General features: G+C 41.1%; 3 protein-coding genes, 1 long non-coding RNA gene, 1 other non-coding gene and 5 pseudogenes across 36 annotated transcripts in view, besides 32 other annotated features; 3 read left to right on the top strand and 7 right to left on the bottom strand.

The window, feature by feature from the left end:
• MCU (mitochondrial calcium uniporter) overlaps positions 1-194433 on the bottom strand; it is a 195552-nt gene extending 1119 nt beyond the window's left edge. The window contains exons 1-10 of one of the 4 annotated variants that reach the window (NR_073062.2): positions 194275-194433; positions 171350-171465; positions 170674-170722; positions 52148-52217; positions 27229-27399; positions 26049-26153; positions 17713-17873; positions 14996-15199; positions 2194-2310; positions 1-831 (exon numbers count right to left, since the gene is read on the bottom strand). The exon at positions 1-831 is cut by the window's left edge and continues 1119 nt beyond it. Coding sequence is in view for 3 of the 4 variants with exons in the window: in NM_138357.3 (NP_612366.1) it covers positions 754-831; positions 2194-2310; positions 14996-15199; positions 17713-17873; positions 26049-26153; positions 27229-27399; positions 52148-52217; positions 194275-194424 (1056 nt within the window). In the remaining variant the exon portion in view is untranslated. Of the gene's footprint in view, positions 832-2193; positions 2311-14995; positions 15200-17712; positions 17874-24799; positions 24898-26048; positions 26154-27228; positions 27400-52147; positions 52218-170673; positions 170723-171349; positions 171466-193509; positions 193714-194274 lie in introns of those variants that run through there. The other 3 variants (NM_001270679.2, NM_138357.3, NM_001270680.3) reach the window with 3 other exon arrangements.
• Positions 102911-103205: a silencer, noted in NCBI's record as "tiled region #7737; HepG2 Repressive non-DNase unmatched - State 19:H4K20". NCBI's record gives its function as "represses a minimal TATA promoter and a strong SV40 promoter by Sharpr-MPRA in HepG2 cells {active_cell/tissue: HepG2}" and the evidence as "EXISTENCE:reporter gene assay evidence [ECO:0000049][PMID:27701403]".
• LOC124902450 (uncharacterized) lies at positions 119527-134982 on the bottom strand. 2 transcript variants are annotated; one of them, XR_007062189.1, is made up of 2 exons: positions 125904-134982; positions 119527-123697 (listed from the first exon to the last, which is right to left on the bottom strand). It is a non-coding gene; the product is annotated as an uncharacterized LOC124902450 (long non-coding RNA). The 2 variants fall into 2 exon arrangements; XR_007062190.1 differs by lacking the exon at positions 125904-134982 and adding an exon at positions 125546-125872.
• Positions 129148-129647: an enhancer, noted in NCBI's record as "OCT4-NANOG-H3K27ac hESC enhancer chr10:74516687-74517186 (GRCh37/hg19 assembly coordinates)". NCBI's record gives its function as "activates a minimal SCP1, AML or CMV promoter by ChIP-STARR-seq in primed H9 embryonic stem cells {active_cell/tissue: H9 hESC(primed)}" and the evidence as "EXISTENCE:reporter gene assay evidence [ECO:0000049][PMID:30033119]".
• Positions 165476-165547, bottom strand: MIR4676 (microRNA 4676). Its single transcript, NR_039823.1, has one exon. It is a non-coding gene; the product is annotated as a microRNA 4676 (primary transcript).
• Positions 183080-183169: a silencer, noted in NCBI's record as "silent region_2479". NCBI's record gives its function as "represses an Ori minimal core promoter by ATAC-STARR-seq in GM12878 lymphoblastoid cells {active_cell/tissue: GM12878}" and the evidence as "EXISTENCE:reporter gene assay evidence [ECO:0000049][PMID:35858748]".
• Positions 192996-193085: an enhancer, noted in NCBI's record as "active region_3552". NCBI's record gives its function as "activates an Ori minimal core promoter by ATAC-STARR-seq in GM12878 lymphoblastoid cells {active_cell/tissue: GM12878}" and the evidence as "EXISTENCE:reporter gene assay evidence [ECO:0000049][PMID:35858748]".
• Positions 193846-193935: a silencer, noted in NCBI's record as "silent region_2478". NCBI's record gives its function as "represses an Ori minimal core promoter by ATAC-STARR-seq in GM12878 lymphoblastoid cells {active_cell/tissue: GM12878}" and the evidence as "EXISTENCE:reporter gene assay evidence [ECO:0000049][PMID:35858748]".
• Positions 193956-194005: a silencer, noted in NCBI's record as "silent region_2477". NCBI's record gives its function as "represses an Ori minimal core promoter by ATAC-STARR-seq in GM12878 lymphoblastoid cells {active_cell/tissue: GM12878}" and the evidence as "EXISTENCE:reporter gene assay evidence [ECO:0000049][PMID:35858748]".
• Positions 194096-194555: a silencer, noted in NCBI's record as "silent region_2476". NCBI's record gives its function as "represses an Ori minimal core promoter by ATAC-STARR-seq in GM12878 lymphoblastoid cells {active_cell/tissue: GM12878}" and the evidence as "EXISTENCE:reporter gene assay evidence [ECO:0000049][PMID:35858748]".
• Positions 194756-194815: an enhancer, noted in NCBI's record as "active region_3551". NCBI's record gives its function as "activates an Ori minimal core promoter by ATAC-STARR-seq in GM12878 lymphoblastoid cells {active_cell/tissue: GM12878}" and the evidence as "EXISTENCE:reporter gene assay evidence [ECO:0000049][PMID:35858748]".
• Positions 209831-210125: a silencer, noted in NCBI's record as "tiled region #12193; HepG2 Repressive non-DNase unmatched - State 23:Low". NCBI's record gives its function as "represses a minimal TATA promoter and a strong SV40 promoter by Sharpr-MPRA in HepG2 cells {active_cell/tissue: HepG2}" and the evidence as "EXISTENCE:reporter gene assay evidence [ECO:0000049][PMID:27701403]".
• Positions 249708-250094, top strand: HMGN2P34 (high mobility group nucleosomal binding domain 2 pseudogene 34; annotated as a pseudogene).
• Positions 260193-260730: an enhancer, noted in NCBI's record as "H3K27ac hESC enhancer chr10:74385604-74386141 (GRCh37/hg19 assembly coordinates)". NCBI's record gives its function as "activates a minimal SCP1, AML or CMV promoter by ChIP-STARR-seq in primed H9 embryonic stem cells {active_cell/tissue: H9 hESC(primed)}" and the evidence as "EXISTENCE:reporter gene assay evidence [ECO:0000049][PMID:30033119]".
• Positions 260493-260642: an enhancer, noted in NCBI's record as "active region_3550". NCBI's record gives its function as "activates an Ori minimal core promoter by ATAC-STARR-seq in GM12878 lymphoblastoid cells {active_cell/tissue: GM12878}" and the evidence as "EXISTENCE:reporter gene assay evidence [ECO:0000049][PMID:35858748]".
• On the top strand, positions 260497-519236 carry MICU1 (mitochondrial calcium uptake 1). 24 transcript variants are annotated; one of them, NM_001363513.2, is made up of 14 exons: positions 260497-260566; positions 319782-319943; positions 323513-323681; positions 335235-335397; positions 352787-352830; positions 361830-361841; positions 377173-377178; positions 378307-378421; positions 409320-409402; positions 411279-411476; positions 463205-463342; positions 478539-478647; positions 510704-510793; positions 518221-519236. In NM_001363513.2, the coding sequence occupies exons 2-14, from the start codon at positions 319783-319785 to the stop codon at positions 518379-518381; spliced, it is 1449 nt and encodes a 482-aa protein (NP_001350442.1). In that variant the 5' UTR covers positions 260497-260566; position 319782; the 3' UTR covers positions 518382-519236. The 24 variants fall into 24 exon arrangements, 21 of the variants coding, with proteins under 21 accessions (NP_001350442.1, NP_001428160.1, NP_006068.2 ...); NR_199811.1 differs by lacking the exons at positions 361830-361841; positions 377173-377178 and adding an exon at positions 506993-507112; NR_199809.1 differs by lacking the exons at positions 361830-361841; positions 377173-377178 and adding an exon at positions 506993-508144.
• On the bottom strand, positions 303490-303773 carry RN7SL840P (RNA, 7SL, cytoplasmic 840, pseudogene; annotated as a pseudogene).
• Positions 324511-324620: a silencer, noted in NCBI's record as "silent region_2475". NCBI's record gives its function as "represses an Ori minimal core promoter by ATAC-STARR-seq in GM12878 lymphoblastoid cells {active_cell/tissue: GM12878}" and the evidence as "EXISTENCE:reporter gene assay evidence [ECO:0000049][PMID:35858748]".
• Positions 326120-326312, bottom strand: COX7CP4 (COX7C pseudogene 4; annotated as a pseudogene).
• Positions 402721-403349, bottom strand: SNX19P4 (sorting nexin 19 pseudogene 4; annotated as a pseudogene).
• Positions 463290-464023: an enhancer, noted in NCBI's record as "H3K27ac-H3K4me1 hESC enhancer chr10:74182311-74183044 (GRCh37/hg19 assembly coordinates)". NCBI's record gives its function as "activates a minimal SCP1, AML or CMV promoter by ChIP-STARR-seq in primed H9 embryonic stem cells {active_cell/tissue: H9 hESC(primed)}" and the evidence as "EXISTENCE:reporter gene assay evidence [ECO:0000049][PMID:30033119]".
• RNU6-805P (RNA, U6 small nuclear 805, pseudogene) lies at positions 494507-494612 on the bottom strand (annotated as a pseudogene).
• Positions 531431-531680: an enhancer, noted in NCBI's record as "active region_3549". NCBI's record gives its function as "activates an Ori minimal core promoter by ATAC-STARR-seq in GM12878 lymphoblastoid cells {active_cell/tissue: GM12878}" and the evidence as "EXISTENCE:reporter gene assay evidence [ECO:0000049][PMID:35858748]".
• DNAJB12 (DnaJ heat shock protein family (Hsp40) member B12) lies at positions 531657-553713 on the top strand. Of its 5 annotated transcripts, none has more exons than NR_157570.3 (9): positions 531657-531811; positions 541449-541626; positions 543065-543210; positions 545406-545591; positions 545708-545787; positions 548265-548374; positions 549880-550052; positions 550645-550973; positions 551959-553713. NR_157570.3 is itself a non-coding variant. In NM_001365080.3 (9 exons), the coding sequence occupies exons 1-9, from the start codon at positions 531679-531681 to the stop codon at positions 551986-551988; spliced, it is 1134 nt and encodes a 377-aa protein (NP_001352009.1). In that variant the 5' UTR covers positions 531657-531678; the 3' UTR covers positions 551989-553713. The 5 variants fall into 5 exon arrangements, 4 of the variants coding, with proteins under 4 accessions (NP_001352009.1, NP_001352010.1, NP_060096.4 ...); NM_001365080.3 differs by having other exon boundaries at positions 550645-550742; NM_001365081.3 differs by having other exon boundaries at positions 550645-550790.
• Positions 532071-532200: an enhancer, noted in NCBI's record as "active region_3548". NCBI's record gives its function as "activates an Ori minimal core promoter by ATAC-STARR-seq in GM12878 lymphoblastoid cells {active_cell/tissue: GM12878}" and the evidence as "EXISTENCE:reporter gene assay evidence [ECO:0000049][PMID:35858748]".
• Positions 541329-541588: an enhancer, noted in NCBI's record as "active region_3547". NCBI's record gives its function as "activates an Ori minimal core promoter by ATAC-STARR-seq in GM12878 lymphoblastoid cells {active_cell/tissue: GM12878}" and the evidence as "EXISTENCE:reporter gene assay evidence [ECO:0000049][PMID:35858748]".
• Positions 541659-541768: an enhancer, noted in NCBI's record as "active region_3546". NCBI's record gives its function as "activates an Ori minimal core promoter by ATAC-STARR-seq in GM12878 lymphoblastoid cells {active_cell/tissue: GM12878}" and the evidence as "EXISTENCE:reporter gene assay evidence [ECO:0000049][PMID:35858748]".
• Positions 550670-550789: an enhancer, noted in NCBI's record as "active region_3545". NCBI's record gives its function as "activates an Ori minimal core promoter by ATAC-STARR-seq in GM12878 lymphoblastoid cells {active_cell/tissue: GM12878}" and the evidence as "EXISTENCE:reporter gene assay evidence [ECO:0000049][PMID:35858748]".
• Positions 551350-551759: an enhancer, noted in NCBI's record as "active region_3544". NCBI's record gives its function as "activates an Ori minimal core promoter by ATAC-STARR-seq in GM12878 lymphoblastoid cells {active_cell/tissue: GM12878}" and the evidence as "EXISTENCE:reporter gene assay evidence [ECO:0000049][PMID:35858748]".
• Positions 554266-554515: a silencer, noted in NCBI's record as "silent region_2474". NCBI's record gives its function as "represses an Ori minimal core promoter by ATAC-STARR-seq in GM12878 lymphoblastoid cells {active_cell/tissue: GM12878}" and the evidence as "EXISTENCE:reporter gene assay evidence [ECO:0000049][PMID:35858748]".
• Positions 557799-557998: an enhancer, noted in NCBI's record as "active region_3543". NCBI's record gives its function as "activates an Ori minimal core promoter by ATAC-STARR-seq in GM12878 lymphoblastoid cells {active_cell/tissue: GM12878}" and the evidence as "EXISTENCE:reporter gene assay evidence [ECO:0000049][PMID:35858748]".
• Positions 560810-561771: an enhancer, noted in NCBI's record as "H3K27ac-H3K4me1 hESC enhancer chr10:74084563-74085524 (GRCh37/hg19 assembly coordinates)". NCBI's record gives its function as "activates a minimal SCP1, AML or CMV promoter by ChIP-STARR-seq in primed H9 embryonic stem cells {active_cell/tissue: H9 hESC(primed)}" and the evidence as "EXISTENCE:reporter gene assay evidence [ECO:0000049][PMID:30033119]".
• Positions 563697-563746: an enhancer, noted in NCBI's record as "active region_3542". NCBI's record gives its function as "activates an Ori minimal core promoter by ATAC-STARR-seq in GM12878 lymphoblastoid cells {active_cell/tissue: GM12878}" and the evidence as "EXISTENCE:reporter gene assay evidence [ECO:0000049][PMID:35858748]".
• Positions 563697-564908: a biological region, named in NCBI's record as "P300/CBP strongly-dependent group 1 enhancer GRCh37_chr10:74081426-74082625".
• Positions 563709-564908: an enhancer, noted in NCBI's record as "P300/CBP strongly-dependent group 1 enhancer chr10:74081426-74082625 (GRCh37/hg19 assembly coordinates)". NCBI's record gives its function as "activates an origin of replication core promoter dependent on BRD2, BRD4, P300/CBP, MED14 and CDK7 cofactors, with strong dependence on P300/CBP, by STARR-seq in HCT116 cells {active_cell/tissue: HCT116}" and the evidence as "EXISTENCE:reporter gene assay evidence [ECO:0000049][PMID:35650434]".
• Positions 563751-564045: a silencer, noted in NCBI's record as "tiled region #4206; K562 Repressive DNase matched - State 5:Enh". NCBI's record gives its function as "represses a minimal TATA promoter and a strong SV40 promoter by Sharpr-MPRA in K562 cells {active_cell/tissue: K562}" and the evidence as "EXISTENCE:reporter gene assay evidence [ECO:0000049][PMID:27701403]".
• Positions 565342-565761: an enhancer, noted in NCBI's record as "active region_3541". NCBI's record gives its function as "activates an Ori minimal core promoter by ATAC-STARR-seq in GM12878 lymphoblastoid cells {active_cell/tissue: GM12878}" and the evidence as "EXISTENCE:reporter gene assay evidence [ECO:0000049][PMID:35858748]".
• Positions 565342-565805: a biological region, named in NCBI's record as "Sharpr-MPRA regulatory region 14427".
• Positions 565511-565805: an enhancer, noted in NCBI's record as "tiled region #14427; HepG2 Activating DNase unmatched - State 1:Tss, and K562 Activating DNase unmatched - State 1:Tss". NCBI's record gives its function as "activates a minimal TATA promoter and a strong SV40 promoter by Sharpr-MPRA in HepG2 and K562 cells {active_cell/tissue: HepG2 | K562}" and the evidence as "EXISTENCE:reporter gene assay evidence [ECO:0000049][PMID:27701403]".
• Positions 566532-567091: a silencer, noted in NCBI's record as "silent region_2473". NCBI's record gives its function as "represses an Ori minimal core promoter by ATAC-STARR-seq in GM12878 lymphoblastoid cells {active_cell/tissue: GM12878}" and the evidence as "EXISTENCE:reporter gene assay evidence [ECO:0000049][PMID:35858748]".
• Positions 567442-567491: an enhancer, noted in NCBI's record as "active region_3540". NCBI's record gives its function as "activates an Ori minimal core promoter by ATAC-STARR-seq in GM12878 lymphoblastoid cells {active_cell/tissue: GM12878}" and the evidence as "EXISTENCE:reporter gene assay evidence [ECO:0000049][PMID:35858748]".
• Positions 575410-576395: an enhancer, noted in NCBI's record as "H3K4me1 hESC enhancer chr10:74069939-74070924 (GRCh37/hg19 assembly coordinates)". NCBI's record gives its function as "activates a minimal SCP1, AML or CMV promoter by ChIP-STARR-seq in naive H9 embryonic stem cells {active_cell/tissue: H9 hESC(naive)}" and the evidence as "EXISTENCE:reporter gene assay evidence [ECO:0000049][PMID:30033119]".

The raw sequence follows: 576716 nt of genomic DNA, 5'->3' as shown, positions 1-576716 counted from the left end.
ATTATTCCTCCTGTGAAAGACTAATTAATAAAACAAAACAAAACCAACAACCTCATGCAGTGTTGCCAGTGATTTTTAGACACTGATCCAGAGCACTGGGATATATAGACATTTAAGAAGGTATTAAGAGATAATCTAAAGTGTCAATTATTAAACAGTTATAAGTTGGTTCCAATTATCAAATGGAAAAAATGAGTGTAACCAAGAGGTACAGGTAGGTGGTCAGTAAAGGGATGCTGGAAGGAAAGATTCCTGGTAACTCTGCAGAGACTGGGTCCAATTTAAAATAAATGCTAATGATATTTTAGCATATCATGAGAATTTGCTTTTCTAGTATATTTATTTACTCCTATGTCAAAAATAGGGACAGTTAAATTAAAAACAAATAGAGTCGAGTGGGGTGCTGGTGTGTTACTCTTTTGCTGACTCTGCAAAGAAGATGCAAGAAACGAACACCCCCAGCATTGTTTTCTCTTTATGAATCTCTCAACTATATAACTGCATCATTTTCATCCAGAAACTGAGATACTTGGTTAAGACAATATTCACTAAGCCCTTTGAGCTTATATTCCACAATGCCTGATCCTCAGGTTTTAACATTCCCTTCTTCCCTCAGATCCTTTCTGTTTTTGTTTTATAATTAAAGGTAAAAACGCTCTACCCCCCACATGGCTCCCAGCTTCCACCTGCAATGCTTTAATTAAAAAGGCAAACAGGTGTTCCTTCTGCCAGGATTCAGAGGCTTTTTGCAGATCAATCTTTTTCACCAATTTGTCGGAGAGGCAGATGTACTTGTAATGGGTCTCTCAGTCTCTTAAGGTCCATTTCTGCCTAAAATAGAAACAAAAGGTGAGAAAACTGGCTAGTGAAGCTTTCAATGATATTACTGTCTACCAAGAAAAGGAAACTGTTCTCCATTACTATAAGTCAGAGAGATCATCTCAATAACTCTCAAAATAAGAGTGCCTTGAAAGACAAAGCATTTTAACTCACGGCATAGGACAACAAAGGGTGAATCCAAAATGGAAGCCATCCTTGGCAGTTTCAGCCCTCAACAAAGCCTCCAGAAAAATCAGTGCTATCAACAGGGTAGGACTCAGAGGCTAAGAATGTAAGGAGCATCTGAGACATACATCTTGATGGTGTTTCTCCAGTGAGAAGCCCTTTCACAAGGGCTAAGAGCCAGAACTTTATGCTACTCAAGATTTTAGTTATTTATCCAGTACCTGTTTAAGTTTTTACTTAGCCAGTGAATTTTGGAACAGCGTGTGTAGTCAACTGTAGTACTTTCAAAACTCACACATGCTTGGACTTCACCCGGGAGGAGCTGGACTAACGAGCAAGCCTAGGGTGAGACTGAAGCATCTGTACTTTTAACAGCTCCAGGCATGATTCTGATGTATTCCCTCCAGTTTAGAATCACCATACATAGCAAAGGAAGACAGAACTCCACTTAGGCCAAAGCAGGAAGATGGATTAAGCCTATTCAAAGCACAACCCTATCATCAAGAAGAGACAGGAAAGGCAGAGAAGAGCAACTAAACATTAAAGAGGATGGAAAAGCTTCTAGAGATTGCTGAAAAATCTCTAAAGTCACAAAGACTACAGAGAAAAGGAATGAGGGTTTATTCACCAAAATCAAAGATAACAGAGTGAGGGAGGCACATCCAGAAATTTGAAAGAGGTAGCTTTTATGAAAAATAAAATATATCAATCTTTTCCAAGCATCTTCTAGTTTAATAATCTCTAAACTGTCCCTGGCAAAGATCTCTAGCAGTCTTTCCCTCTTACCTGGGTTTTACTTTTCCCCACTGCTACCACACATTTTTGTGAAAAATCTTAGATAAATTATTACAGAAATAATCAAAAAGCAGAGGGAAAAGTAGAAACAGACAACTACAAAGAAATAAAATGAAAAAAAAAAAAAAGTAAAAGTAGGCCTAAAAATGTCAATGTGCTAGTGTTAACAGGATGGAGCAAACACACCATCTTCTCACTTGCTTTTTATAAAACTTTCTAGAGAAATGTCCATGCCTAAAATAGTTACTGTAATCAACTGAGGAATAATTTATACAGGAAGAAGAGGGTTGGAACATTCCTTCAGTTTACTCATTTGAAGAACCGTGGCTGTGGATAATAATAATAACCATGCAAGATAGGGCTGGGATTTATTTTAATTTTTGTAAAACTTACCTGAGCAATTGCATCCTTGAGTTGATTGTATTTCTCTAGGTCAAAACGTGACTTTTTGGCTCCTTTATGGAAAAATAGTAAGTATTGTCTGTCTCTGGCTTCTGGATAAACATATTCCTAAAAAAATGAAGAAACGGAATTATCAGTCCTTAGCATACTATCTTCACAAAATATTTACTAACTGCTGCTTAGATTCAATACATATGTATGCGTGTGTGCTGACATGTGCTGTGTTAAGTATTTAATCACCACCTGAACATTTCTACTGTGAAACATACAGAACAGTACACACAAAATGTACATCACAGTGAATCATCACACAATGAACATGCTACTCATCACCAGGTTTTATAAAAATAGAACTCTGCCAACAATCCAGAAACTCCCTCTTGCCCCTTCCCAATTACTCATATCTCTTTCCCCCAAAGTAATCACTCTCTTGACTTTTATGGTAATTGTTTTCTTATTTTCTTTATAACTTACCTCCTTAAGCATGTATTCCTAAGTTCCACAACTTAGTTTTACCTGTTTTATGAATTTTATGAAGATGGAGTCATACAGTATATATTTATATGGCTACCTTCACTCAGTATTAGGTTTGTGAAATTCACCTTTTGTGTGTAGCTGCAGTCTATTCATTTCCATTATATTATATTGTGTGACTTCATCATAGTTTATTTAACCATTCTACTATTGATAAGCTTTTGGGTTGTTTCCGTTCTTACTAATAATGCTGCCAAAAGCATTTCTGGATTTATCTCTTCTGCTGGAGATATACCTAGGAGTGGAAATCTTAGATCACAGGGTATGCATGTGTTCAAATGTAAGCAGTGATGATAAACAGTTTCCAAAATGGTTGTACCAATTATACTTCTATCAGCAGGATTATGAGGTACCACCATTCCACACCCTTGCCAATACTTGATATTGCCAGTTTAAAAGACGTTAGCCATTCTGCTGTGTATGCAATACTGTCTCATTTTTAAAAAAAGCTTTATTGAGATATAATTCACATACCATACAATTTACTCAAAGTATAATGCTCAATGGTTTATAATATAGTCACAGAGTTGTACAATCATTACTACAATTTTAGAACATTTTCATCACCCCAAAAAAGAACTCCATACCTTGTGACAGTCAAGTCTCCTCTCCCCCCAAACCCCCAGTTCTAGGCAGCTACTAATCTTTCTTCTGCCTCTGTAATTTGTCTATTCTGGACATTTCATATAAGTGGAATCATACAATATGTGGCCTTTTGTGTCTGGCTTCTTTCACTTAGCATAACATTTTCAAGGTTCATCCATTTGTGGCATGTATCAGTATTTCATTTCTTTTTATTGCCAAATAACATTCCATTAATAGTTATCGGGGAATCTGCCCTGATAGTCACGTAGGTTCTTTTCTATTTTCCCTAAGCGTTGGCCAGTTTGAGAAATAAAGGGACAGAATACAAAAGAGAGAAATTTTAAAGCTGGGCATCCGGGGGGGACATCACATGTCGGTAGGTTCCGTGATGCCCCACAAGCCGCAAAACCAGCAAGTTTTTATTAGGGACTTTCAAAAGGGGAGGGAGTGTACGAATAGGGTGTGGGTCACAGAGATCACATACATCACAAGGTAATAGAATATCACAAGGCAAATGGAGGCAGGGCGAGATCACAGGACCACAGGACCGGGGTAAAATTAAAATTGCTAATGAAGTTTCGGGCACCATTGTCATTGATAACATCTTATCAGGAGACAGGGTTTGAGAGCAACTGGTCTGACCAAAATTTATTAGGTGGGAATTTCCTCTTCCTAATAAGCCTGGGAGCGCTATGGGAGACCGGGGTTTATTTCATCCCTACAGTTTCGACCATAGAAGACGGCCACACCCAAGGGGGCCATTTTAGAGACCCAACCTCAGGGGTGCATTCTCTTTCTCAGGGATGTTCCTTGCTGAGAAAAAGAATTCAGCGATATTTCTCCCATTTGCTTTTGAAAGAAGAGAAATATGGCTCTGTTCCACCTGGCTCACTGGCGGTCAGAGTTTAAGGTTATCTCTCTTATTCCCTGAACAATTGCTGTTATCTTGTTCTTTTTTCAAGGTGCCCAGATTTCATATTGTTCAAACACACATGCTCTACAATTTGTGCAGTTAATGCAATTATCACAGGGTCCTGAGGTGACATACTTCCTCCTCAGCTGACAGGATTAAGAGATTAAAGTAAAGACAGGCAGAGGAAATCACAAGGGTATTGACTGGGGAAGTGATAAGTGTCCATGAAACCTTCACAATTTGTGTTTAGAGACTGCACTAAAGACAGGCGTAAGAAATTATAAAAGTATTAATTTGGGGAACTAATAAATGTCCATGAAATCTTCACAATCCACGTTCTTCTGCCATGGCTTCAGCCGGTCCCTCCGTTTGGGGTCCCTGACTTCCCACAACAATAATTATGCCACATTTTATTTATCCATTCCTCAGCTGATAGCATTTGGGTTGTTTCCACGTTGGGGCTATTATGTACAATCCTGCTGTGAACACTTGTGTACAAGTTTTTGTGTGGATGTACATTTTCATTTCTCTTGGAGATACACAGCATTTTCCTGATCACTAAGAGGCTGAGGCCTTTCCATTTAATCTATTATTGGCCATTTGCATATCTTCTATTAGAAGTGCCTGTTCAGATATCTTGCCATTTTTTCTAGTGGAGTCTGTCACTTTCTTACTGATTTGTAGAATTTGTTTATATATTCTGGATATAGATCCTTTGTAGGGTATACATACTGCAAGTATCTCCTTCCAGCCTATTTACCCTCTTCATGGTGTTAATAAACAGATATTAATTTAATGTAGTCTAATTTATCATTCTCTTTTGTGAGATGGGATCTTGCTATGTTGGCTGGCCTCAAACTCCTGGGTTCAAGCGATCCTCCCATCTCAGCCTCCCAAGTAGCTGTGATTACAGGCATACACCACAGTGCCTGGCTTACTTTATCACTCTTATCCTGTATGGTTAGTGCTTTTCATTCCGTGTAAGAAATCATTCTCTATTCTACAGTCATTAAGATATTCTCTTATAGGAGCTATAAGAGAATAGCTATACATTACCTATCACATTTAGATCTACAATCCACCTGGAATTTATTTTTGTTTATAGTATAAAATGGGGTTATTTCATTTTTTAATATAGGTATTTAATTGTCCTAGCACCATTTATTGAAAAAGACTCTCCTTTCTTTGTAGGGCCATCTTTTTTGTTTATTTATTTTTGAGTCTCACTCTGCCACCAAGGCTGGAGTACAGTGGTGTGACCATAGCTCAATGCAGCCTCAAGATCCTGGGCTCAAGCAATCCTCCTACCTTGGCTTCCTGAGTAGCTCGTACCTACAGGTGCACGACACCACACTCAACTAATTTAAAAAAATTTTTTTAGCTATTGGGTCTCACTATGTTGTCCAGGCTGGTCATGAACCCCTGGCCTCAAGTGATTCTCCCACCTTGGCCTCCCAAAGCACTGGGATTATAGGCATGACCCATCATGCCTGGCCTGCCATCTTCTTAAAATCAAAAGTTCATTTATACTGGGTCTGTTTCTATACTCTTCTATTCTATAGGTCTGTCCTTGTGCCACTGTTATTGAAGTGTTATAACTAAAGCTGTAGTCTTCATATCTAATAGAGCAAATCCTCTTACCCAGTTTTTCTTCAAGAGTTTAATGGCTTTTCTTAGTCTTTTACATTTTCATACCGTTTTAGAAGCAGTCTATTCAAATCTCTTCCCCAATCCCCAAATCTGTTGGGTTTTTGACTAACTGGGATTGTACTGAATCTAATGGATCAGTTGAGTAGAACTGACATTTTTGGATAGAGTCTTATACATTTTTTATACATATATTTCTAGGGTTTCCCCCCCCCCGCTTTGCCTTCTACGTGTGGTCTATGTATTTTTAAAAGTAATTTTAAGGTGCAGCTTTAAATATTTTCATTTTCTAACCATTTGTTGCTAGCAATATAGAAACGCAATTGATTTACATACATTGATCTTGTATCCAATAACCTTATGAAACTCACTTATGGATCCTAACCAATTATCTGTACATTTCTTCTGTATTTTTTCATGTACAAAATCTGTAAGTGTCAGTTTTCTTTCTTTCCAATCTTTGTATCTTTCATATTCTGTTCTTGCCTTCTGCACTGGCTAGGGCCTCCTCTTCAAAGGTGAATAGGAGCGGTACTTCTACCTTATTCCCAGACAATGAAGGAATATTAGAACATTTTAAGTCTATTTACCTGCTCCAGACATATATGTCATTGTTGTTGCACATTTAATTTTACTTATTTATTTTTGAGACAGAGTCTCACTCTGTCACCCAGGCTGGAGTGCAGTGGCGTGATCTCGGTTCATTGCAACCTCCACCTCCTGGGTTCAAGCGATTCTCATGCCTCAACCTCCCCAGTAGTTGGAATTACAGGTGTGTGCCACCATGCCCAGCTGATTTTTTTATATTTTTAATAAAGACAGGGTTTTGCCATGTTGGCCAGGCTGGTCTCAAACTCCTGACCTCAAATGATCTGCCCGCCTCAGCCTCCCAAAGTGCTGGGATTACAGGCATGAGCTACTTAGCCCGGCCTGTTGTTGCATTTTAATTCTCTCTATATTTTAAATTCCATAAGAGTTTATTATTGTTTATACATTTAATATTAGTTTAGACTCATCACTCACAGGTTTACCATTTTTGTTGCTCTTTATTCCTTTCTGCTTTTCCGACTTTTCACGTGTGATAATCTTTCTTCTGCCCAAAGAACATCTTTCAGTATCTCCTTTAGTGCAGATCTGATGGTGACAAATTCTCTGTCTGAAAATGTCTTTATTTTGGAAAGATATTTTTTGCTGAGTATAGAAGTCTAAGATGACAGTTATTTTCTTTCTAGAAATTGAAGATACTATTCCATTGTCTTTGGCTTTCATTGCTGCTATTGAGAAGTCAGCATTCAGTCTAACAGGGACTCCTTTGAAGGCAAACTTTTTTCTCTCTTTGGCTGCTTTTAAGATTTTTCCATTTGGCTTTGGCTTTTGAAGTTTTACTACCAATATATCTCAATGGAAATTTCCTTTTTTATTTTATTTTTTTGATACAGAGTCTTGCTCTATTACCCAGGCTGGAGTGCAGTGGTGTGATCTCAGTTCACTGCAACCTTCGTCTCTCAGGTTCAAGCGATCCTCATGCCTCAGCCTCCCGAGTAGCTGGGATTACAGATGTGTGCCACATGCCCAGCTAATTTTTGTATTCTTAGTAGAGAAGGGGTTTCGCCATGTTGGCCAGGCTGGTCTCAAACCCCTGGCTTCAAGTGATCCACCCACCTTGGGCTCCCAAAGTGCTGGGATTACAGGTGTGAGCCACCGCGCCCAGTCAGATTTCCTTTTTTATATTGGCTGGTATTGGTTGGGATTCTTAAATCTGTAAATGGATGTCTTTCATCATTTTGGAAAATTCTCAGCCATTAACTCTTTATTTAAATATTGTTTCTTCCCATCCTCTTTCTCTTCTCCTTCTGAGACTCCAATAAAATTAAATACATATTAGGCCTTTCCACTGTATACTGTGTCTCTTACCCTTTCCTATATTTTACATCTTTCTGTATCTGCACACTTCATTTTGAATAGTTTCTTGTGCCTTACTCAAGGTCACTATTTCTGTCTTTTGTTATGTCTAATCTGCTATTAAACCCATCCATTATATTTCACTTCTAAAATTTTTCAATGGGTTCTTTAAACAAAAAATCAAGTTATCTGCCAATATTCTCAACCTTGTTGTTTATCTCCCTGAATATAGTAAGTATAATTATTTTAAAGGCTATGTCTGATAATACCAATATCTGGAGTCCTTGTGTCTGTTTGTAATGTCTATTGTTTCTGTAGGTATTGTGTATCTGCTTATTTTTATTGTATGTCTAATTTAATATCTGCAAAACTGGCCAGGCATGGTGGCTCATGCCTGTAATCCAGCACTTTGGGAGGCTGAGGCAGGCAGATCGCTTGAGCCCAGGAGTTTGAGACCGGTCAGAGTGACATGGAGAAACCACAGCTCTACAAAAAATGCCAAAAAATCCTAGCTGGGCATGGTGATATGTGCTTGTAGTCCCAGCTACTCAGGAAGCTAAGAGGGAGGGCTGCTTGAGCCTGGGAGTATGAGGCTACAGTAAGCCATGATTGTGCCACTGTACTCCAACCTGGGCAACAGAGTAGGACTCTGTCTCAAAAAAAAAAAAAAAAAAAAAAAAAGCAAAATTATTTGTAGAAATAATTTAAGGTTTAGAATAATGTTATCTCCTCCCAGGGATGATTTATGTTTGCTTCTGCATGAAACCTGTGAGCATCAGCACTCGGGGATTACCAGTATTCCAGGACTACCTCAATCTAATTTACAGGATTGAGATGAATGAAAGATGAGCTACAGTACCTGAAAGAGCCTATACTAGGTGAATCCTTATTCTACAATGGTAGCCTTTACAGGTTCCAAATCAAAGCAAGATGGTTTCTGTTTCGCCTACTTTAGTGATCATTAGACACCAATCTCTAAGGCTTTGGTTCCTCTAGGCTAACAAGTGTGGCTCAGCTTCTTGGCCTCTCCACTATACTCTCCTCAATTAGCATAAATCCCCAGAGGAAAAAGCACACCTAAATACTAGTCTCATCTTCCTGGGACTCCTCTTATTTAGACCCTTACCTAGCAATTTTTGCTATTTTGTTAGTTCTCTAGTATCTTTAAACAGATGTGTATTATGTTTTGTCTAACAATTCTAACTTTTCTTGGTGGAAGGACTGATTGATTGCCTAGTATGCCACAACTAGAACCAGAGTAAATATTTAGTTATTGATGATGATAGATAATAGATATTGGATGACTGATAGCTAAAGGGTTTGTGGAAGCCTTTTTAAAATGAATAAAATCGAGGTCTGAATCAACTGAAGGGATAATTAGTGGATTAAGAACTTGAGGGAAAGCCCTCTACATTCATCTAACATGCTGCTACTAGGCTATTCACCTATGTTTGCTTAGGATGCAAATATACACACTAAGTTTATTCAAATCTTTCTGTGCTTCCTCTTTCGGGCAACAATCATTTACTGAGCAACTATGTGCTAGACTCTATTCTAAAATTTCTGTGATTTGGGCTAAGTGCAGTGGCTCATGCCTGTAATCCTAGTATTTTGAGAGGCTGAGGCGGAGGATCACTGGAGCTCAGGAGTTTGAGACCAGCCTGGGCAATGTAGGGAAACCCTGTCTACAAAATATTTAAAAAATTAGCTGGGCATGGTGGCACATGCCTATGGTCTCAGGTACTCATGAGGCTGAGGTGGGAGAATTGCTTGGGTCTGAGAGGTAGATGCTTCAGTGAGCTGTGATTATGCCACTGCATTCTAGCCTAGGAGACAGAGTAAAACCCTGTCTCAAAAAAAAAAAAAAAAAACTGTGATTTGATACTAAGTGAGAGAAGATGCAGACAGTTTTGTTAGGAAAGAAAGAAAGTCACAGAGGGAGAGGTTAAAAACACAGGGAACACAAAAAAGAAACTGGAATAAGATACTAGGAGGAAGGAATGGGATTAAGAACATGTGGAGGGGCTAGCCCTAAATAGGAAAATGCCACCTCTTCTTGGAATTTGATGGAAATCGTGTAAAATTCAGTACAGATACAGTTGCATTTACAGTTTTAAGAATTAGAAAGCTTCTAACTGTTAACTTCAATTTTCTAGGAGAAGGTTAAGGGTGGGATGGGGATCTTGATGTGAAGTCTTAGAATAACTACTATGGGGATATGAGGGAAGAAAATATGATTAAAAACACAAGCAGTGGCCCATTCTACACTATGACATGCTTTCTCTCTAGTAATATTTAATAGCCTAGATATAGATAGGATAAAGGTCTAGATTAGTCCAATATTAGGAGTTTATAGAGTACATACTGTAAAAGACAAAAGGGCAGGGATGGTAGCATACTAAGAAGAGAATGGCAACACAGTTTAAATTGGATAGAAAAGGAAGTGATACAGGAGGAAGGTGACAGTAAAAAGTTAAGGGAAAGATGCCAGTAGCTTAAAGGTCTGGATGAGGTCAAAGGAGTGAGTGAGTGAATAAAAGGTCTAGAAAGAAAATAAATTATCAGAAATTAACATACTAATTTATATTATAAGTGGGACAGTTCTAGGAAAGAAGGCCCTGAACAGCCATTGAAGTGGTTTGCCGGAGTACAATATAAATGACGGTTATTGGAATTGAGGAGGTAAAGGGTATTAAAGGCTAGGTCACTATTTATCAACACTTTTTTCATTATTGCCACCCTAAGTAGCTTTTTAAGGCATTTTTTTCCTGATTACTCCTCCTTCCCACAGGAGGTTTAATATACTGTTTATCTGTTTATGCATTATAATATGCAATATGTTTTTACTCCCCAAGAATCAATGCTCACTCCTATGAGGCAACATCATCCCCTTCATTGAAAAGGCATGGGCCAGATGGTGGGACGGCTGGTCCACCTGCACGCTGACACAGCTCCCACAGGCAAGTCTTACTGCCCAGCTCCTTTTCCACATAATAGAAATCAGTACTCAGGTTCTACTGAAATATTAATCAGCAAAACTCAATATTCCATTTGATTTTATGATTTCAAGGAGCTTGCCATCTTAAAAAGATTCTTTGGAACTTAACATACTATTGGGATATATTTAGACTGTTAACAAGTACAGCAACTCATAGTAACAGCAGTTTAGAAGAGTTTAAATGCCATTGAACAGGCATTTGCTTCAGAGGTAATAAGATGGGTATGTTAGTAAAAATATTTAATATGAAAACTATTTACATTTTATTTGGTCACTGTTTTCCTATTCATAAGTGAATAGTGACTAAATTATTTACTACTGCTATTTTGCAACTTGTCACTTGGGGGCAGCAAGACTATTTTGGTAATCACAGAATGGAGCATTTAACTAGTAGGACAGGTAGGGCATTAAAGATTCTACAGCATGACGAGAAGGGAGAAAGTGGTAACACTGTATTCAAGTCTAATACAGAAAACATTTACAAAACAGCCCTTTGTAAGAAGTAATAATTATTTCCCCAATATATTTTTATTTCTATTCTGTATCTATTCTAATTATAGTTTTCAAAAGTTACTCCTCATAAATGAAGTCAACAGAAGGCAGCATAATTGAGTGGAAAGTGAGCAGCCTACAGAGCCACACAAATCTGGATTCAATTCCTTGTCCTACAGTGTACTAGATATAATGTTTGGGCAGATTACTTATCCTCTTGGAGACTCAGTTTCCTCATCTATGGAATGGCGATATATTAATACTTATAGGGTTGAGATTAAATATGTGAATAGATGTACTTATGTTACTAGATGTAAAATGCTGGACACATAATTAGGCTTAGCAAAACGTACTTAATAGTAATGACCAAGCAAAAGGTATGGGTATCTCACAGTGGAAAGAATGCTTCACCTCTTCAGTAATCAAGGAAATGGAAAGTCCACAAGGAAATACCACTATTTTGTACCCAATTAATCAGCAAGAGATATATCAAGGGTGATCTTTAGATTCAAGGTATAACTGGAAAAATATTAGTGTTTGGCTGAAAACATGGTTGTTATCCATGCCCAGAGCTGTGATCAGATAAGAATGATGTGACTGTTCAGTTCGTTCACAGTGACTAGTATGAGCCAGACATGCAACTAGGTGCTAAAAATTCTGGGCAAGCAATTGTAAGACATAAAACAGTTTACTTTCTTCTCTATTAGACACATTTGGGAGGCCAAGAAAAGTTAAATAACATTCTTGTGCTATCATTTCCCCAAACACAAATAGGCTGTGACCACTAATCTAACAACAGAAAGAAAATGCGTATGTTCAATAGCAGCCATATTAAATATGAGATGCAACTCTCAGCTTTCTTCTGATAACTAAGAAAACAGAAAAAGCTTTTCCGATGTCTCAGGTATTTCAAATATTTGATATTAAAGGGAGTGCTAGGTTGGATCTATGATGGTATATTATAATAATAACTGAAAGTAATGCTAAATCTTCATACTTCCTAAAGTGACACTGGAATTCCAAGATATTTAAAACGGCACTGACAATAAAAATTAGTTCTAGATACTGGTATTCAATAAAGGAGCCTCGGTTGATAAAGAATAAATCAACACTACCCTGAACCATGTACACATTTGATGCATTCCCTATCAAAATACCAATTATACTCTTCACAGAAATAGGAAAAAAATTCTAAAAACTATGCAGAACCAGAAAAAACCTTGAACAGCCAGAGCAATCCTGAGCGAAAAGAACAAAGCTAGAGGCATCATACTACCTGATGTCAAAATTTACTACAAAGCTACAGTAAGCAAAATAGCATGGTACTGGCATAAAAACAGACACATAGACCAAAGAAACAGAATAGAGAATCCAGATATCAATCCAAGCATTTATAGCCAATCATCTTTGACAAAGGCACCACGAACCCACAATGGGGAAAAGGCAATCTTTTAAATAAATGATGCTGGGAAAACTAGATAACCATATGCCGAAGAATGAAAGTAGATCCCCCTCTCTCCATACAAAAAATCAAATCAAAATGTATTAAAGACTTCAATCTAAGACCTGAACTATGAAACTACTAGAAGAAAACATTGGGGAAACCTTCCAGACATTGGTCTGGGCAAAGATTTTTTGTAAGACCTCAAAAAGCACAGGCAACACAAGTCAAAATAGACAGATGGGATTATATCAAACTAAAAAGCTCTTGTACGGCAAAGGAAACGGTCAGCAGAGTGAGGAGACAACCTACAGAACTGGGAGAAAACATTTGCAAAAGCTATTCATATGACACAGGATTTATATCAGAATATACAAGGAACTCAAACAACTCAATAGCAAAAAAATAAACTATCCAATTAAAATATAGGCAAAAGATCTGAATAGACATTTCTCAAAAGAAGACATACAAATGACTAATAGGTATATGAGGAAATGCTCAGAGTCACTAATCATCAGGGAATACAAATCAAAACCACAATGAAGGCAGGGCACGGTCGCTCACGCCTGTAATCCCAGCACTTTGGGAGGCCGAGGCAGGTGGATCACGAGGTCAGGAGATCGAGACCATCCTGGCTAAGACGGTGAAACCCCGTCTCTACTAAAAATACAAAAAATTAGCCGGGCGTGGTGGCGGGCATCTGTAGTCCCAGCTATTCAGGAGGCTGAGGCAGGAGAATGGTGTGAATCCAGGAGGCGGAGCTTGCAGTGAGCCGAGATCGTGCCATTGTACTCCAGCCTGGGCAATAGAGCGAGACTCCATCTCAAAAAAAAAAAAAAAAAAAAAAACCCAAAAAACAAAAAAACAAAAACAAACAAATAAAAAAACCCACAATGAAATATCATCTCATTCCAGTTAAAATGGCTATAATAAAAAAGAAAAAGAATATCAAATGCTGGTGAGGATGTGGAGAAATGCTGGGAATGTAAATTAGTATAGCCATTATGGAAAACAGTAGGGAGCCTCCTCAAAAAAACGAAAAATAGAAATATCATACAATCAATCTGGCAATCCCACTAGTGGGCATATATCCAAAGGAAAGGAAATCAGTATGTTAAAGCTATATCTGCACTCCTATGTTTACCGCAGCACTATTCACAATAGCTAAGATACAGAATCAACCTAAGTGCCCATCCAGGGATGAATGGATAAAGAAAATGTGGTACATATACACAATGGAATATTACTTAGCAATAAAATGAATGATATCCTGTCCTTTGCAGCAAAATGGATAAGGCTGGAGGACATTATATTTAATGAAATAGGCCAGGGACAGAAAGACAACTACCACATGTTCTCACTCATATGTGGGAGCTAAAAAAGCTGATCCCATAGAAGTTGAACCCACAGAAGTAGAGAGGAGAATAATGTTTACCAGAGGCTGGGAAGGGTAGAGGAGAGAAGGGGATAGGGAAAAGTTAGTTAATGGTACAAAATTACAGTTAGATAGGAGGAATAAGCTCTAGTGTTCAATAGTTAACAACAATTTATTGGATATTTCAAAACAGCTAGAAGAAAGGATTTGGAATGTCCCCAACAAAAAAAAAATAATACATGTTTGAGGGAGATATGCCATTTACCCTGATTTGATCATTACACATGTATATATGTTGTATACATGCACAGACACCCTCAAAATATGTACAATTATTATGTATCAATAAAAAAAGAATAGACTTGAGTATTAAGTAATTAGGTATCTAATTCTCAGCTCTCTTCCATAATGGAAACAACAACAACAACAACACCTTTCCTTTCAACATACTTAGGAGGATTTCTGAGTTTAGTTTAAGTATTTGATTAGTTATCACCAATTCTCCATTCCAAAAACTCAATAAAAATAAAAAGCATGGGACTTTTCCCACAGTACTTAAAAAGCCAAGCAACACAGCTGAACAGGTTATCCTACAGCTGATCATTCTGCTCCTTTGTCCACTTATTCTATACCTTACTGTAGTATATTTCTCTGAATTTAATGGTCTACATGGCTTTCTTAATAGTTTGTGAGCTCCATGAGGGTGGAAGTCATGTCTTATATCTACCTCTCCATCTACAGCACTTGCTTAGAATATTGCCTAATACACAAGTGGCACATGTGTGTGTATGTGTAAAGGATGAGTACTTAAAGAAAACTGGCTTTAGAAGATGAGAAAAAAGAACTCTTTTGACAATCAAAACTTTATTACTATCTCATAAAAAGTTACTTGAAGAGAATTCTTACCTGGCGTGTCATTACAAAATATGCATACATTGCCATGGCACTTCCATAAGTGATGAAGTATGTTACTGGCTCCATGATGTCCCAGGAATATTCCCACCAGGTAAGCCGGGCCAAAATGCCAAACTGTGTGGCCATGTAGGCAAGGCCACCCCATAGCACCAAAGTGGTCCTCTTCTCAGCTTTTCTGCTAATCTCAATTCGTACCTATTGGGCACACATAATCATAAGGCATTTTGACATAAAACCAATCTAAAAAGGCTTAAACTGTTCTATGTTCACTAAAGAAACAGGGCTCATCATCAAGACACAAGTCTCAATTCTAGTAAATATAGCTTGTCTTCCTAAATAGTATCTGCAGTTTTCACTGAATAAAATATCTTAGGCCAGGTGCAGTGGCTCACATCTGTAATCCCAGCATTTTGGTAGGCCAAGGCGGGAAGCTTGCTTGAGCCCAGGAGTTCAAGACCAGCCTGGGCGACATGGCGAAATCCCATCTCTACAAAAAATACAAAAATCAGCAGGGCATGGTGGCACATCCCTGTAGTCCCAGCTATCGGGAGGCTGGGGTGGGTGAATCGCTTGAGCCCAGGAACTGGAGGATGCAGTGAGCCAAGATCACACCACTGCACTCCAGCCTGGGTAACAGAATGAAACCCCCTTGAAAAAAATATATATACATACAACTACTATTCAGGGCATTTGTATTTTATGTTTCAACCTAGAAGTGGGTGGAAATATGGGCATGAATAACTCAGTTTCAAGAGGTCTTCATCCAGTCACAAGATTATCTTCTCTGAAAGAGGGAAATGCACACCTACCTATATTCTTTCACTGTTGCATACACGATTTAATCTATTCTCAGTTTTAACTCCAGTGGTATACTAGGGGCAGAATATGGACTCTGGATTTAAAGCAGCTCAATTCAGAGCGATGATCTGCAAATCACCATTAACTTCATTAAAGAGTTGTTCCAAAGATTAAATAAGAAAATATAGGTAAAGCTGGGCGCGGTGGCTCACGCCTGTAATCCCAGCACTTTGGGAGGCCAAGGCAGGTGGATCACGAGGTCAGGAGATCGCGACCATCCTGGCTAACATGGTGAAATCCCGTCTCTACTAAAAAAAAACACAAAAAATTAGCCGGGCGTGGTGGCAGGCGCCTGTAGTCCCAGCCACTCGGGAGGCTGAGGCAGGAGAATGGCGTGAACCCGGGAGGTGGAGCCTGCAGTGAGCCGAGATCGTGCCACTGCACTCCAGCCTGGGCAATAGAGTGAGACTCCGTCTCAAAAAAAAGAAAAGAAAATATAGGTAAAATACTAGCACAATTCATGAAACACAGTAAATATTCTATCTATAAATGATGAAAATTATTTTTCAGGAATCAGAAAATGCAAAATACTAAGAGTATTTGTTCCCTTCCTTACTCCTTATAATCTGATTTCTTAAAATTGAAATATCATAGAAAAAAATAAAGGTAACATATGTTCATTGTAAACATTCAGAAAAGTGTAAAGAAAAATCAGTCATAACCCGACTACTGTACTAGTATTTTGGAATGTATTCCTTCTGATTTCTTTCTCTGTGTATGTATATATATAAATGCGTATAGGTATATATATAACACATTTAAAAATTGGATCATAGTATGCACACTATTTTATAATTTGGTTTCTATGGCAAATTAAATCTATATAGTCCCTTTAATAGTTGCATAATATTCTATATACAGTTGTCCCTAGGTATCTGTGGTGAATTGGTTCCCGGATACCCCCCAAACCAAGATATCAAAATACATAGATGTTAAAGTCCCTTATATAAAATGGGATAGTATCTGCATATAACCTATGCATATCCTCCCATATGTTTTAAATCATCTCTAGATTACTTATAATACAATGTAAATGCTATATAGTCATTATATTGATTTTTAAAATTTGTATTTTTTTGTTGTTGTATTGTTATTTTGTTGTTGTTGTTTTTTTGTTTGTTTGTTTTTGAGACAGTCTCGCTCTGTCGTCCAGGCTGGAGTGCAGTGGTGCAATTTTGGCTCACTGCAACCTCCACCTCCCAGGTTCAAGTGATTCTCGTGCCTCAGCCTCCCAGGTAGCTGGGACTATAGGCACATGATACCACAATGCCCGGCTAATTTTTATATTTTTAGGAGAGACGGGGTTTTGCCATGTTGGCCAGGCTGGTCTCAAATTCCTGACCTCAGGTGATCTGCCTGCCTTGGCCTCCCAAAGTGTTGGGATTACAGGCGTGAGCCACCACGCCCAGCCTTGTTATGTTTTATTGTTTTTTTCCCCTGCAAATATCTTCTCTCTGAGGTTGGTTAAATCTGCAAATGTAGAACCTACAGATAACAGAGGGCCAACTGTAATATTCATTCTTAACTTGGCTAAAATCATTATCCACTATACTCAAGAGCCTTTCCTGATCAGCAGTTATTCTGATCTTAATTTTAAAGGTGGTAAATCTGGTTAAGGGCAGTGCATTTAGAACTGAAAGCTCTAAGTCCATTATCAAGGCTCCAAATGATTCCTTTTCAAGCCCTTTCTTAGCTTTGACTTAAACTTTTTTATGGTTCAGTCCCATAAACTAAAGAACTAACTTGATTGACATGACTCAATTGCATAAAACTTACAAGAAAAAACAGAAACATATATGCTCTGGAAAAAATACAGGTTAAGGTAAAAAACCTGAGATTGGAAGTTTTACCTTTTCCAGGGGAGCCAGCTGCTCTTTGAGATCCTCTAGTCTTTCAATAAGCTCCCTTTCCTTGTTTAACTGGTGCTGCTCAATGCACAGTGTGGTGTATAGTTGCTGGACCAATGTCTTTACATCATTCAGCGTTGCTGCATTTTCATGACTTAAGAGGTCTGAAACAAAAGTTACATTTTTTAAAAAATGTATGCCTTAAATGATTGCTATTCCTGGGACTATCAGATGAGGCAGATTCATCCATTATAGGTATCTCACCTTCAGTGTTAAACTGAAGGAAAGTAATAGCTCTCTTTTTTTTTTTTTTTTGAGACAAAGTCTTACTCTATCACCCAGGCTGGAGTGCAGTGGTGTGATCTTGGCTCACTGCAGCCCCTACCTCCAGGGCTCAAGTAATCCTCCGACGTTAACTTCCCAAGTAGCTGGGACTACAGGTGTGCACCGGCCACAAGCCTGGCTAATTTTTGTATTTTTTGTACAGACAAGTTTTCACCGTGTTGCCCAGGCTGGTCTCGAACTCCCGGGCTCAAGCGATCTGCCTGCCTTGGCCTCCCAAAGTGCTGGTATTATAGGCATTAGCCACCATGCCCAGCCAATAGTTTTTGTTAAAACAAAAAAGTTGTCCACAAATGTAAAAAGTAAATTCATATTTGGGTAACTCAAAAAATTTGAAATAAATATCTACCATTATATTCTTGGAAGTCTAAATGCTACAAATGAGGACATGATTAACATTAAGAAAAATAATACAAATAATAATGATCTTCATTAGATAAAGACAAAATTAAAGCAAATGTTAAAAACTAGTAGAGAGGTTTAGAATCAATTTGATTATTATGCTTATTAAAATGGTGACAATAATTTATCTGTAGTCCTGCCATTTTAATTCATTTTTTTCCCCCTTAGTAAGTGCTAAGGGAAAAATATATAGTATTTCAAATTTGCAAATACAAAGGCATAAATAAAAATGCCATCATCCTAATAATCTTTTTTTTTTTTTTTTTTTGAGACAAAGTCTCACTCTGTTACCCAGGCTGGAGTGCAGTGGCGCGATCTCGGCTCACTGCAAGCTCCACCTCCTGGGTTCACACCATTTTCCTGCCTCAGCCTCCCAAGTAGCTGGGACTACAGGCGCCCACCACCATGCCCGGCTAATTTTTTTGTATATTTTAGTAGAGACGGGGTTTCACCGTGTTAGCCAGGATGGTCTTGATCTCCTGACCTCGTGATCTACCTGCCTCGACCTCCTAAAATGCTGGGATTACAGGCTTGAGCCACCGCACCCGGCCCATTCTAATAATCTTAACCCTCATTCTTCTTCTCCCTAGTATACCAACTTTTATTCATTCCTGTTGATGAAAGACAGAGAATAGCTGTATGGGCCTCAGTATCATGGTCTAAAGGGTATGAAGTTATGAGAACGACTGAAAGGGTGAAAGATTAAATTCTTTCATTCAATATCCTCTATTGTGAGTAGCATGTATTTCTAGAAATCTAAAAATTATGTTTTCAGAATCAAATAAAAACTCTGCTGATTAAAGCTGTCAATTTTTTTTAAGCACAATTTTCTTTTAGATTCTTATTAACTTTAAATGTTAGGTACAGCATAAGGGTAGCACTCTTCTAAACAAAACAAGCCACAGTCAGAATTAACCACATATTTCAAACATTCTTTAAGGATGTCCTTTACTACAGTTATTATAGAAGTTCAATCAATGAAAAAATTCAGATGAAGGTAGCAAATTGGATTAGAGAAGAGCTGATATAGTAAAATGGGATACAACACCTAGCTGGGTATCTTGTATGCCTCAGTAAATGTGTGCTGAATTAATGGGAACATAAAAGCAAGAGCACTTTGAGTTCCAAAAGTCATCTATGTCAATCAACAGTGTCTTCCTTGTACCAAAGCTGCTGCTCACATTTGCATATAGCTTTAAATTGTCCAAAGTTACCAGAAGAAACTGCACTCTAGGAGGCTGAAGTAACTTGTTCAGAACGTCACAGTAAGGGGTAGAGTCCAGGTCTCCTGATTTCTAGGCCTGGAGCTACATTACAGTGCTTCTACTATACCAATATTAAATCTCTCCTGCAAGCTCAGTCCCCTTTCATGAACTATTTTATTAGATAAAGCAGATTTCTTCCATCTTCCCCATGTATTTATAAAACCCTAGTACTGGCCAGGCGCGGCCTGTAATCCCAGCACTTTGGGAGGCAAAGGTGGACGAATCACGAGGTCAGGAGTTCGAGACCAGCTCGGCCAACATGATGAAACCCCAACTCTACTAAAAATACAAAAATTAGCTGGGCGTGGTGGTGCATGCCTGTAATCCCAGCTACTGGGGAGGCTGAGGCTGGAGACTCGCTTGAACCCAGAGGCAGAGGTTGCAGTAAGCCGAGATTGCGCCACTGTACTCCAGCCTCAAAACAAAAACAAAAAACAAACAAAAAAACACAAAAAAACCCTAGTATTATTCCTCTTAAACATCCTGAACCTAGTGCCTTCTATTTCTTTCCTCCATTTAGCCCTTTCACTAAAGCGTTGCAACACGGGGCAGAGGAATGGAACATGCTTATTCAATGAATGTCATCCCTCTTAAATACAGAATTTCAAACCACTCTCTTACTGTAGTCAGCTGAAAAAGAGTGGTGGTACCTTGGGCGCCAGCAATACCTTCCTCAACCAGGGACAGAAAGACACAAGGTAGAAACAAAATTTGAGCCTATTTTGCATTTTATCAAAAGAAGAAAAAAAGATTTTCTTTACTATGTTTAAAAACCAGGGAAGGCCGGGCGTGGTGGCTCACACCTGTAATCCCAGCACTTTGGGAGGCCAAGGAGGGCGGATCACGAGGTCAGGAGATCAAGACCATTCTGGCTAACATGGTGAAACCCCGTCTCTACTAAAAATACAAAAAAATTAGCCAGGCATGGTGGCAGGCGCCTGTAGTCCCAGCTACTCAGGAGGCTGAGACAGCAGAATGGCATGAACCCAGGAGGCAGAGCTTGCAGTGAGCCAAGATTGCACCACTGCACTCCAGCCTGGGCAACAGAGCAAGACTCCATCTCAAAAAAACAAAAAAAAAAACAAAAAAAAAAACAAAACCACACAGCCTGGGCAACATAGGGAAACCTCATCTCTACAAAAAATAAAAAATTTGCCGGCGTGTGGCATGTGCCTATAGTCCTAGCTACTTGGGATGCTGAGGTGGGAGGATCTGCTTGAGTCTGGGAGGTCAGGGCTGCAATGAGCTGTGATCACACCACTGCACTCCAGCCTGGGTGACAGAGTGAGACCCTGTCTCAGAAAAATAATTAAATTTAAAATCAAGGAAAACAAACTGTTTATGGATTTAAAATCATATTGAGTTTCTGTGAGAGATGCTGATGGCATAATCTCTCACTAGCAAATAACAGAACTAAGAGAGCTATGATGTGTGCATCTAAACATTAAAAAGGTCTTTTGAAATTCTACACCAATGCTGCTATTGAATTACTTAAGTTCACACTTCAATTTATGATTATTTCCATGAATTACAGATTTTTGACCCTTGCAAGCTTTATACCCTAATTTACTTCTAGAGAAGCAAGGTAGATATTCCAGAGTTCCTGGATACAGATAAAGCAACGGGTTGTTTTAGGCTGCCAAATCACCAGGGAATCAAATACAATCCCCTGTTTTTTCAATTTCTGCCTTTTCTTATTCAATTTGAGAAAAGCTTTATTTAAAAAACTAAACGTTCATTTCTGTTTAAAAAATACGGTTATTACAGGAATGGTTGGTATTTATTAATTGATTAATATACCTTTAGTTTTTGACAACATAATACATGGAAACTCACATCTTAACTTTCCTGATTGTTATACTTTATATAGGAATATATTAGTGAACTTTCAGAATGTTACCAACAGAAAATCTAAACAGATGAACTCTCTAAGTAATTTACACAAAAACACACCTCTGTAAAATAGGCCCTGTACTTCTGTTATTTTAAAGAGAACTTCTAGCCCAAGAATCAGGGAATAAAGAAGAAAAACACATTAGCATAGCTGATAAATGGCTAACTGTCCCTGATCTACATGTTTAATTATTCCAACTTCAAAAAATCTGATTCGATAATGTCTTACTACAGTTGACCCTTGAACAATGTGGCGGGGGTGTTGGGGCACCACCCCCCTGCAACTTTTGAAACCTCAAAAACTTAACTACTAATGGCCTACCTGGACTAGAAGCCTTACCAATAACATAATTAATGAATGTTTTGTATATGTATTATATACTGTATTCTTACAGTAAAGTAAGCTAGAGAAAATAAAACATTAAAATCATAAAGAAGGGAAAATAAATTTATAGTGCTGTACTGTATTTATCTACATTGTAAGTTTACATTGTCTGTTTACAAGATAAATCATCTGTCTAAAATGATGGGCAACTGTAGCTGCAGACCTCAGTCTACGGTACGTATCAAGCAATCCAACTTTTTCTTGCAATGTCATATCACTTTTTTCTGCTTCTTGGGAGCACTTCCAGCATCACTGGTAGCACTTCGTATGGGTCCCATGGTGGACTAAACACAAAAAAATTTTGAGAACTGCAGGAGATCAATTTTTACTGCAATAGACAATTTACTAGAAAGAAGAACTACCCATGAGGAGATAATTAGCACCACACAGCATTTTAAAACTGTGTGGTATGTGATATTAAAAACACTTGAGTTTACCGCAATAGCAACAAGAGGTGGCTATGAAATTACTAGAGTAGTATACTATGTACCAGAGTCAATTTTATGCAGATATTATTTAACACTGCATCTTTACATTTGTTTACACTTCTCTCAACTGCAAATGGCATCATGCATGGTCTGTAAGTGTGTGCATAAGTTTTGATAATTTTTAACTTTTTATAATAGATATGTATATATTTTATGGTAGTAAACGATAGAAAATAGGAAGGGCATGGTGGTTCATGCCTGTAATCCCAGCACTTTGGGAGGCCAAGGTGGGTGGATCACCTAAGGTCAGGAGTTCAAGACCTGCCTGGCCAACATGGTGAAACCCCATCTCTACTAAAAATACAAAAATTAGCCAGGCATGGTGGCACGTGCCTGTAATCCCAGTTACAGGGAGGCTGAGGGAGGAGAATAATTTGAACCCAGGAGGCAGAGGTTGCAGTGAGCTGAGATTGCACTGCTGCACTCCAGCCTGGGGGACAGAGAGAGACTCCGTCTCAAAAATAAAATAAAATAAGATAGACTTGTATCTACATATATTTCATGCATTCATGACATACTTTTCTTAATGTTTTTGGATATTTCTAGGTTATGTGGTTCGTTTGCAAGTTTTTTCAAACCTGCTTTGTTCAACAATCAACTGTATTTAAAGAATATCTTTCCATTCTATTTAAGGATACTTTTCTATACTTTCTCCCAGCTAGCTCCCTCTCATTTAGCTTAAAGAAAGTGAATATGGCCTCTGCACAATCAAAATGCTACCCAGCGAACACATTTAATTCACTCAATATAGAAGGAATCAATGGGGAATACAAAATCACAGTGCCTTCCCTCACAGCATCAAAGAAAAGGACGAAGCAAAATTCAGAGAAGAGATTAATCATTTTTGGTTGGTCAGGGGTCAGAGACAGAAAGAGTATGATCATTAAAGGCTTATTGGAAGAGTCAATATTGACAATTTTGACTTGAGAAAACAGGGGTTAGGAAGAAAGACATCTTAGGCAGAGGAAAGTGGGCAAACAGTGAGATGGAAAAGAACGGGGCATAGTTCAGGAAACCATGAAGGAATACACAGTGGAGAGAAAGTAGGCAACATGTAGGAGGGAAAGAAAACATTTTAAAAGGTAGATGGGGACCAGATTATAGAGGAATTTAATAACAGGGTTTCACTCAGAACTTTTCTATGTTAGACCCAATTCTTTCTTTTTTTTTTTTCTTTTTTTTTAAAAAGATGTGTTGCCCAGGCTGGTTGCTACTGTGTTGCCCAGGCTGGTCCCAAACTCCTGGTCTTAAGCAATCCTCCTGCCTCGGCTTCCTAAAGTGCTGGGATTACAGGTGTGAGCCACCTTACCAGGCCTAAACCCAATTCTTAAAAGCAGGATTGAAAAGAAGGAATGTCCTACAGCAGTGGTCCCCCACCCCTGGGGTGCGAACCAGTACTGGTCAGTGGCCTGTTAGGAACCAGGCTGCACAGGAGGAGGCCAGTGAGTGAGCATTACTGCCTGAGCTCCACCTCCTGTCAGATCAGCAGCAGCATTAGATCTCATAGGGCACAAACCCTATTGTAAATTGTGCATGTGAGGGATCTAGGTTGTGCGCTTCTTATGAGAATCTAACTGATGCCTGAGGATCTGAGGTGAAAGTTTCATTCCAAAACCACTGCCTCTGCCCCCGCCCCCACTGTCAGTGGAAAAATTATCTTTAACAAAACTGGTCCCTGGTGCCAAAAAGGTTGGGAACTGCTGTCCTATGGGGCTGGTGGAAGGAGTGGTGGAAGGGGCATTAACAACAGCAGTGAGTTACAATGAATATTAAGGGTAAATAGAGAAACAGGACCAAAAAAGACACAACTCGGCCGGGTGCGGTGGCTCACGCCTGTAATCCCAGCACTTTGGGAGGCCGAGGCGGGCAGATCACAAGGTCAGGAGATCGAGACCATCCTGGCTAACACGGTGAAACCCCGTCTCTACTAAAAATACAAAAAATTAGCCAGGCGTGGTGGCGGGCACCTGTAGTCCCAGCTACTCAGGAGGTTGAGGCAGGAGAATGGCGTGAACCTGGGAGGCGGAACTTGCAGTGAGCCGATATTGTGCCACTGCACTCCAGCCTGGGTGACAGAGCAAGACTCAGTCTCAAAAAAAAAAAAAAAAAAGACACAACTCAAAACGCTATTTTAGAGGGCTACTTAGCATTGTACTGTGCAGAGCCATAGTAGAGGCTAGGATGAAAAGAAATATTAGTAATACTGACTCTGTCTTTATTTAAAATTTTGTTCATCATGCATTTTTTGCATTAACTCTGGTTTTTTAAAATAGTACATAAAAATACTATTTATCTTGCTGGGTGCGGTGACTCACGGCTATAATCTCGGCACTTTGGGAGGCTGAGGCAGGTAGATAACTTGAGGTCAGGAGTTCAAAACCATTCTGGCCAACATGGCAAAACCCCATCTCTACTAAAAAAAAAAAAAAAAAAAATTAGCCTGGCGGCTGGGCATAGTGGCTCATGCCTGTAATCACAGCACTTTGGGAGGCCAAGGTGGATGGATCACCTGAGGTCAAGAGTCCGAGACCAGCCTGACCAATATGGTGAAACCCGTATCTGGCTTGAACCTGGGAAGTGGAGGCTGCAGTAAGCCAGTGTCATGTCACTGGGCTCCAGCCTGGGCGACAGAGTGAGACTCTTAAAAAAAAAAACCCAAACAAAAAAACCCAACAATTCTTTATCTTGATTACCGAGTTTTTTGGTGCCCTCTTACAATTTGTGTCTGAGAAGAGCACCTTTCCTTTTCCCATAAAAGCATATACAGGCTGGGAACAGTGGTTCATGCCTGTAATCGCAACACTCTGGGAGGACAGAGAGGGAGGAGTGCTTGAGCCCAGAAGTTCAAGACCAGCCTGGGTGACATAGTGAGACTTCATCTCTACAAAAAGAAAAAAAATTATCCAGGCATGGTGGCACATGCCTGTAGTCCAAGCTACTCCAGCTGCTTGAGAGGATGAGGCAGGAGGATAACTTGAGGTCGAGGCTGCAGTGAGCTGTGATTATGCCACTGCACTCCATCCTGGGTGACAGGGTGAGATCTTGTCTCAAAAAAACAAAAAACAACAACAACAAAAAACCATGCACCATGTCAGAAGTTCCTAAGAACTATTATTATTGTACAATAACTGACTTTCAGATTGCTGACCTTGAGCCATAAAAAAAGCTCAATACTTATTACAATGCTTAAGAGAACAGAGAAGCCTATAGCTTATTTTAAAAAGATATCCCCTGCAATGTTATTAAAGTAGTATGACTTTTGGCCTTTATGAAGGGAAGGGGCTTCAGTTATGTAGGACATTCATTTATGTGAAACAGAGTGACAATATCAGATAATGAAGCATTCTGGAATCTAGGCAGAATCGAAGTGATTTTTGTCGACGTACTAGCCAAGTGCCAAGTACTCAATGAGCTCTTCAACTGAAATAGTGTCTATCTGTATATAAAACTTTCAGTGTTCTTTGAATACTGTCTGTTTCTCAAGGTTACCCAAGGAAAAAAAATAAAGTTATTTCCAAAAGCCCTTCCCACATTTCTGTGACCTTACCAAGGTTACTATTTTACCTCTTTTTGGTGGTCGTACGTGGTATGTTAAGTCATTAATGACCAGCTTAAAGTCATCAAGGAGGAGGAGGTCTATTCCTGTTGAAGCAGCAACGCGAACACCATCTGTGAAAATTTCAAATGAAACTTGTCATAGGTCCATAATTATTCAAGAATGGTCAGGAAAATTCAATCTTCAAAATCGTTTTTAAAAATTACCTCTTCCTTTTAAAATTTCAGTTAACTTTTTGCCTCATTTCCTATGCAAACAAAGTTTAGGTTGAAGCTCTGTTTTTAGGACTCAAGTTTGTGAAGATTTAACAACAGCTTTTCCTGTGAACTATATGAACAAGTGAAATAATTAATGGTCATAGTTCTATAGGTGTACATTGGAAATCTAGGGTCACTGGGACAGCTGTATGGGCTTAATACTGCCTATAATGGAAGCTGGTTGAGTCAAAAAAAAATTTTCTGACATATGGTACTTTTCAGTATAGTCACTGATTAGTTGCCAATAATTCAGTAGAGATAGACGCTGGGGTTAGCAAAGTATTATACATCCACCAGCTGGTCTACTAATTATATTGCCAGATGAGTAGAAATGTGGTAATTGTTAACTGGTGAATCCAGGTGAAGGGTAAATGGGCATTTATTGTACTTACCTTTCAAGTTTTCTGCAGGTTTGAAAAATTTTAAAGTAAAAATGGGGAAAACACAATGGGAAAAAAACTTAAAAAGATTAAAAAATAAATAAATTAAATACATAAAATGGTAATTTTTAGTGCCTTAGTTTATATTCTTTTCAAATTATATACTTCTTTATTTTGGCAAACTTTTCTTTCCAGAGATGAGGGTTTAACTACTGGAAGTATTTATTCTACACCGAAAGTAATGATAAAAAGTCTCAATAATATAAAATGTGATTGATTGTTCATCCTTGCTCATGGCATTATATGTGAGCTGCTTTTGAATGAGATTCCCTGTGCATACACATTTGCTAAAACCGATCAATTATACTCTGAGTACCACTGGGAGAGAAATCCCTTTCTCTCCTGGTAAGTGCTAAGCAAAAGAAAAAAGTTTTCTGAAGTTAACAGTATAGGGTTCTTTTGTAGCTACGTGTGTGGTGTATGTATGTGTCTAGAAATGGTGTGGGGTGAAATGAGGGATAGATGGTAATTAATAATGATGGTGACTATACCTGGTGAATAGATAGCAACTCTGTCAATTCCCCGATCCTCTTCTTGCAGTTGTCGTAAAAATACACCAACAGAGTCAGAGATAGGCTTGAGTGTGAACTGACAGCGTTCACGCCGGGATGGTAGCCTCACAGATATCACAGGTAACCCATTTTGATAAACCACTGTAACATCTGAATGAAAAAGACCCACAAACATATGATAATTGGATTTCAATGTAAGTTAAAGTCACATTATTACCATTCTTGCATGGGGGTCTATTATTAGTGTGATTTAAAATGTTTTCAAAGAAGGTTTAAGAACATGCCCTTTAGCTTTAGTTGAAGGTTATTCTGGGAACTGGCTTATAAAAGATCAAATGGATCACATAGCTCATTTTACAGATATGAAAAAACAGGCAAGGAACTGTCTTCTGAGTGGGTCAAGGAGAGGCTTTCCCAAGGATATCAGGTGAAGTTCTTGATATTGGTGAATACAAGCCCTGGTTCCATTTAGCAAGATTTTATTAAGCAGTCAGAGATTGCTGGGCTAGACTTCATAGCCTGTAGGACGTGGCTCTCGGGATCCAGAGCTTTCAAGAAGTACACTAATAAGTGAGACTCTTACTCCAAAACAGTCAATTCATGTATATATAGTACAGTATTATATCCAAGCTGATAAGTGAGAAACAAAAGTGAAATCCTAAGCCCCTCAACTGACTGAATGGACCCCCTCTTGGCCAAGGGGACCCCAGGGTAAACCTTTAAAGCTAAGTTCTCAGCCATGACAGGATGGGAGGTCAGACACAATTCATTATACCCCTTCCTTGCTAGCCACCATTAGGCATTCTTTCCTAAGGGCTTAAGAGAAACTAGCCCTTTCAGAAGACTCCACCACTGATATCAACCAATTAACTGACCAACACTGCCCCTTTTTTTTGCCTGACAAGAGGCCACCGACCGTGGAGTGGTTCTGGCCAGTCTACAGAGAATGCGCAGTGAGGGTTTTCACACCCTCTGCTTCATCTTTTGATGCCAGAGAGCTGAAAACTCCACCCTCAGATCATGCTGACGCAGCCATTTTTTGTACACGGGACCCATGAAGGGGCATGAAGATCAGTTGTGCATACACACATTTCTCCTTTCATAAATATGCATGGCCTCTCCTATAGCGTACTGAGTATGTATATTTGGCCACCCTGCTCAGCATGCATCCTGTTCTTTTTGCCTCTTCCTCAAAGTGTCTGTTTTTGGCTTCTGAATGGAGGCTACACTTCCCAGCCTGTCAGAATGGCCACCCTGCAGCCTGCAACCTTTATGAGAAATATAGGTCTCCTTTCCAAATTTATGAACCTCGCCATTCTTCAGTTGTCATAAGTTAGCATTCTATCAAAAACAATTCATGTTCTCTTGAATGTCTTCATGAGCTTGGCTAGACAGAACCAAAACTCAGATGTTTAAGATTTTATAACAAAATGTTATGAAGGGAAAATTTATTATGAACTATTAAATTGAAGGGATCTTCTACAAAAGTATAGCATAGAATGCCTATTTCCTTATTTTCTCCCTCAGTATTCTTGATTTGTAGGGTCCCAGTAGAACAACTATCAAAATAGCCCTCTTTTGGAATAATTTTCACATACATTTTTTTAAAAATGCATTTTTAAAATAAAAAATTTTTACATAAGCAACTGAGCATTTAAAGATGATGTTAGCACTGAGGAAAGAAAACAGGCTTTGGAGTCAAATATGGGACTGAACCTTGGCTCTGTAATTTTGGGTGTATTATATAACTTCTCTGAGCCTCACTTTTTTCGTATATAAAATGGGCTTTGGCCAGGCATGGTGGCTCATGCCTGTAATCCCAGCACTTTGGGAGGCCGAGGTGGGCAGATCATGAGGTCAAGAGATTGAGACCATCTTGGCCAATGTGGTAAAACCCTGTCTCTACTAAAAATAAAAAAATTAGCTGGGCATGGTGGTGCACGCTTGTAGTCCCAGCTACTCGGGAGGCTGAGGCAGGAGAATCACTTCAACCCAGGAGGTGGAGGCTGCAGTGAGCCAAGATCGCGACACTGCACTCCAGCCTGGCAACAGAGTGAGAATCTGTCTGAAAAAAAAAGGGGGGGGTTTAATCCCTAACTCACAGAGCTGTTGTGAGAAATGAGTGAAATACATAAATAATTTAAAACACTTAGCATATTACATGATACATAAATGATAATGTTTCCTTACTAGCTTCTTTGAAGAATCAAAAGTTGACCAGATGTGGCGACATGTGTCTGTAGTCTCAGCTACTCAGGAGGCTGAGGCAGAAGGATTGCTTGAGCCCAGGAGTTTGAATCTACAGTGAGCTATGATTGTGCCACTGCACTCCAGCCTGAGCAACCGAGTGGGACCCCATGTCTAAAACCTTTTTTTTTTTTTTTTTTTTTGAGACATCTTGCTCTATCACCCAGGAGTGCAGCGGCATGATCACAGCTCACTGCAGACTCGAGCTCCCAAGCTCAAGCGATTCTTTTGCCTCAGGCTCCCAAGTTGCTGGGAACTACAGGCGTGCACCACCATGCCAGGCTATTTTTTTTTTTTTTTTTTTTTTTTTTAGAGACAGGGTTTCACCACGTTGCCCAGGCTGGTCTTGAACTCCTGAGCTTGAGCAGCGACCCACCTTGGCCACCCAAAGTGCTGGGACTAAAGCCATGAGCCACTATGCCTGGCTTCTAAAAACAATTTTTAAAAATAAAGTAAGAGTCAAAAATTACATTCTATTATGCTTCTAAGGATTTATATCCCTACTAATCAAAGAGTTTATAGCAAACATATGTTAAGATTAATGTTTTGGAAATCCAAAATGCATCAAGCTTTCCATAGTTGTAGTTGTAGACATTTACATCTTATTTCCTTGTCTATTCTAGTAATTCATAAGGCCTACATTATATACAAAATCTTCACACTAAAATCTTTCATGATTTGAATTTTCAAGAAATAAACCTAATTGAGACATAGTTTATAAATAACAAAATACATTCTTACTTAAAATGGAAATCTGATGAGTTTTTACATAAGAATCAAAATAAAGAACATTTCTATGATTCCCCCAAATTCTCTGATCCCCATCCCAGTTAATCCCTGGGTAACCATTGATCTGATTTTGTCACCACAGATTATATTAGGTTTTTATAGATTTTTATATAAATAAAATCACGCTATGGACCCTTTTATATCTGGCTTCTTTCTCTTGGCATGATTATGAGATTCACCTATGTTGTTATTAGTAGTTCATTAATTAACTAGTTCATTAGTAGTCATTCATTTGTATTGCTGAGAAGGGTGTCAATGCATAGACACACCACAACTTGTTTATCCAGTTGACGAACATCTGGGTTGTTTCCAGGTTTTGGCTACTATGAATAAAGCTTTTATGATTATTTGCATACAAGCCTTTGTGTGACATGTTTTCATAGTATATCTTTCCCTATCCTTTTACCTTATCCATGTTTTATTTAAAGTGAGTTTCCTGTAGAAAGCTTATAGTTGGGTCTTGCTATTTTATCCAATCTAACAATCTCTGCCTTTTAATTAAAGTATGTATATTATTTGCATTTAATGTAATTTAAGTATGGCTGAATATAAGTCTTACCATCTTACTACTTATTTTCTTTTTGACCCTACTGTTCTTTCTTCTACTTTTCCTCTATTCTTGCCATTTTTAGATTTACTATCTTTTAATCTCTTTAAAAAGGATTTTTTCATTTAATCACTATTTATTATAATTTAATCTCTTTTTTTAGAGACAGGGTCCTAATCTGTCTCCCAGCCTGGAGTACAGTGGTGTGATCACAGCTCACTGCAGCCTTGATCTCCTGGGCTCAAGTGATCCTCCTACCTCAGCTTCCTGAGTGGCTAGGACTATAGGCATATGTAACTGTGCCTGGATAATTTTTTTTTTTGGTGGGGGTAGAGACAGGGTCTCACTATGTTGCCCAGGCTGACCTTGAACTCCTGGACTCAAGCTATTCTCACACCTCAGCATCCCAAAGTGCTGGAATTACAGTATTGAGCCACAATGCTCAGGCTAATCTCTGCTATTGACTTATTAAATATACCTTATTTTATTTATTTTTATTTTTTTTGAGATAGGGTCTTGCTCTGTTGCCCAGGCTGGAGTGCAATAGTGGGATCTTGGCTCACTGCAACCTCCACCTCCTGAGTTCAAGCCATTCTCCTGCCTCTACCTCCTGGGTAGCTGAGACTACAGGTACCCATCACCACAACCATACTAATTTTTCTTTAGTAGAGACAGGGTTTCACTATGTTGGCCAGGATGGTCTCAAACTCCTGACCTCAAATGATCCGCCCGCCTTGGCCTCCCAAAGTGCTGGGATTACAGGCGTAAGCCACCACACCTGGCCCTTATTTTATTTTTTTAAGCATTACTCTAGAGCAAGTATTGCTAAACTTTTTTCTGTAAAGGCTGAGGTATTAAATATTTTAGACTCTGTGGGTCATAAGATCTCTGTTACAACTACAAACTCTGTTACTGTGGTGCAAAAGCAGCCACAGGCAATATGTAAACAAATAGGCATGGCTGTGTTCCAACAAACTTTATTTATAATAAGCAATAGGCTGGCTTTGGCCTGTAGGTTAGGGGGTCGCCAACCCCCAGGCCACAGACTGGTACCATCGAAAAAGTGTCTTACACAAAACTGGTCCCTGGTGCCAAAAAGGTTGAGGAGCACTGCTGAAGGTCATAGTTTGCTGAATTCTGCTCTATGTTATACATCTTTACCATATCACAGTCAGTCTTCAAATAATATAATATCACTTTAGGTATAGTTTAGAGGACCTTACAACAAATACTTCCATTCCCCCTGCTTGCATTCTTCGTGGTATTGTTCTCACACGTTTTTCTACATATATTATAAACTGCACATTATTTTTGTGTGGTTTACCTTTTGATTATCTTTTAAAGAAATTTTGTTTTGCATAGTATATGATATGAGTTTGTGTATATTCTTATCTTTGTTCCTCTATGTCTTTTTTCCTCTGTCTGCCTTTTTAAAACTTTTACTTTTTAATAAAGACAGGGTCTCATTCCGTTGCCCAGGCTGGAGTTCAGTGGCACCATCATGGGTTACTCAGTCTCAAACTACTGGGCTCACTGGATACTCCCGCCTCAGCCTCCAAAGTAGCTGGGACTACAGGCATGTGCCACCATGCCCAGCTAATTTATTTTATTTTTGAGACAGAGTCTTGCTCTGTCACCCAGGCTGGAGTGCAGTGGTGTGATCTTGGCTCACTGTAGCCTTCACCACCTTCAAGCGATTCTCCTGCCTCAGCCTCCCCAATAGCTGGGATTACAGGTACACACCACCACACTTAGCAAATTTTTGTATTTTTAGTAGAGATAGGGTTTCACCACGTTGGCCAGGCTGTTCTCGAACTCCTGACCTCAGGGGATCCACCTGCCTCAGCCTCCCAAAGTGCTGGGCCAGCTAATTTTTTTAATTTTAATTTTTAATTTTTATTTTTGTAGAGACAGGGTCTCACTATGTTGCCCAGGCTGGTCTCAAGCAATCCTCCTGCCTCGGCTTCCCAAAATGCTGGGCTCACAGGTGTAAGCCACCATGCCCAGCCCTCTGCCTGCTTTTCAACATTTTCCTTTTATCACTGGTTTTCAACAATTTGACTGTGATGTGCTTTGCTTTTCTTTATGAATGGTTGGGAGTTGTTAGATTTTTTAGATCTGGCTTTCCTCAAATTTGGAAAACTTTTGACCTTTATTCAACTATTATTTTTTTCTGTCTGCTACCCTTCTGGGATTCCAATTACACTTATGTTAGGCCATTGTGATATTGTCCCACAGGTCACTGAGGCTTTCTTCATACATTTCAGGGGCTTTTTTCCCCCTCTCAGTTTCATTTTGGATAGTTTTAATTGCAATATACTTCAACATCATGGATTTTTTTCTTCTGCAGTGTCTAATTTCCTGGTAATTCCATCTATATGGTGTTTTCATTTCAGACATATTTTTCACCTCTAGAAGTTGCATTTCTTTTTATATCTTCCATTTCTTTTCACATTATACTTATATTTTTCCTTTTCTCTATGAGCATAAGGATCATATTTATAATAGCTATTTTAACATTCTTGGCTGTTTATTCCATTATCTCTGACATTTCTAGGTCTGTTCATTGACTGAATTTTTGGAAGGCTTATTTTTTGCTTCTTCATATGCCTAGTAATTTTTGATTGGTGGTTAGAAATTTTTAATTTTACATTGTTGAGTGCTGGATCTTGTATAGTTAAATTAGTTGCATGTTAGTTTGGCCCTTTCAAGACTTCAAAAAATTATTTTAGGACAGATCTAGAGAATCCTTTATTCTAGGACCAATTTGTCCCTACTTCTAAGATATGGTTCTTCTGAGAATGTCTACCAAATGTTCATGTGTCCAAGGCTATCTCTCTACTGTGGCTAGAGGGAAGCAAAATTATTCATTTTATATTACTGGCAATAGTTATGTTCTAGGAAGTTGTTCTAGCCTGGTCTTGTGGTTTAGAATTCAGCCAAAGCCTCACAGGATGCCTATGCAGATTTCCGAGACTCCTCTTTCTCTTCATAGCTCCTTCCTCTGTAAACCTCTGTCTCATAAATTCTAGCTGCCTTGGGATTTACAAACTCTGATCTCTGTTTCTTCATCTTAACTAGATGGCCAAGCTCTGTTTCCCCTCTCTGTGATGCAATTTAGAGGCCGCCTCAGGCTGTAAACTCAACCAATGCAGGGTTCAACTCATTTGTTCCTCTTATCTCAGGCATCACAGTCCTGTGTGCCTATTGTCCAGTGTCTGAAAACAGTTGTTTCAGATATTTTGTCTGGTGTTCTAGTTGTTTATAGCAGGATAGTAATTCCCATAGCAGCTAATACTTCATGGATGTACGATTTGAATTTTTACATAAAAACTAAAAGGCAAAATCAGAAATCCTTATTGCCTTTTTCCTTCCAAAGGAATAGTCTGTTTCCTAAGGAAGAAGAGGTCAAAATAGTAATTTGAATTGAATATATAGCATGTACTATCTAAAGTCTGCAATACCTAAAGATATTTTTAAAATTTGTTATATTCCTTCTTGTTCTAAAAGAATCCTTAACAATTAATCTACTGTTTCCTGAAGTCAGAACCACTAACATGAGAATATTTCTATCTTTTCTATAGGCAGTAATGATGACGAAGTCATTAAGATTAGTGATTAAATTATCCAATTATCCCCTTTCTGTATGTGAAAAAGAGTAACCACAGATCAAGAAGTAGAGAGAGTTGAATTGAAATACGAGATAGAATCTGTGAGTCTGAAATATATTTGGAGGATCTTGAAGCTGTCTTTGCAAAAATTATAAAAGTGAGAAAATTATGACAGTGAAAGACACCTAATCTAACCAACCCCATATTTCCTTTAACCTCCAAACTGCCCTTGGTCATTCCTGGGCTTGGGCCTAGCTAGCTTTGGGAGAAATTTAGTTTTTAGTTTAAATAATATGCCTTCCCCCAAAATAAACTGCCTTCACAAAAACTAACGAAAGAGCAACAGGTTAGGAAGATGGGAGGAGGCTGAATTCTGCTAAGATGTAAGTGGAAGGGATTACACCAAGCCATTATTCCAGAGGTCACAAGATTTGCAACTTCCCCACACCCACTCATGCAGATAACATCACTGTTGTAGAACCTAAGATTGGCCTTTTGAGATGTCCTTTCAGGCTCCTGTGGCCCCCACCCAGAAGAGGACTCAGCACATGAGGACCATTTTCCACACCCCTATGACTGCATCCACAACCAATCAGCAGCACTCATTCCCTTAGCCCCCTGCCCACCAAACTATCCTTGAAGAATCCTGGTCTCCAATTTGGGGAGACTAATTTGAGTAATAAAACTCCAGTCTCCTGTTCAGCCAGCTCTGTGTGAATTAAACTCTTTCTCTATTGCAGTTCTCCTCTCTTGACAAATTGGTTCTATCTAGGCAGTGGGCACAGAGAAGCTGTTGGGCAGTTACAAATGCACTAAAACATCAGTTTCACAGGTAAATGCTTAGGGGTTACTGTTTTAAAATAACTGAGACAAAGTCAACAGAGAATATGAAGGTCTTTCATACCCAATTTAACTTCTTCCTTTAAAGAGCATGATGCTTTTTTCAAGGGAATGAAATAAGAAAGCTTTTGAGAAACTCTACAAGGAATAATGCAATTCAGAGCTGACAAGCCTTTATTATACTGCTTTTGAAATCCCAATGCCTACTTCTTTCCTACACAGTAGACTGTAATGTCAACGTTAGATTTCTTAGTTTGCAACTCAGGAATAACTATTGCCAAGGTTCCTCAAGTTTCACAATATAAACAATAAACAGCTGGCTGTAGCGAAGTCACAATGGGTATTCATAAGCTAATGACAGTTGTCAGCTACTATTACCTAGATAAAAAATATTCTTTTAAAGTATAAATTGCATCAAGTGGCTGTTTGGTTGAATTTTTTAATCTTTTGCTTTGATTTCCATGTGAATAAAGTAAGAAATAATATAAGTATGTTCCAGAGCAGTGTGCTTCAAAAAAAGCCTAGAAATTATGGAGCATTCAACATGAATACTTAGAGCTAGAACATGATAACAGATTTAGGCATAAAAACCAAAAGATGCGGAATTGTGCAGACTAAGAAGAGTAGTGCAGGAACTACAAACAATTGCATTTGAAGAAGGAATACATATTTTAAAAATGCCTTTGAGGCATCAGGAGTTGAAAAAAACAGTCATAAAATACAAATGCTTGTTATTTTGTAAAATATTTTTTAAATGCTTGTAAAAATATATAGTATGAAGTTTGGCTGGTGTTCAAAACAATGAGTAAAATCTCCACTAAAATATATCACCTGTATATATCTTGAGGGCTTATTATGAAAGGGACTTGGTACACAAGGAAGCACATGTTGGGGTTTTTCCGCAAAGCTACTTGGAGTAGAACTATATATGATGGATGATTTCAGGGGCTTATGATCTTAACATTGTCGATTTCCTCCCCATTTTCTGTAATATTCTGCATCATAAGTGTGAGATATAATCATAGAATTTCAGTGTTGGAAGGCCAGACAGATCATACAAACTAACATCCTTCTTTTGCAGCTAAGAATAACAGAGTCTAGTAACGTTAGATAATATTCCTGGGCCAGGCGCGGTGGCTCACCTGAGGTCAGGAGTTCGAGACCAGTCTGGCCAACATGGTGAAACTCCATCTCTACTAAAAATACAAAAAATTAGCTGGGTGTGGTGGCAGACACCTGTAATCCTAGCTATTCAGGCACCTGAGGCAAGAGAATTACTTGAACCTGGGAGGCGGAGGTTGCAGTGAGCTGAGATCGTGCCACTGCACTCCAGCCTGGGCAACAAGAGCAAAATTCTGTCTAAAAAAAAAAAAAAAAGAAAAAGATAATACTGCTAAGGTCACAGAGTTCAATCCAATGCAATTTGGATCTCATCATTTGACTAAGAAATCCTCTTCTAGGTCACACATGACATTAGGTTGCTAAATTCAGTAGAAATTTTAGCTCTTAACTTGCTTGTTTTAGCAGTATCTAATGATGTTAACGACTCCCTCCCTTTGTAAAAAGTTTCCCCACCAGCTTCTATGATGCTTCTAGCTTTTCTTTCTGTCTAGACCTTCTAATTTCCCCTCATAAGCTATTCTTCCTCTATTCATCCCTTAAAAGTTTCTAAGTGCTTTGTCCTAGGCCTCTGTGCTTCTCAATTCACACACTCTCTAGGAAATCTCACGTCCTCCCAAAGTCTCATGTAAATGCTGATGATATCCCAAGCCTATATTCAATTGTCTGCTAGAAATTGGGTCTCCCACAGCCATAACTGAAACTCAAAAGTCCTAAAAGTGAATCCATCTTCCCTAACCACCCATAATCTCAACCAATAACACCACCATTATTTTATTTTTGACCAAGCCAGAAAATTACCTGGCATCCTTGACTATTCATAGAGCCAGAATCTGACATTCCTCATATCTTATCAGTCATCATGTGCTTTCATTCGATTTTTTTTTTTTTTTTTTTTGGAGTCTTGCTCTATCACCCACGCTGGAGTGCAGTGGCAGAATCTCAGCTCACGGCAACCTGCGCCTCCCAGGCTCAAGCGATTCTCCTGCCTCAGCCTCCCGAGTAGCTGGGATTACAGGTGCCTGCCACCATGCCCGGCTAATTTTTTTGTATTTTTAGTAGAGACATGGTTTCACTATGTTGGCCAGGCTGGTCTCGAATGCCTGACCTCGTGATCCACCCGTCTCGGCCTCCCAAAGTGCTGGGATTACAGGTGTGAGCCACCAACCCCGGCCCTTTCATTCTATTTTTTAAACAGCTCTAAGCCCTCTGATACTGTCTACACTACCACCATTTTAGTCCAGGCCACCACCATCTCTTTCTTCTATCAGCTACATTGTAATTGGAGTCCTTAATTCCAGCCTTGCTCCAGTTCAATTTTCCACACTGAAGCAGGGTGATCTTTTTCCAAATGAAGCCACTATCCTGAAGTTGGTAGTTGGTGTTTACCATTTCCATCCATTTATACATACACACACGCACAGGCAGACACACACACACACATACACAAACATATATCTCAATACACAATATTTAGTACTGTGATAGCCAGCCTTCAAGAAGGCTCTCTATAATTCTTGCCTGTAAGTATTTGCTATGGTTTGAATGTCTCCTCCAAAACTCACCTTGAAATTTAATTGCCACTTTAACAGTGTTGAGAGGCAGGACCTTTAAGAGGTGATTAGGTCATGAAGGCTCTGCCCCATAACTGGATTTTTGCCATTATCATAGGAGTGGGTTAGTTACTGGGGGAGTGGATTCCTGATAAAATCCACTCCCAAAAACGGTGAGTTCAAGTCAATTTCCCCTCTCTGTCTTCTGTGCACACTTCCTCACCATGTGATGCCTTCTGACATGTTACAATGCAGCAAGAAGACCCTCACTAGATGGACTCCTCGATCTTGGATTTCCCAGAACTGTAAGCCAAATCAATCTTTTCTTCATAAATTACTCAGTTTGCAATTGATATAGCAGCAAAGAAATGGACTAAGATAGTATAGATGCCTCTTGACTTATGATGAGATTACCTCTGCATAAACCCACTGTAAGTCAAAAAATGCATTTACTACTCCAACAAATCCATCATAAAGTCAAAAAACCATAAGTTGAACCATCAGAAGTCAGGGATTGTCTATATTCATGCCCTGTGTAGTGTCACCCACATCAAATCAGGGCTGGTCTGCAGAACCAATATGATACAGCTGAAGTGATGATGTGTACTTCCAAGACTATGTCATAATAGGCTTTACTTCTGCTTTGGTCTCTTGTACACTTGCTCTAGGGGAAGCCGGTCATCATATCATGAGGACAATCCTGCAGCCCTATGGAGAAGCCCACATGGAGAAGTGGTACCTTCTTGACCAAAAGTAAACTTGTCAACCATGTTAGTGAGTCACCTTAGAATCAGATCTTCCGGCCTCAGTCAAGCCAGATGATTAAGGCCCTGACTGACATGGGGCTGCACCCTCAAAAGACTACAAACTGCTCAGCCAAACTATTCCTAAATCCCTAATCCACAGAAACATGAGAGATAATAAAAGATTAGTTTATGCCCCTTTGTTGTAATTTGCTGTACAGTATTAAATAACCAAATATAGTATGACTTTGCATATATTTATATTTTATAGTAATATCTCCTATACATGGAGGATATGTTCTAAGACTCTCAGTGAATACCCAGCTGCAGATAGTACAGAACCCTATATATAGTATTTTTTTTGCTATACATACATACCTATGATAAAGTTGAGGAACTACCTATTTCTGGCTTTTGACTGGGGGCTATGCTTCCCAGCCTGTTAGAATGGCCACCCTGAAGGTTGCAACCCTTTATGAGAAATGAAGTTCTCCTTTCCAAATTTATAAACCTTGGAATTCTTCAGTTGACACGAGTGGCCTATGAGGATGGGATCTGTGGAGAACCCCAGGTTCCCCCAACTTGATCAGAAATCATTATACAGGACAGGTGCGGTGGCTCATGCCTTAAATCCCAGCACTTTGGGAGGCCGAGTCGGGCAGATTACTTGAGGTCAGGAGTTCTAGATCACCCTGGCCAACATGGCAAAACTCCGTCTCTAGTGAAAAAGTGCAAAAAATTAGCTGGGCATGGTGGCGTGTGCCTGTAGTCCCTGTTACTTGGGAGGCTGAGGCAGAAGAATCGCTTGAACCCGGGAGGCGGAGGTTGCAGTGAGCCCAGTTTGCACCACTGCACTCCAGCCCGGGCGACAGGGTGAGACTTCGTCTCAATAAAAAAGGAAATCAATACACTGACATCTAAAGCTCAGCTGTCTCCCTGACCACACTGGGAGGAAGTTTCCCTGGATCTAAGATCTCCTACTTTTAGGTAGATTTTGGAGGCTTTATTCCTCTCCATTTGGATTATTCCTTTCCACTCCTTCCCTTCATTGCTTCCTGGTCCCTTCCCAGTCCCTATCCTGGTTCCCTCCATCTGGACCCTAAAGGGAACAACTTTGTTAGCTCTGGCTTTGAGGGGTGGGAGGAGCCTTCCCAGGCCAGTCAAACATTTTCATTTTCAAAAAAGAAGAAAAAAAATTTTTTTAAGTTTAATTTATAAATTAGGCAAAATAAGAGATTATCAGAAAGAACTAAGAAAAAAATAGAACAATTAAAACAACATGCCAGCATCACTACTCTTGTACATGGGGGGTTAGTATTAAGTAAAATAAGGGTTACTTGACCACAACTGCTGCAGTACTACAACAGTCAATCCGGTAACTGAAACAGCTACTAAGTGACTAATGCGCGAGTAGCATATAAAGCATGGATATGCGGAACAAAGGGATGATTCACATCCCAGGTGGGACTGAGCAGGAGAGCACAAAATTTCATCACACTACTCAGAATAGCATACAATTTAAAACTTATTAATTGGGCCGCGTGCAGTGGCTCACACCTGTGATCCCAGCACTTCGGGAAGCTGATGCAGGCAGATCACTTGAGGGCAGGAGTTTGAGACCAGCCTGGCCAACATGGTGAAACCCTGTCTCTGCTGAAAATACAAATATTAGCTGGGTGTGGTGGCAGGCACCTGTAATCCCAGCTACTCGGGAGACTGAGGCAGGAGAAGTGCTTGAACCTGGGAGGCAGAGGTTGCAGTGAGCTGATATTGCACCACTGCACTCCAGCCTGTGACAGAGCAAGACTCTGTCTCAAAAAAAAAAATTGTTTATTTCTGGAATTTTCCATTTAATATTTTCAGACTGCGGTTGCCTGTGGGTAACTGAAACTATGGAAAGTGAAGCCATGGAAAAAGGGGTGGAGGGGAGACTCCTATATATAAAGGATCATGGTGTATACAAACCTCTAAAACTTGCCTTTTATGATAATCATTGCTTTGAGGTTTATCAAAGTTGGATCGTATTTCTGGAAATATTCACTTAAACTCCTATATATAAGGAAGTGGTAAATTTTAAAAAAAGAAAAAAACACTCCTATATAGAATTTCATTCTATGAATACATTGCTTAACGACAGGGATACATTCTGAGAAATGCATCATTAGGTGATTCTGTCACTGTGTGAACATCATAGATAATATTTACAAAACCTAGAAGGTATAGCCTACTACACACCTAGTAGGTATCTAGGTATTGCTCTTAGGCTACAAACCTGTATACCATGTTACTGTGCTGAATACTGTCAGCAACTGTAACACAGTGGTAAGTATTTGTATATCTAAACATTTCTGAACACAGAAAAGGTGCAGTAAAAATACAGTATTATACTCTTTTGGGACCAACATCACATATGTGGCCCATTGTTGACTGAAACATTGTTGTTATTCAGTACATGCATGACTGTATACCGTAATTTATATATCGAAAAACCAGATTTTCCCCCTATTATAAATAAAAATAAGGCTAAGAGAAAGTAGCACTACTCAATGTTTTTAGTTTCTGATGTAAATTTTTATTTCCTTTTAGAGCCTTGTGTTTCACATTTTACTCCTTAATTCATCTGGAACTTACTTATTTTTGTAATGTAGAGAAGTTGACTGTAATAGCACCATTTATTAAATAGTCTGCCCTTTCTCCTTGGCTTTACAATGCTAATCAATCACATGTCAGATTTCTATATATGCAAGCTTCCTCTAATCTGATCCAACAATCTTTCCTATACTAATACTTCATTGTTTTGATTATTATAGTTTTAGAAATACATCTTAATATGTGCTTAGGTACCACATGCCCCCTTGTTTTCCTATTCCAAATTTATCTTAGTTTTTTATATAGCTTTACTCTTTCATGTGAATTTTTAAGTAAGTTGATCAGCTCCTACTGGGGTTTTGATTAGCATTGCATTGAGTTTATAAATTCATTCTTCATATCTATTAACATGGTATAACTCTGCATTTATTCCTATCTTATGTCCTTCAATAAAGTTTATTATTCTCAATAAATGTCTTACATTTTATTTTTACTAGTTTCATGCCTAGATGCCCTCAAGTAATTTAACAATCACTTATATTCCTAAGGATAATTCCAAAAGTCTATATGCTTTTTTGTTAAATTATATGTTAGACAAAATATAAGATTGTCATTTTAATAGAATAAACTAAATATCTATCTACTTTGGTGACAATAAGGAGCTTCCTTATACATTACCGCAAAAATATCCTCAGAATATCTATATATATATATTTTTTGAGACAGAGTCGCATTCTTGTCACCCAGGCTGGAGTGCAGTGGCATGATCAGGGCTCACTGCAGCCTTGACCTCCCAGGTTTAAGAGATCCTCCTGCCTCAGCCTCCTGAGTAGCTACAACTACAGGTGTATGCCTCCATGCCCAGCTAATTTTTTGTATTTCTATTTTTTTACATTTTTTTTGAGATGGAGTCTTGCTCTGTTGCCCAGGCTGGAATGCAGTGGCACAATCGTGGCTCACTGCAACCTCTGCCTCCCGGGTTCAAGCGATTCTTCTGCCTCAGCCTCCTGAGTAACTGGAATTACAGGTGCCCACCACCACACCCAGCTAATTTTTATATTTTTAGTAGCGATAGTGTTTTGCCATGTTGGCCAGGCTGGTCTCGAACTCCTGACCTAAGGTGATCTGCCCGCCTTGGCCCCGCAAAGTACTGAGATTGCAGGCATGAGCCACCACACCCAGACTAATTTTTTGTATTTTTAGTAGAGATGGTTTTACCAAGTTGCCTAGGCTGGTCTCAATCTCCTGAACTCAGGTGATCAACCTGCCTTGGCCTCCCGAAGTGCTAGGATTACAGGTGTGAGCTGCTGCACCTGACAGAATATCTATAATTAATATGTATAAACAAAATGTGTTTGCTTCACAATAATCTCAGAAAAATATACTTAAATATGTAAAATAATTAAAATTTTCTTTAAATGTCAAGAGAAGAAAAATGACTGCTTCCACTGAGTTTAAACAAGGGGAAAAGACTGTAAGTTAAACATCAAATGCTGGCAAGGATGTGAAGCAACAGGAACTCTCATTCATTACTGTTCGGAATACAAAATAGTACAACCACTTTGGTAGACGGTTTGGTGTTTTCTTACAAAAATAAACATATTGCTACCAACCACAATTCTCTGTATTTATCCAAAGGAGCTAAAAAATGCCCATATAAAAACTTGCACACAGATGTTTGTAGTAGCTTTATTCATAACTGCCAAAACTTGGAAGCAACCAAGATGTCCTTCAGTAGGCAAGTGGACAAATTGTGGTACACCCAGATAACAGACTATTATTCAGTGCTAAAAAGAAATGAGCTATCAAGCCATAAAAAGACATAGAGAAAACTTAAATGTATCTTACTAAGTGAAAGATGTCAATCAGAAAAGGCTACATGCTGTATGATTCCTACCATAAGACATTCTGGAAAAGGTAAAATTATGGAGATAATAAAAGATTAGTACCTGCCTGCCAGGAGTTAGGGAGAAGGGAGACATGAATAGATAGAGCACAGAGGATTTTTAGGGTGGTGAAACTCCTCTGTGTGATACTATAACAGTGGATACATGTCATATATACATTTGCCCAAAACCCACAGGATGTAAAACACCAAGCGTAAACCCTAACGAAAATTATGGACTTGGGGTTGTAATGATGCGTCAATGCAGGCTCATCAGTTACAACAAATGTATCCCTCTCATGGGGAGACTATGCAAGGATTTGGGGGCAGGGAATATATAGGATATTTCTGTACACTTCTCTCATTTGGGATGTGAACATAAAACTGCTCTTAAAAAAGTCTGCTTTTTAGTATTTTTGGTTAATTAACCTCTGAGAATCTGATAAAGCTATGGATGAACTTCTTCCTCAACATTTCCTGAAAAAATCCAAACAGTTTATACATGAAAATTTTAGATATAATTTATAAAATAAATTATTTTATTTATAATTTTATAATTATATTTACTATTTATAAAATAAATTATTTTATTCCAATGCAATTATTATTGCACTGGAAACTGATTTTCTTCATATTGCCATATTTTAAAAATAAATGTTTACAAAACCTGAAGGATTCTTTCCCTCAGTTTTGAACCAAAATTAATGGCCATTTCCTGGTTTTTAAAAAGAAATAAAATATACAAATTAAACAGAAAATAAATGTTAATTCAAGAGGAAAGAACATGTAAATTACAAGCTGCTATTGTTTAGCTTGACTAAAGAAGTCACATACTGCCCTAGTTTTGGAACATGGTAAATTGAATATTATCTTTGATATCCAAAAGGTTGTGTACTTTCTGTTTTGATGAAAAGTGGTACTGAAAATTCCGAGAAAGGTACATGGTAACAAATAGAATCACAGCTCACTTTGAGAAATGATGCTAGGTTAGGCTTGTGCAAGGAAACTAAGAATTGTCTGAGAATTATTTCATAACACTACTCAATACAATATCAAAAGTGAAAAGATTATAAATCCAAGTTTCATTTGTGAGGTTTTCTGTGTGGAGGTAATCCTTAAGATCTCTGCGGTTTTTCTATATGCCTACAGAGAAACTGACAAAACTTTTCATTCATGACTGGCCTACAGAGATACTTCAAGTAGTAGAAAATTCACATGGTTGTCCATGTCTACAGGACTATAGGACTACAGGTGTGCGCCACCACGCCCAGCTAATTTTTTGTATTTTTAGTAGAGACGGTTTCACCATGTTGCCTAGGCTGGTCTCAAACTCCTGGCTTTACCTTACTCAGAGCAATAGCTTGGCTAAGAGTTTATGATTTTTCTGCCAAATCCATAACAACAACTATAAGGTCTTGAATTAGATTACTCATTCATAAAGCCCGAAATATCCCCAAGTAAATCAAGCCATGATTAAACTCCTCCTGTACTAATCTTTCTTTTCTCTTAAAAAGCAAAACTCCTGCCAAATTTAATCAAGCAAAGGAAGATTTTAAATTTTTATCCTTTTGTTTGATAAAAACCTGTTCTCATGAAACTGATTACTTCTGGGGTAGCAGGCAAAACTTTTAGGCCTAAGAGTCTTCAAAGCCAGGATGTGCCAGTGAAAGAAAAGCAATGAATTATTACAATGGGTGGAGCTGCTTTCTCCTCTGAGGCAGTATAAGCGTGCACATTGCTAAGTTTGGAAGATGCACCATCTGTGCAGAGTACTAAGATCTTCATTACAGTCAAAAATTTTTTTGGGGTCAGGCGCGGTGGTTCACGCCTGTAATCCCAGAACTTTGGGAGGCTGAGGTGGGTGGATCACCTGAGGTCAGGAGTTTGAGAACAGCCTGGCCAACACGGTGAAACCCCATCTCTAATAAAAATACAAGAATTAGCCAGGCATGGTGGCGGGTGCCTGTAACCCCGGCTACTCGGGAGGCTGAGGCAGGAGAATCACTTGAACCTGGGAGAAGGAGGTTGCAGTGAGCTGAGTGCCATTGCACTTCAGCCTGGTGACAAGAGCAAAACTCCATCTCAAAAAAAAAATTTTTTTTTTCTGGTAGTTATTTTGGCAAAGAAATTTAACAGTCTGTCAGAGATGCCGGTAGCCATTAATATTAACAGCCTTTGTAATTTTCACAAGAGACCTGGATATTAGGAATTTTTCTTTAATTGTGTCAACATGCATGTTAACAGACAAAAACTAGGAACTAACTGCTTTGAACAGTATCAGTTATTTTCATCAAGCTGCATTCTGGAGGAAAATGAGTTAGTTTCCAATTCCCTCAAAATTCACTTCAAAATATTGGAAAAAATGATGACAATCCTGAAGTGGATCTGAAATCTGACATAAATTTGCTTCTGCTCCAAGCGAAGTAGTTCACTGTCAGCACATAAAGCTTAAAGGTCTTTCCAATTTCATGTGGCTTCTTTTCTTGGTTGACTTTTCTATAAAAGTCAATCTTGAAGAATCCTTCAAGAAAAGAGTTCTGTGATGAAACAAGTTCATCCACATTTTGGTAAAGTTTCAAACTGTAATTACTACTTACAAAAAAAATCTGAACTGTTGCATATATTTTTAAAATAAAAAAATATAAGGTGCTTCTGTTTTCACAACTTTGTATTTAAGTTGGTGAGAACTCTGCCACATTAAAATACTTAGGCTCTGTGTGCCCTATAATTTTTGGATTTTTGGTGATTAAGTAGCTTTAATGCTTCATTTCTTTTTTGTTGTCAAGTCTTTTTAAAGTTGGAATGAAAGATATATAGTGGTGGGGTATAGTGGTTGGGTATGTATGTGTCCTCAATACAATAATGACACAGAATTTCCAACTGTGTACAACAGTTACTAACATGACTTGACAAAAAAGTCATTAATAACATTTGTCCCCTTTCCCTCCAAACTATTTTTAAAACTCACAAGAAAAACTCTAGACTATATAAAGAACACTTACAACTCAATAATAAGAAGATAAATAGTCAAATGTTTTCAAAAGGTCCTTTGAATAGACACTTCACTAAATAAAATATCTGAATGGTTAATAAACACATGAAAAGATGTTCAATATCATTAATTATCAGTGAAATCCAAATTAAAACCACAATGAAGTAATATTACACATCCATTAGAGTGTCTATAATCAAGATTGATTGTACCAAAGTTGGGGAGGATGTAGGGAGACTGTCACACTGATGTACTGCTGGTGGGAATGTAAAGTGGTACAGTCACTTTGGAAAACAGTTTTCAGTTTTTTAAAAAATTAAGCATATACCTACAATATAACCCAACCATTCCATTCATAAGTATCTATCCAAGAAGAATGAAAACATGTCCATACAAAGACTTACAGGCAAATGCCAGCAGCAGCTTTTTTTTTTTTTTTTTTTTTTTTGAGACGGAGTCTCGCTTTGTCACCCAGGCTGGAGTGCAGTGGCGTGATCTCAGCTCACAGCAAGCTCCGCCTCCTGGGTTCACGCCATTCCCCAGCCTCAGCCTCCTGAGTAGTTGGGACTACAGGCTCCTGCCACCACACCCGGCTAATTTTTTTTTTTTTTTTTGTATTCTTAGTAGAGACAGGGTTTTACCGTGTTAGCCAGGACAGTCTCGATCTCCTGACCTCATGATCTGCCCGCCTCAGCCTCCCAAAGTGCTGGGATTACAGGTGTGAGCCACTGTGCCCGGCCACCAGCATTATTTTTAATAGTTCAAAATGGAAAACAATCCTAATGTCCCTCATTTGGTGAATGAATAAAGAAATGTGATATTTCCATATACCGGAATACTACCCAGCAATAAAAATAAAGACCTACGAATACACACTACAACATGGATAAGCCTTGAAAGCACTGTGCTGTGTAAAAGAAGCTAGATGCGAAAGACTACATATTGTATGAGTCCATTTATACGACATTTTTGGAAAAGGTTTAACTACAGAGACAGAGAGCAAATTAGTGGTTACCTGGGGTTGAGGGTGTGAGTGAAGATTAGAACTGGGGAACTTAAAAAAAAAAATTTGCTACCCTATCAACTGACAAACAAGCAAGCGGTCCAAAGATGGATTGTTGTGGCCAGCCACAGTGGCTCACCCCTGTAATCCCAGCACTTTGTGAGACTGAGGTGGGTGGATCACCTGAGGTCAGGAGTTCGAGACCAGCGTGGCCAACATGGTGAAACCCCCTCTCTACTAAAAATACAAAAATCAGTCGGGCGTGATGGTGCGTGCTTGTAATCCCAGCTGCTAGGGAGGCTGAGGCACGAGAATTGCTTGAACCCAGGAGGCAGAGGTTGCAGTGAGCCAAGACCGCACCACTGCACTCCAGCCTGGGTGATGGAGCGGGACTCCGTCTCAAAAAAAAAAAAAATAGATGATTTGTTGTGACAGATGTACAATGATGGGTAAATTTTATGGTATGTGAAATATAGCTCAGTAAAGCTTCTTTAAAAAGTAGCAGGACAGAAAACAAACAAAAAAAGCTGGAGCATGTATCTGGTTCCCAAAACCATGCACAGACCTTAGGTTTCGAATTTATATATTATCTATTACTTGGGTTGACTAAACAGATGATTGTTTATTAATTAAACAGGAATTTTCAGATACTTTCATTATTAAAATTATTTGCCCGCAAACAATTTTTGTAGGGAAATCTTGTATCTTTTGTTAAGTACAAGATAAACATAACAACTCTCTAGCAATTCTCTCTCACTCTTTTTTTTTGTGTGTGTGAGACAAGGTCTGACTCTGTCGTTCAGGAGGGAGCAGTGAGCAGTCAAAGCTCACTGTCGCCTTGACTTCCCACCTCATTGCAGCCTTGACCTCCTTGGGCTCAAGCAATCCTCCCACCTTAGCCTCCCAAGTAGCTGGGACAACAGGCACATGCCACCACGCCCAGCTAATTTTTGTATTTTTTAGTAGAGATGAGGTCTATGTTGCCCAGGCTGGTCTTGAACTCCTGAGCTCAAGAGATCCTCCTGCCTTGGCCTCCCAAAGTGCTGGGTTTACAGGCATGAGCCACCATGCCTGGCCCTAGCAATTCTTAATACAAGGCAAATTGAGTAGGATTACATTTCTGGATAAAAAAATAAAAGCAGCTAGATAAGGCTATTTTTCTTGTTCTTTCTCTAGTTCACCTTTCACACTTTCCCAATAGCTAGAGTGAAGATAGGTCCTGGTCTACACTATTAAAAAGTATTTGGCAGCCGGGCGCGGTGGCTCACACCTGTAATCCCAACACTTTGGTAGGCTGAGGCGGGTGGATCACAAGGTCAAGAGATCGAGACCATCCTGGCCAACACAGTGAAACCCCGTCTCTACTAAATATACAAAAAAAAAAATTAGCCAGGCGTGGTAGTGAGCGCCTGTAGTCCCAGCTACTCGGGAGGCTGAGGCAGGAGAATCACTTGAACCCGGGAGGCGGAAGTTGCAGTGAGCCGAGATTGCGCCACTGCACTCCAGCCTGGCGACAGAGTGAGACTCGGTCTCAAAAAAAAAAAAAAAAAAACCAGTATTGGGCATCTCCTTTCACTCTCAAAAGTGTTCTGAGTTGGATGATAAATTATACAAACTGTCTACAGCAGAATTATCCACATCCTTAACTTCCACTAACATGAAGGGAAACCCCTGGAGGCTTTAAAGACTTCAAGTAAGTATAAACCATATAACCATAAAAATTTTACTATCAGTCATTTTACAGTTGAGGATCTGGGGCACAGAGAAATTAAAATGAGAAGTCTAAGACCACGTGTTTTAGATTTGAGGTCTTTAGCACTACCACAACCACTCCTTACAGAATAAGTACTGTTTCTACATTTTTCTGTTGGAGGTGTTAACTATTACTATCTACATTTCACGAATGAGGAAACAGGCTTTGACTTATTACTTACCGGGGGTTATAAGGAGGTTAAGTGGTAGAACTGGGATATAAACCTAGGTCTGCTTGTCTCCAAAGCTTACACTCTAAACATTTAAGCAGATTGCCTCTCATGAAAGCAAACATGGGTGTGAGTATGAGTATGTGTTTGTTCCATGGTTTGGTCTAGGGGAATCTGTATCACTATAAAATTGTATGCAAAATTTCCTATGTTTATATAAATTCTTCTAGAGAAAGGGTCTAGAACTTTCAATAGATTCTCATAAGTATTTACGATACCAAAAAAAAAAAAATCTAGAACCTGTTAGATTGCTTTGTTAGAGAGGTAAGCATTTAAGATAATCTACATATTTTATTATCAGCTGTTACCGTCATAACCAGATTCGTCAACTAACATAATTAACAAGCAATTACTGAAAAGCAGTATATATAGGTATATTTACTAAGCATATAATACCATAATTATAGGATATGATATTTTAGACCTTATACTTCTAAAAACTGAGGGTCAAGCCCTCATTTAATACTGAAGATGACCAACAGTCACAACAAAGAGCAGGGAGTGATGGTAGAAATTTCTGTTACTGGTGACCAAACTCTACTTATTGGAGTAGCTGTGGATTAAGCAGTTTTCTCACATGCTATACTGACCTAAGGTGAAATTAACTTAGAAGTACAAAATTAGAAAGATATATAATAAGGACATCAAGCTACATTAAATCAAATAATTTTGTGCTTTTATTTCTTGATAACTAATATGAATTAGTTTTCTTAAGAAGGATAGTGTTGGTAGGAATTTGGGGAGACACTCTTTTTTTTCTTAAGTTGGTATCTTTTTAGCTTTTGTAAAAATAATATTGCCTTCAAACCCTCATAATGGCAACCTATCAGCATTTATGTCCTCTGATAACATCTGGCCTAACTGTACCATTGTTAAATTACTGAAATATCTCCATATGGATAGAATATAGGTATACATAACTGTACCATTGTTAAATTACTGAAATATCTCCATATGGATAGAATATAGGTATACATAACACAGCCTATATATAGATATATATAACAGGATAATAGTAACGGTAATAAGTAGCAAAATTAGTATCAATTCCAATATGAATTCATTAGTTCAAGTTAATTGCCACTAAATATCATAACCACCAATGGGACTTGACCTTCCAGCTGTAGTATAACATGTGACTTGGTTGATATTCTTTATGAATATATATTGATATATGTGGATATTGAATATATGACAATTTCAAACACTATCATAAATACTAGAAATTTTTGAATGAAATAGTTCAGCAAAACTGAGTGGATTCAGCAATGTAAACTTTTTTTTTTTTAACAGTGAAATTCTTTTTATTCAAACTATCTAATGATGGCACCCTGCAGTGGTAATGGAGTAAGTCAGAACCTGGGAGTGGTGCTGGCACAGATGTGGACAGTCACCATTTGGCTATTTAATGGACCAAGCAGTGTCAAGAGGAAGAGAGATACCCACCCACTGCATTGAAGGAGCTTAAGGAGGGAAAGGAATATGTAGCATAGCCAGGTGGCATTATGGTCCTCTGGCTCTTGGCCACGTAGAAAGTACTGTTATCTGGGTACATACTGACTCTTGACTGGGGGCAACACAGCTACCTTTCTGGCCACAACACAGTGCTAAGTGCTGCTTTTTAACTTATACATTAATTGGTACTAATTTTTAGTTTTTTGTCTTTAAGAGACTGGAAACAGAGAGCCAGCTAATATTTTCCTTATTTTGATTTTGGTCTATTTTCCCCTTTTTAACCTTTCCATATTACAAATGAGTAATCACAATGGATTTTTCTTCCAAATTTAGAAGATTTGGCAAATATGAGCACACTGTCTATAAATTCACGTAACAGCTTTGGGAGGTGATTCTGATAACACTGCAAATATTATACTGACTAAATGTTGGGGATTCTAGTGTTCTCATGATTCATTTTCTGGGCTTCTTTAGTTTTAGGCACCCTTGTAAATTTGCAGGATGCTCTTTCAGTGGTTGTTATGCTTACGAATTAATGTTTCTAAGGTTGAAATCAGAGCTCTATCAAACTAAACTTTATACAGAGGAAACATATCTAACAGTCAACCCCTAAACTAAGCAACCTAAACTGTAAATGCACAATACCGGGTAAGAGAAATGACAATAAGAGTTGTAAACACATCTCCCTCCACTACCATAAAAACAACAAAGGTTTGGATCCTGTCGCCAGTTTATAGCATCATAGACATTTACGAAGGATTGCATTGGTCTCCAAGCATCTGTTTATCCCTTCCCACATCAAAGAAGAGTATTGCAGTCCTATGCCTAAGTAGGGAAAAAGATAAGCAAGAGCAGGAGGTCTCAGACTTTGAGTTCCTTCTGTCTAGGCTCTGATACAACAAGAGGCTGGAGTGTTTGATCATTATCCATAATGTGAAGACCCAATGGTTAGAAAACACCAAAGATGGTGCTTCTGTGATCTTCACATTAACTATGTCCCTAGTTTTAACAGATAAATGAGGCTGGGCACAGTGGCTCATGCCTATAATCCCAGCACTTTGGGAGGCCGAGGTGGGCGGATCACGTGGGTTCGAGACTAGTCTGGCCAACATGGTGAAACCCTGTCTCTACAAAAAATACAAAAATTAGTTGGGCATGGTGGTGCTCGCCTGGTCCCAGCTGCTTGGGAGGCTGAGGCAGGAGAATTGCTTGAATCCAGGAGGCAGAGGCTGCACTAAGCTGAGATCGCGCCACTGCACTCCACCTGGGCGACAGACCAAGGCTCCATCTCAAAAATAAAAGATAAATGATCATTTAACCTATAAAGTCTTAATGGAACTTAGTGTTTCTTCTTGGTTTCTTCTCTAAACTCACTAGATTCTCATCCAAATTTTATTTTCCTTCTCCTCCTTTCTCTCTCTGACCCCTAAGCCCACCTTAACTGAAAGAGTATGGTTTATAAATTTTTGTGTCAGAGAATAGGAAACACTGAGCTAAGAAGGAAATAATATTAGACATAAAAGGTGGATTTGCTGAAACTCACCATCAGAGGGCACAACAGTGCTGCAATAAACAGCTCCCAAATTCTGCCAGGAAGCGATCCTCTGGTGTACCTAGAAAACACAAAAGATACATCTACTGTCAGAATGGAACAACAAACATATACTTATGTGTGTGTATATAATAAATATATACATATGATTACTTAAGTAATATGCATGCTTTGTAGAAAACTTTAAAAATACAGATAAAAGAAAATAAAAGTCTTTCAAACTCCTATCATCCTGAAATAATAGTGGTGAACATTTTGGTATGTTTTCAAGATTTATGCAAACACATTTACATATACAAACACAAGTATACATGTTACATTAAACAAAATTAGAATTATACAAATCATGTTTTATGTACTTTTAAAAACATTTAATATTGATTCTAGGTGCTACCAGGCCTCAAGTAAACTTTCTGGCTTTTTCTTCCTCCGGTTACCTTTCAGATCTGCGTCTCCTTCCTATCTCTTACCAGGTATGAGAGTTATTAAGTAGCTGTATCAAGAATTTACTATTATTGAGTAGGCATCTGGTCTTTATGTTCACTCTCCTTTTTAAAAAACCTGGAGAGGCAACCTCACTAGTTGAGTCCTTAATCACGACCGCTTCAGAGTGTTAGAAAAAATCACTCACACTCACATCCACCTCTACTACTTCCTCGAAGAGCAATCACTGTGGATGTGGATCTGGGACTCAGGTTCTCATAACTAAACCATGTTTCAGAATGAATACTGAATACATTTCTCACTTGCCAAATGCTTAATTTATTCCTTTGTATCTTTTACTTTCCCAACCCCAAAAAGTATCAAAGGAAGAGGAAGGGCAGGCATTAACTGAACAAAATCCAATATACCAGCTTCAGGCCTGACATATTCCATTCCATCAGCACAAAGAAAAATCATTTAGTATCTACTAAGCTGTATTAAGGTGTGCATTGTCACAGAGTCCTAAATGATTTTTCTTTGTGCTGATGGACTTTGTATGACTATCATTAATTTCCATCTCGTTTCAACTTAAAAGAGCATGCAGAAATGTAAGACTGACATTTATAAACAATTTAAATAAATAATTTAAAAATTACTTGAGACTTGGCTCACAGCTAGTTTCGTTTTAAATCTTTGATTCATTAGGAATTACTTCTAGTCAAAGTTACTAAGTAGAAATCTAACTAATTTCCCTCTAATGACAACATAGCTGTCCCATACAGTGAATAATACATCTTTTCCTTTCTTATTTGAAATGCTATCTTTATAATTTTCCAAATAATTACATGAATTTGGATCTACTTCTGAAATTCTATTCTGTTCATGCTCTAGTAGCCACATTGTTTTAACTAACATTCTAGTCTTATTTCAGTATCTGGTAGGGCTAGTTTTCCCTTATTACTTTTCTTTAAGACAACTCCCAGCTATTCTTGTTTATTTGTTTCTCCACATGAACTTCAGAGTCAGTTTATCTAGACACACACACACACACACACACACACATAGCTATTGGTTTCAAAAAACAGTATCATGTAGTGGTTAAAAGCACAGAATCTGAAATAATCTTGCCTGAGTTCATTTTGTGGTTCAGTAACTTTAACTGCAACTCTTGGGCAAGTTATTACCTTCTTTGTGCCTTGGTTTCTTCACTGAAAAATGGGCAAAAAGTGGTACTAACATCACCCATATAAAGTAGTTGTGAGGACTAAATGAGTAATACATGTAAAGTCCTTAGAACATGCCTGGCATAGAGTAAATTCTCAATAAATATTAGCTATGTTTTGTTTTGAGGTATTAACTTCATGGGTTAAAAAAGGATTTTGATTTTTTCCAAAGAATCTTGTTAAGTCTTTCCATTTAAGTCTCTGTTTGTATTTCTGAGAAGCACTTTGAAGTTGTTTTCATGCAGATCCTGTAGGCTCTTTTTTCCTCATGTAATGGTTTTTGGACTAAGTCTTGTCCAATATTAGGAACACAATCCCTGCACGTTTGAGTTTGCATATGCCTGTTACATCTTTGTGTGTTCTTTAATTTTGTTATCCTTTCTGAGTTTCTTTGCTTTCATTTTCTTAGTAATCTGATCTGGGAATGTTTTAATAGGAGAATTAGCCTACATACTTTAATTAATATAACATACATACGTAATCTCTTATCAGTTATGAAATTTTATGCTATGCTTTCTAAAGTAAAAATACTTTACTAGTGACTAGGCATGGTAGTTCACGCCGGTAATCACAGCACTTTGGGAGGCTGAGTGAGAGGACTGCTTGAGCCCAGGAGTTAGAAGAGGCTGCAGTGATCTATGATCGTGCCGTTGCACTCCAGCCTGGGCAACAGAGTGAGACCTCATCTCTTAAAAAACATTAAAATAAAATTACTCAAAGATTTGTGCTTGCTTTGTTTTAGTTATATATATATTCCTTAAGAAAGGCTTACTTTTTTGTTCTAGTAGTTACTTCAGAGTAAAAGTCAAAGTTCTTTTAACGGCCTTTGAAAGTCTAATATTCTCTGATATCCCATTATCTCTGACTTCATCGCTTACCACTCTCCCTCCTACATTACTGTGCTTTACCCCTTTAGACTCTTCCCTGTTTCTTGAACTCAGCTACATTTTTGCTTCAGGGCCTTTGCAATAGCGATTACCTTTGCTTAGAATACTGTTTCTCTAGATAACTACATGGCTCCCTCAGTTCCTTCAAATATTTGCTCTACTCATCCACTTCAAAAAAAGCAATCTCATCAATGGGTACTCCGAATCCTTTTATGCTGTATTTTCCCCCCATACATTTAACACCTCTTAACAAATTATTTACTTATTTTTGTCTCCTCCAACCCACGAAGCAAAAATTTTCATCTGTTTTGGTCACTGACAGTGCTTGACAAATAACAAGTCCTCATCAAATACATGTTAGGCAAAAAACAAAACAAAACAAAACAAAAACCAACCCTATATTTTATAGTTTATGTTATAACTATAATTTTATATAAAATATACTGTAACATATAAAAATCCTATCTCTATCGTCAGCAATGATTAATACAGCTATGTTTCTTTTTTCTTTCCCTCTACCATTCGGTTTCGTTTATTAGATTATTTCTCTTAGCATTTACCTTTCGCTCTAACCTACGTATCTATGTATCAACTACAGACTCCCCTCCACCCCAATCTTAAGATTTTACTAGATTTACTGATTTCAAATGACATCTTTTGACAGGTTGTTATAAAACATGACAACATCATTTATTTCCTCATCTTTCCGACTTTCATTACTGCACTGTCAAGGTTTTAACGATTCATATTCTTCTCTGTAAATCTAATTTCCACATTTGTTTTAGTCTTAATGCTATAGATCAATGGACTCTATGTTCACTGCCAATACTTTAGCTGTAGTTTCTCCTTTCATTTCTTGGTTGGCTGCACATCTTCCTGTAGAAGTAGGACTCATGAGAGCTAAATTTCCTGCAGCTTGGCATGTTAATTTCTAAATTAATCTTTCCTTGAGGATTTGGAAGGGAAAGAATCAGTGTTGAATACTGCTTTGGAGAAGTCTGAGGTCGGCAGCTTCCTTTGGAGAACTGTGTTTGGCTGGCTTTGTTGGGGATCTGCGACCACAGGTGTCATTCCTCAGGGTTTCCCCACACACCTCTACTTGACCTTCACTGGATCTGGCAACCTTCCTTTATATAATTAGTGTTTTGGAATTGCAGAGATCTCCCTAGTTGTGCTGAAGATGGGGTCTGTATTTTTATCTTATTCTCCTTCCTATTCTAAGATGTGAGAAGAGAAGGGAGAAACTGCTGCCTTTACTGGGCCATTATTTGTTTATGTAGTAACTTTTAAATACTGACATCTTCAGACACATACAGTAGGAAGCACAGTGTGAAGAAATCTCATGAACCTATCATCTGCTTCTATATTTATCAACATTTTATCAAATTCAGTTCATCTACAGCCACCCAGTTTTTCCCCTTCCGTATCTCTTAAAAGGAAATCCCAACCATCATATCACTTCAATATACATACACTGGGCCGTTTTACAACAGAAATCCTCTGTCCTCTATGAGTTCATAAATTATCCTTGACAATAATAAAAGATGTTTTTGTGGGGCAGTGAACCACATTAATACATGGCTGGTTATGAGTAATATTTGTTAGATGATATAGAACATGGGTTGGCAAGCTGGCTGCCTGTTTTTGTAAATAAATTTTATTAGAACATAACAAAGCTCATTCATTTACTTACTCTCTATACCCCACTCAACTACTTTCACATCACAACAGCAAAACTGAGTGGTTGGTATATAGCTGCAAGAGTTGAGTAGCTGCAACAGAGACCACACGGCCCACAAAGTATCAAATATTTACCATCTGGCCCTTTAAGAAAATGTTTGTTGATCCTTGCTTATAGAACAGTTTCTGTAGTTTTGGGACAACTCACTTTCTCAAAGTCCTTCCCGCCTACTTCTATAATGACACTGGCAATTATAAAATACTACATATTAAGTATTTACAAACACACATGTAAGTCCTTTTATTTCTTTAAACTTTCCAGAAGCTTAGAATCTACTAAAGACAACAAAAACAAAAATTATTTTGCTCTTGCCTTTTTTCCTTGAAATATGGCAACAACAAACAAAAAACAAAAACCAAGGAAGCAATTGTAAGAGCTCAAGATCAAAGAACCATTGCTATTCTAAACTCTTCCATAATTCCCCTAAATTGAAAATATTTCATGGTTTAAATTTTGTATTTTTAACATGTCACAAGAAAATAGTAAGTTTGTAAAAGTTTTTTTCCTTTACTGTTTAGGTTTTTTTTTTTTTACCCTTTACTTTCCTTGGAAGCTTTTAATAAATATTTGACTGAGGCTGAAAGTTTGAAAAATATATCAAGAAGTTAAAAAAGAAAGAAAAGTCAGCAAAAACATTCAGGCAAATGATATGTGATATTTATATATTTAAATTTCATAGGCAGATACCAAGATTAAAGTTAAGTAAAGTTAATTAAGTTAAATCTTGGCAGATACAAAGATTAAAGTTAATTATTTAGAAAGTATTTCAAAAATTATCAGAGAAAGGGAAAATCTCTAGGAACTTTTTTTTTTTTTTTTTTTTGAGACAGTGTCTCTCTCTGTTGCCCAGGCTGGAGTGCAGTAGCACAATCTTGGCTCACTGCAATCTCTGCCTCCTGGGTTCAAGCAATTCTCCTGCCTCAGCCTCCCGAGTAGCTGGGACTACAGGCGAGCACCAACCATACCCGGCTAATTTTTATATTTTTTAGTAGAGACAGGGTTTCACCATGTTGGCCTGGCTGGTCTCGAACTCCTGAACTCAAGTGATCTGCACACCCTGGCCTCCCAAAGTGCTGGGATCACAGGCATTAGCCAAGGCGCCCGGCCTCCCTAGAAATATTGGTGCCAAATGAATAAGGTGATTTGGTGCTCCCATAGTTCCTTGAAAAGAAACAGCAAGTTTATTCTTTTGGTACCAGTCCATATCTTTAATAAGTAACTTGAGAACTTTAAGGAAAATCAGGGACTTGGAACTAAAAGAAAGTATAACGTCTGCCACAGTATTATAATCATTTACCTTTGATCTTAATCCCTAGTGTTATCAATTTAGAGTCAGGTTACAAAACACTGTAACTTTATTTCTCCAAAACATAAGATTTAAGCCAATAAAAATTAGAATGATAAAAAAGATATTTTATGTCCTCAGAAAATTATTAAATTCAAGTCAAAATTTACTTTTAAATTCCTTACTATGATCATAAATTATTCAACTATACCTAATTCATCTTTCATAGTTCAAAAGAGCAAACTCAACAGTATACTCCTTCCAGAAACTTGGGAGGATTGTCAAATCTAAATAACCTGTCAATAGCCCCCAAATATTCACAGCCAGTTAGACATCAGGCTAAAGGAAGGGGAATGCTGAGGGGGAGGAAGGGAGGGAGTGGCAGGGGGAGAGAGAAAGAGAAAGAGAGGGAAAGTTATTTCCTTATTAACCTAGTTCCCTTTAAGAAAATCTTGGGATCTAATTTCATTAAGAAACAAACACCTATTAGCTACCTCAAACTAAACTACATTAACTACATCAAACAGCTTTAGATGGAACACTGTATCTATATATTTGTCCATGGCTAAAATCTTATTATAAATAGCCTCACTCTGCCTTAAGTTTGGATATGACCACTTGTATCTCCCTGTTACATTTCCCTTAGCACAACATGGAATGCTTATAAAAAATGAACCCCTTTCAATAATGTTCCAAAAATTTCTTTTCTAAGACCAGAGTACCCATGTTTCAGCAACTTTGCCAAACCTGTCTCCAAAATTCAGTGCTTATACGGATACTCCAATTAGCAGTGTAAACTATTTCAGTTGGTCTAATGCAAGACACACCTATAACAGCTTCCACAACTTGGGATCAGTTTTTTTCTATATCCCTGATACAGTAAAGTTGTTGAAGCATCATATCAGCAACATTTACTACTTCTAATCTACCAATATACTAAATAAGGTCTGTGGCTTTAAACCCTGGACATTGGATAGTGGGGGAAAACACTGGAGTGGGAAGACTTGGGCCCACTTCCACAACTCACTACCTTGAATTTCCACTTCTAAGTCTCTGTTTCTTCATCTGTTAAATTAAAAATAATGCAACAATGATAACAATAAAACTATTTCACAAGGCTGGTTTCACTTAAGGAAAGTGACAATATAAACATGATAACACTTGAATGACTAATATTCTACAGAAATATAAACTCAAAACTTCAATATCCATAAGAGATTGACTCAACATAAAAAATTTAATTACTATAACACATTTCAAAAACCACAACTATCTAGAAACAGAGATAATATGCAAAATAAACATCTTATGATGTTAAAGGTAGAAATATAAGGTTTTAAAAAAGTATCTCTTTAGATACCAATGTAAAAAACATTTGAAGATTTGTTGTTTTACTGCTAAGCTACTCTGATAAATAAAAGTAATTATGATTTCCATAAGCATTTTTTGATACAGAATACAAATTTCTCCATATATATTAAAGGGCTGCTTATTTTTGACTGATGTAGGTACAAATGCATTCCGTGTTGTATTGAGATGGTCATTGAATGTATTGTTCACTATTACTTTTCAAAAACTAAAAACCCAAATGCAAAGATCTTTACTTAAAGGACTCATTGTCACATAAAACCTAGCATTTGTACCTTTTAACAATCATTTATGCAATTCAAAGCAGCATACAGATTTAGATGTAAGGGAATAAAGTCAGAATGTAAACTCCATGGGAACAGAAACTCTAACTATTCCCCCGTTATCTGTGAGGGATATGTTCTAAGACTCTCAATGGATGCCTGAAGCCACTGACAGTACCAAACTATGTTTTTTCATATAAACACATACCTATGGATAAAGTTTAATTTATAAATTAGGCACAGTAAGAGATTAACAATAATAAAATAGAATAATTACAACAATATATTGTAATAAAAGTTACACAAATGTGGTCTCTTAAAATATCTTATTGTACTGTACGTGGGATGATTTACGTCTTGGGTGGGACAGAGTGGGAGAGTGTAGGATGGTGTGAGATCTCACCATACTACTCAGGACAGTGCACCATTTAAAACTTAATTATTTCTAGAATTTTTCATTTAATATTTTCAGACTACAGCTGACTGTGGGTAATGAAAACCACAAAAAGTGAAACAGCAGGTGAGGGGGAACCACTGTACTGTATCTGTTAAATGAATAAATGTAGTTGGCTTAAAGAATTTTATTGAGAGTAAAAATAGAACTTCATTTGGCTGCCCTTTTTGATAGACAGTTCAGTTTGGCAATGGTTCTTTTCATCACCTGAATTCATATTTCCTTACACAGTGCCATTAAAGCCTGTGGAATCTCAATGCATTTGCTGACATAACAATATTGGGGAAATAGTTGCATCTATAATAACATATTGAGATAAAACTTCCTTCTTAAAGTGCCATAAAAGTTAGGAAAATACAAAGCACTTTTAAAAATATTTTATTTTGGTTTGGTGATGGATAAACAGGTGTTAGTTACATTTGTGTCTATTCCTTATAGAACTGAAGTAGCTTATATTTTTAAGTGTTTTTTTCTACTTTGATGATGCCTAGGGCCTGAGAAATCTGTGTTTGTTCTAGAAAATGGCTACTCGAAATGTAGTCCATGGACCTGGGGCATCAGCATCACCTGGGAGCTTGTTAGAATGTCGATTCTAACCTCTAACCCCACCTCTGACTTACTGAATCAGAATCTGCATTTTAACAAGGTCACCAGGAAATTCACATGCAACATTAAAGTTTGAGAAGCACTACCATAGTTCACGCAAATAAGTTCAAAGGGATGCATTAGTTAGCTAGGAACAGTATTGTCAGACCCTTCACCATTATTCAACGAGACCCCAGCATAAGCAACTAGGGCTCATAGAGAGGAAACATGACATAGCAGAAACCAATGCGTTGAGTTTCAAAGGCTAGATTCTAGTCTCATCTCTAGTTGCATGACCTTGAATCTTAGTTCTCATCTGTAAAATGCACGGGTTATACAACACACATTGTAAGGCCCTTCCAACTCTGAAAGTCTATTAATTCATGAAAATAAATACAAATACATTATTTCCTGACACACAAGACACACACTACAAAGTAGTTTAGAGAAACAGTTCAACCATACGTGATAGAGTAAGAAATTGGGCCTACTTAATGCTATGGGGCCTTGTCTATCAATTACTTTGTATTTATTTGGTTTGAAAAATCAACCTCTTTGTTTTCCCACTTGGCTTCTGGAAGATGCAGGGTGGTGAATAACTTAGGAAGTGGGTGGTTGCTATTAATTTCTCTCTCTGCTTCCTTTGTTCTTGAATACTGATAAAACACAGGTAATAGGATTCTGGAAAAATTAAAAACAAATTTTGTATTTTGTAGAAGAGCAAGAGGATGTTATTGTTCTTAGAAAAAACATGGCTGAGATGTTTAGAGGTGAAAGATTAAGATGCCTGACACTGTCAGATCAGGAAACAATAAATAATATGCTTATGTATGCATATACACATGTGTATGTACATAGGTAGAGAGAAATAAAGCAAATGTGGCAAAAGATGAGTAACTGGTGAATCTAGGTAATGGGTATAAGACTGTACTTTGTAGTCTTTCTGCAATTTTTCTGTAGTTTGAACTTTTTCAAAATAAAAAATTAAGGGAGAAAAAGAATTATAAATATCTACTGACCCAATTGTGCCCTGTTGTATTCTTCTCTTTTTTAAGGTGAAATATAACAGATTTATTTAATTTTCTGTAACCTTTAAAAGGCATCAGAAAAGCTAGGATAGAATAAAAAAAGATCAGTACAGAAAAAATTTCAGTAATGTACACTCCCATGTTGCTACTGTATTTTGACCTTGACTTACAGACTTAACTTTTTTCTCAGGTAAGCCTAAAATAAAAAGGGGGAAAGAAATGCTGGTGAGAAGTCATCCCAAATCTTCTTTGCATTAATGAAGTAAACAATTTCAAATCAAGAAGTATGCTTTGTGTGATTTTCATTTTTGCTCTAGCTTCAGTTAATAATAAAAAGAATGCAGTTACCACTCACAAATATAAATAACTATAGACCTTTCTTATTCCCCTGCAATGAGAGGGATACAACAGCTGCTATAAAAATCACTCTCTACCCTCCCATGTGTTGTTTGAGTGTGAAACTCATACCATGAAAAGAAAAAAATACAAAAAGAGAAAGCTTTAGCAAAGTAGCTGGTTTTGTTTTCGAATTCTTTTTCCATTTACTGTAAGTTATTTTACCTAATTACAAATAAAATAAACATGCTACCTACATTTCTAACATAACTGTCTTACTTAGTTAGAAACCTCAAAACTGGAAAAATAGACATCATGGGCCGGGCGCGGTGCCTCACGCCTGTAATCCCAGCACTTTGGGAGGCTGAGGCAGGCGGATTTCCTGAGGTCAGGAGTTCAAGACCAGCCTGACCAACATGGTGAAACCCATCTCTACAAAAAAAAAAAAAAAAAATACAAAAAATTAGCCAGGCGTGGTGGCAGACACCTGTAATCCCAGCTACTCGGGAGGCTGAGGCAAGAGAATCGCTTGAACCTGGGAGGTGGAGGTTGCAGTGAGCTGAGATCAAGCCACTGCACTCCAGCCTGGGCAACGAGAATGAAATTCCATCTCAAAAAAAAAAAAAAAAGAAAGAAATCATGTAACAGCTGACTAGTAAGATTCCTTCATTCCTTCCAGATTGTATCCAGTAGGAATACCGTAAGAACAACAAATCACATTCCATTAATTGGAGATTTTAGAGCATTCATAAAGCCCTTTTTGGGGTGACTAAGGGAGGACAGGGTCTCACTCTGCCATCAAGGCTGGAGTGCAGCAGTATGATCCTAGCTCATTGCATCCTTGACCTCCTGGGCTCAAGTGATCCTCCTGCCTCAGCCTCCTGAGTAGCTGGGATATGCCACCATGCTTGGCTAAGTTTTTTAATTTTTGTGGAGATGAGGTTTGGCTATGTTGCCAGGGCTGGTCTTGAACTCCTGACCTCAAGCAATCCTCCCAACTCGGCCTCCCAAAGTGCTGGGATTACAGCCGTGAGGCACTGTGCTGGCCCTAAGTCTTACTTGTCTTTAACTCTTTGGCTTCATACAAATGCACCAATTTTGATAGCCTCTATTCTCTTTCTCTACCTTTAGCTAAGGGGATTTATTTTTATTTGCTTGATTTTTAAAAATATCCTTAACAAAGCCATGCCAAGGTGTAACTTCACATAATGAACACATTAAGATTAATACCAAAGAATAATAGTCATTAAAGGTCTTAGTGCAGTATAAAAGGGAAGATCAAATAAGAGAGTTAAGATGATTTTCACATATAATTCAAAACTGAAAACACTCAACCCAGAATGGTCCTCAGCCCACTCTGTCTATGACTCCAGCTGACCTCTCCTGTCTGTTTAGGGATCACATGGGGACCAGTCTCTTAGCAAGCAATTCTAAGTCACAACTTTACACAGTTGAGAGACCAGCAGATGCTTATTTGCATATAAAGAAAGAACTCCATTACTAACATCACTACCATCTTCTGTATTTTCTAAGCATGCACGGGGCCCAATTTGTGGTCTTTTTGTGACTGCCTTCTTTCACTTAGCATGATGTTTTCAAGGCTTATCTATGTTGTAGCACATATTGGTACTTAATTCCTTTTTATTGCCAAATAATATTCCATTGTATGGATATATGACATTTTGTTTATCCACTCATCAGTCAATGACCATTTGGGTTGTTTCCACTTTTTAGCTATTATGAATAATGCTGCTATAGACATTTATGTACAAGTTTTTGTGTGAACATATATTTTCCTTCTTCTTGGATAGCTATCTAGGAGTAGAATTGTGGGGTCCCATGGGAACTCTGATAACATTGTGAGGAATCGCCATACGAGTATTTATATAAAGTAGCTGCAATATTTTACATTACATTTACATTTACAGTGAGGGTTCCAATTTCTCTATATCCTTACCAACACTTGATACTGTCATTTTTTTTTTTTGAGACAGGGTCTCACTGTGTTGCCCAGGCTGAGTATGGTGGCACAGTCAAGACTCACTGCAGCTTTGACCTCCTGGGCTCTAAGCAATCCTCCGGCCTTGGCCTCTCAAAGTGCTGGGATTACAGGTGGCAGCCACTTCACCCAGTCCTATCTGTCTTTTTGATTATACCTATCTTAGTGGATGTTAAATGGTATCTCATCGTGGCTTTGATTTCCATTTCTCTTATAAGTAATGATGTTGAGCATCTTTTCATATGCTTACTGACCACCTTTATGTCTTCACTGGAAAAATGCCTATTCAGAACTTTTGCCCATTTTTACACTGGGTTGTCTTTTTATTATCAAGTTTAGTGTTGGTTTTTGGTAAGTCATGTTACTCTAGGAATTTGTCCATTTTGTGTGAAATTTTAAATGTGTTGACATAAAGTTGTTCAGAATACCCTCATAACTTTTTAATGGCCATAGAATGTGTGGTGGCATTGCCTTTTTTTGTTGTTCCTGGTATTGGTAAACTATGACTACTTTTTCTTGATCTGTAGTCTTGGTTGTTATTTCCTTATTCATTTATTTAGAGGAGTCTCGTTCTGTTGCCCATGCTGGAGTGCAGTGGTGCGATCTCGGCTCACTGTAACCTCTACCTCCCAGGTTCAAGCAATTCTCCTGCCTCAGCCTCCTAGTAGCTGGGATTGGTGTCTGTCACCACGCCCGGTTAATTTTTGTATTTTTAGTAGACATGGGGTTTCACCATGTTGGCCAGGCTGGTCTTGAACTCCTGACCTCAGGTGATCTGCCCACCTCGGCCTCCCAAAGTGCTGGGATTACAGGCGTGAGCCACCACGTCCAGCCGTTATTTCTTCTTTGATGCACATTTCAAATACCAGAAGATTTTCCAGTGAAAATGTAATTTCTATCTTAATTCCACTGTGGTTAGAGAACATACTCTGTATGATTTAAATCCCTTGAAATGTATTAGGACTTGCTTTATGGCCTAACTGTGGTCTGTTGGAAAATGTTCCATGTGCACTTGAAAAAAGCAAGAACCCTGTAATACCTTTTGTTGGATCTGATGTTGCCATGGGCTTTTAATACCAGCTGAGTTGAAGTTGACATTTTTGTGTGTATGACAAAGGGCTTAACTTTGTTTCCTCACAGCCTAGAGAGATATTCTATCCTTGTAAAGTTAAGATTTTCAAGAAATTGTTGTGAGGAACTTTCTAAATATAATATGCTGCCACCCTAAACATTGTGGAGTAAAAGTCAAGCAGAAAAGCATGCTTGTTTGTTTCCTTTTGATGAGGAGATCAATTTCATATTAAGAACTCAGGCATGCATATCAATCTTATTGAGACTGGAAAGAAAGATAGGAATGGGTCACTTTCATTCTCCAGACTTACATAAACCAATTGGTTTTTAAACCAGTTTTCTAGAAGGAATACACATTATTCAAAAACTTTCTCACAAATAAATCATACTATTTAAACACCAGATGAAATTTAAAATTTGCTGATTACTTAATTACATTTTATATGAAGGGTGCATTCCATTAAGAAAATGTTGATCCTCGTACTTCATGCAGGCCTTGAAGACCAAAAGTTTTAGTTAAAAAAAAAAAAAAAAGTCTTACAAACCTATTTGACTTTTGTCATGGATCTTTGTTCCCGTTGTAGTTTGTTTCCTACAATATAGGAACCCATCACTTCTCTTAAACAGAAGTAATGATCACAAAGAAGTTACAAAGTTAACAAAAAATGGGACAATGCTTTAGAAATAAAGGAAAAATCCATTTCAGTTAGCAGAATGGGCACTGAATCTAGGAATAGAATTGTATGTACAACATTCAAGTTCTGGTCTCAATACTGAGCTGTTAAAGGGCAGATTATTCTCTGGAGTCTAGTACCATGTCACCACTTGGGGAAAAAAAAAAAACCAACAACAGAAACGGAACACGTATGGAAAGTAGTAGGGAATAACTACTGACCAAAAGTACTGTTAACTTCATTTTGTTATCCCACTAAAAAATACTAACCAGGCCGGGCGTGGTGGCTCACGCCTGTAATTCCAGCACTTTGGGAAGCTGAGGTGGGTGGATAACCTGAGGTCAGGAGTTCGAGACCAGCCTGGCCAGCCTGGCCAAACCCCGTCCCTACTAAAAATACAAAAAATTAGCTGGGCATTGTGGCGGGCACCTGTAATCCCAGCTACTCGAGAGACTGAGGCAGGAGAATCGCTTTAACTTGGGAGGTGGAGGTTGCAGTGAGCCAAGATCGCACCATTGCACTCCAGCCTGAGCAACAAGTGAGACTCCGTTTCGGAAAAAAAAAAAAAAATACTAATCAAACTGATGAAGAAGTCCAGAAGGGCACCTGTGTTTCTCTTTCAAAGCAAAGTCGGAGCAATTTTGACAAATAATCACCTAAATGTTTACCCTACAGCAACTATGAGCATGAGGTCAAAAGTAAAACTGAGAAATATCAAAACTATCTATTTCCTTCCAACAATTAAGCTGGGAAGTTCATGAGTATGAGAATAGGAGAATGAGAAAAATTATTAAGAATCAAATCTAATAAATAGTTCCTATGGTACCCGGCACATACTACCTTATTTCTTACTGACAAAACTATCTAGAAATGTTTGCAAACGATAATGACAAAAACACAAGGCATGTAAATATATTCACATGCACAGCACAAATGAAATATTCTTTGAGGCAGAAATGTAAACGGATATTTTGTGACACATTCCCATTGATGCAGGATCCTTACTTCTAGCATGATTATTTCTTCCTGCCCTATAACAGACATATACCACTCATGTTCACAGAATAAAAAGTACACACTTTCCCCTCAGACTTTTCTTCAATGGGTAAAATGTATTTTCCATTGAGGCAGGCAGAAAAAAATACAATTTTCCTTGAGTTAACAAGTATCTCACTATATTTTTCAATAGACTATAATTTAACTATATACTACTATCAACTAAGATAAATTTATTGAGTATAAAAATTGTATTATTATGTAGAAGAATGTCCATAGGAGGCACATTATGAACTTTTTATGAATGAAGTGTCAATGATGGCTCAAATGGCTCAGTGCAAAAAAAAAAAAAAAAAAAAGACTGGAAAAATGTTAACAACTACTGAATCTAGGTAAAGGTAATTTCAATGTCTACTGCATTATTCTTTCACTTCTACATAGATTTGAAAATTTTCAAAATAAAAAATAAGGGTATTTATTAAAAATCCAAAAATGCTAAGGTTGATGAGTTATTACAGCCTAGGAAACTGAAAGTGATAAATACTTAGAATATTGTAAGCTCCTTGAATGTAAAAACTTTCCCCTTGCTTTATATTTAATAAGAATGCTGCTATCCAAACTTACTGATAAAAAATAAACAAATAAACAAACAAACTTATGGATGAGTATTTAGCATGTTGGGGTAGAGGGAATGGTGGGAAACAGAAGTAGCAACAATTAATGAAAGGGCTAACAAGTTGTGTCTTGATTGTATGTGTGTAGCTATCTGTTCTCGCCCCTCTTCTTTCTCTTCTACCTGCCTTCTCACAAAAATGTCAGACTTGCCACAAAAGCTACTTCCTCAAAGTAGCAAACTTGTATGGCCTGCAAGTCATAAGGCTGCCTGGCTCACTTGATTTGTCAAAATAAGGAAAATTGAACTAAATCCCTCTCTGCTATTGATTTTTAGAGATGTTGGTAAATTTCCAGACACCATTCTTCATGGACTTCTCCCTTGAAAATTTCAAATGTCATCCCACAAAATATCTTATCTATTGTTCTGTCTTGCCCATCAGAAGAAAACATAACAGAGATACAACAGAGTAAAAACTGGCATCTGTTTATATACTGAATTAATGTTTCTAAAAAAGGAGGATTAAGAGCATTAAGAGTTAGAAGTAACTTGTATTTGCCAATATGTTTAATATCATTTAACAGCATTGATAAGACAATGTTGAGTCAGTAGTATTTTTTTTTTTTTTTTTTGAGACAGAGGTTTGCTCTTGTTGCCCAGGCTGCAGTGCAATGGTGCAATCTTGGCTCACTGCAACCTCTGCCTCCCAGGTTCACGCAATTCTCCTGCCTCAGCATCCCAAGTAGCTGGGATTACACGTATGCACCACCACGCCCGGCTAATTTTTGTATTTTTAGTAGAGACAGGGTTTTCACCACGTTGGCCAGGCTGGTCTCGAACTCCTGACCTCAGGTGATCCACCCACCTCGGCCTCCCAAAGTGTTGGGATTATAGGCGTGAACCACCACACCTGGTTGAGTCAGTACTATTTTTATGTCTCCACAACACAAGCTCTTTAGATTCAATGCTACTAAACAATTCACTAATTGATCTTCAGTAACAATGGCAATAAATAAAAACTGGTCAGTTCTACAATCAGGGTATGGTAAAAGAGTTCAAGTTTCCAAAACAGAAATCATAGAAGTCAAGAAGGTCAAAGAACGTCGGTGGCTTCTTAGAACACTACTTTCTGCTTTATTTTCATTATGTGAGTTAGCAAAACACTGTGAAAATTATTAACCACAACAAAGCAATCATGGTTTGCTCACACTTAGCCTCTCTCTGCTCACTAATCCTAGCTTTGAAGCACATGAAAATCTGAAAAGTCACAGGTGACCTAGGTTAGAGAGGAACTTTTCATTTTAAATCAAATTTTTCAATCTAATATAGCCAGAAGAGTTGCTTAATTATCAACTGTTTAAGCCTTTTAAGTTTTATACTCTATGACTTTCCTAACAGCTAATTCTTTTACAAGTGGGAAATTTAACATTGTCAATTTTGCTTATTTTCAAGCAGCTATTTTCCATTTTACAAAATTCTAAAAGAACAGTGCAAGTCCAAATATTTTTCACATTTAGAGGTTAGAGTTAGTACTTGATTGGATTTTGTTAAAGTACTTAGTACATGCAAAGCCACTCAATAAATGTTAATTGCCAGTGGGACAAAAATCTTAGTGCTCCCTGGGTCACTGAACTCCATTAAAGGCTCTAGTATTGTCTACTTACTACTTTACTAATACAAAATAAGACACAGTTTTAATAACATTTAAAATACTTGTTGAACTAAACTGGGTGTGACAGCACACTCCTCTAGTCCCACCTACTCAGGAGGCTGAGGTAGGAGAATTGCTTGAGCCTAAGAGTTTGAGTCCAGCCTGGGCAACAGACTCCATCTCTTAAAAACAACAACAACAATAAAACAAAAACTGTTGAACTGAACTGTAAGCCCTTTAAAAACAGGAGTAGTGCATTAATTAATGCTCATTTATAGTAACCACTTAATAACTGTCATCTTAAAGACAATAAAATTCTAATGCCCAAGGACAGTGGTCACGGCAAGCAAAGTCTAAAGAACAGATTCACATGTTTATTCAAAATAATATCAGGTTTTCTTATACAGTATAGCAAACTAGCCTACCTCAGGCTACTATTAAGAAGGAGGTAAGGTCAATAAAAGAAAATAAAGTAAAATTGGCACTCTGCAAGGAAATGACATGTGATGAAATGGAACTGATTAAAGGTTCCTATTACTGTATTGTGTCAATGGTGCCAGGTAGAAGGGTAAAAAACAAACATATCTGAGGAGAGTTTACTCTCTTCTCCAAGGCGGAAGCTTGAAATTACTCTACTTGAAATATACATAGATATAGGGTATTTGCTTTACAATATAGAGGTCTTATATTTGATGCCACAGAAATTCTGGACCAAGTAACAGAAGGTGGAAGGGAAACTACCAACCAAACATGATTCTCCTGAATGCTTCTGGATTACATGAATTTTAAGGTGTCAGGGGAGGAATATGCAGGAAACTAGCCCAATACATAATTATAAATCACTAGTAAAGAAATAGAAATACATTAGTAGTTAAGTTTGCTGTAGAACACTTTTTATTAGTCAATTAAGTTGTTAAATGCAATTATTTAAATAATGACAGTATGTTACCATTCCTCATCACACTTATATGAACTTGTTTGTTTGCCTGGCTGTCCAGAAGATTCTTTTGTAATGAAGGTCTGTAACCTCACCAGATTATGTACTAGTTTTTGTTTGTTTTGTTCTGAGATAACGTCTCCTGTGTCACTCAGGCTGGAGTGCAGCTCACTGCAGCCTGTGCCTCCTGCACTCAAGCCATCCACTACCTCAGCATCTGAAGTAGCTGGTGGTGCTTGCCACCACCCCAGCTAAATTTTTAATTTTTTAAATAGAAATTAAGTATTGCTATGTTGTCAATGCTGTTCTCAAATTTCTGAGCTCAAGAGATCCTCCTGCTTCGGCCTCCTGAGTGCTGGGATTATGTGTGAGCCACTGTGCCCTGCTGATGTCTTAGTCTTAATCACTGTTGTTGGCTATTTAAAAGCACACACCAATTGGCTGTAAAGGAACAGCTTTCAATTACTGAAGTTCAGGAAGCCAGAGGAAATTTCCTTTTACTTAAATGATTACTAAAACTTCTATTGTACAACTGAATAAATCTCATCTTTATGTTTTGCCCATTCCTACGTATTATTTAAAAAATATTTTAAAGTTTTCACTGAAATAGCTGAAGAAAAAAAATCTGATGTAAAACTAGACTTGTTAATGAGTGTTGAATCATATGGCATACCAGTTCCTAAAAGATCCCTCTAGAGTTTATTATTATTTTTTTGAGATGGAGTCTCACTCTGTCGCCCAGGCTGGAGTGCAGTAGCATGATCTTGGCTCACTGCAACCTCCGCCCCGCTATTTCAAGTGATTCTCGTGCCTCACCACCTAAGTAGCTGGGATTACAGGCACCCGCCACCATATATTTTTGTATTTTTAATAGAGATGGGGTTTCACCATGTTGGCCAGGCTGATCTTGAACTTATGGCCTCAAGTGATCCTTCTTGCTATGAAGGAATAACATTTACACCTCCCTTCCCCACCTGATTTGTTATTTATTTTTATAATATCAAGATTATAAAGTGATAATCTATTCTGAAAGTATAATTTCCACTGAGGCATATTAGCTCTGTAATGAAATGAATTTAATTCTTATCACACTATTTTTTATCAGTTTATTTCTGAATTCTTTGATTAATCTTTCGATTAGGTAGGTTTTTATCACGATGTAATCTGTCTGAAAAAGATCTCATGGGTATTAGATTTGTTGAGCTTTCCCATGCTAGAGCACATCCGTGTATTAATATTTATGCTTAAAGTATTTTGCTGGTTAAAAAATCCTGGGTTAACTTCAAGACATGGTCAACATTCCTCTATTGTTTTCTAACATTGTTTCTTGCTAAAGAGAAAGCTAAGGTAAACCCAAGTTCTGTCCCCCATCCCACTACCTACATGTCCACCAAATTCTTTATCCATTTAAGTTCCATATTTTCACCAAAATATGCCTCGATATCAATTGTTCTATATCAATTATTCCTGGGCCACAGGGTAGTCATCTTTGATTCAAGGTTTTAATTATTTCAGAAAAATTTTTCTCCTATTATACCTCTAAATATTACTTCAGTTCCATTTGTTATTTTTCTCAAGAACGAAGTTCAGCAACCAAGATCAGGCAAAATCCAGTCCACTATCTGTTTTTGTAAATAAAAGTTTTACTACAACACAGCCATATATAGTGTGTATGGCTGCTCCTGTACTATAAGAGGCAGAGCTGAATGCCTGTAACAGAAACTATATGGCTGCAAAGCCTAAAGTATTTACTTTTGGCCCTTTACAAGTTTGCTGATGCCATGCATAGATGTCTTTTGTTTCCCCTTATCATTTTCTCTATAATTTTTATATCTGTATTTTCTTAAATTGATATAATTTCCTCAAGCCTCTTAGCCATGTCTCTGATTACATTTACTCTTTGTTGTTATTTCTGATGTGTTTTTCACTTCTCTAATGCTTCTATTTTTCTTTTATACTTCTTTCCTAAGATTTTCCCACTGGTTTTTCATCTCCTCCTATTGCCTTATTATTTCTTAACACTTGTGTTGGACAGATTCTTATTTTTTGTAACAGATCATATCTATAATTTGAGTCTATAAAAAACTAAATGTCAGAACACTACAATAAAGGTTCACTGGTTAGACCCTTAAGATAATATAACCCTTCCTTTTAGAGAAATCAGTACATTGCTTGGAATTCCCAGAAGAGGTTCAGCAACCTCCTATATGTGGTCTAGATTTCATAGTATGTATTTGGCAAGTTATGCTTCATTGTTTGTATTCCGGGGCTGAGCTTTGTGCCTAGTTGCACTAATAATGGACTTCTTTTCTATTTTCCTGTCTTTTTTTTAGTGAGTTTCAAAAAAGAAAGGAAGAGTAAAAATTCCTTTATTCTGCTACTTTTAATTGAAGTCTCTTCCTCACACATTACATTGTAAGAAGAGCTAATCTTTAAAGCAAAAAATTATAGGCTTGATAGGTTTTAATGCACCAGGGAATGAAAGATATATTAAAAAAAAACAAAAAACTCCAATGTCAGCAGTGTGAAAGAATTGCTCAGAAGAAGCCTGTGCCAGGAACAACATTTGTTTGGAGATCCGTTCCAGCAGCCATGCCAAATCAGTTGTACCACTTGGATTAAAGGCAGTTGCAGAATGCCATACTATAAAAGACTTCCATGGCATGCTTACAAATTAGGTTTTTACCAGTTTACCAGGATCAGGATTACCAGTTTCACCTGACCATTACTAAAGTCCCTTGTTGCACTCTTCCATTTGATTTGACCCTCATTTGTTGAACATGTGTGTAACTGCCTTTACTTTTCCATCCCCTGCCACTTGGATTCAAGTACCTCCTCCAATTTCAGAAGGTTAGATTAGGGGATTTTTAAGGTTTAAAATTCTTTGGGTCTAGGTGTTGAAACATCACACTGTCAGTTACAAAACACAGTGTGTAGCAAGAACCTAAATTATGTTTAAAAAATATGTATGTATAGACCTGAAGAACATAGACTAAATAGACCTGCAGGTTATAATTTATGTATAGTTTGCAAATTGTTTACAACAATCGTGTTGTTTCACAGTCAGGAAAAAAAAAAATCACAAAAATATGCTATCCATAGTGCAGACATCAAGAGAGATGGTATTTGCTGGGCGCAGGGGCTCACGCCTGTAATCCCAGCAATTTGGGAGGCTGAGGCGGGCAGATCACTTGAGGCCAGGAGTTCGAGACCAGCCTGGCCAACATAGTGAAACCCTGTCTCTACTAAAACTACAAAAATTAGCCAGGTGTGGTGGTGCATGCCTGTGATCCCAGCTACTCAGGAGGCTGAGGCAGGAGAATCGCTTGATCCCAGGAGGCGGAAGTTGCAGTGAGACAAGATTGTGCCACTGCACTCCAGCTTGGGCAACAGAGCAAGACTCCATCTCAAAAAAAAAAAAAAAAAAAAAAAAAAGAGAGAGCTGGTATTTAAATTAACAGATCCTCTTACACTTCTTTCCCAAGTTTTACCTGATTTTTCATTACCTTCTATAATTAAAGGGTTAGGTTTCTGCAGTCTTCAGAGTCGTTTACAGCTCTGGACGTTACATCACATTGTTGGTTGATGCCTTTGCTCATAAAAAGACACTGACTCTAAATGTTAATTTCCAAGTTGGCTGGTCAGCTGTTGCTCACTAGCAGTCCACAGCTAGCTATATATCATTTGAATTTATGTTCCAATGGGTTCTACCTGCCTTGCCAAAAGCTCTCATTTCAGCTTCCTATGGGGAATCTGTTTGAACGAACTCTTGCCATGAGTCATCCTCACAGCATATATAAAAAATCCAGAATGTTGGGCTAGGACACTGGGCTAGGAACTAGACTGTATTCTAAATGCTGGCAGCAAGGAACCCTCATGTTATTTAATGTTTAGTACAGCTTAGAAAAGACAGTGATGAAAGTGATCCAGGAATCAGAGGTGACAGTTAAAGCACATCTTGAAGCACTAAGCCACAGAGATGATTAACTTGTCAAGCTGCATATTTTTGAATTTACTCAGGGCTGGATACTCCTCTCCACCAACCTCCCACAGGACACTAAAAACCGGACAACATAAAGCCAAAGCATTTGATAAAACATTACATAAAGCAGTAATGGTTTGAAGAAAGCTTACTTCCTCTTTACATTGCTTTGCAACAATTTGCTTCTGTAAGGATAGAAAGTTATGTCAGAAAACAGCCCTTTATGTCAGAAAACAGCCCTTCATGATACTATTTTAAAGCATATCTCAATAATGAATACTAAAGATTACTCACTAGAGACCATCCCTGAGGTTCCTTTGTCCTTTTGCATCATGTCTTCAACCACTAAATCTCTGCATAGAATTCTGTTCTCTCTGGTCACTTTTCTTCCTTTTGTACTCTTTTGCTCTGCCCACTGTCTCCACCTCATATCAATAATGAAGTATAAGAAATCTGGAGTATGGGCGCAGTGGCTCATGCCTGTAATCCCAGCACTTTGGGAAGCCGAGGCGGGCGGATCACCTGAGCTCAGGAGTTCGAGACCAGCCTGGCCAACATGGTGAAACCCCGCCTCTACTAAAAATACAAAAATTAGTTGGGCATGGTGGCAGATGTCTGCAATCCCAGCTACTCGGGAGGCTGAGACAGGAGAATTGCTTGAATCGGGCAGTGGAGGCTGCAGTGAGCCGAGATCACACCACTGCACTCTAGCCTGGGCAGTAGGGCAAGATTCCCTCTCAAAAAGAAAAAAAACAAAAAGAAAAGAAACCTTGAAATTACAAATTAAAAGCATTTTACTCTCCATGTTAAAAAAAAAAAGCACTATAAACATCCAAAATGAATAGGTAAATAATATTATTTCCTAAAATACATTCAATATAGGAAACTGTTTTCAAGTGTATCTAGTACATAAATGACAAGGAACACAGGGTTGGCTGAATAAAATTTATTTTTTAACTAAACAAGAAGGAAGATACAGGGAAATGTTTCTGAATATATCTGTAATAAAGGAAAAGACAGCATTCAGAATTCTATGTATATGAAAATAATACTGAAAAAGCCAGTATGGTCTTTTGGTAAAATTCTTTTCAAAACATGTTATCTTGAGAAATTATCTTTTATCTTCAAAGATAAGTTAGTTAACATGAAATTTATTTTGCAAAAATTCAAAACATTATCATTACTTAGTCTCTTAATACAGAGATAGAAGAAAATCATTAAATGATAAGCTCAAAGACAACTTACACATTTTAATTAAGTGGGCCTTTTCAATCAAACTAAACTGAGTGAAAGATTCCTTTCCTCTTGCTCTGGAACTCTAATGTCATTGAAAGAAAAGCAAAGAGAGATTGAGTAGCTGCTTAGTTAAGAAAAGAAAATCCAATTGTAAGAATAATCTGAAGGGACCCCACAGGTCTTACAAAACAAGTCTTATTATTCAGATTAGTAGAGGACCAAGTCTATTGGTTATATTGGCCCTCTTCTCATTGAACAACTACAACAGACACAAAAAAATGTTTGTCATAAAAATGTCAACTCACTTCAACAAAAAACACACATGAACACATTAACAAGTTCGCAACAAATTCTATTTTGGCTCATTGCGTCTAGAATGCAACTATCCTTTAACATCAATAACCTTTTTCTCAAACAACAGCCACCACAACCGAACTGAAAAGGCAATCTAGACTTAAATCTTATCAACTATTTTATAGCCTATCTTTCCTACATTATAAATTACGCATTTTCGCCTTGAGAAATTGGCAGTAAAAGATTCATGTTTATTTTGGTTCAAAGGGTGACCCCAGTTGGTAAACTAATAAAGTATACACTGAATAGCTATTTCTAAAAGCATGTGCTGAGCAGGTTGGAGGTTTCTTACTGGATATAACCAATAGAAGTTACCAAGTCTTTTCAATATTCTCCAGGCCTATTGTCCTTTCTCTACTATCTCCATACTCAGTATAAGCCTTATTTTAACTATGTTCTCTGGCATTTTGGTTTCCTTGACCTCCTAGACCTACTGTGCCAATCCTTACTTTCTGGTAAATTTATTTCATCAACTCCTGCTGTGGGATAAAGCAAGGCCTATGAGAAAAAGGCAACACAGACCAGGCGCAGTGGCTCACACCTGTAATCCCAGCACTTTGGGAGGCTGAGGCAGGTAGATCACCTGAGGTCAGGAGTTCAAGACCAGCCTGGCCAACATAGTGAAACCCTGTCTCTACTAAAAATACAAAACAACAACAACAACAACAACAACAACAACCTAGCTGGGCGTGGTGGCAGGCGCCTGTAATCCCAGCTACTTGGGAGGCTGAGGCAGGAGAATCACTTCAACCCGGGAGGCAGAGGTTGCAGTGAGCCGAGATTGCACCACTGAACTCCAGCCTGGGCAACAAGAGCGAAACTCCGTCAAAAAAAAAAAAAAAAAAAAAAAAAGGCAACATAATTGTCTTAACTGATGTCACTACAAAATCATGTTACTCACTAAATGCTTTCACATATGTCAGTGGACTCTCAGACTTCTTCCCTACAGAAGTTGTTCAGAACTGTTTCCTGCCTCTCAGTCAAAGACGTCACCTCTTATTTTACTGAAACCAGTAAAATAGGAAATTTCTGAAATTCACCCTCACAATTCCTCTCTTCTCCAACACCAAGTTTCTCTCAATTTTCTTTTTTTCTCTTCTTTCACTCTAACACAGGGAAAGAAGTCTCCCCACTCCTTTGCAAGGTGAATACCTTTACTTCTTCAGTTAGTTCTTCTCTCTTGCATCTTTAATGTCTCCAACTTCAATAGCTCCTTTCTCCAACCTTAGACATGTCTAGTTCTACACTATGTCCACCCCCATACACATATGTTCACGCGCACACACATACAAACACACACACACATGCACACACAGAAGCCTGCCTTCACTAATCCTACTTCCCACTGATATTTTCTCATTTCTCATACTATTATGCCTTCTTGGAAACATTTGATACTGCTGACTACCTCCTCCCTCCTGAAATTCTTTTCTTTGAATTCTATGACACTCTAGGAGTTCCTGAATTTACTTCTTACTCTACTGTCTTTGACCACTTCTATGTCTCCTTTATTGCCTTCTTGCTCTTCCAGCTATCCCCAAAATACTCATCAAGGCTTATTCTTTGCCCTTGTTTTTTCATACTTATTCTGTTTGGAGAGCTCAACCTTTCTTAGAACTTCAAGTTATTATCTCAATGAAAATAATGTCTTGAGTCCTTTCTGTACTGATTTTCAGATTCAAATTTCTAGCTGCTTATTAGAATAGCTCTATCAAATATACCTCTAAGTCCCTGAAGTAAAATATGTTCCCAAACCTGCTCCACTCCAATGTTTCCGATTTCAATTAATTGTACGTCAAACTTTTTGGTCAGTCTCTCAGGCTTTAAGACCCATAGCCATTTTAGAGTCTTCACTTTGTACTCCCAGCCAATTCCAAGTCTCATCAAGTCTACCATCACCCTTTTTGCTTCTTTTTGTTCCTTCTTTTTTCTATGAATATTAATATAATTCAGTGGTTAAGAGCAGAGGCCCTAAAGTCACAAATGGATTTGAATCCCAGCTCTTCCATTTATTAGCTTTGTGGTTTGGAGCAAGTTCCACTGACTGCCTCAAGTCTTAGTTTCTGTTTAGATAAATCCAGATGTTGTGAGGTGACAAAGGGCTAATGCATATAAAGCATTAAGCACAGTGAGCACGTGCCTGGCACTCAAAACAGAATGGTTATTGTTACTACTACTACAATGCCTCCAATCTTTTGTCCTTCTAATATATCCATCAGAATGCACCAGTCACTCTCCAACAGAAAGACTGGATGATATTATCATCTCTTCAGAACACTTTCACTGGCTCCTCATTGCTGAAAGGATAAAGACAAAACATCTTATAATTTCCAAGGTGATACGGTTTGGCTCTGTGTCCCCACCCAAATCTCATGTCAAATTCTACTTCCCAATTTCGGTAGGGGGACCTGGTGGGAGGTGACTGAATCATGGAGGTGGATTTCCCCCTTGCTGTTCTCAAGAGAGTGAGTGAGTTCTCACGAGATCTGGCTGTCTAAAAGTGTGTAGCACTTCCCCCTTCACATTCTCTCTCTCCTGCTCCACCATAGTAAGATGTGCTTGCTCCCTCTTCGCCTTCCGCCATGATTCTAGCCATGATTCCGCCTCCCAGCCATGTTTCCTGTACAGGCTGCAGAAATGTGAGTCAACTAAACCTCTTCTTTATAAATTACCCAGTCTCGAGTAGTTCTTTATAGTTATGTGAGAACGGATTAATGCGTGAAGCTTTCCAGAAAATAAACCAATCCTAACTCTCCCTCAAGGTACTGAAAGGATACTTCCTTCTACAAGATGACCTTTAAAAATGTTACTAGAGTCTTATTTCCTTTCCTCTAATGGCTATGTATGCCATGAATATTAAGAATGTACCTGAAAACTTAATACAATTTTATGGGAACTTCATTCTTGAGTCAAAATTATGAAATATTTCTTTGGATTCTGCAATCATTATATGTTCCGTTGAAGCTAGTGTTTCAGATGCCTATGACTGTTCTTGCCTCACAAATTTCTACAGTAGACTCGTCTAATTTCAGGGCAAACATTTACTTGAATCTGTTCTCATTTGGCTGGTAATGAGATCTGCATCAGAAGCCAAAGACAAGAGAAACTGGCTGAGTTTCAAAGATAGCAGGTGGAAGAAAAGGTAAGCCAACTGCTGAATATAATGACAAAGGAAACCTAATATCCATTAGTGGTGATAATATGGCATTGTAAAATGTGACTATTCTTTAAATTCAGGTTATTCTTCTCCTAAAAAGTGTTCCGTAAAGAAATCATCTATTTACCATCAAGTAAAATAAGCTTGTCAATAGACTGCTATAAATTTTCCTATTTCATGTTGCTTATTGACTAGATTGCATTTAAGTGACTGTTTCTATTTGGAAAAGTTATTAGATGTTTAAGTAAGTAAACAGAATCTGGACAGAAATCAATTATTTTCCTTTTCAGTTTTTTCTATTTCCTGCTAATAATTTGCAGGAAATACATATTAACAGAATATGTTATTTTATGAATAATAGATGTTCTTGGGTGAGAAAAGGAAAACAATTCTCAGTGCCCCATCTTCTGTTGGCCATCCCTTAGAACAGCCAGTCAACACTGAAGTAAAAAATCCAGCATCAGGTCTATTTTCTGAGCAAAGCTTATGTGTGTGTGTGAGAGGAGAGGGAGGGTGGGTATGTATATGGTGAAAGAAGTAAAAGGAGGCAAAATAATCAAAGCATTAGATTCACTGTTCCAACGAACTATTTAGAATTGAGTTACCTGGGAGCTAAATTTTGGAGTTTGATTACACTATGATGACTGGCCTCCTTTTCTAATAAAAATGACAAACAAAAAAAAGAACTCATTGAACTTAAGCAAATTTCATTAGTCTTCTTGGCTTAGACCACATTAAAAGTTGCCATTTCCAAGGAGAAGCACTGTCACTTTTTTTTTTTTTAAGATTTCAGAAGAAGTGCACTTGGCACAATAGGAAGCCATTAAAATGTTATCTTTAGGCTTAAGTAATATACTCCTCAAAATTCTCATTTAAGTGTTAGTTCAGCTGACTGTACTAAATAACTAAATTACTGTCAATGCATCTTCTTTCCCCCTTCACTCTACAGATGTACCACCTTATAAAAGTCTTTGTGGCCATCAGGCTTTTAAGCTCAGCTAAATTTCCACATAATAAATGAAAATGCTACTCCTGAGTGTGAAAAGCAATAAAATAAATATTGTTTCTCAGTGACTTAAGGAACCACGTTCACTACCAAAGCAAATGTCACTCCTTAGAGCTGTGTTATTTTGTGACTAATTCTGTAATATGGTTTAATAGCTATATGTTAGCTGTATGCCTCTCCCAACCTTATTTTGTAACTCTGACATCCTCAATCCTTATGTCCCAGGCCAATGTCTTCTTGAACTGTTCCTTGAACTGGCCAAGCTTGCTTCTGGCCTCATGGCCTTGCATAATTTCGTTTCTCTGCCTGAAGTATTCCTTCCATAGATTCTTTTTGCATGATTGGTTCCTTCTCATCATTCAGGTTTCACTAAACAACCCCTCCTCAAAAAGGTCCTCTCTTTCCATTCAATCTAAAGTAGCTCAACAATTGCTTTAAACACAAGACTCTGCTTTATTTTATTCTTGGAACTTCACATTATGTGATTCTTTCTTATTGATTTATTGTTCCCACCCTCTTCCCCGCTGCCTACACCACCACTAGAATGCAAGGTCCATGACTAGTTCTGTATGTTCCTGGCACCAAGAGAAGTTCCTGTCACATAAGAGACATATTCCCTCAAATAACCACTGCATATTTGAATGAATTAATGAATCAAAGGCCTCCACATAGCTGTCTTTAAAGCTCTTCATGCCGGGCGCGGTGGCTCACGCCTGTAATTCCAGCACTTTGGGAGGCCAAGATGGGCGGATCAGCTGAGGTCGGGACTTCAAGACCAGCCTGACCAACATGGAGAAACCCCGTCTCTACTAAAGACACAAAAAAATTAACCAGGTGTGGTGGTGCATGCCTGTAATCCCAGCTACTTGGGAGGATGAGGCAGGAGAATTGCTTGAACCCAGGAGGCGGAGGTTGCGGTGAGCCAAGATAGTGCCATTGCACTCCAGCCTGGGCAACAAGAGTGAGACTCCGTCTCAAAAAAAAAAAAAAAAAAAAAAGCTCTTCATGGCCCATTCCCTACCTATGTCTTTGACTTCATCTCACATCAGCCTTCTCACTCTCTGTACTTCACCACATTGGCTTTTTGAAATTCCCTATATTCTTCATTCTCCTCTGTGGGCTCCAGGCCTTTCCCCATTCTTCTGGTTAGAGAAAGATCCCCCAGGTCATTCCTTCATCCCTTTAATGCCTACTCATTTCTGCAGACCTCATTCAATTACCACCTCCTTGATAACTAGAATAGGTCAAATCCCTTATGAAATGCTCTTAAAGTTTTCTTCACATCTCTCTTCTAAGTGCTTATGAAATTAAAATTCTATATTTAATCGTGAGATGATCAGTGTTTGTTCATCTACTAGACTGTTGCTCTATGAAAGCAGGAAGTGCCTGTACATAACAGACTCTCAATAAATATTTATTAGATGGGTAAATATATAGATGACTAGCAAATTCCACAGGGACTTTCTATAGCACAGTTGAATTGGTTTATTCAACAAATAAATGGCAAGGGGGAAAAAAAGGGGGTAAACTGTAAGCAAAGGATTGGGTTCTCATTGACACCTTATCAAAATGGAAGTTCTCTGTCATCAGAAATATACTAGGGCAGCCGGGTGAGGTGGCTCACACCTGTAATCCCAGTACTTTGGGAGGCTGAGGTGGGCGGATTGCCTGAGCTTGGGAGTTCAACCACCCTGGACAATATGGTGAAATTCTGTTGTCACTAAAATACAAAAAATTAGCTGGGCATGGTGGCAGGCACCTGTAGTCCCAGCTACACGGGAGGCTGAGGCATGAGAATCACTTGAACCCAGGAGGCAGAGGTTGCAGTAAGCCAAGACCACACTGCTACACTCCAGCCTGGGCAACAGAGCGAGACCCTGTCTCCAAAAAAAAAGAAGAAAGGAAAGGAAAAAGGAAAGGAAAAAGGAAAGGAAAGGAAAGGAAGAAAGGAAGGAAGGAAGGAAGGAAGGAAAGAGAGAGAGAGAGAGACAGAAAGAAAGAAAGAAAGAAAGAAAGAAAGAAAGAAAGAAAGAAAGAAAGAAAGAAAGAGAAAGAAAGAAAGAAAGAAAGAAACAAACTAGGGCCAGGTGAGGTGGCTCATGCCTGTAATTCCACAACTTTGGGAGGCAGAGGCAGGAATATCACTTGAGTCTAGCAGTTTGAGAGCAGCCTGGGCAACCAGCAAATCCTCATCTCTACAAAAAATAAAAAATTAGCCAGGCCTGGTGGCACACACCTGTAGTCCCAGCTACTTGGAAGGCTGAGGTGGCAAGATCGCTTGGGCCTGGGAGATTGAGGCTGCAGTGAGCTGTGATCACACCACTGCACACAGCCAATCAATCAATCAACCAATAAGTAAGAAGAAATTTATCGGCTAAGACGTGGATACAATTACAATGCAACATACTTTGTTTTCATTTTTGTTGGGAATCACACAAAATAGAACTGATACTCTTCTGTGTGCATTAATACTACAATGACTGTGACTGTATGTGAATTTGCCAGTTTTTTTGCATGTGATCTACAACAAAAAAACAAATTTCAATCAACTATGTTAGGAAAAAGGCTGAATTAGGTTTATTCTCTATAAGAAATTATATTAGAAAATCTTTGTCACATGAAGAAGTGATCAAAGAGTATGAAGACAAAGCAGGAACAAAAAGTATTATAGAAGTGTATCAGGTAATTAATTAAAATGTTTTGTTTTTCTTCTGGATTTTGTGGTATTTGAGCCATTTGTTGACTTTAAAAATAGGTAAATTGTCCGAGCGTGATGGCTCACTTCTGTAATCCTAGTATTTTGAGAGGCCAAGGCGGGCAGATCACCTGAGGTTGGGAGTTTGTGACCAGCCTGGCCAACATGGTGAAACCCTGTCTCTACTAAAAATACAAAAAAATTTGCCAGATATGGTGGTGGGCACCTGTAATCCCAGCTACTTGGGAGGCTGAAGCACGAGAATCACTTGAACCCAGGAGGTGGAGGTTGCAGTGAGCCAAGACTGTGCCATTGCACTCCAGCTTGAGTGAGAGACTCTGTCTCAAAAAAAAAAAATGTAAATTGTTGGCACTCTTATTTTATATATATATATATATATATATATATATATATATATATATATATATATATATATATTTACTTACATTCCAAAAACAAAGAGAAGGATCCTACAGATTAAGAAAGAATACAATGTCTGGTCCTTGTTTGGATTCCATTTAAAATGAGCTAAGTGTAAATTTATGGGACAATCAGAAAAATTTAAACATGACTAGATATTCTATGATATTAAAAATACTGTTAATATTTTTAGATTTAATTATGGTATTGTGGCTACCCTTACATGTCAGAGAAATATATTGAAGTATTTACAGAAAAACAATAAATAATTTCCATAAAACAATCCAGTATTTTGTGTGTGTGCAAAAAAATGAGTGGGGGTAAAAATGAAATAAGATAGGCTATGTGTTGGTAACTGATGAAGTTAGGTACTGGGTACATGGGATTCATTAAACCATTACTCCAACTTTCATAAAGGTTTTCAACTTTCATAATAAAATATTAAGAAGAATATGAAATGGAAGTTTATTACAAAAAAAATTGGAGAACAGAAACTGAAAAGCCTTTAAAAACAGAAGCCTTTTCTCAGACTTTACAGCTTGCATAAATAAATTAATAGCAGAGGACACTACTGCAGAACAAATTAAACAGGCCAGATTTTTGAGTTTGGAATTTTTTCTTTGTGGCAAGCATTTGTCAATTGTTTCTATTTCTGCATTTTTAAATGAAAGTTCTGTAGCTCCTCAGGCTCACTGAGTATCACAATAGGCAAGCAGAAGATGGGGGAAAATGAGAGCCAACTGGATGAAGAAATACAAGAAAAATTCAAGGAGAATTGTTGCTGATTTTGTGAAGAAATCATTTCTTAAAAAAAAAATACAAGCAGGAAAAAGAAACAACAAACCATCTACTGTATGAGCTATATTCTCCTCCACAATAATAAAAGCCAAAATGGATTACCCAGATGGAAAAACCCACGTAATTTTGCTCCTGAAAATTATTCTGTTTTAAGCCTATCTTCTCTTACAATAAAATCCACAAAGGAGAAGAGGAGAAAAGGAGTATTAGTCTATTTTCGGTGAAATACAGAAACAATGAGTCATGAGTAATACGTGAAATAAGATACAATTCTTTTGGTACACGATCTAATGTCTGTACAGGGAATGAAACCACTGTTGGTTAAACTATAGTGAAATGCTACTCAACATAATTACTCAGGAGTTGCAAATATTTCAAAGTAAGTTTGAGTGGTGATGTTTTTGTAAAGGATTTAACAGATTTACCAGATCATCTTTCATATAGAATAAGGGGATATACATATAAACAAATATTGTTTTAGTGTTCAAATAAAGGCATAAAACACAAACCAGAAAGTGAAGCTTTAAGGATTATACAAAGGAATAGTGTTCTATTTGCCTTTTAAAGCAAAGGCTGAATATTTTGTATGTATATACACACTGAATATATTTCAGCAAGGCAGGCTCTGAGAGCAGTGGCTATCCAATGGTCTACAATGGATAAGTATTTATCTTTACCATAAATTTCCTTTTGCTCAGTTTCTGATGAAATTACAAATTTGTCAGCCTTGTTCTTGTCAGTTTTATTGGAGAACTTTTAAGACATCATTCAGAAGCTCTAGCCAGAGTGGTTAGCTCTGAGTCACTCATCTTTTTTTTTTTTTTTTTTAAAGAAAGCTCAAACAGCGCTCATTTATATTTCAATTAAGTACAATATTATTTTTAAATGAAAACGAGGCTAATAAAATTTGTCTTGTTTATTCTTTATCCCTACTCTATACTTTACTGAATCAAAAGACTCACCGAAAATGCTAAAGCTACTGAAGCAATGATAGATGATCGTTTAAAAGGAGGCAGGGAAAATCCTCAGGAACACTACAAACCTGCCCCTCCAGAACCATGTGCCTCCTGAAGAGGTACAAGTTAAACCTAGAAGGACAGCAGGAAATGCCTGTTGTCCTTCAGGACAGAATGGATGAACCTCTCAATAGTGGAAGTTTCCAGTTTTGTGTTGAACGCTTGGTATCACAATTCCTCAAAGACCACATAGGTGGCTTAAAGGAAATGCCACACAAATGTGTAAAAACACAATTAAGAGTTACCTAGGTCTGGGCACAGTGGCTAGCACCTATAATCCTAGCACTTTGGGAGGCCGAGGTGGGTGGATTGCTTGAGCTCAGGAGTTCAAGACAAACCAGGGCAACATGGCAAAACCCCGTCTCTACCAAAAATACAAAAACTTAGCCAGGCATAGTGGTGTGTATCTGTGGTCTCAGTTACCCGGGAGGCTGAGGCAAGAGGTTCGCTTGAGCCTGGGAGGTAGAGGTTGCAGTGAGCCAAGATCACACCACTGCACTCCAACCTGGGTGACAGAATGAGACCGCGTATTAAAAAAAAAAAAAAAGAAAAAAAGAGTTACCTAGTTACCTTGAACCTAGACTCATCAGGAAACAGGATGTTAGAATGAAGTAGCAATTTTAAAGAAAACAAACTGGCAAAGAATTATCAAAAATAATCTGAGAAGTCTGTGGGTCAGAGTCAGTCCAAGCCTCTCAAGCAGAAGTAGGGTTTATGTGAAGAACATGAAACTACAGTCAGAAGGGTAAAGTTCTAATGTTAGCTCCAGTACTGGCTGGCACTTACATTCACTACACTGTACCTATAAAATCAACAGAACCAATTACTAACTTTAAAAAATACTTTCAGCAAAAAAAAAAAAAAAAAAGAAAGCATTATGAGTTAATACTATCTAGGAAATTATGTAATCAATGAGAACCTCTCATCACCTCCATTTCTACAGCACTTTAACCAAATACTTACCTTAATAGGTGATAGTGTATAATAACACGAAAAGTACTATAAATTTTCTAGAGAACACTGCCCAAAGTACTATGAATATGGCCTCTACCTATCCCCACCCCCACAAATTAGTGAAAATACACTAAAATTTTTGGTTTCTCACTTCAGTGAAACTTTTTTATTTTAAGAGACAGGGTCTCACTCTATCGTTCAGGCTGGGGTGCAGTGGTGCAATCAATCATAGCTCACTGTAGCCTCAAACTTCCGGCCTTCCACCTCAGCCTCTCAAGTACCTAGGACTACAGGTGTGTTCCACCATGCCCAGCGAATTTTTTAATTTTTTTGTAGAGACAGGGTCTTGCTATGTTGCCCAGGCTGGTCTCGAACTTCTGGCCTCACAAACTGTTGAGATTAAAGGTGTGAGCCACCGTGCTAGGCCTCAGTGAAACTATTTAAAAAATAATCCAACACCTTAGATTGTGTACTTCATTGTGTGTAAATTATATCAATTAAAAATGCATGACGGCAAGGTTAAAAAAGATCATCCAAACACAAATGAATTCAAAAATTTCTTTAGGAAGGCACAGCTCTCTCTTGTATTCAGTATTCTGTTACAGGATGTTTGCTTTTGTTATCAGTGATTCTCAGCCTTTCAAATTGAAAGAACAATTCAGAGGCTGTAATCTACAGACAGGGTTTTTGGAAGATATATGGACTCATTAAGTCATTCAGTAAATAAATCTTGATACATGACCAACAGGCTTTTCCATCTGTTTTGCATTACCGGTTGAGTATTCTCTATCTAAAATCCTTGGGACCAAAAGTGTTTCAGATTTCAAAATTCTTTGGATTTTGAAATATTCTCTCACACATATTGAGATACTTTGGGAATGGGACCCAAATCTAAACACAAAATTCATTTATGTTTCATATACACCTTATACACATAGGCTAAAGATAACTTTATACAATATTTTAAATAACTGTGGGCAGGAAACAAAGTCTATACACTGAACCATCAGAAAGCAAAAGGTTTCAACTATCTCGGCCACCATGTGGACAATTTGTGGTTGTTTGGCATCACCATCATGCTGTGCTTGGAAAAGACACATCGCAACTGGAAGGCACTGGGGGGAGGGTCTTTTTGCCTTAAGATCCCTGAACAAACTGTGTGTTGTGTTCCTGCGTTTTGACTGCAGCATGTTACATGAGGTCAGGTGTGAAATGTTCCACTTGGCATGTCATGTCAGCACTCAAGAAGTTTTGGATTTTGGAGCATTTCAGATTTTGGATTTTTGAATTAGAGATGCTGAACTTGTATTTGTCAAGACTGATTATTAATAAATGAAATAATAGGAACTGTAATCATCCAACCAAATGTTATATGTCTAATATGTTTCAAAAGCAATGTATTATTACTTATCAGATATTATTTGTGATCCTTAAAATATGAATAGGTAATTCGTAAAATAAGAAATACAAATGGCCAATGACATAAAAAAAAGTTTAATCTTAATAATAATGACATTTATTAAAAACAATGACATGGGTTTTGCTTTACCTTTTTTTTTCTATCAGATGAGAAAAGATTAGAGAGATTTAGCAGTATCTAATGTGAACTCTTAGCCCCAAAAATTCTGTTTACAAAAAATGTTCTGAGTTGGGCATAGTGGCATGTACCTGTAATCCCTGCTACTCAGGAGGCTGAGGAGGGAGGATCAGTTGAACCCAGGAATTCAAGTACAGCCTGAGCAACATAGTGAGACCGCATCTTGTTTAAAAAAAAAAAAATGTTATATATTGAAATTGTCACGAGTACACAAAGCTAGGAGTGCTTACAGAGAACAGCTTTGTGAAGGCTGGAACTTAACATTTGTTTACCACAGTTTTCAACACCAAAAATAGTGCTTGGCACACAGCAGGTAATCATTAAATATTTATTAAATGAATGAATGTTCACTGTAATACTATTAATTATAGTGAATATTTGGAAATCATCTAATAAATTATATCAATACAATGAAAACTACATAGCTTTTAAAAAGAATCAGGTTGAGGCCGGGCGTGATGGCTCACGCCTGTAATCCCAGCATTTTGGGAGGCTGAGGCGGGTGAATCACAAGGTCAGGAGTTCGAGACCAGCCTGGCCATATGGTGAAACCCCGTCTCTACTAAAAATACAAAAATTAGCTGGGCGTGGTGGCGGGCGCCTATAGTCCCAGCTTCTCGGGAGGCTGAGGCAGGAGAATCGCTTGAACCTGGGAGCCGAGATCAGGTCACTGCACTCCAGCCTGAGTGACAGAGTGAGACTCCGTCTCGAAAAAATAAAAAATAAAAATAAAAGAATCAAGTTGATCCACATACACAACTGTCAAAGTATATTACAGAATCTTAGGTATAAAAATTAAGTTATAAAATTAAATATAGTTTGATTTTATATTCAAAATATACAGTATGATTCTATACTTTAGATTAAATTATATCCACACATTGTATATGCACTGAGAAAAGTCTGAAAGAATGTATATCAAACTGCTAATGAGAGGGCTTTCACTTTTTGCTCTGTAACACTTCTGTATTATTTTGACTTATAAACAACACATACTACTCCAGTAAGAAAAGATTTCTAAAAAAAAACAAGAAAAACAACAACAACTAAATACATATAGAAAAAAAGTCCTGAGAGGAGCATACAAAATGCTAGGATTACGCCTGTAATCCCAGCACTTTGGGAGGCTGAGGCGGATGGATCACGAGGTCAGGAAGTCGAGACCAGCCTGGCCAGCATGGTGAAACCCTGCCTCTACTAAAAATACAAAAATTAGCCGGGCATGGTGACATGCACCTGTAATCCCAGCTACCTGGTAGGCTGCGGCAGGAGAATTGCTTGAACCCAGGAAGCAGAGGTTGCAGTGAGCTGAGATTGCGCCACTGCACTCCAGCCTTGGCAACAGAGCGAGACTCCATCTCAAACAAACAAACAAACAAATAGTGGGCACCTTTGGATGTTGGGATTATGGGTATTTTTTCCCCATTTATGCATTCAGTTTAGTAAAACTATCCCACTGAGTAATTTTTCTGCCTTTACGTGTTATGTACAGTTTTATTTTCTTTGTATGCATTATAGGCACATTTTTCCTTATGCATTTATGTATTGTCCAAATTTTATACATCATTGAGTATGTATTACCTCTGTAATAGAGCAGAATAATTAAAAAATTTTTGAACCTCAATATATTGAACTATATATTAGTACTTTTTTTTGGTCAATCTGAAGCTCATGGAAGTTAGATAATGTACAAGGTCTAACAGCTATTAAGGGGCTATCTAAACTGCCCCCTAAGAGGTATGATTCACAACTAAGATGGAACAATTATGAATATATATGTGCCAAATAGCACAGCTATTACCTTGGTGCAAAAGTAACTGTGGTTTATGCTATTAAAAGTACATTATGGGCTGGGCGCCTATAATCCCAGCACTTTGGGAGGCCAAGGTGGGTGGATCACCTGAGGTCAGGAGCTCGAGACCAGCCTGGCCAACACAGTGAAACCCTGTCTCTACTAAAAATATAAAAACTAGCCGGGCGTGGTGGTGGGCGCCTGTAATCCCAGCTACTTGGGAGGCTGAGGCAGGAGAATTGCTTGAACCCAGGAGACGGAGGTTGCAGTGAGCCGACACAGTGCCACTGCATTCCAGTCTTGGCAACAGAGTGAGACTCCATCTCAAAAAAAAAAAAAAAAAAGTATATTATGGCCAGTCGCAGTGGCTCACACCTGTAATCCCAACACTTTGAGAGGCTGAGATGGGCAGATCACTTGAGGCCAGGAGTTCGAGACCAGTCTGGCCAACATGATGAAACCCTGCCTCTACTAAAACTACAAAAAAATTAGCTGGGCTTGGTGGTTTACACCTGCAATCCCAGCTACTCAGGAGGCTGAGGCAGGAGAATCGCTTGAACCCAGGAGATGGAGGTTGCAGTGAGCCAAAATCACACCACTGCACTCCAGCCTGGGTGACAGAGTGAGATCCCGTCTTAAAAAAAAAATAAAATAAAATAAAATAAAAGTATGTTATAAAGTAGAAACAGCAAGGCAAGCTGAAACATACAGAAATATACTAGTAACAGGAGACTTTTACTTCTTAGACCATCGCAGTTCATGTAGACAAAAATAATGAGGCTACTTAACCTAGTCGATAAGCTACAATATTATGGGTGCACTCTGTACCCTGAAATTAAAAAACAAAACTCTTATCAAATGTCCATGCAACATTTATGAAAACTGAACACTAAGTTACAAAGAAAACATCAATAAATTCTAAGAAGTAGCAAAAATTTTTTAAAAATCCTTAATCATATTGCAATAAAACAAAATCAGAAAATAAAGTCATTCCACCTGGAAATTTTGAAACTCTGTTAAATAATTCTTGGTCAAGGAGGAAATAGAATTATTTAAATTTATCTGTTAAATCCCTGTAATCCCAGCACTTTAGGAGGCTGAGGCAGGAAGGTCACTTGAGGCCAGGAATTTGAGACCTGTCTGGGCAACATAGCAAGACCCCATCTCTACAAAAAAAAAAAAAAACAAAAACTAAAAAGTAGCCAGGCGTGGTGGTACGCACCTGTAGTACTACCTACTCGGCAGGCTGAGGCAGGAGGATCACCTGAACCTAGGAGGATGAGGTTGCAGTGTGCTATGTTACTCCAACATGAGTAACAAAGCGAGACCTGTCTCTTTAAAAATAAAAAATTAACAAAATAAATTTTCCTGTTAAAGCTCTGGCTTTGTATTCGATAGGATATCTCCTTAATTGTTGTTTTAAAGGTTTTTTGTTGTTGTTGTTATTGTGGTTTTTTAGAGACAGAGTCTCACTCAGGTACCCAGGCTGAAGTGCAGTGATACAATCATAGCTCACTGCAGCCTCGAATTCCTGGACTCTGCCTCCCATGCAGGTAAGACTACAGGTGCGTGCCATCACACCTGGCCAATTTTCCTTTTTTTGGAAGAGACAGGGTCTCACTATGTTGGCCAGGCTGGTCTCAAGCTCCTGTCCTCAAGCCATCCTCCCACACTGGCCTCCCAAAGTGCTGTGGTTACAGGCATGAGTCACCACAATTGGACCGTTTTAAAGGTTTCTCTTTGAGAAATGTTAAAGTACTGCATGCAGTTTAAGACAATGGTTCTGAGAGTATGGACCTGGGTTTCCTGGTGTTTTGTGAGAAACTCTTGGTGGATCAGTGAGCTCTAACAGTTACAGAGTGGCATATTTTTTTTTTCATTGAGATGGAGTCTTGCTCTGTCGCGCAGGCTGGAGTGCAGTGGTGCGATCTCAGCTGACTGCAACCTCGGCCTCCCAGGTTCAAGCGATTCTCCTGCCTCAGCCTCCAGAGTACCCGGGATTACAGGCGCCCGCCACCACACCCGGCTAATTTTTGTATTCTTAGTAGAGACAGGGTTTCACTATGTTGTCCAGGCTGGTCTTGAACTCTTGAACTCGTGATCCACCTGCCTCAGCCTCCCAAAGTGCTGGGATTACAGGCATAAGCCACTGTGCCCGGCCCCAGAGTGGCATTTTTAACTACACTGTTCCTTTGTGCCAAGAAACAGACACCACATAATAGATGCCTCATCAGAAGCCACCAACATTTTCAGTCATCAGGAGCCACGATCAAACTGTACCCACACTCCATTTCCCCCACTAATATATTGCTGATATAAGTCCCAGAAATTATATCATGTTATACACTAATATTTCAACATCTCTAAAAGTAAGATTTTTAAAATCACCGTATCATACATATATACACATTTCAAATTTTTAGCAGTTTTAATGGAAAAGTTTCTAAAATTTACTCATTTTTCTTAAAACATACTGAATATGAAACAATTTTAACTTGATAACCCAGAGTCAATATTACTGGAAGTGGGATGATGCCATATCAAAAACCAAAAATGTGTGGCACTGACTGAGAAGGGATGGCAGGTGGAGGCAGGGTGGGCCTGAGGAAGGTGATGATGAAAACTTACAGGAAAGTGAGGAAAATTTTATTGGAAGCTAGAGTGGTGAAAAACTTGGCAATATAGTCACCTATGGTAATGTGGAAAATAAGAAATATACCTAATGAGCTCAATGAGGAGATTTTAGGACAGAATTTTGAAGGTACTATTTTTCTTCCTCTAGCTGTCTATAGTTAAATAGAAATGGAAGAGAGGTGGTATAAATTTTAAAAACTCATTTTCAAGGAAAATTTTAAGAAAATATAAATAACCTAGGATTTTCTGGGTTTGAAAAATAAACATTTTTTTCATTCAATCCAAAAAGCAAGCTATTCTCAAATGAAGAAATGCACTCTGGGCAAATATAAAATCCAGAATGAACCTTTAAAATATTTTATTAAGACTCAGGGAGATTTACATAGGTACTCTATAGACCCTATCAAACGGGAGGTGGGGGAAGCTATTTAAAGATCTTAAGGGCAGGCCTCACAGATACTCTCCATTAAAGAGAGATTTCTAAGAAGCCTAAGGGTCTTGTTCCACAGTAGTCTCAGAGGGAGCTCAAGGTAGAGAGGCTTATCTTTTAGAAATTTGGGGGTGTCGGTCTGTCTAATGAATTGAATTCATAAACTGATTCATAAGAAATTCAGAGATTTAAAAGAAATTATATCAGCTTGGACTGAAAGGGACAGAAACAGAACAAAATGAAGGGAGGCTTTTGGACTTCCCAAACTTCTTTCTATAGGCAAGAAATAGGCCAAGAAAACTACTCAGCAATAAAAACAGGCTACTTTTATGCAGAATCAAGGATGACTCAGCGAATGAAGAGCCCAGAAGGCAGAACCAAGAGCCTTAGGAAACAACCCCATAGGCAGAAAGACTGATCCCCAATCAAGGAAATAGCACCATGTGTCTGGTTGGATTCCAGAACTGCTAACATTCAGTAACTCTATGAATCTCGTTTTCCCCCTATTTGAATGGGAGGGTCTGTAGTGGTGATCCTATGTTTTTCCCACCACTGTATGTTGTGTATATGTGGGGCAGATAACTTACCTCTTTAGTAAAAGGTCTTCAAATCAAGAGGAATGACTCCCAAGAAGTTGGATGAAAGTAACTGCGACCAAGGAGCCTCAATCAAACATGGACTTGATTTATTTTTTTAATTAAAAAAAAATTTTAACAACACCTGCTAGAATGGGATGGACTTGATTTAGATAATGAGATCCTAGACTTAGAGTTGATACTGTAATAGAATGTAAATTGGGAGCACTGATAGAGGTATTGAATGTAATTTGCATATGTGAGGGATGTGAATGTTTTCTAAAGATGGCCATCACAATACATCCCATCTCACATGCTCAGCTCACAGTATGATCAAGCTGTTATTCCTCCCATCAAGAAGTGGGTCTTGAATCTGAGTAGGCCTGTCCATAAATATGGAAGAAGTAATGATATAACTTCTGAAGCTAGGTCATGAAAAGCAACACACCCGGATCTTTTGGGATGCTTACTCTTAGATACCAGCCACCATGCAGTTAGGAAATCTAAGTCACACAGACCACATGTAGATATATTCGAGCCTACAGCCCCAACCAAGGGCCCAGCTAATATAGTCAGCCTCGGTTAGATCTGTGTGAGGAAGTACCAGCCATCATCTGATTGTGACCATATGAGATATTCCAAGCAAGAACCACCTTGCTGGGCCCAGTCAACCCCCAACACTATTAAGAGATAATAATAAAATGATGGTTGTTGTTTTTGATACTAATTCTGATTTATTACAAAGCAACAGATAACCAGAACCCAGTATATTCCTGCTTTAATAAATTAAACCCTCATGGCCACAAAGGTATATAGGACTGTTTGCCTATTCAGTAAGTGGTCCGAAACTACTGGGCTTCTATAAAAATATTTTAATAGTTCCTCCATTTCTTCCTTTTGTTGGTTGCTCTCTCTTTTTAAGTGGTTTCAATATCTGGCTTCTCATCTGTGACTTTATTTTGCCTGAGGATTTGAGGCAGGCTCTCCCTCACCTTGGTGACAATGCTGATTTCTAGGTACCTAGCTATATTGTGGCAGTAAGCCTTAAAAAGCAGTGTAATCAGGCCAGGCACGGTGGCTCACACCTGTAATCCCAGCACTTTGGGAGGCCAAGGCGAGCAGATCACCTGAGGTCAGGAGTTTGAGACCACTGGGCAACATGGTGAAACCCTGTGTCTACTAAAAATACAAAAATTAGCCGGGCATGGTGGCATGCGCCTGTAATCCCAGCTACCCAGGAAGCTGAGGCAAAAGAATCACGTGAACCCAGGAAGCGGAGGTTGCAGTGAGCCAAGATCGTGCCACTGCACTCCAGCCTGGGCAACAGAGTGAGACTCCATCTCAATTTAAAAAAAAAAAAGAAAGGCAGTGTAATCATCATTGCCACTAATGTCCACTGGGCACTAGCCCTATAATGCACTGTACCTTACACACACTGATGTCATTCAATCTATGACGCAAACTCCTGAGAAGATCTTAACATTATTTAAGATGAAGCAAGCAGCCCCTTTTGGGGAGAGTGGGTGGGGGTGGGGGGGAGGGGAGAGGGAGAGTTATTGGGGGTGGGGCAAGCATAGAAATAAATAAAGGAAAACCCTGAGTTCCTTCAAGGGAAATTCCAGGCACCTGGCCCTGAGATGTCCCTGAGTTTTTCAAAAACCGGGAGTTTTTCATGACCTAGGATTCCCTGGGAACTGATCCACTGGCAGGTAGACCTCAGATATGGAAGAACTGAAGGCTGAACTCTGACCACCTTTCTTTGTTCTAAATTTCTTCCTGAGAGGCCTGGAGGGAGTCATCCCCAGGAAGCAGTTTAACATTCTTTTCCGCTGATTCCAAATTTTTAAACAAAGCTTCTCTTCCTTAAGCACAAATCGGAAAAGTTTTGACTCTACCTATGATCTGTAAGCCCCTGCTTCAAAATATCCTGTCCTTTTAGGCCAAAAACACTGTGTAACCTCCATGCATTGACATATGATTTTGTCTGTCACTTCTGCTTTCCTGAAATTTACCCCGCCTTTAAAAACCCTTACCTGTAAGCTACCAAGGAAGTAAGGATTTACGCATTAGCTGCCCGGTCCTCCTTGCTTGGTGCCCTGCAAATAAATGCCTTTCTTTCTGCCACTGCAAAATGTGTGTGGATATCTGGTTTTGCTGCTCCAGGCAAGTAAACCCCAGTTCGGTTTTATAACACTATTTTCATATTCACATGGAGATACTGAAAGACTTTACCCAAAGGTCAAACAGCTAGGAAGTGGAAGAGCTGGGATTCAAACTTGACTTCAAAATCCCCCCTCTTTAAAATTACTACATGTATAGCTGCTTTTGATAAAAGGAACTGAGGTAGCAATCTCTTCTGGATAGAATCACTTAAAAATCTTTTTAGTTTTTTTTTTTTTGGCATTTAGAAAGAATTTCCTACATAAAAGAAAACATGTTCAGAAGGGAAAAAATTAAAAATAAGTTCATGTAATTAATATTCTTACATAAAGATGCAGAGATAATTTTACAACTAGTATACCTGTACTCAGTTACTAATTATTCAGATTAGTTGCACCGGTGATTTGTGCATTTCAATAACTATGGGAAAGCACACTGGGCTGAAAGGCTTCCTGGGGATAAAAATAAAAATAACTTATCCTATATCTACACAAGCGATATAACTCAGATAAAACCTCAAAGAAAGAGAAAGAAAAGGCATAGCCTTTTCAGCACTGTTTCTTGAAAAGAGAAACATTATCTAAAGAGAAACATTATCTAAAGAGAATTCATCCAAGGACTGACATAAAAAACACTGACATTCTTCCCCTGGACTACGGTATAGATAGGGAGGTTGTGAAGAGAGTAAAAATCAAAAAGAAGTGAAATAATGAATACTAATGGATACGGTTTACAGTCTATACACAACATTAAAATTCAGTCCATTCTGCACAACTTTTTAACTGTGGTAAGAGAGAGCCAGCCAGCAGCTGAGCTTCATACATGTGATTTTAAGACACTATAGTCATTCCTAAATTTAAAGGATCTAAAATGATATAATACTCATCATTAATTTGAAATTGTTGGGAACAAGGCAGGGCAACAAAGGTAAAATGTGCCACTACTTGTTACCTCTTAACAATGAGAAGATGATTTCACTTTAAATTTTAATATATGTTTGCCACCCCTCTCCCCAACTTCTAAGACTATCAAGAATATAGAATATGAACACTATTCCTTCTGGGGAGAATAAATCACTCTGAAGAATATACACTAATTATATACGAATAGAGCAAGGCTTTCAAGATTTTAAAATGCTTCCAAAATACCTGATCTATCTTTGTCAGACCACAATATGTTTCCTTGTTTCTTAGTTCTCTGTAATAAAAATGAAAAGCACTATTATGATTTAAAATAAATACTGGAATGAGATCCTAGGAGATTACATTTCGACTGAAGTGGTGTTATTCACAAAAGAACTTCTGCAATCAAAGCTTTCTGAGCATAGTGGCATAAAGCGTGCCTAGTAGCTTTTATTATGTAGCACCAGCCTTCCCTAGATACAGAGCTATAAATAAATAAGTACCAGGGAATCCCAGGAATATCCAGTTATTTAATCAAGCAATCAGATATTTAATTTAATAAGAGATGTATACTTCAACTCTATACCTTTTATATCATCATCTCCAATCATCCACAAGATAATAGAATTCAAAAATAAAATACATCAGAATTATGTTGCAGTCTTTTTTTAATACCATAATTTCTAAGAGGAGTGTGTATGATTCACCTAAATTTCATTCCATTCAAAATCTTTAGATGTTTGTTTAGGCTTCTGGGAGTTATAAAATACATACAACATTCATGTAGCTTCTCCCCCAGCCCCCAACTGGGTGTGGAAGAAGGAAGAGGGAAGGCACTGGAATTACCTGAGAATTATTTCTCTTCTCTTTCTATAGCAAATTCCAACATTCAGTGGGTACAGATTCAGGGAATGTGTTTTCCCCCATCTTCTTTGGTGAATTTTGCAACATGAAAAACAGATACTAGACCTAGACCAAAATGCTGCTGTTGGGACTTCAATGCTGTAGGGTTAAGAAAGATACACAGAGTTCAGAATTCTGATGTGTACATCTACAGTTTAAATGTTCTATGATGTGCATGGCATAGAACAAGTTCCATATAGAGTCTGCTGAATCAAACCACTGTCTGAATTAGAACCAAAGCCAGCAAATATATCAGAAGTGTATAACTAGAAATGGCTAGTGGACCATGTAGTGAGAAGAGGAGCTGCCATCCTTTTGAAGGTCTTTGATTATGCCAGGTAGCTTTCACATTCATTTTCCTGTGCTCCATATTGTATGGTGTGATTTAAATGGCTTGAAGTCTGAAATGCCTTTAAAAGAGGAAAACTACTTTCATGCCAGAAAGTAGATTATTAGAAATATGAATCTAATTTCAGAACCCCAGGAAGGTTACAAAGATTAAGATATTGATAGTCTTTTTCCTGGGTGAAAATTTGATGGAGAATAATGAGGGAACAGGTCTTAACAGGGATTAATGGAAACAGAAAGGGCAAGCTAGGAATCCTGGAGGTAAACTTTACCAATCTTACATTTGAGGTGAGCAGAACTAATCTTGTGTGTCAAACATGGTTTGACCTTTTTTATCTGGATGTAGTATGAAAATGGAGCAGTTTCTCATAAAAGAAAACTGAAAGTTGAAGCAAGTTGATTCAAGAGTTGAAAACAAGATGATTAGACTATAAGATGACATAAAGCTAGCATTATAAATTCTTATAAGCTCCTATACTTGACATGAAGCTAAAGCTAAGGTAGCTAAACATAACACAGAAACTATAGACATTTTGGGAATGTTATATTATAATTAATATGTAATGGCAACCACTCAAATTCAAGTCATTTGACCCTTAGATACTAACTTGTACACACACCACCAACAAGAAAACTTTAATTACATATTATTTATACCTAAAACATCTTACTACCTATTGTGCTAAGATTATATTCTTTAAGTACCTTTGATGTTTCCAAAGTCTCTAGCCATTCAATCTCATTTTCAGAACTGGTACAGTCACCCAAGGAAAAGGAATTAGAAGTTACAAGCTGGCCCTCGAATTTTCCTCATCTAATACCCCAAACCTACTCCTTAAAGGCTCAAGGAGTAGACACAATCATTCTAGAAAGCAAAAATGAACAAGTTACAGGACTCTAAGTATAGTCTTATCTTTTTCACTTAGGGAAAAAGATAAGTCTTTAAGTGGCTCCAAGACATCACACTCCATTCTAGACTGTTGTCAAAGGAAGGGATTCAGATATATCCAGCAATTCCTCAGCAAATGTGAGGTTTATTCCAACAAACCACCTGGTTCACTGCAGTACCTTTTAAAATACGGTTTGCTATGGACTAGCAAGCAAGTACTTTATCAAGAATCAACTATACATAATTGCTACTAGGTGACAATGCAAAATGTGAAATGCTTTCTAAAAAGACATTTTCCTGTAGCCATCTCTTAGAAATATGGATGTGGTGTAAAATTTCCAAATAGAAAGCACGAGATGAACTTTACTCATCACTAGTTTGTGGTTTTTGTTTTTTTAGACAGGGTCTCATGAGACAGGGTCTCAATCTGTGGCCCAGGCTGGAGTGCAGTGGTGCATCATGGCACACTCTGCAGCCTCCAACTCCTGGGCTCCAGTGATTCTCCTGACTCAGAGTTCCGTGTAGCTGGGACTACAGGCACGCACTACCATACCTGGCTATGTTTCTTAATTTTTTGTAGAGACAAGGTCTCATTATATAGCCCAGGTTGGCCTTCAACTCCTGGCCTCAAGGGATCCTCTTGCCTTGGCCTCCCAAAGTGTTGGGATTACAGGCATGAGCCACTCATCACTAGTTTGTATGTACAACCATTTATGCCAGCCTACTACCTATGTGTTTGTGTTTTCACTACAATCCCATCATTTCAGCGCTGCTGAAAAGCAGTCATTGAGTTGTTTAACCAACTGGAGTCATATACTCATAGTCAGCAGCTACTTATTTGGATAAGGACTCTATACCTATTGAATAAATAAGCCAGAACCTCCTGTACAAATTGAACACAGAAAAGAACCTGTTCTTGTTTCTTCACATTGTTAACACTTTCCTCAAGCACCAGGTATCAACTCATTGCCTATCACGTACACAGCACCACGAGATATTGTGAAGACAGTAACTAATTCTAGGCCGGGCGCAGTGGCTCATGCCTGTAATCCCAGCACTTTGGGAGGCCGAGGCGGATGGATCACCTGAGGTCAGGAGTTCGAGGCCAGCCTGACCAACATGGTGAAACCCCATCTCTACTAAAAATACAAAAATTAGCTGGGTGTGGTGGCGCACCTGTAATCCCAGCTACTTAGGATGCTGAGGCAGGAGAATCGCTTGAACCTGAGAGGCAGAGGTTGCAGCGAGCTGAGATCACACCACTGCACTCCAGCCTGGGCAACAGAGCGAGAGTCTGTCTCAAAAAAAAAACAAAAAACAAAAAAGAAAATAACCAATTCTCAGACAAGGTCTATGGCTGCTAAGAGGTTACAATCTAATTGGCAAGGCAGGACACAATAATAAAAATAGACATATATTGGTTTATAACAACGCTTAAATGCCAAATGAGAGGTAAACTCAATGAAATTGGCTGGCCACGGTGGCTCATGCCTATAATCTCAGCACTTTGGGAGGTTGAGGTGGGCAGATTACCTGAGGTCAGGAGTTCAAGACCAGCCTGGCCAACATGGTGAAACCCCATCTCTACTAAAAATACAAAAATTAGCTGGGCATGGTGGCACACACCTGTAATCCCAGCTACTCTCGAGGCTGAGGCAGGAGAACTGCTTGAAGCCGGGAGGCGGAGGTTGCAGTGAGCTGGGATTGCGCCACTCCACTCCAGCCTGGGCGACAGAGCGAGATTCTGTCTCAAAAAACAAACGAAACAAAAACTCAGTGAAACTTGTATAACCAAAAGAAACTGAATTTTCAATGAGAAAAAATTACCGTGGGCGGGAGTGGCCAGAGAAGGCTTCGTGGAGATAGGACTTCAGCTGGGTTTAGAAGGACATGTTATTTTGTAAGATGCAGCAGATTTGTCTTTCAAATCATGTTTTGTTTAGCTTAACATGAAAATAATTTTTATTACATTATTAAATGGATAGAAATTTACCCTTTAAGCGTGAGATTAAAATATGGTCCTTGAAAAACCCCTCTCTCTCCATATATAAATTTTCTTTGCTATTTTGCTATTTGACATTGGGGATGTAAGGATTCATAAGAGAGAGTGGAAAAGCACACATTTGGTGATTTGTGTAAGAACAAGTGCTATGGGAAATAACCTAAATACCTAATATTCTACCAGTGATGGCATGTTTCCAGGAGGATTAAATTTAGTGAGAAAACTGAAAAAGCAGTGCTTTTGTGCTTCAAAATACTTTATTTATTTATTTTTACTTATTTATTTATTTTGAGACATTGTCTCGCTCTGTTGCCCAGGTTGGAGTGAAGTGGCACAATCTCGGCTCATTGCAACCTCCACCTGCTGGGTTCAAGCGATTCTCCTGCCTCAATCTCCCGAGTAGCTGGGATTACAGGCGCCTGCCACCACGCCCTGCTAATTTTTGTATTTTTGGTAGAGACGGGGTTTCGCCATGTTGACCAGTCTGGTCTCGAACTCCTGACCTCCACGTGATCTGCCCGCCTCAGCCTCCCAAAGTGCTGGGGTTATAGGAAAGAGCCATGGCACCCAGCCATGCTTCAAAATAATTTAATCCCAACAAATCTGTAAATTAGTAACTTACATTCCAGTTCTTCCAATGAGAAAACTGAGGCACACAGAGCACACAGAGCTAAGAATGAGCACAGCCAGGATCTGAAATCAAATATATCTGATTCTCAACCCATCTCTTTTTACTATGTGACTCATTTTTAGGTAACAAAAACAGTAACTTCTCACTCTATGTTGATGTGTTCAAGTATAACACAAGAAACAGGATAAGGACATTAAAAAAACAAACTAGCCAGAATTCCACAAACAGCTAGCCAGAACTACATTAACTAAACTGGATGACATCTCTGGACATCAATCTCACATATAATGAAATGATCTCCACAGCAAATCGTTCCTTTATGTATTATCCTATTCTTGAAATTTTATTGCACAGCATAATACCGTTTTTTCACACAGTGCTTGTTCAGTCCCTATTCTACGGACAATCTTCATCTCCTCAAATTGGTAAGCAACACCTTGTAGGCAAGGATATGTTATTCTTTAGAATCTCTAAAGCGTGCAATACATTCCCATAGTATATATTCAGTAAACACCTATTAAGAGTTGCTGGGCAATACTCCTTTGATTTCTATAAAAATCTCCTTTCCAAAAGGATTTTCTTCATCCATTTCTACTACGACATTGACAATTGACACTAAATTAAAACAAGTAGCTATACGTACATAATAATGTTTTTCTTGCAAATTAAACCAAGATGAAAATTGCAGCCCTTGTAAGGGTCTTACTACAGATACAAGTTACAGATGAAGTGAGCCTTTATTTCCATGAAATGAGCCAGCAGGAGAATTTTACATAAACACTAAAAGTGAAAAACTTGCAATTCTGGACTATGAGCCAACACACAAAAGAAGCTCATTTCAATCTGTCAGATAAATGCCTACTCAACAAGCATGACTTCCTGGAATATATTTGGCTATTTTATATTCTGTTTCCTTAATCTGCCACTAACTGTGACAATCTCAGAATGTTTTTGAACTTTAGGATATATTTCTATTATGCACATTTTTGAAAACTCTAAAATGTGTTTTAAAGATGCATGTCTGACTAGTTTCTGCATACCACAGGGAAGTTCATTAACCTAAGTGGTAGGGGGCAGCAGGAGGGGAGACAGGGAGACAACAGAAGCAGGGAAAGAGAAAGGAGAAACAAAGTTGTAGCTTTGGTAAACACCACCACTAACCTTGTTGCAGAGACACCAAGGTTATTAGAAAAGTGACGGCAGTAGCACTGCCAGGTTTGGCTGGAGCAGCCACCACTACCACTTGCTTCGCCGACTGTGTAATATATGTGGAAATGTGGGAGATTCTCGTGCTACATCATGAAACTGCATCTGTATGCTAAATATCTAGAGACAGGAAGAGCCCTGGAAAAGGAAAAGAAGAGCAATCCCTGTACTATGTAGAAGCCTAAAATCCTTGACAACGCAAGATTCTCCTTGAACAGCTCTATCAAGCAAGTAAAAGACACACACACCAGGAATTGGTTGACTGGTGCTTTAAAATCATTATCCATGTGTGTTTTGCTCCTCACTCCAACAAGGGCATTATATAGAGCTGAGAACACATCAGCATTTAGGAATTTCCCAAAATACTCTTGGTAGGAGGGATTCCCCACACCCAAGCCCATGAAAAGGCAAAGCTGCTCTGCAACTTACTTCAGCCAGAGAGGCAGGGTGCACAGCCAGCCCTCACTCACACACCCACGCACACATACGGACAGGCTTTCCCTAGCATCCTGCACTGAAAATGAGGAGACTGTTCCCTTGACTCCCTGCACAGTGCCACATTAACATTTTCAGAAGCTACTGGATACACAGAAGGCTTTTCCTGACAAACAAGGACATCCAGAGATCTAATCCCTGCTGACAACTGCTTTGTGGAACTTTCTGTCCTTTTCAGACATGCCTACTTAAATCTATTCTTTAACCTCTCCTGCAACCAAATGTAGCCAATTAAAAATTGTACTTACCTTCAACAAAATGGGAAAATTACTCACAGCTACAAGGTGGCTTGATTTTAAGTAAATGAATCACATTTATATTAGCTTTAAAAATCACAATTACTATTTGCATAAGACACATCCTTCTAAGAGATCTATCAAAACAGAGCAACATTTTCCAAACGTGACAGTATTAATTTGATAGGATCTGAAAAAACAAAGCCTTTGTACTTCCCTTTTAGTGAAATTCAAAGTAATCTCTCTGAATTACATACTCTTTATATTGTTCTCAAGAGGGAGCAGAAGAAAATCTTCTTTTGGAAAATGTCATCCCCTGAGAGATCCAGGTAAGTGGGCATTCATCTTTGCAGTACAACATGAGGGGTTAAGCAAGGAGCTACACCATCCAACGGTGCCCGGCTTTCCCCCGGCTTCACTTGGATCAAGCAGCAGGGTTAATTACGTGGAACAGCCAAAAAGGTAAAGTAACTGGGTATTGACTTTTGGGGGCTGGTAATTTCTATAGTGCCTATGGCTCTAGACTTCCTAATAAGCTTTTCCTTAATCTGCTTTTGAAACTAAAGAGTCAAGAACAAAGTAAAACAATTTTTTAAAAAGAAATAAAGAAAGAAACAAGCAACATCCTCCCCACTCCCCAACATTTGGAGCTAATCATGGGGAAAATCCTTCCTATAGGCATTTGATTTTAGGTACTTGTCACATTTTCTTTCCCAACTCCACTCCACCCCACTCTATGCGTTTTTCTTGGCATGATCTCTCTCCCTTCCTTTGAGAAAATAAACTGCATTTGCTCTATATTAACACTTCAGATACAACAGCTCCCCCCAACAAAATCCTCTCTTTATCCTGGAAGGTTTAACTTGACATGTTTTTTTCCTCAGAAGAAACCAGGCTAGAAATCCCAACACTGCTCCACTAAGTAAACTCTCCTAGGAAGAGAGGATTCACATGGCATATGCAAAGCCTCCTAGATGCCAAAGAGTTGAATAAGTGGCACATGGCATATGCAAAGCCTCCTAGATGCCAAAGAGTTGAATAAGTGGCATGTGGCAGTTCCACACCTGAGTCCAAAACACATCCCTTCAAAGAGCCACCAGTGTGATGTCCTCAATAATATTCTAAAATGAATAGCATCACACTGTTTTGGACATGAAGGTGATGGTTCTGAAAGGATAGGAAGGAATGTAAAACATAATCTATTTTAAAGTATCTGGAGGCTCTACATATAATGTAACTAGGTGGTATGCCTATGCCAGATGATAAAATCTAATTTGAAAAGTCTACACATTGACATTCTCTACCAAGGTGGAGCACACACAATGCGGTGGTTTCATTCAAACTATTCAATGAAGTACTTAGGGTGAATATTGATTATGCTTAAAGTGCATTCCACAAATACTTCAAACAAACTGAGTTATTTCCTTTTTCCATGGCCAGAAACTCCCTTCGCATTTTCCTATAGGAAGCTTAAATATAAGCTCTCATATTTAAGCCTCAACTGATTCTGCAAATTGCTCAGGTTTGCCTTAGGTTCAGTGAAAGACATAACCAGTCACAAATATTTCTAAACTCCTTCTGCAGGATGTTGGCTCACAGTAACACAGCTGCACTAGAATCAAAATAACTTCTGAAGCTACTGGCTTTGCTGGACAAGATACGAATAATACATAAGCCCTATATGCAAGAAACTAGTGAGAGGAACTAGACACACATCCCTGTAAAGTTAAATAAGCAAACAAAAGTTAAAATGAGTTCCACAGAAGAGGCAGAAATTCAGTTTGATTTTTAAGGATTATGGGCCGGGCGTGGTAGCTCATGCCTGTAATCCCAACACTTTGGGAGGCCAAGGCGGGTAGCCTGAGGTCAGGAGTTTGAGACTAGATTGGCCAACATGGCGAAACCCCGCCTCTACTGAAAATACAAAAATTAGCTGGGTATGGTGGCAGGTGCCTGTAATCCCAGCTACTCAGGAGGCTGGAGGCATGAGAATCGCTTGAACCCAGGAGGCAGAGGTTGCAGTGAGCCGAGACTGCGCCACTGCACCCCAGCCCAGGTGACAAGAGCAAAACTCCATCTCCAAAAACAACAACAAAACAGATACACGATTTTAAGGATTATGTACGAGTTAGAAAAACGGAAAAGAATAAAAGAGTATTTGAAAAAGCACAGGGTGAAGAAGTACACATAGCATGAGGGTATGAAGGTACCGGGCACTCTACAAGTAGAAATGGACAAGCTTAAGTATCGCTCTAACTCTATAAGCACTCCACAAAGGAGTATTGGGGCAGGCTAAGGAGGAATATGGCACAATCTTTTGTACTGCCAATTGCTGTGTTCCTCTCATCTGAATGTGTGTCATGGTATTTTTTGTGGAATCAGCAATGGTGAAGGAGAGCTCTGGGGCAGAGTATAGAGACTCATGATCTGGGGACTGTGGGGAGGAGTCTGCAGTGTCCTGGTAGCATTCATTGGTTTCTTTCATGAAAGTGACCCCAAACATCTGATGAAGATGAAAAGGAGTTTCCCCTTTTTGCAGCCTATTCATGGCCACAAAGCACAGTGTCCTTGTTTTGTCAGAATTGACTATTTGGATCTTCCAGAGAGATCCTGTCACTAAAATGGATTCCAAGATCATTATTCCTTTGGCCAAGTCGCAAAGACCTTAAACATACTGCAGCAACCAAAGGAAGAAGAAAAAAAAAGAAATAACATAAAAGTAGGTTCCTATTTTTCTGAAGTATTATTTGGGAACTAAGTAACCTGTCACTCTCATTCTTCACCTAGGAATTAGCTCAGGCTAAGCTCTCATATTTAAGCCTCAACTGATTCTCAGGAAAACAAAACATCTGCTTAAGTTTTGCAGATGCACATGACCATCTATTTCTGAAAACAACCATAAATACTCAAACTCCGAAAGGCTTGTTTTAACCAAACATGGAATAAATGAATGATACTTCAAATACTGTATGCTCTGTGTATTTCTGGTTTTGTGGAATCTTTACCACCTATAACCTGACTAGGACTTAAGAGATGACTTTAACTCTACAATGATTCATTTAAAAATAATAAATCTAAGATACTGAGTAGGCTGTAGCAGAAAGCAAAGTGTCAGAGGCAAAGTTAAGCCATGGGGAAAAATTCTGAAAGCATGCAGCCCAGGCTAAGAGTATGATGATTAGCTTATACATCTAAACAAAGATGTCCTATTGGCTCCAAGTAGCCTCAGCCTCAATAATTTCTTATCTCCAAACTCTGCCCGACAAATTCAATTCACCAGAATTATCCTGATTACCAGTAACAACACACCAGATTCTATATCAAATATTTTCCTACCTAAATTTCCTCCATAGTTCCATCCTCTTTCTGCCCACTACAGTGTTCCAATTCTTTAAAAAAAATTTTTTTTATTTTTTGAGTGTTCCAATTCTTAAAATTCCATTAAGAAGGCAAATACCCCCAAATAAATGAATAAAATATTAATCAAATTCTCTATATGTCAGTCAGACCAACTAAACGGGTATCACAATGTCACCAAATTAAAACACCATTCAGTGTTTCATTATATTTGTGTTACGTTTGCAGAATGATTTTAATTCTTTAAGAGTCCTTTCCCATCTAAAACTTCATTTAACTATCACAAATAAGCCTGTGAGTGTAAGGAAGATATTAACATTGGAGAAAACCAGAGATGCAATGACATGGTAAGATCCAGACATCACTCTTCCAAGTCTTTCCTTGCTAGATCTTTCCAGATGATGGGAAGGTTAGGAGAGGGCAGCAGGAGAGAAGCTCTGAGTGACTTCATCTAAATCAAGTAGCCCTGGTGTTCCTGCTATGGTAAGAGATTATGGCAAATTTGTTTTAACAAATGATGACAACAGTTATCTCTCTTCCTCTCTTCCAAATTCACCCAACACACACACACACACACACACACACACACACACACACACTTAGCCAAAGAATACTTCAGAACATTAAAATAACTGGCAGACTTAATTTTCCATTTTGTCCTTCCACAGCTATTTTTTAAAAAATCCTTTTGAGATATAATTTATATACCATAAAATTCACCCTTTTAAAATGTACAATTAAGTGGTTTTTGGTATACAGTTATGTAACCATCACCACTATCTAATTCCAGTATATCACCACCCTAAAAAGAAACCTCATACCCACTAGTAGTCACTCCCCATTATCCTCTACCCAGGCCCTGGCAACCACTAATCTACTTTTTCTCTATGGATTTGCCTATTCTGGACATTTCAAACAAATTATGTGGTCTTTTGTGACTGGCTTCTTATCATTTACCATATTTTCAAGGTTCATCTGGGTTATAGTATGTGTCGGTATTTCATTCCTTTCTAGGCTGAATAATATTCCATCGTATGGATATACCACCTTCTGTTTATCCATTCATCAGATGACAGATATTAGGGTTATTTCACTTTTTGGCTATTGTGACTAATGCTGCTATGAACATATGTACATGTTTTTGTGTAGATATGTGCTTTTATTTCTATTGGGTATATACATATTTACAAGTAGAATTGCTAGGTTCTATGGGAAATACATGTTCAACATTTTGAGAGGCAGACAAACTATTTTCCTAAGTAGCTGTACCATTTTACAATCCCAACAGCAATGAATGAGGGTTCCAATTTCCCCATACCCTCACTAACACTTGTTATTTTCTGTCGCATTATTATAGCCATGCAGTGTGTATAAAGTGGTATTTCATTGTGGTTTTCATTTGCATTTCTATAATGACTAATGATGTTGAGCATCTTCATGTGCTAACTGGCCATTTATACATCTCCTTATAGAAATGTCATTTCAAATCATCCCGTTTTTATTGGGATTTTTGTTCCTTGTATTATTGGGTTGTGAGAGGTTTTTTAAAAAAAATTCTGGATGCAAGTCCTCTAACAAATAAATGATCTGCAAATATCTTCTCCCATTTAGTGGGTTGTTTTTTTACTTCCTTAATGGTATCATTTTGCACCACAGAAGTTTTCAATTTTGATGAAGTCTATTTTCTCTTTTGTCACTTGTGCCTCTAGTGTTATACCTAAAAGATCATTTGACTAGTCCAAGACCAAGACCATGAAGGTTTACACCTGTTGTCTTCAGAGTTTTATTGTCGTAACTCCTACATTTAGGCCCTTCCCAAAGTGCTGTGAAAATATACTTCTGAGGCCAGGCGCAGTGGCTCACGCCTGTAATCCCAGCACTTTGGGAAGCCGAGGTGGGGGGATCACGAAGTCAAGAGATTGAGACCATCCTGGCCAATATGGTGAAACCCTGTCTCTACTATAAATACAAAAATTAGCTGGGCATGGTGGCACGTGCCTGTAGTCCCAGCTACTCGGGAGGCTGAGGCAGAGGAATCACTTGAACCCAGGAGGCGGAGGTTGCAGGGAGCCAAGATCGTGCCACAGCACTCCAACCCAGCAACAGAGTGAGACTCCATCTCCAAAAAAAAAGAAAAAGAAAATATACTTCTGAATTCTCGATTCTATTCCATAGTCCATCCTTATGCAGGCTCCACACTGTTTTCATTACTGTTGCTTTGCAGTAAGTTTTTTTTCCCCACTGAAATTTTTTTTTTCGGTTTTCCAGTATTTATCATATACTGAAAAATCCTTTGTTGCTTAGTACATTATTTCAATGTGCACTTGGTAAGGATAGTGATTTTTTATATTAACAGTCAAAATCTAGTTTGACCAGTTAGTCAAATATTCAATCGTTTTCATTATTTCCATGCATGATATTTTTTAATGCCTGTGGGACATTTTAATTATGAATATTGGTTTATTACAAAACAAGGACAGTGTTCTTGCTAGCATGAATCAATTAAGTTATCAACATGATTGTGCTACCACTTTATATTCTTTTGTCCTCTACCCATGCCTCCCAAACCCCACCCCCCGGCTCCAACCATTCCCAGCCTCTGTAACTACCATTCTACACTCTATCTTCATGAGATCCACTTTTTAAGCTCCCACATATGAATGAGAAGATGTGATATTTCTATCCGGGCTTGGTTTATTTCACTTAACATTATGGGCTCCAGTTCCATCCATGTTGCTGCAAATGACAGGATTTCATTCCTTTTTAAGGCTGAGTAATATCCCATTGTGTATATATACCACATTTTCTTTATCCTTTCATCCATTGATGGGCACTTAGGTTGATTCCATATCTTGGTTATTATGAATATTGCTGCATTAAACATAGGAGTGCAGATAACCCTTAAAAATATTGATTATCTTTCTTTTGGCTATATACCCAGTAGTGAAATTGCTGGATCATATGGCAGCTCTATTTTTAGTTTTTTGAGGAAACTCCATATTGTTCTCCATAGTGGCTGTAGTAATTTACATTCCCAAGAACAGTTTACGAGGGTTCCCTTTTCTAGACATACTCATCAATATTTGTTACTGTCATTTTTAATACAAAACATTTTAACTGGGATGAAATGATATCTCATTGTGGTTTTGATTTGCATTTCTCTATTAGTGATGCTGAGCATTTTTCACACACCTATTTGGCCATTTGTATGTCTTCTTTCAAGAAATGTGTTTGAATCTTTTGCCCACTGTATAGATTATTTGTTATTCTGCTATTGGGTTGTTTGAGCTCTTATATATTCTGGTTACTAATCCCTTGTCAGATGCACGTATTTTCTCCCATTCTCTATGTTGTCTCCTTACTAGGTTGACTGTTTCCTTTGCTGTGCAGAAGCTTTTTAACTTGATGTAATTCCATACCTATTTTTGCTTTTGGTTGCCTGTGCTTTTGAGGTCTAACCCAAAAAATCTTTGCCTAGACCAGTGCCCTGGAGGGTTTCCCCAAGATTTTATTCTGGTAGTTTCACAGTTCCAGGTCTTAGATTTAAAGCTTTAATACATTTTGATGTGAATTTTGTGAATGGAGAGAGTTAGGGGTCTAGTTTCGTTCTTCTGCATATGGTTATCTAGTTTTCACAGTACCATTTATTGGAAAGACTGTCCTTTCCCCATTGTATGTTCTGGTTCCTTTGTCAAAGATCAGCTGGCTGTAAATGCATGGACTGATATCTGGATTCTCAACTCTGTTCCATTGGTCTATGTGTCTGCTTTTAAGCCAGTATCACGCTATTTCGCTTACTGTAGCTTTAGAGTAAATTTTGATGTCAGGTAGTGTCTCCAGCTTTGCTCTTTTTGCTCAGGATTGCTTTGACCATCCAAGGTCTTTTGTAATTCCATATGAATTTTAGAATTTTTTTCCCTATTTCTGTGAAGGATATCATTGGTATTTTGATAGGGATTGCACTGAATCTGTAAATTACATCAAGTAGTACTGTCATTTGAAAAATATTAATTCTTCCAATTCATTAGCATGGAATATCTTTCTGCTTTTTTGCATCTTCTTCAGTTTCTTTCATCAGAGTTTTATAGTTTTCCTTGATCTTTTACTTATTCAGTTAGATTAACTCCTAGGTATTTCATAGCTATTATAAGTGGGATTGCTTTCTTGATTTCTTTTTCAGATTGTTTGCTGTTAACATATATAAATGCTACTGATTTTGTATGTTGATTTTGTATCCTGCAATTGTACTAAACTCATTTATCAGTGTTAACAATTTTTTGTGGAGTCTTTAGGTTTCTCTAGGTATGAGATCATGTCATCTGTGAACAAGGCTAATTTGACTTCTTTCTTTCCAATTTGGATGCCCTTTATTTCTTTATCTTGCTTAATTGCTCTGGCCAGGACTTCTAGTATTATGCTGAATAACAGTGGTAAAAGTAGCCATTCTTATCTTCTTCCACTCCTAAGAGAAAAGGCTGTCAATTTCTCCCCATACAATATGATGTTAGCTATGAGTTTGTCATTTATGGCCTTTATTATTTTGAGGTATGCTCCTTCTATACCCATTTTGATGAGGGCTTTTATCATAAAGGGGTGCTGAATTTTATCAAATGATTTTTCAGCATCTGTTGAAACAATGATGTGGTTTTTGTTAACTCTGTTAATGTGATATATCATGTTTATTGATTTGCATGTGTTGAATCATTCTCTTATATCACTGGAATGAATTTCACTTGATCATGGTGAATGATCTTTTTAATGTGTTGTTGAATTTGGTTTCCTGGTATTTTGTTGAGGATTTCTGCATCTATGTTCGCCAATAATACTGGCCTGTACTTTTCTTCTTTTCTTGGGTCCTTATCTGTTTTGGTATCAGGGTAATCCTGGCCTCATAGAATAAGGTTGAAAGTATTATCTCCTCTTCAATTTTTTTTTTTTTTAAGAGATAGGGTCTCACTCATGTTGCCCAGGTTGTAGTGCAGTAGTGCAATGATAGCTCACTGCAGCTTCAAACTCCTGGGCTCAAGCAATCCTCCCACCTTAGCCTCCCACATAACTGGGGCTACAGGCACATGCCACCAAATCCAACTATTTTTTAAAACTGTTTTTGTAGAGACAGGGTCTCACTATGTTGCCCAGGCTGGTCTCAAATTCCGAGTCTCAGGGGATCCTCCCACCTCAGCCTCCCAAAGTGCTAGGATTACAGGTATGAGTCACTGCACCTGGCCCAATTTTATTACAGCTTCTATTTCATTACTCATGATCGGTTTGCTGAGGTTTTACATTTCTTCGTGGTTCAATCTTGGTAGGTTGTACGGTATCCAGGAATTTATCCTTTTCTTCTAGATTTCCCATTTTGGTGGTGTATAGTTCTTCAAAATAGTCTCTAACCATTCTTTGTATGTCTGAGGTTTCAGTTATTCCTCCTTTTTCATTTTTTATTTTATTTGGGTCTTCTCTCCTTTGTAGACTAGCTAAAGATTTGTTGATATTGGTTATCTTTTTAAAAGAACAACTTCTTGTTTCATTGTTCTTCTGTGGAGTTTTTTTGGTTTCGATTTCATTTATTTCTACTTTGATCTTTATTTCTTTCCTACTACTAATTTTGGGTTTGGTTTGGTCTTCCATTTCTAGTTCTTTGAGGTGCGTTGTTTACTTAAATTCTAATTTTCTTTTTTGATAGAAGTGTTTATCATCATAAACTTCCCTCTTAGTAAGGCTTTTACAGTATCCCATAGATTTTGGTATGTTATATTTTCCATTTTCATTTGTTTCAGGAAACTTTTTAATTTTCCTAATTTTTTCATTGGCCCATTGGTCATTCAGGAGCATGTTGTTTAATTTCCATGTGTTTGTGTATTTTCCAGGGTCCTTCTGTTATTGATTTCTAGTTTTATTCCGTGTGGTCAGAAAAGATACTTGATATTATTTCTGTTTTTTAAAAATTTCTTCAGACTTGTTTTGTGGCCTAAGGGAGACTCTATTCTAGAAAACGTTTGATGTGCTAATGAAAAGAATGTGTATTCTGCAGCATTTGGGTGAAATGTTCTGTAAATATCAAGTCTATTAGATCTAGTGTGTAGTTTAACTCAGATGTTTCTTGATTTTTCTGTCTGGATGATCTGCCCATTACTGAGACTGTGGTGTTAAAGTGCCCTACTATAGTTGTATTGTAGTCTGTATTTCCCTTTAGATCTACTAACATTGGCTTTACACACTTAAGTGCTCCAGTATTGGGTACATAGACATTTATAATATAATTGGTATATCTTCTTGCTGAATTGATCTATTTATCTTATATGGTGCCCTTCTTTGTTTCTTTTTACAGTCTTAGATTGGTAGTCTATATTATTCAATATAAGTATAGCTACTCCTACTCTTTTTTGGTTTCCAGTTGCATGGAATGTCTTATTCCACCCTTCACTTTCAGCTTATGTGTGACTTTATTAGTGAGGTGGGTTTCTTGAAGGCAGCATATAGTTGGGTTTTGTTTCTTTATCCATGGAGCCACTCTATGCCTTTTAATTGGAGAACTGACAATACTACCTTCAGTGTTATTATTAATAAGTAAGGACTCACGACTGCCATTTTGTGGCTTATTTTCTGATTGTTTTGAACCACTTTTCTTCCTGTCTTCCTTTGTGGTTAAGTGACTTTCCCTAGTAATCTGTTTTTAATTTGTTGTGTTTTTAGTAAGTCTATTATAGGTTTTTGTACTCTGGTTACCATGAGGCTTACAAAAAACATCTTACAGACATAAGAAGCTATTTTAAAGAGATGAGAACTTAGATCAAAAATACACAAACAAAGGTAAAACAAAAAAAGAATTCTATGCTTTAACTCCATCTCCTCCACATTTTGACTCAATTTACATTTTTAATATTACCTACATTACCTATCTCTTAACAGGTTGCTGTAGCTATTATTGTTTTTGATAGATGTGATTTTGGGCTTCATATTAGAGTTATAAGTGTACTGCACACCACAATTGCAGTAAGAGTATTCTGTATTTGCCTGTGTACTTAATTTTACCAGTGGATTTTATATGTTGAAAAGTTTATGTTATATGTTGAAAAGTTTTCCTTTAGCACGTTAGTGGTTTGTTGGTTTATGTTTTCTTTCAGATTGAAGAATTCCCTTTAGCATTTCTTGTAAGATGGGTCTGGTGGTGGTGAATTCTCTCAGCTTTTGTTTGTCTGGGAAACGCTTTGTTGCACCTTAATTTCTGAAAGACAATTTTGCAAAATATTCTTGGGTGGCAGTTTTTTCCTTGAGAATTCTGAAAATGTCATTATACTCCCTCTTGGCCTATATGGTTTCCACTGAGAAGTCTGTTGCCAGACCAATTGGAGTTCCTTTATATGTTATCTGCTTCTTTTCTTTGCTGCTTTTAGGATCCTCTTTCTGTTCTTAACTTTTGAGAGTTTATTATATGCCTTGAGGTAGTTTCATCTGGGTTTAATCTGTTTGGCACAGACTTTCCTGTGCCTGGATATTTCTATCTTTTTCAAGTTTTAAAAAATTACCTGTTATTATTTCTATGAATAAGCTTTCTATCTTTCCTCTTGCTCAGCTCCCTCTTGAACACCAGTAAGTCTTAAATTTTGCCTTTTGAGGTAATTTTCTATATCTTATATACAGTCTTTGTTCCTTTTCATTCTTTGTTCTGCACTGACTGTATATTTTCAAATAGCCCATCTTCAAGTTCACTATTTTCTCTGCTTGATCCATTCTGCCATTGAGAGCCTCCACAGAGTTTTTTCAGTTAAGCAAATGTGTTTTTCATTTCCAAGATTTCTGTGGGTTTTTTCTTTAATTATTTCAATCTCTTTGTTAAATTTCTCTGATAAATTTCTGAACTGCTTTTCTTTGTTATTTTGGAGATCACTCAGTTTCCTTAAAATTGCTATTTTGTGCCAGGTATGGTGGCTCATGCCTATAATCCCAGCACTTTGAAAGGCTAAGGTAGGAGGAACACTTGAGCCCAGGAATTCAAGACCAGCCTGGCCAACATGGTGGGACCATCTCTACAAAATATTCAAAAATTAGCCAGGTGTTGTGGCATGTTCCTGTAGTCCCGCCTACTAAGGAAGCTGAGGTGAGAGGATTGCCTGAGCCTGGGAGGTTGAGGCTACAGTGAGCCACGGTCGTGCCACTGCACTCCAGCCTAGTGACAAGGAAAGACCGTGTCTCAAAACAAACAAACAAACAAACAAAACCTGCTATTTTGAATTCTTAATCAGAAAGCTCACAAACTGCCATCTTGTTAGGGTCAGTCACTGGATTTTTGCTTTGTCCTTTTGGGAAGGTCATGATTTCCTGTTGTTTCTTATGGGTATACCTTCTATGTCTTTGAAGGATTTGTTATTTTGGTTTTTTCTATCTGGCTTGTTTTGATTTTGTTTTGTTTTGAGACAGAGTCTCACTCTGTCACCCACCAGGCTGGAGTGCAGTGGCACGATCTCAGCTCATTGCAACCTCTGCCTCCCAGGTTCAAGCAATTCTCGTGCCTCAGGCTCCTGAGTAGCTGGGATTACAGGTGTGCAGAACCACGCCCAGCTAATTTCTGTGTTTTTAGTAAAGACAGGGTTTTGCCATGCTGGCCAGGCTGGTCTTGAACTGCTGGCCTCAAGCAATCTGCCCACCTTGACCTCCCAAAGTGCTGGGATTGCAGGCGTGAGCCACTGCACCCAGCCTTGTTTTGATTTTTATTAGATGTATCTGCTTAGTGAATCAATATTGCTAAGTCACTGCCTCCTTTTCAGCTCTAGGAAATGATCAAACCACTGCCTAATCTGAATAGGGGAGGTCCCAAAGGGATTATCCCAGCAGTGTGTCAAGGCTGGCTAGGAGTTTGTGCCCATGGGACTTATGGAACATACCTCCTACAGCATGGTGCTGCTGAACAGCCACTATGATTTGGCATTTCCTTTGACTGAGTAACAGAGCAGTTTTCAGGGCTGAGGATGGTAGTCCCACCTCCCCACTTTGTCTCTGCCTGTCCTCAGGCATTTTCTCCCTTCAGGCAGTCACTGTGCTTCCCACAGGTTAAGGCAAGGACAAGTCTCCCGACAGGGAACCCAAGATGGTGGGGAAGTTCGCTGACTACCTCAGCCTCACTGTTTCCAGTGTAGAAGCCATGAGTTGGAAGGAGATTTTACAAACTATTTGTCCTGGGTAGAATGGGGTGGTGGGGCAATGAAGATGTGGAAGTCTGATTCTCCTACTGTCTGCTTAAAATTTTTCACTTCTCTGTGGCCCTACTGGGGCCAGTAGTGGGGAGGAGGGCAAGGGGAGGGAGAGCATTAGGACAAATAGCTAATGAATGCAAGGCTTAAAACCTAGACGATAGGTAGATAGGTGCAGCAAACCACCATGGCACACGTATGCTTATGTAACAAACCTGCACATTCTGCACTCATATCCCAGAACTTAAAGTGAAATTTTAAAACATAAAAATAAAAAATGAAGCTTCCAAGGCACTGGGATGACATTCTAAGTGTTGAAACAACAAAAAAGGTGTCCACCAAAAATCTTATATTCAGCAAAGTGGACTTTAAAAATGAAGGCAGATTATAAATCAGTCTACTATAAAGACACATGTACATCTATGTTTATTTCAGCACTATTCACAATAACACAGACTTGGAGTGAACCCAAATGCCCATCAATGATGGACTGGTTGAAGAAAATGTGCACATATACACCATGGAATACTATGCAGCCATAAAAAAGGATGAGTTTGTGTCCTTTACAGGGACATGGATAGAGCTGGAAACCATCATTCTTAGCAAACTAACACAGGAATAGAAAACCAAACACCACATGTTCTCACTCATAAGTGGGAGTTGAACAATATGGACACAGGGAGGGGAACATCACACATTGGGGCCTGTCAGGGATTAGGGGGCTAGGGGAGGGATAGCATTAGGAGAAATACTTAATGTAAAATGACGGGTTGATGGGTGCAGCAAACCATCATGGCACATGTATACCTATGTAACAAACCTGCATGTTCTGCACATGTATCCCAGAACTTAAAGTATAATAATAATTTTTTAAAAACCATGAAGGCAGATAAGACATCCCAAGATAAAAACTGAAAGAATTTCTTGCTAGCAGATCTGCATTACAAGAAATAGTAAAGAAAGCTATTCAGGCTGAAAACACATGACCCCGAAAAGTAATTCAAATACAAAGGAAAAAAAACGAAGAGTTCCAGTAAAGGCAATTATAGTTATAAAAGACAGTACAAATGCATATTTCTATATTAACTATTTAAAAAGCAATTATATAGGATAATATATATATAATTGTACTACTGGGTCTATAACATTTAGGAATGTAATATATTTGACGCTATCAGAACAAAGAAAGTAAGTAGAGGCAAACATGAATTGAAGTAAGGAAACAATACCAAAAGGTAACTTGAAAGCACAGAAACAAATGAAGACAACCAGAAATGGTAAATAAGAAGGTGAATATTAAACTCTATAAAAAATCCTTGCTCTCCATATTTCTCTTGGTGTCTTTAAAAGGTGTAAAATTATGCAAAGTACCATTTATAACATTGTTAGGTTTGTAACATATATACCTATAATATTTAATAATAATAGCACTGAGAAAATGTAATAGCACAAAAAAGAAAGAGGAAATAGAGATAAATTGGAGCAACTTTTTGATATTTCACATGAATTGAGTTAGTACAAATCTGAAGTGGATTTTGGTAAATTAAGATGTATATGATAAACCCTAGAGCCCAGTAAGAAAACAATCTTTAAAAATAGTGGAAAAAAATCATTAGAGGAATTTAAATGTTACATTAGAAAATATTCACATAATGCAAAAGAAAGCAGTGAGGGAAAAGAGAGGTATAAAAATATAAGACATCACATGCTAGGCCATAAAGCAAGCCTCAATAAATTTAAAAGGATTGAAATAATAAAGTATGCTCTCTGATCACAATGAAATAAAATTAGAAATCAGTGACAGAAGTAAATTTGGTAAATTCATAAATATGTGGAAATTAAACAACACACTACCAATAACCAATGTAAGAAAGAAAAAAAACCACAAAGGAAAAATAGAAAACGATTTTGAGATGAATGAAAATGAAGACACAATATAACAAAACTTACGGGATGCAGCTAAAGTGGTGCTCAGATGGAAATTTATAGTTGTAAATACCTATATTTTAAAAGATCTCACATCAATAACCAAAACACCGACCTAACACCACACAATGTATGATTCCATTACAGAAATGTCCACAGTAGGTAAATCCACAGAAACGAAAAGTAGCTTACTGGTTGCCTAGGGCTGGAAGGATTGTGGGGAAATGAGAAATGACTGCTAATGGGTATGGGGTTTCCTTCTGGGGTGATGAAAATGTTCTAAACTTGATTGTGGTAAAGGCTGTACAACTGTGATTATACTAAAAACCATTGAAATGGGTTACATTTTAAATGGGTGAATTGTATGGTTTGTAACTGCATTTTATAAGGCTGTTAAAATCAACACACTTCTACAGCCAGGCACAGTGGTACATGTCTGCAATCCCAGCTACTCAGGAGACTGAGGCAAGAGTATCACCGGAGCCCAGGAGTTCAAGACTGGCCTCAGCAACATAGAGATCTTGTCTCAAAAAACAAACAAAAATGAAAAATAAATAAAATAGTATGTTTCATCAATATTAAAACCTTTCCTCCCCATATTTAACATGGATGAAACCAAGATGCATCTACCTGCAGTGGAATCTCTGACAGCAAAGCAGCAGTTGTAACACAGTTGTCATTGTTTGTGTGAGCAAGAACTCGGTTTTATTCTTCATGGCATAACTGGTTACCTAAAACCCTTTGACAACAAACCACTTAAGGTTCATTTTAGGAAGAAATAAAAGTCATGTTGCTCAGACATTCCACTGACACTAAGATCAAGAAAGTTCCAGGACCAAAAACTACAAAATGGCTGGGCATGATGGCTCACACCTGTAATGCCAGTGCTTTGAGGAGGGAGGATCACTTGAGCCCAGAAGGTAGATACCAGCCTGGGCAACATACCAAGACTATATCTCTTAAAAGAAAAAAAAAAAATTAGCTGTGCATGGTGGTGCATGCCTGTAGTCCTAGTTACTCAGGAGGCTGAGGCAGGAGGATCACCTGAACCCAGGAATTCAAAGTTACAGTGAGCTATGATTGCACCACTGCACTCCAGCCTGGGCAACAGAGCAAGAAGACCCTGTTTCAAAAACAAAAACCATGCATAACATGTGTCAGCGGCTTGGAATAGAACTCCTGAGACAATTTAAATGTCTAAAAGTTGTATCTAATTTTTTTTAAAAAACTAAGTTTTTCAATAAGCATAAAATAAGAAATTGCATGACAAAGCATTGTCATCTTAACTGTAATTTTTCTTACTGCTAATAAATAACAGTGTCTTACAACTGATGGCATCTTAGAGGCAATGAAATATGGTACAATATATTAGTAATGACAATCAAAGTGAATGGACTAACCTCACCATTTAAGAGGTTGAAACTATCATCATGCTAACTTAGTTCTATGCAACCTTCTGAGCCTATTTTGCAACCACTGTATAGATACACAATATTACAAAAGAGGTTTGATAACTTCACTACTTAGCATAGTGTTCAAGACTGATTTGCCTAATTCTAATTTACTGGAATTCTAACATGAATATTAAATCCTAAATTGACTGAGATTATATAAATGTTTTTAAAAACAAGAAATAAATTTCCAGAAGCCTTTGTGTAGTTCTTCAGAATCTTATTGACTACAAACCATATGTCTATCTCAAAACCTAGGCAAAATGGATTAATAAAATACCAAAATGACTTCATAGTCAGTAGTTCCACCTAAAATTCCAAGGATTGCAGAAACAGAATTTAAGAAAGATTCTATGACAATTTTATTTTATGCAAAAATTAATGCAACTTCTTTTTTTAAAAAAGTCTTTTGTTTGTTTTTTTGTTTTTTTTGTTTTCCTCTCTGGTTCAAAGATAACTGCTCGTTGTTTCATGAGCCTTTTTTATTCGCCTTGGAAACTCTTCATCTTAATAGATAGTACAAGTCATTTTAAGAATCTTGACATTTTCTATGTTCCCTCAAATATTGTTTTTCCAAGTTGATCTGATCATCTAACATCTGCCTAAATTAAAAGAGCCTAACAAGATGAAGATGAAACAACCAGTAAAATTTATCCCAAAATTAAACTCCTGTCTATTCATACATTCCCTTTTCATTCCTATAAGACTGTGAATTATTATTTCATTTTACAGATCAGAAAACTAAACTTCAGAAATCTTAAGTGACCAAACCTTTTGACCAAAGTCATCCCCCCAAAAAGGGAAAGACTCAGCACTCAAACACAAATCTTAAATCCTTAATTTCTGTCCCTTATAAATTCATCAGAACCTAACACGCAGAGACAAGAGAGCTGAAATGGGTCAGGCGCAAAGAATTGTGCCTGTAATCCCAGCACTTTGGGAGGCTGAGGCTGAAGGATCACTTGAGCCCAGGGGTTCAAGACCAACCCAAGCAACATAGTGAGACCTCATCTCTACAAAAAAAATTAAAACACAGTTAAATTAAATTAAATTAAATTAAATACAAAAGAGCTGAAATGAACCTATTTGATATTACAAACCATAAATATAGTCAAATCAAAATATTTTCATTCTCCTCACAAGACTTCCGAGTCCTTTTTCAACAAGCAAGAACTCACATAGTCCTATGTAATCTCTGAGCCTCTATAATACCTGTGTCTCAGTTTTCTTAACTATGAATTGCAGCTAAGACCTTTCCTAGGCAACTTCAGAAACGAGAAGATCATGACAGACAGCAGAAAGGAAATTATTTTAATTTGGAAACTCCTGAAGTCTTAAACCAAAGTAATCCATTAAAATAAAAAAAAAGACATGAAATCATCCTTTTCACAAAATAACGAAAAGACAAATAAATCATAATTCTTATATACAGACTCTAAAACTAATTTTTAATGACAGAAGACAGGTAACTTTGCAAAGCAGCACAAGGGAACTTATAGAATGATAAAAATGTTCTATATTTTATTGTGGTAGAAGTCACATACAATTGTCAAACTTATTACTTGTACACTTAAAATAGGTTTAAATTCGTTAAAGTTGATTTTAAAAAGATTGAAAGATACAAAATCAAAGCTAGATCCTGTAGAAGCAGTTCTCCCCACAAGAACAATCTCTTCTGAGTATTATTTTTCATACCTACTCATCTTTGGGAAATGAAATTTATTTAAATCAGAAGGAATAAACAGTTTAATAAATAAAAGTTCATTTGAAGACTGACAGAGCGTTAAACAACCTGGCTTTCAATCATAATTGATCAATAAGTATCAGAAATACAGGATCAGAAGGCTATGAAGTACCAATTTTACACAGAGAGAAATGCAAGTACCAAGAAATGGGCTATGACTTTGAATGGTCAGTTTTAATACCCTCGCCACAAGATTCTGCAATCTCCTAAAGTACAGATGAGAAAGGAATTTTTTTTAGTTAAAGGTAAAATTGAAAAATATTCAAGGGTTCTAGTAGTCCAAGCAGCTCTAAGGTACAGATTTCTAATTCATGACTTCAATGATCTATGTGTAATGAATAAACATAGGTTGTCTTTTTCTTGCATATTTTGTACTTAGCAATATATAAAGGCCATTAAAAGAAAAGCTGATATCTGAACTGCAGAGACTGTGGCAAACCTTGACTTTTGCCATAAATTGCTAATGCTAATTAAGACACGTTGGGTTTAATCTGAGATTCAAGAAAATCTAGTCTTGTCATACTTATACTATAAAAAGAAAGACAAGAAAAAAGAGCCACACAAAAGGTACTTGAAATTTGCAACTTTCTCTTAACTTTATTCCAATTGATATGAATGTCAAGAAATGAAAAACAGTCAGTCATGGTGGCTCACGCCTGCAATCCCAGCACTGTGGAAGGCCATGGTGAGAGGACTGCTTGAGGCCAGGTGTTCAAGACTAGCCCGCAAAACAGTGAGACCCCCACATCTCTACAAAAAATTTAAAAATTAGCTGGGTGTGGTGGCACATGCCTGTAGTCCCAGCTACTCAAGAGGCTGAGTCAAGAAGATCAGTGGAGCCTAGGAGGTCAAGGCTGCAGTGAGTTATGATCTCGCCATTGCACTCCATGTCTTCCAGCCTGGGAGCAAGATTCTGACTCAAAAAAAAGAAAAAGAAAATAAAATAAAAGAAAATAGTCATCTGAATTGTTTTTATTCTGTCGAGTTTCTTTCTTTTTTTTTTTTTTTTTTTTTTGAGACAGCGTCTGGCTTTGTTACCCAGGCTAGAGTGTAGATCATAACTCACTGCAGCATCAACATATTGGGCTTAAGCAATCCTCCTGCCTCAGCCTCTGGAGTAGCTGGCACCAGAGATACGTGCCACCATGCCTGGCTATATTTCTTATTTTTTGTATAGATGGAGTCTTGCTATGTTATCCAGGCTAGTCTTGAACTCCTGGGCACAAGCTATCTTCCTGCCTTTGCCTTCCAAAATGCTGGGAATACAAGTGTGAGTCACCATGCCCAGACTTATTGCTTATTCTTCCTGGAGGTATTTGCCTTAATAATATCTATAATAGAAAGCCCTACAGATTATTAAAATAATAATCTTTGAAATATAAAACATGACCTAGGAAATAACAACTTTATAGAAGGAGGTAGCATAAAGAAGAACAAAAGGCTAATAAAACCTTTCCCTTCTACTCATTACCCTCTTCTATCATCTCCTCTTTTATAGTACTTCTTACGAAACCATTTATAGATTTTGCAACATTTTATGGGCAAAACTATTTTAATTAATACATTTCTAAACAATCAAATAGTTGTAAATTAACTGCACTATGCTATCAACAACTGAATTTATAGACCGAGGTTAAGGGCCAAAACACAAAAATCTTTTCATTAAAACTCTTGTTCTACATGCCCTAACTCTCTCTTTTTTTTTTTTTTTTTTTAAGAGATGGGGTTCACCATGTTGCCCAAGATGTTCTTGAACTCCTGGGCTCAAGCGATCTGCCCACCTCGGCCTCCCAAAGTGCTGAGATTACAGGCACAAGCCATTACTCCCGGCCCTCTAATATTTAATTCTTTATAAGGGCAAAAATCACATCAATATAAGTCGTATGTTTTCCTGTTCTATAAATATGTGGTCATTAATGAATCTATTTAGTGGCTTTCTCAAAGTATTTACAGTTAACTTGTGCTATAGAAATTCAGACCATTCCCTGATAAATCCTATTCTCTTAATATAGCCAAAAGTCATATACATCTACTCAGAACTTCATGGCAATTACATTTCTTAGTTACTCTGAGTAGACTGCAGCCCATATCTCAATTAGAAATATTAAAATTATAACCCCAAATCTGTTTAGGGGAATGTAATACTTTAAATCCAAATTGTAATTCTTCCCTACTGCATAGTCTTCCCAATGAAAAAGTATAATCACCATTTAAACATTTTATAGTTTTAGCAGTGTAATGTAAGAACTCTTAATTCATCTGGTAAACAACATATTTGGGCACATGTGCTCAAATGTTATGTTACCTTTTAGCTACTGGACCAACCACAGAATCATCTTTCAAAATAGCTAGAATTCCTAGGTATGCAATACATTAGAATGCTGCAAAACCACAAGGTTTTTTTAATACCAGGTCTACACACAAATTCCACTCCCAACCAGTAACTATGTCCCTGGAATGTTTCTGATATCTTCAAATAACAAGTTCCTTCTGCAGACAAGATTACACTGTCCATTAAATTGAATAATGGGCTATTTGGAAAGCCAGAAACTGGCTCAATCACCACAGCAAAATGAAGAAGAAAGTAAACTGGAATGGACTTGTACAATGCCTTAATTTCTTAAATCATTTAGTGGAACTGAAAGCCACAGGACAAGGAAAGACAAAACATGTGTCCAGTCAACATTATGTAAATGTGAAGGGGATGCTAAAGGAAATAAAGTCAGCTCCTAAGAAGGGAAAATATAACAGTTCAACCTAAACTGTTCTGCTTATTTACTGATGGTAAATGGCTACTTTTAGAGAAAAAAAATAGAAATTTAGGCTGACTTTAATCAAGGTTCATTCTTTGGTTGAGCACATGCGTGTGTGTGTGTGGAAGGGGAGTGTGAAGGGGAGAGTATTAATATTACCTTACACCTCTCATAGCTTTCTTTCTGTATTTTCCTATCTCTGATGGTATGACTCAGTCACCTAAGCCAAAAACTTAATCAGCTGAATTATATATAAAGATACCTGAACTATATAGTAAAAGCCTTTTCAGTCTCTTTACCGCCAGCCTATTCCCCCTCCAGACAGCTGAATATGATCTACCTAAAGTGAAATCTAATCAAGTCACTCGCCAGTTTCAAATCCTTCAATGTCATGCCACTGTCTACAGGATAAACTGAAGCTGTAAAGCACAGTATGCAAAGTCCCACCATAATCAAACCTTTCTCTCCATCCCTACTCATCCCCAAGCTACCATTTCATACTACATTTTTACTGATTTGTGATTCTTTAAAAAATAAAAATTAATGTTAAAACCCATTCTTTTTCACACCTCTATATATACTCATGTAGCTCCCCTTAGCTCAAATGCCTTTCCCTCACTCATTTGACACCCAGCCAGCAGCCACTCATACTCCCGCTTCACCCAGTTTGAGACCCAGCTGATCTGCTCCTCGAAGCTTTTCCTGGGCTCCTAAACTGGGTTAGGTGCCAGACTCTTTGATATTTCCTTAGTATGGTAGGTGAAATAAGGACCCCAAAATGTGTCCATGCCCTAATCCTCAAAATTAGTGAATATGTTACCTTACGTGGCAAAAGGAACTTTACAGATGTGGCTAAGGACTTTGATGTAAAAATGAAAAAGTTTGCACCCAGGATTATCCAGGTGGGCACAATCTAATCACAGTTATTTAATCAATTAAAATCAGAAAACCTGTTCCAGCTCCAGAGAACCAGAGAGATGGCAGCCTGAAAGGAACAGAAAACACTAGCTTTGAAGATGGAGAAAAAAATCATGAACCAAGGAAATGTGGGTAGTCTCCAGAAACCAGAAAAGGCAAGGAAACAGATTCTGCTCTCACAGGTCCAGAAAGGAACACATCCCTGAAGACACGTTGATTTTAGCCCAGTGGGACCTCTGTCAGATTTCTGACCTACAGAAATGCAAGATAATAAATTTGTTATTTTAATTTATTACTGCAGGAAAAAAAAAACACCTAATACACTGGGGAACAGTTTTATGACATTATACTATCACTATCTGTGCCTGCTTCCTGACTAAACCTTAACAATATCGAAGGCAGAAAATCTATCTTACTTAAAACTGCATTCCCAGTACCTAGCATAGTTCCTGTACGTAGAGGTGCTCAATAGTATTTTAGAACTGACACATGTTCATAATTAAAAAGATTCTATTAGTATAATTAAAACATTTTTCTTCAATCCAGAATCTTAATTGGCAATATGAGTTCCTTTCACATTTCCTCACCAGTCCTTCCAGTTTACTACTTCTCACATGCCTCTTTTTATTAACAAGACAAGGATTCACTGTGACCCAGTCTTTCCATGGAACTTGCATGTATGTAGTTTAAAAAAAAAAAATCCCTGTTCCTCTATTATATCAAATACCATCTATTTTTTAAAATCATAGTATGTATTGTCATTAGGAATGATTTAGGGAGGATTCCCTTTTTCTCAGTCTTTTGGAATAGTTTCACTAGGATTGATTGGTACCAATTCTTCTTTGAATGTCTGGTAGATTTCAGCTGTGAATCCATCTGGCCCTGGGCTTTTTTTGTTTTTGTTGGCAGTTTTAAAATTACTGATTCAATCTCACTGCTTGCTATTGGTCTGTTCAGGGTTTCTTTTCTTCCTGATTTAATCTAGCAGGTTTGTATGTTTTGATTTTAGAGGGTTATAAAATGGTATTTTCATACTTTCTGAAGATTTCCAAATCCTTGATTTAAGGGCTGAACTTCCAGTACTAATATATTTTGTCAGATATTCAGGGGGCCTAAGGAGCCTAAGGACAAATCACTTTGGATAAATAAAATAGTTCTTAAAAGATCTTGGAACTGATAGAACTAAAAATACGTTCCTAAATCTTCTCACTTACAAGTGGGAGCTAAGCTCTGAGTACACAAAGGCATACAGAGTGATATAATGGACTTTGGAGACTCAGAGGAGGGAGTGTGGAATAAAAAAACTACATATTGGGTACAATGTACACTACTCAGGTAATTGGTACACTAAAATCTCAGAATTCACCACTATATACTTCATCTATACAATCAAAAAACTATGTAACCATCTATGTTACAGGTGGTTGTAACCAAACCACCTGTAGCCCAAAAGCTATTGAAATTAAAAAATACTTTTAAAAAAAGAAATTAAATGTCTTACATCAACATATATATCATTCTTTCCACTAATCAAATCTGGAATTTGGGCAAAGTCAGTCATCACAGTTGAGAAAGAACTTGCAAAAAGACAGGTCCCCATGAAGGCATGGCAGTGCCGATCATAAAATACCAAAAAGTACCATCACGTGACAAGGTGAGAAAAGGTATTCTGGCCATAAGATAACTTCGTTTTCTTTGTACCTCAGAATAAATTTTCCAAGATGAAAATAGGTCTATAAATTATATGACAGCCCTATCTTTCTTATCAACTGTTACTTCCATTCTTTGGGAGACACAAAGTAGAAAGATTACAAATGTAGGCTCATTTGGTGGCTTAAGATTGGTTCCACATACAACTCAAACCTTTTGTTCAACATTTTCTGACGCTTCTCATTACTAATGGTTAGCATTTACACAGGTTTAAAAATGGACTGCAAAACATTAGCAATATTGATCTTCACACTTCACTAATTAGCTCTAATCTTCAGTCACTTCATTAACTCTCTGGACCTTAGTTTTCTCATCCATAAAATGAGAAAGTTAGATTAGATGAAGTCTACAATTTTTTTCCAACTTATAACATTCTACGGTGGCACTAACCTTTGTATCCTGCCTGGCATTTGACTGAGTCCAGTACAACTAGAAGAAACAGAAGGTATCAGGACATAATTTAAAAGCTTCTGAGAGACTATGTTTGAATTTCAGCCCTATCATTTACTAATTGTAAGATCTTGGGTTTTAGTTGCCTTGTCTATTGAATAGGAATGAAAATATCTATGGGCCTGGCACAGTGGCTCATGCCTGTAATCGCAGCACTTTGAGAGGCCGAGGTGGGAGACTTGCTTGAGCCAAGAGTTCAAGACCAGCCTAGGCAACACAGTGAGACCCTGTCTCTGCAAAAAAAAAAAAAAAAAGAAAGAAAAAAAAAATTTAAGTAACCAGACATGGCGGCACACACCTGTAGTACTAGCTATTCAGGATGCTGAGAAAGAAGGATTGCTTGAGCCCAGGAGTTTGAGGCTGCAGTGAGCCAAGATCATGCCACCGCACTTCAGCCTGGGTGACGGGGTGAGACCCTCTCTAAAAACAAAAGAAAACCAAAACATTTATGACGTAGGGTTTTTTGAGGACCAAATTATAAAATATATTTTTAAATAAATCTAAAACAAGCCCTGGTGTTAAGTGCTCACTAAATATTCCTTTCTCTTAAAGTGTGACTTTTGAGCATTATAACCTGGTTTTTCAGGGAACCATTTCTTGAATAAAGATTTCAAAATTTTGGCTGGGTGAGGTGGCTCACACCTGTAATCCCCATACTTTGAGAGGCTGAGATGGGAGGATCGCTTGAGCCCAGGACTTCAAGAGCAGCCTGAGCAATATAGTGAGACATTGTCTCCACCAAAAATAAAATAAAATAAATTAGCCCGGCATCATGGTATATGCCTGTGGTCCTTGCTACTCAGGAGGCTGAGGTAGGAAGATCACTTGAATACAAAAGGTCGAGGCTACGGTGAGCTGTGATCACGCAACTACACTCTAGCCCAGGCAAAAGAGCTAGACTCTGTCTCAAAAAAAAAAAAAATTTAAAGTTTTACAGAATTTAAAAATAATGTAGCATCAGGAGTATCTCAGTCTGCTCAGGCTGTCAAAATATCAAAGAGTGGATGGCTTCAACAACAGAAATTTATTTTCTCACAGTTCTAGAGGCTAGAAGCTCCAAATCAAGGATTGGTTTCTGGTGAGGGCTCTCTTCTTGGCTTGCAGGCAGCTACCTTCACACTGTATTCTCACACGGTGGAGAGAAAGAGCTCTGGCATGTCTTCTTCTTAAACAGGCACCAGCCCTATAGGATTAGGGGTCCACCCTTATGACTTCATTTAACCTCTGTCACTTCCTCCCAGGCCACTATCTCCAAATAGTCACATTGAGGGTTAGGCTTCAACCCTATAATATGTAAATTTGTAGTATCAATTTGGGGGGAAGAAACATTCAGTCTGTAAGAGTATTTATTTTTGTACTGAGAGTTTTTATTTTAAAACAAATTTCATAGACTTAATTTAAACTTCATGCTAAGTTTATAAGATTAAGGGAGGAGACCACCCCTCATATTGTCTTATGCCCAATTTCTGCCTCCAAAGAAAGAAAAAGTAAAAACTAAAAGGCAGAAATGAAATCCACAAGCAGACAGCCTGGTGCCACACCCTGGGCCTGGTAGTTAAAGACTGACCCCGACCTAATCGGTTATGTTATCTATAGATTACAGACATTGTATAGAAAAGCACTGTGAAAATCCCTATCCTGTTTTGTTCCGATCTAATTACCAGTGCATGCAGCCCCCAGTCATGTACCCCCTGCTTGCTCAATCAATCACGACCCTCTCACACGCACCCCCTTAGAGTTGTGAGCCCTTAAAAGGGACAGGAATTGCTCACTCGGGGGCTAGGCTCTCGAGACAGGAGTCTTGCCGATAACCCTGGCCGAATAAACCCCTTCCCTCTTTAAGTTGGTGTTTGAGGAGTTTTGTCTGCGGCTCGTCCTGCTACAGATGAACAGAAGTACTATTACCCTACATGCAGACTTGCGGAACAGACATAAAGAGGTTCAGCAACAAACCTTAATAATACAACTAAACAGGTACAGAGCTACAAACAGAACTAGAGCCTTTTTATCTTGAAGCTCATTCCATTAAATAATACTGCATTTTTCAAACCTTATTCTAAGTGTATTATCATTGTCTTATTCCACACTACTTATTAATTCTGTCTTAAAATTGTGTTTCCAATAGAAAATTTAAGTAATATTACGGAAAAGAGAGATTTTTTAAAAGCCTCAAACACTAAATTTCTCAAAGTCAAGAAAATAGATTAAACAGCCATGAAAACCATGGTTTAATTACCTTTATGATTCTGTGATTTCTGCTTTTAGGGAAAGCCAAAAAAATTGGCCCATTCAGCAAAAGCATTGGTTTATTTCTTGACCAATACTCATCAATTAATCTAATCCACCCACAAGCAGCCTGAAGTAAATTAATTCTAGTAACTGAAAGTTGCATATTCATACTTTCAGAAAAAAGAAATAGACTGCCTTAGTAACTATTTCCCTTTCTCTGGGTGGCAGTTTCTCTGAGGTTTCATACATACACCATCAATTCTCTGAGATTTTACACACCGTCTCTCTGTGTACCAATACACAACTGTATCTGTGGACATGATATAGCACAGAGGGCTGTAAAGGAAGCCAGAATATGTCACCCCAAAATATTCCTCTTTGACATAAATATTTTAAACCGAAGAAGCAGGTGCAATGGCATGTGGCTGTAGTACCAGCTACTCGGGAGACTGAGATGAGAGATCACTCGAGCTCAGGTGTTTGAGGCCAACCTGGACAACATAGTTTTAGACTCTCTTAACCAAATCTGTGAAGAGGGAGTTGAGAAAAATTAATGAATAAAGGAAGAGCTCTTTCTATCCTCCTCTCCTGCTTTTCTACCTAAAGATATAAATTCTCCTTTACTGGAGACAACTTATCAACTCAGATATGGCACCAGAGGGATCACAAATCTTACTCCACTAGTTTACTGCCACATATTTACTTTTCCTTCCCATAGTTCCCCACCTTTAGAAGTGTTAACCTGCTTTTCTTTGTCTTGTCACTTCTGGAAAATTCATTGCTCTTTGTTGAAGATGCTACATAGGCAAGTGTTCTAAGCCACTGCTTTGAATTACTTCTCACTGAGGTTTCTCCTGCATCATGTGCACTGCACACGTGAATATACACCTGCTTGTTTTTCGCTTGTTAATCTGTCATTTGTCACAAAGGTCTGTCCCCAACTATGAACTTATGAGGGTTAAGGAAAAATTATATTTCTTCTCTGACAATTGCTTCAAAGAACATTCTCATGGGGGAGGGGGACAGAATTATTTAGTTGGGGAAAAACACTGGCTTATATTATCAAATAACTCTTCAAATTATCTCTTCAGACCACTTCAGCTAGCTAGGCATAAATTCTTTCCCTCTTTAGAGATTAAAAAAAAATTATTATGAACTAGGTGATGTTACTCCAATTTTTATGGCCTTTTAAAAAACTACTTTTATATTTTAGCACTGACACACAGGCTCGCACCTCTTAGAAAAAGTAAAAAGCTTCCATTCAAAAACTAGCAATTTTTACAGAGCTTTCTGTATGTTCTTTGGGTGGGGGTTGGGGAAGTAGGAGGAAGAAGGAGATGAAGCACACTGTACTTGTCCCAAATTATATTTTCCTTTTTCATGTTTTTCCCTGAAACAATATTGTTTGTACTCCTTATACAATAATGTCACATCTCCCTTGTTTCTTCAGCTGGAGGAGGTGGTGGTGGTGATTCCCGTTGCTAATCTCTACATTACCTCACCATCTCCTATTTGGCTCTCAGCTCTTTCACTATCTGCATTATAATTTTCCCTCATTGAATTCCTTCTGTTGTAAATGCCTGAAATGGTTTCTGTTTTCCTTGTGAGACCCTGACTGATAAAACCACTCACTTGACAATGTGCCATTTACTGCTTTTTGAAATGTTAAGTAGCTTTTTCATACACTTATGTACTTTCGTATGGTTCTTTTCTTTTTTTTTTTTTTCCTTTTTCAAGATGGAGGTCTCATTACGTTATCCAGGCTGGACCCATACTCCTGAGTTCGAATAATCCTCCTGCCTCAGCCTCCCAAGTACCTGGGACTACAGGTGTATGCCACTGAGCCCAGCTTCACATGGTTCTTTTACAAATAAAAAGCAAAAGCTTGAGTTGATGAACTCTGAGATCAAAACTCTTAACTTTCCAGTGCTAAAGATGGCAGCAGGGGGCAGGGATTGTGAGGAGGGGAGCTGGACACGGGGGGCGGGGCATAAAACGTCAACAGAGAATGTCAGGGAACAAAATAGATGGCAAACACTAACTTAAGGTAATATGCTAGCTATGCCAAAGTAAGGTCAAATCAAGGAGTCTCCTCAGATTGAGCTCTTCTTTGAATATGGCAAAACTACTACTAAAAACAAATCAGAAGGTGTACTGACCATGAATACAGCAAGCAATGATTATGCTATCACAGCCTCCAAGAGCAATGAACTTGCATTCACCCAGTGAATTATGCAGTTTCTCCTGAGAGGCCCCCCAAATTGGCTAATGACTCAAAAGAAAATTTTTATGTATAAGTAATTGTTAGTGGCTATAACCTAGAGCAATCTACTGAAAAATGTAGTTCTTAAATGCTAACAATCCAAACATAGATTGATAACACAACATGGTACAAATAGTATTGTTTCCAAAAAAGAAAGAGAATACCATACGGCCATGTAAACCTCTTTTAAAAACTGATTTTGGCCGGGCTCACACCTGTAATACAGTACTTTTGGAGGCTGAGGCAGGAAGATTGCTTGAGCTCACGAGTTCAAGACCAGCCTGGGCAACACAGCAAAACCCTGTATCTAATAAAAACACAAAAAATTAGCCAGGTGTGGTGGTTCACACCTGTAATCCCAGCACTTTGGAAGCTGAGGTGGGTGGATCCACTTGAGACCAGGAGTTCGAGACCCACTTGGGCAACAAAGCGAGACCTTGTCTCTACAAAACATGTAAAAGAAAACAATTAGCTGGGTATGGTGGTGCACACCGGTAGTCCCAGCTACTCAGGAGGCGGAGGTGGGAGGACTGCTTGACCCTGGGAGATTGAGGCTGCAGTGAGCTATGATCATATCACTGCACTCTAAGCCTGGGTAACAGAGAGAGAGACTCTGTCTCAATGAAAAAAAAAAAAAAATGGTTTCAATTGGGCTAATATCCCTAAAGCAAGTACTCTGGCACAACCTTTGAAAACTCTTATCTGGCAAAAACAACAACAACAACAAGGGTTGAAGAGATGCCATATTTAGATGATCATTTATCTATTTATGCTTCCGCCGTTCAAATTGCTTTGAATTACAGGCTACAAGTGCAAACTCATAGTGATCTAATATTAATAACAATAACAACAGTTAGCACTTAAATAGTACTTAATGTATTTACTATATTTATGCGCAAGGCACTATTCTAAATGCTTCATGTATTTAACTCATATAGTACTCACAACTCATTGGATAGGTATAATTGTTCCCCACTCTACCATCAACATTACACACCAGGCTTAAAGACATAAAGTAAATTGCCCAAGCTGGCCAGGTGGGGTGGCTCATGCCTGTAATCCCAGCACTTTGGGAGGCCAAGGCGGGTGGGTCACCTGAGGTCAGGACTTCAAGACCATCCTGATCCACATGCTGAAACCCCGTCTCTACTAAAAATACAAAACTAGCTGGGCATGGTGGTGCATGCCTGTAATCCCAGCTCCTTGGGTGGCTGAGGCAGGAGAATTGCTTGAACCCGGGAGGCAGAGGTTGCAGTGACTGAGATCATACCATTGCACTCTAGCCCAGGCAACAAGAGCAAATCTCTGCCTCAAAAAAAAAAAAAAAAAAAATCTCAGGTTCACATATCTAGTAAGAAATAGCTAGAATTTGACCCCAGGTAGTCTGAGACTACAGTCCATGCTTTTAACCACTATACTTATTATATTCCCTTCCTAACTTGATCAAGGTCACACAGCTAACTAGGTAGTGATACCAGGAATTCAATACAAATCTTGAGCCACATAAAAACACAGTTTGTTATGAAATATGTGAGGTTATAACTCTGTAGAAGTGCTAAGAAATCTTTAACATCATCTGCAAAAAATGTCTGCAAACTGGGCAGTATGGGACTTGAGTGTCATTTGTTGGGCTTTTTGTTGTTGTTGTTTTTGAGGCAGTGTCTAGCTAAGCCCAGGCTGGAGTGCAGTGATGCACTCATGGCTCACTGCCACCTCAACCTCCTGGGCTGCTCATGCCTGTAATCCCAGCAGTTTGGGAGGCTAAGACAGGTGGATGACCTGAGGTCAGGACTTCAAGACCATCCTGATCAACATGGTGAAACCCTGTCTCTGCCTCCCAAAGTGCTGGGACCACAGGTGTGTGCCAACATGCCTGGCTAATTTTTTAATTCTTTGTAAAGACAGGGTCTATGTTGCCCAGGTTCATCTCAAACTCCTGGGCTCAAGTAATCCCCCTGCCTTAGCCTCCCAAAGTGCTGAGATTACAGGTGTGAGTCAGCATGCCCCGCCTCCAGTGTCATCTGTAATTCAACCAACCTGCATGATACATAATAGAAGGAGGAAAATACTGATGATCAGAAAATCTGGCTGAAGTCTTAACTTTGCCATTAATTGGCAGCATGCTATTAAACAGAATATAAGCTCCGGACTCAAATAGACCTGGATTGAAATCTGGGCTTTAAGACCTTTGGGTAAGGGTGGCTCAGTTTGTGCACAGTACAAAGGCATCAAGGAAGCAAAATAAGGCTGAAATTCTGCCCATGTTCAGCTCACAGATGCTGAAATAAGTGGCATCTAAGCACAGGTCCCCAAGTTACTGCTTCGGGTGGTGTGCCAGGCCAGAGGAAGTTTGGCTTCCTCATTGGTTCACCACAGGGGGTAACTTTCCTAATTCAAACAGAAGTCTCTCATAGCTAGTGGTGGCTCTGCCTACTCTGCTACTTACCATATAACAATTGCTACTTGCAATATAATCTAGGGTAAGTTACTTAATCACTCTAAACCTCAGTTTCCTCATCTGGGAAATATGGCTGAAAACAGTACTTACTTCATAGTGTGGGTTTGTGTGTGTGTGTGTTTTGTTTTTTTGTTTTTTTTGGACAAAGTCTTCTTGCTCTGTCACCCAGGCTAGAGTGCAGTGGCGTGATCACAGATCACTGCAATCTCAATCTCCCAGGCTCCGGTAATCCTCCCACATCATCCTCCCAAGTAGCTGGGTCCAGAAGCGCATGCCACCACCACACCCAGCTAGTATTTTGTATTTTTTATAGAGACAGGATTTTGCCATGTTGCCCAGGTTGGTCTCAAACTTCTGGGCTCAAGCGATCTACCAGCCTCAGCCTCTCAAAGTTCTGGGACTACAGGCATAAGCCATTACGCCCGGCCCATTATGTGGTTTTCAGTATTAAATGAAATGATGCAAGTTAAGGTGCCAGGTACTTAATAGGTTCTCAATAAACTGTAACTATTAATATCATAATCTCTCTCAGCCTCAGATTCCTAATACACTAAAAATGAATACCACCTACTGCACAAGACATTTCTGGGAATGTTGAATGAAATTTGATAAATGAACAAGCAGTTTATAAACTATATTGTACAATGTAACAACGAGTAAATATAAAGGGTTCTTGGTAACTAGAACTTAATGTATTAATATGATGGAATGTCAAGTAATATTTTTGCTGCTGGTATTAACTCATTTAAAATTTTTACATCATATATTCTTATTTTGGGTGTTACTTATTTTAGGGAAGATAATCATGCTCACAGATCACTTTAAACTGTGAGAAAAAAATTATTTCATTAGCGATATATGTAAACAATACAAATCTAAGAGGTCTAAGGTTAACTGGTATCCTCCAAGAAAGAAAAATTCTTCACCCTATAATGTTTGAAGCAACTTTTTAAAAAGTCACCACAACCACTGAACTTTCTTGCTTTAAATTAGGGCCTCTCAATAGAAAAGATGGTGTTTTATATCCACATGTCATGCAGAAACCAGCAGACTGTTATGATGTTATGATGGCATAACTGCATCTTCTCTGAACTTGGAAATGGCATTCTTCAGAGACTGCCTGTTGATTCATTTCAACTTCAAAATGAATATTTGACCTTGCTTCTTTAAGAAGGGCTCCTTCCACCTTTACTGTAATGTTTGGGATATTTAAAGCTTCTATTACCATAAATTCCAAACTTACAGTCACACAGCAGCCATTGCTCTGCTATAAGAAACACACACCACAGGCCTACAAATGAGAGGATTTTAATAGGTCTCCAGTTCTGTAACTAAATGTTTCCTGTGACCCATGCAGCAGGCAAAACCCAAAACAAAACTAACACCAGATCCCATATTGTCCTTCATATCTCTTTGTCTTCCAAATGTGCCCTCAGTTTTGTTGTTGCTTTGTTGCTATTCATGTTTATTACTGCCACCAAAAAGCTAGCCACACATTTATCAATACAGTACTAAGAAAAGAATGTTTTCAACGTCATTAATGCCTATATGTTCTTAGCATTTAGACATAAAGCACATTCTATATTTACTGTGGATTATTTTGCCCATTCAAAAAAACATTTGGAGGGTGGGCGTGGTGCCTCATGCCTGTAATCCCAGCACACTGGGAGGCCGAGGCAGGCAGATCACTTGAGGCCAGGAGTTCAAGACCAGCCTGACCAACATGGTGAAACCCTGTCTCTAGTATTAAAAAAAAAAAAAAAAATCTGGACCTGTCACTTATGTCCTCAGCAGACTGATCTTCTCTGAGATAATGCGTGAAAAGTATTATCTCCTAAGGGTTGACTTCAAATAGACAAATGAATTAAAGATATAAATGTGCGGCCGGGCATGGTGGCTCACACCTGTAATCCCAGCACTTTGGGAGGCCTAGGGGGGTGGATCACGAAGTCAGGAGATCGAGACCATCCTGGCTAACATGGTGAAACCCCGTCTCTATTAAAAATACAAAAAATTGGCTCAGCGTGGTGGCGGGTGCCTGTAGTCCTAGCTACTCGGGATGCTGAGGCAGTAGAATCACTTTAACCCAGGAGGTGGAGGCTGCAGTGAGCCGAGATGGCACCACTGCACTCCAGCCTGGGCGACAGAGCCAGACTCTGTCTCAGGAAAAAAAAAAAAGAAAGTCTGTCACATGTACCCAAGCAGGCCTGCACAAGAATGTTCACAGTGGCATCTGAATGAATGACACTGAGGGATTAATAACAATGTCTCAAAGGAATGACACTGAGGGATTAATAACAATGTCTCAAAGGAAGCCAGACCCTCGGGAACCTGTGCAACAACAACATCATTAAGAAGAGAAAGAGGTGGAGTGCAGCGGCTCACACCCGTAATCCCAGCACTTTGGGAGGCCAAGGTGGGCGGATCACTTGAGGCCAGGAGTTTGAGACCAGCCTGGCCAACATGGTGAAACCCCGTCTCTACCAAAAAATACAAAAATTAGCCAGGCATTGTGGTGCATGCCTGTAGTCCCAGCTACTCAGGAGGCTGAGGCACGAAAATCACTTGAACCCAGGAGGCAGAGGTTGCAGTGAGTCAAGATCATGCCACTGCATTCTAGCCCGGGGAAACAGAATGAGACTCTGTCTCAAAAAAAAAAAAAAAAAAAAAAAAAAAAAAGAAGAAGAAGAAGATGTTAGAGAAAAAAAAACCATTTGAGGCTGGGTGCGGTGGCTCATACCTATAATCCCAGGACTTTAGGAGTCCGAGGCAGGTGGATCACTTGAGGTCAGGAGTTCGAGGCCAGCCTGGCCAACATGGTGAAACCCCATCTCTACCAAAAATATAAAAAAATTAGCCAGGTATGGTGGCGTGTGCCTGTAATCCCAGCTACTCGGGAGGCTGAGGCAGGAAAAACGCTTGAACCCAGGAGATGGAGATTGCAGTGAGCCGAGATCATGCCACTGCATTCCAGCCTGGGCAACAGAGCAAAACTCTGTCTCCAAAAAAATAAAATAAAAAATAAAAATGAATTAAAATATCAAACTATTGAAACATGCAATAACATGGATGAACCTCAAAGGCATTGTGCTGAGTGAAATAAGCTAATCTAAGCTAAATAAGCAACATAAATGTTATAAACTATTTGATTTCATTTATATGACAATCTGCAAAAGGCAAAAGTATAGAAACAGAACAAATGAAAGGTTGTCAGGGGGGTTAGGGATGAGAGGAAGAACTGAATTCAAATGGGCAGCACAAGAGAAATTTAGGGGCAATGAAACTGTTCTGCATTCTGATTGTGAAGGTGGTTACACAAATCTATGTAAATTCATAGACACGTACATCAAAAAAAGGTCAATTTTATTAAATATAGACTTCAAAGTCTGAAAAAAATCAGTATCTCCTCCAAATGATGCATATCTGTGTCGTCACATACCTACTTCTTGAAAATGTAAAAGCCTACTGGATCATGCAGTTAGACACCCATCCACATAAATGCTAGGATATCTCCCTCAAAGATGGTTAACAAGAAGCCTAAATAAGCGTACTGAACAACGCTCTTAAAAATCAAATTTGTAATCAATGCCTTGCAACAAAGTTTTCTCAGAGCTCAGTTTTGTACCTATTTTATTATCTTAATCTAGAATTTAAAAATAATAATATTACACAATTAAAAGGAAACATCCTTCAGTCACATTGGTATTCATGCACGTAAAACCTTCTTGCAGATATGGGAGAAACTGTTCGTCTGTTAAATTAAAATTATTTACCTTTTCCCTCTTAATCTCTCCAGTTCAGTGTTCCCTGAATAAAAAGTGTTCTAAGCTCTGAGATGAAGGAGACCTCACTCACAGATCAGGAACTTTACACTGATGAATTCTGTGACTTCACTTCCTACAGCCTACCAGGATTCTCCAAAAAGAAGGTAGCAAAGGCTGGGCACAGTGGCTCACACCTGTAATCCCAGCACTTCGGGAGGCCAAGTCAAAGCAGGCGGATCACCTGAAGTCAGGAGTTCAAGACCAGCCCAGTCAACATGGTGAAACCCTGCCTCTACTGAAAAAAAAAAAAAAAAGTACAAAAATTAGCTGGACATGGTAGCACACGCCTGTAGTCCCAGCTACTTGGGAGGCTGAGGCAGGAGAATCACTTGAACCTGGGAGGCGGAGGCTGCAGTGAGCTGAGATCACGCCACTGCACTCCAGCCTGGGCAACAGAGCAAGACTCCGTCTCATTTAAAAAAAAGAAGGTAGCAAAGCTACAACAGCACCCTTTAACTAGGGTGACCATATGTCCCAATTTGCCTGGGATAGTCCAGCTTAACACCTGCTCCTGTAACATATTTATTGTCAGCACTCTCTTTCACTCAAAAGGCACTGCAATTTAGAGGTGACTTATATGGCCATCCTAACCCCCTTTAAGAACCTAACTTTTAATCCTTATCTATCACCAAGACATAGAAAGCAGTCCTTACAAACACAAGTCCCTATAATAGGCCAAAAAAGGCAGAACATTTAATTTGATCAACCTAATGTGTTGTATTTATTTTGTAATTATAAGCTAATAAAATTATATTCTTTGCATTATATAATTGCATATAAATAGCTTCACACTCTAGTAAATACCTTATACCTTAGAAGAAAAGCTCCTATCAGTCAGGTTGGAGAAAAATAAATCACTCATTTAAAATCTCTGCCCATGTCACCATTCTCAAGTTGGTTTTTGATTTTAGAGGCAAGGTTTTTCACTCAGTCGTCCAGGATGAAGTGCCGTGGCATGATTACGGCTCACTGTAGCCTTGTCCTCCAGGGCTCAAGCAATCCTCCCACCTCAGTCTCCCAAGTAGCTGAGACCACATACATGTGCCACCATGACTGGCAAAAAAAAAACAACATTTTTTTTTTCAATTATTGGGAGAGATGAGATTTCACCATGTTGCTGTTGCCCAGACTGGTCTTGAACTCCTGGGCTCAAACAATCCTCCCACCTTGGCCTCCCAAAGTGTTCGGATTATAGGCGTGAGCCATCATAATCCAACATTCTCAAGTTTTACAGCTATTTGATAGTGTGGAATAGTGAGTGCTTTTCATCCCAATTTAGGATGCTGTGTGGCAAATTCTAGAGAAGCTAAATGACTCTAACATCTTAATCCTCAGATGGAAAGTTTACCTGTTTCCTTAAAGTAATACCACTGTCAAGGAAAGAACAGGTTTCAAATTATAATTATTTTCTTGAGACTGTAACAAACATGGATCAGGATGTCCTTCCCTTAGAGTTTATCTTTTTTTTTTTAAACAATGAAGTATTTCTTCAGAGAATGAATTAACCAGACTCCTTATATCTCCTTTTTAAAATTTATTATTTGTAGAGACAGGGTCTTGCTATGTTGCCTAGGCTGGTCTCAAACTCCTGGGTTCAAATGATTCTCCCCTCTAGGCTTCTCAAACCACCAGGATTACAGGCATGAGCCACCTCGCCCAGCCATTATATCTCCTTGACATTCACTTTGGATAGTTCACTAGACAGGAAAAAAGTTATTACTTATCACTCCTTGTTAATCGATCTGATGGGGAAAAGATAACAAAATGCAGAACTACACTGTTCAATATGACAGTTACACGCTCTACTGAGCACTTAAAATGTGTCTAATCTAACGATAATTAAGACGGTTGGCCGGTGCGGTGGCACACGCCTGTAATCCCAGCACTTCGGGAGGCCAAGGCGGGCGGATCACCTGAAGTCAGGAGTTCAAGAACAGACTGGCCAACCTGGTGAAACCGCATCTCTACTAAAAATACAAAAATTAGCTGGGCGTGGTGGCGGGCACCTGTAGTCCCAGCTACTCAGGTGGCTGAGGCAGGAGAATCACTTGAACCCGGGAGGCAGAGGTTGCAGTGAGCTGAGATCGTGCCATTGCACTCCAGCCTGGGCGACAGAGCAAGACTCCGTCTCAAAAAAAAAAAAAGATGGTTGTCGTAAGACTCTTGAAGATTAAGTATGAAAAAAAGGATGTAACTCATTAATTTTTATATTGAATAGTGAAATATTTTTATATTATGTTAAATAAAATATATTATTCAAATTAATTTTACTTGTTTCTTTCCACTTTTTAAAATACGGCTACTAAAATATTTTAAATTAAATATTTGGCCATATTACACTTCCATGGTTTGGTTTGGTTTTGTTTTTTTCTGAGACAGGATCTCGTTCTGTCAAGCCAGTGGCATGATCATGGCTCACTGCAGCTGCGACCTCCCAGGCTCAAGTGATCCTCCCACTCTGCCTCCAGAATAGCTGGGACCACAGGCGTACGTCACCACATCTAGCTTTTTTATTTTTTTCCTTTCTTTTTTTGGTAGAGACGAGGTCTCCCTGTGTTACCCTGACTGGGCTCAAGGGCTCAAGCGATCCTCCTGCCTCAGCTTCCCAAAGTGTTGGGATTACAGGCATAAGCCACCGTGCCTGACCTATTTCTATGTTTTTATGTGTTTCCAAAATAATTTTTGTATTACCAATAGCAGGCATAACAGGCACTGCAGCGAAGTGCAAAAGCAACAAAATTATCTGTAACAAGAACAGTCCTTATTACCTCATCATAACAAGCACTATACATTCTTTAACATATTTTTTAAAACAACGAAAAGAAAAGAAAACCAACAAAAACTCAGAGTTTTTAAAAATGCACTACTCCTTACTTTTCTGGTTCAGAATATATTCTTAATCCTCCAAGAATGCATTAAGTATCTATAACATTCGTATAGACATTGTGTGATCCCTGAAATATCTGCAAACAACACAACAGTGGATTCTGGAAGACCATAATGCCAGCTTGGGAAACCCATGGCAACAGAGAAGGAGTGCAATGGGGAATGAGGAAGCAAAACACAGGCACTAAACATGGACTAAAAGCAGCAAGTGGAAGCAACCAGAGTTAAAAATCAGCACCTCTGCCCTGCACATAGTCCCTAACTTTTTCGTTATATTTTTAGTTTATATTTTTAGCTGGTTTTGGTCACATTTCCAGAGTTAGGCTGAAAAGGCCCAGACAGTTTCATTGTTAGGTTCAGAATTACATTTATATTTCCAAATTTCAAAGAGACTAAATTCATGCCTAGCAACCTACCACTAAGTGTTTACCAAACTTCTAGATAGAGATCATAAATTAGTCACCTCCCCAATTCAGTACATAATAACTACATGTCTTGATATCTCAGAGTCGGCAGGGATTAGAAGTCCAAATAAGTTATTTTTTTTCTGAACCCTGGGTTACCTTCCATGGAAGCAATTATAAGAAATTTGGCATTAAGTTTACATTTCAGATGGCTGCTAAACATTACAATTATGCAATTAGCACAGAATCCCCAAACACATAAGGGCTAGTGTAATCTCTGTTTGGAGACAACTTCAGACATTTCAAACACTGAAGTCTTATTACATACCCTAGAACCAGAAGAAGGCCTGAAAATAACAGACTTGGGCTTGCTGCTTAGGATACTGTTCTAATAGATACAATTCAAACATTCAACTTAATCAGAGCATTTAAGTCAGATTTATCCAACTGAAAAGTGAGGTAGTATTTACATAGACACAGATAACATTTATGCCTCTACTTAAAGTTAAAACGCCTGTACGAAAAATCTTTGTTTTTTACAACCACAAAAAAACTTCTAATTCTCCAGATATGTGATGTGACTTGGAGCTTCTGCTCAAATATTTTTTCATTTTAAGCCTGACTATAATTCAAGTATTTTATGGAGGCCTTTTCTTTTTGGTTTTTGAAAAATTACTGCAACGCCAGTGTGGCTGGTATGAGACAGTCTTATATTCGAATACTATAACTATAGTTTTCCACTAGGTTTCACGCTATACTGTGCACACAAAAGATGCTCAACAAATATTTGTTGAGTGAATAAATGAGAAGAGGAGAAGTAGGTCCACTACCACCAAACAGCAAAGAAAAACTGGATGCAAGGAAACAAAACACAGGCAGGAAAAGCTGGGATGCCCTTCCACCTAGAAACATTAAAAATAGCCACTCAGTACAGAATAATGAAGATGTTCTGGAGGTGGATAGTGGTAATGGTTCACAACTACATGAAGGTACTTAATGTCAATGAACTATACACGTCAAAATTATTAAAATGGTATATTTTATGTTATGTATACTTTACCACAATAAAAAAAAATTTGAATAGCTAGCCAAATGTGACATGTGACTATACTTTCACAGGAAGACAATGAGGCTCTGGTGAGAAAGTCTGGCCATGCAATGATATATGGTATACTACCACATAATGGTAATATACCATTTTATGGTAATGATATATGGTAATATACCATATTATAATATATGGTAAAGGAAAAAACAAACAAGAAAAAAGGCTCTCAGTGAAAACATTGTACTATGAGAAAATTCTATGTGTTTGCCATATCCCTGTGATGAAAGAAGCATGCTATAGTAGCTATTTATGTATAAAATACCAAATAGTGGCCGGGCACGGTGGCTCACACCTGTAATCCCAGCACTTTGGGAGGCCAAGGCAGGTGGATCACCTAAGGTCAGGAGTTCGAGACCAGCCTGGCTAACATGGTGAAACGCTGTTTCTACTAAAAATAGAAAAAACCAGCCGGTGTGGTAGTGTGCGCCTGTGATGCCAGCTACTCAGGAGGCTGAGCCACGATAATAGCTTGAACCTGGGAAGCAGAGGTTGCAGTGAGCTGAGATCGTGCCATTGCACTCCAGCTTGGGCAACAAGAGTGAAACTCCATCTCAAAAAAAAAAATTCTGAACAGTATTCCACTGGAAGAAAAACTAACTTTAGGTAAATGTAAAATCTGAACCTTTAGAAATAAACCAGCTTGCTTTAAGAAAACTGAATTAAATTATTTTGATCTAAATTGTCCATAAGCCTTGAGAGTTTATAAATAGGTTTTTTTAATGCATGCAGACTAACCCAAAAACAATTTTATAATATTAATATGAAACACTTATCTGTGGGCCTTATTATACAAATTCAGAAGAAAAGCTGAGGGGCAGATCATGTTAAGGGGAAAAAACAAAACCAAAAAAGCAAAAACAAAAACCTCTATCTTATACTAAACATTCAAAGGTTTAAAAAACAAAAAAATTAAATCTCAACTGGTGACCCAGGGATTATCTGCTGACCCCAGAGGTCTATCTAACCATTCGTTTAATGATCTCCAACTCAGAAACAGGTCTGGCAGTAAGAACTCTGCAGGGTAGCTCAAAGAGAGCTGGTAGAACCAGATGTTTTTAAGAAAGGAGAGCAGACCTACCCTTTTGAATAACTACCAGCTGTGCTGTTTTATATTCTGTCCCAAAGCTGTGACCAGTTGGCATTTTCTCCTCCCTAAACTCCTGAATTTTGAGACGAAGTCTCACCCTGTCACCCAGGCTGGAGTGCAGTGGCACCATCTCGGCTCACTGTAACCTCCGCCTCCTGGGTTCAAGCAATTTTCCTGCCCCAGCCTCCCGAGTAGCTGGGACTACAGCTGTGTGCCAATTTAAGGAACCAGTTAACAAAATGAAGTTAGTCTACCCTTGCTGTTTTGTGTTCTGCTCCAAAGCTATGGCCAGTGAGCCAAAAATTCTAGCACTTTCTCCTCCCCACCAAATTCTTCTTCATTTAAGAAGCCAGTTGGCAAAATGAAGTCAATCTGTGGATCAAGCCTGCATTCAGTCTGTCACTAAGTAGGAATAGCACATTACTGCTAAAGTTCTCCAAAATATTACGCACCCAAAAATCTTTAAAAAAAAAAAAAAAAGCATCTTTGGATACCTGAAAAATGAAGCCAAAAGATCAACTATATAGTTATACATAGTTATTCCATAATATAGAGAAAGAATTTGTAAACTATATAGAAAATACCTCCTATATTAAGAGTGGGATAAAAGGAAGATGCATGTATATTTTATATATTTATGTATATAAATAACATATATATGTTTTACATACATATAAATACACATACATATATATATATAAACTATTAAGGGAGAGACATGAAAATGATGAGCTACAGCATAACCTACAAAACACAAATGGCTGGATTTCTGGAAAGAGGGGCAGAGTTTAGTTATACTATAGAACAGTATCCTCCTCAGCTTCTTAGAATCAGCTGCTGCCAGGCACCAAGAGAATTTCATATAGAAATATACTATGCAGAACTAAGGTTATTTTCAAGTCTAATTAGTTGGTCTCAAATTCCATCATACACATATAAATCTTTCATGACTTCCTCATAGCCACTCTTCCAATGAAAGCATCCACCCCTCTAGGTGATAATGCAAAATTAATCTGTATTTGTTGAAGTTTTTTTCATTTGCCTCTAAGTTCATAATACACTAATCTGCATAACTTGCACAAGCTTCTAGAAGTAGAAACATGACTTGCATAGCACCTTAAATGTACAAGTACAGAAAAAAAATGCTTCTAATAATTAAAACAGTGCCTCATATACAGTAGGTATTCAGTAAATATCTGCTGAATGAATAAAGGAATGAATTCTAGTGAATATTACTATCTCCCCCCCATAAAGATATATTAAAGGGGCTCCAAAAACCTTTTTTTTTTTTTTTTTTTTGAGATGGAGTATCACTCTGTCATGCAGGCTGGAGTGTAGTGGCACAATATCGGCTCACTGCAGCCTCTGCCTCCCAGGTTCAAGTGATTCTCCTGCCTCAGCCTCCCGAGTAGCTGGGATTACAAGCACCCGCCACCATGCCTAGCATTTATTTTTTTTTATTTTTACTGGAGACGGGGTTTCACAATACTGACCAGGCTGGTCTCAAACTCCTGACCTCAGGTAATCCACCTGCCTCAGCCTCCCAAAGTGCCGGGATTACAGGTGTGAGCCACCACGCCCAGCCCAAAACCCCTCACTTTTCTCGAGACAGTGAATGACGGGGCAATGCCATAAATACAACATGATGATCAAGTCTCTTCCTCTCTCTCTCTCTCCCCCTCACCCTCTCTCTCATACTCTCTCACTTCACTCTCTCACACACTCTCACATGTTCTCACATGTCCATTCGATACCAAAACTTGTTAACCCCCTTTCCCTGACTTCCTACCTTGAATAAAATCCCTAGCAGCATTTATAGCATTGCACCCCCTAGAAATCACCTCAGGAGTTGCCCAAAGAGCAAGCTGCCACTCTAATTACATCTTCAGGAGAAAGACTTTTCCTAACTTGGGTTCCCTGGTGTTTTCTGTCTCCCCTAATGGGTATAATCAATCCCTGCAATTTATCTATAGTTCAGCCCCTGCCCATGGGCCACATACTCTTAAAATTAATGGTTCTTCATTATTAGGCACACTTATATGTGTGAAAGTTTGCAGGCAAGACATGTTTGACTTATCTTCCACTTTGTCCTAATTAAATCCTACTGATAGGATTCTCACACAATCACTCTCCCCAGTAAATATGCAAGCATCCAAAGAACACATGAAAACGATGGTTATAAGAATCATATTCATTTCTGAGTATTATTTACTTAAGTCTAAAAAAATAGCTGAATGATACATAAAAATGCAGAGAACCTCTAGGGGGAAATGGCAACACAACAGAGTATTAATAAAATAGAATTGCAAGTCTGAAAAAACCCTATGATGACAAAGATGGACAGAGTGCAGTCCCGTGTTCCTTCACAATGGGGATATACTCTGAAAAATGCATCCTTAGGCAATTTCATCATTATGCAGGCATCACAGTGTACTTACACAAACTGAGATGGTACAGCCTACTACATATCTAGGACATATGGTATGTCCTATTGCTCCGAGGCTACACACCTGTACAACATGTTCCTGTAACAAATAGTATAGGCAACTGTAAAACAATGGTAAATATTGGCATATCTAAACATAGAAAAGGTACAGTATACGATACTATAATCTTATGGGACCATCCATATATGCAGGTTATGGTTGACTGCAATGTCGTTTTTGTTTTTTTTTTTTTTTTTTTTTTTGAGACGGAGTCTTGCTCTGTCGCCCAGGCTGGAGGGCAGTGATCTCGGCTCACTACAAGCTCCGCCTCCCGGGTTCACGCCATTCTCCTGCCTCAGCCTCCCCAGTAGCTGGGACTACAGGCGCCCGCCACCATGCCCGACTAATTTTTGGTATTTTTAGTAGAGACAGGGTTTCACCGTCTTAGCCAGGATGGTCTCGATCTCCTGATGTCGTGATCCACCCGCCTCGGCCTCCCAAAGTGCTGGGATTACCGGCGTGAGCCACCAGGCCCAGTCTCCAATGTCGTTTTGCAGTGCATGACTATACACAGAAAAGGATAAGAAGACTAATCAGACAGAAGTTTTAGATACACATAACCTACAAGCCATCATCAACTTGGCAGCATAACACAGGAAATGTCAACACTGGTGGCCACTGACCACAGGGAACATGGACACTCTTCTCACTGTTAAGATGCCTCTCACTTTACCTGGCATGGAAATATCTTCTACTGTCAAAAGAAGACTGTCTCTCTATGTTTATCCTTTTCAGTAAATGCCAGTAAACTGGACATATTTTTGACATAATTTGCTTATGCTTATTGAAATCTGTATTTAGTTATGGTCAAGAAAATGCTACTCTCGCCAGGCACGGTGGCTCACGCCTTTAATCCCAGCACTTTGGAAGGCCAAGGCGGGCGGATCACCTGAGGTCAGGAGTTTGAGACCGGCCTGGCCAACATGGTGAAACCCCACCTCTATTAAAAATACAAAAAATTAGCCGGGTGTGGTGGTGGGCGCCTGTAATCCTAGCTACTTGGGAGGCTGAGGCAGGGGAATCACTTGAACCCAGGAGGCAGAGGCTGAAGTAGGCCGAGATCGTGCCACTGCACTCCAGGCTGGGGGACAGAGTGAGACTCCGTCACACAAAAAAAAAAAAAAAAAGAAAAAGAAAACGCTATTCTCTCAAGAACTCAATTATAAACTCATTAACTATTGTATCTGAGAAAAAAAGATTGTTAATTGTGTTTACAATTAAATATATAAATAAATGCATGACTAAGTAAATATTAATATATTGTTGATAACTATTAAAATACAATGGAAAAGCCTATATTACGTTAAACACAGTTAGAATCCTTTTATGTATCCAAGAAGTCTTTGCCTATGAGATTGTAAACTTTTTCTCTCAGAACCATGCTCTCATCTCCCCTCTGTCACAATTGGATTAAATGGATCTTTCCTGAGAGCTCACTGAGACACAGCCACACTTAACAGCAGCACACTGGCTGCCCCAGCAAAGGAGCAAATGACTCATAGCACCTGCTGGTTTGAACTCAACCCTTGTACTACATTAGCTCTTACGACCTCACTGGAATCCAAATCAGAAATCAGGAAAACAAACATGCAAAATATAAATAGGAATACAAGTGAGAAGTCAGAAAGAAATATAGAAATAAAAATCACAATTCTGAAGCTTCATTGTTCAAGACATTCCAACAAAACTGATAAATAAGTTTGATTTTGGAAAACCATTTCTAATAGTATATTCTAGTCATTTCACTATTAACAAATTATGGAGCTTCCCATCCTGAGATAATGGAAGAGTCAGGTTCACACCAGAAGTGAGAAAATCATGAAGATAACACCCTTTTTTTTTTTTTTTGAGACAGAGTCTCACTCTGTTGTCAGGCTGGAGTGCAGTGGTGTGATCTTGGCTCACTGCAATCTCTGCCTCCCGGGTTCAAGCAATTCCCCTGCCTCAGCCTCCTGAGTAGCTGGGACTACAGGTGCACACCACCATGCCCGGCTAATTTTTTATATTTTAGCAGAGACGAGGTTTCATCATGTTGGCCAGATGGTCTCCATCTCCTGACCTTGTGATCCGCCCACCGCAGCCTCCCAAAGTGCTGGGATTACAGGCGTGAGCCACCGTGCCCGGTGATGGCACTCTTTTTACAGTTGGCCACAGAACAGTAGGCAAGACAGCTACTAACCAACACACATCGAGGAGAAAAGACAATGATTGATGGGATCATAAGAGAAGAGAATAAAAATCTTAATTTTCAGCTGGGCACGGTGGCTCACACCTGTAATCCCTGCACTTTGGGAGGCTGAGGCAGGCAGATCACTTGAGGTCAGGAGTTCAAGACCAGCTGGCAAACAGGGTGAAACCCTGTCTCTACCAAAAATACAAAAATTAGCCAGGCATGGTGGTGTGCACCTGTAATCCCAGCTACTCGGGAGGCTAAGGCAAGACAATCACTGGAACTCAGGAGGCGGAGGTTGCAGTGAGCTGAGATCGCACCACTGAATGCCAGCCTGGTCTCAAAAAAAAAAAAAAAATCTTAATGTTCTTCATTGGCTAACTTCATATACCAAGCCTACTTTTAGAGGAAAGAGGCTGAATAATCACATACCCCTAAAGCGGTACCCCTGGAAAAAGTCAGACTTTGGGAACATAAGAAGTTGGCTTTCTTTAAAACGAAAAATGTTTCTCTGTTTCATAAACAAAAAAGGCCTGAAAGACTACTCCCAGGAAGACCATTAAAATGCTGAATTCACCTAGAACTAAAGTTAACATTTTAAAGCTGGAATTCAAAGGAAAAAAAGCACATATATAGTCTGACTTTTATAGCTTTTCCAATTCCCAATACAGGATTTTTAAAATCCTATTTGATGCAATACAATTTAACGAGATTCCAGTTGTGCTAAAAATAATTCCAAATGTTATTTTTAAAGTGCACTGAAAGGAACGGTCTATCTCAAATTCAAATATATGAACTTCACAGTAATGTAAACTGGTCATTCCAGCCTTTTCTTTTTTGAAGATTAGTCACTAGTAGTCAAAAAAAATGTTAAGGCACATTACACCTAGACTCTCTCAATTCATAGTTTCTACTTCAATAACTTAATTATAATTTATTATACATCTATAATATATAGCACATCACTGTGGCATGACATTTAAACCATACTGTTCACACTGTATAAGTGCACATAGTTATGTGTCTTCCCATACATAACCAAATATGTTTTTGGCTCTAGTTGAATATAATAATGAGAAGAGTGTCCTAATAATAGTAAAAACAAAAGAGTTGAAGCCTTAAAAAAAACCGAGCATTTTGACCAGTAGAAAAGGAACAGGAGGATATCCCACACAAAAAGATGTGAACAAAGTCAGAGAACCATAAGGCACATCTCAGGAATCTAGCACAGCAAAAGGCTCCGTTGTAAAAAGGAAAGGAGAAAAAAATAGCCTGGAAGGCTAGACTGAGTTCAACCATCAAGGGCTTTCAATACCAAAGTTCACAGATTTCAAGCTTCATTGTCCAGGCAACAGGCAACACAGGATTTTAAGCAGAGGAGTGACCATTATAAACTGGGTGCCAAATATAGCATTTCCACAGATAAGAAACTGTAAGTTTTACATAACATTTCCTTTGGCTTTGTTATTTATAAACCTTAACTATTAAAATACGGGCTGAGATGTCAACATCACAGCTATCAGCACTCAACATTTCTTTTCTCAAGACAATTAAAAATCCACATTTCCTTGTTTAGCATAAACTTTCTAGAAAGGCTCTTTGTTTTTCTGCCCCATTTTATCTAAAACAAATAGCACAAATCAGAGGAAAAGAGTCTTTTCTAACATTTGTTCAATCTAAAAGCTAAATCCAGCATGTAGGATATACTTACTTTATTGCTATACCATGATTGGCTCTCTTCTTCACTCCAGGAGGCTATTTTTGATTTGTTGGACATATAAGTAAGGAAGAAAGAGTGGGAGCAATTTCTCAGAGCCCCCAGGATACTTATTAAGTTTACTCCAACTTCCCCTTCACCTTCCCCAAATAAATTCTTCTTAATTACTATAATTATTAGTTTTGTTATATTTACAGAATTTGAAAGCTTTTTCCAGTGGTTTTTACTTAGACTGTAACTCTGTTCCCAGTGTCCAGTCTAGGTTTTCTCATTCGTTTAAAATATTTATCCAGCTACATTAACTCCCAAAAGCCTGTAAGTCCTAAAGACTACTAAAGCAGCAATTGTACCTGAAGATAACCGCAACAATACCACTGCTCATCCCTGCTCCCATGCCAACTTAAAAGCAGAAAGAATACGGAGTTCCTAGGAATATAAGAAACAGCTTGTTGCCCTGGTGCCTATACAGCTCACTCTTGAACTTCAAGTCAAAGGTAAGAAACAGAAAAAGGGGAAATAGGCTGGGCATGGTGGCTCATACCTGAAATCCCAGCACTTTGGGAGTTGGGGCGGTGAGGATCACTTAAGGCCAGGAGTTCAAGACCAGCCTGACCGACATGGTGAAACCCCATCTCTACTAAAAACACAAAAACTAGCCAGGCATAGTGGTGCGCACCTGCAGTCCCAGCTACTTGGGAGGCTGAGGCACAAGAATCACTTGAACCCAGGAGGTGGAAGTTGCAGTGAGCTGAGATCGCACCATGTCAATCCAACCCAGGCAATAGAGCAAGATACCATCTCTGAAAAAAAAAAAAAAGGAAAGAAAAAGGGGAAATAACGCGCCAACTTTCCTTCTAAGGAATTCATACATGGCTGCTTCCCTTACCCCCTCTCTTTACATTTCAAATTATCGACCCAATACAACTAGACTATATGCTCTTTAAAGTCTGGGGCCCAGGCCTAGCAATGGGCATTTTACACAGAAGGTACAGAATAATAATTTTTTGAAACAAGTATTTCTTGAATTGAGGTTTCTGCTCATCTATTATTACCACTTTTATTCCTATAATGTTAAAGTTTCTGCTATTAACATTAGTGACTTCTGTTCTTTCTTCCTGACCTCAAAGACACTACCATATCCAAGAATGAAAACTCATGACTGGAGAATTTGAACTACACAACTACTATGGTATCAACAACCGCTATAGTATCAAACTGAAGTTTAGAGAAAGCAAGTTAAGAGTCATATTCAAGAAAAATGTCTGTGGCCATTTAGAGTTTAAACCACAATTCATATACCCCACACGCTTCACTAACAAGACTAGAAAGCTTTTGGGAACACTGTAGTGAAGTATCAACAGTCTTACATAAACTTTTTTTAAACATTGAAAGCGACCAGCCTGTGAAAGCTCTTTTAGCAAATGCTAACACATTTTTCCTAGCACTACCATCTCAAACACCAAACAGCTTTATGTTGACAGCACGCAACAATGTCCAAGATTGTCCACCATTTAGACTGCTAAATGCCTGGCCTAAAAAATCATCAAAAGGGCACTATTGAGCTAAGGCAAAGGAAGCATATTAATAAATCTCTTTACTGACAAAATGTTACAGATTTGTTAAGTACATGAGAGAACTACAGCATTTAAATAATCAAAATCCTAAGCAAACATTTACTAAGATAATAATGGCAGGAGGAGGTGTGGCTCAGTTTCTGTTTACGATCTATTTACTAAAGCAGCTTAGCAACATTTATCCTAAACATACCCAGGATGCAAGTGTTGGTCATAATCCTTCTTTCCTAATAAGCATAAAGGGCCAACCCTTGGTCTCTGGGGGATATAACAGAACCATCTGGGGAAAAACAAAAGATGTCTGGGTTAGAAGGAAATATTTTCCTAAGAATGCAACAATTTTTTCCACTCTCACTTCCTTTTAGGACTAAACCTTTAGACAGGGGTACTAGGCAGCAGCAGTCAGGGCCTTACTGTCTAGTTATCTGATAATCCAAACCTTGGAGATGAAGGTAAATCTGAGCATGCAGAATGATCTGTAACAGCCCAGCTAACTTTCACTGTCACCAGCCAGATCAACTACAGAAAAGAATAAAGGCTAATGAAGCAAATCAGTCTTCCAATGGCAAAAAAAAATCCATATATCCAACGTCCATGAATACACAAATCTGTCAATAGAGGGTTTTAAACACTTAAATTGTTTATAGTAATTTACTAAGTTACTTTTGAAAAATTGTAAAGTATTAATTTGTGTTGATTTGCAAAACGAGAATATTTTTTGCATCAATGTCACTAGCCAAGAAACAAGTGTTTACAACTGTTTTAATAGAGCAATATATACTCATTGTAGAAACTAAAATTAAATACAGAAGTACATAACATGGGAAATGACAGTCTCCTATCCCATCCCCTAGAGACAACCACTATTAACACTTTAAACCCCAGTATTCTGCAATGTTCTATGATTACCAAATATTAATATCAAGGTTGAAGATCCACAAAGATATTCTATATAATTAGGCACCTTCTCCACTCCTGTACCCAACTAGTGAAACTAAAATAGTCTACAATGTCCCTGCCAAGTGTTCATCCAGCTTCTGCTTGAACAAATCTTGTGACATAGATCTGATTACCTCCCAAGGCAGTCCACTCTACCTTACAACAGCTTTATTCTAATACTGAGTGGCTAGTTACCTTCCCATTAGATCATTCTGGTTTCTCTCTTGAATATGCCTTTGTTTTTAAATGTTTACCATTAAAATAAGGTACCTAGACATGAACACAATACTTTGGGACAATCATAGTCCTCATTCTGGACACCATGCTTCTATTAATAGAGCCCAGATAATACTGTGGACTCATGATGAACATGCTGTCAAGTGAAACCCTCCAGGTATTTTTCATATTACCTGCTATTAAACCACATCACATCCATCTACAATAACACTAACTTTTTAGATCATATATGGGATTTTGCACTTATCAATGTTTAATACGTTTTAATCAATTCAGTCAATTCTTTCAGTCTGATAACTATTTTCAATCTCTAGTCTGAAAAAAAACCCAACACACTTTAACAATACAACTTATTTTCATTGCCAGTTCCAGGTCATATATGGGTTTGCAAAGCAAGTCATTAATATTCCATCCATGTCATTAATAAAAATGCTGAACACTGAAATACTACTCAGCTATCAAAAAAAAAAAATTCTGATACATGATACAACACAGACGAATTTTTTTTTTTTTTTGAGACAATCTCACTCTGTCACCCAGCCTGCACTGCGGTGGCCCGATCACAGCCCACTGAAGCCTCAACCTCCTGAGCTCAGGCAATCCAGCCTCAGCCTCCCTAGTAGCTGGGACTACGGGTATGCACCACCACACCCAGCTAATTTTTTTAAAATTATTCGTAGAGACGGGGTCACACCTGTAATGCCAATACTTTGGGAGGCTGAGGTGGGAGAATAGCTTGAGCCAGGAGTTCAAGACTAGCCTGGGCAACATAGTGAGACCTGTCTCCACAAAAAAAAAAATTTTTTTAATAGCTAGGCATGGTGTCACACGCCTTTGGTCCTAGCTACTTGGGAGGCAGAGGTGGGAGGATTGCTTGAGCCTGGGAGGTCAAGGCTGCGGTGAGCCATGATCAGGCCACCAAGCTCCAGCCTGGGTGACAGAGTGACCCTGTCTCAAAAAAACAGTGATTGTTTGTAAGGAAATTATTAAAACCTTGGTTCAATATCCAATATCTTAACTTTAAATTTTCAAATACTTCAAAACTAGTAAGTATTACTATGCCTAAAGCACAGTGCAGTCCAACGGAATATGTGAGCCACATATATAATTTTAACTAGGCCAGTAGTCACATTAATAAGAAAAAGATAAAATTAATTTTAGTAACATTTTACTTAACACAATATATAGGAAATATTATTTCAACACAAAAATAATCCAATGTATATTTTGTATTTGCAGTACATAGTAGTTTGGACTACACACACCTCAAGTCACATGTGGCCAGTGACTAAATGTCCATTTTAGATCTGAGTAAAGCAAGGAATTTCTTTCTTTCTTTTTTAGAAACAGGATCTTGCTCCATCACCCAGGCAGGAGTGCAGTGGCTCAATCATAGCTCACTGCAGCCTCAAACTCCTGGCCTCAAGGGATCCTCCTGCCTCAGCCTCCCAAAGTGCTAGAATTACAGGTGTGAGCAAACGCACCCAATCAGGAATTTCTTTTGTAGTATTCATCAGTTTTTATAGATTCTGCCTCTAGTTCTTACTTGTAATTTCCAATTAACATAATTATTATTTACTCTGAGGAGTTTTTCTTTCCTTCTTGGACCACATTCCCTTTAAAGCTTCTGTTAACAGACTCCTACTATAATTTTCTGAATTTTAAAAAATATTACTTTTAAAATAATTTTTCCAAATTTTCTCCAATAAGCATATTGTACCATCATAATAAAAAGTTAATTCTTTAAAACAAACAAACAAAAAAAGCAGGCCCAGGTTTACTTTATCTACCTTCTGTGAAATTAAACTACCAGAAAGGCTTGTCAAGACTGAGTAGATGCTGCAAGTTAAGCTATATAAGATTATCTAAATGTTCTTTAAAAAAATATATATATATATATATATATATGAAACATATATATCGGGTACCACCAACAGAGTACTCGTTATGTGCCAAGCACTGCCATAAATGCTTTTCACACATTGGTTCATTTTATATTCACAACAACCTTACAAGATTTCCCTTTTTTTAGACATGGGGGTCTGGCTGTGCTGCCCAAGCTGGACTCGAATTCCTGGGCTCAAGCAATCCTCCTGCCTCAGTACAAGATAGTTTTTGTTGTTGTTGTTTTTGAGACAGATTCTCACCCTGTCGCCCAGGCTGAAGGGCAATGGCGCGATCTCAGCTCACTGCAACCTCTGCCTCCCGGGTTCAAGTGACTCTGCTGCCTCAGTCTCCCAAGTAACTGGGATTACAGGCACGTGCCACCACACCCAGCTAATTTTTGTATCTTTAGTAGAGATGGGGTTTCACCATGTTGGCCAGGCTGGTCTTGAACTCCTGACCCCGTGATCCACCCGCCTCAGCATCCCAAAGTGCTGGGATTACAGGCGTGAGCCACTGCGCCCAGCCTCAAGATAGATTTAATCCATCCCATTTTATAGATGAAGACTGAAGTTTAGAGAGATTAATTCCCTTGTCCGAGGTCACTCAAGGAGGAAATGGAGAGTTAAAATTTGATCTGAAATTCAGTCTGGCACCAAAACCTGTGCTTTTTCCAACCCTCTCTACATTTCTTTCAGCACTATTATTTTCTTCCATTTAATATTAATCTGGCATAAATGCTCTTAGTGAAAGATTATGTTAACCTCACTAAATGTAGAAAAAACACTCAAAAGGGCCATTTTCGTCTCATGGATGCTCTTGCCTATCATTTAATCAAGGTAAGAATATATTCAATAGCTTTCATTTGCTCCTACAAAAGTTGGTACACCATAGCTACATGATCTAGTTAAACCAACTGTGAATTCTTTAAACCCAAATTCCTGGTGAGGAAAGGTAAAACAAATACATAATCAAAATGTTATGTACAAAATCTTGCAAAACTAAGCACAGGTGTTTCTTATATTCCTGATAAGGAAGTGTGCTTAAGGAGCATACCAGAAACCAAGGGCAGTTGTTTGACACACTCAGAAGTTGTAGATTACCTGCTCAATCAGATTCCCACAGGAATTCTAGAGCTTTAATTCGGTTCACCAGATCCTATCATGTTTGATCTATATTAGCAGTGCTTTATAATTTCTTTCACATATCTGTCTTTTCACATCAACAGTCTCTATCTCATTTTTTAAAGAATTATAGTTTAATCTCTTGCTGATCAGCATTTAAAATAACTGAAGGACACTGAAAAGGGCACAAAACTGCCTTCTTTGAAAAAACATTCTATGAGTTATCAAATAGATTAACTAAATGAATAGATGCCAGATTCATAATGAACTAAAAAGGAGCTTAAAAAAGGCATCCTTACTCTTAAAACAACAGAAAGACAACCCAATTTGAAAATGGGCTAAAGTGCTGAATAGGTATTTCTCCAAAGATACGCTGAACATCATTTGTCATTACAGAAAGCAAAGCAAAACCACAATGAGATGCCACTTCACATCCAGTAGGACGGCTAAAATAAAAAAGACATGAACAAGTGCTGATGAGGATACAGGGCAATTGGAACCCTCATACATTGTTAGTGGGATTAAAAAACGGTAGAGCCACTTTGAGAAATGTTAATAGTTCAGCAGTTCCTCAACAAGTTAACCATAGGATTACCCTATGTCTCAGCAATTCTACTCGAAGGTATATACCCAAGAGAAATAAAAATATTTGTCCAAATATTTGTCCAACCTGTACACAAATGTTCATAACAGCATTATTAATAGCAAAACAAAAACTCAAATGTCTATAAACTGATGAATGGATAAATGTTTATATCCATCATTATTGTTTAGCAATAACAGGAATAAAATGTCAAAACATCCTACAACACGAATGAACCCCAAAAACATTACGTAAAGTGAAAGAAATCAGTCACAAAAGGCCATGTATTATATGATTCCATTCAAATGAAATGTCCAGAAGAGGAAAATCTATAGAAATAAGAAAGATTAGTGATGGCCACAGGTGTAGAGGGGAATAGACAGTGATTGCTAAACATGGATTGTTGTTTTTTTTTTCCTGCAGTGATGGAAACATTCTGGAATCAGATATTGGTGATGGTTACAGTTGCAGAATCCTGTGACTACCTTAAAACCACTGAATTGTATACTTTAAAAGGGTGAATGTTATGTTATGCGAACTGGACCTCAATAAAGCCATTGCTTAAAAAAAGGAGATTCCTACTCTTTGACACTGAAGTTAAGGACAGCTATAGCTTTCCAATATCCATTCCTTGGGCACTCAGTGACAAGAATATCTACAATAAAATGATCTAAATCTAAACAAGTGGAGTTAATTTCTATTTTCTCACAGGCTTGATCTCTACACATCCTTAATTTATTTTTTTTCTGGCCACTTAAAAAGAATAAGGCAGCCAGGTGTGGTGGCTCACACCTATAATCCAGTGCTTTGGGAGGCTGAGGATCACTTGCGGACAATTCAAAACCAGCCTGGGCAATATAGTGAGACCACATCCCTACTAAGAAGAATTAAAAATATATATATAAACTGGGGCCAGGTACGATGGCTCACGCCTATAATCCCAACACTTTGGGAGGCCAAGGCCGGTGGATCCCTTGAGCCTAGGAGTTTGAGACTAGCCTGGACAACATGGCAAAACTCCATCTCTCTAAAAATAACAACAATTTTTTAAAAACCGACTGGCTTAAGCTGATCAGAACTCACAACTGAGGCTAGGGTCACCTTCAGAAACCATACTGTTGCTGCACAATAGGGAAAAAGCAAAACAGCTGTTGCAGAATCAACCGCTGCATGGCTTACAGTGCACTATTGCATACATAATCTTTTCTGATCTTACAAAAGAAGTATTAGAAAAATCCAAATGATATACACATGGGAAAAGGGATTTTGTCTTCTCATTTTAAAACTATGTTAAAGCTTTCTGCATATTTTGGACAAAGAGGTCATATTCAGAGACTGTTCACATGTAAGCTTTCTTAGCAAAACATCTACAGGGTGTGGTCATCAGATATTATTAAAAAGGACCAATAGGCCAGGCGTGGTGACTCACCCATGTAATCCCAGCACTTTGGGAGGCCGAGGTGGGCGGATCACCTGAGGTCAGGAGTTCGAGACCAGCCTGGGCAACATGGTGAAACCCCGTCTCTACTAAAAATATAAAAATTAGCTGGGCATGGTGGCATGTGCCTGTAATCCCAGCTACCCGGGAGGCTGAGGCAGGAGAATAGCTTGAACCCAGGAGGCGGATTGGTTCTGCATTCTAGCCTAGGTGACAGAGTGAGACTCCGTCTCAAAAAAAAAAAAAAAAAAAGAAAAAGAAAGGACCAATAGGAGAACAAAGTTTAAAAGAATGTTGAAGGCTGGGCATGGTGGCTCATGCCTGTAATCCCAGCACTTTGGGAGGTTAAGGCAAGCGGATTACTTTAGGTCAGGAGTTAGATACCAGCCTGGCCAACAGGGTAAAACCCCATCTCTACTCAAAATACAAAAAATTAGCCAGGTGTGGTGGTGAACACCTGTAGTCCCAGCTACTAGGGAGGCTGAGGCAGGAGAATTGCTTGAACTCCGGAGGCAGAGGTTAACAGTGAGCCAAGATCATGCCACTGCACTCCAGCCTGGATGACACAGCCAGACACTGTCTCGAAAAAAAAAAAAAAAAAAAAAAAGAATGCTGAAGAGAGTGAAGAGAGACACAGCAATGGTTCTCAAGCACAGGTGATATTTGGCAAAGTCTAAAGACATTTTTGGCTATCAGCTAGGGAGGGAAGTGCTACTGCACCTAGTGGGTAGAGGGGCCAGGGATGCTGCTAAACATCTTACAATGCACGAGAGAGCCTCCCAACCACAAAGAATTATCTGAAACAAAGTATCAGTCATGCCAAGGTTGAGTAACTGAGTATTACCACCTACAGTCCGGTTAGTGCATCTAAAGTCCAAATACCACTCTACAGTATGAAAGTATTAATCTATCTGTTCTACTGTGAGGAGCTGAGTTTCACAAATGAGAAAGAGTGAGCAAGAAGCAGAAACCACTTTAATCAGAGTGGTTACTGTTCTAACATTCCAAAACTGAATTTATCTCACGTGTTTGTGGGACTGGTTTCTTTTTTAAAAGGAATATAAAAAGCAGTTTTCTTTTTTTCTTTTTTGAGGCAGAGTCTTGCTCTGTCACCTAGGCTGGAGTGCAGTGATGCAATCTCGGCTCACGGCAGCCTCTGCCTCTTGGGTTCAAGTAATTCTCCTGCCTCAGCCTCCTAAGTAGCTGGGATTACAGGCACATGCCACCATGCCCGGCTAAATTTTTTTTTGTATTTTTAGTAGAGATGGCATTTCTCCCTGTTGGTCAGGCTGGTCTCGAACTCCTGACCTCAGGTGATCCACCCGCCTTGGCTTCCCAAAGTGCTGGGATTACAGGCATGAACCACCGCAGCAGGCCTAAAATACAGTTTTCTATCACTTTACTATATAATGCTATTCTTCAACAGGAAAGATCAGCGTACATTTGGGTTTAGAGCCTTTTGGTATTTTGAAGCAGTCCTGAAAGCTAGCACAATACAAGTAACTGCAACCATAATACACTGTTCCTGGATACCAAGGTTAAGAAGCAATTCTTTTCAAGGCCCACCAGATTTGGACACTAGAATAAAAACAGAAGGCTTCATCCCTCTACTCACTGGAAACATAGTCTTTCTAGTATTTATCTTTGCTAGATCCCTCATGCTATTCTCCTCCTAAACAAATATACAAATAATTTTAATCCCTCCATGGTATCCAATAGTTCATGGGGTTAACAACACAGGAATGCCTTTCTTATCCATATACATATAATTTCATCCCTACTCTCAACAAGTCATTCTCAGAGTAGGAAAGGAAATAAGCTGAGTGTCCTCAAACTATGTTAAAATAGAAACTTCTCCCCAGTGTTATCTCATACTATACTCCCCCTCACTCCCACACTCCCACCACATTAGCTATCCTGCTCTTCTTTCCTGTTGTAAGTATAAGACCATATAATATCCACGCCCTAAACCCCCACCCCCATCTCAAACCAGGGGCTTTTCACTTGTTCCCTCTACTGAAATACTCTTCACTCGTATCTTTACATGGATTTCTCCTTGTCATATATGTCTCAGCTTAAGTATCATGAACTTAGAGAAATCTTCTCTGACTACTCAAATCTAAATTAATCCTCCAATCACTCCACTGTATCAAATTTCCCATAGTTTATTAATAATCAACTAGTTAACTATTCAGTACCTTTAAACAGCCTTTCTCGTTTGGCGAATTTCTCATCCCATAAATCCTGCCTCCTCAAAATAAAAGTCAGAAATTCAGTTACCCAGTCTCTCTTGCAAACCGGAAGCAGGTAATTGACCTATATTATGCCAATAAAACACATTCACATGATATTTATTAGAAGACAAGTGATATAATGGAGACACCATGTGAAATCCATTCTAAAGAACATTTCAGAGTTATATCAGCTTTCTTTCAGAAGCAGAAATAGCAGAGGTCCTAGCAGTGGCATCTCATACTCAGCACAGACAGTTAAAAGTTCTAATACCTATTCCCAGTGGCAAAAGCAGTAGTCTCCAATGATTTGGTCCAGTGGTATAATTTGGGCATTTTTCCTGGCTAAGTAGACACCAAGACTGATTCTCTGGCATCCCTGAAGATTCTGTGAGCTATCTAATATCCTTAAAAAAAAAAAAAAAAATTCTGCTTAAATTAACTACTGGGCTTTGTCATTTCAACTAAGAGATCTGATTCATTCTTCATACATTTTTTCATCAGATTCTTACTGATATTTTCTTGTTAATTATTTATTAGCTGTCTCTCCCCACAAGAATATAAAACTTCTTAAGGACAGGGACATTATCTATCATGTTCATTCCTATAAACCCAATATGTAGCATAGTGCTTCCCATACAAGAGGCACTCAAAAAAAACTTCCTACTGCTACACAAATACATACTCGGGAACCAACACGAAGAATTCAAAGTATCAGTACTCTAGGAGTTAAGAGTGAAAAAGGATCAATGTGGTCTAGAGAAAGCAAAGAGGCTTTATGAAGGGCGATGACACTTGATTGGAGTACTGAAAAGACAGATTGTAATCAGGAATGTAGAAAAGCAGAGATGTATCTTCCAAAGGATAAAACAAATGTCTGGCACTGGGAATGAATGTAGCAGGCAGAGAGTAAAGTGGGATTAGGGAAAAGTATGTTGGGCTCGATAGGAGATATTATCAGACATGCAAGATGAGCAAGATTATGAATGGCTCTGAATGCCAGGCTTGGGGAATGTTCCATTTGATGATGTTTCAAGAACACTAATCCTCAATGAGTATTTTCATCTGTTCTTTATTCTAGATGTTATCTGCTGTGTAAAACTACAGCAGCTACCCACACGTTCTCTACAGCATTCCCTCTCTGAGCACTGGTGCTCTATATTTATCTTTTCAAGCTGAGAGACTACAAGAGGAAGAGATTCCTATAATTAATCCTCTTGCAACCAAGTGGATACCCACTTTAAAGATAAAAATCTATTGCCAAAACGGCCTTTATTTCCCAACCGCCATCCCCAAAGCCATACATTAAAATTTGTCTCAACTCAATTTACCTTCTAGTCTATTAGAATATTTTCCAGGTACTAGAGCTTTGATGAAAGACTTTTGTTTTATTTTGTACTAAGGTAACACAGTCATTCAGAAGATTATCAATTTTATAAATAGAACTCTTAAAGTCTTTTTAAGAATCCAGAAAAATCCTATAACTAACAACTATAAGAAGACTATATATTTTATGGCCTTACATGAACCAGAAGGGACCTTGGAAAGACTCTTAAGTTGGCTAAGAAAAGCAATCTGGCAGTAATTATTAAATATGGGTTGAGTATTCCTCATTGGAAATGCTTTGGACCAGAAGTGTTTCAAATACTGAATTTTGATTTTTTTTAGATTAGGAATACTCAACCTATATCATTAAATATGCATATATCATATGTACATATACTTTGAACCAGAAATCCCACTACTTATCTCATAAACGTACCTGTATATAAGGATATGTACAAGATGCTTATTACAATGTTCACAGTGACAAAAAAAAACAGGAAACAAAGTGAATGTCCACCAGTAAAATATCAGCTGAATAAACAAAAGTACAGCTGCATCAAGGAATAATCCCATATATGATGGCATATTATACGGCCATTGAATTAATGACAGAGCTGTATCAGTTGACTTAGAGGGAGCTCTACTATTTATTACTATGTGAGAAAAACAAAATACAGGAAAGAATGCAAATATGATCCAATTTTACAGAACGAACTACACACACACACACACACACACACACACACGTGTGTGTGTGTGCCTGAAGTATGTGTGTGCTGATAGACAAAAAACAAATAGGGTGGAGCCAGGTGCCACGGCCAATGCCTACGATTCTATCTACTCCAGAGGCTGAGGTGGGAGGATCCTTTGAGCCCAGGAGTTCAAGACCAGCCTGGCAATACAGCAGGATCCTATCTTAAAATATATAAATAAATAAAAACAGATAGGATAATCATTCAAGTATGAAGAAAAATATGGAAGGATATATATACGACATGGTTATCTTGGAGCAAAATGGGAAGGAGAGAGAATCAGGCAAGAAAGGAGGAAATAAATATGATTTTAGTTATATGAAAGGCAGTATGTATAAACACATAGATTAATTTTTTTTCTTTTTTTTCAGACAGTTTCGCTCTTGTTGCCTAGGCTGGAGTGCAATGGTGCAATCTTGGCTCATTGCAACCTCCACCTCCTGGGTTCAAGCAATTCTTCTGCCTCAATCTCCCAAGTAGCTGAGATTACAGGTGCCCACCACCATGCCCAGCTAATTTTTGTATTTTAGTAGAGATGGGGTTTCACCATGTTGGTCAGCTGGTCTCGAACTGACCTTAGGTGATCCACCGACCTCAGCCTCCCAAAGTGTTGGGATTATAGGCGTGAGCCACCGCACCCGGCCTACATTAATATTTTTTAAATGAAAATAGTATGAGCCAGGCACAATGGCTCATACCTGTAATCCCAACACTTTGGGAGGCCCCAGGTGGGAGGATCATTTGAAGGCAGGAGTTAGAGACCAGCTTAGGCAACATAGTGGGACTCCATCTCCATAAAAAACATTTTTAAATTAGCCAGGTGTGGGCCAGGCGCAGTGGCTCATGCCTGTAATCTCAGCACTTTGGGATGCTGAGGCAAGCGGATCACAAGGTCAGGAGATCGAGGCTATCCTGGCTAACGCGGTGAAACCCCGTCTCTACTAAAAAATACAAAAAATTAGCCAGGTGTGGTAGCAGGCACCTGCAGTCCCAGCTTCTCGGGAGGCTGAGGCAGGAGAATGGCGGGAACCCGGGAGGTGGAGCTTACAGTGAGCCGAGATCACACCACTGCACTCCAGCCTGGGTGACAGAGCGAGACTCCGTCTCAAAAAAAAAAAATTAGCCAGGTGTGGTGGCGTGTGTATGTAGACCCAGCTACTTGAAGAGGCTGAGGTGGGAGGATCCCCTGAACCCAGGAAGTCGAGGCTCAGGAGAGTAAGCCATGCTTGTGCCACTGCACTATAGCCTGGATGACAACATGAGACCTTGTTTCAAAAAAATAAAAAATAAACACAGTGTGAAAGTTATTAAAAACCAGCTAATCCAACCATCCAGATGCCCCAAAGATTCGTTTATTCAACACTAAGTGCTTATTTTGTGCAATGAACTGGGGAAAAGGCTGGCATCTCCTTCCCAATAACAAATCTAGTAACGAAGAATCCATCTATTCCAAAGGATTTCCATTCCATTTTGAAGCTGATCTAATAAGAGAAAATTCTTCCATATGCTGAGCTGCAATTTGCTTCTCCATAAAGAGAAGGAATAAATCTAATCTAACCTTCATCCACATAGCTGTCTTCAAATATGTTCAGGACTAATACTGTATTTACTTGGCAACATTTACAGGTAGTTCCCTACTTTCATATATAATACAGCCCTTTAAATGTGCCTAAGAGTTGAATGTCCAGATTCAGACTTAAAGGACTTAAAATGTTAAAAAGTGACAAACTTGTGGGGGAGGGGGTGGTGGTAGAAATGCAGTTAAAATCACAAAGGATTAGTTTCCCTAATATACAAAGAACTCCCACAAATTACAAAGAAAAAGACCAACATCTCTATGAGAGTTAAGGAACATGAGTTTTAGTTCACAGCAAAGGGAAAGACAGTACTTTTAAAAGAATCTCACTTCACTTATACGAGAAAAACATATTAAAGCTTCATTGAGATACCATTTTTTCACCAGTCAGAAAGTTTAGTACCACATTGTATTGGCAAAGATGTAAGCAGAGAGTAATTCTGATACCTTCTACTTCAAGGAATACATTCTATAAACTCATACACAAGCAATGATGAATGCACAAGGTTATTCACCATAGCAATGCAAATAACTGCAAAAGACTGGAAACAACATACATGTGTAATAGGGAATTGATTTTTTAAAAATATAGTATATCTACATAACTATATTAAAGAATCACAAGCTATTTCTTAATATTCTTGATGAGCAAATCTAGAGACAAAAGGATGGGCTTTCCAATGACCTTAGAAGAATCTGACAGTTTGTGTTAAACGTTCTCGAAGATACCATCTGAAACAGATGGACTTTTAAAGATGTTCTGAATAACATTATTAAAATTTGTGGCTGTTACTTGTGAGTGTAAAAGAACATGGTGAGGGCGGTAACCTATTCTATCTGCAGAGCAACAAACTACAAAAGTCATCAGGTGAAAACGAGGAAAGAATGTTTACCTTTAAAATCCTCAAATGTGCTACCAAAAAATATATATATTTTGAAAAGCACGTTGCAAGCACAAATACTGATACAGCCACTCTGGAATATTATGCTGCCATTAAATGTGTATGACAAGTTTGTTAAATATTTGGTATAATGCTGAGCAAAAAAAGCAAAATATAGTTACATGGGTTTTTTTCTTCTTTGAGTCATCTTCGATGGTAAGTTATATGGTTTTATGTTGTATATAAAGATGACCTATTCTTTTATCAAAGCAAGATGAATTCCATTAAAAAATGTCTAAAAGGAAATACATAAAAATGTTAACAATGGTTGTCTCTGAGTAGCACTTTTTCTTTCTTCCATTTTTCTGTACATCTCAATTTCTATGATAAAAGATTTAGTACTTTTATCATAGAAAGAAATTTTTTAAAAATGAATGATTCTGAATATGTTAGAAAAAATAAGAATCATAGCATCATATATAGAACAGAAAACTAAGTTTATTAATTTAATCTTCGTTCTGACAAATTTGCTAATTTTTAAAAACTTAGCTGCAAAAAAAAGACTAGATAATAAACATTTTCTTTTTTTCTTTTTTTTAAGACAGAATCTCGCTCTGTCGCCCAGGCTGGAGTGCAGTGGCCCAATCTCGGCTCACTGCAAGCTCCGCCTCCTGGGTTCATGCCATTCTCCTGCCTCAGCCTCCCAAGTTGCTGGGACTACAGGCACCTGCCACCACACCCAGCTAATTTTTTGTATCTTTAGTAGAGATGGGGTTTCACCATGTTAGCCAGGATGGTCTTGATCTCCTGACCTCATGATCCACCTGCCTCAGCCTCCCAAAGTGCTGGGATTACAGGCGTGAGCCACCACACCCAGCCAAAAATAAACATTTTCTGAAGATAACAGTAATAGAATAAAGGAAATTAAGCTTTGATAAGGAAAAGGGACTTTTTCTCCCATGTCCAGTAGTCTTGAGAAAAGAAATAATGCAAATTTTATTTAAAATGTCACCCAAGAAAGTAACAAAAGGCCTCATAAAAAAGAAACAGATTTTGTCTCTATTTCTTAATCATCTAACAGGAAGAAGTAGCAACTTTCAGTGCAAGCTACTCTCTTCTTTGACTTATAAATCAAACTCCCCCCAAAAATGGGTTGTCAAAGTTACCCCTGAAAAATTAATTTTTAAAAAGTAACTATAGCTATCATGTTTTCAACTCTGGTTACACTAGAATTTTGCTTGTAAAAATAGTTGCATGTTAAAAAAAAAAAAAGAAAGAAAGAAAAAAGTGCCAATAACTACAACTCAATCTTGTTACCTCACTGTAATATTAGCTATGCCTAGACTAAGTCAAGCGGGAGGTTAAAGTTCCTTAATAAAACAGAAAAGAAAAAGAAACAGCTGAGGTTAAGGGGAAAAGGTGGCATCTAGTTCATAAGAAGTCATGTACCTTTTTTTTTTTTTTTTTTTTTTTTTTTGAGATGGAGTTTCACTCTTGTTGCCCAGGCTGGAGTGCAAAGGTGCAATCTCCGCTCACTGCAATCTCTGCCTCCCGGGTTCAAGTGATTCTCCTGCCTCAGCCTCCCAAGTAGCTGGGATTTAAGTGCCCACAGCTTTTTCTAATTATAATAAACAGTATGTTATACTAATCTACACGTTAATATTTATACCAAGAATTCCCTATAAACCCAATTTATCTTCAAATAAAGTGTATAAATTCCATTGTTTCATAACTTAGCACAGATCTTCAAACCCACAATGATGTTACTGTGAGAACAATATACTATCAAATGTACACTTAACCATAAATATTGTTGCATTCCCCATAAGGAGCCTAAGTGGATAGTAATTCAAGTTGCAATTACCAATAAGAGGCCCAAACTGATTTGTTTATATGTATCACAGATATTTTCGTTTCAAACAAAATGAAATGCTTCTTTTTAAGTCTCAACAGCAAATATAACCATTATGCCCACCCACAGATGACATTGCCTAGAAATAGCAGTAATGCATCACTACAGCAAGGCACTAGATGACTACAAAAACACTGTAGTGTATATTAAAATCATCTCAGAACAACCAATAAAATAAAATTTTCATGCAAGGAGATCATGGAAGACCTTACTGAGAATATAATATTTCAGCAGAGACTCAAGAGGGAAAAGAAATAAGAAAACCTGTATATATTCAGGAGAAAAGCATTCTAATGATAGAAAACTGCAGTGCAAAAATCCTATGAGGTAGGTGCATGTTCAGCATGTTTGAGGAATAGCAAGGAGGTCAGTATCACAAAATGGAGTGGGCAAGAGGGAAAGTGGCAGCAGATGGGAGTCAGACGGGGAGCCAAATGTTCAACAGTGATGTGCTGAAGCCGATATTGACTGGGGAGCAGATTGCTGTACATTCTAGAACTTTGAATCAGCCAGAGTGGGAGTAATTATACCAGTAAAACAGGCAAATGCTACAAATCAGAACCTTTTCCCCCTCCAGAGAGCCAGTTTATTGTCACTACCTGTAGGCCCCTTGAAGAACTTTGTCTTTTACTGAGTGAGATCAGAAGCTACTGAATAAGTCTCCTTCTGCCTGATGTCATCATTCCCACTGCTGAATTACGACCAGAGGTAAGAAAGAACAAAAGCAGGGAGACTAATTAGAAAGCTGTTAATATAATCTAGGTGAGATACATTGTTAGCATGAACCAAAGAGCCAGTGGTGAAACAGTGAGAAGTAATCAACTCACTGTCTCACCACTGGCTCTTTCATTCAGGCTCTGGATATAAAGAACTATTCTTACTTGGATCAGTATGTAGCAACAATTACTAAGCTTCCTGTCTAGAAATCAGTATCTAACTCTAACCTAAACATGTCATTCCTGGTTCTGAATTAAGACTGTTAGTTGGATGTATAAAGTACTTCAAGAAGCTCAAATAACCAGGAGTCTTAGATGCACGTTACATATCTTCAGCTATTAAGGGTTCTATTATCATTTCAATTGATCAACATATACATTTGTTGAACATCTATTATAAGACACTGCAGAGAATACAAGTAAAATCTGTAATCCAAGCCCTTTCCTCAAGGAGGTTACAATCTGAAGTTTAAACTAAAGCATCCGTATATAAAAAGATAGATTCAACACAATGGAAGTATAAAATGTGTGGCAGGGCTAAGGAGTATTCTATAAATTGGAAAGGAGAAGGAAGAAGTCACTGAACAGATAGGACTTGAGCTGTGCCTTGAAGGATGGATAGAGTGAGATGATGAGAAAGGAACAAACGGAACAAGTCAGGGCCTAATAGTCAGTGGATCTGCAAAGTGAAAGGGCTAAGAAAAAGGTGGGAATGCACTTGGTGATTAAGGAGTAATCTATTCATGGCATTCAGGAGCATGGGGAGACAGAGGTTACAACTGGGAAGTATGCAGACATATACCTGAATTCCTAATTCCATCACTTACTAGCTTGAGCAAGTTACATAGAACCTTCCTGTCTTTATTTCTTCAGCAGTAGAAATTATAGTACCTACTTTATAGGACTGGTGCACAGAATAAATGAAATAAAATCATGTATGTATGGCATGTCACACAACCTGAAAGTTAGTAAGCAGTCACTGGTTATCAGAAACATTATTGGCCAGGCACAGTGACTCATGCCTGTAATCCCAGGCCATAGTGGAAGGATTGCTTGAGGCTAGGAGTGCAAGACCAGCTGGGCAACCTAGTGAGACCTTGTCTCTCCAAAAAAAAAAATTTAATTAGATGGGCGTAGTATTTTGCACCTGTAATCAGTCCCAGTTACTCAGGAGGCTGAAGTGGGAGGGTCACTTGAGGCCAGGAGCTCAAGACCAGCCTGTGCCACACGGCAAGACTCCCATCTCAATCAATCAACTAATCAATCAATAAAAATGATTGGGAAGTGGCAATGGTTAATGGGCACAAAATAATTAAAAGAATGAATAAGACCTAGAATTGTATAGCACAACAGGGTGACTATAGCCAATAATAATTTAATTGTATATTTTAAAATAACTAAGAGAATATAATTGTATGTTTGTAATATAAAGGATAAATGCCTGAGGTGATTTATCCTCAAGTCACTGGAAAAACCAAAAGTGACAATAAGAAAAATCACAAAAAGAGCTCTGTTTGGGAAGAAAATTCTACATTCTGGTTATGTTAAGTGATACCTTAAAGCCAAAAGAACATGTAAAATACACACACAACCAAGACTACAGCTCACTTGCTGATGTAACAATCAGTGGGAAGGAACACATACCAGCACTCGTAAACACATGAATATTCCAAATGCACAACTATTTGACCGATCATTCTTTACTGTACTAAAAGAATACCTGAACGTTTTGACTTGGTGAATCAAAACAGACCAAAAGGAAAAGATGTCCTTCTTTGGGGCATCTCAAAAACCTGGTTACAATAACAACAGATTATTAACATCAGCTACTTTATTCTTCTTATAATACAAATAAGACTAAGACTGTAACAGCTCCAGTAACATAATGGTACCTTGATAATCCTATAATTCTGACAGCATATATTCTAAGATAAAAGGTTCATTTGCTCAACTGGTTCTCTACATATCCTTTAAATGTTAACAGTGAAATGCTGTGTGTTTTCCAGAATTGCTAATACTTTTAATACTTTTTGTATATACTTTCTGAATAACATGTAAATGAAAAAGTATAAACTTGATAATTTTTTCACAAAATGAACCCACCCATGTAACCAATGCCTAAACCAAGAGACAGAACATTACTAGCACCCCAGGAGCCCCCTTCATACCCTCTGTCAAACACTTTCCCCAAACCCCCAACAAAGGTGATCAGTCTCCTGACTTCTGACACTATTGATTAGTTTTACCTGCTTTTGAATTCATATAAATGGAATCATACACTGTTAGTGTCTGGCTTCTTTTGTTCATCATATTATTTGTGAGAACCATGCATTTTTATATGTAGTTGTAACCTGTTCATTCTGATCACTGTTCAATACTCATTATGTGGTTATGTCACAAATTATATACTTATTCTACTGTTGATGGGCACTTGGAAAATTCCAGTTTGGACTATCAGTCCTGCCATGAACATTTTTGTCCAGGTCTTTTGGTGAATATAGATAGACACATAATTCTGTTTTGTATAAACCTAGAAATGGAACTCCTGAGTCATAGGGCATGCATGTGTTCAACTTTTGTAAATAACTAATGAACTTTTAAGGAATAAATATTTTTAAATCTTCATAGGGAAATATGAATGATTAATAGATTCATCAGAAGGTATGGACTCCAAAACTACTTTCAGCGGGAAAAAACTTATTGACGTAGGATAGTTGATCCACATCATTCCCAAAGGAGGCAATTTACTTTAGAATATTTTCACCAGCAATTTAGCATATGATACTTAATGACAGAAGTAACCAAATCCATCTTGTCCTTTCTGAAATTGATGATGCTAAAATTTAGAAACAATTGAAGAGCCATTACTATCAATAAGATAAAGTAACAATTTTTTTTCCCAACACCTAACAGGAGAATATAAACATTACAAGTCCAAACTTTGCCTGTTGTACTCATTTAAATAGACTCTTGGAAATTGAAAGGGACTTCAGAACTAGCCTAACCTTCAGGTGATCATATAAATGTCTCCTATTTCAACGAACATGCTAATAAAAATTCCTTTAATCCAAGAACAGAAAAAGAACACTAGGCAAAAACTAAGGGAATCTGAATACAGTATGGACTTTAGTTAATAATAATGTATCAAGATTGGTTTGTTAATTGTAACAAATGTACCAAAGTAATGTAAAATGTTAATAATAGAAGAAGGTGAGGGATATATGGGGATTCTGTGTAAGATCTTTGCCATTTTTTTGTAAATCTAAAACTGTTCAAAAATAAAATTTATTTTTAAAAGTCCAATTAAAACTCTGCAACATAATCTACAGATTGTAATACACCTGCTAAACTCCTTTCAAAACGCAATCCAGATGCACTTTTAAAGCTGTTAGACACACATACCCACACACACATACACAAATATACTTTCTATCTATGGTCTTAGATACATAGATATATGAGGAAAGCATTCTATCTATGCCAATTTTAGTTTTGCTCCTAGCTTCAAAATTATGAACAAGGCTCTAACTTCTTTTTTTATTCCATCTAAGCCAACCTTTCTGAGTATATACTATAAGCACTTAGTGACTCATTAAGAAGCAATCCCGGCTGGGCACAGTGGCTCACACCTGTAATCCCAGCACTTTGGGAGGCTGAAGCGGGTGGATCACCTGAGGTCAGGAGTTTGAGACCAGCCTGGCCAACATGGTGAAAGCCCGTCTCTACTAAAAGTACAAAAATTAAGCGGGCGTGGTGGCGGGCGCCTATAACCCAGCTACTTAGGAGGCTGAGGTAGGAGAATTGCTTGAACTCGGGAGGTAGAGGTTGCAGTGAGCCGAGATCGTGCCACTGCACTCCAGCCTGCGCGACAGAGCGAGACTGTATCTCCAAAAAAAAAAAAAGAAGCAATCCCCTAGTTATCTTCAAACAATAAAAGCATCCAAACTCCAATTAAGACCGATACTCTTAACAACCATATCTTTGTGGTTTAAATCATTGAGTCTTTGCTTTTACTTCAGGGGCAAAAAAAAAAAAAAAGAGAGAGAGAGAGAAAGGAAATAGACTGTGCACCTTTCAAATAGTAGGGAAAACAAGCATCGCCTAATATGTTGTGAGACCTAGCAAAAGGAACCCTAGGAAAGGAGGCAGGAGACCTACCCTCTGATTTCAGTAGTAGAACACTGATTTGCTCTGTGATCCTTGAATAACTCTGGTCCTCAATTTCCATTACCCTGACTGGTATTTTAACTGTAATAATTCTTCCATGAATCTGGAAGTCCTTTCTTTCTTTAAGAAACAGGGTCTTGCTCTGTCATCCAGGCTGGAGTACAATGGCGTGATCACAGCTCACTGCAGCCTCAAATTTCCTGGGCTCAAGCGATCCTTTCACCTCAGCCTCCCGAGTAGCCATAACTACAGGGGCATGCCCAACTAATTTTTTTTTTTTTTTAATGGGGCCTCACTATATTGCCCAAGCTGGTTAGGCACTCCTGGCCTCCAGCGATCCTCACACCTCGGCCTCCCAAAGTGTTCAGATTACATGTGTGAGCTACCACGCCCAGCCTATAAAACCTTTAGAGAATCCAATAATAGTAATAACATCCTACCACTGAATGAACGCCTACACCCAGTGAGAAAGCAAAAAAGAGAAAGAGAAATGAGAGTCAGTGTGAAAGACAGAGAATAAATGAATGAAAGAAAAGAAAAGATAAAGAAGCTGGACTGCCATTACAGCTTTCCATTTCAGTAACCTTGTATTAGTAATCAATCATACCACTATGCATATTGCAAATATTTACTTGCTAGTCAGCATTATGACACAGGTCTTGACTTTCCTGGTTTTCTCTTTAGAAGCCTATTTGAAAACAACTGTGGTTCTGGCAAGTTTATTTCTAAATACAATTTGAAGTTTAGTTTGCCTATAGTAGGAGTTGGCAAACTTTTTCTTAAAGGGCTAAATAATAAATAGTTTAGGCTTTATGGACCATATAGTCTCTGTTGTAACAACTAAACTCTGTCCTTATAGTGCCAGGGCAACCACAGACAATCTGTAAACAAATGGATATGTCTGTATTGTAGTAAAACTTTGTTTACAAAATCAAGCAACCATTTATGCTACAGTTTGTCAACGCCTGTTCTACAGTAACAGGGGGCAGAAAAATCAACTGGCAACATAGATTTCATAAAACCACATGAGTTCACACCAAAATAAACTGTTTTGCTTGCAGGGAGAAAATGCTTATGAATCATGATCTTCACATACCTGCGAATGTTCAAGTTTCCCCTGCGTGAACAGGTCACATCACCAATACCTAAGACAGAGCAGGAAAACACTCTCCCTTACATGGTTGTTATGACATACAGGGGATGTGTTAATTTATATAGGCAAAATTTACAAGATGACCTGCAAAAGTAAGATACCAGGTTTTAGCAACTTTAATGATAAACATAGAAACCCATACCTGATTAACCTCAACCATTACTTCTTCCATATATTAAGCCAAATTAATTAAGATAAATGCCAAGGTAATTGGCTTTCCTAGGAGAGCTGCCCTGTTTCCATGCAATCCAGTTGGTTTACACCAGCAGACAGACCCTTGGTCATCCACACCCTATTAAATTTCCAGGAGACCAGAGTAACTGTGTGAGGTAGCATAGTTCTGATTTATTGGGGTTGTTTACCAATATGGTCTAATCAGGCTAAGATCAGATATATTATCCCTTAGGGTGTACCATAGTAAAAATATTCTATTGTGCAACAGTCACCTCACTAAACTCAGCCCCATGTTAGCTACCAAGTGTTCAATAGCAGGCTGGAGCAAAGAGCCAGCCCACAAGGATCAAGCAAGTGCCTTTTTAAAAACTAATCTTAAGAAGCTCCTCTACATGGCTTTGCAAAGTAAGCAAAAACCATGCCAAATAGTAAAAAAGGCACTTACTTGACTCCCACAGGCCAGCTCCACACTCTAGCAGCTAAGATGTCACTGGCATGGTACATGGAGAGTGAGGTAGAAACGGTATCTTGCCAATCACTGTAGGAATGGTAGTGAAAGACCTAAAAGAATAGAAAAAAGTAAAGTAAATGTCAAAGGTAAAGGCCCTCTTGAGCCTGCTAATGTGGGTACCTCAGCATATAATGCCAAAGAAGAAAGAAAGTCTGAAAAGACCTTGTTTAAGTCATTCTTAGCCACTAGTTATCACAGTGACCCTTAGGACAAGAGAGCACTTTTAAAAAAAATTAGTTGTAACCTAGAATAAATCCAGATTGACCGTAAGAAACTCTAAAATACTTTTTCCAGAAACAAAGTATTAAATATTTGGGCAGGGCGCAGTGGCTCACGCCTGTAATCCCAGCACTTTGGGAGGCCAAGGGGGGGGCAGATCACCTGAAGTTGGGAATTCAAGACCAGCCTGACCAACATGGAGACACCCCGTCTCTACTAAAAATACAAAATTTGCCCAGCGTGGTGTTGCATGCCTGTAATCCCAGCTTCTTGGGAGGCTGAGGCAGGAGAATTGCTTTAACCCGGGAGGCAGAGTTTGCGGTGAGCTGAGATCATGCCATTGCACTCTAGCCTGGGCAACAGGAGGGAAACTCTGTCTCAAAAAAAATAGTAATAATAGATATTTGACAATCACATGATAAGCTCAACAGATATAAAAATTGGGAGTTAGCTGGGTGTGGTGGTGTGGGCCTATAGTCCCAACTATTCAAAATGCCAAGGGAGGAGGATTGCTTGAGCCCAGGAATTCAAGGCCAGCCTGGGCCTGGGCAACAAGCAAGACCCCATCTCTTTAAAAAAAAAAAAAAAAAAAAAAAGACCAGGGCGGGGGGAACTGAAGTAACAGCTCATAAACAAATTTTTTTAGAAATATTTTTAGATTAAACAAGAAAAAAATTGGCCAGGCGTGGTAGCTCATGCCTGTAATCCCAGCACTTTGGGAGGCCGCGGTGGGCAAATCATGAGGTCAGGAGTTCGAGACCAGCCTGGCCAACATGGTGAAACCCCATCGCTACTAAAAATACAAAAATTAGCCAGGTGTGGTAGAGCACACCTGTAATCCCAGCTACTCGGGAGGCTGAGGTAGGAGAACTGCTTGAACCAGGGATGCGGAGGTTGCAGTGAGCCAAGATCGCGCCATTGCACTCCAGGCTGGACGACAAAGCGAGACTCCAACACACACACACACACACACACACACACACACACACACACAAATGATGAAAGAGGAAAACAAATTCACCCCATCTCTGTGTGTCCGGAATATAAAAAACTGATAGAACCCTAACAAACAATGAAGAAATAAGAAACATTTTTTAAATTAAAAAAGTCTTAGGCCATCCACTAGTTTCAGGCTTTCACTAGTTTCAGAAACAAGTTTACAAAATTTAGAAACCTTGAAGTACTAAATTAAAAAAAATTCTGGTTCATTTGCCAAGCCACACAAACTCTTTGGTTTAGAGGTTCTGTTTGAAAATGATTGGAAATCATTCCAAAACAAGAAAAATACAAAAGGCCCTTTCACATACCACTATCTCCTCTCCCCATACCTATACTTTTCACGGTAAAATAATTTGTGAAAATTACTACAGAAGTATAATTTGTGTAGTTAGCAAGAAAACCAGCACTAGCGAGGCGGGCAGATCACCTGAGGTCAGGAGTTCAAGACCAGCCTGGCCAACATGGTGAAGTCCCATCTCTACTAAAAATACTAAAACTAGCCGGGCCTGGTGGCAGGCACCTGTAATCCCAGCTACTCGGGAGGCTGAGGCAGGAGAATCACTTGAACCTGGGAGGTGGAGGTTGCAGTGAGCCGAGATTGCGCCACTGCATTCCAGCCTAGAGAACAAGAGTGAGACTTCGTCTCAAAAACAAAACAAAACAAAAAAAACTCTCCCATTACTGGAGGTTCATTCCTGAGGCACTGGAATCTATCAAATAAAAAAGGCAAAAGTATTTTTTCATTCTAATTAAGTTTTAGCCAAAAGACTATTATACCACCCCTAATTAAAATATGCTTAAAATTGGTCACCATTTGTAACAATCTTCAAATTGTACAGATCTCAAATAATTTAATGAGAATGGAAGATTCACTGTTAATAGCATATCTGGCCAGACTTATATCTTGGGTGCCTAACTAACATTTTAATTTTGGCTTGTGTTTGCTTGCCGTAGCGACAGTCCCTGGAAACCATCCAATTTATTAGTGTTTCCCTTGCTGCCTCAGCATTTCTGGTTAATGCACTACAGCAAATCATTTGGAGGGACAACCTGAATGAAGCTCTGCCCTGTGTACTCTGCAAAAATGTTCAAACCATTATCAAGAGTGTTGGAAATGAAAGACAACAGCATGAAATTGAGAAGATAAAATTTTATCAGAGATTGTCTTTTTAAAACAATGACTTCAAAGTAAGAATATACATTGACTAATATGTACAGAATTATTATTAAAACAAATATTTATTTCACACCAACTACCTGTCTCAAAAAGTATGTCCCCTCATTTCTAGACCTTACTTTTCTTTTGCTTGCCCCATAAAACCACGACACAATTCAAGAACAGCCTTTTTACCATAAAAGGCGCATCTCCTTTTACAAAATAAAGCAGATAGTACCCAAATTGCAGATAATTCCAAACACACAGAAAAGAAACAATGAATTAATGCCAACAAATTTCCACCCACAGCTTGTCTGCACTTGAAATATCTGAGAATTTTAGTAACCCAGGCTTTTGTTGCAGCAGCTCAATCCCCCACGAGCTCACTGTTTTGTGGCAGATGCTGCTCTGTATCTTGTACAAGACATGTTCATCTATGTAATAAAACATTCTTCTTCTCTGCCTTCTCTCAGGAAGTACAAAGGATTTTCCCAGGAATATGATAAACGAGGACATTCCACACCAAAAAAGGAAAACTGGTTTTGAAAGTCAAAACAGCATTCCTAGTCTAACTTTAAAAATGACATAATAAATTCCTTTTTCCTGTCCCCCAGAATATTCAGCAAAAAGTCTGTCAGTTAACAGAGGTTTAAATATATGAAATAGAGACAGAAACGCCAAAGTAGTTAAAAATGAATGAACCAGAACCACATGTATCAACTAAATAAGTTTTTTTTTGTTTTTTGGGTTTTTTTTTTTAAGAAACACAGTCTTGGGCAGGGTGCGGTGGCTCATGCCTGTAATCCCAACACTTTGGGGGGCCAAGGCAGGCGGATCACGAGGTCAGGAGATCGAGACCATCCTGGCTAACACGGTGAAACCCTGTCTCTACTAAAAAATACAGAAAATTAGCTGGGAGTGGTGGTGGGCGCCTGTAGTCCCAGCTACTCGGGAGGCAGAGGCAGGAGAATGACGTGAACCCGGGAGATGGAGCTTACAGTGAATGGAGATTGTGCCACTGCACTCCAGCCTGGGGGACAGAGTGAGACTCTGTCTCAAAAAAAAAAAAAAAAAAAAAGAAACACAGTCTTGCTCTATCCCCAGGCTGGAGTGCAATGGCCCAATTATAGCTCAGTGTAACCTCAAACTACTGGCCTCAAGCAATCCTCCCACCTCAGCCTCCCAAAGTGCTGGTATTATAAGTATGAGCCACTGTGCTGGCCTAATTTTTTTTTTTTTAAGTATTAAGAGGGAAAAAAAAAAAAAGGCCAGGCGTAGTGGCTCATGCCTGTAATCACAGCACTTTGGAAGGCCGAGGCAGGCAGATCACTTGAGGTCAGGAGTTCAAGACTAGCCTGGCCAACATGGCAAAACCTCATGTCTACTGAAAATACAAAAATTAGTTGGGTGTGGTGGCACACGCCTATGGTCCCAGCTACTCAGGAGGCTGAGGCAGGAGAATCACTTGAACCCAGGAAGTGGAGATCGCAGCGAGCCGAGATCGCACCACTGCACTCCAGCCTGGTTGACAAAGGGAGACTCCATTCCAAAAAAAAAAAAAAAAAGATTTGCAGAAGGATACATACAGTGTAATACTTTTTTTTTTTTTGAGACAGAGTTTCGCTCTTGTTGCCAGGTAGAGTGCAATGGCATGATCTCGGCTCACTGCAACCTCTGCCTCCCAGGTTCAAGCAATTATCCTGCCTCAGCCTCCCAAGTAGCTGGGATTACAGGCGCCCACCACCATGCCCAGCTAATTTTTGTATTTTTAGTAGAGACAGGGGTTTCATGATGTTGGCCAGGCTGGTCTTGAACTCCTGATCTCAGGTGATCTACCTGCCTTGGCCTCCCAAAGCGCTGGGATTACAGGCATGAGCCACTGCGCCCGGCCAGTTTAATACCTTTTAAATAAGGTTTTAAAACATTCTTACAAAACTATATAAGATAGGTGTAGATAAAGGATAAACACACTCATGGGATGGTAAACATCAAATTTAAGAGAATGTTACTTTTGGGAGAGAGGTCTAAGGAATGGTACTTGGGGGCAGCAATTATAATCATAATGTTCAATTTCTCAAGCTAAAGGTTGTATATTATATTATTCTACTTTTTATAGACATGACATACTTCACAATTTAAAAATAAAAGATTTTTGTCCTTGTATGTCTGATTGAACATAATGTAATTTCCTTATAAAGGACCACTCCACCTCCACCAAAAAAAAAAAAAAAAAAAAAAAAAAACCTTAGGTGATGGAATGGCCTTTCCAAGTGAGCTCCTTTGACAGCATTCCCATCAGTAGTTTACCTTCTGCCTTTTCTTCCACTAGTGCTATGACTGTCTAATGCTGGCTGTGATGTGACCTTCGGATCCATAACTCAGGGTCTCAGATTGTCTCTACTTTTCATCTTACAAAGAACACCCATTTTAGGCAAGAAATCTATTATAGTTTCCTTTCATTTTCTACTTTCTCATGTTAAAAGCTCTAGAATCATTAAAAAGAAAGCCATTAACCAGGCGCTATAGCTCACACCTGTAATCTCAGCACTTTGGGAGGCTGAGGGGGGCAGATCACGAGGTCAGGAGATCAAGACCATCCTGGCCAACATGGTGAAACCCCATCTCTACTAAAAAGTACAAAAAATTAGCCGGGCATGGTGGCATGTGCCTGTAGTCCCAGCTACTCAGGAGGCTGAGGCAGGAGAATTGCTTGAACCAGGGAGGCAGAGGTTGCAGTGACCTGAGATCGCACCACTGCACTCCAGCCTGGGCGACAGATCGAGACTTCATCTCAAAAACAAAACAAAACAGAAAGCCATTATGTATTTAAAGTTCACCCAACTTTGTGGCAGTTGGCCACACTAAGAACTTGAATTCATTCTGAATCGAACACCAATGCAGGATGAGACATTAAACTTAAAGAAAGCACTGACTGGAGTTCAGCTGTCCATTAAGTAAATGAATATTCCAAAATTCTGTAATATGTTACACTAAAATCCTGTTTTACTATCTCAACTGTGCTTAGGCAGCATTTTAACGTTTAAGTCACAGCTGAAAATAAAAAGAAAACAAGATTTCATTTTCTTTGGGGTTAAAACAAGAAAATAAATAAACAAAACCAAACTATTGACATCTATATCTATATCTAGTCAGATACTCACACAAAGTATACCCTAGGGGTCCCCTCAAAAAAGAAAAAAAAACACCAGAAAATCCATTTTTCCTGTCTATTCAGCAGTGTCTAGCACCAGCATTCACAGATCAGGAAAAAGGGAGAAAGAGAGAGAAACTAACAGATCAAGAAAGACATAACCTGGTATTCTTCTGTTTCCAAAAAATGTAATTCCATCAAAAGCAAATGAAAAACCTTCAATCTTCTCATTAGATTTTTACTATTTGTTCCATTCTACTCAATCTATCTTTAAATACTTCTTTAAAGTATTCTGACATCTGTATTGTTTTAAAATGAAAAATAGGTTTTTATCACACTTGGCCACTTGCCACAGCCCTGCTTCACGGCAGCTATCAGAATTCTGGCAGTGCAAAATACAGGATACAGTGGGGACAGAATGGAAATACACAAGACTAGTTCCAAAATAAACACTTCCAAAAATCTGCCTTCTTTGGAAATATATATATACAGAAAGAATCTACAGTTGGCAGCACCTCTTTGAAATAGTTCCTTTCTCTCTTCTGCAGTGTCCAGCATGGCCCATACCCCCACCAATCATGCCAGGTAGATGCCACTGTATCAATTTCTTAAATTTTTTTTTTTTAGAGATAGGGTATTTCACTCTGTCACCCAGGCTGGAGTACAGTGGTACAATCAAAGCTTACTGCAGCCTAGGCTCAAGTGATCCTCCTGCCTCAGCCTCCCAAAGTGCTGGGATTACAAACGTGAGCCACTGAGCCTGGCCTCAAATTACTTTTAACATAATAGCTTTACAATCTTTTTCATTACTATTTTTACTGAGCATTTTATTTAGTCCTGCTTGTTTCAGCACAATCGAAACTGTTTTAAGAGTATTAGCTGCTTCATGAATCAAAGAGAAGTCATTCCTTCTTGACATTCCCATAATTCCCATCACTGTAGTATCTGGGCACAGAGAACAAGATGATCTACAGCTGTGTTACCCACAGGGGAGAAGGATTTAGACAATAGTTGCCAGGACTATTTGACTCTCATTCACCCAACATGGACTGAATGTCTATGTTACTGACACTATACTAGGCTCAGTTCACAGAGCTGGAAGAATTTAAGGGCCACTATGCCTATTGACTCCTGCAGGCAACTAATCACTTAAGGTTTTCACACCTAGGATTCCTATAGTGTTACTACAAAATAAAACATTTTCTGCTTCAGGCTGGCAAGGTACAACTCAGAATTAATAAATTACTAGTACAGTCCCATCTTACTTCAATACTCTGACCTTAACTGCTTTCTTCCTTCTCTCAACTCTCCAACTCTCTGGGCTTTCCACATCTTCACCTCTTCCTCCACTCCCTTCGGCAATTTGGATTAGAGAAAAGAAAACAAAGGTGAAAGATGAGACTAAAGGCATAATGAACTGTTTAAGGGGAATACAAGGTAAATTGTTCATGAAGATGTCAGAAATAATTATGAAAACTGTCTTAAAGAGGAACTTGAAGGCTGTTTTTCTTCATTTCAAGCTCTTGGCCCTTGTGAGAATAAGCAAATACACAATACCTGAGTTTATGATTTTACACAAGCCATCTAATGAAATAACATAATTACTTGTAAAGTACTGTATAAAAATACAACATGTTTTATAATTTTAAAAGTTTTTTTTTGAACTGAACGTGGTGGTACGTGCCTGTAGTCACAGCTACTGAAGAAGGTGAGGCAGGAGGATCACTTTAGCCCAGGAGTTCAAGACCAGTCTGGACAACATAGTGAGACCCCCACCTCAGAAAAATAAATAAAATAAAAATTAAAAGCCCTTTAGGTTCACCTAATCAAGCATCCTTATTTAACTGACAAAAATATTAAGACCAAAGGGGTTAAGTCACTTGTCCAAGATCAAACAGCAAGTTAACGGAACAAAGAGGAACAGATCCAGTTCCTATTATACCACTTGGCACCAAATTCTCTTCAATTACTTTTGTTTTGGTGGGAAACACACACACACACACACACACACACACACACACACACACACCACTCACCACGACCACCTCTTCATTTATTTAACTATCTCAGAAAACTAATAATAAAAATATTCTGTGATGGTACAGCAATCCTTGGCTCCCATAACATTTCAAAAGGCGAGTCAGGTGCAGTGGCGCATGCCTGCAATCCCAGACTTTGGGAGGCCGAGGCGGGTGAATCACTTGAGGTCAGGAGTGCAAAACCAGCCTGGCCAAAAAGGTGAAACCCCGACTCTATTAAAAATGCAAAAATTAGCCAGGCATGGTGATGCGCACCTATAATCCCAGCTACTCGGGAGGCTGAGGCAGGAGAATTGCTAGAAATCAGGAGGCAGAGGTTGCAGTGAGCCAAGATCACACCACTGACCTCCAGCATGGGTGACATAGCAAGACTCTCTCTCAAAAAAAAAAAAAAAAAAGATTTCAAAATGCTCACCAACAGCATTACAAATATAATCTCTCTTCTGGTAGAGAAGATATTGCAGTCCGCCCAGGTGTGGTGGCTCACACCTGTAATCCCAGCACTTTGGGAGGCTGAAGCAGATGGATCATGTAAGGTCAGGAGTTCAAGACCAGCCTGGCCAACATGGTGAAACCCCATCTCTACTAAAAATACAAAAATTAGCCAGGCGTGGTGGCATGTGCCTGTAGTCCCAGCTACTCGGGAGGCTGAGGCAGGAGAATCACTTGAACCCAGGAGATGGAGGTTTCAGTGAGCTGAGACTGTGCCACTGCACTCCAGCCTGGGCGACAGAGTGAGACTGTCTCAAAAAAAAAAAAAAAGGCCGGGTGCGGTGGTTTACGTCTATAATCCCAGCACTTTGGGAGGCCAAGGCGGGCAGATCGTGAGGTCAACAGATCGAGACCATTCTGGCCAACATGGTGAAACCCCGTCTCTACTACAAGTACAAAAATTAGCTGGATGTGGTGGCGCACGCCTGTAGTCCCAGCTACTCGGGAGGCTGAGGAGGAGAATCGCTTGAACCCAGGAAGTGGAGGTTGCAGTAAGCCGAGATCACGCCACTGCACTCCAGCCTGGCGACAGAGCGAGACTCCGTCTCAAAAAAAAAAAAAAGAGAAGATACTGTAATGTCTCTAAAAAATTTCATAGTTACCAAAGAAATAAATACCGACACTTTTGTACTGTAATAACTGGAAAACCAAAGAATGTGTGTTGTCTAAAGCAATCTAGTAAGATACCTAGTCAATAAAAATGCTATAATCACTCCAAATAATTTGTTTTCAGTTATATATTGTTATACCTTCTGAGTCACTAGAGCAGCAGAAGCAGTAGGAATCTCATATATCTATATTTCTAATGTACAGGGGAAGGCTGCTACAATTTTACTACGAAAAGGTTTCATGCTTAGTAATGGCTACTTAAAAAAAAAAAAAAGATAAGACCATCATACAATGCTCAATAGTCCCTAAAGGAAATCAAAACAAGTTAAGGCCATTAGAAAGCTCTTTATCAACTTATATATTATTATAAAAATGAAAAATTAAAGAGAATAAAGTCAAAGAAAATTACTCAAAAGCATTCTTCTAATTAACAAACATAAAATTCAGTTATAGCACAAAGCTTCAGAGAATACAATAAACATATAATAAACAGAATATACCCCCTTTTTTTTTGAGAGAGAGTCTTGCTCTGTTGCCCAGGCTGGAGTGTTGTGGTTTGATCTCGGCTCACTGCAACCTCTGCCTCCCAGGTTCAAGTGAGATACTCCTGCCTCAGCCTCCCAAGTAGCTGGAATTACAGGCGTGTGCACCCACACCCGACTAATTTTTTTTTTTTTGAGACGGAGTTTTTGCTCTTACAGACCAGGCTGGAGTGCAATGGCTCAATCTCAGCTCACTGCAACCTTCACCTCTGGGTTCAAATGATTCTCCTGCCTCAGCCCCCCAAGTAGCTGGGATTACAGGCTTGTGCCACCACACCCAGCTAATTTTTGTATTTTTAGTAGAGATGGGGTTTCTCCATGTTGGTCAGGCTGGTCTCGAACTCCCGACTTTAGGTGATCCGCCCGCCTCAGCCTCCCAAAGTGCTGGGATTACAGGCATGAGCCACTGAGCCCAGTCTTTTTTTTGTATTTTTAGTAGAGACAGGGTTTTACCATGTTTTCCAGGCTGGTCTCGAACTCCTGACCTCAAGTGATCCACCCACCTCAGCCTCCCAAAGTGCTGGGATTACAGGCTTGAGCCACAGCGCCCAACCCAGAATATATCCTTTCAACAAATATTTTCATAATGCTACACAAATTGTTCAAATTCTATGGAACAGAGTAGGGGAAGCAGGCACAAGAAAATAAGGTAGCCATCTGATTTTTGATATATAAATTTTAAAATAAAAAAATTTTTTTGCATGGCACATGTATACCTATATAACAAACCTGCACATGCTGCACACATATCCCAGAACTTAAAGTAAGATTTTTTAAAAAAAATTTGTTTTGGCCAGGCACAGTACCTCACATCTGTAATCCCAGCACTTTGGGAGGCCAAAGCAGGAGGATCACTAGAAGCTGGGAGTTTGAGACCAGCCTGGGCAACATAGCAAGACCCTCACCTCTACAAAAAATTTTAAAATTATGCAGGTGGCTGGGGGCGGTGGCTCATGCTTGTAATCCCAGCACTTTGGGAGGCCGAGGCGGGCGGATTATGAGGTCAGGAGTTCAAGATCAGCCTGGCCAACATGGTGAAACCCTATCTCCACTAAAAATACAAAAATTAGCTGGGCATGGTGGCACATCCATGTAATCCCAGCTACTCGGGAGGCTGAGGTAGGAGAACTGCTTGAACCAGAACCCAGGAGGTGGAGGTTGCAGTGAGTCGAGATCGCGCCACTGCACTCCAGCCTGGGCTACAGAGCGAGACTCCGTCTCAAAAAAAAAAAAAAAAAAAAAAAAAAAATTATCCAGGCATGACAGTGCATGCCTGTAGTCCCAGTTACTTGGGATGCTGAGGCAGGAGGATCCCTTCAGCTCAGGAGTTCGAGGCTACAGTGATTTATAATGGTGCCATGAACTCCGGCCTGGGTGACAGAGGAAGACCTTGTCTCTAGGAAAGTTTTAATTTAATTTAAAAAATAAAAAAAAAATCACAAATTTTAAATCAGGTCAAAATTTAAAATTTTAGCAGGTCAGTACAGTTTTAAATACAAAATTAGAGGCATAGAAAAAAAGCATATTTAACATGATTGTAAAAAGGAACACTCAGCAAAGGTTAAGAAATAAAGTTTCAGTGCCTGAGTAATAAAGTCAAACAGACCGTGAATTGAATGGCCTTTCTACTGGTAGTAAGTGATAATCTACATTCAATCACCAAGTTCTATCAGTTCTACTTCTTAAATCTCTCTTCTCTCTTCCCTTTTCTCTATCTACAACGCTACTGTCCTAGTCAGGCATCTTTTCCTTGGTCCAGTGAGATGCTCCTTACTGGTCTTTCTACCTCTCTGGTCCCATCCTTTCCACCCGGCCTTCATACTGCTGCCAGCGTTACCTACCTGATCACCTGATTCTCCCACTTGAAATTCTTCAGAGGCTCATCTATAGACAAGCAGTATTTTTTCAAACTATGGCTTAAGATGTAAAATCAATTTAGGTCTCAACTAATATTTCTTTAACAAAACAGAATGGAAACTATATAAAATACATAGTAAAAAATATTATTTCATGAAACTTTTTTTTAGTTGTTTTTTGTTGTTGTTGTTGTTGTTGTTGTTGTTTTGAGACAGAGTCTTGCTGTCGCCCAGACTGGAATGCAGTGATCTCTGCTCACTGCAGCCTCTGCCTCCTGGGTTCAAGCAATTCTCACGTCTCAGCCTCTGGAGTAGCTGGGATTATAGGTGTATGCCACCATGCTAGGCTAATTTTTGTATTAGGTTGGTTTCACCATGTTGCCCAGGCTGGTCTCAAACTCCTGGCCTCAAGTGATCTGCCTGCCTCCACCTCCCAAAGTGCTGGGATTACAGGTGTGAGCCACCATGCCCAGCCACTTTTCTTTAGTTTTATGTGTGTACAATGCACACACATAACTGGGTTACAGTGTAAAATGTACTTCTACTGTGGGCTGAGTTAAAAACAAAACATAAAAACACTGACCTACAGAACAAAATTTCAATTTCTTCAGAAGTCCCTTCATAGTCTGATCCCTCACCACAGAAACAGTGGTTAAGAGACAGGATCTGAAGCCACTGTTTGGGGGTTTATATGCTAGGTGTGACATCTGCTAGCTGTGTGATCATGGTTAAGTCATTTACTGTGTGTCACTTAACAGCTGTGACTCTGGGCAAATCATTTAACTCAGTGGGTAACTTAGTTTCACTATCTATAAAATGAGGATAAAAACAGTACCTGGGTCATAGTGTATCACAAGAATTAAATGAGATAATCTATGTAAAATTCTTGGCACATGATATACTTGAAAAATATTATCATTGGTATAACTACTATTGTCCAGCCTAATCTCCAGCTATTCTTGCGCATACTCCAGTTGTAACAAACCAGTGGCTGCTTCTCAAATACATCTTACTCCCTCATGAGGTCATGTCAGATTGGTGCTGCCCAGAATGCTGACCACACTTTTCCAGTCACATTATATTTCCAAATGTTTGCTTTTTTTTTTTTTTTCTTTTTTTGAGACACAGTTTCGTTCTTGTTGTCCAGGCTGGGGTGCAATGGCACCATGTCAGCTCACTGCAACCTCTGCCTCCCGGTTCAAGTGATTCTCCTGCCTCAGCCTCCTGAGTAGCTGGGATTACAGGCGCACACCACCACACCCAGCTAATTTTTGTATTTTTTTAGTAGGGATGGGGTTTCACCATGTTGGCCAGGCTGGTCTTGAGCTCCTGACCTCAGGTGATCCACTCGCCTCAGCCTCCCAAAGCGTTGGGATTACAGGCGTAGCCACTGCACCTGGCCCCAAATGTTTCCTCTTAAGCAAGACCTCTTCTGTGAAGCCTTCCTCAGCTCTCACAGGTAGGTCCCAAGTGCTCCCGCTGAACATTCTTTAGAAAAAAAAGAAGCACAGCCATTTATAGTCTGTTTGTACAATGTCTCCTGGCCAGACTGTGAACTCTTTTAGGACCACCACAAAGGCATCTCTCTCTCCAATGCCCTGGGCAGTGCCTCACAAAATGCAGGAGTTCCACAGATATTTTCTGAATGTCTCCAGGTTACCAAACCCTTCTAAGTCTTCATTTTCCATCTGTACAATGGGAATAGTATTTTGCCAGAAGGACTGTTGTAGAGTACACTAGAGAATGTTATAAAAGTATCTGGTATAGAAGCAACTCAGTAATTACCAGGTTTACTGGATGGGACTTATTTTTTTCTTTTTCTTCTTCTTTTTTTTTTCTTTTTTTTTGAGACAGAGTTTTGCTCTGTCGCCCAGGCTGGAGTGCAGTGGTGCGATCTCGGGTCACTGCAACCTCTGCCTCCTGGGTTCCAGCAATTCTCCTGCCTCGGCCTCCCAAGTGGCTGGAATTATGGCGCCCCCCTCCCCCCCAACCATGACTGGCTAATTTTTTTTGTATTTTTAATAGAGATGGGGTTTCACTATGTTGGTCAGGCTGGTCCTGAACTCCTGACCTCAGGTGATTCCCCCATCTCAGTATCCCAAAAGGCTGGGATTACAGGCATGAGCCACAGCGCCCGGCTGGGTGGGACATTTTAGAAATCCAAACTAAATTAGGAATATCTCCAAGAAGCACATATCTTAGACCTCTAACAGCTAACACCGGGAGGGGAGGGTGAGGAAAGAAATTTAAGAAATGTAGTCAGTGGGGGCCGGGCACGGTGGATCACGCCTGTAATCCCAGCATTTTGGGAGGCCGAGGCAGGAAGATCATGAGGTCAGGAGATCGAGACCATCCTGGCTAACATGGTGAAACCCCATCTCTACTAAGAAGAAAATACAAAAAATTAGCCGGGCGTGGTGGTGTGTACCTGTAGTCCCAGCTACTCGGGAGGATGAGGCAGGAGAATGACTTGAACCTGGGAGGCGGAGCTTGCAGTGAGCCGAGATCGCACCACTGCACTCCAGCCTGGGCGACAGAGTAAGACTCCGTCTCAAAACAACAAGAAATGTAGTCAGTAGGAAGGATGTCGAGATCTCTTGAAGGAAAACAGCAGCAGATACTTGAGGAAGAACATGCTAAAGGAGCAGAAAGGAAAAGGAAGGATGACCCACACTGACACCCAGAACAGTACAGTTCTCACTCTAGCCAGACTCAGGCTTAAATCCAAAACATGCGTCCTGCCTTTCAGTGCATCCCTAGCACTAAACCAGTTTATGACACTTAAATCTATAAAACTGGGTTAATACCTCTCATAGGGTTATAGTAAAAATTAAATGAAGTAACAATGTCCTCAGGTCTTAGATGGTTTCTTCTATATCTATTCCTCTATCTATAGAAACCAAGTGGTTCAAGCTAACCTATATGCTCTCTTATTATCTGACAATTTATCAGTCATACTAACTTTCTCTGAACTAAAGTTTAAAGCAGATATTAATACAGTGCTCTTAAACATCCTCTTACATTACTTATCATAGAAAAGAGGTACAAAGTAGGCGTGTCTCAGCAGACAAAAAAGAAGTTTAAATGATATTGATACCTACAAGGCAGTACACTTCAGGACTGTACATTTCTAACTGTCGTCTACACAGTCTCAAACACCTAATGGACTCCTCAGTAGTTTTCTGATGATTATTACAAACACTCCCTAAACAATAAAGTGGAAAATAAATAGCAAGAAAAAATACATAAAAACTGAAAACTTCAGGAACAAAGCATAAAAATTAATACCCACTCTTCTGGATTAATAAATAGTATTAACATCATTAAAGAACCTTTGGAAAAGGCTCATATCTTTGAGATGTCAAAATGCGATGTCATATCATCAAATTATTCCAGAACTGCATTAGAAAAAGTTCCACCTTTAGCATGCTTTAGACCCAATTGGTGAAAAAATTTATGAAGTTATATTTTTATCAATATAAAAGATTCAAGTGTGTACACAGTTTTTGGACCAATAATTCACTAAACTTATTAAAATTAATTTGCTTGAAGCCAACTTTCATTTTTACACAAGCTAACTGCAAGCATTTAACAAAGTGCAGTGAAATAAATGCATTGTTTTCCTTTTGTGTTCAACCTACAGAGGAAAGGTTTTTTAACAGTTATTATCAAGCTTAATCTAAATTAGAGAGTAATTATTCAAGACTGACTTTGACGTTAGGTACTTTAAGAATTTGGCCGGGCACAGTGGCTCACGCCTTGTAATCCCAACACTTTCCAAGGCTGAAGTGGGGGGATCACCTGAGGCCAGGAGTTCAAGACCAGCCTGGCCAACATGGCGAAATCCTGTCTCCAATAAAAATACAAAAAATTAGCCCAGCATGGTGGCAGGTGCCTGTAATCCCCGCTACTCAGGAGGCTGAGACAGGAGAATCGCTTGAACTCTGGGGGCAGAGGCTGTAGTGAGCCGAGATCACACCATTGCACTCCAGCCTGGGCAACAACAGCGAAACTCCATCTCAAAAAAAAAAAAAAAAAATTTGACCCCAATCCACTTTTTAGAACCACTCTCAGCTTAAGTGTTTTAAATGAAACAAAGAATTGTGTAATTTAGTAGGAAAAGAATTGAATAGGAAAATGAGAAGATGCGTGACCCATTTCCAGTTCTGTATTAAGATGCTGAGCTACTAAGAAAAAAACCATTTCGGCCGGGCGCAGTGGCTCACACCTGTAACCCCAGTACTTTGGGAGGCCAAGACACGCAGATCATCTGAGGTCAGTAGTTCGAGACCAGCCTAACCAACATGGCAAAACCCCATCTCTACTAAAAATACAAAAATCGGCAGGGGGCGGTGGCGCACACCTGTAGTCCCAGCCACTCAGGAGGCTGGGGCAGCAGAATCACTTGAACCCAGGAGACAGAGACTGCAGAGAGCAGAGATAGCGCCACTGCACTCCAGCATGGACGACAGCGTGACTCCATCTCAATAAAAAAAAAAAAAAAAGCCATTTCACCACTCATACTCTTGTTTCCTCAATATAAGGTCTTACTGAACTCTAATCACTAAGGTTCTTTTTTTTCCCTTTTTCCGGGACGGAGTGTTGCTCTGTCACCCAGGCTGGAGTGCAGTGGCATGATCTCGGCTCACTGCAACCTCCGTCTCCCGGATTCAAGCAATTCTCCTGCCTCAGCCTCCCGAGTAGTTGGGATTACAGGCGCGCACCACCACACCCAGCTAATTTTTTTGTATTTTTAGTAGAGACGGGGTTTCACCATATTAGTCAGGCTGGTCTCGAACTCCTGACCTCATGATCCGCCCGCCTCGGCCTCCCAAAGTGCTGGGATTACAGGCATGAGCCACTACGGCTGGCAAACGTTTAAGATTCTTTAAAGTGCACAACTTCCACAGTAACATCTTAGTTTTCCTAACATGTTATCCTAGTAATTCTAATATATCCATGAGCCATGGTATGGCATTAATCAAAGAATAAAGAGTCCGGGCACGGTGGCTCACCCTATAATCCCAGTACTTTGGGAGGCCAAGGCAGGAGGACTGCTTGAGCCGAGGAGTTCAAGACCAACATGGGCAACATAGTGAGACTTCATCTCTACAAAAAATTTAAAAATTAGCCCAGTGTGGTGGATTGTGCCTGTAGTCCTAGCTATTCAAAAGGCTGAGGTCGGAGGATCACTTAAGCCCAGGAGTTCAAGGCTGCGGTGAGCCATGATCAGACTACTATACTTCAGCCTGGGCAACAGAGTAAGACCTCGTCTCAAAAAAAAAGAATAAAGGGCTGAGCATGGTGGCTCACGCCTGTAATACCAGCACTTTGGGAGGCTGAGGCAGGCCGATCACCTGAGGTCAGGAGCTCAAGACCAGCCTGGCCAACATGGTGAGACACCATCACTACTAACAATACAAAAATTGGCTGGGCGTGGTGGCGCGTGCCTTTAGCCCCATCTACTCGGGAGGCTAAGGCAGAAGAATTGCTTGAACCCGAGAGGCGGAGGTTGCAGTGAGCCAAGATTGCGCCACTGCACTCCAGCCTGGGCGACAGAGTAAGACTCTGTGAGGCTATCAGCCTTTGAATCCTCTATTCTAACAGCTATCCTGAGATATTAAAAGGTAATCTTGACCTTAATCACAGGAAAACAAACAGTAATTTTTAAGAAAATCTATAGGGATGCAAAGCTAAAACATAAGAAGAAATAAAAACATCCTAGCAGTTGATAGCAAATCATTTTTTGTTTTAGGGCTACCTCATGTTTGAAGTTGAAATAAAAGAGCATTTCATTGATAACATCATCTGAATGATTTCCTACCAATGTATTGCCTTTGACTTAAACCACTCTTGATGCTGTATTTTCTATTTAGATTTCATGTTAAAGAAAAGAATTACATGAAGCATAAAGAAAAGCCACTTGGGACTTAGAAAAGTTCAAATAATCAGAATTTTAAGATATCCAAGTTCATTTATTCAGATATTTTATGAGTTTTAAAATAAGCATGATTTTGTGCTGGATGTGGTAGCTCATGCCTGTAATCCCAACACTCTGGGAGGCTAAAGTGAGAGGATCTATTGAAGCCAGGAGTTAAGAAACCAGCTTGGGCAACATAGCAAGACTGTTTCTCCAAAAAAAAAAAAAATTCTTTTTATGAGCTAGGCATGGTGACACATCACATGCCTATATACCCAGCTACTCAAGAGGCTGAAGTGGGAGGACTGCTTAAGCCCAGGAGTTGAGGGTTCCAGCAAGCTATGACCACACCACTGCACTGTAGCCTGGTTAAGAGAACAAGACTGTCTCTCAAAACAATAAAAAATAAAAAGAATGGTTGCTTCCTTAAAAATAAAAGAAGTCAGCCAGGCACAGTGGCTCACACCTGTAATCCCAGCACTTTGGGAGGCCGAGGTGGGTGGATCACGAGGTCAGGAGTTCAAGACTAGCCTGTCCAACATGGTGAAACCCCGTCTCTACTAAAAATACAAAAACATTAGCCGGGCGTGGTGGTGCACACCTGTAATCCCAGCTACTTGGGAGGCTGAGGCAGGAGAATCGCTTGAACCAGGGAGACGGAGGTTGCAGTGAACCGAGATTACACCACTGCACTCCAGCCTGGGCAACAGAGCGAGAATCTGTCTCAAAAAAAAAAAAAAAAAAAAAAAAATAGAAGTCTGGCCTGGGTGCAGTGGCTCATGCCTGTAATCTCAGTATTTTGGGAGGCCGAGGCAGGTGGGTTACCCGAGGCCAGGAGTTCGAGACCAGCTTGGCCAACATGGCGAAACCCAGTCTCTACAAAAAATACAAAAATTAGCCAGGCATGGTGGCACACGCCTATATGCCCAGCTACTTGGGAGGCTGAGACAGGAAAATCACTTGAACCCAGGAGGTGGAAGTTGCAGTGAGCCGAGATCACGCCACTGCACTCCAGCCTGGGCAACAGAGCAACACTCCATCTAAAATAAATACATAAATAAATAGAAGAAGTCTGTTCTTAAACATATTTATCCAGAACTCTCAAAATCTTAATATAGAATAAACCAACAAATGTGGAATCTGATTCAAACATATACTTGTAATAATCTGGGTAATTATTATACTTTTGCTGGCTATTGTCAGAAAGCTAATGACCACTGCTGAGCTAATCCAATGGTACCAACTCTTTCCATCAATCCACCATAAAGAAGTGTAATATACAACCAAAGACAGCACTGGCAATACTAAGCTTAAAGGAATTCTCCAAATGTGGCTACCTAAGGAAGGCTATTAAGCAAGCCAAACTGGGGGTAGGGGGATAGGGAGAGGAGATAAAGGGCATATCTTTTCCCTAGCAAGCAGAAAAAGGGGTGCATAGCTAACTAATGCTTGTCTGAGTGTCACCTATGTACCCAGCATTGTGCTAGAGTCTATGAGCCACAAAGGTAATAAGATACACATCATTGCTTTATCTCCCCAGTTAAGATTAGATGCCCACAAATAAAACATTTAGAAATCATGTCGGTGTCAATTTGTGTCCTAAAGATAATAAATCCCATCAGAATTCAGAGAGGACAGAAGACAACAATAGAAAAGGGTTAAGAGCCAGGAATTACACAAATCAAGATTCAAACTAGGAAATGTTTTTTTCTCTACACATTTAGAGAAACTTTTCTAGTAACGAATTATAGAAATTATCCCTGAAAGTATCATCTTCACGCTAGGAATTATTGAATCTGTCTCCATTTAAAGGAATTTTAGGCCAGATCTTCACACTAGGAATTCTTGAATCCATCTCCATTTAAAGGAATTTTTGGCCAGACGTAGTGGCTTACGTATATAATACTAGCTCTTTGGGAAGATGAGTCCAGGAGTTCAAGACCAGCCTGGTAGAAATACCCTGTCTCTACCAAAAAAAAAAAAAAAAAAAAATTTTTTTTTTTTTTTTTTTTTTTTGAGTCGGAGTTTCGCTCTTTCGCCCAGGCTGGAGTGCAGTGGCATGATCTTGGCTCACTACAACCTCCGCCTTCTAGTTTCAAGTGATTCTCCTGCCTCAGCCTCCCGAGTAGCTGGGACTACAGGCGCCTGCCACCATGCCCAGCTAATTTTTGTCTTTTTAGTAGAGACGAGGTTTCACCATGTTGGCCAGGCTGGTCTCCAACTCCTGACCCCCTGATCTGCCCGCCTCAGCCTCCCTAGTTGCTGGGATTACAGGTGTGAGCCACCGCACCCAGCCAAAAAAATTTTTTTAATTAGCTGGGCATGGTGGTGCACATTACTTGGGGAGGCCGAGGTGGGAGGAGAGCTTGAGCCCAGGAGTTCAAGATTGCAGTGAGCTGTGACAGTGTCAATGAACTCCAGCCTGGGTGACAAAGCAAGACCTTGTATCAAAAAAAAAAAAAAAAGTAAAGGAATTTTAATCCTTGGTCTGTTCATAACCACAAACATAACTTAACAAGTGACTTTCCTCAGTTTATTAGGTTTCCTCATGTGTAAAGTGCGAATGTTAGATTCAAAAGGAATTGTACATCACAGTCTGTAACCTGAAATGAACCTTAAAGGCTAGAGGAGTGATTAGGGGTGATAAAGGCTGAAATTCAGCTACAAAAAATCCATAAAGGTTTAGTATGAATGTATGGGACAGTGCAGAGACTAGCTTAAGTACAACAGAGTATTTGTGCTGGGATGAATCTGGCATAATAAGATTGGGCCAGACTATGAGGAACTCAATTAAAGAGTTAGGACCTGCCTCTGTGTCAGGCAGTGTAACCTGTTAAAACTTTCAGGTTAAGCTGAAACAATGTCATTGCCAAAAGAACTGTGATGTGTAAAGTAGAGCAAGTCAGCCACAAACTGTAACAGGACAATGACAGACTTAAGTAAAAGATGTAGTAATTCAGCATAGCCGTTAACTGCTAGAAAATGCCAACAGTGGGGCTGTCATAATCAGAGACGAAATAGTTTGTTTTAGCAATGGAATTACACAGCTCACAATGAAAGGCAGTTCCTCTTCGAAGAATCATACTTAAAAATAGCAGCCACCTTCACTAACCATACAGAAAAGCAGGCAACAAACATTTTACATCAGTTTTGGTTACAGTCACAAGCCGGAGAGAAGGAAAAAAATTACACTAGATGGTGCTAAAAATATTGAATAAGCCCCTGTACCTTTACTCTTATTTACTCAGTTGAATGACATACTAATGGAGAAGGGGGAAGAGACAAACTAAGTTTATAACTTCATAATTGCACTTACCAACTAGCTGAGCTACTGTATTGCTTTGGACTCATTCTCGAAACTTGGAAAAGATGAATTTCTCACTTAAAAAATTAGGCAGTGCTGTAACTGGTTATGCCCCCCTGGTTGTAATTTACCATACCATACAGCGGAACAAAAGTGGCACAAACTGGACTTGTGATCCATTCCAATGCAGACTGCCATCTGCTGCACATACACAGGATGTCTCCCAAGCAAGATTCAACCTTAGTGTCTCTCAGGGACCTTTACCAGAACATCTATTCTTTCTGGTAAGTTGTTTGCTCCCATATTCACCTAATATATGTACTCAAATCAACACCTACTTACAGGAGAATTCCCATTCATGGGGTTTTGAAATAGCAATACTTTCATAATGGACAATAGTAAATTTTATAAGGGAGGAGAGAGATGTAAAGGAGCATTTGCACTTTACAATGAAAAGAACACAATAAGAGGTGAGAATATCTCAGATGAGTGGGAGTCCTAAAACTTACGTATTAGCTAACGTAACCTTGGCCAAGTCTCTCTCTTTTTAGGGCCTCAATATCTTTTAAATGGAATTTCTTGTAAAGAATCACAGACTATCCTATGGAAACAGCTGTATACATGATGGCTTCAGAAGAATTGTAGAAAAATAAAATGTTTATACACTTTAAATAATCAGGTTCAATTTTTTTCAAAATCTTACAATTCTAAATTCATGTACAAGTCACCATTCCCATAACATTCCTGCCCTTTAGAAATAACACTTCGTTTTAATTGTGCTTTCAGTTACAAATTCAGCACTTCATTTTTACCCACCCTAGAATAGCACAGAGAACACCTTCGTGAAGTATCCCCACAAGGGAGACACTCACAGCCTGACAAATTTGCATAGTGGAAAATATACAAGGCACAAATTTTTTAAAATGCTAAATGAATATCACACCCAAACAGTCTTAAAAACTGTGCAAAGTCAGAAGATGTCTTATCAAAATATGGACTTAAGGACAACTTGGGAAGCCTTTAAGTAGTTCGACGGAAAGGGGAATGCAATCAAAATTTGGGGTGGCCTTATGTTTTTAAGAGAACAAAACACATAACTAGAGGCTATGAAACATGCAAATTAAATTGAACTGTGGAAAAGCTCTTGGCTGTCACCCAAAAGCTTCAGCAAAGCAATATGCCAGTATGCCAAATAAAAAGAGGTACAATCTTCTCACAAGAATGAGGATAGGGTCCATACCTATGACTAATAATAACAATACAACCTTGCTTTTGCAGAGCATTAGGTCTTTTCATAGATCTTTCAGGCACTCGATTTTGATGCTGTCATTGGCCTTAGGAGTATCCTCTCCGAAGAGCTCCAGTTCAGTTTCCTCTTAAGAGTTATGATCAGAACAAGGCAGGCGATGTGTTTATTGAGGGTTGAAGGTACTATTGTAGTTTCTCCTATCAAGCTGTTTGCAGTGATCCTCCAATAATCACACTATACAACTCAGCCCCAGCAAATAAAACCTACATTCTTTCCCTCAGAGCTGGCCAGAGACCAACACATATAGGTCTAGAAAGTCCAAGGGAAGGAAACCTCCTGACTTGTTAGGTTAAGAACTCCATGCCAAATTCATCTCTTGCAATTGAAAAAAGAAATCTCTCTCACACTCTGTCTCTCTCTCTCTCACACACACACACACACACACACACACTCACCCAAGAGTGTTCAAACAGAAATCCTCTTTTTCTGCCAGCCAATGAAACCCAGCAACAACTGGTTAATACAACCACCAAATCTCTGCCTCTGTCAACAACTTACCATATTCGCTTCTCCTGTGCCTGCTGACCACCCTTCCCGCTTCAGGCACGCGTGAACACGCTTATACAGTAGCCCTCGAAAGGACCCCCAAAAGCACCTTTAAGGACCCAAGAGGATGAAGCTTGCCTCCTGAAGCAATGCAGCATCCATCTCGAGGGAGCCGGTTCCCCATGCACACACACAGAGGAAGTCACAGAGGGGAATAAAGTTTGATTTTCCTTCCTGCCCGACCCCTCGGGGACGAGAGAGGACGAGGGGCGGCCCCGCCGGGGTCCTGGGCTGCTCTCCGGGGCAGCTCCCAGCAGCATGGCACTGCCACTCTCCTGGCACACACAAGGCGGCCGCGGCAACTCAGAACTCCCCAACCCGCCCGGAGGAGGAGGGAAAGGGGACAACTTCCATCTGGCTCCGTTCAGGGAGCCTTGGGGCAGGGCTGTTAAGAACGAAGAAGGGAGGGAACGCGATTGGGGGCGAGTCGGGGAGAGGTTCAAGTCCCGTGCCTTCCCCGCCCTGGTGTCCCCAGTCCTGCGGGAACATCCCCGCCGTCGCCCCTCCTCCTCCTCTCGGCTTCCTCCCGCCCGCCCTCCCTTCCTGGTCGCCGCCGCAGGCGCCTGAAGGGCACGGCGGCTCCTCGGTGCCCGGCAACCTCCGGAGCGGCCGGGAGTTGAGGTAACTCGCCTGCTGCCCCGGCGGCCTGCCCGCCGGCGGCTCCCACACGCCAGCGCCGCCCCGCCCTCCCCGGAGCCTCCGGGCGCGCTCGCTCACCGTCCGGTGGTGCTGCTGCTGCCGGTGGCGGCTGACGCCCAGCCCAGGGAAGCAGCCGGCAGTCAGCGCCCCGCAGCCGCCGGCGCCCCCGCCGCCGCCGCCCCGAGAGGAGAGGAGCAGCAGGAGCGATCTACCTGCGGCGGCCGCCATCTCTCAACTGGAAACGGCGCCGACCCAGGCAGCGCAGCGGACGGCCAGGGCGGAGCTAAGACCCGCCACTCACCGACGCCGGGCCAACTAAAGCCCTTGACTGAGTTGATGAGGCGGGGCTTCCTGCAAGGTCCAATCGACAGGCGGGAGAACCACACTGGAAGCTGCCAGTCCCTTCCAGAGTTACCTATAGTGGGACATAGTCAATTACGGGCAAATTCTAGGGAACCCATAATTGACACCCAAACCCGTGAAAATAACAGCAATAGAGATGGCATGTTCAGTTCGGCTAATCTTCACCAACAATAGAGCTATGATAAGAGTAACGGGGGATATAGATATTTGTGAAAAGCTTTGTTCGAAGTTGAGTTCTAAGTGAGTGTTCTAAGTTGGCAAAATAGGCACCAAATTAATAACCATTAACGGTGTATGCTGTAACTCTCAACTACACGCCTAGAATTATCATTCATAACTGATAATATTTAGATATGCTGAAATTAACTCTACATCACGGAGTGATCTAATGACTGTGATGCGTAGCATAATATAGGAGAGGTAGAACGATTACAATATCAAAGTCCCAGAATGAGTACATGCCTTCAGAGTGAATTAACTGACGTGTATACATCTCAAATACCCAATTCATTTTTACAGCACCTTTATACGGATATTCTCACACTCTCCAGAAACAGCACTATTTTATCATATTTGACTTTGTGTGCATTTACAGAAACAGAACACATTAATAACGTAATAAAAAATCATGTAAGGCCGGGCGCGGTGGCTCACGCCTGTAATCCCAGCACTTTGGGAGGCAGAGGCGGGCGGATCACGAGGTCAGGAGATCGAGACCATCCTGGCTAACACGGTGAAACCCCATCTGTACTAAAAATACAAAAAATTAGCCAGGCGTGGTGGCGGGCGCTTATAGTCCCAGCTATTCCGGAGGCTGAGGCAGGAGAATGGTGTGAACCCGGGAGACGGAGCTTGCAGTGAACCGAGATCGGGCCATTGCACTCCAGCCTGGGCGACACAGCAAGACTCCATCTCAAAAAAAAAAAAAAAAATTCATGTAAAAGGCTATTTTAATGATGCTTCATAATTTTGCCGAAATAGTTATCAGAATACGCTTTGGAATAACAAACACTTTCTCTTGAAAAACACTTCTTTCCACTTAAACTCACAATGAGGGCTCCTTGAATACTGCCTAAGAAAGATTTTGGGTCCTGAATTTCCTTAGAAGAGTATTTCCTTGCTAGCTGTTTATTATTATGAGCTGATTAAATTCTCACACCTCTTTTTAAAATCTGGAGCAGGAAAATAGTTTGGGAAGCAAATACAAGCATTATTTTAAATTTTGGAAAACATCTTTGTAGTGTAGCCTTAGATGATAAATTTAAAACAAAAACAAAACACACACATAAATACGAAGAAAATGTTATCACTTATTCTAAGAATATTCTTTAAAGTTTGACTGAAATGGTACCTTCTTGGCCAAGAATAGCTAAAAAATGACGTGGAAGTTTTTTGTTTGTTTAATCCTTATGCCCCACCTACACCAAAACAGTGAGATGATTGGCTTCTCCGGGGTAGATATCATGTCACTCACTCAAAAGGCTTTATTGCCCAACAGGTGGAACTTGAGACCTCAAGAATGAGCCCCCATTCAACAGCTGCACACAGTAATCCCCCTAGTTGGAAATCCATGACATTCCTGGAACAATTTCCCTTACAATTATTTTCCACCCATCTATATTTATCCCAACTGCATTTGATGTATTTACCCATGCTGTGCCATTTTCTCTCTCACCCCTTCATGCCTTCTTACAGAGATCACCATGGATTTTAGTTTTGTTTTTATTTTCTGTGCTGTCACCAGATCTAGCTATGAATCAGGATTGCTCCATTTCCACTTTCCACTTTAAGAAATTTTACTAGAATTGCCTTTACTCTATTTTTCCAAGCATGAAAATTAGATGTGCATCCTGCAGTGAGATTTACTCATATGCATTAGCAAAAGAACTAAGTAAATAATACTTTTAAGTGCACAAACATGAAATGGGCAGTATTAGCAAAAGTTTTCATCCTACCTATTTACCAAAATGTGTCATCTTTTATCTACTAAGATGAAACCACTGATGCACCAGAGAGAGATAGGCTGTATAAATCTGAGGATTCACTGACTATACTCAGTTCTGGGTGTTGATAATCCAAGGCCGGCAATTAATTTAAACAAATATCAATTATCTCCTCACAGAGAAAAACTTCTTCATAGCTGCAAAGGACATATCTCATATGAGCTGGTTGGCCAAGCCTGATAAGGAGAAAGTGTAGATAGCTCAACAGAAAGTTCTTCTCAAACCTAAAAAAAAGTATGTGTGTGTGTGCCTGTATATACACACACATTATATAGAGAGAGAAGGAAAGGGAATTAACATACCTGCTATGTGCCAGAGATTGTGCTGATCACTCCAGAGATACTACATTTAAAAAGGAGGGCAAGACAACCACAGAAAACTTTTAAAAATTGTAACTTTCATGAGAAAGAAGTTGAAGAAAACCTCAATGTCTTCCAATAGGGAAATGGTTAAATACATTAGACACTAACTTTGTAACAGAAAATTATTCAACCATTAAAAAATTGAGGGCCAAGCACAGTGGCTCATATCTGTAATCCCAGCTCTTTGAGAGACTGAGGCAGGAGGATCATTTGAGACCACATATTTGAGACTTGCCTGGGCAACACAGCGAGACCCTATCTCTAAAAATATATATTTTTTAATTAGTTGGGTGTGGTGGTGCACGCCTGTAGTCCCAGCTACTCAGGAGGCTGAGGCAGGAGGCTTGCTTGGGCCCAGGAAATTTGAGGTTATGGTGAGCTATGATCATGGCACTGCACTCTAGCCTGGGTGAGAGAGCGAGACTCTCTCTCTTAAAAAAAAATTATTCTATCTATACTTTTTTATTATATAATATATATATTTTTATTTATATATGTGTATATATATATTTTTTTGAGACGAAGTCTCACTCTATCGCCCAGGCTGGAGGGCAGTGGCACGATTTTGGCTCACTGCAAGCTTTGTCTCCTGGGTTCAGAGGCGATCCTCTCGCCTCAGCCTCCTGAGTAGCTGGGAATACAGGTGTTGCACCACCACGCCCAGCTAATTTTTGTATTTTTGGTAGAGATGGGGGTTTCACCACGTTGGCCAGGCTGGTCTTGAACTCCTGACCTCAAGTGATTCTCCCACCTCAGCCTCCCAAAATGCTTGGATTACAGGTGCTATCTATACATTTAAATAATATAGATAACACAGTATAGATGACCCTTTTTAAAGTAATTTATATATATGTATAACTTAGATAGATGGTAATTTCCAGAAGAAAACATGTTACCTCTGGGAAGTTTTAAGGGGTAGCTATTCTTCTGAATGGTTTAAAGTATTCTCATCTGCTTGAATTTAAGATGTATATGTATACACATCTTACAATTTATATATATATGAAAAGTAAATTGTTCTCACCTGCATATTACTTTGTAATTTTAAAAACATGGTCACTAAAACCAACATGGCTGCAGAATTGTTTTCTGTGCCAACTCTTAAGCACAGGTTGATCTTTTTTTTTTTTTTTTTTTTTTAAGCTAAAACTAATCAGAACAGGCTTCCTGGAGCAAGAAACCTTAACTAGGTTCTCTACTATCTTTTTTTTTTTTTTAAGCTAAAACTAATCAGAACAGGCTTCCTGGAGCATGAAACCTTAACTGGGTTCTCTACTAAAATGTACACTGACGTCAGCTCTCAAGTATGACTCAACTCAGTGGAGTATTTGCCTAAACATTCCAGAATAGCTAGGGTAGGTGATGCACACGGTTCATTGACATGATCAGGAAAGCATAAAAGGAATCTGCCCAGAGATCTAGGGGCTGCATTTCATTGTTTACTGATAATACGAATTATTATTCAAGTGAAATCAACAGTATTTAACAGGAAAAGGTATACGAAGAGGAAAGCCAAAAGGAAAGGGTTTCGCCTTCCAATATTTATCACGAACCACAGCCTAGACCTGTTTGCTGGCTATGCTTTACTGTTTTTCCAGATGTTTTTATTCCCATTTCTCCTCATATATCCACCTGCAGTCATCTCTTCATCACTACCACGCCTGTTCCCATGACTTCCTAGTTTCTGTGATGATTTCTGTCTTTTTTCTGTCAGCTCCTCTGGATCATAAATATTTCTAGTCAGTGTAGTTGAGAAGGGTTCTACTCTTAAACTGCAGGACATATATTTTTCTGTCTATATCTATATTTATTTTCACTTCACACACACACACACACACACACACACACACACAATTTTTCCTTCCTCATTTTTCTCTTTTTTCTTCCTCCAACACTCCCATTTCCCTTACTCTAATATAGATTTCGACCCTACTCTAAATCAGAGATACCAGCCTGGGCAACATGGCAAGACCCTAGCTCTACAAAAAAATTAGCCAGGTGTGGTGATGCGTGTCAGTACTCTCAGCTACTGAGGAGGCTGAGGTGAGAGGATCCCTTAAACCCAGGAGTTGGAGGCTTCAGTAAGCTATGATAGGGCCACTGATAGGGCCTGGATGACAGAGTAAGATTATGTCTCAAAAAAGTGAATAAATAAAAATACTAAGTCAGAGATAGATTTATATATTCCCTGTAAAATGTTTTGTGTGGAAGGAGGCTCATGTCCTGGTCTCCAAAGGATGACAGACTCCACATTCATTTTATAACTTAGTGGCCTTATAATCTAACATTGTTTTAGGTCAGGAACATCCAATCTGCAAGTTTTTCTGTCTAGAGCAGAACTCCAGGAAAACATTGAGTTGAGAAGGGCAGGGCTTGTTCAAATAGGATTATCTTTGTTCGTGTTTCTCGGAATCTGAGAGGCTGGCAGCATACTTTAAAGCTGTCCTTTTTGTGTTCCGTTGACGTGTGGTCTCCCGTAATCTTCTGCTTACTAGACTTCTTGATATAGGAAGTCTTTTGTCTCTATCAGAAGTGATTTAAGGGGTGGGACACTAATTTTACACTTAAATAAACCACACCTCCTAAGTGAATAAGAATTCGGCTCACATTCTTATGGGACCCAACACCATCCATTCCAGAGCATTTAAAAGGGCCAAAAGATCACAACTTTCTCTAATAGGGTTGAACTACAAAAAAATCCCAAACTGGTAAAGTGGCTCCTCTCTCAGCAATCCCCTGCCCAGATATCTTTTTTTTTTTTTTGAGATGGAGTCTCACTCTGTGGTCCAGGCTGGAGTACAGTGGTGTGATCTCGGCTCACTGCAACCTCTGCCTCCTGGGTTCAAGTGATTCTCCTGCTTCAGCCTCCCGAGTAGCTGAGATTACAGGCATGTGCCACCACACCCGGCTAATTTTGTATTTTTAGTAGAGACAGGGTTTGTCCATGTGATTCACCCGCCTCAGCCTCCCAAAGTGCTAGGATTACAGGCATGAGCCACCGCACCCGGCCTCCTGCCCAGATATCTACTCTCCGTACCCTGAACATGCCCTGACACTTCCAACCTCCACTCTTTGCTCCTACTCTCCCTGTAGCCACCTGTCCTACTGTTCTTTTGAATACCAGCTTGGTCGCATCTGAGGGTAAATGTCCCAGTAAAATTAAACTCTCCCTCTTGCATCTTCTCATAATTTGTTGTTTGACTTTCTATCTCAGTATCTCGGTCCTGGATCTGAGCTGATCTGACTGGGAGGTCTGTCATAGGCCTTGATTATCACATCTACTTAATTAGGCTATTTTGACTGGCTGGGCCACAGTTCCCTTCTTTCACCATTCTATGTATATTTCATATCAAAATTGTTTATGTTACTATCTTTCTCCTACAGAGCTCTTCCAGGTTAGAGGTGCCAATCTGGCAAATTAATTGAAGCTAACTTTAGATGATGTCAGTTAGATTGCCTCCTTAGATTGCCTCTTTTATACAACACTTATATTTATAGGAGCTTCCAATGCTGATATCTTAAAAGAATTTCACAAAGTATGGCAAGTCTAAAAAAATTATTTTGGTCCCTTAAAAGTCTTCAAAAATTCATCAAATACTGAGCCATATTAGTCTGCCTTCTTCAAGGTCCCATACATCTTTATATCATGCCGGGTTTTGTCCAAATTTCAGCTCCTCTTAAACTAAACTAATATATTTTCAAAATGCTATTTTTGGGGCTGGATGCAGTGGCTCACACCTGTAATCCCAGCATGTTGGGAGGCCAAGCTGGGAGGATCATTTGAGCCCGGGAGTTTGAGACCAGCCTGGGAGCAACATAGTGAGACTCTATCTCTACAAAAAAATTTTAAAATTAGCCTGGTGTGGTGGCATATGTCTGTAGTCCCAGCTGCTTGGGAGGCTGAAGTGGGAGTATCACTTGAGCCCAGGAAGCTGAGGCTGCAGTGAGCCATGATCATACCACTGCATTCCAGCCTTGGTGACATAGGAGGACTCCATCCCTAAAAAAAAAAAGAAAAGAAAAGAAAAGAAAAAGCTATATTCGTTCTCAATTTTGATATAATGTATATAATCTTCATCAGTACTTATTTACACATGAACACATAGAATCTGGGCTATGGATTGTACTTGGTGGCAGGCAGGGCGTGGAGGAAACTGTAGGCGTGAGATTGGTCATTGCCGGTTAACAACAGGTGCAAACGCTGCTCTTTAAATTTAGCCATTGCACTTGGCATCTTGTCTCTCAGTCGTCACTTACAGCAACTGCTGCTGATTTGGAAAGGATCAAGGAAAGGATGACAGAAAGGGTCACATTTATTAAAAGGCAGAGAGAAAAAGTTTTGTTCTCTTTTATTTAATAAAAACTAACCTAAGGAATGAAAAATAGTAAAAGACTTGGAGAGCATAAAGATAGCTTAAAAAATAGAAGAGGGAGGCCAGGCATGGTGGCTCATGCCTGTAATCCCAGCACTTTTGGTGGCCGAGGTGGGCGGATCACCTGAGGTCAGGACTTCAAGACCGGCCTGGCTAACATGGTGAAACACCCTTTCTACTAAAAATACAAAAAATAAGTGGGCATGATGGTGTGCGCCTATAATCCCAGGTACTCTGGAGGCTGAGGCAGGAGAATAGCTTGAACCTGGGAGCTGGAGGTTGCAGTGAGCCAAGATCACACCATTGCACTCCATCTTGGGCAACAAGAGCAAAACTCTGTCTCAAAAAAAAAAAAAAAAAAAGAATAGAAGGGGGAAGGAAATTATTCAGAGATAATTATTAACAAATTGTTCTTAATTAGGCACTTTAAAAGCCATTCCAGCTGCCAAAATTGGGAGCAAAAGCATCTAAAAGCATTGGTTGAAGCTCAGAAAATAATTATTATTAATTCAGAGTTGGGATAAGAGTAGGCGACAAGACCTGGATTGATATAATTTACTAATTCATTCGTTGTCAGTCAGTCAAGAAAAATATATTGAATAGTAGGTGCCAGGCAACATATGTGAGGAGAAATTTTCCAAAATTTGCATTCCCTATATTGTGTATTTCTTTTTCTGAAATATTTATCTAACTACCATAACCCTGACCTTGAAATGGAATAAATCCTTCCCATAACTTTGTAGTCCAACATTTACACATCACTCCAAAGAATGAAAGATCCCTTGAGTAATCTCAGAACATTAACATAACATGAATTTAAAACATACCACCAATGTAATAATCACCCCACTCAATGACTTTATTAAGAAAACATGAAGAGGCCAGGCATAGTGGCTCACACCTGTAATGACAGCACTTTGGAAGGCCAAGGCGGGTGAATCACCTGAGGTCAGGGGTTTGAGACCAGCCTGACCAATATGGCGAAACCCTGCCTCTACTAAAAATACAAAAATCAGCCAGGTGTGATGGCATGCACCTGTAGTCCCAGCTACTCAGGAGGCTGAGACAGGAGAACTGTTTGAACCGAGGAGGCAGAGGTTGCAGTGAGCCGAGATCGCGCCACTGCACTCCAGCCTGGGTGACAGAGCGAGACTCCGGAAAGAAAAAAAAAAGAAGACATGAGGAATAGCCAGGTACAGTGGCACACCTATAATCCCAGCCACTGGGGAAGCTGAGGCAAAGGCAGGAGGATCACTGGAGCCCAGAAGTTCGAGACTAGCCTGGGCATCATAGTGAGGCCCTGCCTCCATTAAAAAAAAAAAGACACAAAGAAATTGTAATTTTTTTCCTGTCAATGCATAGTAGAGTACAATTCTATTTAAATAGTTTTAAGCTACTTCATTGCCTAGGGTAAAAACTAAATTTCTGTCTCAGGGAATTATAAGATGACATTGTGTTACTTTCTTCATGCCTTGCTTTGCTAAGATATATATATATTAGGTTGAAACAGGGCCCTTTGGGTTACTCACTATCGAGGAAATAACTAAACTAATAAGCTTGTTAAAATTTAAGCTGGCCAGGCTCAGTGGCTTACGCCTATAATCCCAGCACTTTGGGAGGCCGAGGCGGGCAGATCACCAGGTCAGGAGATCGAGACCATCCTGGCTAACACGGTGAAACCCCGTCTCTACTAAAAATACAAAAAATTAGTCGGGCGTGGTGGCAGGCACCTGTAGTCCCAGCTACTCGGGAGGCTGAGGCGGGAGAATGGCATGAACCTGGGAGGTGGAGCTTGCAGTGAGCCGAAATTGTACCACTGCACTCCAGCCTGGGCTACAGAGCGAGACTCTGTCTCAAAAAAAATAAAATAAAATAAAAAATTTAAGCTGAGTTTTCAGCATCTATAAATTCTACTACTTTAGGACCCTGAAGCAATTATGCCTATTATTTATTTGATAAAAATATTTTGTTTATTGCCAAGAAGAGAAAGTTTTCACATAATACCACTAGATGATTAACCCAAGACATGTGAAAGGTCCTTACTCAGAATGCCAAGTTAATTTCGAAATATCTTTATTATTACCTCCCACAATATAGATTTGATATCAAAGAGGATTTAATAAAGATTGTAAAGATGTAATGGTTCTTTTAAAATCGCCTTTGCTGCTTTGCTGCTTTCTTACCAATTTTGCCTTTTGGAAGGTGAAAAAATATGAAGAGACAAATAACTGCTTGTTTGCCAACCAGGTCCCCTTCTCAGAAATAGTCCTGGGACCGGCTGGGTGTGGTGGCTCATGCCTGTAATCCCAGCACTTCGGGAAGCTGAGGTAGGAAGACTGCTTGAGCTCAGGAACTTGAGACCATCCTGGACAACACAATGAGACCTTGTCTCTACAAAAAATAAGCAAAATTAGCCAGGCGTGGTGGCACATGCTTGTGGTCCCAGCTACTCAGTAGGCTGAGGTGATAAGATCGCTTGAGCCAGGAAGGATGAGGCTGCAGTGAGCTGAGATCACATGCCTGCACTCCAGCCTTGGCAACAAAGCAAGACTCCATCTCTTAAAAAAAAAAAAAAAAAAAGTCCTTGCCGGGTGTGGTGGCTCCCCATCTCTATTAAAAAATACAAAAAATTAGCCGGGCATAGTGGCACATGCTTGTAGTCCCAGCTACTCGGGAGGCTGAGGCAGGAGAATCACTTGAACCTGGGAGGTGGAGGTTGCAGTGAGCTGAGATCGTGCCACTGCACTCCAGCCTGGGCAACAGAGCAAGACGCTGTCTCGAAAAAAAGAAAAAGTCCTGGGACATAAGTGAATCTTCTTGAATTAAATTTTACATATAAGCTAATACTAAGCAGGCTAATTTTGAAAAGTAAAACCCTAATCATCTCTAGAATGCATCCTTTAGGATGGAATTCTCAATTTTTGTTTCATCTTGACAGATACACTTTTAATAAATGCTGGTCACAAAGAATAGTTCCTAAAAGCATCTGAATAAATAAGATGAACTTTGGCTTTATACTCTTCCAAATCTGTTAGCTGTAACTACACTGCGTCCAGACATCTCCTAGCTAAAAGGATCTGAAATACTTCTTAAATTTAATAAAACAAATTCTGCAACTGCAGTAATGGTTATCCTTGAGGTCCAAGAAATTAACTCTTTATTTCAACAAATAATATGACTTGGTTAAGTTACCACAGCTAACAAAATGAAGTCTCTGGCCTAACAAAGCTTACCATATAATAAAAATAAGGGAAGCAGGGGAGGATTGTAGGAGGTCATTCACCCAGATTTGAGGATCTGAGAAGGCACTTCCAGGGAAGCAATATTGGGTGAGGTCTGAAAGATTAGTAGGAGTAAATGCCAGAGGGAGAGTAGCAACATTTGATATCAGAGAGGCAATAGGAGCAGGTGACAAAGTATCTCATAAAACAGATTAAGAAATTTGTGTTAAGAATTTGTATTGCCGGGCCTGGTGCCTCACGCCTGTAATCCCAGCACTTTGGGAGGCCGAGGTGGGTAGATCATGAGGTCAGGAGCTCAAGACGAGCCTGGCCAAGATGGTGAAATCCCGTCTCTACTAAAACTACAAAAATTAGCTGGGCGCAGTGGCAGGCGCCTATAATCCCAGCGATTTGGGAGGCTGAAGCAGGAGAATCGCTTGAACCTGGGTGGCAAAGGTTGCGGTGAGCTGAGATCGTGCCACTGTACTCTAGCCTGGGCAACAGATTGAGACTCCATCTCAAAAAAAAAAAAAAAGAATTTGTATTAAGGAATCTGTATTAAACAATTTAGTATTCCTCTTTTATAAATGAAGAAATTGAGGTTAAGAATCTGCCCAAATTCAGGTTGGGTGCGGTGGCTCATGCCTGTAATCCCAGCACTTTGGGAAGCCAAGGTGAGCAGATCACTGAAGTCAGGAGTTTAAGACCAGCCTGGCCAATGTGGTGAAACCCCGTCTCTACTAAAAATACAAAAATTAGCTGGATGCCGTGGCTCACACCTGTAATCCCAGCACTTTGGAGCACTTTGGGAGTCTGAGGCAGGCGGATCACCTGAGGTTGGGAGTTCGAGACCAGCCTGACCAACATGGAGAAACCCTGTCTCTACTAAAAATACAAAATTAGTCAGGCATGGTGGCACATGCCTGTAATCTCAGCTACTCGGGAGGCTGAGGCAGGAGAATCACTTGAACTTGGGAGGCCGAGGTTGCGGTGAGCCAAGATTGCACCATTGCACTCCAGCCTGGGCAACAAGAGCGACACTCTGTCTCAAAAAAATAATAAAAATTAAAAAAAAATTGTTTGAATACAAAAATTAGCCAGGTGAGGTGGTAGGCTCCTGTAGTCCCAGCTACTTGGGAGGCCAAGGCAGAAGAATTGCTTGAACCCAGGAGGCAGAGGTTGCAGTGTGCTGAGATTGCACCACTGCACTCTGCACTCTAGCCTGGGTAATAGAGCCAGAGCCCATCTCAAAAAAAAAAAAAAAAGAATCGTTTTAAATTCAGTTCCCAAACTCAGGAATGAAGGACCCCAGCACCTATACTCTTAACTATTAATGTAATCTGCCCCTCCAGAAACCAGCACTCTTGATGTGCAGTCCAATATAGTTCTCTTAAAGCTATAATTCAGCATTGCTTTTATATCTCCCAGGCCATTCAGTTTGCAATGGAAAAAAAGCAAGATAGAAGGTTAGAGCTGAAGGTGGGGAGTGGTGGCTTAAGCCTGTAATACCAGCACTTTGGGAGGCTGAGGCGGGTGGATCACCTGAGGTCGTGAGTTCAAGACCAGGCTGACCAACATGGAGAAACCCCATCTTTACTAAAAATACAAAGTTAGCCAGGTGTGGTGACGCTTGCCTGTAATCCCAGCTACTTGGGAGGCTGAAGCAGGAGAATTGCTTGAATCTGGGAGGCGGAGGTTGCAGTGAGCTGAGATTGTGCCATTCATTGTACCATAGCACTCCAGCCTGGGCAACAAGAGCGAAACTCCGTCTCCAGAAAAAAAAAAAAAGAAGGTTAGAGCTGAAAAAGACTTGAAAGAGTCTCTAATTCAGGTCTCTAATTCAGTCTCTTAGTCCACAACGGAGCCATTGAGGTCTAAGCGCATAACTGACTTTCCCAAGACCACAAAGCTATTTAGTGGTGAAGGCAAGACTATAATCCAAGTTTCCAAACTCTCAAAGCGGTTCTCTTTTCACTATACCACAAAATCTGCCCCTCCTACACTCTCTTCCTTTGGGGTAGGTACTAGTATAGGGTCCAAAGTTCTTGTTGACTCTTTGAATGGACTGGCTGATATGGCTAGGAAGGATTGGCCCTTACACATATGCAGCTTCTACTTCCTTGTCTATATGCAATGCCACGTCCAATTTTACACATTAGCAGAGTAGGCAGGTAGGATGTGCTGTGGGAAAAAAAAAATCCTGTTTTCTTTTTTGTTGTTGTTTTTGAATCGGAGTCTTGCTCTGTCACCAGGCTGGGGTGCAGTGGCGTGATCTCGGCTCACTGCAACCTCCACCTACCCGGTTGAAGCAATTCTTCTGTCTCAGCCTTGGAATAGCTAGGACTACAGGCGCACACCACCATGACCAGCTAATTTTTATATTTTTAGTAGAGATGGGGTTTCACCACATTGGCCAGGCTGGTCTTGAACTCCTGACCTCGCGATCCGCTCTCCTCGGCCTCCCAAAGTGCTGGGATTACAGGCATGAGCCACCGCGCCCAGTCAAAAAAATTATGCTTTCAAACTGCTTTGCTACATTAGCTTTGCCTTAATACCTCAAACCCTCACATTATTTGCTCGTTTGGGTTAGAGCACTGGAAACCTCTGTGAAAATGCCAGTGGACAGTATAACTAAAGAAAGATCTTGTCAATACCTTAGCTGAAATTTATTTATGCAATTAGCACTTGCCTCTTGGAAGAGTCCTGACAGAGTAGGACTCTGGAGAGATTAGGATTTTCGTGCAGAATCAAATGATACAGGATGGCCTAATAGGTATGAGGTAGGTTAGAGTGGGAACTGCAGTGAGGGGTCATGGCATATAAAGTCATTGAGCTCCTGGGGAAAGTGGGAAGGAATAGATAGTGGACCAGAAACAAGTGTAGAGAATGGAGCACTTTTGTACAAATTAGAAAAAGAGGCCCTGGCCAGGCGCCGTGGCTCATGCTTGTAATCCCAGCACTTTGGGAGGCCAAAGTGGGTGGATCACCTGAGCTCAAGAGTTCAAGACCAGTCTGGCCAACATGGTGAAACCCCATCTCTACTAAAAAACACAAAAATTAGCCAGGCGTGGTGGCGCGTGCTTGTAACTCCAGCTACTCAAGAGGCCGAGTCAGGAGAATCGCTTGAACCTGGGAGGCGGAGGTTGCAGTAAGCTGAGAACATGCCATTGCACTCCAGCCTGGGTGACAGAACAAGACTCTGTCTCAAAAAAAAAAGAGAGAGAGAGAGAGAGACCCCTGTTGCACATCTTGGAGCACAGACTGGATTTCCACCCACAGTGGTCCCCTTTTAGATTCTAGAATAACATTGTTTCACCCAATGTTGTTTTATTACAATGCTGATGAGGGGGGTAAAAAAAGAATCAATTCCTGGCTGGGGTCACTGTCTGTGCAGAGTTTGCTGGTTCTCCCCATGCCATGCCAACTACTTTCCTCTCACATCCCAAAGATGTGCACATTAGGTTCACTGGCGTGTCTACATTGTTCTAGTCTGAGTGAGTGTGTGTGCATGTGTGCACGCGTGCATATGTGTGCCCTATGATGGGATAAGGTCCTATCCAGGGCTGCTTCCCACCTTGTTCCCTAAGCTGTCAGGATAGGCTCTGGCCACTCAGGACCCTGAACTGGAATAAATGAGTCGGAAAATGAATGAATGAATGAATATAAATTATTGTAAAATAAAAATTCGTAAAGTAGATGATAATCATACAAATACACAATAAAGTAGACAATACTCATACAAATACACAATAAACAATGAGGTATGAAAGCACTCAGGGAGACTGCTGAATTTGTTCTCATTTACCCTGTGTGGTGGGAGGAGTTGCGCCTTACAATTTTCACTCTGCACACATTTATTCCTTGGTTTAACCCACCACCAGTATGACCACTGTTACTCACTGATTCACCAAAAATAGGTAAATCTTACTTGCTTTTATTAATTTTTTTTTTTTTTTTTTTTTTGAGGGAGGTCTTGGTCTGTCTCCCAGATTGGAGCACAGTGGCATGATCTCAGCTCATTGCAACCTCCACCTCCCAGGTTCAAGCGATCCTTCCACCTCAGCCTCCTAAGTAGCTGGGACCACAGGTGCACACCACCATGCTCAGCTAATTTTTGTATTTTTTTGTAGAAACGGGGGTTTCACCATGTCACCCAGGCTGGTCTTGAACTTTTAGACTCAAGTTATCTGCACACCTTGGCTTCCCAAAATGCTGGGATTATAGGCATGAGCTACCTCACCTGGCCTAATCTTTCCTAAATGCATGTATAGCTCACATTTATTTCAATATTTAATACTGGAAATGTTTTGAGTCTTTTTTTTTTTTTTTGAGACTGCATCTTGCTCTGTTGCCCAGGCTGGAGTGCAGTGGTGTGATCTCGGCTCACCACAACCTCCCCCTCCTGGGTTCAAGTGATTCTCCTGCCTCAGCCTCCTGAGCAGCTGGGATTACAGGCATGCCACCATGCCTAGCTAATTTTTGTGTTTTTAGCAGAGACAGGGTTTCACCATGTTGGCCAGGCTGATCTTGAACTCCTGACCTCAGGTAATCTGCCCACCTTGGTCTCCCCAAGTGTTGGGATTACAGGCGTGAGACACTACGGCCGGCCTGAGTCTTTATTAACAAGTTTGATGATGTTTTTGTGACCAGGAATATATGCCATAGGAACTTAACTGTTGTTTATATCAATTAGGCCGTGATAATTTTTTTTTATAGTCAGTTCACCTAAAGTCACGGTTTCCAAGAATCTATCAACAGCATTAAGTGAAAACTTACTGTGCACTGAACAATTTGTGACTGACTTGTATCAAGCACATACATCATAACGTTGCTTAGGGACTGCTCTGCCTGCACTCCCGCTGTTGTTACTCTTTTCCCAAAATAGCCATAGAAAATGAAAAGGGAGGCTGGGCGCGGTGGCTCACTCCTGTAATCCCAGCACTTTGGGAGGCCGAGGCGGGCGGATCATGAGTTCAGGAGATCGAGACCATCCTGGCTAACACGGTGAAACCCCATCTCTACTAAAAATACAAAAAAATTAGCCAGGCATGGTGGTGGGCGCCTTGTAGTCCCAGCTACTCGGGAGGCTAAGGAAGGAGAATGGCGTGAACCCGGGAGGCGGAGCTTGCAGTGAGCCCAGATCGCGCCACTGAACTCCAGCCTGGGCGACAGAGCGAGACTCTGTCTCAAAAAAAAAAAAAAAAGAAAATGAGAAGGGAACTAATATTCACACTGCCTAGCTGCAGCCCTCACTGAATCTACTGAGCCCCTACTCTGTGCAGTCACCGTGATCACAAAAAACTCCATGAATTGTATATTCTCATCCCAGTTTTACAGATGAGAAAAATAATGATCCAAAGAGCTTAAGTAGTTTCCCTAAGGCACATAACTAAGAAATCATTCAAAGAGGTTAAGTATTATGTGCTGAGCTGAGTCAAATTGAGGTCTTCTGACTCATGCTTTTCTTGTCTCACTCTACCACGCCCTGTCACTGAAAATTGCTTCCTTGAGTTTGTGCAGTTGCACATTCGCAGTTATGCGAACCCCGTTTACTTCACTGCATTGACCTTCAATGGGCTGATTTATCACAGGTGAGCTGTTGGCTTCTCATTTGTAAGTGGGCCATCTGGCAAGCAGCATATGGAAGCAGACCCTTTAACAAGGTCATAAGAAGGTTAATTAACTCTAGATTTTAAACTATTTTTCTAAAACCTGAAAGAAAGAAATACTGTTTGATATTGAGTACCAGCTGTTAGTAAGGTGTTGTGTTGGGTGCTGTATAGATATTACATTATAACTTCTTGTTTAATCCTCACAATATCCCCGTGAGAAAAATACTACACTAGCCTCCATTTTTCCAATGAAAAACAAATGTGACATTGAGAAGTAACTTGCCAAAGATCTCCTGAGCCCAGGAATTTGAGGCCAGCCTAGGTAACATGGTGAGACCTCGTTTCTACAAAAAGTTATTTTCAAAAAAATTAGTCAGGTGTGGTGGTAGCTCCCCTCTAGTCTCAGCTACTTGGGAGGCTGAAGTGGAAGGATTGCTTGAGCCCAAGAGATTCTCGGCTGCAGTGACCTGAGAATCACACCACTGCACTCTAGCCTAGATGACAGAACAAGACCCTGTCTCAAAAAAAAAAAAAAAAAAAAAAAAGTTTGTAGCTCAGTGAATTCACTAGCGTCCTTCTCCAGCTTGTTTAGAAAGCATAGGAAATCGTTTATAGCAAGTCAACTCCCAGTTCTAACTTTAGGATTCTACCTGCAACTATCATTTTCAACTTATAGTACCCTTGGTGAATGCCAAACAAATAGGCATATAGTACCCAGACACATTTGAAGAAATGCATTTCTACCTTATTGCAAAAAAAAAAAAAAAAAAAAAGACTCACAATCTGATGTCTAATGGTCTAATGTCTATACATTGCTTGGCCATACTGCCCAAGGTAATTTATAGATTCAATGCCATCCCCATCAAGCTACCAATGACTTTCTTCACAGAATTGGAAAAAACCACTTTAAAGTTCATATGGAACCAAAAAAGGGCCCGCATTGCCAAGACAATCCTAAGCCAAAAGAACAAAGCTGGAGGCATCATGCTACCTGACTTCAAACTATACTACAAGGCTACAGTAACCAAAACAGCAAAGTACTGGTACCAAAACAGAGATATAGACCAATGGAACAGAACAGAGCCCTCAGAAATAATACCACACATCTACAACCATCTGATCTTTGACAAACCTGACAAAAACAAGAAATGGGGAAAGGATTCCCTATTTAATAAATGGTGCTGGGAAAACTGGCTAGCCATATGTAGAAAACTGAAACTGGATCCCTTCCTTGTACCTTATATAAAAATTAATTCAAGATGGATTAAAGACTTAAATGTTAGACCTAAAACCATAAAACCTTAGAAGAAAACCTAGGCAATACCATTCAGGACATAGGCACGGGTAAGGACTTCATGTCTAAAACACCAAAAACAATGGCAACAAAAGCCAAAATTGACAAATGGGATCTAATTAAAGTAAAGAGCTTCTGCACAGCAAAAGAAACTACCGTCAGAGTGAGCAGGCAACCTACAGAATGGGAGAAAATCTTTGCAATCTACTCATCCGACAAAGGGCTAATACCCAGAATCTACAAAGAACTCAAATTTACAAGAAAAAAACAAACAACCCCATCAAAAAGTGGGCAAAGGATATGAACAGACACTTCTTAAAAGAAGACATTTGTGCAGCCAACAGACACTTAAAAAAATGCTCATCATCACTGGCCATCAGAGAAATGCAAATCAAAACCACAATGAGATACCATCTCACACCAGTTAGAATGGCGATCATTAAAAAGTCAGGAAACAACAGGTACTGGAGAGGATGTGGAGAAATAGGAACACTTTTACACTGTTGGTGGGACTGTAAACTAGTTCAGCCATTGCGGAAGACAGTGTGGCGATTCCTCAAGGATCTAGAACTAGAAATACCATTTGACCCAGCAATCCCATTACTGGGTATACACCCTAAGGATTATAAGTCATGCTACTATAAAGACACATGCACACGTATGTTTATTGTGGCACCATTCACAGTAGCAAAGACTTGGAACCAACCCAAATGGCCATCAATGATAGACTGGATTAAGAAAATGTGGCACATATACACCATGGAATACTATGCAGCCATAAAAAATGATGAGTTCATGTCCTTTGTAGGGACATGGATGAAGCTGGAAACCGTCATTCTCAGCAAACTATTGCAAGGACAAAAAACCAAACACCACATGTTCTCACTCATAGGTGGGAATTGAACGATGAGAACACTTGGACACAGGAAGGGGAACATCACACACCGGAGCCTGTCGTGGGGTGGGGGAAGGGGGAGGGATAGCATTAGGAGATATACCTAATGTAAATGACGAGTTAATGGGTGCAGCACACCATCATGGCACATGCATACTTATGTAACAAACCTGCACGTTGTGCACATGTACCCTAGAACTTAAAGTGTAATTTGAAAGAAAGAAAAAGATGTAAAATAAATATTCTTGCATCCGTTTCTCAAAAACCATCAAGCAGCTTAAAGTTTATCTAGAAATTGCCTCAGGCAGAGTGCAGTGGCTCATGCCTTTAGTCACAGCACTTTGAGAGGCTGAGGCAGGAGGATGTCTTAAGCCCAGAAGTTGGAAACTAACTTGGGCAACGTTGGAAACCAACTTGGGCAACGTGGCAAAACCCTGTCTCTCCAAAAAGTACAAAAATTAGCTGGGCATGGTGGCGTTCTTTCTCCCATGGTCCCAGCTCCTCGGGAGGCTGAGCTGGGAGGATCACTTGGGCCCAGGAGGTCAAAGTTGCCATGAATCATGATCGTGATACTACACCCCAGCCTGGATGACAGAGCAAGACCCTGTCTCAAAAAAAAAAAAAAAAGAAAGAAAAATAAATCTCCTCAAAGGTAAAAATAAAAATATTGCCAAAGCCTTCTAAGAAAAGATAGTAGAAAGAATATTGAAAGTGGTTTTGGAGACATAGATTGTAAATCTAGATCTACTACCACGCAATCTGTGTGACCTTTGAAACTGCTACTCAACTTCTGCTTCCCAACCTGTAAAATGAGAATACTCAATCCTCTAGGCTGTTGTAAAGATGTAAAAGAGAAAAAAGAAAAAGATAATGTACATAAAGCTATATGACACCCTAAAAAATGTCAGTTTAATTAAAACAAGAATGTTACACTAAAGATGTTTCTGCATCTTCTAATTTATTGTAAAAAACTAAGAAAGAATTATGAAGAAATGAGATCTTTGTTCATTCGGCTCCTACCTTTCTGGAATTCTGATTTATATGAAAAGTTTCACTGTTGAAGAAGTCTATATGAGTTTTATATCCCTTTAAGCAGTGCAAATGCCTGTGCCCTTGCAAATACCTGTATGCCTGAGGAGGGGACCAAGTGTCAGCTTATATAATGAGAACTCATCTCACTGGCCAGACATAGTGGCTTATTCCTGTAATCCCAGCACTTTGGAAGGCCAATGTGGGAGGTATTGCTTATAGCCAGGAGTTAGAGACTGGCCTGGGCAACAAAGCAAGACCCCCATGTCTACCAAAAAAATTTTTTTTAATTTAAAAAAAAGAACTCATCTCACTGTATTGTATCTCTTAGAATCTTTTTCAAATTAGGTGAAAAGCCTCATGATTTCTGACTGGTCTCTTTTATCCATATTTGTAAGGTTAAGCAACAGATGTTTTAAATGTAGGACAAAAGATGGCCCCCCTCCTTCTCTTCTATTTTCTCCTCTTCTTCCCTGCTCTATTCTCAGAGCTTGAAATGGACCACATTACCTTTCAGACTGACAATAGACTAACCAACACACTGAAAAACTGAGCTTTCCAGCTTGCTGATTCACACCTTCTTTAAGCAAAGAGATGATTGTTTTTAACTCGTAATGTCTTTATTATTTCCTGACTCCTAACAAGCTTCAGTCAACCGAGATCCTTTTGTATCACACAAGTAAATACTGAAATAGAAAAAACAACAATGTCCAAAAAGAATTTCCATTGGAGATTTTTTTCCCCTCAGGTAGGCTAAAAAAATGAATTATTCTGCTCATATATAATGAAAAGTACTAATGCTGGTTAGCCTCTCATAGCATTAGGGTAACACTTTTTGATGAAATTCAGTAATTTAGTCTTGCAGCTTAATGGCAGGATCAATGAGCAAGGAGTTAAAAGCCTTGGACTCTATTTTCAGTTCTATCTCTGGCTCATTATCATCACTCTGCCCTCACCATCTCCTATTATTACTGGGGATCTCAATTATGTTAGCAATGAAATTCAGAAAAAACACTCTGTTAGCTAACAAATAAGAGGATGCAGCAATGTTATTTCTGCAATTGATGTACCATTATGGTCTCAGACAAGAAATTGGCCAATTTGGTACCCCAGTTTATTTATCTATGAAAGAAATGATAAAGCATTTACTCATCTTCCTCCCTCCTCCCCCACAAAAATGTAGTAATGATCAGGGAATTGGCATCAATGCTATAAAAGATCTTGGATCTCTCTAGAACATCTCTATATAAAGAGGAATGTCCTTTCAATTATTTCTACTGGCACTTTTAGGTACTTAGTACTCTGTGAGTTTGAGCCAGATCAATTCTATTTGGAAAATATTACTATTTATACTGTCATTCTTTGCAGAACATTTGCAGAAATAGAATAGGCTACAGAGAACAGGCTTTAAGAAAACAAAATTATTCCGCAAGATTGTTGGCAATTAAAAATTCTTCTGATTCATATTATTATCCCTAACCAAGAAGCAGCTTATTAATTCAGAGCTGTCTATAGCCATGTTGTCTAGGTAACAAACACCAGCTATCAAATAAGGATACTACTCAGTTGATCCTAGCTATTCCAGGATTTTTGCAAAGTGCTTCAGAAAGGTGTGTTGGTAGTGAGGGATCTTAGAATCCAACAACAGTTGATAGAGAGCTTAAAATCTGTTTAGTTTTGTGTGTGTGTGTTAAACCTAGGAAATGTAAAGGGGTATTCACCAGTCTCATGTAAATACCAGAAGGGTGGAAGATAATAAGTAATATCCTACCAGTAAAAGGATTATTATCCTTACAATATCCATTATAATTTTTGAAGATTGTGATTATTATGTATTTTGTTATACAATCACATGGTCACATTAACGAGTACTACTAAATGCAAAGCTCAAATGGCGAAGGGAAATATTCTCGGATCAAGATGTGAAGCGCTATTAATTCAAAGATGAGTCTGAAACAGAAAGATCAATTTATGGGCCAAAAAGAATAGGCCGGGCGCGGTGGCTCACGCTTGTAATTCCAGCACTTTGGGAGGCCGAGGCGGGCGGATCACGAGGTCAGGAGATCGAGACCCTGGTGAAACCCCGTCTCTACTAAAAATACAAAAAATTGGCCGGGCGTGGTAGCCGGCGCCTGTAGTCCCAGCTACTCGGAGAGGCTGAGGCAGGAGAATGGCGTGAACCCGGGAGGCGGAGCTTGCAGTGAGCCCAGATCGCGCCACTGCACTCCAGCCTGGGCGACAGAGCCTCTGTCTCAAAAAAAAAAAAAAAACAGAGGAATATAAGTTCCAAAAAATCCCAACCAAATGAGACCCAAGATATAGGGTTAGGCTGGTAACTGACAGAGCTCCCTGTAGGCAGATCAGAACTGTAGATGCCTGGCAACTAGTATTGGAAATTAGTCACCAGGAAACTGGAGTTAAAAGGTAGAAAATCCAGTGACTTTGGTTACAACGGGTACCCATAGAAAACCTAGAAACTGGCCTGGCGCAGTGGCTCATGCCTGTAACCCCAGCGCTTTGGGAGGTCAAGGAGGGTGGATCACCTGAGGCCAGGAGTTCATGACCAGCCTGGCCAACATGGTGAAACCCTGTCTCTACTAAAAATACAAAAATTAGCTGGGCATGGTGGCACACATCTGTAATCCAAGCTACTCGGGAGGCTGAGGCAGGAGAATCTCTTGGACCCAAGAGGCGGAGGGTGCAGTGAGACGAGATCATGCCACTGCACTCCAGCCTGGGTGACAGAGCAAGACTCTATCTGAAAACATAAATAAATAAATAACATTAAAAAAAATAAAACCTATAAACTGCTTGAGAACAGATCTTCATTCATTCATTTAATGTTAGTTTGTTTGTTTTTGAGACAGAGTTTCACTCTTGTTGCCCAGACTGGAGCGCAATGGCACCATTTCAGCTCACCACAACCTTTGCCTCCCAGGTTCAAGTGATTCTCCTGCCTCAGCCTCCTGAGTAGCTGGGATTACAGGCATGAGCCACCACACCTGGCTAATTTTGTATTTTTGGTAGAGATGGGATTTCACCATGTTGGTCAGGCTGGTGTCAAACTCCCGACCTCAGGTGATCCTCCCACCTCAGCCTCCCAAAGTGCTGGGATTACAGATGTGAGCCACCATGCCTGGCCTCTTTTTTTTTTTTTTTTTTTGTCTGAAATGGAGCCTCAGTCTGTCGCCCAGGCTGGAGTTCAGTAGCGTGATCTCGGCTCACTGCAACTTCTGCCTCCTGGGTTCAACCGATTCTCCTGTCTCAGCCTCCCAAGTAGCTGGGATTACAGGCACCTGCCACCATACCTAACTAATTTTTTTTGTATTTTTAGAAGAGATGGGGTTTCACCATCTTGGCCAGGCTGGTCTTGAACTCCTGACCTCAGGTGACCCATCTGCCTTGGCCTCCCAAAGTGCTGGGATTGCAGGCGTGAGCCACCGTGCCAGCCCATGCTGTTGAGTTCTCTAGTATTGTCTGAAATATTTCCAATGTCTCAGAGTCTGATGGAAAAATATTTTTTAAGATTTAAAAGTGACAAAAACATCCATGCAAAGTTCTTCTTGGGAAGATATTTTATGAATTGAAAGAAGAAATATTTCTCTTTGAAGCAAATAAATGCAAAGAATATAAAACATAAAGTGATTGAAAATATACATGTACATGCCCTTGAGTATATTATATATTTTGCAATAAACCTTTCATAATGCTCCTGAGACTTAAAGCATTGCGAACAATTGAACAATAGAGCCATGTGTACTTATTGTCTTAATTCACTTTTCACATATATTAATTTGCCTAAGAATCACTTAGAGCCTTTTTTTTTTTTCTTTTTGAGACAGAGTCTTGCTCTGTCACCCATGCTGGAGTGCAGTGGAGCAAACTTGGCTCACTGCAACCTCCACCTCCCAGGTTCAAGCAATTCTCCTGCCTCAGCCCCTCGAGTAGCTGGGATTACAGGCTCCCACCACCACGCCTGGCTAATTTTTTGTATTTTTAGTAGAGACAGGGTTTCCCCATGTTGGCCAGGCTGGTCTCGAACTCCTGACCTCAGGTGATCCACCTGCCTCAGCCTCCCAGAGTGCTAGGATTACAGGTGTGAGCCACTGCGCCTGACCTTTTTTTTTTTTTTTTTTTTTTTTTTTTTTTTTTTTTTTGAGATGGAGTCTCACTCTGTCGGCTAGGCTGGAGTGCAGTGGCACAATCTTGGCTCACTGCAACTTCTGCTTCCCAGGTTCAAGCTATTCTCCCGCCTCAGCCTCCTGAGTAGCTGGGATTATAGGTGCCAGCCATGATGCCTGGCTAATTTTTGTGTTTTCGTAGAGACGGAATTTCACCATGTTGGCCAGGCTAGTCTTGAACTCCTGACCTCAGACGATCCGCCTGCTTCAGCCCCCCGAAGTGCTGGGATTACGGGCGTGAGCTACTGTGCCTGGCCTAGAGCCTCTTAAAGGTTAAAAAAAAGTTTTTCTTTCTCAAATTTATTTTTTCTTCAAAAATGATCAAATTCTTAGAGAACATATAGAAATTGAGAGCTTCTATAGTCTATGGCAAATATTTCTTGAACTTAAAAAAGTGAAAATAGACCAGGCACAGTGGCTCACACCTGTCATCCCAGTGCTTTGGGAGGCCAAGGTGAGGATTGCTTGAGGTCAGGAGTTTGAGACCAGCCTGGGTAACATAGCCAGATCCCATCTCTAACAACAAAAAAATTAGCTGGATGTGGTGGTGTACATTTGTAGTCCTAGCTACTCAGGAGGCTGAGGTGAGAGGATCATTTGAGCCCAGAAGTTTGAGGTTACAGTGAGCTATGATCATGCTACTGCACTCCAGCCTAGGTGTCAGAGCAAGACCCTATTTCAAAAAAGTAAGAGGAAGGAGAAGAAGAAGGAGGAGGAGAAGAGGAAGAAGAGACAATTAAGAAGAAGGAGAGAAAAAGAAAGAAGGAGGAGGAGGAGGAGAAGGAGGAAATTAAATTCCATTGTCACAGCACAAATTACTAACTTTTTGGCCAGGCTCGGTGGCTTACGCCTGTAATCCCAGCACTTTGGGAGGCCGAAGTGAGTGGATCACCTGAGGTCAGGAGTTCGAGACCAGCCATAGCCAATATGGTGAAACCTCATTTCTACTAAAAATACAAAAATTATCTGGTTGTGGTGGCGGGTGCCTGTAATCCCAGCTACTCTGGAGGCTGAGGCAGGAGAATAGCTTGAACCTGGGAGGCAGACGTTGCAGTGACCTGAGACCATGCCACTGGACTCCAGCCTGGGTGATACAGCAAATCCCATCTCAAAAAAAAAAAAAAAAAGGAAAAAAAATTACTAATCTTTCACACTTTTAGATGGGGCTCTACAGGGCTTCATTGCCATTTTCTCTTTAATAACTCAGATAAAAGGTCAGCAGAAATGTTCAATTTGAAGTAGTTTCCTAGAATTCTATGGCAATGATTTAGAGTCTCATCCACAGTTGTTCCTAACAATGTCTTTACTCCTAACAAGTTTCTTTATTATGGGACAAAGTGTTAGCTCTCCTAAAATAACCAGGAAACAGGACAATAAAAACAGAGCTGTTGTTTGTAAATGGGAAGCATAAAGGGTGAGTGGCAACTCACAGAGAGCAGCTTCATGCTCCCTACATCTCTTTTTGAAAATGATTCTGTCAAAGGTATTTCATTATAGTAATGTAATGGTTTCTATTATAATTGGCTCCCATTTCTTTTTTTTGGATTACAGGCGTGAGCCAACATGCCAGGCAATTGGCTCCCATTTCAAAAGAAGCCTATCATGTTGGAAAAGAATGTCAAGAGTATCCAAAAGTTATTCATTTACATGTTCTTGTTTGTAATTTATAAAGTCTTTCAAGATATGATTTCATTTTACCATCTTGCTTTTATAACCTGTACTATAGTTTGAGTATTTTTCCCCTTAAAAACTCCTGTTGAAATTTAATCTTTGGGCCAGGCGTGGTGGCTCACGCCTGTAATCCCAGAACTTTAGGAGGTCAAGGTGGGTGGACCACCTGAGTTCGAGACCAGCCTGGCCAACGTGGTGAAACCCCTGTCTCTACTAAAAATACAAAAAATTAACTGGGCATGGTGGCGGGCGCCTGTAATCCCAGCTAATTGGGAGGCTGAGGCAGGAGAATCACTTGAACCCAGGAGGCAGAGGTTGCAGTGAGCTGAGATCGCACCATTGTACTCCAGCCTGGGCGACAAGAGAGAAACTCTGTCTCAAAAAAAAAAAAAAGGAATTTAATCTTCAATGTGGCAATATTGAGAGGTGGAGCCTTTTAGAGGGGAGTGGGCCATGAAAATTCTGCTCTCATGAATGGATTAATACATTCACATATTGATAAACTAATGAGTTAATGGATTAATGGGTTATCGGGGGATGCAACTGGTAGCTTTGAAGAAGAGGAGAGGAAACCTGAGCTAGCATTCTCAAGCCCTTGCCAATTTATGCTTGCACTGCCTATGGACTCTGTTAGAGAGTCCCCACCAGCAGGAAGGCTCTCACCAGATGTAACCCCTTGACTTTGGACTTCTCAGCCTCTATAACTACAAGAAGTAAATTCCTTTACTTTATAAAATACCCAATTTCAGGTATTCTGTTATAAGCAACAGAAAATGGACAACCTCCCTCTTACAGATAAAATGTCTATCTTCTGCTTTTGATTATTTTTCTTTAAACTAAATATTTATACATTTTCTTTTTTTTTTTTTTTTTTTTTTGAGACAGGGTCTCACTGTGTCACCCAGGCTGGAGTGCAGTGGTGTGATCTGGGCTCACTATAACCTCCACCTTCCGGGTTCAAGCTATTCTCATGCCTCAGCCTCCTAAGTAGCTGGAATTACAGATGCCCACCACCATGCCCAGCTAGTTTCTGTATTTTTAGTACAGATAGGGTTTCACCATGTTGGCCAGGCTGGTCTAAATTCCTGACCTCAAATGATCTGCCCCCCTCGACCTCCCAAAGTGCTGGAATTAAAGGTGTGAGCCACCACACCCAGCAATTTATACAATTTCTAGATGTCTGTTATTACTTCATTTCCTGTTGCTGAGCCTTGCTTTGTTATCTTAATAAAGCATAAATAATACCTCCAGTGGAACTGGGTTTACTCCTGTGACTGATCAACCCCACCCTCCTAATTAGAGATTTATTAGTCATTCAGAGAGTAGTACAGTCAGCATCAAAATATTGTGCCACAGGCATATATATAAACACTTTTTAAAATAAATCACTTTAGGAGGCCAAGGCGGGCGGATCATGAGGTTAGGAGTTCGAGACTAGCCTGGCCAACATGGTGAAACCCCATCTCTACTAAAAATACAAAAAATTAGCCAGGCATGGTGGCACACACCTGTAGTCCCAGCTACTCTGGAGGCAGAGGCAGAAGAATGGCTTGAACCTGGGAGGCGGAGGTTGCAGTGAGCCGAGATTGTGCCACTGTACTGTAGCCTGCGTGACACAGTGACACTCTGTCTCAAAAAAAAAAAATCTGAAAAAATAGCCAAGAAATTTACCAATCACGATGTCTACTCTTCATCTATATGAGATTAATACACTTAATATTTAGTAAGAAAGTCCTCATAGTTACAAAAGTACTATTTTCTATGTTTTCACCAGCTCACAAAAGTCTTCCTCCTCCTCTCCTACCCAACCAGTAACCTTCAAATGTTCAAATTATGCAAGGAAAATTTAGAATGAGGGGATTCTCAGGAGAAAGATTTATTGTTTTTCAGAAAACATTTAAGAGCTTTTAAGAGCTATCTGCAACAACAGGGATGGTTAAGTAATCTATAGTGAATATACCCAATGGAATACTATATAGTTTTTGTTTTATATTTTTTCTAGAATACTATATCGTTTTTTAAAATAATGACATAGGGTGGGTGTGGTGGCTCATACCTGTAATCCCAGCACTTTGGGAGGCCAAGGCGGGTGGATCACCTGAGGTCAGGAGTTTGAGACCAGCCTGGCCAATATGGTGAAACCCCGTCTCCCTACAAAAAATACAAAAATTAGCTGGGCGTGGTGGCACTCACATGTAATCTCAGCTACTTGGGAGGCTGAGGCCAGGGAATCACTTGAACCCAGGAGGCGGAGGTTGCAGTAAGCTCAGATTGCACCACTGCACTCTAGCCTGGGCGACAGAACAAGACTCCGTCTCAAAAAAAAAAAAAAAAAAAAAAAAAAGACATAAATCTATCTTCATTAATGTGAAAAGATATTTATGATACATAAACTGATAAAAGGAGGTTATAAAAACATGTTTTGTTGAACATAAGAAAAAAAAAGGCCAGGTGCAGTGGCTTACGTCTATAATCCCAGCACTTTGGGAGGCCGAGGCAGGTGGATCACAAGGTCAGGAGCTCAAGAATAGCCTGGCTAACATGGTGAAACCCCATCTCTACTCAAAACACAAAAATGAGCCAGGTATGGTGGCGTGTGCCTGTAATCCCAGCTGTTCGGGTGGCTGAGGGAGGAGAATGGCTTGAACAAGGGAGGTGGAGGTTGCGGTGAGCCGAGATCGTGCCACTGCACTCCAGCCTGGGTGATAGAGCGAGACTCCGTCTCAAAAAATAATAATAAAATAAAAATATAAAATAAAATAAGAAAAGAAAGATAGTGTCTTGGTGTTGAACTCAAAATAACTTTAATTTTCTTCATTTTAAAAAATTTTGATATTTTAACAATTAGCATTTTTTATTTTCATAGACAAAACAAAAAATATATTCCTACTTTTAAAAAGGAATAAATATGAGTTGTTTGGTGATGAGAAAACAGTCTCTCTCTCTCTTTCTCTCCCTCCTTCCCTCTCTACCTTTCAATTCTTCTTGCTTCTGATTGGCTTGCTACTACATACAGGTTCTAACCCTAAGGTGGGAAAGATGGCTGCCCCCAGCTCCAGACTCCAAAGTATACCCACAATTAACTCCAGCAGATAGAGATGATCTTCTTTATTAGCTGTAGCAGAAAAGTCACAGGGCAGCTTGACTTGCATCAGGAACCAACAATGTGGTGGGAAGTGAGTGGGGGTAGCTAAGGAATGTAATTTTCTGATGGGATAAGTCTTGGTCACAAGATATCTCCTATAGCCAGGGAGGAGAGGGAGTGAGTCCACACTGAGTTCATTCCCAGTAGGACAGACTAGTTTTGTCATCTTGAAGGAAAGAGGAAGGGTTGCTGAAAAGACTGAAATAATAGATATATATTACAATATTTATTCTAGACTCATATTAATAATAAATTTTAAAAGGAATTTCACACTGGGTTTTTCAGTGTTTGGGAAGTGGAAGGCACTATTCAATATCAAAACCCAATACTTATTCATTCAATAAATATTCATCGATTATCTATTATGTGCCCAGTAGCCTATACACTACTGGGATGGGAAGTAAACAAAAAGCAAACAAGCAAAATATCCCTACTCTCATGGATCATACATGTTCAGACATCAGCAACAACTCTGAAAAATGAGTCTGGAATTGTCCTCTTGCTGGAAATTTTATTGCAGTGGTTGAGATGAAAGAAAATGCACTTTGGCTTTTATGTAATTATTTTTTCACTTGTCTGTGAACACCATAATAAGATCCTATTCTTGAAAGAAACTAAGCTAAGTCATGAGATTTACAGGCAAGTGAGAGGAGTACTGGCTTTTATGCCTTGATATTAATGGAAAATTGCATTATCTAGACACACTCCAAGGTGTTCAGCAGCATCCTTGAGCTTTAAACTTTGTTACTTAACCTGCCCTTACAGTGACACTAGGCAAACCAATCTTGGGTTGCATATTTAATTTCTTTTTTTTTTTTTTTTTTTTGAGACGGAGTCTCACTCTTTCGCCCAGGCTGGACTGCAGTGGCGCTATCTCGGCCCACTGCCAGCTCCGCCTCCCGGGTTCACGCCATTCTCCTGCCTCAGCCTCCCGAGTAGCTGGGACTACAGGCGCCCGCCACCATGCCCGGCTAATTTTTTGTATTTTTAGTAGGGACGGGATTTCACCATGTTAGCCAGGATGGTCTCGATCTCCTGACCTCGTGATCTGCCCACCTCAGCCTCCCAAAGTGCTGGGATTACAGGCGTGAGCCACGCGCCTGGCCTGCATATTTAATTTCAGGCAAAAATTCTTTTTACAGTTGACTCAGCAAAGAACAAATTTCTTTTTACAAGCCAGTAGGTTAAGGTACATGGATCAGAACAAGATACTCATTTTGTTTCTTGTTAGTGTTTATTCTTGACATAGCAAACACCTAACACTGAATTCAAAAAGCTTTGGAAGGAGAATCTAAAGCAAGTTTTAGCTAACGTATTTTTATGCTTTTTTAAAAAAACTGTTAAGAACGGCCAGGTACAGTGGCACATGCCTGTAATCCCAGCACTTTGGGAGGCCGAGGCAGGTGGATCAGACCATCTTGGCCAACATGGTGAAACCCTGTCTCTACTAAAGTACAAATAATTAGCCAGGCGTGGTGGCATGTGCCTGTAATCCCAGCTACTTGGGAGGCTGAGGGTGGGGAATAGCTTGAACCAGGGAGGTGGAGGTTGCAGTGAGCTGAGATCGTACCACTGCACTACAGCCTGGCGACAGAGCAAGAATTCCGTCTCAAAAAAAAAAAAAAAAAACAACCTGTTAAGAACATAGCAATTGTAATTCCCTACCATAGTGAATCTCAACTTCAGCTACACATAAGAATCATCTTTTAAAAACTACTGGAATGGGGGTGGGGCCAGGCGCAGTGGCTCACCCCTGTAATCCCAACACTTTGGGAGGGGGAGGTGGGTGGATCACCTGAGGTCAGGAGTTCAAGACCAGCCTGGCCAAAATGGAGAAACCCCCGACTCTACTAAAAATACAAAAAATTAGCTGGATGTGGTGGTGTATGCCTGTAATCTCAGCTACTCTGGAGACTGAGACAGGGGAATCACTTGAACCCGGGAGGCGGAGGCTGCAGTGAGCCAAGATCGCACCACTGCACTCCATCCTGGGCAACAGAGCGATACTCTGTCTCAAAACAAACAAACAAACAAATAAATAGACTACTGGGATGGGGTTGAAGGGTAGGGATTAGACATTGATATCCTTTAAAAAGAGCAGTGTAGGCCAGGTGCGGTGACTCACGCCTGTAATCCCAGCACTTCGGAAAGCCAAGGTGGGTGGAGGTTAGGAGTTCAAGACCAGCCTGACCAACACGGTGACCCCATCTCTACTAAAAATACAAAAAATTAGACGGGGGTGATGGTGCACGCCTGTAATCCCAACTACTCAGGAACCTGAGGCAGAAGAATCGCTTGAACCTGGGAGGTGGAGGTTGCAGTGAGCCAAGATCGTGCCATTACGCTCCAGCCGGGGCGACAGAGTGAGACTCCGTCTCAGAAAAAAAAAAAAGAAAAGAAAAAGAAAGAGCAGTGTAGGTGATTTTAATTTGCAGCTATGGTTGAGAACTGCCTAAAGAATAAGACAGACCCAATAGAGGAGAGAAAATGGTGGACATTTTGAGTCTAGACACACCTTGGTTTCTTTCAAGAATAGGCTCTTACTATGGTGTTCACAGACAAGTGGAAAAATAATTACATGAAGGCCAAAGTGCATTTTCTTTTATCTCCACTACTGCAATAAAATTTCTAGACAGAGAACAATTCCAGGCTCACTTTTTAGAGTTGTTTCTGATGTCTGAATATGTATGAGCCATGAGGATAGGGATATTTTGCTTGTTTGCTTTTTTTTTTTTTTTTGAGGCAGAGTCTTGCCCTATTGCCCATACTGGAGTGCAGTCGCACAATCTCAGCTCACTGCAACCTCTGCCCCCCTGGTTCAAGTGATTCTTGTGCCTCAGCCTCCCTAGTAGCTGGGACTACAGGTGCACACCACCACGCCAAGTTAACTTTTATATTTTTAGTAAAGACAGGGTTTCGCCATGTTGGCCAGGCTGGTCTCGAACTCCTGGCCTCAAGCGATCTGCGCACCTTGGCCTCCCAAAGTGCTAGGATTACAGGTATGAGCCCCTGCACCCAGCCTGTTTTTTGATTACTGCCCACCCCAGATAATACATGGGATAATCGTTCCATTGCTGGCCTGATTGTCATCAGTAGATCACTTTAACTCTTACCATGTATAAACTTTTATTTTATTACTTATTAATTTTTTTGAGACAGAGTCTCACTCTGTCATCCAGGCTGGAGTGCACTGGTGGGATCTCGGCTCACTGCAACCTCTGCATCCCGGGTTCAAGTGATTCTCCCGCCTCAGCCTCCCGAGTAGCTGGGACTACAGGCGACCACCACCATGCCCAGCTAATTTTTTGTATTTTTATTAGAGACGGGATTTCACCATGTTAGCCAGGATGGTCTCAGTCTCCTGACCTTGTGATCCACCCGCCTCAGCCTCCCAAAGTGCTGGGATTTCAGGCGTGAGCCACCGCGCCCAGCCGCCTACTTTTAAAAGGTAAATAATTCTTTATTCATTCATCCATCTTCTCTCCTTTCATTCTTTTTCTTTCTCCCTCTTTTCTTTCTAATCCATTCATTCAATCACTCATTCATTAAACAAGCATTTAATGAAGGCAAGTACTATGCTAAGTAATAAGGATACAGACATATAATTCGTAAGTTCATTCAAGTATTACAGCATTAATAAGGTAGCACATATAAATTAGTCAACTGGAGATTTTCAAGTAAAGTTCAATTTTTAAAAAAAATAGCTGCAAAAAATATACACTAATTTTCCCTCTTTTTGTAAAAAATTGTGTTGAAATTTGAGTTGTTGTGTTAGGTAAACATCAACATTCCTGACCTATTGTGCTATTAATGAATCACATAGTAAGTATCCATCTGTCACAGTCATTTTCAATTTCTCATATATTGAATGCAAGAATGTAAACACCTATAATTCATTAGGTCTCACATAAGAAGAGATTAAAAGATACTACCAACTTTAATTAGGAGTTATCCAAATTTAAGAATCTTTAGATGTCTTTGAGTATTTTGTCAAGTTCTGTTACTTCTGATATACTAAATCTCGCCCAGGGAGGCTAGCAGTATAGTTTGATCTTTAGCTATTATAAAATTCCCAAATCAGGTTACTTTGTAGGTAAAGGCAGAAGAGAAGATTGCTTGAAAATAAGCAGACACTTTCCTCTTTTTTTTTTTTTTTTTTTTTTTTTAATGAGACTGGGTCTCGCTCTGCTACTCAGGCAATGGAGTGCATTGGTGTGATCATGACTCACAGCAACCTTGACCTCCTGGGCTCAAGTGATCCTCCCACCTCAACCTCCTAAGCAGCTGGGATTTTTTTTTCTTCTTTTTTGATATAGATGGAGTTTCGCTATATTGCCTGGGCTGGTCTCAAATTCCTGGGCTCAAGCGATCCTCACACCTTGGTCTCCCAAAGTGCTGAGTCACCACGCCTGGCCGACATGTTCATGCTATTTTCTCCCCTTTTTACGCTTCAGGTTGCAGCTTAGCAGCTGGTCAAAAACCTACTTCAATGGCGAACTCCAAGGCTATGGCCGTTAAATCCTCCTGGGGAGCTGGGCATTATCATAGCACAGAAGTAGTTATTGATAATTTTTTTTTTTTTTTTTTTGAGACGAAGTCTTGCTCTGTCACCCAGGCTGGAGTGCAGTGGTGCAATCTCGGCTCACTGCAACCTCTGCCTCCCGGGTTCAAGTGATTCTTCTGCTTCAGCCTCCCAAGTAGCTGGGACTACAGGCACGTGCCACCATGCCCAGCTAATTTTTTGTATTTTTAGTAGAGACGAGGTTTCACCATGTTAGCCAGGATGGCCTCTATCTCCTGACCTCATGATCCACCCACCTTGGCCTCCCAAAGTGCTGGGATTACAGGCGTGAGCCACTGCGCCCGGCCCTTATTGACAAATTTAAAGCTAAGAACAAACACAGGCTCACCTCACCCTCAGAAGTACCACAGTCATTTTTATGCAGTAGTGTATCCACCTAAAACCAGAGAACAAAAGAGAAATATTTTGAAGTAAAATCAACAACAGAAGGAAAACAGCAGGAGGGTAGGAAGAGAGAATAATCTTTCTGTTAAGAACAGATTCAAAGCTAACAGGTTCCAAGAGAGCAAGCCATTTCCATAGCATAAAGCTCCTTGCAACCAAGAATTTTTATATTGCTATCACCACCTAATTGTGTTTATAATGAAGAGTGAGTTTGCTCACAGAAAGAAAATATACATTCAGAGGAGAATCAACATGAAGAGAATAAAGTATAGCAGGTTCTCAAATAATGTCATTTTGTTCAGTGTTGTTTCCTTAGAATGAGGAGAAAAAAAAAATTGATTCCCAGCCAGGGCCACTGACTGTGTGGAGTTTGCACATTCTCCGCATGTCTGCATGGGTTTTTTCCAGGTATTTCAGTTTCTTCCCATGTCCCAAAGATGTGCACATTAGGTTCAGTGGTGTGTCTACATCGGCTCAGTCTGATTGTGGGTGTGTGTTTGTGAGTGCACCCTGATGGAATGGCATATTGTCCAGGGCTAGTTCCTGCCTTGCACCAGAGCTGCCCAGATAGATTCTGGCCACTATAATTGGGTAAATAATTATCTTACTTGGGTAAGTGTAGTGGCATGCACCTGTGGTCCCAGCTACTTGGGAGGCTGAGGCAGGAGGATCACTTGGGCCTGGGAGTTTGAGGCTGCAGTGAGCTGAGATCACACCACTGCACTCCCACCTGGGCAACAGAGCAAGACCTTGTCTCAAAAAAACAAAACAAAACACAACAAAAAAAAACAAAACTTACTTGTTTTTATCAGTCTTTCTTAAATGTATGTGTAGCTCACATTTATTTCAATGTTTAACATTAGAAGTGTTTTAGTCTTTATAAGTTTGGTTGATATTTTTGTGACATCAATTAGCTTATCGTAAAATTGGTTTCATTGTATGTTGAAGTTTTCAAGAACCTGTTGATGATAAGTAAGGACTTACTGTACTTCTAGGTCTAGGGATGCTTACGGTCTAAATGTTTGTGTCCTCCCCAAATTCTTATGTTACCCCTATATCTTCCCATTGTGATGGTATTAGGAGGTGGTGCATTTGGGAGGTAATTAAGATAGATGAAGTTATGAGGATAGAGCCCTCATGAATGGGATTAGAGCCCTTATAAGAGTCCTGGGAGGCCGGGTGAGGTGGCTCACACCTGTAATCCCAGCACTTTGGGAGGCCGAGGCGGGCGGATCACTTGAGGTTGGGAGTTTGAGACCAGCCTGACCAACTTGGAGAAACCCCATCTCTACTAAAAATACAAAATTAGCTGGGCGTGGCGGCACATGCCTGTAATCTAAGCTACTCGGGAGGCTGAGGCAGGAGAATTGCTTGAACCCGGAAGGCAGAGGTTTTAGTGAGCCAAGATTGTGCCATTGCACTCCAGCCTGGGCAACAAGCATGAAAATCCTTCTATAAACAAAAAAAAAAAAAAAAAAAATTCACCACCGATAACCATAACCTTGGGTTGAACATATTTCAATGATATTTAATTTCCATGCATATAGTGAAAGGTTAAAAAAAATCACTGAATCAGAAAGGAGGAAAATAAGTTTTGGTAATAAGCTTTAGGAGATATAAATATGCAGGTACATAATTTGCTCTGGTAACCTCCAGAAGTATATGTACACAGGCATTTCTAACAGATATAGATAATTTTTTACACATAGTTATGGGCTGCATACCCTGTAGTGGCCATGATGTCAGAAAATCCATGGTCATATCCCCAAAGTCGATATTGCTGCCTGGTTTCCTAGTTGTAGTTGCAGCGTGGTGATGCAGTGATGTTACATCTTAACAGAGGCCTCTAACAATAGCAAGTGATCTGGTGCAGAGTTTCTCACACTTTGTGGTGCATAAGAACCATCTTATGCACAAGAACACCACAAAGTGTGCATAAGATGGCTTTGGTGTGGTGGGTCATGCCTGTAATCCCAACACTTTGGGAGGCTGAGGAGGGTGGATTGCTTGAGTCCAGGAGTTTAAGACCAGCCTGGACAACATAGTGAGACTCCCCCCATCTCTACTAAAAATAATAAATTAGCTGGGCATGGTGGTGCACATTTGTAGTCCTAGCTATTCGGGAGGCTGAGGTGGGAGGATCACTTGAGCTTGGGAAGTTGAGGCTATAGTGAGCCATGATCAAGCCAAGACCACACGTTTTTTTTTTTTTTCCGAGACAGAGCTCTGTCAGCCAGGCTGGAGTGCCGTGGCACTACCTCAGCTCACTGCAACCTCCGCCTCCTGGGTTCAAGCAATTCTCCTACCCCAGCCTCACGAGTAGCTGGGATTACAGGCATGTGCCACCACGCCTGGCTAATTTTTGTATTTTTGGTAGAGACAGGGTTTTACCATGTTGGCCAGGCTGGTCTGGAACTCCTGACCTCATGATCTGCCCTCCATGACCTCCCAAAGTGCTGGGATTACAGGCATGAGCCACTGCGCCTGGCTTTTTTTTTTTTTTAGACTGAGTTTCCCTCTTTCACTCAGGCTGGAGTGAAGTGGCGCAATCTCGGCTCACTGAAACCTCCGCCCCCCCAGGTTCAAGTGATTCTCCTGCCTCAGCCTCTCGAGTAGCTGGGGTTATAGGTGCCTGCCACCACACCTGGCTAATTTTTGTATGTTTGGCAGAGATGGGGTTTCGCCAGTTGGTCAGGCTGGTCTCGAACTCCTGACCTCAGGTGATCCACCCTCCTCGGCCTCCCAAAGTGCTAGGATTACAGGTGTGAGCCACCGCGCCCAGCCCCAAGACCATATTTGTTTTTTGTTTTTTGTTTTTTTAGACAGAGTCTCACTCTGTCACCCAAGCTGGAGTACAGTGGTGTGATCTCGGCTCACTGGAAACTTCGCCTCCTGGGTTCCAGCAGTTCTCCTGCCTCAGCTTCCTAAGTAGCTGGGATTACAGGCATGCGCCACCACATCCAGCTAATTTTTGTATTTTTAGTAGACACGGGGTTTCACCGTGTTGGTCAGACTGGTCTCGAACTCCTGACCTCGTGATCCGCCCGCCTCGCCCTCCCAAAGTGCTGGGATTACAGGCGTGAGACACTGCGCCCAGCTAAACCACACTTTGAGTAGCCCTGATCTAAAAGTATTTGTAAATTTAAAGTTTCACAAATTCTGAACTTTTATCACATTCCTGTCTGAGCCCATCTGATGGTTGCAGAAGATAACTCTGGAGAAAATAGAAACTGGCAAAAGGTACGTATCCTGTGGCTAGATAGACCCATGATTCTTAGAATAGTGAAAATCGATAAATGTTCAATAGAGTTCCTCTTTGAAACAACTAAGGCTCATTCACTCTATGACGATACTGGGACAATGTATACAGAAATTAATGGGAGTGTTTGATGAATGGGTTTACAGAAATTGGAAAAATAATTCAGCTTGAAGCAAATATCCTAATTCTACGTCCTTCACAGTAGTAATTTGATGTCTCTAGACCAGTGGTTGCTAGACCAGCAGCATCAGCATCACCTAGCATTTGTTAGAACTGAAATCCTTGGGCCCTATCCCAGACCAACTGAATTAGAAATTATTGGGGTGAAGCCCAGCAACCTGTGTTTTAACAAGCCTTCCAGGTGATTATAATGCATGCTAACGTCTGAGGTCACTGCCAGACTAGTGGTTCTCAAATTTAGTATGCATCAAAATCAGAATTACCTGGGAGAATTAGTTTAGTTTAGTTCGTTTTTTGAGATAGTTTCACTCTGTTGCCCAGGCTGGAGTGCAGTGGTGTGATCTTGGCTCACTGCAAACTCCGCCTCCCGGGTCCAAGCAATTCTTGTGCCTCAGCCTCCAGAGCAGCTGGGATTACAGGCATGCACCACCACACCCAGCTAATTTTTGTATTATTAGTAGAGACGGGGTTCCATCATGTTGTCCAGGCTGGTCTCAAACTCCTGACCTCATGTGATCTGCCTGCCTTGGCCTCCCAAAGTGCTGGGATTACTGGCATGAGCCACTGCACCGGCCGATAATTAGTTTGAAATACAAACTCCTGTTCCTTCCTCACCATAGGCCAAACTTTTAAATACTTTTGGGAATTCCAATGTAGGCAACATTTTGAGAAACACTACCTGAAATTAGAGGCTTTCAAACTTTTTTGACCAGGACCAACATTTTACATCAAGACTCACAAAATATAAACATATTTATAATTAAAACAAGAGTTTCACAAAACAATTGTTATTCCTATACATGCAATGCGCTCTGTTGTTTTCTGACCTATTTCATTTAAACAATGCTGGTGTCAGAACCACTAGATTGATTTCATGACCCACTAATGGGTTGCAACTGCAACTTGAAAAACATCAGTGCTTCTCAAATTTTCCAGGAAACTTGAATGACCTGGAGATCTTGTTATAATACAAATTCTAATTCAGTAAGACTGGGGTGGGGCTTGACATTCTGCATTTCTAACGAGCTTCCAAGTGTTACTAATGCCATGTAGTACATATATTACACCTCTAATATTAATAGCAAGGCCTGGACCATAAAGAACGCAAAGAGGTGGCAGCAAATTTGATGTCTCTCTCTGTCATGAAACTACCTCCCTTTATGATAGTGAGCTTTAGAAGAAATTGCAACTAGACTAGTGGCATTATTCTGCCCCGATGTGGTAGACCGTGAGCTGTCCTTTAAGATCATTGCCACAGCCTGGCAAGGTGGCTCACGCCTGTTATCCCAGCACTTTGGGAGGCTTAAGGGGACAGATTGCTTGAGCTCAGGAGTTCCAGACCAGCCTGGCCAACATGTAGAAACCCTGCCTCTAGTAAAAATACAAAAATTAGCTGGGTGTGGTGGCGGGTGCCTGTAATCCCAGCTACTCAGGAGGCTGAAGCAGGAGAATCGCTCGAACCCGGGAGGCAGAGGTTGCAGTGAGTCTAGATTGTGCCATTGCTCTCCAGCCTAGGCAACAAGAGCAAAACCCCGTCTCAAAAAAAAAGAGTTGGTCCAAAGGTAGTGAGTTATCTCAACTGATTGTTCATGTCAGTTACAGTTCAAACTCCTTGTTCCGCTCTTTCCTCTCTTCTCACTACTGCCCTTGACTAGTCCCAAAAAAAAGGATATAACTCAGCGTCCTAACAAGAAAAAAATGGCATATGCAAACTAGGATAAATTGAGGAGGGTTTATCTTCAAAGGAACTAATTAAGAATGTGTGGGCAGGGTGTAGGAAAACCAGAAAGATAGTGGAGGAACGTGGTCTAGGCATTCCTAGACTTGTAGGGACGAGGCAAGGGAGAGGTTGGAAGGGGAACCCTGTGTAGAGTGAGTTATCTTAAGAGGAGCAATGGCCTTCGGTTGAAGGATACAGCTGCTTAACATGACCTTCCAGGGAGGGAGCCAGGAGAATAAATATACTGACCTCATTCCGTTAATATAATTCATACAGACCAGGCTTCCAGGAAAGCAAGCACTGTAGAAAAGGGCAAAGAGTGGATCCGTAGGGGTAGACTGAAGATATTCTGGGCATAGCAAAATAACAAGAAATACAACAATGAATAGAAGGAGGACAACAGAGTAGACATGTGGAGAGGAAAAAGATGCTTTGCAAGAGAAAGAGAACATGCTGCCTGTAACAGAGATTGAAAGAGTAGCTCATTTCTAGAGTTGCCTCAGATCCTGATGACTTTCCAGTCTGAGATCTTGTTCCAGTTATAGTCTCAGTGTAGCTTTACAATAGACCCTCTGCTTTTAAAATAGTCTCTGAGTAATTCTGTTTCTTGCAACTCTAAAAGCCTAATAAAATGCTGGGTACAATGGGAATAATTTATTCCTCTTAAAAATCCTGCAAACAAGGCTGCATGCGGTGGCTGACACCTGTAGCCCCACACTTTGGGAGGCCAAGATGGGTGGATCACCTTAGGTCAGGAGTTCGAGACCAGCCTGGCCAACATGGTGAAACTTCATCTCTATTAAAAAAAAAAAATCTGCAAACAAAGACATTTGAGACAGGTAGGCCTCTTACTGAGAAAGAATTATAACACTCTCCTCAGCTTTTTGTAGAGTGTCCAAATTTAAAAATAAAGGTGCCACTGTCATGAAAACCACCTACTGCCAAAATTCCAAAATTATAAAACTGACCTAATTAAATGAGCTCTCTTGGATTATGGAAAACACAGGTCACTCTTTGAACAAATCACAGACTATTCTACAGGAAATTAAGACAATAGTGCATTTTTTCTTTAATTGCCTTCTCTCACCCCCAGCTTTATTGATTTATTGACACACATATTTAATGTATGTGTACATTTTGATCAGTTTTGACATATGTATCCATCATCACAATCAAAATAACATTTCCTTCTGCTCTAAAAGTTTATTCTTACTCCTTGGTAATCCCTGCCTCTGTCTACTTACATCCCCAGGCAACCACTAATCCACTTTTATCGCTATAGATTAGTTTAAATTTTCTAGAATTTTATATAAATGGATCAAACAGTATATATATATATATATATATATATATATATTTTTTTTTTTAGAGGAGTCTGGCTCTATCACCCAGGCTGGGGGAGTGCAGTGGCATGATCTCGGCTCACTGCAACCTCCGCTTTCTGGGTTCAAGCAATTCTCTTGCCTCAGCCTCCCAAGGATCTGGGATTACAGACGTGCACCACCATGCCTAGCTAATTTTTGTATTTTTAGTAGAGACGGGGTTTCTCCATGTTGGCCAGGCTGGTCTCACACCCCTGACCTCAGGTGATCTGTCCGTCTTGGCCTCCCAAAGCACTGGGATTACAAGCGTGAGCCACCACACCTAGCCACAGTATATATTCTTTTTTGCCTGTTTTTGACTCAGCATAATTGTTCTGAGATTAATCTATGATGTTGTGTATATACATAGTTCTCTTTTTTATTGTTGAGTACTATTCCTTGAATGAATTATCTCAATTTGTTTGTTCATTCATATTTAATGGACTTTTGGGTTGTTTCTAGTTTTGGCTATTACTCAACTGTCAGTTTTAAGGTAGGAAAAATATTTTTCTGGATGGCCAAAAGTTGTTAGGAGTTGCTTTAGTACATAGAAATTCAAAGCACTACAGCTGGACTCAGAAGATCTGCATTGGTGTCATTTAATTGCTGTGGGGCTTGGGGCCAAAAACTGTAAATTTGCTGAGCCTAGACTCCTCATCTGTAAAAGAAGATTAATAATACTTGCCTCCTAAAATTGTTGTGATGATTAAATAAGACAATTCATACATTTAACCTTTTATTCAAATATTAGCTATTACTACTATGGAAGTAGAGGGGATAGAATAGAGAAGTTAGGGAAGAGCCTGTCTTAGTCAACTTGGGCTGCGATAACAAAATACCATTGACTGGGTGGCTTAAACAACAGAAAAGTGTTTCTCACAGCTTTGGAGGCAAGTTCAAGAACAGTACAAACATGGTCAGGTTTTAGTGAGGGCTGTCTTCCTGGTTTGCAGATGGATGCCTTCTCACTGTATCCTCACGTGGCAGGAAGAAGGGATTTGCAACCTTGCTTTCTGGTGTTTCTCCTCCTCCTCCTCCTCCTCCCCCTTCCCCTCCCTTCCCTCCCCCAATTCTCCTGCCCTCCTCCTCTTCCTCCTCCTCCTCCTCCTTCTATTCTTTTTTTTTTTTTTTTTTTGAGATGGAGTCTCACTCTGTTGCTCAGCCTGGAGTGCAGTGGCACAATCTCGGCTCACTGCAACCTCTGCCTCCCCAGTTCAAGCGATTCTCCTGCCTCAGCCTCCCGAGTAGCTGGGATTACAGGTGTGCACCACCATGCCCGGCTAATTTTTGTATTTTTACTTGAGAGAGGGTTTCACCATGTTGGCTAGTCTGGTCTTGAACTCCTGACCTTAGGTGATCCGCCCACCTCCGCCTCCCAAAGTGCTGGGATTACAGGCATGAGCCACTGCGCCTGGCCCTTCTTCTTTTTCTTTTTTTGAGACAGGGTCTCACTCTGTAACCAAGGATGGAGTGCAGTGCTGCCATCACAGCTCACTGCAACCTTGACCTCTTGGGCTCAAGCAATCCTGCCTCAGCCTCCCAGGTAGGTGGGACTACACGAATGTACCACCATGCCTGGCTAAGTTTTGTATTTTTTATAGAGACAGGGTCTCACCGTCTTGCCCAGGCTGGTCTCAAACTCCCGAACTCAAGTAATCATCTTGCCTTGGCCTCCCAAAATGCTGGGATTACTGGCATATGCCACCATACCAGGCCTGGTGTCTATTCTAATTTTTTTTATATATATCATTTTTTTTGTTGTTTTTTTTTTTTAGACCGAATCTCGCTCTGTTGCCCAGGCTGGAGTGCAGTGGCGAGATCTCAGCTTGCTACAACCTCCGCCTCGCAGGTTCAAGTGATTCTCCTGCTTCAGCCTCCCGAGTGGCTGGAACTATAGGGGTGCGCCACCACACCAGCTAATTTTTTTTGTATTTTTAGTGGAGATGGGGTTTCACCATGTTAGTCAGGATGCTCTTGATCTCTTGACCTCGTGATCCACCTGCCTCGGCCTCCCAAAGTGCTGGGATTACAGGGGTGAGCCACCGTGCCCAGCCATTTTTTTTTTAAGATGGAGTCTTACTCTTGCCCAGGCTGGAGTGCAGTGGTGTGATCTCAGCTCACTGTAATCTCTGCCTCATGGGTTCGAGTGATTTTCATGCCTCAGCCTCCCGAGTAGCTGGGACTACAGGCACGTGCCACCGTGCCTTGCTAATTTTTGTATTTTTAGTAGAGATGGGGTTTCACCGTGTTGGCCAGGCTGGTCTCGGACTCCTGATTTCATGATCTGCCCACCTTGGCCTCCCAAAGTGCTGGGATTACAGGCATGACCCACCGCACCTGGCTCTGGTGTCTCTTCTTATAAGGGCACAAAACCCCTCGTGAGGGCCCCACCCTCAAGTCCTCACCTAAATCTCATTACTTCCCAAAAGCCTTACCTCCAAATACCATCTCATTGGGGGTTAGGGCTTCAACATATGGATGGTGGGTGGGGGGAAGGATCCAATCCATAGCTGAACCCTTTTAATTTGTCTAGGTCTCCTTATGGGCCTCTATAATGAGGCCCAAAAGACATTGTCAAATATCATGGCTCTGAACAAAAAGATAAAAATATGTTAGTCAATGTCTCTTTCTTTTTGAGGGCAAGCTCCATTTCTTTTTCTCTCCTTTCACATTGTTTAATGTTATTCTTGTATCAGGAACCCTATGAATATTTACTAAGGTAATAGGAAGTACTTATATAGTACTCTATAGATTACAATGTATTTTCAGATACCTTATCTCATTCTGATCCACAAAGTTCCCCAAGGATAGCAGATAATATTAGCCTCATTATCAAATGGGGGAAACTAAGGCTCAGAGAGGTTAAAAACTGAGAGAATAACCCAGCTCTTCAAATGCCAGCTCAGTCTTCTACTTTGGCACCCTGCCTACCATTATTGTTGACAGGATTCAGGTGTGTGCTTTAGCCTCCAGTTAATACTAATACACAGCATCTTTGCAGGATAAAAGACCAAATTTTACTCTCAGAAAACTAACAGTTGGTGGCACTTTGATACTTACACTGCAATATGTGCTTTTATTTTTAATTACTTTTTTTGGGGAGCAGGGGGACAGGGTCTTGTTCTGTTGCCCAGGCTGGAATACAGTGACATAATCATAGCTTACTGCAGCCTGAAACTCCCGTCCTCGAGTGATCCTCTTGCCTCCGCCTCCCAGAGTGCTGGGATTACAAGCATGAGCTATATATATATATATATTTGTTCCCACCCCGCCCCCCCCGCCAAAAAAAAAAGTTGTGGCTTTCATTTCCCTCTAAGTGATTTCAGTCATTTATGCAGACTGCCCAAAGACATGTTGAAAGGCTAATTTTTTTTTCTTTTTTTTGAGACAGGGTCTTGCTTTGTCACCCAGGCTAGAGTGCAGTGGTGCAAACACAGTTCACTGTAGCCTCAACCTTCTGGGCTCAAGGAATCCCCTGGCCTCAGCCTCTTGAGTAGCTGGGTCTACAGGTGCATGCCACCATGCCTGGCTAATTTTTAAATTCTTTGTAGAGACAGAGTCTTGCCATGTTACCCAGGCTGGTCTCGAACTTCTGGGTTCAAGGGTCCTACCGCACCATCCCAAAGTGCTGGGATTACAGGTGTGAGCCATGACACCTGGCCAAAGCTAACTGTTACATTCTTTTTTTTTTTTGGAGACAGAGTCTCCCTCTGTCGCCCAGGCCGGAGTGCAGTGGCACGATCTCAGCTCACTCCCACCTCCACCTCCTGGGTTCAAGCGATTCTCCTGCCTCAGCCTCCCAAAGTGCTGGGATTGCAGGGACTACACCACACCCGGCCTTAAGTGTTACATTCTTTACCAAAAAAAGCCTATCCAGATGCAGTGGCATGTGCCTACAGAAAACAGAAAAACAAACAAAAAAGAAAGATATTACACCATGTTTGTGTGAGCCAAAAAATTCCAAGCACTCAACTGACATTAACAGTTAGTCCTTTCTGGACACGGTGGCTCATGCCTATAATCCCAGCACTTTGGGAGAACCAGGTGGGCAGATCACTTCAGTCCAGGAGTTCGAAACCAGCCTGGACAACATGGTGAGAGACCTTGTCTCTATAAATTAAACAAACAAACAAATTAACAAAAAACCAGTTTGTCCTCATAGATTTTAAAAACTTAGTTACAATAAATAATATTTCTGTTTAATTTATGACATAATAGTTTATAATTGTGTAATTAAGGAACTGAAATCCAGACAGTTGAAGTAAGTGGCCTGAGGGAACTCAGTAATTTAAATACACAGGCCTATTAAAGAAAATTAGTAATAAGAATATAAGAACCCCTTTTACAAAAGTATGGCAAGTCAGTTGTTTCCCTTCTGAATACAATCTTCTTGTGCAAAGCAGCTTAATTTTCTCTTTTTTAAATTTTATTTTATTTTTTATTTTTTGAGACAGCATCTCGCCCTGTTGCCCAAGCTGGAGTGCAATGGCTTGATCTTGGCTCCTTGCAACCTCTGCCTCCCGGGTTCAAGTGATTCTCCTGCCTCAGCCTCCCAAGTAGCTGGGATTACAGGTGCATGCCACCATGCCTGGCTAATTTTTTTTTTGTATCTTTAGTAGAGACGGGGTTTCACCATGTTGGCCAGGCTGGTCTCGAACTCCTGACCTCAGGTGATCTGCCCACCTTGGCCTCCCAAAGTGCTGGGATTACAGGCGTGAGCCACTGTGCCCAGCCAGCAGCTTAATTTTCTAATAGTGAAAAAAAAATTACGTAATGTTAGAACCATAGAAAAAAGCAAATATCTAGTAATCAGTCAAAAATTCTTTCCAATACAGTGGCCTCTTAGGATCTAGTCAACAAAATATTCCCAGATTCACTATAGTCATTTTGCTCAAAAATATTAAAACCACAATTGTCTAGAAATTAAGAGAGTATGATCCAAATTTGTTTTTCATATATCATTGTACGATATATAATGGGATATATATATAATTATATGATATATAATGGGATATATATATATCATTTTTAAAATTTTATTATTATTACACTTTAAGTTTTAGGGTAGATGTGCACAATGACAAACCTGAGAAAAACAAGCAATGGGGAAAGGGTTCCCTATTTAATAAATGTTGCTGGGAAAACTGGCTAGCCATATGTAGAAAGCTGAAAATGGATCCCTTCCTTACACCTTATACAAAAAATTAATTCAAGATGGATTAAAGACTTAAATGTTAGACCTAAAACCATAAAAACCCTAGAAGAAAACCTAGGCATTACCATTCAGGACATAGGCATGGGCAAGGACTTCATGTCTAAAACACAAAAAGCAATGGCAACAAAAGCCAAAATTGACAAATGGGATCTAATTAAACTAAAGAGCTTCTGCACAGCAAAAGAAACTACCATCAGAGTGAACAGGCAACCTACAAAATGGGAGAAGATTTTCGCAACCTACTCATCTGACAAAGGGCTAATATCCAGAATCTACGATGAACTCAAACAAATTTACAAGAAAAAAACAACCCCATCAAAAAGTGGGTGAAGGACATGAACAGACACTTCTCAAATTTTTTAAATAGACGTGTAAGATAGGGTCCTTGTCTAGTCCTAGCCCTGGAAGGAACATTTCACATTGTCTTCCTCATGGACATATTATTAGAAAGTATGTCCCTAATATTGGGGCATATACTCAGTTGAACATGCTAGAATTATCTGATTCATGATAATGACCTGCAGAGGTAATAGCTGAGGGTGAGAGAAACTTGGAATGGATAGTGAAGGAGGGAAATGGTGAGTACCAGTTGTTGCCTGAGACAAACTGCAGTATTGGAAAGCTATAGTTCATCCCACTCTTCTCCAAGTTTCCCCTTAGGAAAAGGAGCCCACAGGAGCCATGAAAAAATCTGCTTCCAGAACATATGTGGGGACATTGATCAGTGCACAAACAAGAGGTGGACTGTGGAAGCCATCGAGGTGCCCCACTCAGATCTCCCTTTAGGATAGCCTGCTACTGGGATCATAGCTTATTGACAATAGTTTCTGGTTTATTAGTATTTTGCTTCTTATGAGCAGTAATACTATAACTTTAGTGTGCTTTCTTTCTGGTGCAAAGCAAAGATAAATGGAAACATCAAACCTTGGGTCTTGCCGAAGCCAACTGATACTAGACCTAATTCATCTACCTCATGTCTCAAATATCGTTCTATACCAAGCTGAGAAGGCTCTGGATTCCTTGAGTGGTTTTGTTTTGATTTTCTTTTTTTCTTTTCTTTTCTTTTTTTTTTTTTTTGAGGCGGGTTCTCACTCTGTCGCACAGGATGGAGTGCAGTGGGGCGATCTCGGCTCACTGCAACCCCCGCCTCCCGGGTTCAAACAATTCTCTGCCTCAGCCTCCCGAGTAGCTGGGATTACAGGCACCTGCCACCACACCCAGCTAATTTTTGTATTTTTAGTAGAGATGGGGTTTCACCATCTTCGCCAGGCTGGTCTTGAACTTCTGACCTCGTGATCCACCCGCATCGGCCTCCCAAAGTGCTGGGATTACAGGCATGAGCCACCATGCCCGTCCTGTTTTGATTTTCTAAAGGGAAAAAAGAGTCATTTTCACTTGGCTTTGAACAAAGAAAGTGGGATTTGGGAAAAAAAGGAACAGTATCATATTTTTGGGGGCATATTTTATCAAAAATAAAATCAGATCAAATTAAAAATTTAGGTTTACTGTGCATAAAAAAGACAGTTTATGAACTTCAAACCAAAAGTGGTAAGAAGCTTGGCTCACAACAATTACAGTACAGCTTATAAGGCATAAACGAAGGAGTGTGTTGAACTTTACTGTGAATGGTTATTGACAGACTCTCTCCTTTGACCAAAACTTCTGTGAGTCCTGTGCTTAATTCGGCCAGATTTTGGGTTTACCTCTCTGTCCTCGTAGAATCCAGTTTGAGCAAAAATCCTGCTAAGTCAGTTTAGGGAAAATTCTCCATGCTTGGTATCTGACTACCCTTGATATCTTATCACCCTGGCCTGCCTTCAGCAACAATACTATCAAGTCAGGTTAGCCAGAAACCCCTTATCCTTGATGTTTCCTCTGAATAATTTTCCATGCACTGATTCCCACCCTGCTCCTTTATTTATTTATTTACATATTGATTTAGTAGAAACAGGTTCTCTTTATGTTGCTCAGGCTGTGCTCAAGTGATCCTCCTCCCATCTCAGCCTCCCAGAGTGCTGGTATTACAGGCATGGGCCACTGTGCCCAGCCAGCTCCATGGTTTTAAATTTCCACTTGTCATTGTTGGAGTTGGAGTTGAGTCCAATCCCTCCTCCCCCACTGTGAGACTCCATTGCAGTGGTCCCTATACCTATCACCATGGCTCTCCTTGAATAAAGTCTGTCTTACCATCTTCAACATGTGTTTAGGTAATTTTTCAGACATTATTATAAATGTTCATTCTTTTTATGGCAAGAAAAGCTGTATAAACTTGTTTGCCTGTAGCTGATTGGTTCTATTTTATTAAAGCATGCTGACAAGAAAGAATGGCTTAAATTTGCTTTATGTTTAGAGCTGGCATTTTGAAGGAAATTAGGATAGCTTAAATTTCTGTTATGTGGCTATGGGCAATTGGCTTAGGGGTATATCCAAACTGTAGCCTCCATTTGAATTTTCTTTAGTAATTCCCCCCTTTTGGTCATTCTTTCAGTTGGATTCAGAGTGAGGCCAGCTATTTAGGATTACTCTCGGTCACCCCATGTTGTTTTTCCTTCCATAGACATGTGTAGGTTGCAAACTAGAATCTCAGTGCGTTCTTCTGATGATTCTTGTTCATGTAGTTTTTGATGTTCAGTCTTCATGAAGATCATCTGTTGAGTCAGTGGCTGCTAACAAGCGTTTAAGACTCTTAGGAGAATATAAGGTTCAAGGAATATTATGAATATGACTAATAGGAGGGTAACACCTCCTATTTGAGGTTTGAAAAATATCCCAAAGCCAAACTCCCCAAGAGCCAAGATTTAACCAATTAAATACATCAACTGATTGTGCCTCTCCAAAGTGTTGTAATATTTGGGTCTGATCTAAAAGATCAAAATCTCTAAGATTTTGGGCTATAATTCCTGACTTATTAACAGAAAAACAGCATTTTTTTTCTTCGATAAGAGCACAAGCTCCTCCTTGAGCAGTTTGGGTATCACAAACTCTCCTATTCTAGAGTACAGCTAAAGCTAAACTACTCATGGATTCTATTACTTGAAAGTAAATTAAGATATCATTAATACTTTTTGAGAGTTATAGAAATATTGATAAGTGATTTTTCTAGTTCAGAGACTCGTAGTTGAAGGAAGAGTACTCTAACAAAAGGATGAAATCCAGAGCTCATGTGTATAACTGGATTTCAAAGCTCATAAAAATTTTTTTAGTGGGAGGTTACTTTATGTACAAATGATCCCAAGTTAGTAACTTGACTAGTATTTAAAAAGTCAGCCAGGCGCGGTGGCTCACGCCTGTAATCCCAGCACTTTGGGAGGCTGAGGTGGGTGGATCACGAGGTCAGGAGTTCGAGACCACCCTGGCCAATATGGTGAAACTCCGTCTCTATCAAAAATACAAAAATTAGCTGGGTGTGGTGGGGCAGGCCTGTAGTCCCAGCTGCGTGGGAGGCTGAGGCAGGAGAATCACTTGAACCAGGCAGGTGGAGGTTGCAGTGAGCCAAGACTGCACCACTGTACTCTGGCCTGGGCAACAGAGCAAGACCCTGTCTCAAAAATAAATAAATAAATAAAATAAAATAAAATAAAATAAAATAAAAAAGTCATATTTGGTTATTTGGGGTGAGAGATATCCTGTACCATAGCATCTAGACCATTTGGGTAGGAAACCTTTGTCCATGTATCTTATTACAACAAAGAACAAATAACGCAGTGTCACTGATGTAAAGTTATGGTGGATCCCATTACCAAAAAACCAGATGTGATACAAAGATCATGATTACTTTTAATCATGTTGGCATCTTTGCATTCCTAGTTTGAATGACCGTGGTTTAAACTAGGATAGGAGAAAAAGACATTTCTATGGCTTGATAAAGTAATCCATGTGTACCATTACCAATTAGGTAAGACTGGTTCTCTTTCTGGATGCGACCTGAATTTTGATCTATCAGTATGTAAAACTGTTGGTAACCTTATATAATGGTATTAGAGAGGCATTTAACTTGCCTTTAGAGTTTCTATTAAACCAATGTATAGTTTCAGTGACCTCTTTAATGGTGTGAATGAGGGTGTCATTGCCATTTTCTGTTTTTATATCTGTCTCATTATATATGAGTCCAGCCTCTACCATCTGAATCAAACCAGAGGGTTTGATTACAGGAGTCTGGGAGCTCACCTAAGTCAGGCCCAGCATCATTAAGGATTTCTATGTGTAGAGAGAAGTTACCAGTAACAAATTTTTTAGTACTTATGGGCCATACTTTGGCTTCTAATGTTTCTTTCCAATGCCAAAACAGTTGGCCATTAAGTATTAGTTAAATGATTTGATTTGCTAGCAGAAGGATGCCAAACCTTTTTGCAAAGGCATTTTCCCAAGTTTATCACCCAAGTGTGTATGGGGGCTAGTTCTAGTATTAGCTGAGATTCTTCCCAAGCATTTAAATGGCGATATAACCACCATCGCTCTGGTTAGTAAGGAAGGCTATATGCGTAACAGTAGACTTTAGTGAGTGTTCAGCCTGTGCGATGAAGGCCTCTAACAAGGAGTAGGAATATGAGTTTAACCATTTTGTCTTAGTTTGCAAAGTAGCAGGATTACAATAATTATAATGGAAATAGAAAATCTTGACAAAATAAAATAAAATCCAATGGGTTCTTGACCCACGTTCTTTAGTGGAAGCTGTCAACCTCATGTTGTCATCTGCTTCTGGGGAAAACATTTCCCTAGATATCCTTAATTTTAAGTCAGCTGTACGTTAACAGGTCCAAGACTTTGTGAGAGTTTTGTTTTTTTTTTTTTCAGATGGTGTTGCGCCAGGCGGGAGTGCAGTGGCACGATCTTGGCTCACTGCAACCTCCACCTCCCAGGTTCAAGAGATTCTCCTGTCTCAACCTCCCGAGTAGCTGGGATTACAGGCACACACCACGATGTGCAGCTAATTGGGAGCTCTTTTTCATCAAGAAACATGAACCCAAGGTTCAATGAATTGCAACTTGCTGTGTGTGAGGCTAAAAGAACCTGATAAGGTCCCTTCCAGGAAGTTTCAAGTGCAGTTTTCTGTTGACTTTTTTTCCCCGAATATCCAGTCACCCGCTTCCAATGTGTGGGGTACAATGTCCTTGAGGGGAAGAATGCCTCTGAAGGCTCCTTGTACCTGGTGGCAATAAGCTTTTGAATACTGCATTAGTGCTTTACAATATTGGATCATATCAGAGTTTACAAGAGTTGATGAACATGGGGTTCTATCATTAAGGGCATAAGTTATCCATTAAGGGCATAAGTTATCCAGTGACAATCTCATAAAGGGTTCATTTATGTTTTCCAAAAGGTATAGATCTTATTGTTATAAGAGCTAAGGGAAGTATTTCAGGCCAGGGTAGTCCTGTTTCAGTTAGTTTTGCTAATTTTAAAGCACCATTGGTTCTTTCTTTCTACCTTTCCAGAAGATTGGATGTAATGGGGCAATGGTAATGCTATAATGCTTGGATGGCCTTAAGATTTTGACTTGTTTTATGACTTGTTTAGTGAAGTGTGTTCCTCCATCACTTAAAATTTTGCTGGAAATTCTCCAAAGTGGAAAAATGTTCTCTAGTAACTTTTTGGCTATAGTAATTGCACCAGTGCTTTCAGCAGGGAAAAGCTTCTACTCACGCTGAGGAGATACAGATTATGATAAGTATATACTGGATAACCCATAGAGGTGAGCAACTTACTGAAGTCCATCTGTGGGTATTCAAATGGCCCTGATGGTGGGGCAGTTATTCCAGGGGCCACTTTAATGGTTTTTCCAGGGTTATGGTTTTCATAAGTCAGACATTGATCATAGACTTGTTTGCCTGATTTCGAAAAGTTTCCTCATCAATGTTTTGTTAGAATCTGAATAATTTTATCCACCTCTTGGTAAGTAAAAAAATTAAATGCTCAGAGGAATGGCACTTTTGAAGGATTTGGGAAGTAATAAGCAGCCATCTGGGCCCTCCCAGAATCCCTTAATTATCTTGCATCCTTTATTTCCCTAATTTTGTTTTTCAGTTTCTGGGGCATTATTCTGTCATTCATGTAAATGTTGGATTTCTTTAATGTCTTTTGAATGAATCTCATTCAGAGCATACAACTTACTTTCACTGGGTGGCAGGTTTAGTATGAAAATCAGCCATGGTGGCTGGGTATGGTGGCTCACGCCTGTAATCCCAGCACTTTGGGAGGCCGAGACAGGTGGATCACTTGAGCCCAGTTGTTCAAGACCAGCATGGGCAACATGGCAAAACCTCATCTCTACCAAAAAAAAAAAAATTATCTGGATGTGGGGTGTGCATCTGTAGTCTCAGCTACTCAGGAGGCTAAGGTGGAAGGATCACCTGAGTCCGGGATATCAAGGCTGCAGTGAGCCATGATCATGCCACTGCACTGCAGACTGGGTGACAGAGTGAGACCCCGTCTCAAAAAGAAAAGAAAAGAAAATCAACTACGGCATTTCCTTGATATTTAGGGTTGGTTTTAAGAGTATGAGCTTCAATTTTTTTTTTTTTTTTTTTTTTTTTTGAGACAGAATCTTATCTGTCTCCCAGCCTGGAGTGCAGTGGCAATCTCATCTCACTGCAACCTCCGCCTCCTGGGTTTAAGCAATTCTCATGCCTCAGTCTCTTGAGTAGCTGGGATTACAGGCATGTGCCACTACACCCAGCTAATATTTTGTATTTTTAATAGAGATGGGGTTTCACTATGTTGGCTAGGCTGGTCTTGAACTCCTGGCCTCAAGTGATCTGCCTGGCTCAGCCTCCCAAAGTGCTGGGATTACAGGCGTGAGCCACTATGCCTGACCAATTTTTTTTTTTAAATATAGAGATGGGGTCTCGCCATCTTGCCTATGCTGGTCTTGAACTCCTGGGCTCAAGCGATCCTCCTGCCTTGGCTTCCCAAAGTGCTGGGATTACAAGTGTGAGCCACCACACCTGGCCGAGCTTCAATTTTTATAATAATTGTTGTAATCATAAGGCCATTATAATTGTCAGTTATAATTGTAAGGCCATTAATTTGCCTGATGATTCCTTTTTTGGCCATGCACCAGGGGAGAAAAGAGAGAAGACCCTAAGAACTTTCAGAGAAAAAACATTTAAAAGCTCAAGAAACAAAATTACATTGTACTTCTTGAAACCAACACTGGAAGCTAGAAGACAGTGCTGCAATATCTTGAAAATCCTCAAGGAAAAGTATTTCTAATCTAGAGTTCTATTCCTAGTCATACTATCAGCTAAGCACACAGCTGGACTAAAGACATTTTCAGACATATAAGATCTCAGTCGCCCTGTTGCCCAGGCTGGAGTGCAGTGGCATGATCTCAGTTCACCACAACCTCCGTCTCCCGGGTTCAAACGATTCTCCTGCCTCAGCCTCCCAAGCAGCTGGGACTACGGGCGTGCACCACCATGCCCAGCTAATTTTTGTATTTTTAGTAGAGATGGGGTTTCACTACATTGACCAGGCTGGTCTCCAACTCCTGACCTCGTGATCCACCTGCCTCGGCCTCCCAAAGTGCTGGGATTATAGGCGTAAGCCACCAAGCCCGGCCTATTTATTTGTTTATTTATTTATTTTTTTGAGATGGGGTCTCACTATATTGCCCAAGCTGGTCTCAAACTCCTGGACTCAAGCCATTCTCCTACCTCGGCCTCCCAGAGTGCTGGGATTACAGGCATGAACAACCACGCCTGGCCGAAAGGGGTAGCTTTTCTGATGAGTTTGAACATTTTATAAGAAAATACATTCATTCACAATGAATATTTATTGAGTACCCACTTTGAGTCACAAACATGGAGCCACTTTCAGGGAGCATTCATTCTAGAAGGGGAAGTGAGATAATAAATAAGCAAACTGTGTAACATATTAGAAGGTGATAAAGGCTGTAAAAAAAGACAAAGTAAAGCAGGGGAAGGAGGATTAAAACTGCTGTAGATGGGGAGGTGGTAGAGTGTGTATTACAGCTTTAAATAGGATAGTCAAGATAGACCTCATTGTGAAGTAACATTTAAGCCAAGACCTGAGGGAAGTTAGGCAATTAGACGTGTGGATATGTGGCAGAACTTTCTAGGAAGACGGAATTGCCAGTAAGGGTGAAGAAGTGTAAGAGGTAGAGATGCAGGAGCAAGAGAAATGAGGTCAGAGAGGTACAGGGTAGGGGGGATATGTCAGATCCTGTGGGCCTTATGGATGACTGTAATAACTTGCTTTGCTTCTGAGGAAAATGGAGAGCTGTTATAGAAGTGAAACAATTGGCATACATTTTTACAAGGTTCACTCTTGCTTCCATTTGAGAATAGACTATTGGCAGACAAGGGTGGAAACAGAGATAATAAAGAAGCAACTGGATTGCCTAATAAGGAAGCAATTATCCCAATAATTCAGGCGAAAGATGTTGGTAGCACAGACTGCAGTGATACATCTGTTAAAGAGTTGAAGGAAGAATTAGTGATAGACACAGAGAAAACTAAGCAAAGTAAATAAAGGAATCAATTATTAACTGTAGATAAACCAGGAAATGGCATAAAGAAAGGTAATTATAGCAGTCCACATGAATCAGTTGTGAATAACATTTACCTAGTGCTATGGTTTCAATATGCTTTGTTTGTCCCCAGAAAACTCATGTTGAAATTTGATCCCCAACTTGACAGTGCTGGGTGGTGGGGCCTAGTGGGAGGCATGTGCATTATGGGAGCAGATCCTTCATGAAAGACTTGGTGCTATTTGGTCAGGCAGTTAATTTTTGCTCTTGAGAAACTGTATTAATTTTCTCAGGAATGGATTAATTCCTGAGAGAACAGGTTGTTATAAAGTCAGGATGCCCTCAGGTTTCCCCCTCTTCACATGCATCTACTTCCCCTTTAACCGTCTCCACCATGTTGTGAGAAAACCCTCGATAAGGCAGGGAGTGGTGGCTCACGCCTGTAATCCCAGCACTGTGGGAGGCCGAGGTGGGCGGATCACCTGAGGTGAGGAGTTCAAGGCCAGCCTGACCAACATGGTGAAACCCCGTCTCTACTAAAAATACAAAAATTAGCCAAGCGTGGTAGCACCCACTTGTAGTCCCAGCTACTTGGGAGGCTGAGGCAGGAGAATTGCTTGAACCTGGGAGGCAGAGGTTGCAGTGAGCTGAGACCATATCATTGTACTCTAACCTGGGCAACAAGAGTAAAACTCCATCTCAAAAAAAAAAAAAAAAAAGAAAAATTAATACCTCATGGAGATGTCACATTTTTACCTAACCAGATTGGCAAATATACAGAATTTTTATAATACATTATGTTGGGGAGGATAATGGGTAAACAGACATTCTCATACATTGCTTGTGGAGTATAACTTGTCATGTTGTCAACCAGCGTGGTGGCTCACGCCTGTAATCCCAGCACTTTGGGAGGCCGAGGCGGGCAGATCACAAGGTTAGGAGTTTGAGACCAGACTGGCCAATATGGTGAAATCCGATCTCTACTAAAAAAATACAAAAATTAGCCGGGTGTGGTGTGGGCACCTGTAGTCCCAGTTACTCGGGAGGCTGAGGCAGGAGAATTGTTTGAACCCAGGAGGTGGAGGTTGCAGTGAGCCGAGATGGCCTCACTGTACTCCAGCCTGGGGGACAGAGCGAGACTCTGTCTCAAAAAACAAATAAATAAATAAAAATAAATAAAAAATAACTTGTCATGTCAATTTGGTAAAATTATAAAAATTACAAAATGTAGACACCCCTTTCCAGAAAGATCTTTTTGCCCCAGCTGCTAGGAGTTCTGTCAGCAGACAGTCTTCATTTGTCAGCCCCTTCAAGTTTTGCCTCAGCAGCAAAGAGCTGTCTCACCCAAGGATATGCTTTTTTGTGGCAACCCACATCCAATGACTGATATAAAGGACTTGCCATTTCCCCCCAGTGCAGGACAACTCTGCTGAGTCATTTCAGCTCCACAGCTTTCCGACGGGGTTATCTTAGGCTGCATGAGTGCATCACAGGCCAGCTTCTGCTTCTGCCAAATTCCGTCTTCCTTCTCCCTTTCATAGCTGTTGAACCCAAGAATACCTCCCAATAAATGTCTGGAACTCTAAATTTCTGTCCCAAAGTCTGCTTCCAAGAGAAATCAGTCTGTGAAACTCACGGCTCCACAGCTTCATTTCCAGGAGTTTACATAGACTCACACATAGACAAAAATGGTGTATATTTAAGGTTATTTATTGCAAAAAAATTTTTTGACGTAGGATCTTACTCTGTAGCCCAGGCAGAATGTGGTAGCATGATCATAACTCACTGCAGCCTCCAATTCTTGACTCCAGTGATCCTGCCGCCTCAGTGTCCCAAGTAGCTGGGACCAAAGGTGCGTGCCATTATGCCTGGCTAATTTATTTTTATTTTTTGTAGAAATGGGGGTCTCTCTGTTGCCCAGGATGGTCTTGAACTCCTGGCCTCAAGCAATCCTCCTGCCTCAGCCTCCCAAAGTGCTGAGATTACAGGTGTGAGTCATGCACATGACTTATTGCAGATTATTTGTAAGAACAAAAATTGGAAATAAATGTTTGATTACATAAATCAGGTGACTGATTAAATAAAGGCATATGTATACAATGAAATATCATGTCACAATATAAAAAGCAGATAGCTGTTTATATAATGATAGCAAAAGATCTTCAAAATGGAGCAGTGTGAAGAAGAGGCGAGAACGACCCCCAATTGACCAAAGCCTATGCGCCCTGCATCTCTGCAATCAGTGCCTATGTTCCGCCACCATGGTTACCAAGCCCAAGAGAAGGGTTGAAGGGGATGTTAAAGGAGATAAAGCCATGGTGAAGGACAAACCTCAGAGAAGATCTGAAAGGTTGTCTGCTAAACCTGCTCCTCCAAAGCCAGAGCCCAAGCCTAAAAGTGCCCTGTAAAGAAGGGAGAGAAGGTACCCAAAGAGAAAAAGGGAAAGGCTGATGCTGGCAAGGAGGGGAATAAACCTGCGGAAAATAGAGATGCCCAAACAGACCAGGCACAGAAAGCTGAAGGCACTGGAGATGCCAAGTGAAGTGTCTGCAGTTTTTTTTGTTTGTTTGTTTGTTTGTTTGTTTTTTTAGGCAAAGTCTCACTCTGTTGCCCAGTCTGGAGTGCAGTGGTGTGATCTCGGCTCACTGCAACCTCCGTCTCCCGGGTTCAAACGATTCTCCTGCCTCAGCCTCCCAAGCAGCTGGGACTACAGGCGTGCACCACCATGCCCAGCTAATTTTTGTATTTTTAGTAGAGATGGGGTTTCACTATGTTGACCAGGCTGGTCTCCAAATCCTGACCTCGTGATCCGCCTGCCTTGGCCTCCCAAAGTGCTGAGATTATAGGTGTAAGCCACCAAGCCCGGCCTATTTATTTATTTGTCTGGAGTGCAGTGGTATGATCTCGGCTCACTGCAACTTCCGCCTCCCAGGTTCAAGCGATTCTCCTGCTTCAGCCTCCTGAGTGGCTGGGACTACAGGCACCTGCCACCACACCCAGCTAATTTTTTTATTTTTAGTAGAGAAGGGGTTTCACCATGTTGGCCAGGCTGGTCTTGAACTCCTGACCTCAGGTAATCCACCCACCTCGGTCTCCCAAAGTGCTAGGATTACAGGTGTGAGCCTCTGCGTCTGGCCTGCATTTTTTTATTTTTTATTTTTGAGATGGAGTCTCGCTCTGTCGCCTGGGCTGGAGTGCAGTGGTGCGATCTCGGCTCACTGCAAGCTCTGCCTCCCAGGTTCACGCCATTCTCTTGCCTCTGCCTCCAGAGTAGCTGGGACCACAGGCGCGTGCCACCACGCCCGGTTAAATTTTTTTGTATTTTTTTTAGTAAAGATGGGGTTTCATCGTGTTAGCCAGGATGGTCTCAATCTCCTGACCTTGTGATCCGCCCGCCTCGGCCTCCCCAAGTGCTGGGATTACAGGCATAAGCCACCATGCCCGGCATGGCCTGCATTTTTTATAACTGTGTACTTCTGGTGACTATACAGTTTGAAATACTATTTTTAAGTCCAGGTGCGGTGGCTCACGTCTATAATTCCAACACTTTGGGAGGCTGAGGTGGGAGAATCGCTTGAGCCCTGGAGTTCAAGACCAGCTGGGCAACATGGTAAAACCCCTGTCTCTCCAAAAAAAAAAAATTAGCTGTGTGTGTGTGTGTGTGTGTGTGTGTGTGTGTGGTGGCACATCTCTGTAGTCCCAGCTACTCAGAAGGCTGAGGCAGGAGGATTGCCTGAGCCCAGGAGTTTGAGGGTGCAGTGACCTGTGATTGCACAACTATACTTCAGCTTGGGCAACAGGGTGAGACCCCATCTCTTTAAAAAAAATGTGTGTGTGTGTGTTTGTGTATGAATGAAGGATGCATTAAAACTGTAATTGGTTGCCTATAAGTAGATTTGGGTGTCTCAGGAACAAAGGTGGAAGGGAGGCTTTTCTTTTCTTTTCTTTTCTTTCTTTCTTTTTTTTTTCTGAGACCAAGTCTCTCTTTGTTGCCCAGGCTGGAGTGCAATGGTGTGATCTTTGGCTCACTGTAACCTCCGCCTCCCAGGTTCAAGTGATTCTTCCTGCCTCAGCCTCCCAAGCAGCTGGGATTACAGGCGCCTGCCACCATGCCCAGCTAATTTGTGTATTTTTAGTAGAGACAGGGTTTTGCCATGTTGGCCAGGCTGGTCTCAAACTCCTGACCTCAGGTGATCTGTCTGCCTTGGCCACCCAAAGTGCTAGGATTACAGGCATGAGCCCCGTGCCCAGCCAAGACTTTTCATAGTATATATATTTGCAGTTTTTGGATTCTACACCATCTGAATGTGTTACATAATCATTAGAAAAAATTTTTGCTTGAATTATCTGAATTTTAAGACTACATATAAAAATTACATATGCACAGCTTTGATAAAATAAAAATTAAGTAAACAAAGACTTATCTGTTAAAAATTAAACACAAGAACATATTGTAGGCCAGGTGTGGTGGCTCACACCTGTAATCCCAGCACTTTGGTCAGGAGTTCGAGACCAGCCTGGCCAACATGGCGAAATCCCGTCTCTACCAAAAATACAAAAATTAGCCAGGCATGGTGGTGGGCGCCTCTAATCCCAGCTACTCAGGAGGCTGAGACAGGAGAATCGCTTGAACCTGGGAGGTGGAGGTTGCAGTGAGGCAAGACTATCGAGCCATTGCACTCCAGCCTGGGCAACAACAGCGAGATTCCATCTCAAAAAAAAAAAAAAAAAAAAAAAAAAAGAACATATTGTATAGAGTGAGGGCCAGGCATGGTAGCTCACGCCTGTAATCTCAGCACTTTGGGAGGCTGAGGCAGGAGGATTGCTTGAGGCCAGGAATTTGAGACTAGCAACATAGTGAGACCCTATTTGTATATATATATAAAAAAAATAGCCAGCCAGGTGTTGTGCCACGTGCTACTTGGCAGGAGAATCATTTGAGCCCAGGAGTTCAAGGCTGAAGTGAGCTATGATCTCACCACTGCAATCTAGCCTGGGCAACACAGTGAGACTCTATCTCTAAAATAAAAATAAAAATAATGAAAAAGAACCTATTGTACAGAACTATTCCCATTTAAAAAAATTGTGTAAATAAACAGATACGTACATTGATATAAGCACAAAGAGTTTAGAAGGATACAAAAACTTAATAGTAGTTATCTCTGTGGGTAACATTAGAGTGGAGAGGAGGGCTTACTTTTTATTTCTAATGCTCCTTAATTGTTTGAATTTAAGCGTCTGCATACCTTTGTAATAAAGAAAGTTTAAATTTATAAGAGACAAAATTTAAAAATAGGGAAAAAACCAATTTAGGAATTCTTTTAGAGGAAACTTTAGATGATGCTTACAGGAAGCCGAAAACTAATCGCCTAAAATAAGAAAACTGGAACAAGTATACTAACTTTGCTTTTTCTCCCTTGTTTAACCTTAATTATTCTGGGTAATTGGCTCAACTAATCAATTTCTTAAAACATCTAGAATTAAATTTTAGTTGCAAATGAGAAAAGTTCCTGTAAGAGGGATTGGGAAATGTTTTGGTCTTTTTTAAATTCAGCAGGTTTTCTTCTTATTGGAAGTATATAATCAACTAAAATCATAAAAGATAACTACCACATGACTTTACTAATAAAAGTGGAAATAAAATAACTAAAATCAATTAAAGAGTTGATGATGAATGTTCTGTCCCACTCTGGAATGATGTCTAAGAGAGCAATTATTTTAGAGGAAAGTTTAGATGATGCTTACAGGAAGCTGGGGAGCCGTTAACTTTTTTTTTTTTTTTTTTTCCTTCTGAGATGGAGTTTCGCTCTTGTTGCCCAGGCTGGAGTGCAGTGATGCAATCTCGGTTCACTGCAACCTCCGCCTCCCGGGTTCAAGTGATTCTCCTGCCTCAGCCTCCCAAGTAGCTGGGATTACAGGCATGCGCCACCATGCGCAGCTAATTTTGCATTTTTATTAGAGACAGGGTTTCTCCATGTTGGTCAGGCTGGTCTCGACCTCCTGACCTCAGGTGATCCACCTACCTAGGCCTCCCAAAGTGCTGGGATTACAGGTGTGAGCCACCGCACCTGGCCTAACTTTTTTCTTTACAAAAACTATTTAAATTTATAGAAAAAAGTGCAATAGTAGAGAAATCCTGAATATCATTTCTTTGTATTCACCAATTTCAAACATTTTTTTCCATTTGCTTTATCATTTTCTCCCTTTAGATATTTTGATTTATTTTTTCTGACCCATTTGAGAATAGGTTGCTTACGTCATGCCCCTTTCCTCTTCATACTTTAGTGTATACTTACTAAGAAAAAAGATATTCCTTTTAATAATCACCACAGTTGTCAAATGTAGGAGCTACTTTTATCTAATCTGCGGTCCACATTCCAATTTTGTCAATTGTTCCAATGGATATTTTATAGCATTTGCCCCTTCTGGTATAAGTTCCAATTTAGGATCATGTACTGACTTTTTTTGGTCAAGTCTCCTTAGTCTCTTTTAATATGGAATAGTTAGTTCCTCTGCCATTTTTTTCCTTTCATGATGGTTATTTCACAGAATGCTCCTCAATATGGGTTTGGTTGATATTTCCTCATGATCAGATTCAAGTGATATTGTGTTCTTCTCAGAGTACTATATCATAGGGATCAAAGTGTTGCATAGTTTCTGTTATATAGTTACCATTTCCTTTTGTAAAAAATATAAAATCTGTGGGGAGATGCTTTGAAACATAAAAATACCCTGCTTCTCATAAAATTCCCTGCCCAACCCCTGCCGGATTTAACTGATAATGTTTGCCCAAACCAATCTTTACCATGATAGTTGCAAAATGGTGGTTTTCCCAACTCCACCACTCTCTTTGGATTTATCAGCAAGTAGTCTACTTTAAGGAAAGCCACTGTCTGATTTCCCCATTTCTCTTTCTCTCCTTAATATAGATTGTTGGATTCTTATTTTATTCAGTGGCTGTAACTTACTACTGTTCTTTTTTTTTTTTTCTTTTGAGACAGTCTGGCTCTGTTGCCAGCCTGGAGTGTAGTGGTGTGATCTTGGCTCACTGCAACCTCTGCCTCCTGGGTTCAAACGATTCTCCTGCCTCAGCCTCCCGAGTAGCTGGGACTACAGGCACGCACCACCACACTCAGCTAACTTTTGTATTTTTTTAGTACAGACACGGTTTCACCATGTTGGCCAGGATGGTCTCAATCTCTTAACCTTGTGATATGCCCGCCTCGGCCTCCCAAAGTGCTGGGATTACAGGCGTGAGCCATCCCGCCCAGCCACTTATTACTGTTCTTATGCTGGTACTCCAATTATCCCAGATTTGGCCAGTGATGGGCCTTCAAGCTGGCTCCCTTTGACATGTCCTCATTTTATTTTCTGATTGCTTCCTTACTTTTGGACACAACAAGATGTTCCAGGTCATCTTGTACATTCCTGCTGTAGACTTGAAACCAGCCCTGTTTTCAAGAAGACTTAGTTCCTTTTTGTGGAGAAAGGTAGTTCAGAAATCAAGATCTGGGCAGAGATTCTTTAATTTTGAAGTTAGTTTCAATCATAAAATCAAGGAGAATATGTCAATTTTTATAAATCATCATATTTATGCCATCCTCCCACCTCCTAGTGGTAAAAAGCCAGGAAACATTTAAGCTTTTTTAAAATTTTTTTCATATTTATTTGAACATAATTAATTCTGGCTATAAGTATTAGAGAAGAATACTCACTGCAAGAACAACTATGGGTCATAAGTCTCTAGATAGCTACTCAAGTACAATATAACTTCAAAAAGGTTGGGTGTGGTGGCTCACACCTGTAATCTCAGCACTTTGGGAGGCCAAGGTGGGTGGATCTCTTGAGCCAAGGAGTTCGAGACCAGCCCGGGCAACATAGTGATATGTTGTCTCTACAAAAATTACAAAAAATTAGCCAGGGCTGGTGGTTTGCACCTGTAGTCTCAGCTACTCAGGAGGCTGAGGCGGGAGGATCACTTGAGCCTGGGAGGTTGAGGCTGCAGTGAGCTGAGATGGTGCACTGCATTCCAGCCTGGGCGACAGAGTAAGACTCTAAGACTCTCTGTCTCTTTGTTTCTCTGTCTCTGTCTCTGATATATATATTCAAAAGGAGTTTGTGATGGACGACTGCATAGGTTTTGAGATACCATAATCTATGGAACCCTGAAGATAAGTGTAATAAAACAAAGACCATCTCATTGAATTCATTTTAAAGAAACTGAATGAAAGCTTTAGAAAATAAACTTTTTGTAGTCTGATACTTGTTGCAAAAGATGTTTTTGTTTTTTACAGTGGTGTGATATGTTGGAGACTGCTGTGGTAACACATATTATTTTAATGTGATAAGAATAGATGAACTATAAAATGTATGACATAAGGACACCAATTTCTATTTTTAGTGAATGACATTAAATACTGTCCCTTGATAACACAGATCTTTCAACACAACACACTTTTGAAATACTGAAGATGAAATAAATAAACATTATATTTTGCATATGATAGTATGATAGTCCTGGGGGCAAAGATCAAATCTATTTGTCAAGTATACAGGACTTAGTATTCATTCCCAATCCTATCATTGCAGGGGAATCACCTGGGACTTTTAAAATCCAGATTCCAGAGCATCACCCTGGTTCACTGAAGCAGTGTGTCTCATGATCCAAGAATCTGTATTTTAAAAATCTCCTCAGATAATTCCCAGGCATTTGATCACCAGACTGGTTTGGGAACTACTGAACTTGTTAAAAAATACATTTTTACGGTGGTGCAAGTCTCATTATAGATACAAGTTGCCCAAGGGCAGGAATCGAGCTTATAAATTTTTACAAGCCCAGCACTAGTTGTGAGCATTACATATATTAATATGTAGGTATTCAATATATGTCTGTGAAAGAATTTTGACTTCAAATTTTATTGGTCACCAGAGGAGTCTTATTATTAGTTTGTACAGGAGATATAAACCTTGATTAGTGATATCATACATTTATATGACTCGGAACACATTGCATAGCATCCTGAAAAACAATACTGAATTGATGGACAGATTTCTAATGTAGAATATAGCTGTGTTTGGTTATGACCTTGAATTCTGCTAACTTACTCTATACTCTTGGAAATGAAGAAGGAGCTAGATGCGGTGGCTCACGCCTGTAATCCAAGCATTATGGGAGGCTGAGGCGGGTGGATCACGAGGTCAGGAGTTCGAGACCAGCCTGGCCAAAATGGTGAAACCCCATCTCTACTAAAAACACAAAAATTAGCCAGGCATGGTGGCGCATGCCTGTAATCCCAGCTACTCAGGAGGCTGAGGCAGGAGAATCACTTGAACCTGGGAGGTGGAGGTTGCAGTGAGCCAAGATTGTGCCACTGCACTCTAGCCTGGGTGACACAGCAAGACTCCGTCTCAAAAAAAGAAAAAAAAAAAGAAATGAAGAAAGAATACTCACATCTCATATTTATTTGTATAAGATTGGCCTAGTCTGTAAATTGTCTCTGTCTTGTTCTCCTTTCCATTAAATGTTCTACTTGATGCCAAAATGACTAGACAAAATATACAATAGCATTTAACATTTGTATGGTTTAAAACAGTGGTTCTCAAAGTGTGGTCAAAGACCACTGGAGGTTTCCTGAAACCCTTTCTAGTAATCTGTAAGGTCAAGACTGTTTTCTTACTAATACACTGTTATTTGCCTTATCGCTCTAATTCTTTCTTGAGTATATAGTAGAGTTTGCCAGAGGCTACATGAAGTGTAAGAGTGCAAACATTTAATGCAGAAAAGATACAAGAATCTGTCTTCTATTAAGCCAGACATTAAAGAAATTTGCAGCCGGGCACAGTGGCTCATGCCTGTAATCCCAGTACTTTGGGAGGACGATGTGGGCGGATCACGAGGTCAGGGGTTTGAGACCGGCCTGATCAACATGGTGAAACCCCGTCTCTACTAAAAATACAAAAAAATTAGCCGGGCGTGGTGGCATGCGCCTGTAATCCCAGCTACTCAGGAGGCTGAGGCAGGAGAATCACTTGAAACCGGGAAGCAGAGGTTGCAGTGAGCCGAGATCGTGCCACTGCACTCCAGCCTGGGCGACACAGTGAGACTCTGTCTCAAAAAAAAAGAAAAGAAATTTGCAATAATGTAAAACCATGCTACTCTTTTTTTTTGAAGTTGTTTTTCTTAAGAATACATTATTTATGTCAACATATAATGGATCTATTATTTTTAAATGACTAAGTACACATTAAAATAATTTCAATTTTAATTTTCTTTCTTTTCTCTTTTTTTTTTTTGAGACTGAGTCTTGCTCTGTCACTGAGGCCTAGGCTGGAGTGCAGTGGCATGATCCTGGCTCACTGCAACCTCTGTCTACCGGATTCAGGCGATTCTCCTACCTCAGCCTCCTGAGTAGCTGGGATTACAGGCGTGTGCCACCATGCCTGGCTAATTTTTGTATTTTTAGTAGAGATAGGGTTTCACCATGTTGGCCAAGATGGTCTCGAACTCATGACCTCAGGTGATCTGCCGCCTCTGCCTCCCAAAGTGCTGGGTGCCATTGTACCCGGCCTCAATTTTAAGTCCTCATATGCTAAATTAAAAAAAGTTTATAGAGACAGGTTCTTGCGCTGTTGCGCAGGCTGGAGTGCAGTGGCATGATCATAGCTCACTGTAGCCTCAAAGTCCTAGCCTCACGTGATCATCCCATCTCAGTCTCTCAAAATGCTGAGATTATAGGTATTAGCCTCTGCCTGGCCGAATATGGTAAATATCGATAGGTATAACACACATAAATAAAAGTTATTTTGAGTCCTCAATAATTTTTAAGTGTATAGGGGTCCTAAGACCAAAACGTTTGAGAAACAATGATTTATGTTTTTAAATGTTATTTAACAGTTAGTTTGACTGATTAGTTTTATATAGACAAATGTTGCCTAAAATTAGAATTGAATTTCAGCAAATCTTTCTTTCTTTTTTTGAGACGGAGTCTCGCTTTGTCGCCCAGGCTGGAGTGCAGTGGCACGATCTTGGCTTACTGCAAGCTCTGCCTCCCGGGTTCCTGCCATTCTCCTGTCTCAGCCTCCCGAGTAGCTGGGACTACAGGCGCCCGCCACCACGCCTGGCTAATTTTTTGTATTTTTAGTAGAGACAGGGTTTCACCGTGTTAGCCAGGATGGTCTCGATCTCCTGACCCGCCCGCCTCAGCCTCCCAAAGTGCTGGGATTACAGGCGTGAGCCACCGCGCCCGGCCTGAATTACATCATTTAAGAGTGGAAGCCTCAGAGGCCTTCAGGTCAGGTCTATGTCCCGCTACTGCATGTACTGCATTACCTAGGGGTGTCAGCCTGCTTCCCTATCTGCAAATGAATAAAACAGTATCCATCCTAGAGTGGTTGTAGACAAGCACTGGGTTGTATGTAAAGCGCTAGCACAGAGCCATGAACACAATCATCTATTGTACTTAGGTTAGTTGGGTCTGAGAAGAAATGGAGAAAACAGAGTTGATTCTGCTTACTTCACAATTTACCCCAGGGATGGTTTTGTTGGCTTTGTTTCCATGGTTGTTGCCTTTTCCACAGCTCTGCTACGTAAATTCTTGGGAAAAAAAAATTATTTGAAAGTTCTCTGGGACCAGCGAGGTGGCTCGCACTTGTTAATCCCAGCACTTTGGGAAGCCGAGACGGGAGGATCGCCCGAGGTCAGGAGTTTGAGACTAGCCTGCCCAACATGGCGAAACCCCGTCTGTACTAAAAATACAAAAATTAGCCGGGCGTGGTGGGGCGTGCCTGTAATCTCAGCTACTCGGGAGGCTGAGGCAGAAGAATCACTTGAACCTGGGAGGAGGATGTTGCAGTGAGCATCACTGCACTCCAACCTGGGCGACAGTGCGAGACTCCGTCTCAAAACAAACGAACAAACAACCAACCAACACCCCGCTGCCCCCCCCCCAAAAAAATTCTCTGGTATTATAGTCATATTTCCATCCTATTTCCACAGCAGGGGTGAGGATCCTTTGCCATCCCATTTTTCTGATAAAAACACCTTCTTCAGCCGGGCGCAGTGGCTCACGCCTGTAATCCTCGCACTTTGGGAGGCCGAGGTGGGCGGATCACCTGAGGTCGGGCGTTCCAGACCAGCCTGACCAACATGGAAAAACCCCGTCTCTACCAAAAATACAAATTAGTAGGGCGTGGTGGCGCATGCCTGTAATCCCAGCTACTTGGGAGGCTGAGGCAGGAGAATCGCTTGAACCCAGGAGGCAGAGATTGCAGAGAGCCGAGATCGCTCCACTGCACTCCAGCCTGGGCATCAAGAGTGAAACTCTATCTCAAAACAAACAAACAAACAAACAAACAAAAAACACATTCTTCAAGGGAAAACATGTTTTTAAGTGGCTTCTAGAGATTATAAACTCTGCAATAATATTAGTCTGCAAATAAAACACCTGACAAAATCATCCACCAGAGGAAGTGGTGAGGGTTTCTAAATCCAAAAAAGTCTCAAGGTTATGAAACAGGAACATTTAATCTCTGAGAAAACCTAAACGGAGTTGGAAAGAAACAATTTCCAACTCACTGTGGTCCAGTTTTCTTTTCACGAACTCCTTTTTGCTTAGCCAACATAGCCAACACGAAAACGGGTACCGAGGAGGTGTTACAAGCCACAGTAAATTTCTCAACAGATTCCTATGACCCTTGTGGAGGGGAAAAAAACCAGAAGAAATGCCCGAGAGCTTCTGGGAGCTCTCCAGCTTTCCCGCCTAAACGCTGAGGGGAGTAAGGGGGAGTGACGGGGCTAGGGCGGGGCCCGAGGCTGGGGCGTGGCGCGTTGATTTCCCCGCCCCTCCCCGTTCCTTTTCCTCTGTGCCCCTCCCACACGCCTGTCTCCACGATCCCGACAGGCCCAGCGGCTAGGAGAGTCACGTGAGAGTGGGCGGAGGGGGTGGAGGTTTGTCTCCGCTGTTTCATCTCTATGGCTGTCAGAGGTGGGCGGCTTTGACCGAGAGGCTGCTGGAGCTCGTGTTTGGACGCGTGAGTCTTGGACTCTGGAGGGTATAAGGAGACAGCAATTTAGGGAAGGCGAAGGGGAAGGGGGTTGGCGAGACAGCCTTAGGGAACTGGGCTTCGTGGCTGGCCGTTTGTCCGCCCCGGGCATCCGGCTACTTCTCGGGTCTGGCGGGATACCTGTCTCTCCCTGATGCGCTCAGCTTTTGGAGAGGAGTCCGTAGTCTTGCTTGCCTCCCGTCCTCCACTTTCCTTCACCCCAACCCGTCCCTTCTCCCGTCCCGGGAGAACTTCTCCCAGTGCCGGGTTCGCAACTTGGCGCCGACGCCCCCCTCCTCACAGGCGACTGGGACACTCTGGTAGCCTTGACTGGCTCTCCTGGAATTTGTGGATGTGGTTAGAAGTGGGTGCGGGAGTTCACAGATGGATTTCTAATACGGAGAAATATTAACCACTGAATCGAAATAAGTGGAAAATCAGTGAGGACTCAAAGGAGAAATACAAAGTGCAGGCTACTCGGACTGTTCAGTTTTTATCTTTTCCAGCGCCTTCCCGTTTTCATTACGTTCTCCCTGTTTTGTTTTCACCGTCGCATTCTGGCCGGCCATAGGCTGTTTTGAGAAAGAGCTAGATGTTATTGACTCTATGTGAATGTTGGGAGAACAGTTTAAAACAAACTGTTCTTCAAGTTGCCTTCTCTGTAATCTTATGGTTGATGGTTTCTTTACCTTCCAATTTTCCATGTCTTAAAAAATACGGTGGCCATTAGTAAATATAAGTAGAATAAATATCTTATAGCTAAGGGACTAGAGTAAAATATTTTATTTTTCCTGTGGTACCTTAGAAACGCCCATTTTCTTCCTATTTATCAATAAATGTTTCTATCTCACTTGTTTGGGTGGCTTCTTTGATATGCCTTTGTTTATATTAGAACATCCCTTTGGGGCACGTAGGGAAGTGATCGAGCAGTATAAGAAAGGAGTTTGCATTTCATGAGGTGAAACAAGTTCGGTGTGGATAGCTGTAGGAGAGTTTAGGTTTCATTGGACCATATGACAAATAATAAACGTCAGTATCTTGAGACAAAGGTGTTGGCCAGAATGACCCACCTACTGTGTTTCTGGTGTGGACCAGGTAATGAGCTTTTTGAATATTGCCTTATCCTAAAAACTTTAGAACCCATTGCCACTTGTCTGTAGGAAGGTGGCTTTTGCCTCCAGCTACTCTTTGTCCCAATCCTTGGTTTGTCCCTGATTGTCTCTTCCACTTAAGAACATCACTCTGGCTACCTAATATATCAAGCAAGTGTCTCTGACATCTTCTGAGTGTCCTTACTGAGAGCCATAAAACATAATATTAACAAAAAGTGAATATTCTGGAGTGGCTTGTGTGCCTGAGGAGAAAGGGAAAGAATGATAGAAACTAATAGAAGCTAATAAATGCAAGAGAACAAAAGTGTTTATTGCTGTCTTCCTTTATATTTACTATATTCAGTAGATTGTTTACATTCCTAAGAAGTGCATCTTGAGACTAACTTTCCTGTGTTTAAGAATAAAACAGGCTGGGTGTGGTGTCTCAGGCCCATAATCCCAGCAATTTGGGAGGCCGGGTGGATCCCTTGAATCTAGGAGTTTGAGACCAGCCTGGGCAATATGGCAAGACCATCTCTACAAAACACAAAAATTAGCTGGGCGCATGCCTGTAGTCCTGGCTACTTGGGAGGCTGAGACAGGAGGATGGCTTGAGCCCTCGAGGTTGAGGCTGCAGTGAGCTGTGATCGTACCATTGCACTCCAGCTTGGGCGACAGAGCGATACCCTGTCTCTTAAAACAACAACAAAAGAATAAAACGATATGAAATTTCTCCATAATGCAATATTATGCAAAATAATTATAATTGAAATATTTAACTGACCAACTCCTTCAGATCTTATGCTATTCAGAGTTATAGGACTAATATAATTGATAAAGCTTTTTTAAACCCAATTTTGCCACCTTCAGTCTTTAAAGTTAGCTTTATCTCTTGAGCCATTTTTACAATGGCTGCAGCACTTGCTGAACATTAACCATTTTTTCCATATGCAGTTGTTTAGTGTATCCCTTTTAAAATAAGAACCAGTTTTTAATTAATTAATTAATTAATTAAATGGAGATGGGGTTCAGCCATTTTGCCGAGGCTGGTCCTTTTGTTGAGGGGTGGGGACGGAGTCTCATTCTGTTGCCCAGGCTGGAGTGCAGTGGTGTGATCTCGGCTCACTGCAACCTCTGCCTCCTGGGTTCAAGCAATTCTCCTGCTTCAGCCTCCGAAGTAGCTGGAACTACAGGCGCGGCACCACATCTGGCTAATTTTTGTATTTTTAGTAGAGATGGGGTTTTACATGTTGGCCAGGCTAGTCTCGAACTCCTGACGACCTCAGGTGATCCACCTGCCTCGGCCTCCCAAAATGCTGGGATTACAGGCCTGAGCCACCACACCTGGCCTACCCAGGCTAGTCTTGGAACTCCCAGACTCAAGCGATCCTCCCGCCTTGGCCTCCCAAAGTTCTGGGATTGCAGGTACAAGCCACCATGCCTAGCCACTAGAACCAGTTTTTTTAAAAAGGTTTACTCAACTGTTTTTTCCACACATATTTTCTTTTTCTTTCTTTTCTTTTCTTTTTTTCTTTCTTCTCCCTTTCTTTCTCCCTCCCCTCCCCTTCCCTTTTCTTTTCTTGTCTTTTTTTTTTTTTTTTTTTTTGAGACGGAGTCTCGCTCTGTCTTGTCTTTTTGACAGAGTTTCACTCTCGTTGCCAAGGCTACAGTGCAATGGCGCGATTTTGGCTCACTGCAACCTCTGCCTCCGGGGTTCAAGTGATTCTTCTGCCTCATCCTCGTAAGTAGCTGGGATTACAGGAGCGTGCGCCACCACGCCCGGCTAATTTTTGTATTGTTAGTAAAGATGGGGTTTTACTATGTTGGCCAGGCTGGTCTCGAACCCCTGACCTCAAGTGATCCGCCCGCCTCAGCCTCCCAAATTGCTGGGATTAGAGGTGTGAGCCACTGTACCTGGCCTCCCACTCATAATTTAAAAATGAAAATATTGTAATAGCTTTATTTTGTGCCAGGAGAAGAAGGTGATTGTTTTTAGATGGATATTCTATGTGCTTTGGTAAATTATGAGAAAATTGTTAATACTTTTAAGATATTGAAATATGAATAAGCATGTTTGAGAAGAAAACACGGGCAATATTTTTAAACATTTTAAATTTCCTATTATTGAAGTAATATGCTTATTTTTGGAAAATGGAAACATTATCGAAAATACAATATTGAAAGTCAAAGTCCTAATTTATCTTTTCTCTTACTACCAGGTAACCACTAGTTCCCTTTGCATATTTGGGATTCAGTGTGGAAAAGTAAGGCTTTGGAGTCAGATTCCCTGGGAAAGATTGTAATACCAGCACTAGGCTTACTTCCTTCAACCTCAGAAACCCAAGAAGAAAGAGAATTTCCCTTTCTCTACAGTTCCAGCGCACCACTGTATGGTAGTTTCATTGACCTGACTTGGGTCTTTGCCCATCCTAGAGGCAGTCCCTGTGGCCAGAGTGATGGAATGCTTTGTGTGGCTAGGCTTGGAATTTGTCCCTATCCTGGAGTGGGAAGGAGAGGAATATAGTTTGAAACCATTTGAGTTAAGGGTGGGTGACAGTTCCTAAAGAAAAATTGAGGTGATGCTTTCTGGAGAAGAGCAATTGGTTGCTGGACAGGCAAAAACAACAGATGTTCACTAAAATAATTTTCATGTTTTTTTTTTTTTTTTAATTAAGAGAACTTGGGGCCGGGCGCGGTGGCTCACGCTTGTAATCCCAGCACTTTGGGAGGCTGAGGCCGGCAGATCACGAGGTCAGGAGATCGAGACCATCCTGGCTAACATGGTGAAACCCCGTTTCTACTAAAAAAACAAACATACAAAAAATTAGCCGAGTGTGGTGGCAGGCGCCTGTAGTCCCAGCTACTCCGGGGAGGCTGAGGCAGGAGAATGGCGTGAACCTGGGAGGCAGAGCTTGCAGTGAGCTGAGATCGTGCCACTGCACTCCAGCCTGGGCGACAGAGCAAGATTCTGGCTCAATAAATAAATAAATAAATAAGAGAACTTGGTTTCCTTTTGCAATATAAAAAATTGTATTTACAGTTTATGTGTTGATTTTTTTCTATTTTTAATGCCTATTATAATCACTTAAAGAACTTGAAAAAATTTACACTCTTCCAGTGTGTGTATCTGTACTGTTATTACATGTTTAGTACCCCTGCTCTGGAATATTCAGGTTTTATAACTTTAAATATATTATGTATTAGCCAGCTTGTTAAAATAAATTCTTGATATTTTTATTGCTTTGGGTGAACTTGATTAGTAACTGCAGTTAATAAATAGTAAATAAAAATGTTTTAAATATTTAAATACATGTTGTGGATATGATTAAATACTTGGTTCTTTTCATTGTTTTATGTTTAAAAATCTGTTAGTATAGAAACCACTTTATTTTTTTATTATTATTATTATTTTTTGAGACGGAGTTTTACACTTGTCGCCCAGGCTGGAGTGCAATGGCGCGTTCTTGGCTCACTGCAACCTCCGCCTCTTGGGTTCAAGCAATTCTCCTGCCTCAGCCTCCCAAGTAGCTGGGATTACAGGCACCTACCACCACGGCTGGCTATTTTTTTTTTGTATTTTAAGTAGAGATGGGGTTTCACCATGTTGGTCAGTCTGGTCTCGAACTCCTGACCTCAGGTGATCTGCTAGCCAAAGTGCTGGGATTATAGGCGTGAGCCACTGCGCCCATCCAAAACCACTTTATTTTGAACGTGGTATGTAAAATAAATTACCATAATTATAACTAATTGCTATTACTGGGTGTTAACTTTAAAATTATAATTAACACTAGTTTTGTATCTTTATGCCTTATTCTGGTGGTTCATCATTAAAACAATTTTTTTTTCTGTAGAAACGGGGTCTCACTATGTTGCCCAGGGTGGTCTCAATCTCCTGGGTTCAAGCATTCCGCCTGCCTTGGCTTCCCAAAATATGGGGATTACAGGCATGAGCCACCATGCCTGGCCAATCATGCTTTAAGAGCACGATAGAGTGGATACCTGTAGATAAGATACCTGTGGGTAAAACAGGTAACAGAATGTCAGTTGAAAAAGCAAAAAAAGGTAGCTGTGGAATTGGACAACTGTGAGAAGTGATTGACATTAAATATAATTAATAACCTGTCGTTGAAAAGTTAAATATTGCCACATCGTGGGAGAGGTGTTTTAGTTCTGTTTATGAGGCAAGAAATGGCTAGAAGTAGACTCAGCTTTTTTCCCCCAAACTAACAGGGTGATCAATTTTTTGCAGATCATAAATGTTTCCTAGACTAATATTAAGTTCAAGATGGGTTTTACTATGAGAAAATTGAAACTTTAGTGTAATATTTGAAAAAGATATCCTCAACAGTTAAGGATACAAATAATGCTTGCATTTCTCTTCAAAGTGATTTAATGTTGCTTATTTAAAACTTGAAGTGCTTGGCCAGGTGCAGTGGCTCATGCCTGTAATCCCAGTACTTTGGGAGGCTGAGGCAGGAGAATCACTTGAGGTCAGGAGTTCGAAACCAGCCTGGGCAACGTGGTGAAACCCTGTCTCTACTAAAAATACAAAAAATTAGCCAGGCATGGTAGCACACTCCTGTAATCCCAGCTGCTTGGGAGGCTGAGGCATGAGAATTGCCTGAACCCGGGAGGCGGAGGTTGCAGTGAGCCAAGATGGCACTACTGTACACCAGCCTGGGCGACAGAGTGAGACTCCATCTCAAAAACAACAAAAACTTCAAGTGCCTATTCTAATAACCTTGCTTGGACAGTTAATTTGGATTTGGTGTCTGTTATAAGCAAAAATTTATAATTTAGATTTTGCTTTTTAAAGTTTGTTCTTTGAGTATGGGAATTAGCAAGCTGTTTTTTTCCTTTTTTTTAAAAAAAGTAAACATGAATACTTTGCCTACCATCCTAATAAGATTGAATCAGCACTGTAATATAGCACAAAAGGGTATTAGAATCTAGCTCTAATGTATCCTCCTCCCCTTTTTATTCGTTTTCACATGTTCTAGTCAGAATGAGACACTTTTTCCTCCCCATGTTCACCATGTGTTTTTGTGTCTTTATGCCTTTACATGGCTATTTGTTGTACCTGGAATGCCTCTCCACCGTTCTGCCATCTCCCAACTGGTGAGCTGCCGTTCATCGTTAAACTAGATTAATGAATTATTGTTCAGTATGTAGAACCTCCCTCTACCCTCAGGTGGTTATTTTCCTTCTTGGTTCTCGTAATTTACTTTCCTTGTTGGTTCTCATAATTTATCTGTTTAAAGTAGTCTTCTCACTTTGTGGAGCAATTGTATGTATTGTCTTAGATTGAGTGATTCTTGATGCCAGAAACTGGGTCTTATTCATCATCATATCCTGAGTACATAACAGAGTCTTTGTCACAAATATGTAAGCTCAGAGCATGTTTGGTGAATAAATGAGTAAATAAGATATTTTATCTGTTTTATTTATTTATTTAGTTTTTTGAGACGGAGTCTTGACCTGTTGCCCAGGCTGGAGTGCAGTGGCACAATCTCGGCTCACTGCAAACCCCGCCTCCTGGGTTCACACCGTTCTCCTGCCTCAGCCTCCCGAGTAGCTGGGACTACAGGTGCCTGCCACCATGCCTGGCTAATTTTTTTGTATTTTTAGTAGAGACAGGGTTTCACCGTGTTAGCCAGGATGGTCTCAATCTCCTGACCTTGTGATCCACCTGCCTCAGCCTCCCAAAGTGCTGGGATTACAGGTGTGAGCCACCGGGCCTGGCTAATATTTCATTTGTTTTAAAAGTCAGAATAGAAAAAAGATATAATCCAATAAAGTAAGTCTGTACTTTGTAACCTTTATCAGTCTGATATATTTAGAGAATTTATCTGGACACATCTAGAAAATTCCATCCACATATTCTACCACATATCAACAAACAGGTTTCTAATATGTATCAAGACATTGAAAGGAGAGATGAAAATACATTCTGTTCTTCAAGGACCTTACAGCCTAGTGGGGAAAACAGACAGATGAACTGATAATTACAATTTAAATTTAAGCTCATTAAAAATAAAGAAAACAAAAAATTCAGTTTCTCTTAGTTTTTTTAGACATATTTCAGATGCCCAGTACTCACATATGGGTAGTGGCTATTGTATTGAACAGCACAGATACAAAATATTTCTGTCATCACAACATGTTCTACTTGACAAGAGCTGTGATAGAACATTATAATTAAATGAATCTGCATTCTCTAGTTTGAGATGATAGTTTCATTTCAACCAAGTTTCTTGTGCTTTTTCTATTAAAATTCTCTTTTAGATTCGAAAGTTGTATTTCTTAAAATTTTAAGCAGATTTTATTGTAATATATTTCAAATAAAGTAGCATTATTATTTTTTTCAGGTCTTTGACCTGTAATAGCATTTAAATTAAGCAATCTTCGAATTTGATTTTCAATTTAAGCATTGATATTATCTGATATTTTATGCTAATAAGTTGTGAGATGGTATTGAAGCATAATGGTTAAGTGCAATGCCATTGGGAGCTAGGGGCAGTGGCACACACCTGTCATGTCAGCTATTCTGGAGGCTGAGGTGGGAGGATTGCTTGACCCCAGGAATTCAAGACCAGCCTGGGCCACATAGTGAGACCTCATTTCAAAAAAATAATAAAGGTATGCAATTATTTTTAGAAAACAATGTGTTTGTGATCAGAGAAACCTGCCTCTGCCATGCTATAACCTTAGGCAAACTGGTAGTTTTTTTTTTTTTTTTTGAGACAGAGTCTGGCTCTGTTGACCAGGCTGGAGTGCAGTGGCATGATCTCGGCTCACTGCAGCCTCCACCTCCCAGGCTCAAGCGAATCTCCTGCCTCAGCCTCCCTAGTAGCTGGGATTTACAGGCATGCGCCACCACTCCTGGCTAATTTTTATATTTTTAGTAGAGATGGGGTTTTACCATGTTGGCCAGGCTGGTCTCTAACTCCTGACCTCAAGTAATCTGCCCACCTTGGCCTCCCAAAGTGCAAGGATTACAGGCGTAAGCCACTGCGGCCAGCCTAGGCAAACATTTTAACAGATTCTAGCTTTGCTGGTTTTTTGTTGTTGTTTTGAGTTGGGGTCTCGTGCTGTCACCCAGGCTGGAGTGCAGTAGTGTGACCACAGCTTACTGCACCTTCAAACTCCTGGGCTCAAGCAATCCTTCCATCTCAACCTCCTGAGCAGCTAGGACTATAGGTGTGTGCCACCACACTTGGCTAATTTTTAACTTTTTTGTAGAGACATGGTCTTGATATGTTGCACAGGCTGGTTTCAAACTCCTGGCCTTAAGTGACCCTGCCGCCTCGGCCTCCCAAAATTCTGGGATTTTATTTTTAGTAGAGACAGGGTTTCTACATTACAGGTGTCAGCCCCCATGCCCAGCAAGCTTTGGTGTTCTTATCAGTGAAATGGGAGTAATAATAATATTTACCCCAAAGGATTACTGAGGACTAAATAAGGTAATGGATATCAGGTACTTAGCATAGTACCCCTCACAGAGTAGTGTTTATTAAATGCTAGCATTAAAAAGAGTTTAAACTATCAGTTCAATTTTTTTTAAATTGAGGAAATTGGAGTATGGACTGGTGTTAGATCATACTAAGGGATGGTTAAATTTGTTGAGTACAACTGACATGATTATGTGGGAAAAAAGTCCATATTTTTGGAGAGACATACCAAAATATATAGCAGTGAAATGATATAATATTTGAGTTGCCTTAAAATAATTCAGAGAAAGAGATGAATAAAAGGGACAAAAAAAACTGGTCTTCTATTTCTGGTGAAGAAGTAGTAACAGGGTTACCTTCTTGCCTGAAACAGCTAAAAAAGCAGACAAAAATGTGTAAAACAGTGGTTGTCTAGATTTTGAACATTGTGCAGCAAAGGAGAGTAATCCCTGAAAGATAGGAAAGAAATGAGATGAGGTCTATGATTGCTCTGGCTTGCTGCCTAGACAGTTTTCCAGCTGCAGAACAGGGACAGGGAACCCAGACAGAGCACAATAGTTTCCCTTAATTGAGGGAGTCTGGGGAGGCCAAAGCATCTGGAGTTTGCAGGGCAGAAAACTGGAAATAGCTGCAGAGAGGGAGAACTTCAGAGAACTACAGAGGATCCGTCTCAAGTATTCTGCTGAGAACTGATCAGTGGATGTATGTGAGGAAACTTTCTGAGGCTAGGAAGATAATCACTTGAAAAGATCAGATAAAACAATACTTGCCGAATTAGGAATAGTGTGTTTTTTTTTTTTTTTTCCCACCAACCAGAGTGGAAACCATCTTTATAGGTCATTATGTAGAGTCTTTTTTTTTTTTTTTTTAGATGGAGTTTCGCTCTTGTTGCCCAGGCTGGAGTGCAATGGTGTGACCTCGGCTCACCACAACCTCTGCCTCCCAGGTTCAAGTGATTCTCCTGCCTCAGCCTCCCAAGTAGCTGGGATTACAGGCGTGCACCACCATGCCTGGCTAATTTTGTATTTTTAGTAGAGACGGAGTTTCTGTGTAGAGTCTCTTAAGGGTTTTGCCCTAACAGTGGGTAAATTAGCCTTGAACTAAATGCTTCTCCAGCCCAGGCTGACAAAGCTTAAAAGCAAGACCTGAAAGGGCCAAAACTGTTCCCTACTAATTTAATCATGGCCCAGAAGAAAGCTCAAAAATAATTATAGGAATACAAGAAAGCACACAAGGTAAAATTCACAATGTCTGGCATCCAATCAGAAATTACTAGGCATGCAAAGAAGTAGGAAAACGTGACTCATACTGATGAGAAGAAAATTAGAAACCAAAACAGAAGTGACACAGATGATAGAATTAGTAAAGAGGGATTTAAAACAGTTTTCATAAGCATATTCTATATGCTCAAGAAACTAGTAGAAAGATTGAACATGTTTTTTTTTGTTTTTTGTTTTTTGTTTTTTTGAGACGGAGTCTCGCTCTGTCGCCCAGGCTGGAGTGCAGTGGCACAATCTCGGCTCACTGCCAGCTCCGCCTCCCGGGTTCACGCCATTCTCCTGCCTCAGCCTTCCAAGTAGCTGGGACTACAGGTGCATGCCGCACGCCCGGCTAATTTTTTGTATTTTTAGTAGAGACAGGGTTTCACTGTGTTAGCCAGGATGGTCTCGATCTCCTGACCTTGTGATCCACCCTCCTCGGCCTCCCAAAGTGCTGGGATTACAGGCGTGATGAGCCACCGCGCCTGGCCAAGACTGAACATGTTAAATAGAGACATGGAAGGTATAAAAAAACTCAAACTGAACTTTCGGAGATGGAAACTATAATGTCTGAGATGAAAAATACATTTAATGGGATTAATGGCAGATTAGACATCAGAGAAAAAAGCCTAAGACAAGACTCATGAAATATAGAAAATAATCTATGCAGAATTCTTGCCAAAAATACTTAATTTGACTGTGATCTAACCTTTAGATGTAACTTCCAGTTTACAGGAAAAAAAAGGAATAGAGAAAGATTTAATACCACAGCACAGTGTGCTGTGGTGCTGTTGCTCACACCTGTAATCCCAGCACTTTGGGAGGCCAAGGCGGGAAGATTGCTTGAGGTCAGGAGTTCAAGACTAGCCTGGCCAAAGTGGTGAAACCCTGTCTGTAGTAAAAATACAAAAATTAGCTGGGCATGGTGGCACATGTCTGTAATTCCAATTACTGGGGAGGCTGAGGCACAAGTATCACTTGAGCCCAGGAGGCAGAGGTTGCGGTGAGCCAAGATCATGCCACTGCACTCTAGCCTAGGCAACAGAGTGAGACTGAGACTCCATCTCAAAACAAACAAACAAACAAACAAACAAACACAAAACCACACCACAAGGAAGCAATCAGACAAATCCGCAGTATGAAAAATGCTGCAATATATTTGCCCTTTTCAGAAATTAAGGTTGTGCTGTGATTGTACAACATGGTGAATGTATATGCCACTGAATTGTATGCTTAAAAGTGGTCAAAATCGTCAATTTTCTGTTATGTATATTTTAGCACAGCTTAAATATTTACCATTTTAATAATTTTTAATGTACAGTGGCATTAAGTACATTCACATTGTTACACAACCATCACTAGCATTCATTTCCAAAACTACTTCCCAAACTGAAACCCCATACTCATTAAATGCTCATTCCTCATTTCCCTCTCCCTGAAACCTCTGGCATCCATCATTCTACTTTCTGTCTCTATGATTTGACTATGCTAGGTGCCTCATGTAAGTGAAATCACAAAGTATTTGCCTTTTTTGGATTGGCTTGTTTCCCTTAGCATAGTATCCTTCAGGTTCATCCATGTTGTAGCATATGCTAGAATTTCCTTCCTTTTGAAGGTGAAATGACATGATGAAATTTTGCCATGATTAAGAAAAAATAAAGGCTGAATAATATTCCTTGTATGTATGTGTCACATTTTATCCATTCATCCATCAGTGGACACTTGGGTTGCTTCCACCATTTGGCTGTTGTGCACAATGCTGCTTTGAGCATGGCTGTACAAATATCTATTCAGGTTCCTCCTTTAAATTCCTTTGGAAATACACCTAGAAGTGGAATTGCTGGATCATATGGTAATTCTATGTTTAATTTTTTGAGGAGCTGCCATACTTTTTCTGTAGTGCCTGCACTATTTTATATTCCTATCAGCAGTGTACAAGGGTTTCATTTTCTACACATCCTTGTCAACACTTGTTTTTTTTTTAAAATTTAAGTAATAGCCATTTGAATGAGTATGGGTACATTTTATATTATGTGTTTTTGTTTTATTTTTGGGGATGGAGTTTTGTTCTTGTTGCCCAGGCTGGAGTGCAATGGTGTAATCTCAGCTCACTGCAACCTCTGCCTCCTGGTTCAAGCAATTCTTCTGCCTCAGCCTCCTAAATAGCTGGGACAGGCGCCCGCCACCACGCCCAGCTAATTTTTTTGTATTTTTAATTGAGACGGGGTTTCGCCACATTGGCCAGGCTGGTCTTGAACTCGTGACCTCAGGTGATCCCCCCACCTCAGCCTCCCAAAGTGCTGGGATTACAGGTGTGAGCCACTGCACCCAGCCTATTATGTATATTGTAACACAACAAAAACTAGAGTTGTAAGGGGAGAAAAAGGTTATGTATGAGGAACTCTTCTAGATTAAGAGAGACTGTTTAGAGAAAACCAAAGATAGTCTTATTTGTAGGGATCCTGGTTTGAAAAATCAGCTGTAAATTTTGGGGGAGTTTGTATGTGTTCTAGTATTAGAAGATATTAGGTAATTATTAATTTGAATAAATTTGATAATGTAGTTATGTAGGAGAAAATATTGTAGTTGTGTAGGAGAATATTAAAATATGTAGGGGTATAGCCAGGTGTGGTGGCTCATGCTCATAATCCCAGAGCTTTAGGAAGCTGAGGTGGGAGGACTGCTTGAGGCCAGGAGTTGGAGACCAGCCTGAACAACATAATGGGACCTGGGCTCTACAAAAAATAAAAAAAAATCAGCCAGGCGTGGTGGCACATCCCTGTAGTTCCTAGCCACTCAGGAGGCTGAGGCAGGAGGACTACTTAAACCTAGGCGTTTGAGGCTGCAGAGTGCTATGCTCATGCCACTGCACTACAGCCTGGGTGACAGAGCAAAACCCTGTCTCTAAAAAAAAAAAAAAAAAAAAATTAGGGGTAAAGTGTTTCTCCTAATAATGTCTGTAATTTACTTTGAAATGATTCAACATAAAAAATAGTTTGATGAGTAGCCATATAGATAAGTAGATGAAGCAAGTATATCAAAATGTTAATTGTTGAATTTAAGTAATGCACATATGGTGTTGATAATAGTAGTCTTTGAAATTTCCTGCATGTTTGAAAGTTTTAAAATAAGCTATAAAGGTTTGATGTTAATTTTTTTTCTGAAAAAGAGGCCATTTAAACAACTTGCTTTTATTTTTATAAATAATTACTTTTAATCTTTAATATTTCTAGTTTTTCTTTATATTATGGATTTTGTCTTACAGATACTGCATCTTTTCTCTCTCTTTTTTATTCTTTGTATGTCATTTGTATGCATTTTAGGAAGTGAATTTTGTGTTGTCTTTACCAGTGGAGTATGCATTCTTCCTATGCATCCCAACTTTTTTTTTTTTTTGAGACAGGGTCTCACTCTGTCACCCAGGCTAGAGTACAATGGTGCAATCATAGTTCACTGCAGCTTCAAACTCCTAGGCTCAAAGGGTCCTCCTGCCTCAGCCGCCTGAATAGCTATGACTACATGCATGTGCCACCTTGCCTGGCTAATTTTTTAAAATTGTTTTTTGTGAGACAGGGTCTTGCTATCTTGCCCAGAGTGGTTAGGAACTTCTGGCCTCAAGTGATCCTCCTGCTTCAGCCACCCAAAGCTCTGGGATTATAGGCAGGAGCCACTAAGCCTGGCTATATTCCAACCTTTTGAAGGAGCAATTTGACTGTCAAAGCCTTGGCATGACTCCCATTACTCTTTTAGCCTAGAGGTTTTAATTTCATGCTCTATAGGAAAATGGCTCCTAAGTCATTAATAACTTCCTTTTCGACTGCATGTTTTCTTTAGGCTCAGATTAAAGTCTGGTCAGCTCCTGAAATACTTTGTGTACTGTGTTAAGATTCACGAAGTGTCATTTTTTTTTTTTGGTTAAGAAAACAGATGGCAGACTCTAGTGTTATTGTGGGAAATCTGGAGTTCTACTATAAGAAATTAAACATTTTAGCCTAATGAGTCTGGGATTTTATTTATTTCTTTAAGCCTGTTTACTAGTTGATTTTCCCAATATTAAGCACATACACAGATTTCTTTCCGTAGCGTAGTTTGATAGGAAGACAATTAGGAAAGGAGTTACCAAATCTGGTTTCAGTTTCCAATTTCACTATTATCTAGCTTTGTGATTTTTTTTTTTTTTTTTTTGGTTGGTTGGTTTTTAAGAGATAAGGTCTCACTGTGTTGCTCAGGCAGGAGTGCAGTGGCTATTCACAGTCACTGTGTAGCACTGTAGCTTCAAACTCTTGGCCTCAAGCGATCCATCTGCCTCATTTTCCCAAGCAGCCGAGACTATAGGGACACACCACAGTGCCCAGATAGCGTTGTGACAGTGATGGAGTTGCTTATCACCTCCCTGGCCTGTTCCCTCTCATACTGAAATTTTGAAAAATGTTAAGGTCTCTTTCAGCTCTAATATTCTAGTATATTACTCCTTTAGTCTGTTATTCTCAGTGTTTGAGAGTATTGGGGCAGACCATGTACCTCTCGTCAAAACTGGGTTTTTTTCTTTCTTTCTTTTCACTTTTATCTTAATTCTTAACACAGGGCTTTCTTTTTAGGGTTTTTTCTTTTTCTTTTTTTTGAGATGGAGTCACTGCAATCTCTGCCGCCCGGGTTCAAGCAATTCTCCTGCCTCAGCCTTTCGAGTAGCTGGGATTACAGGCACGCACCACCACACCCAGCTAATTTTTGTAATTTTTGTATTTTTAGTAGAGACGGGGTTTCGCCATGTTGGCCAGGCTGGTCTCCAAGTCCTGACCTCAGGTGATCCGCCCGCCTCGGCCTCCCAAAGTGCTGGGATTACAGATGTGAGCAACTGCTCCCGGCCTTTTTTCTTTCTTTCTTTTTTTTTTTTTAAAGGGAGTCTCGCTGTGTCTCCCAGGCTGGAGTGCAGTGGAGCGATCTCTGCTCACTGCAAACTCCGCCTCTCGGGTTCCCGCCATTCTCCTGCCTCAGCCTCCCGAGTAGCTGGGACTACAGGCGCCCGCTACAGCGCCCGGCTAATTTTTTTGTATTTAGTAGACACGGGGTTTCACCGTGTTAGCCAGGATAGTCTCCATCGCCTGACCTCGTGATCCGCCCGCCTCGGCCTCCCAAAGTGCTGGGATTACAGGCGTGAGCCACCGCGCCTGGCCTTGTTTTTTTTTAAACAACAAAAATCTTAGAATTTTAATCCAGTTACTTGCCTACTTTTTTGTGGCAGCAGGAAGTTTTTCTTTGTACTGATAAATATATTTATTACAGTTTTTCCTTTGGCTAGTAAAATAGAAATACAAGGTAAAGTAATGTATCATGTTGTACTACATAGTGTCCATTTGCCCCTCTGTATTCACCCTCTAACCTCCTCCACTCAGCTTTATGCTCCAAGAGGCTGCCTTTTGTAAGCTACATCCATAAGCTCTTTTCCTTTTGTTATCCAATAGGGTTTGGCAAAGACAGAAGGTGGGAGGACAGTGATGTCTGTGTGTTTATTTCCCTGGCTCCCTCCTTGTCAGTTGGTAATAGTTGTATTCCTCTGCTGAAGGCCACACAACTTCTGTCAGCTGTTTCCCAAAGCTGTAGCTACAGTTGACTGAGTTCTGGTAATTCCAGTACTACCTTCCCTGGCCCACTAAGGCCTACTGTCTTCCCACTGTTTCTTATGTTCAGAGTGCTTTACTATCTCTTGTTCGTTTTTGTTAACTCTGCTTGTGTCTTTGCAAACAGTCTTTTTAGTAAATTCTCTCTAATTAACCATCCTTGGCAGTTTTTGTCTCTTAAAATTTTAAATCTCAGATAAATGATGAATCAGTTGCCATATTCCACATAATTTGGACTAGATATATTTTTTCTTTAAAAAAAGTGTCGTAAAATATATATAACATAAAATTTACTTTTTTACTATTTTTTTTTTTTTTTGGAGAGTATGTCACTCTGTCACTTATGCTGGAGTACAGTGGTGTGATCATAGCTCACTGTAGCCTCAAACTCCTGGACTCAAGTGATCCCCCTGCCTCAGCTTCCTGAGTAGCTGGGACTACAGGTGTGTACCACCATGCCAAACCAATTTTTAAAAAATTTTTGTAGGGATGGGGTCTTGCTGTGTTGCCCAAGCTGGTCTTTTTTCTTTTTCTTTTTTTTTTTAGATGGAGTCTCGCTCTGTCGCTCAGGCTTGGAGTGCAGTGGTGCCATCTCGGCTCACTGCAACCTCCGCCCCTCCAGGTTTAAGCAACTCTCTGCCTCAGCTTCCGGACTAGCTAGGATTACAGGCACGCACCACCACACCCAGCTAATTTTTTGTATTTTTAGTAGAGATGGGGTTTCACCATCTTAGCCAGGCTGGTCTTGAACTCCTGACCTCGTGATCCACCCACCTAGGCCTCCCAAAGTGCTGGAATTACAGACGTGAGCCACCACGCCCGGCCACCATTTTTTTTTTTTTTTTGAGACGGGGTCTGGCTCTGTTGCCCAGGCTGGAGTGCAGTGGCGCGATCTCGGCTCACTACAAGCTCCGCCTTCTGGGTTCACACCATTCTCCTGCCTCAGCCTCCCGAGTAGCTGGGACTACAGGTGCCTGCCACCACACCCAGCTAATTTTTTGTATTTTTAGTAGAGACGGGGTTTCACCGTGTTAGCCAGGATGGTCTCGATCTCCTGACCTCGTGATCTGCCCGCCTCGGCCTCCCAAAGTGTTGAGATTGCAGGCGTGAGTCTCCGTGCCTGGCCTTCAAGCTAGTCTTAAACTCCTGGCCTCAAGTGATCCTTCCCACCTTGGCCTCCCAAAGCGTGGAGATTATAGATGTGCACCATCATGCCTGGCATGACCACTTTTTAATGTATACTTCATTGTCATTAAGTACATTCAACATGTCATGCAGCTATTGCCACTATTCATTTTCAGAACTTTGTCATCTTCTCAAACAGAAACCCTGAACCCATTAAACAATAAATTCCCATTTTCCCTCTTCCAAGCTCTTGATAACCATTAGTCTACTTTCTGTCTCTGAACTTTTACTATTTTAGGTACCTCATATAAGTGGAATCATATGGTATTTGTTGTTTTGAATCTATCCATATTGTAGCATATGCCAGAATTTCCTTCCTTTTAAATGGCTGAATAATATTCCATTGTGTATATATACTGTTAAAACACTTTACACAAATTAAATTTAACAGAGCTTAATTGAGCAAAGAATGATTTGTAAATTGGCCAGCCCTCAGAACCAGCATGGATTCAGAGCAACTCTAGGGCTGCTTCATGGTCAGATGACATTGATAGAAAACAGGAGTGAGGTCCAGAAATGGCTGGATTGGTTACAGCCAGGAGTTTGCCTTATTTGAACTTGGTTTGAACAGTTGGGTGCCTGTGGTTGGATGAGACTTGGGTACTTGTTACAAGAGTAGGTGTATTTATACATCGTTAGGTTACAGTTAAGTATGGAGAAACATTTAGGCCGATCTTAAAATATGTACGGAGGCAGTTTTAGGCCAAACTTAATTCGACTAACAATAGCTGCATTATTTTACATTCCCACCAACAATGCACAAAGGTCCCAATTTCTCCACATTTTCTCTGGAAAATATTCTAGTTTTTTATAATAGATACTCTGTTTTGTGTGTGAATAGTACCTCATTATGGTTTTAATTGGTTTTAATTTGCTTTTACCTAATGATTGATGATGTTGAGCATCTTTTCATGTGCTTATTGGCCATTTGTACATCTTTGGAGAAATGTCTATTCAAGTCCTTTCCTCATTTTTTGAAAAGGATTCAAATGGTATTTAGGTTAGACAAAAAGAAGCATTTCGGCCAGGAGAGGTGGCTCACACCTGTAATCCCAGCACTTCGGGCTGCCGAGGTGGGTGGATCACTTGAGGCTAGGAGTTTGAGACCAGCCTGGCCAATATGGCAAAACTTTGTCTCTACTAAAAAAAATACAAAAATTAGCGGGGCTTGGTGGCACATGCCTGTAATCGCAGCTACTCAGGAGGCTGAAGCAGGAGAATCGCTTGAATCCAGGAGGTTGAGGTTGCAGTGAGCTGAGATCACACCACTGCACTCCAGCTTGGGTGACACAGTGAGACACCCTGTCTCAAAAAAAAAATTATTTGATTAGAACAGTATAAAGGAAAAAACAATCTGTGTAAGAAAAACAAAATTTTCTTCCTCTCTTTACTCTCACTCATAACACGCAGTCACTCAGCACTTCACTGCCTACACCAGATGTGTGGATTGTTTCCCACCCTAACCAATGTCTGATACTAGTTGAATGTCCTACAATTCAGTTCAATTCTGGTACTAACTAGAGTTAGTGTAGACCCCCCCCACAGGTTAATGGTTGGGTCTCAGTAAACTGTTCCCCCTTAGATGCTAATCACATGCAGTAGGCTCCCAAGTTACCCAGTTCTGTCCAACCTCACTGCGAATTGGAGGTTCCCACAACCTCCTTCTTGGGTTTGGTCATTTGCTACAGCAGCTCACAGGACTCAAGAAGGCACTTTACTTACTATAACTTGCTTATCTTTTTTTTTTTTTTTTTTTGAGATGGAGTTTCGCTCTTGTTGCCCAGGTTGGAGTGCAATGGTGCGATCTTGGCTCACCTCAACCTCTGCCTCCCAGGTTCAAGCGATTCCCCTGCCTCAGCCTCCTGAGGAGCTGAGACTACAGGCGCACCACCATGCCCACATAATTTTTTGTATTTTAGTAGAGACAGGGTTTCACCATGTTGGCCAGGAAGGTCTCGATCTCCTGGCCTCATGATCCACCTGCCTCAGCCTCCCCAAGTGGTGGGATTACAGGCGTGAGCCACTGCGCCCAGCTCCCTTTTTTTTTTTTTTGAAACAGAGTTTCACTCTTGTTGCCCAGGCTGGAGTGTAATGGTGCGATCTCGGCTCACTCCAACCTCCGCCTACCGGGTTCAAGCTATTCTCATGACTCAGCCTCCCGAGTAGCTGGGATTACAGGTTTGCGCCATGACGCCCGGCTAATTTTTGTATTTTTAGAAGAGACAGGGTTTCACCATGTTGGCCAGGCTGGTCTTGAACTCCTGACCTCCTGTGAGCCACCCACCTTGGCCTCCCAAACTATTGGGATTACAGGCGTGAGCCACCGTGACTGGCCTATAACTTGCATATCTTAAAAGGATAAAACTAAGAAACAGCCAGATGTAAGAGTTGCGTAGGGCAAGGTATAGGGGAAAGGACCTGCCAGGCTCCTTATGCCTTCATGAGTTCACCAGCCTGGAAGCTGTTGGAATGGTCCTTTTAGGTTTTTATGGAGACTTCATTATGTAGGCATGATTGATTAAGTCGTTGGCAAGGATAATGTGCTCAATCTTCAGTCTCCCTCCTTTCCCTGGAGGCCAGGGCTGAAATCCCACCCAGACTGAAAGTACCAACTTTCTAATCACATGGTTGGTTGCACAGGAAACCAGCCCTCTCATTCTGGGACTATTTAGAAGCCCCCAACCCTACCATCAGTCATCTCATTAGGATAGAAAAAGTCACATCACTTCAGAGGTTTCAAAGTTCTTAGGTGCTGCCAGGAAATGGGATGAAGACCAACATATATATATATATATTTCTTATTATAAATCACAGTATTACAAATAGCAAGGATAGATAAGTTCATGATTAAGTCTTACTTAAAAAAAAATTTTTTTTTTTGAGACATCATTTCGCTCTTGTTGCCCAGGCTGGAGTATAATGGCGGGATCTCAGCTCACTGCAACCTCTGCCTCCTGGGTTCAAGAGATTCTCCTGCCTCAGTTCCCGAGTAGCTGGAATTACAGACGTCCACCACCATGCCCGGCTAATTTTTTTGTATTTTCAGTAGAGACGGGGTTTCACTGTGTTGGCCGGGCTGGTCTCGAACTCCTGACCTCAGGTGATCCACCCACCTCAGCCTCCCAGAGTGCTGGGATTACAGGCATGAGCCACCGTGCCCAGCCTTACTTTTTAATTTTAATTAAATATTTGCATTGAAGGGAAGAGATTTAGGTTTACATAGTTATGTAACATTTTAGTGAAATTTCTTTTTTTTTTTTTTTGAGATGGAGTCTCACTCTGTCGTCTAGGCTGGAGTGCAGTGGTGCAATCTTGGCTCACTGCAACCTCCACCTCCCAGGTTCAAGTGATTCTCCTGTCTCAGCCTCCTGAGTAGCTGGGACTACAGGCATGCGCCACCACGCCCAGCCAATTTTTTTATTTTTAGTAGAGATAGGGTTTCACCATGTTGACCAGGCTGGTCTTGAACTCCTGACCTCAGGTGATCCACCCACCTTGGCCTCCTAAAGTTCTGGGATTATAGGCGTGAGTCACCACGCCCAGCCAGTGAAAATTATATTACTTAAATTATACAGTAGTTCCATGATATCTGTGAGGATTGGTTCCAGGACCCCCTCGGATACCAAAATCCACAGATGCTCAAGTCATTTAGATAAAATTGTGTACTATTTGCGTATAACCTATGCACATCCTCCTGTATACTTTAAATCATCTCTAAACTACTCATATCTACTACAGTGTAACTGTTAGGTAAATAATTTAAATTATTATCACCATCAGCAGCATTCTATTATATTACCTTTCAAACTATCACAGGGCAAACCCCACAGTTGGGATTCAACCCAGGAGGCCATGTGGATTCTTGGCTTTGCCCAAGAAAGAATTCAAGAGCAAGCATAGAGTAAAGTGAGCAAGTTTATTAAGAAAGTAAGGGGATAAATGGGTGACTACTTCATAGGCAGAGCAGCCCTCATGGGCTGCTGGCTGGCTTTATTCATGATTATTTCTTGATTATATGCTAAATATGGAGTGGATTATTTATGAGTTTTCTAGGGAACTGGGTGGGAAATTCCTGGAATTGAGAGTTCTTCCCCATTTCTGACCATATAGGGTAACTTCCAGACATTGTTGTGGCATTCTTAAACTGTCCTGGCGCTGGTGGGAGTTCCTTTTAGCATGCTAATGCGTTATAATTAGTGTATAATAAGCAGTGAGGATGACAGTAGGTTGTTTTCGTTGTCATCTTGGTTTTGGTGGGGTTTGGCTGGCTTCTTTACTGCACCCTGTTTTATTAGCGGGGTCTTTGTGATCTGTATCTTATGAAACCAGTCCTGCCAAACTTCTCAAAACAAGTATTTATTCATAATTTGCTGCATGTTAGGCATTGTACTCAGCATTTTACAAGTATTATTACATTTAATTCTCATTATGGTCATTTGTGATAGTGTTTTCATCTGTTTATGGAAGCACAGAGTTGCCATGTCAGGAATAAAACACACTTCTGATTGACTGCAAAATTGATGGCCAATAAGAGGTCAAGCTGGTTACGATCTGGTATCTAGAAATGATTAGCTAGGTTACCTAGAGTAATACACTTAACTTTCTGAGCCTCAGCTTATTGAAACAGAACAAAACAAAATCTAACAACAGCAACACATATTTACCTATATGTTCAGTAGCACTTTCATTTGTGATCTTCTAATTTTGCTTTAAGTCCCAAAGTTTAAGACAACATCTTCAAGTAAGAAAGGGAGATTCTTTTTAAAAAGTACTTGAGCAATTAGAAATTGGAGTAAGGGTTAAAAAAAAAAAAAGGCAGAAGGCCGGGCACGCTGGCTCATGCCTGTAATCCCAACACTTTGGGAGGCCAAGGTGGGCGGATTGCCTGAGGTCGGGAGTTTGAGACCAGCCTGACCAACGTGGAGAAACCCCATCTCTACTAAAAATACAAAATTAGCTGGGCATGGTGGTGCATACCTGTAATCCCAGCTACTCAGAAGGCTGAGGCAGGAGAATTGCTTGAACCCAGGAGGGGGAGGTTGCAGTGAGCCGAGATCACAACATTGCGCTGCAGCCTGGACAATAAGAGCAAAACTCCGTCTCAAAAAAAAAAAAAAAAAAAGGGCAGGAAAGTATCCTGTGAAATACCTAATATTGTTATCAAGCCATGAACCTAGGTTTGTTTCTAGAGAGAATATAAATATAGAGAGATTGTTATAAAAGAGTATCTATAAAGATGTCTGTTGCTTTGAATGCTAAAAAAGTTCCATGGAATTTTTATGTATATAGGAAGAGACTTCCGTTAGCAGATGTGTGTGTGTGTGTGTGTCTTTGTGTAAAATCCTTACAGATTGGCCCATACTACTAATTAGTTATTTGCTGTTAAATGAGACTATAACATGTCATCAACTCAGAGTGTTGAATTTCTGCCACAGAACTTAACTCTTTCAACCAATTGCCAATCAGAAAAATTTTAAATCTACCTATAACCTGGAAGCCCCTGCTTTGAGTTGTCCTGCCTTTCCAGATCAAACCAGTGTACACCTTACAGGTGTTTTTTTGTTTGTTTGTTTGTTTTGTTTTGTTTTTGAGACAGAGTTTCATTCTTGTTGCCCAGACTGGAGTGCAATGGCATGATTTCAGCTCACCACAACCTCTGCCTCCCAGGTTCAAGTGATTCTTCTGCCTCAGCCTCCCGAGTAGTTGGAATTACAGGCATGTGCCACCACACCCGGCTAATTTTGTATTTTTGGTAGAGACGGGGTTTCTCTATGTTGGTCAGGCTGGTGTCGAACTCCTGACCTCAGGTGATCCATCCAAAGTGCTGGGATTATAGGTGTGAGCTACTGTGCCTGGGCGACTTACATGTATTGACTGATGTATTATGTCTCCCTAAAAAGTATAAAAGTGAGCTGTACCCTGATTACCTTGGGCACATATTGTCCAGGCCGCATCCTTAACTTTGGCAAAATAAACTTATTTATTTATGTATTTTTTTTTTTTTTTTGAGACAGAGTCTTGCTCTGTTGCCCAGGCTGGATTGCAGTGGCATGATCTCAGCTCACTGCAACCTCCATCTCCCAGGTTCAGGCTATTCTTGTGTCTCAGCCTCCCGAGTAGCTGGGATTACAGGTGTGCAACACCATGCCTGGCTAATTTTTGTGTTTTCAGTAGAGATGGGGTTTTGCCATGTTGACCAGGCTGGTCTCGAACTCCTGACCTCAGGTGATCACCCGCCTTGGCCTTCCAAAGTGCTGGGGATTACAGGCGTGAGCCACTGTTCCCAGCCGGGAACAGAGTCAGTGGCATGATCTCGGCTCACTGCAAGACAGGATCTCATTTGCTCTGACTTCTGGGTTCACGCCATTCTCCTGCCTCAGCCTCCGAGTAGCTGGGACTACAGGCACCCGCCACCACGCCCGGCTAATTTTTTGTATTTTTTGTATTTTTAGCAGAGGCGGTGTTTCACCATGTTAGCCAGGATGGTCTCAATCTCCTGACCTCGTGATCCGCCTGCCTCGGCCTCCCGAAGTGCTGGGATTACAGGTGTGAGCCACCGCGCCTGGCTGCAAAGTGGCATTCTTAAGTATTGATTCTTTCATTCTGTCTTCATATTTTTATTTCTAAATTACAGTAGGATTTAGAGCTCTTATTTAAAAAAGGAAGTCCATAAGATATGCTGCATGTTCAATGGTATTTATAATGTATTATTGTTGATTACTATTTTATATTTACCTTATTTCTTTAAAATTTTCTCTTAGAGTCAATCTCAGTCTTTGAAGAGCTTGGCTTAGTCAAAACTTTTATTTCCTGTACATTCTTAGGTTAAAGCTTTACAGACAAAGCGTATTGTATCCTAAACAGACATGATTAGCAAATCATAAATGAAGATATTTACATAGGCCATTTAGGTTTATTCGGTTGTATGAATTTTTTTTTTTTTGAGACAGAATCTCGCTTTGTTGCCCAGGCTGGAGTACAGTGGTATGATGTTGTCTCACTGCAACCTCCCCATCCTGGGTTCAAGCGATTCTTCTGCCTCAGCCTCCCGAGTAGCTGGGATTACAGGCGTGTGCCACCACACTCGGCTAATTTTTGTATTTTTAGTAGAGATGGGGTTTCACCATATTGGCCAGGCTGGTCTTGAACTCCTGACCTGAAGTGATCCACCCACCTCAGCCTCCCAAATTGCTAGGATTTGGGAGAGAGCCACCGTGCCTGGCCTGTTGTATGATTAACTCATCCTAATAACAGCTTTTGTATGGTGGTGTGTCATTAAAGAAATTTAAAATATTACTCCAGGCATGGTGGCTCATGCCTGTAATCCCAGCACTTTGGGAGGCCAAGGTGGGTTGATCACGAGGTCAGGAGTTCGAGACCAGCCTGGCCAATATGGTGAAACCTCATCTCTACCAAAAATACAAAAATTAGCCAGGCATGGTGGCACTCTCCTGTAGTCCCATCTACTCAGGAGGCTGAGGCAGAAGAATCGCTTGAACCTGGGAGGCGGAGGTTGCAGTGAGCTGAGATCATGCTACTGCACTCCACCCTGGGTGACAGAGCAAGACTCTGCCTCAAAAAAAAAAAAAAAGAAAAAGAAAAAAAGAAATTTAAAATATTTTATATATTGTATACAATTATATTCCTCCACAACTGTCCACTCTTCATCAAATTTGAGCATATTAATACACACGCTTTCTTGTTTCTTCAGCTCCTCATTTCCTTATGAGGACTCCTGTATCACAGAAAAATTACATTAAATAAATTTATATGCTCTTTTGTTGTTAATCTGTCTTTTGTTGTAGGGGCCTCAGCCATGAACCTGGGATAGATGGGGAAAAGATAATTTCTTTTCCTACACATGCAGAGGGAAGACTACATCAAACATATATATACACTTTTTACTTTTTTCTTTCTTTTTTCATTAATTCTTTCTTTTCTTTCCTTTTTTTTTTTTTTTTTTTTAAAGACAGGGTCTCATTTGCTCTGACTCTTAAGCTGGAGAGTAGTGGCGCAAGCATGGTTCACTGAAACCTTGACCTCCTGGACTCAAGTGATCGTCCCACCTCAGCCTCTTGAGTAGCTGAGACCACAAATGCACACCACTGCACCTGGCTAATTTATTTTTAGTTTTTGTAGATACAGGGTCTCCTTATTTTGCCCAGGCTGGTCTTGAATGCATGGGCTCAAGCAAGGTACCCAACCTGGCCTCTCAAAATGTTGGGATTACAGGTCTGAACCACTGCACTCAGCCTGTATGTACACTTAAGGAATAATTATAAAAGTGAACTTTATAGCTACCCATCATCCAGGTCCAAAAAGAACATTTTCTTCACACCAGAAGTCCCCTGTGTACCCTTTCCTGATCACAACTTCTTCTTCCCCTGAGGAGATAAATTACCATCCTGACTTTTGGTAATAATCATTATCTGTTATCACCAAACATAATTTAGTTTTGTGTGTTTTTGAACTTGAATAGATGAAATTATGCTGTTTACAGTAGTTCCCCCTTATCTACGGGGGGATATGTTCTAAGACCCTCAGTGGATGCCTGAAACAGCAGATAGTACTGAACCTGATTGCTGTCAATGGAAACATGTTTCTGTTTATGTCTTCTACTCACAAATTTAATGCTTTTCACATTTTAACTAAGCACTTATCATGCATAGTGGCCATAACGTTTGCAGTTTAAGGTGTGACAGCAAAACTAGCATGAATTTCTTTTTCTTTTTTTTTTTTTTTTTTGAGACGGAGTCTCTCTCTGTCACCCAGGCTGGAGTGCAATGGCATGATCTTGGCTCACTGAAACCTCCACCTCCTGGGTTCAAGCAATTCTCCTGCCTCAGCCTCCTGAGTAGCTGGGATTACAGATGTGCATCACCGTGCCCAGCTAATTTTTATATTTTCAGTAGAGATGGGGTTTCATCATGTTGGCCAGGCTGGTCTCGAACTCCCAACCTCAGGTGATCCACTCACCTCGGCCTCCCAAAGTGCTGGGATTACAGGTGTGAGGCACTGTGCCTGGCCATAAATTTTTCTTTCCTCACAATTCCACAGAAAGAAGACTCATTTTTATTGTAGATCTTTTTTTTTTTTTTTTTGAGATGGAGTTTCACTCTTGTCACCCAGGCTGGAGTGCAATGGCACAGTCTTGGCCCACTGCAACCTCCCCATCCCGGATTCAAGCAGTTCTCCTGCCTCAACCCCCAGAGTAGCTGGGACTACAGACGCCCACCATCATGTCCCGCTAATTTTTGTATTTTTGGTAGAGACGGGGTTTCACCATGTTGGCCAGACTGGTCTTGAACTCCTGACCTCAGGTGATCCACCGGCCTCAGCCTCCCAAAGTGGTGGGATTACAGGCGTGAGCCACCATGCCTGGCCATGACTTTCTTTTTCTTTCCTCACAATTCCAGAGGGAGAAGATTCATTTTATTGTAGATCTTAGCAGCCTTGGCATATGATTCTTTTCTTCTTATGAAGTCAAAAACTTTTATCTTTCCACTTAAAAGAAGCACTTTAATAAAGTCTAATGAAGTCTACCAGGGTATTGTCACTTTGAGAGTGTGTGTTTGTGTGCATAGGCGGGTGATAAACTTGGAGAATGAATTTCATACATTGGTATTGTGGTACATAATAGAAGTTGCCAATGTAAGTAAGAAAGAGGAAGGAAGGAAGAAAGAAGGCAGGAAGTAAGGAAGGAAGAAAGAAGGGAGGGAAGGATGGAGGCAGGTTTTGGGTGATGCTGGCTTTACTGTTTCTCTTTAACAAATCTGAATTGCTAGCATCACTACTCTTGGGCTTTAGGGCCTTTATTAAGTAAAATAACATAAGCACTGTGATGCTGAACAGTTGATCTGATAAGCCAGAGGGCTCCTAAGTGACTCTAAGGGGTGTGTAGTGTGTAGAGCATGGATATGCTGGGTAAAGGGATGATTCATGTTCCAGGTGGGATGGAGTTGCATGGTTCAGGGTTTCATCTTGCTACTCAGAACAGCGCCTGATGTAAAACTTATCAATTGTTTATTTCTAGGAATTCACATTTAATATTTTAAATATTAATATTTAAATGTTTGCATTTAATACTTTTTAAATTCTGCATTTAATAATTTGAATTTAAGACTTGTAAGTCCATTGTACTTCATTGTTATACACATTATTGTTCTCTTCTCTCTTTTGGTGTTTAGGAATGCTTTGTGTTAACACAAAGGCCAGGGTGAGAGCTGCAAGCCAGGGAAAGATGAACCGAGGCATTTAGATTACCACCTACATTGGCTTGCCAGACAGAAGCTCTGCCTGGGGATAAAGATGAGGATAAACATAAGGCATTTGGTGTTTCCTTTGTGTCCTGACTTAGAAATCTGACCATGGACGATGGAACGGGAAACTCACATTTTAGGGTGTATTAATAGCTCTCTTTAGTCTTGAGAAATATCAGTGAGGCTGAAAGTGCCTTGGAATGACTTTGCAGGTTTAAGATATGAATGGGAAAAAAAAGAAAAAGGGAAGAAAAGGAGTAAGGAGAAAAGAAAAGGAGGGATTAGGGTTACATTTCATGGGGCTGGTAGAATGCTCTGAAATAGTTTTTTCCAGACCCTAATATTTAGGAATAAATTTTAAGGTAGTATTATTTTAATATTTCATTTTTTGGGGTTATTCTTCATTTAGGATCTAGTAAAAATAATCCGGACCTTTTCACATAACCATTGTCAGGATTTCCTCTTGTAAGTGATTATATGCATCTCAGGAAAACATTAATGGTTATTCTCTTTTTATGGGTATATTTGATTGAGCTAATCTGTAGGGGTTAGCAGAGACAGCTTAAGAATATATTTTGAGGCCCGGCACGGTGGCTGACACCTGTAATCCTAGCACTTTGGAAGGCTGAGGCGGGTGGATCACTTGAGGTCAGGAGTTCAAGACCAGCCTGGCCAACATGGTGAAACCCTGTTTCTACTAAAAATACAAAAATCAGCCAGACGTGGTGGCGGGCGCCTGTAGTCTCAGCTACTTGGGAGGCTGAGGCAAGGGAATTGCTTGAATCCAGGAGGCAGAGGTTGCAGTGAGCCGAGATCATGCCACTGCAATCCAACCTGGGCGACAGGGCAAGGGTCCCATCTCAAAAAAAAAAAGAATATATTTTGAAAGATGAAGTTTAAGTAGCTCCTCTACCTCTCTTACCTCAGTGATAGATATATTATTTTTGTTTTGTTAATTCCTCTATTCTCTACACAAAATAGGGATGTGATGACTAATAGCATTAGCTACTTTTAATGCTTTTAGTTCTGGTTAGTTTTTCATATCTCTAATACTAATTCTCAACTGGGGTTTCATGTCTGAACCACAGAATGCAGAGAATGATTTCAGTGGTTATTTTCACATTTCTCCTCAGATTGGTACATAACTACAGATTGAGCATCCTTAATCCAAAAACTTGAAATCTGAAATGCTCCCAAATCTGAAACTTTTTGACCACTGACATGATGCTACAAGTGGAAAATGCCACACCTAACCTCATGTGACTGGCTGCAGTCATAACACAGGCGCACAACACACAGTTTATTCAGTGGCCCCAAGGGAAAGGAGACCAATCCAGCCTCCTTCAGCTGCAATATATCTTTTGTGCACAATGTACGCAAACTTTGTTTCATGCAAAAATTACAAAAAATGTTGTATAAAATAACCTTCAGGCTATATGTATAAGGTATATATGAAGCATAAATGAATTTCATGTTTAGACGTGAAATTTTATGACTGTACACTTCTGAACCATACACTTAAAAATGATTAACACAATAAATTTAATGATACACATTTCATGTTCTATTCCTAAGATATCTCATTATGTATTTACATATATTCCAAAATGCAAAAAAACCCTAAAAGTCCAAAACACTTATGATCTCAAGCATTTCAGATGAGGGATACTCAGCCTGTAGTACCGTTCTAGATGCATAAGCCCAAGAATGTCTTAAGTCTCTCATGGAACTCCTGTTGAGAAAGGCTACAAGATGTCAGTAGCCATTCTTTGCAGTTGACTCTCCACCATAGCTACGTAGGGATGACATATACTGAAACAGATGAAAGATTTCAAGTAGGAAGGATTATGGGAATTTTTACCTATTTCGTACTGTTTTGGAGAATAGTGTGAGCAATTGTGGGTGTAATTGAGTATTCCTCAAGGAATATGAAATATGTATATTCATTGTGATAGAATCTGGATAAATGATGTTTATAAACGGAAAATGCCATATAGTGTGAAATAAAATTTTTTTAAATTAATAGACTTTTGGGGGAGCAGTTCTAGGTTTACAGAAAAAACTGAGCAAAAAGTACAGAGTTCCCACATATGCCTTCATCTCGCCCCCCAATTTCCCCTATTTTTATCTTGCATTAGTGTGATACATTTATTAAAATTGATGAGCCAATATTGAAACATTATTATTAACTAAAGTCCATAGTTTACATCAGGGTTTACTCTTTTTGTTGTTTGTTCTTCATGTTGGTTTTTTTTTTTTTTTGAGACGGGGTCTTCCTCTGTCACCCAGGCTGGAGTGCAGTGGCGCCATCTCGGCTCATTGCAACCTCTGCCTCCTGGGTTCAAGCAATTCTCCTGCCTCAGCCTCCCGAGTAGCTGGGATTACAGGTGCCCACCACCATGCCTGGCTAATTTTTGTATTTTTAGTAGAGATAGGGTTTCACCATGTTGGCCAGGGTGGTCCCGAACTCCTGACCTCAAGTTGGTCCACCCACCTCGGCCTCCCAAAGTGCTGGGGATTACAGGTGTGAGCCACTGTACCTGGCCCTGTGTTGGATTTTTGTTTGTTTTTGAATTCTTATTGTGATAAACATATAACATCAAATTTGTTGTCTTAATCATTTTTAAGTGTATGGTTCAGAAGTGTTAAGTATAGCCACATCTTACAGCAGATTTCTAGAACTTAAAAAATCTTTTTTTGAGACAGGGTCTCTCTGTCACTCAGGCTGGAGCACAGTGGCATGATCAGGAGTCCCTGTAGCCTTGACCTCCCGGGCTCAAGCAATCCTCCTGTCTCAGTCTCCTGAGTAGCTGGGATTACAGGTATGTACTACCATGCCTGGCTAATTAAAAAATGTTTCAGCGGGGCACAGTGGCTCACGCCTGTAATCCCAGCACTTTGGGAGGCTGAGGCGGGCAGACCATGAGGTCAGGAGTTCGAGACCAACACAGTGAAACCCCATCTCTACTAAAAATACAAAAATTAGCTGGGCGTGGTGGTGGGCGCCTGTAATCCCAGCTACTGGGGAGGCTGAGGCGGGAGAATCACTTGAACCTGGGAGGCAGAGGTTGCAGTGAGCCAAGATTGTGCCACTGCACTCCGGCCTGGGCAGCAGAGCAAGACTCTGTCTCAAAAAAAAAAAAAAAAAAGAAAAAAATTTTTTTATTGTGGAGACAGTCTCCTCACTGTGTTGCCCAGACTAGTTTTGAACAACTGGGCTCAAGCCATCCTTCCTCCTCAGCTTCCCCAAGTGTTGGGATTATAGGTGAGAGCCACTGCACCTGGCCTAGAATGTTTTCATCCAAAATTTTTTAAAAAGCCTCTATGGGAAAGGGAGCTAACCAGTGGTAGCGTGTGAGAAGATAAATCTTTTCTAGAAATTGAGATATCTTCCTTTAGCTTGTCCAGACCTTTGTGGCATGCTTCACAGGTTTACTTAAAGATAGCAAAAAGTTATTTCCTACAATTAGCAGGACCAAGAGCTTTGTTTTTGTGAGGAAAGTAGTCAGAAGTGTGGAAGAAGTGGTTGTTTAGATTGGCATGAATGAAATAGCTATGTTAGCCATTTTTCCAGATTCTGCCTGTATTTCTGCTTATCATTTTGGCATTATTCCTCCAAATACTGCTCTTATCTTTGATGTATATGGTCTTTTTTTTTTTTCTTTTTTTCTTTTTTTTTTTTTTTTTGAGACAGAGTCTCTGTCACCCAGGTTGGAGTGCAGTGATGCGATCTTGGCTCACTGCAACCTCCGTCTCCTGAGTTCAAGCGATTCTCCTGGTTCGGTCTCCAGAGTAGCTGGGACTTCGGGCATGTGCCACCCTGCCCGGCTAATTTTTGTATTTGTAGTAGAGACGGGGTTTCTCCATGTTGGCCAGGCTGGTCTCAGACTCCTAACCTTAAGTGATCTGCCTGCCTTGGCCTCCCCGAAGTGCTAAGATTACAGATGTGAGCCACCGCGCCCAGCCTGATATATGGTCTTATGTACAGGCATGATCATTTCTCCCACTAGGTCTCTATTCTTGGATTTACACATGGAAAAATACGGAATTTCAGCTCGTTTCTTTATAAGGACAGTGTTCATAAATTTATATGGATCTTCTTGTTGATACTTCAATATGCTTATATAAATGTATCATACCTAAGTCTTGTATTCGATTTTCTTTTTGATGTTTTCTCATTTTTCATTGGTTCATCTTTTTTTTTTTTTTGGATTGTACTTTTTTTGAGACAGGGTCTCACTTTGTCATCCAGGCTGGAATGCAGTAGCACAGTCTTGGCTTACTGCAGCCTCAACCTCCTGGGCTCAAGTGATCGTCCTTCCTCAGCCTCCCCAGTAGCTGGGACTACAGGTGCACCATCATGTCCAGCTAATTAAAGAAAACATTCTAAACATTTTTTGTAGAGACAGGGTCTTGCTATGTTGACCAGGCTGGACTTGAACTCTGGGCCTCAAGCAGTCCTCCTACCTCGGTCCCTGAAAGTGCTGGGATTGCAGATGTGAGCCACCACACCTGGCTATCTTTTTACTCCATTGATAGTGTCTTTTGATGGATAAATTTTTAAATTTTCATGAAGTCTAATTTGTCTATTTTTTTCTTTTGTTGCCTTTGCCTTTGGAATCATATCCAAAGAAATCATTGCCAAATCTAGTGTCATGAAGCTTTTTCCCTATCTAGGTTTTCTAGGAGTTTTATGATTTTAGGTGTTACATTTAGGCCTTTCATCTATTTTGAGTTAATTTTTGTATGTGGTGTTAAGTAAGGGTTCAACTTTCTCTTTTGCATCTAGATACCCAGTTTGTCCAGCACCATTTATAGTGCTTTCTTTTTATGTGGATCTTCTTGTTGATACTTCAGTATGCTTATATTTGTCCTTTCCCTCATTGAATGATCTTGACACTCTTGTCAGAAATCATGTGACCACGTATGTGAGGGCTTGTTTCTGGACTTTATTCCATTGGTCTATATGTTTGCCCTTCTGCTAGTACTACACTGTTTTGGATTGCTCAAGCTTTGTAATAAGTTCTGAAATCAGGAAGTGTGAGATCCCCTTATTGTTTCTCTTTTTCAAGCTTATTTTGGCTATTCAGTCTCTTGAGATTCTGTATGAATTTTAACATGGGTTTTTCTATTTCTTCAAACAATGTCATTGGGATTTTGATGGGATTGCATTGAATCTGTAGATCACTTTGACTAGTATTGTATCTTAACAGTATTAAGTCTTCCAATCCACGAGCTTGGGGTATGTTTCTACTTATTCCTATCTTTAATTTCTTTCAACAGTGTTTTGTAGTTTTCATTGTACAAGTTTTTTTACTTCCTTGGTTAATACCTAAAGATTTTATTATTTTTGGTGCCATTGTAAACGGAATTGTTTTTGTAATTTCCTTTTCCAATTGTTTATCACTAGTGTATAGAAATGCAGTTCAGTTTTGCATATTGACTTTGTATCCTGCAAAACATCTTGCTGAATTCATTTATTAGTTCTAACAGTTTTTTGGTGCAATCTTTAGGATTTTCTACATATAAGATCATGTCGTCTGTGAAGAGATAATTTGATAATTTTACTTCTTCCTTTCCAATTTAGATGCTTTTTGGTTTTTTTTTTTTTTGGAGACAGAGTCCGACTGTCGCCCAGACTGTAGTACAGTAGCACGATCTTGGCTCACTACAACCTCCATCTCCCAGGTTCAAGCGATTAGAGCCAGGGTTTCGCCATGTTGGCCAGGCTGGTCTTGAACTCCTGACCTCAAGTGATCCGCCTGCCTAAGCCTCCCAAAGTGCTGGGATTACAGGTGTGTGCCACCACGCCTGGCTGCTTTTTGTTTCTTTATTGCCTCCCTAATTGGTCTTGCTAGAACTTAGTACTATGTTGAATAAAAGCAGTGAAAGTAGACATCCTTGCCTTGTTCTTGATCTTAAAGGAAAAGCTTTCAGTTTTTTACCATTGAGTGCAATGTGTGCTCTGGGTTTTCCATATATGGCTTATTTTGAGATAGTTTCCTTCTCTTCCTAGTTAAGTGTTTTTATTATGAAAGAGTATGGAATTGGGTGGGCATGGTGTCTCATGCCTGTAATCTCAGCACTTTGGGAGGGCGAAGTGGGTGGATCACCTGAGGTCAGGAGTTCAAGACCAGCCTGGCCAACAAGGTGAAACCCCGTCTCTACTAAAAATACAAAAGGAATTAGCCAGGCATGGTGTCAGGTGCCTGTAATTTCAGGTACTTGGGAGGCTGAGGCAGGAGAATCGCTTGAACCCGGGAGGCAGAGGTTGCAGTGAGCCGAGATTGCGCCATTGCTCTCCAGCCTGGGCAACAAGAGTGAAACTCCATCTCAAAAAAAAAAAAAAAAGAAAGAAAAGTGTGTGGAATTTTGGGAAATGCTCTTTCTGCATGAATTGAGATGACCATGTAGATTTTTCTTCATTCTGTTAATGTTGTATATTGCATTAATTAGTTTTCATCTGTTGAACCATCCTTGGATTCTAGGAATAAATCCCACTTTGTCATGGTGTCTAAGTGTTTTTTTATGCTGCTGCATTTGGTTTGCCGGTATTTTGTTTAGGATTTTTACACCAGTATTCATAAGGGATATTGGTCTATAGTTTTCTTGTAGTGTCTTTGTCTGGCTTTGATATTAGTGTAATATTGGCCTCAAAGAATGAGTTAGGAAGTGTTTCCTCTTCTTCAATCTTGTGGAAATGTTCTTAGTAGGATTGGTGTTAGTTTTTCTTTAAATGTTTAGTAGAATTCACCAGTGAAACCATCTGGACCAGGAATTTTCTTTGTTGGGAGAATTCTTTTTTTTTTCCTTGAAACAGGGTCTCAGGCTGGGCATGGTGGCTCCACACCTGTAATCCCAGCACTTTGGGAGGCTGTGGCAGGCAGATCACGAGGTCAGGAGTTTGAGACCAGCCTGACCAACATGTGAAACCCCGTTTGCACTAAAAATACAAAAATTAGCCAGGCATGATGGCAGGTGCCTGTAATCCCAGCTACTCAGGAGGCTGAGGCAGGAGAATCGCTTGAACCTGGGAGGTGGAGGTTGCAGTGAGCCAGGATCGGGCCACTGCATTCCGGCCTGGATGACAGAGCGAGGCTCTGTCTCAAAAAAAAAAAAACAAAAAAACCAGGGCCTCACTTTGTCGCCCAGGCTGGAGTCCAGTGTTGAATGTTGGCTCACTGCAACCTCTGCCTCTTGGGTTCAAGCAATCCTCCTGCCTCAGCCTCTCGAGTAGCTGAGATTCCAGGCGCACACACCACGCCTGGCTAATGTTTGTATTTTTGGTAGAGATGGGGTTTAGCCATGTTGCTCGGTCTGGTGTGCTCAAGTGATCTGCCTGCCTTGACCTCCCAAAGTGCTGGGATTACAAGCGTGAGCCACCGCACCTGGCCTTTACTGGGAGAATTCTGACTACTGATTTAATCTACTAATTAGAGACCCTTTCATTCTAATTTGGGGTGATTTAATCATGGTAGTTTCTGTGTTTCTAGGAATTGGTCCATCTTATCTAGGTTTCCCAATTTGTTGGTATACAGTTGTTCATAGTACTGTCTTATAATCCCTTTTATTTCTGTAAAATCTGTAGTAATATCCCCACTTTCATTTCTGATTTTGGTCAGCCAAGGCTTCTCTCTTTCTTGTTAGTACATCTAGCTAAAGGTGTGTTGATTTTTTTTATTTTTTTCAAATAACCAGCTTTTGGTTTTACTGATTTTTCTCTATTTTTTTCTCTTTTTCATTCATTTCTGCTCTAATCATTATTATTATCTTCCTTATGCTAACTTTAGATTTAGTTTGTTCTTCTTTTTCTAGTTCCATGAGTTGTAAAGTTAGGTTGTTCAGCTGTGATCTTTCTTGTGCTTTTAATGTACTCATTTTGTACCTTTAAATTTCCCCCTTAGCACTGCTTTTGCTGCATCCCACATGTTTTGTTTTTGTTTCATTCATCTCTAAGTATGTTCTAATTTCTTTTGTGAGTGCTTCTTTGATTCATTGGTTAAGAGTGTATTGTTAATTTTCACAAATTTATGAATTTTCCAGTTTTACTTTTGTTACTGATTTCTAACTTTATCGTGTTGTGGTCAGAAAAGATAATTTATAAGTAATCTATGTTTCAAAATCTATTGAGACTTAATTTGTGGCCTAACTTTTAGCTCATTCTGGTAAATGTTCCACGTACCCTCGAGAAGAATGTGTATGCTGTTGTTGGGTAGAGTGTTCTGTAGGTGTCCATTGTATCTGGTTGGTTTACTTGTGTTGTTTGTCTTCTGTTTTTTTTTTTTTTAATTTTTATTTATTTATTTATTTATTTTATTTTTTGAGACCGTGTCTCACTCTGTCTCCCAGGCTGGAATGCAGTGGCGCGATCTCAGCTCACTGCAACCTCCGCCTCCCGGGTTCAAGCAATTCTCCTGCCTCAGCCTCCTGAGTAGCTGGGATTACAGGCACACCCCACCATGCATGGCTAATTTTTTGTATTTTTAGTAGAGACGGGGTTTCACCACACTGGCCAGGAGGCTGGTCTCGAACTCCTGACCTCGTGATCCGCCCACCTCGGCCTCCCAAAGTGCTGGGATTACAGGTGTGAGCCACTGCACCCGACCTGTCTTCTGTTTTCTTACTTATCTTCTACGTGGTTGTTCTATCCATTATCGAGAGCAAGGTTTGCAGTCTCTACCTATTATTCTAGAACTGTCTATTTCTACCTTCATTTTTGTCAGTTTTGCTTCATATTTTGATGGCCTGTCATTAAGTGTATAAATGTTGATAATTATTATATCTTTTTGCTGTTTTGAACCTTTTATTGATATATAATGTGCTTTTTTGTCTCTTGTAAACTTTTTTGATTTAAAGTCTATTTGTTTGATATTAGTATAGCCACGCCTGCTCTCTTTTGGTTACCATTTGCATGGAATATCTTTTTCCATCTTTTTATGTTCAGCTTCCTTGTGTCTTTGGATCTAAAGTGAGTCTGTTATAGACAGTACGTAGTTAAGTCATGTTTAAAAAAAAATCTGTTTTGCCAGTATGTCTTTTGATTGGAGAGCTTGATCCATTTATATTTAAAGTAATTACTGATAAGGAGAGACTTATATGCTGGTAGATTTTTTTTTTTCTTTCTGACAGTATCTCACTATGTTGCACAGGCTTGAATGAGGGGCTGTTCACAGGCGTTTTAGTGTATTGCAGCCTGAAACCCAAATACAGTGTGATAAACTAATAATTTTTTGGAATGCATTAGTCTTTTAAATTGTGTAGGAAACAAAATATGGCGTTAATAAACCAAAATTACAAAAGCACTAGCTTTTAGTCTAATGATCGTTTAAAAATATTAGTTATTAAAAAATCTATCTTTGCTCCTATGGTTTTATCATTTATCAAATTTCTTTATGTATTTCAGTCTATTTCTGGTCTTTCTATTCAGTTCCATTGACCTATTTTTGTATTCATTAATACCATAGTTCCCTACTCTTAATTAGAAGGGCTTTATTATATGTTTTAATGTCTTATAGGGCTATTCCCCACCCCCATTCTCTAAGGGTTTTTTTTTCCTTCAGTATTTTTCTGGCTATTTTTCCATGTTTGTTTTTCGTATGCACTTGTTTAACTCCATAACAAATAAAGCATATTGGTATTTTTACTGAGACTACATTAAATCTATACATTTGCTTAGCAAAAAGGGTTTATGATGTTGAGTTACCTTGTCTAAGTAAAATGTACCCTCCATTTGAGTCTTCAGAAGAAGCATTTCCTCAGTTAGAATTGTTTATTCCTATTTGGTCTAATGTGTTGCTGTTGTAACTGAGATTTCCACTACCATTATGTCCTTTTTTTTTTTTCCCTGAGACGGAGTTTCAGTCAGTCGCCCAGGCTGGAGTGCAGTGACGCAATCTCGGCCCACTGCAACCTCCGCCTCCTGGGTTCAAGCAATTCTCCTGCCTTGGCCTCCTGAGTAGCTGGGATTACAGGCGCCTGCCACCACGCCCAGCTAATTTTTTGTATTTTTAGTAGAGACGGGGTTTTACCATGTTGGCCAGGGTGGTCTCAAACTCCTGACCTCAGGTGATCCACCCACCTCGGCCTCCCAAAGTGCTGGGATTACAGGCGTGAGTCACCGTGCCCAGCCCATTATGTCCTGTAACAGGTTATTGTTTTTATACATGAAGGCTATTGATTTCTCTATGTTAATTTCATTACTTGCCACCTTAGTGGGATTTTTTGTTGTTTGAGTTAGTTTTACAATGAATTCTTCAAGGCATTGGCTCAACCTGGACTGATTTTTCCCCCAAGGGGAGCTTGTTAATGTCTAAAGACATTTTTGGTTGTCATAACTGGGTGGAGATGGTGCTGCCGGCATCTAGCATGTGAAAGCCAGAGGTGGTGCTAAACATCCTACGATGCATAGGACAGCCCCCCACAGCCAAGCATTATCTCGTCAAAATGCCAATAGTGCCATGGTTTGGGAAACTGTGTTTTCCAGGTTTACTATCGTATCATTTTCGAATAGAAATAGTTTTACTTCCTCTTTACCAATTTTTATGTCTAACTGAGTTTTGTTGTCTAACTACACTAACCAATTCCTATTATACTATGTTGAACAGTGGTGGAAATAGTGACCATACTTGCATTGTTCCTATTCTTAGTGGAAATGCCTTTGGTATTTCTTCATTCAAGAAGGTACTGGCTTTAGAGCTAAAGTATGTGTAATTGGGCAGAAAATGTAAGTTGTTTTTTTTCCTTTCCCTCATAGATTCTTAGTTGAGACACTCTATTAGTCCATTCTTGCACTGCTATAAAAAAAAAAACCTCAGACTGGGTAATTTATGAAGAAAAGAGGTTTAATTGACTCACGGTTCTGCAGGCTGTACAGGTAGCATGGCTGGGGAGTTCTCAGGAAACTTTCAATTATGGCAGAAGGTAAAGGGGAAGCAGGCTCGTCTTCACATGGCCAGAGCAGGAGAGAGAGAAGAGGGGGAAGTACTACACACTTTTAAACAGCCAGATCTCATGAGAACTCACTCACTGTCACAGAACAGCGAGGGGAAAATCTGCCCCCCGTGATCCAGTCACCTCCCATGAGGCAACTCCTCCAACACTGGCAATTACAATTAAACATGAGATTTAGGTGGGGACATAAATCCAAACCATGTCACTCTCCAAAACAAAAATCAGATTAACAAGAAAAAGACAGAAGTTTATTGACCCACGCTCTACCCATCACACAGGAGAAGCCTCAGTTTAAAAGTGTTTTTCTCTCAAAGAAGTGGCTTAGAGACCTTGCTTAAATAGTATTTTATTAAATTAAAATTTTATTTATTTATTTATTTGTTTTATTTATTTATTTATTTATGATAGAGTCTCACTCTGTCACCTAGGCTGGAGTGCAGTGGTGCGATCTCAGCTCACTGCAACCTCCGCCTCCCAGGCTCAAGCCATTCTCATGCCTCAGACACCCAGGTAGCTAGGATTACAGACGTGCACCACCATGTCCAGCTAATTTTGTTGTTGTTGTCGTTGTATATTTAGTAGAGACAGGGTTTCACCATGTTGCTCAGGCTGATCTTGAACTCCTGGCTTCAAGTGATCTGTGTGCTTTGGCCTTCCAAAGTGCTGTGATTACTGGTGTGAGCCACTGCGCCTGGCCTATTTTTTTTTTTTTTTTTTTTTGAGACATGCTGCCACTCTTGTTGTCCAGGCTGGGGTGTAGTGGCATGATTCCTCACTATAACCTCAAACTCCTGGGCTCAAGAAATCCTCTCACCTTAGCCTCCTGAGTAGCTAGGACTACAGGCACACACCACCATGCTTGGCTAATTTTTTATTTTTTGTAAATGTGGGGTCTTGCTGTATTGGCTAGTCTTATACTCCTGGACTCAAGCAATCCTCTTACCTCAGTCTCCCAAGGCACTGGGATTATAGACACTTTTGATAAAGAGTATTTTCAGAGTTAATGTAGACTTACTTTTACTTGTGATACTTTTCTATTAACCTTAGGCTCTATTGCTAGTTCTCTTCTTTATTCTTCATGACATTTTTCTCAGTCTGCCTTTGCTCACTGCCTTTGCTCAAAGAGCCTTTAGGTGAAAGGTGTAGGGGAGGAGCATGAGAAGTCATGCCCTGAGATTTGGTGCTTTTTCTCTTTCTGCTTAGTATTATTTTGAAGTTTAGGCATCCTGTCTTCAAAACATGCTAGGGATGCGGTTTTCACACAGTGTTATTTTCCCCTTATGGTTTTTGCATTGTTTTTGGAGAAAATAATGGAAGAGAGAGATATAGGCATGTGCCATAGTCTTCAACTACACCTGTTGTCTTTAAAACACACAAATTTCGTAGAAAAACCTCAACCAAACAAACTGATTTCATATTTTGGTTTGATGATTAAGATTTAAATTAGTATTCCAGGAGCCTTTAGGTCTAGGAAATCCCAAGTGAATAATCAAATACAGTCAGCTATTCATATCTATGGGTTTTTTTTTTTTTGAGATGGAGTCTCGCTCTGTTGCCCAGGCCGGAGTACAGTGGCACGATCTTGGCTCCCTGCAACCTCCATCTCCTGAGTTCAAGTGATTCTCCTGCCTCAGCCTCCCGAGTAGCTGGGATTACAGGCATGCACCACCATGCCCGGCTAAATTTTTGTATTTTTAGTAGAGATGGGGTTTCACCATGTTGGTCAGGGTGGTCTTGAACTCCTGACCTGAGGTGATCCACCCGCCTTGGCCTCCCAAAGTGCTGGAATTACAGGTGTGAGCCACAGTGCCTGGCCTTTATCCATGGGTTCTTTATTCATGGATTCAACCAACCATGGATTAAAAATATTTGATGCTGGGCATGGTGGCTCACAACCGTAATTCCAGAACTTTGGGAGGCTAAGGTGGGAGTGTGGCTTGAGCTCAGGAGTTCGAGACTAGCTTAAGCAACATAGCAAGACCTCATCTCTACTAAAAATAAAAATTAGCTGGGTGTGGTGGTGTGCACCTGTAGTCCAAGCTACTTGGAGGCTGAGTCAGGAGAACTGCTTGAGCCTGGAAGAGAGAGGCTGCAGTGAGCTATGACCATGCCATTGCACTCCAGCCCAGGCAACAGAGCGATACCCTGTCTCAAAAAAAAAAAAAAAAAAAGAAAAAAAAAAAGAAAAAATAAAAACAATACAATGAAAAGTTATACAAATTAAAAATACAATGTATAATAACTATTTACGTAGTATTTACATTGTATTAAGTATTATAAGTTATCTAGGGATGGTTTAGAGTATATGACAGGATGTGCATAGTTTGAATGCAAATATTATACCATTTTACATAAGATACTTGAGCATCTGGGATTTTGGTGTCTATGAGGGTCCTGGAACCTATCCCTTGCAGATACTGAGGGATTACTATATTGGTTAACTGGTTAACAGCACCTTATTGGATTAACCCTATAGTAAGAATTGTTTAAACAGAAACATTTAAAATGAATTTTTTTTTTTTTTTTGAGAAAGAGTCTTGCTCTGTCGCCCAGGCTGGAGTGCACTGGTTCAAGTGATTCTCCTGCCTCAGTCTCCCAAGTAGCTGGGATTACAGGCACACGCCACCATGCCTGGCTAATTTTTGTATTTTTAGTAGAGACAGGGTTTCACCATGTTGGCTAGGCTGGTGTCGAGCTCCTGACCTCAGGTGATCTGCCTGCCTCGGCCTCCCAAAGTGCTGGGATTACAGGCGTGAGCCACCGCGCCTGGCCTAAAATGAAATTTTATGTTATATACTAAGATTCTGTCACTGCTGATGTTGCTACAAGGTATACAAAGTGAGGATAAAATGTTTGAACTCTAAAACAGGGTTTGAAGTTGAAATGTATCTTAGCTTTAGATAAAAAATGAACTTACTAAAAATACAAAAATTAGCTGGGCATGGTGGTGGGCACCTGTAATCCCAGCTGCTCGGGAGGCTGAGGGGTGAGAATCGCTTGAACCGGGAGGTGGAGGTTGCAGTGAGTGAAGATTGCACCACTGCACGCCAGCCTGGGGGACAGAGGGAAACTCTGTCTCAAAAAAAAAAACAAAAAAAAAAACCTAAAACCAAAGATGTTTGAGAGAGGTGGAGAGTAAAAAATGGTTTTCCACAAATGCTTTCTTCCAGACTATTCCTCTGTCCTTTTGCTTCTACCCACCCTGACCTTTTCCTTGTGCAAGTCAATACTTTCTTGGCTGTAATTTCCTTTGGAGCAGTGTTTAAACTTTCCTTATTGATAGCTCATTTTTTCATCCTGTAGTTTTTTAATGGCTCTTAGGTACATTAAAAAGTATTTATTAGGTCCAGAATGGTGGCTCACACGTATAATCCCAGCACTTTGGGAGGCTGAGGTAGGCAGATCACTTGAGCTCAGCAGTTCAAGACCACCCTGGGCAACATAGTGAAACCCCAGCGCTTCAAAAAATGGCCAGGTGTGTGGCATGTGCCTGTAGTCCCAGCTACTCAGAGGCTGAAGTGGGAACATTGCTTGAGCCCAGGAGGTGGAGGCTGCAGTGAGCCATCATTGCACCACTGCACTCCAGCTTGGGCAACAGAGCGAGACCCTGTCTCCAAAAAAAAAAAGTATGTATTAACTATTAAAGCTCTATAGCTACTTAATTTCCGAGACTTGAAAATCAAATTGGAGATGATATTTTATGGAAATTTTACATATTGAAACCTTATTTATGATCTGAACACATTAATACATTATAGAGGTTTTAGACATCATTGTTTCTGTAATTACCTGAATGGTTGGTTTTTGCTTTAAATAAGTGTATCTTTGGTTATTTTTTCTTTTTCTTTTCCATATTTTGTTTTTCTGTGCAGTTATTTGGAAGGGCAGATTTTCACCCTTTACTACTTCTTCCTTCACCAGACGTTAAGTTTCAGGTTTTATTGTTGCAGTAAAAAGGCTGTATGGTGTTTTAAGAAGGTGAACCATGGAGGTTCTTGGTGGATAAAGGACTGTTTCAGAGAGTATCAGAAGGTGAAGTACTGTGGAATGTTGACCTGCTTTTTGATAGCATCTTTCCTTAACAGAACATGTGCAAAGCTTCTGTCTCAAATCTAACATTTCTGTGAGATGATACTTGTTTCTACAATTATCATTTTATACTGTAGAGACTTGTGTAACTTAAATTAACTTTACATTCTCATCCAGATCATTTAAAATAGCTTTCTCTGCTATTGGAAGATACTCACTTCTCAGAACAGGCTTAGCTGAAGTGTGAGCTTTTCTCATTTATTGTGTCACTAATGTCACTTTAAGCTATGAAATGTATCTTTTCTGGACATGAACATTAATCTCTACTGTATTTTGGCAGTCATTCTAGTGTCTTCAATGAAGAACTTGAAATATTCATTTCATCTAAAAAAGCTATAGAGATGTTTAAAAAATGATTTGGCATAATTAAAATCTAATATAGTGTTATGTTTTGAGCAGTATCTTAGTTGTACAGTACACATTGTATTTCTAGTAGCTTATCCCATTCCTCGAATAATTTCATGTATGTATTATCATCTAGCAATAAAATGTTAGAGGGCTCTAAGATAATGCATTCAGGCCAGGCGAGGTGGCTCACACCTGTAATCATGCCTTGGGAGGCCAAGGCAGGGGGATCACCTGAGGTCAGGAGTTCAAGACCAGCCTGGCCAACATGGTGAAACCCCATCTCTACTAAAAATACAAAAATTAGCCAGGTGTGGTGGTACACAGCTGTAGTCCCAGCTACTTGGGAGACTGAGGCAGGAGAATCGCTTGAACCTGCGAGGCGGAAGTTGCAGTGAGGTAAGATGGCACCACTGCACTCCAGCCTGGGCAACAGAGGAAGACTCTGTCTCAAAAAAAAAAAAAAAATGCATTCAGCCAAACTATTTTGTGAAGAATAGTTAGCGCTTTCCTACCCTAAGTAAATCTTCCTTGAAGCCTATGTTGAGCCCTTTCCACTTCCCAACCTAATGTAATTGAATCCCTGTTAATATGTTCTTGTAGCCCTTGCTTTTTTTTTTTTCTGCCTTGTATTATGGCTATTTTTGTTTTTTCTTTTTTGTTAACAGGCAGGGTCTCGCTACATTGCCCAGCATGGACTGCAGTGCTGTTCACAGGCCCAGTCCCACTACTGGTCAGCATGGGAGTTTTGGCCTGCTCTGTTTCTAACCTGGCCTGGTTCACCCCTCCTTAGGCAACCTGTTGGTGTTACCATATTGATATTGAACTTATTGTGGACACTCGATGGTCATGTAGCACACTATAGCCCAGAACTCCTGGGCTCAGATGATCCTCCTGCCTCAGCTTCCTGAGTAGCTGGGACTACAGGCACGTGCCACAATGCCCAGTGGTTCTTTTTTTTTTTTTTGAGACAAGGTCTTGCTCTATCATCTAGGCTGGTGTGCAGTGGCATGATCATGGCTCGCTCACTGTAGCTTTGACCTCCTGGGCACAAGTGATCTTCCCACCTCAGACTCCTGACTAGTGGAGAATACAGGCTTGTGCCACCATGCCCAAGTAATTTTTTTAAATTTAATTTTAAAAAACTAAATTTTTTGTAGAGACAAAATTTTGCCATATTGTCCAGGTTGGTCTTGAACCTGACAAGGTTCAAGATTGCTTGAGCTCAAGCAATTCACCCACCTTGGCCTCCCAAAATGCTGGGATTTCAGGCATGAGCCATTGCTCCCAGCCACATTATGGTTATTTGAATAGTTGTTTTATCTTCATTACTAAATTATAAGGTGTTAGTGGGCAAAGACTATGTCTTGTTCATCTTTGTGCCTCTTGCTGTGTCCTCGCAAAATACTTTGCTCAATAAATAATGATCTGAATGAAATAATGACAATTGGACATTTTAGATTATGATTTGCTTAAATGAATGAGACTAATATAGGATACTGTCTCATTAAAAACCACTCAGGGCTGGGCATGGTGGCTCACACCTGTAATCTCAGCACTTTGGGAGGCTGAGGCAGGCGGGTCATCTGACGTCAGTAGTTCAAGACCAGCCTGACCAACATGGTGAAATCCCATCTCTACTGAAAGTACAAAATTACCCAGGCGTGGTGGCACATGCCTGTAATCCCAGCTACTAGGGAGGCTGAGGCAGGAGAATCACTTGAACCTGCGAGGCAGAGGTTGCAGTGAGCTGAGATCGCGCCATTGCTCTCCAGCCTGGGTAACAAGAGTGAAAACTCCATCTGAAAAACAAAAACCAAAAAACAAAAACACTCAGGATGACCTTGTTTCTCCAAAATGTACAAAGTACCTTTATATTTTATTTTTCTGAAATGAACTCTTAGAACCGGAAAAGGACTTAGAAAGTCTTTTTCTAAGACAAAATAAAAAGATGCACCAGTGCCCTGCATCTTCCAGAATATAGTCTCAGTGAAGAAGGCTTTTACTGGTCAATGGGTGGCTGGTAGTAGAACTAGAATGATAAGCTAAGTTTTTTGTATTTACTCTAGTTTAATTGAGCAGTAACTCTTGTTAGTTCTGTTGGTAGTAACTTCAAATGCATTAATTGACAGTCTTGCTCTGTCACCCAGGCTGGAGTGCAGTGGTGTGATCTCGGCTCACTGCAACCTCCACCTTCCAAGTTCAAGCGATTCTCCTGCCTCAGCCCCCTGAGTAGCTGGGATTACCGGCAGGCACCACCATGCCCAGCTAATTTTTGTACTTCAGTAGAGACAGGGTTTCACCATGTTGGCCAGACTGGTCTCAAACTTCTGACCTCAAGTGATCGCCTGCCTTGGTCTTTCAAAGTGCTGGGATTACAGGTGTGAGCCATTGTGCCTGGCCTCATTAAGTCTTAAATACAGGCATAACAGATGCTAACTTTTTTCACTTTTCTCCTAGGTTCATGGCAGCTATTGTTATCATAGATGGCAAATGTTTTGTGATAATATACGCCCTTTGCAAAAAAGCAGCATTGCACGTATCAGTGAAATAAATGCATTTGTTTATGTTTGCACTATTGCCTAGTGTGTATTTAATAAGTTGTTCTAGGTTGCAGTTTTAATAAAATAGATTAAGAAAAAGTGCATCCATCTGTGTTGTGGAGCACTAAGGTAATTATGTCACTACTCCTCAGTTGAATTGGGCATACTGTAATTTTTAGTGTGGAGTTTGGCATCTTGTTTGCTATTATAATTCATTCAGATTTTCTGTTGTCTTTTTTTTTCTGTTTTCAAAGGTAAATGTGGCAGAATAATAATTATGTTTTCCAGTAATTTGTGAAGATGAAACTTCTGGAATATTTTTGAGAACCTTGTTGCTGTTTAGATTAAATCATTGTTTTCCATAGGGAAATGAATGGATAATTTATTCAAGTATTTTGAAAGTATAATCAGCCATTAGAAAGCAAAAGCTTGGCCGGGCACAGTGGTTCACGCCTGTAATCCCAGCACTTTGGGAGGCTGAGGTGGGTGGATCACCTGAGGTCAGGAGTTCAAGACCAACCTGGCCAACATGGTGAAACCCCATCTCTACAAAAAATACGAAAGTTAGCCAGGTGTGGTGGCGCATGCCTGTAGTCCCAGCTACTCAGGAGGCTGAGGCAGGAGAATCACTTGAACCCAGGAGGTGGAGGTTGTGGTGAGCCAAGATCGTGCCTTTGCACTCCAGCCTGGGTGACAATGTGAGACTCTGTCTCAAAATAAATAAATAAATAAATTAATTAATTAAATAAATAAATAAATCAGCAAAAGCTTGGATGAAAATCTTTCCAGTCAGTAGTGGTACAGCTGAGATTGAATTGGAAAAGTATTGAAATGGTTTAAGTTGAGAATGTTTTAACCTTTTTTGGGTGAGTAGAGTGGGGTGGGGTTGTTTAATAAAAATAACATTCCACTAAAAAATAACATTGGATGGAATAGTGGGTATTAATTACATCATACCTAGACATATTATTTTACATTGAAAACAATGTCCCACTTTTTACAATGAAGAAAAGATGATGCCTCAGGGCTGGGAATAGACTGGAATTAAGTAAAATAAATATAACTTAATATTCCAGTAGCTCTCACAACAACAGTGATAAACTCTTGAAAAATAAAGATTATAAAATTCTCTTACTAAAGCAAATATACAAATTAATTTAGATGGCATTTTTTAAATCTGTCATATAAATGAAAAAGATTGATGACACAGGTTGATTATCTTTTATTTGAAATGCTTGGGACCAGAAACATTTAGATTTTTTTTTTTTTGATTTTTGAATATTTGGATATACATAATGAGATGTCTTGGGGATAGGACCCAAGTCTAAACACAAAATTCATTTATGTTTCATATGCACCTTATACATATAGCCTGCAGGTAATTTTATACCATATTTTTAATAATTTTTTTGCATGAGACAAAGTTTATATACACTGAGCCATCAGAAGCATAGGTGTCACCTTGTTATCATGAGATTGCATCCACCTATGTGGACATTCTGTGGTTGTTTGGCATAACCATTGTTGCTGACTCTGAATTTATATGCTACCAATTAGCAATCATCTTATGCCTATTCACACATATGTACTTAATGGTAAAAAAAAACATACTATTAATAAAATGAAAAAAATGTGTCAGGTATGAAATTTTCTGCTTGTAACACCATGGCAGCACTCAAAAAGTTTTGGATTTTAGGGCATTTCAGATTTGTGGATTAGGGTTGCTTAACTTGTATCTAATACAGGAACAGGAGTTCACTGATACACTGGTGGAAAGGGTAAATTGTAATGTTGGTATTGAAGGAGATTAGTGCTCTTTAAGAGGTCAAAGGGCGCTGCCTTACCTCTCCCACCAAGTGAGGAAGCCATGAGAAGCCTGTGTCTATGCGGAACAGGCCCTTACTAGACACAGAATCTGCTGGTGCCTTGATCTTGGACTCCCCGGCCTCCAGAACTATAAGCAATAATTTTTTGTTGTTTATGAATTACCCAGTATAAGGTGTATTGTCACAGCAGCCAGAACAGACTAAGACAATGTACAATATTATTTATATGTAAATACATAGAAAAATTTCAGGAAAGATGTTTACTAAACTGCTTTCTGAGGTTACTTCTAGGGAGAGTGATGGTATTTTAGGTATAGGTGTGCCTCATGGCAGGTTTGGTTCCAGACCACTGCCATAAAGCTAATGTCGCAAAATAGCAAGTCATATGAATTTTTTGGTTTCCCAGTGCATATAAAAGTTATGTTTATACTATAGTGTAGTCTATGAAGTGTGCAGTAACATTATATCTAAAAAACAGGCTGGGCGCGGTGACTCACACCTGTAATCCCAGCACTTTGGGAGGCCAAGGCGGATGGATCACAAGGTCAGGAGTTCAAGACCAGCCTGGCCAATATGGTGAAACCCCGTCCCACTAAAAATGCAAAAATTAGCCGGGTGTGGTGGCAGGTGCCTGTAGTCCCAGCTACTCGGGAGACTGAGGCAGGAGAGTCGCTTGAACCTGGGAGGTGGAGGCTGTAGTGAGCCAAGATTGCACCACTGTACTCCAGCCTGGGTGACAAAGCGAGACTCTGTCTCAAAACAACAACAACAACAGCAAAAAAAATGTGTACATGCCTTAATTAAAAATACTTTATTGGGCCAGGCATGGTGGCTCACACCTGTAATCTCAGTACTTTGGGAAGCTGAGGCAGGCAGATCAACTGAGGTCAGGAATTCGAGGCCCGCCTGGCCAACATGGTGAAACCCCACCTCTACTAAAAATACAAAAAAAAAAAAAAAGCCAGGCATGGTGGCACATGCCTGTAATCCCTGCTACTCTGGAGGCTGAGGCAGCAGAATCACTTGAACCCCAGAGGCAGAGTTTGCTGTGAGCCAAGATCATGCCACTGCACTCCAACTTGGGTGATAGAGTGAGACTCCATCTCAAAAAAAAAATCTTTATTGCTAAAAAATGGTAACAATCATCTGAGCCTTTAGCAAGTGACAGTCCTTTTGCTGATAGAGGGTCTTGCCTCCATGTTGATGGCTAATCAGGTGTAGTGGTTGCTGAAGACTGGGGTGGCTGTGGCAATTTCTTAAAAAAAGACAACAATGACGTTTGCAGCATCAATAGACTTTTTCTTTCACAAAAGATTTCTCTGTAACATAGGACGCCGATTGATAGTGTTTTACCCAGGTAATTTCTTTCAAAATTTTTTCAAAACTTGAGTCAGTTCTCCCAAACCCTGCTGCTGCCTTATCAACAAAGTTTATGGAATATTGTAAATCCTTTATGGTCATTTCAGCAATGTTCACAGCATCTTCACTGGGAGTAGGTTTCATCTCAAGAAACCGCTTTATTTGTTCATCCAGAAGAACAAAGTTCATCCATGTTGATGGCTGCTGTATGAACATGGATGAACTCTTCATCCATTCAAGTTTTGCCATGAGATCATAGCAATCCAGTCACATTTTCAGGCTTTACTTTAAAAAAAATTTTTTTAATTGAAATTTACAAAAACAATTTTTTTGACGCTAGCAGGACTGAAACTTGCAACTTTTGAATTAGAATTCCAGTGTGCTATTCAGGCTCCACTTCTAATTCTAGTTCTCTTGCTGTTTCCTCCGCATATGCAATGACTTCTTCTACTGATCAGATGAGATTGGGTGCTTTCAGGGTGGTATGGCTGTATACTTTTTTTTTTTTTTTTTGAGACGGAGTTTAGCTCTTGTCACCCAGGCTGGAGTGCAGTGATGCAATCTCAGCTCATCACAACCTCCGCCTCCCGGGTTCAAGCAATTCTCCTGCCTCAGCCTTCCGAGTAGCTGGGATTACAGGCATGTGCCACCATGCCTGGCTAATTTTGTATTTTTAGTAGAGACGGAGTTTCTCCATGTTGGTCAGGCTGGTCTCGAACTTCTGACCTCAGGTGATCTGCCTGCCTCGGCCTCCCAAAGTGCTGGGATTACAGACATGAGCCACCATGCCCAGGCTTCAATATGTAGTCTTTTATCCCTCACTGCCCTCCCACCTGTCCCCCCAGAGCCCCCAGAGTCCATTATATCATTATTATGCCTTTGTGCCCTCATAGCTTAGCTCCCACTTATTAGTGAGAACATAGAATATTTGGTTTTCCATTCCAGAGATACTTCACTTAGAAGAATGGCCTCCAGCTCCATCCAAGTTGCTGCAAAAGCCATTATTTCATTTTGTTTTATGGCTAAGTAATATTCCATGGTGTATATACACCACATTTTCTTTATCCACTTGTTGGTTGATGGGCATTTAGGTCAGTTCCATATTTTTTTTGCAATTGCAAATTGTGAGATATAGCATAATTCTTATGGATCCTAAGGATTTTCAGAATGATGAATGAGCGTTGCCTTCAACTTAAAGTCACTAGGTACATTAGCCCCTAACAAGAGAGTCAGCCTGTCCTTTGAAGCTTTGAAGTCAGGCATTGACTTCTCTCTAGCTGTGAAAGTCCTAGATGGCATCTTCTTCCTAGTAAGGCTGTTTTGTCTACACTGAAAATCTCTTGTTTAGTGTAGCCACCTTCATCAAATGATCTTAGCTAGATCTGGATAACTTGCTGCTTCACCTTGCACCTTTTATGTTATGAGGACAACTTCTTTCCTTATACCTCATAAACCTGTGCTAGCTTCAAACTTTTCTTCTGCAGCTTCCTCACTGCTCAGCTTTCATATAATTGAAGAGAGTTAAGGTCTTTCTCTGGATTAGGCCTTGGCTTAAGGGAATGTTGTGGCTGATTTGATCTTCTGTCTAGACCACTAAAATCTGCCTCACATCAGCAGTAAGCCTGATTCACTCTTTTATTCTTATGTTCATTGGAGTAGCACTTTTAATTTTTTTCAAGAACTTTTCCTCTGCATTTGCAGCTTGGCTAACTTTTGGCCTATCTTGGCCTTTGGCTTTTGACATGCCTTCCTCATAAGCTTAATCATTCCTAGCTTTTTTTTTTTTTTTTTTTTTTTGGTGTTTTTTTGAGACGGAGTTTGACTTGTGTTGCCCAGGCTGGAGTGCAGTGGCACGATCTCAGCTCACTGCAACCTCTGCCTCCCAAGTTCAAGAGATTCTACTGTTTCAGCCTCCCGAATAGCTGGGATTACAGGCTCCCACCACCATGCCCAGCTAATTTTTGTATTTTTAGTAGAGATGGGGTTTTGCCATGTTGGTCAGGCTGATCTCGAACTCCTGACTTCAGGTGATCCACCCGCCTCAGCCTCCCAAAGTGCTGGGATTACAGGCGTGAGCCACCGCGCCCGGCCCACTTCTAGCTTTTGATTGAAAGTGAGATGTGTGAAATTTGTCCTTTCACTTGAACGTTCATTTAGAGGCCCTTGTAAGGTTGGTTGTTAACTGGTCTAATTTTAATATTACTGTGTCTCAGGGAATGGGAAGGCTTGAGGAAAGGGAGAGAGACGGGGAAATGACGGGTGAGTGAAGCAGAACACACACAACAGTTACCAATTACGTTTGCCATCTTTGGGCATGGTTTTTGGTGCCTCAGAACAATTAAAATAGTAACACCAAAGGTCACTGATCCTAGATCATGATAACAAATACAGTAATAATGAAAAAGTTGGAAATATTGCAAGAATTACCAAGATGTGACACAGAAACACAAAGTATGTGTATGCTGTTGGGAAAATGGCACCAATGGACTTGTTTGAAACAGGGTTGCCACAAACCTTCAATTTGTGAAAAATGCAATCTCCATGAAGTGTATCATAAAGTGAGGCACAATAGAATGAGGTATGCCTTTATTTGAAGAAGACTTACTCTTTTTTTGTGCTTCTGTGTAACATTTTAGACAATGAAAATTTATTTTTATATTATTTGTACAATTAAAGCTATTAAAAATGTAAAAAAATACAAATATTTGTGAAAGTTACAGATATTAGGATGAATCACTTTTGTTAGATCCAAACAAAATAGGGCCAGGAAGGCCACAGACAGAGGAGACTGCTGCTTACATGTGTGAGATGAGTGTTTCCAAAAAGTTGGGCATGGTGGCTCACACCTGTAATCCCATGGACTTGGAATGCTGAGGCAGGATGATTGCTTGAGACAAGGAGTTCAAAACTAGCCTTAGCAATACAGCAAGACCCCATCTCCGTAAAAATTGAGAGAGAGAGAAAAGACAGAACCATTTTCAGGAACTTTCTAAAAATCCCACAAGAAACTCTTTGACATCATCCGGGCATCTCCTATTTTGAGAAGGTTTATTACTAGACATTCTTTACAACTAGTAATAAACCTAGTCCTTTTTTTGAGCGCACTTGTCCAGTGCTCTCAAAAGAACACTTGCCCAGTAATGGCATCTCCACCAGTGAACTAACAACAGCAATGGCTTTGGGCCTCTGGAACAAGTGAACTCTGTTTCTAAGCAGCTTAAGTGAATCTCTGCCTGTTTCCTAATAAAGCTTCCCTTTATCCTTTCCTCACTGGATACGCTGGTGACTTGCCATCCCATGCATTCTAGATTATAATTCTCATTTCTCATTCCCGAATAAATTCAACATATTTGGGGATAATTTTCCTTAGTATCTTTTTTTTAGACTGACATACTCTTCTTGCTTGTGCCACACAAAAACCTGCATAATGTCCAATAAATCATTATTATCATTATTATCTCATTATTTCCCCATCTTTATTTTTTATTTTATTTTATTTTTTTGAGATGGAGTTTCACTCTTGCTGCCCAGGCTGGAGTGCAATGGTGCAATCTCAGCTCACTGCAACCTCCACCTCCTGGGTTCAAGCGATTCTCCTGCCTCAGCCTCCCGAGTAGCTGGGATTACAGGCATGTGCTACCATGTTTGTATTTTTAGGAGAGATGGGATTTCACCATGTTGGTCAGGCTGGTCTTGAACTCCTGAATTCAGGTGATCCACCTACCTCAGCCTCCCAAAGTACTTGAGATTACAGGCGTGAGCCACCACGCCCGGCTGACATTTTATTTAACTGAGTTCTCACTTTAATTGGTGGCCAGATCTGGGTAGATCTCAGATATGTTTCTTGGCCACAGAGTTAGCAGGTGCTGCTTTCAACAACAGTGTCGGGTAATAGTTGGTTAATAGTACAGGAGAGGTTTATTTAGGCCAGTGCAAGGATTGGAAGAGCCAAGTAGTCATTCTCTAAATGTGCAGTTGTCAGGGGTCAGAAATATAAGGGGGTAAATCAAATATAAAAAGGCAAGCAGAAATTTTAAGTCAGGATAAGGATATGGTCTGGAATTGTAATAGTTTGCTAATTTGTGTAAGAATGTGCCAGTACTCAAAATAAAAGGATATGAGCTTGATTTACATAAAGTTTATCTCACTAGGGAAGCTTGCCATAATGTGCCTTGATTGTTGAGACATTATTGGGCCTGAGCTCAGTGGTGGGGCTGGTAAGTGACAGTTCCTGGCTGAGGGGAATGCAACAACTGCCTTCTGGGCCTGCCTTTATTTTTACTTAAATGAAAAAGTTTAAATAAAATCCCTAGGGGAGCATTAAATTTTATTTGCCTAATTTAAATTTTATTTATAAATAAAAAATTAACCATGTGATTATATATTTTACAAAGTTTAATTGGCATGTGCATATTACCTTATATTCTTCCTTTAAACTTAAATGAAAATGCTAATATGAAATACTGTACATTTGTTTGCATGGATAAATACATAAATTTTGTTTCAAATGAAATAGCATATCATAAAAATCTCTCTGTATGTTATCTTATTTCCAACTCCCACCAGCACCACTACTATTACTTTTTGTGAGTGTGTTGTTACTTAATAAGTACATATGCGTTCTTATTTTCTCCTTTTTTATATGAAAGGTGGCATACTGTATGTGGTATTCCATATGTTGCCTTAGTTTTTTTTTTTTTTTTTTTTTTTTTTTTGTAGTGATGGGGGTCTCATTATGTTTCCCAGGCTGGTCTCAAACTCCTGGACTCAAGTGACCCTCCCATATTGGCCTTCCAAACTGCTGGGATTACAGGCATGAGCTACTGCGGCTGGCCTATTGCTTTTAAAAAGATAACACTATGAACTTTTTTCATGTTTTTACATAAAGTTTTCTCATTCTCTTTATTGCTATGTGGTATTGCTTTATATAGATTTATCATACTTTAACCAATCTCTCTTGGTGAACATTGGGGTAGTTCTTAGTGTTTTGCTATTATAAACTATGATATAATAATTATGCACCATATACATGTGCATAATTTCACAAGTGTGCAAGTACATCAGTAGGGTATATTATTAGAAGTGGAATTTCTAGGCCAGTATATGCAGATTATATGAGTAATTTTAATGCAAATTACCAAATTGCCCACCATAAATTGTACAGATTTGCATGTTCATCAGTAGTGCCATTCTGCAACATTGTCAACAAATGTGTTTTCAAACTTTTTGATTTTTGCCCGTTTGATGGGTGAAAAGTATCTGAGTATAGGTTTAATTTGCATTATTTTATTATGAGTGAGATTAAGTATCTTTTCACAGTTTTCGGAGCCATTTTTCTTTTCCAACTGTCTTTTTATATCTTTACCCAACTTTCTGTTGGTTTGTGAAGTAATATTTTAATAATATTTTATTATTATCATTTTTAATATTTACATTCCATTCCATTATGTTATTATAGCATCATTTATTTTTCTGTAGTTGGGCATTTGATCTACTTTTAGAGTGTGGCTGTTATATTTTTTCTGCTGAGAACAGTTATTAAACAGGTTTTTCTCATTAAGTTTATTTGGGAGTCAAAAATGCAAGGATCTGTTATAGGTTTTTGTACTAATTAGCTATGAGGAAATCACATAACTTATCTGGGTCTGAGTTGGTAAAACTCAGAACTTTCAAAGTTTGAAATCCCCTAGAGCCATAGCATATAGAAATGGATTGCCCAAACTAATAAATCTTGAATACTTTATATGATCTTAGTCTTTTCTCCTAAATGAAATTAATTAAATTTTGTTATAGTGTTTTCTACCAAAGATATGAGAGTGCTAAAGAGATAAAAGGAACCCTAAGCTCACCTACGCAATTCTTTCATTTTACCAGTGAGTGAGCTTTTTTCCCAAGGAGGAGGGATGAGCTTCTTTAGTATATACAGCTAGCTGTTGAGTAGTACAGTTGAGACCAGATCTTGGATCATTGGATTTCTGCCATACTACTTAGTGTTTGTTTTTTTTTTTTTACCATAGTACCTAGTGTTGTTGTTATTGTTTTAATTTATTTCTCCTTTTTATCTTCCATATCTCCTGTGCAATTAGATATTAATATGTGTTTGATACCAATGTCTTTATCATTATTTTTTTTTTAGAGGTGGGGTTTTACCATGTTGCCCATGTTGGACTTAAACTCCTGGGCTCAAGCTATCCTCCCACCTCAGCCTCTTTAAGTAGCTGACGTGTGCCACCATGCCCAACTACATTTTGTTTTTCTTTGGAAATTTTTTGTTTGATTCTGTTTTTTATTTCTACACTTATAATCTAGGCACTCATCACCCAATACCTAGGTTATTAATGCCTTCTGGCTGTACTCATCACTTTCCTGTCAGCTCTCTCTGCCTTTGCTTCTTTGCAGTTTATTCCATGCACTGCTAATAGATAGACTGATAATGCTTTAACCCGTTTTTACCATGATCTCTTCCTATTAAAGAACTTGAGTGGCTTCCTATTTTACATATGCTCTAAATTCTTGGTCTGGCATTCAAAGGTCCTTCTCAAGTGATTGTGGCTTACTTAGTTGATCATATGTCTAGCTGTTCTCTACATCTGATCAGATGTTGTAAATTTATCTTCCAGGCTTATATACCCCTTGCCTGTTAGAACTTTTGGCTTTTTGAGGTAGGGTCTTACTCTGTCAACCAAGCTGGAGTGCAGTGGTACAATCTCGGCTCACTACAACCTCCGCCTCCTCGGTTCAAGTGATTCTTTTCCCTCAGCCTCCTGAATAGCTGGAATAACAGGCGCCTGCCACCAGGCCCAGCTAATTTTTGTATTTTTAGTAGAGACAGGGTTTCACCATGTTGGCCAGGCTGGTCTCGAACTCCTGACCTCAAGTGATTTGCCCGCCGTGGCCTCCCAAAGTGCTGGGATTACAGGTGTGAGCCACTGCACTCATCCTGTTCCAACTTTTGAATTGGCTGTTATTTATTTTAAACATTGAAAACTTCCAAGTGTCTGTTCTTTCTGTTGTCAGTGATGAATAATGTTTCCTCCAGATATGCATGTTTTAGTTTAGTGCTCATTTTTGCTGTAGCGAAGAGCAGTGCTATTTATGTGAGTGTACATGTGGATTTGAGAAATGTTAATTTTGAAATGAACCAAAAAAAAAAAAATCAGAAGTTGCCAGACAGGAAGAAAATATAATGGACAGCCTCCTGGGTGCTGGATTTTGCTAGAGTATGTGCAATAAAATGAGATGATTTCTGGGATTGGGGAAGGATATAAGAATTGTGTTATTAAAGCTTAGGTCATGGAAAATAGGAGAAAAGATTAACAGTTTTTCCATTTTGTCTATATGAGGGCAAGATTTAGGTCCAATTTCAAAATTGGACCTAGATTGGATGAAGGGAGCTAGGAGCAAAGTTTACATAAGAGATTATAGGTATAGGTCCCAGGGAAGAGTTAATAGTAACCAGCTCATTGATTTTAGGAGATGCCTAAGTAGTCTAACCTGACTTGAATCCAAATAATAGAAGACAGTTTTCTAAGTAAATTAGGAACTTAGAGTATACTTAAATGTTAGGAGCAAGTACCTGTATAGTTTGTACACAGACATGTGAAAGTAAAATGGTTAAGTATTTTAAGCACTAATAATGTAACAAGTCCTGTGCTAGACTATGTGTTTACAACTTGAAAAAAAAAATAATTTGGGCCTTGAGGCAAGGGGAGAAAAAATTACGTATGCCATAGGAAGATATGTACAAAGTGCAAAGTAGTTTAAATTAGGAATCAGTGGGCTGGGCATGGTGGCTCACACCTGTAATCCCAGCACTTTGGGAGGCCAAGGCGGGCAGATCACTTGAGGTCAGGAGTTCGAGACCAGCCTGGCCAATATGGTAAGACCCCGTCTTTACTAAAAATATAAAATTAGCTGGGCATGGTAGCACACTTCTGTAATCCCAGCAACTTGGGAGGCTGACGCAGGAGAATTGGTTGAACCCAGGAGGTAGAGGTTGCAGTGAGCCAAGATCATGCCACTGTACTCCAGCCTTGGCGACAGAGCAAGACTCCATCTCAAAACACACACACAAAAATTTAGGAATCAGTGAACTGTGCTTTGAGAAAAATCAAAGGGGGCATGGATTCTTTGTATAATTTGAATGAATTACCTCTACAAAAAAGTGGGACTGTAAAGAAATGCCTCTTCTTCCATCAGCCCATCTGGTGCATTAAAACAGTGAGGTACTATACTGAGCCCTGAAGGTCATAATCTAGAGGGAAAAAAATCATTTACATTAATTCTCTGGATGGAGGTGCCCGAAATGATCCTATGGTTTTGGGGGTGTCTCAACATTTCTCTGACTTAATCAAAATTTTACACCATTCTGAGGCTTAAGACTAAACAAAAGCTTTTGCTGACTAACCCAGTCTCAACTTTATCTTTTTTATTTGTAGTTTTCTGTCATTTCTATCATAATATTTCTATACTTCAAGATATAATTTTAGGCCGGGTGTGGTGGCTCACGCCTGTAATCTCAGCACTTTGGGAAGCCGAGGCAGGTAGATCACCTGAGGTCAGGAGTTTGGGACCAGCCTGACCAACATGATGAAACCCCATCTCTATTAAAAATGCAAAAATTAGCCAGGCATCATGGTATGTGCCTGTAGTCCCAGCTACTCAAGAGGCTGAGACAGGAGAATTGCTTGAATCCGAGAGGCAGAGGTTGCAGTGAACTGAGATCATGCCACCACACTCCAGCTTGGGCAACAGAGTGAGACGCCATCTCAAAAAAAAAAAAAAATATATATATATATATATATATATATATATATGCATATATATGATTTTAGAAATGTATTGTTTTAAAAGTGTTTTGTATTTATCTTGTTTAATTAGAATGTAGATAGTTTTTGGCTTTCTGGGTCTCACATAGGGATGTATATACAGTATGAATTTAATAAATTTTTGTTGAATAAGAACTTCCCAGCCAGGCGCGGTGGCTCATGCCTGTAATCCCGGCACTTTGGGAGGCCGAGGCGGATGGATCACTTGAGGTCAAGAGTTCGAGACCAGCCTTGCCAACATGGTGAAACCCTGTCTCTACTAAAAAAACAAAAATTAGCCAGGTGTGGTTGTCGTGTGCCTGTAATCCCAGCTACCCAGGAGGCTGAGACAGGAGAATCGCTTGAACCCGGGAGGTGGAGGTTGCAGTGAGCCGAGATTGCGCCACTGTACTCCAGCCTGGGTGATAGGGCAAGACTCAGTCTCAAAAAAAAAAAAAAAAAAAAAAAGAATAAGAACTTCCCAGTAATTATCTTGGATGCTGAATTAGTTGGCTATTGATGGGGCAACAAACAACACCCAAATCTTTGCAGCTTACAGTTACACACATTTATTTCTCACCAGCATTCTACAGGTCAGCTGTGCTCAGCTGGCTCAGCTGGGCTTGACAGTGGTTTATTCCAGGCTGAAGTCTGTTCATTATGGATGCCAGTTTGAAGGATCAGTGTCTCTTTGGGACATGGTCTTCCCTCGATGGAGTGCAGGAACACAAGAAAACTAACAGCAGCACCTCCTAAAAGCACTTCATGGAACTGGTCCACATTCCATTGGTTAGAGCAAGACATATGGCAAGACATACGCCAAAAACTTAAAGAGAAGGAAATTTATGACCTGGCATTCATATGCAGAAGGGGAAGAAAAAAGTAGAAAAGTAATTTTGCCTAAGGGATGGGGGATGGAAGAGTAAGTATTTATTGAACAGTAATATGCACTAATACAGATGTTTCAGATTTAAAACAAAACATTAAAAGAATTTTTTTTTAAGTGAAGTTTGAACTATAGAGAATCTGGTAGGGAGGAGGGCTTCCAAGGACCTGGGTGTGAAAAATATTTAATAAAAACTTCAAAGCAGTGTCAGCATTATAAGGTAGGGGGCAGCAAAGTCTCCCCTCCTAGGTTGAAGTCTCCCTACCTAACTCCGAGACATTGAAGTATGGAATTAGTCCTCCCTAGGTTCAAATTCTAGATCTATCACTTCCTACCTTTGTACTCTTGAGCAAGTTATATTTTAGATCTGTAAAATATGGGTACCAGTTATCTTTTTTCATTTCAGCTCTAAACACATCTTTCATTGTCCCGTTTGTGATACTGGAAGTTTTTCCCTTGCCAGTTACTGTTAAACTTTGTCAGTAGAGAGACTAGAAGGACCCTGGAGGAGGGGTGTTTCTTGCTGAGTCTAGTGTGCCCTTTGTGGCTTGCTTCTATAGCATGCAGGAACTAGTGGGACACTCAATGGCACCCAGCTCCTAAGGAGTTTTAGCAGCAACTCTCATATGCAATTTCCTAGTGAAACTGCCTCCCCATGGGTGGCTTCCCCTGGCATCGCGAAGGTCAGCTTCCCAACAAATTCCGCTGGCATGAGTTGTCCAGTAGATGACTTGTTCTGGCATCACAGAGAGTGGCTTTCTAGTGCATTTTGCTGGCATGGCACCTTAGTAAGTTTCTCTGACATACATAGCTGTGCCCTCTCCACACAGTCTGATCTCTGCCCTGTGAGTGAGAGTAGACCTTTTATAGACTGGTCTTTTCTTGGTGCTCTGTGTCAGATCTAGAATAGTAACTGCTCCCTATATCTGCTATTTCTTTAACTTCTGAGTAGTAAATTTCCTGTTGTAACTAATAATTTTTTATTTTTTATTTATTTTATTCATTTTTTTGAGACAGCATCTTGCTCTGTTGATCATAGCTCACTGTCACCTCAACATCCTGGGCTTAAGTAGTGCTCTCACCTCAGCCCCCTGAATAGCTGGGACTACAAGTGCATGTCACCATGCTTGGCTGATTTTTTTTGGTAGAGATGGGGTCCTACTATGTTGTCCAGGCCGTTCTTCAACTCCTGGGCTCAAATGATCCTCTCTCTTTGGCCTCCCAAAGTGCTAAGATTACAGGCATGAGCCACATACCTGGCCTTAATAATGTTTTATATTAAAAGTTTCATACTCAAATTATCATGTGGTTTCTGTCTTCTAATTGTACTTTGACTAATATATCAGTTTTATAAGTAGTACTTTGCTCATAAGATTATTCTGAGGATTAAATGGGATAATATAAGCAAATTGTTTAGAATAGTGCCTGTCATAGAGCAATTACTTTAGTGTTTATTAGAAATGTTGGTAGGATCATCATCATCATCATCATAACTACCACTAGCTAAGAGTGACATTTCTACTTATTGTCCACAGGATGTTTCGTCTGAACTCACTTTCTGCTTTGGCAGAACTGGCTGTGGGTTCTCGATGGTACCATGGAGGATCACAGCCCATCCAGATCCGGCGAAGACTAATGATGGTGGCTTTCCTGGGAGCATCTGCAGTAACTGCAAGTACTGGTCTTTTGTGGAAGAGGTGAGTGTTATCCAACCATCTTGTTCTTGCGTATACTTTTATTCTTCCAGTCATCTCTGTTGTCAGAAAGGAGTTGATTTCTGGCTTAACTCTGTATCAGAATTTCTTGCTCGGATCATTTGGTATTGTTAATATTCGTCTATGAAATAAGATGTTTCAAAGAATTCAACATGCTAAGGCAATACTTAGGAAACACTGTGCTTCAAGGTCTGCCTGTCTCCTCTGCTGAACATTTTAAATAATGGGATAGGGATAGCAATAGCAGCTTTAGAAAATGAAGGCTTTCTGGCCAGGCGCGGTGGCTTACACCTGTAATCCCAGCACTTTGGGAGCCCAAGGTGGTTGGATCACTTGAAGTCAGGAGTTTGAGACCAGCTTGGCCAACATGGCAAAAACCCATCTCTACAAAAATACAAAAAATAGCCAGACACAGGGCGTGAGCCTGTAGTCCCTGCTACTTGGGAGGCTGAGGCAGGAGAATTGTTTGAACCTGGGAGGCAGGTGGAGGTTGCAGTGAGCCAAGATTGTGCCATTGTACTCCAGCCTGGGTGACAGAGAAAAACTGTCTCCAAAAAAAAAAAAAAAAAAAAAAAGAAAATGAATGCTTTCTGAGACTTCACAATTTGGTGACCCTGTGAAATTAACAAAGGAACCTTGGTACTTTAGTGTCCCTGATAATTTTTTTCACTAGTTATGGAAACTTCCTTGGAAAGAAGAGAAAATGTAGTGAGCCACAGTCTTCTCTTTCTTAAAATACATAGTTACTGTTTTTCTGACTCTGTCACTCTCTGTTTTTTATTTTTGTTTGTTTGTTTTTTTGAGATGGAGTCTTGCTCTGTCGCCCAGGCTGGAGTGTAGTGGCATGATCTCAGCTTACTGCAACCTCTGCCTCTGGGTTCAAGCAATTCTCAAGTAGCTGGGATTATAGGTGTGCACCACCATGCCCGGCTGGGATTACAGGTGTGCACCACCATGGCTAATTTTTTTTTTTTTATTATACTTTAAGTTTTAGGGTACATGTGCACAACGTGCAGGTTAGTTACATATGTATACATGTGCCATGTTGGTGTGCTGCACCTAGTAACTCATCATTTAACATTAGGTATATCTCCTAATGCTATCCCTCCCCCCTCCCCCCACCCCACAACAGGCCCCGGCGTGTGATGTTCCCCTTCCTGTGTCCATGTGTTCTCATTGTTTAATTCCCACCTGTGAGTGAGAACATGCAGTGTTTGGTTTTTTGTCCTTGCGATAGTTTGCTGAGAATGATGGTTTCCAGCTTCATCCATGTCCCTACAAAAGACACGAACTCATCATGTTTTATGGCTGCATAGTATTCCATGGTGTATATGTGCCACATTTTCTTAATCCAGTCTATCATTGTTGGACATTTGGGTTGGTTCCAAGTCTTTGCTATTGTGAATAGTGCCGCAATAAACATACGTGTGCGTGTGTCTTTATAGCAGCATGATGTATGATCCTTTGGGTAATTTTTTTTTTTTTTTTGTATTTTTAGTAGAGATAGGGTTTCACCATGTTGGTCAAGCTGGTCTTGAACTCCTGGGGTCAAGTGACTTGCCCACCTCAGCCTCCTAAAGTGTTGGGATTACAGGCATGAGCCACCATGCCCAGCCTCTAGAGCTATCTTAGCCCTATTAATATAGCATGATCTTTCTGGGATGTTACTAAATGCCTTGGGTGTTCAGTGAGGTTCCTCTAGTCTGACTTGGTAGAGCTTGATTGTTTCCTGCTTGTGAGCTCTGGAAATTGACTGGCCTGTGGCTCCTTGGCAACTACTTTGTGTAGTTTCATCCTAAGAATGCACTGCTGAGTGTTGACTCAATACTCGAGAGTGTTCTGTGTACATTTTTGGAGCTCTTTCTCTGTGTGACTTTTTCCTTTTGAGTCCTCTGCCTCACCAATTCCAGGCACCTCAGGTTTTCCAAACTTTGATCTCTGTCACTTTAGTTTAGCAAGATCACTGTATTTGGCTTGGGATCCTCTTTGTGGTCTAGAAAATGTTTCCAGACAGAAATTCTGGGCAATTATAGGCCTCCATTTTTCTTTTCTTTTTTTTTTTTTTTTTTTCTTTTTGAGATGGAGTCTCACTCTGTCACCCAGGCTGGAGTACATTGGTACAATCTCGGCTCACTGCAACCTCTGCCTCCTGGGTTCAAGACATTCTCCTGCCTCAGCTTCTCAAGTAGCTGGGACCAGGCAAGCACCACCACACCCGGCTAACTTTTGTATTTTTAGTAGAGATGGTTTTTTGCCATGTTGGCTAGGCAGGTCTCGAACTCCTGACCTCAAGTGATCCACCCACCTCGGCCTCCCGAAGTGCTGGGATTACAGGTGTGAGTCACCACGCCTGGCCAGGCCACCATTTTCTTAGAGAGTTGCATACTGTGCAGTGTCTGAAAGCAGTCATTTGATATATTTTGTTCAATTTTCTGTATTTTTGCCCTGGTAGGAAGTCAGATCTATTATCGTTTGCTCCATTATGGCTGTAAGCAAAAGTCTTCTTTTTGTATTTCATCAGTTCTGTAATATTTAATTAATTTTAGTATTATATCATTGCAGCAATGGCTTCAACTACCAGAAATACTTATATTATTTTTTAAAAAAGAAATACTTATATTATTTTGGTCCCCTATTTCTTCTTTATTTATGTTCCTTTTTATTGTAGTGAAAGGTGCATAACATAAAACTTACATCTTAACCATTTTTTTCTAAAGACCTTGATATTCCACCCTTTCAGTTACAGTTGGGACAAGGGGAGAATGAGAATGGGAAGAGTTGGAGTGAGATGAAGAACAAGGAGGCGCTCTATGGCTGGAAGTCTAGTACATTTAGTTTTTGTACTGGAAGGGCTCATCGTCTCTGGTTTCAATGGGAAGACGTGTGGATGAGGGCTTCTGTCACATGTCTTCACCATTTTAAAATATGCAGTTCAGTAGTTTAAAGGGTATTCACATCATTGTGAAACAGATCTCCAGAACGTTTTCATCTTGCAAAACTGAAACTCTACTTATTCAAGAGCAACTTCCTTGCTTCCCCTTCCCTCAGCCCCTGGTAACCCCCATTCTACTTTCTGTTTCTGTAAATCTAAATATTCCAGGTAACTCATGTAAGTGAAGTCATACAATATTTGTGGTTTTGTGACTGGTTTATTTCACTTAGCATAACGCCCTCAAGATTCATCCACGTTGTAGCTTGTGACAGGATTTCCTTTCCTTTTAAAGCTGAAAAATATTCCATTATCTGTATATACCACATTTTGTTTATTCATCTGCCAATGGACTTTTGAGTTGTTTCCACCTTTCAGCTATTGTGCATAGTGCTGCTGTGAACATGGATGTGCAAATATTTATTTGAGACCCTTTCATTTCTTTGGGATATATAACCAGAGATCATGTGGAAGTTCTATTTTATATTTTTTGAGGAACTTCTTCATGTAGAATATTTGACAAATTTCATTGCTGTTGCTCTGCTAAGCTGTATCTGTTTGCTTATTTGTCTAGTATGATGGACGTTCAAGATTAATCTAGATTTCTTTTTTGCATATCCAGGGCCCATGCAGAATCTCCACCATGTGTAGACAACCTAAAAAGTGACATCGGTGATAAAGGGAAGAATAAAGATGAAGGGGATGTTTGTAACCATGAGAAAAAGACTGCAGATCTTGCCCCTCACCCAGAAGAGAAAAAGAAGAAACGTTCTGGATTCAGAGACAGAAAAGTATGAAACATAGTCTTATAAGTTGATCAGAAGTATATCTTAAAGTAGAATAATGCAGTTCAATCTTTTTAATCATATGTTTCAGATGGTTCATCTTCACTTTCAAGTTATCACTTCTTTGCTATTTTCTATCATGTTCTAAGCCAAAAGTACTCTTGGAATGTGAGGTTAAAGGAGGTAGTTAAAAGGATCTAGGACCAATAACCATGATTAGCATATTTTTTCTTAGTTCTTTCAGTTCAACTGCCTAAGGTGATTCTTTTTTTCTGGATCTTCCTGATGCTAAATGTTATCATATATGTTAAGTTGAGTCTTTGTGGTATTTCTGATATCGGGTTGTAGAGACAGAATAAAATCTCTTTGGAAACATAACTTCTAGAAGACCAAGTAACTTTGAGGACAGCACAAACTTCAAATGACTATCAAGATTTTATGTAATTAGGCCCCGCATGGTGGCTCATGCCTATAATCCCAGCACTCTGGGAGGCGGAGGTGGGTGGATCACCTGAGGTCAGAAGTTCAAGACCAACCTGGCCAATGTGATGAAACCCTGTCTCTACTAAAAATACAAAAACTAGCCTGGCATGGTGGCATGCACCTGTAGTCCCAGCTACTCAGGAGGCTGAGTCAGGAGAATTGCTTGAACCCGGGAGGTGGAGGTTGCAGTGAGCTGAGATTGTGCCACTGCACTTCAGCCTGGGCGGCAAAGCAAGACTGAGTCTCAAAAAAAAAAAAAAAAAAAAAAAAGATTTTATGTAATTAACACAACCTGCTGTTATGTAGCTTTGCCTCAGCGAAGTTTCAGTTCCACTACAGCAGTTCCTATGATATCAGGTATTTGAGTTCAGCAAACATGAGTGATGAACAATGAAAAGGATGGATTTCTTAGACATTTTGCATGTCAAGGTTAAAATTCAGGGAGTTGCGTTCAGTTGCTAAACTATAGCTAATAATGCAACAAGATAATTTGAGTTATTTCTGCGTTTTGTGTGTTTGTGGTTTGTGTTTGCAAGAAGAGTTCTTTGTAAAATCTGGATCTTCTGTCTGGTTTCATATGTTAGATGAAGTAATTTTTTTATTTTTGGAGACAGAGTCTCCCTCTGTTGCCCAGGCTAGAGTGCAATGGCATGATCTTGGCTCACTGTAACCTCCGCTTCCTGGGTTCAAGCGATTCTCCTGCCTCAGCTTCCCAATAGCTGGGATTACAGGCATGCACCACCATGCCCCGCTAATTTTTGTATTTGTAGGAGAGATGGAGTTTCACCATGTTGGCTAGGCTGGCCTCGAACTCCTGACTTCAGGTGATCCGTCTGCCTCGGCCTGCCAAAGTGCTGGGTTTATAGGCATGAGCCGCCATGCCCAGCCTAGATGAAATTATTAAATGTGTTTTCTCTATACCCAAATCCATTTCTGATAGAGGTGAATTGAACAAAAGTCATGCATCACAAGTCAATTATCAAGTGTCCTTGTTTTTCTGTCAGGATACATTTATTTATTGTTTTGCCCTGAGTGAATTCAAAGAAAGCACAACTTTACTCTGTGCCAGCAGTTTCATCTACAGGCCAGTCACACTTTCCATTTCGTAAAATACAGCTAAAATGTCCCAAATAAACATTTATTTTGAACCTACTTCCATTTTCTACTCCTGCCTTCTGCTCAGCAGATGAGCATATCTCATACTTCATAGAAAAAATTAAAGCTATCTGTGTGATTTACTCAAATTCCAACCCTTATAGTTACAAAATCTATCTAATCTGTATTTGAAATAATTCTTATTTCTTTCACTGAAGTTTCAGAGGAAGAGCTATCTTTTCCCTGTTCAAGGATAATTGTTTTAATGTCTTTCTGTATCTCTAATAATCTATTTCAACACTTATTCTGTCTTCATTCTGTTTTTTTCAGTCATTCTTTGTATATTCATTCTTTTACATAATCTATATAGACATGTTAAGAATTTATCTATAATTTAAGAAATAATAAACCACATTTTTATGCCATAAGTTTTGTGTTTTGTTTGTTTGTTTTGAGATGGAGTCTCGGTCTGTCGCCCAGGCTGGAGTGTAGTGGTGTGATCTAGGCTCACTGCAACCTCTGCCTCCTGGATTCAAACGATTCTCATGCCTCAGCCTCCTGAGTAGCTGGAATTACAGATGCCTGCCACCATGTCTGGCTAACTTTTGCATTTTCAGTAGAAACGGGGTTTCACCATGTTAGCCAGACTGGTCTCGAACTCCTGAGCTCAGGTGATCCGCCCACCTTGGCCTCCCAAAGTGTTGGGATTATAGGCATGAGCCACTGTGCCTGGCTTATGTCATAAGTTTATTTAAAACATATCTATTATCCTATGTAAATTCAAGGGTTTGATTTATTTTTCAGAGATTGCACCTCTTAAAATGCTCTTCATATCTGTTTCATGGATGAATTAAACATCCTTGTTTCTTAAGCAGTTGGTGTCTTACTATAAAGAAATGTGCATAAAATCCAGATCCAAAGTGCAAAGTCATTATAATTAGTAACCACCACTTATTTTCTACTGAAAATAGCATGTTCTTCCCTTAGCCCTCTTTATAGTGCCTCATGCCTCCTGTAGACCACAGAGGTTGTGAACCTCTGGATGCCCTGTTCCAACATGGTGCTATTGGAAGTTCAGTGAGAGGTGCATAGACTGAAGGCAGGAGAGATGGCAGCACCACACCAAGTCCTCCTTAAACTGCATTTTTTAATCCCCTTTTTCTTCTCCATTTTGATCATGTATTTTTCTCTTGCTACTTTCCCATTCATTTTTTTCCCTCTGGTCTGGTCCTGTGATGTCTACATCAGCAGTCCCCAACCTTTTTGGCACCAGGGACTGGTTTTGTGGAAGACAGTTTTCCTGCAGACCAGAGTGGGAGGGGATGGTTTGAGGAGAAACCGTTCCACCGCAGATCATCAGGCATTAGATTCTCATAACGCACACAACCTAAATCCCTTGCATGTGCAGTTCACAATCGGGTTCATGCTCCTATGAGAATCTAATGTTGCCGCAGATCTGACAGGAGGCAGAGCTTAGTCGGTCATGTTCCACTGCTGCTTACCTCCTGCTATGCAGCCTGGTTCCTAACAGGCCCCGGACCAGTACCAGTCCACGGCCCAGGGCTGGGGTCCCTTGCTCTACATGTTGTCCTTCACATTCTCACTTTTCTTTTTCCTTTAACTTTTTTCTTTTTAAAAATTTTATTTAAAAAAAAGTTTATTCATTGTAGAGGTCTCAATATTTGCCCAGGATGGTTTCAAACTTGTGAGCTCAAGCAATCCTCCCACCTTGGCCTCCCAAAGTGCTAGGATTACAGGCATGAGCCACTGTGCCCGGCCCTCTCATTTTTCATTTATATTTTTGTTTTTTTATGTTCTCTTAATTTTTATGTAATATTTCAAATATTCAGAGAAAAAATAGAGTAATATGTTTTTATATTTTATAAAATTATATAGTCTGTAGTTTATAAAATTATATAAATTTTATAATTTTATAAACACCCAACACTCAGTTTTGTCAAGTTTTAATATTGCATTTACTTCAGATTGTTTTTTAAAAAAGAAATGAGTATTAAAAATACATTGCTTTTATACTCCCCTTCAGTCCCTTTCCTCCCCCATCTTCCATCTTCTTCAGAGGTAAACTGGTATCCTAAATTTGCTTTTTTGTTTTTTATGGGTTTTTCTCTTTTTTGGAGAGAGAGTCTTGCTCTGTCACATAGGCTGGAGTGCAGTGGTGCAATCATAGCTCACTGCAGCCTTGCACTCACAGATTTAAGCAATTCTGCTGTCTCAGCCTCTGGAATAGAGAGGACTACAGGTGTGTGCCACCATGCCCAGCTCATTTGAAAAAATAAAATTTGTAGAGTCAGAGTCTTGCTCTGTCACCCAGGCTGGAATGCAATGGCATGATGAAAGCTCACCGCAGTCTCGAACTTCTGGGCTCAGGTAGTTCTCCTGCCTCAGCCCTATTAGCCAGGACTACAGGCATGCATCTCCATAACCAGCTAATTTTTTAAAAGATTTTTTATAGAATGTGGTTTTGCCCAGGCTAGTCTCAAACTCCTGGCTTCAAGAGTTCTTCCTGCTGCTGCCCCTTTTTGTTTTAATTTGTTTGTTTTGCTTACTTTTTCCTATTTAGTGCTTGAGTGGCTGCTTTCTCTCACTTGCTAGGTTTTTTTGTTCAGAAGTAGGCCTTATATTCATAGCTCTGTGCTTCATTGTATTGAAGATCCAGTCACTGAACCCAACAACAGTTTGGCAAAGGTTCTGGGGCAAAGCTGCGGAAAATGCTCTAAATGAGCATTTTCTCTAGGTAGCAGCTTACTAAAACTTTACCCTCCTTTCATGGTCAAGAGAAGCCCTGCCGTAGCTTCTTCTGGTTTTATTCAATGAATTTAGCTCTGGTTCATGCCTCCTTTTCTGCACACTTACTGCCGTTCATATCCCATATACTATGAGCCCCTAATTGCTTTGCCTGTTTTCAGACTGAAGCCCAGAAGCCTACAACTTCATTTCTTCCTACCACAGTATGTTTCTATGCAGTCTCTGATCCACAGAGATGGTGTTTTGTTTTTTGAACTGGTTATGCCTTTTAAATTTTTCTCAGCTTTAGGTTTATCAATGATTTCTGTATTTTTAGAGCACAGGCTCAAAAACCAGAAAATTCTAAGTTTATTGAAATCCCACTGTCGTTTCTGTACTTTTCAGATATAAAATTGCTCTTTGAATTGTGAGATCCGTTTACAGAAAGCGTTGCTGCTTTTTAGACTCTTGCTCAGTAAAGATATGGTTTGTTATTTTTATATTTCTGATAGCTTTGCCTGCATTGTTGTTTCTGAGCTATTTGTTTGATTGAGACTATGTTTAGTAGCATCTTCATTTTAAAAAGCCAAATTATTTAGTTCAATTTGTTGTAATTTTAAACTGATTGATAGGAAAACACGAATATTAAAAGATGTAAAATGTGCTATATATGCCAAACAAGATGCGAAAGAAAGTAGTCTGCTGCTGGACACTCGACTCAGTTTACTTATTTACAAACAACAGAATGAATAGAAAAATGGAAGGAAACTATTGAGCATTTTCTGTGTGCCATAGTATATATTTATATGCATGCATCTATATATGTATGTATATATATATTTGTGTGAGTGTGTATGTAGACATTCACTTATATACATATATAGTTTATTGTGTGAAGGAGTTTAGTAGCTTGCCTAAAATCATACAACTAGTTACTCATAGAGGCAGGAATAAAATTTAAGTCTGTCTGACGTAAAAACTCTTGCTCCTTATACTGCATTCTTTTAACATTATGTCTTCTGGTCACAAGACTTTGTTCATGGTTTAACCTTGGTCAGTTATTGTGTCATTTCAGTGATCTTAAGATTTCTAAATGTGATCTTGAGCCTTGATTTTTCACTGTATCCACTGTGGTGGAGATTGCTAGTTGTCCAGTGAATGGGAGTAATTTGAACCATGTCTAGGCCTGGCTCCTAAAGCCCCCACAGGGTTTTTCAATGCGCTTTCCCCTTTTCCTGAGAGCTGGAATGGTGATGAACTGAACTGACCTTGGAAGCCATATATGTTGGCTGCCTTGAACTTGAGTACATGAAGGAACTTATCAATTCCTGTCAACTAGGAAGGTGCACTGTGGGTTGTATCTTAGTGAGAAAGACAATTTCATTTTATTGGAGATAGTGTATTTTGAGGTGTATTTGTAATAGCATTTTAACCTACCCTAACTAATATGCTTGTTTTAAAAGAAAGGCCAAGAATCAAGGCCATAGAGATTTTTCTTTTTCTTTTTTTTTTGGGATGAAGTCTTGCTCTGTCACCCAGGCTAGAGTGCAGTGGCGTGATCTCTGCTCACTGCATCCTCCGCCTCCTGGGTTCAAGTGATTCTCCCTGCCTCAGCCACCCAAGTAGCTGGAATTACAGACACCCGACACTACGCCTGGCTAATTTTTGTATTTTTAGTAGATACTGGGTTTCACCATTTTGGCCAGGCTGGTCTCGAACTCCTGACCTCAGGTGATCCACCTACCTTGCCTCCCAAAGTGCTGGGATTACAGGCGAGAGCTACCCACCTGGCCAGATTTTTTCAACATGGGCAAAATATGTTGGAGAAGAAATTTTTACAGATATGCTTTTACCATCAATAAGATACAGCAAATGAAAAAATATATTATTTATTAATTTGGGGACTTATTTTGACCAACAGTTAAGAACGTTACTATGGGGCTGGATGCAGTGGCTCACACGTGTAATCCCAGCACTATGGGAGGCCGAGGTGGGTGGATCACCTGAGCTCAGGAGTTTGAGACCAGCCTGACCAACCTGTGAAATCCCATCTCTACTAAAAATACAAAATTAGCTGGGCATGGTAGCACATGCCTGTAATCCTAGCTACTTGGGTGGCTGAGGCATGAGAATCACTTGAACCTGGGAGGCGGAGGTTGCAGTGAGCTGAGATTGTGCCATTATACTGCAGCCTGGGCAACAAGAGTGAAACTCTGTCTCAAAAGAAAAAAAAAGAATGTTAATATTGGAATTTATGTATATTATTACTATTACTGCCAAAAATTAATTTACTTTATGAGACTAGTGTCATAGAACTTGGAATTGCATAGAACCTTAAGAGATCATCCTATGACAGATGCTCATTATTATGGATGGCCAAAAATTGACTAGCAAAAGGAGAGGGAGTCTCGAAAATGGAGGACAACTGTTAGGTTACAGATTAGGTTATGTCACCTCTTGAGAGAGAGTGTGCCGGCCACATGATACATTTACAAAACCTTTCTGCCTGCTACTTTTTCCAGGTGTGGCCTCAGTCTGTATCCCATGCCTATGCATTATTTCTGACATCAGGGTCCACAGGGATTTACTGTCACTTGCATTATCTTGGGCTCAAGACATTATATCCATGGTTTTCCTTGGGCATTCTACCAAAATTAAGCCATAAAACTGGTATCAGGACCAAGGGAAAATATGTCCCTTTTAACAATAGAAAGAGCCCATTCTTCCCCTATCCTCTCCTCTTATTTAATTTGTAACCCAACTGAAACAGACAATTAAATATAGGCCTTTGAAACAGAGGCCTGTGGTGGTGATATGGACTACCATGCAAGTAGAGGCATCAGTTGCTCATCTCATCTAATCTTCCATCCATGGTCAAAAGATAGGTAATCCTTTGCAGGAATGTGGTTGGTGATGGGAGCAGTGTAACTCCTCTTGAACCATCTATTAACTGTGTGTGGTGTCATTCAAAGAGCAAGCCCAGGAGTAGTTTTAAAGCATTGTTTGAGTGAGTGAGGTACTCATCACAGTCAGTACTACCAACTTGGGTAGACTCATTCTTTTTATATTCTTTTCCCCTTGCTTCTGCCGTTAAAAATGGAGGAGTGGTGATGTTCACCACTGTCCATATCACTTAAAGTTGTCAAATCACAGAAAAAATTAACATTTTTCTTCCTTAAGTTTTTTTTTTATAGTTATAACAATGTACTTTTCCTTTCTAAAACTCAAGTCTCAAGCTGGGGCTTACTTTTTATTGGTTGGTCTGCTTTTTTGTTTTGTTTGGTGAAGTTAAGTAACAGTAAACTAAAAGATGATAGCATTTTGTAAACACAAGATTTTAAAATGATCCTCATAGCCCCTCTTTCTTAGGGGAAATAATTATGATAATGATCTTCATGTTCTTCTTCATCTTCCCCTTGCTGGGGAATTTTTTGCTTCATTTTGAAATACTCTTACTATTCAGAGTTCTTCCTCACGAGTCTAGTTTTATTGTTCAACGTCACATAGAATGTCTGTTTTTTGTTTGTTTGTTTTGGGTTTTTTTGTATGTTTTGTTTTGTTTTGAGATAGAGTCTCTCTCTATCACCCAGGCTGGAGTGCAGTGGCACGATCTTGGCTCACTGCAACCTCTGCCTCCCAGGCTCAAGAGATTCTCCTGCCTCAGCCTCCCCAGTAGCTGGGACTACAGGTGTGTACCACCACAACTACCTAATTTTTGTATTTTTAGTAGAGATGGGGTTTCACCATGTTGGCCAGGCTGGTCTCGAACTCCTGACCTCAAGTGATCCACCCGCCTTGGCTTCCCAAAGTGCTGGGATTACAGGCATGAGCCACGGCGCCTGGCCAATGTCTGTATTTGAAAAAAATAATTGTTTTACTGTTGTTTTATACAGATATAGGAAACCTAAAATGATTTTTGTAGTAACCATTTCTTTTTGTTCTTCATAGTTTTTTACTCCAATGTTTATTCCTAGACATATAGTTTAATTTTGCTTATTTTGTTTGGTGATATATCTTTAAAGCCTCTTAATCTACAAGTGACAGAATGCAGGCCATTTAGCCCATAAAGTTTCCTAGAGCCTAGGTTTTACTGATGCTTATTCTCAGTGCAATTCAGCGTGTTTCTCTTTTCTCTATATTACCTAAATATTGGCATCTGGATTCTGAGGCTCGATCAGACTCAGGTTTGATCCCTGCAGCAAGATTAGTGGTGGTATTATGTTATTTTATCATAAGACACCTAATGTCTAGTTGCTTTTCTTTTGCAGTATTAACAGCTATTGATGTTCATTGCCTATATCTGTTAATTCATTGAAGTTGCAAAATGATATTCTAATTTTATCAAATCTTTTTCATTTATTAATTGGAATATTTTATAAACAGACACTGTCCCTCATCTGCTATTTGGTTATAAATTCTCTTTGGCTACTCCTTGATGCAGTTCATATAGGAAAAATAATGCCCAAATTTTGATCCAATTAAGTCTAGCAGTGTTATTGAAGACAGATGTCTCAATAATGCTCAAGAAAGTCTTATAAGGTATATGACTGAATGAACCATCGTAATTATCTTAGTATATCTTTTCTCAGGCTAAACATCCCAAAATCCTTCAACAGATTTCTATTTATCTCTGCTTCCAAGCCTTTGTTATCTTGGATGCTATATTCTGAACTCTTTACATGATAGTTTGTTGTTCCTTTTAACCAGGCTAAGGTACAATGCTAAGTGGAAAAAAAGCAAAATATATACCATATAATAGGTCTATACTAAATTCTACCAATGTGGGAGTATACTAAGTCTGTTACTTTCTTTGACCTATTATTTCAAAAACGAATCTGATTTTGTCTTAAATTCTTGATTTTTAAGTTCTTATTTTTTTACCTTTATGTATATGATTGACTTAACTTTTTTATTCACAAAGTCACAAAGTCCTCATTGCTAGTAACTGCTGCTCATATACCCCAAACATTCCGAATGGTTTCTTTTTTGTTGTTGTTGTTCAGAGGAAGAATAAAAATACAGATGGCCTAAAGAAAGGTATTTCTGGCTGGGCGCAGTGGCTCACGCCTGTAATCCCAGCACTTTGGGAGGCCAAGGCAGGCGGATCATGAGGTCTGGAGATCAAGACCATCCTGGCTAACACGGTGAAACCCCACCTCTACTAAAAATACAAAAAATTAGCCGGGCGTGGTGGCGGGCACCTGTAGTCCCAGCTACTAGGGAGGCTGAGGCAGGAGAATGGCGTGAACCCGGGAGGTAGAGCTTGCAGTGAGCCAAGATTGTGCCAGTGCACTCCAGCCTGGGCAACAGAGCGAGACTCTGTCTCAAAAAAAAAAAAAAAAAGAAGAAAGGTATTTCTTCTGTAGCCATTATTTCCCAGCAGACAGTTGTTGTGTAATATAAAATGCCTTCAAAACTTGTAGCTATGTCTCAAGGCTGCTGAGAGGTTGCAAAACTCTTTACTGTGTTTGCCACATGCTCAATCTTTTGATAAAGTCTCCTGTGAAATCTATTCAGATTGTATTACAAGTTAGCATTGAAAAAATTCCTGTCATATGTGGTCACAAATTTGCAGTCTTTTCTCAGTTGCTAAAAGCACATGTGGTAGTGGAATTAAGAGCCTTGTTAAACAGCTGCTGCCAGTGACTTCAAAGTGACATCTAGCCAGGACTGACAGTTATAGTAATTTCTATGTTAATGTGGCAAATTTAAAATATCAATAAAGGCTGGGCGTGGTGGCTCACGCCTGTAATCCCAGCACTTTGGGAGGCCCAGGCAGGTGGATCACTTGAGGTCAGGCGTTCGAGACCAGCCTGGCTAACATGGTGAAACCATCTCTAGTAAAAATACAAAACATTAGCCGGGCGTGATGGCCGGCACCTGTAATCCAAGCTACTTGGGAGGCTGAGGCAGGAGAATTGATTGAACCCGGAGGCGAAGGTTGCAGTGAGCCGAGATCACAGCATTGCACTCCAGCCTGGGCAACAAGAACAAAACTCCATCTCAAAAAAATAAATAAATAAATAAAATAAAATAAAACATCAATAAAGTTTTTCTTAACATTGGTAAATTGCTTTATGGACATGGAACTGATGAGATTATAGGTTTTATTGCCTTGACACATTTTCTAGCCAGTTATTTATAAGATATTTATTGTTGACTATTTCAACTGTAAAATTCAGGTATGAGATAAATTTTTTTCACTAAAATATTATGTGGCTGGTGTAGTATTTTGTATGTTCCATGTGCAGAATGGGGGCTTGTATACCAGATAAGGGAATGAACTTTCATATTAACTAGACAGCCTTTTAGTTAAATATATGCCATACTTGATTTTGTTGCTATTCCAACATTTGCTTGTGTGATTCCCAACTTTGCTTTCTAAATATGCCATACGTAAAGGATCTCTAGCAGTTTGTTTAATTTTATAATCAAAAATCTGTTGCTTCAGACCTGTTAATAATTGAGTTTCCATGATACGTAATTTTATTTTTCTATGCCATCATTGAATGTACTTTGACTTTGAAGACCTACTAGCTTTTGAAACCTATGAAATCTAAAGTCTGTTTTGTTTTAGGAATTAGGAAATTACATAGAAGTAGAAACTGTAAAATCAATCCCTTTATAAAAACTTGGTATTTAGGCCAGGTGCAATGGCTACTTCCTGTAATCCCAGCACTTTTGGAGGCCATGGCGGAAGGATCATTTGAGCCCAGGAGTTTGAGGCCAGCCTGGACAATGTGGTGAGACCCTCTCACTACAAAAATAAAGATAATTTTTAAAAAAGAGAATGTTAAAAAAATTCTTCTGGGAAGGATTGTAAAAAATAGAAAAAAAGACTTGGTATTTAAGAAGCTATAGGTTGGCATATATATGGCATTGTACCCTATTACTGAAATCTTCTGAAATTTCTTATGACATTTAAAAATTTTGCTAGCCTTCAGTGATTTAAAACATTAGAAAATTCTTCAAAAAAAGTTTTAAACAAAAGTTACATGAGCATTGCCTCAACTGGAATATGAATGGTATATTGCAAGAAATAAAAAATTCCAAGAATATTAACAATTTTTGGTATTCATTTGTAATATTAAAAAACTAAGTATAGAAAAAAATGATAGAATTTCTTCCCAAAATAGGATGGAAAATATATGAGAATTGATGAGCAGTGATGATAAGAATATATGAGCATATGAGCATTGCTTAATATAGTAACACTTTCTAAATTTCTAACTTTAGGTGATGGAATATGAGAATAGGATTCGAGCCTACTCCACGCCAGACAAAATCTTCCGATATTTTGCCACCTTGAAAGTCATCAGTGAGCCTGGTGAAGCAGAAGTGTTTATGACACCAGAAGATTTTGTGCGATCCATAACACCCAATGAAAAACAACCAGAACGTAAGTTGCTAAAGTGAAATATAAGACTGTGATATTTATTTTGTTATAGGCTACTTTGTCTCTTTCTACATAGTACTGAAATCTTACAGGTCCTTGTAATGATGATATGAACAGTGTGTCTATTGAATATCAGGCATTGTGCTAGGCTTTAGGAGTACAAAAGAGAAGCCTGCAGTCTAATGTGGCAATCTGCAACCAGGGTAAGAGGTTGAGGAGATTGTCCCCCTCTGGTTGAGATTCACTACCTGTAATTAGAATGTTCTCGAAGGCAATACATTACACATACAACTGCTATCAAGTCACTCTTTAGTGAGGAAAACTAGAAAACTTATAAAGTATGAAATTAACACACTTTTAAAGTGGGATCAAATATATAATCACAAAGGAAATTAGAAAATGCTTTCAGTTGAATGAAAAGGAATACAGAACCTCCCAAAACTTATGCAGTACCACAAAAGCAGTGCTCAGAGGGAAATTTATAGTTATAAACACCTATGTTTAAAAAGAAGAATGATCTAATCAATATTCTAACTTTCACACACATAAAACAAAGTTATATATTGATTGGTTATGAAAATGTTGTGACCATAGTCTCAAAGGAGCTTAACCCTGAATTTCCCCAAGAGCAATAGGTTGATATTCACTAATTCATTGTCCACAGTGACTGTATAGAACATAACCACAAATAACAAGAATTGATTGTACCGTCACGGGCCACTTAATGATGAGGATATGTTCTGAGTAATGTGTCCTTAGGTGATTTCATTATTGTGCAAACATCATGGAGTACTTAATGCAAATCTAGATGGTATAACCTACTACACATCTAGACTATATAGTATAGCCTATTGTTCCTAGACTATAAACCTGTATGGCATGTTACTGTACTGAATACAGTAGGCAATTGTAAGACAATGGTAAGTAATTGTATATCCAAACATATCTAAACATAGAAAAGATATAGTAAAAATATGGTATAAAAGATGGAAAATAGTGCACCTGTAGATTTTATAAACGTTGTATACTTAGACTACACTAAATTTATTTTAAAAATAAAATAGTTGTACTATGATGTTATTATTGGTACAAAGTCACTAGGCAATAGGAATTTTTAGCTCAATTATAATCTTATGGGACCGCCACTGTATATTCAGTCCTTTGTTGACCAAAACGTCATTAAGCAGCACATGACTGTATATGGTATAGGAGTAGGATATGAAGAAACTAATTCTCTTTTTTTTTTTTTTTGAGATGGAGTTTCATTCTTGTCACCCAGGCTGGAATACAATGGCGCAATCTCAGCTCACTGCAATCTCCACCTCCTGGGTTCAAGCGATTCTCCAGCCTTGCCTCCTGAGTAGCTGGCATTACAGGCATGTGCCACCATGCCCAGCTAATTTTGTATTTTTTAGTAGAGATGGGGTCTGGCCATGTTGGCCAGGCTGATCTCACACCCCTGACCTCAGGTGATCCACCTGCCTCAGCCTCCCAAAGTGATGAGATTACAGGCGTGACCCACTGCACCCGGCTAAGAAACCAATTCTTTAGAGAGTATATAGGAAGACATTCTAAATGGAGTGCTATTTGAGTTGGGTTTTGAAAAATGAATAATAGCTCATTATATAGAGGAGAAAGAAAAGGCATCATTCAGAGTGAGTAAATTGTGTGGTCAAAAATACAAACAGATGGGCCAGGCGCTGTGGCTCATGCCTCTAATCCCAACACTTTGGGAAGCTGATGCAGACAGATTATTTGAGCTCAGGAGTTGAGGACCAGCCTGGGCAACATGGCGAAACCCCATCTCTACAAAAAATAAAAAAATTAGCCAGGCACGGTGGTGCGTGCCTGTAGTCCCAGCTACTTGGGAGGCGGAGGTGGGAGGATGGCTTGAGCCTGGGAGGTGGATGTTACAGTGTGCCAAGATGACACCACTGCACCCCAGCCTGGACAATAGAGCCAGACCCTGTTTCAAAAAAAAAAAAAAAAACCAAAAAAAACAGACACATGAAACAACAAAGTGAGCTTAGGGAACCAAAAACATTTATGTCATTTTCTAACCAGAAAGTTCGTAATATTTTGCCCACATTATTAAATTCACATATCTCTAGGTCAAATAAAAACTATATAGAACCATCACCCCTCCAAAATGTATGAAATTTGCTATTTAAAATTTTTGGTTGTTGGCCAGGTGCGGTAGCTCATGTCTGTAATCCCAGCACTTTGGGAGGCTGAGGCAGGCAGATCTCTTGAGGTTAGGCATTAGAGACCAGCCTGGCCAACATGGCAAAACCCTGTCTCTAATAAAAATACAAAAATTAGCTGGGTGTGGTGGTGCACACCTGTAATCCCAGCTACTCAGGAGGCTGAGGCAGGAGAATCACTTGAACCCAGGAGGCGGAGGTTGCAGTGAGCCAAGATTGTGCCACTGCACTCTAGCCTGGGTGACAGAGGGAGACTCTGTCTCAGAAAGAGAGAGAGAGATAGAAATACAATTTTTGGTTGTGGAAATTTTCAAACATGAAAAGTAGAAAATATAATCAACCCATATGTTTACATCACTTAGCTTCAACAATTATAACACATGGCCAATCTTGTTTCATCTATAACCTCTCTTACTTCCTTTCCTCACCCCAGATTGTTTTAAAGCCAATTCAAGACATGTAGTGCAACCTGTAAATACTTTTGCATGTGTCTCTAAAATATAAGAACTTTAAAAACAATAATACTTTTTAAATATTGCAATTAAAAACAGCAGTTATTCCTTAATAGCAAATATCCAGGCACTGTTCAAATTTTCCTATCTAAAAAATAACTGTTACAGTTGGTTTGTTTAAATCAACCTCTACACTGCATTTGATTGATATGTCTCTTCAGTCTTTACTGTTTTTTTCGCTTTCATTTTTTTTATTGCCATTTATGTGAGACATATTTTATGCCTTGTCTCACATTTCTCAGCCCACCTTTTTGCTCAGGTTGCTGCTGCAGCAGTTAGTTGTACAGTGTTGCAGCCTGACAGGATGAAACCTCAGCTATGTTGTGTATCTGTTGCTTTCTCCTATAGAGCATCTCTGCTGCTATAGCATGGGACACCTGTAGGAACATACTCAACCATGTTGGCACATGCACACATTTGGAGATATAAAGGCATTAACACTTACTGCTGAGAATTGGTGGATACCCTCTTCTCCATTGTCTTGGATGATCAATTCTGATATACAGACTACATGGTTTCTCAGATGGGCTAAGGGGAGTTGAGCTCTGGTTGTCTAGAGTGGTAGTCAACTTAATAACATACCCTTGAATTGGCTTTTTCTGCTGACCTGTTTCACTTTTCTTAGTCCTTCCACACTGGTACCTTGCTTTTAAGGAAACCAAACTAGACACCATTTATTTGTGGAAGAATGTAGGTCATTTGTATTATAGAATTTCCCACATTCTGGATTTTACTGATTGCATCCATAAGGTGTTGTTTAACATGTTTCTCTATCCTTTGTGCTTCACCCATATATAAAATACATAGAAAGTGACTTAAAAATGAATATACCAAAGTATTAACTCTGTGAATGTTGAAATTATCAGAAATCATTTTATTCTTCTTTGTACGTTTCTTTATTTTCTAATAGACTTTATATATATATATATATACATATGTGTATATATTCATTCAACATGTATTGATTGATAGTGATGAGTTAGAGAACATTCTAGATGCAAGAAATACAGTAATTAATAAAATGGACAAAAAGTCCTGCCCTCTTAAATAATCTTTTATAATTAGAAAGAAATGAAAGGTATATAAAACTTCTCATTAATTGCATTGAGCTTTTAATTTAGAGCATTGGCTGGGTACTGTGGCTCAAGCCTGCAATCCTAGCACTTTGGGAGGCTATGGCAGGAGGACCGCTTGAGGCCAGGAGTTCAAAACCAGCTTGAGTAACATAGCGAGACCCTGTCTCTATAAAAATAAAAGTAAAAAAATTAGCAGAGGCCGGGCGTGGTGGCTCACACCTGTAATCCCAGCACTTTGGGAGGCCGACATGGACAGATCACGAGGTCAGGAGATCGAGACCATCCTGGCTAACATGGTGAAACCTCGTCTGTACTAAAAATACAAAAAAAATTAGCTGGACATGGTGGCGAGCGCCTGTAGTCCCAGCTACTCGGGAGGCTGAGGCAGGAGACTGGCGTGAACCCAGGAGGTGGAGCTTGCAGTGAGCTGAGATTGCACCACTGCAGTCCAGCCTGGGCGACAGAGCGAGACTCCATCTCAAAAAAAAAAAAAAAAATTAGACGAGCGTGGTGGCTTGTGCCTGTAGTCTCAGCTACTTGGGAGGCTGAGGTGGAGGGATCACTTGAACCCAGGAGTTTGAGGTTACAGTGGGCTGTGGTCATGCCACTGTACTCCAGCCTGGGCAACAGTGTGAGACCCTGTCTCAATAATAGTAATAATAATAAATTTAGATCCCTTTAAATTAGCTTCAGCACCTTGTTTTGTGATATTGAAGGAAGAAAGTAAAGAAAGCTTGCATGTAGATAAAATCTTGTTTGCGTTAAGAGAAAAACTTTAGATAAATTTAACTGAGTTTAATTGAGCAAAGAGTAATTGGCAAATTAGGCAGTCCCCAAATCAGAATAGGTTCAGAGAGGCTCCAGTGTAGCCACATGGTGGAAGATTTATGGACAGAAAAAGGTAAGTGATGGACAGAAAATGGAAGTAAGATACAGAAGCGGCCAGATTTGTTACAGCTTGGAGTGTCCCTTATTTGAACATCATTTGAATAATTGGCTACAACTTGATGATTGGCACAAGAGTATGTTACACATACGCAGTTAGGTTACAGTTCACTATGTACAGAGGAAGCTTTAGGCTGAACTTAAAATATATAAGGAGGCAGCTTTAGTCTAAACTTAATTTAACAATTCCCCTCTTTTGGTCATCTCAATGGAGAGATTGACCGAAACTTTAGTCATTGATGTCACTCTGTCATCATTTGCTCAGACAAAGGAAAAAATGGTATAAGTGAAGTTCAGTTAAGACAAGAAAAGTGCACCAGCACTCTGGGAGGCCTAGGCAGGTGATTGAATGGACCCCTCCCCTTAGCCAAAGGGATTCCAAAGATACATGAGAAACTGGTTCAGGCCATGTTGGGAAGGGGGTTTGGACATGCCTCATTATACTCTTTGTTGGAACTCAGGCTTAACTAACTAGCACTAACATTAAAACAGATATTTAAGATTGACAAAACAGACTGTTTGTAGCAAGAAGATACCACATTCCAGCCTGACTAGTATAGCATCACATGACAGAGAGCAGGCCCTGAAAGAAATCAAAGTATTTTACTGCAAAATATGTTTCTTTGACACATTTTGAAATGGCCCTGCAAACCTGTCTCTTCTGGGGGAAATTTACATTCTGTAGAGAATCGCCTTCCCTTTTTCTGGTCTTTGTCTGATCCTGAGGAGATAGCTGAGAGTCTAACACCTTTTAGAGGCTTGAGTAGGAAATTATTTGCCATCTTTTGTCCCTAAGGGCAGCCACCTATGAGACTTTATTTACATAATAAGAACCTTGGTTCTCCCCAACCCCTATCTTAACCCACTCCTTTCTGTTGACTCCAGATCTTACATAATAATTTAACTCTTTCAACCAATTGCTAGTCAGAAAATCTTTGAATCTGCCTGTAAGCCCTTTCCCTGCTTCAGATTGTCCTGCCTTTCTGGACCAAACCAGTGTATACCTTACATGTGTTAACTGATGTCTTATATCTTCCTAAAATACGTAAAACCAAGTTGTAACCAAACCACCTTTGGTATATATTCTCTGGACCTCCTGAGGCCGTGTCACTGGTTATGGTCCTCACATTTGGCTCAGAATAATCTCTTCAAATATTTTATGGAGTTTGTTTTTTTCATCAACAGTAATCATGAGGAAAGTCTGATATATTGAAATGAGATTCAGTGGGAAATTTGGCTTCGTTTTCATTTGCTCATGAACAGGAATTTCCAGAAATGTTGATGCAGCAGAAGTAAAAGATATATTATTCCTATATGGGTTGAGATAAGGAAAAAAATGAGGCTGTAGATTTTTTGTAGTTTGAATTTCTATCAGAAATGGCTGGACTCTAGCCAGTAGCTCATATTTCAACTTTATTTTGTTGTATTTTTCACACATACTGTATCCCAGGATACCCAACAGATCTAAATTTGTGAGTTTTACTTTTAGAACAGTTCAAAAATAATCATGAAGCACAGACTACATGAAGCCCTAAAATTAAGCAGTTTTAAAATGAATAGGGGAGCAGATGAACTTTAGAGTGCAAGATGAATAAGAATTCTTCTGTACCAAATGTCAAGAAAGTTTGGAGTAATCATACTTGAGTAGGACAGACATTAAAAGGAAAAAAATATTCTGTACGATTTGAATATGTCCCATCTCCCTCTCTATGAAGTCTGAATGTCATTGCCCTCCTTAGGTATAATGAGATAGATAGTTGCTTCAGGCTCTGGGCTTTGAGTGGTGCTTGCTATTGCAGTAACCAGCTCTGCATAGCTGGCCAATTATTTGAGGAAACAGTGGCATGGGGAGAATTTTTAAAGTTCTATATAGAAAAACATGAGCTTTCTTTAGAGCAAAGCATAGCCTATTGCAAAGAGGATCTCTATTTTCTTTCCACCATATCCAACTGGCTGACCTTATTATCTTGATGTGATTTCATCTTCATTGGAGATGAAAAGGGTGTAAAAGAGGGAAACACAGATCATATTGTGATTTACTTCTCCTGGACTCCATATTATCTCTAGGATGACCCCTTGTAGCAGGACAGGCCGCAGACAAAACCCCTCAGACACCGGGTTAAAGAAGGAAGAGCTTTATTCGGCCGGGAGCTTCGGCAAGACTCACGTCTCCAAAAACCGAGCTCCCTGAGTGAGCAATTCCTGTCCCTTTTAAGGGCTTACAACTCTAAGGGGGTCTGTGTGAGAGGGTCATGATCAATTGAGCAAGCAGCGGGTACGTGACTGGGGGCTGCATGCACCGGTAATCAGAACAGAACAGAACAGAACAGGACAGGGATTTTCACAGTGCTTTTCCATACAATGCCTGGAATCTATAGATAACATAACCGTTTAGGTCAGGGGTTGATCTTTAACTACCAGGCCCAGGGCACAGCGCCGAGCTGTCTGCCTGTGGATTTCATTTCTGCCTTTTAGTTTTTACTTCTTCTTTCTTTGGAGGCAGAAATTAGGCATAAGACAATATGAGGGGTGGTCAGCATAAGACAATATGAAGAGTGGTCTCCTCCCTTACCCTAAGTATCCTTTTTTTTTTTTGAGACAGGGTCTCGCTATGTCACCCAGGCTGGAGTGCACTGGTGCGATCTCAGCTCACTGCAAGCTCTGCCTCCCGGGTTCATGCCATTCTCTTGCCTCAGCCTCCAGCTGGGACTACAGGCGCCTGCCACCATGCCCAGCCAATTTTTTGTATTTTTGGTAGAGATGGGGTTTCACCGTGTTAGCCAGGATGGTCTCGATCTCCTGACCTCGTGATCTGCCCACCTCAGCCTCCCAAAGGACTGGGATTACAGGCGTGAGCCACCACGTTCGTCCCTAAGTATCCTTAATAATAATCTTACATACAGTACTTTATTGATTGATGGATTGATTTGATTGATTGAGATGGGGTCTCGCTATGTTGCCCAGGCTGATCTGGAACTCCTGGGCTCACGTGATCCTCTTTCTGGGCCTCCCAAAGTGCCAGGATTATAGGTGTGAGCCTATAGGCCCTATAGCCTATTATAGGTGTGAGCCATGCCTGGCCCCTTAGAGCACTTTTAATTTGGTTAATAATTTTTCACATGGTTATATACATGGAATGTATTTTAAAAACATTTTTGCACTAATGTTTTTTTCCAAACAAGATAAGTTCCTTCAGTAAAGGTCCTCGTGTTCTACTGATAGCAACAAGAGGCAGAAAAATTCTAGGCAGACAGGGCAGGTCCCTGACAAAACCCCACCTTCAAGCCAAAAAGCCTGAAACCTGCAGCCCAAAGTGAGAACTTCTATTCCAGTGGCCTGCTCAAATGTTGCCTTTCCTAAACTACCCATGGCCCACCCCCGTCCTGTGCCTATAAAGACCCCAGACTCAGTCAGAGAAGCAGCTGAACATTGGAGAGAAGTGACTTGACTTCAAGCGAGAGCTTGATGGCTTGACTTTTTGGTGAAGAGTCCAGCCAGAGACAGCTGGACTTGAGAGGAAGATTACCTGCCCATCCCATCCCTTTTCCAGCTCGCCTTCCTGCTGAGAGCCACTTTCATTGTTCAGTAAAATCCTCTGCATTCACCATCTTTCAATTTGTTCGTGCGACCTCAATTTTCCTGGACACCAGACAGGAGCTTGGGAGCCAACAAATGCAGATACCGAAAAAAGGCTGTCACACTGGCCCTTTGCCCTTGCTGGCGGAGGGCAGCTGTCCCACATAATGAGGCAGAGGGCCCGCTGAGCTGTTAACACTTAAGCCATCTGTGGATGGCAGAGCTAAAGGAGCACTGTAACCACCCTCTGGGGCTTCAGGAATTGCAGGCACCCCCATCCAGATGCTGCTGCGTGGCCCGTACGGCGTTTGCTCCTGCTGGCACCCAAAAGCAGTTGGCTGGTTCCTGCACTTGCTTGCTCTGGTTCCTGCACTTGTTTGCTTGCACACTCCCTCCCGCAACAGGTAGACAGGGGCAGGCTAAGCAAACAAGGCACCCCTGTCATGAGTCCTGTGAAAAAGTCAAGATAATATCCTGCTCACTCCTTTTGTTTTTAATCCTCTGTAGTGCTGCTTAGTACAGAGCAGGGATTGGCCATCTACAGCCAACTGCCTATTTCTGTATGGCCCATGAGCAGAGAATGGTTTTTACATTTTTTAAATGGGTGAAAAAAAATCACAAGAAGCAGCTTTGTGAAACTTGAAAGTGACATGAAATTAAAATTTCAGTGTCCATAAAAAGAGTTATCTGCAATCCCATTTCACTCCCATTCTTATTAGAGATAACCACTGTTATTAATTTGGTGTTTATCATTTTTGTTGAAGACTATAACATCATGTATATTCATTGTCTTTCCCTAGGGGATGATTATATTTATTACTGCAGCATGATTACTACATTTCCCTTACTTTTGTATAAGTTTTATAAGTTTCCCTTACTTTTATGTAAAGAACAGGTAGCCGTTCTTTTATTTTCACTGCTATAAGTTGTGGATATTATTTGTATACATTTATACAAATATGCCAGTATATGATTTATTAGTCAGTTATTGCTATGTAACAACCAACCAGAAAATGTCAGTGGCATAACAAACATTTATTTAGCTCATGCTTCTCTGTAATTGCCTGACAAGTTCTTGTTGCCCACTGCACAGATAGAGCTGATTAACTGATACAGCTGTATTGCAGTAAAGAGAGTTTAATTAATGCAAGGCCAGCCAAGTAGAAGGACAGGAGTTTATTATTCATAAAGTCAGCCTCCCTAAGGACTGAGAAGCTAGGGTTTTTATGGATAGTTTGGTGGGCAGGGGACTAGGGAATGGGTGCTGCAGATTGGTTGAGGATGAAATCACAGGGGTGTGGAAAACAGTCCTCATGCACTGAGGCTGCCTCTATGTTTGGGCCACAGGACAGGTTCAGTCATGAGTCATGGGTCTGGGTGGGGTCATTCAGTTGCCAGAATGCAAAAGTCTGAAAAATATCTCAAAAGATCAATCTTAGATTCTATAATAGTGATGCTATTTATAGAAGCAGTTGGGGAAGTCACAAGTCTTGTGACCTCTGGGCACATGCCACCTGAGTTGTAAGGGATTAGAGAAACTAAGCCTACATTTTAATGGAATTCAGGCCTCTTCCATAATCCTAATCTTGTGGCCTTTTACTAGTTTTACAAAGGTTGCTTTGGTCGCTGAGCAAGGAGTTTTAGGGAGGGACTATTAGCATTCTTGCTTTCAAGTTAAACTATAGTCTAAATTCCTCCAATTCCCGGGCTCTTGCCCGGGAATGAGTAAGGACAGCTAGCCTATGAGACTAGAAGCAAGATGGAGTCAGCCATGCTAGACTTCTCTTTCTGTCATAATCTTTGCAAAGGCACTTTCATCTGCAGATCCCATGAAGTGCTCTCTGCTGCTCTCAGCTGAGCTCTGTAGATAGGCTAGAGGTTGTCTAATTAAGCTAGGATAGCTCTGAAAGTTTGTCAGCAGATTTGTCAGCCTGCTTTATGTGTTTATAACTTTTTAGACCACTGGCCCATCCAGGATATATTTTTCTTATAGATGGCCAAGATATAAGAAAGAAAGCCAACCTCAGAAGTCCATTTTAAGGATGCTTATGTCCCATCTGCTAATATCCCATTGGCTAAAACAAGTTACACAACAAAGCCCAATGGCTTTTCCATAGAGGTCAGTGGGAAGGAAGTAAATATTTGAGATCAGTAATCTAATCTACCATGCCAGTTTTTTGTTTTGTTTTATTTTAGAGACAGGGTCTTGCTCTGTTGCCCAGGCTAGAATGCAGTGGCATGTTCATAGTTCATGTAACCTTGAACTCCTGGGCTCAAGTTATCCCCCACTTTCACTTCCTGAGTAGCTAGGACTACAGGTGTGTACCGTCACACCAAGCTAATTAAATTTTTTTTTTGTAGAGACAAGTGTCTCACTGTGTTTCCCAGGTTGCTCTCAAACTCTTGGCCTCAAGTGATCTTCCCACCTCAGACTTCCAAACTGCTGGGATTATAAGTGTAAGATACCACATCTGGCTCCATGCCAGTTTTTTTTTTTAATCATTACAAACCATACTGCAGTGAATATTCTCCTATATGTGCCCTGGTGCATATTTGCAGTAAGTTATTTTCTTTCTCTTTTCTTTTTTTTTTTTTTTTTTTGAGATGGAGTTTCACTCTGGTTGCCCAGGCTGGAGTGCAGTGGCACAATCTCGGCTCACTGCAACCTCCATCTCCTGGGTTCAAGTGATTCCCCTGCCTCAGCCTCCCAAGTAGCTGGGATTACAGGCATGCGCCACCATGCCTAGCTAATTTTGTATTTTTAGTAGAGATGGGGTTTCACCCTGTTGGTCAGATTGGTCTTGAACTCCTGACCTCAGGTGATTCACCTGTCTCGGCCTCCCAAAGTGCTGGGATTACAGGCATGAGCCACCACGCACAGCCAAGAAGTTATTTTCAGCATATACCTGGAACTGGACTTGCTAGCCCATAGAGTACATTCCTCTTCACATTTGGTAGACGTTGCCAAATTGATTTCCAGAGTTGATAGAATAATTTATCTTCTCTCCAAGAATATATGAGTTTCTTCCTCTGCACTGCTGCCAACACTTGGTATTATCAGATTTAAATTTTAACAAACTTATGAAAGTAAATTATTGTCTCTTTGTGCTTTTTCTACTCTCTATCTGCTTGATCTTTATTATTTCCTTCCTCCTACTAATATTTAGTTGAGTTTGTTCTTGTTTTTCTAGTTCCCTAAGATGCAATATTAGGTTGTTTATTTGAGGGCTTTCTTCTTTTTCAGTGTAGTGTTTATTGTTATCAACTTCCCTCTTAGAATTGTTTTTGGTATATTCCATAGCAAAAACATATTGCGTTTCCATTTTTGTTTGTCTCAATAAATGTTTAAAATTTTCTTTTTAATTTCTTCATTGACCCATTATTCAGGAGCATATTGCTTGATTTCCACATCTTTGTAAAGTTTCCAAAGTTCCTCCTGTTATTTATTTCTAGTTATATATCATTGTGGTCAGAAAAGATATTTGATACAGTTTCAGTCTTCTTAAATTTGTTAAGACTTGTTTTGTGGGCTAACATATGATCTGTCCTGGAGAAGTGTTCATGTACAGGTGAGAAGAATGTGTATTCTGTAGCAGTTGGATGGAATGTTCTGTAAATCTGTCTTAAGTCCATTTGGTCCAGAGTACAGTTTAAATCTGATGTTTCTTTATTGATTTTCTATCTAGATGATCTGCCCGTTACTGAAAGTGGGATGTTGAAGCCCCCTAATATTATTGTATTGCAATCTCTCTCTCTGTTTAGATCTATTAATATTTGCTTTATATTTAGGTGCACTGAGATTGGGTTCATATATATTTACAATTGTCATATCTTCTTAATGAATTGACTCCTTTATTACTAAATAATACCTTCTTTGTCTCTTTTTACAGTTTTTGACTTATACTCTATTTTATCTGGGTATAGCTACTCCTGCTCTCTTTTGGTTTCTATTTCCAAATATCTTTTTCCCTTTACTTACTTTCAGTCTGTTTGTGTCCTTACTGGTGAAATGAGTCTCTTATAGGCATCATATAGTTGGGTCTTTTTAAAAAAAATTTATTCAGCCATTCTATGTTTTTTAATTGGAGAATTTAGACCATTTATAGTCACTGTTATTATTGATATGTAAGGACTTTATTATAGCCATTTTGTTCCTCATTTTCTGGTTGTTTTGTAACCCCTCTCTTCCTTTTTTTCCTTTGTTACTGTCTTCTTTGTCTTCCTTTGTGGTTATTTTCTCTGGTAGTATATTTTAATTCCTTGCCTTTTATTTTTAGAGTATCTATTACAGGATTTTTCTTTGTGGCTACCGTGAGGCTTACAAAAAACATAATTATAACAGATTATTTCAAGCTGATAACAGCTTAACTTTGATCACAGACACACAAAAACTCTACACTTTAAAGTGTTTTAAATATTTTTCTGGTTTTATTTTGCATTTCACTAATGACAAGTGAGGCTTATCATCTCTGCATGTTATTGACTACTTACATTGCCTTTTCTATGAATTGCCTGTTTATAGTCTCTGTTCATTTTTCCATTTGATTATCCTTTTTAGTAAAAGTAGTTTATATATTCTCACTAAAATCTGTGATATACATTGCAGATCTCCTGTCCTAGTCTGGGGCCTGTCTTTTTATTTTGTTTGTGTTGATTTTTAATGCACAGAAGTTGTCAATATTGATATTTTCAAATGTTTCAGTCTTCTCCTTGATAGTTTGTACTGTTATTTTTAACTGATAATCTGATTATTGTAATACTGTGGGCATAGTGAGGTAAGGGCCTGAACTAGTGACAACTGAAAGAAAAGAACTGAATAATTATGCAAGAAAATAAGTGTAACTGAGTACTAATTTCTCCACCCTCAGAACTCCCACAGCACCCTTTTATTGAACTAATTGTATGCTCCCTTGTAATGTTAATTATTATTCTAATTTGTAGATCTTGAAATGACATATTTGATTCAGTTGCCCTTGTGTCTTTTGACAAAATGAGTTTGACAAAGTCAGTTGCCATTGTCTTTAAACAAGTCTTTTAAATGTTCACTCTGAGGCTTAAACTGAGACTATTCTTAACAGTATGTGTGTACCTTTACACATACTCTACTTTTACATATACTCTACTTTTACACACATATTTATAGTATTTTGGGTGTGGATTCAAGAAAAGAGGCAACTGCCATAATTAGAAGATTATTAGAGTTAAAATAAAAAAACAGTCATTTAACCTTCTGAGCCTTGGCTTTCTTATCAATAAAAAGGCAAAGGTAGTGTTTATATCACACTATGAGCATTAAATTAAATGACTGAAAGTTCTTTGAATAAAAGTTTAAAAACCATAGGAAACATCTCAGTGAAAACAACATAGCTATAGTCTGGTGTTTCTAAGCTGGGACCAAAAGGTTTGGGTAGCAAACTGAAAGGGAAATGTCATATGGAAGTCACCTAAGTATTGTTTTTAAACTACACATGCTATTTTTTCTCCTTTCATTCTCCATGCTCTCCCTGCCCCCAGTAATTGGGCCTATTAGATTTTCTAGAGGAGTAGTTAGGGACAATAGCTTGAATTACTTCATCCATCCACATTCCCCACACTCCACTTCCAAACATTTTAAGAACTGATCTAATCCAACCATCTCCTTCATTTGGCAGGTAAATAAATCAAAACATAACAAGGTGAAATAATCATTTCTTTCAACTTGAAATAATGAAAGTCTTGGCCTACTTCATGTCAGTATTTGCTTATAAAATGACAATAATTCTCAGTGAGTGCCAGGTTGTCCTCCCATGCCCCTTCCCCCTCACCATTTTTTTAATATAATGAAGAGCATAAAATATAAAACATAAATGTGTTCCATCTTCTCCATCTTCACAGTTCATGTCACAGAAGTAACCACCTTTAAAATTTTAAGTTACATTTTGAGTTATTCTGGGTATTGCCCTGATAACCTAAAACCTGTGCTGTCTAATACAGTAGCCAGTAGCCATATTTGGCTACTGAGCACTTGAAATGTGGCAAGTCTGAGTTGAGATGTATTATAATTACAAGATACACCCCGATTTTGAAAATGTAGTATTAAAAAATGTAAAATATCTCATTAATATTTTCTCTTGATTACTACTTAAAATGATACTATTTGGATATATTCAGTTAAATAAAGTATTAAAATTAATTTCACTTGTTTCTTTTTGCCCTTTTAAAATTTTAACGTTATTTTTGTCTGGGCACGGTGGCTCACGCCTTTTATCCCAGCACTTTGGGAGGCTGAGGCGGGCGGATCATGAGGTCAGGAGATCAAGACCATCCTGACTAACACGGTGAAACCCTGTCTCTACTAAAAATACAAAAAAAAAAATTAGCCGGGCATGGTGGCACGCACCTGTAGTCCCAGCTACTCAGGAGGCTAAGGCAGGAGAATCGCTTGAACCCAGGAGGTGGAGGTTGCAGTGAGCCGAGATCATGCCACTGCACTCCAGCCTGGGGGACAAAGCGAGACTCCATCTCAAAAAATAATTAATTAATTAATTAACCTTATTTTTAAATTGACATAATAATTGTACATATTTATGGGGTACATAGTGCTGTTTTGATACATATAATTTATATAGTGATTAGATAAGGGTAATTAGCATATCACCATCAAACATTTGTCATTTCTTTGTGTCAGTGCCTTCCTTCTAGATATTTGAAACTGTATAAATATTGTTGTTAACTCTACAATGCTATAGAACACTAGAACTTGTTCTTCCTATCTAGGTGTAATTTTGTATCCTTTAACAAATCTTTTCTAGTCCCTCCCATTTCCCCTATCCTTCCCAGCCTGTGGTACACCCTGTTCTACTTTCTACTTATATGAGATCGACTTTTTCTGGCTTCCACGTAGGGATGAGAACATGCGGTGTTTAACTTTCTGTTCCTGCCTTATTTCATTTAACATAATGTCAGCCAGTTGCATCCATGTTGCCTCAAATGACAGAATTTCTTCCTTTCTACCTTTTTAAAGATGGCTGTTAGAAAATTTTAAATTACACATGTGACTTGCATTTGTTATTCACACTATATTTCTGTTGGACAGTGCTGATGCAATTAGTAAGCATACATCTGCCTTAGTTGATGTACCAAGTTTTACTTGTGAGACATCTGATTCTATTCTGATTCTCCTGCCTTTGTAAGGGACCAGGAAGATTTTTTCCTGAAAATCTTTAGGATTTTTTTATCCTTGGTATTCTGAAATTTCACAAGGATACACTGAAGTGTGGGTAGTTTTTTTTGTTCAATATGCTTAGAACACTTGGTAAGGTCTTTTAGTCTGTCTCTCTATAGTTATGAGAAAGTTTCTGCTAGTATTTTTTGGATTATTTTCTCCCTGTTTCTGAATGAGAAAGGTCCTGTAGGATACTAAACCTCTTGGATTGAGTCTCTGTTTTCTATAATTCTATCTTATATTTTCTATTTTCTATCCCGCTGTCCTTTGGCAGTAGTTTGGGAGGTTACCTTATCCTCATCTTTTGACAGTACATTAAAAAATAGGGCTGGATGCAGTGGCTTATGCCTGTAATCCCAGCACTTTGGGAGGCTGAGGCGGGTGGATCACCTGAGGTTAGGAGTTCTAGACCTGACCTAGTAGCCTGGCCAACCTGGCAAAACCCCATCTTTACTAAAAATACAAAAATCAGACAGGTATCGTGGCACACACCTGTAATCCCAGCTACTTGGGAGGCCGAGGCAGGAGAATCACTTGAACCCAGGAGGTGGAGGTTGCAGTGAGCCAAGATCATGCCACTGCACTCCAGCTTGGGTGACAGAGCAAGACTCTGTTTCAAAATAAATAAATAAAATAAAATAAAATAAAATAAAATAAAAAATAGAGGGAGATAGGCAATCAAAGTTTTAATTGTCTAGAACTCTTTCTTGTTCTCTGTTCTTTTATCAGAAGCCTGTTCTGATAAATATCAGCCTTTATGACTTACACTCTCTTAAATATCTGTCAGGTTGCAAATTAAAATTGTTTCTAACATTTCTTTCTGTGTCTTAAATTATCTGTTTCTTTTACAGTCAGTGGTTCAGTTTGTTTAGGGCTGGCTTCTGGAAGATGAGGCACATTTCAGATAAGAAGAATGTATAACCAAATGTTTAAATTAGAAATGCAAAAAGCTTTTTCTGGGAGCAATGATAATCTGATGATTGTAATACTGTGGGCATAGTGAGGTAAGGGCCTGAACTAGTGACAACTGAAAGAAAATAACTGAATAATTATGCAAGAAAATAAGTGTAACTGAGTACTAATTTCTCCACCCTCAAAACTCCCACAGCACCCTTTTATTGAACTAATTGTATGCTCCCTTGTAATGTTAATTATTATATCCGTATGTCTTTCTAACTAAATTGTGACTTTTCAAGGCAAGGACTGTTTCTTATTCATTCATTCTTTTACAGATATTTATTGATCAAGCACTGTTCTAAATGCTGGGGATAAAGCTATGTGTAAAGACAAAACTATCCCTGCCCTCAATGCCACCGAATATAGTCACTTAATTTTTCACAGTGCACAGAATCCAAAGCTAGGTATTCCCAAGTAAATTTTTAAATTTAACCTAATTTTAAAAGGTAATGTTAAGATGGTCTGTTTGTGTCTGTTTAGGTGTACTGCAATAGTTTTTTTTTTTTTTTTTTGGTGTTTAATTATTTTCTTTGAACTTGATAGAAAAAATTATTATGCATTCAGATTAAACTAATATTCCTTACCTAAATGAAAAGTAATATAGCACCTTGATATAATGAAAAGAGCACCACCTTGGGAGGAGTCCAGAGTTCTAACTGGACTCTACTGTTGAATAGGTTTGCACATTTTTACCTTCTTAGAGCCTTACTTTTCTGATATGTAAAATAAAAGGGTTGGTATCTCTTAGCACTCACACTTTAAATCTGAAAGTGGGGCAAAATATTCATTCCTGTGGCCTTTGAATAAATGTTTTGTACTTTTAACTGAATGACTGGAAACAAAACCAAGAGCTGTCATTTTATAAATTTCACTTGAGTTATTATCAGTAGCTAAATGTTTTTTCCTTTTCTTTTACAGACTTGGGTCTGGATCAATATATAATAAAACGCTTTGATGGAAAGGTGAGCAAACTATGACACTTCTATACATATATCCTATCATTTACTAAGAAGATTTTTAAGTTCCTCTATAGTTATGTTTGAGAAATCACTGAATACCTGTTTATCTTACCAAAAGAGCATGCTTAGGTTAGGGGGTCTGTGCCTCTACATACCTCTACAGAAAGAGGCAGAAGGTTCTATATTTTTCCATGTAAGGTAACTCTCATGTATTGCCTCCTGTTTATATTAAGGGCTAATTCAGTGTTTGTTGACTTTTGAATGTTAACTCAATAGTCATCATAAAGATTAATAAGCCCCCCAATACTGTATTGGCATTTATTACAAAACGCTTCCCTGATTTGACCTTTCTCAGACTTTATGATAGTGTCTAGCAATAATCTTAACTAGAAAATTACAAAGGTCCTTGTAGTGCTTTTGTAATAATTATGAAGACTGCTCCAGATTTGCCTATAAGTTTGCACTATACTTATTTTTAATTATTTATACCTGAATAAATAATATAACAAATTATTCTTAGGTATAGAAAATGAGACTTTCAGTTTTATTGTCTCATAAAGCAGTCAAACATGTTTTTTCCTTTCAGGCCAGATTCTCCAAAAAGAAAATATTACACAGGGTCAGAAAGAAAAGTAAAGGGTCAATTTTACAGAGGAGGAAGAAAGCACTTCAGAAAGAAGAAAGAACCAGGCATGGTTCTACAAAGCACAATGAACAGGAAGTCAGAAGGACAATCATGGAGTGGCTGGAAAAGGCAGGATCACAAAAGAGGGTCTAGATGGGGAGAGGTCAGGGTTAGTAAAAACTGATTTTGCAGAAATGTGCCAATTCCTGCATTATTACATAAAAGTCCATATCCTGGTAAGGTGGAGAGATAAGTGTTGAGCTCTTTTATACAAGTGAAAAGAATGAGTAGCTGCCTTAAGATTTGGGAGAGATCTCAGCTAAGGCCACCTGCCTAAAAGTTACCTTTCCTATTAAGGTGGCACAGTGCCTTAAAATGCCTCCATCTGTGAATATCCTCTTTTTAAAGTCACATATTCTAAAAGAATGATCAAAAAGGAAGAGTGCTGAACTAGATGTTAGGAGACCTCGGCTCAAGGTCCTAACTCTGCTTTGGGACAGCTTCATCTTTTCTCTGATCCTTGGTGTCTCTGCTTTATCTATGGTAAAGTACCCTATCCAATGTGAGGACTTACTGCAACACTTCTGATTTCAGAGTCTTTGGAGGGTCAGGTCCCTATCTTACCTGTTTTTGTGTCACTCAGAGTCCAGCATGGGCCTGGCACACAGGAGGCAACAATAAATGTTTAATGACTTGCAAAAAATTAACTACAGTAGTCAATCACATATTCCTTGGTGGAGGTCTGACTCATTAAGTCAGTAATAACTTATAGCAAATTCATTTTAATAAATAACTTTTTTTTTTTTGAGATGGAGTCTCGCTCTGTCGCCTGGGCTGGAGTGCAGTGGAGCAATCTCGGCTCACTGCAAGCTCCACCTCCCGGGTTTGCACCATTCTCCTGCCTCAGCCTCTCGAGTAGCTAGGACTACAGGCTCCCGCCACCATGCCCAGCTACTTTTTTTGTATTTTTAGTACAGATGGGGTTTCACTGTGTTAGCCAGGATGGTCTCAATCTCCTGACCTCGTGATCTGCCTGCCTCGGCCTCCCAAAGTGCTGTGATTACAGGCGTGAGCCACCACACCAAGCAATAAATAACTTTTTTTGGTTATTTGGAGAATCACTTGAACCCAGGAGGCAGAGGTTGCAGTGAGCCAAGATTGTGCCATTGCGCTCCAGCCTGGGCAACAGAGCGAGACTCCGTCTCAAAAAAAAAAGATAAAGGACTAAAAAAAAAAAAAATAAAACCTTATGTAATGAATAAATTCATTTATTGTTTGATCAGTTTAAAAGTTTTCCATGTTTTTTTGTTATGTATGAAGTCTTTCGCTTGATAATTGTAACTGTCAGTACTTTCTCAACTGTCAGTCTTTTCATTTTTCTTTCTTTTTTTATTTTTTATTTTTTTTGAGATGGAATCTCGCTCTGTCGCCAGGCTGGAGTGCAGTGGCACCATCTCAGCTCACTGCAACCTCCGACTCCCTGGTTCAAGCGATTCTTCTGCCTCAGCCTCTTAAGTAGCTGGGATTACAGGCACACACCACCATGCCCAGCTAATTTTTTTATTTTTAGTAGAGACAGGGTTTCACCATGTTGGCCAGGATGGTCTCGATATCCTGACCTCATGATCCGCCCGCCTTGGCTTCGCAAAGTGCTGGGATTACAGGTATGAGCCACCATCATTTTTCTTTAGATCTTCATGACTCTTTTGTTCTCTCATCCAGAAAATCTTAATTCTTAAGTAACTGCTTCTAGAATATATGAATTCTAAGACAATTTTCTGTTAAAAAAACAGATTTGTGTGTAATGATATTATAGTAATTTTATGCATTATAGCCAGAAATGTAGTTAGAAAGCTAAACACCTAAGAGGAATTTCCTTTTAGACTTGCTTTGATTTTTAAATGGATAATTTTTTTCCCTCTCCCTCTGTTTTTTTTAATTTGGAAGATAAACTATTAAATCTTAGAGAAAGAATTATTTACTCCTATTGTCTTAGCCCCCATTATCTTAACTTTTAGCACACCATTTAACAAAGTCCAAAATTTGACCAGTAACAAACACTAGCTTATTTTATTGCCTTCTAATTGAATTAAACTTCAGCCTTTTTGTCATTGAAAGTAAGAACAAATATAAAAATAATATTTTCCTGGGATGTTTTAAATTTCTACCTGAATAATGGAACCTCCAGATGCAAAATAGGAAAGAGTGGTGCAACTGATATTGACAAATAATTGGATAGTTATTTCTTGTTTTGCTAAAATATTTTTTTCCTGATCTGTTTAATTAACTAGAAGGTTCCCTGTAAGAAGTAAATAAGACATTACTATTTCAACTGATAGTCAGTGAGAACTGAATTTAATTAAGCAGCTTTTGAATTTGTAGTTGAATCTTTTTCCAGAGCCCATTATTACTTTATGTTAATGGACACTAATACTTTTAGAATACTAGAAATTTCCCTTGTAGAAAAGTTATGAAATACATTATTATTGGCACTTGCATAGTCTATTGCATTTCCAAACCATCTACTATCATAGGTCTCGTATAAAGAATGGTAACAGCTATGGTTACCACTGGTTTTAAGAATATGTTTCGTAGATAAGTGATATTATTTTGAAAATATGAGACTAGGTTTAAAAGTTTAAAACTTCAAATCTTGAAAGAGTTCGGATTTTCTCTTAGAAGACATTTGAAAATTATTATAAATAGCTTATTAGCATTATAGAGATGGTAATACAAAATATATTCTGGCATTATTATTATTATTATTATTATTATTATTATTATTATTTTGATATGGAGTTTCGCTCCTGTCACCCAGGCTGGAGTGCAATGTCGTGATCTCGGCCCACTGCAACCTCTGCCTCCTGGGTTCCCAAGCGATTCTCCTGCCTCAGCCTTCTGAGTAGCTGGGATTACAGGCATCCACCACCACACCCGGCTAAATTTTTTTGTATTTTTAGTAGAGACGGGGTTTTACCATGTTGGCCAGGCTGGTCTTGAACTCCTGACCTCAGGTAATCTGCCCACCTTGGCCTCCCGAAGTGTTGCGATTACAGGCGTGAGCCACCATGTCCTGCCAGCTTTTGTTTTAATGTAATATGTCATAGATTCTTTCTAAATGCACCTTCCTGTGTTGAATCCTTCTTGTGAAAAGAAAAAAAAAAAAAAAAAAAAAAAGCACCTTCCCCTAGTATCCATGTATTCTGCTAACAATTTGTCAATACAGTCATTTCATGAATTTGGATTATTTATTTAATGAAAACTATATTTTTTCTTTGTTTCATTTATCATCTTTTATGATTTTACCATCTAGTTGGCATATAAAACAAAGCAATTATTTCTAAGTGGAGGCTTTATTTTACATTATTGTTAAATATTTCTTTCATGTAATCATTTAGTTGCTCTCTTTTATTTGCATGATTTATTTCAAGTGGTTTGTAGCCTTCTTTATTTTCCCATTTTCTCTTACCCCTTTTTTCCTTCAGCAAACCAAAGATAGAAATTATATTTTGTATTTCCTGTTTCTATTGCATGTAATAGACAACTTTCTCCACATCAAACATCACCATGTTTTTTTATAAAGTCACAGAATAAAATTTCTTGGTATAGATGAAATTGTTCCTTAAGCAAGGAATACCAATTTCCGCAACGTTGGATTCAGTCCCCTTATGTCTTCTAAAAGCTATAGTTTATACACTATTTTCAAGCAATAAAATTGTCTATTGAAACCAATTGTTCATTATCATCATACCACCATGTATTTCTTTTTTAGAGAATAGATTTGTTATTCTTTCCTACCTATTGATTCCCCTTTCCCCCAACCTCTCCCTGAACGTTTCAGAAATACTGCCTCTGAATTGAGTTTTTCCATTATTTGTAACTACAGTCCCCTCAGAACCTTGACAGTCTCTCAAACTTGGAAGAAAAAATTTATGTGTATTTTATTTCCACCTCCTTTATGTTATCTACAAGAATATTTGTTTACATGGAACAAGAAAACATTTTACATCAAATAAAAATGAAATATTATCCACATTTATCTGTAAAGAGATAAAAGTATAGTCAAAACCAAGAAAGGGAAGTATTGATTATAGTGTTTATAACAGACAATATGATTAGTAGAGGAACAGATGGAAGTCATAGTTGAAAATCAAAGCTTTAATATTACTACATTCTCTTTTACTAGGTGAAAGTTCTTTTTGAAAATATTAACAAATTAACTTTAAAATACCATTCCTTTTGGGGGAAATTGTTGGTTCTTCTAAAGAGAATATGAACACATTTTTTCCTATAATGTAATACTTCTTCGTGCTTTATTCGAGTTCTAATTATTTACTTTATTTCTCAGATAAAATAAGACCCTAGAATAAGGTCAAGTGTAGTTTTACTCCTTGACATATATAGTAAGTTGTTAAGAAATTTTCTGTCTTTTAAGAGTTAAATGTTTTGAAGATTGAGGAAATGTAAATTACGACATAGGGTACTAAAAGTCTCATGGGACAGGGTTTGATGAATTCTCCACATTTATTTGAACTACTCTAGTCAAATTTAGATAACAGGTTAATATGACATGTAATTCTGCATTGTTAATTAGCCATGTCTTTCCCTCTCTCTCTTGGCTTCCAGAGACCTGAAACCACTCAAGTGGAAATTCTTGGTTAATTAATATATTTATTCAGGTTTTTGGCTAAATATGAATATGTAAATATAATTTTATTAGTCTTTCTTGTTATCTGTGTTTTCATTTGCCCTATCCCATTTTTAAAGTAGGGTATATCATTTCTGCTTTCTTTTTCTTTATATAGGGAAATTCTTGCTTTAAAAACACTGTAACAGATGCCAAGAGAATAAAAGTATTTCCTTGAAGCCAGAAGTTCCTCACAGATATTTCAAAGTCACATGTTACTTTGGGCATGATGACTGGGCCCTTTTTTAAAACCTCATTTTCACTCATTGGTTGTCAGTGGTTTATTTTTTTGGTTTGAAGTGAAATTTCTGGGCTAGGCCCAGAGGCTCAGGCCTGTAATCGCGGCACTTTGGGAGGCCGAGGCAGGTGGATCACTTGAGGTCAGGAGTTCAAGACCAACCTGGCCAATATGGTGAAACCCCATCTCCACTAAAAATCTAAAAATTAGCTGGGTATGGTGGTGCACACCTGTAATCCCAGCTACCTGGGAGGCTGAGACAGAGAATAGCTTGAACCTGAGAGGCGGAGGTTGCAGTGAGTTGGATTGGCATCACTGCACTCCAGCCGGGCAATAGAGCAAGATTCCGTCTCAAGAAAGAAAAGAAAAGTGAAATTTCTAAATGAAAAATGCTTGACTATATTTGTCTTGTGGGAATTATCGTCAATAATAAGAAGCTTTTTGAGTGCTTATTATGTTCCAGGCTTATACATAATTACTCATTTAGTGCACACAACCACTATCTTAAGCTGTCTATTTTTATCATCATTTTACGGATTGAGAAAATAGGGGCTGGGCACGGTGGCTCATGCCTGTAATCCCAGTGCTTTAGGAGGCTACTTGAGCTCAGGAGTTCCAGACCACCCTGGGCAACATAGCAATAGCCCTTCTCTACAAAAAATACAAAAGGTTGCCAGGTGTGGTGATGCATGCCTATAGTTTCAGCTACTCAGGAGGATAAGGTCGGGGGACTGCTTGAGCCCAGCAGGGAGAGGCTGCAGATTGCACTACTGCACTTCAGCCTGGGCGACAGAGTGAGACCCTGTCTCAAAAAAACAAAACAAAACAAAACAAAAACAAAAGAAAAAGTACAGAAAAGATAAGTAGCTAGCTTAAAATCATATAGCTAGGATTCCAAATTCTCTTGAACACTATGTGATACCACCTTCTGAATGTCTAATCCAGTTGTCTGTATGACCTTTTATTAAAATTTTACTGCCTTAATACTGTTTGCTCAAAAAAAAACCTTGATGTTTGTTTCTTTTTGCTAAGAGTTGAAGTTAATCTTTTCTGCTTTGATAAAGTACAGCTAGAAATTCATACTAACCTGAGAAACCACATAACACTTCATTTTATAGAAAGAAAATATGGGATATATACATTTTAATACCTGAATTTAAAAATCAGAATATCAATTTTACTGTTACTGGCTCCATTATTGTTTCATATACCATGAGTACCACTTGACATCTTCAGAAGTGCTTTCTTTTTTTTTTTTTTTTTTTTGAAGCCATTACTCTTAAAGTAAGCACTGTCACCTGTATTTGAAAACTTGGATCTTTGCTGATTATAATCAAGGTTTTTTTTTGAGCAAACAGTATTAGGTAAGGTAGTAAAATTTTTAAGAGGTCGTATACACAACTGGATTAGACATAGGAAAGGTGGTATCATGTAGTATTTAAGATAATTTGGAATCCTGTCTCTACAATTTACTATTATAAACTAAACAATTTATTAACTCTTTCAAATATTGATTAATTATATGTTAAATATAGCATCATTTGAATGGAGCTGCTCATTATAGTCTTTAGACAAGCAAAATTTAGGATGTAATTAATTTACTGGCTGGGCGCAGTGGCTCATGCCTGTAATCCCAGCACTTTGGGAGGCCGAGGCAGGCAGATCACTTGAGGTCAGGAGTTCGAGACCAGCCTGACCAACATGGTGAAACCCTAACTCTACTAAAGATACAAAAATTAGCTGGGCTTGGTGGCAGGCGCCTGTAATCCCAGCTACTTGGGAGGCTGAGGCAGGAGATTCACTTGAACCCGGGAGGCGGAGGTGCAGTGAGCCAAGATTGTGCCACTGCACTCCAGCCTGGTCAACAGAGTGAGACTCTGTCTTAAAAAAAAAAGAATGTAATTAATTTGCAAAAGTGAATTGAGGAACAAATTCAACATTTCATATCCTTTCACACCTGCTGGAATTTTGTTTTATTTTTAGTTACAGATTTTGCCATCTTCCTTCTTTCCCATCCAAAGTTCTTTAAATTATTTTTAAAACATTTACTCAGTTTTAGCTCCTCTTTCAAATTAGCAACTTTAGTTCTTTTTTATATACCATAACCCTAAAAAAAAAAATCTGGCTTTGGTATCTGAAATATTTTCCAAGGCATTTCCATTTTGAGTATCTCAGTACTCTGTTTGGCAGCTGTGTGTAAATGGTTAGTAGATGTTATAAAGTATGCTGAATTGGTATGAAAAACATAGTCTTGTGGATTGCTGAACTTCTTTATGTGTAATAGAGTGGGATGAAGAGTGTGGACTTTGGATATAGACAGTCCTGTATTTAAATATAGGCTCTCCCACATAACTGATGGGTAACCTTGAGCAAGAGACCAGTTAACCTCTCTGTCAGTTACATTCTCAGTAAAATTGGGACAATAGGTAAAGTATCTAGCTCTACAAATTATAGCTGTTTTGCATGACTTTGAGCCCTTTACTCAGTTTAAGAAAGGAGTTCTCTGCTATCATATATATGATTTTCTTTCTTCGTTTACTTGAAAAGCTGCAGACTAGTATACCCTCTGCGTAATTGTTCTCTCCACAGTCCTTTCCTTCCCAGTTTAATTAGCTATAAAAATCTCCTGTGCTATCTCTGTAATGAGCAACTAGCCCGGGTTAAATACCGAGTCCATTAACTAAAGAGAGGCCCCCAGTTTGATTTCACATGTCTCAGTTGTCCTGTGTTCACAGTGATTCATCTCATTCCTGTGCCGTAAAATCCCTTGGGCTCTGTCACATAAGTTCCAGCTGTAGGCTTGTGAATTGTTAATAGCATCCATTTTTCAGTCAAGAAATTTTACAATGCTATTCAGTGTGGTTAGAATAGGATGGTAAATATAGGTCAAATTTTATTTCCTGGTCAGTGAAGTTTATTTATTGAAAAAAATCTTTAAAACCATTTGATATTTGAAAATAGTTTGGAGTGGTACCCAGCTAAATTAGCTAACAACAACTGCTTGTCCAAATGCCAGCCTTCAGGATGACTGCTTTTTTTTTTTTAATACCAATGTGGGTATCACTTTATTTAATGCAGCATAATTTTGGAGGAGACCTTTTTCTAAGGAGCCATTATGTACTCTTTCTTAGAGTAGTTACTAATTATCTGAACTCATCCATATTTGATTGCCTATATTAATATGAGTGGCAAAGCAACTATTTGCCATGAAGTTAAAAAAATATTATATATAGAAACAGTAATGAGACATCCTTGTTTTGTTTTGTGCCTAGCAGATAATATCTAAAACATTTCTATGTATTCCTCATTTCCTACTTCCAGGTGTTCAGTGATATTATTACAGGTTTTAACTGTTTCTTTGTATATTATGTTTTGTGATATGTATATTTGATTAGTTTGTTCATATAATCAAACAATGTCAATGTTTTTTCTTTTTCTCATCTTCTGATTAGGATTTCTGGCAGGTACTGACTCAGCAGCATGTGCTTTAAATTACTTAATGCTCCAAAATCCATAGTAATGCTTCAGGAACAAAGGTTCAGCGCATGATGCATATGTCCTTGCCCTGCTCCCTTCAGAATGATTTCGTTCCTGTCACTTTAAATTAACATACTTTATCTTTAATATGACAATCCAAGCACTGCACAAGTCCCAGAGAATTTGATACCCAGCATGATTTAAAAGGAAGTTTTAACATTATGTGTTACACAAAAGGTTAAGAAATTTTGTTGTAATCACTCTTGTTAAGCATAAGAGATACTTAATTAATTGAGTCACTTAAATAGTCTTACTTGGAGGCCGGGTCTGGTGGCTCATGCTTGTAATCCCAGCACTTTGAGAGGCAGAGGCAGGAGGATCACTTGAGCAACCGGGAGTTCAAGACCAGCCTGAGCAACATAGCAAGACCTCATCTCTATGAAAACATTTAAAAGCAGTAGTAGTCCTAGCTACTCAGGAGACTGACGTGGGAAGATCGCTTGATCCCAGGAGTTGGAGGTTGTAGTGAGCTAAGATTGTGACACTACTCCAGCCTGGGTGACAGAGTGAGACCCTGTCTCTAAAACAAAAACAAAAAAGTCTTATTTGGGATATTATGTTCCTACTTGAACTGTAACAGGACTGATGAGACAACAGTAACTTCAAGTTAAAAATTAATCTTTTTTTCTTTTGAAATTTCTTACATAATAAATACAAATAAGCAGTTGCTTGGTTGCACTTTGCTCAGTAAAATGGCTTAAGGGGAAACAAATGGGACACCTAGAAAGACTTTATTATTTTGCTTTTCTGAGCTAATCAATGACTTTAATTTGGAAAAGCAACTAAATATTTGGAGAAAACCATGAAAAGAATATATACTTACAGACGGGCCAAGGAGATCTTCAAGGACACTCCTAAAGGTACTTTTTAAATTGATCTTTGAAGGCTTGGGCTCTTTAATGGTAGTTTATAAATTATTAAAATTTATTCATTAAAATATTACTCTCACATTTCTGGTGGCTGGCAGTCTTAAAAATATAAATTAAACTGAGTTGTAGTAATTAAATATAAATTAAGCTGAATTATAAACATCTTTTGGTTTAAAATAACTAATATAACTAACGAAGACCACAGGGTGCTCTTTATTTTTACAGTACATTTTTTCTATACTTCCTTTGTTTGAAAAATGGGGTGTAATTTTTGGTAGTCCCTCTTACCAAACCCTCAAATTAGGTATCTTATTATTAGTACAATGGATTATCTTCCTAAATACCTTTGTCTTTAACTGCATTCTGAACCAAACCAACAAATACATTAAAAATTATGTCAGAATAACGTATAGACGATTCCATTATCAATGTTTCTAATCCTGGGAATTCTATTTTAGAACAGCCATGGCACAAACATCATACAGAGTACCGAATAGATCAGATGAGATACTAACACCTGTGATTGAGGCCAGCCACTTCCGGTTCTCTGATTATGGTAGGACAGTTTGTAGAGGGTAGCTAAAAACTCTTCCTCTCCTTTAATAATTGTATGGCTTACGGCTGGAAGATTTACAATGGCTGGACTTGGATAGGTGTCCTTACTAATTAGGAATAGATAAGAGAGGCAGCAGTTGGTAAGTGCTTAAAAGTCTCTGGAATCTGCAGCATTAAGTAGTCAACCACACTAGGTGACAAAACAGCACCAGTCTTCTTTAAACTTTCACTGTTTAAGGTAGTGTCCTTGGTTGATCAGGGATTCAAAATCAAGCTTTTCTGCATTCTTAAGTCTATCTTATGAATAAACTTTTTACATTAAAGAATAATAATAAACCTTTTTCTTAGGTAGTGGGAGAATTGTTTACCTACATTGTGTTCTATGAGTATCACTCATTTTGGTGACACTAGTATGAATCCTTTAAGCTTCCAAAGGTCAATGAACAGTTACTTTGTAGAAGAGGCATTTCTTGCTTGCTTCTTTGCAGTGACTTGTTCTTTGCATGCTAAGTTTCTATTGCCTGTGGAAAGTCTGGGATTGTTTTGTTTTCCTGGTAGCATAGAATGCTGTTCTTCAGATGCAGTTTATTAATGCTGTGAAATACTTAGACTGCTGTGAGGAGTATCCATAATGTCTCTTTCCAGTCTCTGAGTTCCACCACTACTAAAGTTTGTTAATCTAACCCATGTGTTTGATTATTCAAGTTGAGAAAATAAATAATAATGTAATCATTAAGTGTGCCAAAGGAGGGTGTAGTTTACTTAGTTGTCTCAAATATTCAGACTCCTATTAAAATATCTTTACATCCATTTTTATTTTAGATTATGTTGTGTTTGAATTTGGGATCAATGAACCCATTTGATTTATCATTGTTGATTTGAAAACATAAACATGACTAACCATTGCATTTCTTACACCTTCATCTTTAGCTTTTTCATCATAAAACAAGATTCAAAAATCACTTTGCTATCAGAGAACTTTCTTCAGTTCCAGGCCAACTTCTTTTTTCTTATATTTTAGCACATTCTAGCATGCTTAAGGTCACATAAATAAAGTTCTATAAGAGTATACTAAACAAGTTATTTCTCCTTCTCTTCTGGTAAAATGAGTTCTCAACTTAGCCTGACCATCTATTTATAATCTTTGGTTGTAGAGAATGTGTGAGGATAGTCCTTTATTTGCATATTTGTTTTTGGCATGATGTATTTTTTAAAATTCTAAACTTGAATGAAAAACTTCACCAATTACAGATTAATCTAACATTTATTAATTAAAAATTATAAAGAACATTACACTCTTGAAGTGATGCACATTTCAAAATGATTGAAATATGCATTTGAGTAAGTGAAAGCCTTAAAAAAAAAGTGCACCTGTATCATTGGCTTGGACTTTCCTCTTCAACTTCAAGTTAACTTAGTGGATACAAGCTAAGCCCCAAGGTAAATATTTTATGGTAGTGAACTACTTCAAAAATATTCAGTCCTGATTAACATTTTCCAGAAATTGTGAACAATATAGATACCCAGTGTGTTCCTGTGCAGTTGATACAATGTAACATATAATGATTCATGACATGGGCTCTGGAGTCTCCTGCCACTTAATAGTATTGTCACCTTTGGCTACTTATGTGACTTCTCTAACCCTGAGTGTTCTTATCCATAAAGTGCAGATAATAGTATGCAATAAGGACTTAAAGAGATAATGCAAATATAAAGTACCTAGCACAGTGCCTGGCATTTACTAAAGAGAATAAATCAAATGAGATGCTGACACCTGTAATTGAGGTCAGCCACTTCCAATTCATATACTTGCAGAATATGCGAAGTATAATGCTTAAGTTTTTCATGGTCTTTAATGTTGTCTTTAATGGTCATTGGTGCTTAAGGGATACCTATAAATGTTTGTTTGCTTTCAAAATTGCTTTTAAAGTCCTTCATCAACACGGTTTCTTGGGAGGTGATAGTTACTAAAGCAGTTTAGATCAAGGTTGTGAACGGTGATCCTCAGAGTGAAACTTTAATTTTTGTTCTTATGATACATTTTTTTCTTATACAAATTTTTTTCCAAGTGAAAGAAGGTGAAATCACTATATTGACTTATTTTTCAAGATTTTTACTTGAGATTGTTTTTACATTAAGTGATAGAGAAACTTTTTATAACCCAAGTGACTAAAAACAACACTGCTGCTGATCTCAGGACTTTCTTTTTAGCATTGATCCATTTGAGTGGCCAAAGTTCAAAATTAAATTCTTAGATTTAGGTAGCAGATAATCAAGTCATAAAACATAGATTCCCCTGCTCAAAGCTGCTTTGAAGCTAGTATGCAGAAATAACATGGTAGAGTTGAAGATTTTCTCCTTCTAGAGTTTTGATAATACCTCGTTCAGATACTGAGGATTAAAACAAACCTTTGCAGTAAAGTTGTATCGTTTCCTTAAAGTTAATGCCATTCCAGTAGACTTTTAAAATGTTTTATTATTGCTTTTTAATCAAATCATCTGCCACTGTTTTTTAAAAACATCTTCATTTGTACCATCTTTGAAGCCATCTAGTTAATGAGATAAGAAAACCTTTGCATTCCAGGTATTTGGAATTGTTCTCACAGCTGAGGTGGTTAGAATTGGGACTGAAAAGAGAATTGCTTTCTGGCATAGTGAAGTTTACAGTATCTTAAGCATTCACCTTCCAGTTTGTTGCACAGTAATTTATGTGTGTTTGCCTCAAATGCGATATTACCTTTGAAAAGCTTAGAAGAAAATTTGAGTCAGAAGGAGGAATCATAAACTACTTCAAATTAGAAACATTTTGATTTCATTGTTATCTGATATATCCCCAAATTCTACCCTTCTGCAAGTTCAGAGATGGGGTGGGGAATAAGAAAAACATATTTTAGCTGTGCAACATTTTTAATTTGATTGGAAATAGTGTGATTGTTTAAGATTGATGTTTTACCAAGGCTTTGGCATCAATCCATGCACCAACTAGATAATGAAGTGTAAGCATTAATTGCATGGGAAAATTGCTGAATTTTCTCTTTCTTTCTAACACCCCACCGCATACCTTGACCCCAACCTTAGATAGAAATACTATTTGTCATTTGGAAATGATATGCCAAAATTGTATTTTCCAGAAGAAGCATATTATCATTAATTTGTTTTTGATGTACAACCTCAAATATTACTCAAGGGATTTAGATAGACTTTGAATGTATTTCAGCAATGTAGCAAAATATTAATACTAAAATAACCCAAGGATTTCATCCCCATAAAGGATGACACTTTAATTTAAATAGTAAAGCTGTGTTCTTCATCACATTTTCTATATGCCAAAGATGTTTTGAATTTCTGGATGATATGTAAGCATTGATTTTGCAGACATAGTCCATCAACTTCTTTAACTAGAAAAAGTTTTTTTAACTTTATAACTTGAAAATTAGATCTTAACTAGAAGAAATAAGTTTCTAGATATGTTTTCTCTCTTTGGCTTCATATACTTGAGTCCCAGAAGGCAAAATTACCAACCCTATTTTGATCAACCCTGTAACTAGTTAGGATTTACTGTTTGAGCACACTTAGCGCTCATGAGTCTGGAAATCCCAGTTCCAGTGCCCCTCATGGCACCAGCAACTTTAACCATGTATTTTATAAGTTTATGTGATTGGTCAGAAACTAAAGTGTGAGTGCTTCAGCATAAAGTCATCTGGTACAAAAATCTAGGTTTTTGACTTACTGTGAAGTGTAACAGTTACACATGTGTAGTGTATAATTTGCTATATAATAAGTTTACTTTCAAGTCTTTCTGCTTATCTAAAAAATGAAAATATCCAGGATATGGTGCAGTTGAGATCAATACCAGAAACCTGTAATAATGTCCATTTGCCTTTACTTGAGATCAGTAATTTGAATGGGTTGGTGATACTGTACCTATAACTACACTTTAAGTTTTGAAATAAGTAAGATCTAAGACTAGGTCATATCAGTGAATAGTAAAACAGTTATATTTTGTTCATTTAAGTTAGCACATTGCTTTAAAACATTTTGCATAATTTTCTTCTCTAAGAAGAGGTAACATTGGTCAGTAAATTGAATAGAAATGCTATTCTTGTCATTTGACCTGCATTCTGCTTCCATATCCTTAATTTCAGAGATTCAAGTGATTGGAATCAAGTTTGAAATGTAACTTCTAAGCCACATAAAACAACATAATGCTCTGTAAGGTATCTGCAATTACAATCTCTTTTAAGAATATCCAATTCTGGCTGGGAGCAGTGGCTCACGCCTGTAATCCCAACACTTTGGGAGGACGAGACGGGCAGATCACTTGAGGTCAGGAGTTCAAGACCAGCCTGGCCAATATGGTGAAACCCTGTCTTTACTAAAAATACAAAACTTAGCCAGGCATGGTGGCACATGCCTGTAATCCCAGCTACTCGGGAGACTGAAGCAAGAGAATCGCTTGAACCCAGGAGGCAGTTTGCCATGAGCCGAGATCATTCCACTGCACTTCAGCCTGGGCAACAGAGCGAGGCTCCATCTCAAAGAGAAAAAAAAGAATATCCAGTTCTATTTAAATAATTTTCAGCATGTATACTGAAGGATTGGTAGAGTCTTACCTCAGGAACTTGAAGATGAAACAAATTTCTCATAGACCCTTACTAAAATTTTTTTAACTGAACTGATAATTTATTACCTAATCTCACATTATATACCCTTACAATAGAATTGAAGTGTGTTCTATTTCTTTCAACTTTTATATTAAAAAATTTCTTTCTTATAGTTTACTATATTTGAATTTACTACATATATTGAATTAAATATAAATCCTTAGGTTATACTTTCTAGTAAAAATTACATATTAATATAAATGTGTATTAATAACACAAATTTTTTTAAAAAAGAAAACAGGCCAGGTGCAGTGGCTCACGCCTGTAATCCCAGCAGTTTGGGAGGCCAAGGCAGGAGGATCACTTGAGGTCAGGAGTTTGAGACCAGCCTGGCCAACATGGTGAAACCCTGTCTCTACAAAAAAATACAAAAATTAGCTGGGTGTGGTAGCACATGCTTGTAATCCCAGCTACTCAGGAGGCTGAGGCAGGAGAATCGCTTGAACCTGGGAGGCAGACGTTGTAGTGAGCTGAGATCTCACCATTGCACCCAAGCCTGGCGGACAGAGCAACACTCCATCTCAGGAAAAAAAAAAAAAGAAGAAAAGAAAACAACACAATAAAATAACAAAAAATGTAAATAACTACTTCTGGGGCAGTGAGAGAACATTACTACCAGTCTGATAAGATTATATTCTCCTTGGAATATGCCTCCATATCACCCCTGAAGTGTATAAGTGGTGTTTGCTTAGGGGAAAGAATGACTTAAAATTTAGTAAAAGATTAAACACCATCTAAAAGATTAAATGAAGGATCATTTTACTTGACATTTTCTTTAAAAAAAAAAAAAAAGTTTTATTTCCATAGGTTTTTGGGGAACAGGTGGTATTTGGTTCCATGAGTAAGTTCTTTAGTGGTGATTTGTGAGATTTTGGTGCACCCATCACCGAGCAGTGTACACTGAACCCAATTTGTAGACTTTTATCCCTCACCCCCTCACCCTTCCCCACACCCCCGAGTCGCCAAAGTCCATTGTATCATTCTTATGCGTTTGCATCTTCATAGCTTAGCTCCCACTTATGAATGAGAACATACAATGTTTAGTTTTCCATTCTTGAGTTACTTCGTTTATAATAATAGTTTCCAGTCCTATCCAAGTTGCTGCGAATGCCATTAATTCGTTCCTTTTTATGGCTGAGTAGTATTCCATCGTATGCATATTCCACAGTTTGTTTATCCACTTGTTTATTGATGGGCATTTGGGCTGGTTCCACGTATTTGCAGTTGTGAATTGTGCTGCTATAAATATGCATATGCAAGTATCTTTTTTGTATAATGACTCCTTTTCCTTTGAGTAAATACCCAGTAGTGGGATTGCTGGATCAAATGGTAGAATCAGGTCTTTGGTTTTAAAACACCAGCTAAGAAGCAGCCATAGGCACAGAATAATCTAAAAGTTTGTTTTCTAGTAACTCCCATTTCCTCCCAAATTTTGACGTATTTATTTGATGTTCTTCCTAGCTTTGAGTAACTTGAGAGATCAAATTTGATGGTTTTATGATAATTTTTGTGTCTGTAATTACTATGTCATGAATTTTTTAAGAATCTTCCTCAGAGTTTTGGATACTCTATAAATTCACTTATGAATTCTTAAGAGTTGGTAAATAGATACATAATCCTAAATTTGCCTGAACCACTCTTTAACAAGAGCATGCCTCTGAAAACATACAAGTAACTTCTCTCCCTCTCTACTTCTTTACCACCCCAACTGCAAAAGCATGGAAGAACAATGTAGACCTTTTTACTAAAGAATTAGAAACAGCACATCACAAAACGACATATAGACCAATGGAACAGAACAGAGACCTCAGAAATAACACTACACATCTACAACCATCTGATCTTTGCAAAACCTGACAAAAACAAGCAATGGGGAAAGGATTCCCTATTTAATAAATGGTGCTGGGAAACCTGACTAGCCATATGCAGAAAACTGAAATTGGACCCCTTCCTTACACTGTATACAAAAATTAACTCGAGATGGATTAAAGACTTAAATGTAAGACCTAAAACCATAAAAACCCTAGAAGAAAACCTAGGCAATACCATTCAGGACATAGGCATGGACAAAGACTTCATGACTAAAACACCAGAAGCAATGGCAGCAAAAGCCAAAATTGACAAATAGGATCCAATTAAACTAAAGAGCTTCCACACAGCAAAAGAAACTATCATCAGAGTGAACAGGAAACCTACAGAATGGAAGAAAATGTTTGCAATGTATCCATCTGACAAAGGGCTAACATCCAGAATTTACAAGGAACTTAAATAAATTTACAAGAAAAAAATAACCCCAACAAAAAGTAGATGAACGATATGAACAGACACTTCTCAAAAGAAGGCATTTCTGTGGCCAACAAACATATGAAAAAAGCTCGTCATCACTGGTCATTAGAGAAATGCAAATCAAAACCGCAATGAGATACCATCTCGTGCCAGTTAGAATGGCAATCATTAAAAAGTCAGGAAACAACAGATGCTGGAGAGGATGTGGAGAAATAGGAACACTTTTACATTTATTATATATTTTAATTTTGTAATGATCAGAATAAAATACTACTAAGCAATAAAAGTGAACTACTGATGATTACAGTGTGGATGAATCTTCCCCACATTATGCTGAGCCAAAGAAGCAGGACACCAAAGTATATACTAGTGATACCATTTATATCAATTTCTAGAACAGGCAAAACTCATCTATGGTGAAAATATGGTAGGAATTTATTATGGAGGGGCATAAAAGAACTTTCGGAAGTGATGGAAATGTTCCATATCTTGATAAAGACGTCTATTATACATTAGATTTTTGCTTTTCAACATATGTAGATTTTCCTTAAAAAAGTAACAAATGTTGGACTCTAGATGACATAGATATGTTTGTTTTCTGCAGAGATGGGATTAGCAGTTGTGAAACTACTTTTTGTGTATTCTAAGCTTGAATAAATATATTGATGATAATGGGAACCAGGTTTCTCATTTTTGGAGAAGGTAGTAACAAGTGTGTGAGGGATAAGACCAAATTGTTTCCTAGAAAGGAATTATAGGTATCAACATGAATTCATAGTTTGTGATAGCTAGATATGAATCTAATCACAAAGAAACATCAGCCTAATTCAAAATGAGAGATATTCTACAATATAACTCACCTGTGCCTTTTAAAACTGTCAAGGTTAAGAAGTACAAAGAGAGAAAAAATGACACAGCGGGGAACTCCAAAACCACATCCCGCCATTAAACCAAAAATTAAGCTGCCAAAAATTGTCAGTCAACTTGTTCAGATCTCTAGAATCTAACGAAAGACTTAAAACAACCAGGAGAACGCTTTAAAAGAAAGAAGCTGCTAAAATTTGTTCACAGAACATTGTATTTTAACTTACCTGGTGACCACCCCAAGTCCCCAGTGCAATGGCAGCTGTAAGGATGGCGGCCCATGTTCCTGACAGAGTTTGCTTGTGTCAGAACGAGCAATGTGGATCATGTTCTTGGATGACTCTGGATGTGGGCATCAACCTGTCTGGTGGCTCCCTAAGGAATCAGCTTTGAGGCTTGCCTTTGTTTCACCTGCTTCAGAGCTTTTAGGGGACTGGGGCAGCATTTGTCAGAAAGATTTAAAGGTAAATAATACTGTAGCAGCTGGGACAAGCAGACAAACCAAATAGCCTGGGAAGGAAGAGGCTTTGTAAGGAGATACATGGGAGAACAAGTGATTTGAAATGCTTCACCATATACAGGGGAGTGTAGAAGGCTTAGGGTTGAATGAATGTTCAGAAGAAACCTTAGAAGATCCTGAGCTTTCATGTCTGGCTGACATTTAAGCCCCATGCAAGCCGGAATCTTAAGGCTAAGAGAGAGTTGTAAATGGTCTTGCTAAGTAAGCATTGAAGAAATGCCCAATACAGAGCCAGTCTGAAAAGATCCGGAGAGTATTTTTACCCCTTTCGCTCCAGGCATTTAAGGAAACCTGTCAAATCACTAGTTGCTCACTAAGGTGAACAGAGACTTGAGTGACGACCTATGACAAAGGTCACAGGTCTTTACAAGAAGAGTTTAATAAAGTCATTAAACAAACAACTACAACCCACAGTAAGTAGCAACAACAAACCCTGAGGAAGGGGAAGAATGCGATTTCGAGAGTTACCACATTATAATATACAAAATGTCCAGTTTCAACAAGAAATTATGCATACATAGAAACAATAAATTACAGCCCAATCACAGAAAGAAAAAAAAAAGAAATAGGGAGTATCCTTGAGGAGGCACGGACATTATATGTACTACTCAAAGACTTTAGATCAACTGCCTAAAGTATAGTTAAGTAGCTAAAAGGATGATGTATGAACTAACAGAAAATTTCAATAGATACATAGAAATTGTTTAAAAGATACCAAATAGAAGTTCTGGAACTGAAAAGTACAAGAGCTGAGTTGAAAAATTGACTAGAGGGATTCAACCAGCAAACTTGAGCAGGCAGAAGAAAGAATTAGTGAACTTGAAGATATAGGTCAATTGATATTATCTAGTCTGAGGCAGAGAGGAAAAAGAATGAAAAAAAAAATGCACAGAGCTGAAGAGACTTATACTTTAAAATGTTTATAGTGGTAAATTTTGTTATATGCATTTTACTGCAATTTTTTTAAATTACAAAAATGTAAATGATGTGGTACTGGCATAAACACAGACAATGGAAGAAAATTGAGAGTTCAGAAATAAACCCACACATCTATGGTTAATTGAATTTCAACAAGCATGTAAGACAGTGGTAAAAGGTCATACCATTTCAACAAATGGTATAAGGTCCACTAGATATTCACGTACAAAAGAATGAAGGTGAACCCCCTACTTCACATTATATACAAAATTTAACTCAAAATGGATCAATAACCTAAAAAAAAAGAGCAAATGCTGTAAAACCCTTAGTAGAAAAGTAGGGGTAAATCTTCATGACCTTGGATTGGTAATGAAATATTAAATATAACATCAAAAGCACAAATAATAAAATAGATAAATGGGACTTCAATATTTAAAACTTTTCTGCTTCATAGGACATTATCAAGAGTGAAGGGGCAACACACAGAATAGGAGAAAATATTTGCAGATATGTCTATGATAAGGATCTAATATCCAGAATATATAAAGAACTTCGATTAGAACTCAACAGCCAAATGAGAAATAACAAATTCAAAAATGAGCAAAGGATTTGGATAGACATTTCTCCAAAGAAGATATACAGATGGTCAAAAAGCACATGAAAAGATGCTGAGCATCATTAGGTATTAGGGGAATGTAAATCAAAATCACAGTGAGATACCATGTCATATCCATGAGGATGGTTATAATTTTTTAAAGAAGAAGAGGAAGAAGTATTGGTGAGGGTGTGGAGAATGTGGAATCCTCTTACATTGCTTATGGGAATGTAAATGGTGCTGTAATCGCAGTACTTTGGGAGGCTGAGGTGGAAGGATTGCTTAAAGCCCAGGAGATCAAGGATGCAGCCCAGATCCATGATTGTGCCACTGCATTTCATCCTGTGCGACAGAGCAACCTCCTCCTGTCTTAAACAAAAAACAACCAGCTGAGTGTGGTGGCTCATGCCTGTAACCCCAGCACTCTGGAGGCTGAGGCACGCAGATTGCTTAACTCCAGGAGTTCAAGACCAACCTGGGCAACATGGCAAAACCCCATCTCTACAAAAAATACAAAAATTACCCGAGCATGGTGACATGTACCTGTAGTCCCAGCTACTGGGGAGGCTGAGATGGGAGGATCACCTGAGCTGAGCCCCAGAGGTCAAGGCTGCGGTGATCCAAGATCATATCACTGCACTCCAGCCTGGGTGTCAGAGTGAGACACTGTCTCAAAACAAAACAAAACAAAACAAAACAAAACAAAAACCAAAAACATAGAGCTGCCATATGACCCAGCAGTTCCTCTCCTTAGTACATACCAAAAGAATTGACAACAGGTACTCAAACAGATACTCATACATGAATAACCAAAAGGTGGAAATAACCTAAATGTCTTTGAGCATATGAATAGATAAACTGTGGCATATACATACAGTGGGGTTTGGATCATAATCTGGAAAGATACAATCCCAAAAAATCAAAATTCCTTACCTTGTTATCTTTATTTGGGAGTTAAGTATGGCTTAAGGAGCTGTGTATGGGGGCCAGGCATGGTGGCTCACGCCTGTAATCCCAGCACTTTGAGAGGCCAAGGTGGGCAGATCATGAGATTAGGAGATCGAGACCATCTGGCCAATATGGTGAAACCCATCTCTACTAAAATACAAAAAATTAGCCAGACGTGGTGGCGGGCACCTGTAATCCCGCTACTTGGGAGGCTGAGGCAGGGGAATTGCTTGAACCTGGGAGGCAGAGATTGCAGTAAGCAGAGATTGTGCCACTGTACTCCAGCCTGGCGACAAAACGAGACTCCGTCTCAAAAAAAAAAAAAAAAAAAAAAACAAAAAACAACTGTGTATGGATGCCAGATTGATAAGGGATGAACTTGTGGACTTCATTTTAGGTATCAGTAATTTTAAATGTCAACTTGACTAGATTAAGGAATACCTAGAAACCTGGTAAAGCATTATTTTGGGTGTTAGGGTGAGGAGACTAGTGTGTGAATCTGAGTGGATTTAGATGGGGACGGTCTGCCCTCAATGTTGATGGGCACCACCCAATCAGCTAGGGATCTGGAGACAGCAAATGGTTCTCTCTGAGAGCTGGGGCAGACTTTTCTGCTGCTGCTTTGGATATCAGAAATTCGACTTCAGAAAAGTGTATTATCACAGCATTTATTGTGTGTAAGCATTGTGCGTTTATGTTAAAACGTTGAAACTTCCTCAATAAATGAAGAAATGACCTTTTTTGTACTGCATTTGTGAAAGATAAAATTTCTCAAGATCTCAGCTCTTTGGGCAACTGTGTATGCAATAATGACCCATTGTGGTTTTTAACTTATCTCATGAAAAGACTTAGGTTTGTTCTCAGGGTATTTCAGATGACTGCCTTTATAACTGGGGCACATACGATTACTAACTATAGTGATAGGCGTTTATACATTTCCCCTTTGAGCCATTTCTTTATGAACAGTGGTTCTTCTGCTCAAAGTGTTCTGTCTCATTCTTATGTTTCTCAAATCTTCTTTAAAAATGTAAGCAAATATTTTTAAAGAATTTTTATGTTTTCCAAAATTAGGATTTTAGACTTTAGGGATTTTGATCTTTGGGGATTTCAACATTCGGGATTATGGTGTTCAGTGTGTATTTTGGGGGGATTATGATCAGCATCCCATACAGTGGAATATCATTTGGCAATAAAAAGGAATTAAATATTGATTCATGCTACAACATGGTGAACCTAAAAAACATTATGTTCAGTGAAAGAAGCCAAACCTAAAAGGCCTACGTACTGTGTGGTTAAATGGTAAAAATGGTGAATTTATCACAATCAAAACCAATAAACCTCTACAGGAAAAAATAAGGACAAAGAAAGGCTGTTCCCTATTAATGGAGACTAAAGAGACATGACAACTAAATGCAGTTTATGATTGTGGATTACATCCTTGATCAGGGTGAAAATAGCTATAAAGGAAATTATTGGGACAATTTGCTAAAATTTGAAAATGGACTGGATTTGGCTGGTCGCAGTGGCTTACATCTGTAATCCCAGAACTTTGGGAGGCCAAGGTGGGTGGATTACCTGAGGCCAGGAGTTCAAGACCAGCCTGGCCAACATGGCAAAACCCGTCTCTACTAAAAATACAAAAATTAGATGGGCGTGGTGGTGTGCATCTGTAATCTCAGCTACTCGGGAGGCTGAGGCTTGAACCCGGGAGGCAGAGGTTGCAGTGAGCTGAGATCACGCCACTGCATTCCAGCCTGGGTGACAGAGCGAGACTCCATCTCAAAAAAAAAATAAAAAAGGACTGAATTAGATAATAGTATGTGTATCAATACTAAATTTCCTGGTTTTATTAAATATACACTGTGCTATAAATTATGTATCAGAATTACATTTTGGGGATTTTAGGCTTTAGAAATTTTGATCTTTGGGGATTTCAACGTTTGGGATTATGGCATTTGGGATTGTGACCATTAGAGAATGTCTTTGTTCCCAGGAAATCTATGCTGAGGTACTTAAGCATAAAGTGGCATGATGTCTCCAATTTACTTTCAAAGTGGCATGTTGAAAAAATACAAGGCAAATTGTGTAATATGTAAACTGTTGGTGAATTGGTAAAAAATATATAATAGTACTTTATACTAATCTTTCAACTTTTCTGTGAGTTTGAAGTTATGTCAAACTCAAATTTTGTTACCAACAAAATTAGATTTGCCCTTATGTTACCTTCTCAGCATCAGCATGGCCCGGATGATTGTTAGAAAAATAATGTTAGGTTTGCTTCTTTGGCTTAACTTCCTCATTTCACTCTATCCTTAGACTTTTGTCTGTTTCTCAACCTGTGGCTTCCACTATGTTATTTATTTTAATTATAGCAATTTCCCCATAAGCTTATTACATCATTATTATTAAATATTAGCTTCTATACACATTTATTGTTATGGCTGGTAATGGTCAGCCTTTGGGGACCTATTCTCATTTTGTGTATTTTTTCCTGTTCACATAGTTTACCTTTGCAGTATCTTGGGTAACGTAAAAAATGCAAATTTTTTTCTTTTATTTTGAGAAATTTAAATATTAACTTCCTGGTGGAGGGCTTTGCTGTTCTAGTTCTCATCCAGTAGCTTTTTTTGTCTGAAATTTCTGTTCAGTCTCTTGGTAGAAGATCAAGTGTAGTATGAGATCTAACCTTAATAACATACTGGACTATACTCATTTTTGTTGTCAACTCAAAGAAGTAATCTCTAAATGCTATCAAGCAGGACTATGCCTTCTGTGAGCCGCAAAAGAAGTCAGCAAAGTTCTTCTAAGTAGAAGCGCCATCAAAACCTACTACTGTGTAATTGTTATTCACCTGTGGACTTTAACCTGTCCATAGCTACTGTTTCTTATGAACAAGTAAATATCTAGTAGAGGCTATTTTGAATGAGTTTATTGAGAAGATCATACAAACTGACTTCACGATGATTCGTGTGGTACTTGTATTTTCAGTTGGTTAACCAGTTTTCTTTCCTTTGTGGTTTATGATGGGATCTCCACTAGACAGAGGTAACCCATTGGATAGTTGTGTAACTGGATGCTGGTGTGATGGTGCTTGTTGGTTTAGTTTTCATCATACTCCTCTTGAAGTTATGCCTGCAATGCTGCCTCTTACTTTATGCTTGCATGACATTATTACTTTGATTGTGCTTTATTGGTTTGGGTTTTTAAAATCTATTTTTTATACTCAAAATAATTCCTTAAATATTTTTGGTGGTCTAGAACTTGTGGAAATTAGTTTCAAGTCTAACTTTTTGGTGGATCCTTTTCAGTTTTTGAAAATATATTCAATGTCACAACTAAGTTTATGCTTTGGCTAAGAATTCAGAAAACAGAGTAAGTTTGTTTAAACACCCAGGAAGAGACCACTTGCCAGGCAGACAATTACCAAAGCTGAGAACTAACTTTCTTTGTGAGATTTATAGATTAAAGAAGAGAAATATATATTTAGAGTAAAAACTAAGTTGTAGGAGACAGTTTCATCAAATAGCTGACATCTAGGAGCCTCCATTAAAGTAACAGTAGATATGATTAAATTGCCGAAAGTGTGTACGACTGATTTGGCATTATATTTCAGAGATGCTATTCACTCTGCATACTGGTCTGTATTCTGAAGCTAAGATTCTTGGGGCTATCAAGTAAAATTAGTTTTTCAAAAATTGGTTTTCTGAGCATTTGTATAGGCCTTGGAAATAGTTGCTCACTTCTTTCTTTCTAATCACTATCAGTCTAGTTTTTCTTGGACAAAACTGATTTCCTTTTAGTTTTTTCATGTGTTTGTTTATTTGTTTACTACCACGTATACCTCTGTAGGAGAAGGTGGATTGTTTTTCAAACTAAGAAACAAAACCTGTTCTGAAGTGGGCCTGTATATGTGCAATGGCAGAGGGTTCTAACATTGAAATTATTTTCTAATGTTCATATTGAACTAGTGTTGAAATGAAAACATAATTTTTGTCTTAAAATTTTCATCATCTTGAAAACTGTAAAGGATCCATTGATTTTGAATGGCCATGAGAGAAATGCTTATGATAAATAGCATAAAACTGTCAGATAAATGGTGATTCATCTCTTACTATTTATATTCTAATTCACTTATATATTTTTGTCTTTTGGTGGGACCCATACATTCTATAGAAAATTTCCCAGGAACGAGAAAAATTTGCTGATGAAGGCAGTATATTTTACACCCTTGGAGAATGTGGGCTCATATCCTTTTCAGACTACATTTTCCTCACAACTGTTCTTTCCAGTAAGTATAAACGTTTTCTTTTTCCATTTGTAGAGCAGATACAGGACTATAAACATAATTGTTTATATGTTTATAAAACAAGACATATTGGTAGAGTTAATGAATTATAATGAATTATAAGTTACATAAAATTTCATTTGCTTTTAATTTACTGTAACTTGGGTATAGAACCACCTGAGAGAGGCAGAAAGAAGAGAAAACTAAAGTATCAAAGTAAAGTTAAAAACAAAACAAAACGGCTGGGCACAGTGGCTCACACTTGTAATTCCAGAACTTTGGGAGATCAAGGTGGGCAGATCACTTGAACTCAGGAGTTCAAGACCAGCCTGGGCAACATGGTGAAACCCCATCTCTACAAAAGCATACGTGTAGTCCTAGCTACTTAGGAGGCTGAAGTGGGAGGATAGCCTGAGCCTGGGAGGCGGAGGTTGCAGTGAGCTGAGATGAGGCCACCACCCTCCAGCCTGGGCAACAGAGTGACACCCTGTCTCAAAAACAACAGCAGCAAAAAAACTAAGAAGTGACATCTACCTTTAACTGTCTGTCACTCTGTATTCTGTCAAGGTGAGTCATGTATTGCTTACTACTATATCCTTCATTAACTTACTGCTTCTCCAATAACACATATTTTGATCTATCATTTCCTCCACTAAAGAAGAAAATTGGCTTGGTTGACCTAATTGAGTTGAATATTTGTTTTTTAACCTTGGAGGAATACTTCTGAAGACACAAAACTCAATTTTGACTCACTTAGAGCATTGAGGAGTTTCTGATTTTTTAAAACTATCAATAGCTTTGTTGATTAGTATGCTACTCTAAGTGATTTTAAATTTTATTACTTTTTGATGTGACTTTTTTTAACCATTCAGAAAAACTAAACAAAATGTTATGTTCATAGCTCTCCATGTGTAGTCTATTAAAATCTACCTAAGGTGAACCAGAGTTCAGATTTGTATGTTTGAAATAAGTGATTTGCAATTTTTTTTTTTTTTGGTCTGGGACATATCAAACAAAAATAACCCTCTCTTTTTCACCTTCTCCAAGCCAGCCATCTGTAAACATAAAGCTACTAGAAGATAGTTTTTAATAAGTGGCATATACATGTCCTGCCATGACTGTGACCACTTTCGTTCTTATTCCTCTGTGTAAGTGTGTAAGGATTGACAAGGAAATTATATATATATATGTATATGCCTTGCCACAGCTGACTTTGGGACACCAAAGTGTCTGAATAAATTCATACGGTGGAGCAGTACCCTGGCAATGAAAATACACATTGATTTGTTATGAAAATCCAAAATAACTCCAGCAGCATACAACTTAAGATCATAATGTACTTTTAAAAGCATCTCTAGTTCAGATCCCAGCCCCACCATTTCTTAGCTTGTGATTTGGGGGAAGACAATAGATTTGTTCTTCTGTTGTGTCTGTAAAATGAAGGGGGCAGTAATATCAAACCCAAATTATTTATTTGAGAATGATGACATCATGAATATAAAGTAGCTATTAATAGTTTAGTGCCTAATATTTAGTGGAAATCTGTCTTGGTTTTTATTTTTTTATTCTGTCACAACATGTTACTTTGTGTCTGATTTTTAAAGATCCATAAACCTTATCTTTTTTAAAAAATGACCCAAATTGGTGGGAATTTTTAAAACATTTTTGTGACTTTGGACAGAATTTATTATACAGCAAATAGCCATGATGTAGCAGAAAGACTATGGCATTAAATGAAGAGACCTGCATTGGTATAAAATGTATACTTGTAAGTAGTTGTAGCAAATGTTTGTTGAGCTGAAATAAGCTTTGAACTTGTGTCCACTGCTTAGTCCTGTTAACTTCATATCTTTCCAAATGTCAGAAGGAACACAGAACAGAACCTTCAGAGTACCTGGTACATCGCATAGCTCCCTTAACCACTTAAAAGCTTGTTTTTAAAAAGTCACAATGACCCTTGGGTTCTAGAAACCCCTCCAAGTAGCTCTGCCATTCCCAGCACATTTACTTTATGGTGCTCAACTCCTAGTTTGAATGTGGTGAGTGATTTACAATGAAGTGCTTACTTTGTAAGTTACTTTCTATGTTTGTCAGGAATGAAGAAAATAGAATCAGGGTATGATTTTAAGAGTCTCTTTATCACTAGTTTTTTTTTTTTTTTGCTTGCTTGTTTTTTGTTTTTATAATTTCAACTTTTATTTTAGATTCAGAGAGGACACGTACAAGTTTGTTATATGATATTGGGTGATGCTGACGTTTGGGTATGAATGATTTCATCTCCCAGATAGTGAGCATAGTACCCAATAGGTAGGTTTTCAGCCCTTGTCCCCCTCCCGCTCTACCCTCTGTAGTAGTCCCTAGTGTCAGTTGTTCCCATCTTTATGTCCACATGTACCCAGTGTTTAGCTCCCACTTATAAATGAGAACGTGCGGTATTTGGTTTTCTGTTCCTGTGTTAATTTACTTAGGATGATGGCCTCTGGCTACATCCATGTTGCTGCAGAGGGCATTATTTCATTCTTGTTCATGACCGTGTAGTATTCCATAGTGTTGTGTACCACATTTTCTCTATCCAGTCCACCACTGATGGGCACCTAGGTTGATTCTGTGTCTTTGCTATTATGAATAAATCTGCGATGAACATACAAGTGCATGTGTCTTTTTGGTAGAACGATTTATTTTCCTTTGGGTATGTATCCAGTAATGGGATTACTGGGTTGAATGGTAGTTCTGTTTGTAGTTCTTAGAGAAATCGTCAAACTGGTTTCCACAGTGGCTGAAGTGATTTACATTCCCACCAACAGTGTATGAGGATTCCCTTTTCTCTGCAGCCTCGTCAGCATCTCTTATCTTTTGTGTTTTTAATAATAGCCATTCTAGGCTGGGCATGGTAGCTCATGCCTATAATCCCAGCACTTTGGGAGGCCAAGGCAGGCAGATCACTTGAGGTCAGGAGTTCAAGATCAGCCTGGCCAACATGGTGAAACCCCATCTCTACTAAAAAAAAAATACAAAAATTAGCCAGGTGTGGTGGTGGGTGCCTGTAATCCCAGCTACTCAGGAGGCTAAGGCAGGAGAATCACTTGAACCCGGGAGGTGGAGGTTGCAGTGAGCCGAGATCACACTCCACTGCACTCCAGCCTGAGAGACAGTGCAAAACTCCATCTCGAAAATAATAATAATAATAATAATAATGATAATAATAGCCATTCTGACCGGTGTGAGATGGCATCTCATTGTAGCTTTGATTTGCATTTCTCTGATGATTAGTGATACTGAGCATTTTTTCATGTTTGTTGGCTGCTTATGTGTCTTCTTTTGAGAAGGATCTATCCATGTCCTTTGCCCACTTTTAATGAGGTTATTTGCTTTTTTGCTTGTTGAGTTATTTAAGCTCCTTATAGATTCTGGATGTTAGACCATTGTCAGATGCATAGTTTGTGAATATTTTCCCCCATTCTGTAGTTTGTCTGTTTACTTTGTTGATGGTTTCTTTTGCTTTGCAGAGACTCTTTAGTTTAATTAGGTCTCACTTGTCAATTTTTGCCTTTGTTGAAATTGCTTTTGGGGAATAACTCATAAATTTCGCCCCAAAGTTGATGTCTAGAATGGTATTTCCTAGGTTTTCTTCTAGGATTTTTATAGTTTGAGGTCCTACATTTCAATCTTTAATCCATCTTGAGTTAATTTTTGTATATGATGCAAGGTAAGGGTCCAGTTTCATTCTTCTGCATATGGCTAGCTAGTTATCTCTGCACCATTTATTAAATAGGGAGTCCTTTCTCCATTGTTTATTTTTGTCAGCTTAGTTGAAAATAAGATGGTTGTAAGTGTACAGCTTTATTTCCGGGTTTTCTGTTCTATTCCATTGGTCTATGTGTCTGTTTTTGTACCAGGACCATGCTGTTTTGGTTACTGTAGCTTTATAGTATAGTTTGTAATGTGATACCTCTGGGTTTCCTCTTTTCGCTTAGGATTGCTTTGGCTATTCAGGCTCTTTTTTGATTCCATATGAACTTTAGAATAGTTTTTTTCTGATTTTGTGAAAAATGACATTGGTAATTTATTAGTAATAGCATTGAATCTGTAGATTCCTTTGGGCAGTATGGTCATTTTAACAATATTAATTCTGCCAACCCATGAGTATGGCATGTTTTTCCATTTGGTTGTATCATTTCTGATTTCTTTCAGCAGTGTTTTGTGGTTCTCCTTGTAGAGATCTTTCACCTTCTTGGTCACGTATATTCCTAGGGTGTATGTGTGTGTGTGTGTGTGTGTGTGTGTGTGTGTGTCTATTGTAAATGGAATTGAGTTCTTGATTTGGCTCTCAGCTTGAAAGTTATTGGTGTGTAAAAATGCTACTGATTTTTGTACATTGATTTTGTATCCTGAAACTTCAGTAAAGTCATTTTTCAGGTCTAGGAGCCTTTTGGCAGAGTATTTTGGGTTTTCTAGGTATAGAATCATATTGTCAGTGAAGAGATAATGTGGCTTCTTATTTCCCTATTTGGATGCCTTTTATTTTTTTCTCTTGCCTGATATTACTACTGGTTTTAAACATTTGATTATAACATGCCTTTAGGATTTCTCACTCTTAGCACTGTTGATATTTTGGGCAGGATAATTCATTATTGTGAGGGCTGTCCAGTTCACTTTAGGATATTTAGCAACATTCCTGACCTCTGCTTGCTAGATGCCAGCAGCACAGCCTACACCCTCCCCCAGCTATGACAAGCAAAACTGTCTCCAGATATTGCTAAATGTCGTCTATGTGCTGGGGGTGGGGAAGAATCATCCCTGTCTGAGAACCACTTGTTTATTTTTGGCACATGTTCTTTTTAATTATGATGTGCCTTGATGCAGTTTTCTTCATGTTTCTTGTCTTTGGGTTCATTGAGCTTTTTAGACCTGTGCCTTTATATGTTTCTTCAAATACTTTTTCTATGATCTCCCTTCCTCTCCCGCTGAGACTCCAGTGACATATTTTCCTCAAATCAACCCTATAAGTTTATACTATTGTTACTTTCATTTTACAAATGAGGAAATTGAGGCATACAGAGGGTTAAAGAACCTGTCCCTAGACCCACAGTGAGTAAGGAGACAGTTTAGGATTCGAACCCAGGCCAACCCCAGCATCTGGGCTCCTGTCACTTGACATTACTGCTGTGGTCACATATTCAGCAGTGTTAAGCTGTAACTTCAGTGCTGCTTCTTTGTCTAAGGCTGAACTACGGAAAGGCTGGTCATAAACTCTCCTATAGATAGTGGGCAGTTCAAGCATCCTTGCAATCTGAGTTTTGCACACTGCATTGTCTACTTTATCTATTATAACAAGATGGGGAGAAATATGAGAAATGACATTGAGATCAGTTCTTTCCCATGTTCAGATTGCCGCTAGGATGACAGGAAATGAGGCACTCAGTGACTCTCCTTTCTTGTGGGTAACAAGGGATCATTACAGTCTAAATACACTAAATGGTTCCCAAGTCATCTGCGAGAGGGCACCCAATACCCTAGGGAAAATCTTTGCCAGGGAGTGGCTTGGGAATAGGGAAAGTACATTAGCATATGCATTCATCTGTTACTCTGATGGATAGCAGGGCCACAGAAAACCAGCTAGAACAGTGCAAAGGGCATCAGCCAGATGCTGTGGGACCGCCATATTTCTGAGGAGCTGTTTTCATTCAAAGTTAACGGAATAAGGCTGGGCGCGGTGGCTCACACCTGTAATCTCGGCACTTTGGGAGGCTGAGGTGGGTGGATAACTTGAGGTCAGGAGTTCGAGACCAGCCTGGCCAACATGGCGAAACCCCATCTCCACTAAAAAATACAAAAATTAGCCGGGCATGGTGGTACATACCTGTAGTCCCAGCTACTCAGGAGGCTGAGGCAGGAAAATTGCTTAAACCTGGGAAGCAGAGGTTGCAGTGAGCTGAGGTTGCGCCACTGCACTCCAGCCTGGAAGACAGAGCGAGACTGACTCAAAAAAAAAAAAAAAACAAAAAAAAAAACAGCAAAACAAAGTTAATGAACTCACAGGTGTTCAAGAAATCGCCATCATTTTGAAGAATATGAACACTGTGCTCTAATGGATTGAAACTTGAATCCTCAAAGTAGCTTATGAACTACTATGTGGTCTAAAATAAAAGTCAACAACTACATATAGGAAATCATGTGGGTTTTTTTCTTGACTTAAAAATAAAATTAAGAAAGCTGTTTTTCTAAAGAAAGCATGTTATGCAATATAATTTCTTCCATTAGAGTTAATTCTTCTTATTTAAACTTTTTGGAAGTTTGGTTTTTCTAAATAAGAGTTTCTAGGACACGTATCCAGAATAACAATCAATCTGGCAGAAATATCTCGTGCTTACAATAAGCAGTGGCATGAATTTCTTACTCTTCTCTGTATGTGATTCGGGTAATGGGCCTTCCTTGGCCAACCTACACGTTTAAACACCTTTTATTCCATTTCACTCATACAACACACATCTCCTAAACCTCTTTCTTTATTTTTTCTCCTTGGCACATATCACTATTTAACATTTCATATAATTTATTTTTTATACTGTTATTGTCCATTTTCCAATCTAGAATATAAGCTGCATGACTGATTATAAATTTGTAATGATATTCACTACAGACATATCTATATTAAGCATGGTGGCAAGGTAACAGAGCAAGAATATAACATATGTTGTTTTTTTCATTTTATTAAAAAAAAAAAACCTTTAGCAAACTTAAGACTCTACTTTGCTGTTGATATCCTAAATTTAGAATAGTCCTTGTAGCTGTTGATGTCTTCAGTCTGTACCCAGTACCAGTGAAATGAGGAAAATGTGTATTTTAATTAATCTATTCCCAAACAAGCTTGGTTTCTTATAATTCAGAATTCATATATTTGTATCCCCTCTTTACTCCTAACTCATACATTCTATTGCTTTAAACCTTATCTCTCTAATCAGCTTTGATGGATTAACTTGAAGAATTTTCAGCATGAGCCATAGCATCCATATTAAATAGAATATTAAGTATTTACTAGATAACTACTCATTAATAAAATGAATTCAGATTCATTCTAGGCAAGATGAAGAGACTGTTAATAATTATTATTAAATAATTTCCAAGGACTGCTGATTCTTAAAGTAAGTTAATAAGAATTGAGTGGGAATAAACAAGCATGGTTATTAGTAGCTTACTTCTCTGCACTAACCAACTGGAACATTAGCTGATGGTCTTAAATTTTATACACAGAAGTCAGAGATTTTTCTGCATAACTAGATATAGAGAAGGGTTATCAGAATTTCTTTGGAATGCTAAATATTATTTATTGACTTGGATCATTCTTACTAATGCTAAGATTCACTAGGTAATGGTAATATAACTTAGAATTTGGCCCTTGGCCATTGACAATTATGAAATATTATTGTGTGTTCTTTGTCTTCATATATGTTCAATCTAAAGTTATTAACCCTGTGGGCTAATAACATGAAAACAATTCTAGATAGCTTGATGGGGAGGCAATAATAAAACATTTATAATTGGGCACAGTGGCTCATGCTTGTAATCCCAGCACTTTGGGAGGCTGAGGCAGGAAGATCATTCGAGGTCAGGAGTTGGAGACCAGCCTGGCCAACATGGTGAAACCTTGTCTCTACTAAAAATACAAAAATTACCTGGGTATGGTGGTGAGTACCTGTAATCCCAGCTATTAGGGAGCTGAGAAACAAGAATCGCTTGAACCTGGGAGGCAGAGGTTAGTGATCCGGCAGTGAGCTGAGATCACGCCACTGCACCCTAGCCTGGGCAACAAAGCAAGACTGTCTCAAAAAAAAAAAAAAAAAAAAAAAAAAAAAAATATATATATATATATATATATATATATATATATATATATATGTATGTATGTATGTATATAATAGTTTATCATTAAGCAACTTCCTTACTTTTTACTATTAATCTTTGAAAAGCTACCAGAAAAATCAAAGCAAAAATGTTTGGTACCCAGGGCTTTAAAATTTGGAGGCAGACTTAATGAAAATCTGGCATAATTCATTATATTCTCATTTTGATTATCTCTTTAGATTTTAGAGAATCAGTGGAGAAATTGAATTAAGTGTTTTCACAGTAGCCAGATTTGATTTACTGAAAATTAAGCTACATCCTCATTATGATGCATCTTTCTCACAAATATACAAGCCTTTTGAGATATTACAATAGCATTCAAGTGAAGTTGTGTAATATCTTATTTCTCTTGCCATGCTGAAGTCAAGAGCAGATCACAAAGTGTATGTGACTTGGAAAGTGTGGTGCTGATCAGTGCCATTCCATCTAATGAAAATGTTATAAAAGTTTTAGATGAAAATAAGTTTTTCAGGTCGAGTGATGTATTGAAAAATATGGGCAAGGCCTAACAGATGAGATGTATCAACAGGTATAAAGCAGTTACAAATCCTTCTTACTGGGACATCAGAGTTGGGGAAGTTACACAGAAAATTTGGTTTAGCTATTATCTTCATAATTTCTATGTCTGGAAATTATCTGCCATTGCTAAATTGATGTTATGAAGAATAAGATTAAGAAGGTAAAAGGCTAATCTTTTTCAGTGTTATTTTAGCCTATGAGAGGTGCTTAGAATTTCTGAAATACTCATTTGCATATTGTAAGGCCAAAAGTATCACAATGTGTTATTTACCAATAACTTCCTTTTCTGGCATAACCTGTTTTTGTGGTTAATTCATTGGTTTTATGATAATGCAGCTTCTGTCAAAACATTAAAATAATGCTTTGAAATATATCAAGTTATTTATAGATGATGTTGAATTCATTCAAGCAAGAAAGAAGTGGCAGTTGTGTTTAATCTCTCAAATCTGCTTGTGACTATTCTAGAATATTAAAATATTTTTTAATCTGAAAAAGGAAATTTATCCTTTGGGAATAATTGCTTGTGATTTGTTCAAGGCTAAGCAGAGAACAGAGAGGGCAAAGAAGCAAATTGTGGCTTATAAGAAAAATAAGATCTAAATGTATTTTGACTGTATCTTGAGGGCGATTTTATAATTTTTTACCCTTGAGGTTCTCCTTATTAGCCTTTCATACTTGTATTTTATTTGAATCAGTCCAGCCTCATTGTTTTGAAAATAATAATATTCTTATAATGTAATAAAATTCTAATATTCATTTAAAATGTTGTGGAAATATAGTTACAGACACGTGATTTCTGGAGCCCTACCCTTTTAATACAAATAGTCAAGATGGGGCTATGCTCTAAAAAGAAAGGAGTATGGAACGAGGTGGTCAGGAGTATGCTATATGGGCTGATACTGCCACCAGAATTATGTCTGCATAAATTTTGTCCTCTCTTGAATAGCATATGTCGCCCTGTAAAGCTTTCTGTGACTTTTCCATGGAATCAATTCCTTGTGGTATCTGAGGATCAAATGGGAGATATTGAAGAGAGGAGGTTTGCCCTTGGTTCTCCTTCTCTGCTCCTTAGGCTCTCAGAAAGGAAAGCCTAACAGGAAAGCAGGGAGTAAATCCGAAGGCTTCTTTTTTTCTTTCTTTCTTTCTTTTTTGATACAGAGTCTTATTCTGTCACCGAGGCTGGAGTGCAATGGCGCTATCTCAAGTCACTGCAACCTCCGCCTCCTGGGTTCAAGCCATTCTCCTTCCTCAACCTCCCAAGTAGCTGGGACTACAGGCACGCATCACCACACCTGGCTAATTTTTGTACTTTTAATAGAGACGGGGTTTCACCGTGTTGGCCAGGCTGGTCTCGACCTCCTGACCTCAGGTGATCCGCCCACCTTGGCCTCCCAAAGTGCTGGGATTACAGGTGTGAGCCACTGTGCCCGGCCCAGGCTTCCTTCTTTCTTAGGCCTCATTTATCAGTGGGAGAAAGTAGATGGAGCAGGAAAAGTAAAACTTCAAAACAGGCTAAATTTTCTGCCTTCTAGAAACTGACCTAACATGTAAAAGTATTCCTTCTTCTCATCTGACTTGTCCAATCAAAATTATCCTTCTCCTAGGATATCTCAACTAGAATTTTATTTTTTGTCATAATTTAAAAGCAATGTTCACATTAAATCATGAATGAATGATGGTGTCCCATAACAGCTACAGAAATATTTACATGAAAGTCCTTGTTAATTCAAAAGAATCTCTAAGTAAGAAGAAAACTTAGGCAGTGGATAGGACATCATTAAATAATATCTTGAAGTGGGAACTATGTCATATGGCTTTGTATTTCCAGAGCACCTGATATTGTATTTAGCTAGTGGTAATTCTAAAAATATTTGAATGAAAGCATATTTGAGATGTGGCTTCTTTGAGTTCTTTCTAGGTAGAAAGGAGACCCAGGCACCCATCTATCACTATACCATTGATTACAGTGTCAAGTGGACCTCAGTGGGCCTTTCTGCCATAGTCTCCCCTTCATTACCCTAGAGCAAACTGTGGAGACTTGCCCTGATCCCAGTTCCTTAGAACTCTTCTCACTTATCCTATCTTCCTCAGCCTCTGCTCTGTCCTGTTTTTCTTCTACTGATGGTTGGGATGGCTCTGAAGAAATTTAGCCCTCAATAATTGATGATATTTAAAGATGATGTTTGCTTTTGGTCTGCGAGCCCCACATTTTCACATTGTCTGCCTCTTAGAAGCGAGACCGGAATCAAATGTATTGGTCCATCTGTATAGCTGGACCTTTCATTTAAACCCTCGGCTTAATAGTGTTTGATTATGCTTACGTCTTATCATGGTGTTGCTTAACCTGCTTCTGGAACAACTTATAAAGATGCTTATTTGGGCTGGGCGTGGTGGCTCACACCTGTAATCCCAGCACTTTAGGAGGCTGAGGTGGGTGGATCACGAGGTCAGGAGTTCAAGACAAGCCTGGCCAAGATGGTGAAACGCCATCTCTACTAAAAATACAAAAATTAGCCGGATGCAGTGGCATGTGCCTGTAATCCCAGCTACTCAGGAGGCTGAGGCAGGAGAATTGCTTGAACCCAGGAGGCAGAGGTAGCAGTGAGCTGAGATGGCGCCACCACACTCCAGCCTGGGCGACGGAGTGAGACTCCATCTCAAAAAAAAAAAAGAAAACTCTTATTTGTTTTGTTGGGGAATTTAAAGGGTACACAAAGGGAATCAAGGCAGGAAATAGTGGTTGTCATTGAATGGTTTGCCTGATACTGCCTGTTTTGGAGAAGATATTGATACAGCACATTGTCTGGCATATAGTAAGAATTCCATATATATTTGTTGGCTAAATAAATATCTGAGAATTTTTCTGGCCGGGCACAGTGGCTCACTCCTGTAATCCCAGCACTTTGAGAGGCCAAAGCAGGTGGATCACTTGAACCCAAGAGATCGAGACCAGGCTTGGCAACATAGTGAAACTCTGTCTCTATTAAACATACAAAAATTAGGCCAGGCACGGTGGCTCACGCCTGTAATCCCAGCACTTTGGGAGGCCAAGGTGGGTGGATCACCTGAGGTCAAGTGTTTGAGGCCAGCCTGGCTAACATGGTGAAACCCAGTCTCTACAAAAATTAGCTGGGCAGTCAGGCACGGTGGCCCATGCCTATAATCTCAGCACTTTGGGAGGTGAAGGCAGGTGGATCACTTGAGGTGAGGAGTTCAAGACCAGCCTGGCCAACATAATGAAACCCCATCTCTACTAAAAATACAAAAATTAACCAGGTGTGGTGGCGCATGCCTGTAATCCCAGCTATTCAGGAGGCTGAGGCAGGAGAATCGCTTGAACCCAGGAGGTGGAGGTTGCAGTGAGCCAAGATCATGCCATTGCACTCCAGCCTGGGCGTCAGAACAAGACTCTGTCTCGGAAAAAAAAAAAAAAAAAGGAATTAGCCAGGCGTGGTGGCACATGCCTATATTATCCCAGCTGCTCAGGAGGCTGAGGCAGAATAATTGCTTGAACCTGGGAGGTGGCAGTTGCAGTGAACCGAGATTGTGCCACTGCACTCCAGCCTAGGCGACAGAGCAAAACTCCAACTCAAAATAAATAAATAAGCCTGGTGTGGTGTTGTGTGCCTGTGGTTCCAGCTAATTGCGAGGCTGAGGTGGGAGGATCGCTTGAGACCAGGAGACAGAGGTTGCAGTGAGCTGAGATCACACCACTGCACTCTAGCCTGGGTGACAGAGCAGGACCTTGTCTCAAAAAAAAAAAAAATTCCAAATGATGACTTAGTATGAATACCATAATTTACCATAATTTTATATTGCTCCAGGCATCCTCAGTATCCCGTCTAGCATTTTTAAATGTCTTAAGGGACCAGTTATTTTCTATGTATGTATACATGATAAAAGCTAGAAAATTAGTTAGACTGTCTAAATTTTTCTGTTTGAACACTAAATTGAAAACAGTTTTTGGGTGAATGCCAAACTTAGTCACATCTAAAGAGTGTCATTAGCATAGGTTAAGTCACAAAAATCTAATTTCTTTATTACGGTAGCTAGTTGTCTTTTTTTTTTTTTTTTTTTTTTTGAGACAGAGGTTCACTCTTGTTGCCCAGGCTGGAGTACAATGGTACAATCTTGGCTCACTGCAACCTCTGCCTCCCAGGTTCAAGTGATTCTCCTGCCTCAGCTTCCAAGTAGCTGAAATTACAGGCACCCGCCACCACGCTCAGCTAATTTTTGTACTTTTAGTAGAGAGCAGGTTTCACCATGTTGGCCGTGCTAGTCTTGAACTCCTGTCTTCAGGTGATCCATCCGCCTTGGGCTCCCAAAGTGCTGGGATTACAGGCGTGAGCCACTGCACCCAGCCTAAAGTAGCTAGTTCTAAGCATCTATGCAATAAATTGCATCTTGGCATAAGCCGTCACTTTGGCTATTATTGAGCACATGGTATGGAATAAAAAACCACATGAAATGAAATTCAAGCAGATGATTTTTTTTTTTTTTTTTAGATCTCTGAAGTTAGGGATGGGGGTCTATTATGCAGACATGTAATTTGGGCATAAAATAGTAACATGAATTTGAAGAAAATATATTCCTAAAGTAGAAAAGCACTGGCTTGCCTTCTAGAATCTGTCACCCAGGAACTCTTGGGAAATCCAAGCTTTTTGACATCACTGATATTGAATAATCTTTCTATAACACAACTGTCAAATAACAGTGTAAGGAAAACCAGTTTAAATAAAAGACTATTTCTGGCAGCTCTCTGAAAGTCATCTAATAACTGAGGCTGAGATAAAGCTCATAGATAGGCTGTACACTGTGAAGTAGAAACATCAGCTATTTCTTTTCTTTAGATGTGAAATTATACATGGTTTTTTGTTTTGTTTTTTTTTTTTTTAGAATCAGGGCTGAAGTGTATTTTTTGGAAAAAATGTAAATGAAAGAAAAACAGTTGTTAGAAGGAATAAATGCCTGTATAGCCGAAGCCTTGCTGGAGGAATTCAAGAAAAGTCTCACAATCTTCTTATGAAATTTTAAAACCCTTTTGTTGTTGTTGTTCTTTTTTTTTTTAATTTTATTTTCGGGTTCTTAACATGTAGTATTTCATATTATTTAGGAAAACTTGCCGATTGCCATTAAGTAGATCACACTGATAACGAATAAAGAGCTCTTTTTAGCCATTGCAGAGATAATATGTAATGATAATAAGCTTATAGTAACCATCCTATGTAATTTCATTGTCTTAGGATTTTCAAACACTAGCAAGACTGAGTTCAATATGAATTTTAAGTCTGTTTGGAGAATATACATTACATTTCTAAGTGTTTTTTCTTTATGTTCAGAATTTATTCGAGTAGAAACATGGGTCGCCTGACTAGATTGTCCCTAGAAGTCTGCCAGAAACTGCAGCTTAACTGCCTCCCTCCTATTTTAATGGAGACTAACTACCCTTTGACTGTCTATGGACCAGAAATTCCCAGGGCATGGGCTTGTCTAAGAACTATGCGAAATGCCAGCATTCTGGCTCTACCTTATGTCTTAGGCAGCTTTACCCCCAGGTCGGCCCTAAGGTTAAATTGTCCTAGAGTTGTGCACATTCCCCAAAACTGTATGAGGTAAAGTCTTTCCTAAGCTTAGACCACTCCCAGAGGTCTAAAGAACTCCAAGAAACTGAAATAAAGATTAGGGTTGATTACCTCTTTGAAGAGGCAATTTTCCTCCTCTCGTTTCACTACCAAATTCATAGTGTTCCCAAAACCATTTGTATGCCAGGATTAACTATTGGAATTGACCCTTAAATTTAATTGACTATATAGTATTGGTGAGAGCATAAATTATTGGCAAAACCTTTTCAGCGTCTTGATGGTGTTTACCAGACACTTTCAAATTTTGGTCCAGCAATTCCTTTTCTACATGTTTAGGCTAATAAAATAATCACATGTATAATGATGTTGACGGTCAAAAAATAAACTAGAAAGAACTCAGGCCAGGCATGGTGACTCACACCTGTAATCCTAGCACTTCGGAGACCAAGGCGGGCAGAACGCTTGAGCCCAGTAGTTCAATCAAGACCAGCCTGGGCAACATGGCGAAACCATGTCTCTACAAAAAATACACAAATTAGTCAGGCATGGTGATGGGCACCCATAGTCCTAGCTACTCAGGAGGCTGAGGTGGGAGAATCACCTGAGCCCAGCAGGTCAAGGCTTTGATAAGCTGTGATTGTGCTACTGCACTCCATCCTGGGTGACAGAGTGATACCCTGTTTCAATAAAATAATAAAATAAAGTAAAATAATTAAAAAACAAATACACACATAAAAATAAACGAGAAAGAACTCAAATATCAAACAATGGCTAAACCAGTTAAAATAAATCTGTGCAATGACATTTTATATAGTTCTTAATATAATGTATGTAATGCAGAGATTTATTAGCATAGAAAAATATTCATAATGATGACTCAAAACATACCTATTATTCTGTTTTGGAAAGTGGGGGAAAAATTGTGTGTGTATGTGTGTGTGGGTGTGTGTGTGTGTGTATACACATGTACATGCATACATATACATCTTATTATTTTTTGAAATGGAGTTTTGCTAATTACTGCTATTTCACAATACTAGTTAAGGATGTTTGGGGGGTAAGCAGGCTGGAGTGCAATGGCACAATTTTGGCTCACTGCCACCTCTGCCTCCTAGGTTCAAGTCATTCTCCTGCCTCAGCCTCCCGAGTAGCTGGGATTACAGGCATGCACCACCATGCCCGGCTAATTTTTGTATTTTTAGTAGAGATGGGGTTTCACCATGTTGGCCAGACTGGTCTTGAACTCCTGACCTCAAGTGATCCACTCGCCTCGGCCTCCCAAAGTGTTGGGATTACAGGCGTGAGCCACCACACCTGGCCCATATACATTTTATTTTATTTTATTTTATTTTATTTTATTTTATTCTATTCTATTTTTATTTTATTTATTTTGAGACAGAGTCTTGCTCTGTCGCCCAGGCTGGAGTGCAGTGGCATGATCTCTGCTCACTGAAGCCTCCACCTCCCGGGTTCAAGCAATTCTCCTGCCTCAGCCTCCCGAGTAGCTGGGATTACAGGCATATGCCACCACACCCAGCTAATTTTTGTATTTTTATTAGAGACAGAGTTTCACCATGTTGGTCAGGCTGGTCTTGAACTCCTGACCTCAGGTGATCCATCCGCCTCAACCTCCCAACGTGCTGGGATTACAGGCAGGAGCCACCACGCCCAGCCCATATGCATTTTAAAAATAATCTTAATAATTGTATTTCCAATCTGTCAGCAAAATTGTCAATTCTACCATGAAGTAATCCAGAACCCCACCATTTTTCACTACACTCGCTACTACTACCCATGTCTAAGACATTCTCATATCTCTCGGATTATTTCCGTACCCTCCCGATTGGTTACCGCTTTTTCCCCCTTGCTTTTCTAGTCTACTTGCAATACAGCAGCGAGAATGATCTTGTTAAATTTAAATAAGATCATTCCACTGCCCAAAAATCCCCCAAAGACTTCCAGTCCGTCTCAGAGTAAAGCCAAAGTCTTTATTTACAGTGGCCTACAAGGACCCGTCTGTTAGTCTAACCACCATTCCTTTTAAGAAAAATCATATACTGGCGGGCACTAGAATTTACTATGCTGTTTTTCTTTTTTCACTTAAGCACAGTGAAAAGAATAGCTACTCTAATTACTGCTAATTCACAATACTAGTTAGGGATGTTTGGAGGGGGATAAGCATAGTTTATTAAGCCCTCTAATGGTTTTTTAAACTTTTATATCTATTTTTAACACCTCATAAAGTTAATTATTTTTTAGTGTTTGCAAAGCCTATCTTGTAGTCACGCCTGTGTTTATGGTACTGTAGAATTCCAAAAGTTCATTTTACTAGTATCTCTGTACGCAGAAATTAAAAAAAAAGGAAAGAATATTAGATTCTTATAATGAAGAAACATAGTGATTTAGAGTTACACTTGAATGTATGTATGTACCTAGAGTACCTCCATGGGCTAAATACTTTGAATGTCTGATCTGTTATATAGGACCAGATTAGTTACATTAACTCTCGAACTCCGGGCCTGAAGTGATCCACCTGCATCAGCATCCCAAAGTGCTGGAATTACAGGTGTGAGCGACCACACCTGACCCAAGTTACATTAACTCTCTAAGGCCCCTAGACAATTACATAATTAATGTTAGTCTTTCTGTGCTCACTTGTCTGTCACAGAGTTGCTTTTAAGCTGGGTGAATATGAATCCATGGGAGAGAGGATTTTGAGTGCCTCCTTTTAAGAAAAGCAATGGTCCCAAATCCAGATATATGAAGCAGGTAAACTAAAGGGTAATTATTTTTCCACAGATGGAGTCACTGCAGTGTTTTCTTAAATAGTTTCTTTCCAACTCTAGGCTATGTGTAAAGTAATATTAATATTTAACTGTATTTGATTCTAATGAAAAGAAATTGGCTTACAGACTTAGGAGAATAACAAATTATCTATTGGGGCTTATTGCAAAATAAGTGAATCATCCAACTTGTCTCAGCACCCAGAGACGGAACTGTTTAAAGCATTAAGCATTGTTTCATCTTGACCACATTGGTCTCACAGACAGGGTCATCGGTCTTCTTGTTCTATGGTAAATTGATCAGGAAATCCTCCTTTGGCCTTTTATGGGACTGTCCCGGTTCATAATTCTGTTTGGTGTTTGGCTCCTTAGGCTTTCCAGTGGTGGAACGTCAGTGAAAAACACAGGCTTCCTTTGGGCTCTTTCCACTAGTAGGAGGAAGCCCTCAGATCTGGACGAAGACAAATTGAGGGGAAAAAACGGGTCCTTGGTGAAATGTCAAAGGAGATTAAACTCGCTGCCTCCTAGGCAGTTCTTCATCCAACAAAATTACTTTTTCCCCTTTGTTGTGCAAAGGGCACATGGACACACATACCATTGGTGCTATATAGTGTAAACACAATCTAAAATAAGGTCTAGAGGGGAACTCACAGGCAGAAGAGCAGCAAAATTGCCCAACCCCCATCCTCTTGCCATTGTGCAGAAAAGTATGCTTAGTTGGGTCAGACAAGCTAGAACACATCATGGAAAGGACCCCCATAACTCTCTCTGTAATTACAAGGACAGGAGGCAGGAAACATCCAGGAGTCTGTGGAACAAAGGGAACTTCGTGGGTGACAATGTGGTCTTGTTAGAAAAAGGGACCCTCCAAAGCTCCACAGGTAGTATCAGCCTCTTCTTCCATTGAGCTAATTCAGATCTACAGTGCGAACTTTTTGCTGAGGTACCAAAGATACATCTGTATTTATCTCTTCTCACTCTTCCTTCCAGATATTTTTCTTAGTATTATGTGTTATTTGACATCAAAATCTTGTGTCTAAAGGGAAAGTTTTGGAATAAAACTGATTTGTTTTTCCCTTGGTTCTTTCACCTACATCTTGTTCAGCAAGTAATAAATATATGCATACATACATATACATACATACATAGACATATATATATGTAGAGCAGCTACAGTCTAATGGAGGGAGGAGGCATATAAAATAATGATTGATAGATTTTAAAAGTGCGTCTTAAGTCCTGTGTGTAAATGAATATTGTCCTTCTCAAAGTAATTTCTTCCTTTCCCACTATTTGGTCCCTCCCTGCAAACACAAGGCATTTAGTCAAGGGCTTAAAGGCAGCTTTACATACTAAAAAATACCAACATTCTTCAACTTCCAAAACTGTCTGAACCAATCATTGGTTTCATGTGGTGTTTTTTGTTTCCAAGAAATTTCGGAAAGATGACTTCCCAGTTGTATTTATATACACCGTATCTCCCAGATGTGGCTTAAATTTCTCAGTGATTTATCTTCCTATTCTTCAAGCTAATCATTCAAGTATATCTTTTGTGTTGATTGTGGTCATGGCAGTAATCATTTAATTTAACAAGTCCTGGCTTTTTTCTGTTGTTGAGGATTTCACATTTAATTCTGATTATTAGAAAAACATACAGGGTGGAGACCAAATGAAAAATGTACCTGAAAGCAGAACTAGAAATGAGGGGTGGACTGATGGGTTTTAAATATAAAAATGAGTTTTATATTCCAGAGACTTAAGTTTGCAAAGTTGTAAACTATCTAGCCTTATTGTACCCTTTTGTAGCAAAGAATATCCCTTTCTAGTTAATTCAGCCTGTTATGTATGTGTTTCATCCTGGCAGCCATTCATCAGGGCTCTGGATCCATACCACCAAGGTTCATATCCCAGCTCTACCATTTATTGGCCACGTAAATAAACCTCAATTTCCTCATCTGTAGTATTACTACAACTATCTACCTTATAGAGTTGTTATGAGGATTAAATGGATTAAGATATATAAGTTAGTTCCTTTTTTTTTTATTTTTGTGTGTGTGTGTGTGTGTGTGTGTGTGTGTGTGACAGAGTCTCGCTCTGTCACCCAGGCTAGAGTGGTGCAGTGGCACCATCTCAGCTTACTGCAACCTCTGCCTCCCAGGTTTTAAGCGATTCTCGTGCCTCAGCCTCCCAAGTAGCTGGGATTACCCGCATGTGCCACTATGCCCAGCTAGTTTTTGTATCTTTTAGTAGAGATGGGGTTGGGGTTTGTTGGCCACGCTGGTCTTGAACGCCTAACCTCAAGTGATCCACCTGCCTCAGCCTCCCAAAGTGCTGGGATTACAGGCATGAGCTACAGTGCCCGGCCTTGTAAGCTACATCTAAGTAACAGTGCCTGACCCACATGGTGAGCCCTAAGTAATCGTTAGTTATTATTTTTAAATTAATGTAATATTTCTAAGAACCCTAAATGGTTATTGCATGAGGAGAATAGATATTTTGTCTGGTATAGTCTTGGGCTTGAACCCATTTCAAATCCTAATTCCTCCATACTTTCTCAATAACTCCAGACTTACCTTGATCTTGCCTCAAAAAACATTTCATTTTGTCAATAGAAACTATAGGCCAAGAGGGAAGAGGAGTAATTAGGAAGATGCTGGTGCAGCTTGTCAAGTATTTTAGTTTCCCAGTTTAAAATCTGTTAAATCTCCCTTGACTGGAGCAGTGGGGAAAAAAAAAATCTGTTACATATGCATTTTATAACTGAACCTGTTATTGCTAGTAGCAATTCTGAAAGCTTTGGTTCATTTCCTTGGATTTTTTAGGAAGACATTTATAGTATCTGCAAATAATGATAATATAATATTTTTCTCTTTTCTAACTTGTGTACTTCATTATATGTTGCTTTGGCTAGAACTTTCAATATAGTAGCAGTAGTAATGACCATACTGACGTGTTAAAATAAATGTGTCTGGCATTTTTCAATTAAGCATATGGTAAATCTTAGTTTCAGATAAATATTCTTTGCCATATTACAGAAGTACTTTTTCAAAAAATATTCTTTTCCATATTACAGAAGTACTTTTTCAAGTTTTTATTAAACTTTTTAATAAAAAGATATACAAGTAGGAACTTATATATATTCAATTTTTTTTTAATTTTTTTTTCTTTTTTTTTTTTTGAGATGGAGTTTTGCTCTTGTTGCCCAGGCTGGAGTGCAATGGTGCAATCTCAGCTCACCGCAACCTCTGCCTCCTGGGTTCAAGCAATTCTGCCTCAGCCTCCCGAGTAGCTGGGATTACAGGCATGTGCCACCACGCCTGGCTAATTTTGTATTTTTAGTAGAGACGGGGTTTCTCCATGTTGGGCAGGCTGGTCTCGAACTCCTGACCTCATGTGATCCACCTGCCTTGGCCTCCCAAAGTGCTAGGATTACAGGTGTGAGCCACCACATCCAGACTTTTTTACATTATTAACTGAAGAAAAATAGATGCCCTTTACAGATTTTTTTAAGATTAAGAAACAAAAAGAAGTCAGAAGGAGTAGATCAGGACTGTAAAGTGGACGTCTAATGACTTCCCATTGAAGCTCTCACAAAGTTGCCCTTGTTTGTTGAGGAATAAGCAGGACATTGTTGTGGTAGAGAAGAAATCTGGTGAAGCTTTCCAAAAGGGTATTTTTCTGCTAAAGCTTTGGCTTTCTCAAAACATTCTCACGAGGAGATATTATCATTCTCCTTCAGAAGAGATAACATCTCCTTTGGCCCTTCAGAAAGTCAGCAAGCAAAATGCCTTGAGCATCCCAAAAACTCCTGCCATGACCTTTGCTCTTGACTGACCCACTGGTCTTCGGCTTGACCACTTCCACCTCTTGGTAGCCATTGCTTTGTGCTTTGTCGTCAGGACACGCTGGTAAAGCCATGTTTCATCTGTGGTTACAGTTATTTGAAGAAATGCTTTAAGAACTTGATCCTGCTTGTTTAAAACTTCCATTGAAACTCTGCTCTTGTCTGTAGCTGATCTGGTTGCAACGGTTTGGCACTCATCAAATGGAAAGTTGGTCAACTTTAATTTTTCTGTCAGAATTGTATGTGCTAAACCAATTGAGATGTCTGTGGTGTTGGCTGTTGTTTGTGCTGTTAATCATCATTCCTCTTCAGTCAGGGCACCAACAAGATGAATTTTTTTCCTTGCAAATTGATATGGATGGTCTGCCACACTGTGGGCTTCATCTTCAACATCGTCTCATCCCTTCCTAAAACAAGTTTTCCCTTTGTAAACTGCTGATTTCCTTGGGGCATTGTCCCCATAAACTTTTCATAAAGCATCAGTGATTTCACCCAAGCTTCACCATAAATTTAATGTTTGTTCTTGCTTCGATTTTAGCAGAATTTATGTTGCTCTGATAGGGGCTTTTTTCTAACTGATGTCTTACCCTTCTTAGTGCTTCAAATTAGATCCTGTTCAGACATGTTACAAGTTAGTATGAGTTTATTTTGGTGCAAATTTTTTTTTAAATCCACGCATAGGTTTTTCATAATATGCATTTTCCATAAACTTTTTGAAGACCCTTTGTGCACGTGTGTATGTGTATATGAAAAATTAGGCTGTGCTCAGTGGCTCATGCCTGTAATCCCAGCACTTTGGGAGGCCAAGGCGGGCAGATCACTGAGATCAAGAGTTTGGGACCAGCCTGGCCAATATGGCAAAACCCCGTCTCTATTAAAAATACAAAAATTAGCCAGATGTGGTGGCTCACGCCTGCAATCTCAGCTACTTGAGAGGCTGACTCAGGAGAATCTCTTGAACCCAGGAGGCAGAAGTTTCAGTAAGCCATGATTGCACCACTGCACTCCAGCCTGGGCGACAGAATGAAACTCTGTCTCAAAACAAAACAAAACAAAAAAACAAATTGAACTGTGGTCAGTATTTATAAACTCTCCATGGTCTCATTAAATTTTCTACAAAATACGTCAAAAACTGAGATAGTAATGTTAGTCAGTTTGTCCTTTATATCTAACTAATGTTTTGTTGCATATTTTGATGTATTGTGCTAGTCCTAAAGATACATATTTGTTCTATTGCCATATTCCTATTGGCAACCAACAATACTGAAAATGGCCTTTGTTCTTATTAATCCTTATGCCTTTAGTTCCTTTCCACTTGATGCTTATATTACCACCCTGCTTTCTTTATGTTTTAGTTTTCTTGTATTTCCCTTATTATCTTCTTGCATTTTATTTTTGATATGTTTATTATAAATAACATAATTTGAGCAACTTAGTTTACTTAAATTTGGGGAGATGTATTTGGTCTTCTTTTACCTTATTTTATGTTTTTCATGCTTTCTTGTCACTTTTTTTTTAGGTCTTTTGCATAATTTATTTATTGGGTTTTTCTCCCTGGTAATTTCAACACTCTATTAATGGTGACCTTTGAATTAAATTCACACATAGGGGGTGTGTGTGTGTGTGTGCGTGTGTGTGTGTGTGTGACTGACCTTTTTACCTCGGATGAAGCCGTCCATATCTTTGGATGTCTCCTATTGGAAGTTGAAAATTTTAACTTCCTTTCACTTTCTTCTCCCCACTCAGTTTTTACAATGTCTCAATCTGGCATTTTTTATTCCAAGTTCTCTTTATTTTTAAATAATTTTATATTATATGTGTTCACTTTTAAGAAGTATTTTCCGTACTTTATTATTTTATAACCATTTTGGTATAATAGCTAAGAGTGGCTGCTCTAGTGGACTATTTGGATTTGAATTCCAGCTCTATGACCCTGGACATACTCTCTACTTTAGTCTTCTCTTTTTTTTTTTTAACTGGAAACGGACATTAATAGTACCGACGTCACAGAATGGTTGGGAGGATTAAGGGTTATATATATAATCCTGGTTATATATATAATAACAGGTTAATTATATAATCCTGATTTATAATAAGCATGTCATAAATGTCAGGTGCCATTATTATTATTGTATTAATAATGATTATTTGGCCAGGCAAGATGGCTCACACCTGCAATCCCAGCACTTTGGGAGGTCGAGGAAGGAGGATCACTTGAGCCCAGGAAATCGAGACCAGCCCGGGCAACATAGCAAGCCCCTGTTTAAAACAAAACAAAACAAAACAAAACAAAACGATTATTTAAACTTAAGACTTTTATTGATTTTATTGATTTTATTTTATTAGCTAATTTATTGCTCACATCTTAATTTACCTCATTTTCCTGTCTTTATTTCTTTATTTTGGTTAATTTTTCTTCTTGTTGGCTGAATAATTTTCTCAGTAGGATTGGCAGACTTTTTCTTAAAGGGCCAGATAGCAAATATTTTAGGCTTGTGGGTGATAATGTCTCTGTCACAACTACTCAATTCTGCCCTTGTAACTCAAAGGCAGCTATAGACAATACATAAACAAATAGCTAGCTAGCAGGTTACCAACCATAGTTTACCAACCCTTGTTCCAGACTTTTGTTACTGTTTCTTGTGGAATTTTTATTAGGAAGGTTATGTGGATTATACAATTTCAAAGTCCTTGCATGTCTGAGAATATCTTCTGTTGCTAATGTAGGTAAATGATGACTTCACTTTCGAGGCTGGGACTGGAAGTGGGGAGGTAGAGAGGGTCTCGCTATGTTGCCCAGGCCGGAGCACAGTGACATGATCACAGCTCACCACAGCCTCAACCTCCCCAGGTTCAGGTGATCCTCTGATCTCCTGAGCTCAAGCAGTCTGCTTACCTCAGCCTCCCAAAGTGCTAGGATTGCAGGCATGAGCCACTGCACCTAGCCTGACTTCTCTTTTATGGAATTCTTAGATTACAGTTGTTTTCCCTTAAGACTCTTTGGAACTTGCTCTGTAGTTTTCAAGTGTTGTGGAGAATCATGATACAACGTAATACTTTCTTCTTCCTGATAACTAATTTCTTTTCCTCCTGGATGACTGAGGATTTTTTTTTTTTGTCCTTGGTATTCATCATTTCACCAGGAGAATTTTTTTTTTAATTCTGTGTTAAAGGAGCAGAGCTAAGAAGAACTAGATTAATGCATTTACATATCATTAATTTTAGCTACTTTAGATTGCCTTATTGTCTTGTTCTCCCACTAAGGAAATTTCTGGATATTGTATTCTGAAAGTTAGCCATGTAAACTTCTTGCCATTTTATCATTTCAAATTGCACATCATATGGGAAACTAGATATTTTAAATGGCAGAATGCTGTTTTACACTATGTAGTCTGGTCCCCCTGTAGTACAGTTTCATGGGAGTATACAGCTGCACAACCACAGAAAACACATTTAGGAAGTAGTCTAATTTACTCTTGTTTAAGCATATTAAATCACTAAATGGTTTGAAACTAAAACTTATGGTATAATCAAAACATTGTTAACAGTGTTTTAAATTATAATTCTAGCACAACCAGAAGAAAGAAACTTGACTTTAATTTTATTGAATAACACAGTGTCTTTTGTAATCAATTACAGTCTATGTGGTTTTTTTGTTTTTTGTTGTTTTTCTGAAGCAACAAATCCATAATAGGTGACCTCAGTACTGGGGCTGTGCACAGCAGGATGTGGGGCAATAGCCGAGCAGTAAGCCTCCCAGGGTTCAACTGTACTGCTCCGCTTCCCTGCAGTGGCCTTCTTTGCCTAAATATAGCTCTGCAGGTGACAACCACAGAATCAGAATCCTCTGGGCGAGCGCATGACTGTCCCACCATGCCCATCCTCCTCCTAAGCTCCTGAGCCAGCCCTTTCATGGCCGCCATGCTTCCTCCATGCTTTCTCAGTGGCTGGCTTACTAAGCAATATCAGAATTACACAAAGTCCTGAGTAATCATCTGGATAATGTGGTTGATCTCGTGTTCCAGCTGCTTTTCTGCCTCAGGGCTTGGAGAGCAAGCAGCATTGGGATGAAGCATTCTAGGTGCAGTTGACCTGCAGCCCCCAGACAGTGGCACAGTGGCACCACTAGCAACACAGACAGAAGGCACAGAAGCCACACATTGACCAGAAGCTGGACAACCAGGAGCCAGCCAAGCAAGATGCCCTCCAGCCATCTGGTTCTGGCTATTCAATGGGTTATTGAGGCTATTGCTAGACCCAGCTGGGGTCTCCTGGAAGTGGGGTAGTTTCCTTGTCTTCATGGCTAAAAGGACCCAGTGGCTCCCCGAGATGATTGCCCTTTTTCTGTTTTATTTTAGAATTAGAGAAAAGGGGCCAGGCGTGGTGGTTCATGCCTGTAATCCCAGCACTGTGGGAGGCCAAGGCGGGTGGATCACTTGAGGTCAGGAGTTCGAGACCAGCCTGGGCAACATGGTGAAACCCCGTCTCTACTAAAAATACAAAAATTAGCCAGGCATGGTGGCGCATGCCTGTAATCCCAGCTACTCAGGAGGCTGAGGCAGGAGAATCGCTTGAACACGGGAGGTGGAGGTTGCAGTGAGCCAAAATCACGCCACTGCACTTCAACCTGGGCGACAGAGCAAGACTCTGTAAAAAAATAAAATAAAATAAATAAATATATATATATATATGTATATATATATAGTGCATTTATGGGGGCATTGACCATTTAAAGTACCCCCCAGACGAGGGCTATTATGATGTTGAGGTTTTGGAAGCAAGTTCTAAGAAGCCTTTTTAGAGACATGATAATAGTTTATATGTATTCAGAGGGCCATCATATAAATGAAGAAGCAGATTTATTTCTCTAGAAGATTAAACTATGACAGTTTTTAGGAGCTACACAGGGTAGATTTGGACTGTGCATGAGGAAAAAAAACAGCTCATTTAATATGGTCAACAATGTTTACACCTCAGAAGTGGTGACCTCTCCCTCAGAAATAATCAGAGGCTGTGTGATCATCCTTACAAATTCAGTGGAAAGCTCATCATTGAATAGAGGAACATTCTGGAAGTTTTTTTCAAAACTCAGACTTCTCTGACATTGCATATCAATTACCTCATTTATCCTCTAGCATTCTAAAACAGGAATGGGACAGGTAAGAATTCTTTGATAGGAGAATCAAACCAATAGAAAATAAGAAACTTGTTTAGAATCTAACCTATTCATTTTTTCATCATTCCATCAGTGCTACCAAAAAATAATGTAAGGCAGCAAATGACTCATTAGGTTATTGGAAAAGCCAGAATTAGAACTTTAGTTCAACCATTCCTACCCGTACCATTCCTTATGCATTTTCTATTAAAGAACAGTGAGAGAAATAGCCATGAAATCAACCAGTGAAAGTCTCAGGACAGCTAGTGTTTATCTGATTATGTGACTCAATACACATAGAAAAAGATGGTTTTTTCTCTTTACTAAAACAAAACAGAAAAAATGTGCTTCAGGAAACAGTGTAGAGTTGTCATTATTATTATCATGATTGTCAATGGTGGAATGATATTATAGAAACAGACTTGTAACCAGAACAGACCTAATGTAGCTCTGTATCCTAGTAGCAAAGATTATTAAGGAAATCTAAGTGAAAGGTGTATAGTAACAAACTTTGTGTAGGGTCTTATTGTTCTAATCAGTTTCAACACTTGCTGAGACCATTTTGGAAATCGTGTAGAAAGTAAATTATGCTGTTTTAGCAGGGGGGAAAGCCTCACTCTTCACTCTAAGTAGCCTAGCATTCAAAAGAATTCCTTTTTCAGGGTGGGCGCTGTGGCTCACGCCTGTAATCCCGACACTTTGGGAGGCCAAGGCGGGTGCATCACTTGAGGCCAGGAGTTCTAGAACAGCCTGGCCAATATGGTGAAACCCCGTCTCTACTAAAAATACAAAAATTAGCCGGGGGTGGTGGTGTGCTCCTGTAATCCCAGCTACTTGGGAGACTGAGGCACGAGAATCACTTAAACCTGGGAGGCAAAGGCTGCAGTGAGCCAAGATCATGCCACTGCACTCCAGCCTGGGCAATAGAGCAAGATTCAGTCTCAAAAAAACAAAAAACAAAAAACAAAACAAAAACCAAAATTCCTCTTTCAGAACCTTTCTATGGAAACAGATTATGAGTTAGAATAAACACAGGATGCCATAAGCTTTCCAAAACAACTAGATTTAAAAATTGCCCTGAAGGCTACATTTGAGAGGAGACAAATAAGTTTACAAGAGAATCGCTTGACATCATATACTGTGTAGCATGTTTCACTTAAAGCAAGCTTGTTTTTGGCTTGTTTGTCCCATATGCTTTGACATGATCAGCCAATGAAATTGAATAGGCTGAGAGCTCTTTCTAGAAAGACTGGCCCTGAGAGGCTGGTGAGGCCCAAGTGAGCATGTCCAAGGCTGCAGCCCAGCTTGCCTCAGCAGTGGCCCAAGCACAGGTTCATGGCCTCTGTGGTGTCAGCGCATGTACTTTAACAAGCACTCTCAGTTGCTCCACATAAAGCCAGTACTTTGAAAGGAACTATACCAGGATAAAAAGACAGAGAAACCTCAAGCATTACAGGGTATACTTTGTTTGGTAAAGTGTATTTAACCTTAGTTGTAGGAGGTGATATTAACCATAATATGCTAGAATAACTCATTCAGTCATTTAAATGATCTGGGCACATGCCTTCATGGAACTCACAAGACAGTAAGACTACAAGATCCTGATAAAGCTGAAGTTGTAAGCAGTCTGTGTCACCTCTGTAATTGTGGAGAGAGGGAATGGGGATACTGCTTTAATTCATGTATGGGAGCATATTGACTTCGCTCTTATCAAATGTTTTCCTATTTCTATTAATTTGGGCTGTATTCCTCTGGATATTGTGATGCCGCTTCCTCTGTCACTGCCTCCTTTCCTTTTCGTTGCACTTTAAACATTGGCTTCCACCTGCAATCTACCCTTTTCTTGACCTTCTCCTCACTCCTCAGTTTTGCATGGGCAACTTCCTTTCAGGTTCTTTGCAGCTAGCCACTTGTATGCCCATAAATCCCAGCTTAAACCTCTCTCACTGAGCTTTAGACCCATATTTCCAACTGTCTCCTGAACATCTTCATCTGCATAAGCTGAGACCCCTTAAATTTAGCAGATCCCGTCTGAAATCATTTTATTTCTCAAACATTTTACATCTATTTGCTCTCTTTCTTCATGCCATGCAAGCTACACAGTAGTCTAAGCCAGTCATGCTGTCATTCCTTTTCACTCTCAACTCATCACAGCTAACTAATCATTAAGTTCTATAATTTCTGCCTTCTTTGGGTATCTCAAATGTGTCCCTCCTCTCCATTACCACTGCCATCACTGCAGTTTGCATTTTCAACATTTAAAAGAGCTTCTGATCTTCTTTAAAGCTGGCCTTTCTTTTCCAACTCATTCTTCACACAGTAGCTGGAGAAGTCCTTTATAATTGCTTGATTGTGTCACTCTCCTACTTAAAACCTTCAGTGGCTTCATATTTTCTGCCATTGTTACATTCTCAAGTATCTACAGGAATTAGGCAAATAACATATAGGAGTGAAGTGGGCCAAGTGTGACAAAATAAGGAAGAATAAGAGAGAACATTTCCACCTGAAGAGATTTATAATCAGAAGTTTAAAAAACATGACAAACCAGCCGGGTGCTGTGGCTCACACCTATAATCCTAGCACCTTGGGGAGCTGAGGCAGGAGGATCATTTGAGGCCAGGAGGTTTAAGACCAGCCTGGGCAATGTAGTGAGACCACATCTCCACAAAACATAGAAAAATTATCCAGGCTTGGTGGCACGCACCTGTAGTCCTAGCTACTCCAGAGGCTGAGGCAGGATTGCTTGAGCCCAGAAGTCTGAGGTTGCATTGAGCTATGACTGTGCCACTGCATTCTAGCCTAGATGACAGAACAAGACCCTGTCCCAAAAAACAAAAACACATGACAAACCTATCTGAGAGTTTAATGTTGCCTGTGGATCTTCCATTTACTACGGTCAAGCCTAAACTCCTGAGCATAACACAGGCAGTGTTTCTGTGATATTGGTTATCTCCTTGAGATGATCAACTTGGAATGTTCAGCTTTTGCAGAGACTGACATAACCACTGTGTCATGTTTTGTTGCTTAGTTTTTAGGTCAAATCGTGTCAGCATGAAGAGTGTGTGTTTATCATTTTAAGTACCTCTATGTTCACATTAGAGGCCTTGGAACATAAGGAAAGTTTGTAGGCTTTGGAGTCAGTGTTGACTTAAGTTCAATTCCCACTTCTGCCAAAAAGGAGCTGTGTGATTTTTGAGCTAGCCATTTAACTGCTTTGAGCCCCAATATCCTCCTCTGTTTAAACAATAAAGAAATGAAAGTTTTCAAGATTGAGAGTATGAAGTCAAATAATAAACACCTCCAATTATCTAGCTCAATGCCTGCCACATAGTAACTCCTCAGTAAAATGTAACATTCAGACAGGTAGCAAAAATTTGAGAAGTGACAACAAATATACAAAACTAATTCCCCCAGCTGCATCCTTCCCAGCAATTGAAGGCTGGGTCATGGTGGCTCACACCTGTAATCCCAGGACTTTGAGAGGCCAAGGTGGGAGGATCACTTGAGGTCAGGAGTTCAAGACCAGCCTAGCTGACATGTTGAAACCCTGTCTCTGGCCTAAAGGAAAGCAAACCTATTGGAAGTCAATATCAAGTGAAGCAGACAATTGGAAGCTGACACACACATGATTCACCCAGGCAACTAAAAACCAGGAGTTTCCAGCCTAGCTGCCTAACTACCTGAAAATGGAATTTGAGCCCAGAAAGTGTTTCTGTTGACAAATTCATGAGCAGGATGGGAATATGGCCTCTCTAACAATTATACATAATATACAAAGTTCATTTTACTTTTTTCTCTGCATAAAATCTTAACTTTTTTCATGTAAATGATGTTAACTGAAATTTTAATTCACTAGTATAAGGACACATAGAATATTTATTTTGGTTTATTCTCTAGAGCTGTATAAATTTGAAGCACCAAAGGAAGGAAGTAAACAACTTAGTTTTCTTTACCAGAACATTTAGTATGGGAAGGGAGGAGGGCTGTTGAGTTTATATTTTATTCCAATGCACAGAGTATATTAATGATATTATGACTGATCTAGGAACACTAAAGAAGCCTTGAAAAGCTTTCATCATTAAGGGAAAGTTTTGTCAAGCTTTGCATTTTTTCATTTTGTTATTTAAACTTCAGCTTAATTTTACCATTTAAGTATATTTAGTAATTTGTGTATGCAGCTGACATGATCGAAATAGGGGGCTGAGGCCAGACGCCGTGGCTCACACCTGTAATCCCAGCACTTTGGGAGGCCAAGGCGAGTGGATCACTTGAGGTCAGGAGTTCAAGACCAGCCTGGTCAACATGGTGAAACCCCGTCTCTGCTAAAAATACAAAAATTAGCCAGGCATGGTTGTACATGCCTGTAATCCCAATTACTCGGGTGGCTGAGGCATGAGCATCACTTCAACCCTGGAGGCGGAGGTTGCAGTGAGCCAAGATGGCACTACTGCACTCCAGCTTGGGCAACAGAGTGAAACTGTCTCAAAAAAAAAAAGAAAAAAAAATAGGGGGCTGAGTACCTTACAGTGTACTTTTCTGCCTTACCATAGAGCTGTAGTGATAATGAATAAACTAATAAAAGAAACCAACTTGAAATTATCCATGTTGGCAGGGTGACATGCCCAGAACTCCTGACTGCACTTACAACAAAGAGACTAGAAAGAACAAAGTAGAAAGCTGGCTTGTTGTGAGGGTAAGACTAAGATGTAGTGTTTCAACTTCTTACTTTGCAGCAATATGTCTCACCCTAGACATACTTTCTTGCCCAGATAAGTAATACCATATTGAAGCAACAGAACGTTAATATTACTAAGCTAAGAAGATGGTGTCTCTGAAAGCAAAGCTAAATCATTTAAGGCAAAGCATGTTGAAACAAAAAGGTAGACAAGTGCTGTCTTTACTGGCCGTAGTACTACTCTTTTTTGGTTTCAAGGAGTATTCCTAAAAGGGTGATCTCAATAAATGCAGTTTCATTTTCCATTTATTGAGACTTTGACTCAGTCACTTTTATGGTGACTTTGATATTACATTTTAGTGTTTAGCCTTTTGTTTTTCTTTAAAAAGGGATTTATTTTTGGTCAATGCCTTCTAAATATTTTTTTTCTCTCCTCTGCAGCTCCTCAGAGAAATTTTGAAATTGCCTTCAAGATGTTTGATTTGAATGGAGATGGAGAAGTAGATATGGAAGAATTTGAACAGGCAAGTTGTCCTGGAGAGTTCCTCTAAATACATTAATATTTAAAATACATTTTCATGTGCCTTGGAGTTACCTTAGCCTTGGTCAGTATACTCAGAGGCTATTCCAATTTTTGAAGTACCTAAAATGTCATTTCTCAAAATTATTCTTTGAACAGGTGGGTTGGTTTTATTTGTTTGTTTTCACTCTAAATGTAATGAATTATTTGAACATACCGTTAAGGTCACGGTTGCTCCGATTCTCCAACATAAATTGGGTTATAATGCCTCTAGCTGGGAAGCTAAATTATGGCAATTCAACATTTACCAAAAAGCTGCTATGTGCTAGGCAGTTCCAGAATACAAGGACTACATATTTTCTTAAAGGATTTCTATAAGAGAAGGAAAAATGGTGCCATACCATTTTTGACTATAGTAGGTGACAATTTCAAAATCCTAGGAATAGGTTACATTTCCATAGAACTACTGCCATTGGAGAACCATGGTGCTTCTCCAGATACAGTTATTATGATTGCCAGAAGTGGTCTCAAAACAGAAAAACTGTATGTATAGGAAAAAGCATTTTTTGTATTCTCAAAATGAGGAAAGGGGCAAATATTCCAGGAAGTGGGAGAAAGTATCAGGTACATTATATAAGGTAAGAAACTGGGCTGAACACGATCACTCATGCTTATAATCCCAGCACTTTGGGAGGCAGAGGCGGTTGGGGGACCACTTGAGGCTAGTTTGAAACCAGCCTGGGCAACATAGTGAGACCCTATCTCTACAGGGGGAAAAAAAATTAGCTGGGATTGGTAGTATGTGCCTGTAGTCCTAGCTACTCCGGAGGCTGTGGTGGGAGGATCACCTGAGCACAGGATTTTGAAGTTGCAGTGAGCTATGATCGTGCCATTGCACCCCAGCCTGTATGACAGGCAAGACCCTGTCTCTTTTTTTTTTTTTTTTTTTTTGAGATGGAGTCTCGCTCTGTCACCCAGGTTGGAGTATAGTGGCACAATCTTGGCTCACTGCAACCTCCACCTCCTGGGTTCAAGTGATTCTCCTGCCTCAGCCTCCTGAGCAGCTGGGATTATAGGCACCCACCACCACACCCGGCTAATTTTTGTGTTTTTAGTAGAGATGGGGTTTCACCATCTTGGCCAGGCTGGTCTCGAACTCCTGACCGCAGGTGATCCACCCACCTCAGCTTCCCAAAGTGCTGGGATTATAGGCATGAGCCACCACACCTGGTCATGAGAGAGTTTTTGAGTCTCCAAAACAAATGTTCATCCTTTCCTGAACAGAGATTTTCTAAGAGGATCCCAATTATAAAGTTGTCAGGCTGTCTGTGTTAGAACCCTAATTCTGCTACTTACCAGCCACTTGACCTTGAGCAAGTTATTTAATTCCGTGTGCTTCAATCTTATTTATAAAATAAGGATAATAATAGCACCTATAAGATTATTGTAGGCTGGGCGCGGTGGCTCACTCCTGCAATCCCAGAACTTTGGGAGGCCAAGGTGGGAGGATCACTTGAGGTCCGGAGTTCAAGACCAGCCTGGCCGACCTGGTGAAACCCTGTCTCTATTAAAATACAAAAAATTAGCCAGGCATGATGGTGTGTACCTATAGTCCCAGCTACTCAGGAGGCTGAGGCATGAGAATTGCTTGAACCCGGGAGGTGGAGGTTGCAGTGAGCTGATTTTGTACCACTGCACTCCAGACTGGGTGACAGAGAGAGACTCTGTCTCAAAAAAAAAAAATTGTTGTAAGCATTAAAAGAGATAATTATAATACAGAGTAGGCAAATAGTAAACAATAGTTATGATTCTTGCTTTTCTATGTTTATGTTTTCTCACTTCCTAATATTTTTCTGGATGTGGGTTTGATTCTGTATTAGGTTCAGAGCATCATTCGCTCCCAAACCAGTATGGGTATGCGCCACAGAGATCGTCCAACTACTGGCAACACCCTCAAGTCTGGCTTGTGTTCAGCCCTCACAACCTACTTTTTTGGAGCTGATCTGAAGGGAAAGCTGACAATCAAAAACTTCCTCGAATTTCAGCGTAAACTGCAGCATGATGTTCTGAAGCTTGAGGTAGGTCTTCCTTAGACTCAGTAGATCCATCACATGTGGAACTGATGGGCAGGAGGGCCTGTACTATAGGCATTCTTTCCATTTACCTCCAGCTGTGAGAACTGATTGATTTGAAGCTTATCAGTGCTTTATAAACTGACAGCAGATAGGAAACAACATGTTCTGTGAAAATGTCATGAAGTGAAGTATTTCTGTAATCTAAAACCAAAAACCTCTAAATTGAAAAATCTTAGCTGTCTTTGTATGTTCCGTTTGTGGAGAAAGAAACTCAGGGGTCACAGCAGTTCTCAATCTGAGCATATATTCCTGCTTTTTTGTTTATTGTGTGGAAGACACCAGAAGATGGAGATGAAGAAGGATGGATAATTGCAAAGGTAGTAAGAGCTGGAAACACAAAATGTCAGAATAAAAATATGTGTGCTTAATATAAAATATATGTGCTTAACCAGGCACAGTGGCATACACCCATAGTCCCAGCTACCCGGGAGGCTAAGGTGGGAGAATCGCTTGAGCCCAGGAGTTTGAGAGCAGCCTGGGCAACACGGTGAGATCCTGTCTCTTTAATTGTTTAAGGCAATGTTGCTGAGAGTTGCAAAGGTATCTTACTGTGTTTGGGGATTTACAAGTTTACTTTTCCATTTAAAGTTTAGACCATCATGCTATTCTAGCTATTTATTCTGTTCCATTCAAAACATTGATCAAATGCCTTCTATATGTATTTTTGTCTGGAGACAAAAATCTAGTCTCTAATTTCTTGACATTTTTAAAAATTCTCTTACACTGGTGTTTCCCAACCTCTTTTCTTTTTCTTCTTTTTTTTTTTTTTTTTTTTTTTTTTTTTGAGACAGTCCTACTCCATCAGCCAGGGTGGAGTGCAGTGGCATGATATGATCTTGGCTCACTGCAACCTCCACCTCCCAGGTTCAAGCGATTCTCCTGCCTCAGCCTCTCGAGTAGCTGGAATTACAGGCATGTGCCACCACACCCGGCTAATTTTGTATTTTTATTAGAGACGCAGTTTCACCATGTTGGCCAGACTGGTCTTGAACTCCTGACCTCATGTGATCCTCCTGCCTCGGCCTCCCATAGTGCTGGGATTATAGGTGTGAGCCACCGCACCCGGCCTCTCTTTTTCTTTTAACACACGCCCTACCTTAATATTATTTGGAATTTCAAAACATTAACTACTATAACTAAAACAGGTGAAAATACTGGAGAAAGGTGCTATGTTGTTTTTAAACTATGTATGTTACTTCTGTATCTGCTTTCCCTGTTTCCCCAAGATTCTTATATATGATTTCACCTTTTCCACCCACTTGTCTCAATTGTGTTGTTTTGTTCAATGTCGTTTTGTTGTAACACTGATGAGCGGGAACAAATTGATTTCCCCCTAGAGCCACTTTCTGTGCGGAGTCCCCTGTCTGTTTGAGTTTTCCCTGAGTACTCCGGTTTCCTCTCATATCCCAAAGATGTACATGTTCGGTGCACTGGAGTGTCTAAATGGTCCCAGTCTAAGTGAGTGGGTGTGTGTGAGTGTGCCCTGAGATGGAGCGGCATCTTGTCTGGGGTGGGTTCCTGCTTTGCACCCAGAGCAGCCAGGATAGTCTCTGATCATCCTCCATCCTGAACTGGAATAAGCATGTTAGAAAATGAAAGAATGCAAATTATTGTGAAATAAACTCATAAAGTAGATGATAAACAATGCAGTGCAAAAGCTCTCAGTGAGACTGCCATATTGGTTATTGTTTATGTTTGAACTTCATGGTAGGAGGAGGTACTTATTACAATTTTCACTTTGCAAACATTTATTTCTTGATTTAACCCACCACCACTATGACCACCGACATCTAATCACTAAAAATTGGGTAAATGACTATCTTACTTGTTTTTATCAATCTTTCTTAGATCTATATATATAGCTCACATTTATTTCAGTGTTTACTATTAGAAGTGTTTTGGGTCTTTATTTAGAAATTTGGTGATGCTTTTGTTTTCATTTTGAGATGGAGTCTTGCTCTGTCTCCTGAGCTGGAGTGCAGTGGCGCGATCTCCACTCACTGCAGCCTCCACCTCCCAGGTTCAAGCGATTCTCCTGCCTCAGCCTCCTGAATAGCTGGGATGACAGGCGTGCCCCACCACGCCCAGCTAATTTTTGTGTTTTTAGTACAGTCAGGGCTTTACCATGTTGGCCAGGCTGGTCTCGAACTCCCAACCTCAGGTGATCTGCCCACCTCGGCCTCCCAAACTGCTGGGATTACAGGTGTGAGCCACCACTCCCAGCCATGCTGATGTTTTTGTGACCAGAAATATGCCATAGGAAATTAACTCTCATCTTTATCAATTAGCCTATGGTAACATTGGTTTTGTTAAGCATTGTTTCACTTAAAGTCTCAGTTTCCTAGAACCTAGTGAAGACTTACTGTATACTAAAAGGTCAGTAAGTGTTTGCCATGTTGAAAAGTTTTACAGCTTCCCTACTCCTTTTTTCTTTTTTTTTCTTAACTAAATACTGTATAGGATTTTTTTTTCAATACCTTTACATGAAGCAAACACAGCTTCCCTATTCTAACTTCCTTGCACAGCTGGATAGATAACTTCTCTGTCTAGTGAAAAGCTCAAGGCTAAGTAAGTATCAGGAAAGGTTAAGTGCTTAGACTTCAAAGGGTTTTTTCTTCATCGCATACAGAGGAATGTGACACATCAGCCTAGAAAATCACTTGAAAAGATTTCAACAATAATAGAAGCAAAAGACATTATCTGGTCAGCTCTCAATAAACCAGAAAATTAGTCATAAATTAATCGTAATACCTCAGTTTCTAAATATTCTAGTTAGCGACGTTTTCCTTTTGTCTAGTTGTACGTAGAGGGCTCTATCTTCAGAATAACCACAGTACTCTTGTTTTTTGCCAGTTACCTTGCCACAGTAAACTGTAGCAGATCATGGAGTTCAAAATATAACTTCACAGAATGAAGAAAATGTATGTCCAATAGCATTTAAGTATTATGCTTCCAGAGCTTTATTTGGAAATGGTAACATTACTATTTTTACCCTATGGAAAACAGATACTTCTGAGGCAGTGAATTTTATTTTGTTCACTGATTTATATTGGGTATTTTTATATGTAAAATATACTAGATATGTTACAACAAATACACACACACACACACAAAGGCATAGTGCTTACCTTTGTGAAGTTTGCATTCTTATAGGAATGTTCCAATATACTCCTCAGAGTATAGAAGAAAGAAGTAGACCTCATCTAACAATGTTTGTGTGAGAGTTAGTATGTACCAGGGTTCAAGTCATATGCCTTGCCTTCCTAGTATGCATATATACCCAGACTGGTCTTCTTTGGGAGTATTTGTAACATAATCTGGGAATGTAAGTGATTTACCTTATTAATTATGTAATTACAATTAAACAGAGTGTAGGTCCAAAAAATGTAGTTAAAGAAGCACAAACTAGGGTAATACTTTTAGCAAAAACAAAAACAAACAAAGAAATTTAAAAAAAACAATAAAAACAAACAAAAAAACTTTTAGCAAAAACATACAGGGTCAACCAGAGCACTGAGCAGGTGCCAGCCTGACCACAATCTAAACCAACACTTGTTCCTAGAAACACAAATGAGAGCCTAGAGAAACAGAGCATAGGACTTTTGTCTTGCATACTGAGATGCTATAGAGTTGAAAGCCCACTAACATACTGCGTAGAAGGCCGGGCATGGTGGCTCATGCCTGTAATCCCAGCACTTTGGGAGTCCAAGGCGGGCAGATCACGAAGTCAGGAGATTGAGACCATCCTGTCCAACATGGTGAAACCCCATCTCTACTAACAATACAAAAAACTAGCTGGGCATGGTGGCGCGTGCCTGTAGTCCCAGCTACTTGGGAGGCTGAGGCAGGGGAATCGCTTGAACCGGGGAGGTGGAGGTTGCAGTAAGCCAAGATTGCGCCACTGCACTCCAGCCTGGTGACAGAGTGAGATTCTGTCTCAAAAAAAAACATATTGTGTAGCATGCCCATGAGGGAAAATATTATAAAGCAGATTAGGGGTTTCATGCATGTGTTCCTACACATAGCCTACACCCAAATGCAGAAGAAAAGAGATGTAAAAGACAGTTGTATCTAAGATACTTACTCTAGAAGGCTCTCTTTTGTTTGACATTCATGTGGAACTATCTGTAGGCTTTGGACCAAGATGTGCTAAGACTGTTCCTTTTGCCAGTCAGCAGTTCCTCATGTGAGGAGACCAATAGACTCTTGTGAAAGAATGCAGCCTAACATGTAGTAAGTGTTCTGTAAGTGGCTAGTAATACTGAATCCATTCTTCCCATATCATGGCATAAGTCTAGTGCTATGGTTTCATTATACACCACCTCACCCCCCCCGATCAAAGTTCATGTATTGGAAATTTAATTGCTGTTGTATCACTGTTAAGAGGCAGGGGCTTTAAGGGGTGATTAGGTCATGAGGGGTCTGCTATCATAAATGCATTAATGTCATTTTCATGGAAGTGGCTATTGCTGTGGTAGTGGGCTCCTGATTAAAGAGTAAGTTTGGCCCCCATTTACCCTCTGTCTTACATGTTTGCTTGCCCATCCACCATGAAAGGACCCCTGCCAGATATTGGTGCCATGCTCTTGGACTTCCCAGCCTCCAAAACCATGAGCCAAATAAACTTCTGTTCTTTATCAATTATCCAATCTGTGGTATTCTTTTATACCAGCAGAAAATGGACGAAGACGTCCAGTAGAATAAGTACCTTCTTATTGATGACATCCTTACATAAAATTTCATCAGTCAGTACTGTGTCTTCCCAACTACATTTGTCCTTCTTTGAGGAAGCGTGACTAGCAGCAAGAGTATAGGCTTTAGTGCTAATGAGGCCTTGGTTAAAATTTTGGTCCCACCACTTACTGGCTATGTGATATTTGATTAGTTAGTTATTCTCTCAGAGCCTGGCTCCTCATTTGTAAAACAGGGCAATGGTTAAGTGAGATGATGTTTGTAGTGGGATGAATTGTGTCCCATCAAAATTCCAAAATTCCTACGTTGATGTCCCAACCCCCAGTATCTCAGAATATGACTTTACTTGGAGATAAGGTCTTTAAAGAGGTGATTGCATTAAATGAGGGGTAAGAGTGGGCTCTAATCCAACCTGTCTGGTGTCCATATAAGAAGAAGAGATTTAGGCACAACAAAAAGACCCAAGAGATAATCATGTGAAGAGGCAGCCAGAAGGCAGTCATCTGTAAGCCAAGGAGAGAAGCCTCAGAGGAAACCAACCCTGCTGACCCCTTGAACTTACACTCGTATAGCCTCCAGAACTATGAGAAAAAGTCCTAGTCTGTAGTATTTTGCTATGGGAGCCTTAGCAAACTAATAAAATATTTCATACCTAACACCACTGGGCATGCACTGTGCCTTTAATAAGTGTGTTCACCTTCCCATTTATACCCACTGCCACCTAGTATGGCAACAGGCATATAAATAGGTCATCTCACTTGGATGATTGAAAGGCCTTACTTTCATTTTGAAATAGTTTTCTGATAAAACATCTGGAAAATGGCAGCAATTTTTGTTTTATGAAACACTTTTAATTTCACTTTTCTAAGTTTGGGTAATTTCTCCTTTCATTGAGTATGAAATATAATCTCATCATCACAGCCAAGAGGAAAATAGAAAAGATTAGTAGTATCTTAATAACTTTTGTATGGGTTTTATAATTCCACCATTCTTTGTATCCATCTCTCACTAGCTTCATTTCATTATTTACCTACTTTAAAACTTCAGATCCAGGAGATTTATTGTTCCATTTAGTTATTTCTGTCTTTTTCTCATCACAGTAGCTTTGAAAGTGAAGAGAGTGCTATTTATCTGTCAAACTTAATTTCCAGAGGGGTCAGAGAAAAGGGATAAGTTCATGATCATTTATTGAGTACCTACTATGAGCCAGGCACTTTATATACATTACATGCCTTCTTTATTTTAATTCTCAACAACCCTGTCAGGTTTAGTGATGTTTTACCCATGTTCTGGATGTAGAAACTGAAACACAAAGAGGTAAAAGTCACAGGACTATTATATGGTAGAACTAGGATTCCAACTCGGGTCTACTTCACACTGTCTTTCAGACTGAACTATTTCTGTTCTTTGTCTGATTAAGTTATTACTTTTAGTCTGAAATGGCATTTCTGTACCTGATTTATTTGGGACTCTAAAGAAAAATAAAATTGTCTGAATTTTAGAGACAGAAAAAGACCAAATTTCTGGAATATGTACAGTCTACCTTCTTCAGAATCTTTTACCAATTTCTTTGCCACTCAAGTCTTATGACTGTGGAGAAATACACTGTTCTTTTGTGCTTGCAAGATACTACCTAAACTAGCCATTTAATTATATTTAATCACAAGAATTATTAGCTGCTGGATTTTACAGCTATTTTAATGCTCTTAATTCTGATCTCTTTTTTTTTTCATTCTACCCTTTTTTCTTTATTTGGGAACTCACAAAAAAAACAGGTCTAAAAGAATGACTTAAGAATATAAGGTTGGTTTTTAAAATTCTCTTTTAAGGTTATTAAAAATTTCGTCTAAGGCTACTGAGAACTATTGAGTTCCTTGGAGATAGGTGCCAAATCTAATTCCAGTTAATATATTCATTGATTTCTTAATGACTGTAGCAAGTAGGATGTCAGTCAAAACTGAAAGGTATTAGAAAATTATTTGAAAGGTTATGGTTAATTTTAATTTGAGAGGGGTAAGGGGGGAAAGGAGCTGTCATATCAAAAAAAAAAAAAAAAGCAAAAACTAATTTGTAGAAGAAAGAAGCAACCAACTCCAGAATATAAGACAAGGACACTGAAAAGGTATTATCTAATAGAATTCCAGTCTGTAGCATGATCTTGCTTATAAGCTGGGATTCACGTGCTTAGCAAATAACCAATAAAATTGTTACATTTTGGCCCGGCACGATGGCTCATGCCTGTAATCCCAGCACTTTAAGAGGCCAAGGCAGGCAGATAACCTGAGGTCAGGAGTTTGAGACCAGCCTGGTCAACATGGCAATACCCCGTCTCTACTAAAAATACAAAATTAGCCGAATGTAGAGGCCCATGCCTATAATCCCAGCTACTTGGGAGGCTGAGGCAGGAGAATCACTTGAACCCAGGAGGCAGAGGTTGCAGTGAGCCGAGATCATGCCATTGCACTCCAGTCTCATGCCATTGCACTCCAGGGCGACAAGAGCGAAACTCTGTCTCAAAAAAAAAAAAAAAAATTGTTACGTTTTAAGAAGCACGAGTGTCAATTATCTAAAGGTAAATTAGGTATGATTCAGAGGATAACAGTAACTGATTTATATTTCAGTCTTCAAGAAAAAATATTGAGGTTAAACTAGATTTGTTCAATCAGAAAGAAAAAGAGAGATATAAAGAACTATGTTAATTATTCTCATCTGTCAATAAGAATAGAGACAAGGCCGGGTGCAGTGGCTCACATCTGTAATCCCAGCACTTTGGGAGGATGAGGCAGGCGGATCACCTGAGGTCAGGAGTTCGAAACCAGCCTGGCCAACATGGCGAATCCCCGTTTCTATTAAAAATACAGAAAATTAGGCCGGGAGTGGTGGCTCATGCCTATAATCCCAGCACTTTGGGAGGAAGAGTGGGTGGATCACCTGAGGTCAGGAGTATGAGACTAGGCTGACCAAGATGGCAAAACCCCATCTATACTAAAAATACAGAAATCAGCCGGGTGTGGTGGCATGTCCCTGTAATCCCAGCTGCTTGGGAAGCTGAGGCATGAGAATTGCTTGAGCCCGGGAGGCGGAAGTTGCAGTGAGCCAAGATTGCACCATTGTACTCCAGTCTGGGCAACAGGGCAAGACTCTGTCTCAAAAAACAAAACAAAACAAAACAAAAAACCAGAAAATTAGTCAGACGTGGTGGCATACTCCTGTAATCCCAGCTACTCGGGAGGCTGAGGCACAAGAATCGCCTGGACCCAGGAGGTGGAGGTCGGAGTGAGACAAGATTGCACTACTGCACTCCAGCCTGGGCAACAGAGTGAGACTTCGTCTCAAAAAAAGAAAAAGAGTAGAGATGAAAAAAAAAAATGAAGGTATTAAGTTAAATATCAAGGAGCTTTTTAAAAAGATTATAACTACAACTAAATGATTAAAAGTACCTAAAGAGATTCTAGAATCACCCACCCTTTAAATCATCAAGTTGACATCTTTCTACCCATCTTTTTAAAGTGCTAAGGTAGAATTAAATCTGTCTGATGCAACAAATGACCGTATCAAGGGACATGCCTCAACTCCTTTCCTGGCCAAAATATTATAGAAAAGGAGACCAGAAGGCAAGAAGGCTTTCAATCCAACACTTGTTGGAACTAGAACACTCTTTGGCAAAGTAGGTTTCTTTTTGCACTGATAGCCCAGTTTTGTTGGTTTTGTTCTCTGGGGAAGTGTAAACTAAATGATGAGACCTGACTCTTGATTTAATTAAATCCAAGAAACAAAATGATATGTTCAATGACATTTCCTTTAGTTTTGTACTTCCGCTTTGCCTCTACAAAGCAGAATGTGGGTAGTTTCTTATTCCATCCTTAGAGGTTTCCAGTTTGACTTTTCCAAAAATTGGAAGAGTTTGTTAAAGAGTACAGTAGTCCTCCCTTATCTGCAATTTCTCTTTCTAAGATTTCAGTTACCTGCCGTCAACTGTAGTTCAAAAATATCAAATGGAAAATTCCAGAAATAAACAGTTCATAAGTTTCAGATTGCATGCCTTTCTGAGTAGTGTGATAAAATCTCATGAGGTCCCACTTGTTCCGCGGGGACATGAATGACCTCTTTGTCAGCATATAGAGGCTGTCTGCACTGCCCACCCCTTAGTCACTTAGTAGTCATTTCTGTTACCAGATCGACTGTTGCAGTGTTGGAGTGCTTGTGTTTAAGTAACCTTTATTTTATTTACTAATGGCCCCAAAGCACAAGAGTAGTGATGCTGGTAATGTAGATGTGCCAGAGAGAAGCTGTAAAGTACTTCCTAAAAGGTTGAAAGTTCTCAACTTAATAAGGAATGGAAAAAAATTGTATGGTGAGGTTGCTAAGATCTATGGTAAGAAAGAATCTCCTAGCTGGGAAATTATGAAGTAGGAAAAAAAATTATGCTAATTTTGCTGTTATATCTCAAACTGCAAAAGTTATAGACACAGTGTGTGATAAGTGCTTAGTTAAGATGGAAAAGGCTTTAAATGTAGGAGTGAAAGACCTGAACAAGGGCCAGGCATGGTGGCTCATGTCTGTAATCCCAGTACTTTGGGAGGCCGAGGCAGGCAGATCACCTGAGGTCAGGAGTTTGAGACCAGCATGGCCAACATGGTGTAACCCTGTCTTTACTAAGAATACAAAAATTAGCCAGGTGTGGTGGCAGGTACCTGTAATTCCAGCTGGTAGGGAGGCTGAGACAGGAGAATCACTTGAACCCGGGAGACAGAGGTTGCAGTGAGCCAAGATTGTGCCACTGCACTCCAGCCTGGGTGACAGAGTGAGACTCTATTTCAAAAAAAAAAAAAAAAAAAAAAAAAAAAGACCTGAACAGAAACATGTTCCATGTGACGGCAAATGGGTTCAGTACTATTCTTGGTTACAGGCTTCCACTGGGTATCTCAGAATGCATCTCCCAGGGATAAGAATGACAGCCATACTTGTTTCTTTTGGGTATTTATAACTTCAGTGAGCCAAGTATATGTTTAAGGGTTTTTACCAAAAAAAAAAAAAAAAACAAAAAACTATGGGCTGGGCATGGTGGCTCATGCCTATAATCCCAGCACTTTTGGAGGCCAGGGCAGGAGGATCACTTGAGGCCAGGAGTTCAAGCCTGGCCAACATGGCAAAACCCTGTCTCTACTAAAAATACAAAAAAATTAGCCAGGCGTAGTGGTGCACACCTGTAATTCCAGCTACTCGGGAGGCTGAGGCATGAGAATCATTTGAACCCAGGAGGTGGAGGTTGCGGGGAGCCAAGATCACACCATTGCACTCCAGCCTGGGCGACAGAGCAAGACTCCATCTCAAAAAAATTTTTTTTTCCTCAGGAGCTTTTATGTCAATCACCCATGTCTTGATATCAACATTCTTTGAAACTAATTCTATTTTCTCTATATATACACTTCATGGGGTAGGTCCAATATCTTGCCCTGATGAGATCAGGTTAGCTCTCAGGGTGAGCCAGTTTAATGAGAAAATGTATAAAATCCAAAGCCAAACTCTGATTTAATTTCTTGCAATTCCCTTTATTCTCTCCAGCTCAAGTTTGCTATCATTTCTGGCTTATAGGTTCTCTGGTTGTAAAGTCAAACTGAAAATACTATATAGTTATGTATTGCTTAATGATAAATTCTGAGAAATGCATTGTTAGATGATCTCATCATTGTGCAAACATCGTAGAGTGCATTTACACAAACCTGGATGGTATAGCTATATGGTATATAGGTATACCATAGGCTATATGGTATAGCCTATTGCTTCTACGCTACAAACCTATACAGCATGTTACTGTACTGAAATAATTACTGTATTTTACTAGTACAGTATTTTTAGAAAAACATAAAGCATTTAGTCAACATGTACTGCTTTCTCCTTGCAAAAATCTGGTGAGGAAATGCCACAGCAAGCATTATTTAACCTAATGTGTATACGTATGTGTGTATGTATACGTGTGTGCGCGTGCGAGCACACGTGCATGTGTGTAAAAGAACTATAACAGTTCTTTTTTTTTTTTTTTTTTTTTTTTTTTGAGACAGAATCTCACTCTGTCACCCCGGCTAGAGTGCAGTGGTACAATCTCGGCTCACTGCAACCTCTGCCTCTTGGGTTCAAGTGATTCTCCTGCATTAGCCTCCTTAGTAGCTGGGATTACAGGCATGTGCCACCACACTTGGCTAATTTTTGTATTTTTAGTAGAGACGAGGTTTCACTATGTTGGCCAGGCTGGTCTTGAACTCCTGACCTCAGGTGATCCACTCGCCCCAGCCTCCCAAAGTGCTGGGATAACAGGCATAAGCCACTGTGCCTGGCCAACAATTCTTTACAAAACAAGGCAATTGTAAAACAATGGTAAGTATTTGTGTAAGTAAACATATCTAAGCATAGAAAAAGCAGAGTAAAAATATGGTATAAAAGATTTTAAAAAATGGTACATCTGTAAAGGCACTTAACCATGAATGGGGCTTGCAGGACTGGAAATTGGTTTGGTTGAGTCAGTGAATGAATGATGATGCGTGTGGTCTAAGACATTGCTGTACCTTACTGCAGACTTTATATACACTGTACACTTAGGGTATACTAAATTTATAAAACAAAGTAACTGCATTGCAACCTCACAACATCACTAGGTGATAGGAATTTTTCAGTTCCATGATAATCTTATGGGAACGCCATTATATATGCAGTCTCTCATTGACTGAAATGTCCTTATGCAGCACATGACTGTATATGGTAGAATCTCCATGGTTATGTAAAGCTCCTTTGTAAATGCAACCTTGATAATATCTTGATAATTATTCAGTAAAAGTGTGCCAAAAAGTGCTTTTTTGTTTCATACCTTTTGGAGAATGGAGGAAAAATTTTAAGAGTGACACTTTGTAGCTTAAATATATTATGTGGGCAAAGTTTTTTAAAGGCATTATCACTTCTGAATCTGACCTTTCAGATGGATCATTAAAAGTGCGGCCGGGCGCCATGGCTCATGCCTGTAATCCCAGCACTTTTGGAGGCCAAGGTGGGCAGATCACCTGATGTTGGGAGTTCGAGACCAGCCTGACCAACATGGAGAAACCGCGTCTCTACTAAAAATACAAAATTAGCCAGGTGTGGTAGCACATACCTGTAATCCCAGCTACTCGGGAGGCTGAGGCAGGACAATCGCTTGAACCCGGAAGGCGGAGGTTGCAGTGAGCCGAGATCGTGCCATTGCACTCCAGCCTGGGCAAGAGCGAAACTCCGTCTCAAAAAAAAAAAAAAGTGCAGAAGACTCATAGAGATTGATATTTTTCTTTGATTTGCAGATAGCTTTGCAATTCCAAAGTCAATGATATGTTAGTGATGCCTTTGTAATATTTGTCAATCCCCAGGATTTTCCTGTTATCAGATATCTTTAATGTTACATTTTAAGTTCATTTGAAACTGGCCACAAGATAAAAGGAGCTCATAAATAAGTCATGAAGCTTTGATTTTTCTCCATGGAAACTTTTCCTCAATCAGTCTTTCAAATAGTCTTAGCAACATCTTTTTAGTAGAACCCAGGTGCTTCTCAACTTATGAATAAGCTCTATACCAGTGTATAAAAAGTTCTTAGGTCATTTATTTGGAATTCAGAATGCAGGAATAAATTTTTAGTCTCACATACAACAGAATATTCAAGGTACCACAGAAAGGTAATACAGTAAAATGAAAAATAGTATAGAAGAAGGTGATTATGAATTTATAGTTCAGTGTTTCATCTATATATACACTTCTAGCTACAACAGTCCGTGGCTACAGACTTCTGTCAGTCTCGAGCATATGTGTAGTATATATTCAAACAAAAGTTTGAGTACATACTACATAATAAAAATACTAGCTAGCACTTCCTGAGAGCTTACCATGAGTCAGACACTATTCTAAGTGCTTTATGTACAGGTGCTCCTTGACTTATGATGATGTTTCAGTAAATCCATCATAAGTCAGAAATGCCCTTAACCAGCTACTTGGGAGGATAAGGTGGAAGTATTACCTGAGTCCGAGGAGGTCAAGGCTACAGTGAGCTGTGATTGCCCCACTGCACTCCAGCCTGGGTGACAGAGTAAGACCCTGGCTCAAAAAAAAAAAAAAAGAAAAGAAAAGAAATACATTTAATACCCCAATAAACCCACCATAAAGTTCAAAAATTGTTAAGTGGGACCATTGTAAGTTGGGGGCTGTCTGTACGTTGTTTCATTTGATCTTCTCAGTGCTATGAGGTTAGTATTTAATAAATGAGGAAATTGAGGCAATAAGAGGCTAAATAACTTGCTCAAAGTCTCACACATGATAAAGGTGGAGCTGAGATTTGATTCCAGGCAGTCTGGCTCCAGAGTCTTTTTGTTGTTGTTGTTTGTTTGAGATGGAGTGTTTCACTCTTGTTGCCCAGGCTGGAGTGCAGTGACATGATCTCGGCTCACTGCAACCTCCGCCTCCCTGATTCAAGCACTTCTCCTGCCTCAGCCTCCCGAGTAACTGAACTACAGGTGCCCACCACCACACCTGGCTAATTTCATGTATTGTTAGTAGAGACAAGGTTTCACCATGGTGGCCAGGCTGGTCTCAAACTCCTGACCTCAGGTGATCATCCTGCCTTGGCCTCCCAAAGTGCTGGGATTACAGGCATGAGCCACTGTGCCCGGCTCAGAGTCTTTTCTTAACTACTAATAATTTACACTAGTTTTCCAGGAACTGTGCTAAATGCTTAAGATACAAAGATGAGAAAAACATTGTTCTGCTTTCAAGAAGCTTATAAAGGTAGGATAAATGAACAAGAAATACTTGCACAGTACATAAGTACAGTACAGTTGTAGAGATATGTATATGGTACAATGAGAACATAAATTGGGACATATGAATCAGTCTGTGAAGTAAGAGAGCAGGGGACTGCTCAGTTTTCTCAGAGGTGGCATTATTTGAGTCAATTCTAACTCTGAAATTCATTCTGTCTAAAGATCAGGTAGTGGATTTTCATTTGCTCTTTGTTACAGTTGTGGAATACCCAAGAAGAGGCATTAGAGCACTCGGTAAACTCTGGGACTGGAGCCAAGAGACTGTGAGAAATGACCTTTCTCATCAAGTTTGTCCCAAGCCAGGCTTAAATTGATAGATCGTCTAGGTTTTCTGATGCTGGTAAAGAGACTCTGTGCCTCAGGGACAGGTCTGCAAAGATCATTAAGAAACAGATTAAAATTAGGGAGCAAGACAAGACAAGAGAAAGTTTCTTTACGTTCTCCCAGACCTCTCTGGGCCTATAGGCAGATCAAATTTGGCCTCTAGATCAGCTTGGACAAAATGATGTCCACGGTGTCTGAGTAGGTCTTTTCATTTTTATCCCTCTTATAGCCATCTTTAGCTGCAGGTGCCTTTTAGAGTTATGGTTTTTGGAACTTAGGGACATTTTAAAATAAAGAATGATTATTGCTCATGATGACTGTGCTAATGAGTGGAAAGAAGCTTGCTTTTTTTTCTTCTTTTAACTAACTTAGCCTCAGTTAACTAGTAAATGTAATTTTTTTTCTTTCTTAGAAGAAAAATATTTAAAAAAAAATAGATCTGGCCTCTGGCTTGCTACCCAGCCTTGGAGGAGTCTGGGAAGTCTAGACAATGTCCTAGGAGCCAGAGCCAGCTCTGCAGTCATTTGTGAATGAATTATGTATCATATGCAGCCTTTTGAATTCATACTTTGAGCAAATACCACTTTAAAGGGTCATAAATTACATCAGATTATTATCCTCTAAATTCATTTAACAGCACAGAAATGAATATTTGTCAAGTCTCTTTTATTTCTCATTATTTTTCTTATTATTGGATGCCTTTTCTCCCTCCCCACCCATAATCTCTGTATCTGTTTTGTATCAATCTACCACACATTAACATGAATGTGTTTTTTTATTAAAGCTACATGACTAATGAAATATAAACTAGTTCAGTCATTTCTAAGCATGAGAGAGTGGGAGAGAGAGAGAGAGCTGTGCAAAATAAAAACAAAAGTACATTCTAGGTTACAAGCTATCTTTTTAAATAAATAAAAGTGCATTCTAGGGAAATAGAGCAACCAATGCAAAGAAGGAAGGAAAAAGATGGTGCTTTTGGGAAACAAAAACAAAATGCAGTAGCCAGGTCATGAAGTATTTTGAATGGTGCACCACGGATATTTGGACACTTTATCCTAAAACCTGTAGGGAACCATTGAAAGGTATAAAGTGAGAAGTGGCATAATCAGATTTGGATTTTTAGAAAGATCACTCTAGCAACACTGTAAAGTATGGATTAACAAAGAGGGAAAATAGGTAGTTATTGCAGTTGTCTAAGGAGAAAATCATAAGGTAGTCTTAGGAAAGGGGAGAGAGAAAAGGGAGTCGATTTGGCAATTGGCAGTTTGGCAATTGGTATGAAAGAGTAGAATTCAGTTAATCCCATTCACTGAGATAGAGAACACAGGAGGAGAAGTAGGTTTGCTTAAAGAAATGCTGAGTTCTCTCTTGGACATTTTGGGTTTGAAGTATTCATGAGACACCTCAATAGCTTTCTCTACAGGCAATTGGATATATGAATTTGGCAATCAGTGATGTGGGTGGAATTAGAGATACGGTATTATTAGCATATAGGAGTTGGTTGATACATTGGGAATTGATGAGCTCACTCAAGGACAGTGTATAATTTACTTGAAGCAAAAAAGAAAGTGAGGGACAGAGTGCTATCCTTATATTTAAGTTGTACAGAATAAAGTAAATGAGCCAAGATGGGCCAGAGATCAGAAGGATGGGTCTCAGCCAGATCACCCTCATATCCAGCTAAGGACGTGAAGCACAAGGGTAAAAAAACAGGAAACTGCTGGTATTGGTGAGATAAGGTTGTAAAGAGACAGCTGTAAAAAATGTTTTCAGGAGTAAGTGCACAATAAGTATTTGTCAAAAAACTAATCAATATACAATAAGGTTATTTGGTTTTTTGGTTTTTTGGTTTTGTTTTTGTTTTTGAGATGGAGTCTCGCTCTGCCGCCCAGGCTGGAGTGCAGTGGTGTGATCTCGGCTCACTGCAACCTCCGCCTCCTGGGTTCAAGCAATGCTCCTGCCTCAGCCTCCCAAGTAGTTGAGACTATAGACATGCGCCACCACACCCAGCTAATTTTCATATTTTTAGTAGAGATGGGGTTTCACCATGTTGGCCAAGCTGGTCTTGAACTCTTGACCTCAAGAGATCCACCTGCCTTGGCTTCCCAAAGTGTTGGGATTACAAGCGTGAGCCACCACACCCAGTCTAGGTTTCTTTTTTAATGAAGGCTAGGTGCAGTGGCTCATGCCTGTAATCCCAGCACTTTGGAAGACCAAGGCGGACAAATCACTTGAGTTCAGGAGTTTGAGACCAGCCTGGGCAACATAGGAAGATAATGTCTCTACAAAAAAAAATACAAAAAAAAAAAAAAAAAATGGTAGCTGGGTGTAGTGGCATGCACCTGTGGTCCCAGCTACTTGGGAGGCTGAGGTGGTTGGATCAATTGAGTCCGGGAGGTCTGAGGCTGCAGTGAGCCGTGATCGTGACACTGGACTCCAGCCTGGGCAACAGAGTGAGACCCTGTATTTATTTAAAAAAAAAAAAAAAAAACAGGAACCGCATTTGAATTCTTCTGTGACCCTGGGAGCCTTATTAGAAGAGGAGTTAAGAAAGAATCATTGACCTATACTTCCTGGCATCTCTGTCCAGTCTTAATACTGTTTGCAGCTTTCTACCCTTTAAAGTTTGAAAGCCTTCCAGAAAATTGCCAACTTCACAATCATCATGTTGATCAGAGTTTTAATCCCAAAGCAGTGATTTCCAGTATACGCAACTGGAAAAATAAATGCGGTATATATATTAAATTCATTGTGCTGGATTATATTGATCAGTGAGATGTTTTGATAATATTTTCCAAGTTTCCATGTAGATATATTATGGAGCACATGTCAGAAATTAAGGAAGAACCTAAAGTAGTTTCCTTGAATATAGGATATTGGTCATGTTCTCTTTATTGGACATCATATAACATTAATACAGAGTGTTGCAGTCATCATTGCTAAGTGTTAATATGCTGTTATTAATATTATTATGCTATTATTTTCTTTCCAATATAGAAATGCTTTTCTTTTCTTTCTTTTTTTTTTTTGAGATGGATTTTTACTCTTGTTGCCCAGGCTGGAGTGCATGGCATGATCTTGGCTCACTGCAACCTCCGCCTCCCAGGTTCAAGCGACTCTCCTGCCTCAGCCTCCTGAGTAGCTGGGATTACAGGCACGTGCCACCACGCGTGGCTAATTTTTATTTTTAGTAGAGACAGGGTTTTACCATGTTGGCCAGGCTGGTCTCGAACTCCTGACCTCAGATGATCCACCCGCCTCGGCTTCCCAAAGTGCTGGGATTACAAGCATGAGCCACTGCGCCCAGCCTAGAAATACTTTTCATGGAATTTCTTTGCTATTAAGGTTGGTCAAACAGCAAACTGAGAAATTTTGGAAGCAGCTTATTTGCTGTAGTGGAATTACTGTACCCATTGGTGTTTTTTTGTTGTGGTGGTGGTGACTATCTCTCTCTCTGTCTCTCTCTCTGTCTCTCTCCCCACTCTTTCTCTCTCTCCCTCTCCCTCCCACCCCTTTTTCTCTGGTAAAATGCTATTTGGGATGAATTAAAGCTAATAGAGTTAATTGAACAGTTGTACTTGTTCAAGATAATGTGGCTCATTCTGTGACCCCAGCTTGGTGTTGGTGTTGCTCCTCCTGCTCAGGCACTAGTGGTTCTTAAAAGTAGGAAGTAAGCCCTGGTGTGATGGCTCATGCCTGTATTCCCAGCACTTTGGGAGGCCAGGGTGGGAGGATCACTTGAGTCTATAGAGTTCGAGACCAGCCTGGGCAACATAGTGAGACCCATCTCTACTACCAAAAAAAAAAAAAATGGGCCAAGCACGGTGGCATATAACTATAGTCCCAGCTACTTGGGAGGCTGAGGCAGGAGGATTGCTTAAGCCCAGGAGGTTGAGGCTGCAGTGAGCTGTGATTGCGCCCTGCACTCCACCCTGGGTAACAGAGTAAGTCCCTCTCTCTTTAAAAAAAAAAAAAAAAAAGTAGGAAGTAAGACAGTTTCTAACCCACTCCTTCTAAAATTAGAGCTCTACAACTGTATTAGCAACCTATTATTGCATAAGAAATTACCCTAGGATGGGCATGGTGGCTCAAGCCTATAATTCCGTCAATTTGGGAGGCTAAGGCAGAAGGATCGCTTGGGCCCAGGAGCTTGAGACCAACCTGGGCAATATAGTGAGATCTTGTTTCTACCAAAAACAAACAAACAAAACACACACACACACACACACACACACACACACACACACACCTGGGCAATATAGTGAGATCTCGTTTCTACCAAAAACAAACAAAACACACACACACACACACACACACACACACACACACACACACACACACACACAAAATGAGCCCGGCATGGTGGTGCATCCCAGCTACTTGGGAAGCTGGGGTGGAAGGATTGCTTGAACCTGGGAGGCTGAAACTGCAGTGAGTTGGGATTGTGCCACTGCATACCAGCCTGAGTGACAGAGCAAGACCCTGTCTCAAAAAAAAGAAAAAGAAAGAAATTACCCTAAAACATAGTTTAAAACAGCTAACATTTATTATATCACATAGTTTCTAAGGGACAAGAATCTACAAGCAGCTTAGCTGGGTAATTCTGGCTGTCTCTCATGAGATTTTAGTCGTCTAAAAGCTTGACTAGGCCTCTTCTAAGCTCACTCACATGGCTGTAGGCACTAGGCTCCAGTTCCTCCCTTAGTGAACCTCTTCATAGGGCTCTCATGACCTGGCAGCTGGCTTCCCACAGCACAGCCAACAGGGAATCCACACTGTCTTGTATAATCTGATCTTAGAAGTGGCATTCCATCACTTCTGCCTTATCCTTTTGGTCACAGCTTCTGGTCCATTGTGGAAGGGGATTACACAAGAGTGAATATTAGGAGTAGGGGAACATTGGGAACATTCATATACATACTCACCGCCTTCCCCAGATTATAGGATTAGCCTCAGGAGGGCTGTGTCAAAAACAGTTCCAGGATCATAGTGTTAGACTCATTGCAAAGACCATGCCAGCAGTTTATCTTGCTACCCAGTGGTAATTTTATTTCAGACCTCATTGCCTTTCTCAACCCACCGGTGCTGTTCATAGTTGCCACAGTCCTCCCCCACATGATTCATTAGCTTTGAGTCTAGTGAATAGAGAGTTGCAACCTCATTCCCTTCCTTCCCAGAAGACAGTTGCTTCCTAGTAGTATTCCAGCACTGTAGATCAGTAGTTTCTCCCTGTGTCACCAGTGCCCAGCTACATATTCTTATAATCCAGACTATCCAATACTTGCTGTTTTCCAGTCCCAGTCCCTTCCATCTCCAGAGAAATGTGTCCTATGCAGCTTTTGAATTGATGAGGAAGGCTCCTAGGATTGCTTTTTTTTTTTCAGGATATAGAGGTTTAGTCCCTATTATGCTATGCACCATGGTTTATTGTTGCCATTAGTAGCAGAAGTATTGGACGTTTTAAATGTCATTTTACAGCCAGAAAGATATGTTGTGTTTCATTTCCAGCTTGTAATTTGTTCCCTCAATTTGAGACAAATGTCTATTAATATCACTTGGAAATTTAGTATCCATCATGGCAGTATCTTGTAGCTTATTTTCTGTGATACTTTATAATAAACTTGGGAAATTCCCACTGTGATACATTGATAGTGTGTAAAAAACTTAATAGATTACTTTTTACTCCAGATTCAAGGATTATGTTCTCATGATACATAGAACACATGATAACATATAAAAACACCTGAATAATGTGTCACTTAATGAGAGCCCTCTGGGTGTCTGAAGTTTTTATTTCTTTGGTCTGATGAACTTTGATCTTTTTTTTTTTTTTTTTTTTTTTTTTGAGACAGAGTCTTGCTCTTGTTTCCCAGGCTGGAGTGCAGTGGCACCATCTCGGCTCACTGCAACCTCCACCTCCCGGGTTCAAGCTTTTCCTGCCTCAGCCTCCTGAGTAGCTGGGATTACAGGCGCCCACCACCACATCCGGCTAATTTTTGTACTTTATCAGTAGAAACGGGGTTTCGCCATGTTGGCCAGGCTGGTCTCCAACTCCTGACCTTAGGTGATCCACCTACCTCGGCCTCCCAAACTGCTGGATTACAGGCATGAGCCACTGCGCCTGGCCGAACTTCGATCTTTTAATCAGAAACTTGCTACTGTTTGGTTATCTTCTTAGCTAATTTCCAAGTATTCACTTAGGTTCAAACTCTGATCTTACTCATCTGTGATACTAACCAAAGTAATTGGAACAAACTCTGAGATCTATTAGGTATTCCCTTATCAGCTTGTACTGAACTAGGTTTTTCCCAAAACTCCTAGCATTTCTCAGTCAGTAGATGTGTATCAACTTGAATTTGATTGTGACTAGTTTTTGTTTTATATTTTTTGTTTTTTGTTTTTTTTTTTTTTTTGAGATGGAGTTTCGCTCTGTCACCCAGGCTGGAGTGCAGTGGTGTGATCTCAGCTCACTGCTACCTTTGCCTCCCAAGTTCAAGCAATTCTCCTGCCTCACCCTCCTGGATAGCTGGGACTACAGGGGCACACCACCACGCCTGGCTAATTTTTGTATTTTTAATAGAGACGTGGTTTCACCATGTTGGCCAGGCTGGTCTCAAACTCCTGACCTCAGGTGGTCTACCCGCCTTGGCCTCCCAAAGTGCTGGGATTACAGGCATGAGCCACCGTGCCTGGCCCATGACTACAGTTTTGTTTTTTTGTTTTTTTTGTTTTTTTAAATGTGAGACGGAGTTTCACTCTTGTTGCCCAGGCTGGAGTGCAATGGCATGATCTCAGCTCACCACAACCTCCATCTCCCCGGTTCAAGCAATTCTCCTGCCTCAGCCTCCCGAGTAGCTGGGATTACAGACATGTGCCACCACACCTGGCTAATTTTGTATTTTTAGTAGAGATGGGGTTTCTCCATGTTGATCAGGCTGGTCTCGAACTCCTGACCTCAGGTGATCCGCCCACCTTGGCCTCCCAAAGTGCTGGGATTACAGGCGTGAGCCACCACACCCAGTCAGCATGACTGCTTTTTAAATTTGAATCTAAAGGAATGTTGGGGCCCGGCGGGGTAGCTCACGCCTGTAATCCGAGCACTTTGGGAAGCAGCAGCAGATCACCTGATGTCAGAAGTTTGAGACCAGCCTGGCCAACATGGCGAAATCCCATCTCTACAAAAAATACAAACATTAGCTGGGCGTGGTGGTGTGCATCTGCAATCCCAGCTACTCAGGAGGCTGAGGCAAGAAAATCGCTTGAACCAGGGAGGTGGAGTTTGCGGTGAGCTGAGATCACGCCACTGCACTCCAGCCTGGGTGACAAGAACGAAACTCCATCTCAAAAAAGAATAAAAATAAAGTAGGCCAGGCGCGGTGGCTCACGCCTGTAATCCCAGCACTTTGGGAGGCTGAGGTGGGTGGATCACCTGAGGTTGAGAGTTGGAGACCAGTCTGACCAACATGGTGAAATCCTGTCTCTACTAAAAATACAAAAAATTAGCCCGGCGTGGTGGTGCAAGCCTGTAATCCCAGCTACTTGGGAGGCTGAGGCAGGAGAATCGCTTGAACCTGGGAGGCAGGGGTTGCGGTGAGCCAGGAATATGCCACTGCACTCCAGCCTGGGCAACAAGAGCAAAAGTTTGTTTCAAAAATAAATAAATAAATAAATAAATAAGTAAAATAAAGTAATGTTGGGATTTTTTCCAATGCTGTGGAAATTGTACTGCTTGGTTTACTGATCTTGTCTTATACTGGCTTCAAAGAGCCCGTGAGTCTTTTTTTCTCCACCTGGAAAGGTTAATTAAAACTCTGCTAGTATAATAGCTCCACAGCTTGTCATAAAGAATATCGTGGTATATTCTTGTGCTAACTGTGGATTTGAATTAAGTTTTATAGTTCACTTTTAATATATATCTATCATCCGACAGGGTTATGATAGCTGGGGGAACAATATCTTTGGTTTTCCTCACTTGTGGGTATGTATAACCTCAAAGGTGATGTTAATGTGGTTTTGCGTTCAATTTCTGCCAAAGAAAAATAATAAATTGTGGAGTTGCTTGATCTGGTGAGTAGACTAAACCCATTTATTTGCACATGTAATCATTTATTCCCTAAAGCTAATCACATTTTACACACACTTTGTCAACTGGGCCCAGGAGCCTCCTCTGCCTCGTGAAACATAATTAATTTCAAACTGGCATAATGGGACACACATCCTTCCAGTCTCCTCTAGATCTGCTTTATAGAGGTCATCTGAAAAAGACTCACCTTCCCAGTCAGGTTTTCAGCAGTCACTAGGTCCGTCTGTCAGAGGACTCGACGGGGCAGATCCTGAGAGGAGAGTAACAGTTATATGATTTTAGTAAATGAATACTGCCAGGCTATAATTAGTGTATGTCAAACCCTATTTATGAGATAGCTTCAAATACAGTATGCATTGCCTAGCGATGGGGATACATTCTGAGAAATGCATCATTAGGCGATTTCAGTGTGCAAACATCATAGAGTGAACTTACACAAACCTAGACAGCCTGTTGCTCCAAGGCTACAAACTTGTCAAGTATGTTACTGTACTGAATACCATAGAGGGCAGTTGCAACATAATGGTAGGTAATTGTGTATCTAAACATATACACCATCATCTGTGCAGTCTCAGTGATCAAAACATTGTTATGTGGCACATGACTGTATTTGAAATACCTGCCTCTCTCTGCTGGAATGTGACAGAAGAATATGTCATTTCCTCATTATATTACCATGGTGGCATCATTTTTAGTGTATTCAGTTAGGTAGCTCTGATTTAAAATACTGATTAACTTCCCTGCCTCCAGACTGAAAACAATTGATATATAATCTTGGCCTCATGTTTATGTGGCAGTCTTCTCTGGTATGGCAAGGCCATAGATAGCGTGTATCCTCCCTAGATGATTTGGGGCTTGTTATTGCCTCCCAGCTTCCTGACAGCTAGAGGAAGAAAAGTGAGTATTCGAATTGTAGTGAAGGGATAGAATTGAAAATAACTAACTGGCCAGGTGCGGTGGCTCATGCTGGTAATCCCAACACTTTGGGAGGCCGAGGTAGGCAGATCACCTGAGGTCAGGAGTTCAAGACCAGCCTGGCCAACATGGTGAAACCCTGTCTCTACTAAAAATACAGAAAAAATTAGCCAGGCATGGTGGCAGGTGCCTGTAATCCCAGATACTCAGGAGGCTGAGGCAAGAGAATGGCTTGAACCCAGGTGGCGGAGGTTTCAGTGAGCAGAGATCGTACCACTGCAGTCCAGCCTGGGTGACAGAGAGAGACTCCATCTCAAAAAAAGAAAGAAAATATCTAACTAATGTTAATATCTTCGGCCAGGCACAGTGGCTCATGTCTGTAGTCCCAGCACTTTAAGAGGCCAAAGCAGGAGGATTCCTTGAAGCCAGGAGTTTAAGACCAGCCTGGGCAACAAAGCGAGACCCTGTCTCTATAAAAAATTTTAAAATTAGCTGAGTACAGTGGCAAGTGCCTATAATCCCAACTACGTGGGAGGCTGAGGTGAGAGGATCCCTTGAGCCCAAGAGTTCAAGGCTGCAGTGAGCTATGATGGTACCATGGACTCCAGCCTGGGTGAGAGTGAGACCCTGTCTCTTAAAAAACAACAAAAAAGATTATCTTCATCTTCTGTGTTACATCTAGTTCTTCAAATCTGATACTCTTGAAGGTAGATCTCTGCTGCCTTTGAGAGCTATGGGAGATTTTGGGAACAGCTTCTTTAATAGTTGCCACTGCCTCTATTGTCTTATATTGGCCATTCACATTGATGCATCAGCTGTTGCAAGCCTATTAGGACCCCAAGAAGAGATGATATTAAAAACAATTTAAAGATTTAGGCCAGGCATGGTGGCTCACACCTGTAATCCCAGCACTTTGGGAGGCTGAGGCAGGCAGATCACAAGGTCAGGAGATCGAGACCATCCTGGCCAACATGGTGAAACCCCATTTCTACTAAAAATACAAAAATTAGCTGGGCATGGTGGCACATGCCCATAATCCCAGCTACTTGGGAGGCTGAGGCAGGAGAATCACTTGAACCAGAAAGGCGGAGGTTGCAGTGAGCTGAGATCATGACACTGTATTCCAGTCTGGCAACAGAGCAAGACTCTGTCTCAAAAAAAAAAAAAAAAAAAGATTTAAGGGACTGGGCGCAGTAGCTCACGCCTGTAATCCCAGCACTTTGGGAGGCCAAGGCAGGCAGATCACCTGAGGTCAGGAGTTCAAGACCAGCCTGGCCAACATGGTGAAATCCCATCTCTACAAAAATTAGCCAGATGTGGTGGTGCACAGCTGTAATCCCAGCTACTTGGGAGGCTGAAGCGGGAGAATCGCTTGAACCCGAGTGGTGGCGGTTGCAGTGAGCTGAGATTGCACCATTGCACTCCAGCCTGGATGAGAGAGTGAGATCCCATCTCAAAAAAAAAAAAAAAAGAATTAAAAAAATAAAGATTTAAGGAAGTATAATTTCAAACATGAGAATATTCTGCTAGCACCAGCAAGAGAAAGACCTGCAAGGCAGAAACAAAGCATGATCTGACTTTGTTTTAGTAAAGATTTAAGATTAGCAGTGAGAAAGCCATGCAACCACAGGCTTTGCAAGTTGTTAGAGTTAGTTCCCCGGAATGTGTATGAAGCAGAAAAGAACCTGTTTGGCACTGATACCTTCAGTCACCTCCATTCGCACAATCACTGTCAGAAACATCATCTCATCTGACCACCTGTCTCTGTCTCCACCACCATTCTTGTCTTTTGCTTGGGCTACTTCAGTTGCCGCCTAACTACGTGATTCATCTCATCAATCACTCTTAACTAAGAGCCTTTGCACCACTATTGATTTCCCTGGAGCTCTCTTCCTTCTCCTTCACCTAGTTACCTTGTTTTTATCGCTCAGAGCTCACTTAAACCTCACTCATATCTTTTCCTGCTTCACCACCTCTCCACCCCAAATTAGATCACATTTTTGTTACACATTTCCAAAGGACTCTGTACTTTTTTTTCAAATCACTTAATTACATAGTCATTTCATTGTTTGTTAAATACCTGTCTCTCTGCAAACACTCCCTGAGAACTTTCACGAGAGTGTTGGGCCCGCCATTATTTCCTTAGTGCTTCCCAGAGACAGAACACAAACCAGATTTTCAGGAAATAGTGTTGAATTAGTAAATATCAGATGTGGACGAAAGCCTGGCAAAGTACACATACATGTTGATGCCCACTCCCTCTCCAGCTCTCTGTGGCATCTATGGTCTAGTATATTAGGCACATTCTGGGGTATCAGCCCCGCTTTCAACAATTCTGTCTTCTCCAGGATTTTGCCCACTCCACTTCCCAAACATATGTGGGAACTCCTAAAAGCCATGTTTGTAAATGTGAAGTTCGATCTAGAGATAGACCAATATACTTAAGCATGAAACATTCCTCATTAGCTATTTTAAAAATGAAAAAGTACCACAAAATTGAGAAGTATCGTTTATGTTTCTTAAGTTGCTTTTAAAAAAAAACTAAAGAAAACCTTAATTAACTTGATGACCAGAAAGAAAAAAATAAAAAAACGCTTTACTGCTGCAGGATTTAAAACATAACCTGACTTAATGGTCTGTCTGTGGTACTCTAAGAAACTTACCAGGTGCAGTGGCTCATGCCTTTAATCCCAACACTTTGGGAGGCCAAGGTGGGAGGATTGCTTCAGCCTAGGAGGTCAAGACCAGCCTGGGCAACATAGTGAGACCCTGTCTTTACCAAAAAAAAATTTTTTTTTTTGAGACAGAGTCTTGCTCTGTCACCCAGGCCGGAGTGCAGTGGTGCAATCTAAGCTCAGTGCAGCCTCTGCCTCCTGGGTTCAAGCAATTATTGTACCTCAGCCTCCTGAGTGGCTGGGATTACAGGCACCTGCCACCATGCCTTGCTAATTTTTGTATTTTTGGTAGAGACAGGGTTTCACCATGTTGGCCACACTGGTCTCAAACTCCTGACCTCATGTGATCTGCCCGCCTCAGCCTCCCAAAGTGCTGGGATTTCAGGTATGAGTCACCATGCCCAGATTAAAAAATTTTTTAAATTAGCTGGTCATGGTGGCAAATGCCTGTAGTCCCAGCTCCCTGGAGGCTGAGGCAGGAAGATCGCTTGAGCCCAGGAGGTCGAGGCTACGTGAGCCATGATAACACCACTGCACTCCAGCCTGGGTGACGGAGTGAGACCCTATCTAAAACAACCAAAACAAAACGAACAAACAAAGCTTAATTGTCTAGCAAGGGACAGCTAAACTTATAATTAACCAATAGGTTACAGCACTGTAAAAGAAATCTTGCAAATTTTCTCCCTGGCTGTTTTTTACAATTGTTATCATTAAAGGACTTCATGGTTTTCCTGTTCTTAAGGGGGAAAATATTTTCTTTTTTTTTCCTTTATGAAAGGAGAATGACAGTGATACAGTGTGGCCCATTAGATCCTTTGCCATTCACCTGCCTGTGTTTGGACTGTTCTCACTTTGTGTATTAAAGCTTCCTTAAGCTACATGTTTCTGAGCCTCAGTCTCCCAATCTTTATTGCATTTTTCCTAATGCTTGTCAGTCAACTTAATCTGAATTCTAATTTCTATATATTGTGTTCCAATCTCTAGCTCTCCTTTTCTAAAAAATGGGCACTTTCCAATGTAATGTTTAGTGTATTAAAAAATATTAACTTGGCCAGGTGCGGTGGCTCACACCTGTAATTGCAGCACTTTGGGAGGCCAAGGTGGGCGGATGACTTGAGGTCAGGAGTTCCAGAACAGCCTGGCCAACATGGTGAAACCCTGTCTCTACTAAAAATACAGAAATTAGCTGGGCATGGTGGTGGGCACCTGTAATCCCAGCTACTCAGGAGGCTGAGTCAGGAGAATCACTTGAACCAGGAGGCGGAGGTTGCAGTGAGCCTCGGCAAGAGAGCAAGACTTTGTCTCAAAAAAAAAAAAAAAAAAAAAAAATATATATATATATATATATACACACACATATACACACACACAGACACACACACACACACACACACACACACATATATATAAACTTTTTCCATGGTGCCCAATGTGAATGAGCTCATCACCTATGCAATGGCTTTCTGAATGGTGAGAATTAAAATGGATGATAAGATTAAGCCAATCAAAGAAGGGGTGGGTCATCAGAAAAAGTGAGATCAACTGGGATTTGAGCTCTGGAGACTGAAGAATAATGTGTTACTAATTTTACAGATGGTGTCCTCAAAATGTAGGTTTTTAGTGTAGGCAGAAATTTGAGAATATGCAACTTCATAATTTAGCTCAGTTCATCCAGGTAAAAGCAGATATAACCTTAACTGTTTTATCGTTCTAATATAATAGACCTCTGTTCCTCTCAGTTAAACTCTCCAGCTTTTGTGGAGCATAGCAAGACTTTTCATGATAGATTCATTGAACATGGCCATTTTCCTAACTGAGGCACAATTGATTTTTTCATATCTTTTTTTTTAACTTCTGCCTGTACACCAATGATTTTTTCGTATATTGCATCTGTGAAATTGTTCCTATAGAAAACTTCAAGTAGTAACTATTTTTAACAGCATTGCCTCCTGGTTATAAACTAGCAGTTTAACATATAATTGCTTACCTAGGTTTTCTTTTTCTTCTTTTTATTAGGAATATATATGTATACTTACAGTCAGTCTGTAATTATGGGCTTGTTAAGTCATTCATAGAAACAGTAATATACAATTTTGTCATGACTATAATCATGCCAATAATATATATCTGTATAGAGTAATTTTAAAACCCTCTAGCCTATATTATGATCTTGGTGTTGTCCTATTATCTCTTCAAATCCCAGGTCCCTCTAGGCAGTAGCTATTATGCCTACTTCAAAGGTTATTATGAGACTCAAATGAGAGAGTGAATCGGAAGCATTTTGTACATTATTATCCCTCAACCTATTTGTGCCCCATACATAGTAACTTCAGGCCTTATAGTTTGTCCCTACTGCTCCTGTTTCCGTAAACCTTTGCAGAAATCTGGTTTTTACGGGCAAAAAGAGGTTATAATTCAACTTTCCATGCTCTAAGCATAGTTCCAGTCTTGCCCATCTCTTTTATTTCTCTTCTTATAAACATGCAAAATGTTCATGTGAAGAGTAGAAAGGAGAGGATTAAGAGAATTACTTACTTACAGTTTTTCTTTCCTTTCTCAATCTTATTTTTTGTTGTCTTTGTAGAAGACAGAAAGTTTATTTCTCTTTAAATAGAGCTAAAGTTAACAGAAGCAAGTGTGACCACAAACTTATTACTTGCAGCTTTTGTTCATTGTTCTTACTATCATTATTAATAGCAGCCAACATTTACTGAGCTCTTAGTATGTGCCAGGCATCCTACTGCCATATTTCATTGAATCTAAAAGAAACATTGGTTTGAGACACTATTATTTTATTAATCACTAAGAAAGAAAAAAATGCTGTTGTGCAAACCATGACAAAAATGCTCTACACTAAAAATATTTAGTTAATATCTATTAAAATACTCCATTAGGGCTGGGCCTGGTGGTTCACATCTGTAATCTCACCACTTTGGGAGGCTGAGGCGGGTGGATCACTTGAGGTCAGGAGTTCGAGAGCAGCCTAGCCCAAAAGGTGAAACCCTGTCTCTACTAAAAACAAAAATTAGCCAGGCATGGTAGCGGACACCTGTAATCCCAGCTACTAAGGAGGCTGAGGCAGGAAAATCACTGGAACCCGAGAGGTGGAGGTTGGAGTGAGCCGAGATCACACCACTGTGCTCCAGCCTGCTGGGCGACAGAGTGAGTGACACTCCATCTCAAAAAAACGAAACAAAAATACTCCATTAGGCTTAGATTTTTATTTTATGACATTCTTGTACATACATATAAAGAAAATAAATAAATTGGTCTAAAATTTCTTCATACTCAGGATCCAACTCTTCTGAATTTTTTTTGACTCTGAATCATGGAAGTCTATGTTTTTCCATACAATATTGTCCTCCGAGCCATCAAGAGCATCGGTGGTGCAGCGTTTCTGAAAAGAATAATCCATTTTTAGCTGAGATTTTCTTCCAAGCTACTGACACTCATTCTGCAAGCTCTGACATACTTGTACAGTCAGTGAAAACAGTGCCAACTGCTCCTTAGCCAATAGCAATTTTAAGAAGCATACAGATTTCAGAGATACTAAAATGTGAAGAAAAAAAAAAAGTAAATGCATCTTAGGAAAGATGAATTAGGACAACAGTTAGTCCTTAGTTCTTATCTCCTAAAACTGGGGCTTTTATATGGTTTCACATCTATTATCTAACTTTACCCTCACAGTAATCCCAAGAGGGAGGTACTGCTTTTATACTGATTTTATAGATGAGGGAACTGAGGCTTAGAAAGGTTAAAAATTGCCCAGAAGTACACAGTTGATACATAACCAAGGAAAAAACCAAACCCAAGTCTGCCTAACTGCAAATCTTGTATTTTTGCCACTGTACTAGCTTCATTTATATTCCCCAGATAATGAACAGCCTTGATATGGATGCAAGAAGAATCCCCCAATCTTTCCAGAGAGCCAAAACAGGGAATATGTCGTGCTGCAAAAAGTATTTCCCAGAAGCTACCAAGCTAGAATTTTAGTGAGTGAAGACTAAATGAAAGGATTCCTACAAATAATCAGCTGAGTATGGATCCTTCAATTCAGATTTCTAATTTAGATGAGTGGATCCCTCTGTGTTTTGATCAATATTCTCATTTTCATAATGGGCTAAAGTGTGACTATAATGATTTTCAGACATCTACCCTGATTTGAATTTTATGAAAATTGAAGATACAGTAGAGTTTTCTAAAATCAAGTGACAGAAGAAAGGCAACCTTACCGATAAGATTTTTTGGTTTTCACTTGAATAAATAAATGTACCTACCATTTTTACCTAATTTATCCTTCCAGCATAGTTTCAGACCCTGGGTACAAATTGTTTTGGCCTACAAAGTCTGACGTTGCCTATCCTGCCTGCATGCTTCCTGAGTTACTTACCTGCTTTTGTTTCTTTCAGTCTTTTAGATATGAGCTGAATATTATTGAGAACTTTATATATAACTGGACTCAGGCAAAGGAGCAAATGGAGCTTTGTAGCAGAGCCCACAGCCTATCATATCCTTGAAAGTTCAGGAGCAGCTTTAGGATTTTCTCCTCTGGGAATAATTACCAATTCTAATGAAGTATCACATTCTCTCCGTAGGTATTTAAGAGTGTAGACTGGAAAATGTGTCTTGTGCTCCTGTTAGATGATTAATACAGAATGGGTAGGTGACTTTCTAACGAAGCAGAGATTTAACCAGTCAACCACAATTATTTATTGAGCAAACGCAGTGTACCCCAGCTCTGTGTGCGACACAGGCACAGTAAACAATGCAAGGCTGCTGGGCATGGTGGCTCACGCCTGTAATCCCAACACTTTGGGAGGCCAAGTTAGGTGGATCACTGAGCACAGGAGTTCAAGACCAGCCTGGCCAACATGGCGAAACCCTGTCTCTATTAAAAATACAAAAATTAGCCAGGTGTGGTGGTGCACGCCTGTAATCCCAGCTACTGGAGAGGCTGAGACAGGAGAATCTCTTGAACCTGGGAGGCGGAGGTTGCAGTGAGCCAAGATTGCACCACTGCACTCCAGCCTGGGGGACAGAACAACACCCTGTCTCAAAAAAAAAAAAAAAAAAAAAAAGGCAAAGACTCTCACATAGAAGTATATAAGGTAAGAAAGAGAAAACTATTTTCTTTTTTTCTTCTTATTATTATTATACTTTAAGTTTTAGGGTACATGTGCACAATGTGCAGGTTAGTTAGATATGTATACATGTGACATGCTGGTACGCTGCACCCACTAACTCGTCATCTAGCATTAGGTATATCTCCCAGTGCTATCCCTCCCCCCTTCCCCCACCCCACAACAGTCCCCAGAGTGTGATGTTCCCCCTCCTGTGTCCATGTGTTCTCATTGTTCAATTCCCACCTATGAGTGAGAATATGCGGTGTTTGGTTTTTTGTTCTTGCGATAGTTTACTGAGAATGATGATTTCCAACTTCATCCATGTCCCTACAAAGGACATGAACTCATCATTTTTTATGGCTGCATAGTATTCCATGGTGTATATGTGCCACATTTTCTTAATCCAGTCTATCCTTGTTGGACATTTGGGTTGGTTCCAAGTCTTTGCTATTGTGAATAGTGCTGCAATAAACATACGTGTGCATGTGTCTTTATAGCAGCATGATTTATAGTCCTTTGGGTATATACCCAGTAATGGGATGGCTGGGTCAAATGGTATTTCTAGTTCTAGATCCCTGAGGAATCGCCACACTGACTTCCACAATGGTTGAACTAGTTTACAGTCCCACCAACAATGTAAAAGTGTTCCTATTTCTCCACATCCTCTCCAGCACCTGTTGTTTCCTGACTTTTTAATGATTACCATTCTAACTGGTGTGAGATGATATCTCATTGTGGTTTTGATTTGCAATCAAAGCAATGGGGAAAGGATTCCCTATTTAATAAATGGTGCTGGGAAAACTGGCTAGCCATATGTAGAAGGCTGAAACTGGATCCCTTCCTTATACCTTATACAAAAATCAATTCAAGATGGATTAAAGACTTAAACGTTAGACCTAAAACCATAAAAACCCTAGAAGAAAACCTAGGCATTACCATTCAGGACATAGGCACGGGCAAGGACTTCATGTCTAAAACACCAAAAACAATGGCAACAAAAGCCAAAATTGACAAATGGGATCTAATTAAACTCAAGAGCTTCTGCACAACAAAAGAAACTACCATCAGAGTGAACAGGCAACCCACAAAATGGGAGAAAATTTTCGCAACCTACTCATCTGACAAAGGGCTAATATCCAGAATCTACAATGAACTCAAACAAATTTACAAGGAAAAAACAAACAACCCCATCAAAAAGTGGGCGAAGGACATGAACAGACACTTCTCAAAAGAAGACATTTATGCAGCCAAAAAACACATGAAAAATGCTCACCATCACTGCCCATCAGAGAAATGCAAATCAAAACCACAATGAGAAAACTATTTTCAAAAAATAAAGGACAGACCAGGCACTGTGGCTGATGCCTGTAATCCCAGCACTTTGGGAGGCTGAGGCAGGCAGATCACCTGAGGTCAGTAGTTCGAGACCAGCCTGGCCAACATGACGAAACACCATCTCTACCAAAAATACAAAAATTAAACGGGTATGATAGCCCGTGCCTGTAGTCCCAGCTACTCAGGAGGCTGAGACAGGAGAATTACTTGAACCCAGGAGGCAGAGTCTGCAGTGAGCCAAGATCACACCACTGCACTCTAGCCTGGTGACAGAGCAAGACTCCGTCTCAAAAAAATAAAGGACAATATAATGCAAAGCATACTCTTCTGTTAGGTCTAGACCTTACCTACTGTAATAGCACTGAAGACTAAGGAAAGTTTAATATGTTTTGGAAAAATCAGTAAGTAGGGCATTTGTACAAATAGATGAAGGAGAACAACATGCCAGGCAAGGAAAATGGCATAAAGAAAAGCACAAACGCTTAGCATAAAACAAGTCGTCTTTTAGAGCCAAGTCTTGTCCAAACTGATGAAACTTTCCTTTGGAATACATGTATAAAATAGATTGGATTCTCCTTACTGTAGAAGGTCTCATGTTTACATTTTATCGCTATGAAAATTGGCCAGGCGTGGTGGCTCACGCTTGTAATCCTAGCACTTTGGGAGGCTGAGGCGGGTGGGTCACCTGAGGTCAGGAGTTCAAGACCAGCCTGTCCAACATGGTGAAACCCTATCTCTACTAAAAAATACAAAAATTAGCCAGGCATGGTGGTGTGCACCTGCAGTCCCAGCTACTCAGGAGGCTGAGGCACAAGAATTGCTTGAACCTGGGAGGAGGAGGTTGCAGTGAGCCAAGATTGCACCTGGGTGACAGAGTGAGACTCCGTCTCAAAAAAAGAAAAAGAAAAAGCATTAGGCACATGATTACAGTTTATATTGCATATTTTAGGGAGCTGATGACTAATTTGCTTCATGCTGGAGCCCACTGAAAATGGATACCCTCTTTGCCTCTATTAGACAGGTTTCGATATTCTAATCATTAGATTGTAGTCTACTGACTTAGAGAGTTTTCTGCTTTTACAAATAAAGGTGACAGATGAAGAAATATTTGCCTCTCTCAAGTTGCTTTTTAAAGATATTGACTTGAGACCGGGTGTGGTGGCTCACGCCTATAATCCTAGCATTCTGGGAGGCCAGGGTGGGCGGATCACTTGAGTACAGGAGTTCAAGTCCAGCCTGGCCAACATGGTGAAACCGCATCTCTACTAAAAATACAAAAAAATAGCTGGGCATAGTGGTGCATGCCTGTAGTCCCAGCTACTTGGGAGGCTGAGGCACAAGAATCACTTGAACCCAGAAGGCAGAGGTTGCAGTGAGCCTAGATCGTACCACTGCACTCCAGCCTGGGCAACAGAGTGAGGTTCTGCCTCAAAAAAAAAAAAAAAAAAAGAAAAATTAAAAATAAGTGAATAAATATATTGACTTGGTTTTTTATTTCTTTTTTTTTTTTTTTAAATAATTTAAGTTCTAGAGTACATGTGCACAATGCAGGTTTGATACACAGGTATACATGTGCCATGTTGGTTTGCTGCACCCATCAACTCATCATTTACATTAGGTATTTCTCCTAATGCTAACCCTTCCCCAGCCCCCCACCCCCCAACAGGCCCTGGTGTGTGATGTTCCCTGCCCTGTTCAAGTGACCTCATTGTTCAGTTCCTACCTATGAGTGACAAAAACCAAACATGTGGTGTTTGGTTTTCTGTCCCTGTGATAGTTTGCTGAGAATGATGGTTTCCAGCTTCATCCATGTCCCTGCAAAGGACATTAACTCATCCTTTTTGTGGCTGCATAGTATTCCATGGTGTATATGTGCCACATTTTCTTAATCCAGTCTATCATTGATGGACATTTGGGTTGGTTCCAAGTCTTTGCTATTGTGAGTAGTGCCGCGATAAACATACATGTGCATGTGTCTTTATAGTAGCATGATTTATAATCCTTTGGGTATATACCCAGTAATGGGATTGCTGGGTCAAATGGTAATTCTGGTTCTAGATCCTTGAGGAATCACCACACTGTCTTCCACAATGGTTGAACTAATTTACAATCCCACCAACAGTGTAAAAGTGTTCCTATTTCTCCACATCCTCTCCAGAATCTGTTGTTTCCTGACTTTTTAATGATCGCTATTCTAACTGGCATGAGATGGTATCTCATTGTGGTTTTGATTTGCATTTCTCTGATGACCAGTAATGATGAGCATTTTTTCATGTGTCTGCTGGCTGTATAGATGTCTTCTTTTGAGAAGTGTCTGTTCATATCCTTTGCCCACTTTTTGATGGGATTGTTTGTTTTCTTCTTGTAAATTTGTTTAAGTTCTTTGTAGATTCTGGATATTAGCCCTTTGTCAGATGAGTAGATTGCAAAAATTTTCTCCCATTCTGTAGGTTGCCTGTTCACTCTGATGGTAGTTTCTTTTGCCATGCAGAAGCTCTTTAGTTTAATTAGATCCCATTTGTGTATTTTGGCTTTTGTTGCCATTGCTTTTGGTGTTTTAGTCATGAAGTCCTTGCCCATGCCTATGTCCTGAATGGTATTGCCTAGGTTTTCTTCTAGAGTTTTTGTGGTTTTAGGTCTAACATTTAAGTCTTTAATCCATCTTGAATTAATTTTTGTATAAGGTATAAGGAAGGGATCCAGTTTCAGCCTTCTACATATGGCTAGCCAGTTTTCCCAGCACCATTTATTAAATAGGGAATCCTTTCCCATTTCTTGTTTTTGTCAGGTTTGTCAAAGATCAGATGATTGTAGATGTATGGTGTTATTTCTGAGGCCTCTGTTCTGTTCCATTAGTCTATATATCTGTTTTGGTACCAGTACCATGCTGCTTTGGTTACTGTAGCCTTGTAGTATAGTTTGAAGTCAGGTAGCGTGATGCCTCCAGCTTTGTTCTTTTGGCTTAGGATTGTCTCGGCTATGCAGGCTCTTTTTTTTGTTCCATGTGAACTTTAAAGTAGTTTTTTCCAGTTCTGTGAAGAAAGTCATTGGTAGCTTCATGGGGATGGCATTGAATCTATAAATTACCTTGGGCAGTATGGCCACTTTCAGGATATTGATTCTTCCTATCCATGAGCATGGAATGTTCTTCCATTTGTTTGTGTCCTCCTTTATTTCATTGAGCAGTGGTTTGCAGTTCTCTTTGAAGAGGTCCTTCACAATCCCTTGTAAGTTGGATTCCTAGGTATTTTATTCTCTTTGTAGCAATTGTGAATGGGAGTTCACTCATGATTTGGCTCTCTGTCTGTTATTGGTGGATAGGAATGCTTGTGATTTTTGCACATTGATTTTGTATCCTGAGACTTTGCTGAAGTTGCTTGTCAGCTTAAGGAGATTTTGGGGTGAGACAGTGGTGTTTTCTAAATATACAATTATGTCATCTGCAAACAGGGACAATTTGACTTCCTCATTTCCTAATTGAATACCCTTTATTTCTTTCTCTTGCTTGATTGCCCTGGCCAGAACTTCCAACACTGTGTTGAATAGGAGTGGTGAGAGAGGGCATCCTTGTCTTGTGCCAGTTTTCAAAGGGAATGCTTCCAGTCTTTGCCCATTCAATATGATATTGGCTATGGGTTTGTCATAAATAGCTCTTATTATTTTGAGATACGGTCCATCAGTACCTAGTTTATTGAGGGTTCTTAGCCTGAAGGGCTGTTGAATTTTGTCAAAGGCCTTTTCTGCATCTATTGAGATAATCATGTGGTTTTTGTCATTGGTTCTGTTTATGTGATGGATTATGTTTATTGATTTGTGTATGTTGAACCAGCCTTGCATCCCAGGGATGAAGCCAACTTGATCGTGGTGGATAAGCTTTTTGATGTGCTACTGGATTTGGTTTGCCAGTATTTTATTGAGGATTTTTGCATTGATGTTCATCAGCGATATTGGTCTAAAATTCTCTTTTTTTGTTGTGTCTCTGCCAGGCTTTCATATCAGGATGATGTTGGCCTTATAAAATGAGTTAGGGAGGATTCCCTCTTTTTCTATTGATTGGAATAGTTTCAGAAGGAATGGTACCAACTCCTTTTTGTACCTCTGGTAGAATTCACCTGTGAATCCGTCTGGTCCTGGACTTTTTTTGGTTGGTAGGCTATTAATTATTGCCTGAATTTCAGAGCCTGTTATTGGTCTATTCAGAGATTCAACTTCTTCCTTGTTTAGTCTTAGGAGGGTGTATGTGTCCAGGAATTTATCCATTTCTTCTAGATTTTCTAGTTTATTTGTGTAGAGGTGTTTATAGTATTCTCTGATGGTAGTTTGTATTTCTGTGGGATTGGTGGTGATCTCCCCTTTATCATTTTCTATTGTATCTATTTGATTCTTCTTTCTTTTCTTCTTTATTAGTCTTGCTAGCAGTCTATCAATTTTGTTGATCTTTTCAAAAAAACAGCTCCTGGATTCATTGATTTTTTTTGAAGGGTTTTTGTGTCTCTATCTCTTTCAGTTCTGCTCTGATCTTAGTTATTTCTTGCCTTCTGCTAGCTTTTGAATTTGTTTGCTCTTGCTTCTCTAGTTCTTTTAATTGTGATGTTAGGGTGTCGATTTTAGATCGTTCCTGCTTTCTCTTGTGGGCATTTAGTGCTATAAATTTCCCTCTACACGCTGCTTTAAATGTGTCCCAGAGATTCTGGTATGCTGTGTCTTTGTTCTCATTGGTTTCAAAGAACATCTTTATTTCTGCCTTCATTTCGTTATTTACCCAGTAGTCATTCAGGAGCAAGTTGTTCAGTTTCCATGTAGTTGTGCGGTTTTGAGTGAGTTTCTTAATCCTGAGTTCTAATTTGATTGCACTGTGGTCTGAGAGACAGTTTGTTGTGATTTCTGTTCTTTTACATTTGCTGAGGAGTACTTTACTTCCAATTATGTGGTCAGTTTTAGAATAAGTGTGATGTGGTGCTGAGAAGAATGTATATTCTGTTGATTTGGGGTGGAGAGTTCTGTAGATGTCTATTAGGTCCACTTGTTGCAGAGCTGAGTTCAAATCCTGGATATCCTTGTTAACTTTCTGTCTCGTTGATCTGTCTAATATTGACAGTGGGGTGTTAAAGTCTCCCATTATTATTGTGTGGGAGTCCAGGTCTCTTTGTAGGTCTCTAAGGACTTACTTTATGAATCTGGGTGCTCCTGTATTGGGTGCATATATATTTAGGATAGTTAGCTCTTCTTGTTGAATTGATCCCTTTACCATTATGTGATGGCCTTCTTTGTCTCTTTTGATCTTTGTTGGTTTAAAGTCTGTTTTATCAGAGACTAGGGTTGCAACCACTGCTTTTTTTTGTTTTCCGTTTCCTTGGTAGATCTTCCTCCATCCCTTTATTTTGAGCCCATGTGTGTCTTTGCACATGAGATGGGTCTCCTGAATACAGCACACTGGTGCGTCTTGACTCTTTATCCAATTTGCCAGTCTGTCTTTTAATTGGGACATTTAGCCCATTTACATTTAATAAGGTTAATATTGTTATGTGTGAATTTGATTCTGTCATTATGATGTTCACTGGTTATTTTGCCTATTAAATTATGCAGTTTCTTCATGCTAATCAATGGTCTTTACAATTTGGCAAGTTTTTGCAGTGGCTGGTACCGGTTGTTCCTTTCTATGTTGAGTGCTTCCTTCAGGAGCTCCTGTAAGTCAGGCCTGGTGGTGACAAAATCTCTTGGCATTTGCTTGTCTGTAAAGGATTTTATTTCTCCTTCACTTATGAAGCTTAGTTTGGCTGGATATGAAATTCTGGGTTAAATTCTTTTCTTTAAGAATGTTGAATATTGGCCCCCACTCTCTTCTGGCTTGTAGGGTTTCTGCCGAGAGATCTGCTGTTAGTCTGATGGGTCTCCCTTTGTGGGTAACTCAACCTTTCTCTCTGGCTGCCCTTAACGCTTTTTCCTTCATTTTAACCTTGGTGAATCTGACCATTATGAGTCTTGGAGCTGCTCTTCTCGAGGAGTATCTTTGTGGCATTCTCTGTATTTCCTGAATTTGAATGTTGGCCTGCCTTGCTAGGTTGGGGAAGTTCTCCTGGATAATATCCTGAAGAGTGTTTTTCAACTTGCTTCCATTCTCCCCATCACTTTTAGGTACACCAGACAAACGTAGATTTGGTCTTTGCACATAGTCCCATATTTCTTGGAGGCTTTGTTCGTTTTTTTACTCTTATCTTTTTGTTTTATTTCATTAATTTGATCTTCAATCACTGATACCCTTTCTTCCACTTGATCGAATCGGCTGCTGAAGCTTGTGCATACGTCACGAAGTTCTCATGCCATGGTTTTCAGCTCCATCAGTTCATTTAAGGTCTTCTCTGCACTGTTTATTCTAATTAGCTATTCATCTCATCTTTTTTCAAGGTTTTTAGCTTCATTGCGATGGGTTCGAACATGCTCCTTTATCTTGGAGAAGTTTGTTATTACCGACCTTCTGAAGCCTACTTCTGTCAACTCGTCAAAGTCATTCTCTGTCTAGCTTTGTTCTGTTGCTGGCAAGGAGCTGCGATCCTTTGGAGAAGATGCGCTCTGATTTTTAGAATTTTTAGCTTTTCTGCTCTGGTTTCTCCCCATCTTTGTGGTTTTATCTACCTTTGGTCTTTGATGTTGGTGATCTACAGATGGAGTTTTGGTGTGGACGTCCTTTTTGTTGATGTTGATGCTATTCCTTTCTGTTTGTTAGTTTTCCTTCTAACAGTCAGGTCCCTCAGCTGCAGGTCTGTTGGAGTTGGCTGGAGGTCCACTCCAGACCCTGTTTGCCTGGGTATCACCAGTGGAGGCTGCAGAACAGCAAATATTGCAGAACAGCAAATATTGCTGCCTGATCCTTCCTCTGGAAGTGTCGTTCCAGAGGGGCAGCCGCCTATATGAGGTGTCTGTCAGCCCCTACTGGGAGGTGTCTCCCAGTTAGGCTACATGGGGGTCAGGGACCCACTTGAAGAGGCATTCTGTCCATTTTCAGAGCTCAAACGCCGTGCTGGGAGAACCACTGCTCTCTTCAGAGCTGTCAGACGGGGACGTTTAAGTCTGAAGAAGTTGTCTGCTGGCTTTTGTTCAGCTATGCCCTGCCCACAGAGGTGTAGTCTAGAGGCAGTAGGCCTTGTTGAGCTGGGGTGGGCTTCGCCCAGTTCAAGCTTCCCGACCGCTTTGTTTACCTACTCAAGCCTGAGCAATGGTGGACACCTCTCCCCCTGCCCAGCTGCAGCCTTGCAGTTCGATCGCAGACTGCTGCGCTAGCAGTGAGCAAGGCTCCGTGGGCGTGGGACATGCTGAGCCAGGCACCGGAGAGAATCTCCTTGTCTGCCAGTTGCTAACACCTTGGGAAAAGCACAGTATTTGGGCAGGAGTGTCCCGTTTTTCCAGGCAGTCTGTCACGGCTTCCCTTGGCTAGGAAAGGGAAATCCCCCAACCCCTTGCACTTCCCAGGTGAGGTGACACCCCGCCCTGCTTCAGCTCGTCCTCCGTGGGCTGCCCCCACTATCCAACCAGTCCCAGTGAGATGAACCAGATACCTCAATTGGAAATGCAGAAATCACTCATCTTCTGCATCGATCATGCTGGTAGCTGCAGACCAGAGCTGTTCCTATTCAGCCATCTTGGAACGCCCCCCACTTTTTTTTTTTTTTTTTTTTTTTTTTGTAACAGGGTCTCACTCTGGCCCAGGGTGGAGTGCAGTGGCATGATCATAGCTCACCGCAGCCTTGAACTCCTGGACTCAAGTGATCCTCTCACTTCAGCCTCCCAAGTAGCTGGGACTACAGGCACATGGTACCATGCCCAGCTAATTTTTAAATTTTTGTAGAATCAGGTCTCACTGTGCTGCCCAGGCTGCTCTCGAACTCCTGGCCTCAAGCAGTACTCCCACCTTCCCTCCAAAAGTGCTGGGATCACAGGCATGAGCCACCATACCTGGCCTTTATTTCTTCATTTTTATTTTTATTTATTCAGTTACTCACAATGATGAGGAGATAATCAACTATGGATTACTAAGCCCAAAGTAAATCCTATATCTTAATTATTATCATTACTTCCTAACAGCTTTTCACATTTGTTACTGCTTTCCACAGTTTGCCACATCTTTAGGAAAAATCAGCATATCAAGCCTGGTATAGGGGTCTTTAGGTGTTGAGTATATGAACAAGCTAAATTTCCAACTCTCTTATGAATGCTGATAAGCTGTCAGCAATGCTAGGACAAAAGGAGTGTGGGAATGTGTTGTATTAATATTTTCATCTAAGCAGTAGATCCCAGAGTGCTCTTTGATGGAGTTAGAGGAAAGCAAACTGGCACTCAGGTGAGAGAAAATAGCAGTTTGCTTTTCTACTACAATTAGTCCTTGGTTCTTAACTCCTAAATTTGGAGCTGTTATATTTTGTTCTAACAGACAGTCTCTCTGTTTCCAAAACTCTTACAATCCCATATGAAAAGAAGAACATCTTTGAACTCTGAATAATGTTGGGCCTCCTAAATCTCAGAGAAGTATGTAACACAAGACTAGGGTTTTTCATGTTATTGAAAGCAGAAATTGGATATAAGATCTTCTGCTTGCTGAAGAGTCATCTAAAAGGAAAAATGGCATGAAATTTTTAGCAATTTCATGTGGAAACATGAACTGCATAGATTGGTTGGAATATTAAATAGCAGTTAATTCTGCCAGAGTTTAAGGCTTATTCATATTGATCAAGGTCTGAAGGAAAGATAACCAACAAGTTTTATGTAATTTAAAATGCTCTGCGAGTTGATGGAAAGCACTTAGTATAGGCTCTGGTACATAATAAGTGCTATGTAAATGTTTGCCGTTATAAATGTTAGAATATGGATTGTTCTTTAACCATCTAGAGAATTTTTCTAAGTAAGGAAGATGGCCCATTTAGGCCTTCTTTGTTTTGGAACTGAATTATTATTTCCCACTTTCTCCATCTCTCCATACCTAATGACATACATTTAAGCTGGTTAAAAAAAAAAAAGTTAAGTGAACTGGATTTACTCAAGATTATTCCTTCCACAAGGGGAATGTGATTAAATTAGAGGTAAATGCCCCCATTCTATTCCAAATTCCCAAGCACTCAGAGAAGTTAAAGTCAGTACTGGAGGACTTTTTAAAACAAACTGAGCTGATGATCTGCTGTTTTGTTCTAAGGATTTAATCATCGTCATTGATTGATATTGAGGAATATGTTTTAATATTTTATGTTTCCTTGTTTAAAATAAAGAAACTGTAGGTCAATATTTAATTACTTTCTTATCTAATGAGGAAAGATTCCCAAGAATATAAGCCAATGAAAGAAGTTGTAGGCTGGGCACGGTGCCTCACGCCTGTAATCCCAGCACTTTGGGAGGCTGAAGCGGGTGGATCACCTGATGTCAGGAGTTCGAGACCAGCCTGACCAACATGGTGAAACGCTGTCTTTACTAAAAATACAAAAAAATTAGCCAGGCGTGGTGGCAGGCGCCTGTAGTCCCAGCTACTCTGGAGGCTGAGGCAGGAGAATGGTGTGAACCTGGGAGGCGGAGCTTGCAGTGAACTGAGATTGCACCATTGCACTCCAGCCTGGGCGACAGAGCAAGACTCCATCTCAAAAAAAAAAAAAAAATACAAAAATACAAAAATTAGCTGGGCATGGTGGCATGCACCTGTAATCCCAGCTACTCGGGAGACTGAGGCAGGAGAATCACTTGAACCCAGGAGATAGAGGTTGCAGTGATGAGCTGAGATTGTGCCACTGCACTTCAGCCTGGGCAACAGAGCAAGACTCTGTCTCAAAAAAAAATTGCGAAGAAAAAGCCAGGCACCAGTGGCTCACGCCTGTAATCCCAACACATTGGGAAGCCAAGGCAGGAGGATGACCTGAGGTCAGGAGTTCAAGACCAGCCTGGCCAACATGGTGAACCCTCATCTCTACTAAAAAATACAAAACATTAGCTGGGCATGGTGGTGCAGACCTGTAATCCCAGCTACTCGGGAGGCTGAGGCAGGAGAATCACTTGAACCTGGGAGGCGGAGGTTGCAGTGAGCCGAGATCGTGTCACTGCACTCCAGCCCAGGTGAGACTCCGTCTCAAAAAAAACATAAAGGAAGAAGAAGATCCACGCATTTGCCTACAATAAAGATTTTAAATTTCCACACATAAAACAGACCTAAACAAAATTAACAGATGGGCAAACTGAGTGATGTGGTTTGGATATTCGTCCCCTACAAATCTCATGTTGAAATGTGACCCCCGCAATGTTGGAGGCTGTGCCTAGTGGAGGTGTTTGGGTCGTGGGAGTGGATCCCTCATGAATGGCCTGGTGCCGTCCCCATAGTAATGAATGAGTTCTTGCTCTCGTTCACATGAGAGCTGGTTTTTTAAAACAGCCTGGAACCTTCCCCCTCTCTTTTCCTCTTTACTCTTGCCATGTAATATGCCTGCTCCCACTTCAACTTCCACCATGTCTGTTAGCTCCCTGAAGCCTTCACCAGAAGCAGAGGCTGGCACCATCCTTCCCCTATAGCCTGCAGAACCAAAATAAACCTCTTTTCTTTATGAATTACCCAGCTTCAGGTATTCCTTTATAGCAACACAAATGGACTAATACACTGGGCAAAAAAATTGGCAGGCAGGGTGGCTCATGCCTGTAATCCCAGCACACTGGAAGGCCAAAGTGGGAGGATCACTTGAGGCCAGGAGTTTGAGACCATCCTGGGCAACAGAGGAAAACCCCGTCTCTACAAAAAGAAAATTTGGTTTTTATATTTATTTGTATTAAATTTTTTAGAAACATAGCTGGGCATGGTGGCACACGCCTGTAGTCCTAGCTACTCAGGGGGCTGAGGTGGGAGGATTGCTTGAGCCCAGGAAGTTGAGGCTGCATTAAGTGTTGATCACACCACTGTGCTGCAGCCTGGGTGACAGAGTGAGACCCTGCCTCAAATTAAAAAAAAAAAAAAAAAAAGGCAATACATTAACAAAAAGCAAATATTTTTAATCTTAAGCTAATGAGACAAGTATCAGCACTGCTATTTTTAAAAATAGACAACATAAAAAATTCACAGAGGAAGAAATATAAATGACCACTACATATGTTAGAAAAATGGTCAACCTAGTAATCAAAGAAATACTAATTAAAATGAGTTGTCACTTTTCCTCTAGCAAAGATTTTTTATTATGTTTGATTTTGTTAAGGATACTAAGAAATGCATATTCTCATATATACTAGTGGGATTGCAAATTGATACATTTTTCTGGAAATTAATTTGGCAGACTACATTGGGAGCATTAAATAGTTTATCTCTACCATTTTTAGACCGAAGAGAGTGGCAAAAAATAAAAACTGACAATACCAAGTGCTGGTGGTGATGCAAAGCAGTGGGCACTCTTATACATAGCTGATAAAAAGTGTTGGTGTGATTATTTTGCAGAATGATTGGGCATTATCTTGAAAGGCCGGCAGTTCCACTTCCAGATATATACCCTAGTCTCAGAACTCTTGTTTTTCTTTCATCAGCACAGTTATCTAAGAATGTTCATAACAGCATTGTTCCTAATAGCAAAAAACTGACAATAATTGAGATGTCCATTTAGAGGAAAGCTGATACGTAAATAGTGGTAGAAGCTGGGCACGATGGCTTACACCTGTTATCCCAGCATTTTGTGAGGCCAAGGTGGGAGGATCACTTGAGGCCAGGAGCTCGAGACCAGCCTGGGCAAGATGGCGAAACCCTGTCTCTACCAAAAATGCAAAAATTAGCTGGCGTGGTAGTGCTCGCCTGCAATCCCTGCTACTCAGGAGGCTGAGGCATGAGAATCACTTGAACCTGGGAGGCAGAGGTTGCAGCGAGCCAAGATCACACCACTGCACTCCAGCCTGGGTGACAGACCAAGACCCTATCTCAGAAAATAGATAGATAGATAGATAGATAGATAGATAGATAGATAGATAGATAGACAGACAGATAAAGGTATATTCAAAGCAGTAGAAATCTGTAACAGTAAAAATGAAAGAAGCACAGTTAAATGTTGTAACATGTAGGAATCCTTGAAATATAATGAGGATTAAAAAAAACAAATTGCAAAAGAATATATCCACTGTGATACCATTTTATAAAGTTAGGAAGCAAGTAAAAGTAAACAATATATTGTTTAGGAATACAAGCTTTTGTTTTAAACTATTGAAAATAATAGGCCAGGTGCAGTGGCTCACGCCTGTAATCCCAGCACTTTGGGAGGCTGAGGCTGGCGGATCACCTGAGGTCAGGAGTTCATGACCAGCCTGCCAATGGAGTGAAACCACGTCTCCACTAAAAATACAAAAATTAGCCAGGCGTGGTGGCGCATGCCTGTAGTCCCAGCTACTCAGGAGGCTGAGGCAGGAGAATTGCTTGAACCTGGAAGGTGGAGGTTGCAGTGAGCCAAGATCACGCCATTGCACTCCAGCCTGGGCAACAGAGCGAGACCCTATCTAAAAAATAATAATATTAATAATGTACTAGAAAAGGGAGGCAGGGCATGGGCTTCAAATGGAGTGCCGATGCTTCCTTTCTCAGGGTAAGTGGGAGGCTCGTGGTGTTTGTTTTATTATGCTTCATAACTTGTCTGTTATATGTATTATTATGTATATGTCAAATATTTCACAATAAAATTTTAAAGATCCCATAATTTATATTTCAGAATTTTGTTTCTAGGGATCAATTCCTAAAATAATGATGAAAAATTAAGTTCAGCAAAAGTTTATCAGAGTGGTACTTACCATAGACAAAAAATGAAACAGCCTAGATGTCCAATACCATTTTTTTAAATCTTGCCTTTTTCAAGAAGGGATTTCAGAAATTCATAAAAAGTACAGGCAGTGAGATAAAAGTAAAAACTTGCTGAAAATTAAAGTTAAAAGAAAGAAGAAAGTAAAAGAAAGCCTAACTTTCTTTTAAGAAAAGTTAAGTAAGGTTAGTATGAAAAGTGTAAGTCATAATGTCTCCTATTCTAGAAGAGGCCCACAAACTTGACTATAAGCTTTCCAGTAACCAGGATAAAAAGGCAAACATGATTCACGTTGACTTTAAAATAAGAACATATCAACTGTTCTGATACTGAGACCAGAGAGAAATTTCTCTCCACATTAACTGTGTGGGCAAGTTATTTCACTTTTCTCTGTTTTTGAAATAGAATAATACTATTACCTATTATATAGCATTGCGAGAATTAACAAAGGTTAGTTCCTAGGATGGCACCTGGCAAGTATAAGCACTCAGATATGTTACTGATTAGCCAAAATGAATGGCATTCTCAAGACTATCCTTATAGAAATCAGTATCATGGAGGTAGATATTAAGAGATAAACGTAGAGATATTCCTTGCCTTAGATAGGAAACCCTCCCAACAATAGGACAGAAGTGTTGTGAATTTTCTGGTGTTTTGTCTGTGTTCATTCAATACATATTTATTGAGCTCTTTCTTTATGCCAGGTTTTCTGTTTTATAATTATGGCCAGGGTACAGGTTATTAAGTTGGTGTTCTGCTTCAAGAAACTCTAAGTAGTTTAATCTTAAAGTCATTCTAATGTGTTGAATAATAAATAAAATTAATTGCTACATTTATTGAATTTTTTTTCTTTTTTTTTTTTTTTTGAGGCAGGATCTCGCTCTGTCACCCAGGCTGGAGTGCAGTGGCACGATCTTGGCTCACTGCAACCTCCACCTCCCAGGTTCAACTGATTCCCTTGCCTCAGCCTCCCAAGTAGCTGGGATTACAGGTGCACACCACCAGACCCGGCTAATTTTTATATTTTCAGTAGAGACAGGGTTTTACCATGTTGACCAGGCTGGTCTCAAACTCCTGACCTCAAGTGATCCTCCCACCTTGGCCTCCCAAAATGCTGGGATTACAGGTGTGACCCACCACACCCAGCCCATTTATTGAATGTTAACTGGGCCTCAAACTCTGTACTAATTTCTTTACATATATTATCCCATTTAATCTTTACAACAACACTTTGAGGTCACGAATATTATCTCTATTTTTTGGTAAGAAGATTTGAACCCTCGGAACGGGTAAGCCACTTCCTTGAAGTCACAGCCAGCAAGTATGGGTTCAGGCCAGAATTTGGATCCAGGCCTTCCTGATTGTAAAGTCCATATTCTTAGTCACTTCAGTATATTACCTTCTGTGGAATGAAAACAAAACATATCAAACCTTGAAACCTTTTGTTCCAAATCTAAAATATTTTTCCCTGACACCCTCAGTCAAATATTTCCTGATTGTTATTATCTTGTAATAAATTCATGCATTAATCTTATTATCTTCGTGGTTTTGGCTGTCAGGCTGGAGGGTTAACCTTTCCCTGGTCTGACTGTTGTGATTGGTACTCATCATTTAGTCAGTTGTTTTGATCACCAACCTGAAATTTTTTCTTAAAAACCATTTTTAAATGGAAGGAGGCCAGGTACAGTGTCTCACGCCTGTAATCCCAGCACTTGAGGCCGAGGCGGGTGGATCACCTGATGTCAGGAGTTCGAGACCAGCCTGGCCAACTTGGTGAAACCCCATCTCTACCAAAAATACAAAAAATTAACCAGGCATGGTGGTGAGCGCCTATAATCCCAGCCCACTTGGGAGGCTTAGGCAGGAGAATTGCTTGAACCTGGGAGGCAGAGGTTGCAGTGGAGATCGCGCCATTGCACTCCATCCTGGGCAACAAGAGCAAAACTCCATCTCAAAAATAAAATAAAATAGAAGGAATGTTTGGATTGGAAGTAGAAAGCTCTAGCAGTTGAGTTTGGTAATCTATAATCTTATGGACCAAGACTCTAATGACTTGTTTTGGCCCCTGCTGAAGGCACTAAACTGTGTTGCCTCTGTTCCAGATTGTGAACCTTCTTCCTCAGTTTGCCAGCTACTCAAAAGACAACCTTGTTAGTGTTTGCAATAAAGCTGCCTCTTTAAAGATCAAGAAAATTCAGACTCCTGGCAGTCTGACCTGGGCTCTTGAGTGTCCCTTGTCAATTGCAGTAACATAGATTTCAATTCAAACTATGAAATGTGTATGTCATGCTCACCGGGTAGGTTTACAGTCGAGAACTTTCCTTGTAATCATTTTCCTTTAGATGGGCATAACACAGTTATTCTGAGACTCCTGATAGTGGCAGTGGCATGGTTAGGACCTCAAAAGCCACATACTATCAGATTCAAAAACACAGATGTGTTCAGCTCAGTGGCTTGAGATCACTATGCAGTCTTGCATTGCACAGTTCAGAAGCCTATCAAGAAATTTATCATTCATATATATATATATATATATATATATATATATATATTTTAGAGATGGGGTCTATGATGCTGAAGCTGGTCTTGAACTCCTGGGCTCAAGCGATCCACCCATGTCAGCCTCCGAAAGTGCTGGGATTACAGGCATGAGGCACTACACCTGGTCCCCAAAATTTATCATTCTGAAAACTTGTATGAGGAGAGGATTTACTCTGGGGGATGGACAGAGTCTCTTGAAAGATAACTGTATGAAAGAGAAGGCTGAAGTTTACATTTGTTGGATACATTAACCTCAAAAGTCTTCAACAAATGAAGACCCACTTGCAGATACTGATTTCTTTTTCCTTTTACTGTGCTTCTATTCTTACTTTTGGCCTTTGTTCATAATATATGTTTTCTTCCTTTCCTGGCTTCTCATTCTTAAGTCATTTCATCCAGATACGTGTAGACCATCTGTCCTTCCAAAACGACAAGGGACGGATGGGAACAAGAGGCGCAGTGTGAACAGAAAGCCAGGAAAAACCTTGCAGTTTTTTGGCTCCTCCTTGCCTACCCTGCAGCCCCCTGGGGAACAACAGGGAAACAACAGCTTGTATCCATTTGAGAAAGTGGCAATGGCTGCAGAAGGGGAAATGTGAGGCTGTTAAGCTCTCTTCCTAGACACGGAAAAACAATGCAGATGGTGGGTGGCATGCTGGAATACACACATGCTGTGCCTCAGAATCAAACACAGTGGAGGCTTTTAATTTTCATTGAAGTAGAACATCAGAGGTTCCAACATTAGTGGAAAATAGCTTGGGTGAAGTAAAATATAAGCCTGTAATTTGAATTTCTTCCAAATATGCAATTAGAACTTTTCTACATTATGATAATTTTGTAATAACCTGTGTCTTTCCTCAAAAGATCCTCCCACAACCTTGGGGATTGATTACATGTATATGGCACTCCAGGAGTGCACCCACAGGATTGTCCCAGCTTAAGATAGCGGTTGAGTATCCCTTATCCAAAATGCTTGGGACCAGCAGTTTCAGATTTTGGAACATTTGTGTTATACTTACTGGTTGAGCATCACTAATCCAAAATTCAGGCCGGGTGCTGTGGCTCATGCCTGTAATCCCAGCACTTTGGGAGGCCTGAGGTGGGCAGATAGCTTGAGCTCAAGGGTTTGAGAACAGCCCAGGCAACATAGGGTACCCCCATCTCTACAAAAATGCAAAAATTAGCCAGGCATGGTGGTGCATGCCTATAGTCCCAGCTACTCAGAAGGCTAAGATGGGAAGATCACTTGAGCCTAGGAGGTCGTGGCTGCAGTGAGCCATGATTGTGCCACTGCACTCCAGCCTGGGTGACAGTGCAAGACCCTGTCTGAAAAAAAAAAAAAAAAATCCAGAATGCTCCAATAAGCATTTCCTTTTTGCATGATCTTTGAGCAACGTGTTGGTGCTCAAGAAATTTTGGATTTTGGGCCAGGTGCAGTGGCTCACGCCTGTAATCTCAGCACTTTGGGAGGCCAAGGCAGGCGGATCACCTGAGGTCAAGAGTTTGAGACCAGCCTGGCCAACATATAGTGAAACCTTGTCTCTACTAAAACTACAAAAATTATCTGGGCATGGTGGCACATGCCTGTAGTCCCAGCTACTTGGGAAGCTGAGGCAGGAGAATCACTTGAACCCAGAAGGCGGAAGTTGTAGGGAGCCAAGATCATGCCACTGTACTCCAGCCTGGACAACAACAACAAAAAAAGTTGCTCAACAACAAAAAAAGTTTTGGATTTTGATGCATTTCAGATTTGGGGTTTTTGGATTAGCAATGCTTAACCCTGCATACACTTGACCCCTGCAGCCACATGATGTCTAGCTATTGCCCTTGAAAATTTAACCCGAATGAAGGTCCTTGAGATACTGCCTTCAAAGTTCCCTAGCCTTAGCATAGTGGTCTTCAGTTAATAAATTTTGAACAAATAGGACATTAGTTCAAGTCTGTTTCCATTAGCAGTTTTGCGTGTAAAGAAAAACAGCTCTCCATGGCTCCCTCCAGCCATGTTTAAGACCTCAGAAATAAGGGGGTTCCTGCCTCAGAAAAGCCTAAAAACCTAAAAGGAGAGGTGCTGCCCAAAATCAAATTATAGAACTGAAGTAGTAAGCGTCGAAGTGGCCATACGACTTGGACAAGCAGAAGTTGATTGTTTTTAAGCCCTTTCAGATTCCAGTCACTTAAAAATAATCATAATAGAGCCCATTACCAAAAGACAAGTCTGAGTTTTCAAAGAACATTAGTAAAAATGCTAATCTTGGAATTGCTGCTTGGGCATCTGCACTGGAAATTGACCTTACTGTCTGAAACAAAACAGAGGCGAGGCCTTGTGCCCCTATGAAGAACAGAGAATAAAGGCCTTTTATAAGCCTTGAGCAAGCTGCAGCTGCTGCCAGTGTTACAAACAAGAAACTTTTCAACCATGAATCTATCTGGTGAGATAAAGCTGAAAATTCATCTAGTTCCAACATACGGGATTGCCCCACAGCTGTGAAACCTCCCAGATAAGGGTAGAATGAACACTTTAAATCATTAAAGTCGGCCCTGGAGAGCAGGGAGCACAGCCTTGTTTCACATGCCTTGAAGAAGCCCATAGGTGAACTTTTACCCAGGTTTCAGATTTCACTGAAAATCTGATTTAAACATTGCAAAAAGTATGCCCATTTAGAAAATTTTGTCAGTCCTTCACTTTGTTTCAGGATAGTAAATTGAGTCATAAATCACACTTAAATTGAATCCTGAAAACTTTTGGTATTGTCAAAAATTTATCAGCTCTATAGAAAGATGGTGTGACAAACATCAAAAATTGAGTGGCAGTGTTGAAAAAGAGGCTTTCACCTAATATTGATGATGTTGATTTCTTTAGACATAGTTTTGTGTCTCATTTAAATGTGACTAAGCCCCATGGCTGTATAAGTTTATCCAAAACAACACAGTGCTATTGTACAGGAAGCGAATGTGCCACTGCTCAGAAGTAGGAAATGGTGTGGTGTTGAGAGATAGTCTTTGGACCCAAATAAGGCTGAGTTCAAATCCCAGCTCTGTCACATGTAGCTGCATGTTACTTCAGTTTTCTCATCTGCAGAGTGGAGCTAATAGTAGCTGCTCTGTAGGCTGTTATAGTGACTATATGAGGCCAGGCACAGTGACTCACACCTGTAATCCCAGCACTTTAGGAGGCCAAGGCAGGCAGATTGCTTGATCCCAGAAGTTCAAGACCAGCCTGGCAACATAGCAAGACCCCCATCTCTATTTACAAAAAAAAAAGTAATTAAAAAAAAGAACATATTGGTGAAGTACCTGGCCCATAGTACATACTCAGTAAATGGTCACTGTTAGGCCAGCCATGGTGGTTCATGTCTGTAATACCAGCACTTTGGGAGGCCGAGGCCAGTGGATCACCTGAGGTCAGGAGTTCAAGACCAGCCTGGCCAACATGGTGAAACCCTATCTCTCCTAAAAATACAAAAATTAGCCAGGCGTGGTGGTGTGCACCTGTAATCCCATTTACTCGGGAGGCTGAGACAGGAGAATCGCTTGAACCTGGGAGGTAGAGGTTGCAGTAAACCAAGATCGCACCATTGCACTCCAGCCTGGATGATGAGTGAAACTCCGTCTTAAAAAAAAAGGTGGGGGGGAAATGGTCACTGTTATAGGTTGATACAAAAGTAATTGTATTAAAATACAGTTCTATGTTTTGCTCATTGACACAGTCCCACTACTAAGGAAACAAATTTAGGTCTCTGTCAACTTACTGAGCTAGCTGAAGAAATGAGAGCTGAAAGAGAAATTCACTCTTAACTTTCTTATTTCGTGTCTCATATGTAAGTCCTATCTCTATCAATGTCCTAACATTTTATTGCTATTTTGGGGAAACTTGAAAATATATTACTCTTCTTTAAAATTATGCTCTCAGACCTTTATGAATTTTTTAGAAGAGTAATCAATATTATTATCTTTAAAGCAAAATTAGGAATGCTTCCATTCATAAGATATCAGGATATCGGGATATTGCTGAGTCTGGGTCTGATCAGTAAATGTTATCCATCTGTTCCGTTAACCATAAACATCTAGAGGCTAGGAATACCTAACTTCCTGGGAATGCAGCCCAGCAAGTCCCAGCCTCATCTTTCCTAGACCTTACTCAAGATGCTGTTGCTCTGGCTTGACTGTCTCTGACAATAGTAAGTGGCAGATCTGGGATAAGAACCTATATCTTCTGTTTCTTAGTTTTTGCAGATCTTACTGAGAATTGTACCTCAAAAATATAGTCCCAGTCATCAGCTATTTTCTGCCATCAAACACAGCTGATCATTCCGTGTTCCACGTCAAAATACTTTCCATTGACCCTAGGAACATTCTTTCTGTTTCCCTCCCAGTTTGAACGCCATGACCCTGTGGATGGGAGAATTACTGAGAGGCAGTTTGGTGGCATGCTACTTGCCTACAGTGGGGTGCAGTCCAAGAAGCTGACCGCCATGCAGAGGCAGCTCAAGAAGCACTTCAAAGAAGGAAAGGTAGGTAGCTTTGGCTGGAGGAAGAAGAGAAACCGTGGTAATGTATGGTTATTATTTAATATGAAGGTATTAACATAATGATGAGAGTATTTCATGAACCAATGATTACACCTAATTCATTTCTGGTACCTGAGGTCCGTAGGGAGAAAAGAAATAAGCAATGGGTGAGGAAGAGGAGAGCGTCCAGAATCATCCCAGGTTTCTTGTTCAGGAAAGGGTGGCACCAACTGAAATTGAGAATTTTAAAGGAGAGACCGGTTTAGATGGGAAAATAAAGAATTCAGTCATGGGCTGGTCATGGTTCAAGACCAGCCTGGCCAACATGGTGAAACCCCATCTCTACTAAAAATACAAAAATTAGCTGGGCATGGTGGCGCGTGCCCATAATCCCAGCTACTCAGAGGCTGAGGCACAAGAATCACTTGAAACCAGGAGGCAGAGGTTGCAGTGAGCCAAGATTATGCCACTGAACTCCAGCCTGGGCAACAGAGTGAGACTTCATCTCAAAAAAAAAAAAGAATACCTAAAGAGAGTAGTGAAATCAAAGTCAAGGAAATAGAAGGTTCAAGAACTGAGGGGTCTACCATGTCACATATAACAGCGAGGATCCAGTAAGCTAAAGGTGGTAACATCCATTGGTTTTGGTGAAATGGCAGTAATTGGTGACCTTTGAGAGGGCTGTTTCATTAGAGTAGTCTAGTTGGAAGGCATCCCTATTCGATGAAAAGTACAGAAGCAGAGAAAGGAGAGAGGTGGAAGAGGAGGCTCTGGAAAGTGGGAAATCACATAGGCAAATTCCAAGGCAGTGTATTAGCCTACTGGGGCTTCTGTAACAACATACCACAGACTGGGTGGCTTTAACAGGAAAAATTTATTTTCTCACATTCCTGGAGGATAGAATCCTGTGATTAAGGTGCCAGCTGATTTGGTTTCTGATAAGAGCTCTCCTCCTGCCTTGCAGGTAGCTGCCTTTTCAATGTGTCCTCACACAGGCTTTCCTCAGTGTGTGTACATGAAGAGAGGGAGAAATCTCTTTGTGTTTCTTCTTATAAGAACACTAATCCTAGCAGATTAGGGCCCCACCCTTGTGACCTCATTTAGCCTTGTTATTTCCTCTAAGGCCCCATCTCCAAATACAACCACATTGGGCACAGTAGGGGTTAGGGAGGGCTTCAACATATGAATGGGGTAGGGGGTGGGGTCAGTCCATAACAAGCAGGAAAAACAAACCTGGTATGTGTGAAGAACTGAAAAGGGACTAGTTTGTATAGAAGGTTCTGAGCAAAAAGGAGAGTGGCCTGAGCTGAGCTCAGAGAGGGATATGAGGAACAGAACATGCAAGACTTCATAGGAATGGAGGGAGTTTGGAGTTCACTCACAGTGCAATGGAACGCCATTAAATAGTTGTGAGTAGTGAAATGACATGGTTGTATGTACGTTTAAAGAGACAACTCTGGCTGTTTTATGGAAGATAGTTTGGAGAAGAGCAAGCATAGAAACAAAAAGACTGATAATAAGCCTATTAGAATTTAGGAGATGAGTTAGAGTTTTTTGAGCAGCCTTGAGGTTGGAGAACATGGATTTGTGGAACACTAGCAACACTGCTCTCTGGTACCCTTCAACGCCAGCTGCCCCTGGTACAAGGAAAGAAAAGATGGTGGCTGCGCACGGTGGCTCACGCCTGTAATCCTAACGCTTTGGGAGGTCAAGACACGCAGATCACCTGAGGTCAGGAGTTCAAGACCAGCCTGGCCAACATGGCAAAACCCTGTCTCTACTAAAAATACAAAAATTAGCCAGGCGTGGTGGTGGGCGCCTATAATCTCAGCTACTCAGGAGGCTGAGGCAGGAGAATCGCTTGAACCCGGGGAAGGGAGGGTGCAGAGGGAGGCGGAGGTTGCAGTGAACCAAGATCACACCACTTCACTCCAGCGTGGGAGAAAGAACGAAACTCTATCTCAAAAAAAAAGATAAAGAAAAAAAGAAAGAAAGAAAAGATGATAGGACTGAATCAGCATCTGAGAGAGAGATGAACAAACAGAAGCAGAGACCAGTTAAAAGGTCAGTCCTCATCAGGCATGGTGGCACATACCTGTAATCCCAGCACTTTGGGAGGCCGAGGCAGGAGAATCAAAGTTCAAGACTTGCCGCAATGTAAGACGTGTCTTTTCTTTTTATTTTTCTTTTCTTTTTATTATTATTATTATTATTATTATTTTTTTTTTTTTTTTGAGACGGAGTTTCGCTCTTGTTGCCCAGGCTGGAATGCAATGGCGTGATCTCGGCTCATCGCAACCTCCGCCTCCTGGGTTCAAGTGATTCTCCTGCCCAGAAGTTCAAGACCAGCTTGGGCAAAGTGGCGAAACCTTGTCTCCACAAAAAATACAAAAACTAGCCAGGCATGGTGGCACGTGCATGTAGTCGCAGCTACTCAGGAGACTGAGGTGGGAGGATCACCTGAGCCTGGGGAGGTTGAAGCTGCAGTTAGCTATGATCATGCTACTGCACTCCAGCCTGGGTGACAGAGTGAGACCTTGTCTTAAAAAAAAAAAAAATCCAGGCCTCTAAGAGAACACACACACATAAACACACAAAGCAGTGCTAAGGCTAGAACCCAGATTTTCTCATTCCCAGCCCAGTACTCTTCCCACTGGACAATGGCTACCATCTGACCATGACCAAGAATCTAACCTGGCACTAAAAATGTTCCATGAGAGATTTCCAAGTGTATTAGTCCATTCTCATGCTGCTAATAAAGACATACCGAGACTGGTAATGTATAAAGGAAAGAGGTTTGATTTCACAGTTCCACATGGCTGAGGAGGCCTCACAATCACGGCGGAAGGCAAAGGAGAAGAAAAGACATGTCTTATGGCTGGGCGCAGTGGCTCATGCCTGTAATCCCAGCACTTTGGGAGGCCGAGGCAGGCAAATCACCTGAGGTTGGGAGTTGGAGACCAGCCTGACCAACATGGAGAAACCCCCTCTCTACTAAAAATACAAAAAGTTAGCCCGGCGTGGTGGTGCATGCCTGTAATCCTAGCTACTCAGGAGGCTGAGGCAGGAGAATGGCTTGAACCCAGGAGGCAGAGGTTGCGGTGAGCCGAGATCGCGCCATTGCACTCCAGCCTGGGTAACAAGAGCGAAACTCCGTCTTAAAAAAAAAGGAAAAGACACGTCTTACGTTGTGGCAGGCAAGAAAGAGAGCATGTGCAGGGGAACTCCTTTTTGTAAAACCATCAGATCTTGTGAGACTTACTATCAAAAGAACAGCACATTAAAGACCTACCCTCATGATTCAATTACCTTTCACCAGGTCCCTTCCACGACACATGTGCATTATGGGAGCTACAATTCGAGATTTGGGTGGGGACACAGCCAAACCATATCACCAAGATAGTGTGGCATGGTAGGCATGAAGATGGAAAACTTGAGACTAACTTCTGCCTCAGAGGTTCCCATAGTCATTAGACAAATCACTTAACCTTACTGGCCTCATGAATTGAGAGGCTTATCCTAGATGCTTGCTGTAAGGGCCCTTCTAGCTTTAAAGATTCAATAATTGAAAATAAGATAGAGGATTGCTAGTGCTTGTCCCAGTTTTCCTAGTTAGTCTTTGTGCAAGAAATGTTGCATGCATAGCATTGCCCTAACTTGGTGGAAAACCCTTCTTATCAGCCAGACTTTTTCCTCCTTGTCTTGGATATTGAAAAGTTGAAAGGACCTCTGAACCAGGCTGTGGGCTGCAAATGAGGGCAGGCTGGCTCTGAGAGGAAGTGTCAGCTTCTCTGAACTCAGTCCAGCCTTTTCCCACAGCAGGTGTTCTCTTGGCTGTGGGGAAGACTCATCATTAATGGAAAGTGACAGAGAAAAAACATTTATCTCCCATAGAGCACTTCTACAGTACCCAATACTTAGCTTATATCTGTTGGAAATCGTAATTTCAAAAAACTGATTACGAATGTATAGGTGGATTTTTTACCCCTATGCTGGAAGAATAGTGTTTACATTCAGACATGCTCGTTTATTTAGACCATGCTTATTTTTAAAGGTTGGTCCAGATATTGATTTGACTTTAATTATCTATCATGATAGGTGAATTCATATTTCATTGTGAGTTTACACTTAAAAGCAATAAGGGGCATTGGAGGCATCTCCCTTGAAGGAAGAGTATTTGAGCATTGGCAGGAGTTAATTTAGGATCTGAAGACCTTGCAAAAGAGCTCTAAAATGAAAGGACAAATTTTGTCAGATGATGAAAATCTGCGGTGTTAAATTACTTTTGGCCCAGAATTTCTAGCCTGTGTTAGCAACGAGATTAAGATTGATTGTCCTCTCATGTTGATTAAATAGTTTGTGAACATAGCAATTAACTAAAGTGAGTGTCAAGGAAGGGCCTTTGCTCCTAAGGTTACGAGTCCATCTCTCTAGGACCATTTCCTATAAAAGGGGAATCACCATCTGCTTTCTAATTGCTTCTTTTATTCCACTTTGGATTTGTTAACATGAAAATGTAAGTTTTCATTTGGCTGACATTAATCAGTTTCTGTGTGAGGTTCTGTATCAAGGTATCAAACAAGACCTAAGAGATTGAAGGTCCTAGTGGTGGTATTAAATTTTTGCATATAAATTAATGACCATGCAATGTTTCACAGCCATTTTTCTCTTCCTTTCTAACAGCCTTGTTAGATACTGTATTTTTGAGAATATAGAGACAGAAAGAGAAGTTAATAACCCATTCAGAGTCTGGTCTAAAATCCAAGGCTTCCTATTCCAGATCTTGTCTTTTCCTTAAGAAAGTGCTGTTTCTCCTAATCATACTCTTCCTGTAAAGCAGTGCTTCTCTACTATAGGATCACTTGAGGAATTTTTAAGGAATGTGGTTGTTTGGGCCCTCTTCAAATCAATTAAATCAGAGGCTCAGTAGGTGGGTCCAGGCATCAGTGTTCTGGGGTTTTCTTAACCCTCTGCATGAGAAATTCCAGAAGTGTTTCTTAAAGGGTGATATGGTTTGGCTGTGTCCCCACCCAGATCTCATGTTGAATTGTAGTTCCCATAATCCCCATATGTCCTGGGAGGGAACAGGTGGAGATAATTGAATCATGGGGCAGTTTCCCCCATCCTGTTCTCATGACAATGAGTTAGTTCTCATGAGATCTGATGGTTTCATAAAAGGCTTCCCCCTTCACCAGGCACTCATTCTTCTTCCTGCTGCCATGCGAAGAAGGATATGTTTGCTTCCCCTTCTGCCATGACTGTAAGTTTCCTGAGGTGTCCCTAGCCCTGCAAAACTGTGAGTCAATTAAACCTCTTTCCTTTGTAAATTACCTGGTCTCAGGTATGTCTTTATTAACAGCATAAGAACGAACTAATACAAAGGGTCCCCAGGTAAATCTAATGTGCAGCTAGGCTTATGAGCCACTGCTCGAGAGATGCAATGCTCCATCAGTGTCTCTAGCTGTTTTATCTCTAAGTAATAGTTTGAAGAACTGGGGAACCTGCCGTGCTTGACAAAAATTACTCTATTGATGCTCTGAAAAACCACCATGTTTTTATTTAACAAAGAGTTTTCTGAGACTTCATAAATGTAATTCACAGTGGTGATCCTCTATGTTTATGAATGCAGAAGCTACTAACTAGTAACTTCTTAAGGATGAAATTGAAAATTATAACTCAGTTCAATGGCAGACATTGCTGTGTGCAAGACACTAAGCCAGGTGCTGTGAAAAAGACCTTCCCTTATCCTTACAACTATATTTCTTTTTTTTTTTTTTTTTTTTGAGACGGAGTCTTGCTCTGTTGTCTAGGCTGGAGTGCAGTGGCCTGATCTCGGCTCACTGCAAGCTCCGCCTCCTGGGTTCATGCCATTCTCCTGCCTCAGCCTCCTGAGTAGCTGGGGCTACAGGTGCCCACTGCCACGCCTGGCTAATTTTTTGTGTGTTTTTAGTAGAGACAGGGTTTCACCATGTCAGCCAGGATGGTCTCGATCTCCTGACCTCGTGATCCACCCGCCTTGGCCTCCCAAAGTGCTGGGATTACAGGCGTGAGCCACCACACCCAGCACAACTATATATATTTCTTAAGTCTGTAATAGTCTAGTAAGAGAAAAATATGTATGCAAAGAACTCTGTAATTCTATATTCACATTTATATTCAATATTTATCGATCAGCCACTATGTGCCAAGCAGTCTTCTAAATACTGGGAATGCAGTAGTGAGCACACCAGTGTCTGCCTCATAGAACTTAGCATTCCTACTGGAACGAAACAGATTTTAAACAAATATAAAGCAAGGTAACTCACTTAGCTTTGAGCTTCTTGAGAGCAGTGCCTTATTCATCTTTGCATGTCCTCTGTATGGTGGCGGTAAATGCTTATCAAGTGCAATGATAAATATGTTGAGTACTCTATTAAAGGTATGAGATCTTTTTGAAGCACTAAGGAGGAAGATTAGAGCCAGCTGAAGAGACCGAGTAAGATTTCTTAGAGGAAGTACAATTCGAACTTGGCCTTAAACATGGAGTAGGATTTTGACAAGCAGAAGCTTATAAAGACATTTGCTTTTGCTAAGTGTTTCCTGTCGTAGCCCTATCCCCAACAGCCTTCTGTGTGTATGATTGCTTATTAATTCTGCTACTAGCCATTAAGCAGTTAGTACTTATCAAACAGTTCTAATAAAACCATTAGATTGTTAAGTTTTCATATCATCTGTGGATAATATATGCGAGCTCTCCTTTTTCACTTATTCTCAGATATTTGAACCACATTAGTCATTTGTGGAATATCAGATTCTAGAAATTGCTAGCATACCCCTTGAAAACTCATTAACTCCAAATATTAGGTGCCCACCAGTCACTATGTAGTATAGCGTGTGAAATGTGGCCATAAAACTAAAAAGACTAGAACTCTACTTTTTGTTGTTGTTGTTGTTACTAATTAGCTTTGAAACCTGTACTTCCCCCAAAGGAGTACTAAGCTATGAATTACTATAGGAGATTTAGTTTTATGAGTTTTCCCTCTATTATTTTCCTGTTTTTTCCCCACAATGAATTTCATTTACATCAACTTTTCCCCTATTCCCTATCCCTCAAGATCCTACACATTCCAGATAAGAGAGCCTACTTCAGAGCTTAGTAGAATAAATTAATTATCACTAGTTCTGTAGTAATGAGCCTGCCAAATTACTAAGGACTCATATCTACCACTTACTGAGTACTTTCTGTGTACTAGACATTTTACATATCTTGTGTATCTACCTGCTTGGTAGATACTAGGTAGAATTATCATATTTCAGATGAAAAATAGTCCTCTGAGCCTTAGTTATTAACCTGAGATCAACAATGTCTTAGGAAGGCGGCACCAGGGTTCAAAGCTTTATTCTTATTCCAGAGTCCATAGCCTTCTTACTAATCATCCTGTTTGTTGCCACTCCTTATTCTCCATGGTTTAAATAAGCACAAGTTTTTAGGGAAACAAAACCAGTGTTGCCAGATGCCAGCCTAAGATTCTTAGGAAGATAGCTAGAAAGGTTAAGTTATGGAAGCAGATGGTGGAAGACCGTAAATCCCAGGCTAAAAAGTTTGGAGGTTTATCCAATTGACAGTAGGAAATCATGGACATGTTGTGAGCGGAAGGGATAAAGATATGAAGAAAGTGATGTTTCAGAAAGATTAGATACCTGTGGAAATGTAAGTAACAGAAATGGTATAATTTCCCCTGCTGCCAGGCAACAGTTGAAGAGAAGTCTGGGGTTTGCAATAGGAAGATGCTTTATTAGAGCAAGACAGGCATAGTAATACCTCTGAAAGGTACCCAAGAAATAGGTAACATGGGCCACATGTAGCACAGGGTTCAGAAAGAATTGCCTTGTACCTGGTATAAAAATATTAATTAAAATTGTTTTAAAACTAAGCAGGAGAGGCTGGGCGCAGTGACTCACGCCTGTAATCCCAGCACTTTGGGAGGCCAAGGTAGTTGGATCACCTGAGGTCAGGAGTTCAAGACCAGCCTGGCCAACATGGCGAAAGCACATCTCTACAAAAATACAAAAAATTAGCTGGCCATGGTGACAGGTGTCTGTAATCCCAGCCACTTGGGAAGCTAAGGCAAGAGAATTGCTTGAACTTGGAAGGCGAAGGTTGCAGTGAGCCAAGATTGCTCCATTGCACTCCAGCCTAAGCAACAGAGTGAGACTCTGTCTCAAAAAAAAAAAAAAAAAAAACTAAGCAGGAGATTGAGCAGAGGATACATGACAAGAATGGTGAGAGGCATGGGATATAAGGAAGGAAGAAGACTGTTTTTTTCAGTGGGCCATAGACAGAACTTGGGCAATTAGATTGGCTTCTGGTAGACGGATTTGCTGTGACTGATTAAAAGGCAGGAAGAGGGAATCATCCATTACAGTGTTTGCACTCATCATGGCCTGTCAGCATTAGATATCTCGCTTTACAGCTGACTCCAAAGGAAGCTACATTTTCCTTGTCTCATCTACTCTGACTGCTTCATATTTTTTAACAACTTTTTTTGAGGTATAATTTATATACCATAAGTTATCCATTTTAACTGTACAATTCGGTGATTTTTATTAATTTTAGTGAATTTTAGTAAATTTGCAGTTATGCAATTATTACTGCCATTCAGTTTTAGAACATTTCCATCACCCCAAAAAGATCCCTCCTGCTAGCTTTCAGTCAATCCTCATTTCTACCCTAGCCCCAGGCAACTATAAAACAGCTTTCAGTCTCTATAGACTTGCATTTACTGGACATTTCATATAAATACAATAATAAGGTAGTCTTTTGTGTCTGGCTTCTTTTACTTAGCACAATATTTTTATGTAGATGCTTATATTAATAGTTTATTATTTTCTATTGCAGAAGAGTAAATAGTATTTTATTTACTACATTACATTTTTATGTAGATGCTTATATTAATAGTTTATTATTTTCTATTGCAGAAGAGTAAATAGTATTTTATTGCTTGGATATACTAAATTTTATTTATCCATTCACATTTGGATTGTTTCCAGTTTTGGGCTATTAGGAATAATGCTGCTGTGAACATTGCGTACAAGTCCTCCTGCAGACCTGTGTTTTCATTTTTGTTGAAGATTCCTAGGAGTGAAATACCTGGGTTGTATGGTAAATTTAATTTTTTGAGGAACTGCTAAACCGTTTTCCAAAGTGGTGGAACCATTTCACATCTCCATGTGAATATACGAGAGTTCCAGTTTCTCCACACCCTCATCAACACCTGTTATTGTCTGTCTTCTTTATTACAGTCATTCCAATAGGTGTGTAGTGGTATATCATTGTGATTTTAATTTGTATTTTCCTAATGATGCTAAGCATTGTTTCATGTACTTATTAGCCATTCACTTGTCTTGTTTGGTAAACTGTCTATTCAAATCTTTTTTTAAATCAGGTTGTTGGTCTTCCCATATATTGAGTTATAATAGTTGTTTATATAATTCTGGATACAAGTCCTTTTTTTTTTATTTTTGAGACAGGGTCTCCCTCTGTCGCCCAGGCTGGAGTGCAGTGGCACAATCTCAGCTCACTTGAACCTCTGCCTCCCAGGTTCAAGCAGTTATCCTGCCTCAGCCTCCTGAGTCACTGGGATTACAGGTGCCCACCACCACAGCCTGGCTAATTTTTGTACTTTTAGTAAAGATGGGTTTTCACCATATTGGTCAGGCTGGTCTCGAACATCCAACCTCAGGTGATCCACCCGCCTTGGTGTCCCAAAGTGCTGGCATTACAGGTGTGAGCCACTGCGCCCGACCTGGATTCAAGTCTGTTACCAAATATATGATTTTCAAGCATTTTCTCCTAGCTTGTGATTTTTCTATTTTCTCATTATTTTGAAGCACAAATTTTTTAAATTTTGATGAAGTCTAACCAATCAGTTTTTTTTCCTTTATGGATTGTGCTTTGGGTGTCATCTAAGAACTCTTGCCTTAGTCAAGGTCATGAAGATTTGCTCCTATGTGGTTTTGTTTTGTTTTGTTTTGTTTTTGTTTTTGTTTTTTGTCTTTTTTTGAGACAGAGTTTCACTGCTGCCCAGGCTGGAGTGCAGTGGCACGATCTCGGCTCACTACAACCTCCACCTCCTGGGTTCATGCAATTCTCATTCCTCAGCCTCCCGAGTAGCTGGGATTACAAGCACATGCCACCATGCCTGGCTAATTTCTGTATTTTTAGTAGAGACAGGGTTTCACCATGTTGGCCAGGCTGGTCTCAAACTTCCAGGCTCAAGTGATCTGCCCGCCTTTGCCTCCCAAAGTGCTGGGATTACAGGCATGAGCCACTGTGCACTGTGCTCAGCCTCTCCTGTGTTTTCTTCTAAAAGTTTTATCCACTGCTTTTTTTTTTTTTTTTTCTGGAGACAGAGTTTTGCTCTTGTCGCCCAGGCTGGAGTGCAATGGCGCAATCTTGGCTCACTGCAACCTTTGCCTCCCAGGTTCAAGCAATTCCCCTGCCTCGGCCTCCTGAGTAGCTGGGATTACAGGCATGCGCCACCATGCCCAGATAATTTTGTATTTTTAGTAGAGACGGGGTTTCACCATGTTTGGCCAGGCTGGTCCCGAACTCCTGACCTCAGGTGATCGAGCCGCCTCGACCTCCCAAAGTGCTGGGATTACAGGCATGAGCCACCACACCTGGCCCTGCTTTTAGTTTTGAAAGACAATTCTATTTACTTGCTTAGCAACTTCCTAATGTTAAATTCATTTTTCAGCATCCTAAAGAAATAATCACTATTGTCTACAAACTATCATTAATCTTATCTTCTTTTTATAGTCACCTAGAGCCCGGTTTATATAAGTCCATCTTTCCAAAGGTAGATAGATAACCAGTTTGTTGAACAATTAGTCACAGTAACTCCTCTAAGAGACAGTTCCTTTTGATTATTATGTCTGCAGTTCTAGTCACCTGCCAATAGATTGTTTCATAAGTTGTAGCCTTCTTGTCCAAACAACTCAATTTGCAATAAGTATATCCTTTCTCTTTCCATCTTTCCAGCCACAAAGCTCATGTTATCATCTTACTCTAGCTTTTTTCTAATAGCCCTCTGGATTTTTACCATAGTAGTTACCAAAAAAATAAGAATTTTGGGACTGACATCATCTTCACTTTAAGGAGGCCTATCTAAATAGTAAGCTCCAAAAAATCAAGGCCTGTGTCCAATACAATTTCCCTCACTGTTCTTGGCATAATGATAAGTGATTAGTAAGTGCTCAATAAAATTTTTTATTATATCTTTGTGATAAAAGTATAGTGATGTATATTTAGATTTAATAGTTATATAATGTGATTTGCAGCCCACTGTTTTTCTGAATCACCAAATGAATAGCCATTCAGTTTAGATTGTTCTCTCTCTGTCCTCAGATAATTCTCAGCATAAGCACTCTGGTCTTGAGCTGTAGTATTTGATGTTTCAGAGTGTTAGTTAGAAACTAACAAACTTTAGAGGTTGTTTATCATCAGAGTGGGACACATTTCCTCTACCATGCCCTAACTGTTTTAGGAATTTTATGTTAACCTTTTAGCCTCAAATACCCTTTCAATAACTTAGTCCCCTAACTCTCTAACTCCTACAGGATTTTATACCTTAATAAGAAAAGTAACTGTAATCCCAGCACTTTGGGAGGCCGAGGCGGGTGGATCACGAGGTCAGGAGATCGAGACCATCCTGGCTAACACGGTGAAACCCCATCTCTACTAAAAAAAAATACAAAAAATTAGCCGGGTGCAGTGGTGGGCGCCTGTAGTCCCAGCTACCCGGGAGGCTGAGGTAGGAGAATGGCGTGAACCCGGGAGGCGGAACTTGCAGTGAGCCGAGATCGCGCCACTGCACTCCAGCCTGGGCGATAGAGCGAGACTCCGTCTCAAAAAAAAAAAAAAGAAAAGTAAAAGAGCTTTAGCATGTTATGTGTGTATGTGTGTTGTGTGTGGTAAAATACACATCTATTTCCAGAACCCGTTCACCTTCCCAAACCGGAACTCCTTACCATTAAATAATAGCTCCTCATTCTCCTCCTCCCAGCTCCTGACAACCACCATCTTTGACTACTCTCATTACCTCATTTAAGTGCAGTCATACAGTATTATCTTTTGTCCTTTTGTGGCTAGTTTATTTCACTTGGCATAATGTCTTCGAGGGCCATCATCCTGTAGCTTGTGTCAGAATCTTCTTCCTTTTAAAAGCTAAACAATATTCCATTGTGTGTATATGCCGCATTTTGTTTATCCATTCATCCATCAGTAGACTATTGGGTTGCCTCCACCTTTATGTGTCTTTTGATGGCAGGGAAAGGAAGATTATTAGTGTGTCCATCCACAAGCAATGATATTGTACAACCTGTACTTCTAATCCTATGGGATTCTCTTCTAAATTTGATTCTAGCTAGTGCCTACATTAAATAGCATACTATGGTATGCATAATGAGACCTAACTCTGGGTGCTCTAAGGCAAAGCCAAGAGACTGACCTCAAATTAGGGAAAAAGCATATAATATAGGCCTTCCAGTCCACTACCAAAAATTACAACACTTGGTACATAGTAGGTACTCTATAAATGTTTGTTTTTTGTTTTTTGGTTGTTTTGTTTTGTTTTGAGACAGAGTTTCCCTCTTGTTGCCCAGACTGGAGTGCAGTGGCGTGATCTCAGCTCACTGCAACCTCTGCCTCCCAGGCTCAAGCGATTCTCCTGCCTCAGCCTCCCAAGTAGCTGGGATTGCAGGCATTTGCCACCATGCCTGGCTAATATTTTTGTATTTTTAGTAGAGATGGGGTTTCTCCGTGTTAGTCAGGCTGGTCTGGAACTCTTGACCTCAGGTGATCTGCCCGCCTCGGCCACCCAAAGTGCTGGGATTACAGGCGTGAGCCACCGTGCCTGGCTAGTACTCTATAAATGTTTGAATAAATGCTAAGTACAGATGCATCACTGTTCATAATTGCCAAAAATTGGAAACAGCCCAAATAGAATGGATAAACAAATTGTGGTATATTCACACAATGAAATACTTTATAGCAATAAAAATGAATGAACTACAGATACACACAAAAACATGAACAAATCTTAAAGAGAGAAGCCATATATAACAGAATGCCTACTGCATAATTCCATTTCTACTGTTCCACAACAGATAAAATTAAGCAACGGTTTTTGTAAGTACGCTATTTACATATAAAAATGCTATTTTTAAAAAAAGCAAGGAAATGAATTCCCTAAAAGTCAGAATAGTGGTTATTGTCAGTAGGGGTTGGGCAGGGGCTGGAGTTTATGATTAGGAAGGGACATGTTGTGGGGAGAGAGGAGGCTTCTGAGATGATGATAATAGTCTGTTCCTTGACCTAAATGAAGGTTCTGTGGGTGTTCACTTTGCAAGAGTTTGATAAGTTGTACATTTATATTTTATGCACCTTTCTATATAGTCATCATATTCCACAATAAAGTTTTTTAAGTTCTATGATTCTAAGGAAAAAAATTATAAAAGATCATGTGATATAATCATACAGTCTTTTTTGTTGTGTTTTGTTTTTGAGACAGCGTCTAGCCCTGTCACCCAGGCTGGAGTGCTGTGGCATGATCTCAGCTCCCTGCAACCTCTGCCTCCCAGGCTCAAGCGATCCTCCCACCTCAGCCTCCCAAATAGCTGGTACTATAGGCACATGCCACCACACTCGGCTAACTTTTTAAATATTTTTTGTAGAGATGAGGTTTCACCATGTTGCCTAGGCTGGTCACTGAGCTCAAGTGATCCTCCTGCCTTGGCCTCCCAAAGTGCTGGGATTACAGGCATGAGTCACTGCACCCAGCCTAATACAGTCTTTTAGCTTTCAGTTTGATAAGGTGAGAAACATACAATTGACCCAGTTTGGAGAGTACCAGGAAAGAACTGTAGATTGTATTAGGATTTCCTTATTACTGAGTTCCTGATGTGAGTTCCTGGGCTCTGTAGTTTGGGAAAATGAAAATTGCAGGAGGAGCAGCACTAAGTAGAAGCCAGTCTACATCTGCAGCTCTTTAAGGACCTGATGCTTCATTAAAAGGCATTAACATCAGTGTCTGGGATATCTAGGACATTTCCCAGTGTTTTCCCTTCTTAGAAACTGCATTTATTTCCATCACAGCATGATGTGTGGGAAGCGGGGGAAAGGCAAATAGGACAAATCTTCCTCCCTATAAAGGAATTCCCAGTAGCCCCTATTTCTATAACTACTTTTTCTCGATGCATCATAGAAAGTGGAATTAGAGATCAGCAAATCTTTAAACCGTTTTTGAAAAAAAAATCTTCATTCACAGAATTTCATTAGATTAAAGTTAAGTGGCAAATTACTTTGTGGGTAGCTTTTAAATTGAGATAATGAACGGCTTCCCCATTACTTGGGTTTTGCTAAATACCGACACCGTTCCCCTGTATATCACTGACTTTGGTGATTCTTCAATTCGCTTAAGCCTCAAAAAGCTCAGCTGGCCTGTGAGCAGACTATTAAACTGGAAGTCCTGACTCTGATTTTACTTCTTAAGATGTATAACAAGTCAAGTAGCTATAGCCCAATTAGGAAGTGTCATCATTGATAGTGTGTCTAATTGGAGAGCACAGTTAGAAATATTTTCATTAGGCCAGGTGTAGTGGCTCAGACCTGTAATCCCAGCACGTTGGGAGGCTGAGGCAGGTGAATCACTTGAGGTCAGGAGTTCAAGGCCAGTCTGGCCAACATGATGAAACCCTGTTTCTACTAAAAATACAAAAATTAACCAGGCGTGATGGTGTGCACCTGTAATCCTAGCTACTCAGGAGGCTGAGGCAGGAGAATTGCTTGAACGTAGGAGGCGGAGGTTGCAGTCAGCTGAGATCATGCCATTACGCTCCAGCTTGGGTGACAGAGTGAAACTCCATCTCAAAAAAAAAGAAGAAATATTTTCATTAAGATATTCAGCCATCACTGTAAGCTTTCTCAGATTTTACGTGTGAGAGGGAAGCAACTAGCCAGTTTGCCTTTCTCAGGGTAGAATTCAAGAGTTTTGTTCCCCTGCTGTTTATGAATTTGATATTCCTTGACTAATGTATTCAGTTTCTGTTCTAGACATGAGCATGAATTTCTGATTTGCAGATGTGAATCACTGCCTATGCATATCGTGCTGCTTTTTGTTACAGGTCCTGCCTTACCTTGCTGTCTCTCCTCTTGCAGGGTCTGACATTTCAGGAGGTGGAGAACTTCTTTACTTTCCTAAAGAACATTAATGATGTGGACACTGCATTGAGTTTTTACCATATGGCTGGAGCATCTCTTGATAAAGGTAATGAAACTCAAAAAGTGTTTTTTTGAAGGTATGAACATTGGATCTGTAATCTCTTAGGTGACTGCCCCTCCTGAACAGTAAAAGATAAGTTTTTCTTGGCATCCTTGAAATGGTGTTTTGATTTGTTGACATTGTATGAGCCTTGCATTTCACCCTGAGATGCCAAGTTCAGTGAATATATTTTCTTGTGCTAAGGCCGTAGTCTGGGCAGGTGCCTATCTTTAAATGACTAACCTTGAAAATAAGCATCTAAGCTGAGGCACAGGGCATGAAGCTGCAGAACTTCCCCTATCTGAGCCAGAGTCATTATATATACAATGTGAAGCTAAAGTCACTATACAACTTAAGTTGCGTCTTTGATGAGAAGGAATGCTTTAGTTTATTTCTTATATTAAGACTTTTTTTAAGACAATATGACTCTGAGAATAACACCCCGCTCCTTTGGCTTACTTCATAGAAATTCAGTTACAGTTTGTACAAGCAACGTGAGAGCACGGAGGAATTGAAAGCACAATTTTTCCCTCAACATTTCATTATGAAAATTTTTAAACATTCAGAACAGTTGAAATAATTATTTAAATAACATCCACATATTCAGCTCAACTGACATTTTGCTATATTTGCTTGATCGTATGACTATGCATATTTTCACCTCTCTAAGTAATCATTGATCTTATTTGACATGTTCAAAGTAAGTTGCAGACGTAAGTATACTTCACTCCCAATTAGTTCAGTATGAATATTAACTAAAGTTCAAGATTCATTTAAAGTTCTTTCAGTCCCCTTCACAGTTTTTGCCCCCACTCACCAAGAGGCAACCTTTGTACTGTATATTTTTCCACCATAGATTAATTTTGCTTTTTCTAGAACTTCATACATTGGAATTATATAAATGTACACTCGTCTAAGGTTTCACTCAATGTTTTTGAGATCCATCTCCGTTGTGTGTCAGTAGTTTAATCCTTTTTTATGATGAGTAGTAACCCATTGTATGAATATAGTCAGGCATGGTGGTTCATGCCTGTAATCCGAACACTTTGGGAGGCTGAGGCAGGTAGATCACCTGAGGTCAGGAGTTTGAGACCAGCCTGGTCAACATGGCGAAACTCCATCTCTACTAAAATTGCAAAAATTAGCCAGGCGTGGTGGTGTATGCCTGTAGTCCCAGCTACTCGGAAGGCTGAGGCAGGAGAATTGCTTGAATCTGGGAGGCAGAGGTTGCAGTGAGCCAAGATTGTGCAGGATTGCTTGAGCCCAGGAGTTTGAGACCAGCCTGGGCAACATAGTGAGACCCCATCTCTCTCTTTTTTTTTTTTTAATAAGGAGTATATGAACATATATGAAAGTCCTGAAATGTCAGCTATTGTAAATGCTGCCAACTTGGTCTTCTTTTTCAAGATTACTTTGGATATTCTAGGTCATTTGTATTTCCATATAAATTTTAGAATCAGCTTGTCACTTTCTATGCCAAAAGAAGTGGAATTGTGATTACAGTAACATTGAGTATGTAGATCAATTTGGGAAGAATCAACACCTTAGTGTAATATAGCATCTTATAATTCACGAGCATAATATATCTCCCCATTTTTTAAGGTCTCATTTTCTCTCAGCAGTGGTCTTATAGTTTTATTAATACAGGTCTTGCACATATATTTTTAAAATTTGTGCTTAAGTATTTTATGGTTTTCGATCCCATTATAAATGGAATTGGTTTTATTTTATTTTCTAATTGTTTGCTGCTAATATTAAAATATAACTGATTTTTATATATTAACTTTATATTCTGTAATTTTGCTAAATTCACTTATTCTTCTAGTTGTTTTGTAGATTCCTCAGGTTTTTCTATGTAAATAATCCTATCATCTTCAAACAGAGATAGTTTCATCTCCTTTTTTAAAAAAAAATTTATGGCTTTTTTTTTCTTGCTTTATTGCACTTGCTTACCCCACCAATACAATATTGAATAGAAGTGGTGAGAGTGGACATCCTTGGCTTCTTTCTGAACTTTAGAGAAAAGTATTCAATATTGTACCATTAAATTGGATATTAGATTAGATTTTTCATAGTTGCTCGTTGTCAGATTAAGAAAATTATTTTCTGTTATTTGAAAAGGGTTTTTGTCATCAATGGCTCCTGTATTTTGTCAAATTTTTTTCTATATATATTGAAATGGTCATATGGCTTTTCTGCTTTATTCTTTTAATATGGTAGATGACATTGACTATTCCTTATCCTGAAATAAACCTAATTTGTAATGATGTATTAGCTTTTTTAATGTATTACTAGACTTGATTTCCTAACATTTTGTTAAATATTGACAGATATTGGTCTGTAATTTTTTTTTTTTTTGTAATGTCTTTTCGGGTTTTATGTCAGAGTATTTTATCCTCATAAAATGAGTTAGGGACTGGGCACAGTGGCTCACACCTGTTATCCCAGCACTTTGGGAGGCCGAGGCAGGTGGATCACCTGAGGTCAGGAGTTCAAGACCAGGCTGGCCAACATGGTGAAACTCTGTCTCTACTAGAAATACAAAAAATTAGCTGGGCATGGTGGTAGGTGTCTGTAATCCCAGCTACTCAGGAGGCTGAGGCAGGAGAATCACTGGAACCTGGGAGGTGGAGGTTGCAGTGAGCCGAGATTGCGCCATTGCACTCCATTCTGGGCGACAAGAGCGAAACTCTGTCTCTAAATTAATTAATTAATTAAATTAAATAGGCCAGGCATGGTGGCTCATGCCTGTAATCCTAACACTTTAGGAGGCTGAGACGGGCAGATCACCTGAGATCAGGAGTTCAAGACCAGCCTCGCCAACATGGTGAAACCCCATCTGTAACTAAAAATAACAAAAAGTAGCCGGGCTTGGTGGCACATGCCTGTAGTCCCAGCTACTTGGGAGGCTGAGGCAGGAGAATCACTTGAACCCGGGAGATGGATGTTGCAGTGAGCTGAGATCACGCCACTGCACTCCAGACTGGGTAGCAGAGCAAGACTCCATCTCAAAAATAATAATTAAATAAGTAAATAAATAAAATGAGGGATTTTTCCTTCTCTGTTTTCAGAAGTTTCTGTAAGATGAGTATTGTTTCTTTCTGAGCTGTATTTGATAGAATTCATCAGTGAAACTATCTGGACTTGCCAATTTCTTTCTGAAAAGGTTTTGATAATTTAATTTTTTAAGTAAATATGTAAGGTTTGTGTTTTATATGAATTTTAGGTTATATTTTTGAATAATTTGCCCATGTCATCTATGTTATTGAATTTATTGACATGAAGTTGTTCATAATATTCCATTATTATCCCTTTGATGTCTGTAGAATCTGAAATCCCCTTTTACTCCTACTGTTGGCAAATTATGAATTCTCTTTCTTTTTTAAAAAAATATTTCTTACTCAGTCTACCTAGGGGTTTAGCAATTTTGTTAATCTTTTCAAAGAACCAATTTTTGACTTTGTTAATTTTCTCTATGGTTTGTTGCCTATTGAGTTGATTTCTGCTCATACCTTTGTTACTTATTCCTTCACTTATTTTCAGTATATATTATTTTGTTTTTCTTTTTCTAAGCTTCTTAAGATGAAACCTTACTTACCTTTTCTAAGGTAAGCTTGTGAAGCTATAAATTTCCCTATAAACACTGCTTTAGTCTGGGCGTGGTGGCTCACGCCTGTAATTCCAGCACTTTGGAAGGTGGGTGGATCACTTGAGGCCAGGAGTTCAAGACCAGCCTGGCCAACAGGGTGAAACTCCATTTGTACTAAAAATACAAAAACTAGTCAGGCATGGTGGCACGCACCTGTAATCCCAGCTACTGGGGAGGCTGAGGCAGGAGAATTGCTAGAACCCAGGAGGCAGAGGTTACACTGAGCTGAGATCTCACCACTCTACTCCAGCTTGAGAGACAGAGGAAGACTCTGTCTCCAAAAAACAAACAAACAAAAAACACATAACCAAAAAATAAAACACACACACACTGCCGGGCGTGGTGGCTCACGCCTGTAATCCCAGCACTTTGGGAGGCTGAGGTGGGCGGATCACGAGGTCAGGAGATCGAGACCATCCTGGCTAACACAGTGAAACCCCGTCTCTACTAAAAATACAAAAAATTAGCTGGGTGTGGTGATGGGCGACTGTAGTCCCAACTACTTGGGAGGCTGAGGCAGGAGAATGGCGTGAACCCAGGAGGCAGAGGTTGCAGTGAGCCGAGATTGCACCACTGCACTCCAGCCTGGGCAACAGAGCGAGACTCCGTCTCAAAACACACACACACACACACACACACACACACACACACACACAATTTTGGTATGTAATATTTTTTACATCATCCTGTTCAAAATATTTTCTATTTATTAGGTAAATTTGTGGACTATTTAAAAGTATATTGTTTAACTTCCAAATATTTTGGTTTTAGCTGCATGTGGTGGCTTACACCTATAATCCCAACACTTTGGTAGGTCAAAGCAGGAGGATCACTTGAGGCCAGGAGTTCAAAGCCAGCCTGGGCAACATAGCAAGACCTTGTCTCTACAAAAAATTTAAAAATTCAAATTAAAAAAAAATTTTTTTTTTTGAGACAGAGTTTCTCTCTCGCCAAGGCTGGAGTGCAGTGGCGTGATCTCGGCTCACTGCAACCCCCACCTCCCAGATTCAAGCAGTTCTCTGCCTCAGCCTCCCAAAAGCTGGGATTACAGGCTCCCACCACCACACCCGGCTAATGGTGACCCGGGTCACTGTCTTGGCCTGGGTGGTCTTGAACTCCTGACCTCATGATCCACCCACCTCGGCCTCCCAAAGTGCTGGGATTACAGGCGTCAGCCACCGCGCCCGGCCCCAGCTCAAGTTTTTATGTAGTATCACTTACCATAAATCTGAAGAACTTCTTTATTTGTTTATTTATGAGACAGGCACCTCGGCTCAAAATGGTGCCATCTTGGCTCACTGCAGCCTCCATGTCCAAGGCTCAAGCAATCCTCTCACATCAGCCTCCTGGTTAGCTGGGACCACAGGCTCATGCCACCACGCCTGGCAAATTTTTTTTATTTTTTATAGATAGTTTCACCATGTTGCCCAGGTTGGTCTCGAATTCCTGGGCTCAAGCAATCTGCCTGTCTCAGCCTCCCACAGTGGCTAAGATTACAGGCATCAGCCACCATGCCGCCCAGCCGAACTTCCTTTATCATTTCCTGTAGTGCAGATCTGCTAGCAGTGAATTCTTTTACTTTTTGGGTTATCTAAAAATGTGTTTATTTCACTGTTGATGACCACAATGTTTGATTTTTCAGTCTCTCCAAAGCACTAAGATTTTATCGATCATTTTTTGTTTTTGTTTTTTGTTTGTTTTTTTGTTTTTTGTTTTTTTTAATATACCTAAAGTTTATTTGGGCCAAGTTTGAAGACGGCAACCCAGTAGCATGGATTCAAGTTGCCCTGAATATATACTCCAATTAGCAGCAGTTACAAGTGGGTTTTTAAAGGAAAATAAGAGATAGTTTCTAATTTGCTTACCAAGAATTTACATTAAAATAACATAAGCTATTGATTGTGTATACATTGTTCTTTGTATCACAGATTCCAGGAACATGAAACTAACAGGTAAGGCAGCTAGTCAGGAACAAAATGCCTTTAAACAATTGTGCCTGGCCATGGAATCGGGGACAGGGTTGTGACTGAAGTCCCATACTCCTGTCTCTGTGCTTGATAAATTGTGCACACCTCACATACCTCAGGCTGTTCTGAGTATGTTTCTTTTCTCATTCAGCCACTTTTTTTTTTTTTCTCAGAAATCTTCCAATGGAAGCATTGATCAATCTCAGCTTATGAGACTGATAGACATTCTTCATCCCTGGCACTGGGAAGGCTCATTGCCAGATGGTCCTGTCCTGCTAGGGGCTGGGGAAGATATAGAACAATCTTGCTTATTCAATTTTTTTTTAGCGGATTCCTTAAGATTTTCTAATACAAGATCATGGTTCTCACTTATATATGGAATCTAAGTGGAGTTGAACTCATAGAAGCAGAAAGTAGAATGGTGGTCCCCAGGGGCTACAGGAGGCAGGGAAATGGGGAGTTATTTTGTTCAAAGGGTGCAAAGCTTCAGTTAGGCAGGATGAAATAGTTCTAGAGAGCTAGTTTACACTCTGGTGACTGTAATTAGTAATCCTATCGTACACTTGAAATTTGCTGAGATCTTAAGTGTTCCTTACAATATACATACATAAAAAAGGTAACTATGTGAAGTGATGGAAATGTTTTGTTTTCGTTTTTGTTTTTTTGAGACAGGGTCTCACTCTGTTGCCCAGGCTGTAGTGCAGTGGTACAATGTCTGCTTACTGCAACCTTCGCCTTCCAGGTTCAAACGATTCTCCTGTCCCAGCCTCCCAAGTAGCTGGGACTATAGGTGCGTGCCACCACACCTGGCTAATTTTTGTATTTTTAGTAGAGATGAGATTTTGCCATGTTGGCCAGACAGGTCTCAAACTCCTGACCTCAAGTGATCTGCCCAACTCAGCCTCCCAAAGTGCTAGGATTACAGGCGTGAGCCACCGCACCTGGCCTGAAGTGATGGAAGTGTTAATTAGCTTGATTGTGGTAATTATTTCACAGTATATACATATGTCAAAACATCACATTGTATACTTTAAATATATACAGTTTGTATTTGTCAATTACACCTCAGTAAAGCCAGGAAAAAAATACAAGATCATTCCATCTGCAAATAGAGATCATTTTACTTCTTCCTTTCTCATCTCAATGCCTTTTATTTCATTTTATTAATCCATATAACTTCTTAAAATAGCGTCTGTTTGTTTAAATTAGTACTTCCAAGCTGGGCTCAGTGGCACACACCTGTAGTCCCAGCTACTCAGGAGGCTGAGGCAGGAGGATCTCTTGAGCCCAGGAGTAGTTTAAGGCCAGTCTGTGCAACCTAGCAAGACCTCATCTCTAATAATAATAATAATAATAGCATTTCCACTGATATTTGCAGAATCTTTTGAAAAACAAGTTAATGATATCATATAGGGTGTGTGTGTGTGTGTGTGTGTGTGTGTGTGTGTGTGTAGCACCACCAGATCATTTCTCTAGAATAGCTTTGGTTTTACTGCTCTTTCACAAAACAAAGTTTGACAGCATCTGCAAATCCAAAGATATAAGATTTGAAGTCTTTATTTATTTATTTTTTAGATGGAGTTTTGCTCTTGTTGCCCAGGTTGGAGTGCAATGGCATGATCTTGGCTCACTGCAACCTCCACCTCCTGGGTTCAAGCGATTCTCCTGCCCCAGCCTCCCAAGTAGCTGGGATTACAGGTGCCTGCCACCACTCCCAGCTACTTTTTGTATTTTTAGTAGAGTTGGGGTTTCACCATGTTGGCCAGGCTAGTCTCAAATTCCTAATCTCAGGTGATCCGCCTGCCTTAGCCTCCCAAAGTGCTGGGATTACAGTCATGAGCCACCACGCCCGGCCAGTCATCATTTACTATAAAAACAAAATTAATAAGTTCCTCTTTATTTTTGCATACCTTCTTTTTGAAAAGCCCAACTAAAGACAACGAAAGTTCATTAAAGAACAATTATATAGGATGAATCACTGTCTGTGTTAAAATTATAGGGCGTACAAAATAGAATGATTCAGGGTAGTGTTAGCAAAGGGAAATTGCAACCTAGTGATTAAAAAAAAGAAAGAAAAAATGTTTCTTTCAAATGACTTCAGGCCTTTTGCTGGGATTTGTAGTCTCCATATAGTTCATGTCTCATTATCCTTGCTAATAGAGGCAGTGGTACAAATTGCACAGCTATATCTGACATCCAAAAATACATGTGGCTTTGAGATGTATGTTTGGGGTTTGTTTTTTGTTTTGTTTTATTTTTGGTAAATACATACATACATTTAATTTTGTACTGAGTTGGAAGGGGGAAAAATCTGCCTGTCAATCTTTTTGTTCAATTTATTCTTTTTTGTTTGTTTGTTTTGAGATGGAGTTTTGCTTTGTTGCCCAGGCCGGAGTTCAGCGGCGCAGTTTCAGCTCACTGCAACCTCAGCCTCCTGGGCTCAAGCGATTCTCCTGCCTCAGCCTCCCAAGTAGCTGGGACTACAGGCACCCACCACCCAGCTAATTTTTGTATTTTTAGTAGAGATGGGGTTTTACCATGTTGGCCAGGCTGGTCTCAAACTCCTGACCTCAAGTGATCTGTCCGCCTTGGTCTCCCAAAGTGCTGGGATTACAGGCGTGAGCCACTGCACCCGGCCTCAAATTTATTCTTATTTTTTATTTTTTATTTTTTGAGATGGAGTTTCGCTTTGTCACCCAGGCTGGAGTACAGTGGCGCGATCTCAGCCCCCTGCAATCTCTGCCTCCTGGGTGCATGTGATTCTCCTGCCTCAGCTCCCCAAGTAGCTGGGATTACAGGCACGTGCCAACATGTCTGACTAATTTTTGTATTTTTATTTTATTTTATTTATTTATTTATTATACTTCAAGTTCTAGGGCACATGTGCACAACGTGCAGGTTTGAGACATAGGTATATATGTGCCATGGTGGTTTGCTGCACCCATCAACTCATCATTTACATTAGGTATATCTCCTAATGCTATCCCTCCCCCAGCCCCCGACCCTGCAACAGGCCCCAGTGTGTGATGTTCCCCTTCCTGTGTCCAAGTGATCTCATTGTTCAGTTCCCACCTATGAGTGAGAACATGCGGTGTTTGGTTTTCTGTCCTTGTGATAGTTTGCTCAGAATGATGGTTTCCATCTTTATCCATGTCCCTGCAAAGGACATGGTTTGCGTATGTTGAACCAGCCTTGCATCCTAGGGATGAAGCTGACTTGATCATGGTGGATAAGCTTTTTGATGTGCTGCTGGATTTGGTTTGCCAGTATTTTATTGAGGATTTTCCCATTGATGTTCATCAGGGATATTGGTCTAAAATTCTCTTTTTTTGTTGTGTCTCTGCCAGGCTTTGGTATCAGGGTGATGTTGGCCTCATAAAATGAGTTAGGGAGGATTCCCTCTTTTTCTATTGATTGGAATAGTTTCAGAAGGAATGGTACCAGCTCCTTTTTGTACCTCTGGTAGAATTTGGCTGTGAATCCATCTGGTCCTGGACTTTTTTTTGGTTGGTAGGCTATTAATTATTGCCTGAATTTCAGAGCCTGTTATTGGTCTATTCAGAGATTCAGCTTCTTCCTGGTTTAGTCTTGGGAGGGTGTATGTGTCCAGGAATTTATCCATTTCTTCTAGATTTTCTAGTTTATTTGTGTAGAGGTGTTTGTAGTATTCTCTGATGGTAGTTTGTATTTCTGTGGGATCAGTGGTATATCCCCGTTATCATTTCTTACTGTGTCTATTTGATTCTTCTCTCTTTTCTTCTTTATTAGTCTTGCTAGCTGTCTATCAATTTTGTTGATCTTTTCAAAAAACCGGCTCCTAGATTCATTGATCTTTTGAAGGGTTTTTTTTGTGTCTCTATCTCTTTCAGTTCTGCTCTGATCTTAGTTATTTCTTGCCTTCTGCTAGCTTTTGCATTTGTTTGCTCTTGCTTCTCTAGTTCTTTTAATTGTGATGTTAGAGTATCAATGTTAGATTTTTCCTACTTTCTCTTGAGGGCATTTAGTGCTATAAATTTCCCTCTATACACTGCTTTAAATGTGTCCCAGAGATTCTGGTATGCTGTGTCTTTGTTCTCATTGGTTTCAAAGAACATCTTTATTTCTGCCTTCATTTTGTTATTTACCCAGTAGTCATTCAGGAGCAGGTTGTTCAGTTTCCATGTAGTTGAGTGGTTTTGAGTGAGTTTCTTAATCCTGAGTTCTAATTTGATTGCACTGTGGTCAATCAAATGAGAGACAGTTTGTTGTGATTTCTGTTCTTTTACATTTGCTGAAGAGTACTTTACTTCCAATTATGTGGTCAATTTTAGAATAAGTGTGATGTGGTGCTGAGAAGAATGTATATTTTGTTGATTTGGGGTGGAGAGTTCTGTAGATGTCTATTAGGTCCACTTGGTGCAGAGCTGAGTTCAGGTCCTGGATATCCTTGTTAACATTCTGTCTCATTGATCTGTCTAGTATTGACAGTGGGGTGTTAAAGTCTCCCGTTATTATTGTGTGGGAGTCCAGGTCTCTTTGTAGGTCTCTAAGGACTTGCTTTATGAATCTGGGTGCTCCTGTATTGGGTGCATATATATTTAGGATAGTTAGCTCTTCTTGTTGAATTGATCCCTTTACCATTATGTGATGGCCTTCTTTGTCTCTTTTGATCTTTGTTGGTTTAAAGTCTGTTTTATCAGAGACTAGGGTTGCAACCACTGCTTTTTTTTGTTTTCCATTTCCTTGGTAGATCTTCCTCCATCCCTTTATTTTGAGCCCATGTGTGTCTTTGCACATGAGATGGGTCTCCTAAATACAGCACACTGATGCATCTTGATTCTTTATCCAATTTGCCAGTCTGTATCTTTTAATTGGGGCATTTAGCCCATTTACATTTAAGGTTAATATTGCTATGTGTGAATTTGATTCTGTCATTATGATGTTCGCTGGTTATTTTGCCCATTAATTGATGCAGTTTCTTCATAGCATCGATGGTCTTTGCAATTTGGCCTGTTTTTGCAGTGGCTGGTATCGGTTGTTTCTTTCCATGTTTAGTGCTTCCTTCAGGAGCTCTTATAAGGCAGGCTTGGTGGTGACAAAATCTCTCAGCATTTGCTTGTTTGTAAAGGATTTTATTTCTCCTTCACTTATGAAGCTTAGTTTGGCTGGATATGAAATTCTGGGTTGAAAATTATTTTCTTTAAGAATGTTGAATATTGGCTCCCACTCTCTTCTGGCTTGTAGGGTTTCTGCTGAGACATCTGCTGTTAGTCTGATGGGCTTCCCTTTGTGGGTAACTCGACCTTTCTCTCTGCTGCTCTTAACACTTTTTCCTTCATTTCAACCTTGGTGAATCTGACAACTGTGTCTTGGGGTCCCTCTTCTCAAGGAGTATCTTTGTGGTGTTCTCTGTATTTCCTGAATTTGAATGTTGGCCTGCCTTGCTAGGTTGGGGAAGTTCTCCTGGATAATATCCTGAAGAGTGTTTTCCAGCTTTGTTCCATTCTCCCCATCACTTTCAGGTACATCAATCAAATGTAGATTTGGTCTTTGCACATAGTCCCATATTTCTTGGAGGCTTTGTTCATTTCTTTTAACTCTGTTTTCTCTAACCTTGTCTTCTCGCTTTATTTCATTAATTTGATCTTCAATCACTGATACCCTTTCTTCCACTTGATCGAATCAGCTATTGAAGCTTGTGCATGCGTCATGAAGTTCTCATGCCATGGTTTTCAGCTCCATCAGGTTATTTAAGGTCTTCTCTACACTGTTTATTCTAATTAGCCATTCGTCTAATCTTTTTTCAAGGTTTTTAGCTTCCTCGCGATGGGTTTGGACATCCTTTAGCTCAGAGAAGTTTGTTATTACTGACCTTCTGAAGCCTACTTCTGTCAACTCATCAAAGTCATTCTCCGTCTAGCTTTGTTCCGTTGCTGGCGAGGAGCTGCGATCCTTTGGAGGAGAAGAGGCGCTCTGCTTTTTAGAATTTTCAGCTTTTCTGCTCTGGTTTCTCCCCATCTTTGTGGTTTCATCTACCTTTGGTCTTTGATGTTGGTGACCTACAGCTGGGGTTTTGGTGTGGACGTCCTTTTTGTTGATGTTGATGCTATTCCTTTCTGTTTGTTAGTTTTCCTTCTAACAGTCAGGTCCCTCAGCTGCAGGTCTGTTGGAGTTGGCTGGAGGTCCACTCCAGACCCTGTTTGCCTGGGTATCACCAGCAGAGGCTGCAGAACAGCAAATATTGCTGCTTGATCCTTCCTCTGGAAGCGTCCTCCCAGAGAGGCAGCCGCCTGTATGAGGTGTCTGTCGGCCCCTACTGGGAGTTGTCTCCCAGTTAGGCTACACAGGGGTCAGAGACCCACTTGAGGAGGCAGTCTGTCTGTTCTCAGAGCTCAGATGCCATCTTGGGAGAACAACTGCTCTCTTCAGAGCTGTCAGACAGGGACATTTAAGTCAGCAGAAATTTCTGCTGGCTTTTGTTCAGCTATGCCCTGCCCATAGAGGTGGAGTCTAGAGGCTGTAGGCCTGTTGAGCTGTGGTGGGCTCCACCCAGTTTGAGCTTCCCAGCTGCTTTGTTTACCTAATCAAGCCTCAGCAATGGCAGATGCCCCTCCCCCAGCCAGGCTGCTGGCTTGCAAATCAATCTCAGACTGCTGCGCTAGCAGTGAGCAAGGCTCCGTGGGCATGGGAACCTCCAAGCCAGGCACAGGAGAGAATCACCTTGCCTACCGGTTGCTAAGACCTTGGGAACAACACAGTATTTGGGTGGGAGTGTCCCATTTTTCCAGGTAGTCTGTCATGGCTTCCCTTGGCTAGGAAAGAGAAATCCCCTGACCCCTTGTGCTTCCCAGGTGAGGCGACGCCCCGCCCTGCTTCGACTCACTCTCCGTGGGCTGCACCCACTGTCCAACCAGTCCCAATGAGATGAACCAGATACCTCAATTGTAAATGCAGAAATCACCCATCTTCTGTGTCGATCACACTGGGAGCTGCAGACCGGAGCTGTTCCTATTTGGCCATCTTGGAACACCCCTCTCAATTTTTGTATTTTTTAGTAGAGATGGGGATTCACCATATTGGGCCGATCACAAGGTCAGGAGATCGAGACCATCCTGGCTAACAAGGTGAAACCCCGTCTCTACTGAAAATACAAAAATTTTTGAGATGGAGTCTCACTCTATTGCCCAGGCTGGAGTGTAGTGGTATGATCTTGGCTCACTGCAAGCACCGCCTCCTGGGTTCATGCCGTTCTCCTGCCTCAGCCTCCCAAGTAGCTGGGATTACAGGCACCCGCCACCACGCCCAGCTAAATTTTGTATTTTTAGTAGAGATGGGGTTTCACCATGTTAGCCAGGATGGTCTCAATCTCCTGACCTCGTGATCTGCCTGCCTCAGCCTCCCAAAGTGCTGGGATTACAGGCGTGAGCCACCATGTCTGGCCAGATAGTTAGGTTTCTAAAAGAAAAAAAATTAGGCTGTTAACAGATAGATACATTTAATTTTTCTTTTTTACATTTATTGTTTATTTTAAAAAACAGAGATGGGGTCTCACTGTTGACCACGCTGGTCTTGAGCTCCTGGTCTCACAGGATCCTTCTGCCTTGGCCTCCCAAAGTGCTAGGATTATAGTGGTTGGTATTGTAATAGTTAAATTCACATTTTTTGTTTGCTTTTGTTTTTGTAGACTACATATGGGTGGGTTTTTTTTTTTTCTTTTTGAGACAGAGTCTTTGTCACCTAGACTGGAGTGCAGTGATGTGATCTCAGCTCACTGAAACCTCTGCCTCCTGGGTTCCAGTGATTCTCCTGCCCCAGCCTCCCCAGTAGCTGGGATTACAGGCATGTGCCACGACACCTGGCTAATTTTTGTATATTTAGTAAAGACAGGGTTTTACCACATTGGCCAGGCTGGTTATGAACTCCTGACCTCAAGTGATCCACCTGCCTTAGCCTCCCAAAGTGCTGGGATTACAGGGGCCCAGCCTCATATGGGTAATTTTTAATTCTTGGTTGCTGTAGTGGGTTACGTGGTGGCCCCCAAAAGGATATGTCTACATCTTAGTCCTCAGAACCTGTGATTGTGACCTTGTTGGACACAGGGTCTTTGCAGATATAATTAAGTTAAGGTCCTTGAGATGAGATCATCCTAGATTATCCAGCTGGGCTCTAAGTCAGGCATGATTACAGGCATGAGCCACTATGCCCAGCCAATAGATGTTTATTAATTGAATTACTCTTCAAATATTCAGGAGCTCAAAAAAATAGGCACTATCAGCTGGGCTCTTTGGCTCACACCTGTAATCCCAGCACTTTGGGAGGCCAAGGTGGGCTGATCTTGAAGTCAGGAGATTGAGACCATCCTGGCCAACATGGTGAAACCCTGTCTCTACTAAAAATACAAAAATTAGCCGGGTGCAGTGGCAGCGGGCACCTGTAATCTCAGCTACTCAGGAGGCTGAGGCAGGAGAATCGCTTGAACCAGGGAGTCGGAGATTGCAGTGAGCCAAGATCACACCACTGCACTCCAGCCTGGTGACAGAGCAAGACTCCGTCTCAAAACAAACAAACAAACAAACAAAATAGGTACTTTCCTTGATTCCTTAGTCTCACTCACATATTTACTTCTTCAATAAATCCTTGAGTTTACCTCCAGAACGTACCCTGCATCTGCCTCCTTTTCTCGCTCTCCTACCACAGCCCTCGCCTCTTTACTGACTGTGGCTTTACACAGGGCTACCTATGCCATGGCCCCTGTATACTCTCTGAGTTCATAAAATATCGTTTTTTTCCCAGTTCACTCCACTCCACATTGTTCTTTTCACATTCCAAATACACCAAGCTTACTGAAGGCCTTAGCTATTGGAGTTAGTTAAGGCCTTTGTATCGGTTGTTTCTACCTCAAGCGCTCTTGCCTGGGATCTCCATGTATTTAGCTCCTTGTAACTTAGGTCTGGTATAAGTCATTTCCTCGGGAAGACCTTTTCATTCTAAAGTAGTTCCATCATCCTGTATCATATTATCCTATTTTTTATAGCATTTATCACTCCCTGATATTTTCTCAGGTTTATGTGTTTGCTTATTATTTGTTGCACCTTACTAGAATGCTTATCTGTCTTGCTCATGGATGTATTCCATGTGCCTAGAACAACACTTGGGATAGAGGAAGAACTCAATAATTATATAGTCAACAAATGAATGAGTGAATGAACATATTGATATATCTGAACAAGACATAAACCTCTACCCTTCTACCCTTCCCAGCAGCCCAGGGAACAAACTCATCATGTTCTTCTGTAACCCTCATCCTTGGACTTGACATATGTTTCACCTTCTTCCATGTAAAAGAGGTGATGATAGTAGTAATTTTAACTGTTCACCTGCTGAGGTGTGCACAGAAGACTAGCATGCACTCAGCTAGCCTTTCCAAATCCTTCCATGCTCCCAGATGTCCCTGTCTCTTACAAGCACTCCTTGGGCTCTGCCCAGGCCTTTGCTTTTAAACCTCCCTCCTCCTGACCCGGACTAGTGATTCTTTCCATTGGTTTGAGTTCTACATGAATGACAGGCCTCTCCTCCTTGCTCCACAGAACAAAGGAATTTTACTGCTGAGATGAATCTTAGAAAAGAGGAAGAAATGTGTAATGGTTAAGAGCAGAAGTTCTGAAGTCAGACTGCCTGAATTTGAATGTCTCCATCATTTACTAGCTGGGTAGCTTTGAGCAGTTTCTGAACTTAGTTTCTGTGTTTATTTTATTTTTTTAATTTTTTTGAGACAGGGTCTCACTCTGTCACCCAGACTGGAGTGCAGTGGTACAATCTTGGCTCACCGCAACCTCTGCTTCCCAGGGTCAAGAAATTCTCCTGCCTCAGCCTCCTGAGTAGCTGGGATTACAGGCACATGCCACCACACCTGGCTAATTTTTGTATTTTTAACAGAGATGGGGGTTTCACTATATTGGCCAGGCTGGTCTTGAACTCCTGACCTCAAATGATCGCCCACCTCAGCTTCCCAAAGTGCTAGGATTACAGGCATGAGCCACTGTGCCTGGCCCTCTGTGTTTTTTAAATAAAGATAAAAATAGTTGTCCCTTGGTATCTTCAGGGGTTTGGTTCCAGGACCGCCTCCACCCCCCGACCCCGCCACACACACACAGAGTTACAAAGTCTTTGGGTGCTCAAGTCCCATATGTGAAACGGTTGCATAGTATTTTTATATATAACCTACACATATCTTTCCATATACTTTATTTCTTTATTTTTAAATCATCATCAAAATATGGAACACTTCACGAATTTGTGTGTCATCCTTGCACAAGGGCCATGCTAATCTTCTCCAAATCATTCCAGTTTGAGTATATGTGCTGCCGGACGAGCACTAGATGCGGGTGACCCTTGAACAGTGAGGGATTAGCTGTTTTCACCCCACACAGTTGAAAATCCTAGGATAACTTTAGACTCCCCAAAAACTTAACTACTAATAGCCCACTGTTGACCAAAAAAGGCTTACTGATAACATACAGTCAGTTAACACATAAACTAGTATCTATATATTTTTTATGTATTCACTACATACATTTTTCCTAATTTTTTTGGTACGTCTATGCTGTGTGGTCCATCTATGAGGTTTTCCAAATAGTCATAAGCCTCCAAAAATTTTTCCAACGTAATTTATTGAAAAAAAAATCTGCACGTAAGTGGACCTATGCAGTTCAAGCCTGTGTTGTTCCAGGGCCAACTGTACTTTAAATTATCTCAAGATTACATATAATACCTATTACTATGTAAATGCTAAGTAAATAGTTGTTATGCTGTATTTTTAAATTTGTAATAGTTTATTGCTGTGTTGTTACTTTCTACTGGTTTTCTTTTCTTAAATTTTATTTTATTTATTTATTTTTTTTTTGAGATGGAGTTTTGCTCTGTCGACCAGGCTGGGCTGGAGTGCAGTGGCATGATCTCGACTCACTGCAACCTCCGCCTCCCAGATTCAAGCGATCCTCCTGCCTCAGCCTCCCAAGTAGCTGGGATTACAGGTGCCTGCCACCATGCCCAGCTAATTTTTGTATTTTTAGTAGAGAGAGGATTTCGCCATGTTGGCCAGGCTGGTCTTGAACTCCTGACCTCAGGTGATCCACCCGCCTTGGCCTCCCAGTGTTGGGATTACAGGCGTGAGCCACTGCACCCGACATTTTCTTAAATATTTTTGATCTGCAGCTGGTTGAATCCATGGGTGTGGAACCTACACATATGAAGGACCAACTGGACCCACCTCATAGGGTTGTGAGACTAAATCTACATAAAGCACTTAACTTTGTGGCTGTCATGTGGTGAACGATTAGTCAATGTCAGCTGCTTCTATTATGAAGTTGATAATTTAAACAAAATTTAGTGTGGCTCAAGTATTTATTCACCCAAAAGCAATAGGTACTGTGCTAGGCACAGGGTTCCACCCTCAAGAAGCTCAGAGTCTAATGGGGGAGAAAGATAAGTGTAGAAGCAGTTCCAGTTGGGTGTGATAAGTGCTAATTAGAATAAGAGGTTCTAGGAGCTTAAAAGTGGAGGCCCTAATTTATACCAGTGGTTGGGAAAGAGTGAGGCCAGAGTAGAGACAGGAATACTTTTTATCTGGCTTCTGCTGTGAGTCTCAGCTGTCTTCATTTTTTCCCAAAAGGTTAGAACCTTCAGAAATTGGCACCTTCTAGGCCCTGGCACTGTCTCTTCCTTGGCTATTTTAGAGGTTACAAACCAGTCTTTAGGCATAATTTAGCACAGAATTTTCCAAACAGCATTGTGAAGAACACTGTATACTGCAATATGATGATGGTTCTGTGGATTTAAAAAGAAAAAAAAAAGTATTCCATGGTTCAAATAAGTTTGGAAAATGCCAGAGTTATATAGAATTTCTTCTTGCAGCACTCCTGCTGCCAACTTTTTAATATATGAAGGTGCATTATTAATCTCTGGAAGAGGGATATAGTTTCCAAATTTGATTTACTCCAGACCATCTTTTAATAACTTACAGAGTTAATGTTCCTTGGAATAATTTGAAAGATCCAGGCAGGTGGCCACTGCAGATTTACTGTATTAGAACATAGTCCAGTTCCTCCAGAGTAAAAAATGTCACATTTCTTTTTTTTCTTTTTCTTTTTTTCATTTTTTCTGTTTGCCCCTCCTACCATTTGAAAAAAACATCAAATTTAATTAAGGCTATTTCTTTAGTTCTGCATGACCCATGTGAGAGTAACAACCATCAGGTAATAATGAAGTGTTTTCAAGAGTTCTAACCATCTGAAGAAAGAACCTTTCTCCATGAAATACTGTGTGTCTCCACTATCAGGCGTCTCTTCGTTTAGCACTTAAGAAGAACTGGTTCTATTGCTCATTCGTACGCACACTGGGCATAAAATTAGATCTATGACCTCTCAGCGGCTGGCTGATTGATTTAAGTGGTCTGCTGAAGAAGGTAATGGAAAATTGAACATGACTCCTTTCCCAATGGCTTTCTATGATGAAAAAGTTAGAAATTATTTGAGCTGGAGCTCTAGAGTGAGCTTCAGCCCATATAACTCAGAATATTCCAATTTCTGCCAGGAGAATATCCAGGTACAATAAAGCTCCACTGTAAAGCACCTCAGGATAGTACAGATGCAGTAAACCTGTGGGTTCAGTTACGTCCTCGGTGTACTTTGAACTATAAAATCAGAAAATAATCACACAAATATAGTCCCTGGTCTTTACTATTCACGCCCCTGCACAATTCTACTTACACTGAAAATTATAATTTATGGCATAGTTGGCCTTGATTCTTTGTAGTTATTCTATACGTGCAGTTTACCTTATTATCTGACAAGCCAAAAGAACAAATAATAAAATCTATGGCATAACTCCTACAGGAGCTTTCTGCAACCCCAAGTATTTTTTCTGAAGTTTTAGTCACATCTTCAAATGGTCTCAGTTTCTTTTGTCTCTGGAGGGACAAGGATGGCAGAGATGACCTCTGAGAACCTTTGCAGCTTTCAAATTCTTTGAGTCTAATAATTGGAATGAGTAAGGGAGCCTCAAGTCTTTTGTCATTTAGGCTCTAACTGGATTGTTGGGGAAGTCAGAAATTACTGATGGAGTCAGCAATTTCTAGCACACAACAAACTCTTATATTCTGAACAACTGTCTTTAACAGACAAGCTGCCACCCACTCCTGAACTGTAATAATCCGGTAGCACTGTCCTGTCCAGGACTGTGAGGCCATCACACATCTGGAACACTAACAGCAACTCTCATTTCATAGTAGTTTCTCTGTGCCAGGCACAATGCTTAGTGCTTTATGCATGTTATCGCTTTTAATCTTTAAAACCTGAATTATCCTCATTCATCTTCACTTTATGGATGAGGAAAATATCAAATGAAGCCACTTGATCGTGGTTATCCAGCTTAGTGGTGGAAAAGCCAGGATTCAAGCTCAGGTCTCTCTAATTCCCAGTCTGTGTTCTTTCCACATCGTCGTGTTGCCTCTCAGTATACTCCACAATTCTGTTAGAGTCTGAAAAGCTTTGCTGAAGCACAATCCAGAGGGGACTGTGGCTTTACCATTTCAAACCATGCTTCACAGTAGCATTGGGAAGACAGACTCTGGACTTTTTTTTCCCAGTTGCTTTTGGCTAAGAGTTGACCATTCTTAGGGTGAGAATGAAGTCCTTTTGATAAACTATGATGTTTTAGAGATAGTGCCCTTCTCTTGAATATGAAATGTGACCTTTTTTTCCCCTACAATTGTCTGTTCTGTTCAGGTATAGGTTCTACAGCTCAGACACAGACATCCATAGTCCTTACCTTACAATAACAGACTCTTGGAGTTGTCTAATCTAGCTTCTTGTCCTGCATAGGAACGCCTTAGTAGACACATCTGTGATCTTTACCTTTGGAACCATATTACTTTTCACTGAGGAAACCAATACACAAAAGCCTGAAGTTATTTAAATAAAGTCATGTAGCAAGAAAGTTGATATCCTTTTAAGGGATACCACAGACCAGAAAAAGGCATGTATGCTAAGCTGCGCTTTTCTCAACATCAAAATACAGGATATAGATACACCTTCCAATGACCAAGGTGTTCCTCACCACCTCCGCTCATTGGTATACCAGTGCTCTGTTGCACTTTTAGATACTGTTCTAACATCTAGCATTTATTGAGCGTTAACTATATGCAAGAAATTGTGCTGAATATAAATTTTGGTTTTAAGTTCAAACCTGAGTTTGAGTCCCCGCTATTCACTAGTTTTGTGACCTTGAACAAATTCCTTAAGTTCTCAAAGCCTCAGTTTCCAGATCTGTAGAATGGTGATAGTAGAATACTTGTTTCAGGGTTATTGTGAAAATAAAAAGAGATAATACTATATTAATATACTAGGTTGACATTAAAATTGTACCAAACTGCCTGTTCTGGTTTTCAACCCATAGGTGCTGGCTTTCTTCTGCCTGTTTATCTTATTAGGGGGCTGGAAACAACCTATACCAACATGGCAACATCATAAAAAGTGTTTTTTTTTTTAAATCATCCTTAAAAAAAAAAAAGCACCAGATAAGGCTCTTTGTTCTCTGAGGAAGTGGAATCTACTGCTTTTTTTTAGTCACTTTTGACATTTTTATTAGCTTAGAAGTTCTAAGTTGTTTATACTCATTAATGAGGATTGAAGCTTCTAGGTTCTCCTAAGTTTCATCATTCATCCAAAAATTATTGGTGTCTCTGCCTTCAGAAGCCTTTATTAAAAAAGTTCTCTGTTCCTAGGAATATCTAACCCCTATTGATATGTCTCATATCTTCAGCATTCAAGGGGGAATTCATTAGACTGTAAATTCTCAAAGACTTGAACCATGTTTTCTACAACTTTGTGTGCTATTCAGAGCCTAGAACAACTCTTTATATAAACAGATGTTCGTTTATGTTATGTAAATGAATTAATTCTAGACCTTTCCAGATCCTGCAAAGGATGATGAAATACTCTAGTAAGAGCGTAGGGTGAGGGGAAGAGTGTTAGGACTGTAGCACCTTCCCATGTCATTAATTTCCTTTGACTCCTTGAGCAGGTCACTACTCTGACCCTCAGGTTGGAGTTATAAGTATCTCTAAGGGTTCATGCAGATTTGAAATTGTATGATTATAACTAAATCCGCTTTTTACTGAATGAAGTAATGTTTTAAGTGACATGTCATAGCCTAAAATTATTTCCAAATCTATTGCCTCACAGGGACTGTTAGCCCAACTTGTTTATGTGAAATCTTTATGAAAGTGAACTGACTTATAATTGTCAGGTACATTTGAAGTAAGAGCAAGACTTGAATTCCCAAAAGAAGTGTGGCAGTTTTAATTTATTTCCTTGTTAGGAAATGTAAAACTTAATTAGACCTTGGCTAGTTTCCCTGTAAGATCTAATTTATGGAGTTTGGTATAGTAGGTAAAACAGAATGATGGTTCTGTAAAGTGCACTCTGTCAAAAAATGAGTGCAGGCCAGGGACAGTGGCACAACCTTGTAATCCCAGCACTTTGGGAGGCTGAGGAGTTCCAGACCAACCTAGGCAACACAGTGGGACTCTGTCTCTACAAAAAATACTTTAAAATTAGCCAGGCATGGTGGCACACACCTCTAGTCCCAACTACTTAGGAGGCGGAGGCAGGAGGATCTCTTGAGCCCAGGAGGTTGAGGGTACAGTGAGCTATGATCATGCTACTGCACTCCAGCCGGGGTGACAGAATGAGACACTGTATCAAAAAAAAAAAAAAAAAAAATAGGTGGCGGGGGATGAGGGATGAGTGCGGCTCTATATAACGTAGAAGTTGAGGAACTTCAAAAAGATAGTCCCTTGTCCGGGCACAGTGGCTCACGCCTGTAATCCCAGCACTTTAGGAGGCTAAAGCAGGCAGATCACCTGAGGTCAGGAGTTCAAGACGAGCCTGGCCAACATGGGGAAACCCCGTCTCTACTAAAAATACAAAAATTAGCCTGGTGTGGTGGTGGGCACCTGTAATCCCAGCTACTCAGAAGGCTAAGGTGGGATAATTGTTTGAACCCGGGAGGCAGAGGTTGTAGTGAGCCAAGATCACGCCACTGTACTCCAGCCTGGGCGACAGAGCGAGACTCCGTCCCCCTCCAAAAAAAAAAGACATTCCCAATCATAAATGCCTTCCCCACTGGCCAGTTTCTGTGATTCAGAGTGTTGGCACAGCATAGCTGGGTTCTCTGCTTAGGATCTTAACAAGGATGAAATCGCAGTGTTGTTGGGGGGCCTTCATTTTCATCCGGAGTTCAGGGTCCTCTTCAAAGTTCTTTCCTGCTGTTGGCAGAATTCAGGTCCTTTCAGTTGTAGGACCAAGGATTCCTTTTCCTTGCTGGCTGTTGGCCAGTCATTGCTCTCAGCAGGTGACTACAGCTCCTTGCCACCAGGCCCCTCACAGCATGGCAACTCACTTCTTCAGAGCCAGCAACAGAATCTCTCGCCTCAGTCTGCTAAGATGGATTCTTACATAACATAGTTATGGGACTGACTAGCCCATCACCTTTCTCATATACAGTAACCTCATCACAGGATTATCGTAGTCACAGGTTCTGCCCACCTGAGGAGAGGGGATTACACAGGATATGTGGACCAGAGGGTGGAAATACTGGGCGGGGGGCACGTCAGAATTCTGCTCAGCACACCAGCCATCATTTTAGAAACCTACACCTTTGGTTTTATTATTCTGAAGATAGGGACATTTAAACTGATTTAAATTTTAGGGCTGGAAGATAACTTAAAAATCATTTTGTTTAAACCCTTACTTTGTTTTTTGGTTTTTTGTTTGTTTGGTTGGTTTTTTTTGAGACAGTCTTGCTCTGTCACCTAGGCTAGAGTGCAGTGGCATGATCTCAGCTCACTACAACCTCCGCCTCCTGGGTTCTAGTGATTCTCCTGTCTCAGCCTCCCAGTTAGCTGGGATTACAGGCACACACCACCACGCCCAGCTAATTTATATATTTTTAGTAGAGACAGGGTTTTACCATGTTGGCCAGGCTGGTCTTGAACTCCTGACCTCAGGTGATCTGCCCAGCTCGGCCTCCCAAAGTGTTGGATTTATAGACGTGAGCCACTGTGCCCGGCCTGCTTGTTTTTAACATTCATAAAGGGAAATGACTTGCTGAAATCACAGACCAGAAGTTCAGGTTCAGCGACTTCCACACCAGGGTTCTCATTAGTACCCTGGCACCTACTGCTGCTAGAAGGACCTAGAGAATTACATCGAGGACTCAATGCTTTTATGTGATGCCGGAAAGTGGGGCAAATTCACAGCAAGAATGTAGGGAGAGCATCCCCCAGACAGCCAAGACATGGCAGGAAGGCAGGAGTGTCACAAAGACATGTAAGGAAGAGATTACAACAGGAAAAAAGCTCCTATTTTATAAATTCTTTTAAAGTTTGTGGGAGGCAAGCTCTTGCACTTCAGTTCATCATTACATTTGGTAAAAACATTTATATGTGAAGAGGAGTGTTGGCCAGGATTCCATTCATTTAAGACAGAGTCATCAATTTTTAAAGTAAAATTATTCATGATGTAGGCAAGGAAGCTCAAATTCTGAAATAAATGTTTGCTTTATGAGGCATTTTCTCTGCAGAGGCCTGGTTTATTTTCCCAAATTTAAAGTCACTTAGCAATTCTAAAGATTGATTCTGGCTTATGATCACTTTGAATATATTATGATTTAGTAAAATTAGGTAAGTGCCCTAAGGAGGAGGAGAGCTGCTTTAGGGATTCATGATTACCATCATGAATTACATCACAAAGAGAAGAGATGGGGGTAGGATAAACTGTTAAAGCATCCACATAAATAGATAAGGAAAGACAAAATCAGCCAACATTACATCCCACTGAGAAAAAGATCAGAAAAAGAATGATTACTAGAATTACATCAATATCGGGAAAGTGTAGAGGGAGTATTTATTATAAGCATTGCTTCTTTGGGGGTTTCAAGGTTTACTACCTTGAGAAGCCTCGGAAGGTTTAATAAGACACTGTGGCTGGGCCCAGTGGCTCATAGCCTATAATCCCAGCACTTTGGGAGGCCAAGGTGGGTGGTTCGCTTGAGCCCAGGAGTTCAAGACCAGCCTGGGCAACATGGTGAAACCCCATCTCTACAAAAAAATACAAAAATTAGCCAGGCATGGTGGCGCGAGCCTGTAGTCCTAGCTACTTCCGAGGCTGAGGCGGGAGGATCATTTGAGCCCAGGATGTTGAGGCTGTGGTGAGCTGTGCCCTCACTACTGCACTCCAGCCTGAGCAACAGAGCAAGACCCTGTCTCAATTAAAAAAAAATTTTTTTTTAATAAAATTGTTTAAAAATGCAAAACCTAGCCAGGTGTGGTAATCCACACCTGTAGTCCCAGTTACTAGGGAGGCTGAGGCGGGAGAATCAGGAGCCCAGGAGGCAGAGGTTGCAGTGAGCCATGATCTTGCCACAGCACTCTAGCCTGAGCAACAGAACCAAGACCCTGTCTCAAAAAAACAAACAAAAAAGACACTTGTAAAGGTGACTATTTAGTCTTTAATTTCAACAAACTGAATTTAAATATATCAGTTACTCTCAGTTTAGCCATCAGAGATTCAGACTCTGTTATAGCTGACCCCCACAGACCACAAAGGAAATAATTTTTTAAAGAGAAGGGGAAAAGGTACCTTCTTCTCAAGATTGAGATAAGAATAAATAAGGAACTGGTTAAATAAACAAGGAAATTATGATCCATCCTGTCAGTGGAATACTATGCAGCTATTGAAGGAAGCTGCTCATGTCCATCTGGAATTATTTCTAAGATATGTTGTTAAGTGAGTAAAGCAAAACAATATTTAGTACACCACCATTTTGTGGGAAAAGGGAAGAAGCGAAGAGTACATATTTGATTTTATATCTACAAAATATTTCTGGGGAAACTAGTGACATTGATTGTCTCTGAATGACTGGGTGACTGGGGTATAAGGTTGGGAGAGAGACTTCACCCCTTTTGTACCATTCAAATTTTGAAGCAGATGACTATATTAGCGAATCAAAAACATCTTTTTTTTTTTTTTTTTGAGACAGGGTCTTGCTCTGTTGCCTAGGTTGGAGTACAGTTGTGCAGTCATAGCTCACTGCAGACTTGAACTCCTGGGCTCAGGTAATCCTCCCACCTCAGTTTCCCAAGTAGCTAGGACTGCAGGAGCGCACCATCGTGCCCAACTAATGTTTTTTAAAATTTTTCGTAGAGATGAGGTCTTCCTCTATTGCCCAGGCTGGTCTCATTCTTGGCCTCCCAAACCACTAGGATTATAAGCATGAGCCACTGCACCTGTCCTAATTAAAAACAACTTTTAAAATAAAGCTAACAGAATGAATATTTAAACAATGTGAGAGGGAAAAGCAAGTTACTATTGGACGGAGGCTTGCTCTGTCGCCCAGGCTGGAGTGCAGTGGCGTGATCTTGGCTCACTGCAGCCTCCGCCTCCCGGGTTCAAGTGATTCCCTTGCCTCAGCCTCCTGAGTAGCTGGGATTACAGGCATGTGCCACCACGCCTGGCTAATTTTTGTATTTTTAGTAGAGACGGGGTTTCGCCATGTTGGCCAGTCTGGTCTTGAATTCCTAAGCTCGGGTGATCTGCCTGCCTTGGCCTCATAAAGTGCTGGGATTACAGGCGTGAGCCACCACACTTGGCCTGTTTTAAAGACTTTCTTGCAAGGAGACTTGACTAGTCCTCTGTAAGATTTCTCCTAATGTACTCACCCCCTGCACCTTCTGTTCTAACTCTCTAATCAGGCCTTAGCACTCCTTCCTGCTTTTAATACTGTATTCAAACAGAAACCCCCAACCCACATCACTCACTACCATACATGCGCAGTTGGTCTCTTTTCTCCCTTAGAATTCAGATACAGGCCAGGCGCGGTGGCTCATGCCTGTAATCCCAGCACTTTGGGAGGTCAAGGCGGGTGGATCACCTGAGGTCAGGAGTTCGAGACCAGCCTAGCCAACATGGCGAAACCCTGTCTCTACTAAAAAAAAAAAAAAATTAGCCGGACGTGGTGGCAGGCACCTGTAATCCCAGCTACTAGGGAGGCTGAGGCAGGAGAATCACTTAAACCCGGGAGGCGAGGTTGCAATGAGCCGAGATCGCACCACTGCACTCCAGCCTGGGCGACAGAGCAAGACTGTCTCAAAAAAAAAAAAGAATTCAGATCCAAAATGTAACTCGTACCAAATACACACTATTCCATTATTTCCCATATGTGTGTATTAATATATCTGATATCTGTCTCTTCTACGTGTTTCTCCATCTTAATGTGTGTGTGTGTGTGTGTGTGTGTGTGTGTGTGTGTGTGTGTATAGATATATATATACACAGTCTCCTCCACCAAACTGTGATTGTCCCATGGGTGTGTCAGCTGAAATCATTGACTACCTAATGATGCTTGCAGAAATGCTAGCCCTTTGTGGAAAAGATGTGATGGGGATTTTTAATAAACCCAGATACAATACTAGACAATGGCAATAAATCTTACTGCCAAGTTAGTTTGTACCAAATTAAGCGTGTAAGCCCATTGAAGCCATCATCTGGGATGATGCGCTCAGGCTCAGAAAACAGATCTTCTCCGTGGTGTGTCCTGGAAGTTAGGAGCTAGGATTAGCAGCATCACCTCTGACAGTCAGGCAGCCTGAGTACACAGGGGGTCAGCGGGCATAGGGCCTAAGAGCACCGTACAGAACAAGGAATTGTTATCATTTCCATTACTTGTAGGCTGCATTGCTCTTGGCTCCTTAAATTGCTAGTTCTCCTAAATGTTGTCGTTTCCCCTCCCCTCACCCCAGAACTAGGTTAAAATGTGCATTTGTATTAACAAAAGCTCATGGAAGGAGATACAAAAGACAGGACACATGCTCTTTAAGGAAATATCCTCCCCCTTGTTCCACCCAAAGCCATCTAGGGATGGACTTAAGAAAACAAGACATCTGCATCAGCCTTTCCAGGGCTGAAGCAGAACCATCTCCCCTCACTTAACCTTGGCCATCACCAGTCAGCTTTTGATTTTCTCCACTGCAGTCCGGTAAGGCAGGAATAGTACATGGCCACACAGCTTAGAGACTGTCAGCCCAACTTGTCATACCACCTTTCCAAACACTTTTGCATTAGGAAGAGGCAGGTAGCTCCTAACTGGGTCATGCTGCCTAAAGCTGTATCTGTGCATCAGAGGCAGCTGTGGAGAAAAACTCCCAGGGCCACATTCGTTACATGTGCTTTTCGTTGGATTGCTGTTGAATACACTTTTTAAGTTGTCCCTAAAATTGTCGGTATGAGTTCCTAGGGAATACTCAGTGTCTTCCACTGTAGGGGGTAGTCAGATCCACGGCCAACCTATAATTAATGCTGGTGCCTCACAACTCCCAGTTATTCAATTATTCATTCATCCCTCACCAAAAGGACTTGAGTATTTCCCATGTGACTTTTCTTTAATCTAAACCCTTTCTCCTCAGGGTGACAGATTCATGTCATGGAGGAATTGATATTGTCCATATATGGAAGGGATCATGTGGACCCAGTGTGTATAGGGAAAGGGCACCAGCCAAAATTCGAGACCCAGCTCTGTTACCATCTAGCATTGTGACCCTGGGCAAATTATTTAACGTCACATTTCCTCTGAGGTATCTTCCAGTTCTAAGATTCTCTGATTCCAAGTGGACATTTGGGCTCTCATCACTTCAGAGCTCTTCTGTTTAACTATTGTGGTGAATAGATTTATGTATGTAGTTTCTGATATTATATCACACAAACTCAGGGTTTCTTTTTACTGTTGAAACAGCCAGTCATGAATCATGCTGGAGAGTAAATTGGGGACCTGACACAACTCGGATTCTGCCTGGACTTTGCAAAAAGCCAGATGGTGCCAGATTTTTGAGTACTAGTTGAGCCCACTTCTACAAATTCTCTCCCATCCCAATCTAATAGGAATCACCCAATCGCACTTAAACCCTTTGTTCAGGCAGCTGGGCCAGATTTGTACAAAAATACGTAGTATTTAGAAAGCTAGGCCTTCGCTGGGGTGCCTTCATGCTCCCTGTAGACATCTTTCAGATTGGGAGCTGGAATCCCAACCATCAGTCAGCATCATCAAATAGGGAGGCCAGAATTCCAGTACCAACAACTGGTCTGCATAAAAAAGTTGAGATCTGGGAGGAAAACTTGTTCTGCTTGCTGTGATTATGACTGGATTCAGAGATATTGGAAGCAAATATGAATGAACCAACTCTCAGGACCAGCTGTCAAGCACTTGGCTTGTAATCTGCCGTCATCCCACTCATCCCAGGTGCTCCTAGTTTGACAGCTCACCAGCTATTAAATGTTGGCTTCCTGCACGACTCTGATTCATACCCCAGGGGCCTATAATGAGGATCTTGTACCAGGAAAGGGGACCCCAGCTAGGCTGTTTGCTGGCTAACATCCCAGTGGTTTGGGCTACAATAACTTAGCAGCCCTAGTTCTTCCTCCTATGGTAGGAAGGACACCAGAGCCCTCTCCATGTGAGATGGAACATAATCTATAACTTTCTGTGAAGAGATGGCATCTGTAATGAGGCATTCTTGCTGGAGGCCTCCAGAAGTCCCTATTCTACAACCACTTAATACCAATTTAATGAGCCTCTCATTAGAAATTGTCAAGAGCTCTCACTGACATCCTTGAGTATTATTTAATTAATGGTTTATTTACAGGAAAGGGCACCATCTTCATGGGGAGAAGATGAGTACTTGAAATATCAAGACAATTGCAGAAGGCTGTGCCCTGAGAGAATGGAAGAACTGGGAAAGAGAAAAGGAAGTCAGAAGCTTAAGGTTGATGTGAAATGCAGAAAAAGGAATGGTTAACAGAAAGTGTTCATGTTTATCTAATACAGAACAGGTTCCGATCCCCTTCTCAGGACACATTTCTGTGGCAGCAAAGAGTAAAGCTGTAGGCAATCACAGTTTAAGCGCTTCCAGTTCCTTCTGATCTCATTCTGTTTTCACTGAGTAATCTTTTGAGGTTAATCTTCTGAGGTGAATGGGGTTTCCTTAGTAGCTTTCCTACTGAGAAGTATAATGACCAGCTGTCATCATTGTAGTTCTCTTAACAGTTACTATTCTTATTGCAAATTGGCCTGATTTCTGTTCCTTCTGTGGACAGTTTAGTTAGCAGGAATAAGTTTTTCCTGAGCCAAATCAAGTATCTAGATTTGTGAGGCTAAATTTCTAAACTCTAGAGCGCTATAGTCTTGTAGATTTCCCAACACACATCTCATGAATATCCACCACAATATCTTATACTTCAGTCTTTTAGTACCAAAGAATGTTAATTTCCTCTTCACCCTAACTCAGATCCTGGGAGAAAAGATGGGATATTTCCACCCCAACCTCACCCTCAGATTCTAGATGACACCAATAAACCCTTCTTTGTGCTAGTAAGCCGCCTCAGCAGTTGTCTGGTGGCATCCCTCCACTTGAACATGAGAAAATTAAATCTAAAGAGATCAAGTGACTCCATCCGGGTCACACAGCACGTTGGTGGTGGGGCCAGAACTGGAGCCCAGGTCCCGTTACTCCAAGCCTTGTTTTCTACCGCATTACCTTGCTCCTCTGCATTGCTCCAGTGTTTGCATCTGCTGATGTTGGGGGCACTGTGGTGATGTATTAATTAATTCTTGCATTGCTATAAAGAACTACCTGAGACTGGGTAATTTATAAAGAAAAGAGGCTTAATTGGCTCACAGTTCCACAGGCTGTAAAGGAAGCATGGCTGAGGAGGCCTCAGGAAACTTACAATCCTGGTGAAAGGCGAAGAGGAAGGAGGCACGTCTCACATGGCCAGAGCAGGAGGAAGAGAGAGAGGTGGGAGGTGCCACACACTTAACCAGATCTCATGAGAACTCGCTTACTATCATGAGAACAGCAAGGGGGAAATCTGCCCCCATGATCCAGTAACCTCCTACCAGGCCCCTCCTCCAACACTGGGGATTACCATTTGTTTTTGGATTTTCAGGGTTTTTTTGTTTTTGTTTTGCTTTTGTGAGACAGAGTCCCGCTCTGTAACCGAGGCTGGAGTGCAGTGGCACAGTCTTGGCTCACTGCAACCTCCGCCTCCCAGGTTCAAGTGATTCTCATGTCTCAGCCTCCTGAGTAGCTTGGACTATAGGTGCGCACCACCACGCCCAGCTAATTTTTGTATTTATTTTAGTAGAGACAGGGTTTCACCATGTTGGCCAGGCTGGTCTCGAACTCCTGACCTCAGGTGATCCATCAGCCTTGGCCTCCCAAAGTGCTGGGATTACAGGTGTAAGCCACCACGCCTGGCCTGGGAATTACAATTTGACATGAGATTTGGGTGGGGGCACAAATCTAAACCGTATCGGGTAAATATATGGAGGTGATAGAGGCAAAGTGAAAGATCAAATGCAAAAAATGACAAGATGGGCTGATAATAGGAACTGAAATTATAGGAATGCGATAAACAAGGCACAGTGGTTCTAGTTTAAGTTCACTTGGCTTCTGGATGAATCTAATGTGATGATTATAGAGAGCTCTTCATTACCAGCATAAATGGAAATTAATCCTTTTCTTTCCCTCATATTTTACCTCACTTAAGAATGTGTCCAGAAGCAATAACATGATTTATAGGTGTAGCTAGACCAGGTTTGAGGATAAATGAGAGAGAAGGCAGTGGAAATTGCCTCGTCCTTCCTGTCTTGTCTTTCATGAGAACCCAATTCTAACATAATTGCTAGTGTTTGACGGTGAATGTCTGGGAAAGAGAAAACGGCAAGAGAAAAGTGATTTTTTGCTGAGGTCTAAAAATATATATTTTTTAAAAGAAAGATATGCATCCTGAACTATTGGCCGGGCCCGCTGAGTGTGGTGGCTCACCCCTGTAATCCCAGCACTTTGAGAGGCCGAGGTGGGCAGATCACCTGAGGTCAGGAGTTCAAGACCACCCTGGCCAACATGGTGAAACCCCATCTCTACTAAAAATATAAAAATTAGCCAGGCGTGATGGCAGGCACCAGTAGTCCCAGCTACTTGGGAGGCTGAAGCAGGAGAATTGTTTGAACCCGGAAGGCAGTGGTTGCAGTGAGCCGAGATCGTGCCACTGCACTCCAGTCTGGCGGACAGAGTAAGACTCTGTCTCAAAAAAAAAAAGAAAGATACGCATCCTGAACTGTTAAGACAAGGGCCAGTGCATATACCAATGGGCTCAGTTGGAAGAAGTCTGGTGCAAAACCAGTAGGGAGGAGGGACAGAGTTGGGCAGGGAGGGCTCACTGTGCAGGCACTTAGCTGTCATTCACCCACCAAGGCGTGAAGCCTTAGTGTACTCACACCACAGACAAGCCTCCTTGTTCCCACCACCCATTTATATATTTCTATAAATATATATATAAATATAAAAATATATATGGCATAAAATGTGCCATTATAACCATTTTTAAATATACAAGTCAGTGGAATTACATTAATTACATTCACAATGTTGTACAACCATCATCACTATTTTCAAAATTTTTCCATCACCCCAGACAGAAATTCTGTATACATAAAGCAGTAACTCCCCATTCCCCTCAGCCCACAATAACCTCTAATCTACTTTCTGTCTATAAATTGAATATCAGGCACTTTTTATTTTTTGAGACAGTGTCTCACTCTGTTACATAGAGTGTTACTCCAGTACAGTGGCGCCATCTCAGCTCATTGAAACCTCTGCCTCCTGGGCTCAAGCTATCCTCTCACCTCAGCCTCCCAAGTAGCTGGTGCACACCACCATGCCGGGCTAATTTTTTGTATTTTTTGTAGAGACAGGGTTTCGCCATGTTGCCTCGGAATCCCAAAGTGCTGGGATTACAGGTATGAGCCACCGCGCCTGGCCAGCCTAGGCATTCTTAATTAACTATATATACCTCCTAAACTGTAGCAGCAGTAGAAAAGAACAGAACTTGAGGTGAAAAGGAGGGAGCTTATGAATAAAAACTCAATTATCATTTTTTCTTTTTTTTTTTGAAACGGAGTCTCACTCTCCCAGGCTGGAGAGCAGTGGCGTGATCTCAGCTCACTGCAACCTCCGCCTCTCGGGTTCAAGCAATTCTCTGCCTCAGCCTCCCAAGTAGCTGGGATTACAGGCACCGGCTAATTTTTTGTATTTTTAGTAGAGACAGGGTTTCACCATCTTGGCCAGGCTGGTCTTGAAGTTCTGGCCTCAGGTGATCCACCCTCCTCGGCCTCCCAAAGTGCTGGAATTACAGGCATGAGCCACTGTGGCCAGCCTAACTTATCATTTTCTTAAATGTGACTTAAATGCAGTTGAAAACTTGTATTATGACTGAGTCGTTTTATCCCCTGAATCAGAGAAAGCAAAATGAAAATCCCTCTGCTGTGCTAATGCACCTCTTTCTTTTTTCAGTGACCATGCAGCAGGTGGCCAGGACAGTGGCTAAAGTGGAGCTCTCAGACCACGTGTGTGATGTGGTGTTTGCACTCTTTGACTGTGATGGTGAGTGGGGCCCTCTGGAGCCCGGAGGGGAAACAGCCTAGCTGCCCTTAGAGGCCCTTGTGTATAATGGAGCCTTGCGGACAGCATCTGTGTACCAGCCCATCCTCTTCAAGCTACCCACCTTTCTCACATTAGCACCTCAGCCCTTGGCATGATGATACTGAGAAATCGAACCCCTGGCCCTGGCTTCTGTTTTCCATTTCTTCTTCTTATAATTCCAATATGCCTATAGGCCTAAATTAATTTATGACCATAAGCATCTTAAAAATGGAAACAAAAATGTCAGACTCAACTTGCTACTTAGCGGATACGGAGCACTCAGGTATCTGAGTGTCTTTAGAAAGAAGGCAGTACTGATCTCTCCACCACCCAGGGCACATTCCAGCCAGTTGCATTCCATCTCCATAGCATTCCAGCTCCACACAGTGGTCTGTTGTGTCTGTGGCCACTCTGCTCTGTCATTTAGCCCATTCAAGAGATCTGGTTCTGGTTTGACCTTGGCATTATTTTTTAGGTATGGTAGCTGATATACTAATAACAACAATAACAACGGATGCTTACACTTTTTCAATGCTTACTATGAGCCAGAAAGTTAATCTGCTCATTTAATCTTCTGACCTAGGTATTGTTATTGACCACTTTTTACTGATGAGAAAGCTGAGACTCAGAGAGGTTAAGTAGATTTCCTAAGGTCACAAAGATAATAGTATTTGGGAGGCTGAGGCAGGCGGATCACCTGAGGTCAGGAGCTCAAGACCAGCCTGGCCAACATGGTGAAACCCCGTCTCTATTAAAAATACAAAAATTAGCCAGGCACAGTGGTGCGTGCCTGAAATCCCAGCTACTCGAGAGGCTGAGGCAAGAGAATCACTTGAACCCGGGAGGCAGCAGGGAGCAGAGATCGTGCCACAACACTCCAGCCTGGGCGACAGAGCGAGACTCTATCTCAAAAAAAAAAAAAAAAAAAAAAAAAAGATAATAGTAGATGGCAAAACCAGGATTTGAACTAAAACTGTACTGCCCCCTCTGTTTTATTTACTATATTACCACCCTCTCTTACCCCACAGCCAGTATTTGTTGTTCATCATCCTCCAGAAAGCTGGGCTAATGGAATTCAAGAGCCTGCTCAAAAGCTCCAGCCTATGGAGCTTCCCTTTTGGTCCCAGCATAAGAATCACTTCTGGGCTTTTTTATTCCTTAACATGGTTCCCTGAGCTTTTTAAGGGTAGTTGCAAGTCCTTTTCACCTTCCTACCCCCCATAGGACCTTGGATAGTACTTCTCACATAATAGGTGTTCATTAACTTGAATTATTTATGTTATTAAGTTGAACTTGAGTTATTTAAATCTCTAGCCTTGGCCTGGCGTGGTGGCTCATACCTGTAATCCCAGCACTTTAGGAGGCTAAGGCAGGAAGATGGTTTGAGCCCAGGAGTTTGAGACCAGCCTGGGCAATATAGTAAGACCATGTCTCTACAAAAAATTTTAAAAATTAGCCAGGCATGGTAGCACATGTGTGCCTATAGTCCCAGCTACTCAGGAGGCTGAAGTGAGAGGATCGCTTGAAGCGGGGAAGTCAAGACTGCAGTGAGCCATGATCACACCACTGCACTACAGCCTGGGTGACAGAGTGAGACCCTGTCTCAAAAAGTACAATTAAATAAATAAAATAAATCTCCAGCCTATACCTACAAAACCAAGGTTGAACTCAAAGGAAGCCCTAGGGCTAGGTTAAAGAGATGGCCTCACTCTCAGGTAGGGGTGGGTTTATTCTCTAGAGCTGCCCTGTCCACAGTATGATACCACCAAGGCACATGTGGCTATTAGCTACATTTAAATTTAAACTAGCTAGTGGCTACTGTATTGAATAGCACAAATATAAAACATTTCCCACATCGCAGAGAGTTCTAATGCACAGCAGTGCTGTAGACATATATTAACTTTCTCCAGATTTTTGTTTTCACTCCAATCACTTCTAGGTGGTTTAAATTTTTTCCAAAAAACATTTATTTTTATTATTTTTATAATTTTTGAAGCCAATATCCAAGACCTGGTCTGTGAAGTAAATATGGGAATAAATGCAACTAGCTTCTCAAGTCCCCCCTTTTCCCTAGAAGTCCTGGAAAATGATGTTTGATTTTCTAGCTTTTTAGAAAGAGGTTCTGTCATTATCTACTTAAATCACCTTTGGAAAATTATTTAACATCTCTGAGATTTATTTTCTTAATCTAGAAAGAAAAAGTATACTTAACAAAAAGCCGTTGTTATTTTTACCACTGCAAGATCTTAGGTCAAAATGCCAAAGGAAAGCCTGTAGAGTGGCTCACAACTGTAATCCCAGCAACTTGGGAGGCTGAGATGGGAAGATCACTTGAGGCCAGGAGTTCAAGACCAGCTTAGGCAACATAGCGAGATCCCATCGCTACAAAAAATAAGTTTAGCCAAGGTGTGGTAGTGTGTGCATGTAGTTCTAGCTACTGGAAAGCTGAGGTGTGAGGATCACTTGAGCCCAGGAGTTTGAGACTGTAGTGAGGTATGATCCTAGCGCTGCACTCCAGCTTGGGCAACAGAGCAAGACCTCATCTCAAAAAAAAAAAAAAAAATGAACAAACAAAATAAAGTGCCAGGGGATGGAGAATTCGATTTTCAAATAGACTTCTTCATCACAGATTTTAGAATTGAACTCACAAATCACACATGCATGCAAATAACATACAGTTATAGACCTGGTTCACAGTAACAAAATCCACTCATAGTGGTCATGTGGTCCTTACGGAAGCAGAAGGTAAACCCATAGTAGTTTGAATGAAGTGACTTCATATTTTTTCATTTTCAAGCTTCTTTTTCTTTTTTCTTTTTTTTTTTTTTTTGAGGCTCACTCTTGTTGCCCAGGCTGGAGTGCAACAGCAACAGCACGATCTTGGTTCACTGCACCCTCTGCCTCCTGGGGTCAAGCTCTTGTTGCCCAGGCTGGAGTGCAATGGCATGATCTCGGCTCACTGCAGCCTCTGCCTCCTGGGTTCAAGTGATTCTCCTGCCTCAGCCTCCCGAGTAGCTGGGATCACAGGCGCCCACCATCACACCCGGTTAATTTTTTTTGTATTTTTAGTAGAGACAGGGTTTCACCCTGTTGGCCAGGCTGGTCTTGAACTCCTGACCTCAGGTGATCCACCTGCCTCAGCCTCCCAAAGTGCTGGGATTACAGGCATGAGCCACCACACCTGGCCTCAAGCTTCTTTTTATACAAAGTGTAAGAATCCTGTTTAGAACTTTCTGTTCTCTTAATTACATTTTTTTTTAAATTTGTTTTTGTTTTTTTAGAGAGAGGTCTCACTATGTTTTCTAGGCTGGCCTCAAACTCCTGACTCAAGTAGTCCTCCCTTCTTGGCCTCCCAAAATGGTGGGGTTATAGGCGTGAGCCACCACACCCGCTCTGTCACCAGGCAGGAGTGTGGTGGTGCGATCATAGCTCACTGTAACCTCAAACTCCTGAGTTCAAGTGATCCCCTCACCTCAACCTCTTGAGTAGCTTCAGAGGCACATGCCACCACACCTAGCTAATTTTTTTGAATTTTTTCGTAGAGAAAGAGTCTTGCGATGTTGCCCAGGCTCGTCTCAAACTTCTGGCCTAAAGCTGTCCTCTTGCTTTGACCTCCTGAGTTGCTGAGATTACAAGCATGAGCCACCACACCTGGCCTACATTTATTTTTTTCTTTTTTTTTTTTTTCGAGACAGCATCTTGCTCTGTTGCCCAGGCTGGAGTGCGGGGGCATAATGTTGGCTCACTGCAACTCCCGCCTTTCAGACTCAAGCAATTCTCCCACTTCAGCCTCCAAAGTAGCTGGGCCTACAGGCAGGCACCACCATGCTCAGCTTATTTTTTAACTTTTTGTAGAGACAGGGTCTCACTATATTGCTCATGCTGGTCTTGAACTCCTGGGCTCAAATGATACTCCCACCTCAACCTCCCAAAGTGCTGAGATTACAGGTGTGAGCCACTATGCCCCACCTTGGCCTATATATATATATTTTTTTCTTTGAGATGGAGTTTCACTCTTGTTGCTCAGGCTGGAGTGCAATGGCACAGTCATGGTTCACGGCAACCTCTGCCTCCCGGGGTCAAGCAATTCTCCTGCTTCAGCCTCCCAAGTAGGTGGGATTACAGGTGCCCACCACCACGCCTGGCTAATTTTTCATATTTTTAGTAGAGATGGGGTTTCACCATGTTGGCCAGGCTGGTCTCGAACTTCTGACCTCAGGTTCTCCACCCGTCTTGGCCTCCCAAAGTGCTGGGATTACAGGCGTGAGGCACCGTGCCTGGCCTCGGCCTACATTCTTGATAAGCCAAATTATTCATTACTTTTCAGCCAAGCAAGGCTTTTTTTTTTTTTTTTTTTGAGACGGAGTCTCGCTGTGTTGCCCAGGCTGGAGTGCAGTGGTGCGATCTCGGCTCACTGCAAGCTCCACCTCCCAAGTTCACGCCATTCTCCTGCCTCAGCCTCCCGAGTAGCTGGGACTACAGGCACCCGCCACCACGCCCAGCTATTTTTTTTTGTATTTTTAGTAGAGACGAGGTTTCACCGTGTTAGCCAGGATGGTCTCAATCTCCGGACCTCATGATCCGCCCGTCTCGGCCTCCCAAAGTGCTGGGATTATAGGCGTGAGCCACTGCACCCAGCCCAAGCAAGGCTATTTTTTAACTTTTTATTATATTGCAATATAATATATGGAAAAGTACAATTTCTTTTTTTTTGAGACAGAGTCTGACTCTGTCACCCAGGCTGGAGTGCAGTGACGCCATCTCTGCTCACTGCAACCTCCATCTCCCAGATTCAAATGATTCTCATGCCTCAACCTCCCAAGTAGCTGGAATTACAGGCGCCCACCACCATGCCCAGCTAATTTTTTGTATTTTTAGTAGAGACAGGGTTTACCACGTTGGCCAGGCTGGTCTTGAACTCCGGGCCTTAAGCAATCTGCCCGCCTCGGCCTCCCAAAGTGCTGTGATTACAAGCGTGACTCACTGTGCCCAGCCTAAAGTACAAATATCTTAAGTGTACAGCTTGGTAAATTTTTAAAAAGCTGAACACACTTGTATAACCAGCATTATTTAGAAACATCACATTACCAGGACTATAGAGCCCTACTTGGTACCTCCAGTCACTTCCTTCCCCAAGAGTCACCACTTTTCTGACTTCTAGTAACACAGTTTTACCTTTGTACTTTATATAAATAAGCCAAGTGTTTTTTTGTTTTGGTTTTGGGTTTTGTTTTGTTGGGTTTGGTTTTGGGTTTTGTCTTGCTGTGGGGGGTTTCCTGTCTCTGAGGATGCCCATACTCTCTTCAGCCAGAAAACATGAGCCAGTTTAGGTTTTGGGTACTCTACAGAAGTAAACCATTTATTCCTTCTTACCACACTCTTCCCAGACCAATCATGAGTAGAGGTAGGTTTGTGGGTTTCCTGCTATCTTATCACCACCAGTAATGGGTGTCATTATTTTAATCAACAGGCCCCTGGGTGTCTTGCAAAGGGTGACTGTACCTCTGCTATTACAGTGGTTACTGTTCTGTGTGGCTTGGGTGGTTTCTAATTAAAACAGATGCTCTTGGCCAGGCGCAGTGTCTCACGCCTGTAATCCAGCACTTTGGGAGGCCAAGGTGGGCGGATCATGAGGTCAGGAGATTGAGACCATCCTGGCTAACACGGTGAAACCCATCTCTACTAAAAATACAAAAAAAATTAGCTGGGCATGATGGCGGGTGCCTGTGGTCCCAGCTACTTGGGAGGCTGAGCAGAGAATGGCATGAACCTGGAGGGGTACTTGCAGTGATCCGAGATCGCACCACTGCACTCCAGCCTGGGTGACAGAGTGAGACTCCGTCTCAAAAAAATATATATGTACAAAAATTAGCCGGGCATGGTGGCATGCGCCTCTAGTTGCAGCTACTCAGGAGGCTGAGGCAGGAGAATCGCTTGAACCTGGGAGGCGGAGGTTGCAGTGAGCTGAGATCGCGCCACTGCACTCCAGCCTGGGCAACAGAGCAAGACTCCGTCTCAAAACAAACAAACAACAACAACAACAAAAAAAAAAACAGATGCTCTCCAAAGTTTCTTCCAGCCCTCTGACACTGAAGAGGGTGGATTAGGAAACCATGAGAAAATGGGCTCAATCCAAAGCCAAAGTTTGATTTTGGTTTTCACCACGAAACCCCCTCACCATCTCTCCATTACAGCAGAGAGACTATTGCAGCAGTCTCCTAACTGACCCCAATATTCCAGGTGTGCCGCCTTCCAATCCATCCTCACACAACCAGCCAGAAAAATCTGTCCAAAATGGAAATCTGCCTGCTTCTTACTCCCCTGCTTCCAGTTTTTTTCTGATGTTCCATTGCCTGGAAGAGAAAGTGCCAGACCTTTAGGAGCAATACAGACCCTGGGGGGACCTGTCTCCTGCCCACCTCTTTTTTTTTTTTTTTTTTCCAAGAGACATGGTCTCACTGTGTCACCCAGGCTGGAGTGCAGTGGTCATCATAGCACACTGCAGCCTTGAGCTCCTGGTGATTGCCGCAATCACCGGGTGGTAATCAAGCGATCTTCCTGCCTTAGCCTCCCAAGTAGCTGGGACTACAGGTGTCCACCACCATGCCCAGTTAATTTGAAAAAAATTTTTAGAGACAGGGTCTCGCTATATTGTCTAGGCTGGTCTTAAACTCTTGACCTCAAGAGATCCTCCTGCCTCAGCCTCCCAAGTAGCTAGGAAATCAAGCACAAGCCACCACACTCAGCTCCCTGCCTTCCTCCTTAGTTTACTTCCCATGCACCTGCTTCTTTAGTGTCCAGCAATACCTAACTGCCTACTTGCAGTTCCCTGGCAGCCACGCTGTATCCTGCCTGTACTCATGCTTATGCTGCTTCTCCTCCCTGGAATGCCTCCCTCATCTCCCCTTAACTTGGCCAATTGCTGCTAATCCTGTGAGATTCTACTCAGGAGTCACTTCCAGGAAGCCTTTACTATCTGTATTTGCATTACCCTCAGCCAGGGTGGGAGATTCTTCCTCTGTGCCCCCCATAGCATCCTCCGTTTACCCCACACTGTGGTATAATAATTTGTCTCTCCTACAGCCTGGAAGTATTTCCAGGGACAAAGCACAAAGCTCATTTATCTCCTTGTTCTAAACACCTGGCACAAGACCTGGCATATACTGTATTTTCATTCAACTTTTGTCACACTACACTGAACTGTCACTGAGTTGCAGTTGGAAATATCGAGGAAGGAATAAACTAATGAATTCTAGGATAAGAGAATTGAGTTTGGCTGTGGAGAATGTCTGGGCTTTGAAATCCACTTTGTGTGGACAATGGAATTATATCAGTGGTGTTGTTCCAAGGCCAACACTTATCCCTGTTGTTTTTGCCTCTTCCTCTAGGCAATGGCGAACTGAGCAATAAGGAATTTGTTTCCATCATGAAGCAACGGCTGATGAGAGGCCTGGAAAAGCCCAAAGACATGGGTTTCACTCGCCTCATGCAGGCCATGTGGAAATGTGCACAGGAAACTGCCTGGGACTTCGCTTTACCCAAACAGTAACCCCACACTGCAAGAGGGGACCCCTCCACCCCCAGTACCCTGGACCCCCTCCGCAGAGTCTCGGCAGAGCCCTTTGTGCTGCTGCTTCTGGAAGTAGTCCCCCTTCCTCCCGGGATGACCTCAGGACTCTGTCGGTTTCCCCTCTTTACCCTTCCCCGTCCCCGTGTTCTGCTGGGCTCTGATTCTGCCCAATGAGTATCCCCATAGGTTCTCAAAAACATGAACAAGTCTGTAAAGCTCAGACATTTGTCAGCCTCAACAGCACCACCCATTCAAGCATCCTGTGGATAAAGAATTCAGGGAACCATCCACACACCTGCCAACCCTGGGAAGCATCCAGTTCTCAAATCGTTTTTGCTATGGATTTATACTAACAAGAACATTCCTTGACTTCCCTCCTGCTGGTGTTTTAAAGCCACAAGTAGGGAAGATATCTGGCAGGCAGAAAGAAGTCTGTGATGATAAACAATGATGAGGATGACCTAGGCACCCTACGCTAGTGTGAGAAGCCTGCGCCCCAGGAAGGATCTGTGTTAGTCCCTGGGATGGCTCCAAGGCCTGCTCTAGGAAGGCAGCATGCTCAGTGGGAACACAGCAAGATTCAGAATTTAAAGTAGTTGCTTCATGGCTCTGTGCACTCCCTTTTCTTCCTCGCAGCCTCCCTAAGATGACTCCAGTGTGACCCTGTGCTTAGTGAGCAATAGTGATTGAGCTCATGTTCCCTGCAAGTGCCATTTCCTCTCCAGGATGGGCCTCTAAAGCTGAGGCCTGGCTCAGAGCCTGTTTGCCCTCTGTCTTAAACAATTGTAAATATCACTTAAATTATAACCATTTGCAATAAACATCCCCAAAGTTCCCTGTCTCCTTTATTTTAGGGTCCTCTAGGCCCTTTTCATTTTATGTCCCCACTGGATTTGAGATCTTGCTGGAAGCAGACCTGTTTTCTTTCTACCAGAGTCTGGTTCTTTCTGATGAAGAGCAGCTTTAGGCACAGACAAAAAGTGAGGGCTTTTGGAGGTTAGTGGTGGCATTGTCCCCGCACAGTTTGGTTAGCATTTCATTCTGGGCCAAGGTACACAGTCCTTGCTTATTCATGCCCCACAGTAAAGAACTAAGATGGGGAGTATGTGAGGAATCATCTAGTATGGTGGACCTAAGTTGTGTGGGGTTTTTTGGTTTTGCTTTTGTTTTGAGACAGGGTCTCGCTCTGCAACCCAGGCTGGAATGCAGTGGCGCAATCCTGGCTCACCACAACCTCTGCCTCCCAGGCTCAAGCCATCCTCCCACCTCGGCCTCCTGAGCAGCTGGGACTATAGGTGCACGCGACCACACCTGGCTAATTTTTGTATTTTTTGTAGAGACGAGTTTTGCCACGTTACCCTATGCATTTCACCATAAGGACCTAAGTTTTAAGAACCATAACAACCGGCCTGGCACAGTGGCTCATGCCTGTAATCCCAGCACTTGGGGAGGCTGAGGCTGGCAGATCATGAGGTCAGGAGTTTAAGACCAGCCTGACCAACATGGTAAAACCCTGTCTCTACTAAAAAGCCAGGCATGGTGGCATGTGCCTGTAATCCCAGCTACTCAGGAGGCTGAGGCAGGAGAATCACTTGGACCTGGGAGGCGGAGGTTGCAGTGAGCCAAGATCGCGCCATTGCACTCCAGCCTGGCGACAGAGTGAGACTCTGCCTCAAAAAAAAAAAAAAAAAAAAAAAGAACCATAACAACCAGTGTTGTATGGTGGACCCAATTTTGCCACTAACTCAGTGTGGTCTTGAGCAAGTCATTTCCCACCTGTTTCCTCATCTATAAAATGACAGCTAGGGATGGGCTAAAGGAGCCTTGAGGTTTCTTCCAGGTCCCAAAGCCTCTGCTTCAGCTTTCCTCCAAAATGCCTGCAGCCCCCAGAACCTCCAGGTAGCGCTTCCTGGCATGTCTCCTTGGCACGGCCAACATCATAGAACCACCATACCGAAAACTCGGCCCTTCCTGTGAGGCGGCTGCTCTGAATGTGTTAGTAGGGAGTGCTTGTCAGCCAGAGAAGAACAGAGGCCTGGCTCTGCACCTGTGGCTCCACTGGGAAGGTACTAACCCCAGCATTTACAGAGCAGTTTAAGAACCTCCTTTTTTTTTTTTTTTTTTTTTTTTGAGACAGAGTCTTGCTCACTCTGTTACCAAGGCACGATCTTGACTCACTCACTGCAACCTCTGCCTCCTAAATTCAAGTGATTCTCCTGCCTCGGCCTCCTGAGTAGCTAGGACTACCACTGTGCACCACCACACCCGGCTAACTTTTGTATTTTTAGGAGAGATAGGGTTTCACCATGTTGGCCAAGCTGGTCTCAAAACTCCTGACCTCAAGTGTTCTGCCCACCTCGGCCTCCCAAAGTGCTGGGATTACACGTGTGAGCCACCACACCAGGCCACAACCTCACTTTTAACATCCTTTCTGGGATATCAGATTATCTCTCAAAGGAGTTGGCCACTCTCCTATCTTATCATCTGTCTGCCACCTTTCCCCTCTTGGGGTGTCCCTGGTATCAAAGCAAAGGCTTTGCTCTTCTCATTGCTCCAGGCCTGGGGCATAAGCAAAATGTGAGCTTTTCTTAAATTTGTCCCCGAATCCTAAAATCACTCTTTCCTTTGACCCTCCTTTCTCCAGCCTGAAAGAGGAGTCTCATTCACGGCCTTTGTGGGACATTCATTTCCCTACAAGAGATCTGCTGATTGGCCTGGGCTCGCTAAAGCTGAAAGCTGGAGCATGGCAGGAGAGGGTCAGGATCTCACATGCAACATCTTGAAACCCAGGGTCAAGGGTACCTATCACAGGTACATGGAATTCCAAATGAACTCCACCAGCTCCTAGGAGTGCCTGAGGAAGCAGAGGGTGGTCCAGGTGCTCAAGAAGACATGACAGCCGCACTTTGGCACAATAGGTTAAATGTGCAGGTGAGAGGTACAAGCTAAGACCCAGAAGAGACCAAGGTCCCCCAAGGAAAAAGTCCTCAGGCAAGGTGACATGTGAGCAGCCTGAGACGATTTTAGTAGGCAGAGTTTTTGATGAGCTGGGGAGCATATGGGAACACACAGGGTTGATTTCTGCTTCGGTTTTTATTCAGATTGTTTCTTCTAACCTAGATAGAATAAGCCTCCCCTCCTCCAAGACTCAGCTCATCCAGCATGGTGGCTCACATCTGTAATCCCAGCACTATAGGAGGCCGAGGTGGGAGGATCGCTTGAGCCCAGGAATTTGAGGCGACACAGCAAAACCCCATCTCTACTAAAGATTATAAAAATTGGCCGAGTGTGGTGGCACACACCTGTAGTCCCAGCGGCTGAGGTGGGAGGATCACTTGAACCTGGAGGCAGAAGTTGCAGTGAGCTGAAATCACACCACTGCACTCCAGCTTGGGCGACAGAGTGAGACCCTGTCTCAAAAACAAAGAATGTGAGTACACAATCGTTAAGTGCCCCACCTAGTTTTAGTTCTGGCTAGAGCATATGCTCTATAACCCTGTTGGACTCTTAAGGCAAAGGAGAGGTCCAGGCAATGACTGCATCCAGGCAAGGAAGCAGGCACGGCAGCTTGGGAGCCAGGAGTCAAGCCCCGTGGCGAGGGCATCTGACTGCAAGCCTTAGCACAGCCCAAGCAGGGTTATGTGCTCTCTCAAGAAACGGAACAGGAAGGAGGAGGAGACAGGGTCTGGTTTAGCTTTCAGGCTTCAAGTGCCACCTGCTGGCAAGAAGGCTCCGTGCAAGGGCTCATTGGCCCAGAGCCAGAGAAGGGGAGGCTGCGCGATTCCAGCCTAGACCCAGCCCTACTCCAGAAAATAGGCCTCCCCAGGGACCTGAGTCGCATGGAGTGGAGTGGAATGAACGGCCAGAGACGGATCATAACCATAAAGAGTGACACTGTTGGGAGGCCGAGGTGGGCAAATCACAAGGTCAGGAGATCGGGACCATCCTGGCTAGCACAGATTAGCACAGACTCTACTAAACTCTACTAAAAATACAACAAAAATTTGCCGGGCATGGTGGCACATGCCTGTAATCCCAGCTACTCGGGAGGCTGAGTCAGGAGAATTGCTTGAACCCGGGAGGTGGAGGTTGCAGTGAACCGAGATCACGCCACTGCATTCCAGCCTGGCGACAGAGCAATCTCAAAAAAAGAAAAAAGAGTGATACTAGGGATCTGAATGTAATTGCGCAAAGGAAAAGAGCTATTTATGCCCATGATGTATTGTTTGTTCTCTGTGTCCTAAGAATGGGAATTCTTCCTAGGAATTAAGAAGGTATAATTCACTCTCTTCATTCTACAACTCTACTGATCGCCTACCATGGACCCAAGCACTAAGCAAGGTTTTCAAGGAGTTTGCATTCTAGTGAGGAAAACAGAAAATAAGCCATAAAGTTAAGTACAGGCTGCTACAAGAACACTTAGAAGAGCAGGAGCCAGGCGCAGTGGCTCACACCTATAACCCCAGCACTTTGGGAGGCCAAGGCGGGCAGATCACCTGAGGTCAGGAATTCAAGACCAGCCTGGGCAACACAGTGAGACCCCTGTCTCTAAACAAAAAAAAAAAAAAAAATTAGCCAGGCATGGTGGCACACGCCTGTAGTCCCAGCTACTCAGGAGGCTAAGACAGGAAGATTGCTTGAGCCAAGGAGGTTGAGGCTGCAGTGAGCCAAGATTACACCACTGCACACCAGCCAGGGTGACAGAGCAAGACCCTGTCTCAAAGGCCATCTAATGCAGACTTGGGAGTTCAAGGCAGGCTTGCAGAGGAAGTGGCTTGGTTTTGTTTATTTAAAAAAGTGGACGGGCGCGGTGGCTCACGCCTGTAATCCCAGCACTTTGGGAGGCTGAGGCGGGCAGATCACAAGGTCAAGAGATCGAGACCATCCTGGCCAACATGGTGAAACCCCGTCTGTACTAAAAATTAGCCAGGTATGGTGGCATGCGCCTGTAGTCTCAGCTACTCAGGAGGCTGAGGCAGGAGAAGTGCTTGAACCTGGGAGGCAGAGGTTGCAGTGAGCCAAGATTGTGCCACTGCACTCCAGCCTGGCGACAGAGTGAGACTCCATCTCAAAAAAAAAAAAAAAGTAATAATACTATGAACTTTATACCAATAAATTTGAAATTGATTGTTTCCTAGAAAATATAATTTACCAAAAAAACACAAGGCAACAAAATCTAAACAGACTTAATAAATTGAATCAGTAGTTAGAAATCTACTTACAACAAAAAGTACCAAACCCAGATGGCTTTATATGAGGGAGAAAAAAAAAAAAACGGATCAGATTCTGTAGGGCCCTATAATCCCCAATGAGGAGTTTGGACTTTTATCTTAATGATAATTAGAAGCCACCGAAGGGCTTTAAGCAGGAAAATGACATAATGAGCTTTGATTTTTAAAATGATGGCTTTGCCTGCATCCAGGTTGGCATGTGATCCAGGCTGGAGATTTATAATCAGTTTTAAAATGCTGAAAGCGGCTAGGTTTGGTGGCTCATGTCTGTAATCCCAGCACTTTGGGAGGCTAAGGCGGGCGGATCACCTGAGGTCAGGAGTTCAAAACCAGCCTGGCCAACATAGCGAAACCCCGTCTCTACTAAAAATACAAAAATTAGCCAGGCATCGTGGCGGGAGCCTGTAATCCCAGCTACTTGGGAGGGTGAGACAGAAGAATTGCTTGAACTCGGAAGGCGGAGATTGCAGTGAGCCGAGATTGCGCCACTGCACTCCAGCCTGGGTGACAGAGCGAGACTCCATCTCAAAAAGAAACCCCAAAACCTGGGTTCCTTCAATTTCAAGGTCAACTGACCATGAACACATGAAATATCCAGATCATTTTCCCAACTGTAAAATATTAATACCAGCTCCATCTCTTCCCCCAAGGGAAACTGGAAATAGAAATCATCAAAGTGCAAGGACTTTAACCAAAAAGCCTGTACTTGATGGGATATCCAGGAGACAGACCAGGGTCAGTACAGAGGGCTGTGGTTGGCCTGTGCCCTTATCTCTCCAGTGTCCAGCCTCTGGCTCTCCCTAGGTGTAGAAGGCTTCTCCAGGGAGGAGGAGAGAGCAAGGGACTAAAGTGGGGGTCCAGAGGTGCAGTGGGGGAATATTCACATGTTCATTCAACAAATAATTTATTGAAGCTCAAAGTGAAAATCCAATTACCTATCAGTTATTCAGTCTTGGGTGAATTATTTTCATCATCTTCAATGTGAGGTTTACCTTGGTTGTTTTTTTGTTTACAGTTTTTAATACAGTTTTTAAACAGGTAAACATCCACATAGTTCCAGAATCAAATATTGGGAATCCACCGGTATTTGATTCCAGAATCATCCACTGAGTGCGGAGGCTCATGTCTGTTATCCCAGCATTTCTGGAGATCAAGGAGGAAGGATCGCTTGAGCTCACGAGTTCAAGACCAGCCTGGGCAACATGACAAAACCCCATCTCTACTAAAAATACGAAAAAATAACTGGGCATGGTAGCATGTGCCTGTGATCCCAGCTACTTCGGAGGCTGAGGTGGGAGGATCGCTTGAGCCTGGGGAGGTTGAGGCTTTAGTGAGCCTTGATTGTGCTACTGCACTCCAGCGTGGACAACAGAATGAGACCCTGTCTCAAAAAAAAAGGTGTCTACGTTGAGGTCTCATTCTCAGCCATCCCCACAGCTGCATGGTATTCCATTATATACCATAGCTTAGTCAAAAGGGTAGTTTATTGAGGGAGAGATTTTGGAGCCTGGAGTTGTTTTTTTTTTTTTATAAAGAGGCCTTGCAGGGTCACATTTGGAGGCAGAAAGAGACACTGGGGAGCCAGGGAGTAAAAGAGCAAAGGCCATGAAGTGGGGCATATTCCACGACTTGGCCATTCTTCCTGAAGCCTTAGGAAGGAATCTAGCCCCCTGACTTGCTCAGGGAAGCTCTGGATAAAATATGTGAGGAGAGAAAAACCTGTCTGTGGGATTAACTTATTCTATTCATTTAACAAATATGTATGAGCCTCTATTAGGTATCAGGGCCCTGTGCTCAGACCATGGGGAACACGGGCAAGATCTCCAAATTGGTTTAGCTGGAGACAGAATGTAAGTAAACTTGCAAGCAAAGGCAGTGAAAGTGGGAGTCCATGGAGGGTCTGGGCTTAATAAGTGCTATGGGAGTTCAAAGCAGGGGGAGTTCCTGAAGAAGCCCCTTTCTCAGCCTCAGACCCTGGCTCAGATGTCATCTCCCACAGGAAACCTTCCCAGTGCTACACACATAACTGATAACTGTGTCTTCTGAGCTGCTGGAGTTTACACAGTCCCATTGTCCTTACCATAGTACCCTGTCATTCTTTCCAATCTGTTTCCCTTACTAGACTGTGAGCTCCCTGATGGCAGGTTCTGTCCTTATTCATGGTGCATCTCTGAATCCCTAAATCTCTGCACAGTGCCTGGCTTTCCATGTAGACATATGACCATTAAATTCTCTCTCACACAGAGGAGATAGGGTTTAAGCCAAGCCCTAAAGAATAAATTAGATTTGGACAGATAGGAAAGAATTAAAGCCAACAGGCATATAGATACGAGTGAGGTGAAGCATTGGCTCAGTAAAGATGGGGAAGGTACAATGGGAAATACAAGCATGTTAAAGGCAGATTGTGAATTCTTGGTATCCCCAGAGGAGAGAAATCTAGAGGCTGGTGGTCACCCAATACAAAGGTGGTTTTAGGTCTAGGAGCAAAATGAGGAGATGCTGAGATTCATTGGTAGATTCCTTTTTCCAGTGACTTCTGGATATCTGTGAAGGTGGCAATGAAAAGTTTTGGTTTTTTGTTTTGTTTTGTTTTGTTTTGTTTTGGAGACTGTCTCTTCCATTTGTTGCCGAGGCTTGAAAGCAGTGGTGCCACCTCGGCTCAATGCAACCTCTGCCTCCCAGGTTCAAGCAATTCTCGTGCCTCAGTCTCTCAAGTAGCTGGGATTACAGGGTTGAACCACCATGCCCAGCTAATTTTTGTAGTTTTAGTAGAGACAGTGTTTCACCATGTTGGCCAGGGTGGTCTTGAACTCCTGATCTCAAGTGATTTGCCCACCTTTGCCTCCCAACGTGCTAAGATTACAAGCATAAGCCACGGCGCCCAGGCTTTGTCTCTCTTTTTAAGCCCCATCCACCCACAGATACAATGATCCCAGCTAGTCAGAATGGATGTTTCCAGTTTTTTCCCTTAGATCAAAATCATGACATCTTGATTTCAAAGATCATCAAGGAGAGAGTGTTCCCAAGTCATCCCTAGCATACCAGCTCCAAGACCAGGGACTATAATGTTTAACATGACCTGAGCAAGGCGGGGTGTCTCTCTTTCCTGGCCTTTGGACTGAGAGGGACAAATAAAAAGTCAAATTAGCCTCAGGACCAAAAGCAAGACATCCAGTGTGACTCAGATTTGTAAGAAAGGCAGGGGCTCCTTAGACCAGCCTTCAGGGTCAGTTCATAATCCCTTCTGAAACAGCACAGCCTTTCTGAAAACAAACAGCTTAGGGAGGCCCTGTGTGGCGGCTCACACCTATAATCCCAGCACTTTGGGAGGCTGAGCTGGGCATATTACTGGAAGTTAGGAGTTCGAGACCAGCCTGGCCAACATGGTAAAACCCCTACTTTTTGCATTTTGTTAATCTCCACTTTTTGTATTTTGTGAAAATACAAAAATTATCCAGGCATGGAGATGCATGCCTATAATCTGAGCTACTCAGGAGGCTGAGGCATGAGAATCGCTTGAACCTGGGAGGCAGAGGTTGCAGTGAGCTGAGATCATGCCACTGCACTTCAGTCTGGGCAACAGAGTGAGAATCCATCTCAAAAAAAAAAAAAAAAAAAAAAGCAAAAGGAAACAGTGGCCGGGCACGGTGGCTTATGCTTGTAATCCCAGCAATTTGGGAGGCCGAGGCGGGCAGATCACCTGAGGTCAGGAGTTCCAGACCAGCCTGACCAACAAGGTGAAACCCCATCTCTACTAAAAATACAAAAATTAGCCAGGCTTGGTGGCATGTGGCTGTAGTCCCAGCTACTCGGGAGGCTGAGACAGGAGAATTGCTTGAACCTGGGAGGCAGAGGTTGCAGTGAGCCAAGATCGCGCCACTGCACTCCAGCCTGGGCGATGGAGCAAGACTTTGTCTCAAAAAAAAAAAAAAAGAAAAAGAAAGAAACAGCTTAGGGACCAAGATGAGCAGCAGAGGGGGGCAAGGAGAAGAATGCAAAAATAAGGCATAAAGGGCCCCTACCACAAGCAGCCCGCTTCTCCACATCGTTACTGATCTGGACCCTGCCAATCAAGCCAAAGCACTGACCCACAATTTAAATAGGACTTTGTCATTTTATATGAATTGTAGGAAAAGAGAAGGGCTCACCCGTCAGTAGTTGGCCAGTCACAATCCAGTTCCCTAACACAAGAAAATGACAGACTTTCTTTTCTACTTGATTGCCTTCTTCACAGTGTGAAGTAGAGTCATGCACCACATCATAACATTTTGGCCAACTACAGACAGCATATATGACAATGGTCCCTTAAGATTATAATGGAGCTGAAAAAGTCCTATTGCCTAGTGACATTCATAGCCATCATAAGGTCATAGCACAATGCATTACCTTTTCTATGTTTAGATACACAAATACTTCCCATTGTATTCGGTATGGTAATGTTCTGTACAGGTATGTAACCTAGAAGCAACAGGTCATACCTTAAACCCTAGGTGTGTAGCAGGCTATACCAACTTAGGTTTGTATAAGGACTCTATGATGTTCGCACAGTGATAAAATCACCTAACAACACTTTTCTCAGAACATATCCCTGTCATTAAGTGACACATGACTGTATCTTGTAGTCAGCAGGAGAAGACAGGCCTCATGATAGGAAATGGAAGAGGATACTTCATGATTCTTAGCAGGAGACAGGAAGATGGAAATTGTCGTGCTAGGTCAACAAACCTCAGAGAGGCTGTTTGAAAAGGATCCCAGCATTTATCCATGGACACATTAGGGACCTATCAATTTGTAGAGAACTTAAATTTCTCCAAGTGTAGGACTGTCTTATCAAGGAGGGTCTGTACCAGGCCAGCATGGAGTCGTAAGGGTTTGCATTGGAAAGGGAAAAATGGGAATGGAAAGGAAGGTTGGATGTGAAAGAATTTTCCAAGGAGCATGTATAGCTGAGGAGGCCATGACCTTGCTTCTTTCTTATGTGTGTATTTATTTATTGAGACAGGGTCTGACTCTGTGCCCAGGCTAGAGTGTAGTGGGGCAACCATGGCTCCCTGCAGCCTCGACCTCCCAGGCTCATAATCCTCCTGGGTAGCTGGGAGTACAGGCGCATGCCACCACACCTGGCTAATTTTTGTAATTTTTTTTAGTAGAGATAGGGTTTCACCATGTTGGCCAGGCTGGTCTTGAACTCCTGACCTCAGGTGATCCACCCACCTCACCCTCCCAAAGTGCTGAGATTACAGGTTTGAGCCACTGCGCCCAGCCACCTTTACTCTCTTGAATCCATTCCTGTTGGGTTTTCACCCCTACCACACACTAAAAGCCATTTTATGGTCAGGCACAGTGGCTCACACCTGTAATCCCAGCACTTTGGGAGGTTGAGGTGAGAGGATCACTTGAGCCTAGAAGTTTGAGACCAGCCTAGGCAACACAGTGAGACCCCATCTCTAAAAAAAAACTTAAAAAAAAAACTAGCCAGGTGTGGTGGAGCACTCCTGTAGTCCCAGCTATTCAGGAGGCGGAGGTGGGAGGATTGCTTGAGCCCAGAAAGTTGAGGCTGCAGTGAGCCATAACTGTGCCACTGCACTCCAGTCTGGGTAACAGTGAGACCCTGTCTCAAAAAAATAAAATGAAATAGATAAAAGCAATTTTGTCAAAGTCAACACTGCCCTCTACACTGCCAAATCCATTGGTCATTTCTCAGGCCTCACATTGCTTGGCCTCTCCACAGGATATGACGTTTGACCCCCCCTCCCTCCTTTTCTAAAAAAACTGTTTGTAGAGACCGTGAGGGGGGGCGGTCTCATTATGTTGCCCAGGCTGGTCTTGAACTCCTGGGCTAAAGCGAGCCTCCCACCTCAGCCTCCCCAAGTGCTGGGATTACAGGCATGAGCCACCATACCTGACCTACTCATTTCCTTACAACCTGCTTCTTCACATTCTCCTTTACTGGATTTTCTTCCTCTTCCAGATCTTTAAATGTTGGGATTTCGTGAGGCTCAGTAATCAGACTTCTCTGCTCTTCTCCATCTACACTCACTTCCTTGGTGCATATATATATATATATATATATATATATATATATATATATATATATATATATATATATATATCACAGCTCACTGCAGCCTTGACCTCCCATGCTCAAGTGATCCTCCCACCTCAGCCTCCTGAGTAGCTGGGACTACAGGCGTGTACTACCACACCCAGCTAATTTTTTATTTTTTTGTAGTGATGGGATCTCACTCTGTTGCCCAGGCTGGTCTCAAACTCCTTGCCTCAAGTGATCCTCCCACCCCTGGCCTCCCAAAATGTTGGGATTATAGGAGTGAGCCACTGTGCCTGGCCCCAAAGTTATATTTCCAGGTCCTTTTTGCCTAAACCCTACGTATGTACAACATCCTAGTCTGTATCTCTGCTTGATTCTAAAAAGCATCATAAACTGAATCAAACCCTTAATATTCCCCCACCAAACTGCTTTTGTAGTCTTTTCCATTTCCTTGTTTTAGTAAATAGAAATTCTCTTCTTCCAGTTATCAAGCCAAAAACATTGGAATCATCCTTGAATCTTCTTTCTCTCACAGCCCACATCCATTGCGTCATTCTGTCTTCAAAATATATCCAGAATTTTACTACTACTCACCACCTCCGCCATCACCCTTATCCAAGTTACCATTAATTTTCACCTGTATTATAATAGTAGCTTCCTGACTCTCATCCGGATTACTGTAGTAGCATCTTACCAAATCCTGCCTGAAAGGCCAAGCAATGTAAGGGCTGACAGATGACTCGGGGATTCGGCAACGTGGAGGTCACTGGCAACCTTCACAAGATTGCTTTCACTGGAGTGATAGCCCTCGAAGAACGGGATAATGATAGAACTGGATTACACTCTGTAGTAGAATCTTTTTTTTTTCTTCTTTTTTTTTAGATGGCGTTTCACTCTTGTTGCCCAGGCTGGAGTGCAATGGTGTGATCTTGGCTCACCGCAACCTCCACCTCCCAGGTTCAAGCGATTCTCCCGCCTCAGCCTCCCGAGTAGGTGGGATTACAGGCCATGTGCCACCATGCCCGGCTAATTTTGTATTTTTAGTAGAGACGGGGTTTCTCCATGTTGGTCAGGCTGGTCTCGAACTCCTGACCTCAAGTGATCCGCCCGCCTCGGCCTCTCAAAGTGCTGGGATTACAGGCGTGAGCCACCGCGCCCAGCCTGTAGTAGAATCTTTACGCTCCCTAGAATGTATTCGCCTTCCTGATCTGTTATAACTCACCAAGAGAATTCCCTTTTCAGAGCCTTTGCACTTGCTGTTCCTTCGGCCTGACCACCCTTCCTCCAGACAGTCACATCTACCTGTTATCGTTCCTGAATTCTGGTACCTGTTAATGACAGCTTCTGAGAGGTTTCTTTTATCGCGCTATTTAAAATAGCGCCTCCCACTCTCTATCCCTGTGTTTTCCATAATTTTTCTTCAGAGCTTTTATCACTATCTGAATCTATCTGGAGCTCCCCCAGCCTACACACACTGGAATGTAAGCTCCATGAGAGCAGGAGCTTTGTTTTGCTCACCCCTGTATCCCCATCATAAAACCATGCCTCACAAACAGTGGGCACTCAATATCTGTTCAGTGAATAAATAACCTTTGTCTGAAACGTATGTAGTTACATTACGTATATAGATCACCACTTAGTAAACCGTCTGGGAATAACAGGCACTCCGAAGGCCCCAGTCTCATCCCGACGGCTACCACGTGACCTTCCTGAGCTTGGGTTTCCTCCTCCGGAAGATTAGAGGGTTGGCGCATACTCAACTCTAAGACCTCCGGAACATGGAATCTGGGCGTGCACCATTATTGACACCTACACCAGCCGTCCCTTTCTTAGAAGACATACGGTAGCACTTCCACCCTCGCTCAAAACTCGGGAAAGGAGGGGCGGAGGGTGGATGTCATCACTCCGCGCCCGGCTGCCCGCGACGCGCCGGCGGGTGGCGCAGCCCTTCGCTCGCCCGGCCTCCCCCTCCCTGGTTCCGCGTTCTGGTTCCGCCATGGAATCCAACAAGGATGAAGCTGAGCGCTGTATCAGCATCGCCCTCAAGGCCATCCAGAGCAACCAGCCCGACCGGGCGCTCCGCTTCCTGGAGAAGGCACAGCGGCTGTATCCGACGCCGCGAGTTCGCGGTGAGTGTGAGGTGCCGGAGAGACTGGGGACATTAGAACTGATGGGGGGAACACGGGAACGGACCGACGGGAGCAGTTGGGGGAGGGGGAGGGGTGGCGAGGCGCGGCTACGCCTGCGCACTGAGGCGCGCGGTGGCTGCTGGGAGGCGTAGTTTTTCCCTCTTGTTCCTCTGCGGGATGCGAGCCGTCTGGAGACTCGGGCGGCCGGGACTTCAGCTTTCGGGGTGCTGGCGGAGCCCGCTGGGGTTTGAGGTCTCCGAGAATGAAACGCGCTGGCAGCCGGGACGAAGGGAACTTACCTGGAAGTGAACTCGAACTACTTTTCCCAAGGGGCCGTTCGGTAGCCCAGGCCAGTCGCCGGCCTGGGAAATATTACAGTTCAGGAAAATAAACATAACTCCTTTAAGGGAGAGAATGGGCGCTAGACAGGGAGACATTTCTGTTCTTCGGGCGCCAGGGAAAGGCGCTTCCGTATCTTCACTCCCTCTCACCTCTCGGGCTGAGGGTCAGGGACCACTCTCCCAAAATGCAAGCCGGCCTTTGCACCCACCCCAGTCCGCCGCCTCGGACTGTCCTGAAGCCGGGCCCCTCACTCCTCCCGATGATGAGATTCGGAGCGGGTGGCCTGGTGGGAGGTGCTGACCTCAGCCACCGCCAGTCCTCCATCGCCCGCAAGAGTCCAGCGGCGGTCAGCCATGTGGACGCCGAGGCTGCTGAGTTGCCCTGGACAGGAGCCTCCTGAGCCAGGGAGGGAAGAGTGAAGCTGGCTTTACAACTCATCACCTCGCTTCACCCGGGAACCCTTTCTTTTTTCTTTAACCTAAGTTTTCCAAGGAGTTTTTCTTAATCCACGCTAGAGGGGAGAGAGACACCGGGTGGTGCTTGTGATCACCACTCAGTAAACCGTCTGGGAATAACAGGCACTCCGAAGGGCCCAGTCTCATCCTGACGGCTACCACGTGACCTTCCTGAGCTTGGGTTTCCTCCTCGGGAAGATTAGAGGGTTGGCGCAGATAATGTGATTGGCAATAATACCCATAGGGCTTTGCAGTTTAGGAAGCTCCTTCACCTGTGCCTTCTCACTTGAGCCTGCCAGTCAGGGATGCAGAGCAAAGATCATTATCTTTATTCTATGGGTGAGGAAAATCTCTGAGGTAAGGGATGCCCAGGATGACACAGCTAGAAAGTAAAATGTTCTGTGACTCTGTAAATGTTTATGAAGGAAAAGAAATGAAATTGAGGAACAGCAGTCAGCCTCCTAACCGGCCCTGCCCGCCTGATGAGATTGAGAAAGCGGAACGCTGGTGGAAGAGGTAGCCTGGACTGCTGAACTTTCCTCCCTCCGGACTCTTGCAGGTTGATCTTTGGCCTGTTTGCCTCCCCTTGGAGAGGGTTTCGGGCTGTATTTGCCAGGACACCTGAGGTAACCTGCTCGAGGAGCCTCCCTGTGAATTAATTCATATTCTGTGGTGGGGTGGTATCCTCCAGCTGTCAGAATTCTGCCTGACACTGATGCTGCTGCGGGCTCAGGAGCAGGCAGCCAAGAAAGGATGGGCCACAGGGCCTCTGGGGATCTTTCTGTCAGCAGGCCCCTGCACCAGTTCAGGAGCTTGAAGGAGTGTCCTCTCTGGGGCTCAGGCTCTGGAATTTGCTGAGACAGAAGAACCACCTGCATGCATATTTGTCATATTTGTGCTTTTCTGGAAAGACTATGAGACTATACGCCTTATGCATCCGTGTAAACTTTACCATCTGCAGCCCTCCACTGAGCTGACAAAGACCTGGGATTAGTTTAGGTCTGGGACAGGGAAAGATCTTACTTCAAAAATAGAGGGCAGGGCTACCCACTGGGCTGGCTACCTGCCTCCCCAGGGGGAGTAATACAGATATATTAGGTGGCGGTCTATTGCTTTGGGTTTAGGCTCATCCCAGATGCTCATTCAATGCAGCAGACTTTTGTTGAAGATCATTTATGTTTTGTTTGCAAAGTCCTCTGCTTGGTGCTAGCAAGATTGGTAAAATGTGATCCCTCACCTCAAAAGAGCTTATAATCTAGTGAAAGAGACAAAACTTACAGAAACAAATATTACAAGACAGAACTGTAATTAAACAAAAAATAAACCCAAGGTTAGACGCTGAGGACTTAAGGACAGGCATGAAAAAATCAGGCCCCATCATCCATGGGTTCACAGTCTGATGGTGGGGAGGAGGTGCGGAGGACAATCTCCTGAACATTAAATTATCAGCAGTTTAGTGAGTGCTGTAGCAAGTGCATAAAAATAATGTTATCTCACAGTGAGGGAATGCTTTGGGGATGACAGGAGTTAACATTTGAATTGTGCTTTGGAGGACGGTGTGAGACTTGAGGAAAGGCATCCTGGAAGAAGACAAAGGAGCTGAAAGTTGTAACGTTTGGGGGAAGAGATCAAAGTGTAGCAAGATTTAGAGGCAGTGGAGGTGGTAATTCGTATACAGAGAGGATTAAGTTTGGGAAATAAAATGGGGCCAGATCATAGAAATCCTTTTCTACCAGGCCAAGATATTTTCACCTTATTCTGTAGTTAGTGAGGAAACCATTGAGGTTTTTGATAGCAGGAATAAAGTACGGGCACTGTTGTTAAAAGAGAACAGCATGAAAGGTTAATGAGAGGGAAGAGAGCTTCAGGGCAGGAAGCCAATAGGAGAGAATTGCCTTGAGCTGGTTGGATATTCTGAGGGCCTGGGACAAGGCAGTCATGGATAAGGCTAAGGTCCCTGGAAAAGAGGCACCAGGCCTGTGTGAGAGAGAGGTGCAGAGGAGAATCAGATGGGATGCTGGGGAATCAGAATTGAAGCCCCTGTGACCAGGAAGAAACCAGGCTGAAGAACTGAGATGGGAAGAGATGAGCAGAGTGGGAGGTGCCAGTGGGATAGTCCAAAGGAGCTGTCAGCCTGGAACTCAGGAGAGCGCTCCAGGTTACAGGTGAAAGTGTGGTATCGTCTGTTCCCTGGAGCTCACTGGAGTTGTGCATGGCTGAGGTCACTGTGGGAAAGTATAGACCATGGAGAGAAAGTTGCTGCAGGCACAATGGCAGGCAACACCTGCCCTGAGCCCACAGGCAAAGGCAGAGGAAGCAACAGATTGAGATGGAGCAACAGGAAAAGGCAGTCCCCGGAGAGGGCAGCGGCCAGGTAGCCATGGAGAGGTAATGGCAGCAGGTGGTGAGCAGCCCTGTGTGATGCCGCAGGCACTGCATGGGAAAAGGACAAGTTAAGAGTTGAAAAGGGAAGGATCGAGAGCATGGGCAGAGGATGGTCTTGGAGAGGTGGAAGGGCAGAGAGGGGAGAGTCACGAGAGAGGGGAGGCTCAGAGCAACCTTGAAAGGATGAGGGACCTCACACTGTTGGCCTTTGCAGCAAAAAGGGATGTGAGGGGGCTTGAAACTCCTGCTGCAGGAGGTGGGACAAGGAGGCACTGAGTTAAACTGCAAAGCAGTAGCTGGGCCCTAAGCTGGGAGGTCACAGACTAGAGATGGTGGAGCCAGTCAGTCCCTTTCTGGGAGTTTCTGTCCAGTAGCTGGCAGCCTGGTAAGCCATTGGCTTTGACTCAGGCTTTGTAACAAATGTGGAAGGTGCCAGATTTCCCAGGGAGCTCACGAGAGCATTTGTAGGCCTCAGTTTCCCCAGCATACAAAGAGAGGATTGGCTGGGATGATCCTGAGGTTCCTTGCAGCTCAGGCTATCCAATGTTCTGTGAAATGGTTGACTCTGGGCTAAGTCATGAAGGCCAAGCTGGGAAGGCCAGCCCACAGGAAAAGGAGACGGATTGCTGAGGGATTCTGCATTCAGAGTCCAGGAGTGAGAGATGTTCTGGTGCTGGCGAGGTCCGGGGTGGGGTTGTACCCTTCAAGTCAGTCAACCTTCATGAGCCCCACTGTGCACTTAGCCCCCTTCCATTCACTGTATTTCACAGAATCTTATTTACCCCTCAGAGCACTCCTATGAGAGCAGAGATCGTCTCTCCACTCAGGAACCAGCTAACCTGGCAAGGCCACATGGCTAGCCAGCAAAGACCCAGAGCTGTCCATCTCCAATCCCAGGCCCTTTTCTGACTCACTGTGAGCACCGTAGGTACACAGAGCCCAGAAACTCAGCTACTCACTTACTAACAAAGTCACGGTCAGAGACAACACTGTATATTTGCTGGGCATTGGGCTGAGTTTTTTGCTGGCATTCACTCATTTCCTCTTTTAGCCTGTATGATGGAGATAGAGTTTTGCACAGATGAGCTAAGTTACCTTGTCCAAGATGACCCTTCTAGCAAATGGCAGAGCTAGGTTTGAACCCATCGGGCAGTCTTTTTTTTTTTTTTTTTTTTTTTTTTTTTGAGACAGGGTCTCACTCTGTTGCCCAGGCTGGAGTGCAGTGGCACAATCACAGCTCACTGCAGCCTCAACCACCCAGGCCCAAGTGATCCTCCCACCTTAGCCTACCAAACAGCCGGGACCACAGGCATGTGCCACCACACCTGGCTAATTTTTTTATTTTCGTAGAGACAGGGTCTTCCTGTGTTGCCAAGGCTGGTCTCGAACTCCTGAGCTCAATCCATTCTCCTGCCTTGGCCTCCTAAAGTGCTGAGATGACAGGTGTGAGCCACTGCCCGGCCAAATCTAACTCTAGTCTGGGTTCAGTGGCTTTGGCCATAGAAATCCTCTCAGCTCTACCTCAGGTGCCTCTCCACCGCAGCTCTGTTCTCTTCTATCGAATTCCCTTCCTTTTCTAAGTCTGCCAGCTTTACTGAGAAGGTAACATTAAGCTGTTCTGTCTCTTTTTGTGACATTGCCTGTCAGCCTCTGTGCCATGAGGGATGTAAGCATGAAGCTGTCACATCCCCCAGGCCAGAAGAGAGACCCTACTTGCCAGCAACTGGAAATCTTTAATTTCCAACTCAAGCAGAAAGCTTCTATGTGACCCAGGGCACCCCCATTCTCCTTTGGGCTCTCTTTCTGTACTGTAGGGAAATTAGAGTGGCTGATTCCCTGTAACTGCCCTGAAAAGCTTCCAGAATCTTCTCTGAGAGGTACAAGAGAGAGCCTGTCCCATCTCCTGGCTAGTGCTCCTGCTCATCTCTGGTAGTTGAATAACTGGTTATTTTGCCCTTAGGATCTGCCAGGCTCAGCCTGGGCCACCAGAACTTCCAGAGGAACTGAAATAATAAAGAGCTTCTTGAAAAGCTCTAGGAAACAGCATACTGCCTCCTCCTCCTGCCCCGCCTTGACCAATATCTCTTCATCTTTCGGTTTCTCTTGCCATCCCCTTGGTAGCTGGCATGGACCTGGTATCTGGGATGGCCTGAAATCTCATGGTTACTACTGGTTCCAGAGTCTGCTGAGCGCTGAGTCTTTGCCTTCCTGAGCCTTGGAGCTCCCCCGCTACCCAGCCCTCCTCCTCCCCAGCCCCCACCACAGGTTCCCTCACTTCCCTGGCCAGCCCACTTCTGTGGCCAGACACTTCATCAGCCTTGAACCTTCACTCTCTGTCAGACTCGGCACAGGTGCTTACACACATTATCCCATTTCATCCTCCGCCACCGTGACGAAACCAGGGTTCAGAGAGATTTCATAGATCAGCCAGGGTCACACTGCTAGGAATGGCAGAGCTGAGATTTGAATCTGGGCCTTTCTGAATTTGATGTCTCTTCTATGCTTTTGCTTGCATCCCTGTCCCCGATCCCCACCCCATCAGACACGTGCAGCCCAGGATAGCAGCGTAGTTAAGAGCATGGACCCTGGAGCTGGACATCCTGGGGTTCGAAGGCCCCTCTGCCTCCTAACCAGCTGTGTGGTCATGGCAGCAGTCTGCCACAGTACCCTCTTCCTACAGTGGGGTGGGGTAGGTAATGAGACCTTCCTTCTAAGGCTGCTGTGACAATTAAATGAGCTAATGCAGATCACTGTGAAAGTACCCACCTGACACACATCACTGGGTAAGAAAAATGATTGTTGCTATTGTTCCTCCCCAAGCACCCTCTCAGGGTTTGCTACAGGAGCCCGCCTCCCTTACTCAGAGCAACCCCAGCTGTGAGCTCCTGTGTTTGGATTTCCCAGTTGAAGACTCAGCAAGATCACACAAGCTCGGAGTGCGGCAGCAGTGGCCCAGGGCACAGTGCTCCACTGGAGCCCCATACTCTGTTCCCAGTGAGACTGGCTCTCAGCCTGTTGGGTCAGACCTCAGTGGGTCGCACTGGTGGGTGTGGCACCCAGCATGGCGTCTTCAGGCCAGCAGGCACCTGGCGTGTTTGAAGGAATGTGCTGGGATGTGCTGCTGTCCTTCCTTAGCACAGAGGGATGCTGGGTCCCTGCAGTGATCCAGATGCCTGTTTTCCCAGCTGGTCAGCTTGTCAGAGGCTTTAGGATTTTACTACCCAGGGCGCTGGGGCCCAGGCCTGACTGAGGTTTCGTGCCTGGAATAAATGGACACAGGGACCTGCTGCCAGAGACTTGGGCCCTTCCTCATTTAATCTGCAGGAACCACAGGCTTGTTTTTGCTTGCTTTTGTTTTTTTGAGATGGAGTCTTGCTCTGTTGCCCAGGCTGGAGTGCAGTGGCACAATCTCAGTTCACTGCAACCTCTGCCTCCCGGGTTCAAGCGATTCTGTGCCTCAGCCTCCCGAGTAGCTGGGATTACAGGCGCCTGCCACCACGCCGGCTAATTTTTGTATTTTTAGTAGAGACGGGGTTTCACCATGCTGGCCAGGCTGGTCTCAAACTCCTGACCTCAGGCGATCTGCCCGCCTCAGCCTCCCAGAGTGCTGGGATTACAGGTGTGAGCCACCATGCCTGGTGGGCTTGGTTGTTTTTGTTTTTGTTTTTCTGAGACAGAGTCTCATTCTATTGCCCAGGCTGGAGTGCAATGGCATGATTTCGGCTCATTGCAACCTCCGCCTCCCAGATTCAAGCCATCCTGCTGCCTCAGCCTCCCTAGTAGCTGGGATTACAAGCGCCCACCACCATGTTCGGCTAATTTTTGTATTTTAGTAGAGACGGGGTTTCACCATGTTGGCCAGGCTGGTCTTGAACTCCTGACCTTGTGATTCGCCCGCCTCGGCCTCCCAAAGTGTTGGGATTACAGGCGTGAGCCACAGCGCCCAGCCGGGCTTGGTTTTCAATAGCCATGATGCTGCCGAGGGTGATAGTTAATGTCCTGTATAGACTCCAGACATTGAAGAGGACATTTGGCATGGCCAACCACTTGCATTAGAAAAATGTGAAAAATAGCAAGTTGTGAGCACAGCAGATACTTCTTTTGGTCTCCTACCATCTGTGTCCCCCTTGGGCAAACTCATTTCCCCCATTCCTCTTTACAGCTAAGCAAAGGCCTCCAGGAAGGCTTCCTGACTGATCCCACCTGAAACAGAGGGTCCTGCTAAGCGGGGTCCCCTTTGCAGGGTACTTTTCCCAGCTTGGCACTCAACATGCCAAGTCTGTTAAACTCACTACTTTGAGATCTTAAAAATCTGAAGGGTTGACTGGGCACAGTGGCTCATGCCTGTAATCCCAGCACTTTGGGAGGCCAAGGCAGGCGGATCACTTGAGGTCAGGAGTTCGAAACCAGCCTGGCCAACATGGTGAAACCTCATCTCTATTAAAAATACAATTAGCCGGCGTGGTGGTGTGCACCTGTAATTCCAGCTACTTAGGAGGCTGAGGCGGGAGAATCGCTTGAAACCGGGAGGCAGAGGTTGCAGTGAGCTGAGATCATGCCATTGCACTCCAGCCTGGGCAACAGAGTGAGACTCCGTCTCAAAAAAGAAAAAAAAAAAAAACCAATGGTAAAAATAGGGAGTAGTGCAGTGGACTGAATATTTTACTTATTCAAAATGTGGTGCAATGCAAACATATTTGCAGATTTGAATGAGTTCAGTAGAAAAAAATGGATTCATAAGTTGGATTCATAAAAGCAAAAAGCAGAGTAAAACCAAATACACTGAAAGAAATAGCAATTAAAGTAGTATTAAATGAACTCTAGCAAGGCACGGTGGCTCATGCCTGTAATCCCAGCACTTTGGGAACCCGAGGTGGGCAGATCACTTGAGGTCAGGAGTTCGAGACCAGCCTGGCCAACATGGTGAAACCCCATCTCTACTAAAAATACAAAAATTAGGCCGGGCACGGTGGCTCACACCTGTAATCCCAGCACTTCGGGAGGCCGAGATGGGTGGATTGCTTGAGGTCAGGAGTTCAAGACCAGTCTGGCCAACGTGTTGATATCCCATCTCTACTAAAATACAAAAATTAGCTGGGCATGGTGCTGGGCGCCTGTAATCCCAGCTACTAGGGAGGCTGAGGCGGGAGAATTGCTTGAACCCAGGAGGCGGAGGTTGCAGTGAGCTAAGATCATGCCACTGCACTCCAGCCTGGGCAACAGAGCAAGACTCCGTGTCAAAAAAAAAAAAATTAGCCAGGCGTGGTGGCACGTGCCTGTAGTACCAGCTACTCAGGAGGCTGAGGCATGAGAATCACTTGAACCTGGGAGGTAGAGGTTGTAGTGAGCTGAGATCGCACCACTGCACTCCAGCCTGGGCAACAGAGTGAGACTCTATCTCAAATAAACAAACAAATAAAAAAAAATAACTCTAAATAAAGTACTATAGGGTTTATTAATAAAACCAAGTGTGCTTTTGGAAGACTATCAGAATATCAGAATTCTGCCTAAATTTATTAAGAAAAGAGATATATGTATAAGTATACTATCTGAAAAATAAAGCAATTACTACAGATTTATCCATGAATTATGTAGAATTTTATGTCAATTTTTATTAACAAAATTAATTTTGTTCATGTAAAACGAAAAAGACCTCTATCCTGCCTACTTTTTTTTTTTTTTTTTTTTTGAGACAGATCCTTGCTCTGTCGCCCAGGCTGGAGTGCAGTGGCACAATCTTGCTAATCTCCACCTCCTGGGTTCAAGCAATTCTCATGCCTCAGCCTCTCAAGTCTCTCGAGTAGCTGGGATTACAGGCGCCCACCACTATCTCCAGCTAAATGTCTTTTGGGGTTTTTTTTTTTGTATTTTTAGTAGAGATGGAGTTTCACCATGTTGGCCGGGCTGGTCACAAACTCCTGATCTCAGGTGATCCGCCCGCCTCAGCCTCCCAAAGTGCTGGGATTACAGGCGTGAGCCACTGTGCCCGGATTTTTTTTTTTTTTTTTTTTTTGAGACAGGGTCTCACTCTGTCACCCAGGCTGGACTGCAGTGGCACCATCTTGGCTCACTGCAACCTCTGCCTCCCTAGTAGCTGGAATTACAGGCGCCCGCCACCACATCTGGCTAATTTTTTAATTTTTAGTACAGACGGGATTTCACCACATTGGCCAGGCTGGTCTCAAACTCCTGACCTCAGGTGATCTGCCTGCCTCAGCCTCCCAAAATGCTGGGATTACAGGTGTGAACCACCACGTCCGGCCTGTCCTGCCTACTCTTAAGGACTATGGCTTTCAAGAGAGCAGATGACTGTCCCCCCAGCACCCACAGGCCTAATCAGGGCAGGAGCTGGTGGCTTTGCTGGGAGGGGAAGTGAGTGGGAAGCAGCGGGCCGCTCGGCGAGGCACGCAGCCTGCTTGAGCAGGAGCTCTGAATGGTTTCCTTGCCTTGCACAGCCCTGATTGAGTCCCTCAACCAGAAACCACAGACTGCCGGTGACCAACCCCCACCCACAGACACAACCCATGCCACCCACAGGAAAGCAGGTGGGACCGATGCCCCCTCGGCCAACGGTGAAGCTGGAGGAGAGAGCACCAAAGGCTACACTGCAGAACAGGTTGCAGCTGTGAAAAGGTAGATGGGTGGGCAGGGGCTGGAGCCTGGGGAGACTGGGGAAATCTAGAGGCTTCCTGGAGCATGTCCTCCACCTCCCATCTGCCTGTGGGCAGCACAGGGCCCTGGGAGGGTCTTGGAGGATGGAGAAGGTCCAAGGGTCCAGGCTCACCAGGACCTCTCCTTATTTCCCTCAAGGCCCAGGAATACAGTGTGGGAACTGGGGCTCCACCACCCCTCCCGCCACGACCCACAGCAGAGGCTGGAAAAGCTGACACTGCCGGCTTCCTCTGCCGCTGGCCAGGCAGGCCCCAGGCCTCTTTACACAGCTCTGTTTGTCAATAGAGATGGAGCTTTGTCTCCCCCTCCAGATTCTACCCCAACCCACATCCCAGCACCCAACAAAGACCCTTTTAGATCAGAGCCTGTGTGGGGTAGAATGGAGACCAGAGGCAGAGTTATTGCCCCACGGCTGTGAGCAGGCCCCACGCAGAGTAGCTCGCTACCAGGCCAGAGACCACCCAGCCAAGGCTCCTCAGGCTTAGACGTTCCCAGCTCCCATTTCTCCCCAGGTCTCCCAGCAGCTGGCCTTGGGAATCCCCCAGGGTCATGCCACAGCTCCTGGCAAGCTTCAGGACCAAGGCCGCCTGTGTGAGACTGAGCATGACTGCTGTTTGCCATAAAAGTGTAGGCGAGATCTGTACTTCACTGAGTCGGCAAGGTCCATTGTAGGCAATAGAAACTGATGTATGAGGGATTGGGAAGGCCTAGAAACGGCCAAGAACCAGGAGGTCTCCAGGGACGCGGAGAGGAAGAATTGGTGAAAGAGAACCAGGGTCTCTTTAGGCCCTGTGCTTGCGGTGAACAGTCACCTGCCACTTCTGGCCTTCATGTTACCCACTCAAGACTCAGATTGGGCTGAGCATGGTGGCTCATGCCTGTCATCCTAGCACTTTGGGGGGCTGAGACAGGAGGATCCCTTGAGCCCAGGAGTTTGAGACCAGCCTGGGCAATTAGAAGACCCTGTCTCTATCTTTAAATATTTAACATTTTAAAAACTTTTAAAAATTAAAAAAAAAAAAAGACTCAGATTGCCAGGAGAGTCGGTTGGCTGAGCTTGGGACACCACCCTGGGTGATGGACACCGACAGTCCTCCTGAGCTCTTCCCATGGGGAAGATAGATACTGGCCTGGCGAACCCCACAGATGCCCTCCTAAATCCAAGAATCCAGACGGTGTTCTTCTGTTTCCCGTGGTCCTGCCCAGCTCTGCATCACATTTGGTGCCCACTTGGCTCCCTTGTCCCTGGTGTCACACAGCTGACCCAAGGAGCTGTCAGCCTTGCCCTGTTGGTCCCCCGCAGCCTGCCCAGAGCTGTGCGCCCCACACGGCCTGTTCATCGCCCCCCTCACACAGACCCATGTAGAGCACCCCGTACCATGGTCTCCTCCTTCCCCAGGGTCAAGCAATGTAAAGATTACTATGAGATCCTGGGGGTGAGCAGAGGGGCCTCGGATGAGGACCTGAAGAAGGCCTACCGCAGACTGGCCCTCAAATTCCACCCAGACAAGAACCACGCACCTGGTGCCACTGAAGCCTTCAAAGGTAAGCCAGCCCTGCTTTCCTAGCATTTTGGTGTGTTCATCTCCTGTCCATGGCAGGGAGTAAGGGACCAAGACAGCTTTCCCAGGAAGCAGGGAGCAGGAGGAAGTGGCCTTGGGCCCAAGTTGCCCAGGCTTGGGAGCTGCTTCTTGGGAAAAAGGTTCTAGTAGCCACCTCTAGCTATGTAGAGTTGGTCAGAGCTCAGATAGCACCATTCCTGCCCCTGCTTCCTCTGCATTTCCTGGGGTTACGTAGTAGAGCTGAGGCAGGAAAGTTCTAGTAGCTTCTCCAAGGATTCTCAGTGATTGAGTGACTCACCGTGTGCGCTTCCCTGTCTTAGAGTCTCATAGCTGCCCACTGGGGTAACTGTTTCCCTGCTGAGGGGCAGGGTAGCCCCAGGTCGGGGGCCTCAGGCCTGGTGGCCACCTCAATACCAGCAGCCACAGCCAGCTCCCCCGCCATACCTATACACCTGGGGCTTGCAGTGGGGACATGGCAGTCTCTGGCTTCAGGGCCCACTGGCTCAGGATGGGTGCTTCATTTCTGGCTGAAATCGTAAGCTGCCCTTTATTCATTACATTTTCATTTAACCTGTCAGGCGCTCATGTGTACTGACTCTGTGCACTGCAATTTCTCATTGCCCCAAACATTACTGCCTTCTCTCATTCCCACCATGTCTTCCTTCTCTCATTCCCACTTCATCCACCTCCTTGGGAAATAGCATGGTGACTAGCCCCCACTGGCCTGGGCGGGGTGTGTGCTGTGCTGCACCCACAACCATAGCCAGCTGGAGAGCCTGTGGCAGAGGAGACTCCGAGACCTGGTGTGCAGTGTCCCGGGGCCCTGGAGGAGGAGAGTGGGAGTGGGGGGAAGCAAGGTAGCCCTGTTGAATGTTTCTCCAGCCCCAGCCTCTGCCTGCAGCCTGCTCCGACTGTACCGAGAGGCCAGCTCTGGCCTTGAGGCCTATTCAGAATTGGCGGAGGAGACGATTCCGCGCTCCTTATTCCCGGGGGTTTCAGGATGGGAATCAGATGTGGCTTGGACCCACTCCTCGGAGTCAGTGGCAGCTTGAGGAGAGGGAGTGAGAGACTGAGGAGGTCAGAGCTGGGGTCCTTCAGGGCACAGCCGTCCCGGCTAGGGGGCCCTGGTGGGAGGCTCCAGGCCCAGATAGGAAATAACGGTTGGGGCCTGGACCCCAGAGAGTGGGGGACTCACCCCAGCTGCATCACCAGAAGTGGAGGAGTCTCCATAGAGCCCCGAGATTTGGCCCTTCCCCACAGCTCCTGCTGCTTTCCAGTTCACAATAAGGATATTGTGTGTCTGTCTGGCCTGCATGTCAGACTATGACTTCAGGTTTACAGAACCTCCAGAAAGGGATGCCCATCCTATTGGGCACGTCAAGAGAGAATGAGGAAAGAGGTTTTTGGTGGTTTTCATAAAGTCGGAGAGAGAACTTGAAGCAAGAGACACCTGCTTTTGTTTGACTCCCAGCTCTGTAACATATTAAAGCTGTGTAAGCTTAGGCAGTCACTTCTCTGAGCCTCAGTTTTCTCATTGGTGAAATGGAGATAGGGTTGCTCTTAGAGGTAAATGAGTTGACCTGGTGTGGTGGCTTATGTCTATAATCCCAGCACTTTGGGAGGCCAAGGTGGGAGGATCCCTTGAGCCCAGGAGTTTGAGACCAGCCTGGGCAACTTGGCAAGACCTCATCTCTACAAAAAATACAAAAAATTAGCTGAGTGTGGTGGTTCACGCCTGTAGTCCCAGCTACTCAGGAGGCTGAGGTGGGAGGATCGCTTGAGCAAAGGAAGTTGAGACTGCAGTGAGCCACGGTTGCTCCACTGCACTCAGCTTGGGTGACAGAGTGAGGCCCTGCCTCAAAAAATAAAATAAACAAACAAAAAGAAGTAAATGAGGCCACACTCCTAGGAGGCCTGGCACATTGACAAAGCTTGACCATTGTCTTGAGGAGAACAAGGAGCCTGTGTTACCCTCCACCCAGCCAGGCTGCCCAGATCCACTGAGGGGTCTTCCTGCATGCCCCCTCCTTACACTGGCCAAGCTTCCTGCCCACCCCAAGGACGTCTGCTTCCTAAAGCACTGCTTGAGTACCTGAGAAAAGTGAGCACTCGGCTGCCATGGGAGCCTCCCCCCGCACCCCAGGATCCTCAGGCCTGACCTTTCCTCCTCCTCTCCAGCCATTGGCACAGCATATGCGGTACTCAGCAACCCGGAGAAGAGGAAGCAGTATGACCAGTTCGGCGATGACAAGAGCCAGGCGGCCCGGCACGGCCATGGGCATGGGGATTTCCACCGTGGCTTTGAGGCCGACATCTCCCCTGAAGACCTCTTCAACATGTTCTTTGGCGGCGGCTTCCCTTCTAGTAAGTTCCCCACCCTCCCCACAGCCAGGTATCCCTGGGGTGATGGTGGGAATGGCATGCCAGCCTCTCCCTTTCCCAACAGACCTGGCTCCTGACTCAGCCCCTCTGACCCCCAGGTAACGTCCACGTCTACAGCAACGGCCGCATGCGCTATACCTACCAGCAAAGGCAGGACCGCAGGGACAACCAGGGTGATGTGAGTGAGGAGGGCGCCAGGGACAGCGCGGGAAGGGCACCAAATCCACCCCAGGGAGGGGGCTTGGAGGAGGGTGTTCCCTCCCACACTGTCCATTCTGGGACCAGCAGAGTCCCCATAACTCTCAGCCAAGGAGCCCTCTGGGCCTCCCTTGCCATTCTGCTGAGTGACACCAGAGGGCGCCACACGAGGGAGCCATGCTCCACATTGCCGGCGGGAGCGCGGCTTTGCTGGCCTGGCTGGGGAGTGGAACCAGAAACCCCACCCACAGCCAGGTTTGAGTGTGAGGCTCCCATGCAGACCGCTCGCTGGTAAGGCCAAAGTGACATCCTCTAAGCAATGGAAAGTTACACTTTGTGAGAGAATTTTATTTTATTTTTCATTTTTTTCATGGGTCTCAGCTATTTTCTCTCAACTTTGTGAGAGAAATTTCTTTTTTTTTAATTGAGATGGAGTCTTGCTCTCTCGCCCAGGCTGAGTGCAGTGGCGCGATCTCGGCTCACTGCAACCTCCGCCTCCCGGGTTCAAGCCATTCTCCTGCCTCAGCCTCCCGAGTAACTGGGATTACGGGTGCGTGCCACCACCCCCGGCTAATTTTGTATTTTTAGTAGAGATGGGGTTTCACCATGTTGGCCAGGCTGGCCTTGAACTCCTGACCTCTGGTGATTCACCCGCCTCAGCCTCCCAAAGTGCTGGGATTATGGGCGTGAGCCACTGCGCTCTGCCACTGAGAGAATTTTAAAGGATGACAACATAGGTGCCGACTCTTCTTGCTAAAAAGCCAAAAGATACTTTTAAAAAGATATTTACAAAAATTTGGGAGGCCAAGGTGGGTAGATCACCTGAGGTCAGGAGTTTGAGAGCAGTCTGGCCAACATGGTGAAACCCCGTCTCTACTAAACATACAAAAATTAGCTGGGCGTAGTGGCAGGCGCCTTTAATCCCTACTCGGGAAGCTGAGGCATGAGAATCACTTGAACCCAGGAGGCAGAGGTTGTGTTGAGCCGAGATCGTGCCACTGCACTCCATCCTAGGCAACAGAGCAAGACTCCGTCTCAAAAAAAAAAAAAAGTATAAAAATTATAACTAGACAGTGCTTCAAACACATTTTGTATGCCACAGATCAAAGAACAGCTAGCTGGCTAAAATTAAAATATTGTGGACAATTGCAAAACATTTTAAATTCTGGCCAGGCGGAAGGGGTTTCCTTTTGCTCTGACAATATTTATTCAATTTTTTTTTTTTTTAATTTTTTGAGATGGAGTCTCGCTCTGTTGCCCATGCCGGAGTGCAGTGGCACAATCTTGGCTCACTGCAACCTCTGCCTCCCAGGTTCAAGTGATTCTCCTGTCTCAGGCTCCTACGTAGCTGGGAGTACAGGCGCCCGCCACCACACCCAGCTAATTTTTGTATTTTTAGTAGAGACGGGGTTTCACCATGTTGGCCAGGCTGGTCTCGAACTCCTGACCTCGTGATCTGCCTGCCCCTTCCTCCCAAAGTGCTGGGATTACAGGCGTGAGCCACCATGCCGGCCTTTTTTTTTTTTTTTTGAGACAGGGTCTCGTTCTGTCACCCTGGCTAGAGTGCAGGAGCCTCCCCTCCCAGGCAAAGCTCCCACCTCAGGCTCCCCAGTAGCTGGGACCACAGGCCCACACCACCACACCCAGCTAATTTTTTGTATTTTTTGTAGAGATAGGGTCTTACTTTGCTGTTTGAGCACAGGCTGGTCTCAAACTCTTGGGCTCAAGTGGTCCTCCTGCCTCAGCCTCCCACAGTGCTGGGATTACAGGCATGAGCCATTGCCCCTGATCAAAATTTTTTTATTTTGTATCTAACAACAGAAGAGTTTAACATCACAGATTATCACACAGTGAATATATTTGTTAATTTTTATTTCTAATTCTTCTTTTTTTGTTTGTTTGCTTTTTCTGCACCCTAGAACCAGTGCTATTTCTAATTTTTATTTTGTTTTAATTATTATTTTTTGTAGAGATGGGGGTGTATGTTGGCCAGACTGGTCTTGAACTCCTGGCCTCACGTGTTCCTCTCATGTTGGTCTCCCAAAGTGTTGGGATTACAGGCATGAGCCGCCACACTGGCCATAATGTTTAAATTGGTAATATATTTGTGTGGTTCACATCTCAAAAACTTGTATATACTGCATGTCTCCTTCCAGCCCTGCCTTCCATTCTCCTGGAGGAAGCAACTTTTGCTGATTTTTTTTTTTTTTTGGCATTCTGTCAAAAGTAAATGCAGACACCTCACTTCCTCCTGTATTTCACACCAGTTGCTGCTTTGTTTTTATCTGGGAAAGCTGGCAGGTGAAGGAGCGTCTGTGTTTTGGAGCCTCGTGGAGGGAACGGCAGAGTGGTGTCATGTCTCCCCAGGCTCCACTATTCTAGGGGAGCTAGTGGTGATTATGGCTGACACCACACCCCACCCAGGTCCAGCAGAGTGACATTGGCTCTTCCCTCCAGGGCGGGCTAGGGGTGTTTGTGCAGCTGATGCCTATCCTCATCCTGATTCTCGTGTCAGCTCTCAGCCAGCTCATGGTCTCCAGTCCACCCTACAGTCTGAGTCCAAGACCGTGAGTACATGGGTGAGGCCGGGCCATGGGCAGACAAGGGGCTTTAAATTCTCAGCCCCATCAGGGGCCTTCTTTCCCATCCTGATCCAGCCAGTGTGCGATCATAATGCAGAAACCTGGCTTCGAATCAAGAAAATATACTTTCTCTATTCAACTAGGACTCTTAAGCTTTTTAGGATTATGGTCCCCTAAGAAATTGCAGCGAGAGCTACAGAACTTTTCCCTAAAACTATGCACACATGTGCACACACACATACACACACACGATACACATGTACACACACACACAATACATGCACACACATAATACACATGCACACATACACGCACACATATACACACAGAGTTTTGCATATAATTTCGGCGGCTTTGTGACTCTTCCCTGCCCATCTCCCCTGCCAACCCTGACGAAGAACCTCTGCTCCTCGGCTCTGGTTGGGCTTCCTGAGGCTGTGGAAAGAACAGGGCACTAGAGTCAGACAGAGCAAGCATGGCTTAGAATCCCAGCTTCTCCACTAAGAAGCTGTGTGACCCTAAACAAGTTATATAACCTTGGTTTCCTCATCTATAAAATGGGAATTATAACATCCACCTGCTGTGGAAATTAATGAGTAATGCATATAAAATGTCTGGCCCACTAGAAATGCTCAACAATATTAGTTTAATGAATGCTTAGTCTCGACTGCCAGGAGTGAACTTGAGGACATTTCATGAGCCGTTAGGGGGTCAGCTCCCCTCACTGATGTCCAGCACCTGGCCCAGGGTCAGCTACACAGTGGGTGCACATCTTCAGTGGGGTGGGTCCCCCTCTCCCAAAAGGTGGCCACCTCTGGCTGGGAGCTGGCAGGACCCTTCTCAGCCAGCAGGGGGCAGAGTCGGTCCACTGGACCCTGGCCGCCGGCTCAGGCTCCCTGTGGCCAGATGCCAGCCCTTTTCCCTGCAACTGGAGAGATGTGAGGAGCAGAGGACTAGGGCAGGGACTGTTGTCCCCAGAGCACTGGTCCTGTCTGGGTGTCAAGGCTCTTCCCACAGCTGACAGAGCCTGTGATTGGAGCTGGGAGGATAAGGCTCCCTGGAGCCCTTCCTGTCATTTTGTTCCTAAGCCTCTTAACCCTACACTGGGAACTCCTAGATAGGCAGGCAAGCACTCAGCAACAATTGGCTTAGGGGATGAATGGGGAGATGGAGGCACAGAGGCAGAGCCCAGATTCCCTCTCAGGTCTCCAGTTCCCTAGACCAGGCCTCTCCCCAAAGGCCCCAGGTCAGCAGTGTGGTAAGCAGGGATCTAAAGGCAGGGCGTCCTGCGGTCTGGGCCACGTGTGTGGGAGGACGCTGCCTTTTCCTCAGACTCTCCTTTCAGGGAGTGTGCGGGTCCCTGCTCTGGTTTGAGAGGGAACCAACTACTCCTCTGGTCTGTGCGGCACCTCCTGTCTTGGGGCCCATACCCCTAGAGTGCCCTGGGCATGGGGACCCGCACCCACTTTGAACCTGGTATTTCTGGCCAGGTCCGTGGGCCACATCCACAGGCGAGTCACTGACCACCTGGGTGTCGTCTACTATGTGGGAGACACTTTCTCCGAAGAGTACACAGGCTCCAGCCTCAAAACAGTCGAGCGGAATGTGGAAGATGATTATATCGCCAACCTCCGGAACAACTGCTGGAAGGAGAAGCAGCAGAGTGAGTGTGGGGGGAAGGCGGGGGCTGTATTTGGGAGGTGGCTTGGGATGAAGCTGGAAAGCAGGGGAAGGAGAGAGCCCTGCTCACCCTGTGCTCTGAGGGCCCAGCCCCTGGCACTGCCCTGCACCAGCCACCTCCCAGACAAGAGCTGGTCTCCACTCCTGTGTTTCTCCGGGGCTGGGAGCCAGGGGCCACCTGGTAGTTTCCTCAGGTTCCCGTAAATCACTGCCATCAGCCCAGCATGTTGGCTGCCAGAGGTGAGTGTGTAGAGATGGACTGGAGCGGATGGATCCCTGGCCACCCCCTGACTGTGCTCCTGGATCTGTCTGTGGGACCCTGGGGAGGCCTGACCAGGATGACAGGGTCTCACCTTGGCTGGCCTCACTGCATTCTAGAGAAAGGCGCCTCTGTCACCCTCGCCCACATAAGGACTGTAGTCTCTGCTCCTCCATGGTCTTCCTAATGGGAGGCCAGCCCTGCCCAAGCCCCGGGCATGTACCAGCTTTCCTCCGCCCTCCACAGCCCTCGCAGGCTTCCTTGCAGGCTTCGGGAGGTACTGGGTGTGCACTAACCCTGTCCCATTGCTTTGCAGAGGAAGGCTTGCTGTACCGGGCACGCTACTTTGGCGACACAGATATGTACCACAGAGCACAGAAGATGGGCACCCCCAGCTGCAGCCGACTGTCAGAGGTGCAGGCCTCCCTGCATGGATAGTCCTGGGCCAGCCACACCACCGAGGTCCAAGTATGAGCCAGGGCTGCCTCCACCCTGCAACTCCTGGCAGCTTTGGCCCTGGTCATGAGCAGAGGAGGGAGGGGGAGAAAGGGAGGAAGCCTGGTGATTGTGGCAAAGACTCCTGTCCCCAGCCTGACCTCCAGCCTCCAGAGACCGAGCAGCTGTGGGGCCTGCTGGGAAACCAAGGTCGGTTTCCGCCCTCTAGCGATGCTGTCCTCCCCACTCCTCCGCTCTGCTCCCTGGCTCCAGGGGTGTGGGGGACCCCAGAACCAGGCAGAGTGGGAACTTGAAACTGTTGCTGAGGGCCACCCGGGGCTTCTTGGTCCACTCCAGCCATCAGTCAGCACGGCCCTTTCTCCAGCACAGCAGACTATTGTCCGTGCCCTGGTATTTAGGCCATCACATATGGTGGGGCCCAAGAGAGCCCCATATGCACACTGCCTGCCTGATACCAGGAAGAACCATGTGGGAATAGGTGGGCCAAGAGCCCTCCCCTTTCTCCATCCCTCCAGCTAGGAGGAAATGGAGCAAGATGAACAGGCAGCCACGAGGTGGGTGGGAGCTGGCAGTCTTGGTGGCGGCAGGGGCCGCGGGCCCTGACCACCCCCCTCTGGTGGGATCTGAGGCACTCTCTCGAATGCCGTCACACCTGGCAGCCTGGAAGCCACAGGCATCCGGCCTTGCCCAGGCATCTCGCCTGCGGTCTGAGGAAGGGAACAGAAGGTCATGAGTTCAGGGTCAGACGCAGCCGCTCAGCACAGGAGGGGTGGAGGGGAAATGAGAGTTGCTGGTAGCAGGCTCCCTCCTTCTGCAGCCCGGCGAATGGGGGCGCTGGGCTCTGTTCCCAGCGTTTGCCAGAGGTGGCCACTTCAGCCAAGCCCAGAGAAGTGTGGGCAGAAGCAGTGAAGGTTCTTCTCTGTGTGGGTGCCCTGCCCACCCCCTCCTTTGCCTGTGTCCTCCCGGCCTGGATCCATGGCTGACTCTGCCTGGAGGCCATTTGTGCCTGCCTCTGTGCTGCCGCAGGAGGGCAGGCCGCAAGTGGGGTTGGTGGGGGTCGAGCGGGCAGCACGGTGCAGCGGTGCAGTGGCAAGGGGGGCTACTTGTGTGGCATAAGCTAGAGGAGCCGGTGCCGCCTGAATGCCGAGCTAACTGTTGCCACTCTCCTCCCCAGACTATGAAATCCCTGGAGAATTTTTGGTGACATGCACTGAGCCAAGGTGATGGACTGTATATTTGAGGAAAGACAAACAAAGAAACAAAATTAAAATGGAATTGGAGGCCGAACGCTGCACAGCTGCCCTCTCTCTCACCCAGTAAATGCAGAAAGCTCTTAGGACAGACAGAAAACCTGCCATGGGGCTGCTTCCCTCCCTCGCAGGGCTGGCGGAGGCTCCGCATCGCCTCTCTCCTAGGATACAGAAACCATGGCAACGAAAGTAGAATGTAAAACTCGCAGCAGATATCAGTGGGAAGGGCTGGGGGAGGGGGCACCCAGCTGCCTTTCCTCCCTCACAGGAGCCACCACCAGCCACCTCTCAGGAGAAGCCAGAGGCCCTGGCCAAAGATAGGAGGAAGAAAGAGAACTCTCCATAGAATGTAATTTATAGATGCGTGTATATGTATATATATCTATTTATATGTAAATAGGCATATATGAAGATATATATATATATAGTCTACTTTTTAAACTCTGCAGGGATTTGGTTAAGTTGTTGAGCTGATTTCTTCCATGTTTTAGAAAATGAGGCCTGTTTGGGGAAGGTACCCTGGTGATGTTTTTGCTAGACATTAGCTGTAGCTGACAGCATAAGGAGAGTCGCATCAGAGCTTTTCACAGCCCCCCGAAACCCCAGCCTGGTTTTGATGGCAGCAGTAATCATGATAGTGTGAACCCGCGAAGGCCTCAGGATTATGGTTAACCTGGAGAGGAGCAGGCCATGGAGGCAGGTGCCAGGTCAGTATTGAGTCACAGTAGAGGCCCCACAAGGACCTGCTTGGGTGAGACCACCTCTCCCCTCTCAGCAGCGCTGGTGGGCTCTTTGTCCTGGTGCCCAGGAGCCCTCCAGCCCCCTGCCCACAGAAGGGAAGGCCTGCAGAGGGGGCCAGGATCTACCTAACCATTTCCCCACCCCTAAGTCCCTCAGTGGGCTTTGCCTTATAGGTGCCACAGGGCACAGCTCCATCATTGCCACTGGTTTTTCCTAAGTCATGCACCAAGGACTTCAGAAAGTTCTTCCTCCGAGTCAGTCAGTGGTGCCGGGACCCCAGGGCAGCCTCCTCGACTCCTGAAGAAAAGGCAGTGCCCGTGGCTGCCTCTGTCTTCACTCGCTGTTGATGTGACCGCCAGGCCTCCTCTCGTACCTTGGACAAAGGATACACCTGAACCAGAATAGTTTTCTTACCCTCACATTGAAATGAGGATTTTGCTTAAAACAGCACTTGCCGCCAGTGGGAGGAGGGAGGTTTTATTTATTCCCACAGTTTCTCCTGGGCCTTCTGGAATGACCATGTTTTCCTGTGGCGGTGGGTGTGTCATTGCGCCCGCCGTCTTCCAAAGCCTTACTTCCCCAAGCTGCCAGCCAGGAGGTGATAACCACCCTCCCAGAGTTTCTCTCGGCTCTTTTTTTAAAAGTCCCCCAACAAATAGGATTCTTGCTGGGAAAGGAAGTTCGGTAAGGAAATGTCAAATCTGGTTTTTAAACAAGGTCCAACCCTGCAATGAAGCAGCCACTTCAGCCCAGAGAGATTATAAGAACTGATGTGGCCAGAGTGCCTACCCACTGTGGCCCCGGTGCTCTGCCCCCACGCCCCGACCATCTGGTCTTGGTAGATGTCCCTAGACGGGCTGAGCCATGTGCAATAAGAACATAGATCCTAAAGGATCCTCTGGAAGCTGTATTTCTTGAATTAGAATTCTCAAATTGTACATCTGTTAATATATGTTTATTATGTGACTGGCCGTGGTGGGTCTGCATTGAGCAGGGAGGCCTAAGGGGTGGGGGGGAGGGGGCACAAGCCCCTGCTGCTGCTGACACTGTCCAGCCTGTGCCACAAGGAGCTCTAGATGATGAGCCTGAATTTCCCCCGACCCCTGGCCCTGGCTAACAGCCACTTAAGCCACACATGCTGTTCCAGAACTAACTCCATCCAGGCAGAGGGGTGCTCAGGTGACTGGGGGGCTGCAGGACCTGAGCAGTCTGGGTCCCTGGGGTCCCCAGCGCCAGTCCTGGCTGGGCATCTGGGCCACGACCATCACCCTCTGCTTTTCCCTCTCCCAATCCCTCCCCCCCACACCCTCAGGCCTGCCATGTGCCCGCAGAGCATTCGAAATTCCCGGCCCCAGCCTGGAGCTCGATCCCACTCAGGAGCCAGATCCTGGGAAAAGTGTTGCGAGTTTGTTTCCATCGTCCTTCCCACCATCCTCCCCCAAACCGCCCCCGCAGCCCGCCCTCCTCTCCAGGAGGTTGAAAAAGTTTAAAATGTGGCAGCCCAAGTCGGGTCGGGCTCCTGTGAATGGAGCGGCAGATCTGCCCAGGCCTCCCAGAGACAGGGCCCGGCAGCCCTGACTGGCGGACCCAGGCCCCTCCCGCGGCTGCACCAGCCAAAGACAGGCGGGCTGCCCAGTGGTGCCACCGTGGCCCGGGAGCTCATTGGCTGCCCCTGCCCAGGGTCACCACTGCCTGCCCTGGTGTGCAAGCCGCCACTTGTTAGCTGCGGTTGGCAGAGGCGTTGCAGGCACCCCCATTCACCCACCTCATCCCCCCTGCCCTCCCTGTGTGGCTTGGCCGTGAGCCAGAGGAGGTGGGATGCACGCTCTGACTGCAGCAAAAAAGGCTTTGACAAGTGTCCCCCACCCACTGTCAGGTGGCAGAACGCGCCACTGCATCCCAGCTCCCTGGCTCCACTAGCTTATAGCCTTGTCCCTTGCTGCTCCCAGGTCCAGAGAAAAAAAAACTGCTCCAGGGACAAGGAGCACACACCCGACCTGCCTGTAACCTCATCCCCACCCCACATTGCCCAGACAAAGTCACCTGGCGTCTGGAGCAGGCACACAGCCATGCCAAGAATCAGGTAAATAGACTGTTGACATGGTTCAGAAGCAACCCAGCGTCCCTACCAGACATCACGCCATGTGACATGAGCAAGTCAGCTCATTTCCCAGAGCAGGAAACAGGCTTGGGGGAGGAAAGTGGCGCCCAGGGTCTTGAAGAAACTGTGCCTGTCTCTGGGGTCCTTGTAGCAGAGTGGTCATTCTACAAACAGTTGCTGAGCCCAAATTTGCTGCACTCAGGGAAATCAAACCCACTGGTGTCAGGTAGAGTGGGCAGAAGACCCGAGTCCAGGAGGGTGGAAAAGGATGAAAAGGCCACACTGAGGATGGTGGCACTTCATCTGATGGGCTTGGCCTAGGGAGCAGCTGCCCATTCCAGTAGGTGTCTCCTGGCAGTGACACGGGCATCCATCTGGCTGCACCAGGAAACGTCATCCCCAGGAGGCAGCCTCGCAGCCCCCACGGGGGCTGAGGCTGGATCTTTGCCATTTACTGACTGGGTGACCTTGGGTGTCCCTGAAGGAGTTCAGGAAATGCCACCCCAAAATCTGCCATTTTGGTGTGCTGATTACTTCAAACTGGGGGCACTTGAGCAACAGCAAGTGCAGGAAGGGCTTTCTCTGAAGTTGCCTCATCTGCCTAAGTTGTCCTGAACTCCCTCCTGGAAATCTTACCTACCAAGGAGGATTGACTCATTGACAACAACTGCCTATTATTCTTGGGGCTGCTCAGACAACTGTTAAGACCTGAGAGACTGACTTTTTTTTTTTTTTTGAGATGGAATCTCGCTCTGTCACCCAGGCTGGAGTGCAGTGGCGCAATCTCGGCTCACTGCAAGCTCCGCTTCCCGGGTTCACGCCATTCTCCTGCCTCAGCCTCCCGAGTAGCTGGGACTACAGGTGCCTGCCACCACGCCCGGCTAATTTTTTTGTATTTTTAGTAGAGACAGGGTTTCACTGTGTTAGCCAGGATGGTCTCGATCTCCTGACCTCGTGATCCGCCCACCTCAGCCTCCCAAAGTGCTGAGATTACAGGCATGAGCCACCATGCCTGGCCGAGACTGACTTTTTATCTGCATAACGAGACAACTTTTGCTCACCATGCAGTTCCTCCCCTCACCCTCCCAAACTTGCATTGCCATCACCCACCAGAAGCTCCCAGCCCGTTTTTTTTTTTTTTTTTTTTTTGGTTTTTTTTTTAAGGTACAAAGGTTATCCTGGACCCCAGTTCCTTTTCTGTAGCTCAAGATGTGATCTTTCTTGAAATTGCATATTTTGTGGGGCTCCCATGCCTATGTACGTAATTAAATATGATTTTTCTCCTGTTAACCACTTTATCTGTCCATGTAATTCCTAGCACAGTCAAAGACCCTAGAAGGGTGGAGGGAGCCAGTTTTTGCTTTCCTGTGTCATTTGACTGCCCTTTGCCTCAGTGTCTTCATCTGCAAAATGGGAGTGATACAAACACCTACCTCATAGGATGGTTGTGAGGAGTAAACAAGTTACCACATATAAAGCACTTAGAACAGTGCCTGGTACATGGCGAGTGCCATTTGGGTGTTTCTTGTTTGTCCTTAGTGGACAAAGATTAGCTGAGCAATGACTGGGTGTCAAGTCCCATTCCAAGCAGTGAAAGCTCCAAGGTGACTGAGACGAGGACTGCCCTTGAGTAGAAACCCTGGGAGCGGAGCAGTTGTGAAGGCTCTAGCCAGGGACTCTTGATAGAGGAACTGGCGTTTGTGAAGGAGGTGGGTACAGGCAGTACTGGGGTGGGGGTGGAGTGGGTGCTCCAGCATGAGCAGAGGCCCGGAGGCCGGAGAGTGCAGAAGTGAGCGCATTTGGGAGCAATGCCCAGGCCAGGCCCCCAGTCTGTACCTGTCATCATGCCAGGCCCACCCAGTGGCCTTGGGCAGAGAACTTTCCCAGGCATGAATGAGAGACACTGAGCTTCTCCACTCCTGGCTGCACCCTGTCCACTCAGCAATTCACTCAGCAAGCATTTCTGAACCTTTCTTGGTGGCCTGCCTGCCCTTAGGGAGGCTGCAACTAACTCTATAAGCTGAGAGAAGGCCATGTGGTGGAGGGGGTAACAGGGCAGACAGGACTGTCACTCCCGCCCCAGACCCTTGTAAGGAGATATTTCCCTAGGGACAGGGCCTGGACCTCCTGTCACTCTCACAGCCACTTGGGCATGAAATAAAGGTCCAGGGCTCAGGCAGGAAGAGGGGCAGGCGGGCAGGCGCTCTCTAGGACCCCACGGCTAGTCTGCCCAGAGCCCGGGAGTTGGGGCTTTGCTTGGGGAGGGGAGGGCCTGCCACATTTTGTCCACCTTCCCCACCCTCCTACCAATTTGGTCTAAACAAAGTCCCTAGGGAGGGAGGGCAGGGCTGCTCCCTGGCTGGATTTTTCCTTGAGGAGGCAGGGTGCAGCTCCCCACTGGAGCCCGTGCTAGTCAGAGCAGGGATCAGGCTAGGGCCTGCAGGGACCCCAGCTGGCAGTCCCACTACCTCGACTGGATTATTCTCATTTTCCTGATGGACTCAGATGAGGAGGCCTGAGAGACAGGTGCCTGGCAGCACAGGAGGATGCAGCGGGCTCCTTCAGATGGAGAAAGTGGGGCCAGAATGGAGCTGGCCAGGCCCGGCCTCATTCCCCCACACTGACAGCCCAAAACCTCCCCTGCACTCCTCCTGGCCCCACATACTGTGCAGGGCCCTCCCACCCTGACTGCAGCCTGCGGAGCCCCTCCCTCCACCGTGGAGCCCTGCTACCCGGGTTCCCTTCTGCCTGAGGTTCCTCTCACCCCTCAGGGCCCAACCTCCTGCCACCTCCTCAGGGAGGTCTGGCCTGGCCCTTTTGGGCCTCTCACATCCTGTTCTGGAGGTATTTGTGTAGTTCTTAGGCAAAGGCTTCCCTGGAGAAGAGGTTCAGGGCTGCAGCCCCAGGGCCTGGGCACCACAACCTGGGGTCTCCATGGGAGGCTGAGTGAAGGAAGGGCCCATCAGCACTGAGGCACTGTCCCCACCTGCAGCATTCCCAGCCTCGCCTACTCCTCTGCCCAGGGTCACCCTAGGGAGCTGCTTTGCAGCCATAAACCCACACCCTGGCTGGGGGACACTTCTCCCAGATCTTAGAGGGCTTAGACCCAGGGCCATCAGCCACGGTGTGCATCCAGCTGGACGGTGGCTGGAGGCAGCAGTCGCTCATGGGACGGGCACTGGGCGGGGGCTTTTTCCTTTTCCTGCCTCCGGGGGGAAGCAGAGTCCTGCTGATCCTGCTGAAAAGGCCCCAGGTCTCCTCTCCCTGCGTAAGGACAAATGTAGCAGGGGCCAAAATGAGAATCACAAACATTGGTCATTGAGAGGAGTGCGGACTCCTGTCCGAAGAGGTCACCACCCCAAGGGGTAGAGGAGGAGGCTCTCTCCAGCACTCAGGCCAGCCACTCCTGGAGTCAGACCCAATTCTGTCCCCGGCCGCCCCAGTGCTGCCCTGGCCACAAGCCCTGGAATCACCTCTGGCAGGCTCTGCCATCTGCTGGCTGCCAGCCCATGGCCTGCGTGCAGAAGGTGGCATCGTGGGCCCTAATTTTGCTTCCAGCCACAAGTCAAACAAGCCAGCTACCACCACTGCAGGGGCCACATGGGCAGCAAGTGTGTCCATGGTGTTCAGGCTGTGAGTGACAGGCCTTGGGAGGCCACCGCAGGTGCTCAGAGCTGCTTCTCTGTGGATGTCTTTAGTCCTCAGTCTCTCTCTGGTCCCACCTTGGCATGGAAGCACTGAGCCCAAAGATCGGAGTTCCAGCCTCCGCCATGGACACGCTAGGCCAGGAGGCACTTTTCATCTGTATCATTTACTTATAAAATCTTATTATCGGCTGGGTGAGGTGGCTCACGCCTGTAATCCCAGCATTTTTCGAGGCCGAGGCGGGTGGACCAAGAGGTCAAGAGATCGAGATCATCCTGGCCAACATGGTGAAACCCCGTCTCTACTAAAAATACAAAAATTAGCTGGGTGTTGGTGGCACATGCTGGTAGTCCCAGCTACTCAGGAGGTTGAGGCAGGAGAATGGCTTGAACCCAGGAGGCGGAGGTTGCAGTGAGCCGAGATTGTGCCACTGTACTCCAGCCTGGCAACGGAGTGAGACTCCGTCTCAAAAAAAAAAAAATCTTATTATAGGCTAGGCGTGGTGACTCACGCCTATAATCCCAGCACTTTGGGAGGCTGAAGCAGGTGGATCACTTGCGGTCAAGAGTTCAAGACCACCCTGACCAACACAGCGAAACCTGTCTCTACTAAAAATACAAAATTACCAGGTGTGGTGGCGCACGCCTGTAATCCCAGCTACTCAGGAGGCTGATGCAAGAGAATCACTTGAACCCAGGAGGCGGAGGTTGCAGTGAGCCCACGCCCTTGCACTCCAGCCTGGGCAACAAGATCGAGACTCTGTCTCAAAAAAAAAATCTTATTATAATTATCATCCCACAGACCTCACTAGTTCAGTCACTAAGGATGTCAGCCTCTGTCAGCCACTGAGTTTATAGGTGTCAGCCCTGCTAGCCTTGTGTCCGGAATTGGTGGGTTCTTGGTCTCACCGACTTCAAGAATGAAGCCACGGACCCTCGCGGTGAGTGTTACAGCTCTTAAGGTAGCGCGTCTGGAGTTTGTTCCTTCTGATGTTTGGATGTGTCGCGAGTTTCTTCCTTTTGGTGTGTTCGTGGTCTCGCTGGCTCAGGAGTGAAGCTGCAGACCTTTGCGGTGAGTGTTACAGCTCTTAAAGCGGCACATCTGGAGTTGTTCGTCGCTGGCTTCAGGAGTAGAAGCTGCAGACCTTTACAGTGAGTGTTGCAGCTCATAAAAGCAGCGTGGACCCAAAGAGTGAGCAGTAGCAAGATATATTGCAAAGAGCGAAAGAACAAAGCGTCCACAGTGTGGAAGCAGACCCCAGCAGGTTGTCACTGCTGGCTCGGGCAGCGTGCTTTTATTCTCTTATCTGGCCCCACCCACATCCTGCTGATTGGTAGAGCCGACTGGTCTGTTTTGACAGGGCGCTGATTGGTGCATTTACAATCCCTGAGCTAGACACAAAGGTTCTCCACATCCCCACCAGATTAGTTAGATACAGAGTATGGACACAAAGGTTCTCCAAGGCCCCACCAGAGTAGCTAGATACAGAGTGTCGACTGGTGCATTCACAAACCCTGAGCTAGACACAGGGTGCTGATTGGTGTGTTCACAAACCTTGAGCTAGATACAGAGTGCCGATTGGTGTATTTACAATCCCTAAGCTAGACATAAAGGTTCTCCACGTCCCCACCAGACTCAGGAGCCCAGCTGGCTTCACTCAGTGGATCGTGCACCGGGGCTGCAGGTGGAGCTGCCTGCCAGTCCCGCGCTGTGGGCCCGCACTCCTCAGCCCTTGGGTGGTCGATGGGACTGGGCGCTGTGGAGCAGGGGGCGGCGCTCATCGGGGAGGCTCGGGCCGCACAGGAGCCCATGGAGGGGGTGGGAGGCTCAGGCATGGCGGGCTGCAGGTCCCGAGCCCTGCCCCTCAGGAAGGCAGCTAAGACCCGGTGAGAAATCGAGAGCAGCGCCGGTGGGCTGGCACTGCTGGGGGACCCAGTACACCCTCCGCAGCCGCTGGCCCGGGTGCTAAGCCCCTCATTCCCCGGGGCGGCAGGGCCGGCGGGCTGCTCCGAGTGCGGGGCCGCCAAGCCCACGCCCACCCGGAACTCTAGCTGGCCCGCAAGCGCCGCGCGCAGCCCGGGTTCCCGCTCGCGCCTCTCCCTCCACACCTCCCTGCAAGCTGAGGGAGCCGGCTCTGACCTTGGCTAGCCCAGAAAGGGGCTCCCACAGTGCAGCGGTGGGCTGCAGGGCTCCTCAAGTGCCACCAAAGTGGGAGCCCAGGCAGAGGAGGCGCCGAGAGCGAGCGAGGGCTGTGAGGACTGCCAGCACGCTGTCACCTCTCAGCTTGACCCATGTCAACTTTGTATAAACACCCCACTGGGGGGGCCGGGGCCCCTCCCGGACCCGGCCTCACCCCAGGATCCCAAGCCCAGGCCTCTGCTTTCAGGACCCTGGGCCCAACATCCGCCCACTCCCTGCCAGCCTGGCTGCGGTGGGGTGGTATTGGAGCCTGGAGGATCGAGTTTCATGTCCTGCAGCTGCCCATATTATTAGCTCTGGAGGGGCAGCCGGGGCTGTAACACAATTCAAGGAACTGTTGACTTGGCTCGAGTTTCCAGCTCAGCAGCTGGGAGGGACGCGTGGAGTGGGGAGCAGGGACCTCTGGCTCCTCCCAACCCCCAGTGCCTGTTGTGAGAGCTAGAGAAGACTGCTAGATGACCGACTGAGTCCCTCCGGGCGCCATTGATGTCAGTACGGGCACTGGGGACTCTCTCACGGCCCTTGGGCGACCCCAGCCAGCTGCCTGGCTGCTGGCCTCCTCCCATACCTGTTTGTGCAATCTCGGCCTCCTCCTCTACCCACTGCCCCTGGCCGGAAGGTGATGGGGAAATGGGTAGCCCTACTCCTCAGCCTGGAAAAGGACGCCCCAGACCCCCAGCAGAAGAAGGAAAGTCCCCCTCCTCTCCGCCTCCCTCATCGACTCCTGCCTCTTTCTGTTGCTGGTGTCTGCAGGTGCCAGCACCCCCGGAGTAAGCCAGGGAAAACCTGGGCCTGGGCCAGGGCCCCAGACTGTGGCTCCAGGAAAGGACCTGGGCTCCTGTCCAGGCACCCAGCCCTGCATCCACAGGGGTATCAGTAACCAGCCTCCTAAGACCCCTGAGCCCCTCCCTTGTCTGCCAGTGGGAGTCACACCTTCCTGCATGCTGTTGGGGACTGAACATCCTACACACACCTGGAAGTGCCCCACAGGGTTGGCCATTGCATAGAAAGTTTTGGCCCGGTCCCTTCCCTGAGAAGGGACAAGGGACCTGTGGCCCTACTGAACTCTGCATAACAGACCTCACTGTCAGCAGAAACCAGCGATTAAGAATTTGAAGATTTTGGCCGGGCTCGGTGACTCACGCCTGTAATCCCAGCACTTTGGCAGGCCGAGGCGGGTGGATCGCCTGAGGTCAGGAGTTCAAGACCAGCCTGGCCAACATGGCGAAACCCCATCTCTACTAAAAATACAAAAAAAAAAAAAAAAAAAAAAAAAATTAGCCAGGCGTGGTGGTGGGCGCCTGTAATCTCAGCTACTTGGGAGGCTGAGGCAGGAGAATTGCTTGAACCCAGGAGGCAGAGGTTGCAGTGAGCCAAGATTGTGCCACTGCACTCCAGCCTGGGCGACAGAGCAAGACTCTGTCTCAAAAAATAATAAGGAAGGAAGGAAAGAAAGAGAGAAAGAATTTGAAGATTTCAGCACGGAATGGATAGTACCAGAACATGCTGGGCTTGGGGTCTAATTACTGGGCTGCCTGGAGAAGGCAACAAGGACAACATCCTTGTCCTGAAGGCATAAATCACAGAGTGTTAGAGGCGGCAGGCTGTGAAGACGGGTTCTCAAACTGTGTCCCCAGAGCCCTGGGCCCCCAGGGGTGTGGGGTAAGAGTGGGAGGGCCCCCGGGGCTCCAGCCCACCCGTCTCAGTCACCCGCTGTTATCTCTTGTTTAGTGCAGGTGGAATTGTGACTGAAGAAGGGGTTCCATGGCCAAAATAAATATTTAAAAAACAGACCCCTAATCTACCCCCACGATCTCACCACTGAGGAAATCGAGCCCCAGAAAAGAGAAGTGACTTGCCAAGGTCGCCCAGCTCAGCGGTGTCGGAGCTGCTGCCTGGGACACAGACCATCCCCCCGCCCCAACCCTGGGCTGTGGACCGTGGATGAGGAGGACAAAGGTGGGCCGGGGGTGCAGGCTGTCCCCAGCAAGGTCTGGGCCTCAGCCACGGCTCCCCTGACCTAACCCCCTAGGGCAGGCCTCAGGGCCAGGAGCTGGGTTGTCCCTGAAGGCAGCCCCAGACCCTGATCTAGGAGGGCAGCGGAGTCCTCTGTCCACTTCTCTGAGCAGCCGAGAGTTCTCCAGGTTGTCACCCTGGCGAGGCCTCTCCAAGTAACCAACAAGCCCTGCCAGCCTGCCAGTTAGCCATCGCCACACTGTCTCCCATTCCTCCTTGCAAGTACCCGACAGTCTGCAGACCTGGGGCCAAGCTTACCTGAGGCACATCCTGGGCTCCTGTCATTATTTCCTGCTGTTCCTGGTTGCCTCCCCCTGCCCTGCCCTATGTGGGTAGGTGCCCTTCCTCTCCCAGCCCCAGCCTCTGCTAACCTGTCCACCCAACCCCATGTTGACAGGCCCCTATCCTCCCTGGCCAAAGTGGCTCACAGGTCTTCCAGCCTGCCCCGGGGCTCTGGGTTCTCACACAGCCCAGCCCAGCCTCTTTCCAGTTGAGATGGACAAGGTGATGCCCTGACCTGAGAGAGCAAGCTGGCCAGGGGCTGGGTCCTGCGGCCCTGACTAGGTGAGACTCCGTCAGGAAACCAAAACAAGCTCCCCACACCTGCCCTCTCGCTAGGATATACCTTGCAATGCAGCACCAGGGTGGCCAACCGTCCTGACTTGCCTAGGACTCTCCTGGTGAGCACTGAGAGTCCCGAGTCCCCAGAAACCCCTCAGATCTGGGCATTCTGGGACAGCTGGCCACTCCACTGGGACACACATCCCAAGGGTCATCACACCTTTCCTGTCCCCACTGAACCAGGTATTTTTTCTTTCCATAACACTGGTCACTCACAAAGACAGGGTGGGGCCACAGGCAGTCCCCTTCGCCTGTCTGGCTCCCTCAGACTGGGCTGAGGCCGGCCACAGGCCCACAGTGCAGTCCGAGGCCTGATGAGGTCTGCTGAGTTGAGCAGAGGCTCCACAGTCCATCAGAGACCCAGGCCTGTTAGGTCCTGTGAGATGGAGAATGGAGGAGCCCAAGAAAGGCCCTGGGCTCCATCCCAGCCCTGTGTTGTCCCCAGGTTGGGGCAGGCCTGAGGTGATCCCAGGAAGGCAACCCCAGCGTAGGAACCAGGCCTGCCCGGGGCCCACTGAGGCTGCCTCTACCTGTCTGGGCTTGAGGTGAGTCACTTCCTCCCTCAGCTGGTATGTGATGGGGAGGGGAGGGTTGGGGAGGGGACAGCATCTAAAAATAGCAGGGCCTAGACTGGTGGAAGATGCCCGAAGAGCTTCCCCTTGGACCAGGGAGGACCTGGCTTCCCATGGAACCGCCATCAGCCACAGCCCCCACCAGGCCCTGCGTTAGGCCAGGGAGGGAGATGGCCAAGACCTCCCCCACCCTTGCTTCTCAGGCTCAGAGCCCCCTTGAAGGCTGAGTCTCAGGAGCAGCGCCGGATGGGGTAGGAGCTTGGAGAGAGAAGGCCTCCAGCAGACAGTACTCGTTCATTCCCCTCCCTGTGCACGCACACAGATGCACGCACACAGAGACACAGGCACGTACCCTCGCCCAGCCCGGCTTCATGAGTCATCTCCCTCATGCCAGGACTCATCTCCCTGGTCAGCAGGGTGGACTGAGGACCCACTGTGTGCTTGAGCCACACCCTGGAAGACAAGGAAGCCATGCTCATGACCGTCCCTGGCCTCGGGGACTCCACATCATAAGAGGCCACTCAGGAAAGAGGAGAACACCCAGGGCAAAAGCAAGAGGCAGGCAGGGGGTGTGTGGTGGATGAGCTGGAGTCCGGAAGACCTGGTTTCAAATCCTGGCACTCACCCTTTCTAGCCATGTGACCAGACAAGCTATTTGACTTCTCCTGCCTCCGCTTCCATCTATATAATGGATGCCACGTATGGCCCTCGTCATATGTCAAATACAATCATGCATATAAAGTCCCCAAGCAAACAGAGCTCTTGCCATCAAAGCTTATGGTATCAGGCTAGAAACCTTGGGGGCGGGGGCACTTTGAATATGTCAGTAGACCTTTCTATCCCAAGGACTTACTGTGACATTCCACCTGGCCCCACCTGTGATAGGGAAAGGGGGAGGGGAGGGGAGGGAGAGGAGCTGCCGCTCACAACAGTGCTGGCCTCTACTGTGAACACTTGATATCGTTCTCATTTTCCCCCAGCCTCACAACAGCTTTACAAAGTAGGCATCGCTATCCCCATTTCACAAGTGGAAAAATGGAGACCCAAAAACATTCAATCACCTGCCCAAGGTCATGCAGCTGGCCTGGGGCAGACGCCAGACTGGGGCCCAGATCTGAGTGTGATCTCCTTGTGCACTGTGGGATGAGGCGGGGTCTGTCATGCCTGGGGTCGGCTGAGGGTGCAGGGGTCTCTGACTCTTTTGGGAGGAGCCCCTAGAACCCCCTGCCTGAGGTGACTATGGAATATGCTGAGCCTTTGGCCAGGGCTGCCTTCCTCCTGTCTGGTCCCACCTCCCCCACCCGGACCCCCCCGGCCAGCCCTCAGACCCCTCCCAGAAACACGGAAGGGCTCCACTCCCTCTGGGAGTTACCACCTTCACTTCCAACTTCAGCTAGGTGAGGGAGGTACTGCAACCCCTGAGTGACAGAAAAGGCAGCCGGATCAGAGGGGTCAGGAACCTGCTGTCATGCTCGCAGAGCTGGGGAAGCAGAGCCTGGACAGAGCCCCAGCTGCTCAGACTCCTAAGCTGCCAGTCTGGATCCCACACCCCGGCTGTCGGGTAGGGTTGGGGACTTCTCTGCTCCCCCTGCTCCTCACGCTTCCCGGAGCCATCCCTGTTTGTACCGGCTGGGGTTACATGCAAAGTGCAAGCCTTGCATCAGCCAGATGGGCCCCGCTCTAGTAAGAGCTGCTTTCTGCCTCTCTGCGCCTTCCCCACCGTTATCTGACTCATCCCCTGACAGTCCCAGGAGACTAGAGAGAAGCCAGGCCTCTTATCCCTATTGCACAGATGGAGGGACTGAGAGAGGAAGTGACCTACTCCAGTGACTCAGGGCAGCAACCCAGGCTGAGGAGGCCACAGGTGTAGCTGGTGTGGCCTGGGGAAAGTTCCCGGGTGCCACACAGCCAGATAAGCAGTTTTTAATGCCTCACAGCAGGCACAAATATCAACCGATGTGTGTCAAATGAACGAAGGAATATTGCAGGCCCTGGGTGAAAGATGAGGGGTGATATTGAGGAAAAAATAAATATGATACAGGGAAGGAAAAAAGAAGCCGGAAACCCAGACATGCCCCAGTTGCAGCCTGTGAGCCCAGCTGGCTTTGTAGCTCCCAGTTCCCTTCTCTTTAAGAATCTTCATGGCTATCACTTACTGGGTGAGTGCTAGTGACTCTGATATAACACTTTGTAGCCTTTTTTTTTTTTTTTTGAGACCAGGTCTCACACTGTCGCACAGGCTGGAGTGCAGTGGCGTGATCTTGGCTCACTGCAGCCTTGACTTCCTGGGCTCAAGGGATCCTCCCACCTTGGCCTCCCAAAGTGCTGGTATTACAGGAGTGAGCCACCACACCCGCCCCTATAGCCTCTATCTTATTTCATCCTGACAACAACCCAGTGATGCTATCATCCTCCCCATTTAACAGATGAGTTATCTGAGGCTCAGAGAGGTTACACAGTTCTTGCTCCAGCCGGCACGGGACCACATTCCAGGGGCTGACTTGCAACTGCTCTCCAAACCCGGCAGGGCAGATGTGCCCCTGCGCGTGCGATACCCACGTGGGGCTGCCCAGGTGTGTCTGCGGGTTGGCACCAGCTCCTGGTATCTGTCAGAGCAGTGAGGGGGTGGTGCGACAGGAGCGGAACCGAACGCCAGTGGCCGGGATGGATAATGAGCCAGGGCGCCTGGGCTGCAAGGGGGCTTGGGCACGCGGGCCTACCCGTGTGCGCAGGCCCTGGGCGCCCCCCGCACCGGGCGCCCTCCCCGAAACCCAGCCACGACTGCGGAACTGGGGGCGGGGCCAATGCTGGAGGCAGGGCCCGCCGGCGCCGGGCTCCCACCCCCCAGCGCCCGCTGACAACCCGCGGCGCGTTGCCAGCGATTGCCCCATCAGGCCGCATCCGCTTTCGCAGCCCTGCACGTTGTGCACACAGCGCGCCGGCCTGGGCGGGGCTGCTTGTCCCCGGCCCCCTGCCCCCCACCCGCGGCCCTCGCCCGGCTGCCTTCTGCCCCGGCTGAGACCCGGGCCAGACTGAGTCCCTAGCGGCCCATTACCCCGCCGGGCTCGTCCCAGACACCTTTGATGGCTGCCCTTTGCCCCGTCTGGTCTGAGCGGACAAACGAGGGAAATTGAGTAAGCCAGCTCAGCAAGACAGGAAACTCCTGGCCGCTTTGTTACTCATGATTTTCAGCAACTTGGGGAGTGGGGGGCAGGGGAGGGGAGTCCTAGGGGAATTTCTGTAGTTCAAGAAGTTTGGGGGCTCCAGGACTGGGAGTGCCCTCGGGGAGGTCTACCTCCCGGGGCAGGTCTATTTCCCAGGCCAGGTACCGTAGTTGGCACTAGTAAGTAAGTGCTCCACAAATTCGTGTTAACATGCATTTTCAAGAATGCAATTTATTTAATTTTCAAGTCTTCAGTCCCAGCTACTCCGTAGGCTGAGGCGGGAGGACCCCTTTAGCCCAGGAGGTCAAGGCTGCAGTGAGCTACGATCTTGCCACTGCATTCCAGCCTGGGTGACATAGCTAGACTGGTCTCAAAAAAAAAAAAAAAAAAAGGCATTTTCTCACCTACCTGCTTTGAGTGCCTGCCAGAAAGAATCTCCAGGTGAAAGGGGACAGGTTTAGGGCTGGAGCTGAAGGCTGGCATTTGGGGTTTGAGGTTCTGCGTTTGGCATTGGTTTGCTGTTTCACTTGGGCAAATCTCTTGGCCTCTCTGGGCTGCGTTTCTGTAGGGAATCAGTAATAAGGCAACCTGTCTGGCTCTAAGGCTCAGAGGCACGGGGCAGGCTTTGAATTTCCAGCAAGCAGGAGAAAGAGCCTTTGATTTGAAGCAGAGATTTCCTCTTGAACATTAATATTCTGGGCTTTTCCAGGCTGGAGCTTTAGAACCGCTGTTACTAAACTAAGTGACATGAGTAGCCCCCCGTTGCTTACAGAATTTCTTGGCTTGGCATTTGGGGTTTTCTCACGTTGATTCTACCCTGCCTGTATGGCTTAACCCCCAACTACACCCCTACACTGTAATTAGGAAGAGCCTCAGACTTCCCCACACACCCCACACAATGTTCAGACTTCTGTGCCCTCACTCATGCTGTTCCTTCTGCCCGGAATGCTTTTCCCTACACTCTTCAAATGATTGGCTCTTTCTCATATTGATCCCCACATAAATGTTACTTGAGTAGAGATCCTGTTATTAACTCTCAGAGCTTCCTGTTTTCTCTCTTTAGCTCTTACTGCAGTTCAGAATTCGAAGTTGCTTTCTCCACCGGGCTGAAAGGTCGATGAGGGAGAGATCATGTCTGTTTTCCTCATCTCCACATACCCAGCACTTACCAAGGTGCCTGGCATACACTAAGAGATCAATAAATATATATGGAAAGGGGCCGGGCGCAGTGGCTTATGCCTGTAATCCCAGCACTTTGGGAGGTCGAGGCAGGCAGATCACCTGAGGTCAGGAGTTGGAGACTAGCCTGGCCAACGTGGTGAAACCCTGTCTCTACTAAAAATACAAAAATTAGCCGGTTGTGGTGACACGTGCCTGTAATCCCAGCTACTTGGGAGACTGAGGCAGGAGAATAGCTTGAATCCGGGAGGCGGAGGTTGCAGTGAGCCGAGATCATGCCATTGCACTCCAGCCTGGATGACGAGCAAAACTCCATCTCAAAAAATAATAATAATAAAGGCCAGGCACGGTGGCTCACACCTGTAATCCCAGCACTTTGGGAGGCCAAAGAGGGTGGATCACAAGGTCAGGAGATTGAGAGCATTCTGGCCAACATGATGAAACCCCGTCTCTACTAAAAATACAAAAATTAGCCAGGTGTGGTGGCGCATGCCTGTAATCCCAGCTACTCAGGAGGCTGAGGCAGGAGAATCTCTTGAACTCAGGAGGCGGAGGTTGCAGTGAGCCGAGATCACATCATTGCACTCCAGCCCAGGCAACAGAGTGAGACTCCATCTCAAAAAATAATAATAATAATAATTAAATAAATAAATAAATATGGAAAGGAGGAAAGAATGAATGATTGATTAGCAAAACATGAAAACATTTTCTAAAAAGATGGGTGGGCATGCATGTATGTAAATAAAGACATAGTTATGTCTGTAAACATAAGAAAAAGTCAAGACAGTATACAACAACCTAATTCCCCGCAAGGAGTAAGATGCAGATTTCTGATGGTTTATTGTATATTCAAGTCTTGCTTAAAGGTCATCTATTCTGTAGGTCTCTGGTCCTGCCTGTGTGCTGTGCTATATCTGAGCATGCTGCCAGGCACCCTGAAGCCAGGCCTGATGCTCCCTCCTGATCCAGTCCTAATGATCCTGCCTGAGGCCAGGCAGAGGGACAGATGGCAGCAGCCCCTCGTGTGCCTGAGTTTGTCCACTGGTGCAGGTGAAAGCAGAGATGGTAAGGACAATGACAGTGCAGGACTGACACCAGGCCACCCATCCCCACCCAGCAGGTGCCATCGCCGCACGTGGCCTTGGGCTATCAGCAGAGCTTCAATGTGACAGGAAGCCTGGCCTCCTGCAAGGCTGGGCCCAGCTGGCTCACTTCCAGGTTCAAGACAGAGCCTCGGCTGTGGGAGGCACAACAGGCAGCTTTTCACTGCTCTCGGGGTGCCTAGGTGAGGGGCAACCTTTTTTTCTTTTTTTTGAGATGGAGTCTCATTCTGTCACCCAGGCTAGAGTGCCATGGCGCAATCTCGGCTCACTGCAGCCTCCACCTTCCAGGTTCAAGCGATTCTCCCACCTCGGCCTCCCAAGTAGCTGGGATTACAGGCAAGCACCACCATGCCCAGCTAATTTTTGTATTTTTAATAGAGATGGGGTTTCACCAGGTTAGCCAGATTGGTCTTGAACTCCTGACCTCAGGTGATCCGCCTGCCTTGGCGTCCCAAAGTGCTGGGATTATAGGGGTGAGCCACTGCGCCTGGTCCTCCAGGAACAACCTTGTGTGAACAAAAATCCTCTTGCCCATTCTGTGTCCCACAGCAGCTCCCGTGAGACCTGGAACAACACGGTTCAGACCAACTGGGCCAGAGGAGAGGAAGGAAGAGTGGCAGAGGGCTCAGGGTCAGATGTCTGAGCTTCTGTTCCCATGGGTGCCTCTCATTATGCTTGTCAGGAAGCAGAAGAGAGTGCAACCTTTGACCTCATCTGAACTAACCCATCTCACCCTGGTTTCTCTTCCCTGACTGTCTCCGAACCTGTTACCCCACTTGGAAAATCAGGGGGTAGTGCAGGGGTGAACCCTCCATTCTGGAATCACCCAGCCTCCAGTGGTTTCAGGTCCACACCCACCAGTTGTGTGACACTGGACAACTGGCTTTGCTCCTGCTCTGCCTCAGTTTCCCCAAAAAATTAGTTAATGCATGGAAAGTGTTTAGAAGAGATCCTCATAGACAGTAAGTGTGTCTGTTCCCTGTAGTGTCAGCTACTAACTGTATGGCTAGGAAAATAACAGTAACTCCCTCATCAGCTGTGCTGAGGATTCCATCAGATCATGTATGTAAAGTGGTTGGCATAAGCACACTTAGTGTTCAGTGTTTACTTGTCTTACTAAAGATCACAAAATGGGGCTACAGATCTTGGTCCCTGAAATGCTGGGGCATGAGCACGGTAGCTGCTGGGGGCTTCCTGGGAAAGGAACACAGGCCTTCCATGTCCCTGGGAGCCACATTGGTCTGATGGTGTTACTGAGTGTTGTGTTGCTGAACTGTCTGCTTAGTCACCTGCCTGCTACCTCAAACACATTTAAACCAACTCCTTCTGGACTGGCTTTCCCAATATACTATCCTGGCACTGTCACAGGCCTAGAGCACTGGGCAAAGTGTCAGACCTGCTGCAAAATACAGTTGGAACTTTATCTGACCCTTGGCTCCTGTCCCAAGCAGAAATATATTGGCAGGAACTTGCAGCAAAGCTGAAGCAAGCCTGGGAGCTGGAGGAGGAAGGTGGCCTGGGATGGCCAACCACATACTCCCCCCACGCCCTCCATCCTTGTTGGCCCCCCTTTTTATTTATACAGTGTTGCTAATTAATGCCATTCTTAGTTATGAAGCCGTGTTACAAACCTAGGGCTTAACTGTGAGCCCTGGATTTGTAGAGAAGGGATGGAAAGAGGGGAAAGAGAACCATTCCCCAAAAACTCAGGGAAGTACACTGCAGAGATTTCCTCTTTCTTCCCTCAGTGTCATTTGGAGCCGACTTTCTGGAGGCCAGGACAATCTTTTGCACAGTGGTGCTGTCCGGAACTCCCCCGAAAGAGCCCATGACAATGGCAGCAGGGACAGCCATGCCAGATTGGAACTTGGCCAGCTATGGAGGGGAGAATGTCTCAGCCTGGGTGTCTCCACCCCAAACCAAGGCCAAGGGCAAAGGCAAACCTCTCTTCCCTCCCGGTTCCATTTGGCAACTCCTGCAGGGAGGTCCCAGGCAAGTCTAGGAGGTCCCAGGCCAGTCTTAACAGGTCTTCCTGCAGGTACTCCTGGAAGGCCATTGTCTTAGAATAAAAGGAATTCCAGGGGCACCTCACCACAAGCACACGTTTGAGCATTCAAAAGAGCTCGAGCTCGTGAGTGAAAGGAAATGAGGAAAAAGAAACAATGTGGCATGACCAGAAAGAGTTCTACATGTTAAGTTGCTTTTTCTTGCTTTCTTTTTTTTTTTTTTTGAGACGGAATTTCGCTCTTGTTGACAAGGCTGGAGTGCAGAGGCGTGATCTGTGCTCACTGCAACCTCCCCTTTCCTGGTTCAAGTGATTCTCCTGCCTCAGCCTCCCAAGTAGCTGGGATTACAGGCGACCACCACCACGCTCGGCTAATTTTTGTATTTTTAGTAGAGACAGGGTTTACCATGTTGGCCAGGCTGGTCTTGAACTCCTGACCTCAGGTGATCCACCCACTTCGGCCTCCTTAAGTGTTGGGATTATAGGCGTGAGCCACTGCGCCCGGCCAAATTGCATTTTCTTTTTTCGTTTTTTCTTAGAGACAGAGTCTCACTGTGTCACCAGGCTGGAATACACTGGTGTGATCAGAGCTCACTGCAGCCTTGATCTCTCACGCTTAAGCGATCCTCCTGCCTCAGCCTCCCTAGTAGCTGGGACTACAGGCATGTGCCACCATGCTCAGCTGATTGATTGATTGATTGATTGATTGAGACAGGGTCTCGGTCTATCGCCCAGGCTGGAGTGCAGTGGCACAGTCTCGCTTGCTGCAACCTTCGCTTCCTGGGCTCAAGTGATCCTCCCACTTCAGCCTCCCAAGTAGATGGGACTACAGGCACTCACCATCATGCTCAGTTAATTTTTAAATCTTTTGTAGAGACGGGGTCTCCCTATATTGCCCAGGGTGGTCTCAAACTCCTGGGCTCAAGTGATTCTCCTGCTTTGGCCTCCCAAAGTGCTGGGATTACAGATGTGAGCCACTGTGGCTGGCCCTAAATTACATTTTTTGAAGGTCCAAAATTCCCATAGCACAGGTAATACTGTCAAGGCCTTAAGCTTGGCTGGACGCGGTGGCTCACGCCTGTAATCCCAGCAATTTGGGAGGCCGAGGCAGGTGGATCATGAGTTCAGGAGATGGAGACCATCCTGGCGACATGGTTAAACCCCATCTCTACTAAAAATAAAAAATATTAGCTAGTTGTGGTGGTAGGTGCCTGTAGTCCCAGCCACTCCGAAGGCTGAGGCAGGAGAATCTCTTGAATCCAGGAAGGGGAGGTTGCAGTGGGCCGAGATTGCGCCACTGCACTCCAGCCTGGGGGACAGAGTGAGACTCCATCTCAGAAAAAAAATAAAAATAAATTAAATAAAAAATAAAAAATCTTAAGCTTTACAGATTTGGAATTCATTAGGTTCAGAATGTTTAAAAAATCAGCCTGGTCAAATTTGAGTATAAACTGGATATGAGATGATATTATGGAACCATTGTTAGTTTTCTCCCATGTGAGAATGGCAATGTGATTATGGAGAGCAGCCTATTCCTAGGAAATTCTCAAGTATGTGACTTCTCAAATGGCTCACCAGGAAAATTTTACACAGATCAAGCAAATGTGGCAAAAACTTAACCAGGCTGGGGCACGGTGGGTGGCTCACGCCTGTAATCCCAGCATTTTGGGAGGCTGAGGTGAGCAGATCACCTGAGGTTGGGAGTTCGAGACCAGCCTGACCAACATGGAGAAACCCCGTCTCTACTAAAAATACAAAATTAGCCGGGTGTGGTGGCACATGCCTGTAGTCCCAGCTACTTGGGAGGCTGAGGCAGGAGAACCGCTTGAACGGGGAGGCAGAGGTTGCGGTGAGCCAAGATCATGCCATTGCACTCCAGCCTGGGCAACAGGAGCCTGGGCAACAGGGCGAAACTCTGTCTCAAAAAAAAAAAAAAAAATCTTACATGGAGAGTAGCTATTTTTACAAAGTTTATTAAGTATTTGTCTGGAAATAATGCTGATCATTGAAAAATCCTTTAAGTTCATGGCCGGGAGAGGACTCGTCTTGGAAACTGGGAGATTTCTACCCTTTTAACTGCTTGGTATCAGATTTAAACACAAATTAAGAAACACATTTTGAAGACCTACTATGAGCAAAGTTACTCTGAGCAAAGCACTGAAACTTCACAGAATGTGTTTTCCCCGTGTCTGTAATCTGATAGCGAGTACAAGGTAGACACTTTTTTTTTTCATTGTGGTTGCTACAAGTTGGATAATGTTCCCTCAAAACTATTATGTTGAATACCTAATCTCCAATACCTCAGAATATGACCTGATTTGGAAATATTTAGATAGGGTCATTACAGATGTCATTAAGTTAAAACGAAGTCAGTAGGGTAGACCCTAACCCAGCGTAACCAGTGTCCTTAAAAAAAAGTGGGGGAATTGGGGGGCTGGGCGCGGTGGCTCATGCCTGTAATCTCAGCACTTTGGGAGGCCGAGGCAGGGGATCACGAGGTCAGGAGTTCAAGACCAGCCTGGCCAAGATGTTGAACCCTCATCTTTACTAAAAATACAAAAATCAGCTGGGTGCGGTGGCAGGTGCCTGTAATCCCAACTACTCAGGAGGCTAAGGCAGGAGAATTGCTTGAACCTGGAGGCAGAGGTTGCAGTGAGCCAAAATCGTGCCACTGCATTCCAGCCTGGGTGACAGAGTGAGACTCCATCTCAATAATAATAATAATAGAAGGAGGAACTTTGGACAGACAGAGAGACACACACACAGGGAGAGGGCCATGTGAAGATAAAGGCAGAGGCTGGGGTGATGCTTCCACCAGCCAAGTCATGCCAGTGATGGCCAGGAAACCTCCAGAGCCAGACCTAAGACATGGAACAGCTTCTCCCTCCCAGCCCTTGGAAGGAACCAATCCTGCTGACACCTTGATCTTGGACTTCTAGCCTCCAGAGCTGCAAGACAATATATTTCTGCTGGTTAAGCCCCCCAGTTTGCAGTAATTTGTTACAGCAGCCCTAGCAAATCAACACAATGGTATAATAACATATACATAACATGTACATTTTAACCATTCTTAAAGTGTAGCATTCACATTGTTGTACCATCATTTTTTTTTTCTTTTTCACTGGAGCAAAATCCAGGGCGGTGGGAAACTTGGAAGCCCTAGTTCCAGATCTGCTTCTGCTGAGCTGAGTGACCTGTTTCACGTGTGCAAGGAGGAGACAGGGCGACGGCTTCCTGCACCGAGGCAGTCACTGCCCATGTGTGGAGAACTTGTAATAGCAGTCATAGCTCTCAACTTACCGAGTGAGTACTGTGTTCCAGGACCATGCTAAGGGCTTTACGTGGCTTATCTCTTTGAGTAACCACAGTAACTTTATCAGGGAGGTATTACTAGTCCCATTTTACAGATGGGGAAATTGAGCCTCAAAGAAGTTAATTGATTTGCTCACTTTTGGCAGGGATTTGAATGCAGGTCTTTTTTTTTTTTTTTTTTTTTTTTTTGAGACAGTCTTGCTCTGTTGCCCAGGTTGGAGTGCAGTGGCGCGATCTCAGCTCACTGCAAGCTCCGCCTCCCGGGTTCACACCACTCTCCTGCCTCAGCCTCCCGAGTAGCTGGAACTACAGGCGCCCGCCACCACACCCAGCTAATTTGTTGTATTTTTAGTAGAGACAGGGTTTCACCATGTTAGCCAGGATGGTCTCGATCTCCTGACCTAGTAATCTGCCCACCTCGGCCTCCCAAGGTGCTGGGATTACAGGCGTGAGCCACCGCGCCCGGCCTTGAATGCAGGTCTTAATTAAGCTGCTCAACTGCCTTCTGGGTCTTTTGGCCACACGGGCCTAGGACAAAATAAAAAGCATAAAGTATTGATCAGATTGAAACGGTTTGTGTTTTCACCCAGTGAGCCAACTGCCTTAAAGCCCCACCATGCACGTCACACAACTAGGCCCCTCTGTCCCTTGCCCCAGAATTCCAGAGAGGGACTCTGAAGAGTCCAGGAATTCCAGATTCAAACCTGGCTTTCCAGGTTTTTCTGAAATTCAGAGGGGAGGTAGAAGATAGAATTTATTTTATATGACAGCTGATTAAGCTTGGCGTACACATTTTGAATATGTACACACCTGGTGTGTGGTTCTCCATTTGTACTCTTGCCTGGGATCCCAATGATTAGGGGCAACCCATTTACCATGGTGCTCCGGAGCCAGCAGCTCTCCAGTGGCTCCCAGCAGTGGGCAGAGCTTGAAAGTCTCTGCATGTAGGAAAAGGGGAAATCCACAGTTGCTCAGCACAGACCAGGCCAGGATCTGCCCACCACCCCTCTCACAGATTTCCACCAAGAGCAGGAAGTAAGGTGGTGCTGCTTAGGGCAATGTCACCCCAGGCACTGGCTCTCCAGCATGGCCTGACTTGGCGCTCCACCCATGCTGGCACTTGCTCCTCAGGGACAGCCAGGGCGCTCTTCCGCTCAGCCCAGATTTTTCTCAATCCTCAAATCACATTTGTGTTCTTTCCCTTCTGCATCCATCTCTCTGTTTCCCAGGATAAAAAAGACTGGAGCAGGTTTGCCGGCCAAGAAGGAGAGACTGAGTTGAAGAGGCAAGACAGAGAAGGGCTGCTGATGGCCAGGGGAAGACGGGGGAGGGCGAGCAAGGGGCAGAGCAGGAGGGGACCGGTTGTTATGCCCATTTCGCTGGTGAAACATGAGAAGCAGACAGGTGACATTCCGGGATCAGGGTCAGGCAGCCAGGATGCTGTGAACATGAGGTGAGGCTGACAGCCGGCCTCGGAGAGGAAAACCACGGGCCAGATTCCAGAAAGACTCCAACAATACTCACCCCACCCGCAAGGCTCCCGCTGATTCAGCACTTCCTGGGTGCCTGCTCTCTGTCCTAACCACAGACCCTATGGAAAAGCCCATATAGAATCTAGAAAGCCCTTAGAGAGGCTATGGATAATTATCTTCTATAGGTCATCATTATCCCCATTCTACAGTGAGGCATCTGATGCCCAGAGAGGTGAAGTCAATTGCCCAAGGTCACACAGTAGCAAGTGATAGATCCCCAGCCCAGGTCGGAGGGAAGAGTGTGTGCTGGCCTGGTTCACAAGTGTGTGCCTCCACCATGAGCACACACGTACATTGAGAAAAACCCACAGAGAACATGTGTGTCGTGCGGGATGAAGGGCCTGGTTCCAGGCAGCAGGGAACAGCTGTGCTGGCAGGAGCGGGTGAGAATGTGTGTGTGAGCAGGGCTTTGACAGCGGCAAACAGCACGTGGGAGTGTGTTGACGGCAGGGTGTGGGTAGCAGTGCCATCACCATGTGTGTTTCTGCTGGC

The sequence above is a fragment of the Homo sapiens genome, chromosome 10 (assembly GCF_000001405.40).
Source record: "Homo sapiens chromosome 10, GRCh38.p14 Primary Assembly".
Lineage (NCBI taxonomy): Eukaryota > Metazoa > Chordata > Mammalia > Primates > Hominidae > Homo > Homo sapiens.
This window is presented reverse-complemented; position numbering and strand designations above follow the sequence as displayed.

Excerpts from the sequence above, each read along its gene's own strand:
- DNAJB12 (NM_001365080.3), top strand. The coding sequence starts at position 531,679 with ATGGAATCCAACAAGGATGAAGCTGAGCGCTGTATCAGCATCGCCCTC. Across the intron at positions 543,211-545,405 it reads TGCCACTGAAGCCTTCAAAG|CCATTGGCACAGCATATGCG; the intron begins GTAAGCCAGCCC and ends CCTCCTCTCCAG. Across the intron at positions 550,053-550,644 it reads CTGGAAGGAGAAGCAGCAGA|AGGAAGGCTTGCTGTACCGG; the intron begins GTGAGTGTGGGG and ends ATTGCTTTGCAG.
- MICU1 (NM_001441218.1), top strand. The coding sequence starts at position 319,783 with ATGTTTCGTCTGAACTCACTTTCTGCTTTGGCAGAACTGGCTGTGGGT. Across the intron at positions 323,682-335,234 it reads CTGGATTCAGAGACAGAAAA|GTGATGGAATATGAGAATAG; the intron begins GTATGAAACATA and ends TTCTAACTTTAG. Across the intron at positions 463,343-478,538 it reads AGCACTTCAAAGAAGGAAAG|GGTCTGACATTTCAGGAGGT; the intron begins GTAGGTAGCTTT and ends CTCCTCTTGCAG.